Raw genomic sequence first — 527,994 nt, forward strand, 5'->3', positions numbered from 1 at the left:
TGGGTGGGGATTAACACCTGGGTATGAGCCCCCTCCCCCCCATGGTGCCTCTGCTCCCAGATCCTCCCACCTGAACCCAGACCCTGGGCAGTCTCCAAGCCCAGAAGTCCCAAGGCTGGGCCAGAATCAGCAAGGTGAATGGCGGTGTGTCCAGCTGTGGCAAGGAGAGAAAGGGGGTGTGATGGAGTCAGGTCCATGCACCCTCCTGCTCACAGCCCCGTCTCTGGCCAGAGGCAGGAGAACTCCAGGCCTAAGTCTCTCCCCTCTTCATCTTTTATACTTTAATGGGGGAAGATGGACCTCTCAAGATGAGGGCATCACCCCCACCCCCAGCCTGGCTGTCCCCATTTACAGCCCAACTAGCTGCTGCTCCTTTCTCCTCTGTTGGGGGTCATTTCTCTGTCCCAATGAGGGCTTTCTGGGTGGTGCAAAAGCTAAGCACTGGGCTACTAGCAGAAAGGTTGGTGGTTTGAATCAACTTAGAGGTACCTCAGAAGAAAGGCCTGGTGATTTGCTTCAGAAAGGTCACAGCCATGAAAACCCTATGGAGCAGTTCTACTCTGAAACACGTGGGGTCACCATGAGTCAGAATCAACTCGAAGGCAGCTGGTTTAACGTGGGGTAGGACAAGGGCTAATTTCACATAGCCTGGTCCCTCCTCCCCACAGCTGTGCCTCCACCTCTGATTGCCCCAAACCCTATCCCCACATCTTCGAATCCTTCCATCTCTGAAGTGTACATTTCTCACTAAGTCAACGTTGTCTCTCAGTGTCTCTCTGTCTGTCCCTCTTCTCTGGTTTCTCTCTGGTTGCCAGTCACTTTGTGCTGTACCTGTCTGTCTCTCTCTGTCTGTTGCTCTCACCCTCTGGGGAACTGCAGACACTCTGAGCCCTGAAACCTCCCCTGTGGTTCTTCTACCCTTCCAGGCTGCACTCTGTCTGTCCGTTTGTCCTGTGTTCTCTTTCTCATCCTTCTCCGCTTTCCGTTTGTCCTCGGCAGTTTCCCAGTCCCACCACCCCTCCACCAATTGCTGGGTCCCTTTTTCCCCTTCCTCCACTACCTGTCCCCTCCCCCACCCAGGGCGCTGCTGACAGGGATGACAGGAAGCAGGCTCTGGCTTCGAGCAGGAGGGGGAGGGGACCGCCTCGCACACCAGCTGCTGAACCCCCCTCAGCCCCGCACCTGCAGGCCTGCCTGGCGCCTGGAGACTCCGCCCCAGCCAGGCAGGGGAGGAGGGACCTGGATGAGGCCAGATCCCTGGTCACAGTCAGGAAATGCGGGCCTTGGGGATGGGTGGGGGTGCAGGTCTGGAGGAAATTAGGCCCTGGGGGAAGGGCAGTGACTCTGTCACTGGGGCAGATTCCGGCCCACTTGAGAGGTTTCATTCTTCTGTGTATGGTGGTAGTGGTGGAGGAAGGTGCCATTGTAGGGGTGACCTCTTTATTGTGCAGCGTCAGGGTCTGGAATCCCAGCCAGAGGGGAGCTCTGGCCCCCTTCCATGATGGGGGGAGGAGAGGAGAAGCCCTCAAAGACACAGGGAAGACTTGCCAGCCCCAAGCGAGGCCCCCACAGGCAAACCATCCAGTGCCAAAAAAGGAGCAAAGGCTGGTCAGAGGCCTGGTCAGGAGGCCGGGCTGGGGCTTCTGCTCCCAGCCCATGGGTCCCCCTCCCCTCAGGGCTGCTCCACACAGAGCCCAGCTACAGTCCACCCTCCCAGGCCTGCCTGGGATCTGGCAGAGCCATCTCACCCCTCCCCCTCCTTTTCTCTGTGCCAAGCACTCAGCAGAGCCTGTGAGACCTGTGGGTAGTTGGGTAGGGGGTTTCAGTGTGGAGTGGGTGCTGGTGGAGGGCACAAGCCAGCGCCTCCAGAAACATCCAATTTGGAGCTGGAAGGGACTAGTGACTCCTGGCCCTGGTTTCTCTCTTCCTGGGGGTTTCTCTGCCTAGGTGTGTCGGGTGCAGTACTTCCCACATGCTTCCTCAGGCTCAGGGAAAGAAGCTCTGTATTGCTTGCTATCCAAGGAGTCTGCCTTCCAGTCCCACCCTCCACTGGCCCCTCTCTCTGGTATTGTGGGGAGGAGGATGGAAGGCACCTGGAGTCACAGTGCAGAGACTCAGCTGGGTGCTCAGGCTGACCCCAGGCCTCATGTGGAGCCCTCAGTTCTGGGCTCTCCAAGCAGGAGGTCAGGGGTCCAGGCCATCTCTGCCTTCCCTCCCACCCCCCTTGACTTTAGCACTTGGTGTAACCGGAAAGGGGGGATGGTCTGTTCCTGTTCTGGGTTGTGGCTAATGATCCAGGGCACCAGAGATCCAGCCCCACTCCCAGTTGACTAAAATGAGAGGACGGGGATTCCGAAGCTTGGGGGAGGTGGTGCATGCTGGGTCTCATCAGGCAAGGGCTGCCTTGCCAGTTAGTCCATCTTAGTCTGTCTGTCTGTCTCAGACATGAGAAGACTGAAATCTCAGGGTGTCAGCACCAAAGCATCCTGCCCCTATCTGTAGGCGCGGATTTAGGTCTCCATCTTGGCTCCCCCCACCCAGATTTTCCACACCTCACAGGTTTTGATGCGCACCTTGCGGGCACCCATCTTCCCAGGGGCAGGAGCCCACAGGAATTGCTAGTAGCCCAGGAACCAGGATATGAGGCTGGGGAGGCCCTCTCGGAGGCCAGGTCAAGCCCTCATTGTGCAAATGGAAAGCAGAGGAAAGGCCGGGAAATGACTTGCCCAAGGCCACAGAAGTCTCTGGGACTAGATTCTGGGTTTCCACACCACAGCCCCTTCCCCTGCCTGGTGGAGCCTGCTGGCCTGGATTACCCGGAATCGGCCCGGCAGCCCAGGAGCTGCGGGCAGGGCCGGGCAGTGCGGGTGGGGCCGGATGGGAGCCGGATCTCCCCGGGGAGCGGCGCACCCGCCTCTGCGACCCGTATGGCGGCGGCAGTGGCAGCAGGTGCCTGTGTGACGATCCGGCCAGGCCCCCGGGCGGGTGTTGAGAGGCCGCCCCTGCCTCACGCGAGCCGAACGAACAAAACGCTCAGGTCCGGTTTGTGCGAGGGGCTCGTCGCGGGGCGGGAGCGGAGGGCCCGGGGCCGGGCTTTGGGCCTCGGTGATCGCCTGGTCCTCGTCTTCCCCGAGCGCAGTGCCGCCCGGCTCTCCGCTGTCCGCCGCCCTCACCTGCGCGCATCTGCGGCTGACACGTCGGCGGTCGAGGCGGCCACCACAGGTGCTCGCCCGGCCCGCCCCTCCCTCCTGTCCACCCTCCACCTGCTTCCCTGCCCCTCCGCCCGGCCGGGCCCTGGTTGGCTTCGTCCCTGGCCCCCGCCCCGGAGCTTGTGCCGCTGCCAGGGCTCAGCGCGCTCTTATACGGCCCGCCAGCCCCCGCCCCTAGACGCGCGCACACACACACTCACACCTGTCCAGGCGCCCGTTTGCTCAGGGCAAATATTGACTCAGTGGAGGCGGAGCGCCAGCCCCCCCGCCCCGCTCCTCTCCCCGCCCCGCCTCGCTCAGAGGCCGGAGCTCCTCCGAGGCCTTGGAGGGGGAGGGAGTGTGAGGGGGTGCTGGAGACCTGGGCGCCTCTGGAACAACACCAGATGTCACTTTTCCACCCACCTGCCTCTGGCGGGGAGGAGTTGAGCAGTGGAGGACGGAGGGTGCCGGGTGGAGGCTGGGGGTAGCCGGGAGGTGGGTATCCCGGGGAACGCGGTAAAGCCCCTGGTCTGCGGATTCGGGTTCACCATGGGAGTCGCTTGGTAGGGTTTGTGGCCCGCTGTCTGGTGGTGGCCTCGAAACGGACCCTAGCGCCTAGTTCCTGGCCCTCGGAGACGTGCCTGGGTTTCCCGACCTCTCAGCTGAGAGTATAGAGAGCCGAGAGAAAGGGCTGGCGTGGGGGGCACCGAGCCTCGGGGCTGGCGCTGCGGGGAGAGGGTAGGGGTCGCCACTCCACATCGCTGCCACCTGCAGCTCAGTTCGTGCTCACCGGTGCAAGCTGAGGCCAAGGCCAGTCAAGCCCGGGCAGGAGCGCCCTCCACTGGCCAGACGGAGTCCCGCGTCGGGCCAGAGCCCCAAGAACTCTTGCCTGCTGCGGGGTGGAGCGTCGAGGCGCATCCCCCTGGCTCCCAGTCCCGCCGGGCCGTTGTGGGCCACCCCGGCCGTCCGCAACATCTGTCCCTCTCAGAGCGCGCGCGCGAGTTCCCCCCCCAACCCCGCACCAGGGAAATAAAGTCAAGGGCGACGTAAAAAAAAGGCTAGATGCTTTACTGGGGCGGGGAGGGGGCGGCGACGAGGCTAGGGCGGCAGGTCCGAGGGGCTGGGGTTCGGCGTCTTGGAAGAGTCAGTGGCGTGTGGCATTGCCAGGCGGGGCGCCTCCACTTGCTGCCGCTGCACTGAGGGTGTCTGTGGCAGCGGGTCCGAGGTCACTATCCTAGAAGATAGGAAGCCCCGGGTAAGGATGGGGCTGCGGGCCGAGCCTGCCCTCCCCTGCCACCCGAGAGTCGCCTGGCCCGGGCGCCCCCACCTGGGCACGCCGAGCGGCGGCAGGGTGATGACGCGCGGCCGCGAGGTAAGCACCACCTCCCCGCGGCTTGCTTCCACCAGGATGTTCTGGATCATGTTCTCCAGCAGCGCTTCTTGCAGGTTGGCGAAGGCCGGGAGCCTGCGTATGGAGTGGGGAGGGGCAGCAGTGTCAATACGGGCACCGTCCTCGCGCCCTTCTTCTCTCTGTCTGCGCGGTACAGTGCGCCATGTGCTTTACTTGGATTCTCATTTCACCATCCCTTCCCCCAGCGCTATGGGGCACTCAAAGCGTGGCTAAGACAGGCTAAGAGGCCAAAAGGCACTCTGCTGGTAGAAGTAGTGGGCTTCGAATCCAGGCAATCCTACTCCGCATCCCAGAGCCAGGTTTGGGGAAAGGCAGTGAGCGGTGTGAGAATGCAAAGGGGATTGAGTGGGGCCTAGGAAATCCAGACAAGGACAAAAAGCATCCACAGAGCAGGCCTGCAGGAAGACACCCTACTTCTCTCCTGGCTGTAGTAACCCATTTAAAAGGTGCTAACCACTCTGTGAGGAGGAAAAAGAAAAATCACAAAATGTAAAAGTTCAGGCTTGCCGTTTAACCATTCCGTAAATACTCCCACCAAGGCCTTAAGCTACCAAGCTGGTATCACTGAACACTGAGTTGGGAAGAGATGCACACCTGGTAGAAACCCACCCAGCTTACCATGGCATCCTGGGGCCTTGTGCACACAGCCCTCTCCCAACCCTCACCTGGGCCCAGCTGCTTACCGACTGATGGCCTCCTTCTCATCCCGCTCCTGCTCCTCCTTCATCATGACCTTCAGCTGCTGCTGCCACTGCCATTGCAGGGATTCTTGGGACCTGGTCTGCATCACAGGCTCCATCCCTAGCCAGGCCGGCTTCTCCTCCTTCTCCTCCATCTCCTCCTCCTCTGCTTCCTCTTTGCCCATCTCCCCTTCCTCTTCTGTTTCTTCCTCTTCCATTTCCTCCTCCTCCTCTTCTTCCTCCTCTTGTTCCTCCTCCTCTTCCTCTTGCTCCTCCTCTTCTCCTGATTGCCTCTTCCTCAAAGTTGGTTTGAACTCCTCCTCCTCCTCCTTGCCTTTCCCTTCCTCCCTGATTTTGGGAGGTGGAGACAGGACTGGCACTAAGTGTAGGCTGCTCTTCTTGGCCATGAACTTGGCTGACTGCTCATTCCAGAACTGGGAGAAGTAAGGCACCTGCTCCACCAGACTTTGATTCACAGCCTCATGGAAGTTCTCATCCTCCAACAGGCCCCTGGGTGGCAGGGAGAAGAGGGTCCTTGCTGAGGGGTCTCAAAGACCCCTGGGGGCCCTGGCATGAGGATTCCCAAAGGGCAGCTCTTGCCTACTGTGTCCACAAGCAGGTGCTAGGTGGAGGAGAGGAACCCTTGGCCAGTTACCCTTCCCTTCCTTCTTCAGAGGAAGGCATCTTTGGGTGCCATGAATTCTTGGAGATGAACATTATGTGGTGGAGGAGGAGCCAGGAGGTCAGATTTATACTGATGAAGGTCAGAAACCCTGGGGAGACAGTGCACTCCAAACCTCATCTACCAGCCATAGATGGGGCAGAACTTAGGACCCAACCCTGAGGATCCCTCTAGCCAGCTCCAGTGTAGCTGTGCCATCCTGGGAGTCCTAGGACTACCACTGAAGGGATCTTCTAAGGAAGCTCTATTTCTAAGAAAAAGAAGGGCGGAGACTTCAGGGGCTGTGGATAGACCCAGAATTGGTTGGATGAGCTGGAGAAATGGGTTAGGGCAAGGGCACAGGAAGTGAGCGGTTACCTGATGATAGCGGTGAGACAGTCAATCAAGAGCAGCTTCTCCTCCTTGGAGACAGAGGTCCACTTGTTGTAAGTGGATTCTTCCTCAGAAATCTCTGGCTTCTCCCCAGGGGGCTTCTTCTTGGGCAGTTCCCTGGGGCAGGCCATGGCATTTTGAGTGGGCCTGGGCAAGCCACTATGCTGGGTTTGGGGGCGTAAGCAATGGTGGTGGCTGCCCAGGCATGAGGACATAGATGAGTTCAGGGCTTTGAACTGTTGGATCTCCTGCTGAGAATTTGCATTTCTAACAATTTCCCTGCTGAGAATTTGTATTTCCACCCCAGATATACTGAATCAGAATCTACATTTTAACAAGATCCCTAGGTGATTCTTACGTATAAATTCCAGGGAATTTTTTAGAAATGCAGATTCTTAGCAGGGAACTTGTTAGAACTGCACATTCTCAGCCTTAAGCCAAATGTGGTGGTACTGCAGGGGGAACCAAACCCAATACTCAGAGGAAGTACAGGACCTAGAAAGGCTTTAAGTTAGAAAAGGAAGGAACAAGGAGAGACAGGGAGGCCTAGGTGGGTTCCCCAGGGGGCTCTGGCTGCTTTACCCCTCTTCTTGTAAGGGCCTAAGCAGTAATGAGGCATCTTGGGCCAGCAGTGCCCAATAAGTCCCACCGCCTCTGCACTTGCTTCAGCCCCTAGCCAAGCTCTGGGTCTGGGCAGCCTGACTTCTGGAGCAGGGGAGGGGGCAAGAGAGTAGAGGAAGGAGACTCCTGCCTCCCTGAGAGTTCACCGGTGCAAGAAGTGGCAGGGAAACTCTGAGAAGAAGTTGGCCAGGAAGTAGTCGGTGGCATGGGTGCGGGCAGTGAGGCCCAAGCAGAGTATGCCTGGCAGCGGTGGCTTGGGGCATGGCCAGGATGACTCCTCCTTTGGGATCTGCAGGTTCCAGCTGGCAGGCCGGTTGAAAGACTGCTGGTTCTTGATGGGGGGCAGTGTCTTTGGAAAGGGGGAGGCATGGATTACAAGTGTTTAGAGGCTGCATTCCCATCATCCATTGGTCACGTGGCTTAGCCCCCCAACCAGGCCTCTTGAACCACATAGGGGTTTGGCCCCACCCATTGGCACACTTGTCCCTCCGTTTTAGGAGGCTGAGCCAGGGGTTGAAGGTATCTCTGGGAGAGAGCAAGGACCCTCCCAAGTTATCCCGAGGAGATGGGCCTGGGGCTTATGGCCTCACCTTGTACTTCCTCACTGGTGCACAGGCTGTGCAGTATACCCTTCTCTGTGAAAGCAGACAGACCCCTGTTTAGGATGACAGGAGACCCCAAAGAAACTCCCCACTTCCTACCCCTCTTGCTGACGCATGGAGGGCCTGAAGTCAATGCCAGACCCTGCTGTGTCCTCTTGGTCCTGCCCAGCTCCCAATCACACCCTACTCCGGAACCTTCCCTAGGGACGTGCTGGGCTGGAAGGAAGCCCTTGACATTTTGCCTGCAGGCAAGGAAAATCTGGTTACCCCAAAGATGAGAAGACAAAGAGATGCTACCTAACACTTGTAGGCTGCCCCAGGGGTCTTGGTTCTTGTGCCTGGTGCTCCGTGGTTTGGTGAGATAAGGAAACACCTTCCCTTATTAAGACTTAATGCAGAAATCCTTTCTCCTGTGCCCCAAGAAGTAACTTGCATTCATGTTAAGCCAGAGCCTCAGAGGGGAACAGTGTCTCCCTGGGGGTACAGTGTAGTGAACACAGGGGTGACCAGGGTGAATCAATTCAGGTAAGAACTAAGATGGAAGTTTGTCTCGTGTTTATTATCATTCTCCCCCCAGAAATACTAACAGCCCATGTTTAGTGAGAGCTTCCTGGGTGCTAGGCAGTTTTACGGATGTTCCATATATTAAATCATTTAATCCTAACAACAACCGTACAAAGCAGATAATACTCTACTTGCATTTTAGGTATATTTTAACCTTTTTAATATGGAAAATTTCAAAAGTACACAAAAGTGGAGAGAATGCTACAAAGAATCCTCCATTAGCCATCACCTGGTTTCAACAATCAGCAACTCATGGTCATGGCCAATGTTTCATCTATACCCCACCTCTGGATTATCTTCAAGACAATCCCAGATGTTATAGTACCCCAAATTATGGTTGAGGGAACTGAGAGGTTAAATGACTTGGCCAAGGTCACAGAGCTAGAAGTTGTCAAAGCCAGGAATCAAAACCAGGTGGTCTGTCTCCAGAGCCTGCACCCAAAACCATTATGCTGCACTATTCTATCAGAAGGTGAGTTCTGCTTTGTTTCCCCTGGGTCTTCAGTGCCTAGCACATAGTAAGCACTCATTAAATACTGTTACATGAAAGAAGGGATGGTCAGCCAGCCTCCTCTACCTGGAAAGTCTCATGGGATAGCTGTGAACATGTTATGTTTAGCCTAATGGGTTTAATTTCATCTCTTATGGTGGATCAGCCAGTTTTGCATGCAAAACTGGCTCGGACCACACCTCTTTCCCTCTAATAAGGCCATTCAGAAAGATCTGTGGTGTCCCAGGGCCACTCAGCCCTCCTCACCTTCACTTTTCTATCAGTGATGGTGAACTCCACTTCCTGCCGTGCCTTCTCTTCCTTCCACTCCTGCAGTTCCTTATGATACCGCCTCAGGAGTTGCTGCCGGTACACCTGTGGCCCATGACAAGGAGAAGACCAAGGTCTGGAGGGTCTGCAGCCAGGTCTTGCCCTGGGCTTGTGCTATGGGCCTCCACCCTTCCAGTGGCTGGCCCCTACCTCTCTCTAGGGATCTGGGGATCTCAGAGTCCACCTCACCCTCCAGTAGAGGAAGAACAGGACATCCCATCTTTTCTCTGGGACTGGTCCTTACCTTGCATACCAGCTCCAAACTGTAGAAGCTGGCATGCACTGAAGCCTTCAGGGTCACCACGAATGGGACCGTCTCTTCAGGAGCCACCTCCCCTACCATGGGACTCACAGACACCTGTTGATTTGGGGGAAGGTTCTTTGGAATTTCATAGGGATGAGAGGAGGTAGAATGGGATGGGATGGGGTGGGGTGGGATGGAATGAGGAGAATGGTGGGAGGGTGGAGTGGAATGAGGTGGAGTGGAACAGGATGGAGTGAAGTGGGATGAAATGGGATGGGATAGGGTAAAGTGAGTGGGGTGGGGTAGAATGAGATGCGACTGGACAGGATGGGTCTTGGGCTCTGCTGAAGGTTCTGATTCTGTGAGCACAGGGGATGCTCACCTCCCCAAAGTCTAGAGGCTTTGGTTGCCAGGCAAAGACAATTGTCTCATTCTTGGAGATATTGTTGAGGAACAGCAAGCGGCTACACTTGCTCTGCACAGGGATGTTTCCCAGGGAGATATGAGATTGAGACAGGAAGACAGTCTGTTGATGGAGACAGCACAACAGCAACTTTGGGAGGGAAAGAAATAATAACCATAGCAGCTGCTACCAGTAACTGAGTCTTTCGACAGGCCAGGTACCATGTTAATTGCCTTACCATGTTACGTGCTCTGCGTGCATCTGATCTTCATGATGGCCCTATGATATAGGTGCTACTATTTTCCCCATTTTACAGACATGCCACTGCAGTTCAGGGAGCATGAGTAATTTGCTAAAGATCTCTCACATACACAACTGATATAAACCCAGACAATCTCACTCTAGAGCCTGTGCTTTTAACCATTAAAATAGGTTTGAAAGAGCTGAATCTGAGTTAGCTTAGAGAAGACAGAACTAAACCAGCATACATTAAGTGTCTCTGAGGGATAGTTAAAAAACAGTAGCCCAATCACTGAAAGTTTTTGGCTTCTTCATTGGGCACAGAATAGGAGCTGTATTGTAGGGGCGTCTGGGAAGAATGAGACCACACAGAAGGGCCCTTTTTGCTTTGCCTAGACCCTGAGTACCTCCAGGGAAGCGGATTTGTCAGGCTCTTCTCTGTCCCCAGGACCTACACAGTACTCATCCCAGAATAGGAGTCCAACTAGCATCTGAGTGGATGGGTGGACATGTGGATGTATGGGTAGATAATGACTGGATGGATGGGTGCATGGATGGATGGATGAAGAAGTGGATTGATAGATGGCTGCATGGGTATATGGATCAATAGGCTGTTGAATGAATGCACAGATGGGTAAGTGGATGGATGAATGCATTAAACCTCCCTACAGTGAGGAATGTGTGAATAAAAGGTAGTCTTAGTCTTACTGACCCTAGATGTCTTTCAGCAAAATCCATCCAGGTTAAGGGGAGGGACTGTTATGTATGAATTTAGTACCCTATAGTTCTAAAATGGGAAGTTTCTACCCCTTCCAATAGCCCCATCCTAATACCCATAAACAGGGGCAGGATGGAGGGCCCTCTAGTAAATAAAATGGCATCAGCAAGAACATCTGTGAGCACTAGGTGGCAGGGTAAGCCTCACCTGGAGCTGATGCTCCCTTCTAAATCTGGAGAACACTGGTTCCAGGCCTCACCTCTGTCGTCCTTCCTTCTCAACTCCATCTTCCAGCTGCCCCAGCCCTCTGTCTGCACTGCCCACTGTTGGCCCTCGTAATCTCCTCTAAGGCCTCAGGCCTTCCCAGTTCCCTTTCTCCCACCTGTCCAGGAACCATCAGCCTGAAGTGTATTGAGCTGTTGTCCAAAGAGGAGATGTTGTGGAATGGGGCTGTGTCCCCCATGACATGCGGGTCATAGCCCACTCCCTGGAAGCGGATGAGGGCTGAGTTCCATCCCAGGATGTGTATGGGCACGTCCACCTGGGAAATAAGCAGGGCGGGAGTGAGGATTGGTCAGAGCAAGGCCTCCTGAGGGAGCCAATGCCCATTCTCCACCCCATATTATTCCAGGCTGCTGCTCACCGTGTAGGTCTTGGCCTCGATGGGTGAGAAGATCCACAAGATCTGAGCGGTTGTGCCCGGTTGGATTTCCCCTTCGGGGTTGAGGCAGCTGAAGATGGGGTGATTAAAGTTGTGTTTCTGAATCTGTGACAGGACGTTGGTCTGAATCTCGTACATCACAGGCACAGAGCCCCCATTGTACAGCTCGTAAATCTGCAGGGGGCAGGAATAGGGAGCTCTCCACACTGGCTCAGGACTGCAATTCAGAACACCTGGGGTTCTGTGTCCATTGCAGGAGGACAGGTTGATCTCCATAATGTCACCCTTAGAGTTTCAGGGCACCCCTAAGTCCCCTTGATTTCCCTCATGGCTCGATCACCCCAGGAGTATGTAAACCTTTTTTGAAACTACTTTCAGCCTGTGACATTTTAGGACAATCTGTAATCCTATTCGTAAAGGAACACTTTATTTACTCTCAACTCACCTTTGTCAAGCTACACAAGGACCTCATGCTTGTGTTCCTAGTGTTGGGATTTAGGGAAATGTCCATGCACAAATCATCCAGACCCTTCATTACTTTAGACTCTCCTTCTTCTCACCAATGAGGTTGCCACTTGTCATGGCTGCCATTAGAGGCAGTCCTGCTCAAAGGCAGGTAAGTGGGCAGAAGGAAGGTCTGAAGTCCCCAAGAACTAAGTCCAAAGGTTGGGAACCACAGAATGTCCTGGAAGAAACCAGAGGTCTTCTGGGCCAATCCCTCATTTTATAGATGATACAACGGAAGCCAGAGAGAATAAAGAGTTTGTCAGGACTTAGTCCTGGACCCTCTTTTCATCTCTCTCAATGCTCACTCCAGGGTATGCAGATTGTATTTCTCTGGGCTGGACCACCCCTCTGAGCTCCAGACCTGCTATCCAATTATACTTGACAACCCATCTTGATTATCTCATAGGCATCTCATTCTTAGTCAAAACCAAACTCTTCCCTTTAAAACCTATTCTTCCTTCCGTTTTTCTCCTCTCAGCAAATGACACCACATATCCTCAGTAGCTCAAACCACAAATCCAATATGGTCAATATGCCTTCTCCCTTTTTCTTCCCATATTCAATGCCCAGCAACTCCCAATGATTCAGCTTCCAAGATGTATATTAAATCTGTTCCCTTCTCTACCTCCTCTGCCCTCTCAAAGGCCCAGATGATCATTATCTTTTGTTATCTCAAGAATGAAAGAGGAAGGTTGGCCACCATGGTGAAGTTGTGGTGGAGACACAACTGGGTCTCTTGACTCCAAGTCTGGGACACTTCCCTTTGCCTACTCTGAGGGCCACAGGGAAGTGATCAGGTCTCGTTGGAAAGCTCGTGGAGGCCACAAGAGTCTTTGCCTTCCTTTTTTAGAGTGTGGACTTCTGCAGACCTGGTGGTGCCCAGCCTCAGATGGGGCTGCTAGGAAGCCAGCAGGGTAGAGGGTGGTATAGGGAAGTGAATATAGCTCAGGGCTAGGGCCCCACCCCTGACTCAGGATGAGAAAACCCATTTTTCTGCCTCTAGGCTGAATGGCCAGAGGCCCTACCCAGAAACACACGGGCTTCTCAATGGGCAGAATTTTCACAGCTGTGAAATGTTTGGGAAAATACTATGCCCCTCTCTCAGAGATTTCCAATGTACATTTTTCAGAGCAAAGGAACCTGATTTCCTCCAGTTAATAAACAATTAAGCTCTATAGTTTCCCCAGGAGTCACAATCCAGCTCTTCTCACTGTAGAAAGGTGTCCTTCTTGGAGCAGTGTTTTTTCAGTCTGTGACTGAAACCTATTAGTGAGTGGGTCATGGGATCAATTTAGTGGGTGATGTCCAGCATTTAAAAAAACGGGACATAATAAAATTAAAAAAAGGAAAATATCAGAGTAGTTTGCATGTAATAGCTAAGTATAAGGTCCTTAATATAAGGTGGCACAAATGGTTTGAGTTCAATGGCTAACCTAAAGAGGTTTGAACCCACCCAGTGGTACCATGGAGGAAAAGGCCTGGTGATCTGCTTCTTAAGATTACAGCCAAGAAAACCATAGGGAGCAGTTCTACTCTAACTCATGGGGTCATCAGGAGTTGGAATAGACTTAACAGCAACTAACAGTAACAGCTTAAGTATTGTGATACTTTTGCTTTGGTTGTATGCGTAGTTATATATTGGGGCATAATTTAAAATATTTTAGTGTGGTTCATGGTCAGAGAAGTTTGTAGAACCAGGCTGTAGAGAAGAGAAACCCCAACTTTTGCGTGGAAACTAGGTCTGGCAAAAGGGCTTAGCACCAGGCACCAGGGACTAAGGTCTCTCACCTTGGGTCTCTCCCATCTGTCCAGTCTTGTGGTTTGACCCTCCAGCCCCACCTCTTAGAGTGGAAGCTTCTGGAGAGCAGGGTCTCTGCCACCTTGTCAAGGGCTGACCCAGATATACAGACATCAATGCTCAGCCTTTTTGGTGACCAGGATGACGCACACCACTGACCTGCCATGGGGGCAATGTGTTGCCAATGGGGACAGGGACAAACTGGTGGCTAGTGGAGGTGAAATGCACATACTTCTGCTCTGGCTCCACTGTCACACCTATGAAATTAAGCTGGAAACACAAAGTCCCATGAGTAGAATCCTGGCCTGGGAGGAAGTGATGCTCCCGCAGAGAGATCTGGACCCCAGCTCCCGGAAAGGCACCACTCCCTGCTGTCCAGAGAGCCCATTCTCCTCCAGCCTGAGATGCAGGACAGGGCCAGGGTGCTGGGGCCTCACCAGGATCTCTCGGCCGTGGGACACCTTGAAGAGCACCGGGAGGCGATCAGTGCCAATGAACAGGTGACTGGAAGGGAGGAGACAAGTCCAGGGGTGAGTTCTTGAGCCTGGGACAAGTGGGGGGATGCATGGAGACGGCACACTTGTGGCTTGGAGCAGGCTAGTCCCTAGGAGCATGTGGAGACCTTGAGCTGGGGCCAGGCAAGGGGGGGATTAAACTAGGCCTGGAGGTCCCCTGCAGGTGGGAAGGTGAGGTCCTCCCAGGGTGATGACCACTAGGGTACACTGGGGTCCCACAGTCCTGCAGGGGAAAGGGGGTCTCAAGGACTGGAGGTGCAGGGCAGGGGCTGAGGAGAGCACCTGTATTTGAACTCCACCACCTGCTCCTGCCCAGGACTCAGGCTCCCGGCCTTGGGGTTGATGGAGAAGAGGCGATTGTCCTGTGCGCGCATCTGGTGCAGTTCAGTGCAGTTAAACTCTGCTTGCTCTGCCCACAGCTCCAGGCCGATCTGCTGGTCACTTGGAAATAGGAAGGCCCTGGGAGAGGGGTGGGGAGCAGGGGAGTGAAAACATGCAAAGATCTGTCAGTCAGAATAGCAGCGGAGCTCCGAGCCCTGGGCGGGACAGAAGAGGCCTCTTCCAGCCTCCCCTACTCTACTCCTCCATCGGCAAGCTTCCTATGCACAGCTGAGAAAACAAGGCTTTTGTAAATTCTCGTTTCATTTTGGTCCCCAAACCTGTGAACAGAAGCAGGGCTGTGGAGACAGACGGGAAGTGAAGGCTGGGGTTCTCATTGTGGGTGCCAGGGGTTAAGACGGTCACTGACGTATGTGGGTTACTCTGAGCTGGCCACTAACCCTGGAGGGGTTTCTGTGCCCAAGCTCTTAGGAAGGGGTCAACTGAGGCTTCAAGAAATGCCAGCAGCCCTAACTAAGGGGTCCCTGAGAGGTAGGGTATCCAGGCCGGTTTGGGCACAGGGATGGAGAACAGGCACTCCAGCAGGCTGGCACTCTTGAAATAGAAGCAGGGCTGTGCGAACAATTGTTGTTGTTCTGGTGAGCTGCTGTCAGGTCAGCTTCTTACTCGTGGTAACCCCATGCATAACACAACAGAATGCTGCCCAGTCCTGCGCCATCTCCATGATCGGCTGCAGAGCAGACTGTTGTCATCCACAGGGTTTCCATTGGCTAATTTTCAGAAGATCACCAGGCCTTTCTTCCTAGTCCATCTTAGTCTGGAAGCTCCACTGAAAGCTGTTCAGCATCATAGCAACACACCAACGACAGAGGAGTGTTAGCCACGCATGAGGTGCATCGGCTGGGAATCGACACCCGGGTCTCCCGCATGGAGGGTGAGAAGTCTACCCCTGAACCGCCGCTGCTTCACTGCGTGTAATTGATGATCCTGCAATGCCTCAAACTGTAGGTATTGCACTCTAAATAGCTGACAAAACAAGGGACAAAGGGGCCACTATGTTGAATCCCTTCACTATCAGAGAGCCGGCCCAGCAAACTGGGCAGGGGTATGAACGAGCAGCATCCAGAAGAGGAAACAGAAACAGCCAACAAACCTCTGAAGAGCCTACCAGGAGTCACGGAAACGCAAACTCAAACTCCCACGAGGAATCAATCTTACATTTTTTCACCTCTGAAAAGTGAAAAATATTTCTCTCCAGGGCTGGTGAATTTAGAGGGGACAGATGCCCTCAATCATAGCCAGGGAGAGAGAGAACTACTATGACCTTTTGGGAGGAATTTGGGCAGCATTAGTTAAAATAAAAGATGCATGTGTATTTTGACTCAGAATTCCCACTTTGGGGAACTAACTTGGAGGAATAAATGCACGTGTGTACGTGCATACACACACACACACATATGGATGTTTATTACAACTTTCTTTGTAGTGACCAAAAAAAAAAAAAAACTGGAAACAAATAATGTCTGCCAATTAAGCGGTAGATAAATAACTTAAGGTCCGTCCACATTAGGGACTGTTGTTGTTGTTAGGTGCTGTTGAGTCAATTCTGATTCATTTCGACCTCACGTGACAGAGTAGAACTGCCCTATGGATTTCCTAGGATTTAGTCTTTATGGTGGTGAAGTAGAGGGTCAACAAAAGGAAGGAAGACCCTCAACGAGATGGACTAACATGGCGGCTGTCACCACGGGCTCAAGCGTAACGATCGTGAGGATGGTGCAGGACAGGGCGGTGTATCGTTGTGTTGCACAAAGGGTTGCTATGAGTTGGAAGTGACTCAACAGCACCTAATAATAATAATAATACATTTTTAAGGAATGGATCGCCAGGTCTTCCACAGAGCCACTGGCTGGGTTCAAACTCCCAACCTTTCAGTCAGCAGCTGAGTGCTTAACACCAGGGTTCCTTTATATTATGGACTACTATGCAACTATTAAAAAGAATTAATTAGGTGGAAACAATTCAAGTGTCCCTCAACAGACATCTGGGTAAACAAAATGTGGTATATACATACAATGGAATATTATTCAGCACATAGAGAAATTAAGTCCTGATACATGCTACAATGTGGATGAACCTTGAAGATATTACACCGAGTGAAGTAAGTTCAGACACAACAGGACAAATATCGTATGGTATCATTTATATGACATATCTAGAAGAAGCAAATGCCTAGAGATGAAAGTTTGTTAGTGGTTACCAGGGACAGGTAGGAGGGAGCACTCGGTTTCTGCTAAGGGTGTTGGAAAATTTGGAAGTGGAGAGTGGTGTTGGTAGTACAATATAATGAATATAATGTCACTGAATTGTATACATAAAAGTGATTGGAATAGCAAATGTTGTTTTATATGTATTTTGCCACAATAAAAAAAGAATAAGTTAGGTCTACGTGTATTGATCTGTAGCGATCTGAAGAGAATGTTATTGATAGAATGTTGGAGTGAAAATGTTTTGCAAGAAGTAATATGTATACTATTGTGCTATAACTATAAAAAAAAAAAAAATGAAAGAGGAAAAAAATAACCCTGTAAGTGAGTCTGTGTTTCGTATGGGTGCCGAGAAGGGTATGGAAACCATACGTCCAATCCTGGTCACCCCAGCAGCCTGAACCTGGCGAAGAAGCTGGTGAGCTTCTCACTTTTCTTCCGTCACTCCTGTATCATGTGACTTGTGACACAGTGAATACACGACTTTTGTACTTCTAATGGGGCATATTGATCGGTGGCATAATTGAAGATCTTGCTACTTTGGGGTCCTCCAGATAGTTTCAATGGCTCCTTTGCCCTCATCTTCTGCACCTTCTCCCTCCTAAATAATTCTCCATCCCCTCTTCCCTGCCAGTCCTCTGGTGTGAGCTTCCTGTTACCCACTGGATGCCTGCAGTAGCCTCCCAACCAGTCCTCTTGCCTCAAGCCTTGGCTACTGCTAGTCCCTCCTCCCACAGTGCCCAGAGTGACAGGTCTTGAAAGTAGATCATGCCTTTGCTCCCCATTCCCACCTTAAATTCCACCAATGCACTCAGGAAAAAGTGCAAACTCTCAGGAGGATTCCAAGGCCCTGCCTGGCCTGGAAGGAGCCCTGGTGGCACAGTGGTTAAGTGCTTGGCTGCTAACCAAGAGGTTGGTGGTTCGAACCCACCAGCCACTCTATGGGAGAAAGATGTGGCAGCCTGCTTCAGTAAAGGTTACAGCCTTGGACACCTTACGGAGCAGTTCTACTCTGTCCTGTAGGGTAGCTATGAGTTGGAATTAACTCAATGGCAAAGAGTTTGGTTTTGGTTTGCCTGGTCTGGAGGTCCCTAGGTGGTGCAAGTATTTTGCACTGGATTGCCAACCTGAAGGTTGGCGGTTTGAACCCACCCAGCAGCACTGCGGAAGAAAAGACTTGGTGATCTGCTTCCATTAAGATTTCAGCCAAGAAAACTCTATGGAGCAGTTCTACTCTGTAACACATAGGGTCGCCATGAGTCAGAATCAACTGGATGGCAACTAACAACAGCAACAAGCCTGGCCTGGCCGCTGCCTCCTTCCTAGCTGCCCTCTCTCTCGATGCTCAGCCTATCTGGCCCTTCTCTGTCACTGTGCATGTGCCAGGCCCTCCGTCAGCAAGGGCCTGCCCAGTCTCACAGCCCAGCCTTCACCAGGCAGCACCACTGCAGGTGGAGCTCTGTTGCAGCTTTCTCCAGGAAGCCCTTCCCATGTGCCCGCCTCCAGCACTTCTACAACAGATACGTCCCCGCCCCAGAGAGACCTGGGGGGCAGGGACTGAGGCTCATCCATGTTTCTATTCTGAGGGCCTGGCCCGGGGTCTGCACCTAGAAAGCACCCAGTAAAGGTCTGTCCAGTAAATCAATGAGTGAACAAGTGAACAAATGACATTAACTTAATGCAAGGCCCTGCATCAGCCTGGGCTGAGCAGAGCAGAGACTTTGGAAGGAGGTGGCCAGGAGGGCGTGGGGCAGCTGTGTGGCTCTCTATATCCCCACACCCCCAGCCCCTTGAGGTTCTCACTCCGTCCTGCCTGCTGTGCCTCAAGACCAAGTCCACCCTCCCCTTTTCTTGCTGGCCTTGGCAGGAACAAATCCCTCGGTCTGTTCTTTATGAGATCAGCAGAGGCAGGTTAGATTTTCAAAAATAGCCTTCTAAGAAATTGAAAGAAAACAACAACACAAAAACCTAGGATAGGCCAGCTTTCCAAAGAAGGCTCCCTGTGCTCAAAATCCTGGAAGCAGCACGGACAGCCTCCCTGTGCCTCAGATCAGCTCCTGACCAATGCACCAGCTCAGCTGGCACGCTGCCCAGGTCTCCTACCACCTCAGTGTCCCATGCCTGGACCCTCTCCACAGAGTGACCAGAGCCGCAGCCCACCAGAACACCCCATACTGTTCCAGGACACAGCGCTGTGCCTGTCCCTCCTCCCCCTAGCCCCACAGGGCCTGGCTCCCAGCCCATTCTGAGAGCCCCAGTTAATGGCAGAGCCAGAGCGCAGGGCCAACAGCTCTGCCAAGCTCCTCAGTTATTTAGGGTGGGAACCCTCGTTACTCACAGTCCCGCTCTTCCCGGACAGGAGCCAGCTTTCCCATGTCTCTCCACCATAGGGAGCGGCGGAACAATTCAGAGAGAAAGAAGGCCACCACTGGATACTTGAGGATCCAGCCCCCGCCCCACCTTCACCGCTGCACACCTCAAGACTGTCTTCCGGCAGGAAGACTTCTGAGATGACAGGGGTTCCCCGCCCCCACCCTGCATATTCTCACTCTCGTCCACTCCTGCCATGCTCAGGTGGGGCTCTTGACTCCCTCTCCCAGCCTGACCCAGGCAAGGACACTTCTTTTTCACCTCTGTTGAGTCAAGCAAAGTTGGAAGTCACCAAAAGAAAGTTTACTAGGAAACCAAGGCACGTGGTGGAAGCAGGGAGGAAGGACAACAAAATACCCTGGCGTTGAGCAGGATGTTTACTGGGCACAAGCAGTGGGAGGGAAGTTGAGGGCAGGACAGGCCAGCTGGTGGATCAGGTTTCCAGGCTGGAGAGGTGGAGCCTGTCCGGGGGCAACCAGGGGTCAATCTGGCGGGCCGGGACCCTTCTTCCTACAGCCCTGCTCGGCTTTGCTCTGCTGTGGCCCCTCTGTGGCACTTCCACTGAAACTGGCTCCGGGGCAGCAGGTCCCTGCCTATGCCCCTACCCAGACCCTCCACTCTCCATTCCAGGCCTGGCTCCCACTGAACTGAGACTCAGCGTCGGGCCTAGCACCTAGCACAGCACCAGGTACACAGGAGCAACTTGACCCTTCCTTGCTGGCTAACTGGTTTAAGAGCTCTAAACAAACAAATAAAAACCCTTTGCTGTTGAGTCAATTCCAACCCATAATGACCCTGTAGGACAGAGTAGAACTGTCCCATAGGGTTTCCAAGGCTGCAAATCTTTATGGAAACAGACTGCCATATCTTCCTCCTGTGGAGTAGCTGGTGGGTTCGAATTGCTGATCTTCTGGTTAGCAGCTGAGTGCTTAACCACTGTGCCACCAGAGCTCCTTTAGGGGGCTGTAGAATGGGACAAATCTGGGTTTGAACCTGGAAGAGTCTCTGGGTGGGGCAAATGGTTAACTAATGGGAAGGCTGGCGGTTTGAGTCCACCCAGAGGCACCTTGGAAGAAAGGCCTGACTATCTACTTCCAAAAAATCAGCGATTGAAAACCCTACAGATCACAGTTCTACTCTGACACATATGGGGTCACCATGAGCCAGAATCGACTCGATGGCAACTGGTTTCAGCCCACTAATAGCTTAGAGGCCTTGGCTGAGTCCTTGATCTCGCTGACCCTCAGTGTCCCTGTCTACGAAAGGGTCAGGAGAGGAGGATTTTCAGAGGATTGGAGGAGAAAAGCCTTGCGAAGCACAGGGCCTGGCCTGTTGCAAATGCTCAAGGAGTACGTCTTACTCATAGAGTGATTAAGGTGACTATGCCCTTAGAAGGGCGATTCCGGCTCTTCTGGGCCTATGGACACATCTCAGCCAGTGACAGGTCCCAGGCCCCGAGAAAACAGCTGTTCAGAGCTTCCCTGCTCGGTGACCCCAGCCCACAACTGGCCTCCCCAGTCCCGTCAGTAGGAGACATCAGACAGCCATGTCTACCACTAGCAAGAGAAGGCAGCTTTCCACCCTCCCAGCCTCCAGGCACCTGTCTCTCTGGCCCCCCGGATCCCCTTCGGGCAGCCATACCAGTCCAGGGGCACCAGCCCGCTGTTCTTCAGGGCCAGGAGCACCACAGAGGGTGGGGCTTCGAGTGGCGCGGCTCCAAAATTGAAATCCAGCTTCAAAGGGGTGAAGATGGGGGGGATCTGGCTCGTGCTGTTTAAACAAAGCAGAGAAACAGATTCCGAGGCAGCCAGTGAGCAGGGATGGATGGGTTCAGAGTGGGGTCTCCCAGGCCTGGCTGGCTTGGGTACCCACCCATACAGGTGGGAATTGGAGAATCTGGGACTTCAGGGGACAGGGGTGGGTCACCATATCAGATTCCAAGCCAAACCCTTCAGGGATGGGCAGGAGTCTGGAGTTCCCTCCTCTCCAAAGAGATGGGGAGCTACTGCTTGGACAGGGTGGGGGGCTGGGAGTGCAGACAGAAAGCGGCAAGAACACCTTCAGATAGGCCCCGCCATTCGTCCAGGCCCAGCTCACCTGTGCCGCGTGGGCACCTTGTAGGTGAGCTCCCAGGGGGTGGGGTCGCGCTCCAAGTAACTGTTGAGCATGTCCAGGGAGAAGAGGTGCCACAGGTGCTTCCGAGAGATGCCCTCGGCACTGCCCATGGCACAGATGTCCAGGATAGAGAGTAGGGGGTACACGGCCACCAGGGAAATGCGACACAGCTCCTGCTTCTCCCCAGCCTTATTATCTGGGGAGGCGGTGTGGAAAAGAGACGTGCACTCATCTTCTAGCCCTGGGGGGACATGCCGGCTGAGGGTGCCGGACCCCTGGGCAAACTGCTCCCAGACCCCAGCCAGGAGCAGCAGATGTCTCTGGGGCTCTGGAGCATCTCCAACCACAGCCAACCCAGGTCTGGAACTTTCTACATGTCAGGCATTGCCCTCAGTGCTTTACTCACGTTACTGCATTTAATGGGCACTGCTATTTTTCTCAAACTAATTTTTTAAATTACAGCTTCATTGAGGCATAATTTACATGCCATAAAACGCATCAATCGAATCGTACAATTCAGTGATTTTTAGTACATTCTCAGAGTTGAGCAACCATTACCGCCATCTAATCTGAGTCTGTTTTCATCACCCCAAAAAGAAACCTCATATCCATTAGCTGTCGTTCCCCACTCCTCCCTCCTCCCAGGCCCTGGGGACCGCTCATTACTTTCTGTTTCTACAGATTTGCCTTTTCTGAACATTTCATATAAATGGTATCATACAATACATGGCCTTTTGTGTCTGGCTTCTTTCACTTAGGATAATGTTTTCAGGGTTCAGGCATGTTGTGGCATGTATCAATACTTCATTCCTTTTTGTTGCCTGCGTGCTATTGTTGTTGTTGTTAGGTGCCATTGAGTCGGTTCCGACTCATAGTGACCCTATGTATTACACAACAAAACACGGCCTGGTCCTGTGCTATTATTAGCCCCCTTTTCCAGATGAGGAAACTGAGATGCACAGAGGCAAAATAATTTGCTGAGGTTACATAGCTAATAAGCACTGGAGCCAGGATCCAATTCCAGATAGCCTGGCTCCAGAGTCCACACCCTTAACTCTGGGTCTGTTCTGCCCTGGCAGCAGAGGACAGGCTGCTGCCAACCACCAGCAGGCTCCAAACAATGCCATTTTACAGAGGGGAGGCTGAAGGCTTGTCTAAAATCACACAATAAATCAATAGGGCAGCCCCTAGCCCTTTACCATGAGCCCTCCACAGATCAGGCACACACAGAGACACTCCCACGGACAGACATGGTGTGTGTGGCACACGCACCAGACATGCAGGGTGCACCCTCGCACACTCCCACCCACTCTGCTAGTGCCGTCTTGACCCTCAGCACCCCCACCCCACCTCACACAGCACTCCCCTTCCCTCTTGCTCTCCCCTGCTCCTGTCTCTCTACGCCAGGTAAGGTGGCCCAGGTACCTCTGTGGGAGAGGAGCGAGTAGCTGATGGTCCAGGAGTACCGGGCCTGGTGCTTGGGGTAGGCAATCAGGCTGATGTTGTCTTGGGAACGGGGTGGCATGCACCCCTCTGTCCGTTCCAGCTGCAGATCTGCTCAGGGATGACCCGGGGTTGGGGAGTGGGGAGAGTCAGGGGGCAAAGGAGGTCCCCAGTATAGGGGAGGCCCAGCTTCTTCTCCTGTTTCTTCCTCTACATCCTCCCCTGGGCCAGCAGAGAACTGGCTGAAGACAGGCCCTGAGCCAGGACACGGGGAACAGAGTCCCTCCTCCAGCCCAAGACAGAGGAGCCACACTTCTCAATGTCATTGTTACTTGATAAGCACTTTCCTCCACCTACCAAATCAAAAACCCGTTGCCGTCAAGTCCGACTCATAGCGACCCTATAGGACAGAGTAGAACTGCCCCATGTGGTTTCCAAGGAGCGCCTGGTGGATTCGAACTGCTGACCTTTTTGATTAGCAGCCGTAGCTCTTAACCACTATGCTACCAGGGTTTCCTTCCTCCACCTAATACCACCAACGAAAGGTAGCAGCCTGTAAAATAGGTGCCGCCAGCAGCCCCATTTCACAGATGAGGAAGCTGAGACCCAGAAAGGAGAGTCACCTGCCCGATGCCATATATCTAGGAAGCAGAAGCACCAGGTCTTAAACCCTGCCCTGCCTCACCCCAAACCCTAGTCTTAACCTGTGTCCACCCTGCCTCTACCCGCCCAGCCCAAGCCTGAGTACCGAGGGGGTCATTGCTGACGACCTCAGGGCTGGACTGCTCCAGGAACAGGCGGTAGTAGAGGGCACAGTTGCCATTGTTCAGGAGCACCAGAAACCTGGACTGCTTGCTGTGCACCAGCACGTTCCCAAAGTCCAGCTCCTGCTCCTTCACCTGGGGGCCAGAGTCAGCCCCTGGGGTGGGAGGTCTCAGAGCAGGGCAGGTGCAGGGGTCTGGCTCCCACCCCAGGCCCTCTTGGAGTCAGGCACCCAGGGGTCCTCCCTCCCACATGTGCCCTGGGCCCATCCTTTTCCCCACCAACCCACCAGGGCTCTCCCACTCACTGAAAGGCTGCTGGTGATGCCCACGCCCACCAGCCGCAGCATGTAGTGGGTGGTGGCAGGGGGTTTGGTGTTTGGTGGCAGGCCAGCTTCCCAGACCCACATCCCCACTCGGAACAGGTACTTGGTCTCCTCCAAAGGGCTGAAGGTCCATGTCAGGGTCTAGGGTCACAGAGACGCTCCTTGAATGGGTGTCTCCTGGAAGCCTAGCCCAGGCTCCTGACCCTCTGCGGTCCCACTGCAGGGGATCGAGCCCCTTTCTATTTACCCCGCTCCACGCACTTTACTGTATATCATGCTAGCTCCCTAAGCCCCACAACCTTATATCCCCATGAGGTAAGCACTATGGTTCCCATGCTTTGTTTTCTGATGAGACACTGGAGACTCAGAGAAGTGGGCTAACTTGCCTAGGGTGAGGGTTGGAGCTGGGGTGTAGACCCTCCGAGGCTGACTCAGAGTCTGTGTCACCTCTTGCCTCCCCAGCACCTGCTCCCTGGGCTCTTACAGACACCTTGTGTGGTGGTTCTTGTCCCAGGTTTGGCCTCTCCAACTAGTCTATAAGGCCATAGGTCAGGTCTGCTATCTTGTGGCCAAACTCCAATCCCTTTTAAGACTTCCGCTGTGGCCTCTGGGAGCCCTGTTCCTCGCCCCACAGCCAACATTTGGCTCCAAAGCCAGCTGCTCCTAGCCATCCACCCCATGACCTCATAGCTTTGGGGATGATGGATCAAGAATGGACATACCCAGGGGCCCTGGAGTCAGAAGGCTGGGTCCAAGTCCCAGCTCTGTACCTCCTAACTTAGGATCTTAGTATTTGGCTCTTTCTCTACAAGTCTCAATTCTTCTTTGTAAAATAGGGGCGATGATAATGGTAATTATAACACCTACTCATAAGATTGTGGGGCAGGGACTGTGGATTGAATGGGAGGGTGCACATACCATGCCTGGTCCCTGGTAGGCACCCTTTTCCCCAGCCCCTAGCTGTGGGGAAGGGCACTCACAATGTTCTCATTGGGCTGGATGAGTCCCCGGGCAGGCTGGACAGCCAGCATCTTGCGGTGCTGCTCAGAGACCCTCCACTCAAACTCCAGGGGCAGACGAGAGGGGTTGCGCAGGGGGAAGGGGCTGGTGGAGGAGCAGCCCACCCAGGTGGGCTTGAAGAAGACACTCTTACAGGTGTCCAGCTTCAGCTGCAATGGCTCCTCGCGGCTCTGCATGCTCACCTCCTGAGGCAAGGGGAGCGGGTGGTGGTGCCCCGACCTCACCCTGCAGCCTTGACTCCCCCCAAACACTCAGGAACCCATGGTGGGCACCAGAAGGCTCTCCTCCAGCCTGGGCATGGACAGCTTCTGTTGAAGGCAGAGTGGGTAGCGACTGACCCAGGGGATGATTCTTGAAAAGAACCCAAGGACTAAGAAAGGACATAGTGACCACTTTATGGGGCGAGATCTGGCACCCCAGGTCCTATCCCTGGCCTGGCCCTAGCTGCCTAAACAACCTTCCACCAACCACAGGTACGAGCTTTTTGTTGGCCCCCCCCCAGCTCCTTCCATTGGGGGCCCCTGCATCCCTTTTTTCTGGTCCCAGGTCCCAAGAGGTGGACAGGTAGGGCCCTGACCTATGGGAGAGCTGTTCCCAGATGTGGCTGGGGGTTCTCTTCCTGGAGTGGGAGTGGCCCTTTGGCTCCTTTAGGAGAGCCTGTGAGGCCAGCTCTAGAAAGTGGCTTTGAAAAGGGAGCCCCACTCCCAAGGACCCAACTCCCTACCTTGATATACTGGGGGCAGAAATTGAACTGCAGGTAGAAAAGGTGCTGCTTCCAGGAGTTACCCTTGGGGTAGGTGCAGATAAGGAGGATCTGGTGGGCTCCAGGGGCCACGAGGCCGGAGCTGGGTCGCAGGATGATGTCTGAGCTGCTTTTGGGGGCCAGGTTGAAGGTCATCAGCATGGGACCTTTGTTGAGGAGGAGCAGGCTGCGGTAGGAGGGCTCCCCAGAAGACACAGCAGGAAATAGCTAGGGGTGGGAGAGAAGAGCAGAGATGGACTTCTGCTCATATCTCTGCTCCCCCCAGGAAGTGTCTGTGGACCTGGGTGGGGCTGTCTCCACGGAGATCCTAGATGGTTCCATGCCTCCCACTCAACACCCTGGGAGTGAGGAATTGAGGGAGGCTGCACCCTGGCACCCAGGAATGCTTCTGTTCTCCAGAGACCTTCAGACAGGGAGACAAGACAGGGTGGCCACAGAAACAGGCCCCTGGGACACTCAGGCCTCTAAGGCCCCTCCTTAACATTGGACTAGAAGCTTTTTTCATCTTAGAGCATACTCTAATCACCCTTTGGAGGACCCGTTTTCAGAGATCCTGGTCCAGAAGCTCTGGGGTAAGCAGCTCCTAGATGATTCTGATTAAGGTAGATGAGGAGAGCCCCACTTTGAGAAAGGAAAACCCCTGCAATCCCAGCACCCAAATACTCGCTTTAAGCATGAAGGGTGCACCAGCACTTGGCTAGAGTTGAATAGGCTACAAAGCACAAGCCGCACCTCCTAACCTAAGTTCCCAACCAGCTGGAGCAGCCTCGTGCACGCATGGGTCAGCCTGGGAGCCACGTGGCCCAGACGCTGCATGAAGGCCCTGAAGAGGGTGGAGGAGTTGGCCAGGAGACACCTCAGGACCTTGCAGTCAGCAGGTGGGGGGGCAACCCTTGTGGATGGTATAGGTTTGGATTTCAGGGCAGAAATATGGCTGGTGGGGGGAGCCGTGAGCCCTGGTGATGCAGTGGTTAAGAGCTCAGCTGCTAACCAAAAGGTCCGCAGTTCAAATCCACCAGCTGTTCCTTGGAAACTCTATGGGGCAATTCTACTCTGTCCTACAGGATCCCTGTGAATCAGAATCAACTCTACAGCAACGGGTTTGGTTTTTTGGTTTTTATGTTACCCTGCTTCTAGGGTCAGATGGGGCCTCCAGAGACCCTTGGGAGAGACCTGGGAGTTACGACTCCCTAGGAAGGGACCTAAGCCAAGGGCCAGCGCTGCCTCGCCGCAGGGCTGGGCGCTCCCAAGGGCAAGACTCCTGGTGTGTGTGTTGTCTCCCTAGGGCCTAGTCCAGGCCCTGGGGTACCAGGCGCCCAGTAAATGGCACAGGCCCATGAAGGTGCTGGAGAGTTTTAAACTTCAGTACAAGAAGGCCAGATGAGTGTTTCAGATGGAGCAGCGAGGAGCCGGCTGTCCCGGCCCGAGATTGCTGGGCCCTTCATGTCTTCTCCCAGCCCCAGAGTCTGTCCCAGGAAAGAGTCCTGGGCTGGCCCAGAGCCCAGGGGCTGGCTGGGGGAGGAAGGGATGGCCAGGGAACATGTGGGGATATGTTTCTGAGGCTGGGGGATGGGGGAGGAAGGGAATCTGTAGGCCAAGGTGGAAGGCGGCTCTCTGGCTCTACCTCCTTCTGCAGTGGGGCCCTGCTCACCTTGGGGGCATCCAGGGAGTACTGGGGGATGTGGTGCTCGAAGGCAGGATAGTAGCTGTGGCCTCGTGCCCGCAGAGTCAGACACCAGGAAGGGCACACCGTGCAGTTCTCCTCAATGTTACTGTAATTCTGCAGGACCTGGGGGTCAGAGCCATGGAGAAAGCATAGAGTCCTGGGTCCAGCCCTGGTGGCACCCACCCTGCCCCCATTCTGCAGGAGTCCCACACTGGGCACAGTCGGGAAGGCTCTCCCTGGGAAGAGGGCATGGAGAACAACGGCCTAACACAGCCCTCATGCGTGTGCCAGGCCCAGAGGCACTAGGCAAACGCTCTCTTTAATGCTCCCATCAATCCCTGGAGGAGGGTGGGGCTGGGCCAGAAGGGTGGACCTGAAAGCGGCATTCATCCACTAGCAATGTGTCTACAGAAGCACTGTCCAACAGAAATATAATGCGGGCCACGGTGCCAGCCATCAGTGTAACTGTAAACCTTCCAGTAGCCACAGTAAAATAAGTGAAATTAATTTTAATAATGTGTTTATTTAACCCAATGGATCCAAAAATCTTTATCGTTTTAACATGCAATCATTACGTAAAACTTGGGTAGGGGATATTCTGCATTCTTCTTTTTGTACTAGGTCTTCGAAATTCAGGGTCTATTTTACACTTACAGCGCTTCTCAGTTTTAGACCAGTGGCATTTCAAGCGCTCAGTAGCCACATGTGGCTGCTGGCTGCTGTCTGGGACAGCACAGGTCTAGAGTCTATAACCCCAAAATCTGACACACTCAGCTTCCATAAGCCCAGGTGTCCCCAAGCCTTATTCCTACACACCTCCAGCTACAAAGATGTTAGAACAGAGGTGATGAAAGGTTATGAAACTTCCCCCAAATTTTGGATATGACCCCATGTTTACAGAGGGAAAGACCAGGGCTCAGAGACATTGAATAACTTGCCCAGGGTCACATAGCTGGTAAGTAACTCTTGATCTTGACTGCATGGTTCTACTCTTCTCTCTGTCCTAGCACCTCCCCCTGCCACTGAGAAAGAACAACAGCAGGTGGGCAGAAACGAGAAGGAAGAGAAAGGGCAGGAGTGACCGGGGATGAAGGAGCCCTGGTAGCACAACAGTTAAGCACTCGGTTGCTAACTGAAAGGTTGGAAATTCCAACCCACCAGCAGCTCCTCGAGAGAAAAGACCAGGGGATCTACTCCCATACAGATTACAGCCTAGAAGACCCTATAGGGCAGTTCTACTGTGTCATATACGGATGGCACAAAACAACTGGGAATGGGGCAGGAGAAAGGTAGAGACTCACATCTCGGACTAAGAGGCCGTGCAGGGCTGGGGGCAGCCTATGTGCCCCATAGGAGCCCCTCCTCTACAATGTTCCCCAGGACCTGGCTCTTGCTCACGACAGCCACAGCTCCTTTGGAGGGACCACTCTTCCTACCTCAGGGACTAGAGGATAAGCCAGCTGGAAGCCCCAGGGAGCCTGTGCGCCCCTCCCTTTGTGCCAAATTTTTTTTTTAATAATTTTTATTGCACTTTAATCTTTGTGCCAAATTTGGCCATTCCCTGTGTACCAAATTTGATCCAGCTGAGTTTCCCCTTTGGAGCGGATGGGAGGGCACATACGAATGAGACATAGTCAGATGGGCCAAGAAACCCCTTGGCCAAGAAAGGCCACATGTCTGGAAGAAGACAAGGGGAGTGAGAAAAACCTGGCACGGAGCAGCTGGGTCCTCACAGCATCTACCTCCCACCCCATCTGACATCAGGGCCCAGGGCAGGCGAACCCACTCCCCTCTAGGTGCAAACACCTTATAGACAGCAAAGGCTTCCAGCTCCACTTCATACAGGCCATTGGGGTGTGGTGGCAGGAAGTGCAGGCGCAGGGCAGTGGACTTGAGTGGGGGCACATCGCAGGTGACCGGGCTCACCCAGAAGGGACAGCCCGGCCTGTGTGTCCAAACCACAGTGATCTTGCCCTTGGTGTGGTTCATCAGGCACAGGGGGACAGGGTTGGGGATCTCAGGCCTGGGACAGGCACCAAAGTCCACCTCAACGGGTTCTATGCTGACGGGTGGGGGGAAGATGGCCATGTCGCTGGTGCCGTCACAGAAGAACTCAGTCATGGGAGGGATGGTAGGGTACCGCTGGGGTGGCTTGTCCTCCAGGTCCTGCGTGGAGAGAGACGGTGGGGGGCTGGGGCCCACCCACCATTCCTCACTGCCGCTGCCCCTCTTCTGCACACTCCTTTCTGGAAAAGGCTGAAGGAGCTCCACACAGGTCACCATCGACTACTAATGGCGTCTGCCGGGCTCTGGGAGCAAGGACCACCCTAGGGATGCTACAGACAGAAGGGGGCATGAACCTAGGGAGGGGAGGGAGCCTGCCCCCAGGGGGCTCTGGAAAGTCCACCCATACCTCGCTGGGGATCATGAGGGCCCCATTCTTATCCTGCTTCAGCTTCTTCTCCTTCAACATAGCGCCCAGGATGTCTGGAGGGTACAGTGTCAGGCCCCGTGCCAGGTGTGTGCGGTACCAAGTCAGGTGCTGGGGTCTCAGGATGGCTGGCTTGGCGTTGTCTGAGTGGCAGGTCCCCAGCAGATCCAGGAACACCGGGTCCTGCAATGTTGTGATAGACAGGGCATGGGAGGGGTGGGGGGCAACAGGGGTGCTGGTGGTAGAAATAAGGACAGAAGGGGGTGGACAGTGTGACAGAGGCGGCAGGGTGGAAACTACAGGGTGGCAGGCTGAGTGAGTATCCCAACAGCTGCTCGGCCCAGGGAGACCACAGGAGCCGGGGAAGCTCAGGACCTAGAACAGCGCCCAGCCCTCTAGGGCACTCAGCCGTGGTGCACTCTCCCCCCTCCTCCTGGGCATTCTACTGCCCATCCTACTGCCAGACAAGAGGCCTGAGAATGCAGAACTCAGGCCTTCCCTAGGGGAGGAGAGAGTGAGGGATGGGGGCAACTTCATCGGGCCTTCCCTCTGCTCTGTGTCCTTCCTGCCACTCAGAGCCTGCCCAGCCATGCTGCATCTTCATAAGCGTTAGGAACCCCCCCCTCCTCTGAGCAGGCAGATGCAGCCCCATGCCTGGGCACACCAAGCGGGGGTAGAGCATGAGCTGGATTTCAGCCCCCAACCACGCCCCTGGCCAGATTCTGTGGTCAGGGCACAGCTTGTACAACCTTAGGGACCTGGGTTGAAGTCCTAATGTCAAAGCCCTCTGCCAGCACATCCTTTGTGGGGTAAAGCCCAAACCTCACACTCCCCACCCCAATAGCAGCAGCAGAAACATCCCTGGCCCCGCAGCAGTCAAGACAAGATTGGTACCCTCACCGGCTCAGAGTGAGCCCTCATGTGCCCCTGGAAGAGGAAATGCTCAGGCAGACAGCCCCAGAAGGTTCAAATACAGGGGAGTGGGCATCATGCCTTGTCTTCTTCACTGGCCTTGGATTGGCACCTCTACTGTCCCATACCTGGTTCTGCCCCAGGGGAGCTCCTCCCCCTCGGCCTTGCTCCTCCACCACTCACCTGGTGGTGGATGAGACAGGCCACCTTCCGGAAGTAGATGATGGGGTGAGTGGGCTGGAAGGTGCAGTGCAGGGTCATGCGGGCCTTGCCTGCCAGGGTCCCGAAGGCAGGCCTGATGCTGAAGACGCTCTCCTGGCAGTCAATGGCAAACTGGAAGTAGGCCGTGCAGTCTTCCCTGTTCTCAATCCACAGGGGCTTCTCAGCGTGTGCCCCTAGGGTGATCCAGCTGAAGTTGATGCAGTCATGCTGCAGGGACACAGCTGGACCTGGCATGGGAGACGGGGCCCTGTGAGTGGGTCTGCCACCTGGGTAGAGCTGGGGTGTCCCACTCCCCAAGGATATCTCAGGAAGAGCCCCTGCTGGAGATGGAAGGCCAGGCTGGAAAGACCAGAGCCCCAGCAGCTGGAGCAGAACTTTAGCATCACCAGGGGTGACGGCAGCGCCAGAATCTCAGGTGTCCAGTGATTCCTCATTGAGCCCACCAGGGGGCAGCAGACACCCAGACTGCAGAGCAACATGCAAAGAGCTCTTAGAAACCCACAAACAAAAAATAAAAGCGGGCCAGGAGATTTCAGAATCCTAAGGGTAGGCTACTTTTGTCTCTGGGGAGTACAGCATCCTAAGGGTGCCAGTACCTCTACAGAAACCAACAACTTTGAGCAGAGTTTGGGAGGCACATCCAGAGGGCGTGATGGCAACGTAGTCCATAGTTCTGACGTCCAGGGTCTCGGGGTGGAAGAACACAGACACACATTTCCTTTCTCCTGGGGGCACGATGCCATGGGCTGTGCGGCATGAGAAGGCCTGGTCTTTGACCAGACTGTCTGGGCCCACTTCGATCCGGAAAGGGGCGCTCACCTGTGGGGCCAGGTGGGGCACCAGGGAGGAGTCAGGTCACAGGGTGGGGCAGTCTGTGAACTGTACCCAGGAGACAGCCCCAGAAGGTTCAAATACAGGGGAGTGGGCACCATGCCTTGTCTTCTTCACTGGCCTTGGATTGGCACCTCTACTGTCCCATACCTGGTTCTGCCCCAGGGGAGCCCCTCCCCCTCGGCCTTGCTCCTCCACCACTCCCCAGTCAAGGGGGCATGGGCAGCTGGTGTCTAGCCTGTGCCCCCTTGTCAGGCTGTGAGCTACCTCTACCTGGAGGAAGGAAGGGGCCAAGACACGTGCCCTGCCCTGCAACCACCCAGAAAACAAAAAGAACCAAATCCATCGCCTGCAGAGTCAGTTCCAACTCATAGCGACCCCATGTGTTGCAGAGTAGAGCTGAGCTCCACAGGGTTTTCTTGGCTGTAATCTTTATGGAAGCAGATCGTATGGCCCTTCTTTTTCAGTGCCACTGAGTAGGTTCAAACAGCCAACTTTTAGGTTAGGAGCCGAGCACAAATCCTTTGTGCCACTCGGAGACCTGGACCACCCAGAGATGCACCTTTTTCTTCTTATTGCAAAGGCCCCATAAAGGCTAGTGGTGGTCCTCTTGGGAGGCTCTTGAGGTTTTCTGTGGCTTAGAGGATACCCCAGCTGAGCCCCCAGCCGAGTGGAGAGGGGAGTTCACAGACATGGACTAGGGGAGGCGTGGGGCTGCAGGTGTGAGGAGAAAGAGGGGCAACCGGCCCTGTGGTTCCTGAATCCTGGGCCCTGCTTCCTCCCCAGGGCTCATACCACAGAAGGGTTATACAGCTTGATCTGCCTCTCAGCGGTGCAGCCCACAGCGACAGAGCCAAAGTACAGCACCTTCTGGCAGCCCTCAGCGTCCTGATCCTCGGGCCGCTTCTGCTTTATGTTCACCAGCAGCTGGGCACACTTGGCTGGGGCAGATACAAGGATTCTTGGGGGGACCTGCCATGGCCTTTGTGACCCCATCGGGGGAGCCCCTCCAAGAAGGCAAATGTCCCCAGGGAAAAACTGGTCTGCAATCCCAAGGAAGGCAAACTCGGCAGGACTGAGGGGAGGGCAGGAGGCTGGGGGAGGTCCCCTGGGGGCCAGGGCAGGTAGTGGGGAGCCCACTGAAGCTTTGAGACCCAGGGAGGTACCACAGAGCTTGGAGATGGGTGAGGGTGGGGCCTCACCCACAGCCTGCAGCTGTATGCTATTCTTCTGCTTGGTGCTGTCCCCGTACCAGCATGTGGCCTGCACCTCATGGATGACAGCCATAAGTGGCTGGAAGGTCACCTTGATCCGGCAGGCCTGGCCTGGCTCCAGCAGCCCCGTGGTGGGCAGCATCTGGAATGGGCTGGAGAACTCCCAGGTGAAGAAGGTGGACAGGTCCCTGGGGGAGGGGAAGGGGGGGGCAGGTCAGAGCTCCTGGGCTCATTCTGATACTGCCCCTGCTTTAGAAAGGCAGAGAGGCTGGGCAGTCCTCCCTGTACTCCTCCCACTCCAGGATATGCCAGTCTCTCCTGCTCCCAGACACCCTCTTCACTGGAGCCTCTGCCTCTTCCCTCACCCCACATTGTCCAGGCAGAACCAGGCCTCGGCCGTGTCTCCCACAGCACACATGGGCAGCTGCAGGGATGGTGGACAGATCAGCTTGTGGCAAGGCAGCAGGGCCCTCAGGTCCACACAGAACATCCCCTCTGCTTTTTCAAACCACAACTGGTCCTTGTACTCCTTCTGCAGTGTCAGGGGCAGGGAGGGGCAGAGGAAGGCACTGATCAGGGAACACACACCCGACCCCAGTCCTCAGCCACCCCTCAACTCAATGACTGAGGGGCTGGGCTGGGCGGTACCCACTCTCTCAGTCTCCAATACTATCTTGGTCTCAAAGACGTGGGGCCTCCTTTGTGGGTAAAAAAGTATTTGGGGGTAACTTTTTGGGAACAGAAAGAGGCCAAGGCATCTAGGGCTTTCTGGTGGCCAATACAGTATCACAGCCTTTACCCACCCTCCCCCATATCAACTGGAAACACCCCTCTCTCCAATGAGATTAGGGTCTGAGCCCCCTTCCAGGGCTTCCCAAGCTGGTGTCTTGCCATAGCCAGCAGAATGAGTGGGGGTGTGGGGCCTACTTAAAAGGCCTGCTGCTCTGCCGGGTCTCTTGTTCCAAGGTCACAGTTCTTGTGTCCCTCCCCACCCTCTTCTTGCTGTGGTGGACCTTACCTCCTCCAGAGGCCGGAAGAAGATGGGGAGAGTGAAGGTGATACCTGGGCTCAGTAAGATAGGCTGAGGGATAACCGTGAAGAAGAACTTTGTCTTGGGAGGCCTGCAGGAGAGAGCCGGGGGAGAAGTACTTCAGGAGCAGGGCTGAGGAAACCAGAGGCAGAAGAAAGATTAAGGGAGGCCCTAGAGAGCTGGCAGGGCATGAGTCCTGGGGTCCATGGAGGAAGGGACCCTGGTGATGTCACAGGGGGGAGTCATAGGGGGCCAGTTAGAGGGGACCTGTCTCCCTCCTCCTGTTTCACTGGGCCCCCTCTGTTGTTTTGTTCAGTGCCATTGAGTTCATTGCAACTCATAGTGGCTATAATCTTTAAGGAAGCAGATTGCTAGGTCTCTCTCCTGAGGAGCTGCTGGGTAGGTTTGAACTGCCAACCTTTTGATTAGCAGCTGAGCATTTAACTATTGGGCTACCAGGACTCCTTGGGCCCCCTTTGACCTCTGCTTTTCTCTCAGACCTCACTCCAGGATATCAGAGCACTAAACAAAAGGATCTAGTGCTAAGCAACAGAACTTGTATCTCTGTTCAGCATGGTAGTCGGGGGCAGGGAGGGGGGGGACAGGGATGGAAAAGGGCTGCCTTGATTTAACAAAATCCCTGAGCACTTAACTGGGGGAAGCCAAGCCTGAGGATGGAGGTGCTGGGGATGCCTTTCCAAGCAAAGACCTCAGCAGAGCTGTACAGTCCCAGGGTGAGTTACAACTCAAGACGCTTCAGACTTTAAAAAATGTTAATAATAAGAGGATATTATCAACAACCCACCATGTGTCTGTCAGTTTGTCATACTGTGGTTGCTTGCATGTTGCTGTGATGCTGGAAGCTGTGCCACCAGTATTACAAATACCAGCAGGGTCACCCATGGTGGACAGGTTTCAGTGGAGCTTCCAGACTAAGACAGACTAGGAAGACGGAACTGATGGTCTCTTCTGAAAAAATTGGCTGGTGAAATCCTTATCAATAGCAGTGGAACATTGTCTGATATAGTGCCGGAATATGAGCCTCTCAGGTAGGAAGACACTCAAAATACGACTGAGGAAGAGCTGCCTCCTCTAAGTAGAGTCAACCTTAATGACATGGAATGGAGTCAAGCTTTCAAGACCTTCATTTGCTGATGTGGCACGACTCAAAATGAAAAGAATGTACAAAGTATGAGTCTAGGAAAATTGGAAGCTGTCAAAAATGAAATGGAATGCACGAAGATTAATATCCTAAGCATTAGTGAGCTGAAATAAATGGGTATTGACCATCTTGAATCAGACAATCATATAGTCTACTATGCTGAGAAAGGGAAATTGAAGAGGAGTGGTGTTGCATTCATAGGATAATATTCATAGGCCTACAAGGAAGACCAGTTAATGTGATTTAAGCACCAACCACTAATGCCAAAGATGAGGAAACTGAAGACTTTTACCAACTTCTGCAGTCTGAAATTGATCAAACATGCAATCAAGATGCATTGATAGTTACTGGTGATGGGAATGTGAAAGTTGGAAACAAAGAAGAAGGATCAGTAGTTGGAAAACAGCCTTGGTGATAGAAATGCCACTGGAGGTAGCATAATAGAATTTTGTAGGACCAACAACTTATTCATTGCAAAAATATTTTTTCAACAACATAAATGGCAACTATACACATGGACCTCACCAGAAAACACAGAGATCAAATTGACTACATCTGCGGAAAGAGATGATGGAAAAGCTCAATATCATCAGACAGAACAAGGCCAGACTGCAGAACAGGCCATCAATTGCTCATATGCAAGTTCAAGCTGAACCTGAAGAAAATGAAAACAAGCCCACAAGAGCTAAAATATGACCTTGAGTATATCCAATCTGAATTTGGAGACCATCTCAAGAACAGATTAGATGAATTCAACATTAATGACTGAAGACCAGATGAGTTGCAGGATGACATCAAGGAAATCATACATGAAGAAATCGAATGGTCATTAAAAAGACAGGGAAGAAAGAAAAGACCAAAATGGATGTCAAAAGAGACTCTAAAACTTGCTCTTGAACATAGACTAGCTACAGCAAATAGAAGAAATGATGACGTAAAAGAGCTGAACAGAAGATTTTAAAGGGTGGCTCGAGAAGACAAAAGTATTACAGTGAAATGTGCAAAGATCTGAAGTTAGAGAACCAAAAAAGAAGAACACACTCAGCATTTCTCAAGCTGAAAGAGCTGAAGAAAAAATTCAACCCTCGAGTTGCGATTTTGAAGGATTCTATGGGCAAAATACTGAATGACGCAGGAAGCGTCCAAAGAAGATGGAAGGAATACAAAGAGTCCCTGTACCAAAAATAATTGGTTGACATTCAACCATTTCAGGAAGTAGCTAAATCAAGAACCCATGGTATTGAAGGAAAAAGTCTAAGCTACACCAAAGGCATTGATGAAAAACAAGCCTCCCGGAATTGATGGAATACCAATTGAGATGTTTCAACAAATGGATGCAGTGCTGGAGGTACTCATCCATCTATGCCAAGAAATATGGCCAACTGGCTGGAAAAGACCCATACTGGTGCTCATTCTAAAGAATGGTGATCCATCGGAATGCAGAAATTATCAAATAATATCATTAATATCATATGCAAGTGAAATACTGCTGAAGATCATTCAAAAGCAGTTACAGCAGTACACAGACAGGGAACTGCCAGAAATTCAAGCTGGATTCAGAAGAGGACGTGGAATGAGGGATATCACTGCTGATGTCAGATGGATCCTGACTGAAAGAGAGAATACCAGAAAGATGTTTACCTGTGTTTTATTGACTATGTAAAGGCATTTGACTGCATGGATCATAACAAATTATGGACAGCTTGTGAAGAATGGGGAATTCCAGAACATTTAACTGTGCTCATGAGGAACCTGTACATAATGAAGAGGCAGTCATTTGAACACAACAAGGGGATACTGCATGGTTTAAAGTCAGGAAAGGTGTGCACCAGAGTTGTATCCTTTCACCATACTTATTCAATCTGTATGCTGAGCAAATAATCTGAGAATATGGATTATACGAAGAAGAACATGGCATCAGGATTGGTGGAAAACTCATTAACGACCTGTGATATGCAGATGGCACAACCCTGCATGCTGAAAATGAAGAGGACTCAAAACACCTACTGATGAAGGTCAAAGACCACAGCCTTCAGTATGGATTGCAACTCAACATAAAGAAAACAAAAATTCTCAAAACTGGACCAATAAGCAACATCATGATAAATGGAGAAAATACTAAAGTGGTCAAGGATTTCATTTTACTTGGATCCACAATTAACGCACATGGTAGCAAAAGAAAAGGTCAGGAAATCAAATGATGTATCGCACTGGGAAAACCTGCTGCAAAAGACCTCTTTAAAGTGTTGAAAAGCAAAGATGTCACACTGAGGACTAAGGTGCACCTGACCCAAACCATGATATTTTTAATCACCTCATATGTATGTGAAAGCTGGACAACGAAAAAGGAAGACTGAAGAATCGATGTCTTTGAATTTTGTTTTGGAAAAGAATATTGAACATACCATGGGCTGCCAGAAAACAAACAAGTCTGTCTTGGAAGAAATACATCCAGAGTGCTCCTTGGAAGAGAAAATGGAGAGATTTAGTCTGAAGTACTTTGGACACGTTATCAGGAGGGACCAGTCCCTGGAGAAGGACTTCATGCGTGGTAAGGTAGAGAGGGTCATTGAAAAAGAGGAGATGGATTGACACAGTGGCTGCAACAATGGGCTCAAAAATAGCAATGATTGTGAGGATGATGCAAGACCAGGCAGTGTTTCCTTCTATTGTACACAGGGTCGCTATGAGTCAGAACTGACTTGACAGCACCTAACAACAACATTTTCAAGAACTCTATACCAACAAATGTTAACATTTCAATGAAATAATCAGATTCCTACGGAAATACAACTTACTTACCAAGACTCACTCAAGAATTATACAATAAGTTTGATGGCTGTTGTTGTTTGTTGTGTGCTGTCGAGTCAATTCTGATTCATAGCAACCCTATATGATAGGGTAGAACTGCCACATAGAATTTTCTAGCCTGTGATCCTTATGAAAGCAGATCGCCTGGTCTTTTCTCCTGCAGGTCTGCTAGTGGGTACAAACCACCAACCTTTCCATTAGCAGCTGAGCACTTAACCATTGTGCCACCAGGGATCCTTTAAGCTTGATAGTTACTCTATCTAACATCTAAATTCATCAGAGAAATTGAATAGATCATTAAAAAAAAAACTTCCCACAAAGAAAACGCTATGCCAGATGGCTTCATAGCAAGTCCTACAAGCATTTGAGGAAAAAATAATTACAGTCTTAAACTCTTCCAGATAATATAAAATGTAGAATACTCCCCAACTTATTCTATGAAACCATCATAATGTTGTTACCAAAAACTGACAGAGGCAGGAAAAGAAAGCCAGATTACAAACTAATCTCACTTATAAGCAAATATTAGCAAAAAGAATTCAGCGATATATAGAAAGGATACCCAAAAAATGGTATCCAAGTAGGATTTATTCCAGGAACACCTGGTTGATTTAACACAGAAAATCAATTAATATAGATAGTAGACAAGAACTAATTTAGGTAAAGAGAAGGACAATACACAATACAGGAGAGGTCAGCACAACTGGACTAAACCAAAAGCAAAGAAGTTTCCTGAATAAACTGAACGGTTCCAAGGCCAGCATAGCAGGAGCAGAGGTTTGGGGACTATAGTTCCAGGGTACATCTAGGTCAATTGGCATAATAATACCTATTAAGAAAATATTCTGCATCCCATTTTGGAGAGTGGTGTCTGGGGTCTTAAACACTAGGAAGGAGCCATCTAAGATGCATCAATTGGTCTCAGCCCACGTGGAGCAAAGGAGAATGAAGAACACCAAAGACGCAAGGTAAGTATGAGCCCAAGAATCAGAATGGGCCACGTAAATCAGAGACTACATCAGCCTGAGACCAGAAGAACTAGACGGTGCCTGGCTACAACTGATGACTGCCATGACGGGGAACACAACAGAGAATCCCTGAAGGAGCAGGAGAGCAGTAGGATGCAGACCTCAGATTCTTGTAAAAAGACCAGACTTAATGGTCTGACTGAGACTAGAAGGACCCCAGAGGTCATGGTTTCCAGATCTTCTTCTGTTAGCCCAAGACAGCGACCATTCCCAAAGCCAACTCTTCAGACAAGGATTGGACTGGACTATAAGACAGAAAAGGACACTGGTGAGGAGTGGGCTTCTTGTATCAAGTAGACACATGAGACTATGTGTGCAGCTCCTGTCTGGAGGGAAGGTGTGAAGGTTGAGGGGAACAGAAGTTATCTGAATGGACATGGAAATAGAGGGTGGAGAGAAGGAGTGTGTTGTCTCATTAAGGTGAGAGCGGAAACCCTGGTAGCATAGTGGTTAAGTGCTACTACTGCTAACCAAGGGGTCAGCAGTTCGAATCTGCCAGGTGCTCCTTGGAAACTCTATTGGGCATGTCTGCTCTGTCCTATAGGGTCATTATGAGTCGGAATTGACTTGACGGCAGTGGGGTTTTTTTTTTTTTTTTTGGTTTGGTGGTACAGTGGTTAAGAGCTACAGCTGCTAACCAAAAGGTCAGCAGTTCAAATCCACCAGTTGCTCCTTGGAAACCCTATGAGGCAATTCTATTCTGTACTACTGTTATTAATCAATTAAAAGAGAAAATCAAATTATCATCTCAATAGATAAGGAAAAATAAGCTCCAACATCTATTCATGAGAAAAACTCTCAGCAAACTAGGAATAGAAAGGAATTTTCTTAACCTGATGAGTAAAATCTATATTTTTAAAAACCTACAGGAAACATAATTTAATGGCGAAATGTTGAGATTTTTCACTTTGAGAGCATGGACAAAACAAGATGTCTTCTAGAAATCACTTCAGTTCAACACTTTCCTACTCAAAGAAAGTGCAGTAAGGCAAGTGTCTTAGGCTGGGTTCACTAGAGAAGCAAAACTAGTGAGCCCCCAGGCATCCTTTTAACTTAGTACTAAAGTCACTCCTGAAGTTCACCCTTCAGCCAAAGATTAGACAGCCCTATAAGACAAACAATAACACACATAGTTCAACCATGTATACAAGACAAAATGGGCATACCAACCCAAAAGCACAAGAAGGCAGGAAGGGACAGTAAAACTGGATGAATGGAAATGGGGAACCTGAGGTCAAGAAGGGAGAGTGTTGACCCAACGCTGGGCTGACAACCAAGGTCACAAAAATTTTGTGTATTAATTGTTTAATAAGAAACTAATTTGCTCTGTAAACTTTCACCTAAAGTGCACGCACACACACACACACACACAAAACGGTGATGCTAATATACATATATATATATATATATATATATATATATATATATACTGCATCTGTCAGTTTGTCATACTGTGGGAGCTTGCATGTTGCTGTGATGTTGGAAGCTATGCCACCGGTATTAAATACCAGCAGGGTCACTCATGGTGGACAGGCTAAAACAGACTAGGAAGAAGGACCTGACAGTCTACTTCTGAAAAAAATTAGCCAGTGAAAATCTTTTGAATAGCAGTGGAACTTTGACATAGTGCCGGAAGATGAGCCCCTCAGGCTGGAAGGCACTCAAAATATGACCAGCGAAGAGCTGCCTCCTCAAAATAGAGTTGCCCTTAACAACGTGAATGGAGTCAAGCTTTCAGGACCTTCATTTGCTGATGTGTCAAGACTCAAAATGAGAAGAAACAGCTGGAAACATCCATTAATAATCTGAACATGAAATGTACAAAGTATGAATCTAGGAAAATTGAAAGTCATCAAAAATGAAATGAAAAGCATAAACACTGATATCCTAGGCATTAGTGAGCTGAAATGGACTGGTATTGGCCATTTTGAGTCGGACAATCATAGGTCTACTATGCCAGGAATGACAAATGGAAGAGGAATGGTGTGGATTCATCATCAAAAAGAACATTTCAAGATCTATCCTGAAGTGGAAAGCTATCAGAGATAGGTGCTCACTTGTTGTCTTAGGCTGGGTTCTCTAGAGAAACAAAACCAGTAAAGCATATAAATATACATAGAGAGAAATTTATATCAAGGAAACAGCTCATGCAATTATAGAGGCTGGAATGTCCCAAGTCTGTGGATCAGGATAGAGGCTTCTCTCGATTCACAACCACAGGGGGCTGGCAAGCCCAAGATTGGCATGTCAGAGAGCAGGGCTCCCATTCATAGGTTGTGAAGATCTACAAATCCCAATATCAGCAGATAAGCTGATAGCTCAGGTCCCAAGAACCAGAGGTCAGGTGAACAGGAGGCAGCCACAGGATCCAGAGTGAGCAAAAAGCCAGGATGTCTGCTTATATTCAGATGCAGGCCACACCCGCAAGGAAACTCCTTTTCAACTAATTGGCTGCTCACAGCAGATTCCATTATGGGAGTGATCACATATAAACACTGAGACTCATGGCCCAGCCAAGTTGACACACAATCTTAACCATCACAATTGTCCATACAAAGAAATTTGAAAGACAGCTACCTGGCCAACCTACTGGAAGAGATCCATATTTATGCTTATTCCAAAGAAAAGTGGTCCAACTAAATGCAGAAATTATCAAACAATATCATTAATATCACATGCAAGTAAAATTTTGCTGAAGATCATTCAAAAGTGGTTGCAGCAGTACATGGACAGGGAACTGCCAGAAACTGAAGCCAAATTCAGAAGAAGATGTGGAATGAGGGATATCATTGCTGATGTCAGATAGATCCTGGCTGAAAGCAGAGACTACCAGAAAGATGTTTACCTGTGTTTTATTGAGTATGGAAAGGCATTTGACTGTATGGATCATAACAAATTATGGATAACATTGCGAAATATGGAAATTCCAGAACACTTAATTGTGCTCATGAGGAACCTGTACATAGATCAGGAAGCAGTTGTTGGAAAAGAACAAGGAGATGCTTCTTGATTTAAAGTCAGGAAAGGTGTGCATCAGGGCTGTATCCTAATACCATACTTGTTCATTCTGGATGCTGAGCAAATAATCTAAGAAGCTGGACTATACGAAGAATGGGGCATCAGGATTGGAGGAAGACTCATTAACAACCTTCATTATGTAGATGATACAACCTTGCTTGCCGAAAGTGAAGATGACTTGAAGTACTGATTGATGAAGATCAAAGAATACAGCCTTCAGTACGGATTATGCCTCAACATAAAGAAAACAAAAATTCTAACAACTGGACCAAAAGGCAACATCATGATAAACAGAGAAAATACCGAAGTTGTCAAGGATTTCATTTTACTTAGATCCACAATCAACACGTATGAAAGCAGCAGTCAAGAAATCAAATGATGCATTGTATTGGGAAAATCTGCTGCAAAAGACCTCTTTAAAGTGTTAAAAAGCAAAGATGTCACTTTAAAGACTAAGGTGCACCTGACCCAAGCCATGGTATTTTCAATCACCTCATATGCATGCGAAAGCTGGGCAATGAATAAGGAAGACCAAAGAAGAATTGGCGTCTTTGAATTATGGTGTTGGTGAAGAATATTGAATATACTATGGAGTGCCAAAAGAATGAACGAATATGTCTTGGAAGAAGTACAGCCAGAATGCTCCTTAGAAGCAAGGATGGCAAGACTACACTCACACGCTTTGGACATGTTATAAGGAGGGATCAGACCCTGGAGAAAGACATCATGCTTGGTAAAGTAGAAGGTCTGCAAAAAAGAGGAAGACCCGCAACAAGATGGATTGACACATTGGCTGCCAACAATGGGCTCAAGCATAACAACAACCATGCAGATGGTACAGGACTGTGCAGTGTTTTACTCTGTTTTACATTGGGTTAATGTAAGGTGGAACTGACTCGACAGCACCTGACAACAAATATATATGTGTGTGTGTGTATGAAGAAAGAGAGGGAGGGAGGAAGTTTTATATCAAGGAAATGGCTCACACAATTATAGAGGCTGGAAGTCCCAAGTCCATGGGTCAGGCTGGAGCCTTCTCCAGCTGCAGGGCTGATAAACCCAAGATCTGCAGGTCAGATGCCAGGCCTCTGGCTCACAGGCTGTAGAGGCCAATGACTCTCAAGATTGGCAGGTAAGCTGCTAGTTCATGTCCCAAGAACCAGAGGTCAGATGCAGGATCCAAAGTGAGAAAAAGCCCTTGAGCCTTTCCAGAAAGTCCACATATATTGGATACAGGCCACACCCCAAGGAAACGACCTTTCAACTGATTGGCTGCTCGCAGCAGATCTCATCATGGAGATGATTACATCATTACATAGCTGCCAAACTACATCGTAACTGCCAAATCACTGAGAATCATGGCCCAGCGAAGTTAACACACAACCTTAGCCATCACAGTCCACTCCTTGTTAACTTGGCACCCATACACATCTCCCTAAACCACACACAATCTCTAAATAAAGGCAAGTATAAAGTCATACTTGCACCTAACATGATACAACTAACAGGAGTTAACAACTGCAAATGCACTAGCCCTGTTTACATCTTATATTTTATATGTGAAGAAAACAAAAATATTTGATGCACACATACAAAGAAGAAATGTTCATTTCTGCAATTGGTCATGTGGTTGTAGCTGGTATCTAAAACTACCTTCTTCCACCACCCATTCTGTATTCACTTTGCCCTCAGCAAGCACCTCAGCTTGTCGTGGTTCTTTGCCTGGTGGGGTGACCCAAGCCTTCATTCCTGAAGGGTCTGGGCCATTACTAGTCATGTCAGAATTGGGTTGCTATAGTTTTCCGTTGACTTTAGCCATAGGGTATAGCAGTACTAAGGGGCATCCTAAGGGATCTCCTGTATTTCAGACATAACTCTTCTTTACCTCCATTATGTAATATCTGATGTCCTCTTGGTAATCAGGATCAATCACACCAGCCAATACAGTAACTTCCTTCTTTCCCTGTTGATCTGGAGGCATGAGGGGCCCAAAGTGCCTGGGTGGCATTCTTAACTCTCAGTTCAATGGAATCAGTGTTGTGTCTCCTGGTGGGAGCATTCCTACCCTTGGAACTAAGACCTCTAGACCCTCAGAGCATAGGTGATGGGGAGGGAAAGGAAAAATTTTGCAAGTGGGTCACTAGGGGCAATAGTGAGACGTGCCACTCCCATTTCCACCCCTTGATTCCTGGACCCATGAATCCCAGCTATGGGAGAAACAGCAGCATATACTGGATGCAGGTTTAGAGCATATACAGTCTCCTTGAGAACACTGCCTCAACCCCGCAAGGTACTGGCACCATAATTGTGTCTTCAAAAGGCCATTCCATCATTCATTCTATCAAGCCAGCTGCTTCAGGATGATGCGGAACACAGTGTTGTTGCTGTTGTTAGGTGCCATCAAGTCACTTCCAACTCATAGCAATCCTAGGTACTACAGAATGAAACACTGCCCTAACCTGTACCATGCTCACAATCGTTGTTATGCTTGAGCCCATTCTTGCAGCCACTGTGTCAATCCATCTCATTGAGGGTCTTCCTCTTTTTTGCTGACCCTTTACTTTACCAAGCATGATGTCCTTCTCCAGGGACTGATCCCTCTTGATAACATGTCCAAAATATGTAAGGCGTAGTATCGCCATCCTTGCTTCTAAGGAGCATTCTGGTTGTACTTCTTCCAAGACAGATTTGTTCATTCTTTTGATTTGTCAACACCACAATTCAAAGGTATCAATTCTTCTTCGGTCTTTCTTATTCATTGCCCAGCTCTCCCGTGCATACGAGGTGACTGAAAATACCACGGCTTGGGTCAGGCACACCTTAGTCTTCAAGGTGACATTTTGCTTTTCAACACTTTAAAGAGGTCTTTTGCAGCAGATTTGCCCAACTCAATTCGTCCTTCGATTCCATGGGTGTTGATCATGGATCCAAGTAGAATGAAATCCTTAACAATTTCAGTATTTTCTCCATTTATCATAATGTTGCCTGCTGGTCCAGTTGTGAGAATTTTTGTTTTATTTATGTTGAGGTGTAATCCATACTGAAGTCTGTATTCTTTAATCTTCATCAGTAAGCGCTTCAACTCCTCTTCACTTTCAGCAAGCAAGGTTGTGTTATCTGCATAACAAAGGTTGTTAATGAGTCTTCCTCCAATCCTGATGCCCCATTCTTCTTCATATAGTCCAGCTTCTCAGATTATTTGCTCAGCATACAAATTGAATAGGTATGGTGAAAGGATACAACCCTGACGCACACCTTTCCTGACTTCAAACCACACAGTATCCCCTTGTTCTGTCTGAACAACTGCCTCTTAATTTATGTACAGGTTCCTCATGAGCACAATTAAGCGTTCTGGAATTCCCATTCTTGGCAATGTTATCCATAATTTGTTATGATCCACACAGTCGAATACCTTCGCATACACAATAAAACACAGGTAAACATCTTTCTTTGTTCTCTGCTTTCAACCAGGATCCAGCTGACATCAGCAATAATATCCCTGGTTCCACGTCCTCTTCTGAGTCCAGCTTGAATTTCTGGCAGTTCCCTGTAGATATACTGCTGCAGCTGCTTTTGAATGATCTTCAGCAAAATTTTACTTGGATGCGATATTAATGATATGGTTCAATAATTTCCGCATTCAGTTGGATCACCTTTCTTGGGAATAGGCTTAAATATGGATCTCTTCCAGTTGGTTGGCCAGGTAGCTGTCTTCCAAATTTCTTGGCATAGACGAGTGAACACTTCCAACGCTGCATCTGTTTCTTGAAACATCTCAATTGATAGTCCGTCGATTCCTGGAGCCTTGTGTTTTGCCAATGCCTTCAGTGCAGCTTGGACTTCTTCCTTCAGTACCATCAGTTCCTGATCGTATGCTACCTCTTGAAATGGTTGAGCGCCAACCAATTATTTTTGGTATAATGACCTTGTGTATTTCTTCCATCTTCTTTTGATGCTTTCTGCGTCATTTAATATTTTCCCCATAGGATCTTTCACTATTGCAATTCGAGGCTTGAATTTTTTCTTCAGTTCTTTTAGCTTGAGAAATTCTGAGAGTGTTCTTTCCTTTAGGTTTTCTCTTTGCCCAAGTCATTATAATAGTTTACTTTGTCTTCTGAAGCCACCCTTTGAAATCTTCCATTCAGTTCTTTTATTTTATCATTTCTTCCTTTTGCTTTAGCTACTTGATATTCAAGAGCAAGTTCAGAGTCTCTTCTGACATCCATTTTGGTCTTTTCTGTCTTTTTAATGACCTCTTGCTTTCTTCATATATGGTGTCCTTGCACAACATGTCTGATCTTTGGTCGTTAGTGTTCAACGTGTCAAATCTATTCTTGAGATGGTCTCTAAATTCAGGTGGGATATACTTAAGGTCGTACTTTGGCGCTCATGAACTTGTTCTAATTTTCTTCAGGTTCAACTTGAACTTGCATATGAGTAATTAATGGCCTTTTCTGCAGCTGGCCCCTGGCCTTGTTCTGACTGATGATATTGAGCTTTTCCATCATCTCTTTCCACAGATGTAGTCAATTTGATTCCTGTGTGTTCCATCTGGCAAGGTCCATGTGTATAGTCACCATTTATGTTGGTGAAAGAAGGTATTTGCAATGAAGAAGTCATTGGTCTTACAAAATTCTATCATATGATCTCCAACATAATTTCTATCACCAAGGCCATATTTTCCAACTACGGAACCTTCTTCTTTGTTTCCAACTTTTGCATTTCAATCATAAATAATTATCAATGCATCCTGGTTGTATGTCCAATCAATTTCAGACTTCAGAAGCTGGTAAAAATCTTCAATTTCTTCATCCGTGCCCTTAGTGGTTGGTGTATAAATTTGAATAATAGTCATATTAACTGGTCATCCTTGTAGGCATATGGATATTATCCTATCACTGACAGCGTTGTACTTCAGGAGATCTTGAAATGTTCTTTTTGACGATGAATGCAACACCATTCCTCTTCAAGTTGTCATTACTGGCATAGTAGACCATATAATTGTCCAATTCAAAATGGCCAATACCAGTCCATTTCAGCTCACTAATGCCCAGAATATCCATTTATGCATTCCATTTCATTTCTGACAATTTCCAATTTTCCTAGATTCATACACTTTGTACATTCCAGGTTCCACTTATTAATGGACGTTTGCAGCTGTTTCTTCTCATTTTGAGTCATGACACATCAGCAAATGAAGGTCCCGAAAGCTTGACTCTATCCAAGTCATTAAGGTTGACTGTACTTTGAGGAGACAGCTCTTCCCCAGTCACCTTTTGAGTGCCTTCCAACCTGGCGGGCTCATCTTCTGGCACTATATCAGACAATGTTTCACTGCTATTCATAAGGTTTCCACTGGCTAATACTTTTTTTTTTTTCCAGAAGTAGACTGTCAGGTCCTTCTTCCTAGTCTGTCTTAGTCTGGAAGCTCAGCTGAAACCTGTCCACCAGGGGTGACCCTGCTGGTATCTGAATACTGGTGGCATAGCCTCCAGCATCACAGCAACATGCAAGCCCGCACAGTACGACAAACTGACAGACACATATTAAGGGGGCGGGAGATATGGTAATACCAATGAAATTCCATGAGCAGGAGCCCATTGACACATTTCATTTTCTGTGAAATGAGTTGCTTGATGTGAGGCAATGCTGTCTGGGATACCATGACAGTGGACAAGGCATCTTGTAAGTCCACGGATGGTAGTCCCTGTGGACTAAATTATGACATAGGGCTGAAGAGTTGATATACCTCTAAGGTAGGAAAGTGAAGGTGTATTGCTGGCCTTGCCAGCTGAAGGCAAACTGCTTCTGGTTGCCTTTTGAAAGAGGTATGGAAAAAAAAGGCATTAGCTAGATCAATAGCTGCATACCAGGTACCAGGAAATGTATTAATTTGCTCAAGCAATGAAATCACGCCTGGAACAGCAGCTCCAATTGGAGTCAGTTTTCGATAATCCATTGTCTTTCTCCAAGATGCATCTGTTTTTGGCACAGGCCAAGTAGGCAAGTTGAATGGGGGATGTGCTGGGAACCACTACCCCTGCATCCTTCAAGTCCTTGATGGTGGCAATAATCCTCCAGGAATGCAGCATTGCTTTTGGTTTACTATTTTCCTAGGTCTGGGAAGTTTTAATGGCTTCCGCTTGTCTTTTCCTACCATAATAGCCTTTATTCCACTTGTCAGGGATGCAGTGCAGGGGTTTTGCCAGTTGTTCAGTATACCTATTCCAATTATGCATTCTGGAACTGGAAAAATCACTACAGGATGGGTTCGGGGACTGCGATGGTTAAGATTGTGTGTCAACTTGGCTGAGCCATGATCCTCAGTGTTTTGGCAGTTGTATAATGTTGTAATCACTTCCCTGTTGAGATCTGATAAGTGATCACCCCTATGATGGGATCTGCTGTGAGTAGCCAATCAGTTGAAGGGGAGTTTCCTTGGGTGTGTGGCCTGCATTGAGTGTGGTTGGATATTTACACAGGGCTCGAGGGCTTTTGCTTGTTCAGGATCCTGCAGCTGGCTCCTGTTCATCTGACCTCCAGTTCTTGGGACTTGAGCTAGCAGCTTACCTGCAGTCTTGCCTGCCAGTCTTGGGATTTGTCAATCTTCACAGCCTGTGAGCAACAGCCCTGCTCTCTGGCCTGCCAATCTTGGGTTCATCAGCCCCTGAGGCTATGTGAATCAGGAGAAGCCTCTTTTCTGACCCACAGACTTGGGACATTACAGCCTCTATAACCGCATGAGCCATTTCCTTGACATAAATCTCTCTCTCTATATATATATACATACATATATATTTATATGCTTTACTGGTTTTGCTTCTCTAAAGAACTCGGCCTAAGACCCACTATACTTACTATGAACCGAACCTGAACTAAGACTCCATTAATAACCTGACCTCCATACACCCCAACTCTAACTGGTAGGCCGCAGTGACGTTTTGGATCTCCTGGAATTAGTATCAGTTCAGAGCCAGTATCTAGTAATCTCCCAAAAGTCTGGTTATTTCCTTTTCCCCAATGAACAGTCACTCTCCTAAAAGGCCATAGATCCCTCTGGGGAAGTCTGGGAGAAAGATTAACTGCATAATTTTTTTTAAAATAATTTTTATTGTGCTTTAAGTGAAAGTTTGCAAATCAAGTCAGTCTGTCACATATAAGCTTATATACACCTTACTTCATACTCCCACTTACTCTCCCCCTAATGAGTCAGCCCGCTCCCTCCTTCCAGTCTCTCCTTTCGTGAGGATTTTTAACTGCATAAATTTTTGGCGGTGTAGTGGGGTCCTTCCTCAAAGGAACCCAGCCTCCCCTTCATTCAAGGGATGTGGGTCTGTAAACTGGCTCAAGTCTGGGAGTTGACTGAGGGGCTGTGACCCTGTATTCTGGCAATTCGAGTTAGACTGATGTTCACTTGACCTAGAATTCTTCCACTTCTACAGATCAAGTAAATATTTAGTAAATTTCACATTAGGATACCATGACTAAGTAACCAATACCCTAAATCTATACGAGTCAGACTATTCCGATGATGGCTTTGACTCTGCTGTCCATTATAGGAACCACATCCACCTTGTCTTTGTCAACCAAGTGCCACCACTTGGCCCTTAACACCACGAGGTCCAATCAGCCCCATTGTAGTTAGGTGTCTTAATTCGGTTAGGACAGTTTCCACTGTCAAATATGACTTACATAAAATAGCAATTACGGTAGTCTTCAAAGATGCTGGGGCTTTTGTAAAAGGTGTGTCTTCTGGGCACTCCATGTGTGTCTGTGGGTCTAACCTGATAAATCCACTCTAACATGCCAATTTCTCTAAGCCTTTGGATTCCTTCTTCCACAGTATACCAAGGCAGGTGTGGCACTTCAGCTTGATTTAGTATAGGCCACCAAGTAATCCATCCTTCAGTGAACCAACCAAATAAACTATTAGTTCCTTTCTTAACCTCTTCAGCTGAAACACTGAATGAAGAATCTGTGCTTAGTGGATCCATATCAATAAAGTCAGACTGATCCAACTCTATGTTCCTTGCACCATTATATCACACCCTTAATAGCTATTCCCACACACATTCCCCAGGCTTCTGTTTGTACACATGGAAAAGTCAAGTAGTTCTTTTGGAGTGTAGCATACCTTCTCCTCAGTCACACTTTATACTTCACCTTTTGGGGCTTGCTGGCAATTAAGTCTAGTTACAGGTCTAGAAGCCAAAATGGGTGATGGGGGTGGGTCCTGGGAATATTCAGCAATGTCTTATAAGGCATCTACCTGAGGCGATGCCCCACGCAATCACTCCGATGCCACTCCAGGTGATATCTCGGACAAAGTTTCCTCAGACACAGTTGGGTTAATCTCATCAGATGAGGGTGGGGGAAATAATAGTTTTACTGAGGAGGGTGGTTTAACAGAGTAATGTCTTCAAATGAGAGTAAGAAGATTGGTTCTGTTGGAGTGATTCAATGGGATTTAGGGGCTCAATGTCCCCATATTCCTGATTTTTTGTACTTATGTCCCTATCCCAAGTTTCAATTAACACCCTCACTTTAACTTCAGACACCATTAGAGGTTGGGAATTCAGTTGGTGTTGTAATTCATCCACTCTTATGATAAGACTCTGGGTTTGGCTTTCAGCAATATCAGCTGTTACTACAATAAATATGGCTTTCTTTCAGGGCACAAGTGGCAACTTTCAGGTCTTTTATGCGGCACTTGAGCTGTGACTCTGAAGCCCTGAGCTCATCTCATTCTTTCACCACTTTGTCTAGTGACAGTAGGACCAACCAACCAGCTTCCCAATACTTCTCATTCTGACCAAACTGTAGAAAAGTATCAAACATGCGATCACCCAGAGCCTCACTTCTCCCCAATGCTTGATCTATTTGTAGTGATATTTTGCATATTACTATTGGCACCTCATGGATTAACAAATCCACACCATGGATTAGCTGTGCCCTCTTTACTACTGTAGGCAGAGTCATCAGCACTTTTAAGACTATTCAGACTTAAGAATCAACTTAGAAAACTCATCCTTATGATTTTGTTTCTCTAGAACCACTCTCAGTACCAAATGTCTTAGGCTGGGTTCTCTAGAGAAGCAAAACCAATGTATATGTGTGTGTGTGTGTGTGTGTATATATATATATATATATATATACATAGACAGGCTGCTGGCTCGTGGGCTGTGGAGGCTGATGAATCCAAGGTCAGCAGGTAAGATGGCAGGCTGTTGGCTCACAGGCTGTGAAGGCCAACAAATCCCAAGATTGGCAGGTAATACCGTAGACTGCTGGCTCAAGTCCCAAGAATGAGAGGTCAGATGATGACAAGCTGGACAAAGGATCCAGAGCAAGCAAGTGAGCTTTTCCAGAACATCCATATATATATATATTGGATGCCGGTCACACCCCTGAGGAAACTCCTCTTACGACTGATTGGCTAATCACATCAGATTGCATCATGGAGGATGACTACATCATTACATAACTGCCAAATTGCATCAATACATAACTGCCAAACTACATCATAACTGCCAAACCACTGAGAATCATAGTCTAGCCAAGTTTACACACAACCTTAACCATCACAAGAATTGATAAATACATTATGGTATAGGCATACTTTGGAATACTATAAAACCAAAAAAACAAACTCATTGTCATTGAGTCGATTCCGACTCATAGTAACCTTATAGGACAGAGTAGAACTGTCCCATAGAGTTTCCAAGGAGCAGCTGTTGGATTCAAACTGCCGATCTTTTTGTTAGCAGTCAAGCTGTTAACCTCTGTGCCACCAGGGCTCTGTTGCAATAAAATGAGTAAACTATAGTGGTATGGATAACATGGTTGAAAAAAATGAATTACAAAAGAAAACCATAATGTTTCACTTATATAAAGTTCATAAGAAGGTAAAATTAAACTATATCATTTAGGGATACAAATGTAAGTGGTAAATCTATTTAACGAAAGCAAGGAAATGATTATAAGAGTCAGGATAGTGATTACCTCTAGAGGTGGGGAGAGGCTTCAGTAGGAGAGGTACATACAACGGGGGGATAAGCTTCAAGACACAGTTATTAATCTATTCTTTAATCTGGTCACATGAGTTCCATTTCCTATAATTCTTCAAACTGCACAGGTTTTAAACCCTGTTGTGACTTTATATGATATTTTAAGAGTGCCTGGTTTGAGAGCTTGAAAGCTCAGGAACTGGGTCCCTGACACACCCCCCAACCCCATATTGGTACCTGTACTTGATCTTCTGGATTTTCAAGGATAGGTTTTTCAGAGCCAGATTCTTGGTCATCTCCTTCCCTAGCTCCCAGCCCTTCCAGTGCAGCTCCTCAACAACTTCGATCCCCCAGATGACTCTTCTCTTCACTTTGTCCTGCTTCTTTGGGAAGCACATCTGAGCCTCCTTGGTCGTGGAAGGTTGCTTCAGTTGTCAGGGAGAAGGAGGGAGAAGAAAGGACACATTAGTTGGGTAGAATTCAAAGGCTCAGAGAACTGGCAAAGATCTCCACCACCCCCCTGAAAAAAAGAGTAAGAAATTACACCACCCTTGCCCCTGGGGGTGGTCTGGAGAGAGAAGGTTTGGAGCATGCAGGCGTTGGGGTCAGATGTTACCTATTTCAATGTCACTGGAATGGTTTTCCAACTAAATTCTCTCCCTTAGGCCACCAAATCCAGCAATTCCATCAGGCACACAAATGTGGTCTTGGTTGGCCTCTTCTGTTCCTCAGTGTACCTTCAGCTACCTTTCCCCTCAGGTACTGCCTCCTCCTTCTCTCCTTCCCTATCCTACTCCTCCTTTGCAGAGCCTCTCCTAGCTAGAGCAGTCTATCACAGGCACTTTTCCAGACTGCTGGAATTCTCCACCATTTCTCTCTCCTCCCTCAGCTGGCTGGTGGGAAAGAAGAAGAAGCCAATTTGCCTGTGATCAAGCCCTGCCCCATGCCCTGTCTTCCGCGGCCACTTCAAGCACTGCTCCTGTATATTGTGGAAGATTGTTTCATAAGTTGATAACTCCTCTCTATCTGACGAGAGAGGACTGTGGAAAATCCCCCTGGGGTGGTAATGTGGTGGGAAGACTGAAGCAGGTGCTTTCCCTGCCATTGTCATTACTATGAATGTTCAACTCATTGCCACTGTATTTTACCCTTGACCAGTTATTGCTTTTATATTGTTATATCACATAAGTATATATTCATTCATTCAACAAATATCCGTGGACCACCTATTATGCACTAGACACTGTGCTAGGTGCTAGGACTACAAAGGTGAACAAGGCCGACAAGTCCCTCTCTCTTACAGCTTACATTCTCAGTTTCCATACTTACAGAGAGCACGAGTGGCCAATATAGTTTTTGTTTTTCTTTCCAGATTTACCCATGGAGGAGAAGTGACATGGCTGACAAAGAATAATTTACAATAAACTTTGTTGGTGTATATGGATGAACCCAGAAAACATTACGCTGAGTGAAATACATCAGTTGCAAAAGGACAAATGCTGTATAATCTCACTTATATGAATTAAGCAAACGCAGAGAAACTGAAGATTATTAGTGGGTACCAGGAGTGGAAGGGAGGGGGAGTTTTGCTTAGGGAGCTTTGAGTTTATGTTAATAAAAAATATATATATGTTAATGGTGGTAGAGTAATTTGGAAAAGAGTATTCACAAAGGTTGTACAACATGAAAAATGTAATCAAAGTCACTAAATTGTATATGTGGAAATTGTGGAATTGGTGAAGGTTTTGTTGTGTATGTTTTTACTACAATTAAAAAAAAAACTTAGTTGGCGCATCAGTTAGTGTTCAAGCAAGAGAACAGAAGCCACTCTAGGTGTATAAAATAGGGAATTTAATGCAGGAAATTACTTTCACAACCAGGGGCTAGTGAAGTAACCCAGAAGTTAACACATCCAGAAGGTGCTACCATACCTAGGTTAGAGAGGTAAAGGGAAGAGGTGGGGTTTCTAGAGCCCAGGGGCCTGTCTGGTAGGAGCTGGAGCCATGGAGGAGATGTGGCCCCTAGGGAGACAATGCCAAAAGCAGGGAGGGAGGAAGAGAAATACAATGGCTTCTCTCTTCTTCCCACTTCCCACTCTCTTACCAGCTCAGAGCAGAGCCAGGGAAGGACAAAGAATGGATCTGAGAGGAAACAGGCCCAGAATGGCACAGATGAAGGGATGAGATGCCTTCCAAAATATGATCCCCAGTCCACAGGGAGGCCAATATACCCACCATCACACCTACTGAGGTACCCAACACCCACACACAACACCAAACATAAAGTCATGTCTTGTCAATCTATGCACCACCCCCTCACCTCTGCACTGTCACATAGAGAGAACCATAGAGTTGCAAAAAGTAAACAACATCTATAAAAGTTCTCCAGGGGTCAAGACCAGAAGAGCTTTCCAAGGGAAGAGAGAAGTACTGGCTACCCTACTAGCCCCTGAATCACTCCTTCTTAGAGTTCCCCTAACCTCCAGGGTTGCCAGTGCTCCTCACTGCTATCGCCATTCCAGTCTACCTGGTGCTCAGTCTATGCAGGGTCTAGTGCTAGGCTTATACAGGAGAATCCCCCCACCCTAGCCCTGCTGCACCCTGCTCCACCTGCCCTGAACACGTTCTTATGCGGCCACTGGCATTGCTGCTGCTCCTGGCACTCATGGCTGCACTGCTGCCATTGATGGTGGGGACAACCATTGTGCTGGCACTCAGGCACGATGCAGAGTTCATGGTGTAGTCTCTAATGTCACTGAACATCAGGCGCCTGGAACACAGATTCAATGAGAGCACTTTGGTAAAGCCAGGAGTTCCTTCCTGATCCTGGCCTGAGTTTGGAGCTGGGAAGAGACCAGACTGGAGACAGAAGAAACATAAAAAAAAGATATTGGTGGATTAGACTCACCAGGGCCATCATTATCATAGAAGATAGAGCCTACTCCCAGCTCTGGGAACAAGTGTGAGGTGACACTATGAGGAATGAGACTGAACACAAGGTCCAGGCCTTTGCCTGGGAATCTGGAAATTCACCACTCAGGAAAGGCACTTGGAAGAGGGACTTGAGGAAAAGCCCCCCCCGCCCCAACCATGTCCCTCTATGTTTACAGTTGGCATTACACAGCAAGCACCCAGTGAGTATTATTGAAGCATGTGTATTACCTTTGCCTGCTTTTTACTCTCTACTTGTTTCCTCTAAGTGTGTCTTGCCTCCTGAGAGAAGAGTAACAAGAAGCAAAGAAGAGACAGATGAACTTCTTGATCTTCTGGGTTTCTTCCAGTGTTACACAATCTGTAATCCAGGTTCAAAGTGAAGATACACTGAAATAATGAGTCAGCCAACCAAAGGATGAATGAATCGATCTCTAGAGCAGAGGGGCTTAGAGGGGCATGGATGGACTGTAGCTAGAAATTATGTGCAAATGTTGTGTTTGCTCTTTTTCGGAAAGGTGTCCACAGCTTTCACTAAATGCTTAAAAGGGTGCTTGGCCCTGCTCTAGGGGACAACAAATCCCCTCTTCCTTAGCAAGTTTCCTTTAGCACACATACCCAGGTGTGCTTTGTAGCCTACATAAGAGGACAGCAATTTTCATACTCAGACACTCTAACAATGGCCAGTCCTGCTCAGGAACATATGCAATTGGTTTGTAGACCTCTACAATGATCCACCTTGAAAAGTTCAGCTCTGATTTCCCTTTCAATTCTACGTGGAGCCAGCATCCAGGAAATCACATAAAGGAGCGCTCCACCACCCCACCCCCCCGCAAATATAATGTAAGTATGCAATCTTAAATTTTCTGCTAGCTACATTAAAAAAGTAAAAAGAAACAGGTGAAATCAGTTGTAATAGCATATTTTCTTTAGCCCAATAGATCCAAAATATCATCTCAATGTGTAATAAATATAACCCAGTGCCGTCGAATAGAAACTATTAATAAGGTACTTTACAATCTTTTGTGTTGGACTAGGTCTTCCAAATCTGGTGTGTATTTTACACTTACAGCACCTCTCAATTTGGACTACCACCTTTCAAGGGCTCAGTCGACACACGTGTCTAGTGGCTACCAAGTTAGACAACATCTATCTAATACCTTTTTTGAACATATATTTTTCAGACTGTTGTTTTTGTTGTTGTGTGCTTTCAAGTCAATTCTGACTCATAGTGGCCCTATAGGACAGAGTAGAGCTGTCCCATAGGGTTTCCAAGGAGTGGCTGGTGGGTTCAAACTGCCAACCTTTTGGTCAGCAGCCTGAGTTCTTAATCACTGCACCACCAGGGCTCCATTTTTCAACTACTCAGTATCTTTTCCCAACTCTTGGAATAACAATCTCAAAAATGGCAACAATTTCTACTGACACTTCCTGAGAATTTATCATCTGCCAGGCAACGTTGCAAGGCCTTCAGATGTATTTTAATCCTAACAATAGTTTATGATTAGATGTGAATTGTCTTTTATTTGGCCTAAAATGATCTCTTTTCAAGTTGGGATTCAGCTTCTTATTGTGACATACTCAGATTGTCATACCCAGGATTCTGAGCAGTCTGAAAAATATACATATATAAACAATTTCATGATCACCCTTTAGGAATTTACACACTTCCATCACACACTCTTCCGCCCCCTCAGCACCCCGCATCCAGAGCAAAGCAAAAGATTCTGTTGGTTCAATTTTTCCAAATTGTCAGCGTCTCCAAAACCTCTGGAGGGGGTTATCTTATATTCACTCATTCACAAAGCATTTACTGAGTGCCTACTATGCACCAGGCACTGTGCTAGGCACTGGACAAGACAATCAAGGTCCTTACCTTCGATAGGGAAAGGGATGTTCAGGTGGGAAACAGGGAGGAGAGTCCCTTTGCTTTTCTGCCACCCGATGGCCTTGCAGTCCTGCCCCATCTTATTAACATTTCTGACTTTGGAGGATTCTACAGACAGCCCCTCCCTCAGGGCTCTGAGAAGTCTCCAGTCAACACATGAAACTATTCCAGAGAGTGCAGAGAAGAGATGAGAGACCAAAGGGCAGAGAGCCGGTCCAGCTCAGGTCCTGGGGCTTAAGGGAGTGAGCACTGGACCAGGAGCAAGGAAAGCCGGGTTTCAGCGTCTGCTCACTCTGTTGAGATGGCTAACCCCCTCAACCTTGCCAAGCCTCAATCTCCTCCCCTGCAAAATAATGGGGTATCTTGACTATCGCTCAAGTTGATGTGTAGCTGGAATGAAATCGGGAATTTGAGAACGCACTAGACAAACCTATTACTATAATTAACAATCATAATTTCCACACTAGCCTGGACTATTCCTCCAATGACTTGGTCTGCAATCATCGTGAAGAGACTGGGAAAGTGGAATTAAAAAAAAAAATCCAATTTTCTAGTCTAGAGACTTTAAAAATACATATTATCAGCCCACCCAAAAACCCACTGCTGTCAAGTCAATTCCAACACATATCGACCCTATAGGACAGAAATGCCCCCATAGAGTTCCCAAGGAGCGCCTGGTGGATTTGAACTGCTGACCTCTTGGTTAGCAGCCATAGCACTTAACCACTACGCCACCAGGGTTTCCATATTGTCAGCAGCTTCCTTTATTTGCCTACTTTCTGGCTTAAAAAGTCCCCGAGATGACCGGTGGAAAAAGTGGAGGGTCGTCGCGTAGCATCGAAAAAAAAAAAGCATCGAAGGAGGAAGAAATAGGTAAAATGAAAAAAAAAAAAAAATGAAAGGGGACATAAAATACGCTCAGCGCTGTTCCTACTCTCTCTTCGGGATCACGTCTGATTCCCCCCAGCCCAAATCTCAGCTCACGGGGCTGTCCAAAGGACGTGGTGGGGACCTCCGGCCACAACTTCTCGGAGGAGGCAGTCTCCCGGGACAGATACCTTCCCTGGCCTCTCGCGCCGCTCCTCTGGGACAAACTCACACCACCGCCATGTTGTCGTTTCCATAGGAACAGGACGCTCAGACTACGGCGTCTCCTGGTATCCCGGGACAACGACGGTAGCCCGAATGACTCAAGGCTCTGAGAAGGCAAATGCACCTCCCACTTGAATGCATACCTTGACTTTTTGTTCCCTAACTCTCCTTGCTAATAGTAACTGTGTCTAGCCCCCTAGTTGTCGTGACGATCCCCAATCTTGACCCCACTGAGAGTCGTTCGTGTTCTTTCCCGACACGCACTGGTGACAAAAGACCAGAAAGTCAACCGAAACTTCATTCCCCGTGACTGCAATTGTTGACTTAAAAGCAGCTCATAGTTTTCTTTGTTATTTGCATGTTGTATTTCAAATGGATTCCTTTTGCTGATAGAAGAGAATGTGTCCTTGCCGTTTCCTCTCGCCATTTCCTCCTGCCCTAGTAGCACCAAGCTCTTTTGAATGTCTCTGAAGGTTAATGTACGAAGAAGGAATAATGTGGATTTTTGGAAGCCTCTTTGTTCACTTGGACCCCTGGTAGAGCAGTGGTTAAGAGCTTGGCTGCTAACCAAAAGATCGGCAGTTCAAATCTACCACCCGCTCCTTGGAAACCCCACTGGGGAGTCCAACTCGGTCCTATAGGGTCGGTATGAGTCAGACTCTATGGCAACGGGTTTTTGTTTTGTTTTCTTTATTCACTTGTTGGTATGTGCGCTGGGGAAAAGAGTCTCCTTAGGCAGATGAAGCTTAAAGTCTCAGAGTTCATTCATGGGCAACAAAAGATGTTTCACCGTCCAAGAACTCCGCAGTGAGCCTTGTCCCTCTCAGATGGGAGGGAAAGGGACATGGTTAGGGGAAGAGACCTCATGGGTCTAACATTTTTTTAAATTGTGATTTAGGTGGAAGTTTACAGAGCAAATTATTTTCTCGTTAAATAGTTAAAACACAAATTGTTTCATGACATTGGTTGCCAAACCCAGGATGTGTCAACATTCTCCCCTTCTCCGCCCTAGGTTTCCTGTTTCCATTCTTTCAGTTTTCCCGTCCCTTCCTACCTTCTCGTCTTTGCTTTTGGGCTGGTGTGCCCATTAGTCTCGCATACATGATTGAACTATGAAGCACATCCCTCAAGTGTGTTATTGTTGGCCCTATAGACCTGTCTAATCTTTGACTGAAGGGTGAACCTCAGGGGTGACTTCAATACTGAGTTAAAAGGGTATCCGGGGGCCATATTCTTGAGGTTTCTCCGGTTTCTGTCAGACCAGCAAACTTCGTCTTTTTTTGTGTGTGTGTGAATTTGAATTTTGTTCTACACTTTTTTCCTGCTCTGTGCGGGACCCTCTGTTTTGATCCTTGCCAAAGTAGTCAGTGGTGATAACCGAGCACCATCTAGTTGTTCTGGGCTCAGTCTGGTGGAGGTTGTGGTAGTTGTGGTCTGAACTAATATTTTTAGGAGAGCTGGAGTTTACTCGAGAAAAGTGGAAGATGGGTGGAGATGACTGTCACCTGAGTTGGCTGTGAGATCATGTGGCCAGAGGCTGGCAGCACTGGAGGGAAGGGGCAGGCCAGGGGTTGCACTAGGTTATGTCGGCATCATTATGCCTGGAGTTTTCCTGGAGTACAAGGAATGTGGAACTCAGTGAGTTTTCCACTGGTTTTACTGGAATTCTTAAAACTGAAAACCTGTACTTTGGACATGACAACTTTTATGCTTTTTGTAGTTTCTATAATGATTTCCTTTTTGCTTTCCCTTGGGTTTGTTAAGTTCTTTTTAAAAGGGTCATCCTTATTCAGCTGGACCTTAGGAACAAGGAAAGGGACCTGTTTGTCCATTCTTCGGCCAGAAAGAATAGGGATCAATGGCCCCTGGGATCAGGATTTTGTGGTGGCCACAAATCTGCGAGAAAACCCAAGGAGGAAGAAAAGCTCATGCTACCAGCCACGTTCCTTGTGCCTTCTCACTGGGGGAGTCTCCCTCTCCAGTTCTTATCTTCTTGGACTTTGGTGGATTGTGGGCTTGGGATGATGAAAGATGATTCTCCTCTTAGCAGGGCCCCTCTGGGCTCTGTTTCTGTAGGTTTCTGGCTACCCCTGGGAGCTCTGCTGGTTAGTGACTTTGACTGACAAGGCAGACTAACATGATTTTTCCCAGGGTGGTGCACAACATGGAAAGAGGCATGGCAAGGGATTCAGTTGAGTAGGGGGAAGAAGATTCTGGGTTTGCTTTGGAAGTCCTCACTTTCAGGAACCCAGAGCTTGTGAGAGAGAACAGGTCCTGAGTCCTGGTGAGCCTGTCCTCCATTGTCCCAAGGAAGACAACAGGAGAGGGTGATGTTTGGTTCAAGGCTGTAAACAAGTGTGGGTGATGAACCAGGAAATTGAGGAGGACCAGGATGTGGGAGAAAGGGAAGAGGAGGGATGGGTAGAGATAGTTACAGAAACCCATGGCCTGGAAGTCAGTGATTTGGACTTCAGCTCACACACACACGTGCACACCCCAAAACAAACAAACAAAAAAACCAAACCCATTCCTGTTGAGTTGATTCTGACTCATAGCAACCCTATATGACAGGGTAGAACTGCCACATAGGGTTTCCAAGAAGTGACTGGTGAATTCAAACTGCTGACCTTTTAGTTAGCAGTCCAGCTCATAAGCACACACACACAGACATAAAAATCCTTTTCTAGGCAGTTTCTCTGGGTATCTTCTTACACTTCCATACACCTATGGAATAGAGAAGACTCTGGCTGGGGAATCAGGCAGACCTGGGGTTAATCCTGGCCCTGACACTTCCTGGCTGTGTGACCTTGGGCAAGTCACATGACCTCTCCGAACCTCAGTTTTCTTATCTGTTACCTGGGGATAATTATCAAAAGGGGGGTGTGAGGATCAAGCCATCAAGCATGTGTGAAGTGCTTGACATGTGGTAGGGGCTCAATAAATGTTAGTCTCACACACACACACTCATACATGAAGATCACTCCCTAAATGGGAGTAAATAAGCCCTTCAGTCTTTTGCACACGCTTCCTCCCACCACCTCTGTGTGTTTTTGTTGCACACTGGAAACATGGGAAGATTTTCTTCACATCCCCCTCCTTTGTTTTCTCCAAGATAGAGGCTGCCTTTCTGCTCTGGGATGGACAAAGAGAAGATGCAGTGTGATCTGCTATCCATTTGGAAAGTCAATCTAACTCCAACACTTGGGACATCCTCTCCACCTTCCTTCATCTTGAGACTCTGACTCCATTTTGAATGTTGGTTTTGAAATCCAAGATGCATTTGGGGAAGGGAATGAGGAGGCACGGGTCCCCATAGAAACTCCTGACCTCAGAGATGAGTAGGGTAAGTCTCCTAAGCCTGGCCTGCTGAGGTAGGGGTAGAGAGTGAGATCAGGCTGCAGCTAAGAGGGTACTGGGGTAGTTCAGGGCTGGACCTAGAGACAGGCATGGGGCACTCTCCGAGCTGGAGCCTCATGGCCTCCTGTAGCTACGGGGGGCATTGGGAGCATCAAGGGATTGGTGACTCCTCCAGCCTGAAAATGATGGCAGGGGGTTGGGGGTAAACTGCCATCTGGTAAGAAAATTCAAGGAGAGGTTACATCCTGCCTGGGAACCCTATGGAGTTTTCTAAGTGTCTTGTGCCAGCCCAGGCTCCCTAGATAACTTTTCCTCTGTGTTCATCGTCTCCACCATAAGGCAGAAAGATACACAGGCCAGCAGTGGAAAGGTAAAGGGAAAAGTGCATGGGGTTTGATCTCATAGGACTTGAGTTCAAGTCCTGGCTTATTATAGATTGAATTGTGTCCCCCAAAAATATATGTTCAAGTCCTAACCCTCTGTAGGTGTGAACATGACCTTGTTTGGAAATAAGGTCTCTTGACATGTTACCATTTAGGTTAACATGAGGTCATACCAAAGAAGGGTGTGTCTTAATCCCATTTAAGCAGTGTCTTACGAAAGAGGAGACCAGATACAGAGATGCATAGGGAGCAGACACCATGTGAAGATACATCTACATGTCTGGGATTTCCAAGAATCACCAGAAGCTAGGAGAGAGATGTGGAACTGTTCCTGTCTCAGAGCCGTCAGGAGTCAACATGATCAATATCCTGATTTGGACTTTTAGCCTCCAGAACGGTAACACAATAAATTTCTGTTCTTATAAGTCACCCAGTTTGTGGTATTTTGTTATGACAGTTCTAGGAAACAAAGACATGGTTTTAGTATTTACTTAATAGCTGAACAACTTGAGTCAAACTGTTAAACCTCCCAGAACCTCACTTTCCTTGTCTGTAAATTGAGGACAAACAGGAGTAGTATTCAAAGTACTGAATAACTGGTGAGGTAGAGGCACTGACCAATAAGAAGGGATATTAGCTGGTCTCAGACCCAGAGAAGGGTCCTGAAAGTCCCCACTGTGCCAGGCATTAACCCTTTAGTTGCAGGATCATGAGGAAGCCTGGAGGAGTGGGGCAGCAGGGAGTAAGGGACTGAGAGCAGTCACAGCAGTAAAGGGCTCAGTCAGCAACTGTTTACCAAAGTATTTCCAGGTTTTAACAACCAGCACCGCAATCCTGGGAGTACTGGTTGTAAGTCAAACCTTAGGACAAATCCCTACCTCACCTGCTACTTCGATTTCGACTCACATATTTATTTATTACACTCCAGAACTTGAAGTCTCTCTTCCTCTTGATTCCTCCTCACCATCTCCTGCATGCTTTCCAGCTCCATTGCTCTGTGACCAGCACCATGGACAGCTCCCGCTGACCAGCCCATCCTAAACCACCCCCCCTCCTGTCTTCTGTCTTCTCTTTCCCCACCCACTCAGCCCAGAGACCCTGAAGTATGAACTGAATGAGGGTGTTATGGATTGAATTGTGTCCCCCAAAAATATGTGTTATAAATGCTACTATACCTGTGGTTACGATCCCATTTGGGGATAGGGTTTCTTCATTATGTTAATGAGGCAGTATTAGTGTTGGGTGTGTCTTAAGTCAATCTTTTGAGATATAAAAGAGTAGATTAACCAAACAGCAAAAAAAGCAGAGATGAGGGAAGAAAGATGCCATGCCACATGGGATATCCAAGGAACCAAGAAACAACCTGAAAAGAGATAGGGTCTTTCCCCCAGAGCCAACAGAAAGAGGAAGCCGTCCCCTAGAGCTGGCACCCTGAATTTGGGCTTCTAGTTCCTAAAGAGAGAGAAATAATTTTCTGTTTGTTAAAGCCACCCACTTCTGGTATTTCCGTTATATCAGCACTAGATATCTAAGACAGAGGGGCAAACCTGAAGAGATAGTACAGTGGAGAGGGTAAGAAAGACCTCTGGAGTCAGGTAGACTGGATTTAAATCCCAGCTCCACCAGCTATTATTAGCTGTCTGGTCTTGTTCCTTTATGTCTATAAGACCAGTCTCCCCATCTGTAACCAGGGAAAACTTAACAGCTATCTCAAAGACTATGAAGTTTAAGTGAGGTGGCAGATGTAAAGAACTTAGCACAGTATCTGGCTCCCTATATGTTCTGAATAAATGGAGAACATCACTATTCTGTGACTTGCCATTCTATTTAATTCCTCAAACACTTTTCCAATTTATTTCCATTTCAAACCAGGGCCCACTCTGAGATAAACATGTCATAATGTGACCGCTGGCTTAGTGCAGCTGATCTCTTTTAGATGTGGAAGTCAGCTTGGACTTCAGGTGTGGTAAAGGAACCCACCTTTGACTGATCCATGGGGTTCTGTCTTTATTAGATTTGTTCGCATTTTTTCAAATTTGAGTTAATTTCAGATGTACAGAAAAGTTACCATGGTAGTACAGAGACTTCTTTCTCTTGTGAAGCAGCTGGTGGGTTTGAACCATTGACCTTTTGGTTAGCAGCTGAGCACTTAACTGCTGCACCACCAGGGCTGGCCAGTTATTTTTTAGAATGTTCCTCAATGTGGGTTTCATAGCTCTTCTGTACATGGTTTTTCATGGTTAGAATGGGTTTTGTATTATTGGGAAGGAGAACACAGAGGTGATGTGCACCATATCAGAGGGTGGTGGTGGAGAGAATGATAGCTGCCATCACGTCAACTCCTACGCGTGGTGACCTTATATACAACAGAACAAATCGCTGCCCAGTCCTGCGTCATCCTCACAATCACCAGCATGTCTGAGAGTATCATCGTGGCTATTGTGCCAATCCATCTCACCAAGCGCCTCCTTCACCCTTACTGGCCCTCCATGTCACTAAACGTGACCTTCTCCTCCAGAGACAGATCCCTTCTGATGAAGTATCCAAAGCAAGTTCTTTGGACAATGTTCTCTTGTGAACCTTAAAGTTTTCATTGACTAATTTTCAGAAGTAGATCACCAAGTCTTTCTTCCTAGTCTCTCTTAGTCTAAAAGCTCTGCTGATACCTATCCACCATGGGTGATCCTGCTGGCATTTGAAATACCAGTGGCACAGTTTCCAACATCACAGTAACATGTAAGCACGACAGTACCACAGGCTGACAGTTGGGTGGTGGTTATCAGGGGGTATATGATGTCAATATACATAACTGGTGATGTTAATCTTGATCACTTGATTGGGGGGTGTCTGCCAGGATTCCCCACTATAAACTTGCTGTTTTCCTCTCTTTATTAGATTTTGACCATGCCCAGATTTTGCTTTTCTAGGATAAAGAGTTCAAAACCAGGAAACCTGTCCTCACACTAACCTCTCCACCACACTCCTGACCACTCCCCTGGGCTACACCCAACCCTATTATCTGCCTGGTTACTTTTTTAAGTCAGCGCTCAGAGGTGTGTGCAGACACCAGATGCACATGCGCCTGGAGTTTATTAGGGCAACAAGGTGTTTTCTGATTCATTTTCATGGGCCTTCTTATCCAGGCCCTGCTAGTCTTGCTTTCAAGGGCACTGTGACAAAATATCGCCAGAAACTGTCCACAGGAATATCCAGCTCTTTCCCCAGGTCTAGTCTGAAATTTTAAGCACTTTCTTCAACACTTAACATTTGGGTTTTAAAAACTTCTAGTTGCATTTTTTTCCACTTGGCTGTTCATAACTCCTTGCGGCCCACTAGCTCAGATCCATGAACTTCCTTCCTTCTAGAACCACTGCAAGGCTCATAGCTCCTGCAAGAGTTTGGTATCATCAGAGATCCTGCCACCAGGGCAGACACTTAACATTTTTTATTTCAGTTGATTGAGCCTAGTGAGAAGTGCTCATCCAACCTCCCCAGTAGACTCCTACTCATGGTGACCCCACGTGTGTCAGAGTAGCACTGTGCTCCATAGGGTTTTCACTGGCTGATTTTGGGGTAGTAGATCTGCAGGCCCTTCTTCTGAGGCACCTCTGGGTGGACTTGAACTTCTAACCTTTTGGTTAGCAGCTGAGCATGTTATCCATTTGCACCACTCAGGGACTCCCAATTGCCAGCTGCCCGTAACTTATTCTATTTCAGTGTGTCTTCTCACGTTGCCCCTGTAGAGGATGAGGGGGTGTCATACCTCCCCCAGCCTCATGCAGATGACCCAGTGTTTAAAGCCTTTGGTGTAAAATTGTATTAAAGGCCTCTGGAAAGCCCCAGAAGATGACTTCACGAGTCCCCTTTACCTCTTTGTCCTTTTTTTCTGGTTACTATTGCTGTGTAAGAAATTACTCCAAACAACTATCTTATTTTGCAGGTCAGGAATTCAGGAAAGGCTTGGCCAGATAGTTCTTGCTTGGGGTCTGTCATGCAGTTGCAGATGTTGGCCAGGGCTGCAGCCATCTGAAGGCTCTATTGGGCTGGACGTCCAAGATGGTGCACTTGCATGGCTGGCAGTTGATGCTGGCTGGTGGCTGGGAGCTAGGCTGGGCGATAGAGTGGAACACCTATCTATAGCCTCGCCAGCCTGGCAGTCTCAAGATAGTCGGGCTTCACCCAAGAAAGTCAGGCAGAAGCTATATGGCTTTTTCTGACCTAACCTCAGACTAGATTCAGAAGGAGGGAGCAAGACCCTGGCTCTCCATAGAAGGGGTGTCAAAGAATTTATGGGTGTATTTTAACAACCACACACACACACACACACACATATCTTGGTCTGCTCTCAGCACCTAGGACATTATTCCTCCAGGACCACCTTTTCTGGAGGGTCCTGGCCACCTTCAGTCCCAACAGATCTTTTAGGTTGAGGCTGGCGGGTGCCCTCTTTCATTCCCTTGGGATGGTGACTCATCTGTTCCCATCTCTTCCAATTGCTTCTGCAGGGGACCTGGGTTCTGGTCCAGGCTCTGCCCCTGTGTGACCTTGGGAAAGTGACTTCACCTCTCTTGGCCTGTTTCTTCATCTGCAAAGTAGAAATTAGGAACACCGTAATTCCTACTTTGGATTTAAAAACATAATGTAAATAGCACCCCTAGCACACTTGGCCTATACATAGTAGATATCCCTGATTGTGGAAGAAATGATCATGGGCAAGTCATTTTCCCTCTGGGAGCCTCAGTTTGTTTAACCCTGAAATCGGGATAATAATTCTCCTTCCTGCTTCCCCACACGGATGAGAAGGGGCTTAAGTGGGCTGCAGGGACAGCCCATGCTTCTAAGCCTAGTTGGGGCGACGCTGCGTGCGTGCAAAGCCAACAGGCGTGGCTCCGAAGGCTCAGTGCGCAGGGTGGGGCAGCTATCGGCCCAGCAGGGCCTTATCAGATCCGGACCGCCACAGCTCGGCCCCTGGAACAAAGAAGCTTTCAGAGCCTGGCTGGGGTGTGGGCCGTGGGGCCACGTCCCAGGAGGTGCAGTTGCCGAAGGTGCAGAGGGCAGGAGGTGGGGGAGCTGCCACCGCCAACCTCTGCCAAGGTTTCCTCGCGGCAGGGGCATCCCCTGAGGTGGGGAGCTTGGACTGTGCTCTCCCCCGAGGCCTCCGTTCCTGGTGTCCGGCCTTTTTTGGGGTGCATCTTGCTTGGGAACTTTCTGCCAAGCCCTCAGTTCCTTCCCTGCCTAAGGGCGCAGTGTCTGCTCTTCCATCTCGCCGCCTTTCACAATCTTTCCTGCTGGCACCTGTAGCCCCAGTCACACCTGCTCCCAGTCACTGAGAGTACCCTGCACTTCCCGCTTAACGCATCTGCTCACGATCCAGCACCCACCCTTGCCCAAGTCACTCATACCACTGAAGTCTAGATCCCAGGTACCTCCAGGAAAACCCGGATCATTTCACATCCTGTCACCTCCCTGGAGAATCGTCTTGCTCTCCCTCCAGTGTCGCAGGGTGCGAGTTTTTCTCCCAGCCGTCAGCAGGGTAAAGTCGGTTGAACCAGGCAAAGGGCCAGAGCCGTCAGAGTCGGGGTTTACAAGTTGTGCCAAAGTACCACCTGAGCAAAGCTCTCTCCTAAATGGACTTCTGCCCTCTCTAGCAGAAAACGAGAATAAAAACCTTTTCTAGCTGCATCTCCCGGAGGGGAACAGACTTGTTGCTTAATTTTTTCAGTGGAGTGGTGCCTTATTCCAGTTCCCACACGGGGGTGCTGTATGTGCTAGCTGCAGGCTCGACTGCCTAAAGAACTGTTGCACTCGTTTCACTCCTCCCAACACGAGGCTGTTCACTATCTGGAGAACAGCAGGTGTGTGTGTGTGTGTGTGTGTACAAGGCCTTTCACTATCTGGAGAAACAACAGGTGTGTGTGTGTGTGTGTGTTGGGGGAAGAGGATGCAATGATGAGTCTTTCCAAACAAGAGGGAGAGGACTTCGAGGACGGCTTGGAGAAGGATATCTGCCCAGAGGCTCCAGGCACAGAGAGGTAGGGGAGTGGTATGCAGTGGCCTCCTTGGGTTGAGAGCAATTATCTGAGGCAATCTGGAAGCCTCACAGCCAGGAGGTTCCCCCACTTTGTCTTTTGGACCCCGCTCCTCCAGATCTTGCTATCTCCAGTTTTCCCTGCAGACTGTGAACTTAAACATAGGTCTTGACCTTACTCCAAGATGCTACTCTGAGTTTTCTCCCCTTGTGCTTCTGAAGTGGGGTAGGGGTACAGAGTGTTAGGCAGAGAGAAAAGGAGCCTGGAGAGTCTCTTGAACCCAGGTGAACCAGCCTTGCGAAATGAGGAGAGAGGATGTTCTTGTGGGAAAGCCCAGGAGATCACCCTTACAGATGCAGGCACAGGAGCAGAAAAGGGCCAAGGTCAAGTGTGCTGGAATGATAGCTGGATTTCATGCCCTTTCCTTACCCTCACTGCTCATCCAGCCTAACTTCAAGTCTTGGTGGTTCTATTGCCTACATGTCTATGATCTGTCACCTTCTTTCTGGCTCCACTGCCACCTTCCCAGTGCAAGTCACCAACTTGCCTCCCCAAAGTGGGCTACCTGCCCACACTGCTGCCCCCTCTGGTCTGTCCCCAGCACTGCAGCCATGAGCTTTCTAATATGATCTGGTCTTGAGCCTCCCTTCCTTCAAGCCCTCAAAGGCGAAGGTGTTCCCCCAGGCCCTCAGGATAAAGTCCAAATGCATAAAACTCAGGCTCTGTGTTGTCTAAGTCCGGCCCACCTCTTCACCTCAGCTTTGGCCAAGCCCACAGCCTTGGAGAGCTTTGCAGTGCTGAGCTGGTGGTGGTTCCCAGTGCCCAAGGCTTGCTCAAGCCTCCAAGCCTTTGCATTTACCGAACCCCCAGCCTGGATTCCCGGCTTCCATGTACCTACCAAGCAAGTGCCTTCTTGCCCTAGTTGCAGCACTCTTGTCTGCAGGGTGTCTTCCTAGTCATCAGTCCCTCCATGGTCCTCCTACAGCCCCCGTGAGTATGACAGTCACAGCACTTGTCACATGGTGTGGACATCCCTGTCTCCCTACACTGTTCCCTACACACCTAGGAGTTGATTGAGGACAAGGACTGCCTCTTGTCCACCACCGAGGCACAGTGGCTGACACAGAGGGGTGCCCAGTAAACATGGACTGAAGGGTGACTGAAGATTACTCTGTTAATGTAGCAGCTTTGGGAGCTGGAGCTTGGTTGTTCCTGAGAGGAAAGGAGGCACTGGACAGCAGCTGCCTGGGCCAGGGCAATGTGCTTGACCTTCCTCGGCCTCAGCAGTGTTGGAGGAGGGGAGAACTTGGTTCCAATGGGAGGGATTGGGGCCAATCACACCGCAAAGGGGGATGGTGATTTTCCAGGCTCTCTCTCTCCTTGTCTCCCCACTCCCACTGTCTCGCTGTCAGATATGGGTCCAGGATCCCCAGAAAAGCTGCAGGGCACCACCTACCCCGGGGTTGGCCTTTTGAGGGTATGATTGGATTGGAATTTGAATGAAGTTTTTGCTGGGTCTTTGCAGGCTTCTCTGTCTGAAAAATCAGTGTGTCCCTCAAGAAGGTTTGTCTAGGACAGGAAGATCTGGGACACCAAATGGCTCTGTGTCTACAAGGCAGAGCGTGCCCAGACCTGCCATTAGGAAAGGCAGGTAGTCCTCTCCCAGGGGGAGGCGCTTGCTCTCTATCTCTCTCTCACTTTTTCTCCTCACTGTCTCTGACACACACTCATTCTATCTCTTACTCACTGTCTCTCTCTCAGTTCCATGACCCTAAAATCATCTACTTCATGCACCCACGCTCAGTAATAACTGTTAGTATAATTTGACCTCCCAGGTAGAATTGCCTACAGGGAGGGAATGTGCAAATGAATGAACAAGACTATCTTGACCTTGACCTTATGTTTCTTGCTGTAAATTAGTACCTGGACATTCTGGTCCCTGCAAGCCTGGTCAGTGAGTCTGCCCCAGAAAGATGGGTCAATTCTGGGTATGCTGATGAAGGTGACTTCTGGGCCCGAAGTTCTGAGAGTGCCTTCCAGGGAGGACCCAAGTTTAGCAAAGGTAGAAGCCTTGTGGCAAAAACAGTAGACCCAAGAGCCAGACTGCATGGGTTCCAGTCTTGCTTCTGTCACTTGCTGTGTAATGTTGGGCAAGTTACTTAACCTCCCTGTGCTTCTGTGTTCTCATCTGGAAAACGGTAATATTAAAAGTACATACCACATGCAGTGACAAAAATTAAATGGTTACTATATGTAAAGCACCTAAAAGAGCTCCTGGGACTAGTTATTGTTGTTAGTTGTCGAGTTGACCTTACATGTGATAGAATGAAATGTTACCAGGTCCCGCACCATCTTCATGATCGTTGGTATGCTTGAGTCCATTGTTGCAGCTACAGTGTCAATCCACCTCATGGAGAGTTTCCCTTATTTGTGATCCAAAGTGTTTGTCATTGGCTGATCTTTTAGAAGTAAATCACTAGGCCTTTCTTCCTAGTCTGTCATAGTCTGGAAGCTCCACTAAAACCTGTTTACCACGGGTGACTCTGCTGGTATTTGAAATTCCAGTGGCATAGCTTCCAGCATCATAGCAACAAACAAGCCACCATAGTATGACAAAGTGACAAACCGGCACTCGTTAAAAAACCAAACCAAACCTGTTGCAGTCCAGTTGATTCTGACTCAGAACTACCTGATAGCCCACTAAATGGTAATTGTTATCATTATAGCCTGATGGGGCCTATTTCCCCAGATGACACAAAACCTCAGGAGTTTTCCTCCAGGAAGGTAGAATAGAGGAAAGGGTCTGAGTAGTTATCCCCTCCACTCCCAACCTGGTAACCTCTCTAAGAGGATAGAGTCTGGGCAGTGGCATGTTGGTAAATGCTTTAGGAACTGGCTGTCCAGGGTGAAGGGGACCCCTAATTTGTAGCATTTGCCAGTTTCCATGGTGTGAACAGTCTCAGCTAACAACATGAGTCAACTGGCTCAGCAAATGCCTGAAAATTTAACAACTGCCTCTTGCAAGCTGGATTGAGCTATTTCTAGCACACACTGGGCCTGGGAACCTCAGTGGATCTATGGTGAAATACAGAAAAACCTGCCTCGGGATGGAGAGGCCAAGAGAAAGAGAAGCAGGGGATCATCCTGTCTTGGCCATGAACTGAGCCTTCTCTAGACTAAGCAGTATCTCTCAAAGTGGGACCCACAGGCTATCTACAGTGTTTGAGGTGTTCATAAGTTCCTGAGCCTCACTCTGGACCTATTAAAGCAGAATCCCAGGAATCACTTTGAAACAAGCTGCCCAGGTGATTCTGAGAACTGCTAGGTTAGGGACCCCTGACTTGTCCAAGAAGTCAGAATGGGCCACAGACCGATGTTAATTCTACAGAATCTTTTGATACTGTGGTCCATTACCCACAGGAAAGAATCAGAAACCCAGGCCCAAGGAAGACTGAGCAGCCAGGGAAACCCCTTGACTGGGCAGGATGGGGTGAGTTCTAGATGAGTAAAGTGACCACGGACTAGTCACTGAAGTTACCTCTCCGGTCTAACCACTTTTAGGTCACACTTTGGGGTCAGCGTGTGACAGCGTGCCAGGCACAGAGCACAACTCTGCTGGGACTTTGCAGAGCTCCTGGGTGAGAAAGCACCTGCAGAGAGGGTGGGGACTCTGGAGGCTTTGATCTTGGGGGAAGGAGAGCTAGGCTTCACTGAGGAGGGGAGCAAACCCCTGACAAGCCCACCCACGGTGACAAATTATCCATGTACCGGCCCCAGTCGGTGTTCTGGACTCTATGACTCTAACAACTTAAATAATTTTTATTACAAAAGGAAGAAAAGACCAAAATATCCCCCAAATTCTCCCGTGGGCTTCCTCCTCCGCGCCAATAAATAAGTGGGGAGGAGACTGACCGGAGGAGTGGGTGGGGGCCATGGTTCAGCAGAAAAGGGAGCTCAGCCTGGGCAGGAAGGACATCTAGTCCCCTTCCCCTGGTCCCTGGCACTATGGTCACATTGGCTGGAACACAGAACTCTGTCCACTGACAGCAACAGTCTCTGGATGTGTCCCGAGGAGTGTGGCCAGGCAGGAAGGTCATTCTTCAGGATTGCCAGGCTGGCTGCCCCACCTATGGCCTTCTAAGTTTTAGGCAGCATTGAGTCCAGCCAGCTCTCCTTGCTGGCTCCAAGGGAATCTAGCAGCATCAACTGAGGTGCAAGCCCACCTATGGGGGCCTAAGACAGATGAAATGGGCCCTCTCCATCCGGGAAGGCAGGGTATGAAAACTCCTAGCGAGGGCTGGCTGTGTTGGCACCCTCCATGCCAGCATCGAGGCCTCTAGGATTGCAGCTCTTTCACCAACCAAGATGGGGCTGGGGGACAATGGCATTGCCCTGTCAAGTCTCAAGGGTGTATCTCCACGGTAAAGGAGGCTGTGGGAGCAGTGTCTTCCCCCGCCAGTCTCTTTCAGGGCCTGCGCCCTCCTGGAGGGAGGTCTTTGGACCCAGTATGGCAGTTCTGGGAGGGCAGTGGTGGGACTCTTTCAGCTCCCTGCCCCAGACACGCCCAGTGGGTGGAAGCTGCCCTCTTCCAGCAAGAGTCGCCCCAGGCGGTAGAGCAGCTGGGGGTACCAGTGCATACCCTCACCCAGGGTCCGGCTGCCCCATGCCAAGCTGTGAAACAGTCGTAACGGCAAAAAGGCCAACTGAGCCAGGTGGTGGTCAGCCATGGCTGCAAAGCAGGAGGTCACCACATCCTCTACTACCAGTGTCCCATGCCTCGTGAGTGGGGCGTAGGCCCCAAGGGCCACGTGTGTGGAGACAGCTGCCACTTGGGCAGGCTGCAGACCTGGTGGCCCGGCCACCAGCACATACTGGCCAGGCTGCACTTGGCTGGCAAATGTGGCCCGGAAGTGGGCTGCTGGTTCTGTGTGATTATTGGCGGTGAACAGCAGATGGGCAGGCGTGAGCAGTAGGCGGCGTGGGGGGTCACGGGTCTCAATGACTTGGAAGGCCCTCAGCTGCTCTGGCTCACGGTCCAAGAAAATAAGCACGTCACTGAAGGTGGGGCTCCCGTCCTCCCCCATGGCCAGCACCCGGTCTCCTGGCCTCACAGCTGACAGGGCCACACGTGCCCCACTCTCCAGGCGCACGTGGGCTCCAGCAGGAAAGCAGCCACCTGTCTTGGCTGCAGCAGAGTGCTCTGTGGGAAGAAGGGACATGAAGGTGTTACTGCTGTGGAGCCTGGATTCTCTTCCCCTCAACACCCCTCTCCAGGCCCCCGGCCCAACCAAAGCTCCTCTTTCTCCTGGCACCATATCTGACCCCTGTCCCCCCACTTCCCATGCAGTCTGATATCCTCCACTGAACCCCCAGTCTGACCTTCTGCTTTCCTTCTTCCCTAATCCTTTGCCAATGAGATGAGCATATTGGGGCTCCAAGACTCTGGGTTAGAGAAGAAGAGGCCTCCTGAGGACCAGGTGAAGCCCCTCATCTGCTTAAGTCCTGACCATGCTGGGAAGCATCGCTGGGGCCAAACAGTGGGCTGAGCCAGGCAGTGGTCACCTGTGACTTGGGACAGGGAAGGCTGCAGCCTCATAGAGGGGGAGATGGCATAGCTCCTCTGGGGTCCAGGTGTCCCATCATTTCTCACCTCTTGCTCAGACACTCCCCCCCAAATTGCCTTCTCAGGCTGACACCCCAATTTCTGTGATCCTACATGGAAGCCAAAGGAGGACCAGCCAGTGGGACACAAACAGACTCCCGGGAAGCTTGGCATGAATGGTCAGGTCAGGGGGTGGGTCAGTGGTGTGGACACAATCACCATCTTCAGTTAATGTCCTTGTGTGGGGACAGGCCATAGTGGCATTAACAAGTGAAAACAAGAGCAGTGTTTGGAGGCAGGAGTAATGAATGGTTGTGGCCAGTCTGGGAGCTGGCATGAGGTCAATGTGGCAGGCGAAGTGTTGATGTGACTTGAGGTAAATGAAGTTGGTGGGGACATGCTCAGGGGAAGGGTCAGTGGCCACAGGTCAGTGTGGAATCACCCCTGGGAGCCCAGGGAGGCTGGGGAGTACCAGTAAGTAGGCCTGGTTCAGTGTGCTGGGTCTGTGCATGGGTGTGATTACTACATGGCACCAGTGCGAGGAGTGTCTGTAAGCCAGGCGGGACCAGGCTGAGAGTCACATAGGAACCAGGGGAAGCATCCATTGCTGGGTTCAGTGTAGGTGACCAGGACGCTGACAAGACTCAGGGGTGGGGGAGGAGCCCCAGCTCCAGCCAATTCTGATCAACAAGGCGGCCAATCTGGGAAAGTCCACTTTATTGAGTCCACTCTTTTTTCTGGCCCCAAAGTGTCCAGCTTCAGGGCCCTGGGGGAGAGGTTGGGGACGCCTGCGCCCCCCGGGAGGAGCATACATAGCGTCCTAAAGCACCTGACCTGAGCTGCGTCCGAGCCTCTGAGGCTCCTGGTGAGGCATGCTGGGATCTGGCCCACCCTAGCCCCTGGCCCCACAACCGCCTCCTTCTGCACCCGGCTGGGTGGGGAGGCGTCTCTGCCGTTCTGGCTTCCTCCATCTGTTCAGCTTGCTCTGTCTTGCACCTCCTGCTGCAGGCTCTGGGCTGTGGACTGCCAGGTCAGCACCCTGGGCTCAGGGACAGGGCCCTGTCTCCCTAGGCTCCTGCCTTGTCACTACCAGGCCTGGGACGAGCAGGCGGTCATGAGCAGCAGCGGGGAGCGCCGCCGACGTCCTCTTCCCAGGGTTCCCTGCCTCCATCCCCGGCCCAGCCTCTTCACCTTCTGGGCCCCAGTGGGCCCTGTGCCGCCTGCCCACGCCCTGCGGCCCCGGCCCCGGGCCCAGCCCCCTGGCGGCGGCTCACCGGACTTGACGGAGCAATGCACGTGGGCCTTGGATTCGTAATACACCCAGTCGAAGCCGGCTTCCACCGCCAAACGAGCCAGCAGCCCGTACTTATTGCGGTCGCGGTCCGACGTGGTGATGTCCACTGCGCGGCCCTCGTAGTGCAGCGACTCCTCGGAGTGGTGGCCGTCCTCGTCCCAGCCTTCTGTCACCCGCAGCTTCACGCCGGGCCACTGGTTCATCACAGAAATGGCCAGCGAGTTCAGGCGGTCCTTGCAGCGCTGTGAGAGGAAAGCGCGAGGAGTTAAGGCGAGGAACTTGCTGGGGTGCGGGTGCAGCCTCGCTCGGGACTCTCCTACTGCACTGGGTGGGGTTGGAAAACCGGGGAGGGCGCCCCCTCCCTCTCCCTTAGGAACAGAGGGCCCCAACGTGCTCCCTCCCATTCTAGGATTCGGGTCGCCCCAAGGACCTGGACCGCACCCATTAGGGTGGGGCCAAATCCGGAGGGTGCGTGGAGCCACTACCCTTTGGGCTCCTTTCCACGACAGGTGGAGTTCTCCTTCCCTCCTGAGCTCGCTCTCTCTTTTGCTCAGGTTACCGGTCCCTCTAGAGGCGCGACTACACTTATCGAAGGCCCTACACCTCTGCCTCGCCAAGGCACCAGGACCCGTGCGCGGCCAGGAGGGAGCGGACTGTGGCTGAGCCGACAGCCTGCGGCTGGCCTGCTAGGCGTGCAAGGCCCGAGGTGCCCAGTAGGTGTCACCGTAGCCTCAGGGCTGAGGCCCGGGGACTGAGGGCCCCGGAGGCGCGGCAGGTGCAGAACGCCCCAGCTGCACCGAGGGTGTGTTGGGAGGGGAATCTCGGGTCGGCCTGGATCTTTTGGGCGCCTCAGAGCCTTCTCGCTGGACCTTCTTATGATCCCAAACCCGCCCGCACCCGCGCCCGGGACGTGGCGGGCTCGCCAAGCAAAGGAAGCTGGTGAAGGTCTTAGTGCCGGACCCGGCCCGGTGGGGGCAACGCGAAGCGTCTACCGCCCCAAGGGGCGCGCGCGCGGGATTGAGGAGCAAGGGAACGTGCTCCTTGTGCCCAACGTCCTCAGCACTTCTGCTCTGGTGAGCCATCCATACATGGAAAGGGACCCCAGAAACCGAGCCTTTGAATCAAGGAGCTGACTCCACTCTCTGCCTCACTGGGGGTGGGGGGTAGAGCTGCGCCCAAGGAGAAGGACGGGAAGAACTATCTGTCCTTGCTGCCTCCCCGAGCGCCTGGGGCCTCAGGAGCAAGCGACCCTGCAGCTGCGTGGCGGGGGGGGGGGGGGGGGGGAAGGGACGGGGAAGAGGGGAGGAGGAGTAGGGACTTAGGGGCCAGGCACTCAGCATACGGTGGAGGGGGCCCTTCCACCAGTCGGTGTCTCTGAGGTGCGTCCCCGCAGCCAAGTGTGGACAGCCCAGCCTCAGCCTACCCCCAACCCGCGGAGCCCGGGGCCCTCCAGACCCTTGGACTCGGCCTCCCAGAAGCCAACTGCGGCTACAACCCAAGGCCCAGCCCGTCCTCCCCTGCGTTGAGCCTGGCTGGGGGCGCTCCCTACTGGGGAGGGAGCTCCGCGTGCTCCTTCCTAGTCCTCCCAGCCAGGCATCTAGCCCCCCACCAATGTACGCCCCACGGACCCATGCTCCCCGCCCTTTCTCCTCCCCCCACTTCCCTGGGTCCAGAGCTGGGGCGCGCGCTGTCAATGATTGCCCAGCCTGTGGCCCGGATCCTTATCTGCATTCCTCGGCGCCCGCGGCCGGGCCCGGCCACCAGCCAACCTTCGGCCCCGACACCGGCCGGCCAGCCCCAGCTCCAGGGCGCATACTGAAGGCGGCGATCTAGCTGCTTTTCCTAAAGGACCTAGAAAGCCGCAGCCTGCCTGCTGGGGAAGCCCTGGGAGACCCCAGAAGGATGGGGCGTGGGTCTCTCCCCTTCCAGACCCAGATGAGGGGAAGGAAATTTGTGCCCCGGTGCTCAGCCCGAACGCTGGTCCTGTTTCAAGCACGCAAGAACTAGCTTTAGCTCTGTTCTCTGCCTTCCCCCGGCATCCCAGTCCATGTCTTCCAATTCTCGCGCCCCGGCCGCCGAGCCCAGGGATCTCCCAAGCTCGGTCCCAGGGCCCGAAGGCCCCCGCAGCCCACACTTCAACCGCAGCCGCGCGGCTCAGACACGGGGGCTTGCCGGGCTTGTTCTCGCTTCCACCTCCGCCTCCTAGCTCAACCGTTCCCTGCGAAGCCTTCATCCCAGACCCGCCCCCTGTACTCCTGGAGGGGGCAGCGCAGCGAACCATGAGCGCGCGCGGCTGCCGGGCGTGGGGCCTCTGCACCCGGAGCGTCTGCGCCTCACCGGGCTTCACAATGAAAGGGGCGCCGCCGCGCGGACGGGTGGGCCGGGAAGGTCGGCGTGGGTCCGGGAGGCGCGGGAGGAAGGAGCCGGGTCCAGGTACCTCCGGGTGCCGCCTCACGCCAGAGCCGTTAGCATTCACGCCGGAGGCGGAGGGGCCGCCGCTAACCTGCGGGGCTGCGGGGCTTGGCAGCGGGAGCCTCTTCTCCCAGACTCCGGCGGGTTCCGGGACACCCCTGGCCTGTCCATCTCGGGTAGGAGGCAGCCAGACTTAGCGAAAGAAACAAGTGCCAGGGGGCGGGCCGGGCAGTCGAGAAAAGGTGCCAGGGGGGCGGGTAGGGCTGGGCAGGTGGCGATGCTTCGGCGGCGGCGCGCTGGGGGGCGGGTCGCGCTCACCTGGGTCATGAGGCGGTCGGCGCCGGTGTTCTCCTCGTCCTTGAAGATGATGTCGGGGTTGTAGTTGGGAGTCAGCTCCTTGAAGCGCTCGGAGCTGCGCGCGATCTTGCCTTCATAGCGCCCGCTGGCGCCCAGGGTCTTCTCAGGCACGTTGGGGCTGAACTGCTTGTAGGCGAGCGGCACAAGCTTGCGCGGCGGCCGCCGGCGGCTGCCCACCACCCGGCCGGGCCCGCAGCCACGCGCCGCCGGCACCAGCAGCAGCAGCAGCAGCAAGAGCAAGCAGAACCGCAGGCGGGGCCGGAGTCGGGCGGGAGACATGACCGGGGAGCCCTGCGAGCCGCGGGCCAGGGCGCCCGGCGGGCTGATGGGTGGGCGGGTCGTCGGGCGTGCTGCAGGGCTCAGGAGGCAGGGTGGCTCTGGGGGGCTCCGGTTGGGGGCGCCATGGGCTGCGCCGCGCGGCGCAGGGCCGGCGGGACTCAGTTGCGGGGCGAGGGCCCGGGGCCCTGGCTGGTGGCGGCGCGCTGTCCCCCTCGGCGCCTCGACTCTGAGCTGCCGGACTCGCCGGCCGCCAATAAATAGGCCGGCCCGTTTGTTTTGGCAACGCGGCGGCGGCGGGGGGCGGCGGGCGGCGGGGCTGCGGGCCGGCGGGCTGGGCTGGGCTGGCCGGCCGGCGGGCTGGCGGGCCCCGCGGTTAGCGCCCCGGCCCGGCGGTCAGGCGGCTTGGGCGGAGCGGGAGCTGCTGCCGTCTGCGGCGCGGCCCGGGGCCGAGTGAGAGGGGAAATGGGAGAGATCCGGGCTCGGGCCCCGCGCAGACCGCACCCTACCCATGTCCCTGCCTCCTGTGCGCTCACAGCGAACCTGCAGCAAGGGCAGAGCAGCCTCCTCCCCCTCGGGCGGGCGGCCCCGGCACTAGCCAGCCCTCGCCCCGCTCGCTCTCGGGCCGCGCGTCCGCCCGCCCGCCGCCCTCTGCGCCCCCTGCGCTGCCTGGGTTTGCCCTCCCCGCCTGGACGCGCCCCACCCCGCCCTGGCCTCGCCTCCGGGCTCCCCGCGGCTCCGGGGTGCCCCGCCAGGCGCAAACCTCCAGGACAGGAGTTGCCACCCCCACGGAGACCGCAACCCACGGCGCGGCCGGACGCGAGGGGCGGGGGGCAGTGGCCGGACCGCACAGCCGCCTACAGTGTCCCCTGCGGGGAAGCAAGCCCAAAGGCAGGAGGCCGTTCATAACCTGGTGCTCCACCCTGACCCAGGCAACGAGCCCTCTCGGCTTGGTAAAGCTGGGTTCTCTATCGCCCGGTACGCATTATATGGCCCGCTGCCGGTGCGAAGCTGGGGGTGGGGCGTCTAGCCTATGGAAGAAGAGTCAAAGAGGGGGTTTCGAAATAGAAACATGGTTAAATCAAGCAAGATGAAGTTGCAGAGAGATAGGCCAGGGTGCAGAGAAGAGCCGCTAAAACAGTGACATCAGCAGAATACCGGAGGAACGCCCACGGGCCTTGTAAAAAGAGGGGCACCAAAGATCTCAGTAGCACTGGCCTTACTAAGAAGGCATAAAACGATTCAAAGCTGCTGGCCTACAGGAACTGCTAAATCATTACTCTCCTCGTTCTACTTTACAAATTAAAAAGGACAGAGACTATGTAGGGGCAGATAGGGAAATGACCATGGGTTGTGTGTGTATTTTAATATGGCTACTGGAAACCCTGGTGGCTTAGTGGTAAGTGCTCAGCTGCTAACCAAGAGGTCGACAGTTCAAATCCACCAGGCGCTCCTTGGAAACTCTATGGGGCAGTTCTACTCTGTCCTATGGGGGGTCACTATGAGTCGGAATCCACTTGACGGCAGTGGGTTTGGTTTGGTTTGTTACTGGAGGAAAGCGGGGTTAATTGGGATTGATTATACCAAAACAAGAGAGGACAAGTGTGGGGTTTGTTTAAACAACAAATTATATGATTCAGTTGCAATGTGTTCTACAAATTTAATAAAGATAGAAATAAAAAGGCGAGGTTTTAAATTTTTTTATTATTCCAATAATGTTGATACAACAGTTACCATTTTATTAGAGCTTACTATGTGCTTGATACATAGACACTATTAAATATTATTATACCATATATTTGGCTTGCATTATCTAATTTAAACTCACAATAGCCATGGAGTAGGTTCTATTATTAGCGCCATTTTACAAATGAGCACACAGAAGTTCAGAGAAGATAAGCAATTTGTTCCTGGTAGAGGAGCAGGGATTCAGCCCCAGGTCTGTCTGATGTGAGAGCTAGCCCTCCCCTGTGCTGATGCCTTGGCCCCTTTGTACAGGCGTCACCCACCCAGCACAACTTGGGCTTTGGGCTGAGTAGGCTTTTAACAGATTTACTTACACTCTCTCTGGATCAATGTTGTGAACACAAATTCAAAACTGGAAGGGACTCAAGAGAGTGTCTAATCCAAGCACTTTGTATTACAGAAGTGAATGAGTACAGACAAGGTACTTGTAATTTATAGGATGCCTCCACCAGGATTGGGATGGAGTCTGTAACTTGGAAAAAGAATGGATTCAAAGATTGTTCCCTTCCTCCCCTTTGCCTGCATTCACCACCCCCTCCCAATGTTCTAACATTAGCACTCAGATTCCCAGGTATAAAAAAAAAAATAGGTTACTATAATATTGCTTCTTTTTCTTGAAAGCTTGTGAGTTGCTTTAAGTTCTTTTTTCCAGGGTTCAAGGCCTATCCCTGCAATATTTTCTCTCCTCATCCTCCTCAGATGCCTGGGGCAGACTACTCAGTCAGGACAATATCTTTCTCAATCCAGACAAATAGGGGTCCTCTGTTTTTAAGGACCTCCAAAAAAGAAAGTTCCATAGGCTTCCTTGGCCACTCATCCCAGTGCTTTATTTTTCTTGAGAAGTTTTGTCTTACATCTGCTCTTTCTTTCTCCCTTCCTCTTTAATGCAAATTCAATTCCTCTTCCTCTTTTTCTGGCCTTAGTGATAAGGGCCATTATACTGCTTCGTGGTCTTGTGAGGCTCTGGTGGTACAGTGGTTATGCCAAAAGGTTGGCAGTTCAAATCCACCAGCTGCTCCTTGGAAACCCTGTGGGCCAGATCTACTCTGTCCTACAGAGTCACTATGAGTCAAAATTGACTTGATGGGAATGGGTTTTACAGGTTTCATGTTCTTGAAGAATTGTTAAATTCACTTCCAATTTTCTTCAAGTGAAAAAAAATTTCGTTACAATTCTCTCATAGATTCTAATTTATAACCATTTACTAGCTTTGCCAATCTTCCTTGGGCCCTCTCATTTCCCCTGTTTTAAACTGTGATGCCTATCCAATCAAATACAAACCTCTGGTACAGATCTGATCAGTGTTATGTATTTGTCAGAATTACTTACACAGTGTTGATATAACTTGGCATCTTGTGTGCTTCCATAGCAGTATAACCTAGTTGGTTTAGACTGTACTTCACTAAAGTCTAGAGCCTCCTCTGCCTGGCTAATTTAAGAGCTGACATTTTTATTTGCTAATAAAGGACTCAATGACCAGGGTGTGTACTGGGAAAAGCAGGTGGGGAGCTAACATTTATCAAGTCTTTTCTATATGCCAGGTGCTTTATACGTTTAGTACAATCTTAACAATCCTCTGAGGTCAGCATTATTCTCACTTTACAGATCTGTAACTCCAAGGCTCTAGAAATAAAGAACCTTGGCTGTACAACTCTTCAGACAGGGATTGGACTGGACTATAAGATAGAAAATGATACTGGTGAGGAGTGAGCTTCTTGGCTCAAGTAGACACATGAGACTATGTGGGTAGCTCCTGTCTGGAGGGGAGATGAGAAGGCTGAAGGGGACAGAAGCTGGCTGAATGGACACGGGGAATATAGCTTAGAGAGGAGTGTGCTGTCTCATTAAGGGGAGAGCAACTAGGAGTGCATAGCAAGGTGTGTATAAGTTTTTGTACAAGAGACTGACTTGATTTGTAAACTTTCACTTAAAGCACACACACAAAAAAAAGAACCTTGGCTGTGGTCCCACAACTAATCCCACAGCCAAAATTTGAACCCACAACTTCTTTTACTCCAAAGCTATACTCTTTTTCTTTTTTTTTTTAGGACTCAATGGTCCCTCAAGACCTGAATCTCAAATTTAGATTAGTATCAGTCCAATAGAAGCTCCAGTGGCATAACAGTTAACCACTCGGCTGCTAACCAAAAGGTTGGTGGTTCAAACCCACCAGCTGCTCCATGGGAGAAAGATGTGACAGTCTGCTTTCATAAAGATTGCAGCCTTGGAAACTCTGTGGGGGGAGTTCTATATGAGTTGGAATCAACCCGATGGCAATGGGTTGTTTGGTTTGGTCTCCAATCTCCTTCAGTGGCGGAAGGGGAAGAGGGATAGATTGGAAGCATCGTAATTTCTGTACCAATGACCCCAGGAGTTTTCAGCACTTTTTGTTGTTGTTGTTGTAAATGTATCTATCACACAGCCTTTGCCAATTCGACTTTTTACAGGTGTACAGCTTATTGACAGCAATTACATTAATTGGCTGTACAACTCTACTTTTTTTTTTTTTTTTTTTTGCTTAAAACAACAGAAATTTATTGTCCCAGTTCTGGAGGCCAGAAGTCTGAAATTCTGGGGCAGCAGGGTTGGTTCCTTATGGAGGTCCTGAGGGAGAAGCTATTCGGTGCCATTCTCTTAGCTTCTGGTGGCTGCCTGCACCCCTTGGCATGCCTAGGCTTACAGACACATCACTCCAGTGTGTCCCTGTGTCTCTCTCCATGTCCTCTTGTCATTGGATTTAAGGCCTACCCTAATCCCGTATGACCTCATCCTAACTTGATTTACATCCGCAAAGACCCTATTTCCAAATAAAGTCTCATTCACAGGTACCAGGGATAGCTCTTCAGCACATCTTTTTCTCAACCCTACCCTTAATCAATGCGATTTTTCCATCACTGTAAACTGAAACACAGTGCTGGTTGGAACACTTTTAATCTAAGTTGGGGCCTAAAAACCTTGGTCATTTCTTGGCTGCCTGTGTTCTTAGCTGTTCAGTAGATGTAGGCTGGCTTCAAAGGCTTTTGAATTGGGACAATCTCGTAGACCTACCAAACAAAGCCTAACTTGGGTCACTGCCAGTATCTTGCCAGCAGTAAGACTGGAGAACTGAGGTGTGCCCTTCTGGAGCCACCACCAGCCTGGGGAGCTCCTAACCTCATCAAGAGAAATGGGCAGCAGTGGCAGAGTCTGATGAGGGGCCCCTCCCATCTGAGTCCTGGGCTTGTTGGGAAAGTCACTTCTGTTCTCTCACTTTTAGATCTCTTCTACCTCTTCGGTCATCTCTATTTTGAAGACAACGAAGTAAAATCTATTTCTTGGAAAACGATTTTTTTTTAACAAAAATGAAAGTTGGAAAAGGTAGTAGGTTGGAAAGGAGGGAACATACATCACAGAACCTGATAATTTAAACATTTAGTAGATTACCATTTTAGTAGTTTTAGTCAAGCTTGAATTCAACCCTATAGGACAAAAACTAGTGATATGTGATATAGCCATGTATATGTGTGTGTGTAGGGGAGGCTGGTGGTGCAGTGGTTAAGTACTTGACTGCTAACCAATAGGTCAGTGGTTCGAACCCACCAGCTATGCTAGAGAAAGATGTGGCAGTCAGCTTCTGTAAAGATTACAGGCTTGGAAACCCTATGGGGCAGTTTTACTCTGTCCTGTAGGGTTGCTGTGAGTGGAATCAACTCGATGCAATGGGTTTTGGTATGTGTGTATGTGTGAATATATACATACATATACACATGTGTGTGTGTGTATATATACATATAGTGTGTGTGTGTGCGTGTGATTATACATATTCACATACATACTTTTTAGGACCATACTGCTATAGTCCTTTTTTCTCTAATCCTGCCACTTGACCAGATCAATCCTGCTCTCAATCCAAGGGTGCTGAGCCAGAACCAGACAAGTCTCAGGAATGCAGTTAGTCAAATAGCCTCCAGTGACTCACTGCACAGCAGTCCTGGCTCAGTTGAAGAGCACCGGACCTGGATTGGCAGATTTGTGCTTGATCACTGTCTCTGTCACGCTCTACCTGTGTGACCTTGGGCAAGTCATTTGACTTCTCTGAATTTCAGTTTTTTCATCTATAAAGTGAGAATAGGATCACATGCCCTATAGGGTTGTTGAGAGGGTTAAAAAAAATATACAAGCTGTAAAGTACAAATCTTATGTACAATTCATTTTTATCCTCTGTCGGGTGCACTGGGGTAGCAGCAATTCTCTGACTCCTATTACCTGACCAGGGGGACTACATCAGGATACTCAAATGCCTGTGACACAAGACAGCATTGGTGATCGGGTGCTCTAGCTCTTTGTCTTAGGGAGCATCTACCATGTGCACAGTAATATAATAGGCACATATGGATAGAGAATGCGAAGACACAGTTGTTGTTCTCAAGGAATTTACTATTTAACCTTAAAGATAGTGAAAATAAAAGGCAATTACAAAGACATGCACCTCACTCATAAATGAGGACAGAATAATGCATTATAGACTAGGCAGGTTAACAGATGAGATGAATTTTGTCTAGGACAATATGGAATTAAGAAACTATTAGCCTGGGGCTAGGCTCTTTGGAAGGAGGAGTTTTGAAGGTGGTGAAAGAATGACTGAAAAGAACAAAGAGGCTACACCAGAAAGGGCACTGGTGCACTGGCACAAGCAGAGATGATGGAAATAGTGATGATGAAGAGGCCAACTGGATCATCAGATAAAGGGGCGAATCCTAATATTATCTCACATAACTTTTGCCAAAAAAACTTACGAAGTTGACATCATCTTCATTTCACAAATGAAGAAACTGAGGTTCAGAGCTTGTACGTTGGAATCCAGGTTTGCCTGGCTCCATAAAAATAGCTTTTTAGTGAGAGATTCCTAGGGCAAGCATGCTGGAGGGGTAGACCTCTGCTCAAGTCAATCATTTCCTCTTCGAAATCTAAGGAGCTGTTTCTCCTCTTTCAAGTGCTGTTACCTTTTTCTTGGGCTTTTAAAACCTCATGCTGTATTTGACTGACCACTTCCTGAACTGGTTGGGATCACTTTGACTCCTACTGTTGATTTTTAAAGAGGCTAGCAACTCCACCAAATCTGTCCCACTTGCAGAAATGGAAGTATGCCTATCTTTCAAGCCTCAGACTGGTCCAGAGCACGTTCGGAGATCCGATTAGAGCCACTCAAAACTAACAATGCTTTGAAAGCTAGCTATTGATTCGAAATGGGAATGTCAAGTTACCTTTGCTCAAACAATAAGCTCATTACAAGGCACTTCAGAGAGATTCAGGCATTAAAGACCTTGCTTTGATGATTTTTAAAAGGTAAGAAAAGGCGGCAGAATTAGTTACACTCAAAGAGAGTTTTCCTCTCAACTCAGAGACTAAAGATTGTGGAAGCTCTGCCTTGTAGACAGAAAGTCATTTGCAGACAGAAAGACAGACCAATAAACACATTTCTGTATATGGATTATAACATGTTTACTAACAAATGGGCTTTATTTCCACCAAACCACTGTCTCCACTTAAAAAAAAAATCTTGAAAAATATTAGTTTAGTGAATGTCCAATAAGGGAGAGGGAGGAGTACTATTTTAGTACCTAAGTGATGCTCCTAACATGCCAATCAGCTTCCTGTAACTGGGTTTGTACTAATCCACCCACACTTTCTCCCCAGTCTGTTTTGGTAGAGATGGCACCCTAGGGATGTTGGGGATCTACAGACAAGGGAAGCATGAAAACATATAGTCATTTGCTTTTTAATAAGTTGTCTTCTTAATTTCTGCAAAATGACTATTTCATTACAGTTATGGCTAAGAAAATGGCATATTATTCTCATGCCCACCTCACAATAGGTTGCCCCAAACAAAAAGACTGTGTTCATAAATTTCTAAAACCACCTCAGGATAACACTGGTGTAAACTGATGTGTGTGTATGTGTGTATATGATAATTTTGCTTCATATATTAACTTACCGAATTTTCTTGAGTAGCTTCTAAATGCCAGACACTGTTCTAGGTGCTTGGGGTACGTAAGAGAACAAAAAGACAAAGATTTCTTGCTCTCATGAAGCTTTATTCTGCTGGAGAGGAGTTGGGGAGACAGACGATTAAAGAGAAATGCAAAAAATAAGTAAAATATATAACGTGTTAGAAAAGAATAAGGACTAAGAGGGAAAAAAAGTAAAATAAGGTAAAAGGATTGGGAGAGTAGCAAGCTTGTGCCATGGGGTGTGAGATCAGGAGGCAGAGGTAGGGTGGTCAAGGCAAGCCTCATTGAACCAAAAAAAACCAAACCCAATGCTGTCGAGTCGATTCCGACTCATAGAGACCCTATAGGACAGAGTAGAACTGCCCCCATAGAGTTTCCAAGGGGGGCCTGGTGGATTTGAACTGCCGACCCTTTGGTTGGCAGCCACAGCATTTAACCACCACACCACCAGCCTCATTGAGAAAGGTGCCACTTAAGCAAAGACCTGAAAGAGGTGAGGGTGTCAACCCAGCAGATATCTAGGGAAAGAACATCCAAGTCAGAGAACACAGAATGGAGCAAAAGCCCCACCTGGCATGTTAGAAAAATAGCAAAAAGACCAGGGTGATTGAAGATGGCTAACCTAGGAGGAAAAGCAAAATGAGTTTGATTTTCTACTTTCTGATCATTAAGGTGTTTTTCAAACTTTATAAAGCTCAGAGTGAAGACAACTTACCCTTCATAGAGATTTATGTATTGAAATGTAAATATGGACACTAAAAAAAAAAGGAGGGAGGTAAAATAGTATTTATACATAGGATTCTTTTAAGATTTAAAAAACAGAGAGAGATACATAGTCATGACCCTATCTACTTCAGATACCTGAAGATCATTTTTGGATTGTAGGCTTCTGGAAAGAAGGGGGCATGTCTTTGTGGCCATACAGCAAGCAGCATAAGCACCTGTTGGTGGGGATACTGCTGAGTGGACACTCAATACATACATGATTTGAGTTGATGCATATTTATTTATTCCTGTTTCTTCTTGCCGAATATGGGTTTTTCTATCTCATTTCCAATACATTTCCTACAAACCTGTGCCATTCCTTTGAACTCCTTCTTAGTGAGCTGGAATGTTTTCCTGTCGAACTTTCCCATTTGCGAATTCAAATCTATGTACAACATGACGTTTAACCAACTTGGCTTCTTACATCCCACTTCCTGGTCAAGAATAGGGCCCCTTCTGAGGATCTTTCTTCCCACTGAATTATTCCCACCAGTTATCCATGTTGCTTAACTGTTGAAATGGTTTCCATCATCTTTAAATCATTTTGATATCACTTTGTCTACCTGCTTTGATTCCATTTGATGACTGCCATCAAGTTATTTGTTGAGACTTACCTTGAACAGCATACGTATCTCTTAGATTCTCACTCCCAGGAGCTGTTTCCCAGGTGTCTTTCTGGCGGGAAGCTCAGCTCCCACTTAAGCAGTCCCTGCCACATAATGGCTTTGATGATGACCCTCAGAAGCCTCGCCAGTCCCTGAATCATCACACAGCACCCTAGGTGAGAAACATCCTCAAGTGTTCTCTGCTGTTGCTCCACCCCTGCCCTATATGAACAGATTAAGTAAATATAGTTTCATTTGGCACAGTTCTGCTATTTTCATCCTTCAAATCCTAAAAATGCACATACACTTTGACCGTTCAATAGTCCACAGTGCTGGAGCTGGGGCCTCACTATACTTCACCTCATTGACTGGGGACACCTCCAAAAGCAGTGTGACTGCACCCTGTCCCAGTGCACCCAGTGCATGACGGCCAAGTCTAAACTCAAAGTCTGCCACCTCACAAGCTGGGTGCCTAGTGTTGGCAACAGGAATACTCTCTGCTTTTGCTGAACACATCACCGTGCTAATTTTCTGCTTCAACACACTCCAGACCCTGTATCTTTTCTTTTTTATTCAAAATGCCATTGTACAGATTATACTTCTTAAGTTATCTCTTCCCTCTGTCCTGCTATCCTCATCATGTAAATTATCCCACCACATTTCCATCACACTTATTAAAGACAGCAACATAATGGACAGTACTACTACCAGAAAATCCACGCGAGTTAGGTCATCAGTAGCACATTCATATATTATCAGAGTATTATAATTAATATTACTGTTACATGAGGTTACTAATTAAACAGAGAATCTTTATTACCAGCCCCCCAATCAGTGCCTTACCCTTCTTCCCATATGTGACACAGGACCAACTGGTATTGCTTTGTATTCTGGAAGTGCCAGGCAGCAATAATGAATGAAACTAGCATTTCCTCCTCGTCTGGGAGCAGTCTTGTTTTGTCTTGAACAGGGGATCTCTTTATCACCCATGATTCCCAACAGCACTGCCCTTGAACCTTGAACATAGGACCATAGCCCTACAGGGCTTCCCCATCAGCTCCAACTCCCTCCACCACACCCTGCTCACCCTTCGAGGCCTAGAAGGGAGGGAAAAGGCAGGATGGAGTTCCAGTCAAGAGGATTACCCTTCCTCTACTCCATTCTCCCCTCTCCTGTCACCGATTTCTGACTGGCTGTCGATGCTATCAGGGGTCCATAAAGCTCAGAGGACTCTGGCCTGGGAGTGGGGGGTAGGGGTTAGGCAAACAGGCCAGGGAGGCAGTTGGTTGATATTTAACCACAATATTCTCAGTCTCTATTGTTTTGAGTGAGGCCCAATATTTCCACAGCAGGATTATAGGATCTGATTAACCATGTTAGACAACAATGCTGAGCTGGGATGGGCTCCCCTTCCAGCTGCCAATATGAAAAAGTATATACACTACCCAGGTTTCAGAAGGGACTCCCAGCAGCCTCAGAGTCCTACTCCCCAATTCAAACCCTGCTACTGCTTTTGGCCCCAAAGTGAGGGGAGGGAGGAAGAGTGTGGCACTGCATGCTCCTTTAACTACTGGCCCTTGGCCCAGCAAGACAAGTAATCCTGGCACAGTCTTCCCAGGTGAGTCAATGCTGTGTATGTTCCCCACACCCTGGAGTTCTTCCAATGCCTCTTCCGGGTTCTCCCAGTAGGCAGACCAGGATTCTCAAGAACCTATGAAAGTTAGATGCTGAGAAGCCAGCACTCACTCAAAGGGGTCCAGGAATGTGGAGAGGACAGCAAAATTTGTTGGGCTCCAGGATACAGAAGCTGAGTGGAGACAGGATTAAGAACTCAGAAAAGGGATTGAGCCTTTGGCACTATCCAATGACTGTCAACATGCCAGGGTAGAAGATCCCAGAACTTAAAGGAAGCATAAAGGACCACTGTAAAGCACAGTCCCAGGAGATGGGAAAGTATTCCTCAAAGGGTTCTGGGATAAAGGGTAGGAGAGATGGGCTTCTAGCTCCTCGAATAGAGAGGGATTCCCTCTCACACACAGACATCCTTCTTCGCATCCTCCCCTCTCTGGACATTTCCCCACAGAGTGGGATTTTCTGCAGCCCTTTCCAAGAGAACATGGGAAAAAAATAGAGCAATAAGAAGCCCTTGACAAGAGTATCCTGTAGCAGCTTCCACGGAGTCACAGCAGCTAGGGAAAACCCTCCTTCCAGTGTGGGCCCCTTTCTCTTCTTGCATTTTTCTCTGTATATAAGTGCCTAGCATTATCCATTAAAATGTTATCACTCCATACATTTATGGATGTTGGTCATCGTGACTAGGAACCAGGGTTCTTGAGCTCTGAGTTTGGTGGCTTCTTTGCAGTATGTCGCTTACTCCTTTTGAACATTCAGATTCTTCTCAGAAAAATTTGAAGATAAAAACTACTTCAGGGCAGAGCTTGGAAAAGCATATCCTGATTGTGTCAAAACTAATTAACATGAAGTTGCGCCCCTTCATAGTATAATACCACCATAGTGATATTTTCTGAGTTATGGTTAAAAAAAGATCCTGTTCTCAAAACGCATAATCTAATGAAAGGGTGAAAACAAAAGAGCACAGAGGAAATATATATATATAAACACAGCTTGCATTAAAAGCACAAATAGCGAGGTGGGAAACAGAACAGATAAGGTGAGTTTCCCAAGTCATAAGGTTATAGGATTCCCCTACACTCTGTGGAGCAAATCCTCCTAGTTGGATAAATGTGAGAAAATGAAGAACAGAACAGGTGAAGAGAAGAAAATGCTCCTGGTGACAAACTCAGGAATGAAACTAAATCTAGGACCCAGGAAAGCCACAGCCTTTTCCACTCCCCAGTCCTCTCCCCATCTTTGTGCAGAGTACAGGGGCTCCTGCTTATCTCCCAAAAGCCCAGGGCTAAGGAGGAGGTAAAGTCTTCAGAAAATGGGAGATCTGAAAGAGAAGGAAGGAGAAAAGGAGTCCAAGAGAGAAATATCAAATGTCCCACGTTGGGGGGTGCGGGGGGCGGGGGAAGCAGTACAGCTGAGTATTCAAGAGACGCAAGGATTTTTCCTTTTCCCAAGTGCTCACTGTAAGTGAACTACATCAAACCAGCTGAAGGCTCTTGGTCTGAGCAGGTTAGTTCCTCCCAAGTCCAGGGCACAGGGGCACAGATTTCACTTCCACCCTTGGAATTCCAGGGCTAGCTCCTAAGGGCTCAGTGGGAAGATGAGACTAGAAGTTTTCCTCCTCCTCCCTTCTCAATAATGTTACTGCCCTTTGGGAACACTTCTGGGAGACTGGCTCCTAGGTGCCTGGAGAAAAGGGAAGATGCCTTTTCAGTGGGATTTTCCAGGACCCTCCTTGGGCTTTGCCTTTAAGGACTGCTGGGAAAGCCCTCAGTGAGGGAAGAATGGAGGTACTGACTTGCTAAAGGGCTAACGGATGAAGATTTCTCTTCCAGCAAAGAGCCTGCCTGTCCTAGCTGACTTTGGGGGAGGGTGCACCAAACAGCAAGGCCAAGTAGGCCTTGCAATCTAGGTGGCGCTATTTCTCTACTTTTTGGGTTAAGTTCCTGCAGGAACTTCCTCGAGGTCCCTAGTCCTGCTCCTGGTTTGCTGGCTTACTCGTGTAAACCACCTTATATTATTTTTTTTTCTAAAAATACTCCAAAGCAATTGAAAGAGTCCCTTCTCCCACCAGCCAGCCCTGGCCCCAGCCCTGGCCCCGGGGAGCGGGCGGGTAGGCGGGGAGGTGGGCCACTGCTTTATTAAACACAGGGAAAACTAATATTTACGGAATAAAATTTATGGAGCAGCCACGAGAATTCGACCCTTTTATGTGCATGCGGAGTGGGGGTTGGGCCTTGGGGAGGGGCCCAAGCCAGGGGGCAGGGCTGGAACACAGCCTGGCGAGGCCAATTTGTCAAGCAGGGATTTCCCTGGAGTTGCCCTGGGAAGAACAGCTCCCAACCACCGGCCCTAGCTTTGGGGGATAAAGGCTTCAGAACAAGAATGCCCGAGGCAGGGCTTCTGGAAGCAATGTTTCTTTAAAGATGTATTTGGGCAATATCTCCACCGAGGCAGCAACCTTTGGGAATAAAGAGGGCAGTGGATGGGAAGGTCACTGGGCATATTCTTAAACCAAAAAACCAAACCTACTGCCGTCAGTCAATTCTGACTTATGGCAACCCCATAGGACAGAGTAGAACTACCCCACAGGGTTTCTGAGGCTGTGAATCTTTATGGGAACGGACTGCTACATCTTTCTCCCACAGAGTGGCTGGTGGGTTCAAACCACCAACCTTTTGGTTAGCACCAGAGTGCTTAACCACTGTGCCACTGGGGCTCCTGGCATACATTCACTTAACATTTTTTTGAAGTCACATATTCTTTTGAGACTATGAAAAAAAAAAGTTATCCTCTGCCAATTTTACTCACAGTTTCAGGGGATGCACAGACCCCTGATCCCCCCTGTGATTAAAAATGCTTGTTCTTGAGACTGCACTCTTAGGGCAGAGGGAGTCTCCAGGTCGAAGACTCATATTTTCCCTGAGCTTGGTGGGGAAGCCTTTCCACTTCCCACTTGGTCTCAGGCCCTGTAGACACTGAAATCTGGCTATCTAAATTCTGCGACAGAGCCATCTGCCAGGTTTTTGCATAGTTCCCCGTTCACTTCAGTGACGTCACTACCATGGGGCACACTCTAGGATACTGTGGTCAGGAGGTAAAGGAAAGTCATCTGTAGCAACTGGGAATGAGTCCCAGATGGAGCTCTCAGACTCTGCTGGCAGAACAAGGCTGGGGCCTGAATCCTGGCTGCCTCAAGACTCCTACCCTGAAGTGGCAATGGAGAGCAGGGCAGACTGCTGACAGGAGGCAGGGTCACTGGATAAGGATATAGGAGAGGAGGATCTAACATCCCTCCTGGAAAATGTTTTCAGTAAAATATAGAATGATGCAGTTAAGAACTCGACTGCCTGGGTTCAAATTTTGGCTGTCACTTACTAGCTGTGTGACCTTTGATAAGTTGCTTAATCATTCCAAGCCTCAATTTACTAGTGGGGTTCTATCTTCCTCACAGAATACTGTGAGGATATAATGTCAGATGATTATTAGAGTACCTGGTATACAATAACTTCTCAATAAGTGTGAGTTGTTTATTATCACTGTTGTTCTTGTTATAATAATTCCTATTTTCTTATTGCTTGGAGTGTCTTCTCCCCAGTGACTGACGGCAGGATAGAACACCAGTCCCAGCTAAAACCCAAAAACCAGTGTGATAGTTATATGTCAACTTAGCTAGGCCACGATTCTCAGTGGTTCAGCAGGTATGATGTAACCATCATCCATGATTTAATCTGTTTTGAGCAGCCAATCAGTTGAAAAAGGAGTTTCCTTGAGGGTGTAGCCTGCATCCAACATATATGGATGTTCCAGCAAAGCTCACCCTCTTTTGATCCTGCATCTGACTTGTCATCCTCTGACCTCCGGTTCTTGGGACATGAGCCTACCATTTGACCTGCCAATTTTGGGTTCATCAGCCCCTGCAACCACATGAGTCAGGAGAAGCCTCTAGCCTGACACCTGACCCACAGATTTGGGACTTGCCATCCTCCACAACTGCGTGAACCATTTCCTTGAAATAAATCTCCATATATACACACACACACACACACACACACACACACACATACATACATACATGCTTTACTCGTTTTGCTCCTCTAGAGAACCCACCCGAGGCCAACCAGTTTGCTGCAGGTCTATTTTGACTCATGGCAACTCCATGTGTGTCAGAGTAGAGCCGTGCTCTACAGGGTTTTTAACGGCTGTGATCTTTCAGAAGGAGATTGCCATGTCTTTCTTCCAAGGCATCTCTGGGTGAATTTGAACCTCCAACCTTCCAGTTATTTGAGTGCTTAACCATTTGTGCCACCCAGGGACTCCAGTACTATCTAGAGAGGATACATGGATGAGGAGGCATTTGACCACCACAATAAGTAAATAAGCCAAAAAAGCCCTCTATTTTCTTCTGCTCCTGACCCCTTCTTCTGCTTATCAGTTCCCAGTGAATATCTGAGTCCTACTTTCTTTCCTATCTCTTTCTATTCCCTTAAAGAGTAAAGTTTCAGTTGGTCTTACCGATAGGGGGAAACCTAGCAGAGAAGGCCAAGGAACTTAGCCAATCCTGGCCTGCCAAACCTTGCTATATTTGTCTGAAGAGCTGCCTAGCTCACTCAGCCTTTACATTTTCTCCTGCTCGACAGTATTAGTGGTATAGGCTAATTCTGTTGTCCCAGAGAATTCCTCTGATGGTTTTCCTGCCATCCTAACTTTCCTAGTTCTTCTAATTACAGATGGTCCCCAGGTTACAAACAAGATCTGTTCCTGACTGTGCCTTTAAGTTCAATTTGTAAGTCGGTAACAGGTGCATACAGTTCTTATTTAGCCTTAGTTTAGTGCAAGAAGGAAATCCTGGTGGTGTACAGGATAAGAGCTATGGCTGCTAACCAAAAGGTCAGCAGTTCTAATCCACTAGATGCTCCTTGGAAATCATATGGGGCAGTCCCACAGGGTGGCTATGAGTTGGAATCGACTCAACTGCAAAGGGTTTGTTTTTTGGTTTCAGTGCAAGAAAAGGCTCGAAGCCTTTTCAGTGATTTAAAAGTTGCACGTGCAGCAAATGAAGGTGATTGTGATGACGAATTTTTTGCAGAGTAAGGGTTGGTTCAATCTGTTCAAAGCGAGGGCAAATTTACATAACATTAAAGGGCACGTACGAGTTGCCCATAAGCCCATAAGTCAGATGTTCGTAACCCGGGACGGCCTGTCATTTGAAGTGAAGGATGGGAAAGTAAAATTCCTGTTCTCCCACCCTAGTGAAACTACCTTGACTCTAGTGCTTGAAGCTCTTTATAATTTCAATACTGTGTTGGTTTAACCTGTTGTCGATGCCTTGGAAACAGACAGGAAAACACATCAAGTTGGGTGAAGGAGAGCTGCAGCCATGTGTTCTGTCTTGTGCCCACCATGAAGACAGTTCTCTAGATCAAGCAACCGAATGGAGGCCCAGCTCAGGCCATAGCAGAGAAGCATAAAAAGAATCTGAAGGACTGTATTGAGGATGTAGGCTTCATCCAGAGACAACATGGGGTGGGACCCAGAAAAGGGAGGTCGGTTATATGTTCAACAGAATGAGTCATCTCAAAAGCAGGGGAGTGTGAGTCCTTTTTACTCCATGCTGAAGAGAGAAGAAATGGGTCTCTGAGGAGCACCTAGGACTGACTAGGAACTCTTGAGAAAGGTAGAGAAGGCTTCCTAAGCATGTGTGTGCCTTTTTGCTCACAGACTTGCCCAATATACTTAAAGTCCGTGGTAGGATCCTGGGCCTAGAGAATCTCCACAAAAAAGAGAGAAAGGTATGGGATTCTCAACAGGCTGGCTTCCACTCAGAAGGGGAAGGCCAATGTGTAACGGGTTGGAGCCAAGATTCCCTTGGTTAACAGTTCCGCACTCAGGTGGCCTGTCAACATGAGCTTTAGTTATCTTGCCCTTACAGTGGCGCCCCTGACTATAACTCTTGCAGAGATACCACTGCCATACGAGCCCCTTCCAAGGTGATACCAGGAAGTTACTCTCCATGTCCATCCTGAGAAGTGAGACAGTGACAGGTTAACTGAAGAGCCCCCTTGGCTTCTTCCTCTTGACCTTTGATAGCTGAGGTCTAGGAACAGGGCCTGAAGTACCCTAGAAAAAAAAGGAACCCAAGTCAGTAGGGGTTCTGAAATAGTTCCACTTAAGTTAGGAAAGGAACGTTCCTTCTCTCACGGATCCTGGTTAGGATGAGGTCTTGTGGCTGACACAGATGTTTTGAAGACTATTTCAGGTAGTGAATGTGATCTAAAACTCTATGCAGGAGAATACACATCCCTTCTCTCCCAGGGAACAACCTCACAGACCATTACTGTAAGTAGGAGAAGATGGAAAGGGAGCCAAGGTCACCATTTGATACAAGAATTACAGAGAGGATACAGGCAGGGAAGATGTGAAAGATCATGACTCCTCATCTATACATGCACAATTTGGAAGCCCGGTCACAAATATCCCTCAATGTTATTTGAGGCAAACTCAACTAGGTGACAATTCCAGGGATCAGTGGCCCAGAGGCTATAGGTGCAGCTTCCTCCAACCCTTAGAATGCATTCAGGAAGCTGCCCACAACTCACTGTGGGTTCTATCTCAGGCGCTGAGAAGGAAGGTGCTGACAAGACTGGCTCTTCTGGCTGGTTCAGAAGGTGGCTATCAGTTCCTTGTGGAGAGGTACTGCTTGAGGTCTGGGGATCTCCTGAAATCAGAAAGATTGAGGAAAGACAGTGCTAAATGCCTTCTTCTTAACAGGATGACATTAACATTTACCAAGCCATCCAAGCATTCTGATAAAGGCCAGGGATTGGTACTAATATATAAACAGACAGGAGCAGCCACAATGTTCAACTTTTAGCTGGCTTTCTGAAATCCGTTTTTACTAAGAAGACTGCCTAGCCCCACTTTCACCAGGTAGAGAAAGCGTTTCCTTGGCTCAAAGTAGCCAACTGCTCTTCTACACATTCTCTGACATGTCTCAGGAAGAATGATAAGTCTTTTTCTCCTGGTTCTCTGGCTAACCCTGCTAAGCACCTATACTAGCACTATCTAACTTCTGCAATGATGGAGATGTTCTGTATCCACACTGTCAAATTCAGTAGCCACTAACTACATGTGGCTACTGAGCACTTGAGATGTGGCTGGTACAAATGAGGAACCAAATATTTAACTTTTATTAATTTAAATTTAAATAACCACACATGGCTAGGGCTACCATACTGGATGGTGCAGACCTAGACCCTAACTCTAACCCCAAGGAGGCCAGGTATCCCTGGAACTACTCACCAGTGTCTTGATGCTTCTGTCCTACTTGGACTTCTTGTTTGGTGACCGCCACATACAGACTCTGCAGATTCGTGACAAAGGGCCTTCCACTGCCAATACTGCATGCCTCTGGTAGTTTCTACAGGGAAGAGGAGATACTGTCATTGGTCATACTGTACTGCCAGAGAAAAGGGACTTGATACTCTCCTGGTAGAATTGGCATCGTCCCAAAATAATTTACATAAAGAAGTTGTTGTTGTTGTGTGCCACTGAGTCGATTCTGACTCATAGTGACACTATAGGACAGGATAGAACTCCTCTGTAGGGTTTTCTAGCCTGTATTCTTTATGCGAGCAGATTGCCAGGCCTTTTCTCCCATGGAGCGGCTGGTGGTTTCAAACCACCATCCTTTTGGTTATTAGCCAAGCACTTAACCATTGTGCCACCAGGGCTCCTTATAAAGAATTAGGATCCAATATAGGGTGTCCAGATCCAAGCTTGTTGGGATCAATATAAAGACTCCTTGATCTATGGATGCAGAAATCATTTGATAAAATCCAACACCCTTTCTTGATGATAACCTAAGGAAGATTGAAATAGAAGAGTAATTCCTCAATATCATTCAGGGCATATATGAAAAGCCAACAGCCAATATTAAACTTAACTGAGAAAGACTGAAAGCTTTCCCCACTTGAAATCAGGAATAAGACAAGGGTGCTCTCTCTTACCACTTCCATTCAATATGTATTAGAAGTCCTAGCCACAGCAATAAGGCAAGAAAAAGAAATAACACATATCCAGATTGGAAAAGAAGTAATGTTATCTCTATTCACGGATGACATGACCCTATCTATAGAAAATCCCAAAGAGTCCACAAGAAAACTTCTAGAGCTAATAGAGCAAAGCTGCAGGGTACAAGGTCAACACCAACAATAAGAAACCTGAAAGGGAAATGTTTCCATTGACGATAGCATCTAGAGAATAAAACACCTAGGAATAAATTTAACCAGGGATGTGAAGGATTTATAAATAAAAATTATAAAATATCGCTCAGAGATTAAAAAACAAAACAAAAACAAACCAGTTGCCGTCGAGTGGATTCTGACTCATAGTGACCCTATAGGACAGAGCAGAACTGCCCACAGGGTTTCCAAGGGGTGCCTGGTGGATTCAAACTGCCAATCTTTTGGCTAGCAGCTGTAGCTCATAACCACTATGCCACCAGAGTTTCCAAACTGATTAAAACCAAAAAAACCAAACCCAGTGCCGTCGAGTCGATTCCGACTCATAGCGACCCTATAGGACAGAGTAGAACTGCCCCATAGAGTTTCCAAGGAGCGCCTGGTGGATTCAAACTGCCGAATGGACAGATGTTCCATGTTCATGGATTGCATGACTTAATATTATTAAGATGTCAATACTACCCAAAATGATCTATAGATTCAACATAATCTGATGAAAATTGCAACAACCTTCATTACAGAAATGCAAAAAAACAATCCCCAACTTTATAAGGAATGGCAAGAGGCCCCGAATTGCTAAAGCAATGTTGAAAGAGAATGACGAAGTAGGAAGACACTTTTTTTTTTTTAATTGTACTTTAGATGAAGGTTCACAGAACAAATTACCTTCTCATTAAACAGTACACATATTGTTTTATGACATTGGTTGACAACCCCATAACATGTCAACACTCTCCCTTCTCGATCTTGGGCTCCCTATTACCAGCTTTCCCGTCCCCTCCTGCCTTCTAGTCCTTGCCCCTGAGCTGGTGTGTCCCTTTAGTCTCGTTTTATTTTATGGGCCTGTCTAGTCTTTGGCTGAAGGGTGAACGTCGGGAGTGACTTCATTACTGAGCTAAAATGGTGTTGGGGGGCCACACCCTCAGGGTTTCTCCAGTCTCTGTCAGGCCGGTAAGTTTGGTCTTTTTTTGTGAGTTAGAATTTTGTTCCAGGAGGTGGGGCCAAGATGGCAGAATAGCCAGATGTTTCCGGTGACCCCTCTTACAACAAAGACCCAAAAAATCAAGTGAAATGATTATATTTATGACAAGCTAGGAGCCCTGAACATCAAAGGCAAACTTAGAAAATGGACTGAGCAGCAGGGGGAGAGAGAGACCGTTCAGAAGCGGAGAGGAGTTATCAGACCTGAACTGCTGGGATCCCACAGGCACCATTCCTGGAAGTGGCTGTGGAGGGCTGATGGTAGCGTTCAGCTGCAGTTTCCCAGGAAGAAGCAACCAGCTGCACAGCCTACTCACACCTCCGGAACCAGAGAAGAACGGTGCTCTTGGCAAAAGCTAAGTACTTGCGTATATTTTACCATGCCCCCCGCCCCCAAGCTGGCGTCAGTGGGTATTGATTTCCCTGGGCCTGAGGTGGGCCCATTTGAGCACCCTGAGCCATGCTCCCAGACTTGGAGAAGGAATAAGTTCACAACAGCGGGGAAAGATAATTTGCCAGCTCTACTAACCTGGGGAGCTCAGGACAGAAGTGGTTCCTGTCCAGGCATAAACAGTCCATGGACTCTGAATACCTTTCCCCCCTGCATGGACCTGTGCAGGCCTATTTCAGGAGAATAGGCCCTTGCTGGCAGACTGTGACTGTTTATAAGCTGTGTGGTGGAGAGGTGGGTGTTTAATATTTGACACGGCTTTGCCTATTAAACAGGGTCCTTACCTACCCACATCAGGGGCCTAGGGGCTGGTGGCTCCACTCAGGTCACCCAGCCACCTGCGACAGGAGTCCAAGGATAACTGGTACCTCCCAGTCCTTACAACTAAAAGGTACCCATGGTCTGTCTGTAGAACCCACTTACCTGTACGCTCTAGGGAACAGGGACATGCTTTCCTCAGAGACACTCAGGGGATGGTTCTCAGCCCTCTGCCTTGTTCAGAGTATGATCCCCTGCTGCAACCAGATACCAGTACCTACACCAAACACTCCTGCCCCTCTAAGACTGTAGGACAGAGCCTGTACCACACACTTGATGACCAGCTACCTGGACACCTGAGCTGAATCCACACAAGAAAAGTGAATGACTCATAAGCTCATATACCTGTTAACAGCTCTAGCCATCTGGTGACAGGGTGTCAGAGCCCCAAAGGCAGAAACAATCAAACTAGCTCACTCAAGGAACCCATTTGGGCATATCAAAACACAACAAATCAAGAAACTAGGATACAGTAAGCAAACATAAAACAAACTAATACAATAACTTATAGATGGCTCAGAGACAACAGCCAATATCAAACCACATAAAGAAACAGACCATGATTGCTTCAACAAGCTCTCAAAACAGAGAATCGAAAGATTTTCAGGATGAAGGTGCCTTCCTGGAATTACCAGATGCAGAATCCAAAAGATTAATATACAGAGCTCTTCAAGACATAAGGAAGGAGATCAGGCAATACACAGAACAAGCCAAGGAACACATAGATAAAGCAGTTGAAGAAATTAAAAGGTTCTTTAGGAACATGATGAAAAATTTATTAAGCTGCAAGAATCCACAGAGAGACAGCAATCAGAAATTCAGAAGATGAACAATAAAATTACAGAATTAGACAACTCAATAGAAAGAGGAGCAGAATCGTGCAAGTAGAAGGCAGAATTGGTGACCTTGAAGATAAAGCACTTGGCATCAATATAGCTGAAGAAAAATCAGATAAAAGAATCTTAAAAAATGAAGAGACCTTAAGAATCATGTGGGACTCTATCAAGAGAAATAACCTACAAGTGATTGGAGCACCAGAACAGGGACGGATAACAGAAAATACAGAGAGAATTGTTGAAGATTTGTTGGCAGAAAACTTCCCTGATATCGTGAAAGATGAGAAGATATCTATCCAAGATGCTCATCAAACTCCACATAAGGTAGATGTTAAAAGAAAGTCACCAAGACATATTATAATCAAACTTGCCAAAACCAAAGATAAAGAGAGAACTTTAAGAGCAGCTAGGGATAAACGAAAAGTCACCTACAAAGGAGAGCCGATAAGAATAAGCTCAGACTACTCCGCAGAAACCATGCAAGCAAGAAGGCAATGGGGATGACTTATTTAAAAAATTGAAGGAGAAAAATTGCCAGCCAAGAATCATATATCCAGCAAAACTGTCTGTTAAATATGAAGGTGAAGTTAGGACATTTCCAGATAAACAGAAGTTTAGGGAATTCGTAAAAACCAAACCAAAACTATAAGAAATACTAAAGGGAGTTCTTTGGTAAGAAAATCAATAACATCAGGTATCAACCCAAGACTAGAACACTGGACAGCACAATCAGAAGTCAACCCAGACGGGGAAATCACAAAAATAAGATAAAAAAAAAAAAAAGCTCAAAACAGGGTAACTAACAGTGATGTTATCCTGTAAATAAAGGCAGTATTAAAACAATAAAGAGGGACTAAGAACGGTAGTCTTAGATACACAGGTACTAAGAAATAAAGGTTGGGTTTAAATTAGAAAAATAGGGGTAAATAATAAGGTAACCACAAAGGAGACAAACTATCCTACTCATCAAAATAAAATACAAGAAAAAAATAGAGACTCAGCAGAAACAAGGTCAACAACAACGAATATGAGGAAAGGACAATATATAAAGATAATCTACTCAGCACATAATATTAAGTGGGAAAAAGAAACTGTCAACAACACACAAAAAAACACATCAAAATGATAGCACTAAATTCATACCTATCCATAATTATGCTGAATCTAAATGAACTAAATGTACCAATAAAGAGATAGAGAGTGGCAGAATGGATTAAAAAACATGATCCGTCTATATGCTGCCTACAAGAGACACTCAGACTTAGAGACATAAACAAACTAAAACTCAAAGGATGGAAAAAAATATATCAAGCAAACAACAATCAAAAAAGAGCAGGAGTGGCAGTATTAATTTCTGACAAAATAGACTTTTGTTAAATCCATCATAAAGGATAAGGAAGGACACTATATAATGATTAAAGGGACAATATACCAAGAAGATATAACCATATTAAATATTTATGCACCCAATGACAGGGCTGCAAGGTACATAAAACAAACTCTATTAGCACTTAAAAGTGAGATAGACAGCTCCACAGTAATAGTAAGAGACTTCAACACACCACTTTCGGTGAAGGACAGAACATCCAGAAAGAAGCTCAATAAAGACACGGAAGATCTAAATGCCACAATCAACCAACTTGACCTCATAGACATACACAGAACACTCCACCCAACAGCACACAAGGACACTTTCTTTTCTAGTGCACATGGAACATTCTCTAGAATAGACCACATATTAGGTCATAAAGCAAGCCGTGGCAGGATCTAAAACATGGAAATATTACAATGCATCTTCTCTGACCATAAGGCCATAAAAGTGAAAATGAATAACAGAAAAAGCAGGAAAAGAAATCAAACACTTGGAAACTGAACAATACCCTGCTCATAGAAGACTGGATTATAGAAGACATCAAGGATGGAATAAAGAAATTCAGAGAATCCAATGAGAATGAAAACACTTTCTATCAGAACCTTTGGGACACAGTGAAAGCCATGTTCTGAGGTCAATTTATATCAATAAATGCACACGTACAAAAAGAAGAAAGGGCCAAAATCAAAGAATTATTCCTATAACTTGAACAAATAGAAAAAGAGCAACAAAAGAAACCTTCATGCACTAAAAGAAAGGAAATAATAAAAATTAGAGCAGAACTAAATGAAACAGAAAACAGAAAAACAATTGAAAGAGTTAACAAGACCAAAAGCTGGTTCTTTGAAAAAAATTAACAAAATTGATAAACCATTGGCCAAACTGACAAAAGAAAAACAGGAGAGGAAGCAAATAATCCAAATAAGAAATGAGATGGGCAATATTACAACAGACCCAACTGAAATTAAAAGAATCATATCAGATTACTATGAAAAATTGTACTCTAACAAATTTGAAAACCTAGAAGAAATGGATGAATTTCTAGAAACGCACTATCTACCTAAACTAACATAAACAAGGTAGAACAAATAAACAGACCCATAACAAAAGAAGAGATTGAAAAGGTAATGAAAAAACTCCCAACAACAACAAAAAAAGCCCTGGCCCAGACGGCTTCATTGCAGAGTTCCACCAAACTTTCAGAGAAGAATTAACACCACTACTACTAAAGGTACTTCAGAGCATAGAAAGGGATGGAATACTCCCAAACACATTTTACGAAGCCAGCATATATCCTTGATACCAAAACCAGGTAAAAAGAAATTTACACACCTATATCCCTCATGAACTTAGATGCAAAAATCCTCAACAAAATTCTAGCCAATAGAATTCAACAACACATCAAAAAAATAATTCACCATGACCAACTGGGATTCATACCAGGTATGCAGGGATGGTTCACCATTAGAAAAACAATCAATGTAATCCATCACATAATAAAACAAAAGACAAGAATCACATCATTTTATCAATTGATGCAGAAAAGGCATTTGACAAAGTTCTACATCCATTCATGATAAAAACTCTCAGCAAAATAGGAATAGAAGGAAAATTCCTCAACATAAAAAAGGGCATTTATACATCATCCTAAATGGAGAGAGCCTGAAAACATTCCCCTTGAGAATGGGAACCAGACAAGGATGCCCTTTATCATCGCTCTTATTCAACATTGTGCTGGAAGTCCTAGCCAGAGCAATTAGGCTAGACGAAGAACTAAAGGGCATCCAGACTGGCAAGGAAGAAGTAAAATTATCTCTATTTGCAGACGACATGATCTTATACACAGAAAACCCTAAGGAATCCTCAAGGAAACTACTGAAACTAATAGAAGAGTTCAGCGGAGTATCCGGATACAAGATAAATATACAAAAATCAGTTGGATTCCTCTACACCAACAAAAAGAACATCGAAGAGGAAATCACCAAATCAATATCATTTACAGTAGCCACCAAGAAGATAAAATACTTAGGAATAAATCTTACCAGAGATGTAAAAGACCTATACATAGAAAACAAGACTCTACTGCAAGAAACCAAAAGAGACCTACATAAGTGGAAAAACATACCTTGCTCATGGATAAGAAGAATTAACATTGTAAAAATGTTTACTCTACCAAAAGCCATCTATAGATACAATGCAATTCCTATCTAAATTCCAATGGCATTTTTTAATGAGATGGAGAAACAAATCACCAACTTCATGTGGAAGAGAAAGAGGCCCTGGATAAGCAAAGCATTACTGAAAAAGAACAAAGTGGGAGGCCTCACTCGACCTGATTTTAGAACCTATTATACTGCCACAGTAGTCAAAACAGCCTGGTACTGGTACAACAGACACATAGACCAATGGAACAGAAATGAGAATCCAGACATAAATCCATCCACATATGAGCAACTGATATTTGACAAAGGCCCAAAGTCAGTTAAATGGGGAAAAGACGGTCTCTTTTACAAATGGTGCTGGCATAACTGGATATCCATTTGCAAAAAAAATGAAACAAAACCCATACCTCACATCATGCACAAAAACTAACTCAAAATGGATCAAAGACCTAAATATAAAATCTAAAACGATAAAGATCATGGAAGAAAAAATAGGGACAACGCTAGGAGTCCTAATACATGGCATAAACAGTATACGAAACATTACTAACAATGAAGAAGAGAAACCAGATAACTGGGAGCTCCTAAAAATCAAACACCTATGCTCATCCAAAGACTTCACCAAAAGAGTAAAAAGATTACCTATAGACTGGGAAAAAGTTTTTAGCTCTGACATTTCCGATCTGCATCTGATCTCTAAAATCTAAATGATACTGCAAAAACTCAACTACAAAAAGACTAATAACCCAATTAAAAAATGGGCAAAGGATATGAACAGACACTTCACTAAAGAAGGCATTCAGGTGGCTAACAGACACATGAGGAAATGCTCATGATCATCAGCCATTAGAGAAATGCAAATCAAAACTACAATGAGATTCCATCTCACACCAAAAAGGCTGGCATTAATCCAAAAAACACAAGATAATAAATGTTGGAGAGGTTATGGAGAGACTGGAACACTTATACACTGCTGGTGGGAATGTAAAATGGTACAACCACTTTGGAAATCGATTTGGCGCTTCCTTAAAAAACTAGAAATAGAACTACCATACAATCCAGCAATCCCACTCCTTGGAATATATCCTAGAGAAATAAGAGTCTCTACACGAACAGATATATGCACACCCATGTTCACTGCAGCACTGTTTACAATAGCAAAAAGATGGAAGTAACCAAGGAGCCCATCAACAGATGAATGGATAAACAAATTATGGTATATTCACACAATGAAATATTATGCATCGATAAAGAACAATGATGAATCCGTGAAACATTTCGTAACATGGGGGAATCTGCAAGGTATTATGCTGAGGGAAATTTGTCAGCTGCAAAAGGACAAATATTGTATAAGACCACTATTATAAGAACTTGATAAATAGTTTAAACAGAGAAGAGAATATTCTTTGGTGGTTAAGTGATGGGGGAGGGAGAGAGGGAGGAAGAGAGATTTTCACTCATTAGATAGTAGATGAGAACTATTTTAGGTGAAGAGAAAGACAATACACAATGCTGGAGAGGTCAGCACAAGTGGACTAAACCAAAAGCAAACAAGTTTCCTGAATAAACGGAATGCTTTGAAGGCCCGTGTAGCAGGGGCAGGGGTTTGGGGACCATGGTTTCAGGGGACATCTAAGTCCACTGGCATAATAAAATCTATTAAGAAAATATTACGCATCTCACTTTGGAGAGTGGCATCTTGGGTCTTAAATTCTAGCAAGTGGCCATCTAAGATACATCAATTGGTCTCAACCCACCTGGAGCAAAGGAGAATGAAGAACACCAAAGACACAGGGTAATTACGAGACCAACAGACAGAAAGGGCCACATAAACCAGAGACTACGTCAGCCTGAGACCAGAAGAACTAGATGGTGCCTGGCTACAACTGATGACTGCCCTGACAGAGAACACAACAAAGAATCCCTGAGGGAGCAGGAGAGTGGTGGGATGCAGACCTCAAATTCTCACAAAAAGACCAGACTTAATGGCTTGACTGAGACTAGAATGGACCTGGAGGTCATGGTCCCCAGACCTTCTGTTACCCCAAGACTGGAACCATTCCTAAAGCTAACTCTTCAGGCAGGGATTGGACTGGACTATGAGATAGACAATGATACTGATGAAGAATGAGCTTCTTGGATCAAGTAGACACATGAGACTATGTTGGCATCTCCTGTCTGAAGGGGAGATGAGAGCGGAAAGGGGGTCAGAAGCTGGCCAAATGGAGACGAAAAGAGAGAGTGGAGGGCAGGAGTGTGCTGTCTCATTAGTGGGACAGCAATTAGGAGTATATAGCAAAGTGTTTATAAATTTTTGTATGAGAGTCCGACTTGATTTGTAAACTTTCACTTAAAGCACAATAAAAATTTACAAAATAAAAAAAAAAAAAAAGAATTTTGTTCTATATTTTTCTCCAGCTCTGTCCAGGACTCTCTATTGTGATCCCTGTCAGAGCAGTCAGTGGTGGTAGCCAGGCACCATCTAGTTGTACTAGACTCAGTGTGGTGGAGGCCATGATAGTTGTGGTCCTTTGGTCCTTTGGACTAATCTTTTCCTTGTATCTTTAATTTTCTTCATTCTGTCTTGCTCTTGAAGAGGTGAGAACAGTGGAGAATCTTAGATGACCCTTCACAGGCTTTTAAGACCCCAGACGCTACTCACCAAAGTAGAATGTAGAACATTTTCTTTTATAAACTATGTTATGCCAATTGAGCTAGATGTTCCCCAAGACCATGGTTCCTACAGCCCTCAGCCCAGCAATTCAGTCTCTCAGGGAGTTTGGATTGTCAATGGAGGACTCACACTTCTTGATTTTAAAACACATTACACAGATACAGTAATCAGAAGAGCCTTATAATGGTATAACAGTAGACACACAGACAGTGGAATAGAATTCAGAGTCCAGAAACAAACCCACACATCTATGTCAACTGGTTCTTGACAAGGTTGCTAAGTCCATTTGATGTGAAAAACAGAGTCTCCTTAATAAACAGTGCTGGGAAAATTGAATTTACACATGTAGAAAAATGAAACCTCAGGATCCATGCCTCGCACCATAAACAAAAGCAAATTCAAAATGGATTAAGAACCTAAATGTGCAAACTAAAAAATTCTTGGAAGAAAATGCAGGAGCAATGCTGTCAGGCCTAGCTTTTAACAATGGATTAGCTAACATAACAACAAAAGCACAAACAGCAAAAGACAAATAAATAGATGGGATCTCAAAAATTAAAAACTTTTGTTGATTAGAAAACTTTACCAAAAAAGTGAAAAGACAAGCTACAGACAGGGAAAATACCTTCAGAAACTATATATCTGATAAGAATCTAATAAAATATATATATAAATGAAAAGATAAATAACTCAATCATAAAATGGGCAAAGGACTTGAATAGACATTTCACCGAAGACTACATTCAAATGGCCACCAAACACATGAAAAGATGCTCAAAATCATTAGCTACTGGAGTGATGTAAAAACCACAATGAGATACCATTTCATTCTCACTAGGATGGCTAAGATTATAAGGAAAAACAGAAAATAACAAATGTTGGTGAGGATGTGGGGATATTGGAACCCTTATGCATTGCTGGTGGAAATGCAAAATGGTATGGCCCTTGTGGGAAACCGTATGGCCCTTGTGGGAAACCGTATGGCCATTCCTCAAAAACTAAAACTACCACATGCCCCAGAAATTCTGCTCCTAGGTTTATACCCCAAAGACTTGAAACCACAGACTTGTACGCCAATGTTCATTGCAGCACTGTTCACAATAGGCAAAAGGTGGAAACAACCTAACTGCCCATCAACAGATGAATAGAAAAACAAAATGTGATACATACATACAATGGACTACTACTCAGCCAGTAGGAGAAATGAAGTCTTGATATGTGTTACAATATGCACGGAGCCTGAAGACATTATACTGAGTGAAATAAGTCAATTGCAAAAGGACAAATATTATATGGCCTCACTTATATAAAAAGACAAGAAAAGGCAAATGTTTAGAGACCAAAGTATATTAGTGGTTACCAGGCATGGTAGGGAAGGGGAAAGAGGTGGTTAATTACAGTGATAAAAAATCACATTAAGAGTAGGGTTGCATGGCCAATTACTTGAATTGCTATCAATAAGCTGTACATCTGTAAAATGTTTAATTGGCAAAAGTTGTGTGACAGACATATTTACAATGATAAAAAGAAAAGGCAACTTCTGAGGCTGTTTTATGTACAGTCAAACACCTCATGGGATTTGGTTCCTTGGTTTGGAAGTTTAGGGTCATGATTTCCTGGGACATCCCAGTTAATTGGCCTAATAAAGTATTTAATGCTGCTGTTCTACCTCTTTGTTTGTTGTGTAGTCCCTGGGGTCTTAAAAGCTTGAGAGCAGCCATCCAAGGCACTACAATTGGTCTGTATTCACTTGGAGCAACAGAGAAAAAAGGAGAATCAGGAATAGGAGGAGGATGTGGAATGTACGGCCAATTGCCTCCATTAACAACTGCTTCCTTTGCCATGAAACCAGAAGAACTGAATGGTGTTTGGCTACCATTACTGAACATTTTGATCAAAGATTTATAAAAGAATTCTGATCAAAAGGGGGAAAATGCAAAACAGAATTTCAAATTTTCATGGAATTCAGACTTCCCAGAGCCATGGAGGCTGGATGAACCCCTGAAACTGTTGCCCTGAGATAATCTAAACCTTAAACCAAAAATATCCCCTGAAGTCTTCTTAAAACCAAACCATAGCTTAGCTAGTAAAAATGTTTGCCTTGAGCATTATGCTCTTTTAAGAACTATCTATACGGGATCAAATTGACAACAGCAACTCAAAAGATTAGACAAGAACCTTACGGGGCAGTGATTTTATGTTAACTCAGGAAAGGAGGGTAAGAATGGGTGCAAAACTCAAACAGTGTAAGCGATGTCCCTGAATTGTACACGTACATGTAGAAACTGTTGAACTGGTGTATGTTTTGTTGAGTATATTCTCAACGAGAGCAACAACAACAACAAAAGAGACCCCTCGGAAGGTCTTCTCTGAAAGGCAACTCCAAAGTATAATTTTATGTTCCCCAATCCTTAAATCTATTATGGTTTCCAAATGAATACCCCATAGGTCTTCAGGCTCTTCTTCCAAAGGATGAATTCTTAAAGGGCTACTTTACTTTATCTTCCCTAAATTGTTCCTAAATTGTACAGATTACTATTTTAACTAAATTCACTCCTAAATATCCACACTGTTGTTGTTATTCTTAGTTGCCATTGAGTCGGCCCTGACTCATGGCGACACCATGTGCAACGGAAGAAAACACCGTCTGGTCCTGGGCTAGCCCCATGATCGGTTGTGGATTGGGTCGTGGTGAATCATAGGGTTTTCACTCGCTGATTTTCCAATTAGATAGTCCTGCCTTTCTTTCTAATCTGTCTTAGTCTGGAAGCTCTGCTGAAACCCATTCAGCATCATAGTAACACACAAGCGGCCACTGACAGATGGCTGGTGGTTGTGCGTGAGGTGCATTGGCTGGGAATCAAGCCTAAGTCTCACATGTAGAAGGAAAGAATTCTACTTCCACACTAGAGAGAAAAAATGATGAAATCTAGGATAGGAGGGCCTGAAAAAGGGCAAAATGGGAATGACAGATTGAAAGATTTGAAAAAAATTATGGAGCTGTGATGTTAAGTCAGAGGAGATGGGGAAAATAGAATTGACAAAGCTTTTGAGTCTTACCTGCCATTTTATATTCCCTACTCCAACCTCGGTGGTGTAGTGGTTAAGTGCTATGGCTGCTAACCAAAAGGTCAGCAGTTCAAATCCACCAGGAACTCCTTGGAAACTTTATGGGGCAGTTCTGCTCTGTCCCATAGGGTCACTATGAGTCGGAGTCAACTTCACGGCAATGGGTTTGGTTTTTTTTTTTTGGATTTACTCCAACCCTATTGTCTTTACTATAATCCATGCATTCTCAGTGGGGGTAATATTTCCCTCAAGGGCATGAAAATTAGTTTTTGAGGGGTGAAAAGAGCTTTACTCTTTTAAAGTATGAAGTACAGATATATATATATATATACATATATGGTTACACGGTATATGTGTGATATTAAAATTTCCCGATGGGGGAGAGGTGTCTTTAAGAAAAAAATGTTTTAAAAGCCTCCTTAGAGAGCTAATAATGGGGTGGGGGGAGGTTGAGAAACACTGCTATAATCACAGTATTTACATGTGTCCTTTACCACAGAATGAATCGCAGATTTAGATCCACAGTAAATGCTTTCTTTGCCTAGCTCAAGTTCCATACACTTAGCTGAAGTGAGTTGAAATAATAGTTGAAGCCTGAACGAAGTGCAATAAAAATGAGATGAAAGAGTATGGCATCCAGTAGTCCCAAACCTGGCTGTACTTCAGAATCCTGGAAAGGGCCCAGAACTACTTCATCTGTCCTTATGCATACAAATCATCATGGTTCCCAGCCAAGTCAGCAGGTGCCCAAGGGGCAGCCATGCTAGCGGCTCACATGGGAACCAATCCAAGGATACTGGATTGGCCCTATCTTGTGTCAAGGGCACTTTTTCTGTGCGATAAGGGCGTTCATTTCTGAAAACCCACTGTGGGAGAAAGATGGTAAAGTATTGGAAATAACAAAGTAGGTGCCAAACCATCGTCAGGATTATATAGTTATCCTTCTCTGAGTACAGTGGTAATTGGAAAGCCTGTTGATCCCCAGAAAATGTAACATACATTTCTACTCCAACCCTACACCCATAAAGACTATAACAGACTTGAACTTTGACTGGAAACCACAGACAATGAATCAGAAGCCTTGACTCCAAACTTTGCTTCTAGCCAGTAATCACACTAAGACTATAGCAAGCCCTCTTTGGCAGCATTCCCTGAGGGATGAACTGAAATAGGCCATACCACCTCTATGTATTCTAACTCACTCTCCTTCCTAGGTTCAGCTCTCTAACCCCAAGTCACCTCCTCCAACAGAAGATCCTCTACTCCATAGCCAGAGTCATGATATTAGAGGGATAAACCACTGTTCTCCTTCCTTATATCGTGTGTTTCTAGTATCCCCTTTCATGTCACTCAGAAGTGTAGCCTCTTTTAGGGTCATTCACACATTGCTTCATAGGCACTGTGCCGTTTGCACTAATAGGCTAGGCAGAATCTAGGCAGGCCAGGGTCATCTGCTCCTTCCACTTCCACGGGACTAAGCAGACTCAGAAATTTTCCATGCTGGTCTTTACCCAGCCCATGTATTTAACCTAAAAATGAAGTGTCAGAGACGAAAGGCCACTAAAGTCAGTGCTGCCCTCAGCCCATGTCCAAATTCAGAACCTCTGTCTTAGCCTTTCCTCTATCCTTCCCCTTTTCAGAGAGGTTTGGTCCTGCAGCTGCTGCCAAAGTTTATCCCACCCGAGTATTTTAGTATTTTACATACTTTGGACATGTTGTCAGGAGGGATCAGTCCCTGGAGAAGGACATGATGCTTGGCAGAGTACAGGGTCAGCGGAAAAGAGGAAGACCCTCAACGAGGTGGACTGACACAGTGGCTGCAACAATAAGCTCAAGCATAACAACGATTGTAAGGATGGTTCAGGACAGGGCAGTGTTTGGTTCTGTTGTGCATAGGGTCGCTACGAGTCGGAACCGACTCGAAGGCACCTAAAAACAAAACACCAGGAACTGAATATTGCTCTAGTTGCCACGTACTTACTATGTGCTAGGCACTATTCTAAATACTTTAAATGTATTAACCCATTTTTGTCTTGTTCACTGCTATTTCACTAGCATCTGTATCAGCTCCTAGCTCATGGTAGGGGCTCAATAATTACATGTGAATGAACTAACATGGTAGGCTCTATCATGACCCCATTTTACTGAGGCAAATAGGCAGAGCTAGTAAGTGGTAGAGAAGGATTAGAATCCAGGCTTCAAGGCCCACACATATTGACTACTTTATTTACTTCTCTGAACAGCTGAATTTCAGCCTTTCCCAGGATCAGAACCCCCAATTCCTCACATCACAGGTCACCTGTTTATATTCCCTTCCAGCTCAAAAACAAGCTCCCTAAATACCTAGGAACAAATCTAATCAGGGACATGAGAAACTTATACAACGGAAACTATAAAACACTGCTGAAAGATATTAAATAGAGCGTGTTTCATGTTCATAGATTAAAAGACAATATTGTTAAGATGTCAACAGTACCCAAAGTGATCTACAGATTCAATGCAATCCCGATTAAAATTCCAACAGCCTTCATTACAGAAATAGAAAAACAAATCCTCAACTTTATATGGAATGGCAAAAGGCCTCAAATAGCTAAAGCAATGTTGAAGGAGAAGAACAAAGTAGGAGGACTCACACTTCCTGATTTAATAACATACCATGCAGCTACAGTAATCAAAACTGGCTGGTACCAGTGTAACAACTGACACATGGACCAATGGAATAGAATGGACGGTCCAGAAATAAATCCACACATTTATGGTCAACTGATTTTTACCAAGAGTGTTAAGTCCATGCAATGAAGAAAGAAGAGTCTCTTCAATATATGGTGCTGGGAAAATTGGATTTCTACATGCAGAAAAATGAAACAGTATCCATGCCTCACACCACACACAAAAACAAATTAAAAATGGATTAGAGACCTAAATGTGCACACCAAAACCATAAAATTCTTAGAAGAAAAGGCAAGGGCAACACTGTCAGGCCTAGCTTTCAACAGTGGATTAGTTAATATAATATCAACAGCACAAACATCATAAGACAAAATAAATAGATGGGATCTCGTAAAATTACAACCTTTTGTTCATCAAAAGACTTTACCAAAAAAGTGAAAAGACAAGCTACTGACTGGGAGAATATCTTGAGAAACCATATATCCAATATCCAACAAGAATCTAATAACCAAAATACATATAAAGCTTTGACAGCTTAACAACAAAAAGATAAATAACCCAAGGGCAAAGGACTTGAACAAACATTTCACCAGTGAGGACATTTGAATGGCCACCAAGCACATGAAAAGATGCTCAATGTCATTAGCAAACAGAGAGATGCAAATCAAAACCACAATGAGATACCATTTCACTCCCACTAGGATGGCTAAAATAAAAAAATAAATAAACAAAACAGAAAGTAACAAATGTTGGTGAGGGATGTGGGGATACTGGAACTCTTACCCAGTGCTGGTGGGAGTACAAAACAGTGTGGCGGTTCCTCAAAAAACATCTGACCCAGCAATTCCACTCCTAGGTATACACGCAAAGACTTGAAACCAGAGACTTGTACACCAGTGTTCACTGCAGCACTATTCACAATAGCTAAAATGTGGAAACAACCTAAATGCCCATCAACAGATGACTGGAAAAACAAAATGTGGTACATACATACAATGGAATACTACTCAGCCAGTAGGAGAAATGAAGTCTCGATACGTGCTATAATAAGGATGGAGCCTGAAGACACTGAGTGAATTAAGTTAATCACAAAAGGACAAATACTGTATGACCTCACCTATGTAAAAAGACAAGAAAAGGCAAATGTATAAAGACCAAAGTTTATTAGTGATTACCAGGGGCAGGAGGAAAGCAGAAGGGGGGAGAGGGTTAATGGTCATGGAAAAATCGCATTGATTAAGGGTAGGGTTGCACAGCTGATTATTTTAGTTGCTGTCAGTAAGTTGTACACCTGTAAAATGCTGAATTAGCAAACGCTGTGATAGATACATTTACAAAGATGACAAAAAAAAAAAAAAAGAGTACCTGCTGGGGCTGATTATGCACAACCAAAAACTCATGGGATTTGGTTTCTTGGTTTGGATGTTTAGGGTCGTGGTTTCCTGGGACATCCAAGTTAATTGCCCTAATAACATAACATGTTTAGTGCTTCTGTTCTACCTCCTAGTTCACTGCATAGTGCCTGGGGTTTTAAAAGCTTGCAAGTGGCCGTCCAAGACACAACAATTGATCTCTATTCACCTGGAACAACAGAGGAAGAAGAAGAGTCAGGAACAGGAGGAAAATATGGAATGCGTGGCTAATTGCCTCTATGAACAACTGCCTCCTTTGCCATGAGAACAGAGGAACTGGATGGTGCCTGGCTACGTTTTGATCAAAGATTCCATAGAAGAATCCTGATCAAAGGGGGAGAAAGTAAAACAGAATTTCCAATTCTCATGGACTCCAGACTTCCTGGAGCCATGGAGGTTGAATGAACCCCCCAAATTATTGCCCTGAGATAATCTTTAAACCTTAAACCAAAAATATCCTCTGAAGTCTTCTTAAAACCAAACAACAATTTAGCTTAACTAGTAAAGAATGTTTGCCTTGAGCACTATGCTCTTTTAAGAACTATTTGGGATAAAATTGACAACAACTCAAAAGATTAGACAGAAAACTTAGGGGGCAGTGAGTTTATATAAATGCAGGAGTAACAACTCGGAAAAGGAGGGTGAGAATGGCTGCACAACCCAAAGGATGTAATCAATATCACTGAATGGTACATGTATAAACTTAAATTGGTGTACGTTTTGCTGTGTATATTCTCAGCAACAACAAAATTAATAAAATTATATTTAAAAAAAAGAATGTAAGAACATTAAATAAATAAATAAGAAACAAGGGGGCAAGAAAGTGAGCAGATAAAAAAGAAGCAGCTGGCCCTAACTGGAACCCTTAGAAGCTGAGAGGCCACACCCTTAATCCTACCCTTGCCTTCCCCCCATCATCACTGACTTCTTGGGCATCACTCTCAGAATGTGCTAGCCAAAAGAGGTGGAGAGGCCTGAGGTTGGGAAGGAGAAACATTAGCTCCCTGGGCAAGACAATGGTAGGGACTAGCTGGGGCAGACGGCAGAGATCAAAGGGAAAATGCTCAAGTTAGGACTAAGAAAAACAAATAGCAGTGCTCCCTGCTGTAAGAAAAACTGAGCCAGGAGCAAAGTGTACCAGCCACAAAGCGGGTCACTGCCCAGGGTGGGGAGGGGAAGAAGAGTCAGGTCAGTCTATGGTACAACGCGTTCATCTGAATAATCCAGTGTCAATTCTATTCAACAAAAAAGTTACTGAGATTCTACTGCGTGCCAGTCATTATAGGACTGGCGGGAGGGGAACTGGATGTATCAATCCTTCCCTCCTCATAGCAGAATTGAGTTAATAGAAAGATAAATAAGACAGACTCCCTGCCGTAAAGAGTTTGTATTCACATGAGAGACAGGCATGTGTGTATGTGTGGGTGTGTAGATATATAAAACATATACAATAAAACCTGCAAAAGCCCAAACCTGTGTAAGGCGAAAACCTGTCAGAGAAGGAAAACTCAAACATTTTCCACTAATAGAGAGCGACAGAAAAGTGGTAAGACTGCATTCCGTCAAAGGTGGAAAACTTGCAAAACATGGAAAAACAAGGCAATCCCGTCGAGTTCCAGCTCTCACAGATTTCACTGCATATTTTTCAAGTAATATAGTATAATAGAGTTATAAACAAAGGGTAATGGGAACCCAGAGAAGGAAAAAAGGGATGCATTTTGACTGAGGGTACTGCAAAGAGCTTCAGAGGTGGTAACACCAAGTTAAGTCTTGCAGGTTAGACTTTGAATATGGTAGAAGTATCTGAGGCACGAGGATGTGAAATGACACAAGACATGTGCCAGAAACTCATGGGAAATGAGACTAGAAAGCTAAATTCGCATCCACCAGACTGCAAAGGACTTTGTTTTCTGAATTAAGGATATGCCAAATGGGAATTTCCTTTTGTTTCATGAAATGGATTTCTCTATTATACATCTGCATGCCGAGGATTCCTTGGCTCCAAACTAATATTGACACAATTACGGGAAAGCAGAAGCTTCCTCTAGGTTTCTCTTTTTAGGCTATTTGCTACATTTACTCAAACTCTTTTAGTACTGAATCCCTATTTACTGTTAGTACTGTGACTTTTCAATATCCCCAAAAGCTGTATTACTCTCCCATTTCCATGAGCTGTTTTACTCTCCTATCTCCAATTCTCCAAAACCAAAAAACCAAACCTGCTGCTGTTGAGTCAATTCTGACACAGTCACCCTACAGGACAGACCAGAACCACCCCATAGGGTTTCCAAGGAGTGGCTGGTGGATTTTAACTGCCAACCTTTTGGTTAGCAGCTTAGCTTTTAACCACTATGTCACCAGAGCTCCAATTCTGGAAAAGACCTCTTTAAAGTGTTACAAAGCAAAGATGTCACTTTGAACTTTAAGGTGTGCCAGACCCAAGCCATGGTATTTTCATTTGCCTCATATGCATGCGAAAGCTGGACAATGGATAAGGAAGACCGCAGAAGAACTGATGCCTTTGAATTACAGTGTTGGCAAAGAATACAGAATATACCATGGATTGCCAGAAGAACAAACAAGTCTGTCTGGGAAGAAGTACAGCCAGAACGTTCCAAGTACAGCTAGAATGTTCCTTAGAAGCAAGGATGGCGAGACTTCGTCTCAAGTACTTTGGACATGTTATCAGGTGGGACCAGTCCCTGGAGAAGGATATCATGCGTGGCAGAGGGTCAGTGAAAAAGAGGACGACCCTCAACAATGAGATGGACTGACACAGTAACTGCAATGACGGGCTCAAACACAGCAACATTCGTGAGGATGGAGGAGGACCAGGCAGTGTTTCATTCTGTTGTACATACGGTTGCTATAAGTCAGAACTGACTCGACAGCTCCTAATAACATCTCAATTCGCTAGGACTTTGGCCCCTGCCATATGGCCATGTCAGAAGCTTTAGGAAAACCAAAGCTACAAAAATTCTACAAGGCATTTTATTTCCCCTTCTACTCGCTACTGCAGCACATCTCAGTTCCTACAGCCCAAATTCCCTCTTTAGCAGTAACTTCCATCTTCATCAAGTCTAAAACCCATTCTCAGCGGCTCAGAAAACTAAGACTCCCTCCTACTCTCTGATCCTAACAGCATCTATTGGAGAGATCCCAATTGTGGCTTTCAACTAGAAGTAAGTAGTCTGTCCCCTCATCTCACCCTCTCCTTTCCTCTGAGCTGTTTCAGAAAAGGACATTAGAATCCTGGGTAAGAAAAGTTTGGACCCTGATATACTACTCACCCTCCTCAATATGGGTCCACAATCTGAGGATACAAATATAACAGACAGAAGAGAAAGGGGGAAATTAAGCAAATTAGAGCATTAGCTTTGAATAGGTGTTTGCTTCTGGTACCAGCCCCAGAAGATGACACAGCTCCAAGGCCCTGGCATTGACCATCACAATATCACAACTGCCAGGGCAGGGACCCCAACGCATGACCTCCCTAAAAGTAAGAATCCCTCTTCTCCACCTTGCAATCTAGCAAGCTTTGCTGGTACTAGATGCAAACTTCCTTCCCTAGGGAGTTCAAAGTCTTAGTTTAGAGAATTATACTGAATCTTAGGAGTAAGAGCACATTTGAAAATTCTTCTAAGGTCTCAAATTGCCAAAGGGTTACTAAAATAAATAGAAAAGAACAAGAAAACATGGTTTAGGAAGAGGACTCTAAGGAGAAAGACTCTGCAAGAAACAGAACCCCCCCCCAATCCATGCATTCATTCATTCAACAACTATCTATTGACAACTTACTATGGTGTTCAGGACTATTTAGATGCAAGGGATATAGTATTGTCTTAGTTATCTAGTGCTGCTATAACAGAAATACCACAAGTGGGTGGCTTTAACAAAGAGAAATTTATTCTCTCACAATCTAGGGGGCTAAAAGTCCAAATTCAGGGAGTCGTCTCCACGGGAAGGTTTTCTCTCTCTGTCCGCTCTTGAGGAAGGTTCTTGTCATCAATCTTCCCCTGGTCTAGGAGCTTCTCAGCAAGGGAACCACAGACCCAAAGGACAAGCTCTGCTCCTCTGGTGGTATGGATCCCCGCGTCTCTCTGCTCGCTTCTCTCCTTAATATGTCAAAAGAGATTGACTTAAAATACAACCTAATCTTGTAGACTGAGCCCTGCCTCATTAACATAACTGCCGCTAATCCCACCTCATTAATATCATAGAGACAGGATTTATAACACAGAGGGAAAAATCACATTAGATGACAAAATGGTGGACAATCACATAATACTAATACAGGGAATCATGGACTAGCGAAGTTGACACACATTTTGGGGGGACACAATTTAATCCATAACAAGTATGGTGAACAAAAACAAAAAACCCCACTGCTGTCAAGTAGGTCCCGACTCATAGCAACCTTACAGGACAGAGTAGAACTGCCCCATAGGGTTTCCATGGCTGTGAATCTTTTTTTTTTTTTTTTTACTTTTTGTAAATTTTTTAAAATTGTGCTTTCAATGAAGGTTTACAGAGCAAATTAGTTTCTCATTAAAAAATTAATACACATCATTTTGTGACACTGGTTGCCAACCCTGTGATGTGTCAACCCTCTCCCCTTCTTGACCCTGGGTTCCCCATTTCCTTTCGTCCAGCTTTCCTGTCCCTTCCTGCCTTCTCGTCTTTGCCCCTGGGTTGGTGTGCCCATTTGTCTCCTATACGTAGTTGAGCTATGTGCATTATTGTTTGTTTTAAGGGCCTAATATTTGACTGAAGGGTAAACCTCAGAACTGACTTCAGTAGTGAGTTAAAAGAGTGTCCAAGGGGCCATACTTTCGGGGTTTCTCCAGGCTCTGTCAGAGCAGTAAGTCTGGTCTTTTTTTGTGAGTTTGAATTTTGTTCTACATTTTTCTTCAGCTCTGTCCGGGGCCCTCTATTGTGATCCCTCCAAAGCTGTAATCTTTACAGAAGCAGACTGCGACATCTTTCTCCCACGGAGCTGCTTGGTGGATTCCAATTGCCAACCTTTTGGTTAACAGCCAAGCACTTTAACTGCTCTGCCTCCAGGGCTCTTTATGGTGAACAAAACAGATAAAAATTCTTGCCTTCTGGAAGTTTACATTCTAGAGAGGGAAGATGAACAACAAACATATAGCTAATTAAAACATACACTCTGTCAGATGGTGAGAGAGAAAAATAAATCTGGGAAGGCATTATGGGGGTAGGGGCAGGTATGTATTGCAATTTGAACAGAGATCAAAGAAGACCTCACTGAGAGGGTGACATTTCAAAAAAGACCTCAAAGGAAATGATAGAATTATTCGTGTGGCTATCTTGATTGAGTGCCCAGATTCTCGGTTTGCCTGGGACAGTCCCAGTCTATGCTTGCTCTTCCAGTACATTATCAATGGAACCACTTATTTCTCTCTTATGAATATTCCATTTTGGACAAGAAACTAGATGGTCACCCCATATCAGGGAAAGTGCATGGCAGGGATGCAGAAATGTGACTGCATGTGTATTGAAATCACGAGCTAATGCAGAATACTGCCTTTTATTCTGGACGATTCCGGGAGGCTACTAGAGCTTATGAGCAGAAGGGTGACATAATTTGATTTACATTTTAAAAGGATCACTTTGACTGCACAGAGGCAAAATTAGGAGGCTGCTACAATAAACCAGGTGAAAGATGATGGTAGCTTAGCCTGGGGTGGTAGCCTCGGAGGTGGACAGAACGGATCAGATTTTTGGATCTATTTTAAGGTGTGGCCAACAGGATTTGCTGATGCACTGGGTGTAGGATTTAAGAACAAGGAGTCAAGGATAAATCCACTCCAGGGCATAAGGCAGATGTTACAGAGGGATGATCCAGAAACCTAAAACAAAATTTCTAAATCAAAGATAATCTGAAATGATCACAATACAGACCTAGCTTTGGTAGTAAAGGGTAAGAATCAGAAGGAAAAATGAACCAAATGCTCAAGGGTAGTATCAAGGTGTAAAAAGAGTAAACCCAAAGTAGCCTCGCTCAAAGGGGAAGAAGCAAGACTACTATCCCAGAATTAGGAGAGAAACTCTTAGAAAAGAAAGAGAAGCAGAAACAAGCTTTGAGTTTAGAGTCTCTAAGACTTAGATTTGTACCTAGGGTCTTACACTTGCTAGCTGTGGCACTTTGGGCAAGTTATATTATGCTTAATCAATGTCATATTTTGAAAGAGAGAGACAGACAAACATGAGACCAACATCTACATCACACAGTTTGGTGAAAGGATCAAATGAGACACTACAGTAAGTACTTGAGAAATGTCCGTTCCTTCCCTTTGCAAAGCACACTGAGACAGACTCTTTTTCTTGCCTAGTAAGCTCAAGAAATGCCCTAATGCTATAGTAGGTAGAGAAGCCAGGGTCTGATCCAATGATTAACTCTTCTCCATAGGCATCCCAAAGCATTTGATTCTCTAACAATTCAGTGTCTAGTCAATACCCAGATCGGGGGATGTAGTCACAGAAACCCAGTTAGTAACCTACGGGTAGTTCACTATCAACCACCGCCATGCTATCCCACTCCTCAGTTGTCAGTAAGAACCAAGGTAGCATGGCTTTTGTGTCAGAAGGTCCTGGGTTTAAATCCTGGCTCTGCCAGTTACCAGTTATGTCACTAACCTCTTTGAGCCTCTGTTTCCTCAACCAGAAAAATGGGGAGACAAATACCTACTTTTATGAAACTGATAGGATTACATGAAGTAGTATTTGTAAAGACGTATATATTACGTCTCCTTACCATACCAAACCAGTTATCACTGAGTCAATTCTGACTCATAGCGACCCTACAGGACAGAGTAGAACTGCCCCACAGGGTTTCCAAGGAGCAGCTAGTGGACTTGAATTGAACTTTTTCTTAGCAGCCGTAGCTCTTAACCACTGTGCCACCAGGGTAGTATAGTGCTTAAGCGTTACGGCTGTTAACCAAAGGGTCAGCAGTTCAAATCCACCAGGTGCTCCTTGGAACTCTATGGGGCAGTTCTACTTTGTGCTATTGGGTCACTATGAGTTGGGGTCGACTTGATGGCAACGGGTTTGGTTTGTTTTTTTTACCACACCAAAACAGCTCTCAGTGCTTCTCAAAGATCTCCTTTATTCTCTCAATTCTTCAGGACCTACCCAAAAGGCCACACCTTCACTTTCATTCTCCCTCATCCTCCCTTTTTTTTGGGGGGGGGTGCTTATAATAATGGTGAGTAAAGCTGCTCTCTCCACAAACATGCAAAGCACAAACAGCTTACTCCTCCAAACATTTAGCAAAAATATCCCACACAGTCTAGCTTATTTAACAAATGTTTCAGCCAGGAACTCTTTTTCACCATTTTCTGCTTCCTAATGTGGGTTGTGCAAAAGAATTTTGCTGTTTCATTTTCAAGTAATAGACATTCAATACTCACACACATCTGTCAGTTTGTCATACTGCGGTGGCTTGTGTGTTGCTGTGATACTGGAAACTATGCGACTGGTATGTCAAATACCAGCAGGGTCATCCATGGTGGATGAGTTTCAACGTATCTTCCGGGCTAAGAGAGACTAGGAAGAAGGACCTGGCAGTCTACTTCTGAAAAAACTAGCCAGTTAAAACCTTATGAATAGCAGTGGAACATTGTCCGATATAGTGCTGGAAGATGAGGCCCTCAGGTTGGAAGGCACTCAGAATATGACTGGGAAGAGATGCCTTGTCTTATGTTGGGTTCTCTAGAGAAGCAAAATCAGTAAAGCATATAAATATATATACACAGAGTGATTTATATCAAGGAAATGGCTCACACGGTTGTAGAGGCTGGAATGTCCCAAGTCTGTGGGTCAGGCTAGAGGCTTCTCCTGATTCACGTAGCCACAGGGACTGGAGAACCCAAGATTAGCAGGTCAGACAGCAGGGCCCTTGCTCACAGGCTGCAAAGACTGACAAATCCCAGGATCGGCAGGCAAGATGGCAGGTAAGCTGCTAGCTCAAGTCCCAAGAACCAGAGGTCAGACAAACAGGAGCCAGCTGCAGGATTCAGAGCGAGCAAAAGCCCACGAATCTTGCCAGAAAGTTGACCTATACTGGATGCAGGCCACACCCCCAAGGAAAAACTCCCTTTCGATTGATTGGCTATTCACAGTAGATCCCATCACGGAGGTGATCACATTATATCAAATCTCATCATGGAGATGATCACATCATCGTACAACTGCCAAACTATATCGTAACTGCCAAACCACTGCCAAGCTGACACAAAACCTTAATGATCACATGTCTCCTCAAAATAGAGTGGACCTGAATGATGTGGATGGAGCCAAGCTTTCAGGACCTTCATTTGCTGATGTGGCACAATTCAAAATGAGAAGAAACAGCTGCAAACATCCATTAACAACAGAAACATGAAATATATGAAGTATGAATCTAGGAAAATTGGAAGCCATCAAAAATGAAATGGAACACATAAATATCGATATCCTAGGCAGTAGTGAGCTGAAATGGACTGGTATTGGCCATTTTGAATTGGACAACCATATGGTATACTATGCCTGGAATGACAAATTGAAGAGGTATGGTGCAGCATTCATTGTCAAAAAGAACAGTATTCGTCAGAGTTGTATCCTTTCACTATACTTATTCAATCTGTATGCTGAGCAAATAATCAGAGTAGCTGAACTATAAGAAGAATGTGGCATCATGATTGGAGGAAGACTCATTAACAACCTGTGATATGCAGATGACACAACCTTGCTTGCTGAAAGTAAAAAGGGCTTGAAGCACTTATTGATGAAAATCAAAGACAGCAATCCTTGGTATGGATTATACCTTAACACAAAAAAAACAAAAATCTTCAAAACTGGACCAATAAGCAACATCATGACAAATGGAGAAAAGATTGAAGTCATCAAGGATTTCATTTTACTTGGATCCACAATCAACACCCATGGAAGCAGCAGTCAAGAAATCAAACAACACATTGCATTAGGCAAATCTGCTGCTAAAGACCTCTTTAAAGTGTTACAAAGCAAAGATGTCACTTTGAGGGCTAAGGTGCACCTGACCAAAGCCATGGTGTTTTCAATCGCCTTACATACATGCAAAAGCTGGACAATGAATAAAGAAGACCGAGGAGGCAGAGCCAAGAAGGTGGACTAGTCAGACTCGTTAAGCCAATCTGCTGCAACAAAGACCTGAAAAAACAAGTAAGACAGATACAGACATCAATCCTAGAAGCTTGACTCTTAAATAAAGGGATATTAGATTGAAAGTCACTGAGGAGAAGAAGAAACAGAAAATGGGGAAGGGATAGAGATACAGAGTATAGGTTCCTGACCAAATGGTATGACTCTGTGTTTGCCATCTTAGAATATAGTCAACAACCCTGCATGCAGAAAGGTACCTCCATGGAATTCCCAACAGGAGACAGAGGTACAGTGTGGACACACCCAGCACTAAGTAAGAGCACATTTGCTGGCTGCAACTCAAGGAAAAGCCCAGACTCTCTCACCGGTAACTGCAGGAGCACACTCCTATACCCCCCCTGCCACCCCCCCCACCCCCCCCGTTGAACAGTGGCTATAACTATTCCGTCGTGGCAACCTCGAATGCCAGGAACCAGAGTACCAACCCACCCTATTGCCCTCCTCCATCTAGCCCGCTCTGCCCCTGCCTTTATACCCCCTCCTACTTCTCTCCTCTGTCTCACTACCTGTGGCCCTGAGGGGACCCAGCTTGGACCCCAGGCCCTTTCCTGCCAACCCCAGACCACTCTGCCACTGCCTGTGGCCTAAGGGGACCCAGCCTGGATCTCAGACCCCTTCCCACCGGCTCTGGACCTTGTCTGCCACTTGCCATGGCAACCAGGGGACCTGGCCCAGGCCCTAGGCCCCTTCCTGGCAGTTCTGGACCCCTCCTGCTGCCTGCCATGGCAACCAGGGTACCTGGCCTGAGCTCCAGTCCCCTTCCCACCAGCTTCAGACCCCTCCTGCCACCATCTCTAGTCCTGAGGGGACCTGGCCCAGACCCTAGCACCCTTCCTGCCAGCTCCATACCCCTCACCGCAGCAACCACGAGACTTGGCCCAGACCTCAGGCCCCTTCTTGCCAGCTCTGAACTCTTCCTGCTACTTGCCATGGCCCCAAAGGGACCTGGCATGGACCCCATGCCCCTTCTCACCCACTATGGGCCCCTTCCACCACTAGCCACAACCCCAAGGGGACCCAGCCCTGACCTCAGGCCCCTTCTCACAGGCTCCAGACCCCTCCTGCCACCCACTGCAGGCTCAAGGGGACCTGGCCTGGACCGCGGGCCCTTCCCCACCAGCTCGGGATCCCTCTCTGCATACCACAGTGGCCCTGCTTCTGCCCCCAGCCCAGTTCATGCTGCGGACAAACAACTCATCTCCACCCCTTCCCTTCCTGGTGGACCTGCCCTGCTACACCACAGCTGAGCAACCAGCCCTGCACACCAGGACAAGGTGGTGAGAACTACCATGCCCACAGACAAGCGAACAATAAAGCACACCCAGCCCACCTGCCCAGACATAACTAAACAAACAAAATAAAGCATGACAAAACAAAGCTACCTACAATCAATAAAGAAAGAAAACAATACCTGACTGTCTCGGAGACAGCAGACAGTATCAAAACATACTTTAAAAAAAACAACACAGGACAATATTGCTCCAGCAAGCAACCAGAATAAAGCACCAGTTGACCTTACAGCAGAAGAAAAGGCACTGGAACTACCTAACAGGGAATTCAAAAGTCTAGTATTCGGGGCTTTCCAAGGGATTAGGAAAGAGATCAAGGAAAATGCAGACAAAATCAAGGAAAACACAGGCAAAGCAATAGAAGAATTCAGGAAAATAATACAACAACAAAATGTCAAAATAAATAAACAATTAGAAATCACACAAAAAGCAATTAGAAATCACACAAAAAGCAATTAGAAATCACACAAAAAGCAATTAGAAATCCAAAAGATAGATAATAAAATTTCAGAAATGGACAATGCAACGGAAGGTTTTAGGAGCAACTCTGAAACAATGGAAGACAGAATCAGTGAAATTGAAAACAAATCCATGGATGCTACTTTCTCCAAGGAAAAATCAAAGAAAAGAATGAAGAAGAATAAATAAAACCTAAGAACTATGTGAAATACAATCAAGAACAAAAATTTGCATGTAATCGAAGTTCCAGAACAGGGGAAGGAATGGAAAACACAGAGAGGATCATTCAAGATTTGCTGATAGAAAACTTGTGTAATATCATGAAAGATGAAAAGCTGACCATCCAAGAAGCTCAAAAAACCCCACATATGACTGACCCCAAAAGAAAGTCACCAAGACATGTCATAATCACACTTGTCAAAACAAAAAACAAAGACAGAATCCTGAAAGCAACTCAAGAAAAATGAAAAGTCACATACAAAAGGGATGCAATGAGACTAAGCTCACTTACTCAGCAGAAACCATGCAGGCAAGAACACAATGGGAGGATATATATAAAACCTTGAAAGAAAAAAATTGCCAACCAAGAATAATATATCCTGCAAAACCTCTCTCAAATATGATGGTAAAATTAGGACATCTCCAGATAAATAGAAATTTAAGGAATTTGTAAAAACCAAACTAAACTTACAAGAATTATTAAAGGAAGTCCTTTGGTTAGAGAACCAACAACATCAGACAACAACCTGAATCTAGAACACAGGGCAGTATCAGCCAAATACCAACCTAGGTAATGAATTCTCAAGGATAAAACAAATCTAAAAGATTCAAACAGGACACTAGAGACGTCAGTCTGTAATGTCATAACAATGAAAGGGGGAATACATGATACAGATACATAACTTTCAAATGGAGTGGAAGGCGAGGCACTATCAAGTAATAAAAGACTGGTTCAATCTTAGGAAGATAAGGGTAAATTGCAAGGTGACCATGAAGAAAGTTAACAAAGCTACTCATGAAAATAAAGAAGAAAAGCATAAAATCTTGGTAAACACAAAATCTACAGTAATGAAAGAAATGAAAAGAAATTTCACAAACAAAAGGAACTCAGCACAGGAGAGCAAGAGGAACAAAGACAGCATCAGCACCACAAAAAAACAAGCACTACAAAATGACAGCAATAAACTCACACTTATCGATAATCACAGTGAATGTAAGTGACTTAAATGCACTCATAAAGAGATAGAAAGTGACAAAATGGATAAAAAAAAAAAAGGACCCATCAATCTGCTGTCTACAAGAGATACACCTTAGAAACAAAGACATAAATTTATTAAAAATCAATGGATGGAAAAAATATATCAAGCAAACAGCAACCAAAAAAGAGCAAGAGTGGCAATACTAATCTCAGATAAAATATACTTTAAAACAAAATCCACCATTAAAGACAAGGAAGGACATTATATAATGACTAAAGGGGCAATCCACCATGAAGACATAACCATAATAAATATCTATGCACCCAATGCCAGGGCTTAAAAATACAAAAAACAAACGCAAACGGCACTGAAAAGAGAAATTGACAGTTTCACAATAATAGTAGGAGACTTCAACACACCACTGTTGGTAAAGGACAGAACATCTAAAGAGAAACTCAACAAAGATAAAGAAGATCTAATGGCCACAATCAACCAACCTGACATCACAGTCATATGTAGAACACTCCACCCAACACCAGCAAAGTATGTGTTCTTTTCCAATGCACATGAAGTGTTCTCCAGAATAGAGCACACAGAAATGCTCAACAAAATTCAAAACATTTGGATAATAGCATCTTCTCTGTTCACAATGCCGTAAAAGTAGCAATTAATAACAGGAAGAGCAAGGAAGAAAATCAAATACATGGAAACTGAATAAGACCTTCCTTAAAAACAACTGGGTAATAGAAGAAATCAAAGGTGGAATCAAAAAATTTCTAGAATTAAATGAGAATGAAAACACATCATACCAAAACCTATGGGACACAGCTAAGGCAGTGCTCAGAGGTCAATTTATAGCAATAGGTGTACACATCAAAAACAAAGAAAGGGACAAAGTCAAAACATTAAAAAGAGAACGCCAAAAGAAGCCCACAGCCACCAGAAGAAAGGAAATAATAAAGATCAGAGCAGAAATAAATGAAATAGAAAACAGAAAGAATCAACAAAAGCAAAAGTTAGTTCTTTGAAAGGATCAACAAAATCAACAAACCATTGACCAAACTGACAAAAAGAAAAACAGAAGAGGAAGCAAATAACCCAAATAAGAAATGAAACGGGGGACGTTACAACAGACCCAAATGAAATAAAAAGGATCATAACAAAGTACTACGAAAACTCATACTCCAACAAATTTGAAAACCTAGAGGAAATGAACAAATTTCTAGAGACACACTACCTACCTAAACTAACACAAACTGAGGTAGAAAATCTGAACAGACCCATAACAAGAAAAGAAATTGAAAAGGTAATTAAAAAAATCCTCCTTATATGTGTGTGGTTATAACAACAACAAAAAAGTCCTGACCCAGATGGCTTCACTGGAGAATTCTACCAAATATTCAGAGGACAGCTTACACCAGTACTACTCAAACTATTTCAGAACATAGGAAAGGAAGGGACGCTTCCAAATTCATTCTATGAAGCCAGCATAACCCTGATACTAAAACCAGGCAAAGACACCAAAAAAAAGAAAATTACAGACCAATATCTCTCATGAATATAGATGCAAAAATTCTCCAAAAAATTCTAGCCAATAGAATTCAGCACCATATAAAAAAAGTAAATAATACACCGCGACCAAATGGGATTCATACCAGGTATGCAAGGATAGTTCAACATTAGAAAAACAATCAATGTAATCCACCACATAAATAAAATAAAATAATTACATGATCATCTCAATTAATGCAGAAAAGGCCTTCGAAATGTCCAACACCCATTCCTGATAAAAACTCTCAATAAAATACGTATAGAAGGGAAATTTCTCAACATAATTAAAGGCATATATATAAAACCAACAGCCAGCATCATTCTCAATGGAGAGAGGCTGAAAACATTCCTCTTAAGAACAGGAACAAGACAAGGATGCCATTTATCACTAAACCTATTTAACAGTCTGCTGGAAGTCCTAGCTAGAGCAATAAGACAAGAAAAAGAAATAAAGGGCATCCAAATTGATAAAAAAGAAGTAAAACTATCCCTATCTGCAGATGATATGATACTATACACAGAGAACCTAAAGACTCCATGAGAAAACTACTAGAACTAATAGAAAGATTCAGCAGAGTAGCAGGATACAAGGTGAGCACACAAAAATCAGTTGGATTCCTATATACCAATATAGAGAACTATGAAAAGGAAATCAGGAAAGCAATACCATTTATAATACTACCTAAAATGATAAAATACTTAGGAATAAATCTAACCAGGGGCATAAAAGTTCTATACAGAAAAAACTACAAAATACTATTGCAAGAAACCAAAAGAGACATACGTAAATGAAAAACATACCATGCTCATGGATAGGTAAATTCAACATTGTGAAAAATGTCAATTCTACCCAAAGCAATCTACAAATACAATGCAATCCTGATCCAAATACCAACAGCATTCTTTAATGAGATGGAAAAAGTAATCATTAACTTTATATGGAAAGGAAAGAGGCCCGAGATAAGTAAAGCATTATTGAAAAAAAAGAAAAAAGTAGGAAGCCTCGCACTAACTGATCTCAGAACCTACCACACAGCTACGGTAGTCAAAACAGCCTGGTACTGGTACAATGACAGACACACTGACCAATCGAACAGAATCAAGAACCTAGATGTAAATTCATCTACCTACTGCTACCTGATCTTTGACAAAGGCCTGAAGTCCATTAAATGGGGGAAAAATATTTTTAACAAATGCTGCTGGCAAAACTGGATATCCACCTGCAAAAAAATGGAACAGGGCCCATACCTTACACCATACACAAAAACTAATATGAAATGGATCAAAAACCTAAATACAAAACCAAAAACTATAAAGATGATGGAAGAAAAACAGGGTCAACGTTAGGAGTCCTAATATACAGCATAAACAGGATACAAACTATAATTAGTGATGCACAAACATCAGAAGATAAGCTAGATAAACAGGATCTCCTAAAAATTAAACACGCCCATCAAAAGGCTTCCCCAAAAGAGTAAAAAGAGAACCTACAGACTGGGAAAAATTTTGGGCTATGACATACCTAAAAAAAAAAAGGTCTAATCTCTAAAATCTGTAGCAAAATCCAGCAACTCCACAATAAAAAGACAAATAATTAAAAAATGGACAAAGGATATTAACAGGTACTTCACCAAAGAAGACATTCAGGCGGCTAACAGACACGCGAGGAAATGCTTAAGATCACTAACCATTAGAGAAATGAAAATCAAAACTACAATGAGATACCATCTCACCCTGACATTACTGGAACAAATCAAAAAAACAGAAAATAACAAATGTTGGAGAGGGTGCAGGGAGATTGGAACTTTTATGCACTGCTGGTGGGAATGCAAAATGGTACAAGCATTTTGGAGAACAATATGGCGTCTCCTTAAAAAGCTGGAAATAGAAATACCATATGATCCAGCAATTCCACTCCTAGGAATATATCCTAGAGAAATAAGAGCTGTTACAGGAAACAGACATATGCACACCCATGTTTGATGCAGCATTATTCACAACAGCAAAAAGATGGATACAACCTAAGTGCCCATCAACAGATGAATGGATAAACAAACTATGGTACATACACATAATGGAATATTATGCAACGATAAAGAACAACGATGAACCTGCAAAACATCTAACAACACGGGTGAATCTGGAGAGCATTATACTAAGTGAAAAAAGGCAATCACAAAAGGACAAATACTGTACAAGAATGCTATTATAAAAACACATGAAAATGTTTCCACACAAAAGGAAACAATCTTTGATGGTTTCAAGGGAGGGGACGGGTGGAGAAGGAAAAACACTAGCTAATAGTAGATAACTGGTAATTTTGGTAAAGGGTAAGACAGTACACAATACTGGGGGATATCAGCACAACTTGACCAGGGCAAAGTCCGAGGAGCTCCACAGACACATCCAAACACCCTGAGAGACCGAGCTGCTAGGCTACGGGCTGGAGACCATGGTCTTTGGGGGGCATATAGTTCAACTGGCGTAACAATCTATAAAGAAAATGTTCTACATCTGACTGTTTTGAGTAGGAACTGGGGTCTTAAAAGCCTGTGAGCAGCCATCTAAGATGCATCTACTGCTCCCACCCTGGTTGGAGCAAAGGAAAATGAAGAAGACCAAAAATACAATGGAAAGATCAGTCCAAAGGACTAATGGACCACGACTACCACAACCTCCACCAGACGGAGTCTAGAACAACTAGATGGTGCCCAGTTACCACCACCAATTGCTCTGGCAGGGATCACAATAGAGGGTCCTGGACAGAGCAGGAGAAAAATGTTAAACAAATTTCAAATTCACAAAAAACAAACAAACCCAGGCTTGCTAGTCTGACAGAGACTGGAGAAACCCCAAGAGTCTGGCCCCTGGACACCTTTTTAATTCAGTACTGAAGTCACTCCTGAGGTTCACCCTTCACCCAAAGATTAGACAGGTCTATAGCACCAACAATAACACACATGAGGGATGTGCTTCATAGTTCAATCATGTATAAGAGATTAATGGGCACAACAGCCCAAAAGCAAAGACAAGAAGGAAGGAAGAGACAGGAAAACTGGATGAATGGAAACAGGGAACCTGGGGTGGAGAAGGGGAGAGAGTTGACACATCGTGGGGTTGGCAACCAATGTCACAAAACAATTTGTGTATTAACTGTTTAATGAGAAATTAATTTTCTATGTAAACTTTTACATAAATTATATAAAAAAAAAAGAAGACCCAAGAAGAATTGATGTCTTTGAATTATGGTGTTGGACAAGAATGTTGAATTTATCATGGACTGCCAGAAGAGCAAACCAATCTGTCTTGGAAGAAGTACAGCCAGAACGCTCCTTAGAAGCAAGGATGCTAAGACTTTGTCTCACATACTTTGGCCATGTTATCAGGAGGGACCAGTCCCCGGAGAGTGACATCATGCTTAATAAAGTAGAGGGTCGGCGAAAAAGAGGAAGATCCTCAATGAAATGGATCGACACAGTGGCTGCAAGAATGGGCTCAAGCATAACAACACTGTGAGATTATTAGGGACTGGGCAGTGTTTCGGTCTGTTGTGCATGGGTCTCTATGAGTGGAAGCCAACTCGACAGCACCTAACAACAACACACTCAATACAGGCTATTTGAAGCCCTGGTGGTGCAGTGGTTAAGAGCTGAGCTGCTAACCAGAAGGTCAGCAGTTCCTTGGAAAACCTATGGGACAGTTCGACTCTGTCCTATAGGGTCACTATGAGAAGGAATCAACTTGACAGCAACCAGTTTTCTGGTACAGGTTATTTGGAAAGTAGGAAAACATCACCCACAGATACATCATTCAACTATTAGCAGCAAAATGGCTTTTTATGGGACTGATCTCATTGTTCCCTCAGAGTCCGAGAGCAAAGAAGTTAAATAGGATAGAGAAGAGGGATATGGTGGGGGTGCACAAGTTTTTAAAAGAAAACCATCTCACTTTTGCTTTCCCCCAACTTCAAATTTTTCCACAGCAGCTGCTCTGTACAAGCTGTTTCTGAGTTTCAGGCAAGATCCAACCCTAAGGGGTGCCTCTGTTTTGTCCCACATGGAATATCCCTCTGAGTTCTATCAGTTCGCTGCTCAGAAACCTCAGAGATTTGGGAGAGAACACAGTACCTTAAGTACACAGGCACACTGCCCTTGAAGAACCTTATGTGAAAGAGACTAGACAGCCAACACGGCGTCTATGTTTGGTCTGCTTGAGCTTTGTTTGGGTCTGTGCCTGCACCAAGGCTTGCCCTGACCATTCTGCCCTGCCACTGCTGACCTCACCGCACTCTATGATTAGACTCTGGCTCCTGAGCATCTACTCCATGCTGGGCCGTGCTAGGAGAAAAGAACACAGTGACGCCTGAACTTAATCATGTGCTTAGGGACCTTGCAAATTAATTGCAGTCTACCTCACTGCCCCCCCTTTTAAAACAAGATGGGGGGAATGGATGCATGTGTATACTCATACATTCAAGCATGCATGCATGCAATCTAGTCAAATCTCTAAATCACTTCTTTGTGGACTCCACTCAAAACAGGATAATTTTGCTGCCTCATTCTCTGCCGTGATGCTGGAAATACAAGGGGAATAAGATAGGAGCAGAGTTCAAAACAGTTTGAGTTAAAGCACAGGTCCTACTTATATTATTCAGATTTTTCTGGTTCAACTGGAGGCCTATCTAGCTCCTTGGACTGCGCTGTCAGAAAAGGAGAGAGGTGGGAGAAGAGACTATAAAGACAGGTCCAAAGAGAAGTCTTGAATAATACCGGCAAAAATACTTAGTATTTTTGAGTGCTTTCTAATGCTAGGCACTAGGCTAAGCATTTTAAGGCATTATCTCATTTAATCTCCAAGTAACCCTATCAGCTAGGCACTAAAATTAGTCTTATTTTATACATGAGAAAACAATGGCTCAGAGAGGTTAAATAATTTGACCAAGATCACAGCTAAAAAGGTACAGAATGGAGAAACAGAAGGCCCAGTAAGTTGAACTCCAGAATCTACACCTGAACCACTACATTGCCTCTTAGAATCACCCAATGAAACACCCATTTCTCTCTCTCACCTTGCCTGGACCCCCTTAAGGAGGTTGGTTCCTGTTCTGAAGTCTGTTCATATTAGAAGCTAGCTCCCACCTCCTTTCTTAAATCTCTCAATAGCCCAAGAGGCTAATAAAGGGAAAACATTAAATGTCCTCTTGAGGAGGAAAGCCTGATGCTTAACCCCTTGAATATCCTCCAAGGGTACTAGAAAACCAGAAAAAAGAATCTCTGGTATGGGGAGGCTCTAGGCTCTGAATCTCCTTTCAACATAAGTACAGCCCCTCAGAGTCATAGCAGGAAGGCCCCTCAGCTCTGCCCCAAAAGAAAAATAATGGTAAAGGGAGTGGAAGTGGAGGTGGGGGCAGGGCAGCTGCTCTCATAAGAGCCCTTTGTGGTGGCTGCCTCTGAAAGGAGGTTTTGCTAGACAAGGTGGAACTTCTCAAGGTGACAAGCAAATGGTACGGCCTAAGCTGTGACCCCCTGCTCACTCCATAACCACCCCTCCCCTTCGGACAGCCAGAGCCTAAATTGTCCCTGGAGCCCCACCCAGCCCTAGCACAAACCGTGGCTTTCTAGTCTGGAGAGCAACTAATGAGCAGCAAAAGGGGCTCAGGGGACGAAAGTGGTTTCCTGGGGGGGACAAATCCTCCGAGCCCCTGAGAAAGTGCAGTAGCAACCCTCCATCCTTTTCTCGACTCCCACTCCTTCTCTGAGAACAAGCTGCTCCTATCGGCTCTGACTCAGGGAGGGGCTCCTGCCAGTCTCTCGGGGGGACAGGGAGTCTGAATAGTAATTTGGCACCTCTCTCAAACTCAGCCATCTCAACATCCTTTTCCCAAAAGGAAATGAAACAATGTGCTAAAAATTGAAGAGAAAAAAGTATCAGGCTTAGTAACAAAAAGAAAAGGATAGCTCTAAAGCAGGCATTCCGGCCTGGAAAACTTCGGCTCCAAAGCTCTTGATCCCTGCCCTGGGCCACTAGCACCGTGCAGGAGGGCATATTTCATTTTCTTCCTGCTGGAGCAGAGAAGAGAAGGACAGTCAGCTGGGCCTGTGGTGTACAGAGGTGATTTAGAGGACCCGGTAGTATTCTCTGTAGGACCTCCACCACCAAAGGGATTCTCTTTCACTGCAGATTACACGCTTGACAGCTGGGAACACAGCCCACGGCGGCTGGGTTCTCATGGGCTCCTTGCCCCCACCCTGCCTGCTGCCTGCTCCGTGACGGGTGACACAGAGTCCTCTCCACCCTGAGAAATCTCACTGTATAGGTGATACACCTAATCAGGAGTCTCACACACACATACGCACACGCACACACATACACATTCGCAATAAGGACCTTTGTGTTTCTTGACTGAACACAAGCCATAAAGGAAGGATTGATAAATTGGACTACATTAAAATTAGAAACTTCTGTTCATCAAAGACACAATTAAGAGAGCAAAACGCAAGCTATAGAGTGGGAGAAAATATTTGTAATACATTTGACTAAAAAGGATTCATTTCCAGAATATATGAAGACCTGTTAAAAACCAATAATAATAATAAAAAAAAAAGACAAACAACACAACAGAAAATTGGCAAAAGCCTTGGTCACACCCAAATGACCAATAATCACATGAAAATGTACAGAACCTTATTAGTCATTAACTAAAACCAAATCTTTTGCGGTCAAGTCAACTCCTACTCATAGTGACCCCATGCATTACAGAACAGAACCACTCCATAGGGTCTTCTTGGCTGTAATCTCAACGAAAGCAGACTGCCAAGCCTTTCTTCTGCGATACCACTGAGTGGGTTCGAACTGCCAACCTTTAGGTTAGCAGCCAAGCACAAACCCAAAACCATGATCGGATACCACTACATACCCAACATAATGTCTAAAAGGAAAAGGAAGATAATATCAAGGAGGTTGTACAACCAGAACTCCCATTTACTGCTTGTGGGAGTATGAATTGATATAATCCCTTAGGAAAACTGTTTGGGGGTATCTACTAAGTCTAAACATATGCATACCGTGATCATTAAGGCTGTGTGTCCCCTTGGCTGATCCATGATTATCACTGTTTTGGCAGTTATGATGTAGTTTGGCAGTCGTAAAACGACGTAATCGCTTCCATGATGAGATCTGATACAATGCGATCACCTTCGTGATGAGATCTGCTGTGCGCAGCCAATCAGTTGAAAGGGATTTTCCTTGGGAATGTGCCCTGCATCCAATATATGTGAACTTTCCGGCAAAGCTCACTGGTTTTTGCTCTGCTCTGGATTCCTGTATTTGGCTCATCAGCATCTGACTTCCACTTCTCGCAACTTGGACCAGCAGCCTGCTGTCTTACCTGCCGATCTTGGATTCATCATCAGCCTTTGCATCTGTGATCTATCAGCCTGATCCACGGACTTGGGACTTGCCAGCCTCTACAACCACATGAGCCATTTCCTTGAGATAAATCTCTCTCTGTATATACACACACACATATATAGATATATATATACAGAGAGAGAGAGAGAGAGCCTTGGTGGTGCAGTGGTTAAGAGCACGGCTGCTAACCAAAAGGTCAGCAGTTCAAATCCACCAGCCACTCCTTGGAAACCCTGTGGGGGAGTTCTCTGTCCTATAGGGTTGCTATGAATTGGAATTGACTCGACGGCAATAGGTTTTATGTATATATGTATATACATATATACATATATACATATATACATATATACATATATACATATATACATATATACATATATACATATATACATATATACATATATACATATATACATATATACATATATACATATATACATATATACATATATACATATATACATATATACATATATACATATATACATATATACATATATACATATATACATATATACATATATACGCTTCACTGGTTTTGCTTCTCTAGAGAACCCAGCATAAGACGTATACCTATGACCCAGCAATTCTATTTCTATGTATTTATTTATTCCTTGTGTTATATATACACAGATAAACTGTGGTATATATTTACAATGAAATATTACACAACAATGAAAATGAACAAAGTACTGCTACATACAACAACATGGATGAATTTTATAAACATTTTGTTGAGTGAAAGAAGTCAGACACAAAAGAGCATACACCTTATGATTCCATTTACACAAAGTTCAAAATCAGGATAAATTATAGCCTTAAAAGTCAGGACAGTGGTCACCCTTTGGAGGTGGCAGTGACTGGGAAGAAGCAGGAGAGTGCTTCTGGGTACTGGTAATATTCTAGTTCTTGATTGGGGTGCTAGTTACACAGCTATGTTCACTTTGTAATAATTCTTCAAGTTACACACTTATGATTTGTGCACTTTTCTGTATGTATCTTGTACTTTCATAAAAAAAAAAAAAAACACAACTTTTTTTAAAGATATACCACTGTGGAAACAGTTTGTCAGTTCCTCAAAAAGTTAAACGTAGATGTAACATACGGCCCAGCAATCCCACTCCTAGGTATATACCCAACACAACTGAAAACATATGTTCACACAAAAACTTGCATAAGAATGTTCATAGCAACATTATTTATAATAGCCAGAAAGTGGAGACATTTCTTACAAAGCTAAATATAGACTTACCATATGATCTAGCAGTTGTGCTCCTAGGTATTTACCCAAGTAAGTTGAAAATTCATGTCCATACAAAAATCTGTGCATGAATGTTTAGAGCAGCTCTCCTTACAACTGCCAAAAATTGGAAGCAACCAAGATGTCCTTCAATGGGTGAATGGATAAACACACTATGGTACATCCACATAATGGAGTATTATTCAGCCATAAAAAGAAATGAGCTATCAAGTCACAAATAGACATGGAGGAAGCATAAATGCATATTGGTAAGTGAAAGAAGCCTGTCTGAAAAGGCTACACACTGTATGATTCCAACCATATGACATTCTGAAATATCTACATGACTATAGAGATGAGACAGTGAAAAGATGAGTGTTTGCCAGGGATTGGGGAGGAGGAAGGGGAGGGAATGAACAGCTGGAGTACAGGGGATTTTCAGGGCAGTGAAACCATTCTGCATGACACTGTAATGGGGAACACATGACATTATGCATCTGTCAATACCCATAGGCCTGTACAACACAAACAGTGAGCCCTAATGTAATCTATGGACTCTAGTTAATAATAATGTATCAATTAGGGTTATCAGTTTAACAAACATACCTCACCAATATAAGATGTTAATACTAGAAGGCAGGAGGGGACAAGAAAGCTGGTAATAGGGAACCCAAGGTCAGGAAGGAGAAGTGTTGACATGTCATGGGATTGCTAACCAATGTCAGAAAACAGTATGTGTACTAACTGTTTAATGAGAAGCTAGTTTGTTCTGTAAACCTTCATCTAAAGTACAACAAAAATTAAAAAAAAAAATAATAGAAGAAACTATGGATGTGAGAGAGGAACTATTTGGGAACTTTGTACTCTCTGCTCAGTTTTTCTGTAAACCTAAGACTGCTCTAAAAAATAAAGTCTATGAATTTTTTAAAAGTGGAGACAACCCAATGTCCATCAACTGATGAACAGCTAAACAAAATATGGTATACCCATATACTGGAATATTATTTAGCCATAAAAAAGAATTTAAATACTGACATATGCTGCAATCTGGATGAACCTTAAAAAAATTCTGCTAAATGAAAGAAGCCAGACAGAAAAGGCCACATATTACATGACTCCATTTATATGAGATGTCCAGAATAGGCAAATCCATAAAGAAGAAAGTAGACTGGTGCTTGCCAAGGGCTGAAGGAAGGAGGGGATGGGCAGTGACTGCTAGTGGGTCCAAGGTTTCTTTTTGGGGTGACGAAATTTTTCTAAAATTAGATAGCAGTGATGGTTGCATAACCTCCTGAATATACTAAAATAAACACCGCTACATTTTATACTTTAAAATAGTGAATTGTGTGGTATGTGAATTACACCTCAATAAAAAAAAAAAAAAAGATAAAGTCTTTACTCTCCCACCTTCCTCTGCCTAGTCTCTCCACTTTGTTCTCTCTTTCAGGAACAGGCTCACAGCCTCCCCGCAGGCCTAGACAAATTGTAAAGGACTTTAAAACAGTCAGTGGAGCAGAAAGCTACTCAGTAACTGAGTGACTGGAGCTGGCATAGAATGGTGAAACAGCATGGGATTTGAAGTTTTGAAAATAACAAATATTCATTTTATGATTTTAGCCAAGTTAGTTTCTCTGAACCTCAGTTTTCTCTCTATAGAATTGTTAAATAATTCCTATTAATGAGGAATGTTCCAAGGATGGTTAAATGACATAATGCTTGTGACATATTAATTCCATTCCCTTGAGTGCTCCAGGCAATCACAACTACCTGACAACTGGGAAAACTACTTTATTAAGATAAAACTTTATTAAGGATTTGCTCACACTCAAACCCCAGGTCCATTACTTTTTAGCTATGAGCAAATTACTTAATCTTTCCAAGCCTCAGTTTCCTCAACTGTATAATGGGAAGAATAATACTACCTGCATTATAGAGTTATTTGTGAGGATTAAATGAGATAATGCAGTTAAGTGCTCAATACAGTGCCTGGTACATCCAAAAAAAACCAAACCAAACCCAGTGTCGTTGAGTCGAGTCCGACTCATAGCGACCCTATAGGACAGAGTAGAACTGCCCCACAGAGTTTCCAAGGAGCGCCTGGCGGATTCAAACTGCTGACCCTTTGGTTAGCAGCCATAGCAATTAACCACTACGCCACCAGGGTTTCCATCCTTGTACATAGGAAACAATAAACATTAACTGTTTATTATTATTATCGATTAAATCATTAAACAAAATGGTTGAGTATGCCAGGTAGGGTGCTGTGTCCTAAGGATAAGACGGGGTTCACTGCCCTCAAGGAGCTCATAGTCTGGCTGGGGAGTCAGAGACATAAACAAATAATTGTTCCTCATGGCTAGCCACACACTGGGGCCTTTGATTCTCAGTCACATAACACTAGGTCTATGGTATTAGAAAACAAAGCTGGATATGTAAGGAATGGTGCAGGCAGCAGTGAACAGACTAACCATGAATCAACAGTAGACCCTTCTTTTTCTATAAATAGCCTACAAGAATCTAGATAAATAGGTATGCAGACTTTCTCCTCAGCATTACTGACTGGCCAGGGACTTAAGGTCACCTCCTATATATCCACCTCCCCCTACTCTTCAAGTGGCTGGTTCCTTCTTATCTTTCAGGTCTCAGTTTGAATATCTTTTCTTCTGGCCCCCTGACCATGTGATCTAAAGTATTTACTCCCACAGCTTTCTAATCTTTTTCCTTGAAACAATTATAATAATTCTCAATGACTTATTTGTTTACTCATTTCCTATCAACCCACAAAGCTATAAGCCCCTAGAGTTTAGTTGCCTTCGAGTTGGCCGAAACTGATGGCAACCCTATTTACTACAGGAGGAAGCAGTGCCTGGTCCTGCGCCATCTTCGTGACAGTTGGTATATTTGAGTTTGTTGTTAACAGCTATCGTATCAATCCGGGCTTCCAACCAGTTCTGGTTTGAACCCCTGCGAGAATTTGCATTTCCACCCCAGATATACTGGATTAGAATCCACATTTTAACAAGATCCCCAGGTGGCTCTTATGTATAATAAATTTTGAGAACGACTGCTCTAATAATGGTTTTCAGAATTGGTCCCTAACCAGCAGCATTGCCTGGGGAGTTGTTAGAAGTTCAAATTTTCAGCAGGGGTTCAAACTGGATCAAACTGGTTTGAAGCCCTGCTGTCAACCCATCTCACTGAGAGTTCCCCTCATTTCCTAGAGGTCAGGGATCATTAATTCAGCAAATATTTATCCAGTGTCTACTTTGTGGAGTATGTGCTGGAAATTCAGTTTGGGGCATATACAGGCATGGTCACTGCTCTCTTATAGTCTAAACTTGCTGTGAAGCTCTGGGATGGAAGTTTATTCCAATCCTGGCTCTGGACCCTCCTCTGACTGCCCCCTCAGGTATGAGCCTTTGGTTGCCAGTCTCTCACTAAGCCCAGAAAGCAGGAAGCTGGAACTCCGGGGACTTAGTCCTTACTTCTGCAGTCCCAGATTCCTCTTCTCACAGCCCAGCTGAGTTTATGCTAGCACAAAACAGCATAACTTAAAGCCATTTCTGCAAGCTCTTTCCTTCATAAAGGTAGTCATATCAGCATTCTAATGGCAAGAATGGTGGGTGTAGGGCAAGGGATGTACTGGTGGGGCAGGGGAGGAGGCAAGACTCTCCTTAAGTCCCACAGAGAAGGAATAACTGAACCTGGAAGTGTTACGCTCTCAGCACCTTTCAAATTCAATGCTCGGAGATTCTCAGATGGATGCTTCCCATAGTTTGAGCTTCTCTACCATTGAGCTTGACTTCATTCCAAATGCTGCTTCCTGCTAAAGCTAGCCTGAGATCTAGGGATGCTGGATTAGACTGTCGTAAATATATTCTCCGCAAACTTTCCAAGCTAGGCCAAGGAACACTGTTTTCCACACTAGGAGATAATAGAAGAAATTCAAATGATTATTTAGAAAAGCTGCTTCAAATTCTTTATGAACAAGAGTGTGAGTGGGTATGTGATATATATATCCAAAACCCAGTGCCGTTGAGTTGATTCCGACTCATAGCGACCCTATAGGACAGAGTAGAACCGCCCCATAGAGTTTCCAAGGAGTGCCTGGCGGATTCAAACTACCGACCCTTTGGTTCGCAGCCGTAGCACTTAACCACTAGGTCACCAGGGTTTCCGATATATATATATATATATATATATATATATATATATATATATATATATATATATATATATACACACACACACACACATACATAAATGAATAAATCCTCCCTAATGGCGGGAGATAATGTCCTAAGAGCAGAATTAGAGACAAAATCTCAAGCCACACAAACAAATATGAATATTCATGCAAGAATCATTTACTTGGCACCTTCTCTGAACCAGTCATTCTAGGTACAAAGAAATAAATGCATAGTTAGGGGTTCAGCAAAATATGTTCCATTCTATGATACAGGTCTATGCACTGTCTGCTTTGAGAGAACAACAGAAAGCAAGCAGGATTTTCATCCTTGTCAAGGATTTTACCTCCCCCCAAACCCCTGCTCTTATTTTGCACTAGAGATAAACAGAAGCAATGCCATGGGGTGAACCTGGGGATTGGGGCTAGGGTAAAGGTATGTCCATGAAATCATAACGGCATAGTGAGTTGAAAATAGGAGGCAAATTCACAGAGCTTTAACACCCCTCTGACTTAGGAACCAGCCCACTAACAAACAGCCCCGGTCCAAAGCACTGCAGCACAGGATCTATCAGAGTTAATGGTCCAACTATAGGAAAGCGGGCAAGGAGAAACTGCATCATGTGGGGAATGCTGCTTTACTGCTAAATCTGTGTGAGGTTATCCCAGAATCTGAAATCCTCTGGAAATATCTACAAACTCCTAACTCCAGCCACAGATTAGACGAATGCATGTCCACAGCACTAATCTCCCTTGCCCCTCTTTGAACACCTCGCATCATGTTGTTCTGTTCCTAGTATAAGGAGTTTTTTAGACAATAAAAACTAGACAAATACACTGAGCCCATTCATGCAGTTCAACATGGAACAATTTATAATCTGGAGAAAATGAGTATGTAAGAGTAGCAGCTATGTCAGTATCCAGTGGGCCAGGGGGATAGGGATATATATTTTTCATTTAACATCAAAACTTTACTATCACTCTGACCACTAACTGTGTTTCTTACCATACTAACATCATGCTACTTAGTACCAACAGTAGGGCTTGTTCTGGGTTCATATTGATCTCTATATGCTCCCTTACCTGGTTCCTTTGATGACCAATAGCACATACTTTCTAGATGGGTGGTACAATATGACAATGGAAGGAAATTGTTCTCTGTATCAAATGTATGTATATGTCATGGATTGAACTGTGTCCCCCCAAAATATGTGTCAAATTGATTAGGCCATGATTCCCAGTATTGTGTGGTCGTCCTCTATTTTGTAATTGCAATTTTATGTTAAAGAGGATTAGGGCGGGATTGTAACACTCTCACTAACGTCACATCCCTGATCCGATGTACAGGGAGTTTCCCTGGAGTGCGGCCTGCACCACCTTATATCTTACAAGTGATAAAAGGAAAGGCAAGCAAGCAGAGAGGGAGGACCTTATACCACCAAGAAAGAAGCACTGGGAGCAGAGCATGTCTTTGGACCTGGAGATCCTGTGAGGAGAAGCTCCTAGTCCAGGGAAAGGTTGACGAGAAGGGCCTTCTTCCAGAGCCGACAGAGAAGAAAAGCCTTCTCCTGGAGCTGACACCCTGAATTTGGACTTTTAGCCTACTGGACCATGAAAAAATAAATTTCTCTTTGTTAAAGCCATCCACTTGTGGTATTTCTGTTACAGAAGCACTAGATGACTAAGATAGTATATGTATATGTGTGTGTATATATGTACGCATGTATATATATATATATACATGGAGCCCCAGCGGCACAGCGGTTAAGCATTTGGCTGCTAACCAAAAGGTTGGCTGTTTGAATCCACCAGCTGCTCCTTGGAAACCCTATGGGGCAGTTCTACTCTGTCCTATAGGGTTGCTATGAGTCGAAATCGACTTGACGGCAACGGGTTTACATATGTATGTGTATCAAACATATGTATATATACACTCCCTTCTTTTGGAAGTATATCATATCCACCCATAGCCCCCCTTGAAAGGGCATGACTATGGGGTCAAATCTGTGCTATGTGACTCTGATCCCCTGGCCCCAGCTAATTAGATCAAGGGTGGACACCTGACCCAAGAGAACCTGATCAATCCCTAGGCCAATCAGTTGTTCTCCATCAAGTATGTGACCCAAAAACCATAGAACATGGATTTTTAGCTTTTCGCGTGTGTATGTGCCACGGACACTTCTGGTAATCTGGTGAGGTCTTTTTAAATACAAAAAATAAAATACACAGGATTATAAAAATAAAATACATAGGATTAATCAGTTGAAATGCTATTATCCATGTATTAAAAAATAAATTTGTGCTGTAATAACATATGTGCTTCTTTATTAAAACATTAAATTACAAGATCTAGCAGTTGGTCTAATAACTATCATAATTTCAAAAAGAAGTAATAATAAACAATATTTCAAGATATCTGCAACAACTATAAAAGACGAAACTATCTGTGATTTCTACTGATGTCAAAGTTACCAGCTGCCATCAAGTTGACTCCAACTCACGGCAACCCCATGCGTGTCAGAGTAGAGCTGTGTTCCATGGAGTTTTTTTTTTTTTAATTAGCATGTTAATAATTATGTATCATAGAGCCCTAGAAATTCTTAAACTGCTATTAAGAACTCTACCCACAGACATGCTGGCCTGACAGGGACTGGAGAAGCCCTGAGTATGGACCCGACACCCTTTCTGCTCAGTAATGAAGTCACTCCTGAGGTTCACCTTTCAGCCAAAGATTGGACAGGCTCATAAAACAAAACAAGACTCCAGGGGCTCCCCAGCCCAGGGGCAAGGGCTAGAAGGCAGGAGGGGACAGGAAAGCTGGTAATAGGGAACCCAAGGTTGAGAAGGGAGAGTCTTGACATGTCATGGGGTTGTGAACCAATGTCATAAAACAATATGTGTACTAACTGTTTAATGAGAAATTAGTTTGTTCTGTAAACCTTCATCTAAAGTACGATAAAAAAAAATCAAACTCTATGTAGTTTTGAATTATTTTAGAGTCTAAGAAATCATCATAGATTTACACAAGGATTTGCCTTAACCCCTAAGTTTTTCAACTGAAATAAGGCTGTTTATACTATTCTTATTTCTCTTTTTATCATGGCTGTTGGAAAGTACTATTTTATTTATGTTTTCAGCTTCTTTAAAGATTATTTCAATTCTTACTTTTCATTTTTACTAGTTAAATTTATCTTAACCCTTAAATTTAATGTTCAATGACCACCTTGCACATAATAGGCACTCAAAAAAATATGTTCAGTGAATCAAGGGTATCTTTTTAAAAATTTCCTTCCTTAATTCATTCCTGTCACCTAAAATGTATTTCTCTCTTTTTTTTAGAATTGTGATTTAGGTGAAAGTTTACAACTGAAGTTAATTTCTCATACAAAAATTTATACACATATTGTTTTCTGACATTAGCTGTAATCCCCACAATGTGACAGCACACTCCCCCTTTCCACCCCAGGTTCCCTGTGTCCATTCAACCAGTTTTTGTCCCTTCCTGCCTTCTCATCCTGCCTCCAGACAGAAGCTGGCCCTTGGTCTCCTGTACCTGATTGAGCTAAGAAGCACACTCCTTACATGCACTATTTTTGTTTTATAGTCCTGTCTAATCTTTGTCTGGAAAGGGGGCTTCAGGGATAGTTTTAGTTCTGGGTTAACAGAGCGTCCGGAGGTCATAGTTTCAGGAGTTCTTCCAGTCTTTGTCAGACCATTAAGTCTGGTCTTTTTACATGAATCTCAGTACTGCTCCACACTTTTTTTCTGCTCCATCAGGGACTCTCTGTTGTGTTCCCTGTCAGGGTGGTCATTGGTGGTAGACAGGCACCATCCAGTTCTTTTGGTCTGAGGCTGGTGGAGTCTCTGGTTTATGTGGTCACTTAGTCTCTTGGGCTAATATTTTCCTTGTGTCTTTGGTTTTCTTCATTCTCCTTTGCTCCAAGTGGGACGGGATCAATTGGTGCACATTAGATGGCCACTCACAAGCTTTTGAGACCCCACACGCCACTCACCAAAGTGGGATGCAGAACATTTTCTTAATAAACTTTGTCAGGCCAATTGACCTAGATGTCCCCTGAAGCTATGGTCACCAGGCCCCAGCCCCAGCTACTCTGTCCCTCAAAATGTTTGGATGTGTCCAGGAAACTTCTTAGCTTTTACTTTGGTCCAGTTGTGCTGACTTCCCCTGTATTGTGTATTGTCCTTCTCTTCACCAAAGTTGATCCTTGTCTACTATCTAGAGACTTCCCCTCTCCCTCCCTACCCTCATAACCACCAAAGCATGCTTTTTACTATGTCCACAGAGTTTTCAATGGCTGATTTTTTTGGAAGTAGATCACCAGGTCTTTCTTCTGAGATGCCTTTGGTGAACTTGAACCTCTAACTTTTGGTTAGTAGTCAAGCATGTTAATCTTTGCACCAGCCAGGGACTCCCTTTTTAATCCCATTAAGGACAAACAGGAAACAAGAAGTGAGGGGGCAAGGGACTGAATCTCACTGTTAATTAAATGTTTAAAAATTCAGGGTACATGCTGTTCATTTTATTATCCTTTATGCCTTGTGTCTTAGTTATCTAGTGCTGCTGTAACAGAAATATCAAAAGTGGATGGTTTTAACAAGCAGAGATCTATTTTTTCATTGTTTAAGAGGCTAGAAGTCCGAATTTCAGAGTGCCGACTTGGGTAGACTTTCTCTCTGTGTCTGCTCTGGAGGAAGGTCCTTGTCTCTCCAGCTTCTGCTTCCTGGTTTCTTGGAGATCTCCATGTGTTTTGGCATTAATATTCCCCCATCTCTGTTCTGCTTGCTTGTTTAATCTCTTTTATAACTCAAAAAAGACTGACTCAAGATATGCCCTACACTAATCCTGGCTTATTAACATAACAGAGACAAACAATTCCCAAATGGGATTATAGCCACGGGCATAAAAGTTAGGATGTAGAACATATATTTTGGGGGGGGAAATTCAATGAATAACACCCTGGAAACAGAAGCACATTTCTTTTCTTCTTCCTTTTTACTCCCTAGTCCTGCACCCTTGGTTTAGCATTCTTGCTCTTGGGAGATGCAGTTGGTTGTACATGGGATTTGGAGGAGTTTGCAAAGAGGCTTGACTAAGGGCATGACAGAAAAGTTGCTTTGGGCAGGCCAGAAGTGGATGGTGACTCTTCCTCCACTGGCCATGTTCCCCTTCAGAGCAGAGACATGACGCCTGGCTAGTTGGCAATGGGGGCAGGGCAGTAATGGAACAGCCAAGAGAGGAGAGTCTACTACTGCGGAGAACCACAGAACCCCTAAAGGGGAACGGAGGGCCAACTGAGAGAGGTGAGGCAGAGCCTACCAGAGGTGGTGGGCAAAGGTGTGGTGAAGCCCTAAGCGTGGGGAAAGCCATTTCCTCCTGAACAGGAATGCAGGTCCCAGGTAGGCACTGATTATGAGAGGGTTAGCAAACCTCAGCCAGCTCCCGGAGCTCCAGCTTCCTCTGTCTTTAAGACAGGGTCCAGGCACTGGGTCACGGCATGTGTTGGGCATAGCCTGTGCTGGACACACATCATCCTGTGCACCCTCATTTAACAATTGTCCTTGTTTATGTAGTCACATGCCAGGGAATAGTGAGGCCAGGATTGGAGGAACCAAGACTGCCTGTAGCGAAATCTGAGCTCTTTCTCTCAGGGTGCTAATAATTTCATCAATAGGTTAGAGCCCTAATAAGTAGCTGATCAACAAATCTTAAGCACGAGGGACCCCTAGAGAGAGTCTTGGCGGGTCAATGAGCCGCTGGTCTTACCTGCTGGTCAGCGGCCATGGCTTGAATCCCTTACTGTGTCCCTGAGTAAGAAAGAGGCATTCTGTGGGTCAGCCATCCCTTCTCCCTCCCCCAATGTTGGGGGCTGGGAGTTGTCTGTAGGGCATGTTGACTTTCTGATAAAGGTCCCCATATATGCATCTGTATATTTCTGCACCTGAGCTGACCCTGAAGAGTGAGTAGGTATGTGTCAGCTTCCTGAGGACAGGTGAGGGACCCACTACCCAGGACATGGAGGGCAAGGAAGGAGGCGTTGGGACTGGAGAATGCTGTCCGCTACCTTCCTGCCTCTCTGCTGAAAAGAAGCTGCTCCATTCCAAATGCAACTCCTGACAATTTGACAGGCTTTGACCACTGGTCATAGAGAAATATGTAGTTGCCATGAGTTACAGTCAACTCAGTGGCAACTAGTTTGGATTTTTTTAGCACTCAGAGCATTTTTACTTTTATGTACTTGCCTAGCACTTTAAAGTTATTTTGGTATAAAACTAATAATAATGGCTAATGTTTCTTGAGCATTTGCCTTGTGCCAGGCACTGCAGTAAGCATGTTACATGAATAACCTCATCTAAACTTCACCAAAACTGTATGAGACGGGTGTTACTACGATCCCACTAGACATATAAGGAAACTGGGTCCCAGAGAGGATTGGCCATTACACAGTGAGTAGCCTCCAGAGTCTGTACTCATAATCATGATCACTTGGCAAGTCTCTCTTCATTCCAGGACATCTTTCTGCTCCTCTCAGGGCGTGGCCTAGCCTGCTGGTCTCTGCTATCTAGTTAATTTTCTGAGTCTCATTGTCACCCAAACTCTTCTGTTCAGAAGATCCAACGCTTCCCACCTCCTACAGAAGTTTAAACTCCTTTGTTTGACATTCTTGGTCTTCAATGATCTAGATACAATTGACCTTCAGCTCTTAGCACTCATTGTTATTCCTCAAACTACACATGTGAATTAGCAGCTGAACCATCCTTGTTTGTTCTTAGGCTGGGTTCTCCAGAAAAGCAAAACCAATGAAGCATGAGAGAGAGAGACAGATTTATCTTAAGGAAATGGCGCAGAGTTGTAGAGGCTGGCAAGCCTGTTAAGTCCCAAGTCTGTGGGTCAGGAGTCAGGCTGGAGGCTTTTCCTGACTCACATAGCTGCAGGGGCTGATGAACCCAAGATCAGCAGGTAATACTGCAGGCTGCTGGCTCACAGGACAGCAGCCTGTAGACTGGCAAGCAATATGGCAGTCCCCTGGCTCAAGTCTCAAGAACTGCTGGTCAGATGATGATGAGTCAGATTCAGGATCCAGAGCAAGCAAAAGCCAGCAAGCTTTGCCAGAAAGTTCATACACATTTAATGTAGCCCACACTCCCAAGGAAACTCCCTTTCAACTGACTGGCTACTCATAGCAGATCTCATCACGGAGGTGATAAATTATATCAGATTTCATCATGGAGGTGATTACATCATTACATAACTGCCAAACTACATCACAGCTGCCAAACCACTGAGAATCATGGCTCAGTCAAGATGACATACAACCTTAACTATCACACCTTGTATAAAGAATCCCTGGGTAGTGCAAATGTTAAGTGCTCAACCACTAGCCAAAAGGTTGGTGACTCAAAGCCACCCAGAGGCACCTCAGAAGACAAGCTTGGTGATCTGCCTCTGAAAGGTCACAGCCTCGAAAATCCCATGGAGCAGTTCTACTCTGTACCCATGAGTTGGAATCAATTCGATGGCAACTAACAACAATATACCTTATATATATCACATATATTCTTTTATATGTATTAAATATTTCATAGAAACGCTGATGGCATAGTGTTTGAGAGCTACGGCTGCCAATCAAAAGGTCAGCAATTCGAATCTATCAGGTGCTCCTTAGAAACCTTATGGGGCAGTTCTACTCTGTCCTGTAGAGTTGCTATGAGTCGAAATCGACTCAATGGCATGGGTTAGGGGTAAATATTTCATAGTAAAAATACTTTTAAAACACACAGTGAAAATCAAATCAAATCACACATCCAAGTGAAAATTAGTTAACATAACGTGAGCAGTGACTACTAAAGTCCAAGCATGCAAAGTCTGTTGGAAATACACTCCCCAGATTTGGACTACTTGTACTAAACAACTTGACCCCAAGTTTAAAGACAGGCAAAAACTGTGAGGAGAATGTGGTACTAGAGAAAAAAACAAATTCTAGATAAGAAGTCACTTTCCAGAAAATGAAGAAGACTGGCAGGCTGCAGAATTCGGAAGTTAGAGGGCTAGAAAGCCAATTCCTAGGCCTGCGTTATCTGCCACCAGTTAACTCAAAATATTCATTCTTAACAGGGTACCTGCCTAGCCTATGGCTAGGGTAGCGATGGAGGGATCTAGAATCTAACCTAAGAATGTTCAATGATGACCCTAAAATCCAGTGCCTGGGGAAAACTGAGCAGGTCTAACTAGACATTAAAGAGAGCTCAAAAAAGGAGTACAGAGGTTAAAAAAAAAAAAGTAGAGGTAAAAGATACACTTCAAGTCAGATATATATCTCAGCTCAGAACAGAAGTATGGTGACAGTATGGTGGAGTTGTTAGGGGTTATGGGAGAAGGAGGCTGGAGAAAGAGAAAAGTGTGAATCTGCAGAGGAGTCAGGACAGGCCTGATTAGGAGGAAATTTTCCTAAATGGATGTGATCAAGCTTGAGGCTAAGAGCTGCTTCTTGAGTCTCTCAGCCAGGATTTCTATATCCTTCTTCCTCTCTCCTGGCTACAGTCCAGGTACTCCAGAACACCCAGATCACTTCTGGATACAGTACATCTCAAAATCTTTTGGATCCAGGGTTCAGTGAGAAGGAGAGAATTCCCTGGTTACTTAATTAGAGTTTACCAACTGATACACTCCACTTCCTTGCAGGAAGCCATAATCTTGTGGGTTTAAGATTCCCTGAGTTTGCTAACCCCCTATCCTCAGCCTCACTTAGGAGGCGAGAGCAGGCAGCCCTGACACCAGACTGACCCTAGGCAACAGAACAGCTACTTCAGGGTTCATCTCCAGGTGAGGGGATGAAGGAAGAACCAAATCTAGGCTCTGGTTACAGGACATCTTGAACACCTGCTGATAATAAAACATCATCTGTCAAGGCCTTGGCCCTCCAACCCACCAAAACAGAGGAAAAGGGTGGAAGAGTAATTTTATTCCCTGTGATTCCCACCCTAGGGAACAACAACCCCCACACAATCCCATCCCACCCCAAAGGCTACTAGCCAGAGTAGAAGGGCACCTACAGAAAGAGCTAAAGAAAAGACTGACCTAGAAATGTGAAAAACTCTATCTGACCCTTCCTAGAAAAGGAAGGAGGGGAATGGATATGGTAGAAAGGCAAAAGAAACATCTGGCCGAATCAGCTTCCCTCCTTTCCCACTCCCATTAAGTCTAACTACTGAGGTGGCTTTTGTAAGATATGTGGAAGAATAAAGCAGGAAACGGAATGGAAATAAAAGCCTACCATGAGAAAAGAGGGCAATACAGTATATAGAGCTCTACCCCAAGAGGCCAGATCCCTATAACTTGAGTGGTATATCTTTCACTGAGAGATGATCACTTATTTGCTGACTGGTGGTCCTGACTGTTAAAAGATCTCACCACCAGTTCTTAGCATGTATTTCTGGATGATTCAGTACAAAACTCTACACTTAATGGTCACTTAATAAGTGCCCCCTCCTCATCTCGGTACACATACAATTTAAGCCTGAGTTCACTGAAACTCTTATCTTACAATATCTTGTGTCCCAGCCTGATCTGGTTTAAGAAGACCCTTACCACAAGAACAACAGCCAACAGCCAATAGGGATAGCATCATCTATAGCACGGATTAAGTATCTCAATCAACTTCTTAACTGCCTGAGATCTAGTTCAGAGAGGAGGGGTATATGCACTATTATAAACGCAATTAGAGAGGTATAATCACCAGAAAAATCTAGACTCTCAATTCGATTCCATCAGTCATCAGGAAAATGCGAATCAAAACCAAAATAAGGTATCACTTCACACTCACTAGGATGGCTATTATCAGAAAAATGGAAACTAACCAGTGTCGGCAAGGATGTAGAAAAATTGGAACCCTCATCCACTGCTGGTGGGAATGTAAAATGGTGCAACAGCCGTGGAAACCAGTTTGGTGGTTCTTCAAAAAGTTAAACATAAAATTACCATGCGACTCAGCAATTTCATTCCTAGATATTTTTCCAAAAGACTTGAAAGCAGGGACTCAAACAGATACTTGCACACAATGTTCACTGCAGCGTTATTCACAGTGGCAAAAAGGAGTAAACAGTCCAAGTGTCTATCAACAGAATATTTGACAAACAAAACATGGTATATACATACAATGGAATATATCCTCAGCCATAAAGAAAAATGAAGTTCTAATACATACTACAACATGGAAGAACCTTGAAAACAGTGCTGAGTGAAATAAATCAGACACAAAAGGCCAAATATTGTCTGATTCCACTTATATGAAATACCTACAATAGGCAAATGCATAAAGACAAAAGTTTATCAGTGGTTACCAGGGGCTAGGGTAGGAAGGAGGGGGTAGTTATTGCTTAAGGGATATTGAGTTTCCATTTAGGGTGATTAAAAAAAAACTTTTAGAAATGGATAATGGTAGTGGATGTACAACATAGTGAATATAATTAATGTCATTAATTATATACTTAAAAATGATAAATGTTTTGTCTTATATATATGTGTGCATATATATATATATATATATATATATATATGGAGCCCTGGTGGCTTAGTGGTTAAGAGCTCAACTGTTAACCAAAAGGCTGGCAGTTTGAATCCACCAGCCACTCCTTGGAAACCCTAGGGAGCAGTTCTACTCTGTCCTATAGGGTCACTATGAGTCAGAATATTCTCAACAGCAACAGATTTTCTATATGTTTGTGTGTGTGTATCCATATATATATATATATATATATATATATATGTATTCCCACATGTCTACCAGTCTGTCATACTGTAGTGGCTTGCATGTTGCTGTGATGCTGGAAGCTATGCCACCCGTATTTCAAATACTAGCAGGGTCACACATGGTGGACAGGTTTCAGCTGAGCTTCCAGACTAAGACACACTAGGAAGAAGGATCTGGCAGTCTACTTCTGAAAAAATTAGCCAATGAATAGCTGCAGAACATTGCCTGATATAGTGCTGGAAGATGAGCCCCTCAGGTTGGAAACATGCACTCAAAATACGACTGGGAAAGAGCTGCCTCCTCGAAGTAGAGTCAACCTTAATGACACGGATGGTGTAAAGCTTTTGGGATCTTCATTTACTGATGTGGCATGATTCAAAATGAGAAGAAACAGCTGCAAACATCCATTAATAATAAGAACGTGAAATGTATGAAGTATGAATCAAAGAAAATTGGGAGTTGTCAAAAATGAAATGAAACACAAAAACATCAATATCCTAGGCATTTATGAGCTGAAATGGACTGGTATTAGCCACTTTGAATTTGACAGTCATATGGTATACTATGCCAAGAATGACAAATTGAAGAGGAACGGTGTTACAGTCATTGTCAAAAAGAATATTTCAAGATCTACCCTGAAGTACAACACTATCAGTAACAGGATAACATCCACAGGGTTACAAGGAAGACCAGTTAATAAGACTGTTATTCAAATTTATACACCAACCACTGATGTCAAAGATGAGCAAACTGAGGATTTTTATCAAATTCTGCAGTCTGAAATTGATCAGACATGCAATCAAGATGCACTGATAATTACTGGTGACTGGAATGCACAAGTTGGAAACAAAGAAGCATTGGTAGTTGGAAAATACAGCCTTAGTGAAAGAAATGACACCAGAGATCACATGATAGAATTTTGCAAGACCAATGACTTCTTCATTGCACATACCATTTTTTCACCAACGTATACGGTGACTATACACATGGACCTTGCCAGATGTAATACGCAGGAATCATATTGGCTAGATCTGCGGAAAGAGACAATGGAAAAGCTTAATGTCATCAGTCAGAACAAGGCCAGGGGACGACTACAGAACAGACCATCAACTGCTCATACCCAAGTTCAAGCTGAAGGTGAAGAAAATTAGAACAAGTCCATGAGAGTCAGAGTATGACCTTGAGTATATTACACCTGAAATAAGAGACTATCTCAAGAATGGACTTGACTCATTAAACACTAATGATCAAAGACCAGAGAAGTTGTGGAATGACATCAAGGACATAATACATGAAGAAAGCAAGAGGTCATTAGAAAGAAAGAAAAGACCAAAATGGATGTCAGAAGAGACTCTGAAACTTGCTCTTGAACCTAGAGGAACTAAAGCAAAAGGAAGAAATGATAAAGTAAAAGAGCTTAACAGAAGATTGCAAAGGGCAGCTCCGGAAACAAAATAAAGTATTAAAATGAAATATGCAAAGACCTGGAGTTAGAAAACCAAAAGGGAAGAACACACTTGGCATTTCTCAAGCTGAAAGAACTGAAGAAAATATTCAACCCTTGAGTTGCAATACTGAAGGATTCTACGGAGAAAATATTAAACGACCCAGGAAGCATCAAAAGAAGATAGAAGATCAGCCTGAAACTGGAAAAACTAGACTGGCTACCACCGATCACTGCCCTGACAGGGAACACAACAGAGAATCCCTGATGGATCAGGAGAACAGCGAGATGCAGATCTCACATTCTTGTAAAAAGACCAGGCTTAATGGTTTGACTGAGACTAGAGGGACCCTAGAAGTCATGGTCCCTGGACCCTTTGTTAGCCCAAGATTGGAACCATTCCCGAAGCCAAATCTCCAGACAAGGGGCTGAACTGGACTATAAGACAGATAACAATACTGGAGAGGAGTGAGCTTCTTGGCTCAAGCAGACACATGAGACTATTGGGCAACTCCTGTCTGGAAGCAGGATGAGAAGGAGGAGGGGGACAGGAGCTGGTTGAACGGACATGGGGAATACAGGGTGGTGAGGGGGAGGAATGTGCTGTCTCACTGGGAGGAGAGCAGCTAGGAGTACATAGCAAGGTGTGTATAACCTTTTGTATGAGAGACTGACTTGATTTGTAAACTTTCACTTAAAGCACATTAAATAATTAATTAAAAAAAAAGAAGATGGAAGGAATACACAGAGCCACTGTACCAAATAGAATTGGTCAATGTTCAACCATTTCAGAAGGTAGCATATGGTCAAGAACTGAGGGTGCTGAAGGAAGGAGTTCAAGCTGCACTGAAGGCACTAACGACAAACAAGGCTCCAGGAATTGACTGAAGACCAACTGAGATGTTTCAATAAACACATGCAGCACTGGAAGCGCTCACTCATCTATGCCAAGAAATTTAGAAGACAGCTACTTGGCCAACCAACTGGAAGAGATCCACATTTGTGCCCATTCCAAGGAAAGGTGATCCAGCAGGATGCGGAAATTATCAAACAATATCATTGATATCACATGCAAGTAAAATTTTGCTAAAGGTCAGTCAAAAGCAGCTGCAGCAGTACATCGACAAGGAACTGCTAGAAATTCAAGCCAGATTCAGAAGAGGACATGGAACAAGGGATATCATTGCTGATGTCAGATGGATCTTGTCTGAAAACAGAAAATATTAGAAAGATGTTTACCTGTGTTTTATTGACTATGCTAAGGCATTCAACTGTGTGGATCATAACAAATTATTGATAACATTATGAGAATGAGAATTCTAGAACACTTAACTGTGCTCATGAGGAACCTGTACATAGACCAAGAGGCAGTTGTTTGAACAAAACAAGGGGATACTTCATGGTATCAGGAAAGGTGTGCATACAGGTTGTATCCTTTCACCATATTTCTCAATCTGTGCACTGAACAAATAACCTGAGAAGTTGGACTATGTAAAGAAGAACGTGGCATCAGAATTGGTAGAAGACACTTAACAATCTTCAATATGCAGATGACAGAATCTTGCTTGCTGAAAGTGAAGTGGACTTGAAGCACGTATTGAAGATGAATAAGAAGACCACAGCCTTCAGCAGGGATTATACTTTAACATAAAGAAAACAAAAATTGTCACAACTGAACCAATAAGCAACGTCGTGATAAACGAAGAAAATATCGAAGTGATCAAGGATTCCATTTTACTTGGGTCCGCAATTAATGCCCATGGAAGCAGCAGTCAAGAAATCAAATGATGCATTGCACTGGGCAAATCGAGGAGTTACATCCTGAAAGAGAAATAGAACGCAGATTCCCAGAGGGAATGAGAACCCCACCAAGCCAGAGAGGTTAAGGAAATGAACCTCGAGTAGTGAGCCCAGGAAACTGAACCAATCAAGCTAAGAAATGACAACTCTATTTGGATAAGGAATTCATGCTGAGTAATAATACCCATGGTAGCAGCAGTCAAGAAATCAAACAGCATATTGCATTGGGCAAATGTGCTGCAAAAGATCTCTTTAAAGTGTTAAAAAGCAAAGATGTCACTTTAAGGACTAAGGTGCTCCTGACCTAAGCCATGGTATTTTCAATTGCCTAATATGCATGCAAAAGCTGGACAATGAATAAGGAAGACTGAAGAAGAATTGATGCGTTTGAATCATGGTGTTGGCGAATTAATATTGAATATATCATGGACTGCCAGAAGAATGAATAAATCTGTATTGGAAGAAGTACAGCCAGAATGCTCCTTAGAAGCAAGGATGCTAAGACTTCATCTCATGTACTTTCAACATGTTATCAGGAGGGACCAGTCCCTGAAGAATGACGTCATGCTTAGTAAATAAAGGGTCGGCGAAAAAGAGGGAGACTCTCGACAAGATGGATTGACACTGTGGTTGCAACAATGGACTCAAACATAGCAACAATTGTGAGGAGGGCGTGGGACTGGGCAGTGTTTCGTTCTGTTGTACATAGAGTTGCTGTGAGTCGAAATCGACTCAGTGGCACCTAACAACCACAACCATCTATTTTTCTTTCTCAACAGGCTTTAAAAAAATATACAAAAAAAAATGCTGACTTAACAAATTTAAATAAGTAAAAGTTAAGTTTTACGTATTTACAAATTAGTAAAAGCTTCCCTCTTCACCTCCACCCACTCCTAGGACTTAACCTGCAAACAATTTGATGTGCATCCTACCACACTTTTTCCTATTCCTGTATAAACATACACAGACACAGTCTTTTCTCCCCAAAATGGAATTGTATTACATATATTCTTTGGAATCAACTTGATAGCAACAGGTTTGTTTTTTTTTTCTTTTTTAATTTATATTCTTATGCATATTGCTTTTTTTTCACTTAACAATATATCATGGCCATCTTTCCAAGGTATATATAAGTCTACTTCATTCTTTTTAATGGCTTCACCGTATTACATTGTATGAATAAACCATAATTTATTTCCATAATGATGGACATTTAAACTGTTTCCAATTTTTCCCTGTTATAAACAGTGCTGCTTTGAACATCCTTGTGCACATCTTCATACACTAACAATTCTATAGTTACATTCCTACTTGCTGGATTAAAGGATATATCTGATACTGCTAAAAATGTCCTTCAAAAGTACTGTACCAATTTACCTTCCCACCCAAAACATGTAAAAAGTGCCCAGCTCCCCACAGTCTTGCCAAACCTATGAGAATCTTAAATTTTGCCAAATCATAGGAAAAAAAGAGGCTCTCATTCTTGTTTTAGTGTGAACTCCTTTTTTGTTTTGGTGTGTGTGTGGCGGGAGGGGGTATGTCAGTTTACCAAGAATAATGAAATTTTTAAAAAATTCATTTATATGCATAAACATTGAACCAAGAATACATCACTTCATTAAACAGACTGATTGCTAAATGGAAAGAAACCTGAGAATAGTAATAACTACTCACATAACTAATACTTTTGAATGCTTAAATGTGCCTGATGCTATGAAAAGTACCTTAGTATATTATCTCTTTGAGCCCTCACAACTCTATAGAGAGTATTATTATCCCCATTTACACAAGAACAAACTGAAGCAGATAGGTTAAGTAATTTTCTCAAAGTCACACAGCTAGTTACTGAGTGGAGCTGGGTTTTGAACCCAGACCACCTGATTCTAGAGCCTCTATTTAGAGAAGTTAGGCAACCTGCTCAATGAAAGTCACACAGCTAGTGAGTGGTACAGTTAGGACTCAAGCCCAGGTCTGCCTGACTCCAGAGCACACACATGGAAGGTGTTTGTTTATTTGTTTAATAGAATTTATATTATCAATATGAATAAAGTAATGATCGTGTTGGGAAGAACTGATTTCATATCCAAACTTTTGCTTTTCTATGTAGTTTTGGTTCTGTTTTGCCTAAGGTTAAAAAAAATACTGGCATTGCCCTGGTTGAACTAAAGCCAGGGCCACTGCCTTGCACAACCCTAGAGGTGTCATAGTTTACGGGAATGGAGCTCACTGGAGTTATGCAGTACCCAAACTGCAGGGCTATATGTGGTGGCCCCAGGACCAGATGCAGACTGGTTTAAGGAAAAGGAAGATTTCATCCACAACTAGGCCAAAAGCGCTAAGGAAAACAGCATGTGCCCTAGTGGCTGGGAGTAGTATTGACAGCTGTGAAAGCCTAACTACAGATTTCCAGAACTAGGTTAGTTGCTGAAGTGAAATCATCTGGAGACATGAAAGCTTTTCATTGCAGCTTTCTGCACCTAGGGTGTTCCCTTACAAGAAAATGCAAGATACATCAAGACTACTTTTTGGAGAATCAATGGTTCCTTAAGAAACAAAATGGAACAAAGGACAAGTATCAGCCCACAACTCGAGTCTCAATAATAAGATGCCTAAATAAGTAAATGAAGAGAGAGAAAGAAAACATTTTACTATGCTAGAGAAAGTGGTAGAGAAAGGGAGATATAACATAAATGGACTTGACTAGATAATTAGTCCTGGAAACTTCTTAGTAATCTTCCTAAAGCACTCCCCTCCCCACGGCCCCCACCCCCAAAAAACCACTAGAAAATTAGGAGAACCTTGAAAACGTTCTCGGGGGAAAAATGATGCTAAGAGAAACCCAGATGTGGTGAATATAAAATGGATGGAATTTTGGATTCATTCCTACTGTCAGTCTCTCTTAGAATTGAGGCAAAGTCAATTGCAGACTTGGGAAGAAGACTGAACTTGACCAAATTAAAATGGCCTAAAGCCATGAAGAGACCATGGGTAAAACAGAAACACACATCAGCTGGGACAGAGGATGGGCACTTGGAATCAGCACAGCCACTGAATGAAATGAAGAAGATCGAGCCAAGGTAAACATGATTATAGTGAGTGCTGATCACATGCTTGATTGAGATAGGGATAGTCTGGTTAGTCACATCTTCTAGTGTAATATTTACCATATATTTCTTAAATAGATTACCAATTTTCAAAGAACCAGAAAAATAAAAATCATACTAAAATATAAGATACCTCATAATCTTCCAGCAACGTGAGGTGTTCATCAAAAATCTCTATCACCACAACTGTCTAACGTTTGTGCAGAATCTGGGCTCAGTTACTGGCTTGTCAAAGATCTAGTGAAAATGAAAACCTAGAAAAATGTAGATGGCACCAAATAAGGAGATGACAATAGTCAGACAGGAGACATTTTTAGCTCCAAGGATTTAGTACAGTAAAAAACATGGCGAATGATAAGAGCAACAGGACAGAGAAAAAAAAAATATTCACTTTGACAACTCACTAGACTATAAGTTCTAAGAGAGCAAGGACTTTGTTTTGGTCACTGCTGTATCAGCACATCTAAAACAGTAACTGGCACATAGTTGGCACTCAAAAATATTCATTTAAAGAAGGAATAAATGCTGTTCTGTTTAATATGCCCTTTTCCCGTTCTCTCAAAAAATATTTCTTGAAAGAAGGAATGAGTACTGTTCACTTTAATATACCTTTCCCCCCATTCTCTACTTAGGGAAATTCTCATCCTTTCAAGGCCCAGCTCAAAGTTCTTCTCTTCCTCAAAGTCTTCTCTGATTCTCTCCTACTGCCCCTGCCTCCTCCAAAAAGTCAGAACTAAATCTTCTTTATTCTTTTCTCCCAAAGTATACTTAAAAAAAAAAAAAAAGTTCCCATTGGGTTGATTCCAATTCATGGCAACCCCATGTGTGTCAGAGAAGAACTGTGCTCTATATGATTTCCAGTGGCTGGTTTTTCAGAAGCTGATTGCCAATCCTTTCTTCAGAGGTGTCAAAAGCTCATTACTTGACCTATTTTTGCTTTCATTTTGTTCTCCATTGTATTGTAGTTCAGTGTTTATATGTCTGACTCTTCCCTGAGGGCAAGGTTCAGGTTTCAGTAATCCTTGAATCCCCATCTCTACCATAACGCCTTGCAAATAGTAATTACTTAAATGTCTGCTAAGTTTAATAAAATCAAATTACATTCTTGGTATCTAATAAGATGCCAGCATATAATAGGTACTAAATAAATGTTTATTATCTGAATGAACTGAAAGAAAGATAATACTAAGAAAGCTAAATTGCCTCAAATCCCAGGACTGGGAGAAATCATGCCTTGAAGATAGAGAAATGTTCTCTTTCTCTTGGCTCTAAGGAGAACTTGCCTGGTTCCTATGCCCAGTATCAGGTGCTCTGGTACCAAAACTGGGGAGGTAAGCTTGAGGGAGTTCCAGGAAGAGTAACACAACTGATTTGGGGTGGGGAGGAAAGGGTGAAAAAAGGGAGATTAGAGGCTGAAGCTAGGCAGATGGCCCAAGTGCCATCCGAGACTAGACCTGATAACCTTCTGCGAACATTGGGAGAGAGTAAACAACCGGGAGGGGAGGAACTGTTTAGCCTGGTCCAACGAGCTAAAAGTAGGAGAAAGGACGAAACAAGGGATGGGAGATCAAAGAACTGTGACAGGAAAGCCAATCGAGAGAGACATTGCTCTCCTTGGACTCAGGAAAAAAAAAATGCCATATACATTTTCACAGATATCAACAAGTTTTATTATCTTTAGGCATAAAGGATGTCTACAAACAGACAGATTATTAAAGCTAGAAAAACCGAAACCAAATACAAAGAGCCTATGCTTGCAACAGAAAGTCTTTTTACCATTATGTAAAATATAGTACCATACCTAGCGTTCTTTAAGTCGTGTCCAAAAAATCCACTGATTCAGACTGAACCTGTAAGTAAAAGCACCTTCAAGAGAAGATAAGAGAAGAAAAAGTAGATGGAAAGAGAATCAGCAAAGCAGTGGAACTGGAATCCCATGGTTTTGTAAAACGTATGAAACCTATCTGTGTTCTCAATTGCTATTTTCCATTTTACTTTAACAAAGACAACTCTCAAAGTAGAATTTTCTGAAAACGTACTCATTTCTTCCTATTTCCCATTCCTCTCCAAGTCTGCCTGCGTGCCCCGAAGTAAGTTTCAGTGGGCTTCAATGGTGCCTACAACATCAGTAAGTGCTGTGAGTTCTAGAGATATAGAAGATATGGTTTCTGGTTCAAAGAACTTGTAATCTACTTGAGGAGACAAAATATAAGTATGTGAAAAGAGTGAGAAAATAACCGCAAAGAAACGTATGATACGTGCAATAGAAAACAGGATAAACGATTTATATAACTGCTAAAGGTCTGTGTGAAGTAAGGGGAAGGTAAGATTGAACCGATAATTCAGGGAAGGCTTCCTGGCAGAGGTGAAAAAGAAAAATAGAAATGAATTGACTGAAATCAATTTTATGGGTTTATAGAAGGTTACAGAGCTAGAAGGAACCTTCAGGTATATTCTATTCAAATTGCTTATTTGACAGATGAATAAACAGAAGCCCAGTGAGCTTAAAAGTAATATGTCCAAGTGACAAATCAAAGAAGTAGAAGAACTGGAATGCAAATCAAAATCTTCTGACTTCAAATCCAGAGCAGATGACAGGAACAAACGCAAAGAAGCAAGAATTAGCAAAGCCTGTAAGGAAGAAGGTAAGCAGACTGACTTGACTGGGACAGAGGGACTGTTTCAAAGAGTAATGAGAAATAAGAAACCTCAATCTACTTCCACATAATCTTAGTGGCTGCACATGAGACTCTCTACTTCTCTCCCTCTTCAAGAACACCCAACCTACCTTAAATTAGGGAGTGGGGCCCTGCAGGGCTTCTGCATTTCCCAAGCCACATCCCTGCTCTGGGACCTAATATCCTTCTAGGGGCCACAATCCTCATTCCCAGAAGCCTACTGCTCCTAAGGACCCTAGAAGCTCCAAGATACACATATGGCAAAGCTAACTGAGAAGCTACTCCACATGAGAACTTTTGGTTCTGCTCACAGCCCCACCCTCCTCCTTTGCCCCCACCAACACTGAGGAAACCAGATGTACAAACGGTTAACAGAGGAAAAAAAAATCCCACCCAGACCACTTGAAACGCGGCTAGTCTGGCTGGGCTTTGAATGCGCTCAGCGACTGCTCCATGTCTGCTATTTATAGCCTCTGGGTGCCCAGCCCAGCTTCCAGGTCACTAATTGTGGCCCAGCCCAGAGCCAACCCCCACACCTCCTCCCCCACCCTGCAACACAGGGAACAAGAAGCAAATCCAGCTCTGTACAGCCCAGGAAGAACCGCACGGAGGGAGATCTGAATCCAAGACCCTATATCAAATGCCTTGTGGTAGATATTGAAACCGTCCAGAAGAATTTGTCCTTGTGCTGTGTATCCTGGAAAGCAGAGCTGTTCCCTCCTTCTTTAGAAGGCATCTTTTCCTTAATTCTCTAAGTTCACCCAAGGTTGAATCCTAGGTTCACACCAGCCCATTCAAATACCAGAGAGGGGAGATACAGGCTTTGGGTATCAAGGATACCAGCCAACAGTCCAATAAAGAGCATATCTCTTTGAGTAAGTGTCTAAACAACGGATTTGTATGCTTGCCTCTTCTTGGGGCCTATTTGTTAGAGTAACTACTCATTCATTTGTATTACTACTACAGTTAGTCCCTAACAAGAAAAGCATCTGGGGAGGACGCATGCTCAGAACAGAACTTCTAAAAATTCTTTTCTAGCACCCACCAAATACATTTTAAACCTTCTACATTCTTAGTTTCAGCAGAGGCCCTGCATATGATAGTTTTGAGAATGGCATAAATAATCCCTTCTGATTCCAAGATGCTATTATCTGAGTGTTATTCTGTAGTACTGTTTTCTCCCTAGGAATGCAGATAACTGAGATCGGCAGTGACTGTTTTTTTTGGCATATGAGATTCTGTGAAGTTATCCTGAGTAGGGAAAGTGTTATATAAGGCAGAAGGGTTAATACCATGATTTCTTGGCAAAAGATTCAGTGGGACTTTCTCTGTTAGTTCTGTACCATACTACACTCAGGCAACCACTTATAGGCCACATTCTCGACTACCAATTCTATATCTGAATCCTGTTTCCATCCCAATTAAACTTGCCCATTGTCAGTGATATTCATATTCAGAACAAAAGACTGGACACTAGGTGTGAAGAAAGAGTTAAGAAGTGTAGAATAAGAGTAAGGAGTCCTTTCCTTTCCCAGTGCCCCACCGCCCAAACGATGGTTACCATTCTTCTGGGTCCAGCCCATGAGCTCCTAATCCTCTATATACTTGATGGATGCTGCCCAAGACTATGCATCTCAACTTCAGACTTCCTCTTTTTATTTTGGGGTTCATTTGTGCCCTTGGATAATATGCCAGGGATTCTGTTTATTGGAGCCAGAACTAGAATGCTGCTGTGCTATCTCATCATCACCCACAAATACCAAATTCCAGCCCCAAATGGCCCCAAATCTTTCCTCTCAAGACCACAAGAGAAAAAAAAAGTTTCCAAATTAAAAAACTAAAACTGGCAACAAAGGTGCCCCATGGCAGTAACCTTTAAAACTGGCCATTAAAGTTTATAAGTCAGACGGGCACCAACGTGAACGATCAACAAGTGAAAAACAGCCCACTCCCTCGGGGACCTGGAGCCACAGCCTTCCCCCTAAAGCCACAGAGCTGATGTCACAAGAAGCGCATGCTGCCATCAAGGGCTCTCTGTGTCCCAACTACAACCACTCACAATGTAGGCAGCCTCTGTGTACTGGAGGCAGGCGGGTGTCTGGATGAGAATAAAGGAAAGGGGAGGGACAAGGAGGCGTGGGTTGGGGGTATATATATGAGGTGGGGAAAAGTAGGAAGGGGGAGAAAAACAAATCTCCACTTAGACTTGAAGGTTGCCTGTAATTCACAGGCCAGGAGGGGACAGGCCCTGTCAGACTGCCTAGGACAATGGTTCTCAACTTTTTCCCACCCAACACACCTGAGGCACACCACATGTTTTCATCAGTAACTGGTTCATTAGGCAATGATCTTAACTATCCTCGGGCAGATGGGGCACATATCAATCTTCTCCCAAAGGGTATGCATAGTCTGAAAAGGCCTCCAGGCATAATGTTGAGTGAAATTAGTCAGTTGCAAAAAGACAAATATTGTATGAGACTGCTCGAGAAATAGTTTAAACAGAGAGGAAAATAGTCTTTGATGGTTACGACAGTGGGGAGGGAAGCGGGTAGAGGGGTATTCACTAATTAGGTAGTAGATAAGAACTATTTTAGGTGAAGGGAAAGACAACACACAATACAGGAGAGGTTAGCACAAATGGACTAAACCAAAAGCTGTTTCCTGAATAAACCAAACACTTCGAAGGCCAGAGTAGCAGGGGGCGGGGGTTTGGGGACTGTTTCAGGGGACATCTAGGTCAATTGGCATAATAAAATCTATTAAGAAAAAATTCTGCACCCCACTTTGGAGAGTGGCGTCTGGGGTCTTAAATGCTAGCAAGTGGCCAAGATACATCAATTGGTCTCAACCCACCTGGAGCAAAAGAGAATGAAGAACACCAACGACGCAAGGTAATTATGACCCCAAGAGACAGACAGGGCCACATAAATCAAAGACTACATCAGCCTGAGACCAGAAGAACTAGATGGTGCCCAGCTACAACCAATGACTGCCCTGACAGGGAACACAACAGAGAATCCTGGATGGAGCAGGAGAGCAGTGGGATGCAGACCTCAGATTCTCAAAAAAAGACCAGACTTAATGGTCTGACTGAGACTAGAAGGGCCCTGTAGGTCATGGTCTCCAGACCTCCTGTTAGCCCAAGTTTGGAACCATTCCCAAAGCCAACTCTTCAGACAGGGATTGGACTGGGCTATAAGGTAGAAAATGATACTGGTGAGGAGCAAGCTTCTTGGCTCAAGTAGACACATGAGACTATGTGGGCAGCTGCTGTCTGGAGGGGAGATGAGAAGGCAAAGGGGGGCAGAAGCTGGCTGAGTGGACATGGGAATACAGGGTAGAGAGAAGGAGTGTGCTGTCTCAATACGAGGAGAGCTACTAGGAGTATATAGCGAAGTGTATATAAATTTTTGTATGAGAGACTGACTTGATTTGTAACTTTCATTTAAAGCACAATAAAAAAAAAAAAAAAGGCCTTTAAATGATTCTGGCCCCTTCCCCAATGGGGCCTGTACCCCCTATGAAGAACCATCCGTTTAGGGAGCTTGCCTCTCCCACCTCCCTTCCTTCCTTCCAGCTATTCAACAAATACTTTTTGAGAGCTTATATGTGCCAGGCATTGTTCTAGGGGCACTAGGGATACAGTAGTGAGCAAACAGACAAAAATCCCTGCCCTCATTGAGAATCCATGTCTTCACAGGGGGGAGAAACAACATAAAGAAAAAGTGTAAGCTGTGGTATGGCTGGTAACGGTAAGTGCTAAGGTGAAAAATAAAGCAGGCAAAGGGGATAGAAAGTGTTAGGGGGCAGGCTGAAATTTTACATAGGGTGGCCAGGAAGTCCTCAAGTAGAAGTTAGCGTTTGAGAAAAAGCCTGCAGGGGGAAAAGGAATAAGCCATGCAGATATCTGGGGAAAGAACATTCTCAGCAGAGGGAAGAGCAAGTGTGAAGGTGCTAAGGTGGGGCACACACCTGCAAGGCTCAAGGAGCAGTAAGAAGACAACTGTGCTCAAGCCCGCATACACTGCTCTCACAGATCACCTCCGTTCCAGAGCCCATGGCTCTGAGGAATCTGAACTGATTGCCTGCTGGACTAAATTGTCCAGCCAGAGACATGCTCACAATCAGAAAGAACTGCTTGGTGAAAGGGTGGATAGGTAGGTAAGATGAGCTTAACATTGAAGTATTTCTCTTTATTTATAAACAGCTCAAAGTTCTTTTAAATAAAATCTTATCCATACTCACAAAATCCTTGTAAAGAACAAAGGTCATATCCCTTAACTAATCACTGAGGGAAAAAAACTGACTAGCTCGAGGATCATTTTTAAAGCTAGAAACTGAGAGTAAGTAGAATTTACTCTCAATACCCAGTCCAATGCTCTAATTATTCTTAAAGCCATTGAATATTAAAAGCTGTAAGAGGTCTTAAGAAATTATCTTATCCATTCCCCTCATCTTACTCAAGAAGCAGCTGCCAAAATTAAATCTCAAGTTTCCTGGAAAAGGGTTAACACTCCTTAGAAAGCAAAGTGGGGGTGGGGGTGGGGGTGCGGGAATGATACAGATTTTAAAAGCGAGAACCATTTCTCTCCAATCCTACCTTCTAGATACTCTCCTGAAAGGGGAAGATAGGATGATGACATTAAGACTGCTGTTGTTGTTAGTTGCCATCAAGTCGGCTCCAACTCATAGTGACACATTAGGGTTACAGAAGACTAAAGAATGATCTCTGTCCCCTGAGCCCTAGAAAAAGTCTAGTTACCTCCACATGCTAAGCCCACTGCCCTTTATCTAGCTCCCTGCAGCCTCAAGTGTCCTTTGTGAGACAGAGTCTGGCCAAGCCAGTGGGCTGCAGGTTCTGAACATAGAACTGACTCTGCAGTGTGAATACAGACAGACACACACAGACACACACAGTCAGTGGGAAGGAAGGGGAAAGGAAAGCACACACAACACAACACACCAGGGCAGCTGCAGAAAACAACTGCTTGTTAAGTTAAAATTAAACTCTGCACAAATATTGACCTTTGGAGGGGACAGAAACCGGTCCCATATTTACCAGCTTTATAAATGGGACTGACCACAGCTGCCCCACACGCTTGGCGAGCATGATGGCAGGATGGGGAGAGGCCACACTTTGGGGGTGGGGGATGAATGAGAGGGGCAGGAGACATTTTAAACACTCTCTTCAATGTAGTTACTACTGGTAGGTCAAAGTTCCCTAAAGCCTTAAAAGAGGAATTTCTAGGAAAGCAAATAAGGCAGTCTCTGAAAGTGGGGGGTCAGAGAAGTAGGGATAATGAGGAAAAAAGAAAGCGTCAGAAAGAAAAAAAAAGCTAAAAATAGTGAGACACATAACAGAGATTGAAACAACTGAATGGAGAGAACACTGAGGAGCTTATCCTTTTGAACCCTGGCCCTTGGTCAAACCAAGAGTCATAAGGTAGAAGACCAGGTGACCAATTTAAGTAAGCTAATGAAACAATCTAAATTGACCTGGCTCGAGTCTTGGCTCTACTGCTTACTTGCTAAGCAATCCTGGGAAACTCAGGGACTGTAAGTTTCTTCCTTTATAAAATAGGGATAATAATGCAAATATATTGCCCCAATTCATAGAGACCAGAACCAAAACAAGACAATGTAAGTGAAAGAGCTTTGCCAACCATAAACATCACACAGATATAAATTATTATAATTAAATCTATCCCAGTTAACTATGTGCCTTTACATTCCAAACTTGTCGACAAACTCAAGTCTCCCTAGGATCAAGGTCAGGGCAAAAGGGAGAGCTTTCCCTGAGCTTTCTAATATTTAAAAGCCCCCTAAAGGTAGACACTAAACCCTTCCCTTGCTGCAGGATAACAGGGAGGCTAGCCAGCTGAAAAAGACTCTGACAGTCCTACCCAAGACTGAAAAAGGTGCAAAAGAGTAGGGAGGGTTCATCCATATTGTCCCCCTGAAAGGTGATTTTTGGTAACCTAAGGTTTTTCAGAAACAAACATCATGGATAGCCGGGCAACTTATTTCTGCTCAAACCTCTGATGACTTCACTCTGTTTTTACTCCCTTCTTTACACTCATGACTTCCACAATTAATAATAATAAACATAAAAAGTATGGATCCATCTCCATATAGTAGGGTATAACCCTTCCCCAAATTGTGCCGCCAGGAAAAATCGCAGTCTTAAACTATTTCAAATAAAAACGCTTTGAAAAATACTGAAAAGATCTTACCCAAATCAGTTGCCCAGTTTTACAGAAAGCTCCTGTGCCTTTAGGTGGTATGCTGTTTATACTATATATCTTAAAATCATGAGGTATGCAAGCATCTATCACTTATGGAATAAGAAAAAGACAGTGATTAGCTTAAGATCATTTATCTCCTCAGTGCTAACCAAACACGTCACTAGTATCTTTTGACTCTGCTTCACTTGTTCAATGTTTTACCTTAATATATTACAGTTTATTGTGTTAAACGTGTGTCATAAAATATAAACAATGTACAGCAGAACCATGTCAGCAGTTCAGGAAGAATTTCCAACGCTGCAGTCTCTGTGGTCACAAGGCAGGAAGATGTTTTGCATTTGTTTTGTACCAAATACGTGCTGAAGTACAAACTCAAAACTGGGGAGGGGGAGATGGACAGAAAAGGAAAAGGGGAAGAGAATGGGGAATTATGCTGTAGGTGGGGGACCAATGTGCTTGAATTCTGATCCAAGAATTTATTTTTAAATGCCATCATTGTTACTCTGAGCCCTGGTAGCTAAGTGGTTAAGAGCCTGGCTGCAAACCAAAAGGTCAGCAGTTCTAATCCACCAGCAGCTCCTTGGAAACCCTATGGGGCATTGCAACTCTCTATAGCTCTCTTTTTATGGTTTTGTCTTTCTTCAGGGGCTCCAGATGAGTGATACGCTTGTAGCTTCAGCCACTCAGGGCCTCTAAGTTATTCTAACATAGAAAAGAGTCCTCTCCCTGCTCCACCTCCATCTTTCTTATGAGCAAATGGCTCTACAGGTCTTAGTTCCATTTCAATAAACTACGGAGAAGCTGACTGAGCTAGCTGACCTTCCCTGTATAAGCCTAAGATTCTTTGTCAAACCTATTAATCTCCAGTCAGAAATGATACGATTTTTGTGGTATTCCATACTTCCAGAAAAAGGGAAATGAGAGTTACCATAACTAAGATTATCACCCTTTAATACACCAGAGCAGTTCATCTCCCTCATTGTAAGTGCCAGTGCTCACAGGGAAAGCCCTGAACAGAGCCTGTTAACCCGTAATTCTTTAGATCTTCCCTCCACAATGTTCTCATCCAAATAAAATCAATGTCTCAGACAGGGAGATTTCTAGGCTAGGAAAACAGGGCAAGAGCTGAAAACAAGCATTTTAGAAAAGCAAAATGTTCTGAAGGAGAAACTCAGGGCTTTGAACAAATTAAGTCAATCTCTGAAAAAAAAAAAAAATCCCAGAATAAGACAAGCAATTATCATCTAACAATTAGAAGTGACATGTCCAAAGACAGTGTGGCCTATGAGTGGCCTCTTGGCTCCCTACCCACAGCTCCAGCTATAATGCCCTGCTAATCCCCTCCTAAATTCAGGCTGCCTCAATTTAACAACATTCAGCAAAAAGCAGCCCCACACAGAATTCCTAGCTGAATGCTGTTTGTCTCAGGGATCTTCTACTCTCTCCAAGCCAAACTGGTAGACTGGTCTCTCAGAGAAGTCCCTGAACAGATCATATGCCAGGTCTGATTCCTATTTAGAATGCATTGGCCTAAGCAGGCAAAATGTCATTCTAGGAAGCTTCAAGATGGAGATGCACTTTAATACTGAGGATGACAGCAATGTAAGGACTCCAAAAGACAAGAGGTAATGCTTACATAGGCCTAAGACACAGAAAATGGAAGCCAGAGTCACAGAAAAAACTCTTTGACATAGCCCAGCAACAAGGAAAAGAAGGGTAGCCTTACACAGGGACTGGATAGGGGTGGGAGCAGAGGGAAAGCACAGAAAAGAGGCCGACAGACCTGGAGAACATCTTCACAAACAAGTGTCCACCTATTTCGTACCTGAGGCCCAGATATTTCAGAAGTTTTTGATTATGTAAGAACTATATAACTAAATTGCAAGCATACTAAGAAGCATCCCTCCACTGTAATCTTTGAAGCCCCTCGAGAAGCAAATAAGTTAACATTGCTACTGGGTACCAGTGAGTGCTGCCGACTCACCATCCTTAGGAAATGTCTGAACAGAGTCTTATTCAAGCCAAGGGAAAATGCTGTTAAAACACACAAAACTCCTTTGACTAATGTGAAGGGGGGAAAGAGCCTCTATAATTAACAGAAACTGTCACAGGCATTGGGGGCCTACGACGTGTTCTACACAAACCACTTGAAAAGACCTGGTCTTCCAGGAGAAGGCTGGGGTTTCTGAGTGGGGCTCCAACAGGCTGGAGACAGCTTTCAAAAGAATCCCACCATCTTTAAAAAAAAGAAGAAGAAGAAAAAGTGAGTGGGGGGAGGAAAAACCCAAACCTCAGCTTAATGGTTTTCTACCACTGGAACTAAAAAGCAGAACAGAAGAAGAAAAGTCCAAAAGCAACCAGTTTTCAATTAGGGCCTAATTAGAAAGAAAAGTGGCAGTACTATTACAGATCTGGGGAGGAAGAAATGCAGTCAATAACTTTAGTTTGGGCTGAGCCATCCACTTGAAAGCTGTGATGATTAGAGGGACAAGTTATGGTGAGAGATGGTGGGGGTGGGGACAGGGGGTTAGAAGAAGAGAGCCTGGGGGCTGGCTGATCATGCCAATCAAGAACCAAAGCCAAAACCAAACCTGTTGCCATTGAATCAATTCCAACTCATAGCGACCCTACAGGACAGAGTAGAACTGCCCCATAGAGTTTCCAAGGTGAGCAGCTGGTATGTTAGAACTGTTGACCTTTTGGTTAGCAGCGGAGCCCTTAACCACTGTACCACCAGGGCTCCAGAACCAAAGAAGAGAGTCAAAAACATTTATTGATCACCCACAATTTGCAAAGCATTACACAAGGGCTGTGAGGAGAAATAAAGATAATAACAGACATAACTCTGATCTGAAGAGGCTTATAAACACTGTCCGTGCAATAAGTAACCACCTCTTACCACTTAGCCACTATATACACATGTACAAGTCTGCAGAGAAAACTGAACCTGGACTTATTTTTACACACAAAATTCATCCTGACCACTGGATGCCTCTCTCTGCATTTCTCCCAGCTCCTTACTTATTTCCATATATGACATACAGAGACCCCGCTACAAAAAGATGCCATCATCAAATAAAATTCCTGAATGTAGCTATCTGATTTGCCTCAGCCCTCTAAAGAAGTCAGTCAAGGCCTATACCCTGGTTCAGGCAGGCTGAGACCCTACAGCAAGCTGGGGAATCTTAGAATAGCTGGAAGGGCATTTTCTGCTTTCTTCATGGTTCCAAACGATTCAGGTCCATTTTCTCTATAAAGGCCATATACATGAGAACAAGCAGAAAGGAACTGGAAACGGGCACACTTATATATGGCTATGGGAAGGAAAGGATCAGCTGGTTCCATTCCATATTTGCAATAAAACAAAGCCATTTGATTGGTAGAGGCATGGAATACTTTCTTCCCCTTGCGCTGGGGTACCCTCTCCCTTGTTGACTCAGTTCAGCAACTTGGAGCAGGGACAGGAAGGGCTAGGGCAAACATGTCACAGCCTTCAGTGAATAGGGCCAACAGAAAGGAGAAGCAAAGAACAGAGCTGAGGGGAGAGGAAAAGAGGAGAGGCCTCCTTCCCATCCCACAACCTGGGCTCCATCCAACACAAAGTTAATTCCTAACCTCGGCTTCACCACCCTGCCCACTGCTTGCATGATTTATCCTCCTATCTGCCTGCATCGCCTTTACAAGCCTCCCAGCCCTACACACCACTATAAAAGCTGTCTGTGCTGCTGGCTCGACCTGGCCTGGCCCAGGCTCCTGCCACAGTAACCCTTCCCCACCCCTTCATTTTACAAGCCTTCCGCCATCATGGAAATCTGAAATCCCACGAAAGAACAGTAAACATCACAGGGGAAAGAAAATACTTAGCCAGGCCACTCTGGACAGCAGAGACCAGAATGGACTGATGTCTCTAAGCCAGGGATGAAGGCCCCTAGGCAACAACAGTGAGCTGCTTTTTTGCCTGAGCTCAGCTGGACAATAACAGAGAGATGCATACAGATGTGCCAATCCTCTGTGGGGCACAGCCAAACATCTTAGTGCCCTGGGAATTCCCAGGCTCAAAGAATCAACTAGTATGTCAGGGAGACTCATGAGTAAACACAGGTGTCAGGTTTAGAGAAGCATGTGGAAATGCAAGTAACATTAAGAGACGAAACATATTCATTTATTCAGGCCACAAACTAAGTTAGAATTAGTTTTGTCACCTTCTTATAGGCTCCATAGGGAGGTAGCATGGTGTACTGGAAAGAACACGGGCCTGAGTTTGAAAGCTGGCTTCTCCACTTCTTTATTAGCTACATGACTTTGGGCAAGGTACTTATATTCTCTGAACCTCAGTTTCACTCTCTGTACCATGGGAAAATATCAACTCATGAAAAGGTTGTGAAAATTAACAATACCATTTACAGCCCCTATTTGACTGTATGGCACTCACTAGGTGCCAAAAAAAAGGTAGCTATTATAATTATTTAGGAACCCTGGTGGCGCAGTGGTTAAAGCAATTGGCTGCTAACCGAAAGGCTGGCAGTTCAAAACCACCAGTGGCTCCTTGAGAAAAAGATAGGGTAATCTCCTTCTGTAGAGATTTACAGCCGTGGAAACCCTATGGGGTTAGTATGGGTCGGAATTGACTCGATGGCCGTGCATTTGGTTTTGATTTGGTTATTATAATTAGGGTATTAGACAACCTAAAATGGGGGATCCTATTCCTTCGCCCTGCAAATTTAGCCTGCTTAATAGGTTTCCCCTTTATTCTACACAAATTTGCCCTTTCTAAACCAGATTCCATGGTTTGAACTCCTGGCCAGAGAATGAACCAAACAGAAGTTTCTGGGGGAGTACTCTTTCTTATCCACTGTCTTGAGTAATCTTGTTACTTCATCACCATGGACTCAGATAGCCTAGTTCTGTTCCTGACCTTCCTCATAGGTGCCCACTGGTTCCTCTAGCCTCAGTTTATAAAAGCTGTTTTTCTTACTCTTCATACGTTGCAAGAGAACCTAGCAGCACCTACTGGGCTCCATTTTTTCCAGACATGCTGAACTGCCCCTATTACAACAGGGTCTAAGCCAGAAGTCAGAGCTCATACCTTCCCCAACTAACTCAGAGGAGAAATGGCCACTAAAAAATTCTCCATGAGTCTCTGGAGGTCCGGAATGCCCTGCCACTGAGGCTAAGTGCTCCCCAGAGCTCTGTTATTCACTTGGGGGCAGGTAGTGGGAAGATGGAGGGGGAGGGCCAGGGGAGTGCAGGAAGAGAAGAGAGCCTTGATTCAGGGGGCCAGACTAAGTCCGCTACAGGCCAGGCTCCTCTGAGGTTTCTCGGGTGAAACACGCCTCTGTGACGGCTGTGTCTGTAAAGCGGATGGAAATGCCCATAAAGCCGTATCAAACCCTGTGCGGAGAAGGACAGGGATATATATAGAACCAGGAACCAAAGGGGCCACAGGGGACTCAGCCGGACAGCTCCGCCCAGCCCTTAAACCCGCCCCAGGGAAGCGGGGGAGGCCCAAGGAACAGGCTCAAGGAATGAAGGTTGGAGACAGCCCGGCGGGGTTATGAAGGGAGTGGGGAAATTAGGGGCGTCAGGGACAATGCTAGAAGAGAGCTAACGACTAGGCTGTGGGAATCAATCAAGGCTTGGGGGGCAGCGGTGCTATGCCTGCTCCATCACAGAGACGCTGAAGAGCCAGACCCTGAGGTGACTTCTAACACTGCTTTGGGGTCCTACATCTTGTCAGTGCTCTGCTTCCTTCTCAGAACCAAAGAGCTGTTAACGAACTGGCTTTCCTCATCCTCCTCCACTCTCCCAACAAGCATCTCCAGTTTAAATTAGCCCATAGCCAGTGTTCTCCATTCCTCACTCCCTTAGCCCCCTCTGCCAGCCTCCCAGAGCTACTGGGCCAGGCTCAGGTGAAAAAAGTAATCTATCCATACAGCATAACAACAATCATGAGGATGGCGCAGGACCGGACTGTGTTTCATTCTGTTGTACGTAGGGTCGCTATGAGTTGGAGCTGACTCGACGGCATCTAACACCATCAACATCCGTAAGGAAAGTGTTCTGAAACAAAAAAAGCATCAAGATGAAACTGTGGGATAAACAATAGAAACAAATTCACAGAAAGGAAAAAGAGGCTCACAGAATGAGGTAAGAGCCGTAGAAGCCATGATGTCTGGTAGAATCAGACTCTAATGGAGACAGAGACACAGTCACGCCAGAGACAGAAAAGGAAGGGCTCTTCTTCCACTCTTTGATTTGCTGAGATTCCCCTCCCCACTAACCTTCTTGCCAAAGTAGGATGTTGGAGGTACAAATCTTGGGTGATGGAGAACTAGGAGATAATAAGCCCACAAGAATTTTTTACCTGAGCAACCGCCAGGCAGTCAATCCCCCACTCCCCCACCCCCAATCTAAAAGACAATTTCTCCCTCTCCCAATGTCAATTCTTTTCCGGAGCTAGCACAAGAAGTAGGACAATGTTTTGGCGCCATCTGCTGTCCTTTCCTGACTGCTGAGTAATAGATTCTTGAAGGAGATGAACTTCAAATTCACCTTCCTTGATTTACCTAAGCCCTAAAGGAATGGAACCCCGGGGTGGGAGAAACCATAACTTCTACCAAAGGGAATATTCCAGTGGAGCACACCAGAGAAATCCAGTGTTCCACCTTCTCCTGTTTCCTGGGGCAAATGTCTTAGGAACTGCAACTAGCCAGAACCCTCTCACTGGGGTTTTATTTTCAGTCTTAGGGCCATTAAAAAAAAGGGCCATTAGTCTGTGGATTTCCTTTTCCAAGAATCTTACTTATTTGAGAACTGTGACTAATCAATAATCCATTTCCATAATATATTCCATCTATTTTTAAATTATTTCTACATCATACTGTTTTGGTTTACTTGGTTTTAGGTAGAATTCTAATTTTGTACCCAGATGGCATGATCTTTTGTCATGAAACACTAGAATGAAAGCTGTGCCACTCAACAAGCAGTAAGTCAGATATACCGTTCTACCATTCCTATGGTCTTCCCTCACTCTGGGCAATCACTGTAATAATTAAGAAGCCCACTGAGAAGCCAGTCCACCTCAAAAATGTAAATATTTATTCCTTCATTTAACAAATACTTCTTGAGCACCTACTATGTACTAGACACAAGCTGGAGGTACAGTGGCAAATAAGATAGACAAGGTTCCTGGTCTCATGAAGCCTACATTCTAGCATCATTTATCTGACGCATTAAGGAAATCTAGCAATTTCACATTCATCTTAAAGAACACCTTGTGTGAACAGTGAAGAGAAAGACAGAAATACAAATGGACTTTGTAAAGAGACAGAATTAAGAAATATAAGAGGAAGGATATACAGAGACTGAGGCAATGAATGGGTATAGAAAAATAATTGTTAATATCTTTCCTTCTTCATATTCCTTATGGCCAAATTTCTTCCCTAAAACCCATTCCTGGATCAACTCTAGGAACTGCATGCCAGCTTCCATGGTCTGCTTCTTCAGACTTCAAGATTTATAGGTCTCTATTTTTTTTTTTTTTAGTAGAATACAGGAAACCCTCGTGGAGTAATGGTTAAGTGCTACGGCTGCCCACCAAAGGGTCGGCAGTTTGAACCCGCCAGGCACTCCTTGGAAACACTATGGGGCAGTTCTACTCTATCCTATAGGGTTGCTATGAGTTGGAATCGACTTGATGGCAACAGGTTTAGTTTGGTTTTTGTAGTAGAATATGGAGGAGAGGGGATATCTACCTACTCAATGCTTGAGATGGATGGTTTATATTACATGCAAGTGTTTTCCCAGTGGCCCCACAGGAAATATGTGAGGGTCCATAAAAGGTACTGTCATCTTTTTTGAGGGACAAGCTTCTGATAGGCCCTAGCATGAAACAGTAAACTGAGAGAAATGGAGAATGAACTATAGAATCTGAGGGCTAACCATGCCCTCTCCTAATCTTACTCTCCAATTGTTCCCAATTATACTACAACAGCTATTAGGGAATGAATCTTAGAGAATTCTAGGGAAGGAGTTTCCGAAGTTTCCCTTGGTAACATATTCTAGTAAAAAATTATTACTACAATTCAACTTCATCGCTTCATGCACTACCTTGAACAAAATGCAGAAGAGCTATTTACCATCCTACACGTGCTAATTTTTCATAAACAAAAGATTGAGCTACCACTCAATCTACTCTCTGGATTAAATAATTTCATTTTCCTTGAACTCTTCTTTTTAATTCTATGTCCATCCTGATTTATTATTGTCATGATTTTCCTATGGGCACTGGGGCCCAAAGGCATTTTTCAGACATAGCACCAAAATCCTGAAACCCCAACTAATACTAAATACAATGGGAGGGTGGCCTCGGGCTCTCATGTTATTCTTTAATCATACAATATGGAATTATGTTCATCTTTTTAAATACTCAAACTATGCCAAAGACTATATCACAGTTGGGAACACTTACTAGTTAAACTTTTCAGGAAGAAAGGACAAATTTTCCAACTTAGGGAGCAGAAGGGTATTTTATAGGAAAGAAGTTCCAGTAAATAAGATACCAGAGTACCTAAAGCATCTAACAAAGGGAGTGGCTGTCAAGGTTGATACGCAGGAAGCCGAGGAGGGGCATTTGGAGGGGCTTTATGCCTTCCTGGAGGAGCCCTACTGGTACAGTGGTTAAAGCAGGCAGCTGCTAACTGAAAGGTCGGCAGTTTGAACCCACTAGCTTCTCCGTGGGAGAAAGATGTAGCTTCTCCGTGGGAGAAAGATGTGGCAGTCTGCTTCCATAAAGATCTACAGTCTTGGAAACCCCATGGGGCAGTTCTATTCTGTCCTATAGGATCCCTATGAGTCAGAATCAACTTGACGACAGTCGGTTTCGTTTGGTTGTTTTAGTATGCCTTCTTGAGGGTGATAGAAGGAGTCATGGAAGTTTCTACCTTACTTTACTTAGAATCACCCTTCTTTCAAAAGCTCCCTGAGAATCCTTCACTAATTTCCCACAGGGAACTCCTTCCTCATTTGTTCTCACTCAGCACTCTCTCTTGCATTTTAAGTAATTGTGCATCTGTCTGTCTCCCCTTTTGGATTACAAGCTTCTTGGGGCACCGATCATGGCAGTCATCTTTGAATGCCTAGCACTCAGTAAGTACTTAAAAACGTTCATTTCCTACTCCTGGTAGTACCTAGTACGAGAACTCAAGTCCTGTGGTATTCAGTAAATGCTGGATAAGGATGATAACATTAACAACAGCCATCCAGCACAACTCTAAGAAGTTGTCAGACCAGTTTAGGATATTGGCATGAAAACTCCTTTTGCTGTTGGCCTAGACATTTACTCTTATGGTTTGCCTCCTCCTCAAGAGACTCTAGGAAATAGGGTTAGTTTCAAGTTCTAGAAACTAATCATTCTTGTTTTCTCCAAGCTAAGGGCCTGAAGGAAGACAGCAGATACCTCATGAATATTGATGAGCCTCTGCGGTCACATGAATATTAACAACACCCTGTGGCTTTCGGGAACAGCAGCCCAGCTAGAAGGTCTAATATTAACCTTGGCTAGGCCCATAAAGTGGGAAGAACATAAGCCCATACGTCCTCATGGAGAGTAAAGAGTGGACAGCAGAGCCCAGTTTGGGACTGGCTCCTATGCAAACACTAGACACAGGGCAGTTAAGAAAGGACTAAGTATTGTGCCCCAAGTCCCTGGTGCTGGGGCCTATTAGCTACTACCTAGGCAGGAATCCCCAATTTTCAAGCTTTGCAGAAATTAGGATATAGAAAACAAATCCTATTCAATAAGAGAACAACTAGTAAGGATATACTGACCTAGTACAATCGTTTCAGCAGAGCGGTAGGGAAAATTCGAAGTCAGGTCATATCAAACAAAAACCAGAATCAAATAGTAAGACTCAATTAGGCAACAAAATACATGTTTAGCAGGTCACACATTAACAGTGATGGAAGATCTGCAGACTGTAGAGATCCTGACTCCAAACTTTCTATGACATTAGCCGACACAGAAGTCCCAGACACAGGTTTAAAAGGAAAGATGTGCTGGGACTGAAATAGCAAGAGCTAGAAGGTTCAGGTTCTTTCTTTCAGCACGTACAGATTCTGAACTCAGGAGACAACAGAAAGAATGATGACTATTATCAAGAAAAACAAACTAGAAGTACTGTGAATCAGAGTAGGCCAGAGAAACCCATGAACCCCTGGCCCAGGGTCTAAGTTCAACACCTACTTCTATACACATGACAGCATAAAAAGAACAACAGGTTAAGTGGCTCCATACAGTGGTTGGGAATAATGCTAATTACTCCCTCTGTACTCGAAGGAGTCTCTGGGTGGAGCAAACAGTTAAACCTTGACTATTAGTGGAAAGGTTGGCAGTTTGCCCAGAAGCACCTCGGAAGACAGGCCTGGTGCTCTGCTTCTGAAAGGTCACAGCTTTGAAAACCCTACAGAGCAGTTGTACTCTGCATGCATGGAGTCGCCGTGAGTCAGGATCGACTCTAGAGCAACTAACATCAAGAACACTGTACTTACAAACCAGGTCCGACTACAATTAAAACTATAAAAGCACCTCTTTCCTCCTCTAGCCTTGTCCTACTCAAAGGCCGGGACCCCTTAGCTCTGCCTGAAAAGCTGACCAAGCTTTTCACACACACTCAAGAGGAAAAGAGAGGCCTGTGGGCCTAGCCCAAGTTGAGGTGGTGAGAGGCCACACCTAGGAAGAGGGTGGGGGCTGCTCACGGGAGCTGTGTTCTGTCACACAATTACCATATTATGTAGCTCTAATAAAAAGAAATACTTGAAGTTTTACTAGTGCCATATAATAAAGTATTTATAGAATCCGGGAGGTGGGGGTGGGCAGAGGTAGCGAGACAGGGAGGGAAAAAGGGAAAATCAGAATTGTTAGCAATAGCCCTGGCAACAACTAACTCCCAGTATTCACCATACTAGGTAAACTTCAAAGCCTTAAACTTCAAAGCCTTAGGCCTGGGACACCAGGCTGGCTCTCACTAGTCTTGATCAAGGTGGCTTACTGTTAGCCCCTTCTCCACAACAGTGACTATCTCTGACTTTTTCCTGGTTAACAAAAAAAGAGATGAGGAAGTGGGAGGAATAGGAAGGAGGAACAAAAAATATCAGTAAAATGGAGGCTAGGCCTGAAAAAGGCTGCGACCAGAGCAAAGGGGGCATCAGTTGAAAGAATGAATGGAATCTGAGTTTTAAAAGGTTCCATTCTGGGGCTAAACTTCTAACTCTGGCCATCCAACATACCTGACAGTTTTGAAAGTTGCCAAAACGGGGTTTTCCACCATTGCCCTGTCCCTTCCACACATCTCTCACGCTATCCGCCCAACCACACACTCCACTCGCCACCACCACGAGGAGCGCAGCGCACTCCACACCTACTACAACCACACGGCACACACCCACCACTTCTGCCCTCCCCTCCTCACGCACGGTCCTCACAGCCGCGGTGTCGCACACACATAACATGCTCACCACAGCACACTCCTTCCCAAGGGCACTGGCTGCCTGGATTTCCTGGGCATCTTCCCAACTTCAGACACATCCTAGATAAAAACATTTTGAGTCTACAATCCTCTTTCACATTTCTAAATTTTCTATTACTCAGAAAATCTCCCCAAAGAGAGGGAGCAGTGAGGGCTGTGGCATTATTACAGAGGAGACTATACGCAGAACAAATATAGAGCTGCTTTATTACAAGGCAGTGTGGGGTTGGTGGCTGGCTGATTACAGGGACACTCCCCAGGCTCTTTGCAGTCCCAGACCTCAATAAAGGCCAGACTAGAGCTGCCTCCAACTGAGGGGCAATTGGATCTGAGGGCCCCCTAGAATCCCTTCATTCCAGTCCAGGATATGATACCTGTCTTAGCTGAAGATAAGGAGAAAAGCAAACACAATCCAAGAGAGACCATGCTTGGCAAAGAGCCACCAGACCATCTTCTCAAAGGCAAACACAATTAGTCTGGTTTGGGCTTTTTGAAATCAATGGATTCCACACTTCAGATAAAAAGACTGAAAATCAAGAACAAATTAATAGTTTTACAGCTCATTCACACCAGGGACAGAGCAGAGTGAGGGGAAAGAATGGACTAGAAGACAGAGAAGCAGCGCAGCCTGAGTGACTAAAGCAAACCCATAGTACACATAAAATCATAGAAGGAAAGAGTGGGAAATCCACAAGTCCTCTCTTCTAGGCTCTGGGCACACAGCGTCCCTTCCTGGGTGACTCACAATGGGATCACCTTTAGCCCCTGCTTCATGTGGTAAGAGCCTCTTTATAAGGAGACACACCGCGAGCCTTCTCCTCCTCCATCCCAGCGAGCCAGGGGAATTGCGTCACTGACCTCCACACACACTCACTCCCTCCTCTTTCCAGCAGGCCACCACACAAGGGATCTTGTCTTGTGGTCCCTGCGATCCTTTCATCTGGGCTCCAAACCCACTGTCACCTTGGCCCTGAATCACTCCCCAGGAGACACTGGGAAAACATAGTTGGACAAAGAGCGTCTGGGTTCTGTATGGCTAGAATTTACTGATCCCGGCTGGTGAGCAAGCCCAGGCCATGCTTTTCACTTCCCAAAAGCCAGGGCATGCAGACAATTTTGAACTGGCCTTGTGGGCAGCCCTGCCTATAGACTAGGTTTCCACTGATTTGGGTGATACCAATTCAGTCCAGCTCCCAAGGGGTAAAGGATAAAAAGGGCGGAGAGGCAGCCCTAAAGGTTCTAGCTCCTCTACCCTACTTGTTCAGTGGCTGAGGAATTGCTAGAGTTGGAAATGGGCCAGTATGTATCACACACAGTTCTGTAGTCATCCCACTTGGCTATTCTGTTTTTAGGGTAGCCCCAAGGAAAACATTTTGGCAGCAGTAAATGTCAGTGTTTTTCAGATCCTTCTCCAAGATAGAGGATTCCCCTCCAACTGTGTCTTACCTCATTTCCAAGTCTCATGGTCCTAACATTTTCCCTTGACCTTCTACATGATGATACTCCATTTTTCTATAGTTTCTTGGCCATTTTTCTATAATTTCAGAACCAGTGTTTCAATGTGCAGATTTAAAATGAGCTACAGCAATGTTCTTTAATCTGTGAGTTTTCTTCTTTATCAAATACATTTCATTAAAACCAAGCCCCTGAGATGGTGTGGGATAGTGGAAAAAAGCTCTGCACTAGAAAGTCACAGGATGCAGTTCTGCTTTCAACTGCAATTACCTGTCAGACTTAGGGTCACTTAATTTCATCCTGAAGTGACCCCAGTAGGTTTAAAAAAAAAAAAAACTACGTAAATTTGATCTTTGCTTTTAGTCTCCTTTTTATCTCTGTATAAATATTTGGGCTGAATTTTACTCAGTGAAGCCTGATCATTTCACCAGGTAGTTATGAAAATCAAATTAAGCAATAAAAGTAAAGTCCTCTGCAGAGTATACAGTACCACAAAAATTTACTGAACATGTACAATGGATCAGACAAGTTAAACAAGACAGATAGTATCCCTGTCCTTGGGGAACTTACCTTCTAGGGGGAAAAACCAAAAACCCAGTGCTGTCAAATCGATTCTGACTCATAGCAAGCCTATAGGACAGAGTAGAGCTGCCCCATAGGGTTTCCAAGGTGTGGCTGGTGGATTCGAACAGACAACCTTTTGGATAGCAGCCGAACACTTTAACCACTGCGCCACCAAAAGCATTAATTCCAATACAGTGCTGAATGATCTATGATAAATGATCTATGATAGGGCAAATAAAATAGCAGATAAGAAGGGCTGAATTTGGAAGGCCAGGGAAAATTTCCTGAAGGATGTGGTATCTTCACTGAAATAAAAAACAATGAACGGGAGTTAGCCAGGTGAAAAGGTTGGGTGGTGGGAGGTGTTCCAGAGGGAACAGCATGTGCCAAGGACGAGAGATAAGAGAGGGCATGTTGGACTAAAGGAACTGAAAACAGTTCACTGTGACTGAAGAGTAGATTTGGGATGGAAGGTGGGGAGTGTGGATTGCGATGAGTGTGACATAGCAGAGGAGTGGGAGATGGAGCTGGAGAGGTAAGCAGGGGCCAGATCATGAAGGAACTTAATGCTTTTATTAAGGAGTTTGGACTTTATCCTAAGGTCAATAGGAAGACACTAATCAGCTTTTAGAGCAGGGACACATGCCCAGATTTACTTTAATCAGTAGCTGTCATCTAGTTTCTTTTCCTGATTGCAGATCCCTGGGGTGAGCGGACTGTTAAAAAGAGAAAGGAAGCAGAGGTTCAGATGGGACCTGCTTCTTTTCCTTCAGTCCTTTAGCAAGGGTAGAACCCAACAGGTTCCTATTCCCTTCCACATGGGTCTCTCCTATCCTTTAATTTCTTGGCTTACCTTCCAAACAATTTTCCTTCTCAGTCCCCTTATTCCTCTCTCTCTGATGAAGAAAAACCTTTGACTGCATGGTAAATCCTCTCCCGCCAGCTGTCCTATTGACCTGGAGTTTTAGCCTCCTTGCTTGAACATTGCCCCCCACCCTCCAACTAGGGCAGTCACGTAGCCCTGACAATAATCCACATTTCTAATCCAGGGCCCATTTCTTATCTCTAACTTGAATTCCACCAACTCTGCCAATATTTACTTTTCTCCTTAGTCCTAGATCTCTCAACCTCTAGAAACAATTTGGTGGCCTCTTAACAGAAGACTACGATAATGCTGACCAAACACGTGATCAATCTGCATGACAAAGACCTCATACCTAGATAATAATGACAGACTAGTAAATGAACTACATGAAAACATCCAGTCTTTTTTTTTTTTTCTTTTTCTCCTTCTTCCCCTCATTAAGTGACTTAGAGCTGCAGTTAAGATTAAAATCAATACTATACAGAGAAATCATCATGGTCATTACCGCTCTCTTGGTCTCACAAATTTAACCTTACAGTCACAGAATCTTAACACTTGGGAAGAAACATTTACAGTCATTTAATCCAACCTTCCACCTCAGTGTCGGAGCTCTATCACATGCTTTGGCAACTGAGATCAGATTACTTCTTATTGTCTGGCATTTCCTTAGAAAAACCCTTTTCTATCCATCCCAGATGAACAGGTTTAGGGTAAGACCTCTTTGTCCAATAGGAATTAGCTCAAATTTACTAGGTCTTAAGGTTATAGAACACTGCTATTCAAACTGTGGCAAGCAAAAAGCAAAGAAGTTTCCTGAATAAACTGAATGCTTCCAAGGCCAGCGTAGCAGGGGCAGGGGTCTGGGGACCATGGTTTCAGGGGACATCTAAGTCAATTAGCATAATAAAATCTATTAAGAAAACATTCTCCATCCCACTTTGAAGAGTGGCGTCTGGGGTCTTAAACGCTAGCAAGTGGCCATCAAAGATGCATCAACCCACCTGGATCAAAGGAGAGTGAAGAACACCAAGGACACAAGGCGATTACAAGCCCAAGAGACAGAAAGGGCCACATGAACCAGAGACTACATCATCCTGAGTCCGGAAGAACTAGATGGTGCCTGGCTACAACCGATGACTGCCCTGACAGGGAACACAACAGAGAACCCCTGAGGGAGCAGGAGAGCAGTGGGATGCAGACCCCAAAGACCAGACTTAACGGTCTGACTGAGACTGGAAGGATCTCAGTGGTCATGGCCCCCAGACCTTCTGTTGGCCCAGGACAGGAACCATTCCCGAAGCCAACTCTTCAGACATGGATTAGACTGGACAATGGGTTGGAGAGGGATGATGGTGAGGAGTGAGCTTCTTGGATCAGGCGGACACTTGAGACTATGTTGGCATCTCCTGCCTGGAGGGGAGATGAGAGGGTGGAGGGGGTTAGAAGCTGGCGAAATGGATACAAAAAGAGAGAGTGGAGGGAGACAGCGAGCTTAGGGGGAGAGTAATTGGGAGTGTGTAGCAAGGTGTATATGGGTTTTTGTGTGAGAGACTGACTTGATTTGTAAACTTTCACTTAAAGCACAATAAAAGTTATAAAAAAAAAAAGTGTGGTAAGCAAACTGGTGCTGGTCAGTGAATTCTCTGCTACTATTCCATGATAAGTACAGAAACTGAGTGTGTTTGAAAACTTTTATAGCAATCTAACACTGCCGTGACATTCAAGCATGTGTTCTGAGGACTCATCTCAATGAATAGGGTATAAAACAGCTTGAGTGTTGTTGAACTTGTAACTGGTACTCACTGCATACCAGTTACGCACAGTGAAAAGCACTGTTCTAGAAGGTTTCCATGAGAAGGGAAAAGGTCTAAGGGTAGGAGGACCAGCTCTCTTCTCTCTTCTCCCCTTCTGGATAAGATAGAGAGTGAATCTGCTGCCTAGGATGAGGAACAGGAAGCTGCTTCCACTAAGCCACTGGCTGTATGGGGTGAAGAGGAGGGCAGGAGTTGGTGGCCAGGTTATCAGGCAATAACAAACTCAGCATCCAAGCACGCGACTTCCAGCAATGCAAGGAGTTTCCTTTGTTTTGGGAAAACAAAAGCTGCAAGAAGGCTCTCCTTGACACGTTCTTGCCTGGCTTCGAGAGGAGCCCAACCACCCCTGACACATAAACAGGACACTGTTGGCCACTAAGCGACAAGCCAGTACCCTGACCACAACCCCTGTTTGCTTTTCCTTTTCCACCACTTCCTCAGTTGGAGGGCCACTTTGGGGCAACAGGTAGCTGCCAGCCTGGGTCACCATTCAAGAACTTCACCCCCAATGACCCAGTCCCTAGTCCATACGACTCCTCTAACATCCTCTCTACAGCCTACTTTCTCTCCCCAACCTAGTACTTTTGGTCTGAGACTAAGGGATTCCTGTCCTTTCCCTAGAATTTTAGGTAAAACTAAGACTCAGAGTACCACTCTGACATAGACCATGGTATGCTCTAGCAATCTATACTGTCTTAACTCTAGGATCAGTGTCTACCCAAGTGCCCAAGAAGAACAATATTTGAGGTTTCAACAGAATATTCTGAACAAGTATTTTTATGTTACCTGAAAAAAGTAACATGATTACATAAGATCCTCAGCTTCAAGAACCCAGTTATCACCAAGACCAGCATATGTAAAAAACAATGCACCTCTTCATGATGCAGAATGTTGTCAAAACTAAACCTCTACAGAGCGAGGTAGGGAGTTTAGAACCAAAGACAGAAAAATCCAGCAACACCCTGGAGCCTACCCCTTGGGGGTATAAATAGAGTAAGAGTTTCAACCTCTCAGGCTTACACGAAAGTGCCACCGAAGGCCAAAGTCTTTGGGACATTAACTCCAAGAGCTCTGAAAAGTAGGGCTAGCAAGTCCCATTTATGAATTTACTACGATAAACCAGGAGCCTTGGGGACCAGCAAACTTTCCCCCTCTCCTTTTAATCAAGAGAGCTTACTCTTTTCCCTGATGGTCCAAGAGCCCAAGTTTCTATGAAGACTCATTTGTCCAGTAAGGGGAGGAATGTGGGGGCGGGACTTCCCCCACTCCAGGCCTCCTTCATGCCAAAGAAGGAGGAAACAGAATAAGCAAAATAAAATTCATAAAGCGAAGCAGTAATTATGGTGTGGTCAACAAGAGGCTGTTCCTCAGGCCCATCATTATGTGGCTAAATTTAACGCCCTACGCGGCCAGGGGAACCGTGCGCCCCGGGCACCGTGTGTCCACACAGACGCCAGCTCCGCCACCTTCACCCGCTCGACAGCCGCCAGGGCTGCCAGAAAGCAGGTCACAATTTTTTTTATAGTCTGTTTACCAAGATGCTGTTTTTACTGCCGAGGTTTCTCTCATTTTATCTCTTTTTCCCTTTTCCCCAAACAGACTGGCCTGTATTTTCTGTCCTGGTTTTTTCTTTTTTTCTCTCTTTCTCCCTCTCTCAGTACTATTTTCAGAACTCTAATTTTATATGGTATGTCCCTTTTTTTTTTTTTTTTTTTTGGTAAATATTTGCCATGACTAAGCCAGGCACATCCAGTTTAAAAGACTCCGTCCCACAAAACATCAGCCCTTTAATGATATGCATCTCATTAGCTTGCCCCATGAAAAGGGGTATAGAAAAAAAAAAAAAAAAAAAAAACAACTTACAGACTCTCTCACTTTTTATATCTAGAGAGACCTATATTTATATATGAGTACAAGCTGAAAACTAACATTCCGAGCCCCAATATGAGGCTAGTACAATGGTCATTTGATTCGGGCTTTGAGGCCTCAGAGGCAGTTTCAGAAGAGAGGAGCTACTGGTATATATACTACGGCTGGTCAACCCAGGTGGTTCTGACCAGGTCAGGACAGCTGGAACCAGTCCTCGGACTCTGAGGTATTAGGGCTCTCTAGTGCAGGGGAACAAAATTTTGGGAGGTCCTCTGACACTGAATTTCCTAAAACGAGTGTGAGAAAATAAACAGAGGCAAAAGGGCACCAATAGTTCCCTCTTTCACTGGTGGATGAAGTCAAAGAAAGGGAAACCGTGAGTTAGGAGAGTGCTAAGAGAGTCCCCTCCAAGTTGGAACTTCCACGCCTCCTACTCACCATCCAAAGGGCTTTTCCAACTGGGCAAAGCCCCAAAGCTGAGGGGAGGACTTCTTACTGTACATGTTAGGCTTGATGAAAGGGGTTGTATAGTCAAGTCTACATACTGCACTGAATAAAAGGCACGACATCCAAAAAGCACTCTCCAAATACTTATCTGTGATGCCTTTAAACACAACTTGATACTCTAAGATGGTGTTAGAGGAACCCCCAGCATTCAGTGTTTTCAGTAAGAAATGTTGAGAGGTGGAAATAGACAGGTATATGGATTGAGAGACCTTGCGAAGTACAGACTTCCCCTCACAGGGAGTCTACACTTTGTAACGGTCAACAAATGTCCAGAGCCTCTAACTACGTTTTCATTAGTTCATTTAGAGATGATCAGATCTAGAGGATTGACTAATGCTAACTAAACTCACAAGAGACAATTTTAGAAATTAAAATGCCAATTTACTAGTTTACAAGTTGGGGGCTATGTCATTCCAATGACTGGAATATCTTCATCTGCTTTTTCCTGGGAAGCTGAATAAACACTGCGAGTTATACTTGTTTGCAAAAAAAAAAAAACCAAAAAACAGCAAGTAGCTTTTGGGGCAGTTCATACACATTGTGGAAAAAGCTAGACATATATTCTTGTTCTGCTGTATCATTGCTCTGACACTGAACTAGATAAGTTAATAAATTGTTACTCTTTGGATTTTCCTTTTTTGAATCCTATATAGACTCTGTCCCTCTTTTAGTATATTTCTTCACGTATCATAAATTAATTATATAACTGTTTTCCTTAATCTGCTTATGAGTCAAGAGGTGTACAAGAACAAGAGTTAGCAGAAAAGGACGTGGAATAAGAGAGGAGGCAGTCCTTGGGGCAGAGTTCCTAGCCTTGGATTACTTTCCTATCTTTTAATTAAGTTAGTCTCTATAATGCTCATAAATGGGCCTCAGTCTTGCTTACTGCCCACCTAAAGTTCCAAGTGTAGCTGCATAATACAGGGCAAGGCAATGCAACACGATGGAAGAACACTGGACTGGAAGTTCTGAGCCCTGGGTCCTGGCGCCAAATTCTACCACTAACTGCTTACCTATATGAGTTCTTTCATCTTTGTGGGCCCGAATGTCCTCGTAAGTAAAACAAAGTAGGTTGATATATCCTTAGATTGACGAAGTTCCTTCCAGCTCATAAAATTCTATGATTCTGGTCCTCTGTGTGAGATATTTGAGATACTACAATTTCCTTCACTGAGGTACTAGCCTAGGCCCTTGATGTGATTTGTAACCTAGTCTCATAAGTGGTATATTTACAAACCATTGGGTAGGTTTGTTCCTTTTGTAGATAGCTAATCTGATCCACTTTATATTGATTCTTATTTACCTCAGTCTCAGAGGTTACCCCAAATTTGGAGGGTATACTCTGCTTAAGACTTACACCTCCTTATGAACTCACTAAACTCTGCCATTTTACTATGATCTTCCTCCAGCTGATAGGGACTACAGAAAACCAAATGCTAAGATGAACAATTATTCCTTCTTTAATCCAAGCAGTATGATCATCCCTTCTCAAAGTTCCTCCTCGTTCCTAGCTTAACCCACACCAAAATGGAAGGGTTTCCTTGGAGTAAAAGATTCTAAGAGGGCAATGTACAACATTAAAATAGCTTGGGCTTCAAGCGTAGGAGTTTTTTTTTTTTTGGCACCATGGAATTGATTTCAACTCATAGTGACCCTGTGTGACAGAGACGAACTCATGAAGTTTTCTTGGCTGTAATCTTTTTTTTTTTCTTTAATTGTGTTTTATTTGAAGGTTTACACAGCAAATTAGTTTCTCATTAAACAATTAATACACCTATTGTTTTGGGACATCGGCTGTCAACCCCATGACGTGTCTACACTCCCCCCTTCTTGACCCTGTTTTCCCTATTACCAGCTCTCCTGTCCCCTCCTGTCTTCTCATCCTTGCCCATGGGCTGGTGTGCCCATTTAGTCTCATTTGTTTTATGGGCCTGTCTAATCTGTGCCTGAAGGGTAAACCTCAGGAGTGACTTCATTACTGAGTTAAAATGGTGTTCAGGGGCCATACTCCTGGGCTTTTTTCTAGTTTGTGACCCATCAGTAAGTCTGGTCTTTTTTGTTAGAATTTTGTTCCACATTTTTCTCCATCTCTGTCCAGGGCGCTATACGGTGATCCCTGCAGAAGCAGTTGGTGGTGGTAGCCAGGCACCATCTAGTTGTGCTGGACTGAGTCTGGTGGAGGCTGTGGTAGCTGTGGTCCTTTGGACTAATCTTTCCCTTGCGTCTTTGGTTTTCTTCATTCTCCCTTTCTCCAGAGGGGGTGGGACCAGTGGAGTATCTTAGATGGCTGCTCACAAGCTTTTAAGACCCCAGACACTACTCACCAAAGTAGAATGTAGAACATTTTCTTTATAAACTATGTAATGCCAGCTGAGCTAGATGTCCCCCAAGACTAGGCTGTAATTTGTACAGGAACAGATCACCAGGTCTTTCTCCCACAGAGTCACTGGGTAGGTTTGAACTCCCAACCTTTCAGTTAGCAGCCAAGTGCTTAACCATTGTGCCACCAGAGCTCCACGAACAGTAGTAACTGCAGCTGAAGAGATTTTGAAAGATTTCCTCCAACTGCCACACCACACCTAATGAGAGCCTCTCAGATTGTGTAACTGAATAAATTGCCCAGTGGTGTCTTTCCGCCTGCAATCATTCACCACACAAAATCCCTCTGAACTCTTAGCTCAAGATCATCTCTTCCAGAAATACCTTCCCCAAACTAGCCTGGTATAAACCCCAAAATCCCATTCAAATGAATCTATTACTTCCTCCTCTCAGATAACATACATATTTTATGTGTTTAAAATACTATTTGCATATATGTCAATTACACATTAGTCAGTTGTCTAATCTCCCTCAAAAGTTCATCTTTCAAGGATAAAAATTATGCTTATACTTTTCAGTATGACTCCACCATACTTAATATTTTCAATGGTGCTTAATAAGTACTATCCACATAGAGTTTAAACCTATAAATAGAAAAACAAAGAGACCAAAGATCTCCAACACAGAATGAAAACAAACAAACGAACAAAAATCCTACCTGAAACCTGGCAATTTCTCCGTTGATAGCTCCCTTATGGGAGATAACAACGATACCATGATCCCTGCAGTCTCATTCCATAAACGTTGGGCATCTAAGACACCAGCCTATAGGACTTAGTCTATATAGAGCTATCACATTTCAATATGGCTCACTATCCAAAAGAAGTATCACCCATAAGTGAAGGATATAAGAGAAACTTTGGGCATACGATAAAACTTTTAAGGCCAACAAACCAGGTAAGTTTAAAGGTACTTGGTTTGATACTTTTGTTTTCTCACTTCATTTCTATAACCAGAGAGAACATTTGCCAATGTGAAATACTCCTTGAATGCCAAGATCTTTAAGTTTCAATCACTTGTTTAAATGCATGTTTATTGCATACCTCCTGTCTAAAAGGCACTGTGGTAGATCCAGAAGAGGCAAAATGAGCAACACACAGTTCTGCCCTTAAGGGATTTTATAATCTAACAGAGGAGATAAGTACAGAAATTCTTATAATACAAGCCCAAAGTGACAAGTAACACAGGAAAGATACAAAGTTTTATAGGAGTTTAGAAGAGAGACAGAATATGACTTGTACTTTTACTTCTGTCCCTTTCACTATATCTGTCACAACAAATAAATCATGTAATCATCAGAATTTATGCCCTTGGAAAGGTTACATCTTCTAGGGAAAGAGGCTGAACATAAGCAGAAATCAAGTCATCTATCTTCAAAATGGAAACCCTGGTGGCATAGTAGTTAAGTGCTATGGCTGCTATCCAAAAGGTCAGCAGTTCGAATCCACTAGGCACTCCTTGGAAACTCTATGGGGCAGTTCTACTTTGTCCTATAGGGTTGCTATGAGTCAGAATTGACTCAAGAGCAATGGGTTTGGTTTGGTTTTTTTACCTTCGAAATATCACCCATCCCTTCCTGCCATCCACAATTACCACAGGAAGAGCTAATTCTTCCACTTTGTTCAACTTCATAGGACCCCTGCTTTCATAGTATCACTTTCCTTTCACCAGCTTAAATGTCTCCTTTTCCACTGGCATCTTCTTTGCCTTCAAACACATATGTTGTCTTTCCATCTTAAGAAGGGTTTTGCTTAAACCTACTATTATTTCCAGCTCTCCAGCTATCTCTCATTTCCTTTTCATTGTGAAACTTCTCTGATGAGAGTTCTACACTCACTGTCTGTACTGCCTTATCCATTGATCCTTCTTTAACTCCTGCAATCACAAACAGTCTATTGCTCTTTCCTCAGTCAGTCACTCATTTTCTTTGGTCTCTCTCCCCAGTTTGGCACTGTGGCTCAACATCCTTGGTAATGGAAAAAGCGTGGGATTTAAGTCAAGACAAATACGGGCAAAGCGGCTGAATGATCATAAGCGAAGTACGCAGCCCTTGAGCTTCTGTTCCTTTATCTTTAAAATGAGAGTAATGTTACCTACCTCAGGTTTATTGTAAGGATTAAAAGTTATAACTTAGGTAAAGCACCTAGCACTGTTGTCTAGCACAAACACAGTATGTACTTTAAAACTGTTAGTTCCCCTTTCATGGCTTCTTATTTACTACTCTATCCTGATTCTCTTCCCACTTCACTCACACTTCCTTCACTGGCTCCTACTACTCCCTCATATTATAATTGTTTCCCAAATGTCAACCAATGGATCTTTGCTTTTCTCTCCATGCTCTTGCCAGCAAAAAATGCATCCATTCTCATACCTACAAATATTACCCCTTTGCAGATGATTCCCAAATCTATTTCAATAGGTCTTTATTTCAACCCTTCTCCAGCTTAAATTTCCCCTTGTCAATTATTTTTCTATTTTTTCAATTCTTTCCTGAGCATTTATTTCCACTTGTGTGTCCTATGTTGTCGTTAGGTACCGTCAAGTGGGTTCCGACTCATGGCGACCCTACGTTCGACAGAACAAAACACTGCCCAGTCCTATGATAACATCACAATCGTTGTTATGCTTGAGCCTGTTGTTGCAGCCACTGTGTAAATCCATCTCCTTGAGAGTCTTCCTCTTTTTTGCTGACCTTACCAAGCATGATATCCTTCTCCAGGGACTGGTCCTTCCTGATAACATGTCCAAAGTACGTGAGTTGAAGTCTCGCCATCTCGCTTCCGAGGCGATATCTGTCTATACTTCTTCCAAGACAGACTTCTTCACTCTCTGGCAGTCCACGGTATATTCAATATTATTCGCCAACACCATAATTCAAAGGCATCAATTCTTTGATCTTCCTTATTATTGCCCTGCTTTCACATGCATATGAAGTGACTGAAAATATCATGGCTTAGGTCAGGTGCACCTGAGTCCTCAAAATGACACCTTTGCTTTTCAACACTTTAAAGAGGTCTTTTGCAGCAGATTTGCCCAATGCAATACATCAATTCGATTTCTTGACTGCTGCTTCCATGGGCATTGATTGTGAATCCAAGTAAAATTAAAACCTTGACAACGTCAATATTTTTTTCATTTATCATGCTGTTGCTTATTGGTCCAGTTGTGAGAATTTCTGTTTTATGTTGGGTTGCAATCCATACTAAAGGCTGTAGTTTTTGATCTTCATCAGCAAGTGCTTCAAGTCCTCTCCACTTTCAGCAAGCAAAGTTGCATCATCTGCTATCACAGGTTGTTAATGTGTCTTCCACCAATCCTGATACTATATTCTTCTTCATACAGTCCAGCTTCTCGGATTATTTGCTCAGGATACAGACTAAATAAGTATAGTGAAAAAATACAACCCTTTTACATTTCCTTTCCTGACAGTATCCCCTTGTTCTGTTCAAATGACTGCCACTTGGTCTATGTTCAGGTTCCTCATGAGCACAATTAACTGTTCTGGAATTCCCATTCTTCTCAATGTTATCCATAATTTGTTATGCTCCACACAGTTGAATGCCTCTGCATAGTCAATAAAACACAGGTAAACATCTTTCTGGTATTCTCTGCTTTCAGCCAAGATCCATCTGACATCAGCAGTGATATCTCTCATTTCATGTCCTCTTCTGAATCTGGCTTGAATTTCTGGCAGTTCCCTGTCGATATACTGCTGCGACTGTTTCTGAATGATCTTCAGCAAATTTTGCTTGTGTGTGACATTAATGATATTATTCGATAATTTCCGCAGTCTGTTGGATTACCTTTCCTAGGAATGGGCACAAATGTGGATCTCTTCTAGTTGGTTGGCCAGGTAGCTGTCTTCTAAATTTCTTGGCACAGATGAGTGAGCACCACCAGTGATGCATCTGTTTATTGAAACATCTCAATTGGTATTCCGTAAATTCCAGGAACCTTGTTTTTCACCAATGCCTTCAGTGCAACTTGGACTTCTTCCTTCAATACCATCGGTTCTTGATCATATGCTACCTTCTGAAGTGGGTAAATGTCAACCTACTCTTTTTGGTACAGTGACTCCTTGTATTCCTTCCACCTTCTTTTGATGCTTCCTGCATCATTCAATATTTTGCCCATAGAATCTTTCAAAATTGTAACTCGAGGCTTGAATTTTTTCTCCAGTTCTTTTATCTTGAGAAATGCCAAGTGTATTCTTCCCTTTTGGTTTTCTAACTCTAGGTCTTTGCACATTTCATTATAATAGTTTACTTTATCTTCTCGAGCCTCCCTTTGAAATCTTCTGTTCAGCTCTTTTACTTCATCATTTCTTCCATTTGCTTTAGCTATTTGTCTTAGGCTGGGTTCTCTAGAGAAGCAAAACCAGTAAAGCATATAAATATGTATATTTATATAAAGGAAAGAGCTCACACAGTTGTAGAGGCTGGAACGACCCAAGCCCGTGGGCCAGGCTGGAGGGTTCTCCTGATTCTAGCTGCAGGGGCTGGCAAATCCAAGATCGGCACGTCGGACAGCAGGGCTCTGGCTCACAAGCTGCGAAGACCACCAAATCCCAAGATCGACAAGAAGGATAGTAGATAAGCTGCTAGCTCCAGTCCCAAGAGCCAGAGGTCAGATGAACAGAGGTCAGCCAGCAGCAGGATCCAGAGCAAGCAAAGGCCCATGAGTTTTGCCAGAAAATCCACCTATATTGGATCCAGGCCACACCCCCAAGGAAGCTCCCCTTCAGTTGATTAGCCACTCACAACAGATGCTATCATGGAGGTGATCAAATTAAATCAAATCTCACTGTGGAGGTGACCACATCATTACATGACTGCCAAACTACCACATAATTGCCAAACCACTGAGAATCATGGCCCAGCCAAGTTAACAAGCAACCTTAAAGGTCACACTACTCTGTGTTCAAGAGCAAGTTTCAGAGTCTCTTCTGACATCCACTTTGGTCTTTTCTTTCTCTCCTGTCTTTTTCATGAACTTTTGCTTTTTTCATGTACGATGGTTTTGATATTATCCCACAACTCATCTGGTCTTTGGTCATTAGTGTTCAATACACCAAATCTATTCTTGAGATGGTGTCCAAATTCGGGTGGAATATACTCAGGTGTGTATATGGCTTTAGTGGACTTGTTTTAATTTTCTTAAGCTTCAACTTAAACTTGCATATGAGCAATTGATGGCCTGTTCCGTAGTTGGCCCTGGCCTTGTTCTGATAATGAGCTTTTCCATCATCTCTTTCCACAGATGTAGTCGATTTGATTCCTGTGTATTCTGCCCGGCAATGTCTACATGTATAGTTGCCGTTTATGTTGTTGAAAACAGGTATTTGAAATTAATAAGTCATTGGTCTTGCAAAGTTCTATCACGTGATCTCTGGCATTGTTTCTATCACCAAGGCTATATTTTCCATCTATAAATCCTTCTTCTTTGTTTCCAACTTTTGCATTCCAATCACCAGTAATTATTAACACATTTTCATTCCACGTTCCTTCAATCTCAGACTGCAGAAATCGGTAAAAATCTTCAGTGTCTTCATCTTTGGTACTAGTGGTTGGTACATAAATTTGAATAATAGTCATATTAACTGGTCTTCCTTGTAGGCATGTGGATATTATCCTATTACCGACAGTGTTGTACTTCAGGATAGATTCTGAAATGTTCTTTTTGATGACGAAAGTGATGCCATTTCTCTTCAATTTGTCATTCCTGGAATAGTAGATCATATGATTGTTTAATTCAAAATGGCCAATACCAGTCCATCTGAGCTCACTAATACCTAGGATATCAATCTTTATGTGTTCCATTTCATTTTTGACAACTTCCAATTTTCTTTGATTCATACTTGGTACATTCCATGTTCTGATTATTAATGTTTGCTATTTCTTCTCATTTTGAGTTGTGCCATATTTGCAAATTAAGGTCCAGAAACCTTTACTCCAACTACATCATTAAGGTGACTCTACGTTAAGGAGGCAGCTCTCTTCCCCCAGTCATACTGAGTGTCTCCCAACCTGAGGGGCTCATCTTCCAGCACCATATGACACAATGTTCCACAGCTATTCATAAGGTTTTCACTGGCCAATTTTTTCAGAAGTAGTCTGCCAAGGTCCTTCTTCCTAGTCTGTCTTAGCCTGGAAGATATGGGGAAACCTGTCCACCATGGGTGACCCTGCTGGAATTTGAAATACCAGTGGCATAGCTTTCAGCATCAGTCACAGCAACATCAAGCCACCACAGTTAGACAAACTGACAGACGGGTGGTGGATGTGTCCTTTAATCAATTTAAATTCAACTGTTTGTAAAAAAAAAAAAAAAAGGCCTTTGTGTTATTTTTTGAGTGAACTCCAGTTATATATAAGCCATTGATTTTTTGTATAGCCTACCAAAAAAAAAAAAAACTCATTGCCATCAATTGACTCATAATGACCCTATAAGACAGAGTAGGACTGCCCTATAGGATTACCAAGGAGTAGCTGGTGGATTCAAACTGCTGACATTTTTGGTTAGCAGCCAAGCTCTTAACCACTGCCCCACCAGGGTGCCTTGTATAGGCTAATCAAAAAAAAAACTAAACCTGTTGCCATCAAGTCGATTCCCATTCATAGTGACCCTACAGGACATAGTAGAACTGCTCCACAGGGCTTCCAAGGAGCAGCTCACGGATTTGGACTGCAAACCCTTTGGTTAGCAGCTGAGCTCTTAATGACTTTGCCACCAGGACTCCGAGGCATTGTTAAATGGCCACACTGTAATGAGTGGACTTTCATGAAACCCTTCCTCTAGTAGGGGTAAGGGAGAGTAGGGAATACTCTACTGCGTAAATTATCATAAAAGCTCTGGAGGAATATGAAACATATAGCTTAGGCCTGAAAACACTAGATATTTGTTAGAAATGAAAGTATCAATCACGATTCTGTCACAGATAAATTCTGAACTAAATGGATTTCTCAGACTGGAGATTAGAAACAAATCAGACTAACAGTAGATTTGACAGGGCTAACAGAAAAAACAAAGTTTTCATTTTAAGAAAGTTGGTAACTTCCCTTGAATCAGTAAGATGCACAGCCCCCTGAAGCAGTGTTTGTTAAGTTGTGCTTGCCTATCTGGGGCTACATAAGAAGCATGCATGATTTGGTTTTCCACAGCCCCCTACAACTCTCTACTGTCTTATGTCCAGCCTGATACACCTATTTATGTTATAGGCCTGGCCCCTGCAGGCATCTGAGTTTGTAACACCTGGTTCTGCGTTTTATTAGAATAAGATAATTTGGGATCTGGTAAAGTGTCTCACTATTGGGATTCTCAGAAATAGAAACCTACACTTTAGAAATAGGTAATTTTATCTGATCTGTATTTTCTAGATTGAGTTCCTTTTTGTTTTCCCTCAGATTTTTAATAAATTTTCTTTTGAAAGCACCAGTCTTTATAAATATTTGTAAAAGGAAAATAAAGAAAGAGGCCTTTTAATCCATTCTTAGGCCAAAAAAGAAAAGAAGTGGTGACCCCTGGTATCAGGGCTTGGTGGTGACCACAGGAATCATAGTGAGAAAACCCCAAAGAGGAGGCAAAATTTAGAAGAAATATAGTTGAGGAACACATGCTGCCATCCCTTCCTCTCTAGAGATTTTCATTCCAGAGCTCAAATATTGGTGGATTTGTGTTCTAAATAAGGAATTCCATTCCTTTATATGCCCAAGATTGGATTTAACTGAGCCCACAGACATGATTTTCCTAGCCTGTCAGTGGGACCACTATTCTTTAGGTCAGTCACACAGGCTACCACTGACAGCCTAATCTTCCCAAAAGATCACTTTCATATGTCAATTCTCCAGTCAAAACTTTCAATTGCTCCCCACTATCTACAACAGTAGTAATAACTGGAAGGAGGACAAGCCCCGTCTCGTTCCTAGGAGATATGCCTTTGTTTGAGAATCACTGCATGTAATGAAAGATGTTAATGATTGGACTGAAATGGGCAAATAAATGGGTTACAGGCAGAAAAAAGCCTGAGAAGCACTTACTTCAGAAGAAAGCACTGACTCTCCAACCCAGGATTTAAGGCCCTCCACAATCCAGGCACATGTAGTTATTTTGCTAATCTTACATTCTACTAAATCTCATTCTTATTCTCATTTTTCATCCTTTTTCTATGGGCTTCTCACCTAAAATGCTTTCCACATACTTCTGTATCAAAACCTAAGCCCCCCATTAAAATCCAATTCAAGTCCTAACTTTTCCAGGAGGCTTTTTCTAATCATTCCGCTACTGTGGCCCTAATGAGCCTCAGGTGAGCACTATGAGCGCTTTGGTGATAATGCTATCATACTTATATGCTCTTAGAACCTGGTGTAGTACATGTGCTTGTTGAATACTGAAAGCATGAATTAATTCCAGGTTTCTCTAGATCAGAAAACTGATACACACAATAGTAAGGAGTACTTTCTCCTGCTTCCAGATTTACTCTTCTTTGTGATGCCCACAAAGGGTACTGAAGAAACACTCTGAATCCCGTGTCTCCCTCTACTTAAAGGCCGGGACATACTGAACAACAGATGCATGGTAGAGGGGCATCCTTTCTTCTAACTGTGGCAGTAAAGCCCCGGGAGAGGAAAGATCGAGGAAAGAAGAAACTTAAACATTTTGTTTTAGCTCTATGACTAATTTTCTTTCCAGGATTTTGTTAGATTCTTACTCCTTTGGTTTCTGAAATAGTAATATCATAACTGGATCTAGAAAAAGGGGCTCTGGGATCTCTCAATAATGAAAGATTCAAGTCTTATACTTCATCCCAGAGTTGGAAGTATCTCCCAAAAAACATTTGTGTCAAAGAAACAGGACAGCTAGTAGCATGTCAACTTAACAATGATCCTCTCCTTTAGCTGCTCATTTATTTACATGTAGGGTTATCCATCTAATGCCACCAACAGATGATAATTTGATGGCTTATTCACTGGATAGGTAAAATAAAGAAGAGAGAGAAAATATGATTCCTTCATCCATTTAACAAATATGTATTGAGTGTCTACTTTGTGTGAAGGCACTATGCTAGGAATATGGGATAAATCAGCACATCCAACATACATCCTTTACATTCTAGCAATGGGCAGAAAGGCCACAAATAATAAACATAATAAAATAAGTATATTTTTATGGAAGCATATTGGAAGATGAGTGCTATGGGGGGAAAAAAAAAAAAGTAAAGAACAGTACCATGAAATGAGAGTTCCAGGTGCAGAGGGGGTGGGTATATACGTTACAATTTTAGATAACATACCCAGGGTAGACTTCATTGAAAAAGCGACATTTGAACAAAGACTTTATTGTGGCTTTAAAGATATTCTTTGATACAGATTCTTTGATATCCCCCCCTTAAGAGGTGGTGAAGCTTAATTACCCTCCCCTGGAAGGTGGGCAGGACTTAGTGACTCACTTCTAATGAGCAGAATACAGCAAAATAGCAATGGGATTGGGTAATAAAAAGGCTGCAACTTCTGTTTTGAGGTAGGTGTGTGTCTGCCTATCTCTCTTTCTCTCCCTCTGTCTCAGATTACTGGATTTGGGGAAGCTAAGACCACGTCATGTGAGCAACCCCACGGAGAGGCCCATGTGGTGAGGAACTGGCACCTCCTGCCAACAGCCGTGTGAGAGAGCTTGAAAGTGAATTCTAGCCCTTTAGGATGACTGCAGTTCCAGCTGACAACTTCACTACAACTTCATGAGAGACCCTGAGCCAGAACCACTCAGCTATGCCACTCCTGTATTCCTGACCCTAAAAAAGTGGGTGAGATGATAAATGTTTGTTTTTTTAAGCTGCTAATTTTTGGGATAAGTTGCTATGCAGCAATGTATAACTAATACAGACATAAAGTAAGTATGTAAATATCTGAAGAAAGAGCATTCCAGGAAGAGGGAATAGCCTATATAAAGGCCTAAAGGTTGGAGATGCTTAGAGTTAGAAAAACATCAAGAGGCTAATGTGGCTGCAGTGGAGAAAGTGAGGGACAGCATCGAAAGGTAACGAGGGGCCAGATCATGGAGAGTCTTGTAGGCCGCTGTAAGGTCATGGAGCTTTACTCTATAAGTGAAATGAGAAGCCAGTGAAGGGCTTTGAGCAAAAGACTAACACGATCTGTCTTAATAAGATTGCTTTGTTGGTAACAGGCCACAAGGGAGCAAGGGTAGCAGCAGGGAGGCAGTAGGAGGCTTCTGTACTAATGCAGGTAGGAGATGGTGATGGCTCAGACCAGAGTGGTAGCAGTAGTGGTGAGGTTATGGGTATATTTTGAAGGCAGAGCCAACAGGATTTCCTGATAGACTAGAGGTAGGATGTGAGGGAAAGGTAGGAATCAAGGATGATTCCAAGGTTTTTGGCCTTAGCAAGTGAAAGGATGACACTTCCATCAACTAAAATGCAAGAGGGTTGTGCAAAAAGCAGATTTGGGGGTAAGATATGGGTAAGGAGTTCAGTTTTGGCCACCACTCATCTGTCAGTTTGTCTAATTGTGATTGCTTCCATGTTGCTGTGATGCTGGAAGCTATGCCACTGACATTTCATATACCAGCTGGGTCACCCATGGTAGACAGTTTCAGCAGATCTCCCAAGCTAAGACAGACTAGGGAGAAGGATCTGGCAATCTACTTACGAAAAAAATCAGCCAGTGAAAACCTTATGGCTAGCCGCAGAACATTGTCTGATGTAGTTCTGGAAGACAAGCCCCTCAGGTTGGAACCCAGTCCCAGTGCCGCTGAGTCGATTCCGACTCACAGCGACCGTATAGGACAGAGTATGACTGGGGAACACCTGCCTCCTGAAAGTAGAATCGACCTTAATGATGTGGATCGCGTAAAGCTTTCTGGACCTTCATTTGCTAATGTGCCACATTTAAATTGAGAAGAAACAGCTGAAAGCATCCATTGGTAACTAGAACATGGAATGTATGAATTATGAATCAAGGAAAATTGGAAGTTGTCAAAAATGAAATGGAATGCTTATAGATAAATATCCTAGGCATTAGTGAGCTAAAATAGACTGGTATTGGTCATTTTGAATTGGACATTAGTATGGTCTACTAATCCAGGAATGACAAATTGAAGAGGAATGGTGTTGAAATCACCAACAAAAAAATTTCAAGATCTATTCTGAAGTACAACACTGTTAGTGATAGGGTAATATCCACATGCCTACAAGGAAGACCAATTAATCGACTATTGTTCAAATTTACCCACCAACCACTAATGCCAAAGATAAATCGAAGATTTTTACCAACTTCTGCAGACTGAAATTGATCAAACATGCAATCAAGATGCATTGATAATTACTGGTGATTGGCAAGTGAAAGTTGGAAATAAAGAAGAAGGATCTGTAGTCGGAAAATGTGGCCTTGGTGACAGAAATGATGCTGGAGATTGCGTGATAGAATTTTGCAAGACCAATAACTTATTCATCAGAAATACATTTTTCAACAACATAAATGAAGACTATACATGTGGACCTCACCAGATGTAATACACAGGAATCAAGCTGACCACCTCTGTGGAAAGAGACAATGGAAAAGCTCAAAAGCATCAGTCAGAAGAAGGCCAGGGGCCAACTGCGAAACAGATCATCAATCGCTCATATGCAAGTTCAAACTGAAGCTGAAGAAAATTAAAACGAGTCCACAAAAGTCAAAGTACATCTTGAGTATATCCCACTTGAATTTGGAGACCAGCTCAAGAATAGATTTGATGCACTGAACACTAATGACCAAAGACCGGAGAAGTTACGGAATGACAACAAAGACGTCACACATGAAGAAAGCAAGAAGTCATTAAAAAGACAGGAAAGAAGGAAAAAATCAAAATGGATGTCAGAAGACACTCTGAAACTTGCTCTTGAACGCAGAGTAGCTAAAGCTAAATAACAGAAGATTTCAAAGGGCAGCTCGAGAAAACAAAGCAAAGTATTACAATGAAACGTGCAGAGACTTGGAGTTAGAAAACCAAAAGGAAGAACACGCTTGGCATTTCTCAAGCTGAAAAAACTGAAGAAAAAATTCAACCCTCAAAATGCAATATTAAGGATTCTATGGGTAAAATATTGAACAATGAAGGAACCATCAAAAGAAGATGGAACATGGAATACAGGGTAGAGAGGAGGAGTGTGCTGTCTCATTAGGGGGAGAGCAGCTAGGAGTACATAGCAAAGTGTGTGTAAGTTTTTGTATGAGAGACTGATTGGTTTGTAAACTTTCATGTAAAGCACAATTAAAAAAAAAAAAGATGGAAGGAATACAAAGAGTCACTGTACCAAAAAGAATGGGTCAACGTTCGACCATTTCTGGGGACTGCATATGATCAAGAACCGACGGTACTGAAGGAAGGAGTCCAAACTGCACTGAAGGCATTGGTAAAAAAACAAGGCTCCAGGAATTGACGGAATACTAATTGAGATGTTTCAACAAACGGATGCAGTGCTGGAAGCGCTCACTCATCTATGCCAAGAAATCTGGAAGACAGCTACCTGGCCAACCACCTGAAAGAGATCCATATACATTCCCATTCCAAAGAACAGGAATATTATCTAACAGCATTATTAACATCACACCAAGTAAAATTTTGCTGAAGGTAATTCAAAAATGGTTGCAGTAGTACATTGACAGGGAACTGCCAGAAATTCAAGATATCAAATGACATATTGCATTGGGCAAATCCGCTGAAAAAGATCTCTTTAAAGTGTTAAAAACCAAAGATGTCACTTTGAGAACTAAGGTGTACCTGATCCAAGCCATAGTCTTTTTTCAATCGCCTCACATGCATGCAAAAGCTGGACAGTGAATAAGGAAGATCGAAGAAGAATTGATGCCTTTGAATTATGGTGTTGGCGAAGAATATTGGCTACAGCATGGACTGCCGAAAGAATGAACAAATTTGTCTTGGAAGAAGTACAACCAGAACGCTCCTTAGAAGCGAGGATAGCAAGACATCGTTTCAGGTAACTTGGACATGTTATCAGGTAGGCCCAGTCCCTGGAGAAGGAAATCATTCTTGGTAATGCAGAGGGTCAGAGAAAAAGAGGAAGACTCTCAATGAGATGGATTGACACAGCGGCTGCAACAATGGGCTCAAACACAGCAATGACTGTGATGATGGTGCAGGACCAGACAGCATTTCGTTCTATTGTACATGGGGATGCTATGAGTCAGAACCGATTTGATGGCACGTAACAACAACAACATCCTCACTTATGACAAATGCTATGGTAGAGGTATGAACAGGGTGCTGTGGAATAGCTGGATAGTGCACTTACACCTGGGAAGAAGGAGATCTGACTAAAGGAAGTAAAAATTGTCACGGAAGACTCACAGAAGGGAAGATGCCTGTGCAGAGTTCAGAAAGTTGAGTGGACAAGAGATAAGAGAATACTAAGATATGGAGTGAGAAATGGATAATCAGGAAGCTGTCAATACCTCAGTATGATGAAAGTGCAAGGTGTGTATGGAGGAGTGACAGAGAATCAGGCTGAAGAGGTCAGCAGGACCAAATCAGGAATGCTCTGGTGTGGCACGCAAGGAGCTTGAACTTTATCCTATAGGCGATGGGGAATCTCTAAGGACTTTAAGCAAGGAAGTGACATAATCAGGTTTCCATTTCAGAAAGATCATTCTGGCATAACTAGAAGTTCAAATGGAGGAGAATAAGGACTAACTGGAAGACAAGTTAGAAGACAAGCTTCCCCCACCCCCCAAAAAAGGGAGGATGCTAATCCAAGACAATGAAAGTAGGGGTAGAGAAGGGCAGATTCAAAAGATATTCGATAATTTAGGCTTTGAAAGTAAGGATAAAGAGGAATGTGGGTGACTCCCAAGTTTCTAGCTTAGAAAGCTGGAAGGCTAATGGTAAAATTCCTCAACATAGCGAATGTAACAATAGCTTTGGGGAAGTAGATGATTCGTTTTGGACATGTTTAGGGTGTGGTGCATGTGGGACATCCAGATGGAAATGTCAAATATGCAGAAATAAATATGGACCTGAAACACTGCGGAGATACAGAATTGGTACTCACTCGTGTTCTGGTTACAGCTGAAACTGGGATCTGGATAAGATAACCCAGAAAGGGAGGGTAAAGAGCGAGAAGACCAAGGACACAATCCTGGATAACACTAACATTTAAGGGGCAAGTAAATATGGTGAGCCAGCTAAGGAAACCAAGTAGAAGCTGTCTGTAAATGAACTTAACACGTGGATAACAATGTTCAGATTAAAGGTCTTCCCATCTTCCCCAGGTGTCTTTGATATAGCTCTAGCTTCCTGAGAGCAGCAATGAAGTAACTGCTCTAAAATCAGGCTGCAACCAGACAGGGGGTGAAGATAGTAACTAAAACTAGACAGGACACAAAGACCATGGCTACACTTCAGATGCTGGGTCAAATCAATTTTAACTATAGCCCCCAAATTTCTTGGTTGAGGTATTATACTGTACAGATGGTTTAAGTCTTACAAGGCATTCAGAATGTAGCAATAGGAGTGATTACTATGCAGACTACCCTCCTTTGAAGATAGAGAGGAGAGAATTGCAGTTCTTATCTCCGCTGAGGTCCCCCTCCCTAAGGAAGCCAGCTTCACACTACTGCCCAGGTTTTGGTGTCAAAGGCTGATTCTTAGCCAGGGACTGCCAGCTGCAGAGGGCGGGGCCCTATTTTGGGCTGCCTGCTGTCCCTGAGCCTGGCCACGTCTGGTTTGAGCAGCATGCAGCCCCAGTGACTCACACACCCATGCAAACCGCCTGTGGCTCAGTGGCATAGCCTCGGAATGCCAGCCCTAGGCCAGCTCCCTCCTCACCCCATTACACTGGGATAAATAAATAAAGAGCCTGCCAGCAGCCACACAGCCTGATGGCAACCAGATGGAGGGAGGGAGGCATGAACAGGGCCAGAGGAAGGAACTCCCTCCAGTGGACTAAACTGAGAGTGGGCTATGCCAGCCCACTCATCCTAAACTTCCTCTTTAACGCAGTTCCTAAAGGTTCCTCTCAGCCCGTAGTCATTAGACACACTCTATACGGGAATCCTGCCCTATATGAGGGTCATTCCAGCAGCCGCCACACTGAGCCCTAGTATTCCTTCACTTCCCACTTGAACTGACATTGTCAGTATTCTTCTTATAGTTAGGCTACCATTGATTCGCCCCCTTCAGTTTCCTGGAAATGAGAAATCAGAGGCTCTTAGGGGATGAGGAAAAAAGGACTACATATGGGGAAGTAGCCGCTATTCAATCTTAAGTATTTTTCCTAGCCTTAGTATCCTAGAAACCTTACTGCCCCTGTAGCAACATTCCAATGAGACTAGGAAAAGCAGACCCCAGGCACTGACCCCATGGCCTTCTGACATCAGCTCTGGCCCCCCTACACCTTCGTCCTGAGCTCTCTGTCCCTGGTTTGTTTATCTTCCTATTCCATGTTGCTTATTTTGATGGCACATCCTTTCAGCTCAGTCTTGGATGACCCCATGACCCTCCTGTGTCCTGTTTGTAGGATCCTGGACAAGCGGAGTAGCTGAAAAGAGGCAATGGCCATAAGAAATTCGTGCGGAGTAACTGAAAAGAGGCAACGGCCATAAGAAATTCGTGGCCCCAGTGAGAAACCTTTCGATTCCAGTATCTATGCAGGACATTCTGAGGGCAGCTCAGTGATCCCAGGAGGTCACAGAATTCTACATTACCCCAGCCTTAATATCTCCTCTAATTGGTGTGTACAACCAGTTAAAGTAGCAGAAGAAAACAGGGATAACACTAGACTAATGGTCAAGAAATGTGGGAGGTCCTAAACATACAGGCTACAGCTGTATGACCTCAGTCTTATCTCTCTGACTCAGTTTCTTAATCTATAAATTGGAAAGTTACAACTACCTATCTCTCAGATCCTTTCCAGTTATAATCAAATTCTACACACCTATGAGGTTTGGTTGTGACCCACTCAGACTTAGAGGCTTAGTACTCTTTTTTTTTTTTCCTGAATTTTGTTTTGTTATTGTTATTGAGAATATACACAGTAAAACACACACCAATACAACAGCTTCTACATGTACCAATTAGTGACACTGATTATTCTCCCAGTTGTGCAACCATTCTCACCCTCCTTTTCTGAGTTGTTCCTCCCCCATTAATATAAATTCACTGCCACCTAAGGTTGCCACCTAGTCTTTCAAGTTGCTGTTGTCAGTTTGATCCCATATAGATAGTTTCTAAAAGAGCGTAATGCTCAAAGCAGACATTTTTTACTAGTTAAGCTAAACTATTGTTTGGTTTTAAGAAGACCTCAGGGGATATTTTTGGTTTAAGGTTTAAAAATTACCTCAGGTTAATAGTTTCAGGTATTCATCCAAACTTCATGGCTCCAGGAAGTCTGGAGTCCATGAGAATTTGAAATTCTGTTCCGCATTTTCCCCCTTTTGATCAGGATTCTGCTACAGAATCTTTCATAAAATGTCCAGTAATGGTAGCCAGGTACCATCCAGTTCTTCTGGTCTCATGGCAGAAGAGGCAGTTCATGGAAGCAATTAGCCACACGTTCCATATCCTCCTTCTATTCCTAACTTTCTTTCTTCCTCTGTTGTTCTAGGTGAATAGAGGCCAATTGTTGTGCCTTGGATGGCCGTGTACAAGCTTTTAAGACCCTGGGCACTATGTATCAAACTAGGAGGTAAAACAGAAGCACTAAACATGTTATTAGGCCAATTAACTGGAATGTCCCATGAAACCATGACCCCAAAACCTCCAAACCAAGAAACCAAAGGATGAGTACTCTTGAAGTAGTTGGTTTCAAAATATCAATACCCTTCCTGGGCTCCCAGTTGGATTCTATATGCTTTCTCATTCAATTCTGCAGGGCTCCACCTAACAGTATGAAATAGATGAGCCTCCAATTTTATGAATGAGAAAACAGAGGCTCCGAGAGAAGAGATTTATCCAAAACTGCAAAATGAACCAGGGGAATAACTGAAGACCTCAAATATAGGTCTAACAGAATTTTCATAAAATCCCCCTATCAGCAGTTTATCAACATATTCATCCACAAGCTCATTGAGAACCTACTACTTCTAGGCACTATGCTTGGTGACAGGGATATGGAAACGCATTCAACACTGTCCTTGCCCTCAAAGAGTCCATATGCTAGCAAAGAAGAAAGACAGTCTTACAGACATACAAACAGTGAAGTGACAAGTGGTGAAATAAAGGTATGAACCAAGGCACTATAGTAGCAGGGAAGAAAGATTACCTTAACAAGAAGAGTCTAGAAAGGCCTCCCAGAGAAGCTGAAGCTAACACTTAAAAGATTAATAGAAGTTTTTTACAAGGTAGATAAGGCCAGAACACTGGACATTCTAGATAAAGGAAACAATGTGTGTGAAGGTATAAAGACTAGACAAAACAGCATTTTGGGCAATTGAAAGTAATTCCATATTGCTGAATCATAACGTATATAGAGAAAAATCTTAAGACATCCAACTGGGTAGGTATGCAACTGTTAGATTAGGAAGGGCCCCCTCTGCTGGGCTAAGAATAAGCCCTTCATTATTTAATTAAGGAATGGAGGGAACTAGTATGTCATCCCCAACCTATGCAAATGCCCCTAATACCAAACTTACAGAACCGCTGGAAACTACCTGAGAGAAAACAGCCTAGGAAATGTCTGATCTCTGTCACAAGTTTAGGTTTAATGGTCCCTGTTTCCCCATAAAGACTTGAAAGCTATTCTGCTCCAGGACTTGGCAATGCATATTTTCCTCCTTCTCCAGAGTTATAATTGCTTCAGTACATGGACTCAGCACTCACTTCACAGTTTTTGCTCTTAGTGTCAAGACTCCAATCACTATGGGGTCATTGATCAGTCCATGTACTGTGTGGCAGAACAGAAGTTTCCAAATCAAGAATAACTGCTTTATGCCTAACACTGTGAAAATTTCTAAATTCAGGTTTAAAAGAAGTGTGATGCACAGTCCCTGTCCACAAGGAACTTACAAATTAGCTGAGAAGACAAGACAGAAATATGAATAATCTATAAACAACACAATATTATAATAGCATCATTTACTTACACAATAATGTACCAACTTGGGCAACACGTATAATTAGAAAATAGGGCAATTATACTAAGATGCTAACTGTACAACCAACAAGTCCCAGAAGAGTTAGGGAACGAGAAGATCAATATTGACTGGCATTATCAAAGGTCACTATTATTAAAACTCCCCCAATTTGGCATTTAAGAGATGTTTCTTTTGGCCAAGCTCAATCCTTAGAAGGGAAACCTAGGCAGGAGCTCCTGACAGGCCACAATTATCTACTCCCCGTTCATTCCTTTGCCAGTCCCCTTGTATAAACACCGTAATTTTCCACAGCCTACTGTGCCCACAAGACAGTTCCCAAATGGTAGCACTGAGCTTTTAACCTTCCTCTACAGCTGGATGCTAAAGGGGCCTAGACAAGAAATAATGACTACTCCTCCACTCCCACAATCCAGACTTTGTGATCAGGACTCAAGAAGCAAAAATTTAGCAACTGGTCAACCAAGCTTAGAGAATTCCAAATGAAATCCCTAGGTACTTTAACAGAGATGTTTTACACATGTTATATTCTTTCCTTCTACTTCCCCTATCTTACCCATGTACATCTCAAGCTTTATCAGACTTCCTGTAGGCAACTTTTTCACAGACAGGGTTTTTCAACCACATAAGCCACTTAACATCCAAAACACAAGTCATCGCTCAGGTACCTGGAAAGAAGAAGTAAAGTAAAGTTGTTCCAGGAGAAAGGAAATAATATCCTACCTCTACCATAAATTGCTCCAAGAAGGAATTTTCTTCAAATGGCTCTGTCTTTAGTCGATCTATAACGAGAAGAGATAGAGAAAAGAAATATTGAGTCCTAGTGATGTCTCTGAATTATGATGTTGGCAAAGAATACTGAATATACTATGGACTGCCAGAAGAACGAACAAATCTGTCTTAGAAGAAGTATAGCCAGAATGCTCCTTAGAAGCAAGGATGGCGAGACTACATCTCACATACTTTGGACATACCATCAGGAGGACCAGTCCCTGGAGAAGGACATCATGCTTGGTAAAGTAGAGGGTCAGTGAAAAAGAGGAAGACCCTCAACAAGATGGATTGACACAGTGGCTGCGACAATGGGCTCAAGCATAACAACGATTGTAAGGATGGTGCAGAACCAGGCAGTGTTTCATTCTGTTGTACATAGGGTCACTATGAGTCAGAACCAACTCAATGGCACCTAACGACAACAAAATAGGATGAGCTTCCATCCTGTAAAATGAAAAGGGAACAGAGCTCAGGACTGCTTGGAAAGAGAAGAAAGATGCAATATCCAAAGACATCTAGTCCCATGGGCAAAAAAGGGTTGAGAGTATGTGGGCAAACAGGGAGGAAAAGAGAGTGACTAGCAACAAATGACAGGTTTGGTGGCAGCATCTACTCTAGGAATTTTTCCTACCACAAAGACAAAGGTCAAATTCCTAAACTTCCAACTTCATGTTGCCCTAGTACAATTTTGTATAGCTACTGGCCCCTCTCCAAAGCCTTTCCTTGCCATTGCTTAGGGCATGTCTGGACTTGGTTATAACTTCTGTTGGCCACTTGGGCCCTAGCCAGGTACTCGAGGCAGAGAGAAGTATTACCTGGTATCAAGTATCCAGTTCCTGGTCAGTATCTAGCATCCACCCTTGGGGAAACACCTCTTTAATGCTAGTGAATCTCCCTCTTTTCTAAGGCCCTCAAAGAACGTCCCCACCCAGCTCTTCGAAGGATGTCCTCTCACCTCGGCTCAGTGTAGCCCCACTCTCATGGTAGTCCTGGATCTCCATGTCTTTCATCTGAAGCAATGTTGCAAGTTCCCTCACTTGGCACTGCAATGCCAGACTCATGCCCATCAAAGGACGAATCAAGTGTTGGGAGACCTTTGAGGGGAGAGATATCAATGAGCCAACAGATACAAAGTATTCCCTCATATAGGTACTAGAAAAAGGTGCTAAAGAATAAATGTCTTCACAGAAACTTAGTTTCATAGGCATCAAAAAAGAAACAGTTGCCATCGAGTGAACCCTGACTCATGGCAACCCCATGTGTGCCAGAGTAGAAATGTGTTCCACAGAGTTTTCAGTGGCCAATTTTTTCAGAAGTAGATCACCAGGCCTTTCTTCCAAGGCACCACTGGATAGACTCTAACCTCTAACCCTCCCATTAGCAACTGAGTGTATCAACTGTTTGTACTACCCAGGGATTTCTTCATAGACAAGCAACACATTTATACAAATATAAATACAAATACATTAATTAAATAAGTATATTAAAGAGGTTCAAGGATTTTCTTTGTGAAGCAGATAAAACAAGGGAAGAATAAAGGAGAACGCCCATGAACAGATGACCTAGAGTTGTGATTTAAAGAGAAGGATGTGGAACACTTGATAAGCCGAAAGGGTTGGCTCAACTGACAGTAGAGGCTGAGAGACAAAAGCAGAAGATCCAAGTAACCCTCAAGAAAGTCAGTGTGGCTAGAGCAGATACAAACCAACAGAAAGTAGGGAGCCTTGAAGGTTGAATTAGCTCCAGACACTCTTAAGAGCCATTTCAAGGCTGATGATAGCCCGGAGTTTTAATTTCTTCCATAAACACAGCAAAGTCTAAGGTCACTGTTATAATAGAAACAAGACAGTCACCAAGAGACCAGTCTAGAAAGGAATAATACAATACCCCCCGACACACACACACACCTTGCTCTTAACAAGAGGATGCAAACACAGCCATATTGTAGCACAGCTAGGGTGATGCTCTCATATGATAATGTATAGCTATATAGAATAACCATTAGTTCTCCCACACAAGGTGTCCATTAGCCTGTCAACAAAAATAACTAAAATCAATAATCTATTTGTGGCTAGGGGATGTTATCAAAGTTCCTTTCCCTTCCCTGGAAAGGAGATGGACTAAAGGAGGCACTTAGAAGAAGAAATGCCCTAGATCAGAGGTTGGCAAATTTTTTCTGTGAAGAACCAGTTAGTCAATATTTCTGGCTCTGTGGGCCATACAGTCTCCGTTGCAGCACTCAGCTCTGCCACTGTAGCATGAACACAGCCATAGACAATGCATAAATGAATGAGGGTGGCTGTGTTCCAATAAAACTTTACAAAAACAGGCAGCTGGCCAAATTTGGTCTGCTGGCCATAGTATGCCAACCCCTCCCCTAGATCTAAAAAATGGTGTTTTTAGACGAGATACCCCGTGCAGGATTCAAGTAAGGAAAAGGTACTGGAGTGTTCCATAATACGTGCCAGCCAGAGACTTACCTATATCAGGGTCAGAAGTCTGAAATCTTCAGACTTTTATGTTTTCATGATGCATTAATTTTCTAGTAAAAGTTACTACTAAAAACTCCAATTGTGTCGTGGCTCAAATTAAGTGGAAAAGACTTTTTTGTACATTCTTCTGAGGTTAGAATGGGAGAGGAGACTGGGTGTATGTGTGGGTGGGAAGGGGGTGTATGCGTGGCAGCAGCTTTTGTACCAGCACCAGGACCTAAGAAGTACAGGGTTACTAGCACAGAGTGGGAGGCCAGAAATCAAGTCTAGCTGCGGATATTAGTCACTTTTTGGTTTACACCTCATTCTATCATATTGCACATCCCAACCTGGACTGTCTCCCAGCTCATGTGCTTAGCATAAACTTAAGCCTCGAGGAAGTACTGCTCAGGATGTGATGGACATCCTGTGTTTGGGGAAATTTGTCTACTCTAGACCCTACCTTCTTTCCTTGAAATTGTTTTGTTGAGTTTGGTCCTGTTGAAGTTAGATCAGAAGGGAAAATAGGTGAATGCTTACCATATGAAAACCAGTCAATGTTTGACAAGTTCAATTGAAAATAATGGCCATTGCTAACCAAGCAGCATCACCATCGATCTGGTGCCAGTACTCAAATGACAGAAACTTCTGAAGTTAATAACCAGCCTCTCTCTGGGAAACTACCTTAAGGCAATTTCTTTGAGTGGTGGTAAATATAATGACATGAACCAAGAGAAGGAACAGTTTAAAAAAAAAAAATCCCATGTTTAACTAAGTATAGTAATACCATACCAGGCACCAAAAGTTATCTAATGGACTGTACTTTCTTGTATCAGTAAATATTTTAACTGCTCAAATAATTTCATAGGATTGGGTTACACCATTTTGAATCCTTGGGTATAACTCATTTCAAAGTTAGACGAGCACTAGAATGATTTCCCTTAGATCAATTGGTTAGAATAAGGCATTGTGGCTAAGGTAAAATGGATTTCATTTCCAATTTTTCCAGATAGCTTTGCCCTGTTCTTGGACATAGTCTAACACTAGATAGAAGTCTTGAAAATACATATTAATGACTATAAGAAAGACTGGTTAAAATGTATAAATGGATCAAAGCAAATCCACAGATAGTACAAGGAAAAATCTTGAAGTGCTAGGAGATCAGGGGCCTCTCCTCCATTCACAGAGCAATATATGAAGAGGTAATGAGTCAATCCAACGAACACCTACTGGGTGCCTAATATGTGGAAGGCTCCTGCGCAACAGTGAAGAAGGTCAAGAAGTATAGTAAGTCTAGAAACAGGAGATTCCAATCTTTTCCAGAGGAAAAGCTCTTTATTTATAATCTCCCCAAAGTCTTCAGATTTCTCACAGAAATGTTCACAAGTCATAGGCAGGAGAACAAATGTCAGTTATCAATCCAAAGATCAATCATATCAGATGATACAATGAAAGGGTAATAGACTGGGAATGAGGAGACCTGGCTTCTAGCCCTGACTCCTACATCACCTAGATGTGAGAGTGGCTTAATCCAGTGTAATCTCAGGATTCTTATCTTTTTAAAAAAGGAAAATTGGGGGATTTGATTTGCTCTCACAGGTCCACTATAATGCTAAGTTTAAGAAATATTATATATATTCTCTTATGAGCCCAAGAGGCAGAAAGGGCCACATAAAGCAGAGACTACATTAGCCTGAGACCAGAAGAAGTAGATGGTGCCCAGCTACAGCCGATGACTGCCCTGACAGGGAACCAACAGAGAACCCCTGAGGGAGCAGGACAGCAGTGGGATGCAGACCTCAAATTCTCATAAAAAGACCAGACTTAATGGTCTGACTGAGACTAGAGGGACCCTGGGGCCCATGGTCCCCAGACCTTCTGTTAGCCCAAGCTTGGAACCATTCCCAAAGCCAACTCTTCAGACAGGGATTGGACAGGACTATGGGATAGAAAATGATACTGGGGAAGAATGAGCTTCTTGAATCAAGGAGACACATGAGACTATGTTGGCATCTCCTGTCTGAAGGGGAGATGAGAGGGTAGAGGGGGTCAGAAGCTGGCTGAATGGACACGAAAAGAGAGAGTCAAGGGAAGGAGTGTGCTGTTTCATTAGGGGGAGAGCAATTAGGAGTACACAGCAAGGTGTTTATAAATTTTTGTGTGAGAGTTCGACTTGATTTGTAAACTTTCACTTAAAGCACAATAAAAATTTAAAAAATATATATATTTTCTTATTTAATCCTCACAACTCCATAGTAATGTAATTAGTATCTCTATTTTACAGATGAAAAACCTGAGTCCTATAACATTTCAGTAACTTATCCAAGGCAATGCAAGTAGTCTGAAAACAGTGGAACTGAGTTACAAACTCAGGTCTAATGGTTCCAAAGCCTGTGCTCTTTCTACCACAAAGGGACCTTTGCATGTGACCCGTAGGATCATAAAATGGTCAAAGAGGTAAAACATCTGAAAGTCAAAATATGAAATGTTAAGAATTACATTAGATACTAGAAAAGAGATAGTGGGAAAGAGGAGGAAATGAAGTAAAGTTGGGCAGAATGGAGATGAGCTCAGTGCTAGAAAGCAGAGACCCAAAGTCTTACATATTGCATAATATTCTGCAGAGACTTACAGAACCATTACATTATCAATGTGAATACTACGCTGCAGAAGGTGTGGGGAACCAGTACTCTCCTCTCCTGTGTTGCTGTTAAGAGCTGAGCTGCATAACCTCTCTGAAGGAAATCTGACATTACGTTAGCAAGATTAAAGACGCATATACTCTGACCCAGCTATTTCACTTCTAGGAATTTATTCACACACTTACACTCAAAAAGAATAATTACAAGGACATTCGCTGTATATTACAGCGAACGACTGGAAACAATTATCTACTAACAAAAGATCAGTTAAATACATTCTGGTACATCCAACTCAAACACTATGCAACTATTAAAGATCAAAGCAGGTCTTCTAAATACATTAATATGGAATGATCTCCAAGTTCTATAATTAAGTGGAAAAACTAAGGTACTAAACAGTGTATAGCATGCTAATATTTTTGAGTATATATATATATATATACACATACAGAAAACCCTGGCGGCATGGTGGTTAAGTGCTATGGCTGCTAACCAAAAGGTTAGCAGTTCAAATCCACCAGGCGCTCCTTGGAAACAATATGGGGCAATTCTACTCTGTACTATAGGGTTGCTATGAGTCAGGATTGACTCGACGGCAATGGGTTATATACATATAATATACACAGATATATATCTGATTGTGTGTGTTTATATGTGTACATCTATGATACATGCATGTGTGTATATATATGGGGCAGTTCTACTCTGTCCTATAGGGTCACTATGAGTCGGAGCTGACTCAACGGCACATAACAACAACATATATATATGCAGGTGTGGGTGTGTGCATGTGGCTTTCTCTAAGAATTCACAAGACTGTGACATCAGCAATTGCTTTAGAGAAGGAAAATAACAAACTGGAGAAGGCAACAGAAGGGAAATCTATTTTTTCACTGCATACCATTAAAGGCTATTTCAAATTTTTTACTTTTACATGAATTACTCATTCAAAAAATTAAAAACAATCACAAGAATGAGTAACAAACAAAATTATGTCTGTGTGACCTCACAGACACACACATCAGCCTGAAATAGTATCCACCTACATCACTGCCAGTGTCCACTGGCTCTTTTTCTCTATAAACCTTCCTCAGGTTCAGAGGTTTCCCCGGTTTGGCATTCCTCCTCTTTTAATAGAAAATATTTTATTTTAACCTAAAGCATAATTTTAATCAATTTTTCAAAAGATAAATTCTTCCCATGGCTAACCAGAGCTCACCCACTCCAAAAACTGCCACCTCTTTACTTATTACAGCACCCTAATTAGAGGAATTTGCCTAGAACATATATTTTCAACCAGAATATTATTATACTAGCTCATTGGCCTCCAAAGAGGACGGCCTCCCCATTCTCATTCACTGCTCTGCTAGGGCATGTACTGCAAAATGAGACTCCTCTACCTAGCTACTGTGTGGCCTACCCAAAAACCGCCCAAACGTTTGGTCCCAGGACAAGCATTATTGAGAGAACAGTGCCCCCTGGCGTCACAGAAAAAGCTACAAGGGCCTTGCTTTTAAATAGATAACAGGCAGTCCCTGGATTAACAAAGATCTGTTTCTGTCTTTAAGTTGAATTTGTAGGTAAGTTGGAACAGGTACATAGGATTCTTAGTGTCAGTCAGTCAAAGGTTCGTTTTAGTAGGTAGCATATATTTTACCTTTCTACGCATATAAAACACTTAAACACTTCCAAATTGCACAATGTTTTCACGAGCATCACGAAGTAGTGCCTGGGTTACTTATTACAAACCACTGTTTGTATTTAAATAAAATTCTAATATAATAGGCTTTATGGCAGTCCGTTCTTAAGTATGAATTGGGGACTACCTATAAATTCTATACACGATACCTAAAGCAGGATAGAAAATTTCAGCAGAAGAAATTCAATTCTACAAATATAAGTGACTAGTATATGCTAAGTACTGTTGCTGAGCTTTGGAAATCCAAAAGTAAATGAGAAGTAGTTCTCCTAGCACTCAGGTCTAGCTTTACTGGGTTCCAGATCAAAAATAAAGATCAGAGAACAGTTTTGCAAAAAGCCCTTTGTTCTATCCACCCTATCAAGGTCAAAGCATCACACCGCCTCAGGAAGACTAAAGAAGGAAAATAGGAGATGATGCTCACTTGTTTTCTGATCCCTCTGTTGATAAACCTATACCCTTAGGCCTTGCACAGAAGACCCTATACACAAGTTCTGCTGACTGAAACAAGCCCTGTTTATCTAGAAAAGTGGAAGGACTCAGGTGGCAGTGAGACCTCCAAACCAGTTCTTAATGTCCACTTTCAATTAACTAGTTTCTAATAGAATCTCTCAGAACACATAAAGCTACAAGTCAGGAGGCGATATTATTCTCCTAGACCCTAAAAATGGGCTTTTGAACCAGACCAATTTAGGGGTTAAACTCCAGCTCATTAACTTATCAGCTTTATGCAAGTTTTGTTGTTTGAATTGTGTGCTCCCCTGCAAAAGATTTTTTAAAGTTCTACCTCCTCCCCCCAACCTGTGAATATGATCTTATTTGGAAATAGGGTCTTTTCAGATGTAATTAAGTTAAGATAAGATCATAATGGATTACACTGGGCCCAAATCCAATGGCTAGTGTCCTTATAAGAAAAGGGAAATTTGGACAGAGACAGACAAAGGAACACATAGAAAAGATGGCCATGAGGAGGTGGAGGCAATGACTGGAGTTACGCTGCACAAACCAAGGAACGTCAAGGATTGCCAGCAACCACCAGAAACTAGGAGAGGCAATGAAGGATTCTTCCTTCGAGCCTTCAGAGGGAGCACGGCCCCAACATCACCTTGATTTCAGACTTCTAGCCTCCAGAACTGTGAGAGAATAAACTTCTGCTGTTATAAGCCACCCAGTTTGTGGAAATTTCTTATAGCAGCCCCAGGAAACTAAGACAGCAAGTTACCCTCAATCTTAGCTTCCTACTCCAAAAAACAGGGATGATATCCTACTTTGCAGGGTTGCTATAAGAATTCAATGATGAAAAAGGTTCAGAAAGCTACCTAACACTGGCATATAAGCTACTCTATTACCAGATCTTGCTAAATCACAAATTGGACCACGTTAAACTCGTCCTTAGAATTTTCCAGTGGCTCCCTGTTGTTACCTGTAGGATAAAATCCAAACTCATTAGAATCCTTCAAGATCCGGTCACTGTCAACCACTTTTCTCATGACTTCCTATCTATACTGCAGTCCTAAAGTTCCCAAACTTGCCCCACACTTATACATCTCCATGCCTCTCAAAATGCATTCTGCTTAGAATGCCCTTTTACTTTATTTTCTCCTGACTATTTCCAACTCATCTTCAAAGCACAGCTCCGAAACTATCTCTTCAAAGGTCTTCTCTGATCCTTAACCCCTTCCTCCTCCCATCCTGGGCCTATCTCAGTCAAAGCATTGATTGTTTCCTATCTGTCTTCTCACTAGATCATGAACTCCAAGAAGAAGTTATATCTTTTAGATCTGAACCCCCAACAACTAGCACATATTGTTGTTGTTGGGTACCACTGAGTAGATTCTGACTCATAGAGCAGAACTGCCCCATAGGGTTTCGTAGGCTACAGTCTTTATGGGAGCAGATCACTAAGTCTTTTCTCCCTCGGAATGGCTGCTGCTGAGTTCGAACTATCAACCTTTCAGTTAGCAGCTGAGCACTTGACCACTGCGCCATCAGGGCTACTTTCATTAGCACATAGTAGATGCTTAACAAAAGCTGAACGAATACATGATGAATAAAGATACTCCCTTTCCAAGGAAAAGATGTATCAGTCAAGGATCCTTTTTGCCTTCTATTTAGTAGAGGAGGAAACCCTGGTGGTGTAGTGATTAAGTGCTACAGCTGCTAACCAAAGGGTCAGCATTTCAAATCTGCCAGGTGCTCCTTGGAAACTCTATGGGGCAGTTCTACTCTGCCCTGTAGGGTCACTATGAGTCAGAATCGACTCAATGGCACTGGGTTTGGTTTTTTTTTTGTTTTAGTAGAGGAAAGTTTTCTAACGGAGAAGAATTTCAAATGGGGTTTGTGAAAAAATAAGAGCTCTTAAAGCTTCATCTCAAAGCAGCTAGCACCCCACCCCCCATTACATATTAAAATTGTACTTACCAGGGAAGGACTAGCTAGGATGCAGTGAAAATTCCAACAGAAGGGGAGGCCAGAGAGCTCACTTCTCACCCGTAGTATCAATGTCTCTGCCACACGATCACAGGAGAAGGTAGCTTCACTAGGATGAGCAGTATCCCTCAACAATGGGCGAAGCAGGTCATCCAAATGACAGAGGAAAGCTTCAGGAGGTGCAGTCAGGCGCTTGTTCAGCTCCTAAAGAACCAGCAGGAATTGCAAAGACTGAGAGTGCTAAAAGGAAACTGACTCCTTAAGTAACAGCAAAGAAACTCTCTGGTTAACACGAAGACAACAGGCATGGGAAGACAAAAACTTCAGAACAGAACAGAAGAAAACCGAAAGAAGAGTCACGAAGATCAACTAGTCTACTTAACAATTCTGCCTAGAGCAAATCAATTTACCAAAACCAAAAAAACCAAACCTGTTGCCATCTAGTCGATTCCTACTCTTAGCAACCCTATAGGACAGAGTAGAACTACTCCATAGGGTTTCCAAGGAGTGGCTGTTGGATTTGAACTGCTGACCTTTTGGTTAGCAGCCAAACTCTTAACCACTTTGCCACCAGGGCAAATCAATTTACAGACCACCCATACAGATCAAATAATAATTTCTATACTGCACACAGTGCAGAAACTATATATACACATACACAACCATAAGGAAGAATTCCAGAGCTACAGGAAGAAGTGCCGTACATTAAGTGGAATTGTCTCAACCCGATTCAACCTTCCTTGGCAACCTACATGCCAACAAGCTGGTTGACTTGAATGTCTCCTGATCTTCACTAGGAAAGATACTACATCCACCGAGACTCCCCTCCCCCCCCCATACTTCTCTTCACACTTACCTTGGCTCGCTGGCTTACCACGCTAGTGTCCACCTGTTCATGCCACACCTGTTGAAGATCAGAAACCAGCAAGGCATAGCCATGCTTGGTGATATAAGCCTTGGCCAAGAGGGAGTTCTCAGCAAGCTGCAGCCATGCCCATGGCTCCATCAACAGGCCTTGTTCCAATTCTTCCATCTGCAGGAGAGTCCCAACTTAGCAAAGGCCCAGTGAGGGAAATGCTCAGACAGCTCTGTATCAACTCAAATCTTCCCTGACCAAACAGAAGGCATGGATTTATGTTCTTCTCATTATAACCAGCTGAACACCAACCTTTGTTGTTTGATGCCTTTGAGTCAATTCTGATTCATACCAACCCCGTGTGACAGAGTAGAACTGCCTCATAGGGTTTTCTAGGCTACAATCCTTACAGAAGCAGATCACCAGCTCTTTCTCCCAAGTAGCCGTTGGGTGGGTTCAAGTCATCAACTTTTCAGTTAGCAAGGCAAGCGCTTAACTGTTGCTCCACCAGGGCTCCTTGAACATCAACCTTACTTCCTAATCACTAAAAATCTATTTGGAACTTTGAGGGTTTTTTCCCTTATATTAAGTTCCTAGAGGGCAGAAAAATATCCCCTCTGTATTGCCTAAGCCTCAGCATAATGGTATTAGTATTTCCACTTTCCACTAATATAACTTAACGTGGAAACCTAAACCATTCTCGTTGCATCTTTATCATGTTCCTAATATGTTGGTGCTATCTATTACCAGAACTTCTAGAACAGAAAGAATAATCTTGTCTTATAAAATACCATAAATCATAAGTACCTTGAGCAGGAAATAAAAATTATTTGATAATTATCTAAAAACAAATCTCTGGAAGCTCTCAGGATTTGGGGGAAAAAAAATCCCCAAAACAGCGGTTCTTAATCTAGAGTTTAGTCTAGATCCTCTGAAATTATAAACAAAATTTGTATGTACATAGATTTATTCATTTTGTGGGTGAGGGGTCCACTTATTGGCAAATTCACAAAAGGATCAATGACACACAAAAAAGAACTAACAAGCTTTGTACCCAGGAGAAAACAGAAAAGCCCCAAATCCCATTTGAACAAAAACTTGAATGATTAGAAAACCAAAATTAAATCCATTGCTAGTCGAGTCGATTCTGACTCATAGCCACCCTATAGGACAGAGTAGAACTGCCCCACACAGTTTCCAAGGAGCGCCTGGTGGATTTGAACTGCCAACCTTTTGGTTAGCAGCCATAGCTCTTAACCACTATGCCACCGGGGTTTCTGAATGATTAGAAAGTCATGCATAAAGAGGCACATCACAGAGACAGACAGTGAATTAACTTCCACTTAACCTATCCTTCATCCCCAACCCCTACCTTCATCCCTTGGCTGCCACCAATGATATCATGCCCTGCTGCATATCCTGAAACTTCTGGAAACCAACTTTTCTACATCAACAGCTACAGTAGTAGCCTTAGCCTAGCAGATGTTCAGTACCTATGGTTGCTTGGGAAATTTAATAATACCTCCTGTGAGTTAAAAAAAAAGTAATATAATTTCTTTCATTATTTCAGTTTATAAATACGTGAAGACAAGTGCCAGGAAGAAAAAATCTTAGAATATAAAGAATAAAACTCCTTGTTACATCTGATTAATCCTGTTGTGTTCTTCCAGTCATTTTCTTCTCAGCCTAAGCCATTATTCTTAAACTATAACCTAGCTTTTGAAGCATGGCTTTGTAACATAACTTAATTTGTACAGTCACTAACAGGTGAAATATACATTGTGATTTTTATTTGCAGCAGCGGCAAAACCTTGTTTGGAGGATGGGATTTCATTCACATTTCCCATATGATGTTCCTAGGGGCAGAGTACATCTTGGAATGATTCAGCTCACTAGACAAGAGTTCCTCACTGCCAAAGGTCACAGGTGCATTTAAGTCACCAAGTCCTTTTAACTCCCTTGTAGGGACTCCTTCCACCCCTAGTGCGCACTCTAAGAGTCACCAAAATTGAGTAGACTACTCTAGCCCATCACTTCGGAAAGCGTGGAAGCTCAGACTTTTTTTGGGGGGGGTTGTTTAAAAGGACCAACTGGTCCCATAAAAAAAGGAGTTGGCTATTTAGGAGTTGACTGCCCCACCATGAACGTCCCGTTCTAAATCTGTGGCTCCTGTATCTCATTTTTTTCCTTTCTTTCTTTCAAGGTCGCCTATAACATTCACGTTAACCAGATTTCCCCGTCTAATATTCTTGAGTGGGGGGGTGTCGCTGAGAGGCAACCGCGAGGTGAGGTCGCCCGAGAAGGATTATCCGCACCCAGTTCCATCCCTCGGCCGAGGGCGCCTCAGGGGCAGTTCCTCCGACACCCTGCAGAGGGCAGCAAGGCCCCAGCGACTATCCAACTGGGCCACTCCTGTCCCTCTGGGAGTTGACGAACCCTGGTCCCATCACCACAACCCCACCCAAGGAGCCCCGCTTGGGGTCGTCTCCACCCGCCCTCGATAGAAGGCGCTTCGCCATCTGCCTTTCCGTTTCTACAGCACTGGCTGCACTGAGGCGCGGCTCGGGACCTTCAAAGGGTAACAAAGCGGACAACCAACAGCTTCGTCACACCAAGCAGCCCACTGAGGAAAAGTCTCACTGAACCCTCACAAACCCCGCCCAGCGGCCTGGAAGCGCACTGCGTGCGCGCGCGCGCGCGCGCACGCGACACGCTTAGCCCCGCCCACTCCCGGAGGCCTCCCTCAGAAACCCGGCCGCGCGGTCCCTTCGGGGAGAAAGTGCGGATGCCGGCCCAGGTCATGGGGCTTCAGCAGCTCCTAGCCGCCCGGACCAGGCCCCGAGCCCGGCCCTGACTCGGCCCGATCCCACCTACCGTGAGCGACCGCGAGAGCTCCCACCCTCCCCGCAGCAGCCGCCGGTGCAAACCAAAAGGCCTAGAGTAGAGGCAGACTACCCCCCCACCACGGGAAGGCGGGGCCTTGGGGCACGGGGGCGGAGCCCAGGCCTGACGTGGGCGGGGCTTCTGGGCCCCCAGAGCTGATGAGACGTCAGAGCTGATGAAAGCTCAGAGCTGGCGGGCCACCTAGGCCTGAAAACAAGGAGAGGGTGGGCAACCCGCTAGGAGAGAGGGGGTAGCGGCGCTCCTCGAGGCATGCTAGTGAAGTAGAAAGAATACTAAATGAGGTGTAGGATGGGGCGGGTCTCATGTTTGGATTTGTCAACAAACTGAAGCCCCTTCCCTCTGGGCCCTGTCCAGCCTCTTTTCTATAAAATGAGGGGATTGAACTTCACTAAATCTCAGATCCTCACCAGCACTAGAGTGGTTTAAGAGAGGAGTCTCCTAAGCGTGAGTCCCACTGTCCGACCTTGCCCTTTGCCTCTCCTGCCTCATTTCTCCATTCATCTGTATATTCATATGCCATCACCACGAAGAAACTTGAAACTTCTCAACTCACCTAGTACTTTGTACTGCTCATGGTTTTGTTCAAGCTGATCTCTGAGCCTGAAAAATTCTCCCCACCCATTTTTTCAGGGTCCTTCTTTTATAAAGACTTTTCCATTTTCCCCCAATCAGAATTAATTGTTCCTTCCTCTTAGCTCCAAGAGCATTGTTTTAATCTTTATTACAGACTGATTGCCTTCTTCTTTGCATTTTAGTTATCACATAGGTCTGAAAGTGCTTTTGGGGTGGTAGAGACCCTGTAATGTTCATATCTGTAGTTCCAGAACCTTGCACATGGAAGGTACTCAATAAATATTGGTTAACCGAATGCTGGGGTTTAAGTGGCTTTGGTGATGCCTAGGCAAAATCTTATTCATTCACAACCCACTAAACCACCAAAAGGTCGGTGGTTGGAACCCACCAGCTACTCCGTGGGAGAAAGATGTGAAACAGTTAGGCCTAATTAAGAGAAAGAAAGGCACATGCATAGCGGGAAATGGGACCCTTAGATGGGCCCAGATTAGACACACACATCCTCTCCCTAGGAGAAAGTAGAGTGTGGGAGCTGACTCCCCAACGAGCTGAACTAACCAGACCAAAGTAAAAAAAAGAAAAATTTTATAAGTAGGCATCCTGGAATTACTGGAAACTAAGCCCTTCTCTGGTAGCCCCCGGGCAAGGCTCCCCAGAGCCAGGCAGCAAGTCTGCTGTCTCTCCTGGCTCAGAGGGCTCCCCTTCCTCATGTCCAAGTTCCTCAGGCAGCGGGCAGAGACAACGGAGGGACTGGGGGATGCAGGAACACAGTTTTTGGATGGGGAGAGGAAGCCCATACTCTTGAACAGCCTTCTCTCTGAACATCTGAGGCATCCAAGCCTCTTGGTCAGCAAAAGGAGTTGGAAGTCCATGACCTAGGCCTCTCTCAAGCCGTGTGCCTGCAAAATAGAGGTTGGTCAGGCCATTGTCCAAACCAAGGAGTATTGACTTCCTGGCCACTCCCTAATCGCTATGGCCTGGTATCAACTTACCAGAAATGGTGTTCTCTAGGAGGAAGCCCAAGAGTCCAGCCAGGAAGATGGGCTCTGTCAGCAGCGAACGCAATAATACATCCAAGGAGCTCCAGCCTACAGGGGCCAGACAGGAGGGGAACTCTGATCCTATCCAAGGCTAGAGACTCTTATCCTTCCAGGCCTAAACCTAAGCCTTGGACTAAGGACAGTTCTTTCTGAATTGTCATTCTATTCTCCCCCATTTGACCCTCTACTCTCCACTTCCCACACCCACACCCTCCACACAAGATCCTTGCAGAACATCATATCTTCTGAGCATCACACATCCCCCAGACATGCTTTGAGCACCAGGCTTCCTTTCTCTGGCAACTTTGGTATTAAAAACCCCGACCTTATCTCCCACTTCTTACCTTCTGTGCTCTAGCCTGGGTTTCTTGACCTCATTACTACTAACATTTTGGACTGGATAATTCTTTGTTGAGGATCCCTGGTGGCACAGTGATTAAAGCACTTGGCTGCTAACTGAAAGGTTGGTGGTTCAAACCCACCAGCCACTCCATGGGAGAAAGATATGGCAGTCTGCTTCTATAAAGATTTACAGCATTGGAAACCCTATAGGGTGGTTCTACTCTATCCTATAGGGTCACTATGAGTCAGAATCCATGGCAATGGGTAATTCTTTGTGGTCTGTCCTGTGCATAGCAGGATGTTTAGCAGCATCCCTGGCCTTTACCCACTAGATGCCAGTAACACCCACCCATCCTAGCCCCATTTGTGGTGGTCAGAAATGTCTCCAGACATTGCCAAATGTCCCCTGGGAGGCAAAATCACACCTAAGTTGAGAACCATTGCTCTAGACAAACCAAGCCATTTGTTGCTCCCAGGGCATGCCCTATGACTTCCTATTTCTATGGCGCTGTTTATGATGGTCCCTCCATCAGGATGATCTTGGTCCCAATTCAAGACCAGCTGAATGTTACTTTCTCCATGAAATGTACCTGGATCCTCTCCAACAGAAACCATCTCTTTCACCATCGAGCACCACAACTCTTTATCTGAAACTTTCTTGTTTTTTTCCTACATATCTTATCTTTTTTACTAGACTGTAACACCTGTAGGCATCTTTGTATCCCAAGAGGCTAACATAAACCAAAAAAAAACTAAACCCATTGCCATCGAGTCAACTCTGATTCATAGCAACCCTATAGGGTAGAGCATAAACTGCCCCACAGTGTTTTCAAGGCTGTAAATCTTTATGGAAGCACACTGCCACATTTTTCTCCCATGGAGCAACTGGTGGGTTCAAATCACCAAGCTCTCAGTTAGCAGCCAAGCACTTAACCACTGTGACACCAAAGCTAACATGGTACTCAATAAATGTTAAATAAATGGATGAACTGTTTATACCAAAGCCCAGAGAAGGGTGTGGGGCCAGGAGTCCAGAAAGCCTGAAGCCTCAGGCCCTTGGCTTTCCCACTCCTGAGCAATTCCTCTTCCCCTCTTCACTCCTCCCACCTGTGATGAGAAGGACGGGGGTTTCCCGAAGCCATCTTGGCAGCAGCAAGGCCATGAAAATAGAGAAGCCAACTATGAAGACATTCCGCCCAGAGTCAATGTCAGCCAGGTGGAAGCTGGAGAATCCAGTAGACAGAACCACAGCCTGGGTCACCCCCAGAACCCCACCTGTGTTGTATGGAAGAAATCCAGGGGGTCAGGAGAGGACTGGCACAGCAGGGGGTAGTACAGAGCTGGGAAGGTGTTGGGAGAGGGGAGAGACAATCAAAAGGCTTGTTTCTGTTTCTACAAGAAGCCCAGTCAAGAGGCCAACATGCTGGGCTGAGAAAATGAAGGCAGCTGACACATACACATATCAGTTATCCAGGGGGGGATATTCAGAAAGCAAGGGTGCCAGCCATAAGAAACTGGTTGGTCCATACTGGTGGGTATGGGCTCCATACCAGCTCTGCTGATACATCCACTCACCAAGCACAAAAAGCGGGATGGTGGTGAGGAGCTGGGCCAGCCTGGGGGAGAGTCCGAGCGCCATGCAGAGCAGCCCCACCAAGTAGGCAACTCGCCGAGATCCAGCCTAGTGAAGAAGAGACACTAGAAAACACAGCTACCTCTTCCAACTCTTCCTAGATCTTCACCTGACCAGCTCATTCTCATCATTTGGATCCCAACTTAAATGTTCACTCCCCCAAGAAGCACCCCTGACCCTTAAATTGCAACGTGCCTCCTTTACTCAGCCACTATCCCACTACCCTGCTTTGTTGTCTTAATAGCACTATAGCTCTCTGAAATTTTTTGTTTTAATTTTCTGCCTCTCCTTCTATGAAGTCCTCCAAGAGGGCAGGGACTTTGTCTGACTGTTCTTCTCTGGAACCCTAGCTTTGGTACGATGTCTGATGCATAGAAGGAGTTCAGTAATGGTTTCGGGTCTTCCCCATACTCCCAGCCCTGTGTACCACTCTTAGACATCTCTCTAAATGAGACAGCTAGTATGAAGTGCCTAACAGAGTGGTGGGCACAGCTGGCTATCAGTGCGAATTCCCTTCCCTTGCACCTCCAGCCCCCCCTTCATCCTGGGTCCGAGGACTATACCTGGGTAAGGCTCAACGTGCCCACATTGGGGAAGCTGGATGCAGTGCCCATGGGACTCCCCAGTAGCCCAGCCAGCACACTGCCCAGACCCTCCAGGCTCAGCCCTCGACTGCAGGCATGCGGAGGCAGTGAAGGCAGATGCAGAAGCCGGCCACACAGTGCGTAGCAGCTCAGGGAACTGGTGGAGGCTGCCAGCGCCATGGAAATGCCTGCAGCCAGAGTCCTGGGCGTCAGCAAGGGCCAGTCCCACTCACCTGAGAAGAAGGAAAGAACTGCTTTGGAGCCAAACTCAAGTCTGAAGACAATGTCTTGGGATCAAACAACTGAATTCTTAGGATAAAGGTCCAACTCCTTGGTCTACAAGATCTGCTTTGGTCTGACACTTACCCCTCTCTCCAGTCTCATCTCCCAGCACACTCCACCTCGCATCCTTCACTCCAGATGCACTGGCCTTGTTTCAGGCTCTTGTACTTGCTGTGTTCTTTTCCACCACAGGGCCTTTGCATGTGCTGTTTTTGCAGCCTAAAATGTTCTTCTCTCCTGCTTTCATCCAGTTATCTCCTACTCATCTTTCACGTTTCAGCTCAATGATAACTGCTCAAGAATACCTTTCCTGACCTCCCTGACCAAGTCAAATTCTCCCATCATAAGCTCTCATCACACAAATGTACCACCCCTTTGTTACACTTACCATATTTGCAATTTTACATTTACTTGGGTGACTAATTAGTATCATTCCCCAATAGGCTGTAAGCTCCATGAGGGCAGGTACAGTGTCATCATTGTGTCCCCTATCACATGCCTGATACATAGTCAGCACTTAACAGACCTTTATTAAATTAACAAATGAACAAATTTCATATACAATGCCTCAAAAGCAAACTTTATACGTAGGTCACCAAGTCACATACCTATAGCAGCAGATAAACATAAATGTAAAAATGGGGTAAGAAATATCAATACGTAGTGGGGGGTCTCTGGAAACTATAGATTTTTTAAATTGCTGACCCAAATAAAATACCTGGAGTAAGGGGCTGGAATTACCCCTTAGATTGGCAATGCCCCTCTTCTATGTATTTTTTTATTGTAATAAACATTTCAACAATCTTTACATGTGCAGTTCAGTGACATTAGTTATATTCATCATGTTGTTCAACCATCACCCTTACCTGTTCCTAAATTATACCATCACGTTTATCAGAAGCTCAGTCTACCCTTCCTATATATTTTGAGAAGACACAGAATTTAACTCAGAAAAGAAACCCATTAAATCCTGAATTCAAATAAACACCTGTATGTGAGTAACAGGATGGAGGACTAGAAAACCTACCTGGGTGAGGTAGCCAAAACCAAGGTGCCTCCATGGGGACAGACAGCTCCAGGGGGATAGTGCTGAGACCCAGAAGAGCAGAGATGATCCACACACAGGCCACAGGGATCAGCACCTGAGAGGCAAAGGGAGACAATAGAACTTATCCCCCAGAATCTTCTGAGCCAGACTTGGAGGGATAGACAGAAGTCAAAAGGTAGGGGGCCAAGGGGGCCTTCCATGCCAGCCCTGCTAACCTTGATTGCCCCCTCCCAGGTCCCCACATACCGAGAGGAGCCGGAAGGCAGGGATGTGAGCACAAGTTGGAGAGGCTGAAGCTAGCCTCCAAGGGCATGGTGGTAACCGGCAGGAACCCAGGTGCTGAGAACAGACCACCATGAGCAAGATAAGCCTAGGACAGAGAAGGAGCTTTAGGAACAAGATGAAGCAGCATCCTGAGGGGTGTTAATGGAAGTGGAGTGGGTAGAGTACCATGAAAGGGGGTCCCAGAGAAGGAAACCCCTACAGAAGAGGGGCACCTTGGGGGACAGCGGGAGACAGAGTGAAAGTCAGGGAGACAAGATGAATCAAGGGAAAGTCTTGGATTCAAAATCCAACATGTCTTGTCTGCTCAGATGGCTGGTGAATCTGACAGGGCCAGCAGCTCCACCTTCCCCCAGTTCCACACACCCCACTGGTCACCATCCCACACCTCTCAGGACTCACGTACAGGAAGGCCAGGCCCCAGTGAACGGAACAGAACAGGGCCACCTCCCTGTGGGCAGACAACCCTGCCACAACTAGGCCAGGGGCCAGAACCAGGGGCCCACAGTGGGAGAACAAGCGGCCAGGGCCCCCCAACAGCCCCAGTGTGCCCTGCAGCAGCCCGGATACCACCACTGCTCCGGACACCTGGGGGAGTGGAGGAGAGGACATTCTGCTCAATCAGGTTAACTTCAGCCTAGACCTCCTAACTAATGCCAGGGACAGGTCCCTCCCTCGACTCCTTCCCCCAGAGCATCTCAGTCCCTGCATAATGGAAACAAGAGCCTCCCAATCCCCCACCTTAGCTATCCTGCTCCCCAGGAACTCACCTCTCGGAGAGAAGTGTTCCCGAGCTCCAGGCCTTGACAGTCAGGCCCCTGACACAGGCGCAGCATGAGGGAGGCTGGGAAAGGTATGGGGCACAGAAAGGAGAAAGGTGAGTGAGATAGAGCCCCATGGCTCTACATTCCTAGCTGGTGCCTGGCCCAGCTCCAAGGCCCCTGCAGTGTCTAGAAGTCCCACCGTTGCCCAGTCTCAATCCTGCCCCCATCTCACCTATATGTTCAGATTAACACCCAACCCACCCTCACCCCGTGCCTTTGCTCTGTGCTCACAGTTTCCAGGTGTCTGGGTGGCCATAGGTAGCTTCTGACTGGTCAGCACCAGAGCAGGGATAAGGAACTCCAAGGTTGGGGCCTGGACAAGAGGCAGCCTGTAGGAACAGCAGCAGCTCTGGCAGGTCTGGCCAGCCAACAGGACTCCCCCAGTCTCTCCTACCCTTCAGGAACCCAGCCCCCCTCTCTCCAGGGAGGTTCCTTCACCTGCTGCCCATCCAACTTTGCAAGGCAGTAGACACACCACTCGAAAAGAGACTGGAGGCCAGGAGCTGAGCATAGGAGTAAGAGAGTCCTCCTGGGGGCAGACTGCGGAGGAGGAGCAGGTGGGAGACACAGAGCAGAGAAGCTAGGACGATGATATGCTGCAGGGGGAGGAATGGGGTGGGGTGGTCCTCAGACACACAACTCTCCCAGGAAATACCCATTTCCAGAGGGTCGCTCATGCCAGACCTACCCCCCAACCAAACACCCCTTTGGCCAGTACTAACTCCTGCACCTCTGCCTCCTACCTGTAGAGCCAGAAGACAGCTGAGGCCCCAGGGAGGAGGACCACCCAGAGAGGCCCAAGAAGGGGACGAGGGACTCTGGGGAGCAGGTGACGATGGCTGGAGAGCCAAGGCATCCTGGAAGCCCACGGATCGAAGTTGGTTGGGACGTGTGGGTGATCGGCTCATGCCGCCCTGGCCTCTGTCTTGTCTTGGCTTCCCTGGGCCAGAGTTAAGTAGAGAGCAAGAGGTTTGAATTTGGGTGGAGTTAGCTGCCTGCAGCGGGGGAGGAGGTGGGGCTATCAACGAAGCGGAGCGAAGGGATGAGGGATTTGGAGCAGGACAGGGCCCTTTCACCTTTGCCCAGCTCTTGTGCAACCTCCATCACCCATTAACTGGGGAACCAAGTTCTGGACCCCTCCCCCAAGAATCTCCATCCAGATCCCCTACTCCTAGACTGGGCTCTGGCAAGTAGGATGGGAGGATGAGGAGACTGACTGAAATAACCTGGGGAGATTTTGTAGACTGTATTCTCCTCTCAGCACCATTTAGAGCCATCACTATTGCATCTGCCATTCTCAGCCTTTTCAGAACCAAACTCCCTTGACTGCCTCAAAATGAAACTCAAGAATAATATATACCCAATATTACACATAATGACCACAACCACCACTCCATACAATGTTCTCAAATAAAGGAGAAACAAAGGGAAAGTAATTTATAATAAAATATTTTTCAAAAGCTAAAAGTGTGGGCACAACTAAACCAGAAGACAAGGTAGTCCAATCCCCACAGCCAAGTGTAGAACCACTATGAATGTGGTAACTATAAATGCCAGTGGAGACCTGTGTTTTATTGGCCACCGAGTTATCACAAGCAGTGTTTCCACTGGTAACGTGACTTTCTAAAACGATAAATTCTTGGTACAGTGCAGAAAAAACAAAGTACCATTTTCTCTTAATTTAGGTGTAGATGCATTTCTGGAAAACTGAGTCTTTTTCAAAATGTGCATAAAGCTATTTCTTGTTTACATGTAAAAAGGAAGACAGTTCTGGGTTCAGATAAATACAAATAAGTTTTTCGTATACATGATACCCAGCAGGTCATTCGAAAGTTGTCCTGGGAATTCCTTATAGTGACCGAAGGACCTCTCAAGGGAGATGCCTGGCATCGCAGGACGTCTAGCACCCAACCACAATGGGCTTGGTTTTTGGTTTTAGCACCCTGCCCAGGCCAACTGAACGCCAGTAGCATCCCCTCAAACCCTTGTGGCAATCAAAATGATACCCCATCAATTTCCAAGATGCCCCCTAGGGGGCAGTACCCCTCCTGCCGTGGATCATCTTAAACCCCAGTTGATTTTGACTGACAGTGACCTTGTAGGACAGAGTAGAACTGCCCCATAGGGTTTCCAAGGAGCAGCTGGTGGATTCAAACGTTTTGGTTAGCAGCCACAGCTCTTAACCACTGCGCCTCCAGGGCTCCAACTTTAGCAGTTCCAAATAGCCTTCAGTCCAATGCCCAGGAAAACTGTTTTCCTTCTTCCACTGATAACTCAGCCTTAGAATTCTCTTAACATTGCAGACTACTACGGCACACCATGCCAGCGAGGAAGTCAGGATAGAGAGAAGTGTGTCTTGGGGATTGCCCTCAAGGAGCTCTCATGATATACACCTCTTTGGCCCCTCTCCAGGTGTGCTTCAGGATCACATCTGAAGGGCCAATCCCAGGCATGATAGTCACCACCTGTACCCATGGCATCTCAAGGTGAGCAATCCTGGGGCCCCAAGGTGCTGGCAGCAGGGACAGGTGATGTTTGGAATATGAGCCAGCAACTAACAATAGGGAAATTCTGAAAAGGGGCTCAGAGAAAACAATTTGCATGATGGGATCAGAAGTGAGGAGGCTTAGAAGGCAGATCCTGCAAGGAAAAATCTTCGAAGTTTGCCCTAGAAGGAAGAGTCCAGGCCATGCAATTGAAACCGTTTATTGAAACCTCAGTTCTATAAAAGCGTGAAAAACCCAGATACAAAGCAGCGGCCAGAGAGGCCTGTGAAGAGAATACCAAGAAAGGGAAGCCTAAGAACAGGGCACTAAAAGACGGTGGAAGACAAAAGGTCAAGGTTGGGGGTCCCAGCAGTCCGCAGCTCCATTAGACTGCACCTAAGGGATGGGCGTAGAAAGGATTTCCCACATCACCTAGCTTTCCTTCAGCAGCACCCACCTGGGCCCTATTAGTCCCTGGCTGTCCTGCCACAGAGACATCACACAGACCCAGGTTAACCTGTCCTTTCTTCCCTCACCCCACTTACCCCATCTCCCACCTTTACCCTCCCACCCCAGAGAATTCAAAAACAAAAGCCTGTAAGAGCCCCAGGGAGGCGAAGAATCAGGGGCTTCTCCTCTGTTGATCTGTGACACAGCCCAGGTCAGTGAGCTGAAGCTTTCCCTCGCACTATCACTGCCACAGCCAAGCAGCTAGCCACTGAGGTCTGGGACAGTGAATGGCCTTCTGTCATCTGCCACACAACCCCTTCAGCTCCATCACCAGGAGGACAAGGGACCAGCCAAGGACCCAGAGAGGTAGAGAAGATCTAAATCAAGCTTGGCTCCTCCAGGTTCTCAGGAACTCCCAAGTCCTCTTACTGCATCCCTTGGAGCCCTGCCTAGCCTGGGAAAATGAAAGACTTGAGGCGGGCCAGCTCCATGATGCCGAAAAGGGAACATTGCTGGGGCTGGGGGAGTGGAGGGGGCATCGGGCTCCAAGACCAGGGGGGAGCCAGGCCATGAGTGTGGTACCAGGGGCTGGGAGGCCCAGTAGAGACCGTATGGTTGGTGTGGTGGCAGGCACGGCAGGCTGGGGAGTCTCTCCGAAGCTTCTGGCAAAGGGGGCAGTTGTGGAGAAGAGTGGGTGGGGCAGGAGGGTCTGGGGGAGGCAATGATGGGGGAGTCAGGGAGGCCAGAAGACTTCCCCAGAGTGAACGCAGCTCTGTGTCCTCTTCCAGGCAACTGGAGATGTTGGCAGGAGATGGTAAGCACTGTGGCACAGGAGAGGGTATGCAGGGTTCCAAGGGGCACCTGGAGGCCAGTCCAAGGTCAGGGGGGCCGGGTGGAGGGCTGCAAGACAGCCCCAAGGACTGGTGTATCACAGCCACTGATGTCACAGCTAGGGCCACACTGCTTACATATGCCATGGCTAACAGGCAGGACAACTGCAGGAGAGAGGGTAAAAAAGGTCAGCGCCCACATTCTTGGGAGGATATTCCCCCAAAACCTGCTTCTGACTATCTCTAACACACCCACCCCTCGTCTCTAGAAACATGTATTCAAGTTAGAGCTCTCTGTAGTCACTTACACCCCACCTTACCCAACTACTCCCAAGCTCCACCTAGTAGCTGTTCGGCATTTGCCTTATGTCATCCCACTCTACACATCAACCCTCTCAAGCCCTGTCACTCCTCACCTTTGCCAGCTGCTGGCAGAGGGAGCCCAGGGCCAGCTGCCAGGCTGGCTGCTCGAGCAGCACACACAGGTCTGTATAGGTATACCAGCCCCGCCGCCGCCCCTGCTGCTCAGCCACACTGGTGGAAGGAGAGAAAAGAGAGAGTCCACAACTCTCCTGCAGCTAGCCCAACAGCACCCTCATACCCTGGTGAAACCTTCGCAGGCCCTCAAAAACTAGCCGAAAATACTGGGGAGGAGCTTGTTAGATTTCTAGGCTATCTGCTGAACCAGAAACTGAGAGTAAGGTGCCAAGAATCTGTATTTTAAATAAGCTTCTCCTGCCCCCGCCCTCCCAAAGGTGATTATGAAGAAGGCAGACAAGTTTGGGATCCACTACCTTGGGCAATTCTCTTCTTTGTCTCCTCCCTCCCCCTCCCACCCCATTACACAGACCCTCATCTCTAGTTCCCATGACTTAGCCCTGAGCCCCCAAATTCCTCAAGCCCCATTTCCCAACTCCTAGAACCTACCAGCTCTCCAGCCAGCTCAGCACCTCTAAGATCTCCTGAGGGTCAGTGTACAGATGCCAATCCTGTAGGCAGAATGTGTAGGACTTGGATATGAACCAGTCATGTGAAAACAAGAGCAGCAACAACAACTATAACCACCACTGTGGCTGGCACTTAGTTGGCACTTACCATGTGCCAGACTTGGTTCCAAAGGCATTTATGTACTCACTCGTTTAATCACCACTTGTCTGGTTTCATATCATACCCTCCATTAAGGACAAAGAGAGAAAATAACCCTGAGCATGGTCTGTGCCCATGGGGAGCTCAAAGGGACAAAGTCTGGAAGGAAATAATCAGAAACCCGAAGATAAGCTCTGACTTGAAGAGTATACAAGTACTGTGAGGCCATGGAGGGACAGATAAAACCCTCCACTCCTGGCTTCACCACTCCAGGAACCTCCCAAGGCCATGGTTAAACTACAAGGGCTGGGAAGGAAAGATACAAGGAAGACAGGATAGGAAAAGGCAGAAAGAGAAATGAAGGAACAATGGCAAGCTGAGAGAGAAAAGACAAAGGGTGAAAGGAACGTAAAGATGGGCCAGGGAAACAAAGCAAGAGAGAGAGCAGCTACTCACCATGGCATTCAGGAAGCCCCTCTCCAGGGCATTGAGAGTAGGCACGGCCACACCTCCAGCAGCTCCCCACTCGTCATTGAAGACCTCCTCCTCCTCCCCTTCGTCATAGAGGTATTTACTGGCCACCATCTGAAGAGCAAGCAGAAGTGTCATCAGAAGTGTTCACACCCAGCTCCTGGCTCACCAGGGAGATGAAGGAGAGGGGGCGTCTTACCATGGAGATTAGGAACAAGTCAGAGGATGACACATGCTGTAGATAGTCTGGGTTTCGGTGCCGGAGCCGCTCAATGTACACCAGAGCTAGCATCATTGCACACGGGGAGATGCATGCCTCCCTAGGTGGTGGAAAGAGTCAGTGATTAAACTCAAGGGGCTCTCAACTCCTGTAACTCTTATGGTACTCATTCCTGTGTCTTTATATCTTCTCTTTACAGATAACCATTGCCCTCTCTTTAGGACCCAAACAATTTCGTATTGTCTCTCTCAATTTCGGGCTCACCGGGACACATGAGCTACATATTTCTTTTGGAGTCGGCGAATAGGGCTGGGGGCTGCCTTCTGGAGCAGTTCCACAGCAATGTCTGCAAGACAGAGAAGGAAAGCAGGGTGAACAGCCCCACCACCACACACCCTGATCCCCACTGGTAGCAGCAGAAGACCCAGATCTATATTTGCTGAGGCCTTGGGAACAGGACTACGGCAGCAAAATAGAGACCAAATTCTCCCACACTGAGACAAAAAGTCCTTTTCAAGTTTGGATTTCAGCTCCTTCCAGCAGGAAGGCTTATTTCCCATTCACCTGAAATTATTCAGGAAAAAAAAAGTACCTTATTTATTCTGGAAATACACAATGGATATCCTTGAAAAACTAAAAGCTTCTGCTATTCAAATCAAGAGTGACATCGATTTCTAGGATACTTTTTTTTACTTATTTAGACTAAAAGAATATAAAACATAAACCAAGTTCTTGGACCAAGTACCAATGAACTGGCTGGGAAGAGGCAGTACAATTCGCCGAGTAAGCCTACAGTCATTCCGGCGACTGCTGACAACTCGGTTGTCATGTCTCTCACATGCCCCGACACACCACACGGCCTAACCTGCCACAGGGCTGGAGAGCTCCTCCAGGCTACAGTCGGCCTCCCAGTCCCAACCATAGTAGAGTCTCTTCCGCAGCCGCACGCTCAGCTTCTGGTGTCCCGGGAGGAACTGAAACAGGGCGGGAAGGTGGTGGAGGGTGAAGGGCAGGGAAGGGTATGACGGAGATCCTGGCTCGGGACTGGAAAGCGGGGTGGGGGGCGGCAGGCCCGCCGCACTGCCATTGGGGCCCCGCCCCACGCCGCCCCTAGTTCTTGGGTTCTTTGCCAATGTCAGCCTGGTCCACAGGGGGAGGAATATCTCTAACAACGGCTCCCCGGGAGAGGTCCTTCGAGAAGGGTTCCCCAGGCTGCTCACACCACCCCCATCCCTACCCGCGGTTCTCCTTCAGGGCCCAGGAGCCGGGGCCTCGAGTAGGCACAGCCCGAGCGGCGGCAGCCGGCTCCCGAACAGGACAGTCAGGCGAGCTCGCGGCTCTGCTCGGGCCCAAAGGGGAGCGCGCGGGTCCCGGCCCCCGCGCGCTCACCGTGAAGTCCTGGAAGCCGGAGAGGGAGAAGGTGCCTTCGTCGTCCAGTAGGAGCCCTGCCAGGTCCATCGCGCCGTCAGCCGCCGCCCTGCGAACGCGGAAGGCAGGAGGACCCGTCGTAAGGGGCCGGGAGCCTCCCCTGCTCTCAGTCCAGCAGCCCGCCCTCCTCCCTGCTGTGGGCCGCCGCCCTCGCCCCTGCAGCCCCCTCCTCTCGCGCGGGCGGCAGGCGGGGCCCAGGCGGCGGGCGGGCGCCTCTTCCTGTTCCGCCCCGGGCGGGGCGAGGGGCTCCGGGAGCCGGGAGTCCGGCGCCGCGCTCACCTCGCCGAGTGGAGGAGACCCGGCTGCGAAGCGCCGACTCGGTCTGTGCCGCGCGGCGCGTCTGTCCCGCGTTTACAAGCCGCGGGGAGTCGCCGGTGAGTCTGCGCCCGGCACTTCCTGCCGCACGGTCTGCCGAGCCGCCCCTCGCAATCGCCGGCTTCGCACTCCTGGGTTCACTGGAATCCCGGGCAAGCCACAGAGCCGAGCCCCAGCGTGTCCTCGCCCGAGAAACGGGGACAGTTCCTAGGGGACCGCGCCGCACTGAGGATGGACGAGGCCGGCCGTTTCGTACCAGTGTCACGTTAATGTGAATGAAGCAAGACACTAACAGCGAGTTGCCCCAATTGTTTTTTAGAAGGGGAGCTACACACACACAGCAACATGCATTTAAAAATGTCCGAAAGGATGCCACAGGGAACTAACAGTGGGGGAACTGTGGACAAGGTGTGCGGGAAACTTTCCACTGTGTACGCGTTAGTATGCGTAGCTTGAAATTTTAGTAAACTTAATTATATACATACTTTGCAGGGTTATTTTAAGGATTAAAGGAAAGGAATATACAGCCCCTGGGACGTTGTAAATCTGTGTTATTAACATGTCCCCCCAACACTAAACTGCACCTAAACAAAGCTTTATTTTTAAAGTCACACGTCCTTTCCCACTCCCAATCCCATGCTTAAGGAGAAGGAAGGAATTCCGACGCGTGGAGGCAGGAAAAAGGATTACAGAGAGAGCTGGAAGAGACAACTTTTCTGGGTAGGTGAATCTGTTCTCCGAGTCTGTCGAGTCACACGCTGGTGCTTGTTTATCCGCTGAGGGGAGGGAACAGGAACTGGGAGGACGAGTGTCGAGGGCTGAGTCGTGTGAGGGCCGCCGCCCAGCTCTGGGCAGAAGCCGATGCTCCCCGGGATCCCGGGCGTCGAAAAGCCCACTTCCTGCCCCTCCGATCGGAACCACACGGGGATACCGAGCCAGCCCCCGAGTCCCTAACTGCGCCGCCTGCGCAGGGAGAAGAAAAGGGGCTGGCGTGGGGAAAACACGGATACTGAGTCCATCGGCCCGGCCGAGCGCACTGCCGAACCCCGGCCTCTGCTCACGCTTCGGCAGCCACAACACGCACCTGCGTAGACGCAGGGTCACCGACCGCCGGGCGGCGCGCAGGCGCCGGCCACCCTATCCCGGCGGTTAGGCCGCCTCACGTGACGGGCTCGTCGCCCCGCCGTCACGTGACGCCCTCCGCGGCCCCGGCGGCGCTCTCCGCGGCGTGCGCCCCCTTCCGCTTGACGCGCCCCCGGCGGCGGCCGCGCAGCCCTGGCTCCTCGCGGGCTCGGGCGGCGGCTGCGGCGGGGCCATGGCGAGCGGTGGTGGCGGCGGTAACGCCGGCGCGGGTGGGGGCCCGGGACTAGGCTCGAGCCTCGGCCTGGGCCTGAGCCTCGGCATGGGTGAGGCCAGCAGCGAGGCGGAGGAGGAGGCGGCCACGGCCGAGGCGGTGGGACGCCTGGCCAAAACGTTGTGGCTGCGGCTCCGCGGATGGGAGGCGGTGCTGGCGGCGGCGCAGCGGCTGCTGGTGTGGGAGAAGCCGCTGCACAGCCTGGTCACGGCAGCCGCGCTCAACGGCCTCTTCTGGTAACGGCCGCGGAGGAGGGGGCGGGGCCGGCTGCGCGGGAGAGCGGGGACGGGAGGGGGCCGGGAATACCATTCCGCTTTCTGGGGAGGTTGTCACAAGGCCCGGAGGGGGTGACTCATCCCCCCAGTTTTTAAAGACAGAAGCCCGCCTGGGCTGGCCCATTCCCTTATCTTTGGGTGGCAGAGTCAGGCCTGGAGGTTCCCGTTCCCTTATCGTTGGACGCTTTTCTGTCTTGCAACGATGCATGTGGAGCCTCTTGCCTCCACCCACCCGCTGAGGTGCCTGTCTTTCCCTAAGGTTGCTGTCTTCATCTTCCCTCCGGCCCATCTTCCTACTCAGCATCTCGCTTTTGGCCTATTTTCTGCTGGATCTCTGGCAGCCTCGCTTCCTCCGTGATGTCCCAGGTGAGTGTTTTATTCATTCATTCAGCAAGCACCTATTGTGCACTTAGCTTGTGCCTGACCCCCCTGGATGGGGAATATGCAGCAGGCCACCTGCCTCACAGGCACCATCCCCATTGCAGTAAGGAAATAAGGAATTACTTCTTTTCCAAAATCCACGTTGCTCTTGGTATAGTGGTTTAGATTGAGGACTTTGCAGCCAGATTGCCTGGGTTCCATTCTCTGCTCTGCCACTTACTACATATGTGATCTTGTATAAGTCACTCAGTTGCTCTTTGTCTCAGTTTACCCATTTGTAAAACAGGGGTGATAGATCCTACTTTGTAGGAAGTTGAGGGTTAAATGAGTTAATGCATACACATTGTATGTTTGTAATAATCTTTTACACGTAATGGGTATTATATAAGTGTTAACTTTCGTTTACTTTCTTGTTAGCTATATATTTATTTAACAGGCATTTTTTTTTTAGGTGCCAGGTACGTGTGTGAGTTGTTTGGGGGCATAAATATGAATAAGATGTGGTTTCTCTACTTGAAAAGGGTAAAGTCTAAAAAAGAAGACAGATGTACAAACAATAATAATGTAGTACTTCCTGTGGTTAACATCTGAAGAAAGTGCTCTGGCACTCAAAGGAGAGGCAACTAATTCTGCCTCAGGGAGTATCTCCCAGGACTCTTCAGACTCAATAATTCGTCCCCCTTTTCTCCCTATAGCATCATCCCCAGAAGAGCCACACTCTGACAGGTGAGTGCGGGTCACCTCTTGAAGACAAATGCCCGGATCCTGTCTTACTTGTTGGTTCCAGTGTCACATAGAGCAGGGCAGTACTGCAGCTTCTGCAGGCACAGACCCCAGTTTAGTGAATGGACCGGTAACAAGCCAGCAAGTTTGCTTGGTTATAGGTGCATGTGTGGGTATTGGCGTACCTGCTCCTTTTGGGGCAGAGGGCTTGGTGCTGTGGGCTTTGCTACCAGGACCAGGACAGCCAACTGTTGGGAGGCGGGGTTTTCCACTTCCTTAGAATGAAGACCTCATTGGCATGCTCAGAGGGATTTGAGTGCCTAGAAAGTTGGTGTCTGAGGCCTCCAGGGGTCATGTCATGTCTCCCCAGTGAGGGTGCGGGGTCAGGCGCCCGGCCGCACCTGCTGAGTGTGCCCGAGTTGTGCAGATACCTGGCTGAGAGCTGGCTCACCTTCCAGATTCACCTGCAGGAGCTGCTGCAGTACAAGAGGCAGAATCCAGCTCAGGTAACCTCCCCCATGCTATATAAGAGTTCCCTGCTCTTGGGGGAGATGGGGGGAGTGGATAGAAGTGATAGGAATTTTTGGCTGGAGACCCTGAAGGAGGAGGCCTGGCTGCCTCCTTGAGGCCACATTCACAGCAATGGTACAGGAGGTGGGGTCACCCTAGGGAATAAGCTTCTGGTGTTCTGACACTACTTCCTGTTAAGGCAGAACAGTCCCAGTTACAGCTGTTCAGTGGTGTTAACTGCAGACTTCCTGAATTGGTGGTCTTGGGCATTCTCTTAAGTAGACTGGGATCACAGGGTTTCTAGAGGGAAGGCCTATCCTTCCACCAGCTGTGTCACACTTCCTTACCAGATGAGTGGGGCACATGCCTCAGCCCACTGCTCTTAGACTGTGTTCTCTTCTGCAGTTCTGTGCTCGAGTCTGCTCTGGCTGTGCTGTGTTGGCTGTGCTGGGACACTATGTTCCAGGGATTATGATTTCCTATATTGTCTGTGAGTAAAATCTAGTTCTTTTCCTTCCCAAAGTCCTCTCCTTGTCTTCTTTCCCTGGTCTGACCCAGAGGGAGGACTGTGCTCTCTCTCTGCTCAGTTACCTGCTAACAGAGGACTCTAGGGATGCTGTAGCATTAGTAACGGGAAGAGTCATCTGGGGAGGGGGCCCGTGGATGTGGAGGGAAGAGACTGGTACAGCCTGGGAAACAGGATTTGTCTTCCTTCTGCCCTTCCTGCCTAGGGGCCAGTCGAATAAGAGATCTCAGGGTGTTGGTGTAGGGTGTGCTGAGTACTCTCTAATCCATAGTGCTGAGTATCCTGCTGTGGCCCCTGGTGGTTTATCATGAGCTGATCCAGAGAATGTACACACGTCTGGAGCCCCTGCTCATGCAGCTGGACTACAGCATGAAGGCAGAAGCGGACGCCCTGCATCACAAACATGACAAGAGGAGTAAGGGGCTCCCTTACCTCAGAAGGGCCAAAGTGGGGGAGGGCCTTGGCTTATAGCTTGTGAAATGCCCTGGAGTTTAGATATTCTCCTGCATCCCCATATCTGTCCATGTTGGTCACTGCCCTGCTGCGCTTGCTTTCTCTAGAGCGGCAGGGGAAGAGCGGACCCCCAGGAGTTGATGAGCCACTGGCAGAGACTGAGAGTGAAAGCGAGGCAGAACTGGCTGGCTTCTCCCCAGTGGTGAGGCCCAGGGAGATGGAGGTGGCACGTGGAAAGCTAGGGAAGGATCTTTCTGTTTTAGAGCAGCCATCTCTCAAGGGGGTAGGAGGTAGAGATCAGGAGGTGGGAGTTAAGGGGCTCCCAGAAAATTGATTTTTTTATCCCAGCACCTGTCGTGTTCCATATTGGCTCTCCTGCAGGTGGATGTGAAGAAGACAGCACTGGCCTTGGCCATTACGGACTCAGAGCTGTCAGATGAAGAGGCTTCTATCTTGGAGAGCGGTGGCTTCTCTGTATCCCGGGCCACAACTCCGCAACTGACTGATGTCTCTGAGGGTATGGGGAGCCCTGTGCCCCTCCTGGTCTTCCTATTCCCTGTCATAGGACATTGGTTGTATTGTCTGCTTCCCATAAACATTCTCTCTGGGGAACTGGCCCTCTAGTTCTACTCCAGCTCATGAATGACCTTAACGTCAGGGCCTGGCCCAGCAGTCCATATCTGGGGTTCTCATTCTTGAGCTCATTGGCCTGTTATGGCCAATCAGAATGGCAGGCCCATTCCTTACCCTTTGTTCTCTGCACAGATTTGGACCAGCAGAGCCTGCCAAGTGAGCCAGAGGAGGCCCTGAGCCGGGAGCTGGGGGAGGGTGAGGAGGCAGAGCTGGCCCCTCCCGAAGAGCTGCTGGGCCCCCCTCAGGCCCTCTCAAGGCAGACCCTGGACTCAGAGGAGGAAGATGGGCCAGCCAAGGAAACCTTGCTGCGGTTCTCCTCTCCCCTTCACTTTGTGAACACGCACTTCAATGGGGCAGGATCCCCCACGGATGGAGTGAAGTGCCCCCCAGGGGTACCAGTGGAGACGCTGAGCCCGGAGGCAGTGACTGGTGACCTGACCACTCTGTCCAGCACCCTGTCACCCCCACTTTGCCTTGCTGAAAGTGACCCAGTCTCTTCCCCCTCCTTGCTCCCACCTCTCCCCCAGGACTCACCCCAGCTCCTGCCTGCCCCCGAGGAAGAAGATACACTTACCACTGAGGACTTTGAGTTGCTGGATCAGGGGGAGCTGGAGCAGCTGGATGCAGAGCTGGGGCTGGGGCCAGAGACACCCCCAAAGCCCCCTGATGCTCCACCCCTGGGGCCCGACACCCTATCTCTGGTACAGTCAGACCAAGAGGTTCAGGCCGGGGCAGAACCTTGAGCCACAGGGGTGGGAGCTGCAGGTACAGTAGGGCTTCCTGGCTAGGGGTGTTGCTGTTTCTTCCTTTCCCTACTACCCGGAAGGGGCAATGAGAGGGGAAGCTGGCTGTTCCTGGGCAGCCAGTCCACCTTCTCCCTGCCTGCCCGCCTGCTGTCTGAGGCCTGGTGCAGTACCTGGGCCTGGGATCGGTTTTAAGTCTGTAAATAATTTTACATTTGGGTTAGTGGGTGAACAGAGCTAGGGAAGTCCTTCCTGTAGCCTGCACTTGCCTCCCTGCCTCACCTTTATTCTCATTCCACTGTGCCCCAAACCCTGGCAATCTGTCCCTTTCTTTTTTCCTCCTATCCTCAGGGACCTGTGCTGCTGTGCCCTCATGTCTCCCTTGGTTATTTAGTTCAGGCACTTTATTGTTTTTCTCTCCTGTCTCCTGCTCTTCTTTGCTTTATTTCCTTGCTGTGTCTCATCCTTAGCAGCTCAACACCCGCTCTTTCCCACCTCTTCCTTCCCAGCAAGCACTGGCTAAGCTTTAGGGAGGCTCCTGGTCTAGGAGGTAAAGACTAAACCTGGGGTGGTGGGTCAGCAGTAGTTGTGTCTGTAAGTCACTAGCCAGTGTCACCTCCACTGCACCCTCGCCATAGTTCATCCTGTTCTCTGATGAAACAGGAGAGCAAGATCCTACCGCATGTGCACAGCACGGGGGCTGGTGAGCAGGAGTTCTGGTGGGGATGGGAGCCTTCGTCACTGTCCAAGGGAGGAATGAGGAGACCTACATCTATGGGCTGTGGGTGGTCCAAGTGTGATGGGACCCCCTACGGGGGTGAGGAAATAAGACAGTAACATCTGTGCAGGTGTTGACAGAAAAATAAAGTGTTGATTGGCTAGAACTGCTGCTGCCTGCCTGCCTGCCTCAGTGTAAGCTGAGCCCACGCCCTGTGCTTTGACCCCTCTCCCCTGACCTCCTTGTCGTAATCCTGGCTGTTTATTTCAAAACCCAAACCTGCTGCCATCAAGTCGGTTCCAACTCATACCAACCCAGTAGGACAGAGTAGAACTGCCCCATAAGGTTTCCAAGGCTGTAAATCTTACGGAAGCAGACTGCCACATCTTTCTCCTGTGGAATGGCTGGTGGGTTTGAACCACCAACTTTTGGTTTGGCAGCCAACCACTTAACCATTGCACTACCTGGGCTCCTCTACCTCGGTGTAAAAGGAAACCAAAAGAAAGGATTATGCAGACAATCCTAACTTCCCCTTAGCCATCTTCACAGTGTGATACATTTTGTGAGATTTAGCATGTGTGAATAAAGTGTATGCAGGAGGAAATTGCCTCGTCTTCCCAATCAGCAAGAATTTGGGATCTTAACAATTGTCTGCTACCATGTTTCCTATAGGCTTAACACTGTCTTAGGAAGTCCGCGCCCATCCACATACTAAGATTCAACTTGCTCAGCCTGGTTTATCTATACTGGGGGACCTATACCTGCATCAAAACTGGTTTCTGGCCATGGAATACTAAAGAGAGTAGCTAACACTTACCGAAAGCATAATATGTGCTTGGCACTGTTTTATATGATTTATATGTAGTTACTCATGTTTTTTTCTTACAACTCCGTGAGATAGGACTACTATTAACTCCATTGTACAGACAGGTGAACTTCTGAAGGCCACAAATCTTAGTAAATGGTGGTGGGACCAGGATCCAAGCCTAAACAGTCTGGCTCCAGCAGACACTTGTGAACGGGTAAGCTCCTGCCCATTGATAGGGCACAAATCGGGGGACGCTCAAGGACTTGGGAGTAGAGAACCAATCTATACCTTGACTTTACAAAGGATGGGCTCTTGGCAGTCCTCCCTCTGGGAAAGGATAACATTAGTAAAGGCCCAGAACCAAGCAGATGGCCTCCTTTATGAGCTCGTGTCCTCAGCCTCCAGTTGGAGGTGCCATATGGCAGTGCTACCTGTCTTTTTGAGGTTGACTTCTTTGTCACATCTCTCCTGAGTGCAAGAATTTTTCCTTGCCATTTGTTTGACGTCTGCCTGAGAGACAACCTTCTAGGGTTTATTGAAGTTCTGTCCTGCGCCACTGAAGGAACATGAACTTTTAGTCATCCAGAGATTTCAGAGAATGGCAAAACCAATTCTATCAACAAATAGGCAATTCAAAAAAACAGAATTAATCCATCAAAAAGACAAAGATTGCTATGTGACCCACCTTTAATCCACTACCATGTTAAGCTCAGAGTTTGAGGGTAGAGCCAGAAGCCTGTAGCTGGATCTGAACATTCAGAAGCTCGGAGCTCCTCCCATGAAGGTCCATTCTTGACATTTACCCTGCTCTACTACACGTCTGGCTGTGATTTTTTTCAGTATCAGGTGTCCTGGCCATTTAAAGGATAAGGGAAAGCTTTTCATATGAGTGAAAGGAAAATGAGCAGAAATGTGAAACCTACAATTAGGTTCAAAAAAATGAACTGTGGAAATACAGGGTGGGGGAGGAAGAGTTGGCTACCTGTGCATGTTGGGGTGGGTGAAGTGCATTTTAAGTAAAAATTCAAGCGGAGCTAGTGGCTGCTCATAAACTTAACGTAATTTTAGGCTGCATTAATAGAAATGGAGTCTTCCAAAACTAGGAAAATAATACCAGTAGTGTGCTGAGTGTGACTTGGAACACTGTCAGAAGATGGCCTGCTATGCTCGTGAACAGATTGACAAATTGCAGTATGTCCAGGAAAGGGCCTCTAGAGATGAAGGCTGAGAGACATCGTATGAAGAACCATTGAAGGAACTGGGAGTGTTTAAGAAGAAAAAGCTGAGTTGAGTCATGTCAGCTACCTTCAAACATTTGAAGAGTTGTCTGTTGGACTTCATAGAACAGAAATCTTTGGGTAGATTTTTACTAATAGTAGTGCTACACAGAATTTGGTTTTCTGGTCAAAGAATATTGTGAAACAAAGTCGTTTAAAATCATCTTTAAAAGCAGAAAGATCGAGGGTAGATATTCTCTTAAGAATCAATTCCATCATGTAGGGATAATATGTTTTCCTTTTAGTGTTCAACTAAAGCATTTTTGGACTTCTCTTCCTCCATCTGTTCCCTTAAGTGCTGGCATTTCCTTGAGTCTGCCGCTGGCTTGCTTTTCTTTGCATTCTGTTCCCGTACCTAGACAGTTTCTTGTATTCACCCATTTAGTTTCCACTCGTGTGGATGGAAACCCTGGTAGCGTAGTGGTTAAGTCCTACGGCTGCTAACCAAAAGGTTGGCAGTTTGAATCCACCAGGTGCTCCTTGGAAACTTTATGGGGCAGTTCTACTCTGTCCGATGGGGTTGCTGTGAGTTGGAATTGACTCAACGGCAATGGGGGCAATGGGTTTTGGTTTCATACATGAATAGGATCCCCAGGTGGCACAGTTAAGTGCTTGACTACTAGCCAAAAGGTTGGCGGTTCAAACCCACTTAGAAGCACCTTGAAAGACAGGCCTGGCAACCTGTTCCAAAAGGTCAAAGCCTTGAAAACCCTATGGAGCAGTTCTACACTGCACACAGGGGTCTCCATGAATTGAAATTGACTCCATGGCAACTAACAACAACATAATGCGGATGTCTTAACCCCTTTCCCAGAACTTCCAACTAGGCATCTCCACTTGAGTATCCCACGGGTACCTTCTGCTCATTGTGTCAGAAATCCTATTTCCACTCTACTCCACCCCCTGCATCAATCCCCAAATAACAGGCTCTTTCTGTATTTTTCATCTCACTTGCTGGCACCACCAACTACACAGGCCTACTTCTCCCTCACCCCATACCCAATCACCAATTGCTGCCAATTTGGTATCCTATTTCTTGACTCTTAGTTATCTGAGTGCTGCCATAACAGAAATACCACAAATGGATGGCTTTAACAAAGAGAAGATTATTTTCTCACTGTCTAGTACGCTAAAAGTCCAAATTCAAGGCATCAGGTCCAGGTGAAGACTTTCTCTGTCAGCTCTGGAGGAAGGTCCTTGTCCTCAATCTCCCTCTGGTCAAGGAGCTTCTCAGGTGCAGGGACCTTGTGTCCAAGGGACGCGCTCTGCTCTGGGTGCTGCTTTCTTGGTGGTATGAGGTCCCCAACTCTCTGCTTGCTTCTCTTTTATCTCTTAAGGGATAAAAGACCACACCCCAGGGAAACTTTACATTGGATCAGGGAGGTGACCTGAGTAAGGGTGGTGTTACAGTCCCACCCTAATCCCCTTAACATAAAATTACTATCACAAAATGGAGGACAACCACACAATACTGGGAATCATGGCCTAACCAAGCTGATACACACATTTTTGGGGGGACATAATTCAATCCATGACAACTCTGTTGCCTCCATCATAGCCCTGATTTAACCCTCCTCTCACTTGGCCACTGCAACAGTTTCCCTGCCTCTACTCTTGTCCCTTATCCCAAATTCACACCCAACAAGACGGCTGTTGTTAGGTGCCATTGAATCAATTTTGTCTTATAGCGACCCCAGGTAACAGAGTGGAACCATTCTTTTCCCAGTTTTACAGAGGAGGAAATTGAGATTTAGTGAGGTAAAATGGCATGCCCAAAGTCACACAGCTGGTTGAGATTAGTATAAATGAGGTATTTAAAAAAAGGCCAAGCCCATTACCTTCTAGTCTGTTGCAACTCATAGCGACCCTATAGGACAGAGTAGAACCACCCCATAGAGTTTCCAAGGAAAGGTTTGTTTGTTTTGAAAGTGTTGTTGCATCCTACAGACTTCAAGAAGAGGAAAAAAAATGTCAAGAGACAAAATGAACTTCTCTTGCAAGAGTAATTTATTCTAGACTCTTTAAACAAGCAGAAGTAGGAACAGGATAATAGTAAAAATTGATACAATTCTCTCCATTAGAATATCGATCCATATTCAGTGAAATTAAAGAAGATGGATACAAACAGGAATGCCCCCTTTAAACAAAAACTAGAGCTTGCTAGAAATTAAAAAAAATAAAATCACATTCATGCAGAAAAAGAACCTCCCCCCCACCAAAAAGTTCAAAAAAGATCTTCTCAAAGTTATCAAATAAGACATGAGATTATTTGAACAAGAAAGACAGAGAATGTCATGGATTGAATTGTGTCCCCCTGAAAATGTGTATCAACTTGGTTAGGCCATGTGTGGTTGTCGTCCATTTTGTGATTTTGATTTTGTGTTAAGAGGATTAGGGTGGGATTGTACACCACCCTTACTCAGGTCACCTCCCTGATTCAATGTAAAGGGAGTTTCCCTGGGGTGTGGCCTGTACCACCTTTTATCTCTGAAAATATAAGAGGAAAGGGAAGCAAGCAGAGAGTTGGGGACCTCACACCACCAGGAAAGCAGCACCAGGAGCAGAGCCCGTCCTTTGGGCACGAGGTCCCCGTGCCTTAGAAGCTCCTTGGCCAGGGGAAATGTGAGGACAAGGACCTTCCACCAGAGCTGACAGAGACAGAAAGCCTCCCCCTGGAACTGACACCCTGAATTTGAACTTGTAACCTACTGGACTGTGAGAAAATAATCTTCTCCTTGTTAAAGCCATCCACTTGTAGTATTTCTGTTATGGCAGCACTAGATGACTAAAACAGAGGGCAATATTTTAAATTAGATTATGCCTATCTCCTTAGCATTCTCCTGAAGTATTATACCAGAAAGAGCTTTTTCAGTAGTACAGAACTTGCCCAAGAAATACACCTGCAACTCAACAGTGACACCACTGATGTACCTTAAGAAACCACTTTTTTAAAAAGAGAAAATGATTTCATTTTCAATGATTTCTGAGTATATTTTTCATTTTCATTGGTGTTTAGCTTTTTACTTTGAAATGATACCTTATTGATTTTATCTTCTAGTAATTTGTATTAAAAGAATGGACTGTATACTTAATCTTTACATTTTTATAAGCTTATTTTTTATATTTTGTTGTTGGCTGCTGTTGAGTTGGCGACCTCATGCACAATGGAACAATGCTGCCCAGTTTCCTGCCATCCTCATGATGGGTTAGAGAGCAGACCATTGTGATCCATAGGGTTTTCATTGGGCTGATTGTCAGAAGTAGACTGTCTTCCTAATACATCTTAGTACTAGTTCAGCATCACAGCAACACACAAGCCTCTGCTGACAGACAGGTGTTGGCTGCACATGAGCTCCACTGACCAGGAGCCAAACCCAGTTTTCGCACATGGAACTCTACCACTGACCCACCAGCGCCCTCTCCATATCTGAGCAGAGGCGCTTAAAAGCCGACTGGAAGCTCTCGGCAAAGTCAGGACTCAAGTGTTGGTGATGATGTGGTAGGGACAGCCACTTTTTTCAGGTTCCCCAAATATCAATATTTGTGCATCTTTTCTCTTAGCCTGGTCTGTTCCCCCGGAGAATAACCTTGTAATCTCCAGCCTAAGCCTGGCTGCCAGGGCTCTAGAAACCACACAAAAGAAGGCTTGGGGTCTCTTCTTTCTGGTTCACTCTCTCTCTCCACAGACTATAGCAGCCTCCTTTTGGGGTGTGAGAAGGGTTGCCTGACTGCCCAGGACAGTGAGGGAATCTGGGGATCCAATTGCTCCTTATATAGATTTTAACCTCATTCTGTTTTCAGCTGCATCCTTCCACCCCCACCTTCAGGGTACTTGAGGTTTCCAATTCCCAAGCCTTTCCGAGGTTCTGCAGTCCAAACCTTCTTGCTCCTGCTCCTGATTGGTCAGCATTTAGGTTTCAGCTTCCTCAGATCCCCAGTCAATATCCCTTTTGTATTAGTTTTCCATCTTCTACAATGTTTTTTGTTGTATTTCCAGGTATGTTTCTTCTCCTGTTCTCTTTATTCCTTTATTTACTGTTATTTTAGAGGGGTTTGGGAAATGAGAAAACATGAAATGTGCATGTTTAATCTATCGTATTTGACAGAAAGTCCGATTTCCACCATTCCAGCCTCTTGTACACTCAGTTGCCCAGTGCTCTCACTTGTGGGAATAATCTGTAACATTTGCAATGCCCTTCTCATGCCATTCCTTCTGTCTAGAATACTTTTGCCATCTTGTCTGCCTGGAGAACTCCCGGGATCCCTCCCCAGCTTCACCCCTGGACATTACTGGTTCCCTTTTCTGTGTTCCCATAGCCCTTTGTACATCCATCAGAGCATGGTTTTCAAACTGATGGTAGATGCCCATTACCGAAAAAAAAAAAAAAAAAAACCAAATGCACTGCCGTCAAGTTAATTCCGACTCATAGCGACCCTATAGGACAGAGTAGAAGTACCCCATAGGGTTTCCAAGAAGTGCCTGGTGGATTCGAACTGCCAACCTTTTGGTTAGCAGACATAGCTCTTAATCACTATGCTACCAGGGTTTCCAGATGCCCATTAGTGGGTCATAAAATCAATTTAGTGAACCTTAAACAGCTGTTATTTTATATTTATATATACTGCGATGTATTGTAAGATGAGATTACTGTGGATCAAGGTTGAAAAAATTGGAAAGCCACCGTATCATGGCACTTCTCAATTTGAATTCATTCTTTATGTATCATTACTACTAGACATTGAACAACTGAGGATAGAGACCATGAGTTATTCACCTTCCCTATCCCTAACGCATCGTGCAGACTCTGACAAGGCTTGGTCAATATTTGCTGTTGTTATTAGGTGGTGGTCGAGTCAGTACCAATTCACAGCAATCTTATATACAACACAACAAAATACTACTCAGTCCTACATCTACCACAGCCTCTACCAGACTGAGTCCAGTACAACTAGATGGTGCCCAGCTACCACTAATGACTGGTCTGAACAGGGATCACAATAGAGGGTCCTGAACACATTTGGAGAAAAATGTAGAACAAAATTCTAACTCACAAAAAAAGACCAGACTTACTGGCCTGACAGAGACTGGAGAAACCCCGAGGGTACGGCCCCCGGACACCCTTCCAGCTCAGTAATGAAGTCACTCCTGATGTTCACCCCTCAGCGAAAGATTAGACAAGGCCCATGAAACAAAATGAGAGTAAAGGGGCACAACAGCCCAGGGGCAAGGACTAGAAGATAGGACGGGACAAGAAAGCTAGTAATAGGAAACCCAAGGTGGAGAACCGAGATTGTTGACATGTTATGGGGTTGTTAACCAATGTCATAAAACAATACGTATGCTGTTTACTGAGAAACTAGTTTGTTCTATAAACCTTCACCTAAAGTACAATTAAAAAAAAAGGAATACTGCCCAGTCCTTGAGCCATCCTCATAATCGTTATGCTTGAGCGCATTGTTGCAGCCACTGCGTCAATCTCTCTCTTTGAGGGTCTTCCTCTTTTTTGCTGAACCTCCACTTTACCAAGCATGATATCCTTCTCTAGGCCCTAGCGCCTCCTGGTAACATGTCCAAAGTATGTGAGATGAAGTCTCATCATCCTCCCCTCTGAGGAGCATTCTGGCTGTACTTCTTCCAAAACAGGTTTGTTTGTTCTTCTGGCAGTCCATGGTAAGTCCAATATTCTTCGCCAACACCACAACTCAAACTCTTCAATCTTCATTATTCATTGTCCAGCTTTTGCTTGCATATGAGGTGATTGAAAACACCGTGGCTTCTGTCAGGTGCACCTTAGTCCTTAAAGTGACATCTTTGCTTATTTAGTGGATTGAATATATATGAAATCACTGTGTAACCTGCAAGATATTATGAATTTGAAATATTTTCCTAAATTAGGAGTCTAAAATTAGCTCATGGGAGAGCTAGGCCACCTGAGGACAAGTGGCTGAGTGTTGTCACAAAGGTTGTATATCATGTACCAGAGAAAGCAAGGCAGACCTTAGTGAAGACACAGCCAGAGCTGTGCTAGTCTACTAATCTCCTGGGATATAAAGCCAGTTCCAAGCAAAGAGTTTTCCCATCCTGGTTACCTCTCTTGTTGTTGTTGTTAGATGCTGTTAAGTCAGTTCCAACTCTTAGCGACCCTCAGTGCAACAGATAGAAACACTGCTCCATCCTGCACCATCCTCACAATTGTTACGCTTAAGCTCATTGTGGCAGCCACTGTGTCATTCCGTCTCATTGAGGGTCTTCTTCTTTTTCACTGACCCTCTACTTTACCAAGCATGATGTCCTTCTCCAGGAACTGGTCCCTCCTGATAACATGTCCAAAGTATGTGAGATGAAGTCTTGCCATCATTGCTTTTAAGGAGCATTCTGGCTGTACTCTCCCGAGACAAATTTGTTTGTTCTTCTGGCGGTCCCTACTATATTCAATATTCTTTGCCAACATCATAATTCAAAGCCATCATTTCTTCTTTGGTCTTCTTTATTCGTTGTCCAGCTTTCACATACGTAGGACACAATTGAAAGCACCATGGCTTGGGTTAGGCGCACCTCAGTTAACTGACATCTTTGCTTTTTAACACTTTAAAGAGGTCTTTTAGCAGATTTGCCCAATGTGATACATTGTTTGATTTTTTGACTGCTGCTTCCATGGGCGTTGATTGTGTATCCAAATAAAATTAAATCCTTGACAACTTCAATCTTTTCTCTATTTATCATGATGTTGCTTATTGGTCCAGTTGTAAGGATTTTTGTTTTTATGTTAAGATGTAATCCATACTGAAGGCTGTAGTCTTCCATCTTCATCAATAAATGCTTCAAGTCCTCTTCACTTTCAGCAAGCAAGTTTGTGTATCTGCGTATCCCGGGTTGTTAATGAGCCTTCCTCCAACCCTGATGCCCTGTTCTTCTTGATATAGTCCAGCTTCTTTGATTGTTTGCTTAGCATACAGATTGAATAAGTATGATGAAAGAATACAACCCTGACACACACCTTTCCTGACTTTAAACCACACAGTATCCACTTGCTCTGTTCAAACAACTTCTTCTTGGTCTATGTACAGGTTCTGCATGAGCACAATTAAGTGTTCTGGAATTCCCATTCTTGGCAATGTTATCCATAACTTATTACGATCCATACAGTCAAATGCCTTTGCGTAGTCAATAAAACACAGGTAAACATCTTTCTGGTGTTCTCTACTTTCATCCAAGATCCATCTAACATCAGCAATGATATAGCCCTCATTCCACATCCTGTTCTGAATCTGGCTTGAATTTCTAGCAGTTCCCTGTCGATATACTACTGCAACCGCTTTTGAATGATCTTCGGCAAAATTTTACTTTCATGTGATATTAATGATATTGTTCAATAATTTCCACGTTGGGTCACCATTATTTGGAATGGGCACAAATACGGATCTCTTCCAGTCAGTTGGCCAGGCAGCTGTCTTCCAAATTTCTTGGCACAGACGAGTGAGTGCTTCCAGTGCTGCATCTGTTTGTTGAAACATCTCATTTAGTATCCCGTCAATTCCTGGAGCCTTGTTTTTCACCAATGCCTTCAGTGCGACTTGGACTTCTTCCTTCAATACCATCGGATGTTGATCATATACTACCTCCTGAAATGGTTGAACACTGACCAATTGTTTTTGGTACAGTGACTCTGTGTATTCCTTCCATCTTCTTTTGATGCTTCCTACATCTTTTAATATTTTCCTGATAGTATCCTCCAAATACTGTTCCTTCACTATTGTAAATCGAGGCTTGAATATTTTCTTCAGTTCTTTCAGCTTGGGAAATGCTGAGCCTGTTCTTCCCTTTCGGGTTTTCTAACTCCAGGTCTTTGAGCATTTCATTATAATACTTTACTTTGTCTTCTTGAGCCGCCCTTTGAAATTTTCTGTTTAGTTCTTTTACTTCATCGTTTCTCTCTAGCTACTCTATATTCAAGAGCAAGTTTCAGAGTCTCTTCTGGTGTCCATTTTGGTCTTTTCTTTCTTTCCAGTCTTTTTAATTACCTCTTGGTTTCTTAATGTATGATATCCTTGATGTCTTTCTACAGCTCATCTGGTCTTCGGTCATTAGCGTTTAATGACTCAAATCTATTTTTGTGATGATGTCTAAATTCAGGTTGAATATACTTGTCATGCATTGAATTGTGTCCCCTAAAAATATGTGTGATTTTGGTTAGGCCATGATTCCCAGTATTGTGTAATTATCCACCATTTTGTCATTTGATGAGATTTTCCTGTGTGCTGTAAATCCCATCGCTCTGATGTTAATAAGATGGATTAGTGGCAGTTATATTGATTAGATCTACAAAATTAGATAGTGTCTTAAGCCAATCTCTTTTGAGATATGAAAGAGAGAAGCAAGCACAGACCCATGGGGAGCTCGTACCACCAAGAAAGCAGTGCCAGGAGCAGAGTGTGTCCTTCGGACCTGAGGTTCCTGCACTGAGATGCTCCCAGACCAAGGGAAGACTGATGACAAGGACCTTCCTCCAGAGCTGACAGACAGAGAAAGCCTTCCCCTGGAGCCGGCGCCCTGAATTTGAACTTCTAGCCTACCAGTCTGTGAGAGAATAAGCTTCTCTTTGTTAAAGCCATCCACTTGTGATATTTCTGTTACAGCAGCACTAGATAACTAAGACAATACTTAAGGTCATACTTTGGCTCTCATGTACTTGTTCTAATTTTCTTTAACTTTAATTTGAACTTGCATACAAGTAATTGATGGTCTGTTCCACTGACAGCCCCTGGCCTTGTTCTGGCTGATGATATTGCGTTTTCCGTGGTCTCTTTCCACAGATGTAGTCAATTTGATTCCTGTATGTTCTGTGTGGCCAGGTCCATGTGTGGAGTCACCATTAATGTTGGTGGAAAAAGGCATTTGCAATGGAGAAGTCGTTGGTCTTGCAAAATTCTATCACGTGATCTCAGCAACTTTTCTATCACCAAGGCCATATTTTCCAAGTATTGTTCCGTCTTTGTTTCCAACTTTCATATCCCAATCACCAGTAATTATCAAGGCGACTTGATTTCATCTTTGATCAATTTCAGACTGCAGAAGTTGGTAAAAATCTTAAATTTGTCATTTTTGGTATTAGTTGTGGGTATGTAAATTTGAATAATAGTTGTATTAACTTGTCTTCCTTGTAGGTGTATGGATATTACCCTATCACTGACAGCATTGTACTCCAGGATCTATCTTGAAACGTTCTTTATGACAATGAATGTAATGCCATTCCTCTTCAAGTTGTCATTCCTGGCATGGTGTACCATAAAACCAGACCCACCAGTGCCCTCGAGTATGACTGTCTAATTCAAAATGACCAATACCAGTCCATTTCAGCTTAGTAATGCCTAGGATATTGATGTTTACGCATTCCATTTCACTGTTGATGACTTCCAGTTTTCCTAGATTCATACTTCGTACATTCCATGTTCCTATTATTAATGGATGTTTGTAGCTGTTTCTTCTCATTTTGAGTCATGCCTCACATCAGCAAATGAAGGTCCTAAAAGCTTAACTCCATCCATGTAATTAAGTTGGCTCTACTCTGAGGAGGCAGCTCTTCCTCAGTCATATTTTAAGTCCCTTCCAACTTGAGGGGCTCATCTTCTGGCACTTTATCAGACAATGTTCTGCTGCTATTCATCTCTTAGATATTTGAACATCTTACACTGCTGCAATATTTGATTATTGATAACCCATGGAAAGATCTGGGATTCTTCACAAGCACTCTGGGAAAATCATTACTTAAGATTCATCCTCTTTTCAGTTGTTAAGATTTTGGGGAGGCCGTGTTGTATAATGAACTTAAGCAGAACTAAAATCTGGGTTCAGATCCTGTCTCCATGAACAAGTTAATTAATGTGTCTTAACCTCAGTTGCCTTCTCTGCAAAATGGAGCTCAGTAATAAATACTTCAAAAAGTTTTCATGGAGAATTAAATAAGCTAACACATGTGTAACGGCAGGACATGGAACTTAAAAATGTTAGTTTTCTTTCCTTTCTGTATGATGTTGGACCCGTACCTCATGCCACATACAAAATTTAACTAAAAATGGATCAAAACCTAAATGTAAGATTTAAAACTATAAAACATTTAAAACATAAGAGTAAATCTGTCTCTTTAAGAGTTAATTCAATGAAGCCAAATTATTAATGGGTGGGACCAAGTGCTTCACAACAAAAGATAGCTGAATGTCCATCAACAAAAGATAGCTGAATGGATGAACAAAATGTGGAATATTATTCACTCATAAAGAGAAATGAAATCCTGATGCATGCCACAGCATGGATGAACCTTGAAAACATTATCCTGAGTGAAATAAATCATTCACGATACAACAAATACTACACGATCACATTATAGGCAAATGTATAGAGATCAAAGTTTATTAGCAGTTGCCAGGAGGTGGGGAGAAAGGCGAGTCATTGCTTAGGGTGCATTGCTTACCGGTGGTGGAAATTTTTGGGAAAAGATAGTGGTAGCAGTTGCATGACACATGATGAAAGAAGTTAATGTCCCTGAATTGCACATGTAAAAATTGTTGAATTGGCAAATGTTTTGTTTTATATATATATATTTTTTTCTTTTTCACCACAAGTAGAAAAGAGAGAGAAAGAAGAGTTAATTGAGGGAAGGAACATCACCGAGACAGATATGGTTAAACTAATTGTTGAGTAGAACTGGTGCTGAGACAACCTTGCTGACCCTGTCTGCTTTAAACCTGCTGGAGCTGAAATAAAAGGTGTTGGGCTATGATTCCAAAACCAAAAAAAAAAACCAAACCCATTGCCGTCGAGTCGATTCCAACTCATAGTGACCCTACAGGACAGAGCAGAACTGCCCGGTAGAGTTTTCAAGGAGCGCCCAGGTGGATTCAAACTGCTGACCTTTTAGTTAGCAGCTGTAGCACTTAACCACTACACCACCAGGGCTATGATTACATCTGCTAATTTGTAGAGGAGCCTATTTATGCTGTTCTATCAGAGGCTACAGCTCAGAGTTACCCACAGCTGCAGTGCAAAGCTGCCAGCAAGTCTTTGTTGTTCTAGAATAAAACAGACTTAAACAATGCTCAATTGTTAGTTGATATCTTCCGAAACGGTTTGTTCAAGGTGGAATGTTAACGGATTTCTATCAGTGTTCTCCTGTGTTCAGGAAGCAAAGAACCTACGTTTAAACTATGTACTGGGGAATGGTAACTGATATGGATTGAATCATATCCCCGCCCCCCACCCTGGAATATATGTTGAAATCCTATGCCTTATACTCTGCATGTAATCTAATCTAATCATCCTCCATAATGAAATCTAATGTAACGTAATCAATCAGTTGAGGTCAATCAGTGTAGGGCGGATCCTAAACCTAATCACTTCTGATTTATGTAAAGAGCAGCATAGACACGGAGGGATTCAGGAACATACTGGGGAAGACAAATGCCACGGGAGGATCATCAAGAACCAGGGCGTGCCTGAGGCTACCAGCAAGGAAGAAGTCGGCTGAGACCTTGAATTGGACTTTTAACTTTCAGAGCTGTAAGAAAATCATTTTTGTTCTTTCAAGCTACACTCTCGTGGTATTTGTGTTACAACAGTACTAGCTAACTAAGACAGTGACTATGATCTGTTCATCACCCCCTTTAAATCTTGAGAAGATAATACCACCTATCCGGAAAGCTTCTGGGCTGTGAATCAGCATGAATAGCTTAGCCTGTACTTTTGCCCATCAGGCAGGAGATGTTTTGCCCGAGAAAACAGAGACTGTGGGAACTTTGCTCTCTCTTGTGGTTGCTGGGGTCTCTGAGGTAAGCCCGTTACAGCAGTTAAAACATTCTGACTTATGCTTCAGAGAACTGGAAGATTTTATTTTTAGGGTTCCCCAAGGTTTTGTTCTCTGAATATTCATACAGTGGGAAGGAAAAGAGGCAGCGTTTATCTTTGAGAAGTCTGGTGCACACAAGGTTCCAAAAGCTGGAAGCCTGCAATTCTAAGCCACTAATGAAGAGTAGAGAAAACACATGAATAAATAAAATTTTTGAGACCAAATGATTATAGTTTAACATGAGTTATTCTAAATCTGACAGTTATATATTAAAACAAAATAATGGCATTTATAAAGTCTTAGAAGTAATTTTCGACTCGACGGCACTGGGTAGAAGTAATTTAAAATTAAAAATAAATAAGCACAATGCTCTTGCAGCAAAATATTACTATATCAGGATCCTTCCCAGAGCTGAGGGGATCTCAGCAATCATCTCTTTGCTGCCACCACCATATGCAGACAATACACCAGGAGAAAAGTTCCAACCGGGTGAATCAAATGCTCATTTTTATTAAAACGAGCGGCCATAACAGATGTATCAGCAAGGAAATTTTGGGTTGCAAATCAGAAAATCTTGGTAACAACAAGGACATTTGCTCTCTTACATAACAAGAGTCCAGATGTGGCATCCAGGGTTGGTTAATTCATCAAGGACCCTTCCATCTTCCCTCTCTGCCATCTTCAGCATGTTGGCTTGTCTTCTCTGCCTGGCTTTCCCCATGATCACAAAATGGCTGCCCAAGTACTAGATGTCACAGGTAACGTTCAAAGCAGAAATAAAATTCTCATACAAATAGTACAAACATATCAAAGTTTTATTTAAATTATTAATGAGGGAACCGGTAGAGAAGATAAAAAGTTGATTGGGTGTTTTTTTGTTTTGCTTTCTGCAGTTGGAAATTTTCATTCTTTTTTTTTTAATTGTGCTTTACGTGAAACTTTAGGACAAATCAGTTTCTCATTAAACAATTAATACACGTATTGTTTTATACTGGTTGCCAATCCTGCGACGTGTCAAGACTCTCCCCTTCTCACACTGGGGTTCCCCATTTCCATTTGTCCAGCTTTCCTGTCCCCTCCTTCCTTCTCGTTCTTGCACCTAGGCGGGTGTACTCATTTAGTCTTGTATACGTGGTTGAGCTACAGGTGTTATTGCTTTATAAACCAAACCCCACTGCCGTCGAGTTGATTCCGACTCATAGCGACCCTAGAGGACAGAGTAGAACTGCCCCATAGAGTTTCCAAGGAGCACCTGGCAGATTCGAACTGCCGACCTTTTGGTTGGCAGCCATAGCACTTAACCACTATGCCACCAGGGTTTCCTAGTGTTTTATAGGCCTGTCTAATCTTGGCTGAAGGGTGAACCTCAGGATTGATGTCAGTACTGAGTTAAAAGGGTGTCTGGAGACCCTACTCCTACGGTTTTTCCAGTCTCTGTCAGATCAGTAAGTTTGATCTTGTGAGTTTGAATTTTGTTCTACATTTTCCTCCCACTCTGTCCAGTACCTCTATCATGATCCCTTTCAGAGCAGTCAGTGGTGGTAGCCGGGCACCATCTAACTGTCTTGGATACCTGAGTGTTTTCAGGAAAGAAATGTATATACATCAATAAACAAGAAAAAATTACTAGGTTACATACATAACTGATTAACATTCTATGGGCAAAATATCGCAATATCTTTAAGATTAATTTCTCTTCAAAGCTATACAAAAACAACATCTTAATGATTCTGCAGGTTAATGTAGAGCTGTAAACTCTCTGGTTTTATTAGTAGTGGATCATGAGTCAGATATACGATGAAAACAAAGTTATATTCCCATGAATATCAGAAGAAGGTCAAGCAGGCTTATTAGAAAAATTCTAACATTCTATTAGAAGAAATAGAGCAATGATTATTTTGTCTTTTTCAGTTGGGGATAAATTTTTCTTTTAGACATAAATTATATGCCTTAAATTAATCACAAGAGAAATGGAGGCAGTTTTATTGACTTGCAGCAGTTTTTTTTTTTCAAACTACAGTTACAACCCATTAATAGGATGGTGGGCTAGGAAATCAATGAATTGTATGTGACCAGCTTTTTTAAAAAATAAAATAGACTATCAAAGTGTATCAAACATAATAAGATTAAGCATCAGGTTTGTGTGCGTGTGTGTACGTGTACGTACTGGGTTATAAAATGTAGTTCCCAATGTGGGTAATGATTAAAAAGCTTGAAAAACATGACCTAGATCATTCAAGTCTCACTCCAGGGGCTGTGACACAATTGCTTAGAGTATAATGATTAAAACCAGAGTTTGTCCTCTGTTGGGGGAATAGGCTGGTGGGTAGACAACCAATGGAGTGGGCTACAGTAGGAGATTGACAGGATGATACTTGATTCTGTTGTCCTAATCCTCAAACCGCACAAGCTAAGAGGAATACTGTACACAATCTTGGCTACTGACTTTAAATGACCCACCATCACTTCAAGCTCAGGACGGTCTGGTTATCATAAAACTCATTTGTTGTCCAAGTCAATTCTGACTCATGGCGACCCCAAGTGTTTCAGAGTAGATCTGCACTTCACTTGGTTTTCAATGGCTGTAATATTACAGAGGAGCCCTGATGGCACAGTGGTTAAGAGCTCGGCTGCTAACTAAAAGATTGGCAGTTTGAATCTACCAGCTGTTTCTTGAAAACCCTATGGGGCAGTTACTCTGTCCTATAGGGTCTCTAAGAGTCGGAATTGACTCTATGGCAATGTTTTTTTGGTAATTTTTCAGAAGTAGATTGCCAGGCCTTTCTTCCCAGGTACCTCTGGGTAGCTTTGAACCACCGACCTTTCAGTTAGTAGCTGAGCACTTAAAACTGTTAGTACCACCTAGGGATTTCCATTATAAAAGACATCTTTTATTTCCTCTTGTGGCAGAAACTACTAGTTGTCTCCCCAATTTCTGTTTCCCTCATTGACATAATAATCGAAATTGCATCAGAGCACATGGCCACCAGGCCAAACTACATTTCCCAGGTTCCCTGGAAGCCAGGTACAGCCATGTGACCAAGTTTTGGCCAATGCAATGTGCCCAGAAATGAAGTACAAAAATTCAAGGTTATGTCCTTAAAGGGTGGGTTATGCTCTCCTTTTCCTGTCCTTCATTCTGCCCGAGACATGGACCAGCTGGGACCACATGGATAAAGACATTGCATTAGAAATGGTGGAGCAACAAAATGGGTGTCCTGGTCCCTGCTGCCAGCTGCTGTCATACCAGTCCCAGATTATTACACAAGCAAGAAATTAAACTACTTTCTTATTTATGCCACTGTTATTTCTGAGTCCCTCTTATGGCAACTTAACCTATATCCTACCTAATACCATTTTATCAATGGAAAGATGGCAGAAATTTGAAGGGTTAAGGTACATAGACATTTGGCACATTAGATTTTAAGGTGTGTGGACTTTAAACTGTACTCCCAAACAACATATTTGCCTTCATGTCTGGGCTCCAAAATTCAGCAGGCTGAAGATCAGAGAAAAATGATTCTTGCCAGTTTCATATGCTGCTTATATTAGATTAAACCATATGAAATGATCATTTTTTAAGTAAAAAATGGTCAAATATTAGTAATTTCATATGCTCCAATCTAACAGAACTGATGATGGATCTCACAGATGGTGGAGTCTTAGAATTCACACAGGCTAAGATCTTTAATAAATGTGCTTTCTAAAGGACTGAGGCCAAAACTGAATTCCCATAGCAGAGAGCCCTTAGGTACACACCTGGTCTCCTGCACATCATTGGACTGACTCCAGGTTATGACCAGAGATTCTAACAAAGCCTTGAGCAATATGCTGAGTCTAATGGGATGACTCAGGTGTCTTAAGAGAGACAATAAAAGTGAAACAAATGGGACAGTAATGGTAGGTAGCCACAGTTTTGTTGGAGTTGTAAACTTTGGGAGGAGACAAGAGTCAGGTCATGATATGACTTAAACCCATGGGTGTGAGCTATAAGACCAACTTTTTATGGAGTCCACTGTGCCACATCGGTCAGGGTATGGCAGGTAACAATTTCTTTTCCTGTTCCTCAGTACCACAGTATGGCAGACGGCCATCCCATAGCTTACACATTACAGGCCCAACCATATGGTGAGCACTGAGTCCCCTGTCTTGATTACAAATTCCCAGGACAGAATCTGACTGACCAAACGTAGCAAATGCTCCTGGTGCCTGTTATATCTGGTTGGCTCATCTCTGACTTCTGCTGCAGCTATAGTGGACAGTTCCTTTGGGCTAGGATGGCTTCCCACCTCAAAGCCCAGCCTCAGTATTTCTGCCTCAGGGCTTTCCCCCAAAGACTCCCAAACTCAATCTACTTGTGCATAGGAGTAGACTGACTGGCTGTTAGAAGTTAGAATGGGGGTGGGGAAGTTGCCATCCCCAGGAGCAATCCTCAATTTGTAGACGATAGGAGTCAGTCCAGGATCTTAGAAAATTCTGGGTGCCTTCTACGTGGTTCTTCTGCAGGTTCCCAATAGAATATAGCCCCTATTACCACAGTGATAATCAGCTCAATAACACACTCTTTATTGGCTTTTTCTTCTTCCCTGTCTCCCTCCTTTCCACTATCTTACTCTGGCTACCTAGGTTTACCTCTCACCTGAATTATTGACACTTAAATTCTTGTCTCAGGCTATGCTTTTGGGGAACCCAAACTAAGACACTTTGTAGAAATGACGTGCAGTTTTGTACAGAAAGCTGCACTTTAGAGAGACAGCACAGTCGTAGCTCGTGGAGAGTAAGTGCAGTCGTGGCCACAAACGAAATGGCCAGGGGGAGGGTGTAGAAAAGAGGGCCAAGGACTGAATTGTGAAACACCGCAAACCATCCCAGCCCTCCTTTCCCAGAGTAACATCTGTCCACGCATTCGCCGCGCATTTCAACCATCCTTGAAGCCTCAGAAACACCCCTTGAAGCCTCCAGAAAGACCCCTTTTGTTACTACGCCTGGGCCCAGAATCGCCTTAAAGCCCCCTCCTCCCCTTCAGACACTTATCTAACTCCCCCGTCTCCCCTGAGGCAGAAGAGGCAGGACTCTGCGAGGGACGCTCCTCCCCTCTCGACGACTGCGCGGGACGTGCCTGCCCTGCGTAATGACGTCGGCGAGCTTCGCGCGCCGGGGGAGGATTGGGAGCCGCGGGCCGATAGGCGCCGAGGTCTCCGGTAACCCCGGCTGGGCGGGGACAGGGCAGGGAGCCCCCCCCCCGCCCCGTCCAGAGTGCTGGGTCACGGCCCGGACCTGGAGCGGGAGCCCTAGAGACGCTCGGTACTCGCTTCCTCTCCGAGTAGGCTGCGCCAGGCCCGGCGATGGAGTTTCCGGACCTTGGGGCTCACTGTTCCGAGCCGAGCTGTCAGCGCTTGGGTGAGGAGCGGAGCGCGCGGGGGCGGGGCCGAAAGGGGCTCGAACCTCAGGTGAGCGCTAGGTGGGCGCGGGGCTGGCAATGCCCGGGGGCGCCGGGCTCCAACTTGTGGGCGGTGCCTAAGGAGATGGTGCGCTAAGGAAGGGGTACAGCTTGTTACAAATAGAGTGGGGCTGTAAGGACAGCGTTTCCGTTGCCCGGAACGGCAAGGCTTGAGTGATGGGAAAGGACCCGAGGTCCCGCTGGACCCGCAACTGAACCCATTCCTTGCAGATTTTCTGCCGCTCAAGTGCGACGCTTGCTCGGGTATCTTCTGCGCAGACCATGTGGCCTACTCCCAGCATCGCTGTGGATCTGCTTACCAAAAGGTGAGGGGTCACAGGAGGAGAGAATGCGTACAGAACCTGGAAAGGCCACTGCTTCCGTTTTCCTCTTCTTTATCTTTCTGAGATTCATTGCTGGTGAACCTTGTGCTTTCTCTCTCGTGCGTTTGTGCGCGATACACCTAGGAGCTGGGAGGTCCTCTCAGCACCAGAGATTTGCTTGGGCTGGGAGCGGGCCTCAAACTGATCCCTGCCCCTTGCCTTTAGGATATCCAGGTGCCAGTGTGCCCACTCTGTAATGTGCCTGTGCCTGTGGCCAGAGGGGAACCCCCTGACCGCGCTGTGGGGGAGCACATTGACAGAGACTGTCGCTCTGATCCTGCACAGCAAAAAAGGAAGGTAAGCAATGGAGAGCAGCCACGACCAGTCCAAGCTGGGACTGCAGATGCCTGGGAACCTGAAAGCTGCTGCGATGGGACTGGGGAAAGAGGCCAGTGTGTCAGCCAAGACAAACTTTCCCATTCCACCTCAGATCTTCACCAATAAGTGTGAACGCTCTGGCTGCCGGCAGCGAGAAATGATGAAACTGACCTGTGATCGCTGTGGCCGAAACTTCTGCATCAAGCACCGTCACCCACTGGACCATGATTGCTCTCGGGAGGGGCCTCCTACCAGCCGGGCAGGGTAATTGAAACCAAGTCTTCTAGTTCCCTTTGGGACAATCTCATCCTTTGGAAATTGACTTAATGCCTATCGTCACAAGTTTGGCTTTGGCTAAGGGAGTCTTTCAGCTTCCTTTTCAAGTCCACGTCTGCCAGTCCTGATGTACAGCCCAGGATGTTCTCTCAGACTCTGCAGGAACTCCCCTCTTGATTTCCTGGGTGGCTGGGTAAGGCCTAGGGGGAGCTTGCGAGCTGATTGTTTGGAGGCATGCTAAGAGCGTCTCTTCCCTACAGACTTGCTGCCATCTCCAGAGCACAAGGTCTGGCTTCTACAAGCACCGTCCCCAGCGCAAGTCAGACCTTGGCTTCATCTACCTCTCCCAGCAGGTAGGTCTGCCCATTTCTTCACTTCCTTTTTTTTTTTTTTCCTTCACACCTCTGACTTCAACTTCTTGAATGTCTGCCACAGAGCCACAATTCATTCTCCATCCCGGACAGCCCCTCCAGTGATTGCTTTGCAGAATGGCTTGGTGAGTTAGGGAGAGGTTGGATGGACAGACATAAACCCACAGAGTAAAGTCAGTGGCAACTGGTCTTCTCTTTCCTCTTGCAGAGTGAGGATGAGGCTCTGCAACGAGCCCTGGAACTGTCGCTGGCAGAGACCAAGTCCCAGGTCCCTAGGTACCTACTTCTGGTGAAAGGGGGAAGGTGGGTGGTGGGCAAGGCCTCAGTTTGGAGGGGAGGGGGGACTACTCTGACCTGATGAAGGATAAGGAACTTGGGCTCAAACTTAAACTTATTAACTAACATTTGCCAAGCCATTTAACCTATTAGAGCTTTAATGTCCTCCACAAAATGGGGACAGTACTAATACTAATCATCTACCTGGTAGGGCTGTTGTGGAGATTGAGTTTTAGTAGCCGGAAGTGCTCAGCAAAGTGATGCCTAGCACAGATCAGCTGCTCATATTTTAGGTATTAATGTCATCCAACTTGAACTCCTCCTCCCTCTCAGTTCTCAGGAGGAAGAAGACTTAGCGTTAGCACAGGCACTCTCAGCCAGTGAGGCGGAATACCAACGGCAGCAGGTATGACAAGGGTGGCATAAAGATGGGGTCCTGCTGCCGGGAGGGAGGAAGAAATTGTTTACTTGTTTTCTTCCACATGGTGGAGAATTTGGAATGGTGGTTATGCTTTTGTTTTCAGTATGACTCCAGACCACGCTGAACTGCTCTGAAGGGCTGTCCCCTCGTTTCCTTGACATCACGCCCTGTCTCCCCCTCCTTTCCCTCTCCTTGCTCCAGGCCCAGAGCCGCAGCTTGAAGCCGTCTACCTGCAGCCTGTGCTAGGGCCTGGGCTTGGGGAGGGAGGATCAACGGAGGAGGACTGTGGCCCTCACTCGTCTAGGGTCCCCAGGGAGAGGAGGCTCTGAGCAGCCTGGAGTGGAGAGACAGGCAGGAGTGATGTGAAGGCCGCCTCCTGGAGCATCAGGAGAAACAGCCGGTGGAGCTGAGCTTACAGAGGCCTTGTGAGACTCTCCAGCTGCAGGGGAGAGAGTGGCTCTAAACTGTGCCCTGGCTGGGCCCTTGGTGGATGGCGGGCAGGTCCTCCTCAGCCCCTGTCATCATGTCTTCCCCCTTACGCCAGGGTTGCCCCCACGTGTAGTAGGCAGGGAGGAGCCTGGGAAGAATAAAGGATCTTGGCAATCAGTAAAGCATCCAGGTCTATGCATTTCTTTCCCCTCTCCACCCAGAGCCACAAGGGTCTTGTCAGGAATGCTCACCTGACCTCAGGTGGAGGCCCACTACAATGCCCCACTGCCACAAAGCCACAGTGGTCACAACACAGTCCACACTTTTATTTATCTAAGGAAGGCTTTTTCTGAAAGGCCCCTTTGCCTCACTCTAGCTAGCACCATGCCCCAAGGCCAGGATGAGATATGCCAGGGAAAAGGGATCTATGTTATTTCCCTCTAAGCTAGCAGCGAAGTGACCACAACTTTTGTCACCGTGTCATGGTCTGGGGCTTGGTGTCTTCTGAGACTTCTTCCTGTCCCTGCTGCTGCAGCTGCCACATATCAGCATACACCCCACCTCGGGATAGCAGAGCCTCATGCCTGGGACAGAGAGGAAAGCATAAGCCCCAAATATCAGTTTTATCTTAAAGCTCGTCACTACCGGCCAAGAGGGAGGACAAAGGGGACGAGTAAGGGAGAACCCTCCAGAAACCCCTCAGACTTCGTAACCTTTTCCTGGAACTCCAACAGGGGCCCTGCCCTGTTCATCCCCAGGGTCCCTTACCGTCCTCTCTCCACGATGCAGCCATCCTTGATGACAAGGATCTGGTCAGCATTAACCACAGTTGAAAGCCTGAGAAGTCAGACACCAGTTACCCACCACACTACCAAAAGCGGGCTCACTCTGCTCTGCTTTGGAGTGGAGGTCCTGTACCTGTGTGCCACAACAATAGTGGTGCGGTTGGCGCAGACTTTGGCCAGAGAGGCCTGGATGGCCCTCTCATTTGATGTATCCAGTGCTGATGTCGCCTAAAGAGAGGATCTGGGTTAAGCTGCCCCTGCTGCCCAAGACCTCCAATGGAAGGAGGATGCAGGTGGTTACTGGGCCTCAAAAATAAAAAGGCTCTTGTTGGACCTTAGCAACTGTAAGGTGTGTTATGAAACCTGGATATGTGTTCTCTATCCTGGGTGGGAACCGGGTCCAACAGGAGTGGCTGGGGCAGCAGGCAGGGGAGGAGGAAGGGGAAGGAAGCCAAGGACCCTCACCTCGTCCAGCAGAATGATGTCAGGAGCCTTGAGGATGGTGCGAGCGATGGCAACACGCTGCTTCTCCCCACCGCTCAGCTTCAGGCCCCGCTCTCCCACCTGAGTCTCATACCCTGTGAATGTCCCCAACCTCCTTCAAGTCACACGTAATAAACTTGGTTTCTGTCATCAGATGAACACGGAAGGAATGGAACAGGTCCACACTGGGTTGGGGCAGGGGCTCTCTGCGGGGGACCCTCACCTTCAGGGAAATTCAGGATGGAATCATGGATGCCTGCGGCCTGAGCAGCGGCCTCCACCTCATCATTGCTAGCTGTGATACGGCCATAGCGGATATTGTTGGCGATAGTGTCATTGAAGAGGACAGTGTCCTGGGGCACGACTCCAATGTGAGACCGAAGAGAGATCTGGGTCACCTGTGGCCAAAAGACCATACGCTCATCCCTTTGGGACACCCTCAGCCTAGAAGGCAGGATGGGTTAGCAAGAGGCACGTGGGATGAGAAGCCCTGGGTCAGAGCCCTGCCATCACCACCCCAATCCCAGCGTGGGTAAATCACTCAACCATCCTGAGTCTGTTTCATCATCTGTGAAAAGAAAACATACTTCCTCTACCTGCTTCATTAGATTGCTGTGGAAGAGCTCTGTACCTGGTAGACACCACACAAATCATTCTCACAACTGCTTATGGGCTAGAAAGGCTGGGACTTCCCGCCCCAGCTCTTTGCAAGCTGGTATCTTCTATTCTCTCTGGATGCCCAGTACCTGCCACCCTTCACCCCAATCCACAGACTCCTAAATCCCAGTCTTCTCCCAAACTCCCTTACCTGGGAAATGTCCTGCCCATCTATTCGGATACAGCCAGAGCTGATGTCATAGAAGCGAAACAGCAAGCGCAAAACTGTGCTCTTCCCGGCCCCAGATGGGCCTACCTGGTGCATTGGAAACAGGGAAAATATTCTCAGGCCCATTGGGTTTTCAGGCTCCCTCTCCAAGAGGCCACTGATGTCCATGGAGGCTGCCACATTCAGTCCTGTGACTCGTCACCATGGAGCTCTCTCTGATTCCCCACCTGGGGAATGAGGGAAGCTCAAGGAGTCTGGGCCAAGTGGCTGGGTGTCCTCTCACCAGGGCCAGAGTCTGTCCAGGCATCACAGTGAAGGACACGTCCTGTAGGGTCTCCCGCCTAGAAGGCAGGGTAGGCGTGGTCAGAAGTGCTCCATGCCCCATGCCCACTTCCATCACCAGAGCTACTAGTGGGCCCTGTCCCGCCCCTGCCCACGCTGTCTTTCCAGGTAGGAGTGGGCTGAAGACCAGGGATTCAAAGCAGGAGATGGGCAGGAAAAGTTACAAATGAACAATGGGCAAGGACAGAGGCAAGTGGGAGGGGCTCACCCATCACCATAGCTGAAGTGCACATTCTCAAACTCAATCTGGCCCCGCTGAAAGCGAAGGGGCCCTGCTCCAGGAAGATCTTTCACCTGGGAGGGTGCCACTGAGTGTCACCACTATAGGCCTGGTATTCTCTAAACACAAGAATCAGGCTCCCTGTTCCCCAAGCCCTGTTCCTCTCTATACTCACCTCTGTCTCCTCTTTCAACAGGTCAAACATGTTCTCCATGTCGATGAAGTTGGTCTGGATCATCCTGAGAGAAGAAGGGTGGTGGCTGGGGCCCCCTGGAGGAGCTGGGGAAATATCAATGCACCCTGAAGAGGTGAGGGCCAAGGATCTGATTACCTGTAGTAGGTGCCAAACCAGTTGAGGGGCATGTACAGCTGGATGATGTAAGTGCCAAAAAGCACGAAATCCCCAACCTGTGGAGACCCAGAACAGAGGACCACGTCACCCACCATAGGCTGCAGGCTGCTCTTGTCACCCTGCCTACTTCCCACCCAGGAGCCTGGTGGTGCCCAGACTTAGATCCTGAGCCCCTGTTTCCCCATCCCCGGCACAATCCCCAGCCTCTCTCCCATGATTTTGCCTCACCTGCAGCTTCTGCTCACTGACAAAGTAAGCACAAAGCAGGGAGCCAGCAAGGAGCCCGAGTCCAATCACCACATTCTGGGTCTGATTTAGTAACACAAGTGAAGCGTTTGACTTCCACTCCAAATCCTGAGGGCAATATGAGGGAGGGAGGGACGTCGCATACACACTGACCATCGCCAAGTCCAAATCTGAGTCCAGAGGTCTCCAATCTCACAATCCAAATTTTACTCCTCCTAGCACCAGCAATTCTGCAAGGCCAGGTCTTCGCTCTCAGCAGGCCTCAAACTGGCATCCTCACCTGATACTTGATGATGGCCTCTCGATAGCGTTCCACTTCATATCCCTCTGCATTGTAATACTTCACCTGATGAACACAAACCACTGTTGTTCAGCGTGGGCATAGTACTCGCACCAGGATCTTTCCCTCCAGATTGCCAATCCCTCCTTCCCAATTTCAAACACCACACCCACATCCCCCAGCCATGGGGCTCAGAAAACCCTCATTGGCCCGCGTGGTCCCCAGCCACACTCCTCCAAGATCTCCCTGCCTCACACCACTACCTCCGGGGCCTCCATTACCGTCTCAAAGTTTATCAGAGAGTCCACTGCTCGTGCCCGGGTAGCGTTCTCCTGGGTGTTCATTGCACGGCGAAACTTGGTTCTCCACTCTGTGACTACAATGGTCAGGGCTAGACAGTGACCGGGGAGGTAAAGGAGGGAGGAAGAAGAAGAGATCAAGATCTCATTTCTAACAACAGGGACCTCGTGTAGATATCTGCTACCTGTGCTAGAGCACCATGGCCCAGATTTCAGAGGAATAAGGAGCAAGTTTTAAGCTCTCAGAGAGAAGGATCTAGGCCCGAGACGTCTTTGTAGCCTGTTCAAAACCTCATGTGTGAAAATGGTTTCAGTGAAGCAATGTAAGCAAGCTGCACCTTGTTATACAAATGAGGTTTTTCCTTAAGCTAATGTGCCCAGGGTGCCCTTCCCCAGCCCTCCATCCAAGCTGAGCTAAAGCTTGTTTGGCAGAGGAGGAGGCCCACCCACCATGTCACCCTGAATAAGAGTCCAGGGAGATGTTTTCACCAAGCAGCACTCACTAAGATAAAGACTCATGCACAGGAACACAATGAGGCCGAACCAGGCATTGAAGAACATGCTGAAGTAGATGATGCCAATGATGATGTCGGCCAGCGTGGGGATGACGTTGAACACCAGGTAGCTAGGAGGATAAGTCAAGCAACAAAGAAAGGTGGGCTCGGATCAGCAACTCTGCCTCTAGGAGTTTCAGTGCAGTGTTTTAACAGTGAGACTAAAATCATTTTAAATGTTCTCTAGGGGGATGGCTAAATGAACCACAGCCTGCCCAAACTACGGAATTCTCCGTATCGATTATAATTAACAAATCTTTACACACGGATAGTAAACTAACTCTGTAATGTTTCGTTAAGTGAATAAACCAACTCTGAGAATAAAACCTATCTCACGACACCACATATCCTAAAGAAACCTGCATGATACTACAGTACTTCTGTCTGTCTCCACATGGTATATCCATAAACGCAAAAAATGCAGAACTCAACATACTAAACTAAAAGAGAGAACCTCTGGGGGGGCGAGGGAAATTCCAGAGATTTTCTCTCTGTCCATGTTTAATCACTATGAAAGCATTTGTACGTTAACCTTATAAAGGAACAAATGGGGGGAGGGGCAGCTCCTCAGGCTGGGTCTGTTCCCCTTCTGACAGTCCTTCTGCTCCTACCCCCTGCCTGGCTCCCTTCCCACTGTCCTGGCACCTGAGCAGCCCTGTGACACTGGACGTGCCCCGGTCCACGATCCGTAGCACCTCCCCAGTGCGGCGTCCCAGGTGCCAGCGCAGTGAGAGCTCGTGCAAGTGGGAGAAGAGGCGCAGCTCCATCCTTCGCGAGGTGAACTGCTGCACGCGGATCCACAGGAACGTGCGCAGGTTGCTCACGAAGCCTGCGGGGAGCCAGGCAGAGGAGGCCTCAGAGGGGACTGGGGCTCAGTGAAGTCAGCCCAGCACCAGGAAGAGAGAGGTTTGAGGGCACAAAGGGGCCTGGGGGGAGGTGCTCAGTAGAGGCACGGTGAGGAGGGCATGCCTGTGGGAGGAGGGGGCCATGCCACCCAAAGTGGGCAGGGAGTCCCCCTCATACCTGTACTGCCAGTGCCACCCCCCTGAAGGAACTTGAGGAAGACATAGGTGGTAACAGTCTGGGCCAGGGAGCTCCAAGGTGCCTTCTCAGTCAGCAAGTTCACTGGGGAGGAAACGAGTCAGAGCCTGCTATGGCACCTAGGACTCTTCAGGCAAAACTGCCCCAGGCACCAGTCACAGCCTCTTTCTCAGCACCCAGCTCTGTCCCACCTCCCTAGGTTAGGGCCAGCCCACCCATCAGGCCAATAAAAGACCAGTGTGAGCTGGCACCCCTTCCCTGGAACTCCCCCTCACCAATGTCCCTATAGAGGATGGGGACCAACACGTTCAGTCCCCGGTCTAGTCCCATGAGCCCCAGGCAGAAGAGCACAACCAACTGCAGCACTGGACTCCCCCGAGGCCACAGGTAGCCACTCAGTAGGCGGAGCTTCCTGCCAAGGTCTCTCCAGGTAGACCGTGGTGCCCCCTCTGCTGACCTAATCTAGGATGGTGAAACACATGTGGGAGAAAAACGCAGAAATCAAAGTAGTGCACTATAGCCAGAAATCACTGAAAGCCTCTAGAGAAGAACGTGTGATGCATGGCTCCCCCGTTATCTTAGACTCACAAGCGATCCCAGATGGGGTCAGAGAGGCTAACAGGTCACAAACTGATATTTAGAAAAGAATGAGTTCGTTGTGGGGGAAAGAAATGACGGTAGGGAATGAAAATAAAATAGACCCCAGGGTTCAGTAATGCCAGTGTACCTGGCTCCTCTCTACATCTCCATCCTCTCCGTTGACCTGCAAGGTGTAGGACTGGGGACGAAGTCCAGGGGCCCAGAACCCCAGGACAAATAGCCCTCCAGAGACCACATACCGAAGCACCCAGAGGCTAAACTGGACCTAGAATGCAACATATGTGAGAATAATATTAATGAGGACCAATATTCCATTACATTACTGATTACTACTTATATCGCTGGGGACTGGTTATGGGGACACATCCAGGTCCTCCCCAGAGCCCAGCACTTAATAGGGTTTAAAAAAAAAAAAAAAAACCCCACCAGTGACTCAGCACAGGCACACCCCACCAGCTGGCTATCAGCGCCCAGGCGACACCCGCCCCTCCCCTCTTTTGTTCCTTAGAGGCAGGCCAAAGCATGGAGCCAGTATAACTAGACATGCAAGTACAGTCCTTCTTCCCAAGGCCAGCCAGCAGTGCTTCCCCTCTCCCACCAGACTCCTCACCTGCTGGCCCAAGTCCGTCCTCGCCCACCACCACTGTGGGCTGTTCCAGGACACCAGGGCCAAGTTCTCAGCCGCAAATGTCACAGTCCAGAGAAGCAGGAGTCCCGGGCTGTGACTGAGCTTCATCCAGACACCCATCGCTAGCCTCTGCCGTGCCTGGCTCCGCTCCACTATGAGCAGCCCCAGGCCACAGGCGCTGGTCAGAGTCCCCAGGACGGAGGCCAGCAGTAGATAGCCTGGCAGCGGGGCCCCTCGGGCGGTACCCACCCGGCCGGCCAGTCCAGCTAGGGGCAGCGCCACCTGAAGTGCGGCCAAAACGAGCTGCACCCCGTAGAGAGCGACGCAAGGGCCGGCCCCCCAAGACAGCGTCTCAGCGCCAGCGGGCCGCTCCCGACGCTTGCAGGGTAAGGCCAGCACCAAGGCCAGAGCCCCCAGGGCCGTCAGCGTCGAGGGCACGAGCGTGAAAAAGCAGCAGGGACTCAGGCCGTTCTGCGTCCAGACCAGACCCACGGGCCCTTCGGCCTCGCAGTAGTTGCCCACAGTCACCATGGTAATACGTGGTCGCCGGCCCAGGCTGCGGGGTCTGAGGGACGGCAGAACGGGGCAGGCCGCTCGGGGCGGGGCGCGGACACCAGAGTGTCTCGGGTCATGGAGCCCCCGAGCGCCTGGCCGCGGGGTCGCGGGGAGGGACGCACGTGGACCTGGCCACACCGCCCACTCGCTTCGCGCAGGCGCCGCCGCCACGCACTCACGCAGGGCGCGTACGCCGTCTCCGCCTGTCTGCCCCTAGCACGCCCGCGGCCCGGGACCCTCCAGCCAAGCGCGCGCCGGTAGAAATGCCCAGCTTCAGCGTCCAGCTCGCGCGCGACCCTACTGCAACGGCCCCGCCCACCAGGCCCGCCCCCAGCCCCGATCCACGGTCTCCGTTGGCCAAATGTTTCCGAAGGGGCGGGGGAACGCGTTGCACGGGAAGGACGCAAAACAGAGGGGTTGAATCGGCTTGGTCACGTGTTCAGGGCGGGAAATCTGACCGCACGTCCCGCTGCAGACCTTGACCTCCAAGGAAGCGTGGGCCAGAAATGGTCCTCCTGATAGCAGGTTAGCTCCGTCTGTCCAACGACTGCACGGCCCTACATTCTTCCAGAGCCCTAGCTCCCTGGGAGATGACACGCACCCTGCTCCTCTTGTCCCCAGAATCTTTGCAGCGTGAGAAAACAAGCCGAAACCTGGTCAAAGTCCCTTCTTTATTAAGGGTTATCAAGCTGTACACGGCCCCCACCCGGTTCCACTGTGAGTCCGGGCAGCTCAGTTCACCACTCAGCGGACCAGAGCTGAGGGAGGGGTGGATCAGAGGGCAGGGACTGAGTTCCAGCATGCAATGCGGCAACCCAAAGCCTAGGCCGAGGCCTCCTGTCGCCCCCTTCCCACCTCTAGGGGGCAGCGGGATACAGGCCAGAGCTCTCTTGCTGGGAGGTAAGAACGGCCGAGGGCACACTCCAGTGCAGATGGTGGGGGATACAATAAGCAGCAACAGGGGCCTTAGAAGGCCTCAGCCTCCCAGGAGCCCATCCCAAAAGTTGGAGGGGGAAGCAAAGAATTTCGATCCTGCTCCTGTGATTTACAAACCTTCCCTCTTAGTGTCAAAAGGTAGTGTGTGAGGGGAGCTGGGAGCTAGGGCATCCAGCCCAACACAAAGCAAAAGCCGAACAGAAGGGGAGCAAGTGAACAGAAGGGGAGCAAGCAGCACACACATGCCAGTGATGTGCGGAAGCAGGAGAGGCGAGCAGGCTGCAGCTCTGGGAGAGCACTGAGGTGAGGTAAGGGCCACAGCCTGAGCTGCTCATCTGCACAGGGCTGGAGGGCACTGGGCTTGAGGGCCCAGGCCCGAACACCCCACTCCAGTTGGCACAGGTTCTTCCTGCTTGGCAGCTTCTGTGGTGGGCAGCCCTCTGGAGAACTTGTAGGGGTGAATGCAAAGGTGGCAGTACTGGGGCTGGGCTGGGGACCAGTTTCTAGCACCACACTCTGAGCCAAGGGGCGGCGTGGGGATGAGGCTAGAGTCCTGTGTGCCCCTGATTTCTAAGCCCCAAATTCCTCTCCTAGGGCTGTGGCAAGCCCAGTGTTGGCACCTCCCTTGGCCAGGCACAGACACACAAACACCACACACGTGGAGCCAGGCAACACTCAGAGGAGCCCCCATGGCGGGCGGTTGGGATGGCAGGGCACCAGTGGCCTCCATCCTGGGGCGTAGGGACCCTCCTCAGCCTTATCTACACCTGTGGGGAGAAAAGGGTTGGTAGTGGCGATAGTCTTCAACTATTTGCTTACCCACACAGAAGCCTGAGGATAGGGAAAAGAAGAACCTGATTTTGGAAAGAGAAGGGAAGAAAAACTCCAGCCCTGGACTCCATAGCAGTTGGGGGAAGAGAGGAGTGTATCTTAGAAGGGTACAGTGTAGTATCTCCACACTGGAGGCCCGTCTTCCTTCACATGAGAAACTTCTGCCTCAGCCTGGCAGTTACTAGTTCTAGCAGCTTCTCAGGCCCTGGAACCCTTACCTTATGCACCTGAGGGGGTAGCTCATCCTCCGAGCCCTCCTCAGGCACAGGCTCTGGATGCCTTGATGCTGACTGCCCATCTTCAGCCCATCCTCCAAGGGGCAGCCGGGAGAAGTGAGAGGGAGCCCGGGGCACTGTGCCAGGATCTAAAGAGGCAAGCAAGCCAACTCTTAGAGCAAACGCAGACAAATAGGAATAAGAGGAGTTCTGGGGCTGCTGGGGGTAGGGGGAGCTAGTCTCCTTGGGCCTGATCCCTCTGACCTCTTTCTGCCCCTAGAGAGGCCCTGAAGAGCTGCCCTCCCCTGCAGACTCTGTCTCCTCCTATACCCCCAGTGGATACCTGTGATGCCCCCATAGCGCCTCTGGAAGCCCCCCTGCAGGGCAGTGGTCTCAGGTGCTCCAGGCCGGGGTGTAGCACAGGGATAGCTGGCAGACCGGGGGATAGGTTGGGGAGCCCGAGCGCCCTCTCCCCCATCTTCAGGGGCGCTCTCCCCACTCTCATCACTCTCTCGGCGGTGCCATACATGCCGCTCAGGTTCCGCCTGGGCCTGCTGCTTGTGGAGCTGGAGAAGTGGGGGGCTCATTAGTAAGGAATAGAAGGATGTCTGTCTGAAACAGCTGCCCCCACTATGGTGTTGCCAGTTCCCACTTAAACCCTGTCACCTACAATCCCTGTCCCAGGGCACCTGTCATATTAATAATGTGTAGCATATGTATGATGTTTTACAGGTTAGGTTCTCAGCAGATCCCTGAAAAAAAGCCTGTGAGTAGGGCCGTCTTATCACCTAGTCATTTGACTCAAGAACAAATTACTTGGGGTCTAAGTGTCAGACACTCTTCTAGGTGCAAGGGATACAGCAGTGAACAAAATGCCCCTGTGGGGTTTATATACTGGTAGTGGTGGTGGCAATAGAAGATAGACAACAAACAAATAAATAAGAAGCAGATATAGTATGTCAGGAGATGTTAAGCACTACAGAGAAAAAAAGAGCAAGAAGATCTGAGGGGGTGGGCAAGGGAGGCTTTTACTCAGGGCGGTCAGAAAATGTCTCACTGAAAAGGTAACGGCAGAAACCAAATAAGGAGAAGGAAGGAATCATATGGCTATCTCAGGGGAAGAGTAGTCTATGCAGGGGAGCCACAAGTATGTAAAGACCCTAGAAGAGAATAAAGCTTAGCTAAAAAGGGTATCTAACAAGAGAGTATATGTGGGAAAGGAGATTACACAGCACGTAAATAGCAGAGAAGGGATTTGAACCCAGGTCTTGCTTCTTCAGATCGCAAACCCTCTAAAACTATTTTCAGCTGCCACCTGGGTTCTGTGGTCCTGTGCCTTCCTGCCCACTCACCTGGTGCATATAGAGGGCGTGCAGGCTCATCTCGGTGGATGCATATTCTGACAACACCAGGCTCTGCAGCTGTCCTTCCCACACACTGCTCCCGGAGCTGGCTGTTCTGGCATCTACCCTGTCCCTCCCAGCAGACAGATAGCAGTCGTCAACATTTCTGAGACCTATACAAGTTGCTGAGGGCTCCTGCTATGGCCTCCCGTCTTGGCCCACCTTTACTCACCCAGAGCCTGTCATGGTGCTGGGAGCCCGGCCTGTGGCAGCCTGACCAGGCTGCAGAGGGGAGAAGGAGCGCAGGGCAGACGCAACTTCAGCCCTGTGCCGGGAAGCCTGCAGGTCTCTGGGCAGTGGCAGGCCCCGGCAGGATGAGCCGGCTACCACATTTGCGATGAGACTCAGTGGCTATGAAAGAAAGGGGCAGGTGGAATTCTCAGGGCAGGAGTGAGGGCTCTGGCTCCCCTAGTATTTTGCACCTTAGGATACAATGGCATGGCCGGAACAGACAAGGAAACTGACAGGGCAGGCCCTTCCACCCCGAGCCTGATTCTCAACTCCCAGCTTCTAGCACCCCCTCCACCCATCATTTCCCAGTCCCCAGGAACACACCTCAGACTCAGATTGTAAGGACTGGATAGATGTAAAGAGGGCATTTTCAGGGAGCAGACCCCCTTGGGCAAGGCTAGCAGCTGCTCCGTCCCGCTGAACCTGTTCCTTAAGGAAGCCCAGGAAGGCCGTGCTCTCACGCGGTGGCTGCCAGCCAGGGTTAGTGATGGCAAAGTGCATGAGCGACAGCTCTGTCTTCCCGTCCTCAGCTTGCTGGTACACTGAGGCCTCTGTCTGCCCACCGGACAGCCACTGCCAGGGGAAAGACAACGAGCAGGATTGTGGCCTGTCCTCTCACAGGGACCCTTGCTCTAACTTTCCTGCTTGGCGGGGGGAGGAGGGTGGAGGGAAGGGGCTTGCCTCTGGAGGACAGAAACTGCAATGCACGGTCATATCTTGTCTAAGGGGCCTGGTACCCACCCCAGGAGTGGCCACATGCAGGGATAGTTGCTTGGGTTGAACGACTGCTAATGGATGCTTGACCAAGGGTACAAGGCGAGGGCTGAAATCCAGCCCAGGCTCCTGTTTACCAAGCAATGTGTGCCCTGGTACATGGCTGCCCAGAGGCAGGGCTGCCTTTTTGTGATTTGTCAGCTCAGAGGGACTACCTTCTGGCAGTTTCCCAAAGACACTGTACATGTCAGCACTGTCCCTCTCCACCTGGACCCCTCCTCCTCAGTACCTGGGGATGCCCGTGCTGGCGAACATCCATCTGAGCAAAAGAGCAGGTATCTCCAACGCCGACAACCTCCACAGTGAAATTGCGGAAGAAGTCTATAATCTCCAGGGCCCGTGGGCGGAGGCAGAAGATGAGGATGAGGGGTGTGACAATGGGGCTCAGCAACTCCTCCAAGATGAATACCTAAAAGGAAGGGGACTGAGGTCACAAAAGAGCAGGCAGGGAGCCCAGCCCTCCCCACCGAGCCATCATCCAGCCTCTAGCAGATCCTAACTCCATCTCCACTCACTGCCTTGTACTGGAAGAGCTGGGCAAACTCGTCCCGGGTCTGCGAGCGGTGGGCATTACCCTGCCAGTGGTCAGGCATGTAGTGGATGTGAGCGAGGATCACGCGGAGCAGCTGCTCGGGGCAGAACACCATGTGCTGGTCTGGGATGAAGGACCTGGGGGAGAGGGTCATGGTGAAATGGGGGCCCTGCCTGGGAACACTAGTCTGCTTGTTCCCACCTGTTGCCCAGGCCCACCTGCACACGGTCACAGCGACCCCCAGGAGTGTGACGGTGGTGAGGACGTGCTCCACAGCCAACACATCTTCATCATAGATGGTGAGGGCAATGAGCACGGCCAAGATGGAGCCGGCGAAGAAGGCGCCATTCTTGGCCAGCAGTGTTAGCAGGGGTGACAGGAAGCAATTCATGTACTTGGAGGCGGGTTTGTAGCCGCGGCTGAGACGGGACTGCAGCTCATGCTCCAACTCATTGAAGTGGCGGAGGTAGCAGCGGCCATACAGTGACCAGCAGCGGGCTCCCAGGGCCCCCGGCTCCCGCTTCAGCACCTCAGCGTAGCTGAAGAAGGCATAGAGGATCTGCCAGATGAGGATGAGAGGGCACAACAGGAAGTTTGCGATGCCAATCCACAAGATGCGGTTGCTGAGGCGCTGGGCCAGCTCTAGCCGTTGCCCCCCACGTTTGTACTCCGCCTTGAGGCTCCATTCATTGAGAAACAGAGAGCCAGGTCCCCAGAAGAGGATCAGCTCGAAGTTGTACTTGAGACCACGGGTGAAGAAGACGACTTCCCCGAGGCCGGGCAGGCGGAAGCGCAGAGGCAGGAGGGATTTGTTAACCAGCGCCACCATGTAGTTCTGGAAGCGGAGGATGCGGTGGTAGATGTCCAGCTCCGTCAGTTCCCGCTTGTGGATGCAGATCTGGTGCTCCTTCTGCGTCTGCACGATCCGGGCCTGCACTTCCTGCCACGTGCAGTACGGGAGGGCAGACTGCAGGGTGGAGTGGGGTGGGAGGAGGCAAGGTGTGGAAGGTGGGGTTGCTGCTCAGCCCCTTAAGCTGTGTTAGCTGTGATGCTCAGGGGTCATGTGCTTAGCTGATTGGAGTCAAAGCAAATGCACCCTGACCTGTACCCCTAATGCCCAGGAATACATCCCACTCTCCCCAAGCTGCAGAAGACATCCTAGGCTGTTGTGCTAACTGCCCAACTCCCCAGTCTTACCATGGGGATACGCAGAGCATGCAGGTAGAAGGAGTGAATCTCCCAATAGCAGCAAATGTTGTAGATGAACTTGATAAGCCGGTGGATCCAGAAGACACCAGCAATCACGAGGATGATGATAAGGGAGCCATTCTCCTGAATCCTGGTGGGAAGAGAGAAGGGGTGGAGGCTGGGCCTTAAGGTGTCTTGGCAGACATGCTACTGTCTCAGAAGATTCTGCTAGGCAGAGCCTGGGTCTGTTCTGGGGTATGAGCAGCTACCTCAATACTCCACTCCATTTCTCACCTGCTGGAGCTCTACAGACTCTGATGCTCTTTGACCTGTAGCCTTTACCTGGCACTACAGACTTGGGCAGGCAAAAAGGCGTCTGGCAGAGTGACCTTGACAGGCTCAGTAGGGTGAAGACTGTGGTTCACCATCTTGTTGGCAAATAGGATGTCGTAGTCCACACAGCTGACCAGGAAGGTGGTGAAGGCAACCACAAAGAGGAACTGCCTAGGGAATTGGGGAGAGGGAGCACAGTCTGAGAGTCAGGGAGGCACCAGTGAATAATATGGGCTAAGAGAAGAGTCTAGAAGCAGCAGAACCATATCAGTGATTAGCCTCTGGGGAGATGGAAGGCCTGGAAAACCCCCAATGGGCCCTCCCTACTGCTCAGCCTATTTTTTTCCTTCTTTCTCTTAACCTCAGACCCTGCAGAATCAGTCTGTTTTCCTCACCTCATGGTAATCTCTGCCACTCCCTACTGTACTCTTTCAAAGCTCTAATGATTGAGGTCTCTGGCCTCCCTACTCCCTGGTTTCCTTTTGAGATTGAAGTTAGAAATCCTTTAGGGATTTGCACTCTTTCTTATTGAGGGAGAGCTTCCCAGCCCCTGCCTCTTTGGCAGTGGCACATGGCTCCTTCCTCTTAGAAGACTTGCTGCCTAGCAGCAGACCTAAGATGCAACCCAGGCAGAACAGAGGCATTTTTCTCAATTAAGTGGCTGGCATCTCTGAGACCTTCTGATTGGACCATGCCCATTCCACTGGAGCTCTGATGACTGATCAAAATTTGAGCTCTCTTTATGGAAGAGGGGAAACCCTGGTGGCACAGTGGTTAAGTGGTATGGCTGCTAACCAAAAAGCTGGCAGTTCGAATACACCAGGTGCTCCTTGGAAACACTATAGGGGATTTCTACTCTGTCCTATAGGGTTGCTATGAGTCAGACTAGACTCAACTCGACAGTAACGGGTTTGGGTTTTTTTTTTTTTTTGGTCATGGAAGAGGTAGGACTTGGAAAGCTTTCTTTATAGGGGAGGTAAGTAAGGTGAGGCTGTACGTTTTGGTGCCACATTCAGTCCCTGAACTATAAAGGTCTATAGAGTTTTGATCCTGGGACTGAGTTTCATTGGCACCTAGGGCCAGGAGAGAGTATAAGAAAAAGAAAGACTGAGATATACTCCTTTACTACCTCATCTATCCCTTTTGTATACTTACATGAGCTCAAAGATCTCCCCGATGAGCATACAAGTGAAGCCATTCTTCTGATGTAGATTATAAACGTGTAATCGTTAAGAAAAAGTAGTTGGTAGAGGCAGCAATTAAGCACACAGACTTTGGTGTCACACACCTGAGCTTAAGTCCTACCTCTCTGACTTTCTAGCTTTATGACTCCGGCCAAGTTACTTAACCTCTAAGCTTTTTTCCACAGTGGTATACGGGGAATAACAAGGCCTATCTTTTAGAATTATTAGATCTAAAACAATACAGGCAAGATACTTAACACATAGCTGACATAGAATGAGTCCAAAAGACATGAATTATTAGGATTATTAGGAACTCATCAAAAAGGAGAATCTCCCTTAGAGAAGTTACTTATAAATTAACACCACAAAGTACAAGGTACATAGCTCTCAGAAATTGTGGGGCATCATTATTTTTAAGGATCATTGTTTCCCCAGCCTCTCATCCCCGTTCCAGGGATTAGAAACAAACTCACCCCAACTTCTCATCAGAGACCTGGCCTAGAGAGAGGCTCAAGATTCTAAAGTCCCAATACAGTCACAAAGGATATTCGAGAGAAGAAGAGGTCAAGGTTTTCAATGTGGTGCCAAGGTGCTGTGGACACAAGGGCAAGGATGTCAGAGCCCTGAAGGAACATCAGCCCCTTGCTCCCTCAGTGTCCCCCCCCACACCCCAGTCCCCATGTCCCAGCTCTGGATGTCATGTCCAAGAACTCACACTTGCTCCCCTCAGGGACATGCACCAACAGGTCTTCCTCCCCTGGAGGTGAATCGCTGTAGGAGGCCTCTAGGCGTTGGTATTCAGTGTCAAACTGCGCCATCACCGCCGCCCCCTGTCCACCTTATCCACCTGCCAGTGATGAGGAAGACGAGACCCTGGTTCAGGCCCAGAGGCTGTCTGCCTGCTGGCCTGCCTACTAGGCCAGGAATGAGAAGGAATCCTTGGGCTTTGTCTCCACTACTAGGCTCCTTGGGCCAAAGGCAGGGGAGAAGGAGTAACCCAAGGAAGGCAGTGAGCTCAGGGCTTGGGAGACCTTAACTGGTCAGTCATTCCCAGAGCTTTTACTGAGTTTCAGTTTCTGCCTTGCTGGCCTGAAGCCAGACTCTGCCCTTTGAGGGACTGTTTTGCCTTCTATTCAGTGGAGAGAAGGGGCCCTCCCGCTCCCCTCCTAGGGAGACCCTGGTCTCCCAAGAGACAAGCAGTTTGGAAGCACTTAGAAAACAAAGGTTTGAAATAAGCACATGACCCTACCAGCTCCATGGACAGTGTCTGCTCCACTCCAGCCGTCGGTGCCCTGGCTCTGCAGCTGCTGGAGGAGAAGATGTCAGGCCCCAGAGAGTGGGAAGTGGGGACAGAAAGGCACTGAACTCTCCCACTCACTCCCACCTCCCATTAAGAGGAGGTCAAGCATGGGGCAGGGAGGCTGCAGTGGGGAAGAAGTGCTGTTTCAGCCTAGGAGTATCAACAGTTTCTCTGGCTGTATGGTCCATTCAACTCAGGGTACCAGGAAGTGACTTACTGACCTGTGGAGCCTGGGTCAGCGTGGGCCTGAAGTCCAGTGGCCCCTCTGGACTATTTCCTCATTGTCCCACCTCAGCTTCAGAAATAAGGCAAGCATCTCAGGGTCCAGAAAGCCCCAAGCCCAAAACCCAAGAAAAGTCTTTTCTGAGGCTCTTTCTAGTCAACCTTTCCCTGCTTCCCTAGCACCAAAGATTCAGCAGACAGGCATGGCTCTTGAGGGGAACTTTCTCACTGGATCAATGGAGACCCCAGATCCCGTATGAATTTGTAGGTTCTCTGGCGCCAGACATGATCTCAGTGGCACTCACCCAGTTAGTACAGACCCCGGGGGCGACGAGTCTTGGCCCAGTCTGGCCCCAGTGGGACTCTGGATTAGGGAGAGCTCTGAGTCCAGAGGAGATGATCAAGCCCTCAGAGAAATCACCACTCACCGGGTCTGGGTGGACTCTGGGCCCGTGGAGCCTCGGCTAGGCCTGGGCTCAGGGGTTCCTGCGGATGTTGAAGGAATCCAGCCGGGCCTACAGCCGATAGCCCGGGTGGGTAGAGGTGCCTTCCCACATCCAGCCGCCACGACCTGAGCCCCAGGGTCGCCTGGCCCCTGAACAAGGGCTCAGCTCCCAACAGCGGACAACCTCTCGCGCGGCCCCGCCGCCAGGGCGCGCCCCCGCCATCAAAACATTCTGACTGCGCGTCCCCGCCCCGCCCGCGACGCCCCTTCCCCCGTTACCCGCCGCGAGCTCTCTTAGGGCTCCGTGGGCATCCCTGGCTCGCCCCGGTCCAGGTCCTGGGATTTCAGTTACCGGTCTAGTGTTTCACCTCAGGAACGGTGACCCGGGTGATTTCAGGGGCTCGCTCGGCTCGGCTCGGCTCGGCTCGGCCGGACCCTGAGCGCTAGGCCCGGCGTCTGCCAGTCACCGTCACCCGCAGCCAGCCTGGCCAATGAGCATACGGGGTGGAAGCACGACGGCCAATTCTCGGCTCTGAGGACGGGACTAAAGGCTCGAGGCGGATCTGGCACAGTCAGGGAACCAATACTGTGCTCTACGAGCGGCGGGGCCGAGGTACGGGAGATGTTGTTTGTCCCCTTCGCCGCTCCGTAGCGACGGGACTGTCGTGTTACAGAAGTGCAGGCCTCGAGTTGTAGACGTGCGTGCCGCTCGGCTCCCGGGGATATTTGGTGCAGCTGGTACCGGCGGCAGCGAGTCTATGCAGTTCAGTAGATACCGGAGCTCGTCGTTCGGGTAACGAGGAGCGGTCCATTAGGGAACATCAGTGATTTTAACTGCTAGACTCGATTTAGTAGCTGGCTGCTCCCCCATTTCACTCTCGCGTGGTCTGAGGTTGGGGGTTTGAATAAGCGACCCGGGTCACGTATTTACCCCGGATCTGACTCCGGAGTACCGAGGTGAAGGCCGATATACTTCACGGCTTAGAGGTGACCGAGTCAGTGAGTCCGGAGACGCGGGCAGTAGGATCTCGCTTTAGGGAGTTCGGTTCCTTTCCCCTTTCTGCTCCAGGAGCCGTTTCTAAGTAATTCCTGCTGAGGCATGTCGCCCACTTCAGCTGCAGCCCCGGCTCCTGCGTCGGTCTCCCTGTTTGACCTCAACGCGGATGCCCTGATCTTTCAGGGCCTGAGTCTGGTGAGCCACGTTCCCAGGGAGGCTCTGGCCCAGGCCCTGCACTGTCCAGGTATCCGGGAAGGTTTGGGGTGGACCCACAAGGAACATGACAGGACTATTTGGAGTACATTGCTTCTCCATGGAGCTTGTCTTTATTGGTATTCCCCAGCTCAGGAGCCCACTTTGGTTTCCCTTTCTGCTGGATAAAATTGATCCCTTCAGTTAATCTCGGGGTGGTTTCCAGCACAGGCCCCTGAATTGTCTCCAGACAAGTCTCTTGCCTTTACTTATATCTTTTCTCATTAACACCAATGCCTTCCAAAAATATTTATATATTTAGTTTTATATAATTTTGGTTCGTTTCTGTTTGTGTTTTCTTGCGCCTCTCTTTAAATAAACTACACACTGTAATTGAAAATGTAAGCTAAAAAAACCGACATTTGGGGAGTGGTTTTTGCAGTTAAAAAGAATTCTAATCATACAAAAAGTTATTTTCTGCAGGATTTCTCTAAACTACTCCTCTGGTTCACTTAAGTGCAATGTTTGGTTTGTATTCATTTTATATATTTTTTTTTCAGAAGCATATAACATTATATAAGGTGATTACCGTTCCATTTCTTTCATATTACTTAATTGTAAATTCTTTGAAGATAAGGACATGCCATCTTCTTTTGTAACCTCCTCTGCTTTGTACCATGGATTTGGACTCCTTTTCTACCTCCAGTTATCCTTCCCATATTTAGGTTCAGGTGAGAGAGCGAGCCCAAAAAGAAAACTACTCCAGGGTCCTCCAGATATTTCGGAGAAGTTACATTGTTTAACCTGTGACCACACCTTGCAGAACCACCAGGAGCAGGTAAAGGGCTAGAGTGAGGGCTAGATGTTGGAAGTATAGGTATAATGGTGGGTGGGGAGAGGTACAGTTGTCTTAAAGAAGGTCTATGCTTTGACTAAGGAACTCAGTAAGTTTGTTACTCGTCATACTTTCTGGAACTCCATTCCTACTCTTGGCTACCACATTTTCATCTTCTGCCTCCCTCTTTTCTTCCTACCAGAGAGAACATTATAAGCTTGACTGGCATCGGTTTAACTTAAAGCAACGTCTTAAGGACAAGCCCCACCTCTCTGCCTTGGACTTCGAAAAGCAGAGCTCCACAGGTGACAACTGGTGGGAAACCTGAATGGGAGTATGACATGGGGTAGAGAAAGGCTAGTTCAGGAGTTTAGGGAAAGGTCAAAGTTGGGGTATCAAACTTGTGTATCATGTTGTCCACAGGAGATCTTTCCAGCATCTCAGGATCAGAAGACTCAGACTCAGCCAGTGAGGAGGATTTGCAGATAGTAGATGAGGAAAGGGCTGAATTTGAGAAGCCTAACCAACCACGAGGCTTCCACCCGCATCAGGTTCTTTTCCGAAACGCCCAGGGCCAGTTCCTCTCTGCCTACCGTTGTATCCTAGGCCCTCGCCAGGCAAGTGACAGCACAGGTTGTATGGTCAACCCTGGCCTTTTGTATGATCTCTCTAGATTTCCCCTTAGCCCAGTCTGTTTCTCACTTCTTCCCTTTCTTCCTGTCTTGGTATAGGCATCACACTTGACAGCCATAGTCTTGGGTTAAGCTGACCTGAATCTGGGAAGGATTAACAGTAGTGGAATTAAGTTTGGGAACAGACTGGTCTAGGTTTCAGTTGCGGTTCTACCACTTGTTCTTGGCTACCACTACAAGCCTCAAATTTTCTTATTTGTAAAATGGAGACAATCCTCAGGGTGACTGTATTAAATGAGATAGCGCTGGCATTTGGGAGTCTTTTCGGTATTGGTTTCTTGCTTTCCGTGAATGCAACAGGTAGAATGTTTGTGCTTCTCCTCTTTCAACCAGGTGCCCCCAGAAGAGGCAGGACTTCTGCTACAGAACCTGCGAAGTGGAGGTCCCAGATTCTGTGTGGTGCTCATGGCTGCAGCTGGGCACTTTGCTGGTGCCATTTTCCAAGGGTGAGAGGGTGCTACATAGGGTGAGGATGGAATGGATCCTGTTAGCCTGGGAGCATCAGCTGGTCTCTAGTACTGAATCTGTGCTGTCTACAGAAGAGAAGTGGTGGCACACAAAACTTTTCACCGCTACACTGTACGGGCCAAGCGGGGCACAGCCCAGGGGCTTCAGGATGCCCGGGGTGGGGCTTCTCACTCTGCTGGAGCCAGCTTGAGGCGCTATAATGAAGCCACACTATGTAAGGTGAGTTAGGCCTCCCAGATCTGGCAGTCTTCTGATCCACACTTTTTTCTCTTTTCAATTTAACTCATTAAGTGTTGTAGTGGAGAGGTGTTTTACTTCCATATCTTTCCAATCTTCATCATTTCTGGGTAAACAAAGGTAGAAAAGGAATCCCCAGGGTCTTTAGTACTCATTCTTTCTCACTTTGTGTTATCTCCTACCTCTATGATCTGTGGGTTTTTGGGTTGGAAATTTTAAAATAGCACGTAGAGATGTGCAGGGCTGAGTTACTCTCTCTCCTCTAGGAGGTTCGTGACCTGTTGGCAGGGCCAGGCTGGGCTGAGGCGCTGGTGGAGGCTGGGACCATTCTGCTGCGTGCCCCCCGCTCTGGCCGATCCTTGTTCTTTGGAGGCCGTGGGGCACCCCTGCAATGGGGGGACCCCCGACTTTGGGATATCCCCCTCACCACCCGCAGACCCACCTTCCGAGAGCTACAGCGTGTGCTCCATAAGCTGACTACTTTGCATGTCCATGGTGAGCCTTTGATACAGATCCCCAGATCCCTAGGTTCCTTAGACCTTGCTGTACTCCCAGCCTCAGGTTCTCACGTGTGCATCCAAAGATTTTCCAGGTCCTGAACCGCAGCGCAACCACATCTTCGCTGAGAAGCCTGGGCTGGCTTCTCAGCTACACTTGAGAGTGATCTTTTGTTTGTGGCAGGAGAAGACCCCCGGGAGGCAGTCAGATCAGACTCACCTCAAACACACTGGAAGACAATGAAAGTGGAGAGGAAGGAGGCTATCGAAGAAGAAAGAAGAAAGGTCCCCAGTGATGAAAATGAGGAACTTGGGCAGAATGCACAGTCTCCCAAACAGGGTTTGAGCAACATTTGGCAACTGTCAAATCCCTATATGGGTGTCTATCCTGGAAACGCAGTGGTAGATTTGCTACCCAGATAACTTACCCATGTCCCTATTTACAGATGGGCCCTTCTACCCCAACATACGTATTTACAACCATACCAGTGTCTGCTTATAAAATGGGATATGTCATAACAATTACTGAGACATGCTCAGTGATTGTCTTTCCCATATCTTACCTCTTTTGTTCACTGATGTATCCCCAGGACTTAGAACAATCTTGACACAAAATAGATGCTTGAGTATTCACGTTGCATGAATCTGTTGTATTTGTTTGTCTTACTCCATGCTGTGGTTTTGGGCTGAGCTGCTTTCCTGGCTGCAGATCCTTGGCCTGCATGGCTGTAACTGCTCCCAGCCTTTCCTTTATTGCATGCCACCCTAGGGTGAGAGTTCAGGGACTTCTGTCCCTGAATATCTCCTTCTGGGCCTGTCCTCATCTGGGCTGAGAGCCTTATTTCTGCCTATGATACTGATAGATTCAGCTCTCGATGTGCTACTTTATCTTAGGTGACAAAATAAAAACACTTAATTTTAGGATCTAGATTATCTTTTTATATACATTCTTATGCATCTGGGGCAACCCACATCCTTCCACCCTCTGCTTATCCTTTAGATGGGGCTAACGTCATATTTTTCCCTAGGTTCAGGGTCAGAGGGAGAGGACAGCTTCCAGGTTGAGTTGGAGCTGGTGGAGATGACACTGGGGACTCTGGCTCTTCGTGAGTTTGAGGTATTGCCCAAGCGGAGTAGGAAGAAAAGGAGTAAGAAGCAGAGAAGCCGGGACCTGGAGGCTGGGGCACACAGGACTCTACCCCAGCAACCCCAAGAAGATGAGGCTCTCACAGAGGCAGCCCTGGCAGATACAACCCCCATGGGGCCTTCGCTGGATGAGGCCATGGCCACTGGTCAGCCAGAGCTCTGGGCTGTGCTTCTGGCTGCTTGCCGAGCCGGAGATGTTGGGATGCTGAAGCTCCAGCTAGCTTCCAACCCTGCAGACCCTGGAGTTAGGTCTCTGCTCAGTGCCCCCTTGGGCTCTGGTGGCTTTACGCTCCTGCATGCAGCAGCTGCAGCTGGAAGAGGTTCAGTGGTTCGCCTGCTATTGGAGGCAGGTGCCGACCCTACTGTGCAGTAAGTAAGGGCCCCATCTTGAGCCATTTTGGGTCTGGAAGATGGTCTGGAGGCTAAAGTTGGCATTGGCTACTTGATAGTATTCCCTTGGTCTGGTTAGATGATGCTGAGAAAGACAGGAGGCAGGTTGAACTCATTTTGCGGGGTTTCACACCCAGGGACTTCCGGGCCCAGCCACCGTATACCGTTGCAGTTGACAAATCAACACGTAATGAGTTCCGAAGGTTCATGGAGAAGAATCCGGATGCCTATGATTACAACAAGGCTCAGGTCAGCTGGAAAAGGAAGGAGAAGCAGTGTGGGAAGGCATCACAGATCTTGGCTAGATCTGTTCGATTACAGTTTTACCAAGGCCAGCTTGAATGGGTCTTACTTAATACCTTCCCTGAAATCCTCTAGGTGCCAGGGCCACTGACACCAGAGATGGAGGCACGGCAGGCCACACGGAAAAGGGAGCAGAAGGCAGCCCGGCGGCTACGGGAGGAACAGCAGCAGAAGCAACAGGAGCAGGAGAAGCAGGAGCAAGAAGAGCAGCAGAGATTTGCTGCCCTCAGTGACCGAGAGAAGGTGAAGCTGGAGGTTCTCTCTTCCACAGCAAGACTTCCTTAGAGGTCTAATCCCTTCCTCATTAAGCAGCTGCCACTTCTTTGGTACCTCATCTGTGACTAGGGCCTTGTCCTTAACACAACTTCTCTTTTCTTCAGAGAGCTCTTGCTGCAGAGCGCCGACTGGCTGCCCAGCTGGGAGCCCCTGCACCTCAGATCCCTGACCCTGTGATCATCAATGTCCGGTATGGGGGGGAACGTGTGAATGGGTGGAATATTATGTTGTAGGGACCATTTTGGGCAAGTGGAATGGGTGCCTACATGATATTCAGAAGGGTTGTTGAGGGGATTTGAGATGTTCTGGGAACTTTTGGAATGAAAACATAAATGGCAGGAAGGGTAGGGAAGGCTTGGATTGGAAAGATTTGGGGGTACCTGTCCATCCATTTTTTTTTCCTCTTCTTCAGACGCTGCTGGAGTTGTGGGACATCCCTCCAAGGCCTCATTCCCTTTCATTACCTTGACTTCTCTTTCTGCTCCACACGCTGCCTCCGGGATCATCGCTCTCGGGCTGGGAGGCCCTCTTCCTGATCTTTTATAGCTCCACCTGGGGCCAACTCTAGGCCCTGAAAGGGCACATTCACACCAGCTCTAGGTTTCGTCTTCCCCATGAGGCCAGACGATATTTAGAAGATTAGGGTGAGGGGCACTCAGGAACCAGGGCAAAGATAGGGCCACAGAGGTGTGTGGAGCTGGTACTGTCTCTGGAACTTTAATCAAAATAAAGTTTGGCAAAGAAACTGCACTTGTACTTCCGTCCAGGCCTTGTGGCCTTTGGTTTTGTATGGTCCCCATGGCCAGCACCAAGGGATCCTGACCACTCCATGTCCCAGGTACAAGGGTTACCTTTCTTTCAGTGCCCACTTAACTCCATTTGTTCACCAGCTGAGAAGGAATAGAGGTATGTCCTATACAAGGTGCTATTGAGGATAGGCTTGTCCAGAAATTGGATTTGGGGCCTAGGAGGCACATTTTCTAGCTCCAGCAATGTGATTTTGTTGAATGTTCCCCTAGGAAATAGCAGGGGTCTTGGCACATAGAGGGTCTGTTGTGGCCCCCGTTTTGTCCAGTACCGGCCCAAGTTAAACCCATTGATCCAGACTTGGCCCTAGGAAGTGGGGTGGGGAAAAGAAAGGGTCAGCTTGCAAGGAAGTAGAATCTCTCCCCCGCCCTTTTTGAGTTTCCAGTCAGAGGAGTAATTTCTGCTCCCCCTCCATCATTTTCCTCTTTACCATCATACCACTACCACCCCTCAATCACCACCATCAGCAATACCTTGGACCATCCAGGTAGATACAGAAATGTGTCCCCGACTGAGCCTAAAATTGGAAACGATGCAGAGTAGAAGGTGGGGCCAGAGGAAGTTGAAGGTTGTGATCTTCTTGGCAACTGGATATGAAACCACCACTTTACAAGACTATCAATTTTCAGAGGGAATATGAGCCACTGGGTAAGGACTACGTGCCCCATAAGTGGTGGCTCTAACAGGCCCTGTGGGGAAGGCAAATGAAAATTAATCATCCACTAATCTCTGCGGCCAAACCAGATCCCTAACCAAGCCCTGGGATATAACCGGTAGCCATGTCAAGATCCCTGCAAGCCATTACTTCTCTGCCTGACTCCAAAGGACATAGCTCTGGTTATCTTGCATGAGGCCCCTGTCCTTCCAAGAGAGGATGGTCGATAAGGGTATTGGGGGTAGGAATGGCAAGGCTAGCTCACCTTGAAGTCACTGCTGTTAGACCCAAAACTGAGCCTCCCCATGTTTTCCACCAAGACATCCAGTTTGTCCCCCATTTTCCCCGTCAAAAATAATCTGTGTTTCATGTTTCGTTCCAAAACACCCTGAAACACCTGTGGATAAGAGAGGCTCTATGAGAAGAAGGGCTCAGCATCTAGCTCCTGGCTGTTACACAGGAAGCCTATTTGGAGGGCAAAGAGAATGTGAGCCCATCTATCAGTTACCCATCTGTTCTGGAACTCTACTCTTAGTCAAACTTTCTCCTCCCAGCTTCTCTCTGGACCCCTGCAAATGTAAGCAGGCAGGTGGAAAAAGATATCGGAACTTAAAGCTAAAGCACACTGGGGAGGGGAGGAAGTGAGCCTGGATTCAGGCTCTTACCCCATTCACCATCACGTAGGCACGGTCATGGAGTCCATCATTTGGCACCCAGAAGGATGTCGGCTCTGTAAAGGTATTGACCAGATGGGTCCGGTACAACACAAAGCCATGGTCCTGGATGTGGAAGAGCAAGTACTTAAGATGAACTGAGAAATAAGAAATGATACTGTGGGGAAGATGGGTAGCCAGAGGGAACCTTTGGCTATGGCTGTTGAAGAAAATTTCCAAACCTACCAGGTGTGCATTTATGCCCTACCTGCTTGACAGCCTCAAAGGTCATCGGCAAGATTGAACGGATGGGCCCTTGGGGGCATAGGAAGTCTAGGAATGCCAGCAAACTTCCATCCTATTAGAATAACAGAAAAGTATCAGAATAGAGGGACAGGACAGGATGGGATACTTAGAGAATAAAGGAGTAGAACTAGAGAAAAGATGAAGAGGAACTTACCAGGTGCAGAGTCAAAGGTCCAAGCATCATCTTGGGGCTGGGGGGAGGTAAGGGTCCCAAGGGAATTTCCTGGAACTGAACCCAAATTCTCTCAAGAGCCATAGGTAAGCCACAGGAACAACCCCTATTCCAAGGCCCTAGAGCAGGGAGCCTCATGTAGCTGGGGTCCAGACAAGGGCTCCGGGGGTCATAAAACCCTGTAATTTTGCACACAAGTGTATAGCTCTCCAAATAGTCACATGTCAGTGGGGAATGTTTCCCTGGGACACTCAGAGGGCTCTGTGGCTCAGGCAAGAACCACTGCTTTATGGGATCCCTCTACAAACAACTTGACCACTTCCTTTCCCCAAATTAATAAAAGTCTTTGAAGCTTGATGAAGTGATAGTGCACCTTGCTGATGACATTCCGAAGAGCAAAAAGCTTAGGTGTGGGGTCTCCTGCTTCAGAGAGGGGTGCATCGTAGTCATAGCTGGTAGTAATTGGAAGGAAGTACCCTTTCTCATCAGCACCTGGGGTTGAACCAATTTAATTAATTAACTTAAATATTTCAGATGATAGGCAATAAGCAAAGAAAGGGTTTGATGCAGTGAATTTTGCCATCAGAGGTAGCAGCAGTGGCCATACCTAGTTTCTAGACATCCTGAACGATCCAGCCCTCAGGTTCTAATTCCTTGCTACCTCCCTGCTTTTCTGCCCCAGGGACCATCTGGACTCACCATTCCAGTATCCAAAGTTGGTACCTCCATGGAACATGTACCTGATGTGGGGGAGGGTACAGGGAAAGGTAAAAGCTGACCCATTAAGTCTTAACATCCATCCCCAACTCCCCGAACAGATTCATGTTGGCCTCAGTGCCTCCAAGTTACATGTTCACACTGGCTCCCAACTTCAGCATGTTCTCTAGTCCCTTGGTTACAGCTGGAATGGACCGTGTGGAATGATTCTGGCCCCAGTAATCCAGCCAGCCTGTGTAGTACTCAGAGTTTACCTAGAGTGTGAAGTGAAAGGAAAATGGGGTGAGCAAGATGGGAACCAAGCTCGACTTTTTCCCATCCCTGACTCTTGCTTTGATTCCCCTGCCTCTGGCCCCTCACCAATGGCCCATGGGGTTCATACTTCCGAAGCTGGTTAAAGATTTTGGTCATGTTGTCGGCTGCAGAAAGGAGGCAGAGGTGAAAGATAAACATTATAGAAGAGGTGCCCCTTCCCCTGACCATATTCCTACCCCTTGCTTAGGAGACCTGGGCCAAAATCTACAGTGGTATAGAGTCCCTGGAGGGTGCCACATTTGAGTCCTTCAGGCCCATCAGTGGTAAAGAGCAAGATCTTGTCTCCCAGTATTGTACGGAAGAGCCCAGCCAGGTGCCTCATGTAGCTGAAATCACAGGCCTTATAACTACCATATTCATTCTCCACCTGCCAGGAAGAAGGGAAAAAGGAGTTCAGTGAGGAGGTTAAGGACCTCCTACACCCCCTTTTCCTTGCCCAGTCAACTTTTCACTTGTACCTGAATGCTAATGATGTTGCCCCCATTGTGGTACAGCCATGGATATATCTTGGGCAGCAAGACATGAAACCAGGAGTCCACTGCAGCAAGGAAGTCTAAAGGAAGAAGCCGCGCTCTCTGAGCCCACAGTGCTCTGCTCATTAGGGGCTACCACAACCTCTGCACACACATACACAAACACACCAACCAGCGTCAATACTAGCAACTTCCATGCTGACTATACTTGGGGCTGCAGTCTCCATCTGACTTATCTGAACCAAATCCATTGCCGCTGAGTCGATTCCGACTCACAGTGACCCTACAAGACAGAGTAGAACTGCCCTATATGGTTTCCGAGGAGCAGCCGGTGGATTTGAACTGCTGACCTTTTGATTAGCAGCCGAGCTCTTAACCACTGTGCCACCAGGGCTCCTCCATCCCACTTGCTGTTGTTAGGTGCCGTCAAGTCATTCCTGACTCATAGCAACCCTATGTACAACAGAACGAAGCACTGTCTAGAACTGCGCCATCCTCACAATCGTTGTTATGCTTGAGCCCATTGTTGCAGCCACTATATCAATCCATCTAGTTGAGGGTCTTTTTCTTTTTTCTTGACCCTCTACTTTACCAAGCATGATGTCCTTCTCCAGGGACTTGTCCCTCCTGATAACATGCCCAAAGTATGTGAGATGAAGTCTTGCCACCCTTGCTTCTAAGGAGCATTTTGGCTGTACTTCTTCTAAGACAGATGTGTTTGTTCTTCTGGCAGTCCATGGTACACTCAATATTCTTTGCCAACACCATAATTCAAAGGCATCAATTCTTCTTTGGTCTTCGTTTTTCACTGTCCAGCTTTCACACGCAATATGAGGTGACTGAAAAGGCCATGGCTTGGGTTAGGTGCACCTTAGTCCTTAAAGTGACATCTTTGCTTTTTAACACTTTAAAGAGGTCTTTTGCAGCAGGTTTGCCAAATGCAATGCGTCGTTTGATTTCTTGACTGCTGGCTTCCATGGGTGTTGATTGTGGGTCCAAGTAAAATGAAATCCTTGACAACTTCATTCTTCTCTCCGTTTATCCCACTTATACATAACTAAATCTGGGAAGCACTGACTGACTCTTGTCAGAAGAAACTCAACCCTAAGCACTCATATATTTGCATATCAATGGAATTTCAACATAGGAGACCTTAAAGCAGTGTTTCTTACACATTTGTTTTTTTCCTGTAATAAAAATGTTAAATACATCTTAAACCTTATAGAGCTATTATTATGTAATCAGCTTATGCCTCAAATTGCTATAAAGTGGCCTGTGAATTCACAGAAATGTGTAATGTGTAACCTGTACCCTAATGCACTGTCCGGTCGATTTTAGCCATCAATTGAAAGATCCCTGGTTTACATTAGGTAAAAAAGGTAGCATGCCTTAAATTCTCAACTCCTACTTGTGATTTCTGTGATTCACTCTCAGGTCTTCATGCATGTTATTACTTCTGCCTGACATTTTTTTTGTCCCCACTTCCTTCATTTGGCCAATTGCAACTCATGCTTAAATTATAGCTCGCTTCCTCAAGAAAACCTTCTCTGATACCTGAGCCAATTGTTGTTTGCCTTCTTCTATTGAATCTTCTGTCTCAACTCACCTGGATCTGAGGTTCTCAGATGAATTTTAGGTTTTCGAAGCAACCAGGATGGGAGACCCCCCTGAGAGAAACATAAACACAAGGAAGAGTGTAGGTTTTGTTGTTTTGGGGTGGAGTGGGGGAGGTAGGAAGGGAGGAAGTTCAGTGCAGTGTTGGAAGTGGCCCTACAGTATGGGCAGAAGGGAGTTGTCTAGGAATCATACAAGGGTGGCTTTGGTTCTTCTATCCCTTCTCCAACTAACTCACCATCTCCCACTCTGCACAAATATAAGGTCCTGGTCTCAGTATGACCAACAAGTTCGCCTTATTTGCCTCATTCAGAAACGCAGTGAGGTCCCGGCTGCCATTAAAGTTATAGACCCCAGGCTCTGGCTCATGGTAGTTCCAAGGCACGTAACTGGAGGAAAGAAGAGGTTAACAGGGCCCAAAGTGGAGAGATACCAGTGAGGCCTAAGGGCTCAGGCTCTGCAGGAAATCTCCAGGAAGCAGTTGGAAAAATGTCCTGGCCCACCCTTTCCCACCCTTGGCCTGGGAGCCCTGGTGCTCCAACCCCTCTCCATCCTGTGCCAGTCTTTCTGCCCCAAGCTTCCTCCTAAGGGGGTGGTACGAAGGGTAAGCCCCGCCTCTCCACGGCTCTCTGAGCACTTCTTACAACTGTATGGCGTTAAGGCCGCTCATTCGCATTTTGAAAAGCCGGTCTGCCCAAAGCACCCGCGGTACCCGGAAGTAGTGCAGGCTGCCAGATACATAGCGGAACGGAACCCCGTCCAGGAGGAACCGGTTATGATCCCGATCCACTACGAAAGACCGAGTGTCTGCCTGCAAATTAAAGTAGAGACGCTGCTCAGCAGAGGTCTGCAGTGGGGATCAGCGTCTGCCGAGAGCGGAGAATATGTAAATAGCCCCGCCAGTTATTATTTTTACTTTCCCTACATCCGCCGAATCTGATCCGGCCTCATCGAACCCGGCAGGCCGGCTCAACCCTCTTATCTTACCTGGGGCAGCAGCAGCGTCAGGAACGGCAGCAGCAGAGAGAGAAGGCAGGGCGGCATCTTGGGAGCCACGGCGCTTGCAGGGCTCCTAGTTTTGAGACTGAGGTCCAACCGTCACGTGGGATTCCTGGGAGGGAACCTCAGTGAGCAAGGGGGCGGAGACCACCCCAAGTTGCCAGAAGATTACCCTGGACTTTTGTCTCCAGCCTGCAGCCACCTGCCACTCTACTAGATTGTAAAATCCTCTATATCTTGCTACTCAAAGTGCAATCCATCGGACCAGCTTCGTCAGCATAACCTGGGAGCTAGTTAGAAATACAGAATCTCAGGTCCTTTCTCAGACCTATGGAACCAGAATTTGTATTTTAACAACATCCTCAGGAGACCCTAAACACATTCAAGACTGAGAATCACAGCTCTACTAGAATAACTCCCTAAAGGCAAGCAGTGCCTGGTCCATCTTAAATCCTCCAGAGTGGACACACAGCAGGTTAAATATAGACGAATGAATGTCAGAACCAGGGGCTAACGCCTGTTCAGAACTAAGGGAAACCTCAGACAATCTTCCCCATGATCGGGGTATGAAAACGGAGAACCAGGTTACAAAAGGGATGTTTCTCCTGGAAAGCCCTGTTTGAGAAAAAGGGTCCGTCCTGGCCATTCATTCCATCTTATCCCCATCCCACTCTCCCAGTTCATCCCTGCCTGCCTGAGCAAGAGATTTTAAGAATAACTGCTTGGTGCCAAGATTTGGGAATTTGTCAGTCTCCATTCCTCCTGCCCTCACAGTCCCAAGCCTGGGATGTGAGGACCAGGGTAATTAGTAATAATTACCGTTATTGTTTTTTTTAACACTTACTGAAGGCTATGTGTTAGATATTATGCTAAGCACTTCATATCTCATTTAATCCTCAAAGAACTCTGAGGTAGATAATTATCATCCCCATTTTACAGATGAGGAAATTGAGGGACAGAAATATTAAGTAACCTGTTCATAGTTACACACTAGTTCAGTAGCACTGGGATTTGAACTCAGCAGTCTGGCTTCATGGTTCAGGCAGGTAACCATAGGCACCATACAACCTTTGGGACTACGGCCTGTATCCCAGATGTTCGCTGTGCAATGAGATAGAAAGGCTGAAGGATAAAGACTAGGGAAAGTGAGGCTCAGAGACGTTAAGTAACTTGCCCGAGGTCACACAGCTAGTAGGCTGTTCAGTTCGGATTTAGACCCTGGCAGTCTGGTTCACGAGTCTGATCTTAACCACTAAGCCTAGAGTGGTGGGATCCGGGCCAGAGCCCTGGAGGTTGTGTGGCTTCAGAGCTCACAGCTCCAGCAGTCCAGACCTCGAGCACCTGCTTCTCCCTGTGTCCCCGGGTTGTACAGTAGACGGCCGCTTTCTGGCCCCAGAGCGCGGGAGGTATGAGACCCCCTACCTCGGGCATTGGGAGATGGAGGTCCTGGGGGCCTAGGGCCGGGCCCGGTTTTGCTCCCCTTTGGCTCAAGTGCCTGCGTCTTGAAGGCCAGGTGGGACCCCTCGCCTGGGACCCGTCCTCCCCAGGCCTAGCCTGCCCCGGGCTTCGCAGCGCGGCGCCCCCACATCGTCCGGGTGCCCAGCGGTTGCTATGATACCGCGGGCCGTTATGCCGGCGCGGACTGATGATGTAACCACTGTTTCCGGCCGCTAGCGCGTCCCTGTCGCCCGAGCCAGGTCAGTGGGGGGCCGGGGCTGGGGGACCCTGGGCTCTGCGCGCGGTTGCCGAGGGTGGGTCCTAGAAGGGATGGGTCCTGGAAGGGGTGGGCCCCAGCCTCGCACCTCCCGCGAACTGCCCTGCCTTGCCTTTACGGCCCGACGGGCGTGGGAGCGGGGGCCGCCCAAAGGTGGCCTGAGGTTGGCGGAAGCGGCGTGGTAGTTGTTACGTGGCCTGAGGCTTTAAGGCACCTGACCCCAGCCTTGTTGGAGCTGGTGTCGCCAGGTCCTCAGATCCAGGCCTCTGCTTTCCGCATTGGTACCTCAGGGGTCGTCGCGACTGTTCCTTTCTGTTCTTTACAGCATGCTCTGCTGGGCCCTCAGTGCATGGCCTGGAAGAGCCCACTCATCCTGAACGAATTCTTCTGCAGCCTCAGACCGTCTTTGAGGAGGATGACTGAGACACTATGGGCCATGCGCTGTGTGTCTGCTCTCGGGGAACTGTCGTCATTGACAATAAGCGCTACCTCTTCATACAGAAACTGGGGGAGGGGTGAGTGTTTGGAAATCACTGAGCGAGTTCCCAGATTATGGTGATTGAAGGACACCAATCCATACATGACAGGGGTATAAGGGTTTTAACTCTGTCCTCTAAGTCACCTAACGGGGCCTAGCTGCATGGTAGTCAAAAAGGTGAATTCTGCAGCCAGGCCTCCTAGATCTACCTTGTGTGACCTTGGTAAGCCATGGTTTTGTCATATGCTTGATGGAGATAATCATGTTTCGCTGATGGAGTTGTGAGGATTGAGATGATGTGTATAAGAGGGCAAGCCCAGTGCCTGGTCCATAAACACTTGGTAAATGTTGGCTGTTATTCATTTAACATTTATTGAGCATCTGCCAAGTACAGAACTCTGTGTTACGATCGTAGTACCTCAGAAATGACTATGTCGCTGTTCTCGAGGAGCTCAAAGTATGATAGTCTTCAGATGGGTTTCTACTAGTTGGGAAATACAGCCTTCTTCCCCCAGGGAATTCTTCTGGGTGCAGGCATTGCGGGAGATGACCGTGGTCCTTCACTGACCCCTTTGGCCCACAGTGGGTTCAGCTATGTGGACCTAGTGGAGGGGTTACATGATGGACACTTCTACGCCCTGAAGCGAATTCTGTGTCACGAGCAGCAGGACCGGGAGGAGGCCCAGCGAGAAGCAGACATGCATCGGCTCTTCCATCACCCCAATATCCTCCACCTCGTGGCTTACTGTATGAGGGAGCGGGGCTCGAAACATGAGGCCTGGCTGCTGCTACCCTTCTTCAAGGTCAGAAGGACTCTTGGATGTGGAGGGGGTTGCAATAGAGCCACTTACTAAGGGCTGTGTGGGCAGTCAAATGTGTAGGAAGCAGGGACCATGTCCTGGGTTTGGCCACTCAGATTTGGGGTTTAGAGGAACCCCAGTGGGACACATGGAGCTGCCATGAGTCAGAATCGACTCAACGACACTTGGTTTGGTTTTTTGATTTTAAGTGGGACTGTGGGATCTGAGGTGTGTGTGGTGAACAGGTTGATAGGCTTTGACAGAGCGAACAGAAGGCTCAGGAAAACTGGGGAAATTGTGTTGCAGAGAGGTACGCTGTGGAATGAGATAGAGAGACTGAAGGACAGAGGCAGCTTCTTGACTGAGGACCAAATCCTGCTGCTGCTGCTGGGTATCTGCAGAGGCCTTGAGGCCATTCATGCCAAGGGTTATGCCCACAGGTCAGTGGGAGGATCCCCTACTTACTGGGCAAAGAGGAAGAGCCTCACCAAAAGAAATGGGAAGTCTTTGCTCTCCTTTCAAGCAACAGCCCCCATGATTCTTTTGTTCCTTGGGATTTTGGCCTTACTGTCCAGGGATGCTCATGATTCACTCCCACTTCACTATAGAGACCTAAAGCCCACCAATATCTTGCTTGGAGATGAGGGGCAGCCTGTTTTAATGGACTTGGGTTCCATGAATCAAGCACGTATCCACGTGGAGGGTTCCCGCCAGGCCCTGGCCCTGCAGGTGAGTCTCCAGGTTTGTTTGTCCACCTGTTCCCCATCCTCAGTCCCTTCTGGGGCATGCCCCAATTTGGTCACATGACTGTGGCCTGTGACCCACTTTTGAGCTCTGGGGCCACTGTTCCAGGACTGGGCGGCCCAGCGATGCACCATCTCCTACCGGGCCCCGGAGCTCTTCTCCGTGCAGAGCCACTGTGTCATTGATGAGCAGACTGACGTCTGGGTGAGGAGCATATGGCTGGGAACCTGGGCAGGGGAGGATTGCTGCTCTGTACTCACTGTGCAGTAGAGGGTAGATCTGTGGTTTCTACTGCATGAGGCCCCAGGAACCATGGTATGTCCCCATCCTCCTTGGCTTCCTTCCTGGGACTGTCACAGATACTGTAGTCAACTGCTCAGGAAGTGGTATAATTCCTGCCCTTGAGCAGGGTGGGTACAGCTACATGTCAGGGCTAAAGACAGTGGCTAAGCAAGAGATACAGAGGCCTCCAGATAAGTGGCAGTTTCTGTGGGCCCTGATAGTGCCCTTTGACTGAGCAGCAAGGGATGGGTCTTACCTCCATCAGTTCCCTTCCAGAGAGTAACCCAGGTATGCTCAGTCCCTAGGCTGTGTGCTGTATGCCATGATGTTTGGGGAAGGCCCTTATGACATGGTGTTCCAGAAGGGTGACAGTGTGGCCCTTGCTGTGCAGAACCAGCTCAGCATTCCACAAAGCTCCAGGTAAGCAATAAAAGGGACACCAAGTGTTTCAGACACCTCCCTCTGGTGTTAGCTGCGCTGGGGCCTTAGCAAGCGGGGAATGGGTTGCCCTCCAGTCCTCCAGTCAGCCTGCCTTCCTCCCTCTACAGGCATTCTTCAGCATTGCGGCAGTTGGTGGCTTCCATGATGACTGTGGACCCCCAGCAGCGCCCTCTCATTCCTGTCCTTCTCAGTCAGGTGGAGGCACTGCAGCCCCTACCTCCTGGCCAGCACACTTCCCAAATCTGAAGAAACCAGTGGCCCTTTGAGAAAGTGGACCCTTGTGCCTTGGAAAGAGGCTCCTGTGCCTCACTGGAATCTCCATCCATTCTATCCAGGACTGTTGTCTTATAATTGGGGACAGGAGAGGCAGGGACAGTCATCTTAGTCCTGCATCTGTGCTTCTGCTCTTACCCCCAAAAGCAACAACTGGGCAAGTTGCCTGACTGAGTTGGGGGTGGTGGGTAGGGGAAAGGGAAACTGATCAGAATATGGTACATGACTCTGAGCAGGACTACTGAGCTCATATCATGGTCTGCCTCCAAACCTGGAGCAGGAGAATATATAAACAGAAGAATAAAGCGAAAGCCTGTTGGTGTAGTTCTTCATTTCATTGTTGCTAGAGTGAAAGGATGCAGGGGCCCCAAATTGTGGTTGTCATTTCCTGGGGAATAGCATGGGAAGGACTGGTATAGAGTCAGGAAAGGCGTGACTTCATCCTCCCATGCAAGGAGGCAGGTATCCTTCCTTTAGATCTAGCTGGTTGGCAGTGAGCTTGTCCTAGCCAAAAACTTAAAGCTGCACTGCCTTCAGCTGGCTTCTACCTGTGCCAAGAACTGGAACCAGGGCCCCCTAAAAGCACACTCAATTAGTTTTTTCATTCCTTCCCTGCCAGGGGTGGGTAGCTTGGCCAAAGCAGCCCAGGTGGTTTGCCAGGCAAGGCCTTCTGGGTGCAGACTCCCAAGGAAGCTTTGGGGCAGGTCTCCCAGCCTCCCTGTGGGGGCAAGGGGAGTGGAGGTGGCAGCCATTTTGGCACAGGTCTCTCCCTAATGGTCCCAGCTCACACACGGTTAATGATTAATGAGGCCAGGGTGGCTGGCAGTATCCAGCTGCCACTTCCTGCCTGCTCTGCTGAGTAAACAGGGGCCCTGCCTTGGTTGGGCTTGAAACCTGTTCCTCAGGTAAGGGCACTGCGTCCCTGACTCACCAGGGAGGGAAAGGTGATTCAGGCCTCTCCTCCAGAGAGCGAAGCTTCCCCCTCCCAACCACACCCACCCCCACATGCCGACGTCAGCGTGGGGCCTGGGGTGCCTATTAGCAAAGTTGAAATTTTCCCCAGGGCCCAGGCAGGAGGCTCCCACCAGCTAGCATGGAGGCTGGGAGGCTGAGGCCAGAAAGAAAGCACAAACAGAGGGGAGATGACCTGACTTTTAATGGCACAGCCCCAAGCCCCAGCAAAGCAGCAGGACAAACTGTAAGCTATGCAAAGCTGCTGGGAGGTGCAGTGGCACAAACAACTCCAGGAGATCACACTTGTCCCTTCCCATCCCCCAAGCTTATGACTAGGCTTCATGCCCAGGAATTCTGGGCCAGGCCAGCCCAGCCCCACTCCCAAACCCTCAAAATGCAGTGGAGCCTGGGCCAAGCCTTGTTTCCAGAGCTGGTCCATGCAGAAGCAGCAGGAAGAACAGAGTAGCAGTCCAACTCTCAAATACAGAAACCACTGGACTTAAGGTCCTACTTGGAAAGAAACTGAAGACTCAGTATCCTCCAATAGCTTGTGGCTGGACAGAGAGGCCCATAACTGGTCCTCATCTCCTCCCTATCCTGGGTGCCCCCAGGCCTTATATCAAAGTCCCTGGGGTCTGCTTCCTGGACCTGGAAGGGACGCCTTGGCAGCTCTCACCTTCAGCCATGGAAGGGAAAAGGGTCACGAGCAGCAAATAGGGTGGCAGCAGCAGCAGCACAAAGGGAAGGCAGCAAAAGCTTAAGCACTCACAGAGTGACAACAAACTGTGCAAGGAAGACTGTTTATTTCGAAAGGATTTTGCAATAAACATAGTGAATGGACTCCAGGAGCTGTTCTATTCTTCCCCCTCATCCTCGTCCTCATAGGAGTCGATGCCCACTTCCTCGTAATCCTTCTCCAGGGCAGCCATATCCTCTCGGGCCTCAGAGAACTCACCCTCTTCCATGCCCTCGCCCACATACCAGTGCACGAATGCCCTCTTGGCATACATCAGGTCGAACTTGTGGTCCAGACGGGCCCAGGCCTCGGCGATGGCAGTCGTGTTGCTCAACATACACACGGCGCGCTGCACCTTGGCCAGGTCACCCCCGGGCACCACAGTGGGTGGCTGGTAGTTGATACCAACCTTGAAGCCTGTTGGACACCAGTCCACAAACTGAATACTGCGCTTGGTCTTGATGGCAGCGATGGCAGCATTGACATCCTTGGGCACCACGTCTCCACGGTACAACAGACAGCAGGCCATGTACTTGCCATGACGGGGGTCACACTTCACCATCTGGTTGGCAGGCTCAAAGCAGGCATTGGTGATCTCTGCCACCGACAGCTGCTCATGGTAGGCCTTCTCTGCAGAGATGACTGGTGCATAGGTGGCCAGGGGGAAGTGAATGCGAGGGTAGGGGACCAGGTTGGTCTGGAACTCTGTCAGGTCCACATTGAGGGCCCCATCAAAGCGTAGGGAAGCTGTGATGGAAGAGACAATTTGGCTGATGAGGCGGTTGAGGTTGGTGTAGGTTGGGCGCTCGATGTCCAGGTTGCGGCGGCAGATGTCATAGATGGCCTCGTTGTCCACCATGAAGGCACAATCTGAGTGCTCCAGGGTGGTGTGGGTGGTCAGGATGGAGTTGTAGGGCTCGACCACGGCTGTGGACACCTGAGGGGCCGGGTAGATGGAGAACTCCAGCTTGGACTTCTTGCCATAGTCAACAGAGAGCCGCTCCATCAGCAGCGAGGTGAAGCCGGAGCCGGTACCCCCTCCAAAGCTGTGGAACACCAGGAAGCCCTGAAGTCCTGTGCATTGGTCAGACTGAAAGACAAGAATGAGAAAGAGCAATGTAGGTACCAGGGAGGGGTCTGAGGAACTCTTTGGGCTTCACAAAAGCCTAACATATTTCAAGAGTCAAGGCCAAGACTACTGAGCATCCCACAGCTGCAGTGTCATGCCCTAGGATATGCACAATTAAGAGCTGACCTCCTGAAATGGATCTGAAAACAGTGTTCCTGACCATTCACATAGTCTCAGAAGCTCCCTCCCTCCCAGATTCTTACCAGCTTGCGGATCCGGTCCAGCACCGGGTCGATGATCTCCTTGCCAATGGTATAGTGACCACGGGCATAGTTGTTAGCGGCATCTTCTTTCCCAGTGATGAGCTGCTCTGGATGGAAGAGCTGTCGGTATGGGCCATTTCGGATCTCATCTGGAAGGGCATAAACCACATGGTTAGGGCAAAAACCATAAGGCTGTGCTCAGCAGAGACCTCCCTCCTGCAGCATGGTAGCTGTGGTCGGATGTATGAAAGAACTTGTCCTTCTGCCAGACTTGAGATAGCAGAGCGGGAGAGGAACCCAGACCTGCTGCCCAAGCCAGCCTGAGATCAGCTTGCCTTTTTCAGCTTCAAAGAGGGCTACGAAAGCCAGGTCTAGACACCCTCTTTTCAGAGAGAAGGTCAGAGCCACCCTCAAATTCCTCCACCCCCCCCCCATTCCTGCCCCTCTTCCTCTCACCAATTACAGTGGGCTCCAAATCAACAAAAACTGCCCGGGGCACATGTTTTCCAGCGCCGGTTTCACAGAAGAAGGTAGTGAAGGAGTCATCCCCTCCACCAATGGTCTTGTCACTAGGCATCTGGCCATCAGGCTGAATCCCATGTTCTAGACAGTAGAGCTCCCAGCAGGCATTGCCCATCTGGACACCTGCCTGCCCCACATGGACTGAGATGCATTCACGCTGAGGGATAAAGAGGGGACACAACATAAGTCCCACACCCACAATTCCTCACCTCATAAGCCTCCCTCCTACCAGCTAGGATGACTTAGTTGGCAAGAGTGGGGGCTTTGGGCTGGGCAATGGTCAGAAGAGGCTGGCAGCCCGTCCAGGCTCCCCCACCTTAAGTCTCCTGCACTGAAGGCACCCAGAAGGGCAGGCCAGCCCCTTTGCCTCCTTCTCAGTGGGGAACTTGTCAAGCAAGAGCTTTGGCTCTACATGACCCCGCCACATTCACAGGACACTCAGGGAGGACGCAGAGGGCAAGGCATACATTGCAGTAACCGAGACATGAGACTTCTCAGCCTGATCCCTACTGCCCAAAACGCCAGCTTCGCAAGAGCCTGCAAAGGCGCAGAAGGTTCACCGGAGCTGAGTTTATAGCTAGAGGCCCCCCACCTGATTAATTCTTTCCTTTGAGGATGAACAACTCGAATTTCATACAGTCCTCTCCCCTCTTCTTTACTGTGGGCTGCAGAGGTGTCTTCAGCTTCCAGTTGGCATCAACTGACCATAATGGATATCCCCTTCCCCCACCTTTAAGTCCCATCTGGCTCTGGGGATCAACCCATCTGGCTCCTCTCCCCACCTCCATCCCCGCACTCTGGGCTTCTTCACCACCTTCATCCACCGCGTCAGCCCACACAGAAATAGCAACAATAAAACTAGTGGGCACAGAGGGCAGGGCGGGCAATAGGGGCTAGGGACACAGGGACACTCGTTGCCTTAGGCTCCATCCCTGTCAGTCTGGTTAATCTCTGAAGCGCCAGAGCAGTACGTGATCCGCGCAGGGCCCGCGTAACCTCCCTTTCCAACCCCGAAATGGCGGGGTGACGGTTACCCAATACCCAGAAAAGGAAGCAGAACCTGCGGTAAGGCCCCAGAGGTAACCGACTTTGCCCCGGGGGGCGAGCTCCATCCTGCTCCCCGGCCCTGCATCTGCCCTCCCTCTAGATTCTTTCCAGTTACTTCCCAGACCTGGGGTTTAATTTCGGCCTCCGCTCCTGGGCTATAAATACCACCCCCCCACACACACACCCACAGACCTCTTTCCCCTCCCCCCGCCTGGCCCCGGCCGCGCTCTCGTTCAGCGCCAGCTGTCTCTGCCCGTCGGCGCACCGGGCTTCGGCTGGAGAGGCTAGCTCCGCTCCCGAAGCCGAAGCCCATTCCCGCCACCCCTCTAGGCTCAGAAGTGGGGTGCTGAGTCACTGGGGGGCACGGTAGATAGGGGGGATGCACACACAATCAGAGGAAAAGGGGGCGCGGAACCAAGTAATCTGACCTCCTTCCACCTACTTGGGCCAAGCACGTGTTCAGTCTGTTCCAGGAGCGGGGGTGGGAGAATGGGGTGCTGGGCAGCCAAGCGGGTCTTTCCCAGACCTTGCACGGGCCCGCGTGACTACCCGCAGGAAGGTTAGGGCACAAGTGCTTGGTGGGGCAGGGGCAGGTGGCCAGGAGGGCTCCTCTCTGTTAATGAAGAATGCCACCCTACCCGATTACCCATTCCCAGGTTCCCAAGGTGGACGCCACGGTTCCGCCAAAGTCACCAGGCAGGGGTTAGGGGGATGCAAAAATCCTCGCACTTTCTCGAGACCTGGAACGCCCGCTGGAAGGTCCCGGGAGCAGGGGGGTCCCCCGAAGGAGAGGGGAAACCGGGGACCCCCGCGCTGCCTGCAGGGCCGCACTCACCATGGTGAGTCCGGGCGGTGCGTCTCACGTAGAGTCGGGGTGACGGGTCTCGGTGAGAACTGCGTTAGCTGCAGTGCCGCACCGCTCTTATAGGCGGGGGCAGGGCCCGCGCGCTCGACCCGCCCGCCGGGGGCTGGGTGGCCCAGAGCCACGCCCCCTCCGAGGGGTGGGCGGCCGCGAGGGGTGAGGCCGGGCGGGATCCCTCCCCAGCTGCGTCGAGTCCCTCACCTGCAGGACTTGGGCTAGGAATAGACGCCGTGGCTTTAACCCTGCGCTTCCGGTTTTGAGCTAACACTCGGGGCCCCCGAGCTCCGTGGCAGGGACGCAGGGCGCGGTGCCAGGGCTCCTCTCGCCTGCACCCGCGTTATGGGGGCGCCGGTCGCCCAGGTGTGCAGACTTAGGCCGGATGGCGTCAAGGCCGTCCTCCCGACGTGGCTGCAGCCGTCCTTCGTCCAAACCTTCCCCGCCCCGCCTCCGGGGCAGCTCGGGCAAGCTGCCCAGCTCCGGCCCGGCCCTGGGAGCCCCCTTCCAGCGTCACGCCGCCTGCTGGTCCCCAGCCGGTACCCCTGGCCTTCGCTGACGCCCGTGAGCTGTCGAGGCCTGGGAGCTGCACAGCCTGAGCCCCATGGTGCTGGTCCCTTAGTCTCTCCGGCAGAGCCGAGCCCCCCCCCCCCCCGCCTACCTGCCAGGGCTGACCCCGGGAATCTGAGCGGGTCGCCGGCCTCCCGCCCCGTCAGGGGCCGTCATCAACGCCGTCACTATTAGTTAGCTAAGGCCATCGCTGCCTGCCCACCTTCCTGCCGCCAGAGCGCAGAACCTGGAACCCTCAGGACCTGGATTCGCATCCACACTGCCCTGTGGGGCCTTGGGCAGATGACACCTCACTGCATCCTTGGCATCTACATTGATAAATAGAAGAAAATCATTCTGCCCTGGAGGCATTGTTGTGAGGTATCAGAAGGCTCGGTGACTCTGAAGAGGGAAAAAGAAAATGGAGATTCTGGTGTCATGGCTGATTTTTACTTTCCCATCCTCTTCTGTCTCTACGTCGCTGACATGACCTGAGCCAGCAGCTTAACGTCCTCATCGGTGAGACAGAAGCCATAACATCTTTCTACATTTCATTTCCGTTTCTTGCAAAAACAGACTTTTTCAAGCTATTTCTCCGTTCCCTTGGTTGCTTTACATTTTCTGTCTCCCTCCGCTGGGGAAATTGGCCAGGCAGCTCTTCCATGTGCTCCTCGTTGTTGTTGTTAGGTGCCATCGAGTCTGTTCCAACTCATAGGGACCCTGTGCACAACAGAGTGAGACACTGCCCGGTTCTGCAATTGTTGCTATGCTCACAGTTGTTGCTATGCTTGAGTCCCATTGTTGCAGCCATTATGTCAATCCATCTAGCTGAGGGTCTTCCTCTTTTTCGCTGACCCTCTATTGTTACCAAGCATGATGATCTTCTGCAGGGACTAATCCCTTCTGTTAACATGTACAAAGTATGTGAGACGTAGTCTCGCCATCCTTGCTTCTAAGGAGGATTCTTGTACTTCTTCCAAGACAGATTTGTTCATTCTTTTGGCAGCCCATGGTATAGTCAATATTCTTCGCCAACACCACAATTCAAAGGTGTCAATTCCTCTTCAGTCTTCCTTATTCATTGTCCAGCTTTTGCATGCATATGAAGTGATTGAAAACTCCGTGGCTTGGGTCAGGCTCATCTTAGTCCTCAAGGTGACATCTTTGCTTTTCAACACTTTAAAGAGGTCTTTTGCATCTGATTTTCCAATGCAATGCATCTTTTGATTTCTTGACTGCTGCTTCCATGACTGTTGATTGTGGATCCAAGTAAGATGAATCTTTTCTCCGTTTATCATGATGTTGCTTATTGGTCCAGTTGTGAGGATTTTTGTTTTCTTTATGTTGAGTTATAATCCATACTGAAAGCTGTGGTCTTTGACCTTCATCAGTAAGTGCTTCAATTCCTCTTCACTTTCAGCCAGCAAGGTGTGTCATCTGTGTAACACAGGTTATTAGTCTTTCTCCAATCCTGATGCCCCGTTCTTCTTCATATAGTCCAGCTTCTCGGATTATTTGTTCAGCATACAGATTGAATAGGTATGGTGAAAAGATACAACCCTGACGCACACTTCTCCTGACTTTAAACCACGTGCTCCTTGGCACTTCTTTAATAACTCTGTCTCCTGGGTTAGTCACCACTTGGGGAGGATTCACACCATCAAATGTCCCCTGGGCCAGTACAGTATAACACAATATGATACAATAACTAGTGGTGGCAACTTGCTATCAACAAAATAGCTGGAAAGGGATACAGTAAAATATGATGAGGTCTCTGTTCCCAATAAACTTGCCAATTGGTTGAGAGGACAAGACTCATTCATAAGAAGAAAACTGACAAGGCCCATTTGGGAAATAAGGTCATGGGTCTCTACAGAGGAAGGAGCCCTTGGTGACCACAGGACACATAGCCTCTTGCAGGTCTTCCTTGTGCCCCCTTATTCCCCCCATACCCCCACCTCTTGTTCCCCCTATACCCCCACCTCTAGCAGAATGAAGGTAGTAACAGACCTGAGCTGTCTTAGACAAAACCCTAGATCTCTTTTACCTTCAGGTTCTTCATTTGTAAAACTGGAATAACAACTTTGGGTTGTGAGGGCCAGATGAATTTAGGGAGGTGTAAACTTTGTTGTTGTTCGGTGCCATCAAGTCAATTTTTGACATAAAGTGACAAAGTAGAACTGCCCATAGGGTTTTCTAGGCTGTAATCTTTACTGCTGCAGAATGACCTTTCAGTTAGCAATCAAGTGCTTCACCATTGTGCACCCAGGGCTCCTCTCCTCTAAAGTAGACCTATTTAGTTAACTCAGCGCATTGTCATCAAGTCAGTTCCAACTCATAGCAACACTATAAAGTTTAGTGTAAACTTTAGGGAGGTATAAGTATACTGTGTCCCTGGGTGGTGCAAGCATTTAACGCACTCTGCTGCTAACCAAAAGGTTGGAGGTTCAAGTTCACCCAGAGACACCTCGGAAGAAAGGCCTGGAGATATACATCTGAAAAATCAGCCATTGAAAAACCCCATGGAGCATAGTCACCATGAGTTGGAACTACAGTAATGGCAACTGGTTTGGATTTTTTCTAAGTACACTGCAAAGCACTGGATAAGGGTCTTATTCATCTTTGTGTTCCCAGTTCCTAGTATGATGCTTAGTACATCGTAGGTCTTTGCTAAGTGTATGTCACATGAATAGTTTTACTACATGGTTGTTGTTGTTGGGCACCATCGAGTCAATTCTGACTCATAGCGACCCCATGCGACAGAGTAGAACTGCCCCATAGGATTTTCTTGGCTGTAATTCTTATGGAAGCAGATTGCCAGGTCTTTCTCCCACAGAGCCACTGTGAGGGTTCAAATCACCTACCTTACAGTTAGTGGCCTACTGCTTAACTGTTGCAATGCCAGGGATGGGACTAAAATTAGGGTAAAATCCAAAAACCAAACCCATTGCCTTTGAGCGCATTCCAACTCATAGCAACTCTACAGGACAGAGTAGAACTGCTCCTAGAGGGTTTCTAAGGCTCTAATCTTTACAGCAGCTGGTGGATTTGAACAACCGACCTTTTATTTAGCACCCTAGTGCTTAACCACTGTACCACCAGGGCTCCTTAAAATTAGGGTTCAAAAAACCCCATTTCCATTAAGTCAATTCTGACTCATAGTGACCCTATAGGACAGAGTAGAGCTACCCCACAAGGGCTTCTGAGGCTGTAATCTTTATGGAAGCCAACTACCACATCTTCCTCCTGCAGAGTGGCTGGTGAGTTCAAACCACCGACCTTTTGATTAGCAGCTGAGTGCTTAACCACTGTGCCACCAGCACTCCTTAAAATTAGGGTAGAACTCTAAAAATTTGGAAATTGCAAACTGGTGGCCTGGAGGCCAAATTTCCTCTCTGAAATGTTTTGTTTGGCCCTCCCACCATTAACCTCCATAGTATTTAGGCTATTAAAAAAGCAGAAACTATTACTCTGTCAGGCACCCCAAGACTATCTCGATGTTTGGAGATTCCCTGGAAGGAATCACCGACTCAGGGTACCATTGTACCCACAGCTAAAGTTTGCTGCAGTGATGTGGTAAGGACATACAACTGGATCATAAAGGGGAAAGACGCAGAAGGAATCTGGAGGGAATCTGTGCTCTCTCCCTCTCATAGGGCTCACACGAGTGCACTCTTCCTCCAGCAACGAAAATGCCATATTTTCCTGCAATGTTTCTGCCCAGAAAAACCCATTAGAGACTCAGTGCCCGTGGTTTTTATTGGGGACTAGTCCACAGAGGTTAAGCACTCGGCTGCTAACCAAAAGGTTGGTGGTTGGAACCCATCCAGTGGCTCCGCAGGACAAAGGCACTCTGCTCCTGTAAAGATTACAGCCTAGAAAACTGTATGGGGTGGCTCTACTCTGCCACATGGGACTGCAATGAGTTGAAATTGACGGCGCCTAACAACAGTCACGTAGGGGAGTGTCTGGGTGGTGCAAATGATTAATGCACTTGGCTGCTAACCAAAAGGTTAGGGGTTCAAACCCACCAGAGGTTCCTGGCAGTCTACTCCCCCAAAAATCAGCAATTGAAAACCCTATGTAGCACAGTTCCCACTCTTACACACATGGGGTTGCCATGGGTCAGAAGTGACTTGATTAGTCACACAGGCACCTCTGCCTAGCGTATACCAACATCCCAGACTTTCAGAAGAAAAGTAGATGTTCAGCATAAGCCTGATTGTTTACACAGACAGCCTCGGCACGGTGAACCATCCTCCTCAGTTAACTGTTGACTGGGAATACTCTGAGAGCCAAGTTCCCTGAGACCAGCCGGGAGTCAACCTTGCAAGCAGGCTTTCCTAATGGTAACAGTCAGGTCTGCTGTGTCCATTCTTTTCTGCACAGTCATATGAAAATCCAGATTCCTTTTTTTTTTAAAATCCAGATTTCTAGTTTATCTTGAAAAGAACTGGAAAATCTGGACTTACCAGGCCCGCATTCACATTTAGCAACCATGGTAGGCAGAATAATAGCCCCCCAAAGATGTCCACATCCTCATCCCCAGAAACTGTGACTATGTTACCTTACATGGCAAAAAGAATTTTACAAAGGTGATTAAGGGTCTTGAGATGTTGAGATTATCCTGGATTATTCAGGAGGGCTCAGCATAATCACCAAAAAACAAAACCAAACCCACTGCCATAGAGTCAATTCTGACTCATAGCGACCCCAATATGGTTTCCAAGGCTGTAAATCTCTATAGAAGTAGACTACTAAGTCTTTCTCCCACGGAGCCACTGGTGGTTTTGAACCACCCACCTTTTAGTTAGCAGTCAATTGCTTTAACCACTGAGCCACCAGGGCTCTGACTTGCAAGGGTCCTTATAAGTCAAAGAAGGAGACGGGAGAGTCAGAGAAGGTGATGTGAAGACAGAAGCAGAGACTGGAGTGATGTGATTGCTGTCTTTGAAGATGGAAGGGGGCCACAAGTCAAGGAATGTGAGCAGCCTCTAGAAGCTGGAAAAGGCAAGGAAACAGATTCTTCCCTAGAGTCCTGCTAACACCTTGATTTTATCCCTGTAAGACCCATTTTGGATTTCTGTCCTCCGGAACTATAATAAATTCATGTTTTTTTAAGGTATTAAGTTTGTGGTAATCTGTTACAGCAGCAATTAGAAACTAATATAGCAATAAAAATGGAGCTGGGTGGTGTGGCCTTCTTAGGGTGGGCAACCAACCTGCTCCAGTTCACAACAGTTCTCACCACTTTCTATGTCTCTCTGTGACAGAAACCAAGTGTCTGTTGCTGTTTAACATTATACACCCAGCCAACATCACACATTTATATTATCCTGGTCCCTGTAGCAAGGAAATTAGAGAAGCCAAGGGTTCAAGAGGAAATGCCAAAGACGATGTTAGTGAAACACAGAATAAAGATTCTGCTTCTGATTTTATGTACGTGTGCGTGCACGACTGTGTGAGTGTGTATATATCTCCTCAGTGTATGTAGCAAAAAAAATTAAATAAAAACCTGTTGCTACTCAGTCGATTTTGACTCATAGAGACACTAAATGTCAGAGTAGAACTGCCCTATAGGGTTTCCAAGGAAGAGCTGGTGAATTTGAATTGCCAACTTTTGATTAGCAGCTGAGCTCTTAATCATTGTGCCAGCAGGGTATGTACAGATGCTCTGAATTAGGGCCACAAACTCTGGGTGGGTATGCAGGTAGTGGTCTACATTATCAGATTGAAAACTTTTAGACATTCATATACATGTGCAGAGTCTAGAAATTGATGCCAGACACTTCTTCACTCCTCTGTTGAATCACCTCTTAGTCCATCTACACATGTCTGGCAGCCACTCTCTCTCTCCAGATCTCTTTCCCTCTTGCCCTTGCCCACTGTTCTCGCCATCTTTTCTGACCCTTTCCCCATATCTCACCTCCATCCTGCAGCAGTGCAGCAAGGTCCTTAAAGTTTGGCGTGTCTGCACTGATTCCATCCGGAGAGGTGGAGCCATAGCCTTAACGTACCTCCTTCAGTTGTTTCAGAGTGGAGCATCTACCACCTATCCTCTTCACAACACAGCATTCCAGAGGGATAGCTCTATTATCACTGCTTTCATATATTTACTCCTCAACATTCTCCAGACAGGCTTGATTCACACCCTCCACTGAAATGCTCTTACCAAAGTCTCTAGCAATCTCTATCTTTCCAAATCCAAGGGTTACTTCTCTATCTTTATCTTTCTCAGTCTCTCAGCAGTGTTTGACATAGTTGATCCCTCCTTTTTCTTTGAAACACTTTCTTCTTGGCTTCCATAACACCACCTTCTCCTGGTTTGTGTCCTACCTCACTGGCCACTCCTTCTTGGTAGACTTTGCTAGATTTATCTCTAAATGGTGCTCCCCATAACTCAGCCTTAGGTTCTCTACTTTTCTCCCTAAAGGAGCAATTGTTGAAATTCAATGATGATTATATGGGATTATATTATGTTAGCTCTACATTTGGACATGTTAAAAAATTCCATATTAAAAAATTATAACATTTCTCGGGTACAATTCTAGAAGTACAACCAGAATGCTCCTTAGAAGCAAGGATGGTGAGACTACGTCTCATATACTTTGGACATGTTGTCAGGAGGGATCAGTCCCTGGAGAAGGACGTCATGCTTGGTAAAGTAGAGGGTCAGTGAAAAAGAGGAAGACCCTCAATGAGATGGATTGACAGAGTGGCTGCAACAATGGGCTTTAGCATGACAATGATTCTGAGGATGGTGCAGGACTGGGCAGTGTTTCATTCTGTTGTACATAAGGTTGCTATGAGTTGGAACCTACTCAAAGGCAATGAATAACAATGCTATTCCAGAAGGAACAGAGTTAGAATATATACATTCCCAAACAATGATGAAGGAATATAATAAAAAGAATTAAGTATCACTTATATGCTGATGACTCTCAAATTTATATTTCCAGCTTAAACCTCTCCTCAGACTCAATTGTCTATTTACATTCTCGATATCTTCACTTGAAATCCCACTAGACATTGCAAATATAACAAGTTCAAAGGAATTCTTAATCTCCTACCCTCACCCCCACTACCTGCCAAACTTGCTTCTGTTCTAGGCTTGTCAGTCTGAGTGAACAACATCACCTTCTACCCAACTGCCTAAGTTATAAACCTAGGATCATCCTGCCTTCCCTCCCTCTTTCTCTCCCCATTTTTATTAGTTAGAAATTTTGGCTGCAAGTAATGGAAAGCCTAACTAACAGCGGCTTAAACAATGAGGACATTTATTATCCCACAAGAAGTCTGAGTGTACAGTGCTTCCAGGGTTGGTTCACTGATGTCACCAATAACTCCGGTATTTCCAGTTTTCTGCTCTGGTGTCCTCAGCGGGTTGGTGATTTATGTCTTCGAGATCACAAGAAGCCGGCAGCAGCTCCAAGCATCATGGCTTTATGTGACACTGTCCAAAGGCAGGAAATGGGGGTTTTCTCCACATCTCTTTTTATCAGGGAGAAAAACCTTTCCTTAAAGCGCTCTAGCACACTTCCTCTTATATCTTATTAACTCCATGACTAAACCAATCACTGGAAAGAAGGAATGGAATTACCATGAATGGTTTAGACTAGTGCATATTCACGCTGTTGGTCTGGGGGAAGGCCATCTTCCTTGAGCAAGCAGAACGCTGAATACTTAAAATCAGGACCCTGCCAGCTAAGAAGTTGAGGGTGGGAGAAGGCAAGACTGTTAGTTAGGTCCACCACAATCCACTCCACACCTACATGTCCTATCACTTTACTTTTCACCGTCTCCCCTGTTGCCACTCTTGTCCAAGCCACCAACCCCTCATGTCTGGATGACCACAGTAGCCTCCTAACCAGTTTCCTGCTTCAACTCCCAAATCCCTATAATCCATTTTCCACCCAGCAGTTAAAACAATCTCTCTAAAACACAAACCAGGCAGTGACGCTTGCTTAAAAGCTGCCCCTCGCACTTAGAATAAAATCCATTTTCCTTCCAAGACCCTTTACCTCTGTGATCTTGTACAGCTTTCTCTCTTTTCACACTGTTTTCTTGACCACACTGGGCTTGCTCCTACCTGTGACCCTTTACACGCCCCCATTCCCTCTGCCTAGAGCACTGTTTTCCAGGTCTTGGCTTGGCTGACTCCTCCTCATTCAGGTCTGGGGTCAAACATCCCCTTTGGAGCGACCCACCCCCTTTCTGTTCACTCTAAAAGGAGTAGACCTCCCCCCATCTCTTTCTGTTCCATTATCCTGTTTTGTTTTCATCATGTGCTTACTACTATCTAAAATTATCCTTTAAAAATTTTTTATCTGTCTTCATCACTAAAATCTAAGCTCCTTAAAAGCACAGACTTTTTTTGTCTACCACTGAATCCCCAGCACCTGGAACAGTGCCTGGCACATAGCAGGCATTCAAATATTTGTTGAAGGAATGAACAGTATTGAATGCCTCTTATTTCCTAATTTAGATGCAATAATATGCTTTAAAAATCTGAGTCTGTTTTATGGAAGACTATTCCTTTTCCCCTGTCCACCTTTAGGATAGTTTTATTTCCACAGTTGGTGATGCCTAGGCTGACCCCAGGGTGTCCAACTTCCAAAATCAATTGGGAAAAGTTGAAGTGCTAGACAAGAGGATTTTTAACCACGGGGGCTATTGGGCCCCCAAATCCATCTCTCTACCTGGAAATTGGAAACCCTGGCGCCATAGTGGTTAAGAGCTACTGCTGCTAACCAAAAGGTCAGCTGTTTGATTCCACCAGGCACTCCCTGGAAACCATATGGGGCAGTACGGTTCTTTCCTTTAGAGTAGCTATGAGTTGGAATTTTCTCAACGGCAAAGGTTCTGTGAAAAGTAATTCCTGAGGCCTGTGGCTTCATGGATCAGGCTACTGGGAGGCTGGGCTTCCTTATCTTTGAAATGCTGATTGGCTGTGTCTTCTGTCTGAGGACCTTAGCCTCTTAGTTCCACGTGGGAGAGAGAAGAGCTCTGGTCTTGGAGAATTCAGTCCATAGCCAGAGTGATCCATCTAGAGATTCTGGGCCATTCCATGACATAGTGTAAAGGGAGGGGCTCTGAGAAGTTCCCTACCTTGAATAACTCCACCACCATTTGTCACAATGGCTGAAATTTCAAATTAGCAATTACTTCCCGTAAAGGGTTGCTAGATAAAAATACTTTTATTTGCTAACCCTGACAACCCTATTTCCTGCTTATGGCTGCTATCTGAGAGTATGGCTAGAGAAATGTAGTAGAGTTTCCAGGCAGCATTAAGGGTTCATTTGAGGTTAGCAGTCATGATTTTGAAGCTAGATCAGTCAGCATGGTTCTGGGCTTTTCTACAGACAATGTTTGCCTGGGTGGGTGCAAGTCCAGAATTGGTAGAAGAAATGGATTTAACTAGGACCAGGATTTAGTTAAACAAGGGTGCTGAAGCAATAGTGAGGAAAGGAGTTGACAGGTATGTAAAGGAGCAATTATGATTGACCATGGCATTTCAGATGGGTAAGGAAAGAAACAAGGGAGCAGCCACTACCCATTCATCAGTGGTGGCTTATGTATTGCTATGATGCTGAACATGTTTCAGCTGAGCTTGCAGACTAAGACAGACTAGGAAGAACGGCCTGGAGGTCTATTTCCAAAAATCAGCCAATGAAAACCCTATAGATCATAATCGTCTGATTTGTAACTGATCATGGGGATGGCACAGGACTGGGTAGCAGTTTTGTTCCATTGTACATGGGGTCGCCATGAGTCAGGGACCAACTCAATGGCAGCTAACAACGTCAACAACTATAAAGACATAGGAGGGAGTGAGGGACAGTGAAAACATTGCCACGTAGAAAGAAATGCTGAGCCTGAGTCCCAGATGAATCCTAATTCCACCACTAATTACCCCCCATGTGACTTTGGGCAAAGACACAAGGGGCTTCAATTTCCTTTGCCTGACTACTTCGCAATGTTGTTGAGGGACTCAGAAAAGCTAAGGACCTTAAGACCCATAAGGCAGGATACAAATGGGAGAGATTAACATTTTATTTCATATTTTTTTCCTAAGGCCCTAAGGGGATCCTGTGGAGGAATAAGGCCAGGCTCAGCAGCAATGATTGCAGTGGAATAGGAGACTTTTAGGAACAGCCCTGAGACTCTTCCTAAAAATGCTCATCGTCTTACTTTCTCCACGGACAGCAACTGCAATTTTGGACTAAGCACTTAAGAAAGTATATCTTTTTTAATCCTTACAATGCCTGTTCCTGTTCCACAGATGAGAAAACTGAGGCAAAAAGAAGTGCTAGTAGATATAGAGACAGGACTAAAATTGAACTCTAAACAACCCCAAAGTCCATGCTGTTAGCACTGGTCCATACCACCTGCCTATGTCCTATGATATGCTGAATTTCTACCCAGAATACCCTGATACTTGATCTCTTGCCCGAGGACTCATTATTTCTGGTTCACTGCAGACATCTTTCTAGCCTCGTCTGCACTCCACTTTCAGCCCTCGCCAACGCAGCTGGAGGGCAGAGAGCGGGTGGTGCTACAGCTCAGGGGGTTTGATTTCTAAATCTACTCCCACCTGTGAGGGCCAGGCTGTGTCACCAGAAGACGGGGTCATGTAACTGAGCAACAGACCCATTGTACCCAGCAGTCTAGATACCGTGTGGGGTTACCAGCCTGGCCCCTCCTCTGCTTACGCACCTCACTCCCGTTTGGGGCAAGGCCCAGTGCTTGCCTGCTGCTCTGTCACCAAGCCAACAGGCCTGCCCTCCTGGGGCTGTTGCTAACAACATTCCCCCCCGAGAGCCAATCACAGAGTATAAAAGAGGCCGGCTGGCTGTGGGTCCCTCACAGTTCCTTTCCCTCAAGCAGCAGACAGACAGACGGCCATCAGGCAGCATGGTGAGCAGGGTGGTGGGCTGAGGATGCCACTGAGGGTCCCAATGGGCCCAGGTAGCTGGCGTGAGGGAATGTTGCAGTGTTTAGGTGTTCATGGGGCTACAGTGTGTGGTGAGGTGAAATGGGGGAGAGAGAAGGAGATTTCCAAATGTGGATTGGCACGTGGAGTGCAGGGCATGTAGGGGCATACTCAGGGGCTGGGGAAGGAAAGGGCAATTGTACCCAGGGTGTGGCTTTGAGCCTAGGCTGCCTGCAGGAGGGCTTTGAATTTAGGGGTGGGGAGTGTAGGGTGGCAGGGCTTGAGAAGAAAGGGTACTTTCCTACACTGGCTGCCTTTCCAAACCCTAGCCCCTCAGCAAGCTCACTGTTGACCTGGTCCCAGCACTCAGCTGTGGGAACTTGTCCTCCATAGAAACGGCTGCCCTCTGGTTTTCCCCATAGTCCTGCCCCTCTACTGCATCTTTGTCTGGCCTCTCATTTCTCACCAGTTGCACAGCAGGGTGGGGAGGGACAGGGAGGAGGGAGAAGGAGGTCCTCCCATTAATGGGGAGCTGGGAAGCGTGTGGGGCTTATTTGATTTCTTTGACTGGTCGCCCCACCAGGCAAGATAGAAGAACGGTTAGGAACATGTTTGGAACCAGGCTGTGCTGGCTTGGCATATTCATTGTTTTGCTCATGATCTTGAGCAAGTTGCTTAACCTCTCTAAAGGGGATTTTCTTCATCTGTAAAATGGGATCATAAAAGTACCTAAGGGAATTGTTGTGAAGATTAAGTGAGATAATGTATACGAAGTGCTTAGTACACTGCCTAGCACCTAAATTAACCTGGCCTCAAACCCCATCCCTCTATGGCCTCAGACAAGTTTCTTCACCTCAGCTTCCTCAGCTCCTTTTTCTTGACTCTAAAAATAGAATATTCTCTCTAAAATAATAATCTCTATAAAGAACACAACAAGAAAGTCTGCTATTATAAATATATATATATAGAGAGAGAGAGAGAGAGAGGGATGGTGTTTGAGACCAGGTATGAGAGACTCCAGAGGTTGAGCTCTTTGTCCCAAATGTGTTGCCCACAGTAAGAGTGGTGCCTATGTTTTTCCCCAGACTTCAAGTGTACCTCCCTGGTGGCAAAGTGGTTAAGAGCTCAGGCTGCTAACCAAAAGGTCAGCAGTTCGAATTCACCAGCTGCTCCTTGGAAACACTATGGGGCAGTTCTACTCTGCCCTACGGAGTCACTGTGAGTCGGAATCGACTTGACAGCAGATAAAACAACAACAAGAGGCCAGAGACACCTCACATAGGCCAGTAGTTCCGTCTGTATGTCTGGCTTGGTGAACAGAGCCTGAGCAAGCTCAGAGGTGCAGCAGCCAGGATGCTGGCCTGGCCAGGGGACCGGTGAGCCGGCTCAGCCTTCCTTCTAAACCGGTTGCTCTTGAGTTGATTTTGACTCGTGGTGACCCCATGTGTGTCAGAGTAAAACTGGGCTCCATAGGGTTTTCAGTGGCTGATTTTTTCAGAAGTACATCAGTAGGCCTTTCTTCTAAGGCACCTCTGGATGGACTCAGACCACCAAACTTTTGATTAGCGGCTGAGCACGTTAACTATTTGTACCAATAGTTACAAATAGTTAACTGTCTTCCTCCTGGACCTGGGGAGTTCTCTAGTCCTTGTGTCCTACATTCCTTCCACCCTAACTCACTACCTTCTGTTACTACGGCACCTGGAATTCAGGACTGGGAAATTTGTAGGATACACTCACTCCAGTGTGTGTCAAGCAACGAGCCAGGCACTTTGCATGCATTATTTCGTGTACCCCTCATAGTAATTCTAGGAGGTAGCTCTTATCATGTCCTGCATTCAAGGGGAGGACACTGACAGATTAAGACTCTTGCTCAAGACAAGTAGAGAAGTAACAGGGCTGGTATATGGATTATTTAAGGATGAATCATGTTTATCTAAAAATCATAAGGAGTAAAGTCACTTGTGTCATATAAAAGAGTCAGTGAAATGTTAAATTCATGGAAAAAGCATTTCCATTAAAGTGTTTTGAAATATTTCAGACATGCAAAAAGATATAAAGAATAATGTAAGAACACCACGTCCCAGTTTAAGAAATAAAATCCCTTTCCAATAGCTCTACCTCCCTCCCCTTCCAGAGAGAACCATTATTCCAAATTTGGTGTTAATATTTTCCTTATTTTTTGTAATACACACATATATTACAAGGGCATATAATGAGTATATTAATTTATCTGTTAAACAGTGCATAGTATTACTTTGCAAATTAAAACAAACAAACAAACCTGTTGCTGTCAAGTTGGTTCCAACTCATAGTGACCCTAGAGGACAGAGTAGAACTGCCCCATAGAGTTTCCAAGGCTATAATCTTTAAGGAAGCAGACTGCCACATCTTTCTCCCGTGGAATGGCTGGAGGATTCAAAAAGCCAGCCTGTCAGTTACCAGCTGAGTGCTTAATCACCGAGTGACCAGGGCTCCTTCTTTGCAAGTTAAAATGCATATAAATGCTATCTTTTTCACTGACCCTCTACTTTACCAAGCATGGTGGTATCATATGCTCAACTAGTCATATCTACTTATACCTAGTTCTTATTTATACCTTGTAGAAATTATACCTAGTCATATTTACTTATACCTAAAGGGTCAGCCAAAAAGAGGAAAACCCTCAACAAGATGGATTAACACAGTGGCTGCAACAATGGGCTCAAGCTTAACGGCTGTAAGGATGTCGCAGGACGGAGCTGTGTTTCCTTCTGTTGTACATAGGGTTGCTATGAGTCAGAACCTACTCGACTTGAGAGCACCTAACAACAACAACTGCATGTGATACTTCTCAATTTGCTTTTTTTCTCCGCATTTTTTGGATAAGATTCTTTCTTGTATTCTATTCCTTTCCACTTCTGAATCATGATTTATCTATTCTCTCCTGTTGAAGGACATGTTTGGCTTCAGTTGCTATGCTACTGTGACAGTACCTACTCTCTTGCATCTGTATTCTTGTTTACCTGTGCGAGCACTTCTCTAGAGCATGAGTATCTTCACCTTTAATAGATATTGCCAAATTATTCTCCAAAGAAGATGTTCACTTTAGGTTTTGTCTTAGTCATCTAGTGCTGCTACAACAGAAATACCACAAGTGGATGGCTTTAACAAAGAGAAATTTATTCTCTCACAGTTTAGGAGGCTAGAAAGTCCAAATTCAGGGCGCCAGCTCTAGGGGAAGGCTTTTTGTCTCTTTGGGTTCTGGGGGAAGGTCCTTGTCATTAATCTTCACCTGGTCTAGGAGCTTCTCAGCGCAGGAGCCGTGAGTCCAAAGGATAGGCTCTGCTCCCAGCGCTGCTCTTGGTGGTATGAGGTCTCCCCCACCCCCCTACTCTCTCACATCCTTGCCCCGCCTCAGTTCTCTCTTTTATATCTCAGAAGAGATTGGCTCAAGATACAGCCTGATCTTGTAGATTGAGTCCTGCCTCATTAACATAACTGCCTCTAATCCAGCCTCATTAACATCATACAACACATAGGGAAATCACATCAGATCACAAAATGGTGGACAATCACACAATACTGGGAATCATGGCCTAGCCAAGTTGACACACATTTTGGTGGGATACAATCCAATCTATAACAGGCTTCTACCAACAGCATGAGACTTCACAACTTCCACCTTGTTAAGCTTTAAAGTTTGGGGAAATTCGATGAATGTGTTCCTTTTGTTTTTAAGGTCTGAGGTAATTACTCTCCAAGCAGAGCAAGGAGACATACTCCAGTATCCCACGTACCAGACTGTCATTTATCTGTTAATGTATTGGACTCTCCCCTCCCTGGACACTGGGCTTTTTGAGGGCAGAGCCATGTGCTATGTGTTATGGATTCCTAGCACCTGCATAGTACGCAGCACGTAGTAGAGGCTCAAATAACTGTTGGATGAAGCAAGAAGGCCCAAACTTCCGAATTCTCATGGAGCACCCCAGGAAAGGCACAGAACTTTCTCTTTTCTAGAACCAAGCAGGTTATCCCAATCCTGCTTCAGGGATCAAGAGTTCTTTGATCATCAGCCTCGAATCACATGGGGAGAAACTTTCTTCCCAGGCTCATTCTACTCCAGAGCCATACATATCCAAGAGAGCCGTGAATAACCAAGCTCGTGATGGGCCCTCCTGAATTCCAAGCCCACTCTTTCCTTCCTCACTGGTAGTTTTAGCTGTAACATGAACCCAGCATTCTCTCTGCTTTTCTAAACCTCTTCCTTGCCCCTGACCCCTGAAGCCTCAGTTGGATCTTGCTTATTCCCTCACCGTCAGTTGCCAGTCGAGTCAATTCCTACTCATGGCAACCCCATGTGCGTCAAGGTAGAAATGTGCTCCATAGGGTTTCCAATGGCTGACTTTTGGGAAGTAGATCACCAGGCCTTTCTTTTGAGGCACATCTGTGTGGACTTGAACTTCCAGCCTTTCAGTTAGCCGTCAAGTACATTAACCATTTGCACCACCTAGGAACTCCCTTCCTGCACTAATGGCCCCTCATCTCTTTCTGAACAGGAAAGGGTTGGCTATCATGTGCCACCAGACTCATTTGACCCCCTTCAATGTTCCTCAAGATGCTTAGTCACTGGGCAAGACTCTTTAATCTTAGAACTGCCCACAACTTCTGCTTCCCCAAGGGTTTTGACCCAGCCCCTAGAGCCAACGCTTATTTGTCGTCAGTGGCACCAGTAAATGCTTAGCCACAGGGGGTGAGGCAAGGACAGCAAGGTCCCGGAACCTTTGCCCTTAGCCAGAGAACCACTCAAGAAAGGAAGGCAGGAACCTTGTCCAGGCATGATATACTTCTCTGCTAAAGGTGTTCTCTGCCCTTTGTTCTCTTAGCGTGAGTGCATCTCAGTCCACGTGGGTCAGGCCGGAGTGCAGATTGGCAATGCTTGCTGGGAACTCTACTGCTTGGAGCATGGGATCCAACCCGATGGGCAGATGCCCAGTGACAAGACCATTGGGGGAGGGGATGACTCCTTCAACACTTTCTTCAGTGAAACTGGGGCTGGAAAACATGTGCCCCGTGCAGTGTTTGTAGACCTGGAGCCCACCGTGATTGGTGAGTGATGGTAGCCCCTGCCATGGCCTTATCCCTGGGTACCACAGCAAGTCCTTCTCCATAACTGGAAAACACTGGAGTTTGTAATTATAGCCTCCCAGTTGCTGCAACCAGTTAGAACTCCAAGTCTGCAGAATCACTGTCACTCAGCTTCTGAGTCCCAGGGTCACCCCACATTCCTTTTCTTTCCTTTGAAAAACACTTAAAGTCACAGGCAGTAGCAGCAGCCTGAATGCAGCTCCTCTAGGGTGGGATCTTAGGGGCCTACTCCTCCGCCTCTGGTTACCCTGGGGCTCAGGGAGCCAGGTGCAAGGGGATGTGAGGTTCAAAACTCTGCTCACTGCAGATGAGGTTCGGACGGGCACGTACCGTCAGCTCTTCCATCCAGAGCAGCTCATCACCGGCAAGGAAGATGCTGCCAATAACTATGCCCGAGGCCACTACACCATTGGAAAGGAGCTCATCGACCTGGTGCTGGACCGAATTCGGAAGCTGGTGAGGGAAGGGTTAAGGGAATGCTGATTCCTGTCAAAAAGTGGTCTGGAGACCAGGCAGTGGGGAAAGAGTAGTTTCAGCCCTTGGGTGAGCCGCCTCATGAACAAGTCTTAAAAATGCAGGATCAGGACCAGTGAGGAGGGGAGGCTGGAGGCTCCTCTAGTTGAGGTCTTCTATCTTCTCTGGGGCTGGCTGATGCTGCAGTGTGATAACTAGTGCAAACATGTCAGTGGGTTGCCTGGCCAAGTCATGGTCACAGCACCCCAGAAAAGCATCTTGTACTGCAACAGATGTGGGCAGAGGTTCTCTAAAAAACAGGGGCTTCAATATGGCCCAAGGACCTGCAATTGATTTGACCCCACAAAGAAATAGCAATCAGGTTCCTGGATTGTTGATCTCAGTAGAGAAGCCCCCTCCGAAACATCGGAAGATAAATCAGGTGTGGATGGGTATGAGACACGGTGGAGTTGGCAAGTTATGATGACAAAAATGACAATCTTGCACAAGATTCAGGAGAGCTGTCTGTTAAGGACTTCAGGAATTTTCTTAGCGAGGAAGAAGGACAAGGAGGGGAAAGAGTAGTCTTCCAAGGACTTTATGAATATTTTGAAGATTTGAAACAGCATAAGTTGGTTCCCTCCTATTTGTGCCCTACACTTTACATCCCGTATTTTTCTTCTTCTTAACTTTCTAGGCTGACCAGTGCACAGGGCTCCAGGGATTCCTCATCTTTCACAGCTTTGGAGGGGGTACTGGCTCTGGCTTCACCTCACTGCTGATGGAGCGGCTCTCTGTTGACTATGGCAAGAAGTCCAAGCTGGAGTTCTCCATCTACCCGGCCCCTCAGGTGTCCACAGCTGTGGTCGAGCCCTACAACTCCATCCTGACCACCCACACCACCCTGGAGCACTCAGACTGTGCCTTCATGGTGGACAACGAGGCCATCTATGACATCTGCCGCCGCAACCTGGACATCGAGCGCCCAACCTACACCAACCTCAACCGCCTCATCGGTCAAATCGTCTCCTCCATCACAGCTTCCCTGCGTTTCGATGGGGCTCTCAATGTGGACCTCACAGAGTTCCAGACCAACCTGGTCCCCTACCCTCGCATTCACTTCCCCCTGGCCACCTATGCACCAGTCATCTCTGCAGAGAAGGCCTACCATGAGCAGCTGTCGGTGGCAGAGATCACCAATGCCTGCTTTGAGCCTGCCAACCAGATGGTGAAGTGTGACCCCCGTCATGGCAAGTACATGGCCTGCTGTCTGTTGTACCGTGGAGACGTGGTGCCCAAGGATGTCAACGCTGCCATCGCTACCATCAAGACCAAGCGCACTATCCAGTTTGTAGACTGGTGTCCAACAGGCTTCAAGGTCGGTATCAACTACCAGCCACCCACTGTGGTGCCCGGGGGTGACCTGGCCAAGGTGCAGCGCGCTGTGTGTATGTTGAGCAACACAACTGCCATCGCCGAGGCCTGGGCCCGTCTGGACCACAAGTTCGACCTGATGTATGCCAAGAGGGCATTCGTGCACTGGTATGTGGGCGAGGGCATGGAAGAGGGTGAGTTCTCTGAGGCCCGAGAGGATATGGCTGCCCTGGAGAAGGATTATGAAGAGGTGGGCATGGATAGTGTGGAGGGGGAGGGAGAAGAAGAGGAAGGAGATGAATACTAGGGGAATCCTACATGTCTATCCTAAATAAAGCGCTGTGGCTTTATTGTCTCATACGAGTCTTTTTTTCTTGAAAAAAAACCATGGATTGGGGAGGTTTCTTCTAAATGAGGGATAGGAAGGTCTAGCTTGAGTTCTCCAGAAAGCGGATTTGAGGCAAAGGCATATGTGTTATTTCATCAAGGAGTACAACTCCAGGGAGCAGAGTGGCAGATGTGGGGGGTAAAGCAGGGAAGAAGGGAGGCTGTGCCCTAGAGAAAAGTCAGCCGAGTACATGGCATCTCAGAACCATCCCTAGGGGGAGTGGGTAGGCGAGGCAGTGAAGGTGGGGGAATGTATGCCCTTCCTTTGTTCCTCCATTGGTTAACCTCCACCCCACCCAGGGGTAACTCGCCTGCATTGTGGCTTGCACACTCCTGGGCTGCAGCATCAACAGGGAAGGTCTGCGACAAGAGGCAAGGCCTGTTAAGTGGTACATGTATGAAGTTGGTCTGAGCCCACAAAAAGCTGCAACAATGGACTGGAGAGACCAGGCGGATGCATTGGAGAACTCTGATGTAGCTGGTGCTCACTAGCCCCCCACCCTCAGACCCTGGGGGTTTGTCTTCTCCAGGCAGGAGATTGGGTATAGGGAGCCCAGAAGCTGGCATTAAGGCAGAACAGTGGCAGGAACAAAGGCAGAATGGCTGTGGGGACTTACCTCCCACTAATCTCCATTAACACTCACCATTTTTTGATAAAGATAATTGACATGTTTTTAATCCTGGGCCGTATCCTATGCAAGCACAGCTTCAAGCCTCCACTTCTCACCAGGTGTGTGCCCCCCAAATCGTTTCACATGCCACTTCCGTAGCCCCTGTTACAGGCAGTTTAACCATTGGAAGTGCTGGAACTAGGGGAATTCCCGTAGCTCTCAGCCCAGGAGAGATTAATTTCTCACTGTTGCCCTCATCCCTGTCCTTCCTGCATTCTCCCTTTCCCAGACTTGGTGTCATTTCCCAGGACTGGACACTGGTAAGGTGGTTGCCTATCAGGCCTGGTGTCAGGGACACATTTTTGGGGCATCTAGTTTGGTTCCCAAGGACTCTCTGAACTTCCTATTCACCCACTGCAGTGGGCATTTAGCAGCCATATGGGTACCATCTGCTCCCTCCCCAGGAACCTGGGGAATTTGGAGAGAGAATTGATCTGAGTGCAGCTTGGATTGTAACATATGAACTTGGGAGCTGAGGGGAGGGGATCTAGACCTACCACATGGTTGGGAAGGCAGAAAGGAAAACCTCAGTCAAGAGGGCTACCTCTTCCTAGGACTGTTGGTGGTTTTCTCATTAGCACAGAGAGGCTCTTTCTTTGTCACACACTGTAATTGTCAGGGTCCAGTTGGGAAATCAGAGCTGAGTCAAGTTGTCCAATATCAAAAAACCAAACCCATTGCTATCGAGTCGATTTCAACTCATAGTGACTCTATAGGACAGAGTAGAACTGCCCCATAGGGTTTCCAATGAGTTACTGGTGGATTCAAACTGCTGACATTTTAGTTAGCAGGAGGGCTCCACATCGTCCAATTTAATGTTGGAGATCAACTATAAAAATTGGGGAAGAACTAAAAGACCAAAGAGGGTATGGAGAGGCAGCCCAAAGATTAACAACACCAGGAGGCTGTTACAGTAATATAACAAAATGTTTCTTCTAGGACTAGGACCACCAGTTGGGAGCTGAAACCAAAGCAGGACTCTCCAGAGTGGTATAATAACTGCTGCATGGGAACTAGGTCCTGACTGTTTTCCACTGTTCCACTCTCAGCACCCAGAATGTTGCCTAACACATATTAAAAATTTAGACAGTCAATATTTGTTGAATAAACTTGTTAATGAACGCCTATTTCAGAGGTGTGGCTCCGAGAAGTTTGTGACTTTCCCAAGGTTACCCAGCTAGTAAGTGGGGCAGGATTCAAATGTAGGTCTGCCTGAGCCAGAGTTTATGCTGCCACCCTCTGCTTTCCTCAAGTGCCTTCACCTGCCACAGAGTTCCAGGCACCCCTCCAGAGGCCACCTCTTCTGGGCCTGCTAGTTCTTCGACGCCCAGACTATGACTCAGGCACCTTGAAGGCAGGGAGTGGGTGACGCTTGACACTCCTCTGCCCAGGCGCTGCGGTGAAGGGCACGTGCGTGGTGGTGTGGGAACCCAACTTCTGGGGCTGGGCAGGGGGCAGAGCCTTCTTTGGGGCCAGGTTTTGGGCCTGTCAGTGCCCTCTGGAGTGGGCCCCTGACATGGGAGATGGCAGGCAAGCCCCTGAGATGCAGTGAGGACCTGGAAGAGGCTAGGAGAGAGGGTGGAGGGGGCAGAGGGGTCTTCACCTGCAGAGATGGCTGGGCCTCCTGAGAAGCAGCCAGAATGCCCTACCACCTGCTGTACCAGCCAGTCCAGCCTGGGTGACTCTGTGGCCAACTCCTTACAGACCCCGTGAGGTCTCCCAGATATACCTCTGCTGGCGGGCACTGGCAGGTCTGGGTTGGACTGGGCATGGGTGTGGGGAGGGTGGTGACCCAGTGCTTCATCAGACAGCTGGGAGTACCACCCTGTCTGGCTCCTGGGGACTCCCTCAGTGCAGGGAAATGCTTTCATCCCTGACACTCCCGAAGCCAGGCTACAGTCATCTCTGGCAAGAGACAAGTTCTCTACCCTTGGATCCCATCCAACAAGTTCATTCCCTCACCTCTGATGTGTCAGGAATACTCCTGCCTCCACAACTGTGTTCTCACCATTCCCACCTTCTGGAATGCCACCTCCCCCAGCTTGTCTAAACGTTGCCATTCCTTCCAGCTTAGGTCACAGCCATCGAAAACCCATCAAGCCCTGGGGACCTCCCCCTCCCTTGGTTCTCCTGGCACCCACTGTCTGTCTCTATCACTCACTGTGCATTTGGCATGGGCTGCCTTGTATGGTAGCTCTTAGCTTCTTGTAAAGCAACTAGATTTTTTAAAAAATTACATACGTATGTGAACAGTTACTACATGCACATGAGTCAAAGTTTTAAAAGGTACCAAAGAGATTTACAAACAGAGAAAATGAGTCTCCTTCCCTTCCCTGTGTCCTAGGCATCTTGTTTCTCTCTCGGTAGACAACGCTGTTAACAAATTTTTTCATTACTGTTTCCTTTCAGAGATATTCTGTGTAAATATAACCGTGTGTGTACACATTTAATGTATGCTTTTTGTTCTATCCTTTTTTATTTTTAAATGAACAGCAAATCTAAGATGGTCCATACCAGTACATGTAGATATGCCTTATTCTTTTTGATGACTAGATAGTATTCCATTGCATAGTATATCATCACTGATTTATCCAGACTGCTATAGGTGGATATTCAGATTGTTGCCCATCTCGTGCTATTAAAAAGTAAAACTGCTATCCTTGTACATACTTCTTTGCACACATGCACAATCAGAAATTCTTGGAATTGGAATCACTACTTATCTTTAATTTTGATACACCTTATATTGCTGTCTGCAAAGGTTATACCAAATCACCCTCCCACTGCTGATGTATGGGAATGCCTATGCCCACAGTCTTGCCCACACAATGTATTCAACTTTTTGATCTTTGTCAGTCATCATGCAACAAGTGAAACAAGTATTTTTTTGCAGCTTTCATTTATAATTCTCCTGTTAGGAATGAAAGCCAGTATTTATTCTCTGAAGGTGCTCTTTGCCCATTTTTTAATTTTGAATTATTTGTCCTTTCCTATTAATTTGTTGGAATTCTTTGTGAACATAGGACCTTAACTCTTTGTCTGATAGATGTGTTCAATATAATTTCTTCCTAGTTGTCATTTGTCTATTTCCCAACTAGATATTCATCTCCTTGAGTACAGGGACTATGACTTAAACCTCTTTATATTCCAATTCTTAAAAAAAATAGCCCATAAATGGTAGGTGCGAGAAAAAGAAAGACAGAGATTTGGAACATTTTGGAGTGACCTAATATAACCTATTCCTTCTTCTTGTACCAAGTTTGATCCTTACTCTTTGGGCCAGTCAAGACACCTGTAAACAGCAAAAACTAACACTGGAAATTTAAAAAGCAAATACAGAATAGCATACAGAATCAATTCGGGGCCAAAAAACAAGTCTCAGCAAACAGGCAGGCACCATGGGAAGCTGGACGGACAAGGTCAGGACAAAGGACAGCCTGCCTGGGAGGCCCCTGTCCCCTCAGCCCTTTGCAGTGACCTCACCCCCAACCCTGGCACTGAGGCTGGCAGTTCCTCCTCCAGACACTGGGGGGTGCTGCTTGCTACCACTGCACTGACTGCAGAAGTGCATTCTCAACTGCCCCTGTTTCTCTGTGACTTGCTCCAGGTACAAAGTCCCACCTGGAGTAGCTGATTGGCAGAGCTTATGTCTTTTTGCCTGCACCCTTATAGCCTAGAGGTCCGGGAGGGTAAGAGTCAGGGCTTTGAGGACGTGGTGGCCTGCTTCCCATGAAGGCCCACCCAATGGGAATTCTCCAAATGCAGGAAGGAGGCTCAAATGCTAGACAGCCAGGAAAACTGTCATTTAACACCACTACCCTTCTACCTCATGTCCAGCTCAAGCCCTGCTCTTTGGTGAAGACTTCCTGGGCCTCGCAAGCTAAAAGCACTTTTCCAGACTCACATAACCATTATTGGTAACGGTTAAGCTTTTGGCTACTGACTGAAAGTTCTCCAGTTCAAACCCACCCGGTGGCTCTGCAGGAGAAAAGACCTGGTGATCTGCTCTTGTAAAGATATCAGCCTAGGAAACCCTACATGGCAGTTTTGCTCTGTCCTACAGGGTCCCTATGAGTTGTATCCGACTCAGCGGTACACAACAGCAATTATGATGCCAGAGAGAATTTGTACTAATAAAATACCTACCATGTACAACTTCTCATTTGATTTTCAAACAATCCTAGACAGTAGCTATATTTATGGTGAAAAAAACTGAGTCCTCAGAAGTCTGCCCAAGTACATAGCTACTAAATGGCAGTGGTAGGTTGTAACTCAGGTCTGTTTCCAAAGCCTTGGGGTTTCTCTGGAGGCTGTAGTGATGGGCTGGCATCTCATCAAATCTGAGTGCTGTGAGGGCAGGGATTGGGTGGCATTCTTTTTGTTTTAAATTTTTATTGTGCTTTAAGTGAAAGTTTACAAATCAAGTCAGTCCTTCATACAAAAATTTATATACACCTTGCTATGTACTCCTAGTTGCTCTCCCTCTAATGAGACAGCACATCCTTCCCTCCACTATTTTCGTGTCCATTCAGCCAGCTTCTAACCCTCTCTGCTCTCTCATCTCCTCCCCAGACAGCAGCTGCCCACATAGTCTCATGTGTCTACTTGATCCAAGAAGCTCACTCTTCACCAGTATCATTTTCTATTCCATAGTCCAGTCCAATCCCTGTCTGAAGAGTTGGCTTTGGGAACGGTTTCTATCTTGGGCTAACAGAAGATCTGGGGACCATGACCTCTGGGGTCCTTCTAGTCTCAGACATTAAGTCTGGTCTTTTTATGAGAATTTGAGGTCTGCATCCCACTGCTCTCCTGCTCCCTCAGAGGTTTTCTGTTGTGTTCCCTGTCAGGGCAGTCAGCGTTTGTAGCCAGGCACCATCTAGTTCTTCTAGTCTCAGGCTGATGTAGTTTGTGGTTTGTGTGGCCCTTTCTGTCTCTTGGGCTCATAATTACCTTGTGTCTTTAGTGTTCTTCATTATCCTCTGCTCCAGATGGGTTGAGACCAATTGATGCATCTTAGATGGCCGCTTTCCAGCGCTTAAAACCCCAGACACCACTCTCCAAAGTGGGGTGCAGAATGTTTTCTTAATAGATTTTACTATGCCAATTGATTTAGGTGTCCCTCAAAACCATGGTCCCCAAACCCCCTCCCCTGCTACGCTGGCCTTCAAAGCGTTCAGTTTATTCAGGAAACTTCTTTGCTTTTGGTTTAGTCCAGTTGTGCTGACCTCTTCTGTATTGACTGCTGTCTTTCCCTTCACCTAAAGTAGTTCTTATGTACTATCTAATTAGTGAATACCCCTCTCTCCCTCCCTCTGCACTCTCATAACCATCAAAGAATATTTTCTTCTCTGTTTAAACTACTTTTTGAGTTCTTATAGTAGTGGTCTCATACAATATTTGTCCTTTTGTAACTGACTAATTTCACTCAGCATAACGCCTTCCAGATTCCACCATGTTATAAAGTGTTTCATGGATTCATCATTGTTCTTTAGCAATGCATAGTATTCCATTGTGTGAATATACCATAATTTATTTATCCATTCATCCATTGATGGGCACCTTGGTTGCTTCCATCTTTTTGCTATTGTAAACAGTGCTGCAATAAACATGGGTGTGCATGTATCTGCTCGTGTAAAGGCTCTTATTTCTCTAGGATATATTCCAGGGAGTGGGATTGCTGGATCGTATGGTAGTTCTATTTCTAGCTTTTTAAGGAAGCGCCAAATCGATTTCCAAAGTGGTTGTACCATTTTACATTCCCACCAGCAGTGTATAAGTGTTCCAGTCTCTTCACAACCTCTCCAACATTTATTATTTTGTGTTTTTTGGATTGATGCCAGTCTTGTTGGAGTGAGATGGTATCTCATTGTAGTTTTGATTTGCATTTCTCTAATGGCCAATGATCGTGAACATTTCCTCATATATCTGTTAGCTGCCTGAATGTCTTCTTTAGTGAAGTGCCTGTTCATATCCTTTGCCCATTTTTTAATTGGGTTATTTGTCTTTCTGTAGTTGAGTTTTGGCAGTATCATGTAGATTTTAGAGATTAGACACTGATCGGAAATGTCCTAGCTAAAAAATTTTTCCTAGTCTGTAGATAATCTTTTTACTGTTTTGGTGAAGTCTTTGGATGAGCATAGGTGTTTGATTTTTAGGAGCTCCCAGTCATCTAGTTTCTCTTCTGCTGTTTCTGCATTGTTAGTAATGTTTTGTATACTGTTTATGCCATGTATTATGGTTCCTAGCATTGTCCTTATTTTTTCTTCCATGATCTTTATGGTTTTAGATTGTACATTTAGGTCTTTGATCCATTTTGAGCTCGTTTTTGTGCATGGTGTTCAATTTTTTGCAGATGGAGATCCAGTTATGTCAGCACCATTTGTTAAACAGACTGTCTTTTCCTCATTTAACTGACTCCGGGCCTTTGTCAAATATCAGCTGCTCATACATGCATAGATTTATGTCTGGATTCTCAATTCTGTTCCATTGGCCTATGTATCTGTTGTTGTACCAGTACCAGGCTGTTTTGGCTACTGTGCTGGTGTAATAAGTTCTAAAATCAGGTAGAGTGAGGCCTCCCACTTTGTTTTTCTTTTTCAGTAATGCTTTGCTTATCTGGGGACTCTTTCCCTTCCATATGAAGTTGGTGATTTGTTTCTCCATCTCATTAAAAAATGTCATTGGAATTTGGTTGGAATTGCATTGTATCTATAGATTGCTTTTGGTAAAAAAAGGAATAGACATTTTTATAATGTTAAGCCCTCCTATCCATGAGCAAAGTATGTTTTTCCAGTTATGTAGGTCTCTTTTGGTTTTTGCAGTAGTGTCTTGTAGTTTTCTATGCATAGGTCTTTTACATCTCTGGTAAGATTTGGCCTTCTTTTTTTATACATCCTGGCAGCATCCTGCATGTACAAGATTCTCAATTAATACTTGGGGGCTGGACTGGATGATATCAACCAGGAGCCAGTTCTGGAAGGTTCCTTCACACTCCCATGAGGCCTGAACCCAAGAATAATTCTGAGGTGGAAAAGGGCTAGGCAAGACCAATTTGGAAAGAAACATCTTGAGTGTGGGGCATTCCCTTCTACTGTCGGGAACCTCCCCCAAATGTGTCAAAACTATCAATGCAGGTTGTCCCTGAAGGGAGACGCAGACTTACATCTGTTCATGATTTAATCAGTCAAGGTGTAGTTTTGAACCCTTACTACTGCCCTAATACAAAAGTGAGAAAACACAGACAACCTTGCCGTATGGAGTTTACATTCCACTCGGTTAGGCGAATATTAATAATCAAACAAACCAATGCTACTAATTGTATTTCCGACAAGTGTAATGAACGAGAGGCCATGAGATGCTTTAAAAAGGCAGAGCTGACCTAGTCAGGTAAGTTAGGGCCGCCTCTCGAGGACTGGGTTGAAGCAAGGGATCTAAAGAACGGGGCAGAGTTAGCCTAGAGCGAGGCCTGTGGGTCCTAGAGGTGTCGATTTTTTTTGGGGTGAGCAACCACTGATTAACACAGGAAAGCAACAGAGGGACCAGGGGCCGGGAGACGTGCTTGCGGGACGTCCCTGTCTCTCCGTTTTTGCGAGTGCGTCACGGCTCGATGGCGCCCGCGGCGATCTCCCAGGTCTGATCCCGGGGTGACGTCGTCAGGGTACTAGCCCAAAATAGCAGGCTCCACCCATCTCCCAGCAGCCCTTGCAGCAGGCCCTTCTCCCCACCCCCCCGCCCTCTCCACCGGGTGACAAGCCGAGTCGGCCTCTCCGGTCTCTGGTAGTTTCCGTGCCGCTGACGCACGCTTGAGCGCACAGCTGGACCTGGAGCGTCTTACGCAGTTGCCGCGAGCCGGGCGCCGGTGCCAGACGGTTCCCGGCGGGGGCAGGGGCGGGCCGCTGCAGGAGGAGGTGCGGGCGGGGGCCAGCTGGGGCTGGGGGCCCTGGGCCGGGCAGCTGAACTGCGGGGGTTCCCATAGGGCTTCCCGGACCTGGGCACCGAGATAGCCCGCGGCCCCGGCCTGCGGGGGCCGATAAGGCTGCCGGAGGAAGCCTAGTCATCGGCCGCAAACAGAGCCTCGTGAGCTCTGCTGTCCCACCTGGGAGCATCCCCGCCCTCCCAGGGGATATCCAGCCCCGGGAAAGGGCTCACGGTGCTGTCTGCCTGACTGCTTCTCTCCTGCAGCCCTGAGGAGGCCCGCCTGACTTTTGACGAGTTACCATGGCATCCTACTACGAGATCCTAGAAGTGCCGCGAAGTGCGTCTCCTGATGACATCAAGAAGGCGTAAGTGCCTCCGCTGCACATCAGAAAACCTCCTACCCATCCTGCCCCAACCAGGGGCTCTTCAGAGGTAGTGCCGAGAGAACCAGGTTCTTAGGAAGGCCTGGGAGCCCCTAGGATAGTGAAACTTGTAGGGAGGAAGAGTAGAAGGAGAAAGTCCACAGTGCGGAGAGGCTCTGCTGGGAGCTTCACTGTGGGTCCTTCTCTGGCGAACCCTCCCTTTCCCTCCCCTCCCCTCCCCTCCCCTCCCCCTCTTGCTACCCTAGATATGGGCTGCCTCAGGTGCAGCCCCCTGAGCCCCAGAGAGCCCCAGGGAGGGTTTAGGACTGCGACTTCCTCAGACTCACACTACCAACAACTATTACAGGTGTTCCTAGCACTGGCTGCAGAGAGGAGAGGTAGGGGTAACCCCATTAAAACCTGACAACAGAGGCAGCCTTAGCATCTGGGATGGATGGGGACCTGAGTGGTGACAAGACAATGACAGGTTAATGGAAAGATGGGTCTTCAGGAAGTGCCTGATCCTCCCCTCTGAACCCTCTTCCTGCAGGTACCGGCGGAAGGCTCTACAGTGGCACCCAGACAAGAACCCGGATAATAAAGAGTTTGCTGAGAAGAAGTTTAAGGAGGTGGCGGAGGCATATGAAGTGCTGTCTGACAGTAAGGGCGGGGGTCAGAGCCAGGCCCAGCACATCACCCCCATTTCAGGCCCCATTTCACTCCTTCCCAAGGCCGTGCCTCCCTCACTGCAGTCTCCTCCATGCCATTTCCAGCCTTGTATTCCAGGTGCCCCCCTTTCTGGACTTTTTGCCTTTGCTTCGGTTCAAATCATCATCAACTATGTGCAAAGTTAGGAGCCCTGGTGGTGCTGTGGTTAAGCGCTCAGCTGCTAACTGAAAGGTTGGTGGTTCGAACCCACCAGCCAGTCCATCAAAGAAAGATGTGGCAGTCTGCTTCCATAAAGACCTACAGCCTTGGAAACCCTATGGTGCAGCTCTACTCTGTTCTACAGGGTTTTTCTGAGTCAGAATTGACTTGATTTTCTTGGTTTATGTGCAAAGCATCTTTTCATTCCTTCCCTGACCCTCTATGTTCAGTGTCTGCTCCCAGCACTCCCCAGGGCCTGGGAGGAGCAGCTGGGTCCTACAAGGGGAAGGAAGCAGGGCAGGTAGCTGATGTGAAGTGAGCCTGTGCTGTGCCAGGCACGGGTGGGTGCTTTCCCATGTAACCTCTGAGACTCCTCACAGTGATTCTACGAGGTAGGCTTTATCACCCCCATTTTATGTACCAAGGAAACTGAGGCTGAGAGAGCTGAAGTAACTTGCTCAAGGTCACTCAGAGCTGGAATATGAATCCGGATCTGTCTTTCATTCATTCATTCAAAAAATACTCATTGAATGCTTACTGTGCTGGGCACTTGCCAGGTATTGGAGAGACAGTGGAGGAAAAGCAGACACTCTCTTTGTCCTGATGGGTTTATCATATTCTGTGGCCAGGGAAGACAGACAATAACCAGGTAAATACATAGACAAGATTATAGATCGTGAAGAGTATTTCAAAGCAAAGTAACAGGGTGAAATGATAGAGAATAATGGGCACCTAGTTTTGTTAGGATGGTCACAGAAGGCCTCTGCAGAGGTGACATTTAGGCTGAGCTTTGACTAGTAATAACATAATAATTAGCTAATAGTCATTGAATGTTTAAAGGAGCCCTGGTGGTGCAGTGGTTAAAGCGATGAACTGTTAACCAAAAATTGGCGATTCAAAACCACCAGCCGCTCTGTGGGAGAAAGATGTGGCAGTCTGCTTCCGTTGAGATTTACAGCCTTGGAAACCCTATGGGGTTGCTATGAGTCGGAATAGACTCGATGGCAATGAGTTTTGTTTTTTTTTTTTGTATTGAATGCTTACTATGTGCCAGGCACTGTGCTAAGGAGTTTGTGTGGGCTATCTCCTTTATAGGGTCGCTATGAGTCAGAATCGACTCGATGGCACTAGGTTTTGTTTTGTTTTGTTTTTGTTTATCTCATTTAATCTTTACAACAACTCTATGAGGTAGGTCCTATTATGTCCATTTTATAGATAGCTGTGTGAAGGGCTGAGCTGATGCAAAAATCTATAGCCTGTGCACCCTGCCACCCCCAAGTCTCGGTCCCTGGGCAATCCTCTGAAGGACCTAGCCTGGGAGGGGAAGTGGGGGTGCATCAAGATCATCAGACCAGGCAGAGGGAGCAATGAGCTTGTTTCTCTTTCCAGAGCGTAAGCGGGAGATCTATGACCGTTATGGCCGGGAGGGGCTGACCGGGGCAGGTAAGTGAAGCACTGGGGCCCAGGGGTGGATGTGGGCGGGGGGGACAGATACAAGGGATGTTTTGTGAGGCTCCTGGCCTTGCCGTGGGTGGGGTCCCCTAGCACAGGGCCAGGTGCATCCCCACCGCCCACTATGTCTCTCCTTCAAGGAACTGGCCCGTCTCGCGAGGAAGCTGGTGGTGGTGGACCTGGCTTCACCTTCACCTTCCGCAGCCCTGAGGAGGTCTTCCGGGAGTTCTTCGGCAGTGGAGACCCTTTTGCGGAGCTCTTTGGTGAGTGGACTTAGGCGACACCTGCCTGGCTGAACTTTCCCCTCCAGACCTCTCCAACCCTCAGCTGGGAGACCCTTAGACAGCAGGCTGAATTGTTGTTAGTTGCCAATAAGTCAGCTCCAACTCGTGACGACCTTAAGTACAACAGAACGGAACATTGCCTGGTCCTGTGCTATCTTCATGATTGTTTGTATGTTTGAGTCCATTGTTGTAGCTATGTGTCAGTCCACCTCATTGAAGGTTTCCCTTATTTTTGCTGACTCTCTACCAAGCATGATATCCTTCTCCGGCGATCAGTCCTTCCTGATTAGGCTGAGAGGGAAGCTGAATTCCATAGGCAGAAGGATTTTGTGGGGGTTGGTCCAGTGAGCACAGGGAAAGAACCTTACACATGCCATGACCCACGTGACCCTACAGTGACCCGCCTTATTCAATAGTAACAACAGTAGTACATTGTTAGTCCTCCACAATGACAGCCATGAAAGCAGTACTGAAAGCATCATGTGACAGTAATAATAAAATTGCAAACAACAACAGATACTGGGTTTTGGAATGATTAGTATGTGCCAAGTTTTTTATATCCTTTGATCCTCTCATGAACTGAGGGAGGTGGATAATTTTGTCCCCACTTACAGATGAGAAAACGGAGGCACTGTCAAGTGACTTGTTTAGAGTCACACAGCAAATGGCAGTGCTGGGACTCAAAGCCGTGTCTACCTGACTTTACATCCTGCTTATCTGTCTCTCTGAAGGAGTCTGCGCTTCTCCCTCCTTCATCCCCTTCCTCTCTTTCTTCCTTGGTATTTTTTATACTATTGATAGTCAAGCTTTTCATGAGCAGTATTAAAAAGGAATTCAATTTGTAAATAAACCCAAGGAAAAAAAATTAGAAATATACCCAGTTGCTTAGCAGTTTATATTTCTGGACTTAAAAGCAGAGTTCACACATTTCTGGGGAGAAAACTGTTTACCAGATGACTGCAGTCTGATTACTTGTTGCAGATGACCTGGGCCCCTTCTCAGAGCTTCAGAGCCGGGGCCCCCGACACTCCGGCCCCTTCTTTACCTTCTCTTCTTCCTTCCCTGGGCACTCTGGTAAGTGCTGCCCCTCCCCACTTTTGCAAGATTTGGGGCATGGAACCCCTGGCCTCAGCAGCTGGTTCCTTTTCTAAGCCTTCTCTGCTGTGTATCTCGAGCCTCCAGAGTTCCTTGGCCCTTTGTGACTGCAGTGGACAGCATACAACTTGGTCTAACAACCTCTTCTTTTCCTCCTTTGTCTCCATGCCAGATTTCTCCTCCTCATCTTTCTCCTTCAGTCCTGGTGCTGGTGCTTTTCGCTCCGTTTCTACATCCACCACCTTTGTCCAAGGACACCGCATCACCACACGCAGGTGAGGGCTCCTGCTGGGACCATTCAGGGTGGAGGGTTCTGGGAGCTGGGGGTGAGGGGAAAAGGTGGAAGATACACCTATCAACAACTAGAGATAAGCTTCTTGAGGGCAGAGCCCAGTCTGTCCTGTACACTGCAGCAGCCCAGAGCCTGGACCAGTGCCTGCAGGGTTCAGTAAATGAACTGTCCTGTCTCCCACAGAATCATGGAAAATGGGCAGGAACGGGTGGAAGTGGAGGAAGATGGGCAGCTGAAGTCAGTCACGATCAATGGTGAGGAACTGCTCTGCCACCCATCCCCCAGCAGGAAGCCTCCACCCCAGGGCCCGAAGTCTCTTACCCAAACAGCTCCTCTCTGAACTCTCTTGGGTGGAGAAGGGATGGCAGCCACAGAATTGGCAGGATTTGAGATGACGATCCTGGGCAAGGGGGCAGAGATGGGGGAGTGAGGAGTCTCCAGAAGGGCCAGTTACTCACCATTATAATTAGTGGGGTGCCCTACATTTGCAAAACATTTTACTATTTTTAAAGCCCTTGCGCATGCACGTATCCCCTTTATTCTTAAAACATCCCAGGAGTATAAGCCGGGCCGATGGTATTGGCCCTATTTTTCAATTAAGGAGACTGATCTTCAGCAAGATTAAGGGATCCTAACTTCCAAGTAAGGATCCCTGGTGGCACAGTGGTTAAGCCCTTGGCTGCTAACCAAAGGGTCATCATTTCGAACCCACCAGCCACTCCATAGGAGAAAAACATGGTAGTCTGCTTCAGTAAAGATTGCAGCCTTGTAAACCTATGGGGCAGTTCTATTGTTGTTAGGTGCTTTCGAGTCAATTCTGACTCATAATGACCCTATGTACAACAGAACAAAACATTACCTGGTCCCGTGCCATCCTTGCAGTCATTGCTATGTTTGAGCCCATTGTTGCAGCCAACCATCTCGTAGAGCGTCTTCCTCTTTTTTACTGACCCTCTACTATATCAAGCATGATGTCCTTCTCCAGGGACTGATCCTTCCTGATAACATGTCCAAAGTACATAATACAAAGTCTCACCATCCTCCCTTCTAAGGAGGATTCTGGCTGTATTTCTTCCAAGACAGATTTATTTGTTCTTCTGGCAGTCCATGGTATATTCAGTATTCTTCACCAACACCATAATTTAAATGCATCAATTCTTCGGTCTTCCTTATTCATTGCTTTCACATTCATATGAGGTGATTGAAAATACCAAGGGGGAGTTTTACCCTGGCCTATAGGTCACTGTGAGTCGGAATTGACTTCAAGGCAATGGGTTTAACTCCCAACTAGCCCCAGGCCCAAGGCTCTTTCCTACTAAATAAGGGATAAGGCCAGGAATCAACCGCAGGATAGATGATTCCCAGAGCTGAATTCTTCCCATGACACCAGGATCATCACCACAGCTAACCTTTCAGGTCTGCTGGAACAGAGAGCACTGTGTACTAAGTACTTTACATGGGTTGTCTTATTTAATTCTTATAATGATTTGACTGGAGCCCTGGTGGCGCAGTGGTTAAGAACTATGGATGCTAACCAAAAGGTCAACAGTTTGAATCTACCAGCTGCTCCTCGGAGTTCTATTCCATCCTATAGGGTCACTGTGAGTTGGAATTGACTCCATGGCAATGGGTTTAACTCCCAAGTTGGAATCAACTCAGTGGCAGTGGGTTTTTTTTTTTTTTTTAAATGATTTGATTATGTAGGCGCTATCATCATTCCCAGGTCGCTGGGTGGTACAGATGATTTGCACTTGACTACTAACCTAAAGGTTAGTGGTTCAAACCTACCCAGTGGCACCTGGGAAAAAAGACCTGAGGATCGGCTTCTGTAAAGATCGTTGTTGTTATTAGTTGCCATCAAGTCAATTCTGACTCATGGCAAGCCCACATGTGCACAGCAGAACTGCTTCACAGGGTTTTCAAGGCTGTGACCTTTTGGAAGTAGATCTCTGGGCCTAAGGAGTTGTTTAGGGAAGAGGCTTCAGGCCCTGGGGTTGAAGTGCCACTGGGTGAGTTCAAACTACCAACTTTTTGGCTAGTAGTTGAGCACGTAACCATTTACACCAACCAGGGACTTCTCCATAAAGATTACAGCCATGAAAATCCAATGGAGCAGTTCTACTCTGTAACAGTGGGGTCAACATGAGTGGGAATCGACTCAACAGCAATGGGTTTTTTATTTTAAATCATCATTCCCATTTTATAGTTGAGGAAAGGGAGGCTTATGGAGCCTGAGTAACTTGCCCAAGCAGACAGAGGTAGTACCTGGTGGAGCTGAATACCTGCCATGCTTATGTGTGCCAGTCCTGAAGGAGGGCTGTAAATGTCCGCATTGTTACTGCATGAATCAGCCTGGCAGATGCCCCTGGCCTGGGTTGGGGGGCTTCACAGTGGCCATGCCTTCTGCAGGTGTCCCTGATGACCTGGCACTGGGCTTGGAGCTGAGCCGTCGTGAGCAGCAACAGTCGGTCACCTCCAGGTCTGGGGGCACGCAGGTCCAGCAGACCCCCATCTCAACCCCCTCTGACGACTTCTCTGAGGATGATGAGGACCTGCAGCTTGCCATGGCCTTCAGCCTGTCAGAGATGGAGGCAGCTGGGAAGAAACCAGCAGGTGGGCGGGGGGCACAGCGACGACGGCAGGGGCGGCCCAAAGCCCAGCACCAAAATCTGGGTGATGGGGGGACCCATGAGGGTACGAGGGGTGAGGCAGCCAGGCCCAGCCCAGCTCAGGAGGAGAAGCCTTCTCGCTGCCTCATCCTCTGAACACCAAGCCCAACCTGACCTGGTTCTGGTCCTGACTAGGGATCCATCTCTTACTGTCAGGGAGCAGAGAGGGGTGTGGTCTGAGTTCAGGAGTCCCTTGCCAACCCCATGCTCCTGCCACCAGCTTGCCTCCCAGACCCACTCTCACGCCAGTGTGGACTTGGGATTCTGTGCTCAGCCCAGGACTGATAGGTCCCTGGCAGAAGCCCAGGGTGGGGGCCTCAGGGCAGGGAAGGGCCTGAGAGCCTGGATGCACTTATTGGCTGGGGAGCTTCTGAGGTGTATTCATGGTTTGGGCTGGGCATCTGGTGACCAGGTCCCCAGCTGCCTGTGCTGCTGACAGGTTGAGGAAGGAGGACTTGGCCTGGATTCTCGGAGCCCGAGTTAGCAGCTATGCTGGGCAGTGCCAGCTGAGGGGAGTCTCCTGCTCTCCTTGTCCAGCTCCCCACCTTGGTCTCTGTGCAGTGCTGAGCTCTGACTACTACTGTTGCTTCCTTTCTGGTGCTGCTGCTGCTTCTCACTCTTCTTCCAACTCCCTGCCAGCTACATCGCTTGCTTTCACTGTCTTCTGGCTAGGACTCCCTCCTTCCTTCCTTCCCCAAGAAGGCCTCAGTGTGGTGAGGAAGATGCTGGGGCCGGTAGGGCTGTGAGTTCTTCTGGGGAGGCTACCTGGGTGAGGCGGGAGCCTTTTGGCCATATAGATTTGGAACCGGAGTCCACTCCTTCTCGCTGCCTCCACTTGCCCCCAGCCCTGGGACTAGGCAGAGGTGAGGCTGGCTGACCTCAGAGAGGTGGGATAGGGCCAAGGTGACCCAGGAGGGGGGCCTAGGAAGGTATTATTAACCCATACCACTCCCCCACCCAGGGTTCAGGGAGAGGCCACAGGGCTAGCCCAGGCCTGCATGCTCAGCTCCACCTCCACGGCTTTCTGTTGACCCTCTTTCCTGTCACCCGTCCCTCGCTCTCTCCCCAGATGTATTCTGAACTGGATGTCCGGGACCCAGAGTCGCTGCACAGTTCCAACGGGACAGCACCCACCCCCGTGCGCTGGGAGGGGACCCTCATTCTTCTCCCTCACCCGCCCCAGAGCGTAGAGCCGGGGCCTGGGTGGCGGGCGGGACCGGGTGGGAGCCGGTACGTCAGTAGTCTTAGTCTGTAAACTCTTCCCTAGGTGTTTGGTGCTGTCTTTCTGGGACTACAAGTCCCAGAATGCAACGCACCCTGCCTTATTTGTGAATCTGACAGACCCTGCTTGGGGGAGGCGGCGCGTGTTGTGGAGCTGTGCATCTTGGGATATGCAGTGTGGCCCGTCATTGGTTGTGGGAGTGAGATGGGGCAATCTTGTCAGGTGATTTGTCCCTGTAGGAGGTGGTGAGGATGTGGATGAAGGGGTAAGGGGCCGAGTCTCCGTTCCGCTGACACCTCTTGCGAAGCCCAAGGTTAGAGTGTACAAGTCAAAGCCGAAGCACCTCCCGTGGGCAGTCGGGGTTCTGAAGAACAGGCCGGTCCCAGCAGGACCGGTGGGGCAGGGCGAGGCCCAGAAAGCGATGGGCCGGGGCTGGCCTCGAGCGGGGTGGCCGTCGCCGCGGAGAGTGTGCGTAAGGCCGGGATGGCTGTGTGATGGGGAGCTCCGGGCATGTTGCTGCTTGTATGGCTTTCTCTGGCCTCTGACCCTGCTGTCCATTTTTCTCTCCAACATCGCAGATGAGCCGCCTCTCCTCCTCCCTCTCTGGGGAGCCCAGGGGCCAGGGAGGGGAGCGGGGTGTCGTCAGCCCCTGTAACATTTAACCTCAGATACCTATCGAAGCCCGCTGGGCTGAGCGCAGACCGAGGGGGAAACACTGGAAGTCAATAAAGCTGAGTTCTGAGAGCATGGTGGTGCGCTGTGTTCCTCCTTTCCTGGGTGACCTGGGAGGGCCCTGTACGACCAATAGCCAACGCTTCAGGCCTCACACCTCCCTCTGTTGCCCAGATAGCTAGAGGTGCAGCCCATCTCAGCGAACGGTAGAAAGTCCCCTTTTTAATACCAGGTTGCCCTCCCCAAGTATGTCGCAGAATCTTGAGAAATGCTTACATTCTGCTGCTCTGGCTTCTTGGGGCCTCACAAACGGTTGTTTCCCCTAAGTGGGAACGATGCGTTCACAGTGCAGCTAGGACCAGACTAAGCTAAGACTTGACTGGAGGCATGGGGACAGCAGGAAGCAGGTGTGATGTGGTGAAAACCTTTATCAAAGTATACACTCCTAAGGTCCGTAGAAGGAACCCCAGTGGTGCAGTGGTTAGTGCTCAGCCACTAACCAAAAGTTTAGCGGTACAAACCTACCAGCCACTTCTCCGGAGAAAGATGTGGCAGTCTGCTTCTGTAAAGACTACAGCCTTAGAAACCCTATGGGGGCAGTTCTACCCTGCCCTATACGGTTGTTATGAGTTACAATCTACTCAGCAATGGTTTGGTTTTGGTTTTAACTAAGGTCCATAGATTGAGCCTCTCCACGGGTTTCCTTCACTCACAGCCAGTGGGGAGTTTCAGAGGCCTGCCTTCCCTACCTGGAGTGGCACAAGTCCACCCCAACCAGGGTCCAGGCCCCAAGGTCATCAAAACTCAGGGAGGAAAGGTGCCCATCCCCTTTGCCCCACAGGAGAAGCACCTTTATGTTGCCAAGTAGGGCGATGTGGCCCCCCTTGGCTCTCCCTTCCAGGATAGGTGCTTTGGTTCACCTGTGCACAGACAAAGAGCCTGTAATATATTTTTCTCAAAGCAAGCAGATTGCTCTGAAAGAGGAATTAATGCCTTCATCTTTAGAGAGAGAGAATCTGCTAGAAGTTTATAAAATGGCTGTTTTCCCCACTTCTAGCCTTGAAAACAAACAGTTGGAGTTGAGTCTCAATAGAGCTCAGGTGAGACAATAGGAGGGGCCTGTGTAGTGTCTGAGCTGGCCCCTTCACTCCCTGCTCAGGGTAGATGGTATTGGCCTTATTTTTCATTTGAGGAACTCCCAAATGGCCCCAGGCCCAAGGCTCTTTGTGCTCCATTTTTGCATCTACCACCTTTGTCCAAGGTGAGAGCTGCTCCTGAGATCCTACAAGGTGGAGGGTTGTGGAAGCTGACGGTGGGAGAGAAGGGGAAAAAGTACCCTTGCCCCAGGTGCACACCAGTTCTGACAACTCACAGGCTGGCCTACAGTGTTTTGCTACAGAGATGCCCAATAGCAGAGCAGCTGGGGCTGAGGGGAGACAATGAGGCCACAGCTGAACAGGAGGGGCACGGTCTACTGGCCTCAAGCCCGATCATTATAGCCTCACTGGGCACCTGAGCCTGTATCCCCTCCTTCAGTTCTAACCTCAGTCCTGCATGACACACAGTATTCCTGAGGCCCAAGGGTATGCAGCAGCTGCCCAGGAACTGAGAGGAGAGACACTCAAGTGAAGACGTTAAGCACACCGAGGTTTGAATCCTAGCTCCACCACTTACAAGTCGGGCTACCTTGGGCAAGTTGCTTATCACATCTGTGCCAAAATTTCTTCATCTGTAAAATGGGGCTAATAATAGTACCCACATGGTAGCATTGTGAAGATTAAACAAGTTAATAGATGTAAAGCCCTTTGGAGACTACCTGCCACGTGGGAAGCACCATATAAAAATACCACCACCTGGCTGTGATTGTACTTCTCAACCCTAGGAGAGCCTGACTCCACAGCCTGGCTCCAGACAGAAGCTGGGGCTGGAGTTTGGAAGCAAAGCAAACAGAAATGCGTAGGAGATTGGGTTGTAGCTGCACAGACAACACACTCACTTTATTCACACTGATACAAAAGTAGATTTTTCTAGAAATGTTCTCTAGTGCCAGAGGGAGAGAGGTTAAGTGGCACGTGGTGGGAGGGCGGTGAGAGGAGGCCTGAGGGTGAAGGCTGGAAGGGCAGGGATCCCGAGTGAAGGTCAAGGAGGCAGGATAGAGCGCAGCAGCCGGGATGGGGAAGCCAGGAGCTGAGGTCTGGAGCCCCCTCCACCCTATCCTGCCCACAATGGGGGAGGGAGTACACACTGGGGGAGGGAGTACACCTCCAGGAGCATGGGAGATGGTGGCCAAGGAACTTAGGTGGGCCCATTTTCAGCTTTGAGGGTCACAGAATCTGTCATAGTCTCCTCCCAGCCGGCTGCCAGCTCCCCCACGGGGTGCTCTGCACTCCAGCTGTTCTTGTCTCCCATTCCTTACACACACCTCATGGAAGGGCTGGACATGCCCAGGAGGGCCAAGGTGGCAGGTGGGGGCATCAGAGTGGGTACACAGATGCTCACACAGCACAGAAGGGGGAGGCTTGTCTGCCCCCTGAGGGCTGAGGGGGCTCACTGGGGCAGGGCCTTGAGGATGGCATTCACCTCCTCTGCCACAGCGGTCAGGGCAAATTCAAACTGGTCCTGGGGAAGGGCAAGAGGAGGAGGGTCGGGGGAGGCTGGCCCCAAGAGGGCCTAGGAGAGGGGGAGCTGAGAAGATTCCCTGGGAAGATGGGGAATCTCCTGGGGGGCATTACACCAGCAGGCAAAAGAAGGCAGGCTGCTGCTGGTTTCCCTGGGGTGGCTGAGAAGTGGGTGCTGGGTAAGGGGGGACAATCAGGTCAGGGCAGGAAGGCATGGTCACCTTGGAGCGGACGAGGCCCGGCCGTTGGTCACGAACATGCTCCAGGGTGGCAGCGATGTCAATCTCCTTCACTCCTGGAGGTGTGGGACAGAAAGCTCCTCAGGGGGGGCCCAGAGGAGGTGTGACAACCTGCCCTTTCAAGAGCTCATGGCCCTCGGGGGTAGGGCTGCAGGTCCCTTGGGGAAGGTGTTTACCTTTTGCCATGCGGTTCAGAACCATGTCGATGAGGATATAGGTGCCAGTTCTCCCTGCACCATCACTGAAACAGGAGATGTGACAGGCTCAGGACCCAGCAGAAAGGGGGAGGGACAGAAGAGATGAGGAGGCTCAGGAGGGGAGTGAAGAGGGTAGAGAGCACTGGTCAGTCCACTAGGGTTGGCTTGGGGAGGGCGTGAGTGAGCTGAGATGAAGGAATTGGGCCTTGAGTGGGGAACCTGTGACCCTGGAAGTGTCACTTCGGCAATGGGTCAACCAAAAAGGAGAGCTCTGGTGGCCCTGAGGTGGAGGCAGCAGTAGGGAGGGGGTCTGGCCCACTCCAGCCTCTGGCCAGACTTCTGTTCAGCAAACTTTTGTGTAACGGGGAAGACAGTAAACATTTTCAGTTTTGAGGGTCACAGAGTCTGTTATAGTCTTTTTTTTTTTTCCTTCCTCAACCATTTAAAAATGTATAAACCATACTTATTTCATGGACTGTTAAGAAAACAGGTCATGTGTTGGATATGGCCCATGGACTGTGGTTTGTCAGCATCAAGGGGCGAGGCAGGCAGTGTGAATGGGAGACCATCGGCCCAGGGAGGGGGCAAAACTAGGAATGCCTGGGCTGTCGTGTCCGCTTTGTCCCATCCCGTCCCACAGCCGTCTCCACCCACCTGCAGTGCACGATGATGGGGCAGGAGCGGCCCCGGTAGCACTTGTTCACCTTCCTGCAACGAGAAGTGGGTGTGAGGACCAGCTACCTGCTGTGAGCACAGTGGGGTGGGGGAAGCAAAACCCATACGTGTGGCCTCTCCTTCTGCCTCTTCTCCCCCCATGCCCAAGGCAGGGGGCTGGAGAAAGCAGTCAGGGCAAAGAGCCAGAGTTGGCTTTGGTGGCACTGGGCTTCCCTCATTACTTACGAGCCATGTACCCAAGCTATGCACCTTGAACAACTAACTCAACCATAGAAAACTACCGTCCAGGGCTCATCTAGTGACGAGAAGCATCTCCTAACATCTCCTGTCTTAAAGGAGGATCACCTTCTCCCATTTGTCCAGAATCTATTCCTCCTTCCCCTGCTCTGCCTCTGCCCAGTTCCCTCCTTACCCATCCTCTCTAATGAAAATGTTTGCTCCTATTTTCCATAAGCAACGTGCATGACCGTTGGATGGATTCAAGGCTGGAGGCAAAGAGCCAGAGCTGGCATTGGTGGCACTGGGCTTGCCTTATTGTTTACGAGCCATGTATCCAAGCTACACACCTGGAATAACTAACTCAACTTCTTTGAGCCTCAGTTTCCTTATCTGTAAAATGGGGATGATAATAATAATAACCTTCCAACCTTCTCCTTAGGGTTCTTACAATGATTATATGAGATAACCCATGTAAAGAGCTAATGATGTCAAGTAGCCCCAGGCTGGGGAGGACATCTCTGAACGTAATGCCGCTGCCTATATCCCTGGGTCAGCCCCATCTCAGCCCAGGTGCTCCGTGGCAGGGTGGTATTCAGACTTGGGGTCCACTTGGACCTCCCACCCTTCTTTGCTGCCCCTAACCATGGTTCAGCAAGAAGCAGAGGGATTCTCCCTCCTTCAGTGGCCCAGTCTAACCTGCCCTTGTCCCTTATGACCTTCCCGCTTTGAGAGTCTGGAGCAGACCTCTGGTACCTCTCTGAGCCAGGACTAGGGAGGAGCTTCTTAGGGGCCATCAGACTGTTTAAGGGAAGCTTGGAACTTAGTGGTCCTCTACTCTGGCTCCTCCAGACTTGCAGGGTCAGGTAATTTGGATGGTTTTACAGGAGTCCACAATGATCTTCTGGGGTATTGGTTAGTATGTCACAGGGATGGGATTGAACAGTAATCATAAGTGTGGCTCCCAATCATTTAATAATAATAATGATAAATAGTAGCTAGAATTAATTGATTGAATCCTTACTGTGTGCCAGGCACTTAAACCAGATTTTATAAACTCTATTAGATCTTCCAACAACCCCCTAAAGCATGTGTCTTCATCCTCATTTCACAGGTAAGGAAACCAGGAGGTCAAGGAACTTGCTCCGGGTCACTTTCTGAAAACTCCTTTATTATTTCACCTTTCCTCTGGTGGACCTTCACCAAACTGCATTTATTAAGCAGCAATTAATTTGTTCTTGTATCTAACATCAAATACATTGGGTTTACATAATTCCAGTCTAAAGCAAAGAAACATAACCTTTTAGTTTACTTGTGCAGGCCTAAAGGAGGTTCAGGTACTAGTTCTAACCAGATTTTTAAAATGTGGAAAATAGAAGATAGCTCCAATACTCCTGGCATTGTTTTGAAGATGGCTGTGTCTCAGGCCCTAGAGACCTCAAATAGAAACCGTTGTTCTGAGGCTCGGAAACTATACCCAGGTCCCCACCCCAGCACTGCTCCTCTGCTCTTTGCCCAGCACCAGAGACCTCTGGCCAGCCTGGCAAGGGGCAATGAATCAGGGGGAGGCTGCCATGCAGGTAGGGCCCTTGCCCATGTTGGCAGGCTTCTTAGCTGCCTATCTGGGGAGGGGACAGGGAGGAGATGCTGGAGGCCTGGCCTGGGCATGGTTTTGGTGTCAGAACAGGGCAAGTCCCTCAGTAAGCTTTCTGTCCCAGACCCTACCAGTTGCACTATGTCCCCAAGAACCCAGAGATCCTCCCACACTACCTTTGGCATTCTTCATCTCTTCTCTCTGCCCCTACCCCCACCCCCAGCTCTCCCCGCAGCCTGCAGGGTGGTCCTGATCCCACGTGTCCTGTCTGTTCTGTCCATGCAGCAGCCACACCTGCCAATGATCACTTTTGTGACTATGCAACTGGAGTGAGAATACTAGCTGCAGATCACAAAAATGACACTGGCAGCTGTGAGGGAGAGAGGGAGAGAGAGAGAGGGAGGAAAGGACAGAGAGAGCAACAGACAGGCAGCAGGAAGAGGGGAGAGGACAGACAGACAGAGGGCCGAGGGAAGAAAGGCCTGAGAGAGGGACAGAGGGAGGAGGTGTGAGGGAAGGACAGAGAGAGGGACAGAGGGAGGAGGGGAGCGGGAAGGACACGGAGAGACAGAGAGAGGGAAAAACTAGGACAGGCAGGAAGAGAGAGAAATAGGCAAACACAGACAGGTGGAGGCGGGAGGGAGGGGAAAAAAGGGAGAGAGAGAAGAGACAGAAAAGGGGAGAGGTGGGGAGAAGGAGAAATGGAAATAGAGGGAAAGCGTGGACAGAGGTAGAGAAAGTAATAGAGAGGGAGAGAGGCAGAAAGAGAGAAAGGGAAGCGGGAGAGAGAATGGAAGATGGAGAAAGAAATAGAAGCAAAGAGACAGGGAGAAGGTTCAAAAAAAAAAAAGGGAAGATGGGGCAGAGGAAGTAGGAAAATAGTGCTGGAGATGTGAGAGCAAACAGGACCAAGAAATGGAGGAGAAACGGGAAGCAGGGGCCAATACGAGGAGGGAGAGATAGAGAGGTGGGGAGGTAGAAGTAAGGGAAGCCTTTGGGGGGAGGGGGGTGGGTAAAGCAGGAGAGCGAGGGAAGGGGAGTGGAAGAGACGGGGCCAGGAAAGACAGCCTCTGAAGGAGACTACAGAGCAGACTCAGAAACCAGGGATGGGGTGGCGGGGGAGAGGTGGGGAGAGAGAAGTGACGGACACAGCCAGACCGAGCATCAGCCCTGGTGGGGGGTCTGGAAGGAGCGGCCGAAGGGCAGAGGCCGAGCCTCCAGGTGGGGGCATGACCCGGCTGAGGGTCTGCCTATCTGACCTAGGACCCCACAAGGAGCCACTGGGCCCGGGCTGCAGTGATATGTACTGGGGCGCCCCACTCCCAGGCCTCTCCCTTGCGCCGCCCCTTCCCCAGACTCCTCGGAGCCTGCGTGGGTGCCCGCCCCGGCGGCTCGTCCAGCAAGGTTCTTCTTAAGGTGGGCTGGGCGCTCACCTGCGGAAGTCCAGCAGGGGCCGCGTGGAGGCCGGAGTGCCCTCTGCCGGCCAGCTGAGGAAGTGGAACTGCGTGAGGGTGCGCGTTTCCTGGGTCTGCACGTTCTTCAGGTAAAAGCTCCGCACCAGAAAGTCCTCACACCAGATGTGTTCCGACACCAGGTTCACCTGCGGAGGAGTGGGCCCAGGCCTGAGAGGGGCAGCGGCCACCGGCCCGGTCTCTCTCGGCCTGCCAGGCGCCTGTGGGCTCTGCAGCCTCCACGTCTAGACGGCACCTTCTCCGCTTTTCCCAGCCACCAGGCCAATTCAGATTCTAAATTCTCCAGAAAGCTTCCCCACCCAGCCACCCAACTGTCCCAGCTGTCCCCAGAGCCCTAGCTGTCTGTGTGACTTATCTACTGCTCAGGACAATTGGTGGCTTTTCCAACTGGACACAAATATTATTGTGAACTTCTTGGCGCCGGTTTCTTTGTGGGCCTCCGGTCTAGCACAGTGTCCCTGCTCCATGCGCCATAAACTTTGATGAAATTCTGTAATGTTTTTATTAGATTTTTTTTCTTTAACTATGATGAGGTCCAATAAAAACCAAACCAGACCAAACCAAAACAAAAGACTGTTGAGTGCTCATGATACCCTGTTGTCCTCAAATGGATTCCAACTCATAAAAAATAGGCAAGAGTAAACTGCTCCATAGGGGTTGATTGCAAGGCAGCAACAATTGGGAGGAGGGTTCAGGACTGGGCAACGTTTCATTCTGTTATACCGAGGGATGCTCTGAGTCGGAACTAACTTGAGGGCACCTAACAACACAATCTTTACAGAAGCTGATTGCCACATCTTTTTCCTAAGGAGTGAACCTGGTGGGTTTGAACTGCCGACCTTTCAGTTAGCAGCCAATTGCTTAACCACTGCACCACCAGGGAAAGCTACTGTCCAGGGCTCATCTAGTGATGAGAAGTGTCTCCTAACATCTCCTGTCTTAAAGAAGGATCACCTTCTATTTGCCCAGAATCTCTTCCTCCTTCCCCTGCTTTGCTTCTGCCCAGTTGCCCCCACCCATCCTCTCTACTAATGAAAAGGTTTGTTCCTATTTTTCATAAGCAACATGTGTGACTGGTGGTATTTCTTTGTTTGCTTTGGTCTCCAGGAAACTCAGAGCTAAGTTAAGCTCAACTGAAGTAGGTCTTACTCTTGGTCTTTGGGTATTATCTTCCCTGTCTCACTTATTCTTGGCTCTTAGCTTCTTATCTCTGCTTTGGTGGTTTTATAGCTTTATTTTTGCACATATTCCCATAAACCAAAAACCAAACTCATTGCCATAGAGTGGATTCTGACTCATAGTGATCCTATAGAACAGAATAGAACCGCCCCATAGGGTTCCCAAAGCTGTAATCTTTATGGAAGCAGACCGCCACATCTTTCTCCCACAGAGCTGCTGATGGGTTCAAACCATCGACCTTTCGGTTAGCAGCCAAGTGCTTAACCATTGTGCCACCGGAGCGCCTTCATTTTCTTATAAGCTCCTAGAATTCTCTCTTGGCATAGACAGGACACACATATGTATATAGGGATATGCATGTGAGTATATATATGAGTATGCCACCATCCACCTTCCCCCTTCCCATTGTCCCACGGTTATGAGGTCCTACTGACCTCATATACATGGTAGAGGGAAGAGCCCTCATCTGGCCAGTAGCGGTCACACTGCTTGACACCATCCTCCACCAGTGGGGTCAGCATGACGATGACAGTACAGCCACTCTCCCATACCATCTAGGGACAGAGGCCCAAGTAAGCACCACCCTAACCTCCTTGGGTTCTGGCTGGCCCTGTTTGGCCATGCGAGCCTCTAGTCCCTACAGATGCCCTCCCTCCAAGAGCCCACCTGCCAGAAGTCAGCAATGGTGTGGGACAGCGGGCCCTGTGTAGCTATGTAGGCTGGCATCCGAGGGTCATGCTCAATCTAAGGGCAGGGAAGATGCATCATGAGTCAGAAGGGGACATTCCACTATGGAGAGGCATTGGTCAGCGGGCATGGGATGGGGTCTGGGGGAACCTGGTCTCCTCCCCGCCCCCATTTCCATGCTAAGATATCAGGACCTTGGGTATGTTGTGGCCACAGGGGAATGGAGATTATGACAGGGCCGAGGGCAGGATAAGGATGGGGTAGAGGTGGTGGCCGGGTCCAGGGCCACTCACAATGGGGCTGGCGTTGATGTAATCGCTCCGAGAAGGGCTGCTCTCCACCTTCAGCTTGATGCGGGCATGGTCATCTGTACATACCCCATAGCCCACCCCAGATGCCCCCTCTGTCACTGGGGTCCTGGCACCCCGGGCACTTAGCCTGAGCCAGGAGCCCAGCCCCTTCCCCCAAGCCTTTCAGCATTCCCAGCAGAGAAGGCCAGCATGGCTCACTCACAGGGCAAGAAGTCAGGGTGGCGGTTCTTTTTGATGTTGCCCTCCCCCTGGGCAGTGGCACAAGTATTAGGCTCCGCCTGGTAGGCACACAGGGCCTGCCACTCCTTGGCCAGGCGGTCTCGATTTCGCAGGTGGTCCTCCATGTATGCCTGCAGGGGCACCACAGCCCAGCTCTGGCCCACGCCATCATCCCTGCCTCTCCCACCTTCCTGCCCCTTCTCCCAGGCCTAGGCCCAGTTCTGACCAGAATCATGTGCCCTGTGGAGATGTCCATGTTGGCCTGGGCAGGCTCCTCGCACCAGGATGGTGTGCTGCTGTGGGAGCTGGGGCTGGCCTGGGCCGCGTCGCTGAACTGGGAGGACACGCTGCTCACTCTCGAGGGCTCTGGCGGACCCTCTGCTCGGTTGAACAGGGACTTTGTGGCCATGTGCTGGCGGCAGAGATCCTGCAGAAGAATGATCAGGTTGGGGCCCAGGGGTCCCGGAAGCCTTTCCAACAGGGTGCTGGCTTGAATTTGGGGCCCCTAGGCTAGTCCTTGACTGATTTTAAATGGAACCCATCTCCCCTAGTGTACAGCTTTCAGCACTGGCCTTTATCCTGGTCAGGGCAGTTCTGCTTGGGTGACAGTCATCACAGCCTCAGCTATTACAGAGTAGAGTCCCAGAGCTCCAGAATCTCAGCATTGAGAAGAACCTTAGGAACTCTCTGCTCCCGATTCCCACCCCATTTGAAATGCTCCCACTGTTCCCCTACTGGGACTTCTCCAGCCTCTGCCAGAACATTCCCAGGGATAGGGGCTCACTCCCCTTTCAACTTCCCACCCTCACCCCATGCAAGACCTAGATTCCCAAGCCCCCCTTCATTTCCTCTCCTCAGCAAATATCAGGGGCTGCACACCTGGTACTCAAAGGTGGTGTCCCCATGGGCCCCCTCGGGTCCCAGGGCTGCCAGGTGCTCCTTGTCCCGCTGCCGCGCGTGCTGCCGTATACACAGAGCCACCGCCAGAGCCACCAGTAGCCCAGCCACACCTGCCAGGGCCACCAGAGTAAGCAGCACCGAGCGCATGGGAGAGGTGCCTCGAGCTGGTCGGGGAAGGACTGCGGTGGCCTCCTCCCTCTGTGGGAACAAGGCTGGGATCAAGGGGGGCTGCTTCTCGTCCCTCTGCTGTGCCACCACACCCTGCTAGAACATACCCTGGGCAAAGCTGGGGGGTAGGAGCATGGTGGTACAGGCAGAAGAGCTCAGATGAACCTACGATGCTCTTTCTCAATCCCCATCGGACCAACTCAACCACACTTCAGTGCCAGAGACTTAGTTTTAAAAGTGGAGAGAGATCAATGCTCTGCCCAAGGAATTGAACAGTAGAATGTGAGGCATCAGTGTTGGATGTAGAATGGAAATATGTTTTGAGTATAATGTCCTTTCTGCGCAAAGATTTCCCTTGGACTTTAGTGACTTGCTCCAGAAGGCTATGGGCATCTCAGCTAGTTCTTGCCAAGCATACCGCCCTCCTATAGAACGCTGGCGTGCCCACTGCAAGGAGGAGGAGCCACTGGCGCCATCTGCTGGTCACAAGGAAAACTGCATGGGGAGGGCCTGCCTTGGCAAAGCCAGAGGGCCAGACAGGTAAATGAGGCTTCCGCTTCAGTTCTCCAGCCAAGTTTGCCTCCATTTCTTGTAGGGAACGTCAGCCCTCTGGGGCTTTGACTGAATCTCCAGGTAGCTCATACCTGTCCCACTCCTGTCTGCAAGATCCGGAGCCCTGTCTGGGCTTCCAGTTCCGACTTGACCAGCCCTGCAGAGAGGAGGTAGGTCAGATTCTCTCTAGCTCCATGCGGTCTATCCCATATGGTCCGCATCCCATGTCACGACATGCCAAGTGACAGGCAGGGCCCATGTGGGCTTGGAATATTGCAGGGGGAGCATCATCCACAGGCCTGGGTGTATCACACTAGGGCTGGAGTTGGAACCAAGCCTGAGGTCAAGGTCGGGGCAGTATTTACCAGCTTGCTGGGTCACATCAGCCAAAGACAGGTTCTGCTCATTGTGCCGGATGCGGAAGGTCAGGGCTGGTCCCACCACACTGCCAAATTGAAGCTATGTTACTGCCTCACCAACCCTAGACCCCAAGACTCTACAAGATAGGCCAGCTCTGGCCTTCTCCCCACTAGAGGATGGGGCTGGAGCAGGGGTAAAAGATACTGGATGGGGATAGATGTGGCTGTTCTTTCAATACAGCTGGGAGCATCTCTCTGACCCATCTTGGCGCTTTACCCAGAGCTTATTTTCTCTTCCTCTCCTGGGCCCCTCCATCTCCCTCCCCCTCCAGCTGCCTTCTAGATCCCTGCCACCCCCAGCAAGGTGCCAGCCCCACCTGATGTTGATGAAGCTGCCCGAGGACATGTGTACATGCTCAGCCAGGAGCTCCAGCAGCTTCACGCCTGCAGCCAGGCTCAGGGGCCTGGAGGTGGTGAGCAGGCAGAGGGAGGAAATTGGGGGATCCACTCAGTCACTTTTTCTTGAAACAGGCCACCCCTGGGGTGCAGAGCAACCCATCACCTCCCCATGTCGTGTCCTTCACATCTGGATTTCTGCCCCCTGCTTCCTGCCAGGCAGACCAGTCCATCCCCTAGAGGCCTGGATAGCTCCCCCAGCAGGACCCTTACTTTTGATCAGTGACGATGTAGCCGTACTCCTCCGCAGATGGCCGAGCTGAGGGCTGTCCTACCACTGTGGGTTGGCTCTGGCCCAGTGGACTTTTCTTCTCCAGCAGGACAGGTGTGGCACGGGGGCTGGCAGCTTTGGAGGGCTCTGGGGAACTCAGCACTTGTTGGCCTTTACTGGAGGTGGGGCTGGCAGTGGGATGTCCAGGCAGGGAGGGTGTGGGCGGCAGAGGCTCTGTTGTGTCTCCACCCTGTATCTGTTCCTCTATTGTCTGTTTAGAAGAGAGCAGATGGGTGTGGCTGAGCTGGTGCTGGAATTGGAGGGCTGGGGGCAAGGAATTCTACACGCTGGACTATTAGCTCCCACAGTGGAACTTAGGAGTTGCTTCTCTTTGTACCCCTAGGGCCCAGGAAAGCAGGGGGTGGGAGGAGGGCACCCAGCAAATTTGAGCCAAGAGGGTGAATGAATGAAGGAGTGAATGAATGGGGCAGGGTCAGTAATAATGCACAGAATGGGACCGGAGTCAGGGAAAACCTCCAGAGCAAGGGAGGCTAGGGTAAGAGTAGAAGATGATTTTTAGAATTTGTTTAGCCACAAAATCTTAGCCATCCAACACGTGCAAGGTGGAAGCAAAGCTCCTCAAGTTACAGAGGCCAGGAGCTTGCCTGTTTACAAACCCCCTCTTCTGCCAGGGCTCCTCAGAGCATGGCCTGAAATTATTACTGTGAAAAGAGCAGCAAATTAAGAATTTTGGCTTGTACTTAGATTCCGCATCCAGCTCTGTCTCACTTAATATGACATCTTAGGCAACAATTTGCAATCTCTGAGCCTTGACCTCCCCATTTGCAAAATGAGGGGTTGGAGGATATGAATTATGGGTCCTGATCCTGAGGTTCAGACGTCAGCAATGGGAAGTACTGCTATGGGTCATTTTATGGATCAGGGAGGTGCTGGGAACTCACTTTCTTGATGTCTGCTCCAGCATTTACAGCCCCACCTGTAGGAATAGGAAAACATGGACCATGGGCAAAGGGCCAAAGCAGGTGGGAGACAAGGCCAGACACCCCGTTACATCTGCTGTGGACTTTTTCCCCTCAGTCACTGGCCAAGCCCCTATCACTGGTCTTATTCTAAGCATGGCCTCACTCCCTGTTTGTTCTTCCTCATAATTCATTGTTTTTCTAACTCCTCCCTCTGCCATTGTTCACATCTCTCAAAGCTCTTTTTCGTTCTGTCCTATACATTGATTATTGGCGTCTCCTTAATACTGGCCATGCCCCTCCTTGGGTCCTCATTATCACTGACCATACCCTTCTAGGCACATCCTTATTGCTGCTCACACTCTCCATTGGATTCTTTTTCCATTATTTCTCCCCTCCAGTCCTCTCTTGACCTGGTCCCTCAACTCTCCACCCCACCCCTTGCTCCCTAGGCTTGGATGGCTATGACCCTGTGTTTCAGAAGAACTCCCTTCCCATGACCCTGACTCTTCCCCTCCAGGCTGCTCCGTGTGGTCATAAGAAGGGGGAAGAAGCCTCTGTGGTGCTGGGAGTGGCTGGTCTCTCTGCCTGGACACTCACCTAGGTTTCTTCCTGCTCCTTTGGGCAGCAGCTGCAGCAAGGTTGAAAGGGTGGAGAGCTGCTCAGGGGTCAGATGATGCAGTTCCACCCCGTAGCCCGCAAGCACAGCTGTCAGTCTCTGCAGACTCACATCTGCTGGGAGTCAGACACAGAGCTTAGGGCTTATGGTGGGATGAACTAATGGGATGCAGATGGGTGAGTGGAAGGTGGGAGTGAATTAACTCATTTAAGAGCATCTCCTCAAACCCCAGGACACTGATATCCTCCCTTTCCCAGCCCTTGTCCACACTTTGAGGAAAAGACCTTCCAGAGGCCAAGACCAAACTTCAGGCCCACCGTGGACATCTTGACTCTCCATCCAGAGAAGAGTCATGTCAGCTTCACTAACCACTGTATCCCCAGTGCCTAACTAGTGCCTGGCATAGATTAGGTTGTCAGCAAGCATTAGTTAAGTGTATGAATGACTTAAAGGACACATTAAGTGAATACGTGGATAGCCATGAAGGAGCCCCCATGGTTCCCCAAGTGGCCTCCACAGGCAGGCAGGTGGATGTTGAAGACTCTGTTACCTGGCTGCACTGCTGGGAAAGGAGGCTTCTCCCTGCGACCCCCTGGTCCTTCCTCCTCATAGCCTTCTGAGGCATAGTCCTCTGCCTGGCTGCTGCCTCCTTGCTCTGGAAGCCTTTGTGCCCTGGTTCTGCTGGGCACTGGAGGCTCCTGGGCCAGATAGAGCAGCCCTGAGTCCTGGAAAAGCTGAGCAGGTGAAGGCCCTGGAGGGTCCCCGTAGGAGTGGCCAGGGTGGACCCCAAACATGCCCTTGGAGGCAACTTTGCTGAAGAAGGCAGGGGGTTTGGCTTTGGGCAGGGGGCCAACACTGACCATCCCTGGGGAGCTCTCTGAGCCCCGAGAGCCATCGCGGGAGCCAAACTGTGGGAAACCAGAGATCGTAGTAAACGCAAATGTCAGGGCTAGGAGACGGGGGCTGGGACAGGGCCAGAGTCTAGGGCTCACCTGGTGGAACAGGTAGGGCTGCAGCAGGGTGGGTTCATAACTCAAGGCGGGGTGGGGGGGCTCTGGGGGCAACAGCAGATGCTCCAAGAGAGAGGGCAGCAGCTCGGCCGGCAGAGGGGACAGAGAAGAGCCTGCCCCAGCTCCGCCCCCACCTGCTGGAGATCGAGGAAGCAAGTGCTGGGCAGCAGGGGCAGAGCCAGTGGGGATGCCCTGTGAAAGCAGCTCCCCAGTGGGGCCAGGTCTCCTGGGCACCAAGCCAGATCTGAGGAGGAAAGCAAAGTGTGTGTGTGTGTGTGTGTGTGTGTGTGTGTTGGTTGTGTGGGGCAAGGGCTTAGAGAGCTTACAAGGCAAAAATAGTGGGGTCCAGATAATCTCAGTAGTTGAGAGTGTGCTTGACGTCATGATAAATGAGGTAGCTTCAGGGGAGGATAGAGTAGCATTGGGGAAGGGCCAGAGAGCCTGGGCAGAGATCGTATGTCTCCCTGGTAAGCATGCCCAGGTCCCTCAGACAGCTGCAGAGGATAGAGAAGCATGAGGCTTGGGATGGAGAAATGGAGAAGAGGTGCAGGTGAGGGCACTGGAAACCTCTGTAGATGAGTTGTGGCTGTGCTTGCTCAGTTGCCCCTGTGTGCCATGTCCCTACACCTGACCCTCCAGGTGTATGTTCAAACATTCAGGACTGCCCCCTCCCAAGCCTTCTTCATCCAGGAATCATCATCTGTGCCTCGTGGGCCTCACTGACTTCCCCCTGCTTTGCAGGGCCTGAACAATGGCTCGAGAGGCCCTAACTGCAGGAGATGGTTATGCTCTGACATATGTAATTCCACCTAGTAACAAAACTGAAGCATTAAACAACTTAAGTTCAACAAAATTATAATTTTCCCCAATGCTGACTACTCTGATGCCTCTTTTGAAATATCAAATGTCAAAAGTTTTTCAAAACAGTTTTTTAATGCCCCCATTTTGCCAGATCCCCAGGGATAAAGTCAACTCCTATTGGATATGTGGGAGTCAGAGTGACCATTCCTGAGCTTCTTTTACCCACAACTTAGCCCTAGTCTGCTCACACTGATGCTCCTTCCCTCTATCCATTAGGATGACCACTACTCATCTACCTTGCCATGCTGGAGTTGTTGAGAAAAGCTGCCTACCTGTCCCTCAGACGGGGCTCTGGGGGGTGAAGTCGGGGGATGCGTTCCATTTCCTGAGAGATCACATACTGGGTGAGGTCATCATGCCAGGACAATCCTGCCAGGAGACAGGATGGGGTGAGGTGGGTTCCTGCGACATCTTGAGGGCCCAGTAACAGGCACCAGTGGAAGATGGGAACTGCGCCCCCTACCCTGCAGTGCATTGGGTTTGGCAGAGTAGAACGGTAGTGGAGGTGGTCCACTGGTTGGTGACTTGAGCTGGCCTCTTCTTGCCCTCAGGTCAGATTTTAGAATCAGACGGCCTATGTTTGAATCCTGCCTACACAACCTACAAATTGTTTGACCTTGAGCAAATAGCCCAATCTCTCTAAACTTCTATTCTCTCACCTGTAAAATAGGGAATCATACTTTCTAAGATTTTTGTGATAACCAAACACAGATGAAATGCTTAAAATAGTGCCTGTCACATGAAATTTCAGTAGACGCTATTAGTATTATTACCACTATGTAATTATTATTGCTATTGTTATTATTCCCTTTGCTGATCCTGAACCTCAGTTTTATTGATCTTTAATGTGGGAATAATGCATACTTTATGGGGCTATTGTGAAGATGAAGTAAGTTCAGGGAAGTGAAAATACTCAGAAAACCCTAAAGCTCTATACACTAGTTTTAAACACCTAGTATTATCATTACCATTATCATCATTGCCACCATCATCATCATCCTGAAGCAACTCTCCTGTTTGGCCCTTTTCCCTCATGAAACTCTGTTCTCAGGAAAAATCAGTCACATTTTCCAAAGGAATCATCTCCCACTCTCCATCCCCATTCCTTCTTCCCTGTTTCTGGACATATAATCTCTGCTGCTCTTAACTCACATTCTAGAATCTACCAGCATCCACACCTTCATCCTCCAGCTTTTTGCCTATTAACATTATATAGACTACCTGGAAACCCTTGTGGCATAGTGGTTAAGTGCTAGGCTGCTAACCAAAAGGTCGGCAGTTCAAATCCGCCAGGCGCTCCTTGGAAACTCTATGGGGGAAGTTCACTCTGTCCTATCCTATAGGGTTGCTACGAGTCGGAATCGACTCAACAGCATTGGTTTTGGTTTTGGTTTAGACTACCTGTGCTCCAATTTAAAGCCAGTTCCTTCACTTGAGCAAAAGATTCTGTCCCCTCTTACCTACTGAAGAACATCCTCCCAGCAACTCTCCCCTACTTCTTACTAATTGGATGGGTGGGATGTTCTGGCTGAGGACCCCAGTATTTCTGGTTTTAGAGCACTCAGACAGTTCCAGGGAGTGGGGCTAGTCACAAGGAGATGAATGCTGGCCACTTCCAGTAGCTTCTTCTAGAAGCCTCTGCTGGGCCCCTCCAAAGTCCAAGTATGAACAGCTCATCTCTAGGGTTCCACTCCCACTCTTCTTGTCCCTTCTCCATCAAGGTCTGGGAAGGTGAGGTTCCAGAAGTGAACGTATAGGAATATTTCATGAAGAGAGTTTGGGGTAGAAGAAAGCCTATCCTCAGGTCAGGCAACCCTCACTTACCCACACATATCTAACCTAGTTCTAGTCTCTCTCCTCCAGTGCATCCAGATCTCACCTTGGGACATGAGTTGTCGGAGCACACCTTGTAAGCGTTGGAGAACTGGGGAGGTGACTTGCAAAAGGGGCCGGACCTGCCCCACTCCCACCTGGCACTGTCCAAACAAGCCATCTAAGAGCACAAAAGTGGTGTCAGTAGGGGGCTTGGACAAGAGGCCTTCCAAAATCCAGGATGAAAATGAACAGAACTCTCTCCACCTCCTCTCCTGGCTTCAGAGGCCCTGCTTCTCTGGGCCAGCCCCTCCCCCAAGCCCAGGACCTCTCCTCCCTTCCAGACCTTCTCCTCCCTTGTCTTTCTTGTTGTGCCTCCCCCCTCCTCAGTGACTCCTATGCCTGGGCCTCACTCACCCTGAATGCAGACTTCAAGGTGGGAGCAGAGCCTGCGGTCAAACAGACAGCCTGTAGAGGAACAGGGGCCAGAGGCTCAGACACCCCATACATCGACTGGCCAGAGGGATGGACAGGTTGTGAAAGGGGGAAGCAGGTGGGGTCCACTCTTTCATTCAAAGGAAGGTTTTAAGCTAGGAGGAGAGTAAGGAAGAGGCCTAGAATTTTTAAGAGAAGGCAGCCTAAGACCTGGCTTTGGATTTTTAGGATCTGAGAGTCTGGATCCTTTCCCTAAAAGCCTCAGTCTTCTTAACTGAGTAATGAGGAGAATACCTTCCAGGTGCATGGGGGGAAGTGGTGGTGGAGAATCGTATACTTGCGCTCTCATAGAATTACTATGGGAGAGTTTTTGGTCAAATTCTGGGGAAAGGGAAACTCTCTCAAATCTTCAAAAGCATCCCGTGATGAACGAGAGCGCAAAAGAAGTAGAAATTCTAGCGCTCGCACACACACAAACACACACACACACCCGTAAGGGAATAGGGTAAGAACCCCAAAAAAGAGGGGGTCTCTAATGCAGCGCTTCCTGCACTGAAAAGAAAAAGGAGTGACCCTTGCAAGGCCCGCATATAGTCGACTGGCCCGCCTGCTTGCGGCTGGCGCTGTCCGCGGTGCTGAAGCTCCGGGCCGGCGCCGCCGAGGGCTCTCTGGAGGCAGTTACGGGAGAGGGAGGAGTGACAGGGCGAGGAGTCGCCACAAGACCTGACCCCTCCGTTCCACCCCTCATCCACCACCCTGCCCACTCACAGCGTCACAGGAAGTACCCTGCATTGGCCTCCAAGCCCGGGTGGGGGAAGGGGGCGCCAGACGGCGAGGCTGAGCCCCTCCACCACGGCCCCCCCCTCCGCCTGCCCCCGGCCCATGAGTCAGCGCTGACTGTATCAGTCCGCTCAGATGTGAGTCAGCACCCGGCCTGCCTGTGGGGAGGGGGACGGGAGGGACCCTTCCCTCCTCATCCTTTCCTGCCCGGTTCCTCAGCTGCCCCCGTCTTATTGGAGATCAGATCACAACAATCGGCTTCTTTCTAGGCTTAAAGAGAAACTCTGGCCCCTCCCCCTGCTCAACCCTTTACCGGAACTGGGACCACGATGCCCACGGCCCTGGACACCGAGTTGCCGGTTCCCTTCTCAGCCCCTCGCTCCCCAACTCTCTGCGCCGGCCACTATCTCCCTGGCGTTTTGGCGCCACTTACTTCTCCTGTGGTCTTGTAGCCGGCTCTAGGTCCTTCTGCCCATATACACCCCCAGTCTTCCTCTCAAACCCGCAATCTTCCCCTGAGCTAGCTTCTCCTAGGTCCCGCCCCCGTATTCCGAGCCCTACCTCCAGGCCTACGCCCCTTTCCTCCCAAATGTCCTCCCGCCTTCTTCACATCAGTGCCTCCCCCCATTCCACCCTATACACATATTCTATCCGAGCTTCCTACCTTCATGCCACTCCCCTTCCCACCCTCCCTCGGGTTTTGCTCCCAGCTCCCTCTCCCCTCCCCCAGGTTTTCTCCTGACCGTGGGCACTAATGGCGCTGCAGCCCCCCGGGTGGCTGCTTAGCAGAAGGAGGCAGAGGAGCAGCCGGAGACCCCCGGATCCCCCGGGACCCCCAGGCTGACGCGGGCGCCTCATCCTTCCCGGCTCGGTGCTCTCCCTCCGCCGGCCAAGCCGCAGCGACGCCGGCGGGAGTTTGTCAGAGGGACCAAGGCGGGGCCTGCCACTCCCCACCCACCCACAAGGCGGGATCTATACGCCCCTCCCAAGGCTACTCAGCCAATCTCAGGTGGGTAGTGACGACATTCATACCCCCGGCTTTTACGCTTATTTGCGTCATACATGGCGTAAGAGCCCTGTCTTAGCCGGGTACCTGCTCAACCCTTCCCTCCCCCACCAAATAATAGGCACTTGACTAGAATTCCCAGTTGGCCAACCCTTTTTGGATATATATTCCTCCCCAAGGACCACCACTGCTATTTCCTAGTCTTAGGGTTGGCAAAAAAGGTTATAGTTGGCTGGGGACTGGGAAAGACCCATGACAGAGGAGTGTAAACCTTAAGGTGAGGAGCAGAAAAGTGAATAGATAGATACTTTTAGGTATCTTAATCAATAGTACCAACGTCATCCTTAAGAGCAGGAATGGTTAGGCACGTATGCCTGGATTCCAGTTCTAGCAATGCCATTTCCTAGGTGTATAACCTTGGGCAAGTTGCTTAACCTCTCTGAGTCCAAATTTCCTGATATTAAAATGAGGATGCTAATAGTACCTACTTCGAAGGGTGGTCGTGAAGATTAAATGAGTTCAACTGCTGTGAATCACTTAGAACAATGACTAGACTAACACATACTAAACACTGCATACATAGTAGCTTTTGTTATTAGTCTTTATTCTCCTTTTCTCCCGACCCTTCCCACCACCAGACCATCAACAATTTTATGGTTATTTCTGTCTGCGAAATATAGTTCACTTAAGCCTACTTCTCTCCATACTCACTACGAGAGCTCTATGGAAACTGCTGTACTCTTTCATCATGACTATTGCAGTAATTTCTTAATGGTTGTTTGCTTCCACTCTTGGCACCTTATGAGCTAGAAATGAGTTTTCTAAAGCTTAAATCTGATCGCTTTGCTCTCTTGTTTCAGTTGTTTCCCATTAAACCTCTTTATAAGTTTATTAAAATTTTTTCAACATATAAAAAAAGGATGTAAGAACATAGTGAATACTCATATACCCATCACCTTGACTTAACAAATTATGCCAGGGAGAGTTCCTTTAAGGTGACTCTGGTGTCCTTGTGACATATTTCATCAATTGTTGAAAGCTCCCCTGCTTTACGTCACTCTAAGATGTACCAGGCTCAATTTTGTTTATTCACTGCTTCAGACATAGAAGCAGTCATTTCTCCAAAGAGATCTAGTAGCATTGAGGAAAGGCTGATTCTAGAGGCTACAATCCGGGCTTTAGGGTTACTAATGGCTAGGTTAAGTGCTCAGCTACAAACTGAAAAGTTGGTGGTTTGAACCCACCAGAACACCTTGGAAGAAAGGCCTAGTGATCTGCTTCTGAAAGATCACAGCCATGAAAACGCTATGGAGTGCAGTTCTACTCTGTAACACATAGGATTGCCATGAGTTAGATGTGTCTGTCAGTTTGTCATATTGTGGTGGCTTGCATGTTGCTGTGATACTGGAAGCCTTGCCACTGATTTCAAACATTAGGAGGGTCACCTTGGTGGAGAGATTTCAGCAGAGCTCCCAGACTAAGACAGCCTAGGAAGAAGGAACCGGCAGTCTACTTTGAAAAAATAAGCCAGTGAAAACCTTATGAATAGTGGTGGAACATTGTCTGATGTAGTGCCAAAAGATTAACCCCTCAGTTGGAAGGCACTCAAAATACGACTGAGGAAGCGCTGCCTCCTCAAAGTAAAGTCGACCATAATGATGTGGATGGAGTCAAGCTTTCAGGACCTTCATTTGCTGATGCGGCATGACACAAAGTGAGAAAGAACACCTGCAAATGTTCATTAATAATTGGAAAGTGGAATGTACAAAGTATGAATCTAGGAAAATTGGAAGTCATCAAAAATGAAATGGAACATGTAAACATTGATATCCTAGGCATTTGTGAGCTGAAATGGACTCATACTGGCCATTCTGAGTCAGACAATCATATGGTCTACTATGTCAGGAATGGCAAATTGAAGAGGAATGGCATCACATTCATCATCAAAAAGGACATTTCAAGATCCATCCTGAAGTACAACACTGTCACTGATAGAACAATATCCATATGCCTACAAGGAAGACAAGTTAACACAACTATTATTCAAATTTGCACACCAACCACTAAGGCCAAAGATGAAGAAATTGAAGATTTTTACCAACTTCTGCAGTCCAAATTTGATGAAACATGCAATCAAGATGCATTGATAATTACTGGCGATTGGAAACAAAGAAGGATTGGTAGTTGGCAAATATGGCCTCAGTGATAGAAACAACACTGGAGATCACCTGATAGAATTTTGCAAGACCAAGGACTTGTTCATTGCAAACACCTTTTTTCAACAATGTAAATGGTGACTACACATGTGGACCTCACCGGATGGAAAACACAGGAATCAAATTGACTACATCTATGGAAAGAGATGATGGAAAAACTCAATATCATCAGTCAGAACAAGGCCAGGGGCCGACTGTAGGACAGACCATCGATTAATCATATGCAAGTTCAAGTTGAAGCTGAAGAAAATTAGAACAAGTCCACAAGAGCCAAAGTACTACCTTGAGTATATCCCACCTGAATTTAGAGGCCATCTCAAGAATAGATTTGACACACTGAATACTAATGACCAAAGACCAGGTGAGTTGTGGAATGACATCAAGGACAACATACATAAAGAAAGCAAAAGGTCATTAAAAAGACAGGAAAGAAAGAAAAGACCAAAACGGATGTCAGAAGAGACTCTGAAAGTTGCTCTTGAATGTAGACTAGCTAAAGCGAAAGGAATGATGAAGTAAAAGAGCTGAACAAAAGATTTCAAAAGGCAGCTCGAAAAGACAAAGTAAAGTATTATAATGAAATGTGCAAAGACCTGGAGACAGAAAACCAAAAGGAAAGAACACATTTGGCATTTATCAAGCTGAAGGTACTGAAGAAAAGATTGAAGCCTGGAGTTGCAATAAAAAAAAAAAATAGTGGATTATATGGGGAAAATATTAAACTACTCAGGAAGCATCAAAAGAAGATGGAAGAAGAATACAGAGACACTGTACCAAAAAGCATTGGTAGATGGTCAACCATTTCAGGAGGTAGCATATGATCAAGAACCAATGGTACTGAAGGAACAGGTTCAAGCTATAGCGAAGGCATTGGCAAAAAACAAGGCTCCAGGAATTGACAGAATACCAGTTGAGATGTTTCAACAGATGGATGCAGCACTGGGAGCCCTCACTCTTCTATGCCAAGAAATTTGGAAGACCGCTACCTGGCCAGTCGACTGGGACAGATCCATATATGTACCCACTCCAAAGAAAGGTGACCCAACAGGATGCAGAAATTATCAAACAATGTCATTAATATCACACACAAGTAAAATTTTGCTGAAGATCATTCAAAAACAGTTGCAGCAGCAGAGAACTATCAGAAATTCAAGCTGGATTCAGAAAAGGACGTGGCACCAGGGATATCATTGCTGATGTCATATGGATCCTGGCTGAAAGAAGAATGATGTTTACCTGTGTTTTGTTGACTATGCAAAGGCATTCAACTGTGCGGATCAGAGCAAATTACAAATAACATTGTGAAGGATGGAAATTTCAGAACACTTAATAGTGCTCATGAAGAACTTGTACATAGATCATGAGGCAGTTGTTCAAACAGAACAAAGGGATACTGAGTGGTTTAAAGTCAAGAAAGGTGTGCGTCAGGGTTGTATCTTTTCACCATACTTAATTCAATTTGTATGCTGAGAAAATAATCTGACAAGCTGGACTATATGAAGAAGAACCGGGCATCAAAATTGGAGGAAGACTCATTAACAGCCTGCAATATGTGGAAGACACAACCTTGCTTGCTGAAAGTGAAGAAGACTTGAAGCACTTACTGATGAAGATCAAAGACTATAGCCCTCAGTATGGATTACACCTCAAAATAAAGAAAACAAAAATTGGACCAATAAACAACATCATGATAAACGGAGAAAAAATTGAGGTTGTCAAGCATTTCATTTTACTTGGATCCACAATCAACACCCATGGAAGCAGCAGTCAAGAAATCAAATGATACATTGCATTGGACAAATCTGCTGCAAAGCAAAGATGTCTCTCTGAGGACTGAAGTGTGCCTGACACAAGTCATGGTGTTTTCAATCACCTCATAGCATGTGAAAGCTGAACAATGAGTAAGGAAGACTGAAGAAGAGTTGATGCATTTTGATTATGGCATTGGAGAAGGATATTGAATATACCATGGACTACCAGAATAATGAACAAATCTGTCTTGGAAGAAGTACAGCCAGAATGCTCTTCAGAAGTAAGGATGGGGAGACTTCATCTCACATACTTTGGACATGTTATGAGGAGGGACCAGTCACTGGATAAGGATATCATGCTTGGTAAAGTAGAGGGTCAGGGAAATAGAAGAAGACCCTCAACAAGATGGATTGACACAGTGGCTGCAACAATGGGCTCAAGCATAACAACAACTGTGAGCGTGGCAAAGGACCAGGCAGTGTTTCGTTCTGTTGTACGTAGGGTCGCTATTAGTCTGAACCAACTCTATGGCACCTAACAACAATTGTCACCCCATTTTGTTAAATAATAAAAAACTACCAACAACTATTCAGCATCCATTCCATTAGTGAAAAAGCAGCGTCGCCAAAAAACTCAAAAAAAAAAAATCCATGAAAGGGTTAATGGCTACTGAACTGATGTTACTTGCCCTTTCAGTGCACAGAACTAGAATATGAGGACACACACACGCATTGATATTTCCGATTAAAATTTAACTATGATTTTTACTGAACTATTTTGATTTTATACTTGTATCTCTTTATTGTTACATTTATTATTCCTAATGACTTAACATAATTACTTATATGTTTAATCCTATAATATGCACACAATAATTTTAACTTAATTGGAAATACTTTGCAGTAGTTAAGAGTGCCCCTGCTAATCAAAAGGTCAGCAGTTCGAATCTACCAGCCACTCCTTGGAAACCCTATAGGGCAGTTCTACTCTGCCCTATAGGGTCACTGTGAGTTGGAATCGACTTGATAGCAAATGGTTTGGATTTTTTTTTTTTAAATAAAACAATGAATAAAGTTTAAGACTTTGGGCAGTGTATTTTGTCATCAGAATATAACCCCTAGGGACATATTAGAAAAATATTGTGTTCTAAAGTCGTTCAAAATAACTTTTTTGTTTGTGCAGTTATTTTACCAATTTGATATATAGTTAGGTTTGTTTCAGTTTGCTTTAAAATTTAGGGTTTGCTTTTTCTTTTTACATGAACTTATTTTTGAATATGTAAAATAAGTACATTGCTCAAAAATCAAAACTGTGTAATAATATATACTCAGGGAAGACTCTGCACCTTCGACGATTCCCTCTGTCATCTTTATCACTTCATGTATTTCCTTTTATCTTTTAACTTTTAAAATTGTGAAATACAGGAAACAGATAAACACACAAAAGAGAAATGAACAGATCAACAAATTGTAACAAAGTGAACACCCATGTAAACACAGGTCAAGATATGGAACAGTTCCAACACTTCAGAAGCCTTATTTTGTCCCCCAATTACTACCTTTTCTCAAGACCACCATTATCCACTCTCTTGTTGTCTTAGGCTGGGTTCTCTAGAGAAGCAAAACCAGTCAAGTGTATAAATAAATATGTAGAGAGATTTATATCAAGGAAACGGCTCACCCGGTTGCAGAGGCTGGAAAGTCCCAAGTCCATGGGTCAGGCCGGAGGCTTCTCCTGATTCATGTAGCTGCAGGGGCTGGCAAACCTAAGATCTTCAGGACAGACAGCAGGCCTCTGGCTCACAGGCTGCAGAGGCCAACGAATCCCACTATCGGCAGGTAAGACACTAGCTCAAGTCCCAAGAACTGAGGTCAAATGAACAGGAGGCAGCTGCTGGATCCAAAGTGAGTAGAAGCCAGTGAGCTTTGCCAGAAAATCCACCTATATTGGATGCAGGCCACACCATCAGGGAAACCCCCTTTCAACTGATTGGTTGTTCATAACAGATCCTCTCATGGAGGTGATCACATTATACCAGATGTCATTATGGAGGTGATTATATCATTACACAGCTGCCATACTACATCATAACTGGAGAATCATGGCCTCGCAAAGTTGGCACACAACCTTAACCACATTTATTTGCTTTTCTTAATAGTTTTATCATCTAAGCATGCATCCCTAACTGTTGGCGGATTTTGGATAATCTCCAGCCTTGGGTTATCATGAATAGTTTGACTATGCATGTTTTTATACATGTCTCTTGGTGTGCGTGTATGTCAGGGGAAGTAGTTAGCCTGAAATGGCCTCACAGGCAAGGAGCTATGGGAATAATACCCTGTCCTCATTCTCCTCACTTTCTCCCTCTGATCACTTTCTGGGTATTCCCATCATCCCGATCTAACCAGAATCCAGAAGAAAAGCGAGCTTATTGAAGTAGTCTATACAAGTCAGCCTCCTGGGACAGAAAACAGGGTGAAGAAGGGTGGAGAGTACTTTTAGGACAAACTTAAAGTATCATTTTATTTGTTCCTTCTCCCTTTCTTCTTCTTCTTTTTAAAAGAAATTTGTTAGTATAGTTGTACACTTTCATAGGTAACCTGTCTTTGATTGTCAACAGTTTCATATGCCTGTTACTAGGTGAGGATTTCTACTTGTTTATTCTTGTTGGGATCCAAAGGGCTTCTTGAATATGTGGTTTTATGTATTTCTTCAGTTCTGAAACATTCTCAGACATTTTTAAAAATATTGCTTCTGCCCCATTTTCTTTCTCCATTATTTCTGGGACTTCAAGGAAGTATATGTTAGACTTTCTTGTGGTATCTTCTATATTTCTACTTTCTCACTTGTATTTTCCACTCATTTGTCTCTCTATACTTCATTCTAGATATTTTTTAAAAACTATATTCCAGTTTACTAATTTTCTCTTCAGCTGTGTCCAATCTTCTATTAAACACATATACCAGTCTTGAAATTGTCAAAAATGGATGGCACACTCAGAGTAAATGAGAAGAATTTAATAAAGTAGCTGTTTAAAAAGGTATGGACAGGTAAAGTAATGCAGACCCTTGTCAACTGACCGCCTGTCAGAGAGGGGGCCAGAGGAATACACACCTTGGTCTCTTTCTTTTTGGCCACTGGTCTCTTACCAATACCTATTATTAGCCAAATTCAACCAAACTTCAGTATTGTGGATTGAATTGTGTCTCCCAAATATACATGTTGTAAATCTTAACCCCATTTTGGAATGGGATTTCTTCGTTATTTAATGAGACAAGATTGGTGTAAGGTGTGTCTTAAACCAATCTCTTTTGAGATATAAAAGAGATTAAATAAGCAAGTGAAAGAAGCAGAGATGAGGGAAGAGAGATGCCAAACCACGTGAAGATTGGCCAGGAACAGAAGCTGAAAGAGAAAAGGACCTTCCTTCAGAGCCAACAGAGAAAGAAAGCCTTGCCCTAGAGCCAGTACCCTGAATTTAGTCTTCTAGCCTCCTAAAATGTGACAGAATAAAATTTTGTTTGTTAAAGCCACCCATTTGTGACATTTCTCCTAGAGCAGCACTAGATAACTAAGACATCCAGTGAGCAAGGGCCTCTAGTTGATGCAGTTAATAGACATCAACCTGGAGGCAGAGAGCAAGATGAAGAAAGATGCAGCTTGACTATGGATGGGAAGATGAGGAATATCTAGCTCAATTCTAGCTTCTACTCTGGTTCTCTGGATGAAAAATTTGTATCCTTATTACAAATGACACACCAATCCCTTAATTCAGACATACTCCTGTATGAAACCTAAAAGTTGTCCAACACCAGTGCTTCTGATATAAAGTAGCAGGAAAGAGAAATAAGAGGGGAAAAAAAGAAAGAAATGTCAATGCCGAGTTAATTTTAAACACAGGTGCTATAATTCTTGCTTCTGGCTGATGAGGAGCTTAAATAAAACAAGATTTGTGACAAGGAAGCCTGGGATGGACCATTTGTAATGGGCACAGAGTGTAAAGATCATCATGGCTTCCTCCATAAATGACTATCAGAAGACATAGACTGGGGAGGAGTCTGTCAGTAACCAGGTATATGAGATGATCCATTCCATGAATATAAGTCATCTTTTTTCCCCAGCTACCTTTCTTAATGGACCTATTAACCAATAGATTTGATATCAGGGGTTGAATCTATGCATGGGCTCAACAACATGAGGCCGTAAATAGAGTTGTGGGTGGGGCAGTGAAGTAGTAGGAGTCTGAGCTTTCTGCTTATGCAGTTTATTTGTTTCATCCAGACATTATTGGGCCCAGTCTCATCTATACCCTTTCCATTTAACAATGGAATGCTGTAATAAACCTCTAATTTTATTATTTGGCTGATTAGATAATACCCAGTTCATATTACTTATTTTCCCATGGCCAGGTGTTTAGTCTATGCCAGGGCCTGATAGAAAACCAGGAACTCCTTTTCAAATGGAGAATAGTTGATGGTATAAGAGGATATGGCCTTACTCCAAAATTCTAGAGTTTTAGACTGTGATAAACTTACTAGAGCTTGCAAGAAGATTCACAGCATATCTTGTCCTGCTACAGACACTTCCAATACCAGCGAGACCACTGTTAGTTGTTGTTAGGTTCTGTCAAGTTGGTTCCAACTCATAGCGGCCCTCTGCACAACAGAATGAAACACTACCGGGTCCTGCACCATCCTTACAATCATTGTTATGCTTGAGCTCATTGTTGCAGCCACTGTGTCAATCCATCTCGTTGAGGGTCTTCCTCTTTTCTGCTGACCCTGTACTTTGCCAAGCATGATATCTTTCTCCAGGGACTGGCCCCTCCTGACAACATGTCCAAAGTATGTAAGACGCAGTCTCGCCATCCTTGCTTCTAAGGAGCATTCTGGTTGTACTTCTTCTAGGACAGATTTGTTTGTTCTTTTGGCAGTCCATGGTATATTCAAAATTCTTCTCCAGCACCACAGTTCAAAGGTGTCAATTCTTCGGTCTTCCTTTTTCACTGTCCAGCTTCCACATGCATTACTATGACCACTAAACTATAGTAATTAAGTGAAAGGGCTGCTAATATTGCAGCCTGGAACTGCTGCAGAAACTTCCCTTGCTTCAGGCCATACCGGAAACCTGATGGGTTGCTGGTAAGTGGGTCAGGATAGCACATTCAAATGTGTCATATGGTGCCTCAAATTCCAAAGAGGCCCACTATGTAACACCTCTTTTTTATTGTGGTAGATGAAGCGAGGTGAACCAAGTTCTCTCTTACTTTAGAGAAGTCATCTCAGCGTACCACAGACTATTGGACCTCTAGAAACTTCACTAATATGGCAGGACTCCAAACTTTCATGAGGTTCTTCTTCCATCATCTGTCATGCATGTATCTTATTATGGCATCTAGGGTATTTGCTATATCCTACTTACCATATCCAATTAGTAAAATGTTGTTGTTAGGTGCCGTGGAGTTGGCTCCAACTCACAGCGACCCTATGTGTATCAGAATGAAACATCACATGGTCCTAAGCCATCCTCACAATAGTGTTTGAGCCCATTGTTGCAACCACTGTATCAATCCATCTTCTTCAGGGTCTTCCTCTTTTTCAAATAATGGACTACTGTGAGGGTCTTCCTCTTTTGAAAGTAATGAACCAGTATGATTTTCTGTGGGATATAAAAGTAATAAAGGCCTTTCCAGGCCATATTTTTACAGAAAACAGAAGACTTGACATGGCCCTAAAGTAAGACTGGGTATACTGTTGTCTCTGCCATGTCAGTGCAAATTGCTTCTGATTGTCTTTCCTGATAAGAATGGAAAACAAAGTATTTTCTAGATCAGTGTTGTCTAGTAGACATATAATGTATAATTATACATGTTATTTAAATTTTTCTAGTAGTTACATTTAAAATTTAAAAAGAAACAGAGGCAAAATTAATTTTAATAATGTATTTTATTTAACCCAATATATACAAAATATTATTTCAATGTGTAATTAATGTAAAAGTCATTAGTGAGATATTTTGTATTCTTTTTTCATATTAAGACTTCAAAATCCAGTGTATATTTTACTCTTACAGCACATCTCAATTTGGACTAATCATGTTTCAATTGCTCAATAGCTACATGTGGATACTAGATACTATGTAGCGCAGTGAATTCTAGATCAGTGGTGCCTACCAGGTGCCAAGGGCATTGTCAATTTGTTTTACTAAAGGTAGTATATCAGGAGCCAGAGCGGCAGTTATCATCATCAGCTGACCAAGTTTAGGATAAACTGCAGTTATTTTCCAAGATCCAACTATTTCATAGGACAAACAGACACATTAAATGAGAATATGACAGGAAGAGTCACCTCTGCATCTTTCAAGTCCTTGGTGGTGGTCTTAATCTCTGAAATTCCCCTAGGAATGCAGAATCGTTTTTGGTACACTCTTTTGGAAGGGGTAGGTAGTTCCAGGGTCTTCCACTGGGCCATTCTTGCTAAAATAACCTTCACTTCACAGCTCAGGGAATCAATGCAGAGATTCTGCCAATTGCTAAGTGTATCTATTCCCACTATACATCCTGAGGCTGAGGAAATTACCACAGAATGAGTCCACAACCCCACTGGACTACTGTATGGTAGTTAGGGACCACAACTCTGTTCATTACCTGAAATCCATAAGTTCTCACCCTGATGGTGACCACAGTGGTGGTTTGGGTCTTTAGAGACTAGCCCATGTTCAGAACCAGTTTCTAATAACCCTCAGAATGTTTGTGTATATCCTTTTCCCCCAACACAAGCACCTTTGCAAATGGCTACAGATCCTTCTGGGAAAGACTTGGAGGAAGATTCACTTTGTACAGCTTAAGGCCATATTGCCAGCCAACCAAGGCACACCATGTCTATGAAGTGGCTTAGCCCTGGGAATTTGGAAAAGACAGAGGGTTCCTACTAGGACAAGAGTACTGTCTCACATAATCCACCTAGCCCTTTTTCAGAAGAGTTCCAGTGCCAATCTGAGGCTCTGGAGAGGCAAGAAGGAGGCATTGCTTCACTACTGCTAATCCAAGTTTATTCTTTATTACTTCAATTTATTTATTTAAATATTTTATTGAGTTTTTGGTGAAAGTCTGCACAGCAAATTAACCCCCAAAACCCCAAATCCTTTGCTGTTGAGTTGATTCCAAAGCATAGCAACCCTATAGAACAGAGTAGAACTGCCCCATGGAGTTTCCAAGGAGCGCCTGGTGGATTCGAACTGCTGACCTTTTGGTTAGCAACTGTAGCTCTTAAATTAGATTCCCACGTAAAAATTTCTATACATATTGTTCAGTGACATAGGTTACATTTTCCACATTTTGTCAACATTCTTCGTATTTCCGTATTTCCATTCTGGTTGTTCTGCTACTCCTTCGATTTAGGTAGATTTAGTCCTCCTGATACCAACTCACATGTGTGAAGGGACTTATTTGTATTATACGTCTTCCGAGTTAAGTGGCTTGCCTGATGGAACAACTATCCCTCACCAAGGACTAATTCAACCATCCAGTAGTGCTGGCCAGGTCATGCTGAGACCGAAGAGGTGCTTAGAGATGTGGTACCATGTTTGCTCCCTCTAGGCACCTCCTCTTGAATGAAAAATACTGGATAGGGGCCAAGAAGAGATTTTTCTTCAGTCCCAGGGCTCCTAAAAATATTCTAGAAGTAGTCTTGCCTCTTTAAAATTTTTTTATATATAAATGGAATCATATAATATGTATTTTTTGTCCAGCTTCTATCTCTCTGCTGTTCTGTGACACTAGTTTATTCCTCTTCATTACTATATTTCATTCTATAAATATGCTACAATGTATTTATCCATTCTGTTGTTGGTGGACACTTAGGTTGTTTCCAGTTTGGGATTATTATGTATAATGCTGGTATGAACATCTTGTGCATGTCTCCTGCGGTTCCCATGTGAGATTGGGCACTACAAATTAATAAGGAAACACGAGTAAACCCATGCATACCTTGCTTATTGGGTAATCTAGCCCTGCTGTCCTTGCACCTGTGGCTCTGCCCTGACTTTCCCCACTTCAGGAATGGTTACTGGAAGGAAAACAAGAAACCAGTCTGTGGAGGTTAAGACTGCGTGTCAGCTTGACTGGAACGTGATTCTCAGTATTTCGGCAGTCCTATAATGTTGTGATCACTTCCCTGTTGAGATCTGATATGTGTTCACCCCCATGATGGGATCCGCTGTGAGTAGCCAGTCAGTTGAAAGGGAGTTTCCTTGAGTGTGTGGCCTGCATCAAATATAAGTGGACATTCTGGAAAGGCTCAGGGGCTTTTTGCTTGCACTGGATCCTGCAGCTATCTCCTACTCTTCTGACCTCTGGTTTTTGGGACTTGAGCTAGGAGCTTACTTGTGGCCTTGCCTGCTGAATTTGGGATTCATTGATCTTCATAGCCTGTGAGAAAGAGCCCTGTTCTCTGACTGGCCAATCTTGGATTTGCCAGCCCTTGCAACTTCGTGAATCAGAATAAGCCTCTACCCTGACCCATGGACTTGGGATATTCCAGCATCTACAGCCACGTGAACCATTTCCTTGATATAAATCTCTCTCTATATATATTTATACAGTTTACTGATTTTGCTTCTCTAGAGAACCCAGCCTAAGAAAGGGTCTTTTATCATCACCAACTTGCTGTGCCGTCCTCACTCCCACCCTCTTTTATGGCCCCACTTCTCTCATTTAAGAGGCTCTGGCCAGTTCCAGTCCCCATCCATCCTGCCACAAGACAAGTTCACAGAAAGAGTCTTCATGAAAGTTCACTTTAATGATCCAGATTTGGGTCTTCTTAGAAGCGCCCTTTTGGAGGGCAATGGGGAGGGTGGTAGAATCTTGTGTTCTCAATCAGCTACAAGGTTGCAGCCCACAGTGGGGAATGGGTCAAAGAAGCCCTAGAACAAGAAGGACCAGGGATTTGGAATTATATTGTGGGGAGGCAGCCCTTTCCTCACTTACTCTCCTTCCCGAAATGCATAGCAGGCTGGAATGACAGCCCAATTTGAGTAAGCCTTAAATATAATGACTCAGCCCACCAACTGAATGCCTGTCCTCTTGGCTCCTTCATATAACTCCCCTCTTTCTAGTGATTTTCCTTTAGGTGTGGGGCTGGTGAAGAAAGAGAGTTCCTTGTTTGCATTCTCAGAAGCACCACAGCAACCAGTCCCCACAGGCGGGTCTGTCACTTAGCTCTGATTATGTTGCCCCAGCAACCAATCCAGGCTCAAGAAACCCAGCTGCCACATGACGGGAGTGGGGAGCAGTTTCCTTGGAGAGCCTGAGGGGCTGGAACATCACTGAGGTGCAGGCTTGCCTCTGGATGGAGTGCACAGCCAGCTGGGGTGCTCAGCTCCACTGCCACCACACCAGTCCAAGCCACCTCAGACTCCCATGGACCAGGTTCATCTCCTTACAAGTCTATCAATTCTCACTCTTGCTCTTCTCACAATCCAGGCTCCATTACTAGGATGGCCTTTTAAAATTGGAATCACATTATGACATTCCCTTCCTAAAAATTTCCTGCTCACTTCTCACTGCACTTAGAATTAAATTCAAACCACTTATCGTGATCTATGCGGCCTTGAATGGTCAGTCCTGGGCCTACTTCTCCAACCTAATTTTCCACTACTGATTTTTCTGTCTATTCCTCTAATGCATGGTATTCTCAGGGCACTTGTAGTTGTAATGCTTTCTTCCTAAAATGCCTTTCCTTTATGTCTTCTTCTGGATGCCACCTTCTCATCATTTAGGTCTTAGTCCAAGTGTCACCTCCTCAGAGAGGCCTTCCTCAATGAGGAGGAGTCTTATATTTGGAATAGCCCAATCCCCACTGGAGTTTTTGAGAGGAAGGACAGGGGCTGTGTAAGGGAAAAGGCTGGGAATCAGGATACCTGTGTCTAGTCTTGGCTCCACCATGAACCCACAATGCAGCCTTGAGTAAGCCTCTGAACAGCCTGGGCCCCAATTTCTCATTTATAAAGATAGATAGAAGTATTAGGTGAGTGGTTTTCAATTTGGATTCTGAAGAGTTCAAGGGCTCCAACTTTCTGCCTCAAAGCCTTGCCCAGGTGACTTACCCAAGGAACAAAACACAGCAATGGGGCACTGTGTGTTAGGGATTCTGGATTACCCTCTCCCATTTATCCAAAGGAGCTTTGCTATCACCTGTCATATACAAGGGAGTGTGGTGGGGAAGTGGGGAGTGGGGCCACATGCAAGATTCTTTTAGCCAAAAGGAAGACCTTTTATTTAATTTTGAAAACTCTGCAGTCCCTTCAAACTCAATGCCTATGCATCATGTTATAGATCATTTCTTCCTTAGAAGCTCCCTGCACCTGCATCACGTGCTCCACCCCACCCTGACTGGTCATATGGATACTCACAGGTAGGCTGGGAGAAAGACAGGAAATTGGGGCAGCCTCTGATTGAGAAAGGAAAGTTTTTTTTTTTTCAGTTTATCTGTTCACACCCCAATACCCATTCCCTCCTTCATACTCACTCACTTCATTTAAAAAGACTCTTGGTGAGTCCACCCTCTCCAGCAAAACTCAGCCCCTCACCTTGACAGGGTTGGCCGCCTTTTGTTTCAGGGCCTTCGAAACCACTTTGGAGGTAAAGCATGGATCCCTCTTCACCTTGATCATTGGGCTCTGTGAGAAGGGGAGCCAGGGGTCAAGAAGGAGGCAGAAAAGAGAGAAAGAGATGGAATCCAAAGGCAGGGATTCAAAATTTCTGAGAAGAAACATGAGTGTCACCTTGGTGAATAAGAGTCGAAGTTTCTCCTGTTGCTTGCCCCTAGAAAAGACAAGGATGACAAACAGGACCTGGAAAATATTACTAGTGGATCATGGGATTGTTCCCTGCTGATCTCAAGCAGGCCCTCAGAATCATTCTTCTCATAATGCTCCTGGAAGCTCCTACCAGCACTTTTCATACCCATTCCCTTTCCTGTTCCATCTGCCCACCAGACAACATGGACAGACCACAGATCTCACACACCTCACCCCGGTGGTTTTGGTGGGAAAAGCTGCCTTTGCATCCCTCAAGCAGGGATCCAGGGGGTGGAGTCTGGGCATGTGTTCCATCTTCTTGGTCATCACATCCTGGGTGATGTCATCCTTTCATAACAGTCCTGCAGGATGAAAGGAAAGGGTGAGTTGACACCTAGGGACTAGAGTGAGGTCAACACTTCCCCTCTCCCTAAAGTGCATATAGGAGCACATATTGTGGAGATGAGATGGTGTATAAAAGTTGCATATCACAGTGCCTGGTATGTAGTAAATATTCAATTAGAATTATGATAATATTCTCTTTGCTGATTTAGTTGATGCTACTGTGAAGGGTTAAATGAGTTAAAGATGTAAAGAGTACTTAGGAAACTCTACAGCAGTGGTTCTCAAATGTCAATGTGCAGCAGAATCTTCTGCAGAGCTTCCTGAAACACAGATTGCTGTTCCAGCCCCAGAGCTTCTGGTTCGGCAGGTCTGGGTTGTTGTTGTTCATTGCTGTCAAATCAATTCTGACTCCTGGCAACCCCATTTGTGAAGAGTAGAACTGCTTCATAGGGTTTTCAAGGTTGTGACATTTCAGAAGCAGATCGCCAGGCATGTCTTCCGAGTTGCCTCTGGGTAGGTTTGAGTTATCAAACTTTCGGTTAGTTGTCCGATGCTTAACTATTTAGGGTTTAGGAATTTGCATTTCAAATAAGTCCCCTGGTGATGCTGATGCTGCTGGTCTGGGCGTGCACTTTGAGAGCCACTGCTCTAAGCCATTATACATATATTAGACATTATGATTATTAGATACGAGCTCAAGGCAGATCTCTTGTCTGAGATCTCTTGTCTCCCACAATCATGAAACTCTGTTCTAAAGAAGGGTCAGTCACCTGTCCCCAAGGGACTCTCCACCCACCTTTGGTCCTCGCTGTATTTGTCATACGATTTGCCCTGATGTCTCCCCAAAGTTTGAGGTGTGTCGTGTGTGTGTGTGGGTGTGTGTATTCTCCTGGCTTAGAATCTCAGGATTTCTGACTCTGGAAAAATTTCTGGCTGGTCCCAAAGAGTCAGGTGCTGATCTCTTCTAGGGTCTCCTTCTAGAAGCCTCTGGTAGGCCCTTCAGGGTGTTCTGATGCAAGCAGCCCATTTACCCAGACTCCACCTTTACTCCTGTTTTGTCCCTCTTCCATGAGGTGAGTATGACAGAAAAGTTCAGGTAGAGACATTTGGGGGAGGATAAAGTCTGTCCTCAGGTCATACAGTCCCTCACTGCCCACCCCCATAACTGACCTGGCCCCAGTACTTCTTCACCAGGTCCCTCAGACTTACCTTGGGGAATAATCTGCTGGAACACATCTTGCAACTGCCAGAAGACTGGGGTGGTAAATCTTTGGAGGGGCCAGAGATGCCCCAGTCCCACTTGGCCCTGTCCATGTAAGGGTACGATATTAGTATCAGCAAAGAGTTTGGCCAAAAGCCTTCCAAAGTCCCAGTTAAAGAGAAGCAGATTCCCTCAAATGTCACCTGTGGATCCCCTGGTCTCTCTGTCCCCCCACCAGGCTCTTTTTACCTTTCAAGTCTTACTCCTCATTTTTCCCATCCCTCGTCACCACTTGCCCTGTTATTCAGCCCCTGGGTCTTATTCACGCTTGATATCAACTTCCAGGTAAGCTCAAGTTTACAAGCAAAGTGCAGCCTGTGGAGGTTCAGGAGAACAGAGGCCCAGAAAGATATACACATGGGATGGACAATCAGGTGGTCAGGTGAGGTATAGGGAAACAGGTGAGCTGAATATTAGGGAAGAATTTGAATCCTGGAAGGGTTAGGGAAGAGGTCTGGAACCCTTAGAAGAAAGAAGTATTAGAATGTATAGGTTTGAGTGTCTAGGTCCTTTTCCTGAAAGCCACAGTTAGCCCAGCTGTGCATTAGGGAGAGGGTGGGGAAAGGAATAACCCCTATACACACCTTCCTTTTTCCAGGTAGATAAGGTGGGGTTGGAGAAGAGTCCATTTTTTCCTATAGTGGAATTACAGCAAGTCATTATGGACAGGTACTAAGAACTGGGAATTCTCTTCCCCAGTTAAGTGGGTCCTGACAACAATTTCCTGGTTTCTGGAAGGAGTGGAACCTCCAGCATTCTACCAAGACGGAAAAGAGTTTCGGGGAGAAATGGTTCTCTGAGGCAGCGCTCCCAAAGCTGAGAGGAATGAGCGGTACACCTGGCATCCTTAGCAGGAACCGGGATCTACAGCGCGGCTGGCGCTCTCCATAGTGCTGAGAAGTGGGGGTAGCCTGAGTGGGGGTGGCTCTGGGAGGCGAATAGAGTGAAACTTCTCCACCTGGCAAGACCATATTCTCCCTTCCCTCGCCCGCCACTAGGCCTCCTCCCACAGTTCTCTGAGAGCCCTCAGCATAGGCCTCTAAACCCAAGAATCAGGGTGGGAGAGTGAACATCAGACTAGGAGACTGCAAGCTTCCCCATCCCCCACGCCCCCAGGCTCCGGAATTCTGGAATCTGCACAGTCTGTCTCTGACCGTGAGTCAGCGCGGATCTACCTAGGTTGGTGCAGGTGGGAGCGGGAGGAAAAAGGATTGACCCTCTCCCCACCACCTTCTTTAGCCCCAGCTTTGCCTTTCGCCTTCTTATGGGAAATCAGATCGCAGGCACCAGGCTCTGTGGGCTGTCTCTCAGCCCAACCTTCTCCTGGGAGCCAGGACCCGGTACCGGAGACCCCTGCTCCCGCTGCCGAGACATCCTAGGCCCCTACCGTTCTGTCAGAGGGAGTCATCTCTTCCCTAGCTCCTCCACGCACCTCGATTCTCCTGTGGCCTCATAGGCCAGTTCTACCTCTCTCTGCCCATTTGTCTTCCCTTTCTCCTCCGGAACCCCCGATCTTCCCCTGAGCAGGCTTCTCTTAGGTCCAGACCCCATAAGCCAGACCCCATCCTGAGCCTGCAGCTCTTCCTCGGAGATGCTTTCTGCATTTCTCTATTCTCGCTTCCTCAAACCCCCCCCCCTTTTTTTTTTCTCTTTGAGGACCGCTCACCCACTTCTCTCAGGATCACTCCTTGGCCCTGCCCCCACGCCCCCAGGTTTCCTCCTGACCGTTGGCACTGATGTCGCTGCAGCCCCCCGGGGGGCTATTCAGCAGTAGGAAGCAGAGGAGCAGCGGGAGTTCCCCGGGGCGCCCAGGCCACCGCCGACGCCGTATCCTACGAGCTCCGTGCGCTCGCTCCGTGGTCTAAGTCGGGGAAACTGCAGCAACATTGGCTGGAGACGCTGAGAAGGGACTGTCGCTTCTCACTAGCTAGCGAGGCGGGATCTGCATAACTCTCCCTTGGCAATCAAGGAGGGCCAATCAAGGAGGTAGTGACAAGAAGCCCACCCCTGGCTCTTTACCCTCATCAACCTCCCACCTGGCTTTAGAGTCCCTTCCCTGCAGGTGCCTACCTAGCCCCAATTCCACCTACTCCAGGTGCCTCATAAAATTCCCACCTTGTCCTGCTCCTTTTTGACACAAGCCCTGTCCCAAGTACCACTATGTCTACCCTAAGGTTGTTTAGTCCCAAGGCTGGCAAAAAGGATTGCAGTTGTGGGAGTTGGGGGTCTGAGTAAGATACACCAGTTGGAAGGCTAACCCCAAAGTGAGGCAGAAGTATATAAGATGTGGGTGTGAATTGTATCTCCCTCACATATTTATTATGAGGATTACATAGAAACAATGACTGGGCAGTGTTGTTGTTAGGTACCATTGAGCGCGTTAGGACTCATAGCAACTCTAGGCACAACAGAAGAAACACGCCTGATCCTGTGCCATCTTCACAGTCATTGCTCTGCTTGAGCCCACAGTTGCAGCCACTTTGTCAGTCCGTCTTGTTGAGGGCCTGTCTCTCTTTTGCTGATCCTTTTCCAGGGACTGGTCCCTCCTGATAACATGTCCAAAGTACTTGAGAGGAAATCTCACCGTCTTGGTTTCTAAGGAACATTCTGGTTGTACTTCTTCCAAGACAGACCTGCTCGTTCTTCTGGCAGTCAATAGCATATTCAGTGTTCTTTGCCAACACCATAATTCAAAGGAATCAATTCTTCAGTCTTCCAGGGCCTTTTGACTAAGATCAAGTGTAATGACTGGAGAGTAGGCACTCAATAAACTTAGTGTTTTTTTTTTTTTTAATTGTTAGCCTTAATGCTGCCTTTATGGTCCCTGGGTGGTACAAGCAGTTAAGAGCTGGACTATTCACCAAAAGGTTGGTAGTTTGAACCCACCCAGAGGTGCCTCGGAAGATATACACTTTGGGAACCACCTACCAGTGGGCTAGTGTGTAAGATTTCTCAACCCCACATATGGCATTTCAATATTTTTTCACTAAATGAAAAATTCAAATTTTAAGAAAAGTCTAATGTCAAAAATGTCACTAATTGTTAAGTCTAATAACTTAACAATTATTGACTTTTTGCCACAAATACTGCTTTTTCTTGCTGAAGTATTTAAAAGTAGTTTACAGACATCATGACATTTCACTCTTAAATAAAACAATATGCATCTCTTAAAATTTAGCATAGTTTCCTACATAACCACAATATCCTTATGATGCCTGTGGTAGCCTGAATCATGGCCCCCCAAAGGTACCCACATTCTGATCCCTGGAACCTGTGACTAGGTTACCTTACATGGTAAAAGGGATTTTGCAGATGTGTTTTAAGTTAAAGATTTTGAAATGGAAAGATTATCCTGAATTATCTGGATGGGCCCAATGTAATGACAAGGGCTCTTATAAGAAGGAGGCAGGAGATCAGAATCAATAGTAGGAGGTGTGATGTCAGCTTTCAAGGAAGATTCAAGGATGGGGTCACGAGCCAAAGAATGCAGGTGACCTCTTGTGGTTGTTGTTGTGTGTTGTTGAGTGGATTCCGGCTCATAACAACCCTATGCGACAGAGTGGAACTGCCACCACAGGGTTTCCTAGGCTGAAATCTTTACAGGAGGAGATTGCCAGGTCTTTCTCTCACAGAGCACCTCGTGGGTTTGAACAACCAACCTTTCAGTTAGCAGCTGAGTGCTTAACTGCTGGGCTAGGAGAGCTCCTTAGGTGACCTCTAGAAGCTGAAAAAGGCAAGGAAGTGGATTGTCTTCTTAAGCCTCCAGGATAAATGCAGCAATGCCTACACCTTGATTTTTGAATTCTGCCTTCCAGAACTGAAAGATATATGTTCATAATGTGTATTTATGTTGTTTTAAGCCACCAAGTTTGAGGTAATTTGTTACAGCAGTGATCAGAATTTAATACAACACCTAACAGAATTTACAACAATGTTCTAATTCATAATAATTCTCTAATACTTCTGGATACACATTCTTTATCAATAAATGGTTGTGAATATTTCCTCCCACTTAGCATTTCATTTTAATTTTCTTAACAGTGTCTTTTGAAGAGCAGAGGTTTTTAATTTTGAACTCCAATTCAACAATTTTATCTTTTAGGCTAATGCTTTTGTGTTCTGTCTAAGAAACGTTTTCCCGAACTCGTGACAATTCTCTCCTATGTTTTCTTTCAGAAGCTCAATTATGCTGACCTAATAAAATCAGTTGGAAAGCATTCCTGCTTCTCTTATGCTATGAAAAAGTTTGTGTACGATTATTTCTTCCTTAAATGTTTGAGCCTGGAGTTTTCTTTATTAGAAAGTCTTTTATTCCGACTCAACGGCACTGGGTTTTTTTTTTTGGGGGGGGGGTTATAGCTATTCACATGTTCTATTTTCCCTTGTGTCTTTTTTGGAAACTTTTTTTTTTTAAAGACATTAGTCCATAACATCTAAGTTACCAAATACGTTAATATAAACATGTTCATAATATTTCTTTATTATTCTTTTAATAACTGTAAAATTTAAAGTGATTTCCCTTTTTTCAATACTGAGCATGATAACTTTTATATTTTTTTCTCTTTTTAAAATAAGTATAGCTAGTTATTAGGAGCCCTGGTGGCACGGTGATTAAGAGCTCAGCTGCTAACCAAGAGGTTGGCAATTTGAATCCACCAGCTGCTCTTTGGAAACCCTATGGGGATGTTCTACTCTGTCCTTTAGGGCGATATGAGTCAGAATTGACTCAATGGCAATGGGTTTGGTTTTGGTTTTGCTAGATATTTATCAATTTCATTTATCTTTTATAAAAAACAACTTCTGGTTTTATTGCTTTTTTTCTACTGCTTGTCCATTTGGTCATGTATATTTAATCAAACCAAGAAGCACATTCCTCATGTGCGTTATTGTTTGTTTTATGTTGTTGTTGTTGTTAGGTGCCGTCGAGTCGGTTCTGACTCATAGAGACCCTATGCACAACAGAACGAAACACTGCCCCGTCCTGCGCCATCCTTACAATCGTTGTTATGCTTGAGCTCATTGTTGCAGCCACTATGTCAATCCACCTCGTTGAGGGTCATCCTCTTTTCCACTGACCCCGTACTCTGCCAAGCATGATGTCCTTCTCCAGGGACTGATCTCTCCTGACAACTTGTCCAAAATATGTAAGATGCAGTCTCGCCATCCTTGCCTCTAAGGAGCATTCTGGCCGCATTTCTTCCAAGACAGATCTGTTTGTTCTTTTGGCAGTCCATGGTATATTCAATATTCTTCACCAACACCACAATTCAAAAGCGTCAACTCTTCTTTGGTCTTCCTTATTCATTGTCCAGCTTTCACATGCATATGATGTGATTGAAAATATCATGGCTTGGGTCAGGTGCACCTTAGTCTTCAGGGTGACACCTTTGCTCTTCAACACTTTGAAGAGGTCCTTTGCAGCAGATTTGCCCAATGCAATACGTCTTTTGATTTCTTGACTGCTGCTTCCATGGGTGTTGATTGTGGATCCAAGTAAAATGAAATCCTTGACAACTTCAGTGTTTTCTGTGTTTATCATGATGTTGCTCATTGGTCCAGTTGTGAGGATTTTTGTTTTCTTTATGTTGAGGTGTAATCCATACTGAAGGCTGTGGTCTTTGATCTTCATTAGTAAGTGCTTCAGGTCCTCTTCACTTTCAGCAAGCAAGGTTGTGTCATCTGTATAATGCAGGTTGTTAATGAGTCTTCCTCCAATCCTGATGTCCTGTTCCCCTTCATATAGTCCAGCTTCTCGTATTATTTGCTCAGCATACAGATTAAATAAGTATGGTGAAAGAATACAACCCTGACGCACAACTTTCCTGACTCTAAACCAATCAGTATTCCCTTGTTCTGTCCGAACAACTGCCTCTTGATCTACGTAAAGGTTTTACAGGCTTGTCTAATCTTTGGCTGAAAGGTGGACTTCAGGAGTGGCTTCAGTTTTGAGTTAGCGAGGTGTCTCAGGCCATAGTCTTGAGAAGCTACAAATTTTTGCCAAGAGAAGGAAAGAGCTCAAAGAAGCACTGAAACTGGCGGAAACACAGAATTTGTAATTTGCGTGTATATATGCTATGGGACTGTCCCTCTGCCATGTAAACTCTCTCTCCCCCAAACACCAAACAGATTCTAATTTCAGTCTTGATTGGGGCAAACCTTGAAGCATAGTGACTCAGTAACACCTGACAACTGGCCTGTCCTTGGCTCCCTTGTCTGATCCTCTCTCCAACACTAATCTCTCTCTTAGATATAGAGCTAGTCAAGGATCCTAAGCCTGGAGAATAGCAGATTCCTGTTTGCATAATTAGCAGTACCATGACAACCAGTTCTTAGAGTGGGGATCAGTCACTTAGTGCTGATGATGTCACTCCAGCAATCTATCTAGAAAGAAGAAGCACAGCTGCCATGGTGACAGGTATAGTCAAACAGTGAGTTTGCACAGAGACAGGAGTAATGAACTCAGATGGGAGAGATGTTAGGAAGGTCAGAGAAGGTACTACAGAGGAGCAATGTTGAGCTCAGACTTTTCAGATTAGATGGGCAAGGTGTGTTGGGGGTAGTTACAGAAAGAAGGACCGGCATATATAGAGACCCAGCAATGTGAACCATCTGGGCCCAATCTGAGAAACACAAGTGGGACTGGATTGCTAGAACACATTGAGAGACAGGAAAGAGAAAAGCCTTCAGATGAGACAGGAGAGGTTGGTAGGGGGCAGGATCTCAATGGCTATGTGGACCAGATAAGGAGCTTTGACTTTTCCCTGTAGGTTGTGAGGACATTAAATAATTCTATCCACACTTGGTGGAAGCAGGGACACCGTCTTGTTCGCCATCGTATCCCCAGTGCCTAGGATACAATCCAGAGATAGTAACAGTAGCAGCAGTAGATTGTCCTATTTTGGATTACAAAGTTTACCAAGACAAAACTTGAGGCAAGGATTGGGTGCAAGTGATTTTGGTGGCGGGTCATCTCAGAAAGCTCAAGGGAGGGAAGGGGAAAAGTCAGAGAGGAGAAAGGAGGAAAGTCAACAAAGAGCATGTCAGTGAGCAGTTTCCACTGTGGGCAACTGGGCATCAGCACTGCTGGGGACTCCCAGAGAACCATGTAGATCTTGTCTCAGATTTATCCCACCAAGGAAAGTGTATGCTGGAATATTTATCTACGGAACTCAATCTTTAATTGATTGAGAGTTGTCCCTGGGGACATTAAATCCCAGACATTCCAGGACTAATGGATGTATAGGTAGGCAAGTTCCCTTGGCAACCCAGAAATCTCACAGGGCGAGAGTCCCAGGGCATGCTATAGGAAGGTGTCACCAGGTACAGAAACTGTCCACCTGCAGCTGCAGGTGAACTCAGAGGTAGGCCAGAGAATATGGGTCATGGCATCTACTGAGTCTGAATATGTTATATGTCTGACTTTCTCCCCTGACTAATCTTCAATTGCCCTGAGGGAAAGGCAGGAACCATATATTACTCGCAGTGTCCAGGCACAATGAAGCACAGGTCTCTACAAATGTTTGTTGAATGAATGAGAGGAAAACGTGTGATGGGAAAAGGGTGAGTGGATGATAGGGATCAACCTGGCTAATAACAACTGTTGTTGTTTTTATTAGGTGCTGTTGAGTCAGTTCCAACTCATAACGACCCTGTGTACAACAGAATGAAACACTGCCTGGTCCTGCTCCATCCTCACAATTGTCATTAGGCTTGTGCCCATTGTTGCAGCTACTGTGTCAATCCATCTCATTGAGGGTCTTCCCCTTTTTGGTTGACCCTCTAGGTATAAGTAAATATGACTAGGTATAATTTATACTAGGTATAAATAAGAACTAGGTATAAGTAAATATGACTAGTTGAGCATTGTGTTTAGGTATGTCTTTAGGTGCAAGAATGCAAGCTAGAGGACATGCTTTGGTGGTATCATTGAGGCTATATTACCAGAGGAAGGTTTATTAATTTTTCTGGATTCTGCAAGTGGGTGGGCTTAGTACCTGCCTATGTGCTCCCATTTGTGAGAATCAGATGAGGTAAGTATGAAGGTACTTCAAGAAATATAAAGCTCCTGGCATGGGACGTGTTGGAGTTTGATTGGTGTTGAGCATTGGTGGCTAGATTCCCATTTCCCAGGCAACTACTAACCATAGGTATCAAAGTGTTAAATGTGCATGGCCTTTGGCTGCAGAATTCTCTTTATGGTTCCTTAGGGGTGGGGCTGGCATGACTGTCCTGTAGAATACCCTAATGCAGACCTCAGAAGGCAGAGTAAGGCGCCAGGCTTACCTGACTCAGGTCTGGTGAGGGGAATTTCCTTCCATAAGTGGAAGGAAGGCCAGTAAGACACCTTTGGAAGTATGGGTGCGGAAGGCTGCCATTCATGCTGCCATTCCACACTGCCTTTCTCCCTCTTTAGAAATGATCTCTGGGAGGAGCAAAGAATCTGAAAGCAGGTTTTCCGTGCAACCAGGACATGTGTTCTCTGTATCCCACACACCAGCCTTCTCCCTGTTCACCTCTCTCACTCAGAGGCTCTACCCAGGTCCAAACCCACCCATCCTGCCTCCAGACAAGTCTGTAGAAAGAGTATACTTGAAAACTTACTTTAATAATTCAGATTTGGGTCAGCATGAGATTACCCTTCTCAAGAGCAACAGGGAAGGTGTGGGGGAGGGGAGACTTCCCACAAGGACAAGGGTTTAATCAGCTACGAGTTATGGCTCAGAGTAGGGAACGGCTCAAAGAAAAAAACAGAGATTTTCAATTAACGCCCCAAGGCAGGGCTGCCACTCCATCCCTCCACCCCAAATACAGAACACATCTCAATAACAGTTTTAATCTGAATAAGTCCTGAGCCATAGCCTGACTGAAAGCCTTTCCCTGGTTCCCCATCTCTAATCCCCTCTTCCTCCCAGGATTTTCCTTTAGACATAGGGCTGGTCAAGCCTCCTGAGCCTGGAGAAGAATGGCAGCTCCTTGTTTGCACACTTGATAGAACCATGGCAACCAGTTCCCGTCATGGACTAATGATGTGGCCCAGCAACCAATCCAAGCTAAGAAAGCCCAGATGCCATGGCGACGGGGTTTCCTTGAAAGGGGGAGGGGCTGGAGCACTTCTGAGGTGCAGGCTGCCTCCACATAGAGGGAGCTTCCCAGCTCTGCTGCCACTATCTTAGTACAAGACACAACGTGATCCCACCTGGACATTCAATAGCCTTAAACAGCCCTATCTGTTTTACTCTTGACCCTCCTAGCAACATCAGTGTGTCTTCATAAAATGTCTTTCATCATGCTACTCCCTTCCTTAAAATTCCCAATGATTTCCCACTGCGCAATCCAAACCCCTGTCCATGGACTCCAAACCCTGAAGTAGTCCTGGGCCTGTTCTCCAAGTTCCTCTCTGACCCCTGGCTACTCTGTCTGCTCCTCTAACATGCCCTGGAATTCTCACCAAAGGGCTTACCTGCAATTCTCTCAGCCTTGGGGACCCTGTCTCCAGATCATCTCCTGGCTGCCTCCTTGTTGTCATTTAGGTCTCAGCTCAAATATCACTCCTTAGGCTTTTGTGGTAGTTAAGATTGTGTGTCAACTTGGCTGATCCATGATTCTCAATGGTTTGGCAGTTGTGATGTAGTTTGGCAGTTGCATAGTGATATAATCACCTCCATAATGAGACGTGGTATAATGTGGTCACCTCTATGATGAGACCGGCTCTGTGTAGCTAATTAGTTGAAATGGAGTTTGCTTTGGGGTGTGGCCTGCATCCAATATATGTGGACTTTCTGGCAAAGCTCGCTGGCTTTTGCTCTGCTCTAGATCCTGCATGTAGCTTGTCAGCATCTGACCTCCAGTTCTTGGAATTTGGGCCAGCAGCCTGCTGTCTTACCTGCTGATCTTGGATTCAGCAGTCTTCACAGCCTGTGAGCCAGCATCCTACCATCTGACCTGTGGATCTTGGGTTTGTCAGCCCCTGAAGCTACATGAGTCAGGAGAAGCCTCCAGCCTAAAGCCCGATCCATGGACTTGGGGCTTGCCAGCCTCTACAACCTCATGAGCCATTTCCTTGAGATACATCTCTCTCTCTCTTTCCTTATTGTGGGGGAGTCTGATGTGTGAAACAGCCCAGTCTCCACTGAGGGTCTTGAGAGGAAGGTCGGGGCTGTGCAAGGGAATGACTGGAAGTTAGGAGACCTGGGTCAAATCCTGGCTTCACACCTGAGCAGCTTGGACCTCTGTTTCTCATCTATAAAGACAGATGGAGGTGCTAGATGGGTGGTTTTCTATTTGGGTTTCAAAGAGTTCAAGGGTCCCGAGGAAGTGCCTCAGAGTCCTGCCAGGTGATCTGCCCAAGATAAGAACTAGGGGAAGGCTGAGTGTGAGAGTTCTGGGCCCCCTCCTCTGTTTAAGGAGAGAAGTTTTGTTCCCATCTGTTGAATATGTGGGAATATGGAGGGGAAGGTGGGGGGTTGGGTCATACTCAAAATTCCCTTAGGAAAATAGAGAGCCTGTGTGTTTTTTAAAAATTTGGAAACCTCTGAAGTAGATTTCTTCAGGCCCCTCACACTGCGTGCTTGTGTTGGGTGTGTTGAGCTGAGGTGAGTGTGCCCCTCTCCTTTTTAAGATATCAAACCACCAGGGAAATAGCTATCAAAATGATAGCTGTGCATGTGCATTGGTACTGGACTTCCACTGAAGGTGTGTTAGGGGAAATCTCTGGAAATCTCAGAACCTTAACCCTCAGAAGACAGAACAGGTTCTCAGGTTCTCTCTTACAGAGCAAGCGGCCCTTGGAGGTCCTCAGTCCCTGCATCACACCCTGGGGAGTTCTATGGACAGCCCCACGGTGTCTGTGAGAGACAGTCAAAGCGTGGGCGCCCTCCAGTGGGAGAAAGAAAAAACTTTCCTTCAATCCGGCAACCGCTATGTGCCAACCATTTATCATACATTATCTTTAATCCTCATAGCGACCCATAGGGCAGAGTAGAACTGCCCCATAGAGTTTCCAAGGAGCACCTGGCGGATTCGAACAGCTGAAGCACTTAACCACTACACCACCAGGGTTTCCATCTTTAATCCTCACAGCAACCGCATTTCACATATATGGAAGGAGGGACTTGAAGAATTTAGGTAATGTGTCAAAGTCACAGCTGGGAAGTGGCAGAACCAGGATTGGGTTGGCTCCGTCTGTATTGAAAGCCTTGCTCCTTCCCATTCACCAGGCCCATCCTTCCACAGAAGGTCGTCCACCAGGCCCCACCCTCATTCCACACTCAGCCAACTTTTATCCCCTCCTTGCACCTGCCTCACTCTATAAATAGGCCTTCGGTGTGCTCAGCCTTTTTGGACAAGGGCAGACCCTCACCTGCAGCCCAACTTTGGCATGGCTGGCATCCTCTTGGTTCAGGACCTCCGAAATCACTTCAGAGGCAAAGCATTGCGCCCTCTTCTCATTGGTCACTGGGCTTTGTGAGGAGGGAAACCAGAAGTTGAGGGTGAGGAGAAAGTTGTGAAAGGGTCCAGAGGGAAAGAGATGAGGCCTAAACGAAGGATTTCAAAATCTCTAAGAGCTCTAATTTTAGGGAATGAGAGTCCAAGATTCTCCTTCTGCTTGTCCCTAGAAGACAAAGATTAAGCCAGGGACAGCAAATAGGAGCTGTGCTTTCAAGACCCGCCTCCCCTCCCTTGGCAGAAATCACTAATGGATCACTGCATTCTTTCCTGCTGAAATCAGACTGGAGTTCTTATCATTGTATTCACTGTGTTCCCAATAGCTCCACATACAGCTCTAATATTCATTCTCTTCCTCTGTCTACCAGACCTGAGCAGTATAGACCCACCACAGGCCTCATACACCTCACCCCAGAGCTCTGGGTAGGAAAGGCTGCCTCTCTCTCCCTCAGGCAGGTCTCTGGGCAGGTGGAGGCTGGGCATGTGCTCTACCTTCTGGGTCTTCATATCTTGATTGACATCATCCTTCCAGAAAAGTCCTGCAGGGTGAAAGGATGGAGTGAGTTAACACTTGGGACAGTCTGGCTCAATCCAGAAACCAGAGGGTGATTCTAATTTTTTCTTTCCCCAAAGTCATAGGGACCACAGAGCAGAGGGTCGTTGGAGGTGTCCAGAGACTGGTTGGTGTACAGATGTTTGCCTTCTCTCCATCCTCAGGTTTGAATCCCAGCTCTTAATAGCACTGGGACCCTGGGAAACTTACTTAAACTTACTGAGGCTCAGTTTTCTCATCCATAAAATGACTAACCTCATCGGATTGTTGGGAGAATTAAAGGAGATAATGCATATATGTTTCTTAGCAGTGCTTGGCATGCAATAAATGCACAAATGAGAATTTGATAATGCTGCTGTTGTGAGACTCAAACAAGGTTCAGGATGTAAAGAGTGCTTTAAAAACACTAAGACATTGCTCACACATTAGACATTATGATTATTAATGGTAGTAATTTGAACTCAAGGCAGCTCTCCCTTCTGAACCCAGCAACTATGAAGGTCTGCTCTCAGGAAGGGTCAATACCATTTCCCAAGGAATCACTTCCCATTCTCCAACCCCTCTTTCATGTCCTCTGCTTGTAACACACTCTGAGCTGCCTACTCCTCAATTCTAAGTCAGGGATATGTGTGTGTGGAGAGGGTCTAGGTGAGAAACCCATGATTCCTGGCTCTGGAATACTCGAACAGCACAATGGGTTGGGCCAGCCCCAAGGAGACGGATGCTAACCTCTTCCAGAGTCTTCTCCTAGGCCTCTATTGGACTGCTTTAGAGAGTCCAAGGAAGAATAGCTCCCTTACTGAGGTTTCACCCCTCTTCCTGTCTTGTCTTCTTCTCTAGCAGGGTCTGGGCAGGTAAGGATCCACTTGTGGTTGTGATGAGGAAGTTTCAGGTAGAGAAGTTTGAGGAAGGAGCTTTTAATGCCAAGTTGGGAAGTCCTTTCCTACCCCCATATCTGATCAGGCCCCAGCCTCTCTCCTCCAGCTTCCCCAGCCTCACCTTGAGGTACAAGCTGCTGGAGCACACCTTGCCAATATCAGGAGGCTTGATTAATGACTTCTTGAAAGGGCCTGGCCTACTACACTCCCATCTGGCTCTTTCCCTCTAACAGCACAAGAATGACATTAGCAGGGACCTTGGACAAAAGCCTTCAAAAAGTCCAAGGTGTAGAGGAGCAGCACCCTCTCCACTACTCCAAGATCCCCAAGTCTCTGTTTCCCCCACTGACCTCATGCCCCTTTCCCAGTTATCCTCCCTCCCCTCTCTCCCTTAATTTCCACCCTTTACTTCTCCACTCTCTGGGTCTCACTCATCCTTGAGACAGACTTCCATGTAAGAGCAGAGTCTTCAGGCAAAGAGGAAGCCTGTGGGGGGACAGGTGAGCAGAGCCTCAGATGACTACAAAATGGTAGAAAGGTTAGAAATGGAAAACAAGTTCATCTGCTTCCCATGGCAAGTCTTTGAAGCTGGGAATAGAGTTGGGAGAAGGCCTGGAATCTTTGGAAAAATAAATCATAGAACCTGACTTTAGACAGTTAGGGTTGGCACCTCTAGATTATTTTTCTGAAAGCCACAGTATGCCCAACTGAGCAGTGGGGGAAATGACCCCTTTACTCTACAAACTACCCTTATCCAGGTAGATGGAGTGAGGTGGGGGGAGAGTCTGGTTTTCTTCCATTCTATATTTCTCTCCTCCTCCAGTCTACAAATGGATCTTGACAATGATTCAAAAATCTGAAGACTCCAATACAAAGACAAATGACCCATTTTTTTAATGGGCAAAGGATCTGAATAGACATTTCTCCAAAGAACGTATGCAAATGGCCAATGAGCACACGAAAAGATACTCAACATCATCAGCCATCAGGGAAATGCACATCAAAACCACAGTGAGATGCCACATCACATCCACTAGGGTGGCTACAATCGAAACACTAATAACAAGTGGTGAGGGTGTGCAGAAATTAGAACCCTCATACAATGCTGCTGGAAATGTAAAATGGTGCAGCCCGCTTTGGAAAACAGTCTGGCAGTTGCTCAAAATGTTAAACATAGAGTTTCATATGACCCAGCAATCCTACTCCTAGGTATATTCCTGAGAGAAATGAACATGAATGTCCATACATAAACCGGTACATGAATGTTCATAGCAGCATTACTCATAATAGCCCAAAAGTAAAAACAACTCAAATGTTCATTGACTGATGAATGCATAAACAAAATACGATACATCTACACCAAAACTAAACTGGTTGCCATCGAGTTGATTCTGATTCATAGCAACCCTATAGGACAGAGTAGAGCTGCCCTGTAGGGTTTCCAAGGAACACCTGGTAGATTCAAACTGCTGACCTTTTGGTTAGCAGCCGAGCTCTTAACCACTACTCCACCAGGTTATATCTACACAATGGGATATTTTTCAGCAATAAAAACAAATTAAGTACAGATATACGCTACAACATGGATGAACCTTGAAAACATGCTAAGTGAAAGAAGCCCGATACAAAAGGCCACATATTATATGATTCCATTTATGTGAAATGTCCAGAAGAGGTAAATCCATAGAGACAGAAAGTAGATTGGTGGTTGTCTAGGGCTGGGGGAATTAGAGGGAGGGGGAATGGGTAGTGACTGCTAAAGGGCATGGGGTTTCTTTTGGAAGTGGTGAAAATGTTCTAAAAAAAAGGTCCCCAACCCTTCTGCTTGCTTCCCTTTCCTTTTATCTCTTGTAAGATAAAAGGTGGTACAGGCCACACCCCAGGGAAATTCTAGATGTTACATCCCAACCTAATCCTCTTTAACACCAGGCAGAGATTATGATTTATAACACATAGGAAAATCACAAAATGGAAGACAACCACACAATACTGGGAATCTTGGCCTAATCAAGCTGACACATTTTTTTGTTGTTGTTGTTCTTCAAGTGAAATTTTATAAATCAAGACAGTCTCTTTTGTAAAAATTTATCTACACCTTGCTCTGTACTCCTAGTTGCTCTCCGCTAAATGAGACAACACACTCCTTCTTTCTACCCTGTATTCCCCATGTCCATTCATCTGGCTTCTGTCCCCTTTTGCCTTCTCATCTCTCCTCCAGACAGCAGCTGCCCACATAGTCTCATGTGTCTACTTGAGCCAAGAGGCTTACTCCTCACCAGTATCATTTCCTATCTTATAGTCCAGTCCAATCCCTGTCTGAAGAGTTGGCTTTGGGAATGGTTCCAATCTTGGGCTAACAGAAGGTCTGGGGACCATGACCTCTGGGGTCCTTCTAGTCTCAGTCAGACCATTAAGTCTGGTCTTTTTAGGAGAATTTTAGGTCTGCATCCCATTGCTCCCCTGCACCTTCAGGGATTCTCTGTTTTTGACACATATTTTTGGAGGACACAATTCAATCCATGACGGTGAATATATTAAAACACATTGAATTGTACACTTTAAATGGGTGAATTGTATGGTATGTGAATTATATCTCAATAAAGTTATTTTAGAAATTAACTAACTGGCTTATCAATAAGTGAGAATGGATCAAAGGAACACAGTACGAATAGTATTTTAAAAGTTACCCAGTTCAAGTCTCTTGATTACAGATGAAGAAACTGAGGTCTAGAGAGATTAAGTTACCTGGGCAAGGTCCCAATGTCCTGACTCATAGACTAGCATTTTTCACTAATTCATGAGACACAATTAAAAAAGAAAGAAAGAAATCAACTAATAAGTTTAGTTTAGCAAAACAGAAACATTACAGTGTAATACAACTTTTCCATAACTTCAGGCGTTTGAGAACCACCAACATGATTTTTAGCTTATCTTTGCACCACTGTAGTATCATTGGCTTAATATTTTTTGACCCATGCTTTTAAGTAAATTTATTTTTAAAGGAAACCTTGCCACTGTAAATGGAAAACCAGTATCTCTTGACATAAACAAAAGGTAATTATTACTATCATTATTATTTTTTAACGTGGAGGCCCCATTACTCTACCGCGAGGGAAAGGACTTCCGGAGGGGGATTGGGTCCCTGGGCAGCGCTCCCAGGGCTAGTAGGAAAAGGGAGCGACCATGGGCACAGCCCCTACTGTCCCCAGCACTGAAACCCTGGGCCAGCGATGCAGGGGCTTGCTCTGGAGATGGCTCCCGAAGGTGAAAAGAGCCTGACCACCCCTCGCTCCCATCTAGCACCCTTCGAATCCACAGAGCCGCAGGAAGTCCTCTGCGTTGGTCTCCACACTCTAGGACCAGGCGGAGGACCAGGGGCCAGACTGGGAGCCTGAACCTCTTCTTTAGGCGCCCGTGCGCCCCCTCGCCCAGATATGGGTCGGTGCTAACATTCCCGGATTCAGAGGGAGCGTCTTCGCTGGGCAGCGCAAAGGACCGGCCTTCTCCCCTGTGCCCTGCTGTGTCCTCCCCCAGCCGCCCCCTCTCCTGTCGAATGTTGACAACCCGCAGCTCCAGGCTTAAGGAGACGTCCCTACCCCTGACCTGGCACCGCCTTTCCCAGAGGACTGAACCCGATGCTATGCTGATCCTTTTGGCACCGGTCACCTCGGGACGGGCCTCTTCCGGTCTGGGTTCTCCACGGCCTTCTAGTGAGCTGTGCCCTTTGGCCCACTCGGTGGCCCCCCACCACTCCTCCTGCCGAATCCCCAAACTCCCACGAGCCCGCTTCTCTTAGGTCCCATCCCCACATTCCGATTTTCAACCCCGAGCCTAAACCTGGCGATCTGCTCCAGCAAAGACTTTCAGCCTAGAAAACCCTATGGGGCAGTTCTCCTCTGCCCTATAGGGTCACTGTGAGTTGGAACCCACTGGAGTGCACACAACAAACACACATAGCTCATAATGTTCTTGGTGTTAGGTGCTATCGAGTCAGTTCTGACTCATAGCAACCATACATAAAACAGAATGAAGCACTGTCAGGTCCCGAGACATCCCCACAGCTGTTGTTATGCTTAAGCCCATTGTTGCTGCCACTGTGTCAACCCAGCTCATCCAGCAAAAAAGAGGATCTTCCTCTTTTTCGCTGACACTTTACCAAACGCCAAGTCCTTCTCCAGGGACTGATCCCTACTGACAGCATGTCCAAAGTACGTGAGAGTAGTTTCGCCATCCTTGCTTCTAAGGAGCATTCTGGTTGTACTTCTTCTAAGACAGGTTTGTTCCTTCTTTTGGCAGTATATTCAATATTCTTCTCCAACACCACAATTCAAAGGTATCAATTCTTCTTCGGTCTTCTTTATACATAGGAGGCAATTGAAAACACCATGGCTTGGGTCAGGCTCACCTTAGTCTTCAAGGTGACATCTTTGCTTTTCAACACTTTAAAGAGATCTTTTCACCAGATTTGCCCAAGGCAATACGTCGTTTGATTTCTTGACTGCTGCTTCCATGGGTGTCGATTGTGGATCCCAGTAAAATGAAATCCTTGACAACTTCAATCTTTTCTCTGTTTATCGTGATGTTGCTCACTGGTCCAGTTGTGAGGATTTATGTTGAGGTATAATCCATACTGAAGGCTGTGGTCTTTGATCTTCATCAGTAAGTGCTTCAAGTCCTCTTCACTTTCAGCAAGCAAGGTTGTGTCATCTGCGTAACGCAGGTCGTTAATGAGCCTTCTTCCAATCCTGATGCCACATTCTTGTTCATATAGTCCAGCTTCTATGATTATTTGCTCAACAGACAAATTGAATAGGCATGGTGAAAAGATACAACCCTGATGCACACCTTTCCTGACTTTAAACCACGCAGTATCCACTTGTTCTGTTCAAACAACTGCCTCTTGATCTACTTACAGGTTCTTCATGAGCATAATTAAGTGTTCCGGATTTCCCATTCTTTGCAATGTTATCCATAATTTGTTATGATCCACACAGTGGAATGCCTTTGCATAGTCAAAAAAACATAGGTAGACATCTTCCTGGTATTCTCTGCTTTCAGCCAGGATCCATCTGACATCAGCAATGATATCCCTGGTTCCACGTCCTCTTCTGAATCCAGCTTGGATTTCTGGCAGTTCCCTGTCAACATACTGCTACAGCTGCTTTTTTTTTTTTTAATAATTTTTATTGAGCTTTAAGTGAACATTTACAAATCAAGACAGTCTGTTACATATAAGCTTATATACACCTTACTCCATACTCCCACTTACTCTCCCCCTAATGAGTCAGCCCTTCCAGTCTCTCCTTTCGTGACAATTTTGCCAGTTTCTAACCCTCTCTACCCTCCTATTTCCCCTCCAGACAGGAGATGCCAACACAGTCTTAAGTGTCCACCTGGTACAAGTAGCTTACTCTTCATCAGCATCTCTCTCCCACCCATTGTCCAGTCCAATCCATGTCTGAGGAGTTGGCTTCGGGAATGGTTCCTGTCCTGGGTCAACAGAAGGTTTGGGGACCATGACCACTGGGATTCCTCTAGTCACAGTCAGACCATTAAGTCTGGTCTTTTTATGAGAATTTGGGTGCAGCCACTTTTGAATGATCTTCAGCAAAATTTTACTTGCATATGATGTTAATGATGTTGTTCGATAATTTTCACATTCTGTGGGATCTCCTTTCTTGGGAATAAGCATAAATATAGATTTTTTTTTTCCAGTTGATTGGCCAGGTAGCTGTCTTCCAGATTTCTTGGCATAGATGAGTGAGTTCTTCCAGTGCTGCATCCATTTGTTGAAACATCTCAATTGGTATTCCATCAATTTCTGGAGCCTTGTGTTCTACCAATGCCTTCAGAGCAGATTGGACCTCTTCCTTCAGTACCGTTGGTTCCTGCTCATATGGTACCTCCTGAAATGGTTGAATGTCAACCAATTCTTTTTGGTGTAGTGACTCTGTGTATTCCTTCCATTTTCTTTTGATACTTCTCGAGTTGTTTAATATTTTCCCCATAGAACTCTTCAATATTGCAACTTGAGGCTTGAATTTTTTCTTCAGTTCTTTCAGCTTGAGAAATGCTGAGGGTGTTCTTCCCTTTGGGTTTTCCATCTCCAGGTCTTTACACGTGTCATTATAATACTTTGTCTTCTCAAGCCACCCTTTGAAATCTTCTATTCAACAATTTTACTCCATCATTTCTTCCTTTCGCTTTAGCTACTTGACATTCAAAAGCAAGTTTCGGAGTCTCTTCTGGCATCCATTTTGGTCTTTTCTTTCTTTACTGTCTTTTTAATGACTTCTTGCTTTCTTCGTGTGTGATGTCCTTGGTGTCATTCCACAACTCATCTGGTCTGTGGTCATTAGTGTTCAATGCATCAAATATATTCTTGAGGTGGTCTCTAAATTCAGGTGGGGTATACTCAAGGTCATACTTTGGCTCTCCTTAACTTGGATTAATTTTCTCCAGTTTCAACTTGAACTTGCATATGAGCGATTGATGGTCTATTCCACAGTTGGCCCCTGGCCTTGTTCTGACTGGTGATAGTTTCCATTATCTGTTCCCACAGATGTAGTTGATAACGTTCTTAGGAGGATTAATAAGTTTAATATCTGTGAAGCATTTAGAAATAGGACTGGCACATGTAAGCCCTCAATTACCGTTAGCTATTACTGTCCTTGATTCTCTCTATCACTGGCATCTCCCATGCATTGCTGTGGTTTTCCCTGCAAAAGTTTTCTCAAGTCAGTCCACGTTTTTTTTTCCAGGCCAAGTGCCACTGCTCTAGCATAAATCACCACCATCTTTTACCTTTTTACTGCGATTACATCTCAACTAGTTGTTTGGAATAACTAATAACTTGGTGTATTAGTTTCCTAGGGCTGCCACAACAAATTACCATAAAATGGGTGGTTTAAAACAACAGAGATTTCTTCTCTCCCAGATCTGGAGGACAGAAGTCTAAAATTAAGTTGTCTGCAAGGCCATGCTCCCTCTGAAGGCTCCAGGGGAGAGTGCTTCCTCGCCTCTCTTCTAGATTATGGTGGTTGCCAGTAATCCTTGGTGTTCCTTAGCTTGTAGTGCATTACTTCAATCTCTGCCTCTATCTCCACATAGCCTTTTTCCCTCTGTGTGTCTCCAAATCTCTCTCCTTATAAGGACACCAGTCTTTGAATTTAGGGCTCCCCTAAATCCAGGATAATTTCATCTCAAGACTCTTAACTAATTACATGTGCAAAAATCTTATTTCCAAATAAGATCACATTCTGAGGTTCTGGGTAGACACAAATTTTAGAGGGACACTATTGTTGCACCCCACTAGACCATGGCAGGAGTGGGTCTGAGGGGCACAGGTCAGAGTCCAAAAAAAGAGGTGGAGAAAGCCAGTTGATAAGATCTAGCTTTTATTAGGGAACTTACAGACACAGGTTGGTACCAAGATTCCTGTAAAGGACAGTGAGTCACCCCGTAGAGTTTCTGCTTGGAGTGGCGGTTTATATACTTAGTGTATACGTGCAAGGATATATGCAACAGACTCAGGGAAAAACATGTCTAATCTAAGATTGATGGGGTTGTTTTTGTATTAGCTAATGGGTTCCAACTGACAATACCATGAAGTCAGGTGTCTGATGTGTTTTTTCCTGGCCCAAGTCACAGCTCAGTAAGTAAGTTTCTCTGGTTCTCTCCCAGAGTCCTTTGCAGGCAGGATCCATCTTGTATCATCATGGTCCTCTCACGCTATTCGATCCACTACACGCAGAATGTATTATTTTGCCCTGGCTTCTTTTGTTCAACATTATAAAGATTTACCCATGTTGTTGAATATAACTATATTTTATTTAATTTCATTGCTATATAGTCTTCTATCGTATGATCGTATTAGATTACAATTAGGGTTGGATATCCTGTGAAGTTAATGAAGTTTCAGCTTTGAGGCCCTCACTTTCAGAAGTCCCTTCCAAGGATCTGGGAGGGGCCCTAGCAATGTGTCCACATGATCGAATATTTTTGTATGATTTGCAAAAGTAACTTGTTATATTTTTTCATTCTAATTATGCCTTTTTCTTGCCTAATTGCTTTGGCCAGAATCTTCAGTACAATGTTGAATAGAAGTGGCAAGTGCAGAGATCCTTGTCTAGTTCTTAGTCTTAGGGGGAAAGCTTTCAGTCTTCACGATTCAGTACTATGTTACCCTTGGATTTTTCATAGTGCCCTTTATCAGGCTGAGGAAGTTCCCTTTTATTTCTAGATGTTAAAATCATCTTTCATGAGTTTTATTATGAAAGAGTATTAGATTTTGTCAAATGCTTTTTCTGTTCCTATTAAGATGGTCATGTGGTTTCTGTCGTTTTTTGTTTTACTAATATATGATCTATTATGGAAACCCTGGTGGCGTAGTGGTTAAGTGCTATGGCTGCTAACCAAAGGGTTGGCAGTTCGAATCCACCAGGCGCTTTTTGGAAACTCTATGGGGCAGTTCTACTCTGTCCTATAGGGTCGCTATGAGTCAGAATTGGCTCAACAGCACTGGGTTTGGTTTTGGGTTAAGATGTATTACATTAATTTTCATATGTCGACTCTAGGATAAATCCCACTTAGTCATTGTCTTAGTCTGGTTTCTCTAGAGAAGCAAAAACAGTGAGACATATACAGATATAGATGTAGATATCTATTTCTCTATATATGTGTGTGTATGTATACGTATATGTACATGCATAAATAGAGAGATTTACTTCAAGGAAATAGCTCCTGCAATTGTGTGGGCTAGTGAATCCAAAATCTGCAGATCAGGCAGCGGGCTATAGACTTCTGCAGGTTTATATCCCAGGAACCAGAGGTCAGGCCATGAGAAGAATGTAGGATGGAGGGAGAACAAACTTTGATAGAACATCCATTTACACAGTGGAGGCAGGCCACACTCCCAAGGAAACTCCCCTTTCAACTTATTGGCTGATCACATCAGATCACATCATGGAAAGTGATGATATTATACCACATTATGGAAGAGCAACCAGTCCAGTATCTGCCAAACCACTGGGAATCATAGCCTAGCCATGTTGACATATAACATTAACCATCATGGTCATGGCGTTGGTGAAGAATATTGAATATACTGTGGACTGTCAGAAGAATGAACAAATCTGTCTTGGAAGGAGTACAGCCAGAATACTCCTTAGGAGCAAGGATAGTGAGACTTGGTCTAATCTACTTTGGATGTGTTGTCAGGAGGGACCAGTCCCTGGAGAAGGACATCATGCTTGACAGCGAAAAAGAGGAAGACCATCAATGAGATGGACTGACACAGTGGCTGCAACAATGGGTTCGAACATAGCAACGATTGTGAGGATGGTGCAGAACCGGGCAGTGTTTCTTTCTGTTGTACATAGGGTTGCTATCAGTTGGAACTGGCTCGACAGCACCTCACAACAACCACCATGTTGTATAATCCTTTTTTATTTGTTGCTGGATTCAATTTGCTGTTCATCTATACGAACTCATCTAAATTCATAAGGGACGGATTTCTTCCCTTTTCTTTTCTTGTAATATCTTTGTCTGGTTTTGATAACAGGGTAATATTGGTCTCATAGAATGAGTTGGGGCATGTTCCCTCTTCTAATTTCTGGAAGAGTTTGTGAAGAATTGATGTTAATTCTTCTTTAAATGTTTGTTCTCATTCTAATATTTGCTTTCATACTAAATTTTATATTTGTAATTTTATATTATTTTACATAAAGAGGGTCCCCAAACTATATATGCTTCAGGGCCTACAAAAATGTAATCTGTCCCAGAATTCCTTGTATTGTTTATGGACACCTGGGTTGTTTCCAGTTCGGGACTCTTATGAACAGTGCTGCCATAAACATTCGTATACCTGTCTCCTGGTGCACACGCACATGTGTTTATTGAGAGTGTACATTAGGGTAGAATGGCTGGGTCAATGGGTATAATGCTATACTGATGTCCTAAGCTGTTGCCAACTTACACTCCCACTAACGTTGTGTGAGAGTGTTTGTTGCTCCACGTCCTCACCAATACTTGGTATAGTCAGATTTTAAAATTTTAGCTATATGATGGTATAGTGGTATCTTATCATGGTTTTATTCTGTATTAGGTTAAACCACATGAAAGTGCCATTTTGTACGTCAAAATGGTTGTACACTAGCAATTTCACATGAGTTAATCTAATATTTTTCTGATGACTAATAAGTTGAGCATGTTTTCATGTATTCATTCAATAGCTATTAGGATTTTCTCTTGGGTGAAGTGCCTGTTCAAATCTTTTCCCCATTTTTCTTTTAGATGTCTGACTTTTCTTATTGATTTGTAGGTCTTCATACACTCTGAATATGAGCCCTATGTCAGTTATATGTGTTGCAAATATCTTCTTTCACTTCATGACTTGTCTTTCAATTCTCTAATCTTCCAAAGAGACAAGAATCTGAGTGCAAGCAGTTTATTTGAGAGGTGTCTTAATTTTAAGGAAGTCAAATCTCCTTTCTGCTCAGTATTTTTTTTTTTCCTGTTTAAATCTTCCCTTACGCCAAGGCCATAAAGATATTCTTTTATATTTTCTAAAAGATTTACCGTTATGCCATTTATACTCAGGTCTAAAATCCACTTGCAATTTGGTTTTGTGTATGGTGGGAGGTAGGGGTCCAATTAATTTTTCCATATGGATATCCAACTGCCATAGCACAATTTCTTGAAAAGACTCTGTAAATTGCCACTTTTGTCATAAATCAAGTATCCATGTATTCATGGGTATCTATTCAGTTCTATTGGTCAGTCTGTCCTTGAATCAATAATATATTGTCTTAATTATTGTACTTTATAATAAGCTTTGGTAACTGGTAAAGCAATCCTCATACCTTGTCTTCTTTAAAAGTGTCTAAGCTATTTCCATATATATTATAGAATCAGCTTGTCACCTCCCACAAAAGAAGAAAAAGGAGAAGGGGAGAACCTGCTGACATTTTTACCAGAATTGCATTCAGTCTACGTTATCAACTTGGAGGATAACTGACATTTTTACAATATTGAGTTTCACAATCCATGAAGAAGACGTATCTTCCAAATTATTTGGATCTTCTTTATCTTGCAGTTTTATAAGTTTCTCTATAGCGATCTTATTTATGTACTATATTTATTCATAGGTACTTGCTTTTATGCTTCATAGATGTAAACTCTTTCAAAATTTCATTTTCTAACCATTCATTTCTGGTCTATAGAAATAGAATTGGTTTTTATATATTGATTTTTCAGCCAGCTATCTTGATAAACTCTTAAGTCAAAAATAATATATCTACTAGATTTTCTATATAACTAATCATATCAAAAGGAAGTTTTTGTTCCTTCTTTCCCAATCCTATCTTTCATCCCTTTTCTCACCTTACTATCTGCCTAAGGACCTACAGTACAAGGTTGAATAGAAATGGAACAGCAGGCATCCTTGTCTCGTTCTCAATCTCAAAGGAATTGGGACTTGGTTTGGGTTTCCCCAGAAGCAGACCCAGAGGCAGGGATCTCAGTGAACGCAGTTTATCGAAAGGTGAAGGAGAGCTTCGTAGTGAGACAAGGGAAGGAAGACAACTGATAAAGAAAGGGGCATGTTAACAGGCTTAATTCTGGAGCTCAATGCTGCTGGGAGAGGCTCTCGGAGCCAGTGCAAAATACAAACTTCAGAGTTATGGCACTAACAGTGCGAGGGAGCTGGGGTATCTATACACATATTGCTTTCATATTAAACTTCATATTTGTAATTTTTGTACTTTTTTACTTAGGAATTTTTTTTTTTTTTTTTTTAAGAAGGAGGGTGGGCATCCTTGCCTTGCTCCTGATCTTAGGAAGAAAACTTTCAGTCTTTCACCATTAAGTATGACGTTAGCTGTGGGTTAGATACAAACCCTTGTCTGTCATTGGTTAGTGTTGCTTTGGGGGATGGTCCATTCATTCCCTATACTTCCAACTGCCAGGTAAGTGAAGAACTGTGGGCAAGCAGCAAAAGAAGGCCCTCAGGCACAGAAGCACACATAGTGGCCCTGGAAGTGGCGCTGTGTGCACTGAAGTAAAAGTGAGAGGAGATAGGTGGGGTGCTGACAGTGTCTTCCACAAACATCTTTGACATTTTACTATTACAAAAAAACATTTGCAATTGTTGAGATGGTATATGTTTTGTTATGTATTATTTTCACAATAAAATTAAAAACATATATATTGGATGTCCTTTTTGCAAATCTGGAATAAACATAAAATTTCCAAGTAGAAATTTCAAATAAAAATATTTTGAGTCTCCATAAGATGACAGCAGCTGTCGAAATCCAAATCTTTCTATACATCCTCCAAAAATCATTTGGCTGAACAAAAGGAGAAAAAAGGAAAAAAACAAAAACAAAACCCCCCACCCATAACCCAAGCTTACAGCCTAACTGCCCCATATGATTTCCAAGGCTATAGTCTTTACAGGAGCAGACTGCCACATTTTTCTCCCGCAGAGCGTAATTAGGAGACAGAAAATACTACCAAGTCTGATGGTTAAGTGCTGCCATCCGGCCTCTGCTATTCTGCAACCTTGTTATCACCACTGACACTAGGGAGCAGCCTTCCTTACCATCAACTCTGACCAAAGCACAGCCACCACAGGGTTTCTCAACCAGTGAGAGCCTTAACAATTGTGACACTATAGCATGCCAGGGTTATCACCACCACACTTCCCATTAACAAATCAGTAAAAATGCTGGTACTGAGAAATAAATAAATAAATAGACCAATGACTAGCTAACTTAAGGAAAAGGCACAAATACAAGAAGGGGGGTGTAGGGGAGAGGAGGGAGAAGAAATAAGGAAGAAAGAAAAGAAGGCAGAATTCGAGAAAAAAATGACAAGGAGGAATTCTTAAACAGGAAAATTTGAGGGTCGGGGGGCCGGCTGGAAGATAAAAAGGCAATGGTTGAGTTGGGATGTGAAGAAAAGAGAAAAAGACAAATTGGGGTAGTGATGGAGGCACTCAGAAGTAGGTGGAACTAACTGCATGTCTGCAGGCCTGGGACTGTGAACCTGCTGGACATGACTGGGATCCACTGTGGGTCTGAATTACTGGATCTCACCGGGTAGACCATACATGGGAAAAGTGCCCAAATGAGACTGGAGAAGTTGGCAAGGAAACAATCATGAAAGTCCCATAGGTTAGATTCTATGGCTCAGGTGAACTGAGCCTTGGTGTTGGAGCTGACTCCCTCTTCCAAGATTTCAAGCTACCAGGGACAATATGACAATATTTACCAACATTTTATACACACACACACAAAAAAAATACATACATACCCTCTAATCCCATAATTCCTTTCTAGAAATTTGTCCCAAGGGAAAAAAATAAGCCTACAAGTGTCCAGTGATACATCTCAGTGTTGTTTAGAATTGTCAGCAAGTGGGAGAAAAATCTAAATGTCCATCAATACGGCACTGAATAAACAATGGTACATCTACACATGGGGTCACCATGCATCAGAACCAACTCCACAGCAACTAGGAACACCATACAATAAACACCGTGCAGTAATTACAAGGACAGATAGTTTTAAGGTAAAACATTTCTTACATACTAACATGAATACATTCTCTTGTACAAAAGGAAAACTTTACAAGTAGGGCTAAGGCCCCTTTGTCACCCCCATCCCAGAAAACCACTGTGAAAGTTTGATGTGCATTTTTTCAGACATTTTTCTACACATATATATGCATACATACATCCCATAAAAACGTAATGTCTTGTGACACGTGGGTTTTGCACAAATTGCGTCACACTCTATAATCCTGCAACTGGATTTTTCCACTCGACAGTGTCTTTGTGATCTCTTCATGTTAGTCAATATTAACCTTCTCAACAACTCAATAACACAAACATTTCATAATGCATTTGGCTTTGCCTTTACGGATAAATCTTTAGGTTGATTCTAATTTTTTGCCACTGCTAAGTTTAAGTTGTATGTATTGATACGGAAATATCTCTATATCATATTAACTTGTTAAAAAGCCAATATAGTCATATTTATGTAAAAATTAAATTTTATGTAAAAAAAACAGTTGCCGCTGAGTCAACTGACTCGTGGCAACCCCATGTGTGTCAGAATGGAACTATGCACCATAGGGTTTTCAATGGCTGATTTTTCAGAAGCAGATTGCCAGGCCTTTCTTCCAAGGCACCTCTGGGTGAACCTGAACTTGCAACCTTTTGGTTAGCAGCCAAGTGCATTAACTGTTTGCACTACCCAGGGACTCCCAAGTTTTTATACAGATCTCAAAAATTTTGGAAGAACGCTAGTTTACACAATTATCTTAATGGGAGGGTGAAAGTTGGTTTATAAGCAGACTCTGATTCTTCCTATTTGAATTTTTCAGTGATAATCTTTTCCCCTGATAATATATTTACAGGGCCTGCTCAGAAGTAGATGATGAAGGACAATGAAGCACAGACTGTGTTGTTCTCTTTGCAGTTCCTGGAGGGGCAGGGGAGGCTAGAAACAGCCTTGGCCGTCTAGGCCAGCTCTGGAGCAGGCCTAACACTGCACGTGGAGACCCCAGAGGGCTGAGCTGGGCTCCTGGACTATTTTGATCCAGGGGATGGAAGGCGGAAGGGCATTAAAGCCATCTTCCAGTGGAAGGGAGGGCTGGGGGTGGGAGATGAAATATCTTCCAGTTGTGGATCCAGCCCACCCTTCACCCACTTCAGGCATGGGCTCAAGAAAGAGAAAGAAGATCTGAAATCAGTCCTCCCCATCAGCTCCCAGGAGCTTCGCCCCTCTGTTCTGGCTCCAGAGATTCAAGCATGGCTCAATCCAACCCCTCGAGTCTCCAAATAAGCTCAGCAGCATGACTTTGAGAGAAAAATCTACTTTAATAATCCAGCTTCAGCTCAGCTGAGAACTTCCCCTCTCAAGGGCAAAGCAGTGGGAAGTTGGAAGTCTTTCCAAGAGGCTTCAATCCACTATGAGGTTGCGGCTCAGAGAAGGCAACAGCTCAAAGAAGCCCTAAAACAGGAGGCAGAGCGGGATTTGGAATGAGTAGGGGACCAGATGCAGGTGCCCGTTGCTCACCTCCCGCCAACATAAACCCGACAAGAAGAATACTTGTTTCACCTATTGCTTGACAACTGCCCCAACCTTCCCATCCCTAGTCCCCTCTCCTTCCCCTCATTTCCCTTTGGGGGCTGGTTAAAGCCTCTGAGGCTTTAGAAGAAGGGGGGGCCCTTGCTTTCCTACATGGCATTACCACGTCAACCATCACCTAAGTCAGCCACTTAGTTGTGGTGATGTTGCCCCAGAAACAAATTCAGGTGCTAGAAGGGGAGGTGCCCAGCTGCCATGGCGATGGGGTGGGGTGGGAGTTACCTTGAAGAGCATGAGGGTCTGGAGTACTCCCGTGGTGCAGGCTGTCTCCCGGATGGAGTGCATGGCCAGTTGGGGGCTGCCCAAATCCAGTACCCGCAGCCCCAGCCGAGAAGCCAGGATAGGTCCAATGGTGGTACCACAGGGGGAGTCATTGCGGACCATCAGATCCTGGGAAGTGAGGAGAGGGTGATGAGCAGCGAACGGTGTGTGCTCATTAAGGCCAAGAGGAAAGTGATCTTACAACTGCCAGACTGAAAGAAAGGGGCCTGGGAGATAGCTCTACCCCCAAGAAAGGGGCCCTCCATAATAAAATCTACTAAAAAAACATTCTGCATCCCACTTTGGAGACTGGAGTCTGGGGTCTTAAACATTAGCAAGCAGCCATCTAAGATGCATCAATTGGTCTCAACCCACCTGGAGCAAAGGAAAATGAAGAATACCAAAGACACAATGTAATTATGAGCCCAAGAGACAGAAAGGGCCACATAAATCAGAGACTACATCAGCCTGAAACCAGAAGAACTAGATGGTGCCCAGCTATAACTGATGACTGCCCTGACAGGGAACACAACAGAGAACCCCTGAGGGAGCAGGACAGCAGGGGGATGCAGAGCTCAAATTCTCATAAAAAGACCACACTTAATGGTCTGAGACTAGAAGGACCCAGGAGGCCATGGTCCCCAGACCTTCTGTTAGCCCAAGACAGGAAATATTCCCAAAGCCAACTCTTCAGACAGGGATTGGACGGGACTATAGGACAGAAAATGATATTGGTGAGGTGTGAGCTTCTTAGATCAAGTGGACACATGAGACTATGTGGGCAGCTCCTGTCTGGAGGGAAGATGAGAAGGCAGAGGCGGACAGAAGCTGGCTGAATGCACACGGAAATAGAGAGTGGAGAGAAGGAGCATGCTGTCTCATTAGGGGGAGAGCAACTAGGAGTATATAGCAACGTGTATATAAATTTTTGTATGAGAGACTGAGTCGATTTGTGAACTTTCACCTAAAGCACAATAAAAATTAAAAAAAGAAAGGGGCCCGCATGGCACAATGGTTAAGCACTCAGCTGGTAACTAAAAAGTTGGCAGTTCAAACCCACCCAGTGGCTCCGTGGAAGAAAAGACCTGGTGATCTGCTCCCATAAGGACTACCAGGCAGTTCTACTCTGTCCTAGTTGCTGTGAGCTGCAATCGACTCAATGGTATACAACAACAGCTCCTCAGGAGAGTGGAAGTGATTGGATAAAATCACAAAGCCAACACTAAATGACAGACCTCAGAGCACGATATATTCTGAATAGGTCCAATTCTCTCCAACCACACTGCCACTACCCTAGTTCCAGCTACTGTCATTCTTGCCTCCCATAAAAAACCCATTCTCCATAGAGTAGCCGAGGGAATTAAAAAAAAATATTCACCCCATGGGTCACCCTCTCCCAAAGAAAAAGCACTCGGTAGTTTTAGTGTTTTTAAAAATATTGATATTTTGAAACTATTTTCTTTGTATTATAATAAAAAGTAAACAAAGTCATAACAGTGATGTTAGGTATCAATAGTTTTTGTGTAAGAGAAAGGAGAATTATAGAATAAAAAAAATCAAGCAACAACTACTCTTATTCTTTGAGTAAGATCCTCCCATAGCTGCCTCCTTCCCAACAGTTAGGTCTCGGCTCTACATGGGCAGGCCAGCGGCTACGCAGCAGAGAGTCCTGGGCTGCTGGCAGTCAGGATGCCAGGACCCTAGTTCTGACTCCACCACGGCTTGCTTGCTGTATCGTGAGTCACTCGACCACCCAGGGCCCCTGACGCACGCACGCACGCACGCACGCGCACACGCACACACGCACGCGCACACACACACACACATCGAAGAGAAGGAATTAGATGGGTGATTTCCCAGGCAAGAGGGAAATGAGTAGCTGGAGGTCCAGGCTCCCCAGCCATGAACTTCCCTTACAGAAGCCACAGGGTATATAAAAGGGACACAGGGCAACTGGGGGGTACAGGGTAGAAAAAGAGCAGGACTAATCTACTGTGGGCCAACAGCATACACTTTCAATCCTCACAGAAATCCTGCAAAGTAGGTATCATTATCGTCCCCATTTTATAGATGTGGAAACTGAGACTCAGAGACATTAGAAGACTTGCCCAAGGTCACACAGCTAGGGCCTCAAAAGAACCAGCGCTGAACCCAGCTCTGCCCGTATCCAAAAACCTCCATTCTCCTCACTTTACTGGGGTCTCCCGCTCCCACCACTAAGGTCCTCTCCCAGGCTCCCCCCTCATTGGGGGCCCATTAGATTGTGCCCCCACCCTGCTCCCTCTGTCACACCTTCCTGGGCTGGGTCCACCCTCACCTGCAAGGGCACCCCAACATTGTTGGCCACCTCTCGGATCAGGGCCTCAGAAATTGCATTCGAGGCGTAGCGCTGCTTGCTGTTCACCTTGATCACAGGGCCCTGAAGGGAGGAAAACCAGAATAAAAGATGAGGCAGAGTTGGGTGGCAAACCCAGAGGAAACGAGATGGGGCTCAGAACCAGCCAGGCCTCCAAGTCCCTGAGAAGAAGAGGAGCATCTCACCTTGTGGAATAAGGGCCGATGGTTCTCCTCATGCTTGTCTCTGCAGGACAGTTAAGAGCAGGGATGGCAAACAGGAGCCAGGCCTGCCAACGCCCACCACCCCTCCCATGACAGACATCCCTAATGGATCACAGGATTTTTTCCTGCCCAGTCCAACTGGAGCACAGGGTCATTCTAAACACTGCGTTCCAGGCAGCATCTAGCAACAGATGAACATCAGTCTATGAAATGAAGCCTACTCAATATACCATGGCTAGTGATTACATAACTTTGACAAGTTGGGCCTTGGAGCAGCCAACAGGAGGTCCCCACTGAACCTCCTGGCAGACTGAGAAAGAAGAAGAAGAGAAGAGGCTAGGGCCCAGGCCAGGGCAGAGCCTGAAGGTGGTTATGCTGGGTCCCTGGCTGTGTGAGGATTGCGTGTCTGGCATGGTGTCTGACTCACAGGTAGTTGGGGTGTACCGCGTGGGCCATGTCAGCGCTGATCATGTAGGACTTGGGTATGGCTTCCTCGAAGGCAGTCAGGCGCTGGGGCGAGGCTGAGATCCGCCGCAGCACCAGCTCCGTCAGCAGTGACTGTGCTCCCTGGGCGCTCTCAGACCCCACCTGGTAACAGCAAACAGCTGACTCTTGGGGTCTGGGGTGAGGTGCCTGAGCTGTAGCTGAGAGGCCAGGATCCTACTGAGTCACTGGATGGGGGGTGAGCCGAGTTATGATCAACCTCCCCAACTCCAGGAGCCTGGACCTGTGTCATCACAGAAACTTTGATGGGAGGCTGCGGCCTAAGTAATTCAGAGTCACTTCTGGGGCAAAATTGCATTTACTGGTTAGTTTCCTACACCCAACCTCCTTCCTTCTCCACTAACCCTCACCCCTGGGGCTTGGCACAGGTTCCACACTGCACTGGTCACTTTTCTTTTAGGCATATGACAGAGACTGCTAACTGTTAGAACTTAGTTGTAGCTAAGCACATAACCACCCAGCTGGAGACCACACACTCTGCCTCCCTTGCAGCTAAACATGGCCAATGGGTTGTATGCAGTGATGGATGGGATTTGTGGACCATGTCCTTGAAAGGCACGGCTGTACTCTCCTCCTTTGCCCTTTTCCCTCTTCCTAACTCAGTGCAGACATGATGGCAAGAGCTCGAACAGCCACCCTGGATCCCAAGATAAAAGCCACGTGTTACGGATAGCAGAGACCTATCCTGAACTGCTAATTCTGGCCTGTGTAATTACACAAGAGGAAACTATCTGTTCAAGCCAATGTATTTTGGAATCTCTATTATAGTGTCTAAGACTGGACCCTAACACAAGCGTGAAGAAGGAGAACCTGCTGTGTGCTGAGTCCCGGGGCCACAAGGATGAACCAGGCACTGGCCCTGTCCTTGAAGAGCTCAAAATGTGACAAAAGGAGAAAGATAAGAAACGTGGTCACACTAAAAACAGATATACACTAAGCCAGAGGGAATCCCCAGTGCTGGGAGAGCCCAGGCAGTGTCTCCCCCACCTGCAGGGCTCCCAGGGTAGCCCTGGACCATGGAGGGTGCCTGGCACAAGCTGGCTGGAGCCGAGGGGTCCCCTCCCGGAGCCCTCCACATACCTCTTCATTGTCATAGAGTGCAATCATGCGCACATGGGGCTCCGTGGCCAGGGAGGCAGGGGCTGCGCAGGAATCGATCAAGGCCTGGCTCAGGGAGGGAAACGAGAGTGTCACCATCACCCCTGCTTCCCTGGTAACTCAGCGCACCGACACCTCGGAGGCTCAGACAACCCTACCAGCCTTCTAGCACCATGGCCAGGATGAAGTGGGCTTGGGCCTTCAGCAGCTCGTCTCTTAGGGCACTGCCCGGTGAGCAGCATGCTGGAGAGCCTTTTCAATTGGGACGGGAGACACCATCCTTCGGGTGTTCTTCTCCCACACCTTTCCATGCAAAAGGCAAGAGGAGGATGTGAAGATGGAGGGAAAGAGCTGAGAATCCAAAAGTCAAAAGGACTGTGGAGACCATGTAACAAACTGGCCTCACTTAAAGCACTGAGGTCTGAAGGAGTGACCATGACTCCATCAAGGCCACATGACTGGCTGGCTGGGTACAGAAGCAGGTGCAGATCCCAGGTCTGGCTCTGGTTCTTCCATTTACACCCCAAAGTCCGTCTCCAACAATAGAACAGGCAGGGAAGGAGAGGTAGAAAAGGGCAGAGGGAGGGGCAAGGCAAAGGGAGAGAAGAAACTGACTTGGGGTGAAAACAGGGTAGAGAATCAAGGTGACAAGGAAGAAAGGAGACTACCCCACTGAGGTCTGAAGGAATAGAGAAGGCTGGGTGGCCTTAAGACTAGAGAGGGAAGCAGAAGGAGCTGAGTGATACTGCCCGCTGGGACGATAAGGTGGTACTGCAGGCCTTTGCCTGGAAGCACAGATGGTTAAAGGAAAAGCAGCAAGGGCAGGGTTAGGGCCAGACACAGCCGTGCCCTAAACTTCTCAGCCTTCCCTGACCTGGGCCCCTAACCCCAAGCCAGTACAGGGCAGGGGCCAAGGGTAGTGATGCTGAGGCTGCAGTATTTAAGCCCCTTCCCACGATCCACCCAGCACCAGCAGACAGGGTGGCCAGCAGCCCTTTAGTCACTCCCACGACTCTGCCTCTCCCTGCTGCCTGGGGTGCCCACACCTCACCTGCAGAGCACAGAAGCAGCTGTGCAGATTGTCCAACCGAGGCGCGAAGATGAACTCCTCATAGGCGCCCCCCAGGACCTACAGAGACAGGGCAGTCAACCCCCACTCCCCTGCCTCTTCCTGTTCCGAGGGCCTGAACCTGAGCAAGCCCTCTTGCTTTCTTGGGCAACCTCTTCATGACCCCTGGATTAGGGCACTATTGTCCCTGCAGGGCAGGGCTGAGCTGAGAGTGGAGAATGGCCTGGGCTGGAGGTGAGGGATGGTGGGAGGGTGGAGGCCTAGAGCTCTTGACCAGTGCCTGTGGGGCAGGAAAACAGAGGGGCTGAATGGTCACAAAGAAAAGCCAGGGAAATAAATGGAGGACGATAACCAAGAAACAGAAACGTAGTACATATTCAAACAGAACAAACCCAAAATCAAGCCAAACCCGTTGCCATCAAGTCAGTTCTGACTCACAGCGACTCCGTGAGTTACAGAGTAGAACTGCTCCCTAGGGTTTCCTGGCTGTAATCGTTATGGAAGCATAACACCAGGCCTTTCTTCCACAGCACCACTGGGTGGGTTCGAACTGCTAATCTTTAGGTTGGTAGTTGAGCACAAACCATTTGCGCCACATCAAAAGCCTTGGCAATTTCCGACTACTGGAAACTGGGAGAGACACAAGGACAGGCTCCAGAAAAGGGGCCACACCCAGGCCTTTTGCCCTCAGAGGTTCGGAGCCAGTGTGGGTCAAAGCGTGGACAGGGACTCCCTGCAGCTGAAATGCCTGGGGAATCTGGAAAAAGGCCAATCTCCAGGCTCTGCCCCCTGAGAGTCAAGGCAGCTGGTCTGGGGTGGGGAACCTTCCTATTTGAGAACCACTGCCCTGGTGGTTAAGTGCTATGGCTGCTAACCAAAAAAGTCGGCACTTTGAATCCACCAGGCGCTCCTTGGAAACTCTATGAGGCAGTTCTACTCTGTCCTATAGGGTCGCTATGAGTCGGAATTGACTCCGTGGCAATGGGCTTGGAGGGGCTTGGGGCCCTGGAGAAGGTGGGTGGTCATAACTGGGAGAACATGGCTGAGAGTATTTAGGTAACTGGCAGGCTAAATGAGTGCTCCAGGGGCCATGCTGGGCTGGGCTGGGGTCCCGGGGGCCCCACCCACACCCACCCACAGTCCCTGCACCGTTCCTCACTGCAGGCTGGGTGTCTGCAAGGCAGAGCTCCATCTCCACGATGTCCTCAGGGCTCAGCCCCACATGGGTGCAGAGCAGGGACATGAGGACTGAGTGGTGCCGGTCATCCTGTAGGACAGAAGGGTGCTGGGAGGAGGGTCCACTGCTCCCCTCCTCTCCCCTTCTGAAGGGACTCCTCTGCCCACCACCTCCCCATCACAAGGGCTGATCCTACCGCAGCATTTAGAGGGCCTGGCTCAGGAGTCCCCTTCTCCAGCTCCTCCTGGATGGCTGTGGCAAGAATGGGGACTCTGTGGAGAGACATGTGAGAGGGGCGCATAGGGAGGGCTGGTGGGCATAGCCGAGTGGGGCACCCCTGCACTCAGATGTCTCCTGATGGGGAACCGCCCTTGCCCTTCGACTCCCAGCTCGCTCCCAAAATGGCAGAACATCCTTGGGCATCAATGGGACCCAAGAGTAGGAGAACTTGACCACAGCCACCATTAGGTAGTGGCCTCCCAGGTCCCACCCAGAGCCCAGCCACCGCATGGTGCCATGCCCTGCCCCTCCAGCCACCACAGCCAGCCCGTCTCACAGGTGCATCTCCGTGTTGGGCCCAAAGTTTTCATTGATGTTTCTCTGCAGATGGATAGCCAGGTGTGGGATGCGAAGAATGGGCCGGTCCACATGCACCAGCCGCTGCTCCAGCCGGCCTGAGGTGGGGCACTGTGGCCAGCCAGGCAGGTCAGCACAGGGCATGTGCCACCCTGGTTGGTGAGAGCCCCCACTTCACTGAGACTAAATAACGCAGTTCTCTGGTCCCCTCTCCCCGGGAGGGTCTACCCTCTTTCCCAGGAGACTTCTAGTGGGTACCCTGAAGGAGGGTGACCATCAATCTTTAGGTCCCCTGTTTCCCACCTTAACGATGACGCGTCCAGCCAAGGTCAGGTCACGGTCGAACCAAGTGCTCCAGATCCCACCACCATAGGTCTCCACTCCCACCTGGTGGAAGCCCACTTGGCTACGGCGAGACCGGCGTTTCACCTGAGCATGGAGATGGGGAAGGGAAACTCAGAGAAGGCGGAATGATGAGATGTGCTTATGTCACCCACTGGGCTAAGCTCCCCTGACGCAGAGGGCAAGACACTGGACCCTGTCTTCCAGAAGTTCAGTTTCCTGTTGGAGATGAACTTAGATGATGAACAAGTTAAGGAACAGAGCAAAATATTAGTGCCAGATGAAAGGCACAAAGTATGGAGGAGAGGCAACAAGTTTACCTTCCCCCTGCTCTAGGGAACCAAAAAAAAAAAAAAAACAAAGTAGTTGCCATTGAGTGGATTCTCATGGCGACCCCTTGGCTGTCAAGCTAGAACTGTACTCCATAGGGTTTCCAAAGGCTGTGAACTTTCTAAAGTAAAGCACCAGGCCTTTCTTCCGAGGCACCAGTGCAGGAGTTCAAATTGCCAATCTTTTGGTTAGCAGCCCAGTGCACAACCACCCATACCACCCTGGGACTCCGGGAAATACAGCCCCCTAATTTGTGCCTCCTGGCTGTTCTGTCATATAGTCCTCCTGACATCCCTATCCCAGCACCCTCAGCCCAGTTCCTTACCCGGAGGCAGGGGCTGTCCGTGTGGGCACCAATGAGACTGAAGCCATTGCCAGGAACATACTGGCCCCCCACAGCAAAGGCGATGATGGTGGAAGAGTTCCTGGTCAGAAAGTACTGGGGGAGGGGAGCAGGATTAGCCTAGTGGCACACAGGACTTTGAGCCTCTGCCTGACTGCCCTGCCTCTCTGCCCCGACCCCACGTACCTTGCTCTCGGGTTTGATATCCCAGCTGTCGGTCTCCTTGAGTTCCTGGAAGCCAGCCTGGAGGAGGCGGCTGCGGCACTCAGCCACAGCTGTAGGGAAAGAACGCTCTCACAGCTATGGAAGCAGGTGGGGGCCACGACCGGGCCCTCTCTCCTTCCCTGCCCTGGTCACTTACCATGGAAAGGTGAGGGGCTCCGGTTCACGAACTTGAGGAGTTCCCGGGCCGCGGCCTGCACCGCCTCTTTGCGGGCTCTGCCGGTCATGGCCACCTAGAGGAGCGGGGCATAGACTCCTAAGAGATCTGGGACCTCTGACCTTTTATCCAGACTTCTAGGACCCCTATCACCACCCTGAGACGAAACCGGTCCAAGGCTGAGAACTCTGCTTCTGCTTCTTCTCCACCGAAAGCCCCAGATCCCAGGCCGAACCACTCCAGCCAATCTCACAGCCCCACCGCGCTCCCGGCCGAGCTCCTCCAGGTTGGCTCGCCCCCAGTCTGAGGTTTGGCCCGGCTCCCTAAGTTCCACTTCCCCTCCCCGCCAGCTAGGAAATCCTGGTCTCGGTCCCGAACTCCAGCTCCTCAGCGGGCCCCTAACTCTGAGCCGTGCGCGCCCCATCCTGGAGCCCCCAGCTCCGCTCCCCAAGGCACCCACCGCCCCGCAACCTACCGGTCTCTCGCAGCGGACCCCTTGTCACCCCCGGAAGGTCGGGTCACTCGGGGCGGGGCTTTCGGTTTCGGCAGGACGCACCCCCCACCTCCGCGCAGGGCTGATCGTGGGCTGGGGCGGGCGCAGGGCTGGTTCTGGGACGGAGACTCGAGCTGAGCCAGACGGCACCACCTACCTGCATGGCCCAGCGCTTGGGGCCGCGTCTGCCGGCCGGCTTCAGCGCTGGCTCCGCGTCCGCCCCGCCCCTCGCACCGTCGCCGTGAGCGGGCGCCCTCTGTCGCCCAGGAGGTGCTAGGACAGCCGCGAGCCGCCCGCCTGGCCCTGGGCGAGAGGCGTACCGTACAAAGTGCTCTCAGCCTCTCTCCACCGCCACCCTTGAGATAATAACCGCAACGCGGCTAAGGTTCTTGGAGCGCTCACGGTGAGCTTTAACTTCGTGATAAAGCTTATTATCTCGTTTAATCTTCAGAACTGCTCTATCAACTTTGTACTTTCACCGTCTCATTTTATATATGAAGAAACTGAAATATAGGGAAAAGTAACCTACCTGTGGTAGTCAGTGGCAGCGGTATCGTTTGGACCCAACTGATTTGATTTCAGAGACCCGCGACAACCGCTATAGGCTTCTCTCAGATATTTTCTGGGTCTTTTTCTATACACCCTGCTAAGTATTTATGTTAAGAGTCCCTGAGTGGCACAAACGGTTAGGCGCTAGGCTACTAGCCTTAAAGGTTGGTATTTCGAGTCTACCCAGAGGCTCCTGGGGAGATGGGACTGGTGATCTGCTTCTGAAAGGTCACGGGCTTAAAAACCCTATGGAGCTGTTCTACCATGCACACATAGGGTCACCACGAGTTGGTATCACCTGGACAGCAACTAACAACAACAAAATATTATGTACACAGGAGGTCCCTGTGGGACAGAGAAGTTAATGACAAAGAAAAACAGTTCCATGTGCTCTTTGAGGCAATTCCAATATTCCTGTGTCAATAGCGGTAAACAGCAATTTTTAAAACCCGGTGCACCTGCCTAGCCATAGATTCTGATCAGGACTATTAGTGGCCCCAGCCACATGCAGTGTAATCAACATTCCAAGGATGAAAATCTATGGAGCCATCAGCTTTATGTTCCTGGGGTGGGAGTGGTGGGGAGTGGGGAGTTTTTGGAAAGGCCCTGTGGCCCTAGCTTCAAGTAGTAGACACTGCAGGAGAGTTTTCAAGAATACACACACTAGGGGATGGGTTAAATACTTGGAATTCCCTAACCATTTAATGAAATGTTATTTTGTATAAAGTTCAGTGCTGAGTGGGGCCTGGAGAGAATATTTTTGTCCCCTGAGAGCCAGAGACTGGCTCCTAGGGAGGAGCACATTCAAGGAGGACAGTGATAGGGACTAAAACAGGAAGGAATACAATGTATTAGGGACCCTGTTGCTGTCAAGTCGATTCCAACCCACAGCGACCCTATAGGATCAAGTAGAACTGCCCCATAGGGTTTCCAAGGAGCAGCTGGTGGATTTGAACTCCTACCTTTTGTTTAGCAGCCAAGCTCTTAATCACTACACCGCTAGGGCCTTGTTTAAGGGAAGGAGGGCTTAACTTAAAGACAACATTTTAATGTTCCCTTTAACTACAAAAGAGTACATGTTCATGTGAGAAATGCAAACATCATCAGAATGCATAACTTAGAAAGGGAAAGTAAATGCTTCATAAATTGAACATCCATTCTTATAAATCACAAAAACAGCAGGAACATTATATAGATTTCTACCATATAGACACAAGAGATATAAATAACCTCAAGAGCATAGATTCTAAAATATAGTAAATAATTAGGAAGTGATCATTTTTGAGTATTTCTTTTTTTTTAATTTATGTATTTTGTGCTTTAGATGAAAATTTACAGAGCAAATTAGTTTCTCATTAAACAATTAATGCACATATTGTTTAGTGACATTGGCTGCCAAACCAACAACATGTGAACACTGTCCCCTTCTCGACCATGGGTTCCCTATTACCACCTTTCTTGTTCCCTCCTGCCTTCTCGTCCTTGCCTCTGAGCTGGTGTGCACATTTAATCTCGTTTTGTTTTATGGGCCTGTCTAATCTTTGGCTGAAGGGTGGACTTCAGGGGTGACTTCAGTATTGAGTTAACAGGGTTCCCGGGGGCCATATTCTTAGGGCTTCTCCAGTCTCTGTCAGACCAGTAAATCTAGTCTGTTTTCTTGAGTTAGAATTTTGTTCTACATTTTTCTCCAGCTCTGCCCGGGACCCTCTATTGTGATGCCTGTCAGAGCAGTCAGTGGTGGTAGCCGGCACCATCTAGTTGTGCTGGGCTCAATCTGGTAGAAGCTGAGGTAGTTGTGGCCCATTAGTCCTTTGGACTAATCTTGCCTTTGTATCTTTAGTTTTCTTCATTCTCCCTTGCTCCAAATGAGGTGGAACCAATGGAATATCTTAGATGGCTGCTCACAAGCCTTTAAGACACGTGACGCTACTCACCAAAATAGGATGTTTTCTTTATAAACTGTTATGCCAATTGAGCTAGATGTCCCCCTACACGATGGTCCCCAGACCTCAGCCCAGTAATTTGGTCCCTCAGGGAGCTTGCGTGTATCTATGGAGCGTCCATGACCTTGCCTTGGTCAAGTTGTGCTGACTTCCCCAGTATTGTGTGCTGTCTTACCATTCACCAAAGTTACCACTTATCTATTGACTAGTTAGTGTTTTCCCCTTCCCACCCATCCCCTCCCTAGTAACCATCAAAGATTGATTTTTTCTGTCTTTAAAACTTTTCATGAGTTTTTAAAAAAATTTTTATTGTGCTTTAAGTGAAAGTTTACAAATCAAGTCAGTCTCTCATACAAAAATTTATATACACCTTACTATATATGAAGTAGAGAAAATGCATTTTTTTAGTGTTTTAATATTAAAGTAGATGGAATATGTTTTCTAGTTTGTTTTAGTATAGCTGTATAAGCTGTGATTAATCTCTAGTCTTTAGAAAATGGCGCAGGTTCTGTTCAAGATAGAACTGAGCAACCTGTTCCACCCTTAACATAAAAAACACCGTAATACCTTACAACATGTTTTCTCCTGTTCACAATGGGTGATTGAGAGCTTGACATAACTGACGCCATAATGATGCTCTAAGTAATCCCTAAACTTTTTTTAATTGCACCAGCTGCACTGGTCTCTTCCAAAGGGGTATGGAGCTCTTTCAGCTCCTGGGGCCTTGGTCTCTCTTCTCTTCTTTGTTCTCTTGAGAAATGGCCTTCAGCCTAGAAGATGGCAGCTAGAAAAGCTGCCTGACATTTTTAATCTGCAATTTTCTTTCTTGCTCCCTATCTCAGCCAGAGTGGACTTGGCAAAACAGTTCCACTAGCTGAGAGATTCTTATGTGAGTTTTTTCAGCCTGTTACAAACATACAGATTAGAGTCCAGATGTCTGACATACGTATCCTTAGTTTAATAAAGAGTTTCTTGTAGTTGTTTTGTGATGTATAAGATCATCTGTGGGCTACATGCTCAAAAACATTAGGTAACCCCCGCCTTCGCCCTATAAAACTCTCCCGCTAGCTCTTTAGAATTAGAATTTGGGAGAGATTTAATCCCCTCTGTCCCTTGAATGGAAACCCTGGTGGCGTACTGGTTAAGTAACGGCTGCTAACCTAAAGGTCGGCAGTTCAAATCCGCCAGGCGCTCCTTGGAAACTCTATGGGGCAGTTCTACTCTATCCTATGGGGTCGCTATGAGTCGGAATCAACTCGACGGCAATGGGTTTGGTTTTGGTCTTTTGGTCTATTGAATACCGGTGTTCAATAAAGCCTTCTGGCTACTTACCTCCTCCTGTCTCAGTATTGGCTTTGTGGCAGGTGGCTTGAATCCACGATTCGCGGTTAACATATACTCCTAGTTGATCTCCCTCTACTGAGACAGCACACTCCTTCCCTTCACGGCCTATTTTCATGTCCATTCGACCAGCTTATGACCCCCTCTGCCCTCGCATCTCCCCTGCAGGCAGAAGCTGCCCACATAGTCTTATGTGTCTACTTGATCCAAGAAGCTCACTCCTCACCTGTATTATTTTCTGTCCCATAGTCCAGTCCAATCCCTGTCTGAAGTGTTGGCTTTGGGAATAGTTCATATCTTGGGCTAACAGAAGGTCTAGGGACCCTGACCTCCGGGGTCCTTCTAGTTTCAGTCAGACCATTAAGTCTGGTCTTTTTATGAGAATTTGAGGTCTGCATCCCACTGCTCTCCCGCTCCCTCAGGGGTTCTCTGTTGTGTTCCCTGTCAGGGTAGTCATCAGGTGTAGCCGGACACCATCTAGTTCTTCTAGTGTCAGGCTGATGTAGTCTCTGGTTTATGTGGCCCTTTCTGTCTCTTGTGCTCATAATTACCTTGTGTCTTTGGTGTTCTTCGTTATCCTTTGCTCCAGGTGGGTTGAGACCAATCGATGCCTCTTAGATGTCTGCTTGCTAGAGTTAAGACCCCAGACGCCACTCTCCAAAGTGGGTCTCAGAATGCTTTCTTAATAGATTTTATTATGCCAATTGACCTAGATGTCCCCGGAAACCATGGACCGCAAACCCTCGCCCCTGCTATGCTGGCCTTCGAAGCGTTTAGTTTATCCAGGAAACTTCTTTGCTTTTGGTTTAGTCCAGTTGTGCTGACCTTTCCTGTATTGTGTGTTGTCTTTCCCTTCACCTAAAATAGTTCTTGTCTACTAATTAGTGAATACTCCTCTCTCTCCCTCCCTCCCCACTCTCTTAACCATCAAAGAATATTTTCTTCTCTGTTTAAACTATTCTTCGAGTTCTTATAACAGTGGTCTCCTACATTATTTGTCCTTTTGCAACTGACTAATTTCACTCAGCATAATGCCTTCCAGATTCCTCCATGTTATGAAATGTTTCACGGATTCATCATTGTTCTTTATCAATGCATAGTATTCCATTGTATGAATATACCATAATTTATTTATCCATTCATCTGTTGATGGGCACCTGGGTTGCTTCTATTTTTTGCTATTATAAACAGTGCTGCAATGAACATGAGTGTGCATATATCTGTTCGTGTAAAGGCTCTTACTTCTCTAGGATATATTCCAATGAGTGGAATATAACTTTTTAAGGAAGCACCAAATCGATTTCCAAAGTGGATGTACTGTTTTAGATTCCCACCAGCAGTGTATAAGTGTTCCAGTCTCTCCACAACCTCTCCAACATTGATTATTTTGTGTTTTTTGGATTAATGCCAGCCTTGTTGGAATGAGATAGAATCTCATTGTAGTTTTGATGTGCATTTCTGTCATGGCTAATGATCATGAGCATTTTCTCATGTATCTGTTAGCTGTTTGGATCGAAGTGTCTGTTCATATCCTTTGCCCATTTTTTAATTCAGTTATTTGTCTTTCTGTAGTTGAGTTTTTGCAGTATCATGTAGATTTTAGAGATTAGATGCTTATCTGAAATGTCATACCTAAAAACTTTTTCCTAGTCTGTAGGTAATCTTTTTACTCTTTTGGTGAAGTCTTTGGATGAGCATAGGTGTTTGATTTTTAGGAGCTCCCAGTTATCTTCTTTCTCTTCTGGTGTTTGTGCATTGTTAATAATATTTTGTATACTGTTTATGCCATGTATTAGGGCTCCTAGCATTGTCCCTATTTTTTCTTCCATGATCTTTATCATTTTAAATTTTTTATTTAGGTATTTGATCCATTTTGAGTTGGTTTTCACGCATGGTGTGAGGTATGGGTCTTGTTTCATTTTTTTGCAGATGTATATCCAGTTATGTCAGCACCATTTGTTAAAGAGATTGTCTTTTCCCCATTTACCTGACTTTGGGCCTTTGTCAAATATCAGCTGCTCATATGTGGATGGATTTATGTCTTCTAGGTTTTCAAATTTGTTAGGGTACAATTTTTCATAGTAATCTGGTATGATTCTTTTAATTTCAGTTGGGTCTGTTGTGATATCGCCCATCTCATTTCTTATTCGGGTTATTTGCTTCCTTTCCTGTTTTTCTTTTATCAGTTTGGCCAATGGTTTATCAATTTTGTTAATTTTTTCAAAGAATCAGGTTTGGGTCTTGTTAACTCTTTCAATTGTTTTTCTGTTCTCTATTTCATTTAATTCTGCTCTAATTTTTATTATTTGCTTTCTTCTAGTGCCTGAGGATTTCTTTTGTTGCTCTCTTTCTGTTTGTTCAAGTTGTAGGGATAATTCTTTGATTTTGGCTCTTTCTTCTTTTTGGATGTGCGCATTTATTGATATAAATTGACCTCAGAGCACTGCTTTCGCTTTGTCCCAACAGTTCTGATAGGAAGTGTTTTCATTCTCATTGGATTCTATGAATTTCTTTGTCCCATCCTTAATGTCTTCTATAACCCAGTCATTTTTGAGCAGGGTATTGTTCAGTTTCCAAGTGTTTGATTTCTTTTCCCTGCTTTTCCTGTTATTGATTTCTACTTTACAGCCTTATGGTCAGAGAAGATGCTTTGTAATATTTCGATGTTTTGGATTCTGCTAAGGCTTGCTTTATGACCTAATATGTGGTCTATTCTAGAGAATGTTCCATGTGCACTAGAAAAGAAAGTATACTTGGCTGCTGCTGGGTGGAGTGTTCTGTGTATGTCTATGAGGTCAAGTTGATTGATTGTGGCATTTAGATCTTCCATATCTTTATTGAGCTTCTTTCTGGACGTCCTGTCCTTCACTGAAAGTGGTGTGTTGAAGTCTCCTACTATAACTGTGGAGCTGTCTATCTCACTTTTCAATGCTTTTAGAGTTTGTTTTATATATCTTGCAGCCCTGCCATTGGGTGCATAAATATTTAATATGGTTATATCCTCCTGGTAGATTGTTCCTTTAATCATTATGTAGTGTCATTCCTTATCTTTTGTGGTGGATTTAGCTTTAAAGTCTATTTTGTCAGAAATTAATATTGCCACTCCTGCTCTTTTTTGATTGTTGTTTGCTTGATATTTTTTTTTCCATCCTTTGAGTTTTAGTTTGTTTGTTTCTCTAAGTCTAAGGTGTGTCTCTTGTAGGCAGCATTCTGCCACTGTCTGTCTCTTTATTGGTACATTAGTCCATTTACATTCAGCGTAATTATGAATTGGTATGAGTTTATTGCTGTCATTTTGATGTCTTTTTTTGTGTGTTGTTGACAGTTTCTTTTTCCCACTTAATTTTTTGTGCTGAGTAATTTATCTTTATATATTATCTTTTCCTCTTATTCGTTGTTGTTGATTTTGTTTCTGCTGAGTCTCTATTTTTTTCTTGTATTTTATTTTGATGAGCAGGATTGTTAGTCTCCTTTGTGGTTACCTTAATATTTACCCCTATTTTCCTAAGTTTAAACCTAACTTTTATTTCTTTATATCGCCTTGTGTTCCTCTCCATATGAAAGATCTGTGACTTCATTTCTTAGCTCCTCTTTATTGTTTTAATGTTGTCTTCTGTTACATAATGACACCGCTGTTTCCCTGTTTTGAGCAGGTTTTTATCTTGATTTATTTTTGTGATTTCCCTCTCTGGGTTGACATCTGGTTGCTCTGTCCTGTGTTCTAGTCTTGGGTTGATATCTGATATTATTGATTTTCTAACCAAAGAACTCCCTTTAGTATTTCTTGTAGTTTTGGTTTGGTTTTTACAAATTCCCTTAACTTCTGTTTATCTGGAAATGTCCTAATTTCATATATGAGGAACAGTTTTACTGGATATATGATTCTTGGCTGGCAGTTTTTCTCCTTTAATGCTTTATATAAGTCATCCTGTTGCCTTCTTGCCTACATGGTTTCTGCCAAGTAGTCTGAGCTTATTCTTATTGACTCTTCTTTGTAAGTGACTTTTCATTTATTCTTAGCCACTCTTAAAATTCTCTCTTTATCTTTGGTTTTGGCAAGTTTGATTATAATATGTCTTGGTGACTTTCTCTTAACATCTACCTTATGTGGAGTTCGATGAGCATCTTGGATAGATATCTTCTCATCTTTCATTATATCAGGCAAGTTTTATGCCAACAAATCTTCAACAATTCTCTCTGTATTTTCTGTTATCCGTCCCTGTTCTGGTACTCCAATCACTCATAGGTTATTTCTCTTGATAGAGTCCCACATGTTTCTTAAGGTTTCTTCATTTTTTTTTAATTCTTTTATCTGATTTTTCTTCAAATATATTGGTGCCAAGTGTTTTATCTTCAATCTCACTCATTCTGCCTTCCACTTCCACAGTTCTGCTCTTCTGACTTTCTATTGAGTTGTCTAATTCTGTAATTTTAATGTTAATCTTCTGAATTTCTGATTGCTGTCTCCCTGTGGATTCTTGCAGCTTATTAAATTTTTCATTATGTTCTTGAATAACCTTTTTAATTTCTTCAACTGCTTTATTTGTGTGTTCCTTGGCTTGTTCTGCATATTTCCTGATCTCCTTCCTGATGTCTTGAAGTATTCTGTATGTTAATCTTTTGTATTCTGCATGTAGTTATTCCAGGAATGCACCTTCAACCAGAAGATCCCTTTATTCTTTGTTTTAAGAGCTTGTTGAAGCAATCATGGTCTGCTTCTTTATGCGAGTTGATATTGACTGTTGTCTCCGAGCCATCCATAAGTTATTGTATTAGTTTACTTTATGTTTGCTTACTGTATCTTAGCTTCTTGCTTTGTTTTGTTTTGATATGCCTACCTAGGTTGCTTGAGTGAGCTAGCTTGATTATTTTTGTCTTTGAAGCTCTAATGTCCTGTCACCAGATGGCTACAGCTGTTATCAGGTATATGAGCCTAGGAGTACATTCACTTTTCTTGTATGGATTCAGCTCAGGTGTCCAGGTAGTTGGTCATCAAGCGTGTGGTACAGGCTCTGTCCTACAGTCTTAGAAGGGCAGGGTAATTGGTGTAGGTACAGGTATCTGGTTGCAGCAGGGGGTCACGCTCTGAACAAAGCATGGGGCAGACAACCATTCCCGGAATGTCTGTGAGGAAAGTGTGTACCTGTTCCCTAGAGTGCACAGGTGGGTGGGTTCTGCAGACAGATCATGGGCACCCAGTGCTTTTGGTTGTAAGGACTGGGAGGTACCAGTTATCCTTGGACCCCTGTCACGGGTGGCTGGGTGACATGAGTGGAGCGACCAGTCCTTAGGCCTGTGATGTGGGTAGGTAAAAAAAGGACCCTGTTTAATAGGCAAAGCAGTGTCAAACATCAGATACCAACCTCTCCACCGCACAGCTGAAACAGTTGCAGCCTGCCAACAAGGGCCTATTCTCCTGAAATAGGCCTACACAGGCCCATGCAGGGAGGAAAGGTATTCAAAGTCCACGGACTGTTTATGCTTGGACAGAAGCTGCGTCTGTCCTGAGCTCCCCAGGTTAGTGGAGCTGGCAGATTATCTGTTCCCCCAATTGTGAATTTATTCCTTCTCCAAGGCTGGGGGAATGGCTCAGCATGCTCAGCAGAGCCTATATCAGGCCCAGGGAAAGCAACAGCCACTGAAGCCGGCTTGGGGGCTGGGGGCACAGTAAAATATACGCAAGTACTTAGCTTTTGCTAAAAGTGCCGTTCTTCTCTGGTTCCAGAGGTGTGAGTAGGCTGTGCAGCTGGCTGTCTTTACCTGAGGAAACTGCGGCAGAATGCTACCACCAGCCTACCACAGTCACCCCCAGGAATGGTGCCTGAGGATCCAGCAACTCCTCTCCGCTTCTGAACCATCTCTCCCACCCCCTGCAGGTCAGTCTGTTTTCTAACTTTGCCTTTGATGTACAGGGCTTCTAGCTTATCATAAATATAATTGTTTCACTTGTTTATTTGGGTCTTTGTTCTAAGAAGGATCACCTCACCGGAAGCTTCTGACTACTCTGCCATCTTGGCCCTGCCTCCCTTGAATGTTTCTTAAACCGCTGTTATATAGTTCAGTTTTTATTGATGGCCATGTTTAATGAGCAGTTCACAAAATCCCTGAAAATTTGACAGTCAGCTCTCATGAGCTGGTACAAGTTGGCACCAGCACACAGGAGGCACTCCTATGCTGCCATCCTAGGTACTCAAAGTGTGATCTACTTGACCAACAGCATCAGCAACACCTGGGAGCTTTTGAGAGATGCAGAACCTCAGGGCTCACCCCAGACCTACAGAGTCAGAATCTGCATGTTAACACAATCCCTAAATGATTTGAATGCGCACTAACGTTGAGATGCAGCACATTACAGTACCATGTGGCAGTAAAATATAATGTGAGGTTGATCTTTATGTATTGTCATAGAAAACATTCCAGATATACTGTTGAGTGGAAAAAAGCAATTTCCCGAATTATATCTACAGGGCAGGCACATTTACATAAAACTGACATGATGGGCTAGATTTCTATATTTTATATACATATATGTATATATATATAAATGTTTGGAAACCCTGGTGGTATAGTGGTTAAGTGCCACGGCTGCTAATCAAAAGGCGGACAGTTCAAATCCACCAGGCACTCCTTGGAAACTCTATGAGGCAGTTCTACCCTGTCCTGTAGGGTTGCTATGAGTTGGAATCAATTTGACGGCCATGGGTTTGGTTTTTTTGTTTTTAAATTTTTGGAAACAAGTTTGGAAGGACAGTGGTCACCTCCATACAAAGGAATGGTATTGGGCGTGGGGTGGGTGTGGGAGGACCAAAGCGGGGGCTTTGACTGTATAAAAAAAGTTTCTGATAATCAGTCTCCCCCTCAACCTCTTGGGAAAATCTTCCCCACTAGCCCTTAACAAGTGTTTACAATGTTACGTTATTGATTTATCTTTTTGGTTTAGCAAATATTAAAATGAGAAACCTTGTGTTTTGACACATCTATCAGTTAAGCACACTTGAGTGTGAACTGATTTGATATACATGTCCTTTCTGATCAATCAGTTTATCAGAGCAGCTTCCTAAGTAGTAATTTATCACATAGTTGTCAAGAGTGATTTAGGATAGAGAAGATCAAAGCAATGCTGTAAGGAAGAGAAGGTGTTTGTGTGTGTGCATGCGTGTGTGCGCGTGTGTGTGTGACCTGCCCTGTCACTAAAGTGGGATCAATGAGGGGCTGAATCAGATCTTGATTTCCTGATGCCGAGATAGCCCTAGGTTATCTCATTGCTGGTAGATATCCTGGTTATTTAAAAAAAAAAAAAAAAAAAAAAATTTTTTTCCTGGTTATTTAAATACTCAGTTATTTAAATAAATAGTTTGCTTCTGGGTATTATGATACCTGTTGCCATCTAGTCGATTCTGAAATAAAACTGCCCCATAAGGTTTCCAGGGCTGCAAATTTTACTGACTGCCCCATCTTTCTCCCTCAGAGGGCTGGTGGGTTCCAATCAACAACCTTCCGATTAGCAACCTAGTGCTTACCCACTGTGCCACCAGCCTCCTTCAGGTATAATGATAGGAACTTACATAACAAGGTACAATTTTTCTTTTTACAGTGTTGCTGGAGGGACAATTTAGTTTCTAACACACTTCTGCCCATGCCATGTTTTCCGTAAGACTCAACTGATTAAGACTACAAATCCCAGGATGCTTTGAGGTAAGTGATTTGTGGGTGGAGATTATAATTGGTGCAGCGGTTAAGAGCTACATTGCTAACCAAAATATTAGCAGTTCCATCCACCAACGGCTCCTTGGAAACCCTGTGGGGCAGTTCTGCTATGTCCCACAGGGTTGCTATGAGCCTGAATCGATTTGACAGCAACATTTTTTGTTTTTTTAAATTTATAGGGAAGGTGCCTGGTGTTGCAGTGGTTAAGTTCTTGGATGCTAACAAAAGGTCTGCTGTTGGAACCCGCCAGCTGCTCCAGCAGTCTTTCCTAAAGATTGTTATTGTTGTTGTTAGGTGCCTTCTGGATTTCATTTTCCTTGGATTCACAATCAACACTCATGGAAACAGCAGTCAAGAAATCAAAAGACACATTGCACTGGGCAAATCTCCTGCAAAAAGCCTCTTTTAAGTGTTGAAAAGCAGAGATGTCACCTTGAAGACTAAGGTGCGCTGACCCAAGCCACGGTGTTTTCACTTGCCTCATATGCATGTGAAAGCTGGACAATGAATAAGGAAGACTGAAGAGGAATTGATGCCTTTGAATTGTGATGTTGGTGAAGAATATTGAATATACCATGGACTGCCAAAAGAATGAATAAATCTGTCTTGGAAGAAGTACAACCAGAATGCTCCTTAGAAGCAAGGGTAGCGAGACATCTCACATACTTTGGATATTATCAGGAGGAATCAGTCCCTGGAGAAGGACATCATGCTTGGTAAGTAGAGGGTCAGTGAAAAAGAGGAAGACCCTCAACGAGGGGGATTGACACAGTGGCTGCAACAACGGGCTCAAGCATAACAAGGATTGTGAGAATGGCACAGGACCGGGCAGTGTTTCCTTCTATTGTACCTAGGGTCGCTATGAGTTGGAACCAACTGGACAGCACCTAACAACAACAACAGTCAGTTCGGACTGCACATAAAACACAATGAAACACTGCCCGGTCCAGTGCCATTCTCACAATCATTGCTATGTATGCATTGTTGCAGCCACTACGTTAGTCCATCTCATCGAAGGTCTCCCTCTTTTTCGCTGACCCTTTACTTTACCAAGTATGATGTCTTTTTTCCAGGACTGGTCCCTCCTGATGACGTGTCAAAAGTGCGTGAAAGAAGTTTCACCATCCTCCCTTCTAAGGCGCCTTCTGGCTGTACTTCTTCTAGGATGGATTTGTTTGGTCTTCTGGCAGTCCATGGTATATTCAATATTCTTTGCCAATACCATAGTTCAAAGGCATCAGTTGTACTTCAGTCTTCTTTATTTATTGTTCAGCTTTCACGGGCATATGAGGGGATTGAAAATACCATGGCTTGGATCAAGTGAACCTTAGTCCTCAAGGTGAAATATTTGCTTTTTAACACACTTCAAAGAAGTCTTTTGCAGCAGATTTGCCCAATGGAATAAGTCGTTTGTTTTCTTGACTGCCGCTTCCATGGGCATTGATTGTGGATCCAAGTAAAATGAAATCCTTGACAACTTCAATATTTTCTCCATTTATTCTGATGTTGCTTATTAGTCCAAATGAGGATTTTTGTTTTCTTTATGTTGAGGTGTAATCCACACTGAAGGCTGTAGTCTCATCTCCACCAGCAAGTGCTTCAAGTCCTCCTTGCTTTCAGCAAGCAAGGTTGTGTCATCTGCATATCACAGATTGCTAGTGAGTCTTGCTCCAATACTGATGCCGCCTTCTTCTTATATAGTGCAGCTTCTCAGATTATTTGCTGAGCATACAGATTGAGTAAGTATGGTAAAAGGATACAACCCTGATGCACATCTTTCCTGACTTCAAACCACGCAATATCCCCTTGTTCTGTTTAAACAACTGCCTCTTGGTCTACGTACAGGTTTTGCATGAACACAATTAAGCATTCCGGAATTCCCATTCTTCACAATGTCATCCATAATTTGTTATGATCCACACAGTTGAATGCCTTTGCATAGTCAATAAAACACAGGTAAACATCTTTCTGGTATTCTCTGCTTTCAGCCAAGATCCATCTGACATCAGTAATGATAACTCTCCTTCCACAACCTCTTCTGAATCCAGCTTGGATTTCTGGCAGTTCCCTGTCGATGTATAGCTGCAACCATTTTTGAATGATCTTCAGCAAAATTTTACTTGTGTGTGACATTAATGATATTTTTTGATAATTTCTGCATTCTGTTGGATTGTCTTTCTTTGGAATGGGCACAAATATGGATCTCTTCTAGTCAGTTGGCCAGGTAGCTGTCTTCCAAGATTACAGCCTTGGAAACCCTATGGGGCAGTTCTACTCTGTCTGTAGGGTCACTATGAGTCGGAATCAACTCAATGGCAACAGGATGTTTTGGGGGGAGATTTAAAAAGTACTTTGTGTGGTTAAAAAGAATGAGGCGTCTCTATAAATACTGATAGGAAACAATTCCTAAGATGTAATACTAAGTCTGGGGACCATGGGTTTGAGAGACATCTAGGTCACTTAGCATAACAAAGTTTATTAAGAAAATGTTCTACACCCCACTTTGGTGAGTGGCATCTGGGGTCATAAAAGCTTGTGAGTGGCCATCTAAGATGCATCAATTGGTCCCAACCCACTTGGAGCAAAGGAGAATGAAGAACACCAAAGACACAAGGAAAATATTAGTCTAAGAGATAAAAGGGCCACGTAAACCAGAGACTCCATCATCCTGAGATCGAAGAACTGGATGGTGCCTGGCTACCATCAATGACCACCCTGACAGGGAACACAACAGACAGTCCCTGAAGAAGCAGGAGAAAAGTGTAGTGCAGAACTCAAATTCACGTAAAAAGACCAGACTTAATGGTCTGACTGAGACTGGAGGAACCCCGGAAGCCATGGCACCCAGATGCTTTGTTAACCCAGAACTAAAACCATGCCCGAGGCCCACTCTTAAGACAAAAGATTGGACTGGACTATAAAATGTAAAATAATACTTGTGATGAGTGTGCTTCTTAGTTGAAGCAGATACACGAGACCAAATGGGTGGCTCCTGTCCAGAGGCAGAATGAGAAGGCAGAAAGGGATAGGAGCTGTTTGGAGGGACATGGGAAACCCAGGGTAGAAAGGGGGAGTGTGCTGTCACATTGTAAGAATTGCAACTAGTGTCGCATAAGAATACGTGTATAAATTTTGTGTGAGAAATTAACTTTTACCTAAAGCACAATTTAAAAAAAAGAAAACCCTCTGTGCCACTTAAAAAAAAAGATAATACTTAGAAAAAGACAAGGTACAGAAGGTATAAAACAGCCAGCAGTTGTGGTATGTTGCCATTTATATGTATAAAAAATATGTTTTTGTTGTTCGGTGCCATCGAGTTGATTCCAACTCCACTAATAGCGACCCCATGTTTCTAATGCAGAGCTGCTAGGTGGTTTGAACCACCAACCTTTTGGTTAGCAGCCAAGCACTTAACTCTTTGTGCCACCAGGGCCCCCTAATATATGTATATGCTTATTTATATTTTTATATATACACATATGCATACATATATACATCAAAAACCCATCGCCACTGAGTTGACTCCAGCTCATAGCAACCCTACAGGACAGAGTACAACTGCCCCATAGGGTTTCCAAGGCTGTAATCTTTGCAGAAGCAGACTGCCACATATTTCTCCTGTGACATACACACACACACATATATATTCTTTTTTAAAAATAACTGCTAACATTTATTGAATGCTTGCTACATACAGGCATGCACATATATGTTCTTACATGTTTGAAATATGTCTGTCAGGAACCACAAGAAAATGGTAACTGATTACCTCTGGGAAGGGACTGGAGTGGATAGGACGCTTTTTCCTGTAAATCCTTTTTCACTCCTTGATTTTTTTTTTTCTGCATACATGCATTACCTACTTTTAAACCCTAAATTAAATAAGGAAATTTTAAAAGTGGAAAGACAATCTTTAAGTCCTTTCTGCGACCATGATTTTCGTCTTCGTCTGTACCCTGATTCAATTAGTAGCATCTGTTGTCTGGCATTTCACCTGAAAGCCAGCATAAAATAACACTGAGCTCAAAAACACACATAAAGCTGTATCACCCTCTGATATGGACATTGTGCCTGCGCATGGATGGGGACGTGGATGGATTTTCTAGATGCTTCTTTCGATGTTGACTTTTTAAACAGTAAATAAAAACTGGGGACGAGGTAGGGAAACTTGCAGGAAAAGGAACCCAACTTCATTAATTCTTCACATACGTAAGTACTATGAACTATTGATCTTCCTTTTTCCCTGGTTCTCACTCTCCTTGTCTTCATTTCCTTCCTACTCAGCACAAATCATGTGTTCTATCGTTGTAATCACTCCCAATAGCATCTGTTGTTGTTAGGAGCTGTGTTGTCGGTTCCGACTCATAGCCACCTTGGTACAACAGAAACAAACACTGCTTGGTCCTGCACCAACCTCACAATTGTTGTTTGCTTGAGTCCATTGTTGCAGTCACTGTGTCAATCCATCTTGTTGAGGGTCTTCCTCTTTTTTTTTTTTTTTATTAACTTTTATTAAGCTTCAAGTGAACGTTTACAAATCCAATCAGTCTGTCACATATAAGTTTACATACATCTCACTCCCTACTCCCACTTGCTCTCCCCTTCTTGAGTCAGCCCTTTCAGTCTCTCCTTTCGTGACAATTTTGCCGGCTTCTCTCTCTCTATATCCTCCCATCCCCCCTCCAGACAAGAGTTGCCAACACAATCTCAAGTGTCCACCTGATATAATTAGCTCACTCTTCATCAGCGTCTCTCTCCCACCCGCTGACCAGTCCCTTTCATGTCTGATGAGTTGTCTTTGGGGATGGTTCCTGTCCTGTGCCAACAGAAGGTCTGGGGACCATGGCCGCCGGGATTCCTCTAGTCTCAGTCAGACCATTAAGTTTGGTCTTTTTATTAGAATTTGGGGTCTGTATCCCACTGATCTCCTGCTCCCTCAGGGGTCCTCTGCTGTGCTCCCTGCCAGGGCAGTCATCTTTTGTGGCCAGGCACCAACTAGTTCTTCTGGTCTCAGGATGATGTAGGTCTCTGGTTCATGTGGCCCTTTCTGTCTCTTGGGCTCTTAGTTGTCGTGTGGCCTTGGTGTTCTTCATTTTCCTTTGCTCCAGGTGGGTTGGGTCTTCCTCTTTTTTGCTGACCCTCTACCAATCCTGATGTCCTTCCCCGGGGATGGTTCCTCCTGATATATCCAAAGTATGTGAGACGAAGTCTTGCCGTCCTTGCACATAAAGAGCATTCTGGCTGTACTCTTCCAAGACAGATTTGTTCTTCTGGTATAGTCAATATTATTCACCAAACAATAGTTCAAAGGTATCAGTTCTTCTTCTGTCCTCTTTATTCATTGTCCAGCTTTCACATGCATACAAGGGGATTAAAAGTGCCATGGCTTGGGTCAGGGGTACCTTAGTCCTCAAAGTGATGTCTTTGCTTTTTAACACTTTAAAGAGGTCTCTTGCAGCAGGTTTGCCCAATGCAACGTGTCTTTTGATTTTCTGACTGCTGCTTCCATGGGTGTTGATTGTGGGTCCAAGTAAAATGAAATCCTTGAAACTTAATCTTTTCTCCATTTATCATGATGTCACTTATTGGTCCAGTTGTGAGGAGGAGGTTGGCTACTAACCAAAAGGTTGGCGGTTCAAATCCACCTGCTGCTCCTTGGAAATCCTATAGGGCAGTTCTATTCTGTCCTATAGGGTCACTATGAGTTGGGCTTGACTCAATGGCAATTTTTTTTTTTTTTTTAATGTTAAGGTGTAATCCATACTGAAGTCTGTAGTCTATGATCTTCATCAGCAAGTGCTTTAAGTCCTCTTCATTTTCTGCAAGCAAAGTTGTTTGATCTGCTTATCGCAGGTTCTTAATGAGTCTTACTCCAATCCTGATGCCATGTTCTTCTTCATAGAATCCAGCTTCTCTGATTATTTGCTCAGTATACAGATTGAGTAAGTATGGTAAAAGGATACAACCCTGATGTACATCTTACCTGGTTTTAAACCATGCAGTATCCCCTTGTTGTGTTTGAACAGCTGCCTCTTGATCTATATACAGGTTCTGCATGAGCACAATTAAGTGCTCTGGAATTGCCATTCTTCATAATGTTATCTATAATTTGTTATGATCCACACAGTCGAATGCCTTTGCGTAGTCAATAAAACACAGGTAAACATCTTTCTGGTATTCTGTGCTTTCAGCCAAGATCCATCTGCCATCAGCAATAACATTCCTTGTTCCACATCCTCTTCTGAATCTGGCTTGAATTTCTGGCAGTTCCCTGTCAATGTACTGTTGCAAATGTTTTTGAATGATCTCCAGCAAAATTTTACTCGTGTGTGATATTAATGATATTGTTCAATAATTTCTGCCTTCTGTTGCATCTACACCCTGACAGTCCCCAAATTTATATATCTCTAGCCTAGACATCTCTTCTGAACTATAGTCTCACATATCCAACTGTGTACTCAAAATCCCCACATGTGGGTGTAATAACAAAGCCATTGCTGTCGAGTCGATGTCGACCCATATTGACCCTATAGGACAAAACAGAATTGCCCCACATGGTTTGCAAGGCTGTAACCTTTAAAGAAGCAGACTCCACTGTCTTTCTACTGCAGAGCAGCTGGTGGGTTCCAACACCAACCTTTCGGTTAGCAACCAAGCTGCTTAACCACTGTGCCACCGGTCTCCTTGTGGGGCTAATAGCTATCTCAAATATAATATGTTTAATATGAACTCCAGGTTTTCCCAAACCTGCTACATTACATTCCTCCCCATCTAAGTAAATGGTAACCCTGTCCTTTCAGTTTAGAGACCAAAATACTTGGTGCCATCCTTGACCTTTTTCTTTCTTTCATACCCCAGTTCTGATTCATTGGCACATCCTTTAAGTCCTAGTTCTTTCACAAAGCCTGCCCTAGTATCTCTTGAGGGAGGTGCTGGGTCCTCTGCCCTTCCCTCCTGGCACAGTATCATCTCCTGTCTTGGGTTCTACAGGAAGAAGTCTCAGTATTGGTGAACTCAGAGTAACCTGAAGGTCGATGACATGTACTAGGTTTTTACTTTGCTGATGTGATCCTCAGTGCCTGGCAGATAGTAGATATATAATAAATATTTATTGAACGAATGAAGGAAAAAATTATTCTTTGTGAAAAATGGCCCTCATGGATTACTACCCAGCAATAAAAAGAACAAACTATTAATAAATGCAACAACTTGGATGGCTCTCCCAGGCGTTATGCTGAGTGAAAAAAAGCCAGTCTCAAAAGGTCACATAGTGTATGGTTCCATTTATATTGCATTCTCAAAATGACGAAATTATCGAGATGGAGAACAGATTAATGGTTGCCATGGGCTAGGGATGGAGATGGGGGGTTTGATGGAATAGTTCTGTATCTTGATTGTGGTGGTGGTTACAGGAATCTAAACGTGATAAAATTAAAGTTGCCACATAAAATACAGGGCATCCAGTTAAATTTTCATTTCAGATAAACAATGAATAATTTTTAGTATAAATATGTCCCAAATACTTCATGGGCCTTGTTGTTATTGTTAGTTGCCATCGAGTCAATTTTGACTCATGGCAACCCCATGTGTACAGAGCAGAGCTGCTCCGTAGGGTTTTTAAGGCCTTTTTGGAAGCAGAACGTCAGGCCTGTCTTCTGAGGCGCCTCTGGGTGGATTCCAACCAACAACATTTTGGCTGGTAGTTGAGCCCTCAGCTGTGCCACCCAGAGACTCCTGGGCCATGCTTATACTATACTAATACTAAAAACAAAATTTAATTGTTTCCTGTATTTTTATTTACTAAAAACCAAAAAACCAAACCCATTGCAAGCGAGTCAGTTTCAACTCATAGTGACCCTATAGGACAGAGTAGAACTGCCCCATAGAGTATCCAAGGAGAGCCTGGTAGATTCGAACTGCCAACCTTTTGGTTAGCAGACATAGCTCTTAACCACTACGCCACCACAGTTTCCGTATTTTCTAAGCCCTAGATAAAATTGCATAGAACTATACACACATTTTACCAATGTCAGTGTCCTGGTTTTGATATAATTTGATATAGTTATATATTATAGTTATATAAAATGCAGCCTTTGGGGGAAATTGAGTGAAGGGTACATGGGCCTCTCTGTACTATTTTTGCAACCCCCTGTGAATATATAAATAAAAAACAGTCCTTAAAAGTGGCCCTCAAAAGAAAACCAACTGCTCCTGTTGGTGATGAAAACACAAAGGTAAAGGCAAGCGTGGTTATTAACCTTGGAAGTTTTATGAAGGACTGTAAAACTGGTACTTCACATAGGTCTTAAAATATCTCTCTCTCAAATGCCAATGACCTAGTGCAATAATTGATGGTACAACAAAGTGGTTATGAGCGTGGACTCGGAAATCAGATAGATCTAAATTCAAATCCTGGCTCCCCCATTTATTAGCTGAGGGGCCACACAGTAGGGGTGTGCTAGAGTCAGCTCACACTCCCATCCTCCCAACTCCCTTGTTCAGTGATGTCAGGTTGATAACTTGAAACCATCCTGTGAGTGCTCACACTGCAGAAATTGGGAAAGACTACAGATGAGGGCCTTTTTTTCAGAGAGCCAGTTGTTAAACTTTTGCCGACACACCACTGACTTTGAGCCTTAGTTTTCTCATCTGTAAAAAGGGAAAGGTAACATAATAACCTTATAATGCTACAAAGATTAAATAAAGTAATGCACGTAGGTGTTAATCTCTGTGTTTGTTAAATATGAAGTAAGTCTCTGGGAGCTCTGGTGGCACAGAGGTTGAGCACTTAGCTGCTAACTGAAAGGTCAGCAGTCTGAACCCACCAGCCAATGTGGTTTTCCGCTTCCATAATGATTACAGCCTTGGAAACCCTATAGGATCACCATGAGTCGGAATCGACTTAATGGCATTGGGTTTGGTTTTGGGGAGTTAAATAAGTTTCAGTGGAGTTTCTAGACTAAGATGGACTAGGAAGAAAGGCCTGACGATCTGCTTCTGAAAATCAGTCAGTGGAAACCCTGTGGATCACAACAGTCTGATCTTCAACCAGTCATGGGGATGGTGGAAGATCAGGCAGTGTTTCATTCCATCCCGTTGTGCAAGGGGTCACCATGAGTTGAGGGCCTACTTCATGTCAGCCAACAAGAAACAGCAGTAAATGTTAGCTATTATCTCATATTACGAACTCTTATATTAGCCTGTGAGCAACTGGAGGGCAACTCTATGCCTTAACTCGTCCCCATATCTGCAGTGGCTGGCACAGGGCCTGACACACAGTAGGTGCTAATAAATGTTTGCTAAATGAATGAATGAACACGTAGTAACTTGAGGTGATATATCTCGAGGAAACCTGCATTCTATTAGAGGTCTTTTAGGACATACTTGTTAATCTTTAACGATGGGGATTTTCAGGCTGTGGCAGGCTGCCAGGGAATGAGGTCCTGGGTGCACTCTCAGCATCCAGGGGTCATGCCTCCCCTTCCAGGCCTGACCCTGACCTCTGCTAGGAACGGTGCTCCTGGCACACTCCCCCAGCTGGTGGGGGCAGCCCTCTCCTCTCCTTCCTCCGGGATCCATGATGGGGTATTTCTGACTCTGAGCCTGTCTGAGTAGAGGTCATTTAATCCTGGCTGGATTTGTCTTGTTTATTTTAGTGAGAGGGCTGTGTATTTTGAGTTCGTATTTCTAGGGGTGCTTGCTCATTTTTGCTTCCCTTTTATTTACTCTTTGAAAGCACTTGCGTTTGAGTAAATATGTCTATAAAGTTCCAGGGCCTGGGTTACTCTGTGTCTGGTATTTTAATAGCCTTTAAACAGTGTCTGTTCAGGTAAGCATTTTATAGATGGATCGAAAAGATAGAGACTCTTGTTTTCATGTGGCCTCTGACTCCTTCCAAGCTAACAGCTGGCCATCAGTGGCCAATGAATTATGGCCTTTCATCAGTAATAAAAATATAAAAGTCGACACCCATTTAGAACAGAGAGATGGACCCACCCTGATCAGCCAGTCTTGAGGGTTGGAAACTGGTGGGTGTTTAAACTCTAGGACAGTGCTTCAGGTAGGAATTACCTGGAGTGCTTTGTGCAACGCAGATTCATGGGCTCCACACCTAAAGATTCTAATCTGGAAGCTTTGGGCTGAGGCCTGGGGATCTATAATTTTAACATGTGCTGCAAGTAATAAGGCTGCTATGAATCGGAATCGACTCGGCGGCAGTGGGTTTGGTTTTTTGGCTTTTGGCAAGTAATACTGCTTTCCACAGCACACCCTGAGAAACACTAATGTAGATTCTCAAAAAAAGTTGTGTCAGTCAGTGGGCTGCCCTTGAGCTCGCTACCGTGTTGTCGACAACAGGAAGAGAAGCTGGGGAACCAGATAGGGGCGTTTAATGATTAAACCCACACACACTGCTCCTGAAAAGTTAGCCAAGATAATAATGATGAGGATTGCCCTGTTCGGCCACTTCCCTTGCTCAAGGTCGAATTCGTTTCCCACTTGAGGGCAGGAACCGTGTCTCACTCGTCTTTCTGTCCCCCCACAATGCCTAAGGCAATGCATGGCTCACAGAAGGTTTGAGCTGAGGGACAGGTAGTTGCATCTGCACTGGCTGTGCCCCCACCACCAGGGAGAACTAGAGACAGGCCCGGGGTTACCTCATGGTAGCCAGCGAGCCGGCTGTTGGGAATGGCAGTGACGGAGAGGCTGAGCGCCATGGTGACCCGCCTGCCTCCTTCCAAGGCCGGGTCTGTCGTGAGCAGAGTGGGCACAGCTGGCTCTTTCCCCTGCCTCGTGCCCCTCTGCCCCAGCTTCCAGGGTTCTCAGGGGGCTCCCCACTCGCGGACCCCATTATGACATACATCATCAGTGCAAGTGGAATCAGGGTGTCTTCACTGCACCTGGGCCTCAGGCTAACTTCCTGTGGTGAGGCTCCAGGTGAGGACCCCAGCCTGGGTGGTGGTGGGGGTGGGGAGGAGTGTCCTGTATTCCTGGAGGCAATGGATGCAGCCTTCTTCCTTACTTTGATGAACTCTTCCCTCTTTCTCTTTCTCCTTCCTGCCAGTCAATATGCTAATTGTTCTATTTGTGTCTATTTATTCCTGGGAGTGGTGGTAGTTCAGTGCCAGAATTCTTGCCTTCCGTGAGGAAAAAAGAAACCCAGTTTGATTCCCGGCCAGTGCCCCTCATTTGCAGCCACCACCTGTCTGTCAGTGGAGGCTTGTGCGTTGCTATCATTCTACGATGCTGAAGTCAGCAGACTTCCAGACTGAAACACACTAGGAAGAAAGGCCTGGTGATCTCCTTCCAAGTAACAACCAATAAAAACCCTATGGATCACAACGGTCTGATCTTGTGCACGGGGTTGCCATGAATCAGGGCTGATTCGACAGCAGCTAACAACCACAACTTGTTTATTATCTGTTGCCCCCACCAGCTTCCCTCAAGTGCTAGCTCCGTGAGGGCACAGCCCATGTCTGTCTTGTCTCCTACTGAATCCCCAGTGCCTAGCACACTGCCTGACACAGGATAAGTGCTCAATAGAGATTGCTGGGTAAATGACTATGTGATCAAGAGGCTCCAGTCACCCATTCTTTTATCCATTCAACAAATATGCTTTCTGCACCTATTGTGGGCCAGGCTCTTGTCGACTTGAATAACTCCTTTGATACACCTGAGGAGCTCCCAGCCTGGCAGTGGGATGCTGGAGATACAGCCTCTGTATAATGCACCCTGACAAGGGCTGGATCCACGGTCTGACGGGGATTGGGGTTGCAGAAGGAGCCAGCCGTGGGAATGACAGGCTCTTAAGCAAGAGAAATGGTATCTTGTCTGCCAGGATTTCCCCATCTGCCCCGAGGCCTCTGCCTTTGCTGACAGCCCCGGCTGCTTGTTTCTGCTAATATTGCAGCAGGGTGCTTGTATAGAAGCAATCTATAAAACAGCATTTACAGCCATAACTGAACCAGAAAAATCAATCCCCGGCATTCACTCCCATCAACAATCATGCTTTGAGGGCTGCCTGGGTGTGGGCATAGTTTTAAAATGCCGTGGGAGAGACAGGGATGAGTAAAAGGAGGACTCAGCCCCCAAGGGGTTTCTGATCTTCCTGGAGAGACAGGGTGCATGGGGATGAGATGGTGAACCACACATGCAACACCCTGTATGCTAAGTAGTGAAAGAAGGTGCTAGAGCTGCCCTATCCAGTACAGAAGCCACAAGTCACAAGTGGCTCTTGAGCACTTGAAATGTGGTTAGTTTAAACGGTGATGTGCTGTAAGTATAAAATAATGGGCACATCGGATTACCCAAAAAAACACTCAACAAATTTTTTTTTTATATTGGCTGCATGTTGAAGTGGTAATATTTGGGATATATTGAGTTAAATACACCAAAAACCAAACCAAACCCAGGGCCGTCGAGTCGATTCCGACTCATAGCGACCCTATAGGACAGAGTAGAACTGCCCTGTAGAGTTTCCAAGGAGTGCCTGGTGGATTTGAACTGCCAACCCTTTGGTTAGCAGCCATAGCACTTAACCGCTAGGCCACCAGGGTTTCCAAATAAACAGGGTTTCTAAATAAACTATGTTATAAAAATTAATTTTTCTAAATAAACTGTTATAAAAATTAATTTCACATAATATGTGTATACCTTTTTGAATGAGAAATTAACTTGAGCAGTAAACATTCACCTAAAGCACAATAAGAAAAAAAAATTCATTTCATGTTTTTTTTTACCTTTTTAAAATGTGGCTACTAGAACATTGAAAACTACATCTGTGGCTCCCATTATATCTCTATTGGGCGTGCTGGTCTAGGAATCAAGAGGACTGGAGGGGTGTGGAGGGGGTAGCCTTGGAAATCTGGGGTGAGAGCTGATGGAAACTGGGGATGAGAGAGAAGATACTGGGAGGTGTGTGATGGGCTGTGTTTGGGAGGACAGTGGGACACTCAGTTTGCAGCTAAGGAGGGGTGCCCAGCAGAGAGGACAGAGAAAAAGGCCAAGAGGCTTGGGGCTGTCCTGGCAGAGGAACTGTCTGAAGCCCTGAGTTTGGGCAGTACCCTCCAGGAAGAGGGAGAGAACTGGGTCCTATTCACCTGTATTCTTGGGGTCTAGAGAGGCCTGCGAAGGAGTATCTGCCAAAGAGGCAGGAGGAGAACCAGGATGAGGGTAGCATTTCAAGAAGCAAGTGTCAGGGAAGGCTTTCCAGGAGGAGATAATACTATTCACTCATTCATTCACTCATTCCATTGATATTTACTGAGCCCCTAGTACGTGCCAAGGAGTCCCAGGATGGTACAAACAGGTAATGTGTTTGGCTGCTAACTGAAAGGCTGGAGGTTAGAGTCCACCCAGAGGTGCCTCAGAAGAAAGGTCTGGCAATCTACTTTTGAAAAGGAGCTATTGAAAACCCTATGAAGCACGGTTCTGCTCTGACAGGTATGGGGTCACCACCATGAGTTGGAACTGACTCGGTGGCATCTGGTTAGTATGTACCAGACCTTGTTCTAGGTTCTGTGAATACGGTGGGGGTAAAACAGACCCAGTCCCTGCCCTTGGTGGAGTGTACAGACTAATGCTGGCGATGGGCAGTAATCAAATATAAGTCTGTAAGTACAAATTGCTGAAAATGCTACCCAGGAAGGGAGCTGGGAACTATCGGAACATGGGGCGCTAATTTAATATAATGGCTTCGGCGGGCTAGGGAATCCTTCTTTTGAGGAACGAACATTTGGGAGGAGGGTGCTGTTGTTGTTTTCAGTAGCCATCCAGTCGATTCCACCTCTTGGAGACCCCATGTGTGCAGAGCAGAACCGCTCCATAGTGTTTTCAAGGCTGAGACCTTCTGGAAACAGATCTCCATGCCTGTCTTCCAAGGCGCCTCTGGGTTAGTTTGAACGACCAATCTTTTGGCTACTAGTTGAACGCTTAATCTTTTGTGCTACCCAGGGACTCCTGGCATGAGGGTGGGCTGGAGGAAAAGCATTCTTGGCAGAGGGAGCTGCAGGTGCAACGACCCCAGGACAGAAGGAGCTTGTGCCTACTGCGGCTAAGAAGAATCCTGCGGAAACGTGATAGTTAGGAGCAAGCCAGGATGTGGTACGTTTGGGAAGTTTGATCGTGGGGGAACTCAAGGGGGCAGCAGAGGCCCAGCAACAATGTGCACAGCTATAACCGAGACTGTCCTGCTTCTTCCTTCCCTTCTTGGCAGCTTCCAAAAAGACAGGCCCTGGCACCTTCAGCTACCCTTCTATGCAATAAGTAAAGTAAGGTTCCTTCATCTCAGTCCTGGCCAATGGGAATCGCCTGGAGGCGGCCTGTGAGTTGCATTTAGATGCTAAGTACTGGGTAAGTAGAATCCTTACCCCCAGGTCATCCATTGCAAGGGTGAGTTAAAAACATATCACCCCTTCCTGACGCTCTGCCCTGGGGCTTGGGCAAAGGGAAGTGGTGGGGAAGGGAGATCTGGGCCCCCAGTGCAGAGGGAGCTGGGAGTTTGGTCAGTGAGAGGGGGGAGGATTTCTCCAAGGAGCAGTATAGCCCAGGAGGACATCAGACCAGAATTAGTTGTTAGGAGGCAGCCCCAAAACCTGGCCAGGGAAAGTTTTTACCATGGACACATTTCCTCAGGGGAAATCAGGCAGTGCGGATATTATGCTCATTTCTTTGCCTGTGCCCTCCTCCTCAGCCACACAGAGAAGCTGTAAACACTCAAACACAGGGATTAACTCTGCATGTGGTGTCTGGGACATTGTGAACAACCCCTTGGTGTCTGTCTGTGTTGGATTAATCTTTCTAAACCCCAGCACTGAGGACGTGAGGCTTGGCACACAGCAAATGTTCCATAAATATTGATGAGTGAGTGAATGAATGAATGAGCAAAGGAGTGCTTCACTGAACAAATGATGAATTTTATTGAAGCACAGATGCAGACTCTTGGAGTGTGAGCTAAACTTGTTTATGCTAGATTTTGGGATGTGGGCAGCAAGAGGGGTCTCCCCAAGGCTAAACTCCAGAATGTCATGGTCAGAGGAGAACTGATAACATTCCACCATGCTGCCTCCCACTGGGGAGGCCCTGGGTCCACCCACATGGTTCTGAGAGACTGTGTATGCCCAGACTGTAGCCTTCCTGGGATTAAGCTCTTACCTCCTAGCCTCTTATCCTATTAGGTGCTTTTTAAAAGTCCCTTAAGTTCTGGTATTCGCCATTTTGAATCAGACAGTCATATGCTCCTATGCTGGGAATGACAAATTGAAGAGAAATAGCATCATATCTGTCGTCCAAAAGAACATTTCAAGATCTATCCTTAAGTACAACACTGTCAGTGATAAGGGAGTTAATATAACAGTTATTCAAATTGGCAAACCAACCACTAAGGCCAAAGATGAAGAAATTGAAAATTTTTACCAACTTCTGCAGTCTGAAAGTGATTGAATGTGCAATCAAGATGCATTGATTAATTACCGGTGATTTGAAAGCAAAAGTCAGAAACAAAGAAGAAGAATCTATAGTTGGAAAATATGGCCTTGGTGACAGAAATGACTCCAGAGATCGCATGATAGAATTTTGCAAGATCAACGATTTCTTCATCGCGAATACCTTTGTTCAACAACGTGGACTTCACCTGATGGAATTCACAGGAATCAAATCAACTTCATCTGTGGAAAGAGACGATGGAGAAGTTCAATACCATCAATCAGAACAAGCCCAGGGGCTGGCTGCCGAACAGACCATCAATTGCTTGTATGCAAGTTCAAGTTGAAGCTGAAGAAAATTAAAACAAGGCCACGGACAGTCAAAGTACCACCTTGAGTATATGTTGTTGTTAGGTGCCGTCGAGTCGGTTCCGACTCATAGAGACCCCACGCACAACAGAATGAAACACTGCCCGGTCCTGCGCCATCCTTACAATTGTTGTTATGCTTGAGCTCATTGTTGCAGCCACTGTGTCAATCCACATCTCGTCGAAGGTCTTCCTCTTTTCTGCTGACCCTGTACTCTGCCAAGCATGATGTCCTTCTCCAGGGACTGATCCCTCCTGACAACATGTCCAAAGTATGCAAGACGCAGTCTCGCCATCCTTGCCTCTAAGGAGCATTCTGGCCGCACTTCTTCCAAGACAGATTTGTTCGTTCTTCTGGAGGTCCGTGGTATATTCAATATTCTTTGCCAACACCACAATTCAAAGGTGTCAACTCTTCTTTGGTCTTCCTTATTCACTGTCCAGCTTTCACATGCATATGATGCGATTGAAAATACCATGGCTTGGGTCAGGCGCACCTTAGTCTTCAGGGTGACATCTTTGCTCTTCAACACTTTGAAGAGGTCCTTTGCAGCAGATTTGCCCAATGCAATGCGTCTTTTGATTTCTTGACTGCTGCTTCCATGGGTGTTGATTGTGGATCCCAGGAAAATGAAATCCTTGACAACTTCAATCTTTTCTCCGTTTATCATGATGTTGCTCATTGGTCCAGTTGTGAGGATTTTTGTTTTCTTTATGTTGAGGTGTAATCCATACTGAAGGCTGTGGTCTTTGATCTTCATTAGTAAGTGCTTCAAGTCCTCTTCACTTTCAGCAAGCAAGGTTGTGTCATCTGCATAATGCAGGTGTTAATGAGTCTTCCTCCAATCTTGATGCCCTGTTCTTCTTCATATAGTCCAGCTTCTCGTATTATTTGCTCAACATACAGATTAAATAGGTATGGTGAAAGAATACAACCCTGACGCACACCTTTCCTGACTTTAAACCAATCAGTACTCCCTTGTTCTGTCCAGACAACTGCCTCTCGGTCTATATAAAGGTTCCCCATGAGCAGAATTAAGTGTTCTTGAATTCCCATTCTTCACAGTGTTATCCACAGTTTGTTATGATCCACACAGTTGACCGCCTTTGCATAGTCAATAAAACACAGGTAAACATCCTTCTGGTATTCTCTGCTTTCAGCCAGGATCCATCTGACATCAGCAATGATATCCCTGGTTCCACGTCCTCTTCTGAAACCGGCCTGAATTTCTGGCAGTTCTGTTGATATACTGCTGCAGCCGTTTTTGAATGATCTTCAGCAAAATTTTGCTTGCGTGTGATATTAATGATATTGTTCTATAATTTCCACATTCGGTTGGATCACCTTTCTTGGGAATAGGCATAAATATGGATCTCTTCCAGTCAGTTGGCCAGGAAGCTTTCTTCCATATTTCTTGGCATAGATGAGTGAGCACCTCCAGTACTGATTCTGTTTGTTGAAACATCTCAATTGATATTCCATCAATTCCTGGAGCTTTGTTTTTCGCCAATGCCTTCAGAGTAGCTTGGACTTCTTCCTTCAGTACCATCAGTTCCTGATCATATGCCATCTCTTGAAATGGTTGAATATCGACTAATTCTTTTTGGTATAATGACTCTGTGTATTCCTTCCACCTTCTTTTGATGCTTCCTGCGTCGTTTAATATTTTCCCCATGGAATCCTTCACTATTGTAACTCGAGGCTTGAATTTTTTCTTCAGTTCTTTCACCTTGAGAAATGCCGAGCATGTTCTTCCCTTTTGGTTTTCCATCTCCAGTTCTTTGCACATGTCATTATAATACTTTACTTTGTCTTCTCTAGAGGCCCTTTGAAATCTTCCGTTCAGCTCTTTTCCTTCATCAATTCTTCCTTTTGCTTTAGCTGCTCGACACTCAAGAGCAAGTTTCAGAGTCTCCTCTGACATACATCTTGGTCTTTTCTTTCTTTCCTGTCTTTTCAGTGACCTCTTGCTTTCTTCATGGATGATGTCCTTGATGTCATGCCACAATGCTTCTGGTCTTTGGTCACTAGTGTTCAGTGCATCAAATCTATTCTTGAGATGGTCTCTAAATTCAGGTGGGATATACTCAAGGTCATATTTTGGCTCTCGTGGGCTTGCTCCAATTTTCTTCAGTGTCAGCTTGAACGTGCATATGAGCAATTGATGGTCTGTTCCACAGTCGGCCCCTGGCCTTGTTCTGACTGATGATATTGAGCTTTTCCATCGTTTCTTTCCACAGATGTAGTCAATTTGATTTCTGTGTGTTCCATCTGGCGAGGTCCATGTGTATTAAAAAAAAAAAAAGGTGTATAGTCGCCGTTTATGTTGGTGAAAGAAGGTATTTGCAATGAAGAAGTCGTTGGTCTTGCAAAATTCTATCATTCGATCATTGATGCTGGGAATGACTTGAATATATATCCCACCTGAATTTGGAGACCACCTCAAGAATAGATTTGATGTAATGAATAGTAATGACCAAAGACCAGACAAGTTTTGGGGAAGACATCAAGAACATCATACGTGAAGAAAGCAAAAGGTCACTAAAAAGACAGGAAAGAAAGAAAAGACCAAAATGGTTGTCAGAAGAGACTCTGAAACATAGAGCAGCCAAAGCAAATGGAAGAAATAATGAAGTAAAAGAGCTGAACAGAAGATTTGAAAGGACGGTTCAGGAAGACAAAGTAAAGTATTATAATGAAATGTGCAAAGACCTGGAGTTAGAAAACCAAAAGGGAAAAACATATTTGGCCTTTCTCAAGCTGATTGAACTAGGGGAAAAAAAAATCAAGCCTCGAGTTGCAATGCTGAAAGATTCTATGAGGAAAATATTAAACAATGCAGGAAGCATCTAAAAAAGATGAAAGGATTACACAGAGTGAGTGTACAAAAAAGAATTAGTTGACATTCAACCATTTCAGCAGGGAGCATATGATCAAGAACAGACGGTACAGAAGAAAGAAGTCCAAGCTACACTGAAGGCATTGGCGAAACGCAAGGCTCCAGGAATTGACGGAATACCAGTTGAGATGTTTCAACAAAGGATGCAGCGCTGGAGGTGCCCACTCTTCTACACCAGGAAACGTGGAAGACAGCTTCCTGGCCAACTAACTGGAAGAGATCCATGTCTGAGCCCATTCCAAAGAAAAGTGATCCAACAGAATGCAGAAATTATTGAACAATATCATTAATATCACATACAAGTAAAATTTTGCTGAAGATAATTCAAAAATGGTTGCAGCAGTACATCAACAGGATACTGCCAGAAATTCAAGCCAGATTTAGAAGAGGATATGGAACAAGGGATATTGTGCTGATGTCAGATGGCTCTTGGCTGAAAGCAGAGAATACCAGAAAGATGTTTAGCTGTGTTTTATTGACTATGCAAAGGCATTCAACTGTGGGGATCATAACAAATTATGGGTAACATTGTGAAGAATGGGAATTACAGAACACTTAATTATGCTCTTGAGGAACCTGTATATAGACCAAGAGGCAGTTGTTCAAACACAACAAGGGGATACTCCGTGGTTTAAAATAAGAAAAGACGCACCCTGGTGTTGTATCCTTTCACCATGCCTATTCAATCTGTCTGCTGAGCAAATAATCAAAGAAGCTGGACTATATGAAGAAGAACGGGGCACCAGGATTGGAGGAAGACTCATTAACAACCTGCATTATGCAGATGACACAACCTTGCTTGCTGAAAGTGAAGAGGACTTGAAGTACTTGGTGATGAAGATCAAAGACCACAGCCTTCATTATGGATTATACTTCAACATAAAGAAAACAAAAATCCCCACAACTGGACCAATAAGCAATATCATGATAAACGGAGAAAAGATTGAAGTTGTCAAGGATTTCATTTTTTCTTGGATCCACAATGCCCATGGAAGCAGCAGTCAGAAAATCAAATGATATATTGCATTGGGCAAATCTGTTGCAAAAGACCTCTTTAAAGTCTTGAAAAGCAAAGATGTCACCTTGAGGACTGAAGTATGCTTGACCTAAGCCATGGTATTTTCAATAGCCTCATATGCATGCAAAAGCTGGATAATGACTAAGGAAGACCGAAGAAGAATTGAGGCCTTTGAATTATGGTGTTAAAGAATATTGAGTATACTATGGACTGCCAGAAAAATGAACAAATCTCTCTTGGGAGAAGTACAGCAAGAATGCTCCTTAGAAGTGAAGATTGGGAGACTTTGGCTCATGTACTTGGGACATGTTATCAGGAGGGACCAGTCTTGGGAGAAGGACATCATGCTTGGGAGAGGACCAGCGAAAGAGAGGAAGACCCTCAACAAGATGGACTGACACAGTGGCTGCAACAATGAGTTCAAGCGTAGGGACGATTTTGAGGATGGCGCAGGACCGGGCAGTGTTTCATTCTATTGTGGGTAGGGTCGCTGTGAGTCGGAACAGACTAACAACAATAACGAGTCCTCTTTAATAGGAAAGGTAATGTGAAGAATTCCAAGACAGCTGGATAAGCCTGGCATGGGGTTGGGAGTGGTGAATTACTTCTGGACCTTCAAGCAGGGACTCCCCAAGTCATCAGGAAGCCTGCAGTTTTCTCTTACCGCCACTGGAGGGCACTGCGAACATGAAATACCAGCTCTCCTCCACTTCCATGTGTTTGGAGAGCCGTGATTCAATTCAACAAAACAAACGTTTAAAATCACAATAATGATAGCTCCCGTGTACTGAATATCCCATATAGTGCAAAACACCTTATATATATTATCTTGTTTAATATTCACTACAATTGTGGTGAATTATTTTGGCTATTCAGGAAAAACCGAGGCTTGAAGAAGTCAAAACTTACCTAAGGTCTCTCAGCTAAATAAAATTCAGAATCAGGACTTGAACGTAAGCCCTTGGGCACTGATCATGAACAATAAACGTACTGTCCTGGGCACATGCAGCTGAGGAGGCGGCTCTCTGAATAGAAGGGAGATGCACACGCTTCGCAGATACTGTTACTGAACAATTTACACATCTCTGAAATTGGAAGATTGCTAACAATTTGTGAATTTTATACGGTAATGTTCCTTTTTTTCCCAGAAATGTTATTGAATAAATGAACTGTCTCGCAGTTCATGGCGTTGTACATTACAGGAAATAAAGCAATTGTAATACAAGGCAGGACAAGATAGTTTTATTTAGCACTTAAATAACACTAGGTACCCGGGTTTCCAAACAGTTCCTTCTGGTTCAGACCCCTGCTGGGAATTTGCATTTCCAGCCCTTCTGAGTCAGATGTACTGAATCAAAATCTACATTTTAATAAGATCCCCAGGTGATTCTTGGGTGTAATAAATTTTGAGAACCACCGCTCTACTAGGGGAGCCCTGGTGTCTCAGTGGTTAAAAGCTCGGCTGCCAACCAAAACGGTCGGCCGTTCGAATCCACCAGTCACTCCTTGGAAACCCTTCGGACAGTTCTACTCGAAATCAGCTCGATGCAATGGGTTTGTTTGTTTGTTTTGGTACTAGTGAGTCTCAGAATTGGTCCCTAATCAGCAGCATTAGCAGCCTTGGGAGTTAGTTAGAAATGCAAATTCTGAGCAGAGGTTCCAGCCAGAATGAAGCTGTTCAAAGAAATGTGTACCGAGAAATGTTCTAAGCACTTTACAGAAAGTAACTTCTTAAACCTCATAGCGACCCTATAAGGTATGCACTATCACGATCCCCATTTACAGATGAAGAAACGGAGACCAAGGGAAGCAACTTGCCCAAGGTCACACAACTAATAGGAGGCCCAGCTGGGGTTAAGGTTCACAGGTGGCCTAATTCCAGTGTCTGTGATCTGAACCACTTCACTGCGCTCAGGACGCAGAGAAGGGAAGAATTGTGAAGATCAGGCCTGGAGGGGGCTTGAGAGGGGGAGGGGGAGGCGGTCCGCTGAGAGAAATGCATTGTGGGAGTGAGGGTGTTCCAGGCAGAAGGAACAGCAGGAGCAAGGACCTGGAGGTGGGAAAGCCCAAAGTGGAGTCTGTACTGACTCAGGTCTAGGGACCTGGGGAGGTCAGACAACACAAGCCTGCTGAGCCGGAGCTCCTCGGGGTCTCCTAGGGGTGGGGAAAAGAAGAGGGTATAGCAGGAGAGCCTGGGACAGGGTGGGGGGTGCTCCAGCCCAGGGAAGAGCTGAGACCACCCTGCCCCGGACCCTGTCCAGGCACAGGCCTTTGGGAAGCGCATTGTGTGCTCAGGAAATGGCCGGATTGTATTACAGGGCGGATTAAAGGAGCTAAATCGGGCCTGGGGCTGGGGGAGGTGTCCAGAAGGGAACTGCAACGGGCCAGCAGCTGAAAGGCCTGGAGAGGCCGCCCAGGAGCTAAGGGTGGGGGTAGGGATCCCAGCCTCCCGGCAGGAAGCCCTCCTGACCCCAGTAAGGCTGGAATGCGGGGTCACCGAGCAAGGGCAACCTCAAATGGAGCTTGGGGGAGGGGTGGGGGCTGAGACCCAGAATTAGAAGGGTTGAGATCGGGGAGGGGCAGAGTCTAGAAGAGGGACAGGTTGGCGGGGGCGGGGGGGGGCGGTGGGAGCAGAGACCGAGGCGGGAGGGAGTAAGAAGTCAGGGGCAGAGACTCAGCCTGAGCCCCATCCTGGGAGGGTGGTTGGAGCTCCGCGCCTTGTGCTGGCTGGGAAGTGGGGGGCACTGTCGTTTGTAGGCTGTTGGCGAGGAGCTCTTTGTACCACATGGAGACGCTTGAGGCCTGGGAACCCCCTACAGTCCCAGCCCCCACTTGCCCCGCCTCTCTTCCCATCCCCCTCCCCCCGCCTGAGTGGCAGCACCGCCTGGGGCCCCTCCCAGCCCCAAGGGCGGGCGGTCAGTGGTCTATTCCGGTACCCAGGGTGGTTGGGGAGCCTGGGGGAGGGCAGAGGAAAAGCCTGGCCCATCTCTTTGAGGCTGGATAGGGAGGGGGCGTCAGGAGGGCAGTTTGGGACTTTTGAGGCGTATTAGTTCAGACCACTGTGGATGGGAAGAAAAAAGCCCTGGGCGCTGTTTTCAGGAAACTGCTGGGCTCTGTGAGTGGGAAGGGGAGGGCATCTGGGGTCTCTTGGAGGCTATGGGGCTCAGGAGCTGGGGCACTAAAATCTCCAGGAGCCAGCAGCGGACTCCAGAGTCCCTTTCGAACCGCTAGGTCTTCGGATCAAACCTAGCTCCCAGCTCAGTCCTCCAGGCAGCCTCTCCAGGACAGAAGTGTTGATGCTGCTCCACCGCGCCACCCCTCCCTCCGCAGCAGTCGGCTCGAAGGCGAAGGCCGGTGGGGGGCAGTCTGGGGCTAGGGTGCACTGGGGGAGCCGTTCCAGCCAGCAGAGGAGCCCCAGAGCCTGGCTGGCTTGAGAGTGGCACAGGGCAGAGCGCCCCCCACAGGCCTCTTTATTCCCCAGAGAGGACATAATCAATGCTCCCCCCGCCCCCCCCCCCCGCCCCGTTCCTGTGTGATGAAGGCCAGACTCCCAGACAACCTTCCCAGCTCCAAATCCAGCTCCCTCTCTCGAGGGGAATGGGGTCGGGGTGAGCAGTAGAGCAGCATGTTGGGAGGGGCTTGCCCACTACCATACAAGGGCTTTTCAGTGGAGAACCCCAGATGGAGCTGAGTTGAAAGGGGAAAGACCCAGGGCTATGCCCCCAAGTCCTTCTGTGGCAAGGTCTTAGAGACCACAGAGAAAGGAGCAGGGCCTCCAGGGGCCACTGACTAGGGTTCAAATCCAGCCTCTGCTTTTTACTTGCTGTGTGATATTAGAGAACTTACATAACCTCTCTGAGCCTAGTATCCACAGCTATAAAATGGGGATAATAGCAGTTATTGCACAATGTCATGAAGATTGGAGATACGGTGATTTTGTATGGCATGTGTCCAGTAGCATGCTTGGTATACAGGAGGTGCTTAATAAGTAGTTCAAAAACAAACAACCATTGACTTCAAGTGGATCCCAACTCATCGTGACTCTATAGGACAGAGTAGAACTGCCCCATAGGGTTCCCAAGGCTGTAATCTTTATGGAAGCAGACTGTCACATTGTCCTCCCACCGAGCAGCTGCTGAGTTCGAACTGCTGACCATTTAGTTACCAGCCAAGTACTTAACCACTTTATCACCCGGGCTCCTCAATAAGTAGTCCTTACATTATTATCAGAGGCAGCATAGCCCATGGGAAGAGAGAATTTTGGAGTCAGGCAATCCTGGCTATGAATCTTGACCTTGTACCTGATGACCTCAAGCAAGTCTCTGAACTTCTCTTGTATCAATCAAAAGGGGATAAAATAGTAGTAACAGCTAGCACTTCCTGAGTGCTCACTGTGTGCCAGGCACTGTGTGCCAGGCACTGTGCTAAGTGCCTCACGAACAGTTTCTCATTTGATCTTCCCAGTAACCCTATGCTGTTATTGTCTTCATTTTGCAGATGAGGAAACTGAGGCTCAGAGAAGTGAAGTAACTCACCCAAGAGTGGTAGATCCAGGATTTGAACCCAGGCAGTAGCCCAGCAGCTGCTCCCAAAGTTCCTCCCCTTGCGCATACCGTTGCAAAGTCTAATGGCATGTAGGTGATTGGCTGGCTATGTGGACACTTATGATAAGATAAAAGGATGAAGAGCCTGGAGCTATAAAAACACAGAGGGCCCAAGAAGGGGCAACCTCAAGAACTGAAGACTTACTTTGTGTAATTTGATGGTTCAGAGAATAAAGCATCCCACTCAGCAACCAGAATAACTCATGACACTGTGGTGGCAGAGAAGGGGCAGAGAAGTCCCTGGGGTCTGAGTGGCCCCCAAGCTGACTGTGACTCAGCCGGTTGGAGGAAGAGGAGGATGAGCCTATAAGGCTATAAATAACAACTGTGCATAGTGGCCATGTGAGGTCATTGCCAGCCTGCTCAGGCCCTGTTTAAAATGCTCTATAGCCTCAGAGGGATGTAGGAAACCTGGAGAGGGCCCAGGACTGGGGAGATGACCATACTGGAGGAGCTGAAACCAAAAAAGCCAATGAGGAAAGATGAAAGGAATGGGGATGAATCAGGGAGAAAAAAGGGCTGAGTGATGGCACTAGAAGCTGACAGAATTCCAGGGAAGGGAGGAAGTTGCTTCTGTCCATCTAGGTTAAGGTCTAAGAAAGAAAGTAGGAGCACCGGGAGGGATTAAAGTTAGGCCTCGAGAGTGAAGTGAGTCAGTGTGTAGGTGAAGGAGCCTACAGAGTGCTTTCTCCAAGTCAGCCATCCTAAAATGTCCAGGCTGCTCTCGATTCATCCTGACACCCTTCTTCCCATCTTCGCCCCTGCCCAGTGTTCTCAGACACCTCTGCCTCCTTCTGCCCTCAACACCAGATATCCCAGGGGCTGGACAAGGAGAGCTTTCTCCTTCCCTCCTTCAGGGTTTCAGGGGGGGAAGCGTGCACGTCTGCATTGGGAATGGCAACTCCTCTGCCTCAGGCTTGTCTCTTCTGGACTCGGTGGGATTTGGAGAGCAGGGGGCTGAGGGAAGAAGTTCTGGGGTATCCCTTACAGACTGCTGGGAATTGTGGGGAGGTGGCCAAATGTGGTGAGGGGAGAGCTGTGTTGTCACTGAGGATTGGGCAACTGAGGCTCTGAGACTGGGCAAGGGCCAGGGATGGGGAAGAGGATGCTTTTGTTTTGCTGGGAGGACTTAACTGCTCAGACAGTAAAGGAGACTCTGAGGGTCATAGTGTGGAGAGAAGGCAGAGAAAAGGGACTGGCCATGGGGAGGAAGCTGGCATGGGGAGAACCTCAGTGTCTAAGAAGGAAGTTGATGCAATTTCTGCTGGCCGACGTATCCATGTCTCATCAACGTGTGGTGGGACTGGACCTATTCTGGGGGTCTGAGGTGAGCACAGGTCCCTGGTGGCACAAATGGTTTGCTCTCAGCTATTAACTGAAAGGTTGGCAGTTCAAACCCATCCAGCAACACCACAGAAGAAAGGCCTGGCGGTCTGCTTCTGTAAAGATAACAGCCAGAAAACCCTATGGAGCAGTTCTATTCTGTAACATGTGGGGTTGTCATGAGCAGGGATCGCCTCAATGGCAAAGGGTTTGGTATTGGTTTGGGGTGAGCACAGAGACTGCCCACAGGCCCCTCTCATTTTAAGCAAGGAAAAACTGAGACCCAGAGAGGGGATGTTACCAGTCCCATGTCACATGGCTCATCCCAGAGCTGGCCTTAGGACTCCGGCCTCCCAGACACCGGCTTGCTCCCAACACATTAGGATGCCTTCCCCTGGGACCTTCCCTTAACACTACCAAAGCCTCCTCCCCTTCCCTCAGCTTTTGTCCCAATCTTCTGCCTCCCTCCCATTTGTTAGTGATGGGAAGAACACCTGAAATTTACTTGGTTCTTAGAGTTCACAAAGTATTTTCACCATCACCATCTCTTTAGCTTCTCCCCTTGATTCTCAGCTTCCTTCTCCTACTAACCTCCTCTCCCCCACCCTCCTTGCCACCCCTCCGCCCTCCGCCCCCCGCCCCCGCCCCGCCCCAATGATCTATTTGGTTGGAGAAGTTGCAGGCTGGGCTGGAGGTGAGATTAGCCTCGGACTTCTCCTACTTTGGCAGAAAACCCACAGCACTCCATGTCTGTAAAAGGAGCTAGGGCAGGAGGGGGCCAGAGCCGGGGCGGTGGGGCCCTCCCCTGAGACAAAGCTAGGTCAGGGTGTTGGAGTGAGGAGGAGGCGGCAGAGGAGAGATTTATGAGCCCTGGGGTGGGGGTGCTAGTGAAGGAAAGGGTCTAAGAGGGGGCCTGGGGACAGGGCATGGGGAAAGCTGGCCAAGGAAGAATATGGCCCAGAGATCTTACACCAATTAGACACAGAAGGTGGCTGAAGGTGGGGGAGGGTTGCTGGCTGGGCCTGGCACAATGAGGGGAGGAGGGGTGCAGCCCAGGAGGGATGAGTTTCAGGGAGAATCCTGACGTGCCACAGTTCCTGCTGGGCCCCCCAATTCTCCAGCCTCCCTCGTGATATCAGGAAGACATTCCTTCCCTTTTACAGTCACTCAAGGCGCCTCTGTGGCCTGTGGAGGTTTAGCAGCTGCTACAGCTGAGGGGAAGGTAGATGCTGGGGGAGCTTGGGAGATGCTGCTTGGGGGAGGGGCTCTGGGAGCAGGGAGGCAGAGGGATACCAGGGAGTGAGTCCCCAGGAAGGGCTCACTGTTCCCATCACTCGGCCCAGAACATCAAACCTGAGGGGACCTTGGAGATGACCCGGCCTGGTCCCTTCTTTTATTCCTGGGTCACTTCAGGGCCAGAGAGGAAATGAGACTTGCATAGATGGTTAGTCAGTGAAGCCCTAGTATGAGCACCCAGATCCTAAATGGCCTCTGGTTGACCACCCCACCCCACCCCTACTGCCATGCTTGGGTCATCAGCTTTGGCTCTTGGTGGAGGGTAGAACTCATACCTTTTGGAAATGTCACCTGTTCTACCATTCCCAGCTTCTCTCCCTTCCCTGAACTAACTACCTCAGGGCTTCAAATATACGGACACATTTTCTGCCAGCAGAGCTGTCCACTGTCCCTCGATGGAGACATGTTAGGCCTCAATGATTCCCTGTGGAATGGAGTGGGCTGCCTTGAGACAGCAAGTTCCCAGGTACTAGAAGGTTCCAAGCTGGACAAGTGCTTGCTGGAGTCCCTTAACAGAGAGGTGGGAGCATGGGACTGGTCAACCTCCACGACCTGTGATGTTACGTACAACCTCAAGCTTCTAAGACTCTATAAGGTCCAGGTAATCTGGGAAAATTTCTAGCAGAGAGCAGGACCAACTTCCTTCCTTAATTCCACAAAATTTCTTGAGGACGCCCACTGTGCAGGGTACCATGCCACACATACAAATTTATACATTGTACCGTTTTCTGACAAACACTGAATGAAAGGGTCTGTCTCAGCGAACCTTCCCATTTCTAGTATCAATTGCTAAAGTAAGAGATACGATCACAAAATAATGTTACTGTTCTATTAAAATAAACAACAGAAATAACTTACTAACATTTATATATCCAAAAGTGTGTCCCGAGGATGTTCACAGCAGTGTTGTTTATAATCGCAAAAGACTGGAAACAACATAAATACCTCTCAGTAAGGAACTGGCCAAATAAATTATGGCAAATCTATACAGTGAAATATAAATGAACATATTAAAAAGAATGACTCAACTGTCATTGCACTAAAATGGAACAATCTTCAAGGTATATATTAAAACCTTAGCTCAGAATAGTGTGTAAGTGTTAAAAAAAAAAAAAAGTGAGAAGGGGTGTTTTATATATAACATGTTTGTTTATGCATAAACTATCTCTGGAAGAAGGAAAAAAACCAAACAACCCAAACTATTGTCTTTGAAGAGAGGTGTGGCTGGGTGTCAAGAGTGGGAGGGAAACTCACTTTTCACTTTATACCTTTTTGTGCCTCTTGAATTTTTTATCATGTACTTTACCCAACCAGATAAATTATTATTATTTTTAGCATGTCCAATTCTAAGTAGTCCCCTTAGGAGGCTGTTATTCCAGCGATGCTGCCCAGCTTAGGACATGTTTTGGAGGCTCCTCTTTCACCTGCTTTCCAAGCCTGGGGGTGGTGTTTTGCTGCCCTCCATGGTAGCAAATCCTAGGGGTGGAACTGAGTTTTGGAAGGAGCCCCAAGTGGTTTGGAGCCAAGTCGCTAGATGTTTATTTTGACTAGAGAATAAATGGCATTGTTTATGTATTTTTTTTTCTGTCTCATTTTACCAAGGAACCAGCTTTGGGCTGGTCTGAAGGCCAATTTCCTCATATGGTCTGGGGACCATTCACAGAAAGGAGCCCCAGAAATGTTCTGCCCTCCGAAGCATCATGGAAGTGGGTATAACCCATTGCTGTCCTGTAGATTCCAACTCCTATTGACCCTGTAGGACAGAGTACAACTGCCCCATAGGGTTTCCAAGGCTGTAATCTTTACAGAAGCAGATTACCACATCTTTCTCCCAAGGAGTGGCTGGTAGGTTCGAACCGCTGACCTTTCAGTTACCAGTCCTGCACTTAATCACTGAGTCATCTCAGGGCTCCTTGGAAATGGGTGTACCGTCTCCAAAAGTAGATTAGTCAGGATTCTTTTGGCTGCAAGTAACAGAAACCCAGCACAAAGGACCTTAAGGAAAAAAAAAGGAGAGTTTTTTGGCCCCAAAGCCAAGAAGGATGCTGGGAAACTCCCGGAATCAAGGGAAGAGCTGCAGGAACCAGAGGCCCAGGGGCTGGAATTGAGGACTTCCTGCTCCGGTTTTCTCACCTTCTCCAGGTGTCTCTGCTTCTCCTTGTATGTTGACCTCTCTTTCCTCCTACTGCAGAAAGGTCTCCCCAGGGAGCAGGAAACATGGCTGATGCAGGCTCCAGTTTAGAAGTCCCAATTCCATCTATAAATTCCAGGGAAGGTCTCTGATTGGCTCTGCTCAGGCCCAGGCCCATCCCTTGAGCCAATCGCTGAAGTCAGAGAGATGCAGTAATAAGACTAACTGGGATCTGAGTCACATGGCCAGTCCTGTTGGGGGAAGAAAGGGGTACAGCATTTGTTCCCAAAATAAGTAGATGATAAAGAAAACTTTCAGGCTACTTTGAACGACAATGACTCTGCTGCCTGGGATGTGTTAAGGATCCAGGCAGCCTCCAAGATCCTCCAGGAGCATAGGATCTAGTTTGGGAGATGAGACACAAACATAACCAGAACATAACAGCTCGAAGACTGGATAAGAATATTTGGAACTCCCCACCCACCTCATAAGCTTGTCTCATGGATAAAAATTAGACACTTAATGAGAAAGGACTTTAAAAAGACGACAATAATGACGCCCTTACAGTTCATCTAGGACATTCACAACTGCCCCAAGGGCAAAGCACCACCCTGGAGTCAGACTCTCTCAGCTTCCTCAGCTATAAAGTAGGAATGATACTAGTTCCTACCTCATAGGGTTGTTGGAGACTTGGGGACCGTGGGTATGTCGAGCACTTAGCAGAGTGGCACACAGTAGGTGTTCAATAACCAGCAACCAGATACCATGGAGTTGATCCCAACTCATGGTGACCCTGTGTGTGTCAGAGTAGAACTGTGCTCCATAGGGTTTTTAATGGCTGATTTTTCCGAAGTAGATTGCCAGGCCTTTCCAGGTGCCTCCGGTTAGACTCGACTCTCCAACTTTTCAGTTAGTAGCCAAATGCCTTAAATGTTTGCATTACCCGGGGACTCCAGGTGCTCAGTACATGTTATTATTTGCATTATCATTACCTGAACCTCTAAAGCCCCATAAGATAGGAATGGTAAAGCTGACCATCCTCATTTAATAGATGAGGACACTGAGGCTTAGGAAAGTGAAGGACTTCACTTGTTGGTGATGGCAGAGTTGGGGTAGGACCAGCTATGGGCTCCCAATCCAGTGCTCTGTTTCCACGGTTTGCATTCCAAAAGGGTCAGTCCTAAGAGGGGCCTGTAGTGTGCCAGGTGGAGGTGCAGAGACACAGCCAGTGTTCCTGGAGAAGTGTGGGCATCCCTAAGGGTCAGGGAACACCTTGTACTGAGGGGGTTATGAAGTAATGGCCACACTCTTTGGGACTCCCTGCCCGCTGGGGCCTGGGGCATTAAGAGAAGGGAGCCGGAAGTGATTGGGCCCTGGCACCCCAAGCCTTCCCTCGACCACTCTGACACCCATGCCACCTCAGGTAGCCAGCCCCCACCCCCAGCTTGCTCCCCTTCTGTGTGCTTGTTTCCCGGACGGATGCATTCTCCTCTATAAATACCAGCTCTGGTATTTTGGGTTGGCAGCTGTTGCTGCCAGGGAGATGGCTGGGTTGACATGCAGCTCCTGACAAAACACAAATCCCTGGTGTGTGTGGGTGTGGGTGGTGTGAGTAGGGGGATGAATCAGAGAGGGGGCTGGGGGGCACCCAAGGAGACAGGAGCCAGGGAAGTTAGTGGTGTGGGGGTGGGAGTATACATACAAACTGGGAACTGAAAGCACACCAGACCCTCCTTCTGGAAAGCATCCTGTTGTTTATAACCTTGAGGCCCCGCCCTCATCCATGGATGTTGTGTGTTGTGTATGTGGTGGTATACACCAGTTCAGTGGGAAACTGAGGCCTAGTGCTAGAACCCAGGTGCCAGTGGACATAAGTGGGCAGGCAGGGCTGAGGTTCCTATTAGGCTTTCTGGGAGCATGGCTCTCTGCTGGCTCAACACCCTCCCAACCTCCCTGCCTAGAGACCCCCAAACACAGGGCCTTCCTGGTAGACCCCTGTTCTTTGCCTGAGCCCTCCCAAACCTCTCTCTGCAACTTCTTGCTAATCTTTAGAAATAAAGTAGTCTGGGGCCTTTCATGGGAACAGGCCTTGTCCCTTCAGGAAATGACCCCAAGTCTCTCCTTAGAGCAAAATGGGACCCTCAAACTAAATGGTAGACTCCACCCAGGGTTCTCCCCTGACCACCCCCAAGGCAAGGCAGGCACTGGAGGGCTGACAGGGGCCCCCCTGGCGGTTCCAGCCAGGCCGTGCTGGTGAGGCACCGGCAGGCAGGCCTGCTACCTTTGGCCCTCCTGGGTGGATGGGCCTCTCTCGCGCACCCCTCACAGGCCCCCCCCCAGCCAGCCAGCTGGGGGCGCAGGCCTCTGCGGGGGAGCTGGCCTCCCCGCCCCCACGGCCAGCAGCCGCCCTTTCCTGGCAGGACAGCGGGATCCTGCAGCTGTCAGGGGAGGGGCGCGGGGACTGATGTCAGGAGGGATACAAATAGTGCGGAAGGCCGGGGGCCCTGTCTCCCCTCGCCGCAGCCACTCTCCGGCAGCCTCCCAGCCTCGCAGCCCGCCGCTACCATGAGCCAGGCCTACTCCTCCAGCCAGCGCGTGTCTTCCTACCGCCGCACCTTCGGCGGCGGGTCGGCCTTCCCGCTCGGCTCCCCGCTGAGCTCGCCCGTGTTCCCGCGCGCGGGCTTCGGCACCAAGGGCTCCTCGAGCTCGGTGACGTCGCGCGTCTACCAGGTGTCGCGCACGTCGGGCGGGGCTGGGGGGCTGGGGTCGCTGCGGGCCAGCCGGGTGGGCGCGAGCCGGACCCCCTCGTACGGTGCGGGGGAGCTGCTGGACTTCTCGCTGGCCGACGCCGTCAACCAGGAGTTCCTGACCACGCGCACCAACGAGAAGGTGGAGCTGCAGGAGCTCAATGACCGCTTCGCCAACTACATCGAGAAAGTGCGCTTCCTGGAGCAGCAGAACGCGGCGCTCGCGGCGGAAGTGAACCGGCTCAAGGGCCGTGAACCCACGCGCGTGGCCGAGCTCTACGAGGAGGAGCTGCGCGAGCTGCGGCGCCAGGTGGAGGTGCTGACCAACCAGCGCGCGCGCGTCGACGTCGAACGCGACAACCTCCTCGACGACCTGCAGCGGCTCAAGGCCAAGTGAGGGCAGCGCGCCTGAGGCAGGCCTGGGAGGGAGTAAAGCGGGCAGTCATGAAAGGGTTATTAACCATCCTGTAATAGGTGTTGAGTTGACAACTTAAGGGGGTTCTCAACTGTCAGCACACACCATCTCCCAGGCCCTGGGGCTCCTCTCCTGCCCCATGCGGAGAGCATCGCCTACCTATGGGCCCCAGGTCTCTCCCCTCTGCTCCCACCCTGCAAATGAGTTTTCTTGGGGAGATCATGGGGTGGACAAGGGAGACTTTGCGAGCCTGGGCACCCTGTTGGGCAGCCCCTTGAACAAGCATCTGAAGTGCCAGGGTGATCTTGATGGGGTCAGGCAGAGAGGTGGATGAGGTCTGGAGGAGGCTGTACTGCAGTGCTGAGGAAGAAGGGAGGTGATGGGAGGCAAGAACTCCAGGATAGGCTGGGCAGGGCAGCTGCTGCCCTGGAAAGTGTAGGAGGAAATCCAAGCAGGAGCTCTCAGCTCATTTGTGATGGGGCCCTTGAGAAGGAGGTGGAGGGGAGCCTGGCCCCTGTGCCTGGATGAGGCTGTGCCATTTCACAAGGTGCATGGGATAAACCAGAGGGAGGAGGGGGAAGTGGGTAGGGGGCTGCAGCCAGAAGAAAACTTGAGAAGACCAGCGAGGTAGGCCCCACCAGGGTCCAGGACAAAAAGGCAGCAATTATGAAGCAGGTACTGAGGGCACTGCCTCTGACAAGCTAGCAGAATCACCCCCTGGCCTCCCAGGTCACAAATATTAATTGAACGCCTACATGCGGCAGCCTAGGGCTGGCAACCAGGAACAAAGAGGTGGATAAAATAGACACAGTTCCTAACCCCAGGGAGGTCACAGTCTGGTGAGGACATAGACTTCAAGGGTGTGGCCCCAGGGCAGAGATTGGGCCACTCTCCCACCCTCCCTGGGTGGGGCAGCACCTCTGCCACTCTCCTTCTGAGCCTCCTGTCTCCTTGCCCGGCAGTCAGGCCTCCTCCCTCTGTCCTGAGTACACTCTCTGGGCAGCCTCCAGCCAGTCCTCTCCCCCGCCTGCATTATCCCCCACTGACTGTCTGTCCTTCTGCCTGTCTGTCCCTGCCAGGCTGCAAGAGGAGATCCAGCTGAAAGAAGAAGCAGAGAACAATTTGGCTGCCTTCCGAGCGGTGAGCTCCCTTCACGCCCCCTCCCATGCCAGCCTGCCCCCTCTGTCCCTCCCGCTGTGGCCCTTATCTCCTTCTACCCTGCCTGGATGATCAGTGACACTGCCCCGTTCTCGGCCTCTCCCAGGACGTGGATGCAGCCACTCTATCTCGCATTGACCTGGAGCGCAGAATCGAGTCTCTCAACGAGGAGATAGCGTTCCTCAAGAAAGTGCACGAAGAGGTATGCCCTTGGCCCTCTGTCCTAATTCCTTGGGCCACCGGGAAGCAGGTGGGAAGTAGGGGTGGTGCTGGGCAGTGTGAGAGCCTGGTGGGGGACTGAACCCTAGCCACGCCCTGCAGGAGATTCGTGAGCTGCAGGCCCAGCTTCAGGAGCAGCAGGTCCAGGTGGAGATGGACATGTCCAAGCCAGACCTCACCGCTGCCCTCAGGGACATCCGGGCTCAGTATGAGACCATCGCAGCCAAGAACATCTCTGAAGCTGAGGAGTGGTACAAGTCAAAGGTGGGTTGCCTGGCCCAGGGACTCTGGTACCTCTGTCCCCCTCCATCCCAGTTTGGAGGTGCCACCGCTGGCTCCATCTCTGGGGAGGAAGGTGGCCCCAGAGCCTCCACATTCTCTACCCCTACGTGCCCCTGCATCCTTCTCGTCTCCGGACCCCTCTCTCTGCCCTTAGGTGTCTGACCTGACCCAGGCAGCCAACAAGAACAACGACGCACTGCGCCAGGCCAAGCAGGAGATGATGGAGTACCGACACCAGATCCAGTCCTACACCTGCGAGATTGACGCCCTCAAGGGCACTGTGAGTCCCCTCCTACTTTGCCTGGCCCAACCCCTTCCTGCCTGCTGCTCCTGCCCTCCCTTTCCGTGACCTTGAGCCCATCACTACCATCTCTGAGCCCCCATTTCCTCAAGTCTGCAACGACAGGGGTTAACACAGGTGGATTCCCAGCTGGGCTCTAAGGAATCAGAGGGTTCCTGAGGGCGTCTCCCTCTGTTGAGAAGGGGACTCTGAACATAGACGCTCTCCCTAAATCTGTTCTATTCCCTGAATGTCCACGTAAGACTTCATTTGAGCTCAGGGTTCCCTGGCTGAGAGGGATTTGACGACTCCTGGACCTGACCACCTTGAGGTGCACAAGCCCCAAGATTCTGTCTCTCTCCATCCTGGGCCCCTTGTGTCCTCCTCCCTAGACAGCCTGTCCTTGACCTGAGTCTCTCTCCCCTGCAGAACGATTCTCTGATGAGGCAGATGCGGGAGCTGGAGGACCGCTTTGCCAGTGAGGCCAGCGGCTATCAGGACAACATTGCCCGGCTGGAGGAGGAGATCCGGCACCTCAAGGATGAGATGGCCCGCCACCTGCGCGAGTACCAGGACCTGCTGAACGTCAAGATGGCTTTGGATGTGGAGATTGCCACCTACAGGAAGCTGCTGGAGGGCGAGGAGAGCCGGTGAGGGGCCAGGCAGGGGGAGGGGTGGGGCCCTGGGCATGCTGGGGGGGGCCGTTCCTGCCCTTGGGGGCTCAGGACCACTTCCACAAGACCTGGGGACACATTTCTGCAAGAGGCCACTGATCCACTAATTGCAGAAAATTAGCCAGGGCCACCTGGGCAAAAGGCAAATTAATTAATAGCTTTTATAAAAAGAGAAATGTAAGTATTCCCTCATCTACCTTCAGAATTAAGAACCACTGGCATAAAAGCCATATTTGGCATCCCGTAAAAAGACATTAGTGTCAGTCAAGGGAGAGATGGGAGTAGAGTGAGAAGGGAAAAGGGAGGGGGCAGATAGAGACAGAGATGGAGAGAGGCAGGAAGCCTTGTACTTGGATAGGCTAAGAGAGGGGGTGAAGAGACATGTGCTCCTTGGGCACACACACAAACACACATGCACACATGCTTATAGGAAAAGACACACAATGACATGCTTGGAGCAGTTCACCTCTAGACACAGAAAACAGCATACGACCGGAAGGGGACACAAGGGAACTGTCTGGGGTGATAGGAATTTTCTATATCTTGACTGGGAGTGGTAGTCATATGGATGTAGAGATTTACCAAAACTCATTGAAATGTACACTCAAGATCTGAATTTCACTGTATGTAAGTTTAACCTCAATTTAAAACAGGCCAAGTACTCCAAAAAATGGTGCCTCTTGATACTTATAAAATGATAATATTCGAAGTGAAAAAAATCAGCAGACATGTTTACACACAGGCTCACACATAAAGAGAGATTGCACATCTTGTAGAATAACATCTCTGTATGATGACCTTTTAAGGTGCGTTTTTGTAGCACTAGGCATAAATAGGGAGTCCTGGGTGATACAAACAGGATAATGTGCTTGGCTGCTAACGGAAAGGTTGGAGGTTTGAGTCCACCCAGAGGCACTTTGGAAGAAAGGCTTGGCGGTCTAAACCCACTGGTGGTCTACTTCTGAAAGATCAGCCCTTGAAAACCCTATGAGGACAGCTCTACTCTGATATACTTAGGGACGCCATGAGTCGGAATTGACTTGACGGCAACCAGGTTTTTTGTAGGCATAAATGAGGGCATCAGCTCCTGGAACTTGCCTTCACATGGTAGGCCAGAGGTTCCCAGTCTGGCAGGAGGGTTGGTATCATAATGGATGTCACCCACAGCTGCTGTTAATACATTCTGCAAAGCCAGGAGCAAGAGGGAAATCCTGATGAACTGGAGGGTGCAGTGGGGTCGGGGGTCCTGGCATCATGCCAGCAGATCAGAGATGGAATGTGTGATCCTTCCAGAAGGGACAGTTCCCAGGACAGCTGGAGTTGACTTTTGACCCTATCCTCTCAGCAGTGTCAGCAATGGGAGCGTTGAGACTGGGACGGCTGAGGATGGTGTTTAGGGAGAGCCCTAATGGGTGGTGACAGGGAGAGATGGGAGAGTCCCTAACCCTTTCAGGGCTTTGTCTCTCCCCTTTCAGGATCAACCTCCCTATCCAGACCTTCTCTGCTCTCAACTTCCGAGGTGAGTGTGTGCTGGGATGGAGAGGCTGGGGTAACAGGGGAAGGACTTCGGTATACATACTGCCCAAGGCCAGCCAGGAGGGGAGGATGGAACCATGGGGACAGGGACAGGGCTGGGGCCTGGGGGAGAAAATTGGGGCCCCAACTATGGGTGGGTGAGGAATATGTAATATCTCAACCACATATAATATGCAATATGCAGAGGCAGATGAGGCCCCTGGGTGGTGCAAACGGTTTGCACTCAACTGCTAACCTAAAGGTTGGCAGTTCAAATCCACCCAGCAGAACTTTGGAAGAAAGGCCTGGTGATCTGCTTGCATTAAGATTACACCCAACGAAACCCTACAGAGCAGTTCTACTCTGTAATACATAGGGTCTTCATGAGTCAGAATCAACTTGACAGCAACTAACAACAAGAACAACAACGGAGGCAGATGAGGCACCTGCTAACAGAGAGCTCTTATTTTTATTTGCCTTCTGGGAGTATTGGGCAACAGGAATCAGCCCTTGTTTTGCATCCCATACTCCAAAGGCACAGGGTGTTCTTGGGGACCTGGCAGCAAGACCATCTAGAATCACTTTCCCTGGGCTGGGAGGCACCCCTACCCGTTGTCTGTTGGCATGTTGCCAAGTGCCCCCGTTCCCCCCTGGCTGCTTGTTGAACACCTCCAGTTTGATGGAGCAAGAGGCACGTTTTAAAAAATGAAGCTAAACCTCAGCAAAGCCAAACAATGAAAAGAACGAGGTGTTAGGGCACTCTGCCACTTCTGACATTAGTAATATGCAGATCGAGTGGCTTTCCAACCCCAGAGAGCAGAAAAACACGCTGTAATGATACATTAGGAAAGGCACGCTGGAGTCCTTGGCAGCTTCGCCTTTCCTAGATCAAACCTTTTATATCTTCGATGTTCATTTCCATCAGGAAAAAATACATGCTGTGCTCTGCCGAGCTACAACGTTCATCACAGGCTCATTGTTCGCTAAGGAGATTCATAAACACCAAACTCATAATATCCAGGACCTAAATTTGACCCTCCCTTTTTTTTATAAAACTCAGAGCCTCTCTTTTCAGTTAGTAGCTTATACCAACACAAAATGTGAGTCTTGCGTTTAAAACTGCTTCATGCTTTTTCATACCAACAGCTCTGTGGCCTTGACAGGGCAGCTATTGTTGTTACCCTTTCACAGATGAGGAAACTGAGGCACAGAGGGGCAAGTGGCTGGCCACTGGCACAGCAAATCACTGACTGACTTCTGGTCGTCTCTTTCATTAAGACATCAAGTTGCTTATCCTGACTCTTCAGGGGCTGGATACTCTAAGATTCCTCAAAAGAGTATCTTGAGACTGAGCTTTGTAGCCCCTGACAGTCTTGGGGAGGGGAGTTCTGGGTTCAAAGGCAGGCAGGGCTCCCCTAGAGCACAGAGGTGGAGCGGGCTCAAGGAGGCATGGGGTTGTGGATGAACCAGCCTGTACCTGGAGCAAATCTGTTAGCTCCTGAGCCCATCTCAGCCATGGGACTGACCTGAAGTCTGCAAAGCCACCTGCTGGATGTGGGCTCAGTGACAGGTGATAAAGGCTAGTTGAAGAAGTAACAGGCCCATCTTGAAGGGGGTGGGAGGCTGCCTGAGCTGTGCCAGATGAGACAGGGACTGGGTAGGCAGCGCTGGTTCCTCCTAGGACTCAGGTTGAGCTCTAGGTGGGTCTGTTACAGAAACAAGTCCTGAGCAAAGGGGCTCCGAGGTCCATACCAAGAAGACAGTGATGATCAAGACCATTGAGACCCGGGATGGGGAGGTGAGTGTCTGCCTAGTCCCCTTACCCTTTGGGGGAGTATGGGGTGCATCCGGGGGGATTGTCAGCCAGGTGCCTTCCCCCACCCTAGGGAGGGGGGAGGGGTCCTGCTGCTGTGGGATGAGAGCCAGCACAGGGCTGGAAGCTCCAGGGCTAGACTGGCTTCTCTTCCTCTAGGTCGTCAGTGAGGCCACACAGCAGCAACACGAGGTGCTCTAAAGCCAGAGACCCCTCTGCCACCAGAGACCGCCCTTGCCTGTCCTCACTGCCTCCTGAAGCCAGCCTCCTGTCATCCTAGGATGCCACACCCAGCCACAGCCTTCCCCTCACAGCTTCTGATCCCTCCTCACCCCCCTACCCCCATGGTCCCCACAGGGGACATGGCCAGACCCTGCCTAGCCACAGGGCATGCCCCAACCACCTCTGCTGACCCCAGCCATTTCGAGTCCTGGATGTTGGAGTGAGTGAGCCTGGCTGCCCTCCCTTCACGCCTCTTGGGGCGGCGGCCCTGCTCTGATTAGTGTCCTGGGCCAGGCAGGGATGGAGCCAAGGCGAGAGTGGTGGCCCTGCCCCCCCCCCACCTCCATCACCTCAGGCTCTAGCCTCTGGCTTTGGAGAGGGCTCCTGAACAGGTGTTGGGACACCACAGGGTCAGGATTGAGCCCTGTGGACCCTCATCTTCCCCACCCTGGGGGGAGGGGAGGCCTCCTCAGGAAGCCAGGCAGGTAACCAAGGGGACTTGCCCCCTGTGGAGATTGGGGGGTTAAAGCTGTCCCCATAGTCCCTCTCCCTTCCCCCTTCCTATCCTTGCCCAGAGTGGACTTAAAAAGCAGGGCCTGCAAGAGGGACCCCCCGAAGGTGCCAGATGTGGGAGCAGGAGAAGCAGAAGGAGAGAGGGTGGGTGAGATGCTGGAGAGGAGAGGAGAAGAGAGAGAGGCGGAGAGCAGTCTCAGGCAGTGGGAGGGCACCTGCTGCCCATGCCTGCCCCTCCCCTGCTGCCGGGCTCTGGACAGAAGCAATAAAAAGAGAAGCACAAGCCTAGCACGCCCCCTGCTGTCTTGACTGCCTAGTCTCCTGGGGGGCCCCAGGGCCCTAAGAGATATCCCGGGGATGGACTGTGTGCTCCGCTCCTGCCCAGCCAGGCTGTTGCCAAAGTCTCACACCCTCTTAGTCCCAGAGCCCCTGGCCTTGCTGTATGTGTGTAACATGGTGGTGGAGGGGTGGCGGGGTATCACTGGGTGGGGGAGCTTTTGTTGGGGAACCACAAATACCTTCTGTAAGGCCCCAATTCCTGGGCTGCTCCCCCTGCCCACCTTCCCATCAGTAAGGCCCAGGGACACCACCTGCTCCCTTTTAAAAAGATGCCACTGCTCCCCACAGACTGACTCTGAAGTACGGCTCCCTGACCCCCTTCCCAAAGGCGCTTACAGCCTCCATCCGTTAAACCTAACATTTTTGCCGAAAGGGCAAGTCAGGAAGAATAATGTTAGGAAAAATGGAAAGATCTATCTGGTTCTTGGATAAGAAGGCTCACCCTCTAAAAGATGCCAATTCTTCCTGCAGAAATCTATCATTTCAACACAATGTAATCTCAGTTAAAATACCAGTGGGAAACTTCGGGAAGATTTGAAAACAGCACTAGTTTTCTGAGAGGATGGCATAGGACATACGGGAAAAAAGGAGATATAGACTAAATCATTTAGACTCTGAGGCTGTAATAATTAAAATAGATTTGTTAATGAAGAGGAAATATACAATAGACCCCAAAACAGATAGGACCCTAGTATATATTAAAGAAGGCATTTCAAATCATTGGGGAAAGGTTCTCAACGTATAGCTTGGGGGCAACTGGGTAGCTATAGGGTAAGGCGAAGATGAAGACTGTATCCCTTTTCACTGTTTCCAAAAGTTAAATTCCAGATGGATCAAAGTTTTAGGAAGCTTGATGGATCTTTGTAAGCCTCAACCTTCAAGCCTCTCCTCACAGATTCTGAAGGAGATGGGAAGAGGACAGAAATCACGAAGATAAACTCAGGCAGTCTGTAGGTGAAATAAACCTAATAAAGTTTTAGTCTTAAGGTCCCTAGTCTGACATTCCAAACTGACTTTTTCAGAAACTTCCAAAAGGCGTCTCTCTCCCCTTTTATGTGGCCCTTGATCACAAGTTGCCCCTCGTCTCAGTTGTGTACATCCCTCCCGGTAGGAAGGCTCTTTCTCCAAGCTATTTTTTGCCTCTGCCTTGGAAGGAGCCAGAGGCCACACCCCAGGTCCCTATCCTCTGCCACCAATGACTCATGGTCATTTCTTTCCCCCTCAGTGTCCCAGTGGAGCGAAGCCTGCAGGCCCCAATCAACCTGTAGAGAAACTCCAACAGCCCTTACAAGAAAGAAACCGGAAGCAGCATTTCCAGTGTCTTCACACTAGGAGGGCTGGGTGAGGGGCTTCTATCCCCTCTTATACTTGAGCCTGTTGGGGGTCCCTGGGGTTTGAGTTAGCCTCTCTGTGAGGGAAACACCTGCTGGGTGGAGCTGGACCCAGGTGTATAAGAGGTGTGTGTGTGAGTTGTTTCCGGAGCCTCTTGGCTCCTCCTTTCCCCTGAGTGAGTTAAGTGCACTCATCTCCCCCACAAAGGTAAAAAAAGTCAGGGAAGGCTTTGGAGGAATCCCCGCCCTTCAGAGAAAAGCTTAGGTACAGACTAGTCACTAAACTGGAAGGAGTGTAGGGATCTTCGACTCTCGGAATCAGACCTCTGAAGTCACCCCAGACAATGAGCCTCACGCTGCAGAAATTCCCTCCCAGCCTCATCCCCAGCATCCTTGACAAGCAGTCACCGAGCTCAGCTTCCATGTCTCTGGTGTCAGAGAACTCACTACTTCCATGGTAGGCCCTTCCAGCTGGGGACAGCTCTGACAGAGAGTCCTTCCTTCTCCAGTACACATGTGTCCCCTGTGACTCTCACCACTTGTCCTCAGAGAAGCTAGAAGACCCAGACCTACCCTGTGTCCCCTGGGGGAAGCATGCTCTGGGCAGAGCCTCCCCGGAACTAGAAATTCTCCTTCTAAGCCCTCTGCTTTGTCTGCCTTCTTGGAAACTGGGCTTACCAGGAATCTGGGGAGGTGGATGTGGAGCCCAAAGACAACGGATAAAAACAAACCAAAAAAGATCTGGGTCTTATATGGCCACACGCACACAACCAGACCATCAAAGCTCCCAGCCCCCAATACACCCATACATCCCCTCCATGGGCAAACTTCTCTCTGCTCCACAGGACACCCTGGTGTCCTTTCCTCAAGACAGAATATCAGGAGAAAAGGTGGCTCAAAGAGGGCTGACTCACTTCCCACTGGCCCCAAGGGACCAGGCCCAGACCAGCTCAGACCCCAAATGAGGGGGTGGAACCGGAAGGACTGTGGAGGCAGAAATGCCCCTAAGTTGGGAACTGAGGGCTCAGAGGGCACTTTCCAAGCCCGTCTGTCCACTCTGGCTCCCATCTATCTACTGCCCCTTGGAACAATTCCTTCCTTGTTCCTCCCCTTCTGTTTCCTCTTACCTCAGCCTGTCCAGGGCATACATGCAAATAATACATTAACGACCATTGACTGGACACCTAAATTGTCAACTACCCAAAGGCAAGGGTTTTTATCTCTTTTGTTTGCTACTCCACCCCTGGTGCCTGGAAAAGCACCTGGTTTGTTGCTGTTGTTAGGTGCCTGGTACAAAATAAAGGAAAACAAACAAACACAAACCAAACCCTTTGCTGCCAAGTTAATTTGACTCAGGGTGGGTGACCCCATGCATTTCAGAGCAGAACTGCATTCAATATGGTTTTCAATAGCTGTAATCTTATGGAGGTAGAGTACTAGGACTTCTTCTTCAGCACTGCTGAGTGGCTTTGAACCAACAACCTTTTGGTTAGTAGCTGAGAGCGAACCATTTGCACCACCTGGGACTTTGGCACATAGTAGGTGCTCATTAAATATTTAAAGAATTAAATATTTATTGAATGAATACTCACCAGGCTACTTTTTACTTACTTTTCTCTCAATTTAATATTCATAAGGTAGAGCTGATGGCTCCCACTTCATTCATTGCCTCAACAAACTTTTAGTGAGTTCCTACCATGTGCCAGCCACAGCACATCAGTATGACTCCGAGGAAACTCTCCATGGCCCAGAGAGGTGGGGCACCCTGCTCAGGTCACGCAGCAGGTCTATGGCAGAAGAGGACCCAAACCCAGGCTGCTTGGCCTCTGGAGCCCAGATCTCTTTCCATGACACCACAGGCTTGTGATCGAAAGGCAAGCAGGCTGGCAGCACACACACCCAAACCAGTGCCAGGCCGCAGGGCACTGTGGGGCCCAGGCTGAGGGACTGACAGCGCCTTGTAGCCAGCTGCCTTGAGCGACAGTCCAGGGCCTGCTGGCTTCTGGGTGTTGCAGCTGGTGCGGGCTCCTCCAGAAGAGGGTGCCAGCGGCTTGCACGGGCCTGTGCCCTCCCCGAGAGGCCTGCAGCCCGCTGTGTGCACATCAGTGAATGCCCCAGTATGGATTTTCGGAGCATGAGATGTTCCAGGCTCTGTGCCAGGCCCTTTTAAATTGTTAATATTCATTTTAATATTTAATATAATAATTTAATGCCACCACAACAACGTAAGTCAGATCATGTAATTCTTCTGCTCAGAACCTTCTGAAATGACTTCCCGTTTTACTCAGAATAAACGCACCATGGACTACAAAATGTTAGGTGACCTGGCTCCTGCTACCTGGCTGACCTCATCTTCGCCATTCTCCTCCTGACTCCCACCAGATCTCCATGGCTTTCTGGCTCTTCTCGGAGCCCACCAGGCATAATCCCACCTCTGCCTGAAGTGGTTCTCCCCTAGAAGTCTGTGTGGTTTGCTTCCTGCTTCCTCACCTCTTCAAGGCTGGCTCAAATGCTCCCAGGAAGGTCAGCTCCAACCAACTTATTTAAAAGTGCAGTCCCTCACCACACTTCCACCCCCTTTACCCTGCTTGATTCTTCTCCATAGTGCTTATCACCTTCTAGCGATCTTTATGGCTTCCTTATTTATTTATATTTATTTGTCTCCCTTCTAGAATGTGAGCAGCAAGGAGACAGGAATCCTTGTCTGTTTTGTTCACTGCTGTATCCCTAGTGCCTAGAATAGTGCCAGGCACATAGAAGGAACTCAAAATTATTGAATGAATGAATAGGCCCTAAGTAGGTTACCCCCATTTGATAGATGAGCAAACTGAGGCTTAGAGATGTTAAATGAATTGCCCAGGATCACAGTTCATTTATTCAACCAATTAATCGGCCAGCATTTACAGTACTTGCTGCTTTCCAGGTCAGTTGTTAGTGCTTGGTGGCTTTGGGTCATTAGTTTATTAAAAAGTAGTGCTTCTTTGCCATTGATGCTGCAGCTGTTTGCAATGCTTTTCCTATATTTTTACCTGTTAAAATTTATCACAGTGGTTGCCAGGGGTTGGCGGAGGGGAGTGTGATTGGCTACAACGGGGATGAATAGGCAAATGTTTAGGGTGATGGAACTGCTCCGTATCGTCTTGGGGTAGTGAAGACGTGATTCTATGCAGTTATCCAAACCCAGAGAACTGTATATCACAAAGAGTGAGCTTTAATATATGCAAACTACAAAACGATTCAAACCAACCCTTAAAGCTCTGATCCCTATGGACTTAATTCAGTGTTTAAATAGTTTCTTCTGTGCCTTCTCCATATACACATACGCTTTGGCTTCTCTGAGACTGAGGGTTGTGGACCAGGAGACAAGATTAAGAGTACCCTTCTCTATGTCCAAACGACTCATGGCTCCTCCTTTGGCTCCTCTCAGCACTTCTCATCTCCTGGCCCTGGGCATCATCCCTCAGGGCTCAAGGTCAGGTCTGGGTCTTTCACTTGAACTTTCCAATTTTCTAATTTTGAGATAATCGTAGATTAACATGCAATTGTAACAAATAATACAGAAAGAGCCTGTTTACCCTTCACCCAGCTTCCACCAATGGTAGTAACTTGCATAACTATAGTCTAGTACAATACCACGACCAGGAAATGGACATTGACACAGGCTCCACCATGTTCAGATTTCACCAGGTTTCCATGCACTCATTAGTATGTGTGCATGTGCACTTAGTTCTGTGTAATTCTATCACATTCTATCATGTGTAGATTCATGTGACCACCACCACAGTCATGTTACAAAACCATTCCACCACGAAGATCTCACCTGGACTTTTAAAATTGGTACTGTTCTATCTTGATGTTTCTCAAAGTGCAACCCTCAGGTGCATCAGAGTCACCTGGGCTGCTTGTTAAATGTGGAGATTCCTGAACCCTCCCTGTTTTCCCTCCTCTCCCCTAATGAACCAGCATCTGTGCGGTGGGGCCTGGGAATCTGTACTTTTAACAGGTACCATGCTTTGAGAACATTCTCTTTGGCCTCCAGCCTCCAGTCTATCCATCACACTGTGGCCACCAGAGAGATCTTTCTAAAACACAGCTACAACCATGTTATTCCTCTTCTTAACACACTGTGGTGGTGCCCACTGCCTTTAGGGTAGAGACAAAACAAGAAAAGCCCCCTGGGTCAGGCCCTACCTCCCTTTCCTCTATTTACCCTACCACAAACCAAACCAGTTCCTGTAGAGTTGATTCTGACTCATGGCGACCTCATGTGTGTCTGAGTAGAACTATACTCCATAAGATTTTCAACGGCTGATTTTTTGGGAAGTAGATTGCCAGGCTTTTCTTCCTAGGCATGTCTTGGTGGACTAGAACCTCCAACCTTTCGGTTAGCAGCCAAATGCATTCACCGTTTGCACTACCCAGGGACTCCTCACCCCACCACATATGCACACACACACACAAACCTCAAACTAGTTGCCACCAAGTTGATTTCTGACTCATGGTGATCCCATGTGTTTCAGAGTAGAACTGTGCATAAGGTTTTCAATGGCTGTGAATTTTCAGAAGTAGAAGCCGATCACCAGGCCTTTCTTCCAAGGCACCTCTGGGTGGATTCTACCGCTAACCTTTCATTTAGGAGCCAAGCGCTTTACCATTTGCACCTGTAATTCAGTTACTCCAAACTCCTGATTCTCTGGATGCGTCATGCTCTGATTTTCTTTATGCTGTTTCCTCTACTGGAATGTCCTTCCATTCTCCTCAGCCTGTTGAAACCCTATTCAGCCACCCATTTTTACAGATGAGGACATGAAGTTTGAGAAAGGTTAAGGTGTCGCCCAGCTGGAGCCGGAATCCACCTGAGTCCCCACTCCTGGTCTTAGTGTTCACCAAGCTGTCAGTCCTGGAGGCGCAGGGGGAGGCCCTCTTCCCAAACTGTTTGCTCACCTCCACGTGGGCTTGCCTCCCCACTTGTTTCTCCAGCTCCTCGCCCACCCTGGTCACTTACCTCCTCCTCTCTCCAGCGTATGAGGCTGGGACTTAGGGCCCTAAGAAGAAGGAGGAAGGAAAATAGGATTGAGCTCAGGGGGTAACCCGACTGCCTGAGTGGGCTGCCTGGGGGGCAGGCGCACCAAGGCGGGGAGGGGGCTTGGAAAAAGACCCCCAGGGACCCGTTTAAGCCAAGGCGGGCGATGGGGGCTCCTGGAGGGAGGGAAGGAGCAGAGCGGAGTCCAAGTCCCCTCCTCTGCTGCCCCCTCCCTCCACAGCTCCTCGAAACCCGAGCCGGGGGGCCTAAAAATAGCCCCCGAGGCTCAACCACCGGCCGCCCTGGTGACCTTCTGGGTAGCACAGGCCGAAGGCGGGCGGGCGGCAGGATTGCAGGGCGCCGGCCCCCCTGGACTCATCTCTCAGGGCACCATCCCCCGGGTGTCCCCGTGGCTGCCAGGTTCCAGCGTAACCCCCAGTCCAGCTTGCAGAAGCTATGCAGAAAGCCCGGGGCACGCGAGGCGAGGACGCGGGCACGAGGGCACCCCCCAGCCCTGGGGTGCCCCCGAAGAGGGCCAAGGTGGGGGCCGGCGGAGGGGCCCCTGCGACTGCACCCGGGGCGCCAGTCTTCCTCCTGCCCTTGAAAACCGCAGCGGTGCTCGCGGGCAGCGACGTACGGCTGCGGGTGGCGGTGAGCGGGACGCCCAAGCCTAGCCTTAGCTGGTTCCGGGACGGGCAACTACTCCTGACCCCGCCGGCCCCGGAGCCCAGCTGCCTGTGGCTGCGGAGCTGCGGGCCAAGGGACGCCGGCGTGTACAGCTGCAGGGCCCAGAACGCGCGGGGCGAGGCCTCCTGTGAGGCTGTTGTCACAGTGCTGGAAGTTGGAGGTAATGGAGAGGTGGGGGCACAGCCTGGGGGTGGGGTGCACCCAGGTAAGGAGGGGGCCCTGGCCACTTTGGGGAGGCACCGTTTGTCCTGCCTTCTTCCAGGTACCCTGGCTTCTGGCTGTTCTGATCCACAAGTGCAGACCAAGAGGGCAGTGCAGAGAAGGGAGACTCAGGTAGATAGGCTCCCCATGACAGGTTAGAGTCATGTAAAGCCCCAGCCGCACTCAGCCCCAGCCCTACTCAGGTCTCTCTGGGAAGTCCATGGCAGAAGCCCTCAAGTTCCCTGCAGAGAGAAGCCTCCTAGGGGACAGTTGTCTTCTTCAGCTTAAATACTTTAAAGTTAAGATCACTAATCAGGCTGGGATGTTGGGGGCTGGATTCACTGGCAGTCCATTACAGTGTCAGGGTTGGTGTGGTCAGCAGCAGGCTGGCTGGAAGTGGCCAGTGGGGGCACAGGTGGGAACAGGGTCCAGGGCATCGGGAGGAGCTGGGCTTAGGGTCTCTGTGGGCATGTATGGAGCAGGGTGTTTGAGGAGCCACATGCCCGCATATGGGGAGTGGAGATAGGCTGTGGAGGGGTCCGGGCTGGGTTATGGTGGGACAAGCAGAGGAGGGATGAGGGCTTGTGGGGTTGGTGTGGGAAGCCCATGAACTATGTCTACCTGAGGTTCCAGAGATGTTTGGAGGGTGCAGAAGAGGGATGCTCAGGGCTGGCACTTGGGTCCCTGAGCATGTGGGGTTAGAGTTGCAGGCTTGTTTGTGAAGGGACAGTGATGGTCTGAGGCAGAAGAGGAGGGGCATGAGCCTGGGACCTGTACTTACGGTCCTGCTGGAGCTGGCATAGGTGCCAGGCCAGAGCCATTTCTACTTGGGTCTGTTTTTGGTCTTCTTTTCTTGTTTCCTCAGCCCCTAAGCCAGCCAAAGGGTTCTTCTCTCGGCCAAAGAGAGAGTCTTGGGAAACAGAAATCTGAGGCAGAAGGTGTAGTTGAAGGAGCCCTGGTGGCGCAGTGATTAAGTGCTTGGCCACCAGCAGCCACTCCGCAGGAGGAAGATGTGGCAGTCTGCTCCTGTAAAAATTCACAGCCTTGGAAACCCTTTGGGGCAGTTCTACTTTGTCCTATAGTGTTCCTAGGAGTTGGAGTTGACTTGATGACAGTGAGCTTGGTTTTAGGTTAAGCTGCAGTTGGGGGAGCTGGCAAAGAGCTGAGTGCCATTGAGTCTGTCCTGGGCATTTTCAAGTTATCCAGAAAATCATCCCCAGGTAGCTGCTGAGAAGAGGGACTTCTCACTCCAACTAGGTCGGGCCGTTTAGGGGTAACTCCTTGTGGGCTGGGAAGAGGCACTGGAAAGGAGGACATCAGCAGCTGGAGGTGAAAGGAGGCCCTAGGGTGCACCAGGTAAGGAGATGGAGCAGCGGCCCTGCTCCCTCTGGTAGCATCTCCTCTCTCCCCTTAGCCCGCCCTGCCCACCTCCTAGAATCTCCAGTGACTGGTTCCTTAGATCCCTGTGGCAAGGAATCTTTGTAAAGATGGGACAGAAAGGGTCAGGGAAGGGCAAGGTTGGTTTCTCCTGGTTGGCCCAGCACTTGGCCAGGCACAGACTTCCCCAGTCTGGGAGTGGGGTCAGGGGGTGGAGTACATCCTGGTAGAGCTCTGATCTGGGAAAGGAATGAACTTTTTGGGGATCTTAGCTCTGGGCCTCTCAGGGACATTGAAACATTGGAAGTTTGAATCCACTCAGAGGCACCTCGGAAGAAAGGCCTGGAGATCTACTCCCCAAAAAATCAACCATTGCAAACCCTGTGGAACACAGTTCTATTCTGACACACAGTGGCAACTGGTACTGGTAGCTCTGGACCCCTCAGAGACAAAGGGTTCTGAAAATAGAGCATAAATCTAAGGGTAAGAGAGGCAGGTTGATGAGAATATGAATAGAGAGATTAGGGAAGGGAAGGGCTGAGAAGGGAAGTGGTGGTCATAATGTTTATTAAAAGATGGAAAGCATTACAGAGAACCACTGCTCCAAACACTTCCTTTACACATGAGGAAACTGTGGCCCAGAGGGGAAGGAGGCCTGCCTAAAGACATACAGCCAGTTATGGCTGTCCCAGAACTGAGAACCCGGTCCTGCTAGTTTGGACTCTGGGTGACTTTTACTACTCAAGAAGTTCAGGAGGAAGGTGAAAGAGGGGGAGGAAAAGGGGAGCTGTCCAGTGTGTGGGGAGCAGTTGCTACAAGATGGGCCCAGGCCTGGCCTTCTGAGGATGAGAGCCTCCTGGCCTGCCCTGGTCTCCCAAAGTGGGGAGAGTGGTGGGATGCTAGAGCCCCCCAGCAGGGCAGTTTCTACAGCCCATCTGTAATGTGGGTGGCATGGTCGGCAGAGCTGAACCCTGGCTGGGCACCTAGACAGAGGCTAAGGAGACAGTCTCCAAGCCGAGCTGCCCTGCTAGAACAGCAGGCTTGAAAGACTTGGGGAGCTGTGGGCTAGATTAGGGGCTTTTTGTGATTTGGGCCAACAGTGAGTGGGAAGAAGGTTGAGTTGTGGCAAGCCACATTTGAGAACTTTTTCCTACCCCTGAAATCTTTACCCCAAGAACTGTCTTGTTATTAACTGATAATAATTCTTAATAGTAATTTATAATAATAATACTAATAACTACTGTTCAGCTAGGTGGTAGGCAATACGTCTGCACTTACTATCCTTTGATATATCATTTAAGACCCATGGCAACTCTGAGGAAACTGAGGCTCAGAGGGATTAAATGACTTGTCTTAGCTGCACAAAGGGTCCCTGGGTAGCACAAATGATTAAGTGCTCAACTGCTAGCCAAAAGGTTGGCAGTTCAAACCCACCTGGAGGCACCTGGGAATACAGGCCTGGTGATTTGCTTCTGAAAGCTCACAGCCTTGAAAACCCTATGGAACACAGTTCTACTGTGCACATGTGGGGTCACCATGAGTCGGAATCAACTCCACGGCAACTGTCAACAACAGTTGTACAGATAGAAGGTGGCAGAGTGGAGGTGGAAGCCTTGGTCTGTCTCACCACAGAGAACCCTGTGTTTAACCAGAATGCCCCTCCCACATGGTCTGGGGGAGGGCGGGGCTTCACTTCGGTGATGCTGGGGTACTCACCAGAGGGTCCGCTTTCCTCTCCCTCCTAGTGCCTCCCTTTCCCCAGCCCCTGCCTGGTGACAGGTCATGGCCAGGGCAGCTGGAGAAGCAGCTCAGCATTGCTCAGTTACTCATGGAAAGCTTTCTTGGTTGTAATCAACAGCAGGAGGACTTCAGTGTACTCGAGGAAGCCAGTGGCCAAACAAGGGCCTGGCTGCAGAGGGAAGGAGGCAGTTTCCTGGCTGGGACTGCTGTCTGGCTCCTGGCACTTCATAGGCCTGAGACGTTAGCTCAAGGATGGAGGAATATTGGTATGGCTTTGGAAGCTGGGGCCCTGAAGAGTCGGGTGGGCTGCAGACTGGAGAGTGTGGAGGATAGGAAACAGGGTGGAGTCACGTGAGGTGTAGAAGTGAGGAAAGGAGGAAACAGGAGGTGAAGACGGGGAAATGCAGGATACTTGTAGAATCCTTAACACGTGTAAAGCACTTTCTTTTACCCGGTCACATTTAGCAGTTTAACCTCCTAAGCCCTGGATTACATTATGACCATTACACATGTAAGAAAACTGTGGCTCAAAGAGGAAATGTGCCCAAGGTCACATGGCTAGTGAGATGGCAGTGTCAGCACTGAAAGCCAGGTCCCTGGGTCTGGGTCCACACGGTCCCCTCAGGGCAGAAAGGGCATGGGAAGACTAAGCAAGCAGCTGTTATCATAATGACCTCTCGCCTGTCAGAATCCTCAAATCCATCTCCTGGTCCAGTCTCAGGATAGGCGGGAATGCTTTTCTTTCAAGACAACAGGCTCCCACTTGCACCTGCTGAGGCTGAGGAGCCACGTGCAAATCAAGTGACCAGAGCAAGCACCACCCTCAAAGTTTGCGGTGTCTGGGGCTGGAGCAGGAGGCCTGCGCTAAAGGGCCTCAGTAAGGAGGCACAGCTGAGAGAAGGAGCAAGTTGATGATGCTCACCATGTTGGTTGGTTGGAGGTTCCATAGCCAGGTTCTGGAAGACTCAGCTGTCAATCACAGGGGTCAAAGGTCAACAGAAGGTCATGAACAATCCTGGGGATTGAAGGCACAGAAGGATAGGTTAGAGAGAGAGAGAGAGCCAATTTAGCCAAGGGAAAGTGGGGACTATCGCAGGACCTGTGCTGAGGAATATTCTGTGGTTATCATCTTTTTCACCCAGAATTTGTAATGTGTGGATGAAAAACCAGGAAGAAATTAGTATGAAGTTTGGAATGGATATAGACAGAGTGTCATCACCCATTCAGTTGTCTGGTGACCAGTGGCATCCCAAGTCCCAATGCGGGGAGAGGAGGAGGGGCCAGTATGGGAAGAGTGAAGACCCCTGTGAGGGAGGAGAGAGGAGAGCAGAGAGGCTCCAAAGTCCAAAGGAGACCCTTTCCTGAAGCTGAGACAGGCCCTTCCAGGAAGATCTTGAGTGCAATGGGGAGATGGTCATTCCAAGTGCTACTTCTCCAGGTGTTTCTTAGAAAAACCTCCAGGTCTGGGCCTAGAAGGAGGAGGGCCAGATGAATGGAGCTGTCCAAGATGATTTACTCTTCACCCTCCTGACCGCTACCATCCCCTCCACCTCCATCTGTGCTATGCCTTCCCGTATTTATTCAGTGCCTACTATGTCCTGCCACTGTTCTAGATGCTTGAGCTACGTCCAAAAAAACCCTAAAACCAAACCCATTGCAATTGAGTCAATTCCAACTGCCCCATAGGGTTGCCAAGGAGCAGCTGGTGGATTCAAACTGCCGACCTCTTAACCACAGTACCACCAGGGCTTCTGGGATATATCCCCCCCACCAAAAAAAAACCCAAATCCGTTGCTGTTGAGTTGATTCTGACTCACAGTGACCCTATAGCAGTGGGGAAAAAAATCCCCCGAAACAAACCAAAATTCCTGTTCTCCTGGAGATTACATTCGAGTGAGGGGAGACAGACAGTATGCAATAAACATGATAAATAAGTAAAGAATATATAGCAAAAAACTAGAAAGGAGCCCTGGTGGAGCAATGGTTAAGCTCTTGGCTGCTTACTGAAAGGTGGGCAGTTTAAACCCACCCAGCAGTTCTGCAGGAGAAAAGACCTGGTGATCTGCTCACTAGGAAACCCTATGGGGCAGTTCTACTCTCTGTCCTATAAGGTGCTGAGTCAGAATTGACTAAACAGCACACAACAACAGCAGAAACATAGAACAGAGTAAGCAAGGGGAGGGAAGGCAGAACCTAAATGAGGGCAGGAAGAGAGGATACCGGTGGCAGGGGGAGGGAAAAGTGGGTGCATCTGGCTCAGAGGAGGGTCTGTGGGAGAGATGAGGCAGGGTGTGAGGGCTTGGGGTTTTCTCTGGTTGAGGGGAAATGGTGGCAGTGCAGAAACTGGAAAGTCTGGGTTTGGAGCACTGGCAAGGGGGCACAGCCATTCACCCTTAGGGGAAAGATGGGCAGTTTGGGAGGCCCACCCTGAGAACATGCCCCAGGCCAGCCTTGCAGGGGTGAGCAGTGCAGGCCCAGGGCGGAACACAGAATCCTGCGGCCCCTCCTCAGCCCAGCTGTCCCGTCACTCACGCCCGCTGCCCATTGGTTATTTTTGCTACGGAATGTGCCAGCCCCTCCAATTCTCCTGGGGAACAGGGGCTTGAGTTACCCCCCTCCCCACTCAGCTCCCCCATCTGTGATGGGCGTGTCTAGGGGTGGGCAGGGAAGGTGCCTGTGGGTGTCCTGGGTCCCCTGGCTGGAGCTGGCGTGAACACACATGTGTACCCTCTCAGTGCACATCCCTGTGTGTTGGTCTGTACTTGTGACATTTGCCTCTGGGGGTCTTGGAGATAGGGCCTCCTGTGTGTACCCAGAGTGTATAAGACATGACATTAAACTTTAAAATACAGGCTTCACAAACTCAACTTCAGGTGCCGAGTGGGAACTGTAAACAAGTGAGATGCTGTTGTCAGTGGCTGAACTGTGGCATGCTGGCCCACCCAAAACTTTGTGCAGGACACACAGAACTCAGTAGTCTGCTCTTGTATTTCTTTTAGACCAAAGCTTTAAATAAATAAAGTCAGGGAGACCCACTCACCAATCAGCATGTGAGACATTATAACACAGTGGTCCATAACCCAGAGTGCCTGGGTTAGAATCCTAGCTCCCCAGTTATTGGCTGTGTGACCTTGGGTACGTGACCTCTCTGTGCCTCGGTCTCCCCACCTTTTTGTGAGGATTAAATGCCTGGTGCATACTAAGCATACATTAAGTACTAGCAGTAATTACTACATAGTCACAGTTCAGAAACCAGGATTGGCACTACCTGTGCATGCTGGGATGGGAACTCAGACCACGGAGTCACAGAACCTTTGTGACTTTCTCTGAGCCTCAGTCACTTAGTCGTTTAAATGGGTTTGGGGATGCTCGTGAAGTTGTTGTGAATGAGGTAACATTTGTAAAAACACTTAATCAGTCCTAAAGAAATGGTAGTTATATAATGAATGATTGTGTTGGGGAGGTAGAATTGTGTGTGCAAAGCATGTGCATGGGGTTGTATGGGGAGCACAAAAAAAGTGTGGTGAGTGTGCCCGCCTGTGAGGGAGAAGGGGGGTCGAATGTGTGAATAATAGGTGTACCTCTGGGCATCTTAGCTTGTGTGTGCGCTGGGGGCAGGGGCTGAGTAACTACGGCCTAGAATCTCTAGGGCCCTCACTGACTTTCCTGAGGAGGCTGGGATTTCATGGTCTGGGCTCCTGTCAACACGGAGCCTCTCCCCCTATGGACCCTGAACCTGTGCCTGACCTAAGTACCCCCCACCTCCACCTTCACCGGCGCGAATGTCCTGCAGCGTGCTGGGGTTGTCGCGAGTTGGGTGCTGCCTGGCACAGTGTGCGTGTGCGCATGTTTGTGGAGTGAGCAAGTCGAGATGCTGCTGACCTTCCAGACCGGCCCTGTGGGACCGGGACGGGGATGGCGAGGAGGACGCGTTGGGCTGTCAATGAGAGCGTGGCCTGAACTTCGGGCCACTGCACCCCTTTCTGTGCCTCAGTTTCCCTATGTGCCCAGGGCCCAGGAGGCAGATGTGGGGTAGGGGTGCGGGGCTCTCAGCGTAGGGAGGTGAGTGGTGGTTGTGCTGAAGGGCAGGTGAGCTGCGCCTCCGGGGACGCGGGGAGCAGAAAAGGAAGGGGCGCCCGGTGAGGTGCAGCCCCGGCGGGGGAGGGGCGGGTCCTGGGCACCACCGTCGCCGCCGCCTCCCCCTGCCCGGCTCCGCGGCCGGAGCTCCCTCCGCCACCGGCACCGCCCGCCAGCTCCCCGCGCCCCCGGCCCCGCCTCCGACTCCGCCCGCCCCCGCCGTCCCCTCCGCGCCCGGCCGCCGGCTCGGCCCCCTCCCCCGCCATGAAGAAGCTGTGGGTGAAGAAGCGTTTCCAGGTGAGGGCTCCGGGGGCGGGCGGCGCCGGGAGGGGCCGGGAGGGCCGAGCGGCCGGGGGGAGGGCGGGTCACCCGCTGGGCCCGGGGAGGGGGCGCGGGGAGCCGCGCCGGCCCCACCCCAGCCCCACTGGGCTGCGGGCCGGGCGCGTTCCTGGGGCACCGCGCTGCGTCCGAAAAGCGCAGGCCCTCCCGGCGCTGCTGGGCAGACAATCTTCGCCTACAGCCCTCGCGACCCCCCGAGAGCCCCCCTCCGCAGCCCTTGGCGTGGAGCCCCCACTTGCTCCTTGGCCACCTCGTCTTTCCTCGCCTCTGCCCAACCCCGGCCCCAGCCCCCCGTCCGGCTGGCCCCAGCCCCCCACTCAGGAGCCTTCCATCTTCCCAAGCAACACGCACGAATCTGCGCTGAGCTCGGGAAATTCCCCAAGCCCTGCCCTGTCCTCAACAAACCTGAGCCTCCTTCCTGCACTTGTGAGGCTCTGTCCCTTTGGGGGACCTTGCCCTCTGCCCCCATCACCCCACCCCTGCCCTCTTGACGCCTCTCCCACGTATCCGCCCTCCCCCACTCACGTGGGAATCTGTGCCCTCCTCCTCACATCTCCCAGTCATCCTAAACACCCCCCATCTCATCTTTCCCAGCATCCTGATTACCTTGTCTCCTATCCTCGGTCGCTGGGAATATTGCCCTGTCCTAGCCCTGTGAGCCTCTGTCCAGCCTCGGAGACCCTTGCTCTCCTATCCCTCCTTCTTCTCCTGCTCCCTGGGAGAGATAAGCTGAGTAGCCTGGAGCTCTAGCTCCTTGGCTCAATGGGAAGGCAGACTGGGGACATTCCCCACAGGGGAAGCTGGCTCCCTGGGTCTCTGTCCACCCTCCCCCCGACTGGCCCCTAGAAGGAGTTGCTGCTTGATGTAGCAAGTGTGGACAGGAGGTACAGGGATGTCAAGGATGAGCCTCCCCCTCAACAATTCATTCTGGCTTTTCTCTTTCAGAAAACCGGCCACTCCCGCCGGGCTTTTGGCCGACTCACCCATGGTGCGTGGACCGTGGCCGTCCCTTTGCTAGCTCATGCCCATGCCTCCTCTTGGTCCCTGTCCCTTAATGAGGCATCAAGGCCCTGAAGACAACCCATAAGATATGGGACCCCCACCCACACACACACAGTCACCTACCCACCCACCCAAGAAAGCCCCCTGTGCTCTGCAGTCCAGAGAGGGCTTAGCAATGGGGTGGGTCACTAGCACACCTCACCATGGGCCTGGACTCACTGTTCTCCATATGAGGGGCCGAGTGGGGAGGAGCTCACTGCCTTGCTTTAGCTCCTGCTCATCATGGCGCCCATAGGGAAACTGAGGCACAGAACCTGACTCTGGGAAAGTGGAAAATACACCCAGGAAACTTTGCACCTAGCCTAAGCACTGGGCATGTTTGAGGATCATTCAGCAGAAGAGAGGGACCTGAGGAGGGTGCCTGTCACATCATGATGCAGGCAGATGGGGGGTTGCTTTGCAAGGAGTCAGAGGCAATGCAAATATGGTAATAGAGGGTGAGCTTGGTCCTTAATGGGAGGACTGGGGTCTATAACTGGGCTGGTGCTAGCGGGAGTGTGTGTGTGTGTGCGCGCGCGTGTGCGCATGCATGGCCAGTGGGAGCACCAGGGAGTGCCAAGGGTGCAGTTGGACTAACCAGCCAAGGCATGTGAGCTCCCCAGTGCTGGGCACAGGGCGAGCCTCAGGCAGTTAGAGAATGAGTGACACCGTGCCCATCCCAGGTGTTCCCCCACTGCTCCATCCCCATAGGGCATCTCTGGGCACTGGGTACCTTCGTGCCTCCTCTGTCCTGCCTGCCCACCATGCCCTACCCCACAAACGCTCTGATAACAGTCTGTCCATGTCTCTCTCCTGCTGCTCCTATGGAAGCGAAGTTTTCCGCTCCTGCAGAAAGCAAAGTTACGGTAGGAAACTGGCTCCTGCCCTCGTCCTCCACTCCCCTGTCCCCCGCCTCGCCCTGGCCTCTCCTCACCCTGCCTCAGCTGCACCCTGATGCGTTTCAGCTGGTTTGGGGTTGAGGACAGGCTGGCCCTGCGGCTGGTCAAGTGCGCTGGCAGTACGACTCTGAGGTGACTCCCCTTTGGTCCTGGGGTACTGGAGCCCAGGATGTAGGGCCTTGGAACCTAGACCTTTGTTATTTGGGGGCCACACAGGGACTTAAGGTATCACTGACAAGGGGAGCAATGGGACGTGAGGAGGCCCTGGTAATCCATTAAGTGGTTGGGAGCGGGGACGGTGGCCTCGAGGGCCCCAAGAAGGCAAGAGTGCGTAGCCAAGGTCCCAGAGGTGGAGCCAGGGCACAGGCATGGTAGCACAGGATGGCAGGGGGTGGGGAGAGCAAAACAGGGAAGAAGGCAGGGGGCTGGGAGCCTTACCAGTGGTAAGATGGAGCCTGCAGTGGGGGAGGCAGGAGGCGACAGAGGGAAGAGTTGGTGTCAGAGGAAGGAGGGCCCTGCCCACACAGACCCCTTCTTCTCCAGACTCGGAGACGGGTGAGGATGACATCAGCGACGTGCAAGGGACCCAGCGCCTGGAGCTTCGGGATGACGGGGCCTTCAGCACCCCCACAGGTGAGCTATTTGGGATGCTAAATGAACAGGCAGGTGGGCTTCCCACAAGAGGTGCCTTGGCCTCACGGTGCTCCTTTCCCTAGGGGGCTCTGACACGCTGGTGGGCACCTCCCTGGACACACCCCCGACCTCCGTGACAGGCACCTCTGAGGAGCAAGTGAGCTGGTGGGGCAGCGGGCAGACGGTCCTGGAGCAGGAAGCGGGCAGTGGCGGTGGCACCCACCGCCTCCCGGGCAGCCCAAGGCAAGCACAGGCAGCCGGGGCCGGGCCACGGCACCTGGGGGTGGAGCCGCTGGTGCGGGCATCTCGAGCTAATCTGGTGGGCGCAAGCTGGGGGTCAGAGGATAGCCTTTCGGTGGCCAGTGACCTGTACGGCAGCGCATTCAGTCTGTACAGAGGACGGGCGCTCTCGATCCACGTGTAAGTAACGGCCTCACCGTGGCCTGCACTGTCCCACCTCACCATGCTGTCCTGCACTGCCCCATCAGCCTCCACCCGCCTCAGCCCTGCACTGCCCAGACCCCCACGTGCATCCCTTTGTCACTCTCCACACCCACTGCCTCCACTCTGTGTCTTCCCACATCGCTCCATCCTCCTTGCGTCCATTCCATCACCACCCACATCCTCCTGCCCCCACCCGTCCTGGCTCACCATGCCATCGCCACTGTCTTGTGGACCCCTCTGTCTCTTCCTCCTCCTCCAAGCTCTCCAGTTTCCCCGGGGCCCTCTCCCGCCTCACCCATTCAGGCTCCAGTTGTCCCCAGGATTCCCACCCCCCCCTTGGGGGCCCCCTCCGTGCCTGCTGTCTCAGCAGCTGCTGCCTTTGCATCTCTCTGCACATTCCTGTTCCCATGTGGGCCTTTTTCTGGGAGGAACGGAACCTTTCTGAACGGCAGCTCCTGGGAGAGCAGGAGAGCAACCAGGAGAGAGACACCAGTGAGGTGGTCAGGGGGCAGATAGGGCGAGGGGCCAGGGAAGCAGGAGGAGGTTGTGGGGTGTGTGGGGGAGTGGGCAGGGGGCTGGGGGAGGGAGGGGATGGAGACAAGGGGGTGGATGGAGGTAGAAGGCTTGGAGAGATGGAGACAGGAGGCAAGTGAAGCCCTTGTGGGAAATGCCTGCGGGGGGGTGGTGGTGGGGGAGTTCAGGGTTGTCCTGACAGAGGTGGCACTGAGCGGAGGTGTTGGAGTGAAGCACTGGAGCCATTTTTGGAGGTTTGGGGGGCTGGCAGATAACAGGAGGGAGCGCTATAGCAGAAGAGGGAGTGGCTGATGATAGAGGTATTGGGGGTATTTGGGGAGCTGAAAGGGAGCCTGATTTGTGATGGGTATGGGTGCGTGTGGGAGCTACCATCATGGAGAAGAAAGAAGGGACCTGTCTCACGGAAAGGGAGCTGTTTTGAGGGTGGATGAAATGGCCAGGGATGGGCAGGGGACAGGTCCAGGCCAGGGGCGGGGGAGGGTCCCTTGGCTTATCATGTTGGCATTAACCAGGCGTCCCTGTGCCCTGGACTTGCCTTTTCCTTCCCTGCCTTTCTTTACCAGGCCCCAGCCGAGCTCGGAGTTGCTATGGCAACTTCTGAGGAACCCATTTCCTTAGTGATGTCTGTGGTACAGAGGCTGGCCTGGAGCTCTGAGCTGCCAGCACAAGGAGGCCTCTCGTATACTGTCCCGAATTTCTCTCCATGCTTCACCAGTTCCTGCCCCTCCCCCAGGGGAGAGTCTGCCTTCCACAGATAGCTGGCTGAGGTTTTGCTCCCTGGGTCCTCTGTGTTGCTACCACCCCCAGCCAGTCAGAGGTGGGGTCTATGGTGTGAGGCGCTGCCCAGGTAGGCTAAAATATCGTCACACTCAGGTACCCCTAGAACTTCTGCTCATGAGCAATACCCTATTTGTCCTCCCTCTGTGCCCCCAGAAACCCAGAGATTTTGGAGGGAACAAGGAAGGGCTCAGGAGTCAAACTACTTGGGTTTCAATAATTCAGTCCTAGCACCAACTATTTCCTAGCTGTGTCACTTTGGTAAGGCACTTAACCTCTTTAAGCCTTAGTTTCTTTATCTGTAAATGGGATAATAGTAGTTCCTATCTCAAAAGATCGCTGTGAGGATTAAATAACGCAATGCATTTGAGATAACATATGCCTGGCACACACCATGAGCCATTTCACAAGCATTTATTAAGCTCTCTGTAATGTGCAGCAGTGGATTTTTTTTTTTTTTTTTGGTGCCAGGTATGATGCTAATAGTTTTCAGATTCCTTTTCTTGATAATTTTCTGTTTGCTGTGCCTCTCAAGGACCCAGACAGGGGAAACTGAGGCCTAGCTTTTGGGCAGCTACGTAGGTGAGAGGAGTCCTCTGGGCTGACCAGCTCCTTCCTGCCTCCTCTCCTTCCATGCCCCGTTCAGGCCCACTTGGTAATTTCTGAGCAGACTCCTTTGGGAAGCTTCTGTGGTTCTCAGGAGGGTTTCCAAGGGCTCAAGGGACCTTTCCCAGGGCCAGGGCAAGGTCAAAAGCCTATACTGGGGACAGATTGATCATAAACTAAAAAACCCATTGCTGTTGATTCCAACTCATAACAACCCTATAGAACAGAGTAGAATTGCCCCATAGGGTTTCCAAGGCTGTGAATCTTTATGGAAACAGACTGCCACATCTTTTCTCCTGCAGAGTGGCTGGTGGATTCGAACCACCGACCTTTTGGTTAGCAGCCTAGTGTTTAACCATTGTGCCACCAGGGCTCCTTAGACTGACCATAGGGAGCTCAGAGTTCTTTGTAAGTACTAGGCAATCACAGGGTTGGGGGCATTGCTCCCTGAAGGCTGGGGCCTGGTGGAAGAGGCAGTTGCTGCTTTTCTTGGGGCCACCGTGAAGGGGGTGTGTCCTCTGAGGATGGGCAAGGGTGTGGGGGCCAGCTGGGGGCAGGAATGAGGGGGAGTTGCGTTCCTGAGAGGGCCCCTCCCCACCCCACCCTCCATGCTTCCTTCCCCACTTCATTCTTTGGGTCCAAGCCTCATGCTTTTCTCACCTCCATGCTTAGTTCTGTTTCCCAGCTTCCGGCGGCTGGGGGGAGGGGCTGGCCAGGGCCCCTGGGGCTGAGGCTGTACCTGGACCCAGCGCTAACCCAATCTTCTGGTGCCAGAGCCTCCAGCCTCTCTCCCCAGCACCTGCTCTGGCTGTGCTCTCCTCTCGGGGGTACGGGGAGGGGGGTCTGGCCCATGTCACCCACAAGCCTGCCCAGCATGCCCCACTGCTCAGTTCCTGCCACGAGCTGAGGGTCTAGGAGGAGAGTTCCCCTAAATCTTCTCCCGGTCTTGGTTCTGCAGCAGCGTCCCTCAGAGCGGATTGCTCAGGGAGGAGCCGGACCTTCAGCCTCAGCCAGCCAGCGAAGCCCCGCGTCGCCCGGCCCTGCCGCCTCCCTCCAAGTCCGCGCTGCTCCCCCCGCCGTCCCCTCGGGTGGGGAAGCGGCCCCCGCCGGGACCCAGCGTCCAGCCCCCGGTGCCCCCCACGTCGCCCCACCGGCGCAGTCAGGAGCCGGTGCTGCCCGAAGACGCCACCACCGAGGAGAAGCGGGGAAGAAAGTCCAAGTCGTCGGGGCCCTCGCTGGCTGGCACAGCGGAGTCCCGGCCGCAGACGCCCCTGAGCGAGGCCTCGGGCCGCCTGTCCGCTCTGGGCCGCTCGCCGAGGCTGGTGCGCGCCGGCTCCCGCATCCTGGACAAGCTGCAGTTCTTCGAGGAGCGCCGGCGCAGCCTGGAGCGCAGCGACTCGCCGCCGGCGCCGCTGCGGCCCTGGGTGCCCCTGCGCAAGGCTCGCTCGCTGGAGCAGCCCAAATCCGGAGGCGTTGCGCCGTGGGGCAGCCCCGGAGACTCGCAGGAGGAGCTGCGGGTGCCGCGGGGCAGCGTGGCGGAGCGGCGCCGCCTATTCCAGCAGAAGGCCGCCTCACTGGACGAGCGCACGCGGCAGCGCAGCCCGGCCTCCGACCTCGAGCTGCGCTTCGCCCAGGAGCTGGGCCGCATCCGCCGCTCGGCGTCGCGGGAGGAGTTGGTGCGCTCACACGAGTCTCTGCGCGCCACGCTACAGCGCGCCCCGTCCCCGCGGGAGCCCGGCGAGCCCCCGCTCTTTTCTCAGCCCTCCACGCCCAAAACCCCGGGCGCCCAGAGCCCTGCCGCCTCCCCGCCGCCCCCTTCGAGCGTCGCGGGCAGGCCGGGGGACGAGCCGGCGAGGCCCCGGAGCCGCGGGCCCAGGACAGAGCCGGGGGAAGGGCCGCAGCAGGAGGTTAGGCGCCGGGACCAGTTCCCGCTGACCCGGGGCAGAGCCATCCAAGAGTGTCGGAGCCCTGTGCCACCCGCCGCCCCAGAGCCCCCCGAGGTCAGGACGAAAGCCCCTTCGGGTCGGAAGCGGGAGCCTCCGGCGCAGGCCGTTCGCTTCCTGCCCTGGGCCACGTCGTGCCAGGAGGGCGTTGCAGCGCCCCAGACCTTGGAGAAGAACAGGTCAGGGCCTGAGGCTGAGAAGAGGCTGCGCAGAGGGCCAGAAGAGGATGGGCCGTGGGGGGCTTGGGACCGCCGAGGAGCCCGCAGCCAGGGCAAAGGTCGCTGGGCCCGGCCCACCTCGCCTGAGCTCGGTAAGGTCTCAGGGAGGGCTGAGAAGGTTCTGAGACCTGGGGAGGGGGGTCCTGGAGGCCGAGACTGAGACTACTCTGTAGGAGCATCCCTCCTCGTCCCCCCACTGAGGGTACCTTTTACAGGGGAAGGCCTGGATGCAGGTTCCACTTTGAGTGAAGGGTTGTGTTAGAACCTGCCTGCTGGTGAGGCAGTGTGCGAGTGCTTTGAAGGAGTTGGCGTGAAGCTGAGAAGCGAAGACCGTGCCCAGATGCTTGCCACAGGTCCCCTGGGTCCAGTGGCCTGTTAGGCTGTTGGGCCAAGGACCATGTGTGGATGAGACACTGGTAGGAATTTATGGAGCCCCTCCACACCCCAGCTTGTCTGTGGGAGATGAGATAATAACCAGTCTCAATAAATCATTTGTCAGGTCCCTGTTACAGGCAAGCTTTGGGCCAGCAGCTCTGCCCTGTGATCCCCTTCTCATCCCCAGCCATACCCTGGCCTATCCTTGGCCTATCTGCCACCTGTAGTCTCCTCTGTCCTGTCCTTGTGTCCCTGTATCTGTGGTCTCTATACATGCCAGCCTATGTGTTGTCTCCCACCCTTCCCATGGGTGAATAGCCAGAATGCCCTGCCCCTTGCCAACTGTTACTCATCTTGAACCTTCATCTTGGTGCCTATTTCACCTCCCTCAGAGGCAGAGGAAGCCATCCCTGACATGGCCCCACTCTCTGCAGCTTCCCAGGCTAGATGCTGCTACCCATTGGTCCCCTGAGGCCCTGTCAGTATCTCTTCCATTGCACTTACCATCTTGTATTTTTTTTTCATTGAAATTATTTTATTTTTCCTTTAAGTCCATTGGCCTACTAACAACCGTAATTGCACATACACACAGCCACGTACAAGGTATTGTGTTAGCTAGGCACTTAGGAATGTTACCTTAATCTGTATGCCAGTTTTGCAATACAGCCAATTTTGGGTTGGCATTGGCTCCATTTTACAGATAACAAAACTGAGGTTTGGAGAAATTATCAAGTTTGCCCAAAGTTACATAGCTAAGAAGTGGCAGAATCTGGATTCTCACTGCTTTTACTACCTACACTACTTTATAGAATGTCAGAGTTGACAAATACCAGAGATACATGACAGTGGCATTTTATTGTCTTCCTGAGCAAATGTGCTTCCTGTAAGCAGGGCCTAAGTCTTATTTCCTGTCATCTCCCTGGCGCCCATCCCATACAGTGCCTGGTGTGCAATCAGTGCAGTGTTACTATTGGGTGAATGGAGGAAATCAAAGCCAGTCTTCATAAGGCCTCTCAGACCACTGTGTACCCCACCTGCCGCTCCTTTTGAATCCATTGGCATCTTGCCCACATCACTAATTTGACAGTTCATCACATGTTGCCCTGTGACACTACTGCAGTATTCTTGCTTAAGTCTTGGGTTGCTGTTAGCTTATCCTCTCTTTCTTGTCTTTTTTCTCAGACAGATTGTAAGTTTTGGAAACTTGTAAACTCTTGTGACCCTCAGAGTGACTTGTACTAAAAAAAAAAAAAAAATCTGTTGCCATCGAATCGATTCTGACTCATAGCAACCCTGTAGGATAGAGTGGAACTGCCCCATAGGGTTTCCAAAGCTGTAATCTTTAAGGGAGCAGGCTCCCAAATCTTTCCCCTGTGGAGGTGCTGGTGGGTTTAAACTGTTGACCTTTTGATTAGCAGCTGAGTGATTAACCACTATGACACCAGGGTTCCTTTTGTGCCTTGCACAGGGTCTGGTATATCTGCATGTTGACTGATTTATATTAAGGTTTATACAGCATAGTCTCTGCCTGTCTCTAGAAACTGACATTCTAATTGTGGCTGAAGTTGAGGAGCAGCCAAGCTAACACAGAGTCATAGCTACCTTGCTCTGTTGGAGAATCCCGGTTCTGCTTTCCTTCTTCCCTGTCAGAAGACATTCAGGAGAGAAGCCCTCCTTCACTCACCCTGGCCTTGTGGAAGTCCCACTCTCTGGATTTGGTTCTCTAGGATGAGGAGCTGATGACACTCTCTCCCCCAGTCATCCCCACAAGGACCATGTCCCCTTACCCTATAACCTGTGTTTCTGTCAGAGTCTTCGGATGACTCCTATGTGTCCGCCGGAGAAGAGCCCCTGGAGGCCCCTGTGTTTGAGATCCCCCTGCAGAATATGGTGGTGGAACCGGGGGCAGATGTCCTGCTCAAGTGTATCATCACCGCCAACCCCCCGCCCCAAGGTGAGCGCCAGGGCTGCAGCCAGGCTGAGGCTGAGGTAGGGGGACATGCGAGACAGGGAGGAGGAGATTATCTCCCCATTTTCCCCAGCATCCTCTGAGGGAGACGTAAGGGAGAAGGGGAGATTGTTCTTCCATGGTATCTGGCCTGAATCCTGTGTGTGTGTGAGAGAGAGAGAGAGAGAGAGAAAGGGGGGCGAGTTCCCAGAATCCTCTGAGAGAGGCGAGGGCAGGCCTGGGCTTCTGTGAGTGCGGGGAGATTCCTCAGAATTCCCTGGGGTGGGAAACAGTATATTGGGCTACTGTGGGATGTGTGTGTGGGGAGGAGATTGTCCCCAACAGGCCCCTGTGGGCTGTGGCCAGCTGGTTCTCCTGCTACTTCTCCACAGTGTCTTGGCAGAAGGATGGGTCCGCGCTGCGAAGTGATGGCCGCCTTCTCATCCGGGCGGAAGGCGAGCGGCACACCCTGCTGCTCAGGGAGGCCTGGGCGGCTGATGCTGGGAACTACACGGCCACCGCCACCAACGAGCTGGGCCAGGCCAGCTGTGCAGCCGCACTGGCTGTGAGACCTGGTAGGGAGCCCGTCAAGCCAGGGCTAGGTGGGGGGGAGCAGTAACCGTCTGGAGTGGTGCTGAGGCTGTGGGCCCAGCTCCCTTCTTTCTCTCAGCCTAGACCTCAGACTCTCAACCAGTCTGCTCAGTCTGCCCTCTGAGGTCAGCTGCTCTGCTGAAAGCATTTTAAATGGCCTCAGGGCAGGGGCCAAATTCCCCAGGCAGACCCAGGCTGGCCAATTCCTGAAGTGAGTGAGATTTGTCATCCACGTCCACTAAATGCTGTCCTCCCATGGCATTTCTGTGACAGGGTCCTGTGGGAAGAGCAGATTGTCCTTGAGAAAAACAATCAGCTCACAGGACTTGTGAGCCACTAGGTGCCTTCTGGGGGTCATTTCCTCTCTAGGCCAAGCCCACCCGGTAAAAAGAGATGCTTTCAACCCCCCACCTGATCCTTCTGTTAAACCCAAAGTCCTGAAGAGGGTCCAACTGAGAGCTGCTGTCAGGAGGTGGCTGTGGCTGAGGCTGCCTTGCTTTCTATTTTTATGAAAGCCCTTACTTGGTGTCGGACTACTTCCTTTGGGTTTAAGCCCAGTTTCTTTCTGGTTCAGAGCAGGGCTGGACCTGTATCAGTGCGCGTGGCCAGTTCGACTCATTCAGTTTGCTGGACCCTGGGCTGTGGGGTGGGGGCAGGGAGGTGGCAGCAGGTGAGGGCTCGTAGCAAAATACCCAGACTCAATCCTCAAGGCTATGACAGTTGGGTGACCAAACCCAGGTCAGAAGACCATGCTGGGCAGATGAAGCCAGGGCTGAGCACAGGGGAGCAGTGTTCTGGGAGGTACAGAGGGAGATGCATCAAGGAAGCATTCCTACAGAAGCTGAGACTTTCTCTGGGCCCCCGAGGAGGCTGGGACTTAGACCTGGGGGGGTGGGGGGCAGGACATGCCAGGAGGGGGAACAGCACAAACTGTTCTGTTCCTTCCTTTTGATAAGCACCTCAGAAGACAAGGTGACAGGGCCTATCTGCTCTGGTCTCAGGGCTTCATCACCTTCGCGATAAGGGAGTTCTTTGTGTGTCTGATCCAAGTCCCAGTCCTAAATTAGATCCTTTTGATTCCACCATTACAGATTTGAGGAACTGAAGGTCTTCATCTTCCTCAGCTCACTCCCCTCTCTGAGGTGCCCATGATCTAGGCTCTCTCCTTCTCACCCCTGCCATGACACTGAATCATACCCATCCCTCCACAGCGTGCTTCCGTCCTTCCATCACCTCTGGGATCTGGCCTCTGACTCAGCTCCCGGCTCCCCTTTGGGGGCCCAGGCCTGGTTCCAGGACTCCAGTCGATACCTGGCTTGGGCTGAGATTTGGCCAGGGACGGGGTGGAGGGAGTGCCCAAATGCTGGCACAGGGCCATTTGGAAGCCTTTTAAGGTCGGGAAGGAGGACTGGGACAAGGCAGCTGTCTGCACTTGACCGGGAGTTCTGTGTGTCCGTGGAGAGGCTCCCTGCGCTTCAGTTTCCTCAGTTGTAAAGCAGAGATAATTATACCATCCTCATGGATGAAGGTGAATGTGTGAACGTGCTTTATGAACTGCAAAGCTGTAGACAAATGTTGGTTGTTAGCGTTATTAAGGGGTGATGTTGTGCACAGGAGTGCGAGTTTCCACGAGGCCCTGGGAAGCTGCCTTTTCCTTCTCTGCTTGCTCTTCAGACTTCTGCTCCTTGGGGGTCCAATCCTGCCCTGGCAAGGCCCACAGCCCCCAGACCCTGCGTATTTCCCAACCCCTGTGTCCCTAGCCCATCACGTATCTCTGTGCCTCATCCACCCAGGGGAGCCAGAAAGGCTTCATGGCATTAGCCCCCGTAAGTCAGGCTGGCTTGTAGGCCCCAGGGCCTGAGGGAAAGCATGCAGGGCCAAACTCGGCTTTGGCTCTGTGTTTCTTACCCTACAAGGCACTGTTTGGTCCAGAGTGGCTGGATGGGAGCCAGTGGACCCAGAGAGCAGCGGGAGTGGGTGGAACCAGTGGATGGCACAGATGTTTGGGGAGGGAGGGGTCCCAGGCTAGGGGATTTGTCTGGCAGTGCGGCTGTGGGCGGGTGGGGAGAAAGTCAAAGGAGGGAGTGTGTGGTGTCCTGTGGAAGAGGCCTGTGTGAAGCCACCTCCCCTTCTTGCTTCCCACTGCCCCCAACCCAGTGCCATGGTAACCAGGGCTGGCTGCCCAGCGCCCTCTTATGGTGCCCACCTGAACAGGACCTGCTTTTGGAGCCCACTGAGCTCAATTCCTATTGACAGCCAAGGAAACCAGAGAATGGGTAACTAGGGAATGTGACTGTGATTTGGAGGGGTGGGTTCTGTGTGGGCAGGGTTTGAGCCTCACCAGCTCCTGTAGCCCCACCCACCACCCCACCACCCCCACCCCTCCTTACCCTACTGAATAACTCCCAAAGGGTGCCTGTATTGGGTGGGCGGTTGGGGAGTGTGAGAAGTGTCCTTATGCTTAACGAGCTGAGCATTCTAGGCAGCTCTCTACATTCATCACACAAGCATTTATTGAGTACTGACCGGGTGCCAGGCACTTCATCCCTCTAAACAGTCTCTTCTGTTTAGAGAGGGCCAGATACTGTTTCCAAACCCTTTGACATCCCTTCCCTTATTTGAGCTGTATCACACCGTATATGTTCCTAGGAGGGACATATGACAGGTGATGATAGTCCCATTTTACAGATGGGAAAACAGAAACGTGGAGAGCGAAGTGACCTGGAGTTAGCACAAGGCCAGCAGCCTTTATAGAACATCTACAATCTGTCTAGTAATGTTATAAACAACGTGTGATTTAGGATGGTGGAAATTTTCACACATGAAACTAATAAGCTTAGTGTGGATGAAAGATGAAAATAACGTGAGTAGCTACCATTACTGAGTGCTTCCTGTGTACCAGGCCCCGCATCGATGGGTTCTCACATTTAATCCAGTTCCGTGAAGTAGGTTCTATCATTATGCCTGTGTTACAGATGAGGAAGGAGTCTCTGAGTGGCGCAAACAGTTAAGCACTTGACTACTAGCCGAAAGGTTGGCAGTTCAAATCCACCCAGAGGTGCCTCAGAAGACAGGCCTGGCAATCTGCTTCTGAAAGGTCACGGCCTTGAAAACTCTATGGAGCTGGTCTATTCTGCACACATGGGGCCGCCATGAGTCGGAATTGACTCGATGACAACTAACAATAACAGCAGATGAGGAAGCAGAGACTTGGAAAGCTGAAGTGAATTGTCTAGAACAGCACTGATCAATAGAACTTTCTGTGATGAAGGAAATGTGCTATAGGTACACTGTCCAGATGTGGTAGCTCTTAGCCACATGTGGCTATTGAGCCCTTAAAATGTGGCTAATGCAACTGAATTTTTTTATTTCATTTTTTAATTAATATACCTTTAAATGGTCTCAGATACCTAGAGCCCACCCTACTGGGATGCTCAGCTCTAGAAGCATAGGGCCAGTTGAAGGCTGGAGCCGTGATTTGAAGCCCTGCCCCTGGATCTCCGAAGCCCACACTGCTAACCACTGCGCTCTACTGTCCCCTTTCCAGCTACTTGAGCAAGTTCAGTGTTACAGTAGAATTGTGTTCGTGAGCTTGCCGGGAGGAGGAGGCAGAGACTGTCCACAGGCCCCTGGGAATGGGTCCTCTGTTGACTCCCCACCGCTGTCACGGCTGTGGTCCTGCTTTCTTTGCCTGCCTCGTGTGGGCACACTTGGCTTACCTGCCACCTCGTGGGCTCTGATTGGAGGCCCTCTGGGTGCTTATCAGGAGGAAGGGGGAGGTAGAAGGCACTCCGCTTTCATCCTACTTACTGTCTCCAGTCTTCCCCTCATATACTTGAGCCCAAGGTTCTAGCATTTGCTAGCTGAGACCTTGGCCTCATCATCATTTATGGCAGCTGGTCACTGTGTTCTCGTCTGTAAGGTGAAGATCATCAGGACTCCTGTGCTACCTACGCCTTAAGATTTGTGAGCATCTGTGGGGATGGCCTGAGATACGTCTTACCAAACCTTGTCCCTCTCACATGATCAACATTGTCAAAGGAAACAAACAAAAATGCAAAAACCAGTTGCCATCAAGTAGATTCCGACTCATAGTGACCTCATATGTTGCAGAGTAGAACTGTGCTCCATAGGGTTTTCAAGGCTGTGACCTTTTGGGAGCAGATCTCCAGGCTTTTCTTTCGAGGCACTTCTGAGTAGGGGGGTCGAACCGCCAACCTTTCGGTTAGTAGTCAGGCAATTAGCTGTTTGCGTCACCCACGGACTCATAAAGGAAAAGAGGCTGTTTATTGGGGATCACAAACACAAAGGAAAGGAAGATGCTTATGGCAACAGCATCTGCCCCTCTTCTCCTGCCCCTGTCCCAGCGCCGGCTGCTGCCAGGTTAGAGGTCCTCCTTGTGGTGGCAGTGGCTGCCACTGGAGGAGGGGATCTTGGAATGCCACTCGGCCCGTGTTGTCCATCCTTGACTGGGGTTTGGACAACATCTGAACAAGCAGTGTCGACTTCTTGACCAGAACCCAGCCCTCCCTCCCCACTCCTGTCCACCAGAAGCAGGTCTGCCCTGATGGGCTGTCTCCCTGGGAATGGAGGTTGTCCCTCACAACCTCTCAGGAAACCAGAGACCCAGTTTACAGTTGGTGCAAATGCGTTATCTAACATGGAGCATATAGGAAGTTAAGTCCTTTCCTCTCCAGGTCAACCTGACCCTGTCAAATTCTCTCTAATTCCTTGTACATTTTAAACCGAAACTAAAACATTCTCAGCACAACTATTCTCCTTTCCAAGGGGACAATACACATGACAGCATGCTGTAGAAATTTCCACCCACCCACTGGCCTGGGCGGTACAAACAGTTTACACTTGACTACTAACCTAAATGTTGGCAGTTTGAATCCACCCAGCAGTGCTGTGGAAGAAAGGCCTGAGATCTTCCATAAAGGTTACATCCAAGAAAACCTCATGGAGAAGTTTTCCTCTTTAAGAGTTGAAATCGACTCGATAGCCGTGGGTTTGGCTTTTGTTTTTTCTCTTAGCTGGCCTGTACACTCTTTCTTCATGTCCCCAGTGGAATCCTCACAGGGACATTTAAGAAGTTACCTACAGAGAACCTACAGTGCACATGGATGGCAGGGTGTGAACTGCCAGCCCCATGTGAATGCTGCTGGTCCTCAGCCTGCTAGTGTCCCCTTCAAAAACTTTAAGGCATGCCCCTTGACCTGCAGAGTAAAGGCCACCCTCCTGAAATTGGCCTCCACCATCTGGACTGATAGGGCCCGAGGTGCCTGAGGGCTGAGGATGACCCCAGGGTGGCCAGAGGCAGTTGAAGCAGGAGGAGGCACCTGCTTTAACACTGTTATGTTCCACTTCTTACTTCTTCATCCAGCTCTGTAGCCAGACAAATGGAGCCACTGTGCACGGGTACACATGGACGCGCACGCGCACATGCACACCCAAACATGCTTTTTTTTTTTTTTTTGCTTCTGAACATTTGCTTATACAGTTTCCTCTGCCTGGAATGCTTTTCTCTTTTCCCTTCTTAAACCAAACTCTAGTTCTAATACCACCTCTTCCCTCCAGTTCTTTCTTCTTCCCTGAGCCACAGAACCGCCATGGCCCTTATTTCCTCCTCTCTTTCGACCTTATCTTTTCTGTTCGCTTTTGTAGTCAGTTCTGAGGACAGAGCTGTGCCTGCCCACTCTGTAGCCCTTGTGGCCGTAGCTCTAGGCCCTCCTGGATAGTCAGCGGCTATGTGTGAGGTGGCAGCGGATGGTAGAGATGTCTGTGACTTTCCCAACGTTCCTGTGGCTGTGGGAACAACCTGGGTAATCACTCAGAGGCTGGATGGGACACTCTGCTGCAAAGAGTAAGAGGCTCTGCCTATGAATGGAAGTGGGATGGCAGAGGAGACCACGGAGCGGTGGTCAGCATCCTGCAGCATCCTCATCTTATCACCTTGGGAATATGTTAGAAATGCAAATTATCAGCCCCACCCCAGACCTAATGAGTCAGAAACTCTGGAGTGGGACCCAGCGAACACTGTTTTAACAAGCCCTACAGGTGATTCTGATGTACAACGAGAGTTGAGAACCACTGTCATAGAGTTGCAGACCTTGCTCAAGGTAAGCATCCGTGTGGTGCAGTGGGAAGCACGCGGGCTGTGGGGGTCAAGCCTCGTAGGTTCAAACCCTTGCTCCAAAGTGTAATGGCCAAGTGAGATGGGACTCAATGGGACAGCCTCATTGGGTTGTCCCCCGCCCGTGAGGATCAACAGTGATCCCTAAACTTTCATGTGCATAAGAATCACTTGAGACACCTTTTAAGATACAGTTTCCTGACCCCCAATTTAGGAGACCTACTTCTGAGGTCAGAATAAGGCCCAGGAATCCATATTTTAAACAAGCTCCCAGGTGATCCTGAGGTGGGGGATTCAGAAACCAATCCGAGAACCCCTGGCCGAAGTGGCTTGCGTGTTGCTTTTCATGTACTAGTTGTTCGACGTGAGGACGCCTCAGAGGATGCTAGGAGCTTTACTGAGCTGAATCCACTGGTCAGGGCAAGGAGGCTCTCCCCAGCTGTGGGCTCCCCAACGTCACTATTTTTATGAAGCAAGTTTTACCTGAGAGCAGTGTTGAAAGGGCCAGACCAGTTGCTGTCAAGTCAGTTCCGACTCATGGCAACTCCGTGTGTGTCAGAGTGGACCTGTGCTCCACAGGGTTATTCATAGCTGATTTTTCAGAAGTAGATAGCCAGGCCTTTCTTTCAAGGTGTCTCTGGGTGGGTTTGAACCACCCACTTTTGGGCTAACCGCTGAGTGTGTAGGGGGGATGGGGGTGTGAGTGTGAGGGGGAAGTGCTTACATGGTGAGTTGGTCAAGGGCTGGTTGGGTATAAATGCAGGTTAGGTTTAGGTGGGCACCTGTTCCCCCTCCCTGGCTGTCGTAACTGTGTTTCCCACAGTGAGAGCTTGGCGGTGGGGAGTGGACACGAGAGCCTGGTGTGGAGGCTAGGAAGCCTCTGGAAGCCAGCGATGGGGGTCCCCATGCAGTGTTGGGGTACAGAGTTCCATGCCCTCTGGGCTGTGAGGCTCCTGCCTGGACTGCTCTGACAGCCCCTTCTTTATGGGACTTGAGGACCTCAGCTCCCTTGGTAGCTGGATGCACCCAGAATGCTATTCCCCCAGCCACCACCAGGGGTCTCCAAAACTCCCCAAAAACCTTGCCCAAACCACTTTTAATCTCACTCTTGGCTCACTCCCTGGGCTGGCAAGCCCCCTCAGCACTATCCACCTGGAGGTGACCCTGGAGCAGGACTCCAGGCTCCACAAGGGGCAGGGAGGACACCCACCTCCAGGGTACAACCTGTGCTCTCGGTTTCAGCTGGGTGCCCAGACCCTAGTAGATGATTACGAAGTACCTTTCTGACCCCCCACCCCCACCCAAGCCCCCACCCCCACCTCAAGACAGCTAGGCCGAGCAGTGGGCCTGCCTCCTCTGCCTGGCCCCACCCCTCCTTCACTGACAATGCTGGAAACACAGGTCAGAGCTTGGGAATGTAGCCCTGGCGGGTGGAGGTGATAGGAGGAGGGAGAAGGACATGTGACCACTCCCCTTCTCTCTTGCTGTGCTTCCAAGCTGCTTTCCCTGACCCAAATACAAGTGGGTGCTAATTGTGAGGGGTCTTCTGAGGGAAGCAGCACCCTCTCATGACTGTTGGCCCTGGTTGGAGCTGATGGGGTGAGGGACAAGTTGCCAACAGGTGCGCTTGTAGGAGGGTTGGGTACAGGCTTAGTGCCCTGGGGTGGCAGCTGGGCCAAATTGACCATGGCGAATAGGGAAACAGAGGTGGGATTCTGGGCCTTTCTGTCAGGGCCCCCTCAGGTTGAGGGAGGCAACTCTGGAAAGAAGGCTGAAGGTCACGACTGTTCTCTGACACTCAGCCCTGGAGAACACAGGGCACGGCCTGGCTCTGTAGAACTGGAGACTCAGATCATTTCCAGAGCAGGCATCTTGGTGGTTTGGTCAGGGCAAGGGGCATCAGAAGGGTCACTGGTACCTCCCTTGGTGGTACATATTGAAACTAATGGGCCAGGGTAGACATCTTGAATGCCTCAGGGACCAAGGCCCCTGCACCCTGAGCCGAGATGCCACTAAGGGGGCTTTGTTATTGTCAGGGTCCAGAGCTGTAAGGAGAGAAAAGGCAGATCCAGTGGCTTGAGAATGATCAGGGTGGCTAAATACAGCCGGCTGCCCCTGCCCCTCCCCGTCCCTCCCCTCCTCGCCAGGGCCTGGCTGCCTGTGGTCTCAGCAGCACCACCTTCCTCGCCAGCTGCCTTCCACCCAGCCTACAGCCGCTCCGCCTCCCCCTCCTCAGGCTCCTGCCCCTCCCCCAAGCCCCTTTGGTGTGGCGCCTCAGCAGGGTCAGCCGAGAAGCAGGGCGTGGGGCTGGGTAGGCAGGCTCCTGTCCCCGGGGAGCCGGGACGGGGTGGGCAGTGGGCAGGCAGCAGGAGGGCCAGGGGCCAGGTCAGAGCCTTCGGACAGGCGCAGGCTGGGGTCCGCATGCAGTCTCAGGGTGAGTTGGGGTGCAGCCTGCTGGGGGCCGGGCCGTAGGGGTTTGGGGTGGGGGAACCAGGAGGAGGGGCTAGGGGGCTGTGAAGGAGTCATGTCTGTATTTGGCAGTTGGAGAGGAGCCAGCTCTGCAAGCCTGGGCCCTTGGCCAGTCGCAAGGGAGGGCGTCAGGGCCCGGGGGATACCCCTCCCCCAGGGCGGACGCTGGTGCCCCCCTCCTTGTCCTCAGGCTGAGCTGTCCTTCTCTGTGGATGGCTCAAACTCTGCTTTCCTGTCCCCTGGGAGTTTTGGGGTCTGTGCTCTAGGGCTGGGGCCATCGGGTGCCCCTGGGATATCTGGGGCAGGAAGCTGAGAAGGGAGCGGGGGAAGGGCAGGCGGCACAGTGCCGCCTCATTGGCCTTGGCACCGTGGTCAGGATGGGGCTTCTCTGAGGTGTGTGTGCCCCTGTACCAGGCCCAGCTCACCCAAGGAACAGGTGCCCTGGCTGTGACACTCTGAGGTTCCAGAGACCTGAGCCACCTGCATTAGGAGCCTGGAGTTGATAGTTTGGGCCCCTCATTCACTCCAGGAATGTAGGTCCCCTGCTCCACTGGAATTCCCAGTCTCCCACAAGGCCGAGAAGCAGCCCCTCTACTGCCCGAGCCCTTTCCCTCTGGCCATTCCCTCCACTTTCACCAGCCAGGACCATCAGGAGGGTCAGTGCTAGGAGAGTCTGGGAGGCTCAGGGAGAGGAAGCTGGGGGATCCAGGTCACATGGCAAGTAAAGGGGAGCCCCAGGAGGTGGAGGCAGGCAGGTATCCTGTGTAGTACTCCAGGACCAATTGATCCAGCTTTCTCAGTCCCCCTACCCCCGACATCTCTCTAAGCCACTGTGTCTCCTCCAGGTGGGTCCTCATCCCCTTTCAGCAGCCCCATCACCTCTGACGAGGAGTACCTGAGCCCCCCAGAGGAGTTCCCAGAGCCTGGGGAGACCTGGCCCTCCACCCCCACCATGAAGCTCAGTCCCAGCCAGAACCACCGATCCTCCGACACTGGCTCCAAGGCGCCCCCCACCTTCAAGGTCAGACCCCCGGGGATCCCCATGCCTTTGTGTGCCCCCTTGTCCTTGAGACCCAAGCTCCAGCATGGCCTGGGGCTTTGCAAGTTAATCGTTGTTATACTGCACTCACCTCCATCAGACTGGGCATGGGAGAGGCCTCTGTCCCAGATCCCCCAGCCCCCATGGAGCCTGAGGCTGTGCCCTGCTGGGTCCCTGACACTTTGGGGTCCCCCTTCAGGTCTCACTCATGGATCAGTCTGTAAGAGAAGGCCAGGATGTCACCATGAGCATCCGAGTGCAGGGGGAGCCCAAGCCTGTGGTCTCCTGGTGAGTACTACCCTCACCCCCACCCACCAGCCTCCCCTCACCCCCACCCACCAGCCTCCCCTCACCCCCACCCACCAGCCTCCCCTCACCAGGCTTGTCCCCCTGAGGCTAGATTTTGGGTGAAAATGGGTGATGGAAGGGAGTGGACCCTTATATACTTCCCAAAGACTGCCCTGACTGTTGCAGGGGGGGTGGTCACTCAGCTACACAGTGGCCTCCTCCCAGCACGCCCTGCCCCTTGCCCTGGCCTTTGCAGCTCGTTTAGCACGTCCCTTTCTGGAGAAGGGGTTTGGATGCCAAATGGCTGATTTCTGTTCACTTGGGATGAATTGCCAGCAGTCTTCCCCCTCCTGCAGAAGGGTGCCCACCCCCTTCCCCCATCAGTTGACAGAGGAATGTCTTGAGGCCTGCTCTGTACCCAGCCCAGGGCTAGGCACAATCACAATTTTTCGCTGAGCTGCCAGAAGCCCAGAGTTAAATGTGAATCTCAGCCGCAGCGCCTGGCTTATCCCTGGGCCCTGGGACATCCATTACTGAGCTCACTCATTTTTTATTGAGTTGGGTTCTATTTTTCATTTTTAATTGATCTTTTGGTTCTCAGTGTGATTTTTTTTTAATAAACGTTCTAAGTTATTTCATACCCCTTTTGGGAAGTGGGAATCCCATCTACCAGTTATAAATAAATAAAGATAGGAGAAAATGTCTCTAAGTGCAGTAGTGTTCCAAGAAGGGAGCGGTCCAGGTGGGCACAGCTAGTCTGGTAGCTCCTGGATGGGGGACAGCAGAGTCAGAGGACACCCTAGCCCTGTAACCCAGGAGTTGTCAGTGGTCAGAGTGGGACAGTTTGGGGGTGGGGGGCAGACAATGCAGGAGAAGGAAGGTCTGCATGGTTCTGGAGCCCTACCTTTCTGTGAGGGCAGGTCGGGCCCTGGGCCCACACTGAGGTCTTGCCCCTCTGGCAGGCTGAGAAACCGGCAGCCTGTGCGCCCAGATCAACGACGCTTTGCAGAGGAGGCAGAGGGTGGGCTGTGCCGGCTACGGATCCTGGCGGCTGAGCGGGGTGACGCTGGCTTCTACACTTGCAAAGCAGTCAATGAGTATGGAGCCCGGCAGTGCGAGGCCCGCCTGGAGGTCAGAGGTGAGTCCTTCACACTCAGTGCAGCCCCACCCTGGCCCCTGCCGCCTCCTTGCCCCTACTTCCAACTCTCACACAACCTCAGAGGATGCCAGACTGAAAGGACCTTAGAGATCCCCAAGTCCAGCTCCTTATATTGTAGTCAGGTAAACTGAGGCCCAGAGAGGGGAAGTGACTTGCCCGAGGCCACACAGCAAATAGTACTGCGTGCTTAGTACTTAGAGTACTGCCCTCTGCCTGATCGTTCTTACCCCAGACATTAGCCAGAGACCCTGCTTCCTGCCACCACCGTCCTCCCTCCACAGCCTTCTAAGCCTTGTCACCCTGCTCTCCCCCAGCCCCATAGCTGCCCAGGCCTCTCCTCACACCTCTTCCCCCCCACCCCCTTCCCCACCCATTGCTGTACAGAGCTATTATGGTTTGGGGGGCAGCAGTGGGGAGAGTCTGGTGGCTGGACCCGTTCGGAGGGGCTTTTGGGGTAACTTGGGCATGGTACATCTCAGGGGTACCGGGCTAAGCAGAGCCATGGAATGTAGAGAGGGATGGGCCCCAGGATCGGGGGACGTAAGGATGGGAGCCTCTCAGGCAGTGGGATGATAGGACCTAACCAGGCTGCCCCCCAGGGCGATGGAGTCTTCTCCCCAGGGGGTGGCTATTTGCCTTGCCTCCCATCTCACTCTTCCCTATGGATGGCTCCGCACTGAGAACCTCCTCAGCTCTGCACACAGCCATTGTCCATCCCTGCCTCCCACGAGGCTCTGTCCCTTCATGCCTGGCTGGGGCCAGCTCTGAGAGCTTTCCGAGATACCCCAGGAACCTGGTGGAATCCTAACGTTCTGGTCCTGTCTACCAGGCTCCACCTAAAACTGCTTGCCTCCAAACCACTTGCCTCCATTCCTGCGTTGCCACCTCCTTGGTCTCTAAGTTCTTCAGCACCCCCAGCCCCCACCCCTGGCCTGCTTGTCCCCTGCAGGGCCTGCCTCTGCCTTGCTTCTCCATGTTAACCAGTGTCTCAGTGCTTCTATCTCTTGGGATTCCTCCTGACATCCCCGGGCTTTGGGGTGCTCCCGACACCCGTGAATGCCTCTCCCCTGGTTGTTCAGGGTCTCTGCCTGCCCAGGAACCCCAGACACCCAGTCTCTGGCTGGTGCCCCCCCCCACCAAAGGGCTGATCTGGGGGACAGAAGTGACAGTGCCACGTGGCAGTTTGAGGCAGCTCTCATCCAGGGGCCCTAGCCAGGTCTGCGTGCCTGTGCGTGTGTGCGTGTGCACTAACCTGCCGCTTGCTGACTGAGGTTTTTGTCTGTACACAGGCGAGTGAGCTCAGGGGGCCGCCTGCGCTCCCCCCGCTACCCTCCGAGCTGCGCCCCTGTCTCAGGCACCTCGGACCTCGCTGTGTTTCACTGCCTCCTGCCCACAGACCCAGCCGGCCCGCCGGCCCGGACCCTGTCCCAGCCTCCTCTCCCCTCCCGACCCCATGAAGCCCCTGGGATAGCCCATGGGCCCCCTGGACCCACCCTCCCCAAGTGGACATATGGCTGGGCAGGCCAGGAGGCCCCCAGATGGACTGAGTGATGGGAAGGGGCAGCCACGAGGGGTATCAAGACCCCCCTAGTCTCTCCCCCCCAGGGGAGCACCAAGCGAACGCATGTGCTGCCGCTGCTACAGGCCACTGTCCGTCTATCCGTTTGTCTGTCTGTGTGTCTGTGACAGTCAGGAAAGGATGCCTCAGAGGCAGCCCATGTGAGACAGAGGGGGACAGGGGCAGGCAAGGTGTCCACAGGATGGAGGGATCCAGAGGGGCAGGGGCACATGGGAAGGGAGTGGGGTACTGACCATTCCAGAAGAGGGGGCCAGGACATTGACCATTCCAGAAGAGGGGAGCAGGGGCGCTCACCATTCCAGAAACAGGTTTCAAATGGCACAACACTTTGTATTCTACAAGAGATCAAAACCCAGAGGCCCCAGGGCCCTGGGGTGCTGAGGGGACCTGGCCACGCCCTGGCCCAGCATCCTCCCAGGCCCTGGCAGGTTAAGAGGTGTAGGTTGGACTCCCTTGTACACTGTCAGGGCTGGGGAGACTCTGTCTGGGGATGAGAGAGTAGCCAAGCTTGGCACAGGGTAGTGGGGTGGGCTGCTGGAGTGGGTATGGGGATATTTGGAAACCCCTATTTCTTAGCTCAAATAAAGTCCAGTTTGTACCCAGCTGGTGTGCTGTGTGTTTTTCCCCCCGCCCGCCGCCGCCGTCTCTGCCACCACGTGCGTGGCCTCTACGGTTCCCCTCTCTCAATTTCGCTCTCACTTCCCAAGAGTTTGCCCTCCATGGCCCAATGTGGGTGGCTATCTTGAAGTCAGGCCTGGGAGTCTCTTGCCATCCTGGCTAGATGGGCGGGCTTTCCCTGTTTCCGGGGAAACAAAATGCATCTCTCTCTCTGTGTCTGTCTCTCTGTGTGTGCATGTGTGTGTCTTCCTTGTCCTGTGTGTCTCTGTGCGTGCCACCTGTGGCCATTCTCCCCCCAGCACACCCTGAAAGCCGGTCCCTGGCCGTGCTGGCCCCCCTACAGGACGTGGATGTGGGGGCCGGGGAGATGGCGCTGTTTGAGTGCCTGGTGGCGGGCCCCACTGACGTGGAGGTGGACTGGCTGTGCCGAGGCCGCCTGCTGCAGCCTGCGCTGCTCAAATGCAAGATGCATTTCGACGGCCGGAAGTGCAAGTTGCTGCTCACCTCCGTGCATGAGGACGACAGTGGCGTCTACACCTGCAAGCTCAGCACGGCCAAAGGTAACCTCCCACCCAGGCTGCTTTGGCTGCCCACCAGACAGCCCGAGGGAGGCGAGCTGGGTGCAGAACGGCATGCCCCGGAAACAGGACCCCATTTCCTGGGGGAAGTGCAGTCGGGGAGGGGAGATGGTACAGCCCAGCCACCTTGTAGGATGTGGATAAAATTAACGTGGAAGGCATGGAGTCCCTGGGTGGTGCAAATGGTTAAGTGTTCAACTACTAGCCTAAAGGTCGGTGGTTCGAACCCACCCAGAGGAGCCTTGGAAGACAGACCTGGCGATCTTCTGAAAGGTCACAGCTTTGAAAACCCTATGGAGCAGTTCCACCCTGCACACATGGAGTTGCCATCAGTCAGAATCGACTCAGCTGCAACTAACCAATAACGTGGCAATCACTTTCCATCATACCTGTCACACTTAGGGCCAAGTCTGCTGAGGTGTAGGAAACAAATCTGGACTTGAGTTCAAGTTTTTGCCCCGCCATCTACAAGCCCTGTGACTTTGGACAAGTCACTTCGTCTCTCTGAGCTTCAGACTATTCATCTCATCCGTAAAGAGGGATCACGATAATTACCCTTACCTTATAGGGTGATGGGCAGGATTAACGAGTTAATGTATGTAAAGGACACAGCACAGCCCCTGGCAAAGGGCGGCACCTAATAGACATCAGCTATTGTTATTATTAATAGCATCTCTGACTTCCTGGTCATCCTCATTAAGAGCAGAGATAATGACACCTGTCTCCCCAGGTTGTGGTGATGAGCACAGGAGACTTTTAGCAGGGCCATAGAGTAGGACAAAGGGGCACATGTCCAGGTCTGAGGTAGGCAGGAGGGGTGTGGGCACGACCCAGGCACTCCCTGGGAGTTGGGGGAGGCGGCGCGGGGAAGGAACATGGGGGAGGGAGCGGACTCGGCTTCTAGGAGCCTCTCTTAGAGCTGGGCTGTGTTTCATCCTGGGTAGACAAAGTGAGGTGACGAGGGAGGAGCAGGGGCTAGGCTCAGGGCTCCATCTATCTCCCCAGCCCACTGCAGAAGCCTGCCGCCCACCCTCGCTGGCCTTCGCCCTGCTGAGAAGGCCCAGTCTTTGGCCCTCTGCCCACTGCCTTATTGCCCAGACTCTAGCTCCTGGTCCATCTCCCTCTCCTGCCCAGCCTTAGCACAGGCCTGTAGGTTGGGGTGCCTGGGGCTCCCTGGCCTTCCTGTTCCAGTGCCAACCCCTTGCGTCCCCAGATGAGCTGACATGCAGCGCCCGGCTAACGGTGCGGCCCTCACTGGCACCCCTGTTCACGCGGCTACTGGAGGACATGGAGGTGTTGGAGGGCCGTGCAGCCCGCTTCGACTGCAAGATCAGTGGCACCCCGCCCCCCTCTGTCTCCTGGACTCACTTTGGTATGACCCCCTGCAAATGTTGGGGGACCCCTGAGGACCCAGGCTGGGGCAGGGTGCGCTCAGAGGCTGTGCCTGCTTCTCATCCTGCCCTCTGTCCCTACCCAGGCCGCCCGGTGGAGGAGAATGAGAACCTGCGACTGCGGCAGGACGGGGGCCTGCACTCGCTGCACATCACCCACGTGGGCAGCGAGGATGAGGGGCTGTACGAGGTCAGTGCCACCAACACCCACGGCCAGGCCCACTGCTCAGCCCAGCTGTATGTGGAGGAGCCACGGACAGCTGCCTCGGGGCCCAGGTACCTCCTCAGACCCCTGAGGGCTGCTGGGCCCACCTCTGAGTGCCTGGCCCAGGGTGGGAGGCACAGCCCCAGCCTCTAGGCAGCATGCGGCTCTTGCAGCTCGAAGCTGGAGAAGATGCCATCCATCCCCGAGGAGCCGGAGCAGGCTGAGCTGGAGCGGCTGTCCATTCCTGATTTCCTGCGGCCACTGCAGGACCTGGAGGTGGGGCTGGCCAAGGAGGCCCTGTTGGAGTGTCAGGTGACCGGCCTGCCCTACCCCACCATCAGCTGGTTCCACAACGGCCACCGCATCCAGAGCAGTGAGGACCGGCGCATGACACAGTGTACGTGCCTTGAGGGCCTGTGTTTGCAGTGCCCCGCCTCTCCTCCCCCTCCAGGCCTGCCTTGGGACCTGCAGGGCCTCCTTCTCTACCAGGTCAGGGATGGGACACCTGGAATCAGGGAGCCCAGAAGGGCTGAGGTCACTGCCTCCCTCCTCAGGCCACTATTGCTCCTGTCTGCGAAGGGAAGGCCAGAGCAGAGGACAATCACCACCTGGCCTTGGCGGCCCCTTTAGCACTTACTGGACAGGCAGTACAGTTTGCTCTGGACCAGCAAGTTACAGAACCTCTCTGGGTCTCAGTTTTCTTGTCTGTAGTAGGGTTCTTAGAAGAATGAAATCAGTTAATATACATCAAGCACTTGCAGCAATGCCTGGCCAAGAGCTAGAACTCAGCACATTTGAACTCTCGTTGTTGGTGGTGTTGATGTTGTTGCTCCCATTTTCCTTATTGTTGATAAAGCAGCACTCCTTCCTGGAGGAATGCCATTGGAAAGGTCAGTGCGGGCAATGTCTGGCGCCAAAAGGATGCTTGGTCTGGGGTTGTTCTTGTTAGGTGCCGTCGAGTCAGCTCCGACTCATGGCAGCATTATGTCTAAAGGAACAAAATGTTGCCTAGTCCGGTGCCATCTTCATGATCATTGTTTGGTAAGCTCACGTTTGTTGTTGCAGCCACTGTGTGTTTTGAGTGCCTTCCAACCTAGGGAGTTCATCTTCCAGCACTATATCAGAGAATATTCTGTCCAGGGTTGATAAATAACAAATATAGAAGAAAGAGCTGGGGGAAAACTCAGAGGAATGTGTTTGTTCTCTCAGCCTGGAATATTTGCTCATGGGAGTATCTCAGCTCCATTCCTGAAGGAATCTGAGTCTCGAGTGAGAGGGTTTACTGACCCCCCGCCCCCATAGCACAGTGCCCACACGGTGACCCTCTCGTACGCACTGCTTGGCCTCGTACGGCTGCAATGTGGCAAAAATCTCACCTTTGTTACGTGCTTTCTAAAGTGCCAGGGCTAAAGACTGAATGTGGATGGTCTTAACTTCACCACAGGCCTGTAAGACAGGTGCTATCATCCCCCTTACAAATGCGGAAACTGAGGCTCAAGAGGGTACGGGACTTGCCCAAAGGCAAGCAAGGACTGTCTGTCTGACTCTGGCAGCCACATGCTAACCAGGAGGCTCTCTGTCTCCATGCCTTGCTCTCCCCACCCCACCTCCAGTGCTACCCCCACGGCCTGACCCTTCCCCTCAGCCCCCTCCCATGGCTGCCTTTCCCCAGCCCTAGCCTCCCTGTCTCCTGATCTGCTCTGAGGCCCTGGGTGGGCGTCTCTGTCAGCATCTGAGCTGGCGTCTCTGCTTCTCGCTCTATCTAGGGTCATTGGCAGCCCTTGGCTTCTTTTTCTTATAAATAGTGTCAGCAGAGATAAACGAATGGGTGACTGTTCCATGCGGAGATAACTGCAGAGAGAAGGGAGGGGTGTTTGGGGACAACTCTGACGAGTTGGAGGACATCGCAGGCCTCCTTCGCTTCACGTCCCTGCCAGAGGCAGTACGTTATCATCACTCAGGGAGCATGATGTAGGGGAAGAGCTTTAGAATCAGATGGAACCAAACTGAAGCCATAGCGACATCATTTATTAGCTCTGTGACCTTGGGCAAGTCAGTTAATATCTCTGACCTCATTGCTAAAATGGGGATAATTTTGCAGGGTTGTTGTAAGGATTTGGGGGAAAAAAATGCCTGTCAGGTACCTGGCATAGACTGGGAAGATAGCAGGAGCTTAAGAGCAAACAACTCTTAATTTATAACATGTATTTGGCACTTACTGCATGCAAGGCGTCAGGTTGCTGGGCCTGGCGGGGCAAGCTGACAGGAACAAAGTCAACCCTGTCTAAGAGCTATGACATGTACAAGTAGAGAGAAGGTGCACCCAAAGCAGCCTGGGCCTGGTGCCCAGCAAAGGTGCAGGCAAAAGGACTAGGAGTTCTAGGGAAAGAGTTGGGGACAGGAGTGGAGAGGGGGCTGGGGACATGTCAGGGGAGCCTCCGCAGGGCCAGCACTTACTTAAACTATGTCTTGAAGGAGAAGGCATTAAGTAAGAAGAGAGTGTTTGAGAAGGGAGGAATTTTGTGAGCAAAGACCTGGAGGTGGGGCTCACCTGGCTTGTCCGGGGACCTGATGGTTTGTCAGGGTCAAAACATGGTAGTGGGGTGGGGGAAAGTAGCAGGTGATGTGGCTGGAAGGAAGTTTGAGCTGAGGTCTTTGGATGCCGCCCTGTCTGCTATGTTGTTGTTAGTTGTTGAGTCACCTCTGACTAGTGGTGACCTTATGTAAAGCAGAACGAAGCGTTGCCTGATCCTGTGCCATCTTCATGATCTTTGGTATGTTTGAGTCCATTGCTGTGGCTATTGTGTCATTCTATCTCACTGAGGATTTCCCTTGTTTTTGCTGACCCCCTGCTTTACCAAACGTGATGTCCTTTTCTAGCGATTGGTCTTTCCTGATGACATGTCCAAAGTAAATGAGTCAAAGTCTCACCATCCTCCCTTCGAAGGAGCATTCTAGCTGTGTTTCTTCTAAGATGATTTGTTTGTCCAGATCTGCCATGGACAGAGCGTAGACGACACTGGCAGAAGGCTACCATAAGGCTCTGGCTGGAGATAGGTGATGGCAGTGGGCATGGAGAAGAGGGGCCCGAGGGAGGGGGCCTTAGGAATAAAGCCTTGTCAGAACTTTGACATGGAGGTTGAAACCCCAGAGATGGGGAGATGAGGTTGACAGTGGACAGGGTAGGAACCTACAGAGGGTGGACCAGTGTAGGAGGAAGATGGTTAAGTTGCTGGACATTAAGTACTAGAGGAACAGGCAGATAGTGCCACCAGAGGGGCCAGGGCTGCTGGTCTTGACTTAGAAGCCAGTCCTGGAGTGCCTGCACCCAGGATTTGCTGAACCATGGACACACTTCTTGCTGCTTGCCCTACCCTTTTCCCCTCGCCTCCCACCTGCAGTGGGTAGGGGTGAGGGATCAGGTGTGGGGTGGACCACCCCTCTAAGTATCCTTCCAGCTCAGGCCCGGTGTCACTGTCCCTCCCCCACCAGACAGGGATGTACATCGCTTGGTGTTCCCCGCCGTGGGGCCCCAGCATGCCGGTGTCTACAAAAGCGTCATCGCCAACAAGCTGGGCAAGGCTGCCTGCTACGCCCACCTCTATGTCACAGGTGAGACAGGCACCTGGTTAGCTGTGTCCACAGGCCCAGCCTCCGGCTCTGACCAGCCAAGGGTGGGGTAGAGCTGGATGTGGGCAGAGCCTGCACATCAGCTCCATTCCCTTCTAGAAGAGAAAGTGGGTGGCAGTCCCCTGGGGAGGCAATTGGCCTTGTCCCTGCCCCTGTGGCTGTGTCCCTGGGCCCAGCCCCCCTGCCCCAGAGGCTTGGTGATCCTGCATAGCCATTGGGTTCTAAAGGACCCAGTGGACGTCCAACCTGTGGCTTTCAGATGTGGTTCCAGGTCCTCCAGATGGTGCCCCGCAGGTGGTGGCTGTGACTGGGAGGATGATCACACTCACATGGAACCCCCCCAGGAGTCTAGACATGGCCATCGGTAGGTCAGGGCCACCCAGGGCTGTGGGGTGGGGAGGGAGGTGTGGACGGGGCAGGCTCAGACAGTAGGCATAGTGGGAAGCAGGAGAGGCAGGACAAGGCCCTGAGAAGGTATGGGCTGGGGCCGAGTGGACCAAGTGCTGGGAGCACAGCCAGGAGGCAGCTTTGTCCCATCTCCCTCCACGGTGGATGAGAGGAGGCATGGGGTGCCACCGTGTTCCCTTCTCTTCTGAGGGCTCTCTGAGGGACTGGGTGCCTGGGTCGTGATCCTGGGGATGCCCTCTCTCTTCCTATTCCATGCCTCAGTTTCCCTACCTAAGGTAGCAAGTCTCCATGCTTATAACTGAACCCCATGCCTGGCATATTGTGGGTCCTAAGCCTGGCCAGGCTTATGATTGGGGAAGGGCAGACAGGGAGCAACAGGAGAAACAGGCAGGTTCAGAACAGACTGATAAGTTCCAGGGTCCTAGGCCACCTGAATTAGGGTGGGGATCACCACCTCAGCCATGCCAGCCTCTAGCAGCCACCTCCCCCTGGCAGACCCGGATTCCCTGACGTACACAGTGCAGCATCAGGTGCTGGGCTCAGACCAGTGGACAGCACTGGCCAAGGGCCTGCGGGAGCCTGGATGGGCGGCCATGGGGCTGCGTAAAGGCATTCAGCATGTCTTCCGGGTCCTCAGCACCAGTGGCAAGAGCAGCAGCAAGCCCTCACCCCCCTCCGAGCCTGCGCGGCTGCTAGAACATGGTGAGCCTGGGTGTTCCTATGGGCGAGGATCTTGGTCCTGTGGTGGAGGCCCACAGGCCCCTGTGCTGGCCCAGGCTGGTCTGGACGTGACAGCTATGGCAGGAACAGAGTGGCTGGGTGGGACCCCAGCCTATCAGTGGGTTTCCTTGTTACTCCTGAAAAGCAACCTGACTCAAGTGGGCAACACTGAGGCTCTGGGTTCCAATCCCAGCCCTGCCGCTTCCTAGCTGTGTGCCCTAGACAACTTCCTAAACCCCTCTGAGCCTCAGTGTCATCTGCACAAATGGAGCTGGCCTGGTGATTGGGAGCTAAGGTCCTACATCCAGTCCAGCAAGAGCCTAAGCTGTCCTCCTCCCAGGCCCACCCCTGGAGGAGGCCCCCACCATTCTGGACAAGCCGGACGTTGTATATGTGGTGGAGGGGCAGCCTACCAGCGTCACCATCACCTTCAACCATGTGGAGGCCCAGGTCGTCTGGAGGAGGTGGGCCCTGCTCTGCACGCACTATTTCCTGCTGTAGCAGCCCAGCTCCAGCTGGCTGACCTCCCTGCGGCTTCATCCTGGGTGACCTCCCTGTCACCTGTTCCTCAGCCGGAGAGGGGCCCTCCTGGAGGCACGAGCAGGTGTGTACGAGCTGAGCCAGCCAGATGACGATCAGTACTGTCTTCGGATCTGCCGGGTGAGCCGCCGGGACTTGGGACCCCTTACCTGCACAGCCCGCAACCGCCATGGCACACAGGCCTGCTCGGTCACCCTGGAGCTGGCAGGTGGGTGAGGTGGGCCTTCTTCCCTCTTTTCCCTCCAAGGCCTCCAACCCTCTCCTCACACCCCCAGGTGCACACACCTGCCTGCCCCTGCTGGAAAACCAGTTTTATGTCCTCCCTCCAAGACCAGTCCATCCAATGGTTATAATCACACCAACACTGGTAATAATACTAGTAAGATATTTACTGAGAATATAACATGTACTTTACATGTATCACATCATTTAATATTTACATCAACCCTGTGAGGTGGAGTCAGTTTTTATTCCCATTTTACAGAGAGTGCTAACTGGCCCGAGGTCACATAACCTAGTGAGTACAGGAGCTGGGATTCAAGCTCAGATACCTGATTCCAAAGCCAGTAAGTGCTCTTAGCTCCTGTGTTAAACCCAACAGGAAATAGTGTCTCAAATATAATAAGCAGAGGGAGACCAAGCTGATTCTGAAAACAAACAAAAGCCCAAATGAGGGCACCTTATCACCAGACTCCCAGCTCTGAGTATCCTGGCTGCCCGTTTTCAGAAGCCTGTTTGATAGAACCTCCCAACCTTTTTATAATTTCTCCTCCTTAACTTTAAAGATGTAGTCTCCCAAACTGTAGCATGTATTCAAGAGTAATTGTTTTTGTTTTCCAATTTGTTAATTAACTCCAGACATATGTAACTGCCAATTAGAATTTCAGATCAGCATGAGTTAAACAGTGTCACCTGCTGAGTAGATACAATCCCAAACAAATGCAAAGAAAGTGACATTTTAGTTAGCACATACAATCTTACCATGTGTAAGTGTACATTTTCTGGTGTTTAAAAAAAAAAAACACAACTGTTCGCACTCACTAGAAGCTTCGTGTGCTTTGATCTTCATAGACCCCCACCAGGCAGAATGGGGGGCCAGGGTCCTGAGCCAGCTGAATGTAGGTGGGGATGCCGTCCAGCACTCCTTCCTAGAGGGGGAGCTCTTTAAAGTGGAAGAGAATTAGCAGTAAGGTGTGTGAGGAAGAGATGGGGGACCCTACCGGCTCTGCTGTGAGGATGGTAGGATGAGGTAGAGCCCCGAATCCTCTGGGTCCTGGTCTCCCTTTTCTGTGTCTTCCCCCTTGCCTGGCTCCTCCTCACCCCTGTGATTACACGAGGCTTTCTCTGGTGTGTCTTGCCCAGTTTTCACCTCCCCCCTTGACAGCACCATATGCAGGACCCATCTTTTCTCCCACATGCAAGAGGAGTCCTTGGGTTTGGGGCAGCCCTGGCCACCTAGAACCCTGCAGCCTGGCCCAGCTGGGACAGTAACAGGGAGACTGCCTGTCCACCCGGCAGTGCTAGGACAGGCCTGGGGCTGGTACCTACATCTCCCTGCACCCCACCCCAACCCACCACCAAGGCAGGACCAGTAGAATGGCCCTTCTCCACATCCACCCACCATAGCATCTCTCCCACCTCCAGGATGCCCTCCCCCTCACTAAAAAAGCGAGCTGTGTGCCTGTGGTAGGCGGTGGTCCATACCCGGTGCCCTCTGCTCCTCCTCCTGGTCATTCCCACCCTCTTCTGGATGGGGGCGCCTGGAAGTCATGGGCTTCCTCAGAAAACATATTTGAATATGTATTCAATCCCATCATGAGAATTAGAAGCTGCTGTACCAGGAAATAATATGACCATGTGATATGCGCAAAGAATAAATCACAGCCACAAGTGGGAGAACCGAAATTGAAAATCAGCATCTAAGTTTTTGCTTAATACTCATGGGTTACCTGTTTGTTCATCTTGCCATCTTCCAGATGATAGAAGGCCTCCTAAACATTTAAGTAAGATTCAAAGAGAAAAACTTTAAGACAGAGATGGTCCCATGGGGGCAAGACAGAACTGCCTCAGGGGCCAAATATAGGCAAAGTCTGAGTGAAGCCGCTGGCAGGAATGTGAGGAAGGGCAACTGCACACAGGGGGCAGTGTTGAGCCACTTAGCGCTGTGATTGATGTAATGAGGGAAGCTAGCACAGGAGGGCCAGTCCTGAATTTTCAAGAGGCCAGAAATCCAGGATTTCTTTTGTGTACGAAAATCTCGTAGTTTTAAAGCCGACAGATAAACACTGAGGGTCAAACCAAGCAAAGCAATCCTGCATCCTCTGACTTAGGTTTTCTGAGATTTGGAAAACGTCAGGTTCAGATTTATGGGGAGAGCGCTTGATCCAGACAAGAAACTCTGGCGTCTCAGGGGCTGAGGTGGAGAGCCCCAGTGGTGGGGTTCTAGGAGGTGGGGTTCACACTGAGCCAGTTACTGAGGGAGTTTGGGGAGGGGCTAAGGAGGCAAGCCTTTGTGACACCCCCTTTTCAGCCCTTCTGCACCCACCCTGTCCCTTCGTGTTTCAGAGGCCCCGAGGTTTGAGTCTATCATGGAAGACATGGAGGTGGGGGCTGGGGAGACTGCTCGCTTTGCTGTGGTGGTCGAAGGGAAACCCCTGCCGGATGTCATGTGGTACAAGGTCAGGGGGTGATTACTGGGGCTGGCCGGGAGGCTGAGGGCAGAGGATGGGGGAATCCCTGGGCATGAAGGGGGTTCCTGGGAGGCCCTGGGGGAGCTGGGGCAGAGAAGAGGAAAGGGGTTGCCAAAGCAATAGTTGGGAGGAAGACGTGGAACTGGGGTGTGATGTGACTCTGGTGGAGGATTGGGGGACCAGAGGACTAATGGGGCTATTAGTGGGAGATATGAGTAGAGCTGATTTTGGGTCCTGGGGTGCTGGGCCCTCAATGGAGATAAGGGTGGACCTGGGGTAGGGAGGTTTCTGGCCCTGAGGGACAGGAGAGGCTGGGGCTCAGTGGAGGTGAAGCCAGGCTGGGGCTGGAGGTAACACCCAGCTCCTCAGGACGAGGAGCTGCTGGCGGAGAGCAGCCATGTGAGCTTCGTGTACGAGGAGAACGAGTGCTCCTTGGTGGTGCTCAGCACCGGGGCCCAGGATGGAGGTGTCTACACCTGCACTGCCCGCAACCTGGCGGGTGAGGTCTCCTGCAAGGCCGAGCTGGCTGTGCTTCCAGGTGTGCTGGGCTTGAGGAGAGGACCCCTAGGGATCTGGCGGGGCCCTATTCAGTCCCTCACATCACAGCCACTGCATCCTCCGGCCCTGTATCCCTCCTCGCACCCCTAATACTTTGTTCCTCTTCCATCTCCCTTACCTGTCCCAGTCTCGTCCCTTCCTTGCCCTCCCCACCTAACACCAGAACATCTTTTCCCCAGTTCCAACAGCTATGGAGGTCGAGGGGACTGGGGAAGACGAGGAGCAGCGAGGAAGGAGGCTTAGTGACTTTTATGACATCCACCAGGAGATTGGAAGGTGTGGGGCAAGGAGGGGACGTGGTGTCTGAGGACTGGGTCTGGGATGAAGGGATAGGAGGGGGTGGAGAGCCAGGTCTGCAGTGACAGCGGAGCCCTGTTCCTGTTCCCCTACCTGTGTCGCCCAGGGGTGCTTTCTCCTACCTGCGCCGCGTGGTGGAGCGTAGCTCTGGCCTGGAGTTTGCAGCCAAGTTCATCCCCAGCCAGGCCAAGCCAAAGGCATCAGCACGGCGGGAGGCCCGGCTGCTGGCCCGGCTACAGCATGACTGTATCATCTACTTCCATGAGGCCTTCGAGAGGCGCCGAGGACTGGTCATTGTCACCGAGCTGTATCCTGGGATGGATGATGACTGGGGTGGGGGGACACATGCCTTGTTGGCAACATATTTTCCAGTTTGTAAAGTTGTCCCATTGACAATTGTGAGGGATAAGTCTGGAGACTACGTGAAGACCAGCATCTTTTAGTCTTTTTTTTTTTTTTAGCTTAAATTTGCTTAGCACTTACTACGTGTCTGGCAGTGTTCTGAGAGTTTTACAGATATTAACCCATTTAATCCTCATGTCCCCCTAAAACCCAAAACCTTTGGCCATCCAGTTGATTCTGACTCATGGCAACCCCATGTGTGTAGAGTAGAACTCTGCTCTGTAGACTTTTTAAGGCTGTGACCTTTAGGAAGCAGATTACCGGGACTTTCTTTCGAGGTGCCTCGGGCTGGGTTCTAACCTCCAACCTTTTGGTTAGCAGTTGAACGCGTAAACTTTGCACCACCCAGGGATTCCCGTATACACATACCTCGTGGAATATTCTTATCCCCACTTTACAGATGATGAAACTGAGGTATGAAAAGGCTTAGTAATTTGCCTGAGGTTGCAGTTAACAGATGGCATATGATTTCCATCACAAGATACTGTACAGTGTATCTGAACATTTAAGTGACCCTACAAGCATCAGTGGAAACCCTGGTGGTGTATTGGTTAAGAACTACAGCTGCTAACAAAAAGGTCAGCAGGTCAAATCTACCAGGCGTTCCTTGGAAACCGCATGGGCCAGTTCTGCTCTGTCCTATAGGGTCGCTATGAGTTGGAATCGACTCAATGGCAACAAATATATAGAGAGAGTATATGAGCATCAATACTTTATTTGGGAGGCTCTTCTCATAAAAAGAACAGCTTTTATTCTTTCATAAGAACTACTGTAAAACAAAGGCACTTAGGTAAGGCTGCTGGCGGGGAGCTTGTCACACCCACCGCCAGGGTGACCATGTCCTGCACACCAGCCTCCCAGTCTGCACTGCTCAAACCAAGCCTCAGCAAAACGACTGCATGTCATTGACCTTCTGAGCCATTTTCAAATAGAGTCAAGAAGTTCTGTACACAGTCAACAAAAGTCTGCTCTAATTTGATCCCTATAAAATACTTTGCAAGGTGGGCAGGAGAGGAGATGGTATCCCAGTTTTATACCTGAGGGAACCTAGGCTCAGAAAGGTTAAGTGGTTTACCCAAGATCCCTCAGTGTGTTTGAGCCAGGTTGTCCCATCTCTGTACCCAGATAACAGGGGAGGGTAAAGATAGTCTGTGGCTGGTATCAGATGTGCTGGAAGGGAAGGCAAGCCCTGTCCTGAGCCAGGACACTGAGAACAGGGGGTGGAGGGCACTCCCAGGGGCAGGTCAGGCAGTCAGCACTGGTCAGTGTTCTCCTTGATCTGTGACATAGCTGCACAGAGGAGCTGCTGGAGCGAATGGCCAGGAAACCCGTGGTGTGTGAGTCTGAGGTGAGGGCGGTAGGAGGCAGGGACCAGGCTGGCACCAGCCTTCACCCACCTGAGTTCTCAGCACCAATGGGTGGGTCCTGGGAAGGCCGTCTGTGCCCACAAGGAGGCCAGGGGTGGGGGTGGAGAGCACTGTTAGGCAGGCAACAGAGTCCCCCGCTCCTGATCAGACCAGAACCCTATCTATCTGGGGCTTGCATTGCCCTCTGTAAACCTCAGCAGACTCACTGCAGCCTCTAACTCTGTTGTTTCCCAGTCTTCTTCAAGTAGATATTGCCCAAACATTTCTCCCAGAAGGAGCGTATTCATGCCCTTTCAGCCTCTCTCTACTCCTGCCGTGTAAGGCTGCATAGGTTATATACTGCACAGGTCTATTCATTACAATGCAAGTGGTCCTGCTATAGAATTATGCTGTGTCCAACCTGTGCAGCTGTACCTGGTGCCCCTGGATCTCAGCAACCCCAAACCTATGTTTCAACCCCTGCCACCAGCCATCCGAGGGTCACTCCCGAGGCGTGGCCTGGCCTCTTGTCACATCTCTGAGGGTGATCAAACATAGCACCCCACTATTCCCATGGACTCTGAACTGCCTGTTTTCACAGATCCGGACCTTCATGCGGCAGGTGCTAGAGGGAATATGCTACCTGCACCAGAGCCATGTGCTGCACCTGGATGTCAAGGTGAGGTGCAGGTGGGAACAGGGATCGGACAGCCCCCTGTGGGAGCCAGGCCACTGGGCATCCTCTTCACTTAGGTCCCATTCACTGCCTTATGTCCTGTAGCCCGAGAACCTGCTGGTCTGGGACGGTGCCAAGGGCGAAGAGCAGGTGCGCATCTGTGACTTTGGGAATGCTCAGGAGCTGACTCCGGGAGAGCCCCAGTACTGCCAATACGGCACACCTGAGTTTGTGGCCCCTGAGATTGTCAACCAGACCCCCGTGTCCGGAGTCACTGACATCTGGTAACACTGGCATGCTGGCCACTGGGGCGGGCCAAGGCAGCTGCCCTCAGCACTATGCTGGGGACTTGCTTGCTGCCAGAGAAGAGCTTTACTGAGCCCAGGTTCTTCTCCTCAGATAGCCAGTGATGGCATTGCCCTCGGGGTCTTCTGCCCATATGACCCCCTGACCAGCCAGTGCCTCAGCCCTGTCAGTCCCTGGCTCTTTGTCTCCCCTGGGTGCTGGGCCTTGGGGGGCTGGCCTCCCTTTCTGCAGCTGCCACATCTCCGGCAGTGAGAAAGGCATGGCCCCAGGGGCCCCGAGACTCCTCCGGGCTTCCTGGGCTGGCCCTGCTGTGGCTCTTGACTCCTCAAGGCATGTCTGGACCTCTGAATCCAGGGTCCTCAATGAAGGAGGCATCCCTGGGCTCCTTGTCCACTCACTGCTCACAGGGAGGCCACGTCTCCTTCAGGCTAGCGGCAGCAAACAACGGCTCACCTCTATCGGGAGGTGGGCTCTTCTCTTACTCACCCGTTCTCTTTTCCCACAGGCCTGTGGGCGTCGTGGCCTTCCTCTGGTAAGGACCCCCTGCACTCAGGGCCCCAGTCCTATAGCAGCCTCCTCACAAGCTCACCCCTAACATTTGCAGGGCCTGGGGCAAGAGTGCCATTGTGGCCTGCAACCACCCCCTTCTCTTCCACCCCTACCTCTGCTTCTTCCTCAGTGCATGAGTGTGGACACCCCAGTCTGCATGTCCAAGCTCTGTCAGCCCCATGAACAGCCACCCCTCAGGCCTACGGGTGGGCACACTGGTGTACACTTGGGAGGATGGATGGAAAGAGGCCTGTGCAGGCTCAGTGCCATCTGGGCAGGAAATTACAAGGCCCTGAGTGTCCAGAACATGGTCTAGAAGCACAGGGGTCCTTGGGCTCAGGGTGGGCAAAACCCCTTGGCCTGCAGACTCCTTGCCTCATGGAGAGGCCATGCACGGCTGGTTGCCCAGGGCTAAGGGTAGTGCTGCCTCCCAGCCCACCCACGGTCGGGGGTGGGGACAGGACAGGCAAGGGTCTGAAAGCTTTGGCTTCTTGCTCAGCCTCCCCTCTACCCAGGATCTCCACCTGTCCCCAACTCTGTCCACACATCGGCACCCCACTTTACCTCTGCCTCAGCCCAAGGCCCTGCCCAGCTCTCACAACAGCCCCCTCCCCTGCAGTCTGACGGGAATCTCCCCATTTGTTGGGGAAAATGATCGGACAACATTGATGAACATCCGAAACTACAACGTGGCCTTTGAGGAGACAACATTCCTGAGCCTAAGCAGGGAGGCCCGGGGCTTCCTCATCAAAGTGCTGGTGCGGGACCAGCTGTGAGTAGAGGCCCTGAGGAGCACCCCACTGCAGCATCCCCCTCCCTCTACCCCTTAGATATCCACTCTCCCACTCCTTAGAGGCCATATTTTTGCAAACATTTATGGACTGACAGACTGCATGAATGAATGAATGCATGATAAAGCTCTTCTGGCTCCTTCTTAATCCTCATCCCTTTACAGGAGGCCTACTGCAGAGGAGACCCTAGAACATCCTTGGTTCAAAGTGAGTCCATCCCATAAAGTGGGTGGTACAAGGAGTGGAGGGAGAGAGACTATTATTAACAGCTCCATTTATTTAGTGCCTACAATATGCAGAGACCATGACAGGCATTTTATACACACCGATGTATTAGTCTCCCAACAGCTCTGCAAAGGAACGTATTATTCCCATTTTGTTGGTAAGGAAGCTGAGGTTCAAATCATTGGTTGAGCTGGGTATCGTAAACTACAAATTGCAGAGTCTAGACTAGGATCTTGCCTCAGACCTCATCCTGGGGGCCCTCATTAGGTTCCCCTGACTCTCCTGAGTCTTGTGTGCCCACCTCTGTCCTGCGCTGGTCCCATGCACAGTGGTTGGTGGGTTGGTTATGAGCGCCTCCTGGTGGGCAAGGTTCTCATTGCTCCTCTGCAAACTCCAGCATTGTGGGACCCGGAGCCAGGACACCGGGAGTTCAGTAAATTGAGTCCAAAGAGGGACTGAATGAACTGTCCACTGAGCCTTGTGCTCAGTTGACTGAAGGGCAAAGTCATTCTGGCATCAGTCCTTGGAGTAAGAGCCTCCTCTCAGTCCGAAAGGAAAAGCCTGGGTGGTGGCTGAGGGAGGCATCTGTCCTAGTCTGGACTGCCAAAGCCAAGGCTCCTCGTGGCTGGGTCTCTGGTCCTAGGAGACAGGCTGTGAGCTGGGGAGCTGGGACCCAGGCCAGGGGCCTAAGAGGTTTGCTGGCACCCAAAGCCCAGGGCACAGGCCTTCTAGGGCACCCAGTATTCTGGGACAGGGCCTGGAGCCCTGGTGCAAGCTCCCTGTGGGGGCCAGAAGCTGGCCCCTGGGAGCCACTGGTTTTCTGCTTCTGCACTCAGGTTCAGGGGATTTTGCCACCAGTGGGTTCCTTGACTGTGGGAGTTGTTGTGACAGACCAAGGGGAAGGGGACCCCCAGGATCCCAGGCTTCATGGCGCTCCACCCACTGCCCCTCCCATGGACTCCGTCTCTCCGTTGTCAAACCTTGAGGGGTTAGGGTGACTGAGGGCTTTTCCTCATGCCCTCTTTCCCGGGTTTGCAGACACAGGCAAAGGGCGCAGAGGTGAGCACTGATCACCTGAAGCTGTTCCTCTCCCGGCGCAGGTGGCAGGTGAGTTTGGCTCAGGCCCTGCCTCTGCCCCTTGCACTTTCTCATTCTCTAGGCCTCTCTCTAACCCTGCCTTCCTGTGCCCTCACCTTCTGCTCATCTAGCTCTCCGCTTCCCCGCCCACCCCCCATTCCCAGCTTCCCCTCTGGGGTTAGGTCTAAGCCTGAGTGGACCTGGGTGGGTCAATCCTGCTGCAGGGATCCCCCAGGCCTGACTCGACTGCCCTGTCTCCAGCGCTCCCAGATCAGCTACAAGTGCCACCTGGTGTTGCGCCCCATCCCTGAGCTGCTACGGGCCCCCCCAGAGCGGGTGTGGGTGGCTGTGCCTAGACGCCCACCCCCGAGTGGGGGCCTGTCATCCTCCTCGGACTCAGAAGAAGAAGAGCTGGAGGAGCTGCCCTCAGTACCTCGCCCACTGCAGCCGGAGTTCTCAGGCTCCCGGGTGTCCCTCACTGACATTCCCACTGAGGATGAGGCCCTGGGGACCCCAGAGGCGGGGGCTGCCACCCCCATGGACTGGCAGGAGCAGGGGAAGATACCCGCTGAGGAGCAGGAGACTCCCAGCCCCCAGGTCCTCCCCTCCCCAGGCCAGGAGCCCGCCGATGGGCCCAGCCCCCGACGGGGTGAGCTCCGGAGGGGCAGCTCGGCTGAGAGCGCCCTGCCCCAGGCCAGGCCGCGGGAACCGGGCCGGGGCCTGCACAAGGCGGCGTCTGTGGAGCTGCCGCAGCGCCGGAGCCCCAGCCCGGGGGCCACGCGCCTGGCCCGGGGCGGCCTGGGGGAGGGCGAGTATGCCCAGAGGCTGCAGGCCCTGCACCAGCGGCTGCTGCGGGGAGGCCCTGAGGACGGCAAGGTCAGTGGCCTCAGGGGCCCCCTGTTGGAGAGCCTGGGGGGCCGCACCCGAGACCCCCGGCTGGCGCGGGCGGCCTCCAGCGAGGCGGCGCCCCTCCACCAGCCCCCGCCCGAGGCGCGAGGCCTGCAGAAGAGCAGCAGCTTCTCGCAGGGGGAGGCGGAGCCCCGAGGCCGGCATCGCCGCGCTGGGGCGCCCCTCGAGATCCCCGTGGCCCGCATCGGGGCCCGTAAGCTGCAGGAGTCCCCCTCCCTGTCCGCCCTTAGCGAGGCCCAGCCGCCTAGCCCCGCGCGGCACAGCGCCCCGAAGCCCAGTGTCCCAAAGTCTGCAGAACCCCCCACCGCCACGCCCAGTGACTCCCCGCAGCCTTTGGCGCCCCAGCAGGCCCAAGAGAGGGGCCCCGAGCCGGCGCCGGAACCAGTCCGGGCGCCTAGGCCTGCGCAGCCCCCGGCGGCCCTGCCAAGCCTGGCGCTGCCGCTCACGCCCTACGCCCAGATCATACAGTCGCTCCAGGTGCCGGGCCATGCCCAGGGTCCCTCTCAGGAGCCCAGACCCCACGCGGCCGTGTTCGCCAGAGTGGCCTCCCCATCCCCCGTAACCCCCGAGAAGCGCGTACCATCACCTGGGGCACCCCGAGGGGTGGCCGAGAAAGCCCGGGTGCCCACGGTGCCCCGCAGGGCCGGCAGCTGCCTCGGCAGCAGCATCGAGAACCTGGAGTCAGAGGCTGTGTTCGAGGCCAAATTCAAGCGCAGCCGCGAGTCGCCCCTGTCGCGGGGGCTGCGGCTACTGAGTCGCTCGCGCTCGGAGGAGCGCGGTCCATTCCGCGGGGCAGAGGAGGACGACGGCATGTACAGGCCCAGCCCTGCGGGAACCCCGTTGGAGCTGGTGCGACGGCCGGAGCGCTCGCGGTCAGTGCAGGACCTCAGGGCTGCCGGGGAGCCCGGCCTAGTCCGCCGCCTCTCGCTGTCGTTGTCCCAGCGGCTGCGGCGGACCCCGCCCGCGCAGCGCCACCCGGCCTGGGAGAGCCGCGGCGGGGACGGGGAGAGCTCGGAGGGCGGCAGCTCGGCGCGGGGCTCCCCGGTACTGGTGGTGCGCAGGCGGCTCAGCTCCACGCTGGAGCGGCTGTCGAGCCGGTTGCAGCGCAGCGGCAGCAGCGAGGACTCCGGCGGCGCGTCGGGCCGCAGCACGCCGCTATTCGGGCGTCTGCGCAGGGCCACGTCCGAGGGCGAGAGTCTGCGGCGCCTCGGCCTCCCGCACAACCAGCTGGCAGCCCAGGCCGGCGCCACCACGCCGTCAGCAGAGTCCCTGGGCTCCGAGGCCAGCGCCACATCAGGCTCCTCGGGTGAGGAAGGATGGAAGAAGAGTGTGAAGAGACTAGGGTGCAGGGCTGGGCTGACGAGTGCAGAATGGGGAAGAGGGTAGGGTGCGCTGGAAAGAGGCTCTGGGAGGTGAAGGCTGGGGATATGCACCAAAAAGAGACTGGCATGGTGCTAGGGGGACTTGAGGATGGAATGGCGGAAGTGGAGGGGTGGGAGGCTGGGATAGAGGCGGGTGGGGTGGGCCTGGAGGTTCTTTTCCACTGTCCGCCTTCTCTGTGTTGAGGACCGTAGGGGGCAGAGGGCTTCCTGGTACTGACTGGACTCGTGCTTTTGGGCCCGGGTCTTCACAGCTCCAGGAGAAAGACGGAGCCGCCTGCGCTGGGGCCTCTCTCGGCTGCGCAAGGACAAGGGGCAATCCCAGCCAAACCTCTCTGCCGGTGTCCGGGAGGACTTGGGTCAGCAGTATTTGCGCAGTGAGTCAGGTAATAGGGGCCAGGCAGGGTGAGTGCTCCCTCCCCACCCCACCCGCGCCCTGCCTCACGCGCTCAACATACACACTCTCAGGGAGGGGAGAAGCCTCTGACCCGTAAAGGCAAAGCGGGGCGGGGGAGATGGGCCACCTTGCAGAGCCTAGGCTGTGGTGGAAGGGGTCTGGAATCCAAAACGCAATAACTGCAGCTACCGTTTATTTGATAATGCCAACTGCTGTATTAAGCACTTTATAAGCTCTGTCTCATTCAATCCTCCTACATTGTTTAGGACTATTATCATCATCCCCATTTTACAGATGAGGAGACAGAGGCTTAGAGAGGCTAAGTAGTTGTCCAAGTCATAGAGCTAGTAAGAGGACTGAGCAGCCTGAGAGGTGGACTGTGTGACTCTCTGCAGCAGGCCCCAGAAGTGGCTCCCACACACTGTACTTAGACCTTTCTTTGGCTGGCTTCCCGGACCCCCAGAGCCTCCCCTGAAATCCATGTATGCTTGAGGGTACACCCAAAGGCTTGCGCTTTCTCCCCTAGCCTACAGGCCCACATCTGGGCTGTGTCCAGTTCTCCGTTTCTCTATAGCCCAAACACCCATCTGCCCCTCCCTGCTCCTCTCCTCCCCACAGAGGGCAGCCTTCAGGGCTTTCCACTGGGAGCTGAGGGTCTTGGGGTCTGCCTTGGTCTGTTGCGCTGCCCAAGCATCCTGAGGCTGCAGGGAGGGAGAGATTCTCCACCCGGGTCACCTCATCCCCACCTGAAAAGGTGGCTTTACTCGAGGCCTGCAGGCAAACGGGCCAGGTTTTCCACCCCCATGCAGGAAAGAATCAGGCCCCAGGCCAGGGTGTAGAGGATCTTTATAAGTCACCAGTTCTGTTCTTCCCCAGTTCCTGGGAAAATCCTCAGAATGGTTCTGGCCTCATCTCCGCTGGGCCTGAGGGGACTGTGTCCAGCCAAGGCCAGGGGAGCTGGGGCAGCTCACTAGAGGCCAGTGGGGTCTATGGTGAGTGAAGAGGAGGAAGGGAAGGCCAGTTGGAGGGGGAGGGGGTGTGAGAAGGAGGAGGAAAAAGAGAGAGAAGCCAGGATGGAGGCCTGCGGACAGCTGATCCCTGCCCACCTGGGGCCTCCCTCCCGGCTGTGCATTTTGCTGGTACAGCTGATTTCCTGCCGAGGCTGTGTCCCCTTACCTCATCCTCTGCCTCCTCCCTGCAGGTCTGGCCCCTGGGAGGATGGGGGTGGAGCTGGCAGAGCTGGGCATCACCTTTCACCCTCTTGCCTCGCCTCCCTCTCTTAACCCCCTCCCAGTACCTTCATTTGGTCTGGAGGCTGCCATTGAGGAAACTGTGTTCACTTTATGTTGTTGGCGCCTCAGTGTGGGACTCCTCCTTAGGGAACACTGGGGTACAGTGGGAGGAGCGCTGCTGTCCTGTTCATTCACTCCTGCTGGCTGGTTCTCTCCTGCCAAGCTTGTCTGCACCCTCAGCCCTCCTGGTTCTTCAGCAGGCAGCTGTTGAGCTCTCAGGGGTTCCCACTCCTCCTCAGCTCTCTCAGCTCAGGTGAAAAAATCCTTCTCTCTCTCTGTGTGGCCAGGACAAGACCGGGATTTTTCTAGAGGGATGTTGCCAGGGGGCATGAACTTAAATCCTCAAGGCCTTCAGGAGCCACAGGCTAGCTGCACTGAAGCAAAGACCCTGGCCCCCTCCTCGTCCCCTCACAGGTGCCCACTGGCCAGCTGGGAAGGTGGCTTCTCCACTCTGCTGAAACAGCCTTTCTCAGGGTTGTACATCTGGCTCCTCTCCGGGCATATTACTGAGATAATAATAACCACGATGTTGTTGTTAGGTGCCGTCGAGTCCATTTCGACTCATTGTGACCCTATGTGACAGAGTATAAGTGCCCCCATAGGGTTTTCCAGGCTGTAATCTTATGGGAAGCAGATTGCTATCTATGTCTTTCTTCAGAACTGCTGGGTGGTTCTAATCACCAAACTTTCGGTTAGCAGCCAAGCGCTTAACCATTGCACCACCAGGGCTTCTTGCAACAGTCACCAAAAGCACCAAACATGTTGCCATTGCATCCATTCCGACTCATAGCGACCCTGTAGGACAGAGGAGAACTGCCCCATAGGGTTTCCAAGGAGGAGCTGGTGGATTCGAACCGCCGACCTTTTGCGCCACCAGGGCTCCAACAACAATAAAGCCTAACATTTGTTAGTATTTACTGTATGCTAGACACATGCTAAGCACTTTACATGCCTCTTTTAATTCGAACAAACCAAACTCATTGCCATCAAATCGATTCCAACTCATAGCAACCCTATAGGACAAAGTAGAACTGCCCCATAGGGTTTCCAAGGAGCAGCTGGTGGATTTGAACTACCGACCTTTTGATTAGCAGCTGTAGCTCTTAACCACCATGCAACCAGGGTGTCCTTAATTCTCAAAACACTCTTAATTTACAGACAAGAAATGGTGCTTTTAAGAACGTAAATGACTCATCCAGGGTCATGCAGATATTGTCTCTTGTCTCTTCAAAAAAGCTCTCACCCATTAGTTGACCGGAAGAAGTGTGGAGGAGACCTAGGAAGCTCTCGGTGGACCCCAGGAGAAGGAGGGGGAGGGGAAGCTGACACCCTTCCGGGATCTGCCCCGAGATTTGCCTTGACTTTGGATCTTCTGAGACTGGATATCTCCTGTGGTCTATGTGAAATCTCAGCTCAGCTCAGACCACTTGCTCCTCCTGCTTCTCTCTCTTGCCCCCACAGTGCCCCAAAGGGAGTGGGCATTGCAGTGGCATCACTAGGGTTGGTGTCACCCAGTGAGGTAGTTCATGCTGTCACACCCCCCCATGGGTCTCCTCTCATACCAGACCAGACAGAATCCTTAGTAATGTTTTTTGTACTAATGTTACTCGTAAACTGTAATCCCTGTATATCACTTCTTCTTTTTCTTTAATTACTACTTCAGTCTCAAAAAAAGGTATTGATACAGGTTTACAAGTACTAATTACCACCATATTGTAGTTAAAACACCAGAAAATTTGACAAAATCAGCGTCTCTAAAAACCGGCAGCAACAAAAACAATAGCCCTGCTTGGAGCACATACAGATGAAACCACGTGGCTGAAAGCATCGTTGTAATTGGGTAATAATGACAGCTCCGACCAAAGTGCATCAAACCCATTGCCTTCGAGTGCATTCCGACTCTTAGCAACCCTATAAGGACAGAGTAGAACTGCTCCATGGGGTTTCCAAAGAAGTGGCTGGTGGATTCAAGCTCCAACCTTTTGGTTAGCAGCCGAGCTCTTAACCACTGTACCACCAGAGTATATTAAACCCAGTGCCGTCGAGTATATTAGAAGGTTCAAAAAGTAAATTAGAATGAAGTTTTAGCCTTGTAAGTATACGGACACACGTAAGCCGGGCTCATGAAAAATGTTTTTGTTGTTATAACTAACTCCACGGATATTTTTATGGACAGTCATTTTGGTGTCACCCCCTCCAACAGTGTCACCAGGTACAGTCTGCACCTGCTGCACCCCCCTAGTGACACCACTGCGGCATTGCAGGATCTTAACCATTATAGCTTTTCAATACCTGTTTGTTTTGTTTTTCTTAACAAATGTTTATAGAGCTTGTACTTAGCGTTCCCTGCTCTGAGCAATTTACAAACGAGGTAGGTACCGAGTGGCTTCAGTAGTCAGTGGAAGGAAATTCCACACACAGTGAGTCTTGAGAAACTGATGCTGTCTCCAAGGAAGATACTTAAAGACGTGGCGTGGGCTTCCACTTCCCACATCCCACGGGAAAGAGACAGCCATTCACTCTGCTCCCTGTGGGCCGTGCCAGCCCTCAAGCTCCTCCTCCCTCGCTGACTAGTGAGTGGGCCAGGGTCTCCACACACTCACACCACCGCTGCTCTCCCTCCAGACTTCCCCCCAGTCTTCCACATCAAACTGAAGGACCAGGTGCTGCTGGAGGGAGAGGCAGCCACTCTGCTCTGCCTGCCGGCGGCCTGCCCTGCACCCCACATCTCCTGGATGAAAGGTAAAGATGCTGTAGGTGCCCAAGACCATTGCTCCCATACAGAGAGGGCTGGACACGTGCTCCCAGGCCCTTGGGTTAGGACAGGCTATGCTTTGGGGCGGGGGGGCGAGGCTCAGGGGCTATTCTAGGGGTGGGGCCTGGATGAGGACCCCCTTGCTGCTTCATTCAGCAGCCCTTCCTGCTCCTCCTGCCCCCAGACAAGCAGTCCCTGCAGTCTGAGCCCTCGGTGGTCATCGTGTCCTGCAAAGATGGACGGCAGCTGCTGAGCATCCCCCGGGTGGGCAAGAGGCACTCAGGGCTCTATGAGTGCTCAGCCACCAATGCCCTGGGCAGCATCACCAGCTCCTGTACTGTGGCTGTGGCCCGTGAGCAGGGATGGGGGGGTTGTAATGGGGTGTGGGACGATGGGCTCTAAGCGGGGGCATAGGGCTCACTGGGACTCTTCTCCTTGTGTCAGGTATCCCAGGGAAGCTCACGCCTCCCGAGGTACCCCAGACCTACCAGGACACAGCGCTGGTGCTGTGGAAGCCGGGAGACAGCCGGGCACCCTGCACATACACCCTGGAGCGGCGTGTGGATGGTGAGGGCAGGGGACAGGTCAGGAGGAAGAGGGAGAATCCCAGGGAGACAGCAGACCGGGGGAGACAAGTGCCCTCACAAGGCAGAAGCCCCTTCCCCGGGCTCCTCACAGACTGCACCAGAGCTTGGCCACCCCTTCGGCGGCCTGAGCCCCTCCCTCATGCTGCCTGCAGGGGAGTCGGCCTGGCACCCCGTGGGCTCGGGCATCCCTGACTGTTACTACAACGTGACCCACCTGCCCATTGGTGTGACCGTGAGGTTCCGCGTGGCCTGTGTCAACCGTGCCGGGCAGGGGCCCTTCAGCAACCCTTCTGAGAAGGTTCTCGTCAGGGGCACTCAAGGTCAGAGGGAAGGGGACCCTGCGCCCGGGGCCATCCCTCCTTGGAGTCCTGTGATTTGGCCCTGGGTGCCAAGGTGAAGATTTTCTTTCTCATCACTTAGATTCCTCAGCTCTGCCGCCAGCTGCTCTCCAAGATGCCCCTGTTACCTCAGGGCCAGCCAGGGCCCCGCCTCCTGACTCTGACTCTCCTACCTCACTGGCCCCGTCGCCTCCCCCGACCCCAGCTCCCCCAGCCCCCCAGGCAGCCTCTCTCAGCCCCTTATCTCCCCCCAAACCCCCCAGCCAGGCCTTGTCCTCACTCAAGACCGTGGGTCCACCACCCCAAACCCCCCCACGAAAGCACAGGGGCCTGCTGGCTACACGGCCAGCAGAGCCCACCCCACCCAATGGCCAGGTCCTGCCTGGTGAGCCCAAGTCTTCCGTCCCTGACACTGGGACCCCGGCCCCAGCCTCTACCCCTCAAGGGGCTAAGCCCGCATCTTCCTCTACTCCCCAGTACATGGTGACTTCCTTTGTGTCTGCACCACCAGCCCCCGAGCCCCCAGCCCCTGAGCCCCCTCCTGAGCTCACCAAAGTGACTGCGAGGAGCTTCAGCCCAGGCAAGGAGGCGGTCAGCTCCCCTGGGAGTGGTCCCCCCAGCTCTCGCAGGCCGGAGGGTACCACACTTCGACAGGGCCCCCCTCAGAAACCTTACACCTTCCTGGAGGAGAAGGCCAGGCAAGCAGGGCTGGGGCAGTGTGTGCGGGGGAACAAGGGAGGAAGGGCAGAAAATAGGGAACACAGGAGAGAAGGCCAGGCAAGCAGGGCTGAGGGGGGCACAGGGAGGGAGGGGTGGAGTGTAGGGAACACAGGAGAGAAGGCCAGGCTGCCCTGGCCAGGGCTGGGGGAAGAAGGTGCTGAATTCTGAGTCCTTAGCACGAAGGAGCTCTTTATTCTGTGCCAGGCACTGTACTGAGCTCTTTAGCTGTGATCTCATTTAATCTTCACAACAGCTCTGATAGGGAGACACTGAATTATCATTACCCATTCACAGATGGGAAAACTGAGGCTAGAGAGGCTATGGGACTTGCCTAAGGTACAAAGCCAGAGCATGGCAGAGCTAGGATTTGAACCCATGTTCCTAGGATTCAGCTCAAGCCCACACTCAGAGCCATTCTTGGCCCAGGTGTCCCCTTCTCTCCTGAGCCTTGGTGCCTCCCCCATATAGGGGCCGCTTTGGCGTAGTGCGAGCATGCCGGGAGAACGCCACAGGCCGGACGTTCGTGGCCAAGATCGTGCCCTATGCAGCCGAGGGCAAGCAGCGGGTCCTGCAAGAGTATGAGGTGCTGCGGACACTGCACCACGAGCGGCTCATGTCCCTGCACGAGGCCTACATCACCCCACGTTACCTAGTGCTCATCGCTGAGAGCTGTGGCAACCGGGAGCTGCTCTGTGGGCTCAGCGACAGGTAGCGGGGGCCCTCCTGGGGAGTGGGCAGGGCCGGGCCAGGCTGGGCCCCAGCTGTGCTGGGATGTCACCTGCCTCCCTCCAGGTTCCGGTACTCAGAGGACGACGTGGCCACCTATGTGGTGCAGCTGCTCCAAGGCCTGGACTACCTCCATGGCCACCATGTACTGCACCTGGACATCAAGCCAGACAACCTACTGCTGGCCCCTGACAACGCCCTCAAGATTGTGGACTTTGGCAGCGCTCAGCCCTACAACCCCCAGGCCCTGCGGCCCCTGGGCCACCGCACGGGCACGCTGGAGTTCATGGGTGAGGCGACCAGGCTGCCATCCGGGGAGGGGGGCGGTTGATGTGCTGCTAGAGGGACAGTAGCCAGGGGTCCCCCCACTTCACCCACATACACTCTGGGATGGGGTCTCATTCAGTCGTGTATTGAACACTTACTAGATGCTAAGCAATGCGCTAAATCCTTTATCTGAATTTTTTGTCATTGGTCTTTACGATATCCCCGGCGATTGGCATAATATTGCTCCCCTTTTACAGATGAAGAGTCCTTGGGTGGTGTAAACACTCAGTGTGCTCGGCTGCTAACTGAAACGTTAGAGGTTTGAGCCCACCCTGAGGTGCCTTATAAGAAAGGCCTGGTGATCTGCTTCTGAAAGGTCACAGCCATGAAAACCCTGTGGAGCACAGTTCTACTCTGCACACATGGGGTCAGCCTGAGTCAGAATCGACTCGATGGTGACTGCTTTGTTCGTTTTTTTACAGATGAAGCAACAGAGGTGCTGTGAGGTTAAGTAGGTTGTCCAACATCAGAGAGTTATAAATGGTGGAGCTGGACTTTGACAAAGCTGGAGAGAGAGAAAAAAAAAATTTTTTTTTTAATTGCCCAGGCAGGGTCCGCTGACTAGGAAAGGGCAGGCCTGGGGTAGAACTCGTCAGGCTGACTCAAAGGCTTTTGAAATCTGGGTGTTGACCACACTCTGTGATAGCCACTTGCCTCAGAGCTGATCCAAGGGAGCTGGTAACCCTGGTTCTCAGCTCCTCTGGAGTCCTGGGGTCCCCACCTTTTAGTGCCTGGGGTCATTCCTCAGCTACCCTGGGGAAGACCCTGGGGGCCACCCCGCTCCTGTCCTGCCCACTGGTATCCAGGGCCTACAGTTCTGGTGGTACCCATGGTCTGGTGACCTGGGCACTGTCCCTGCTCCTCAGGCCCCCAGAGGCTCCCCTTGCCTCTCCCCGCTCCCCTGCCACCAGGAAGCTGGGTCAGATTGGCCTCTGTTTCCTGTCAGCTCCTGAGATGGTGAAAGGAGAACCGATCGGCTCTGCTACAGACATCTGGGGAGTGGGCGTGCTCACCTACATCATGTGAGTGCCCCGGGCCCTACCCAGCCCTCTCTTCAGCACCATGACTCCAGGACCCACCTCCGCCGACTAGCCTCCTCCCACCCTCAACACACATATATGCATACGTGCACACACACGGCTCCTGCTTCCTACACACCCCGGGGCAGGGGGCACTTGGCCCTCAGAGCCACCACACTCATGTCCCCTTGCCTGGGAGTTGGCCTTGGTCCATGTGTGCAACTGAACTGTCTCCCACAACAGGCTTAGTGGACGCTCTCCATTCTATGAGCCAGACCCCCAGGAAACAGAGGCTCGAATTGTGGGGGGGCGCTTTGATGCCTTCCAGCTATACCCCAACACCTCCCAGAGCGCCTCTCTCTTCCTGCGAAAGGTCCTCTCAGTGCATCCCTGGTGAGTGGCCTCACACCTGCCAGGCCCCAGCATTTCCTGCCCCTGGCCTCAGACCGCCTGCCCAAAGATCCCCCACTCCTCCCTTGCCCCTAATGACGTGCCGCTGCTACTACTAGGAGTCCCTGGGTTGTGCAAACTGTTAAGCGCTCGCCTCCAAACCAAAAGGTTGGCGGTTCGAATCCATTCAGAGGTACCTCAGGATGGCTATCTACTTCTGAAAGGTGGCAACCATTGAAAACCCTGTGAAGTACAATTCTACCCTGACACACACGGGGTCTCCATAAGTCAGAATCAACTTGATGGCAACTGGTTTACTACTAGTACTACTGATGGTTGCACTGCCTACCTATGAGATAGGCAGAATTACCATCCCCATTTCAGAGATGGGGAAACTGAGCCTGAGAGTAGCCCGAGATCACACACTCAGGGTCAATTCAGGATTGGAACATGGGTCACTCAGGGTCAATTCACGATTGGAACATGGGTCTCCGGGAGCTGTCCTTCCTGGCTCACTGCTCCTGGCTTGGCTGGGCAGGAACCGGCCCTCCCTGCAGGACTGCTTGGCTCATCCGTGGCTGCAGGACGCCTACCTGATGAAGCTGCGCCGCCAGACGCTCACCTTCACCACCAACCGGCTCAAGGAGTTCCTGGGCGAGCAGCGGCGCCGCAGGGCTGAGGCCGCCACCCGCCACAAGGTGCTGCTCCGCTCCTACCCTGGCAGCTCCTAGTGGCATGGACCACAGCCCAGCCTCAGGCTTTGACTCAGTTCCTGCTATGCTATGGGACATTCCAGGGCCCACACTGCACCGGATGGGCCCGGGGCTTCGGACACCACCAGCAGCAACATTCAGCCAGGCTATTACCTCATGGACCTGGGGGACAGAGGCCAGGGGCTTGGGCCTGCCACCAGCCTTGGTGGAGCAGGAGAGCCCTTGGCCAGGCTGGTGGGCGTGGGTGGGAACAGGAAGAGGGACAAGAGGGGAACAGGGAAGTGAAGAGGAAAAGAAGGCGAGGAATGAGAAAGGGGAGCCTCTCCGAAGGTTCTGGGGGTAGGAGGGACCGTGCGTGGGGGGAGAACACAGGAGTGGCTGTAGAGGAGGGGAGCCAGGGCGTCAGGGCGATGGGCTAGGAGTGGGTATCAGTGAAGCAGGGACAGGAATCACACAGAGCAGGACATGAGAAAGGGCATCAAGGTGGGGGAAGGAGAGGAGAGAGGACTGGCTGAGGGTAGGCAGCCTGGAGGGTGGAGAGAGGCTGGAGGGGAGTGGCCACTCAGGCCTGCGGTGTCTCCTGTCCCCGTGTCCAGGAGCTCCGTGCTGGCCCAGGGATGTCTCCACCACCCCTTTCATGGCCTTTGACCTTCTTCCCATTCATATTTATTTATTTATTGACTTTTATGAAGTTTTCCCTTCCCTATCGCCCATGTTGTCCTGCCTATCCCCCCAACCATTCAGCTGCCTGTGTAGCTGTCTGTCTGTCACAAGGAGAATAAAAACAGCAAGCAGCAGGACCTATGTGTGGTCTCTGGGAAGGGGTGGCTGGGGGTGGAGGGGCATTGAGTCCTGGGATGGGCATTTCAGCCTTCTCTGGGCCAGTGAAAGCCAAGGCCTCCTAGCCACACACACCTTTGGGCACATACCAGCTAGCAGCTTGGGACCCTCCACACCTTCCCCTGGCCCCCCTGGCCCCTCCCCTCTATTCCCAGTCTGCTTCTCTTCCTGCAGTTTCTGGGGTCCTGCCAGAACCACTGAATCCCCCCAACCCTCTAACCAGACTCTGGTAGCACCCCCCACCTCCTTTCACATGTCCCCCCATCACACCTTGGGGGATGCTGCGTAACAGACCAGAGTAATAGACCAGGCCAAACCCCAATCCTGGTCTAGCCACCTTCACTCTGACCAGGAGACAGGCCAGCTCTGGTCCTGACCCTGGAGAAAAGGAGGTTTCATCATGATGACTGGCAAGAGCAGGTGGCATGCAGCGCTGCAGAGGAAACCAGAGCAGGCCCCACCCCTTGCTTTCAATGTTAGAACCCAGGTTGGCACATGAGCACCAGCTGTCCAGTGCAGCTGTGAGTGCTCCAACTGACCATGTCTGCTGCCATGGGGTCACAGACGAGTATTTTCCTGGGGCTGAGAAAACACATCAGCCTGGGCTTCTTTGTCCCCACAGCAAACTAGGGTGTCTGTTGGTGTCAAGGCATCCCGACTCTAGCCACTCCCCCGCAGTGCCACAGAATTCTGGATCCTAGAACTGAGCTGCTGTGTCCTGAGAAGGGCTGGGGGGAAAGCTAGGCCCCCCTGTGCCCAGAGGGATTATTTCCTCCCCCTCCCCACCTTGGAAACTCGATCTTCTCAAGGGGAAAGGAAACAAACCTCCCACCAGGAGCAGAAAGAGTAGGCTTGTTGTATGCTGCTAATTGTTGAGGGCCCCTTGGCTCCAGCCCAAGCAGCCAACCTCCCTCCCAGCCTAGCGCAGCCTCTCTGGCTTCTCAGGACCCCAGGGAAGGGGCAAGCCCCATCATCATAAAATAGCAGGATGTTAAAGCCAGCTGGAAGGGACCAGACAGACACCTTGCCCACCTGTCATTTTATCGATGAAGATATACAGCCTGCCTGTGAGGATCTCTAATCCCCTCCTCACTGCAAGTATTTTCATATAAAAATGAGGTGGCTAAACTCATATCTCGATAAATGGTAAAATTCCTCTCCTGTCCCCCCTCTGATCTTCAGCTTTCTTCCTATCCCCATTGGAAATGGCATGTCGAACTGCTTGTTCCAAGCCCAGAGTAGCGAAGGTAATTTATGTCAGTACAGCTATGTCAAAATTGCTCTGAGCAAAAGGTGACAGAACTCCACATCCGAGTGGGCAGTGACAATGAATGGAACATTGCTCCCACCCGGTGCCCTGGCCTGGCAGACTGGACACCAGGTAAGCCCCAAGGGAGCTAATTGAGTCCCTTCGCCCCGAGGTCTGATGCCCCAG

At 48.0% G+C, this 527,994-nt stretch overlaps 19 protein-coding genes and 1 long non-coding RNA gene across 76 annotated transcripts; 8 read left to right on the forward strand and 12 right to left on the reverse strand.

The window, feature by feature from the left end:
* Positions 1–4,251: 4,251 nt before the first annotated feature.
* Positions 4,252–57,703, reverse strand: CFAP65 (cilia and flagella associated protein 65). 15 transcript variants are annotated; one of them, XM_049888209.1, is made up of 33 exons: positions 57,639–57,703; positions 54,372–55,053; positions 52,000–52,187; positions 33,725–33,827; positions 33,072–33,238; positions 32,695–32,894; positions 32,288–32,433; positions 31,258–31,480; positions 30,623–30,888; positions 29,510–29,710; positions 28,903–29,262; positions 27,082–27,219; positions 25,392–25,637; positions 24,628–24,852; positions 23,612–23,788; positions 23,309–23,459; positions 22,543–22,671; positions 21,100–21,313; positions 20,644–20,772; positions 14,309–14,485; positions 13,949–14,015; positions 13,671–13,781; positions 11,189–11,380; positions 10,928–11,086; positions 9,567–9,737; positions 9,185–9,298; positions 8,878–8,985; positions 7,545–7,589; positions 7,101–7,303; positions 6,319–6,450; positions 5,283–5,789; positions 4,516–4,653; positions 4,252–4,422 (listed from the first exon to the last, which is right to left on the reverse strand). In XM_049888209.1, exons 2-33 carry the CDS (start codon positions 54,522–54,524, stop codon positions 4,287–4,289), a joined length of 5,676 nt encoding a protein of 1,891 aa, XP_049744166.1. In that variant the 5' UTR covers positions 54,525–55,053; positions 57,639–57,703; the 3' UTR covers positions 4,252–4,286. The 15 variants fall into 15 exon arrangements, 14 of the variants coding, with proteins under 14 accessions (XP_049744166.1, XP_049744167.1, XP_049744164.1 ...); XM_049888210.1 differs by having other exon boundaries at positions 54,372–54,974; positions 57,639–57,696; XM_049888207.1 differs by having other exon boundaries at positions 54,372–55,082; positions 57,639–57,695.
* Positions 57,704–71,982: 14,279 nt separating this feature from the next.
* Positions 71,983–77,385, reverse strand: IHH (Indian hedgehog signaling molecule). Its single transcript, XM_049888999.1, has 3 exons — positions 77,068–77,385; positions 74,318–74,579; positions 71,983–72,641 (listed from the first exon to the last, which is right to left on the reverse strand). The coding sequence occupies exons 1-3, from the start codon at positions 77,383–77,385 to the stop codon at positions 71,983–71,985; spliced, it is 1,239 nt and encodes a 412-aa protein (XP_049744956.1).
* An 8,491-nt stretch (positions 77,386–85,876) lies between these two features.
* Positions 85,877–217,795, reverse strand: NHEJ1 (non-homologous end joining factor 1). Of its 4 annotated transcripts, XR_007517966.1 has the most exons (9): positions 217,709–217,795; positions 214,835–215,011; positions 213,970–214,182; positions 205,692–205,830; positions 204,686–204,744; positions 95,420–95,537; positions 94,717–94,835; positions 87,332–94,237; positions 85,877–86,710 (listed from the first exon to the last, which is right to left on the reverse strand). XR_007517966.1 is itself a non-coding variant. In XM_049888222.1 (8 exons), exons 2-8 carry the CDS (start codon positions 215,009–215,011, stop codon positions 94,163–94,165), a joined length of 900 nt encoding a protein of 299 aa, XP_049744179.1. In that variant the 5' UTR covers positions 217,709–217,795; the 3' UTR covers positions 85,877–94,162. The 4 variants fall into 4 exon arrangements, 3 of the variants coding, with proteins under 3 accessions (XP_049744179.1, XP_049744180.1, XP_049744178.1); XM_049888222.1 differs by having other exon boundaries at positions 85,877–94,237; XM_049888221.1 differs by lacking the exons at positions 85,877–86,710; positions 87,332–94,237 and having other exon boundaries at positions 94,248–94,835.
* Positions 217,075–225,702, reverse strand: SLC23A3 (solute carrier family 23 member 3). The gene is made up of 16 exons (XM_049888841.1): positions 225,090–225,702; positions 224,785–224,942; positions 224,578–224,675; positions 224,293–224,366; positions 223,929–224,110; positions 223,487–223,610; positions 223,220–223,334; positions 221,890–222,143; positions 221,269–221,374; positions 220,801–220,968; positions 219,304–219,399; positions 218,922–219,210; positions 217,709–217,769; positions 217,486–217,600; positions 217,285–217,403; positions 217,075–217,200 (listed from the first exon to the last, which is right to left on the reverse strand). The coding sequence occupies exons 1-16, from the start codon at positions 225,252–225,254 to the stop codon at positions 217,075–217,077; spliced, it is 2,250 nt and encodes a 749-aa protein (XP_049744798.1). The 5' UTR covers positions 225,255–225,702.
* Positions 225,703–227,036: 1,334 nt separating this feature from the next.
* CNPPD1 (cyclin Pas1/PHO80 domain containing 1) lies at positions 227,037–232,815 on the reverse strand. Of its 3 annotated transcripts, XM_049888226.1 has the most exons (9): positions 231,597–232,815; positions 231,279–231,366; positions 230,755–230,863; positions 230,154–230,235; positions 229,869–229,989; positions 229,655–229,783; positions 229,040–229,122; positions 228,529–228,646; positions 227,037–228,277 (listed from the first exon to the last, which is right to left on the reverse strand). In XM_049888226.1, the coding sequence occupies exons 2-9, from the start codon at positions 231,345–231,347 to the stop codon at positions 227,732–227,734; spliced, it is 1,257 nt and encodes a 418-aa protein (XP_049744183.1). In that variant the 5' UTR covers positions 231,348–231,366; positions 231,597–232,815; the 3' UTR covers positions 227,037–227,731. The 3 variants fall into 3 exon arrangements, with proteins under 3 accessions (XP_049744183.1, XP_049744182.1, XP_049744185.1); XM_049888225.1 differs by lacking the exon at positions 231,597–232,815 and having other exon boundaries at positions 231,279–231,552; XM_049888228.1 differs by lacking the exon at positions 231,597–232,815 and having other exon boundaries at positions 229,040–229,101; positions 231,279–231,548.
* A 47-nt stretch (positions 232,816–232,862) lies between these two features.
* RETREG2 (reticulophagy regulator family member 2) lies at positions 232,863–238,546 on the forward strand. The gene is made up of 9 exons (XM_049888224.1): positions 232,863–233,222; positions 233,521–233,627; positions 234,338–234,368; positions 234,736–234,871; positions 235,281–235,365; positions 235,673–235,816; positions 235,962–236,056; positions 236,236–236,371; positions 236,620–238,546. The coding sequence occupies exons 1-9, from the start codon at positions 232,948–232,950 to the stop codon at positions 237,228–237,230; spliced, it is 1,620 nt and encodes a 539-aa protein (XP_049744181.1). The 5' UTR covers positions 232,863–232,947; the 3' UTR covers positions 237,231–238,546.
* An 18,466-nt stretch (positions 238,547–257,012) lies between these two features.
* On the forward strand, positions 257,013–263,611 carry ZFAND2B (zinc finger AN1-type containing 2B). 4 transcript variants are annotated; one of them, XM_049888259.1, is made up of 10 exons: positions 257,013–257,273; positions 257,545–257,639; positions 257,862–257,993; positions 258,127–258,278; positions 258,551–258,643; positions 258,726–258,786; positions 258,870–258,937; positions 259,271–259,343; positions 262,640–262,751; positions 263,261–263,611. In XM_049888259.1, exons 1-9 carry the CDS (start codon positions 257,219–257,221, stop codon positions 262,745–262,747), a joined length of 837 nt encoding a protein of 278 aa, XP_049744216.1. In that variant the 5' UTR covers positions 257,013–257,218; the 3' UTR covers positions 262,748–262,751; positions 263,261–263,611. The 4 variants fall into 4 exon arrangements, with proteins under 4 accessions (XP_049744216.1, XP_049744215.1, XP_049744218.1 ...); XM_049888258.1 differs by lacking the exon at positions 263,261–263,611 and having other exon boundaries at positions 262,640–262,791; XM_049888261.1 differs by lacking the exons at positions 262,640–262,751; positions 263,261–263,611 and adding an exon at positions 259,462–259,970.
* On the reverse strand, positions 260,081–267,206 carry ABCB6 (ATP binding cassette subfamily B member 6 (Langereis blood group)). The gene is made up of 19 exons (XM_049888247.1): positions 266,426–267,206; positions 265,943–266,080; positions 265,491–265,677; positions 265,198–265,299; positions 264,820–265,003; positions 264,124–264,245; positions 263,603–263,712; positions 263,322–263,387; positions 263,024–263,149; positions 262,775–262,851; positions 262,619–262,682; positions 262,432–262,517; positions 262,165–262,222; positions 261,864–261,968; positions 261,279–261,453; positions 261,038–261,150; positions 260,706–260,800; positions 260,556–260,624; positions 260,081–260,371 (listed from the first exon to the last, which is right to left on the reverse strand). The coding sequence occupies exons 1-19, from the start codon at positions 266,972–266,974 to the stop codon at positions 260,260–260,262; spliced, it is 2,538 nt and encodes an 845-aa protein (XP_049744204.1). The 5' UTR covers positions 266,975–267,206; the 3' UTR covers positions 260,081–260,259.
* A 444-nt stretch (positions 267,207–267,650) lies between these two features.
* ATG9A (autophagy related 9A) lies at positions 267,651–277,063 on the reverse strand. Of its 12 annotated transcripts, none has more exons than XM_049888234.1 (17): positions 276,872–277,057; positions 276,147–276,220; positions 275,875–275,929; positions 275,341–275,472; positions 275,174–275,217; positions 274,597–274,661; positions 273,451–273,612; positions 273,118–273,259; positions 272,139–272,887; positions 271,904–272,057; positions 271,618–271,797; positions 270,939–271,187; positions 270,556–270,734; positions 270,333–270,450; positions 269,324–269,546; positions 268,984–269,129; positions 267,651–268,701 (listed from the first exon to the last, which is right to left on the reverse strand). In XM_049888234.1, exons 4-17 carry the CDS (start codon positions 275,441–275,443, stop codon positions 268,696–268,698), a joined length of 2,520 nt encoding a protein of 839 aa, XP_049744191.1. In that variant the 5' UTR covers positions 275,444–275,472; positions 275,875–275,929; positions 276,147–276,220; positions 276,872–277,057; the 3' UTR covers positions 267,651–268,695. The 12 variants fall into 12 exon arrangements, with proteins under 12 accessions (XP_049744191.1, XP_049744189.1, XP_049744193.1 ...); XM_049888232.1 differs by having other exon boundaries at positions 275,875–275,932; XM_049888236.1 differs by having other exon boundaries at positions 275,875–275,932; positions 276,945–277,053.
* A 64-nt stretch (positions 277,064–277,127) lies between these two features.
* On the forward strand, positions 277,128–283,161 carry ANKZF1 (ankyrin repeat and zinc finger peptidyl tRNA hydrolase 1). Of its 4 annotated transcripts, none has more exons than XM_049888244.1 (14): positions 277,128–277,205; positions 277,662–277,833; positions 278,507–278,619; positions 278,819–278,921; positions 279,040–279,233; positions 279,642–279,754; positions 279,848–279,995; positions 280,280–280,508; positions 280,695–280,850; positions 281,539–282,025; positions 282,184–282,295; positions 282,425–282,592; positions 282,730–282,815; positions 283,038–283,161. In XM_049888244.1, exons 2-14 carry the CDS (start codon positions 277,692–277,694, stop codon positions 283,159–283,161), a joined length of 2,175 nt encoding a protein of 724 aa, XP_049744201.1. In that variant the 5' UTR covers positions 277,128–277,205; positions 277,662–277,691. The 4 variants fall into 4 exon arrangements, with proteins under 4 accessions (XP_049744201.1, XP_049744203.1, XP_049744200.1 ...); XM_049888243.1 differs by lacking the exon at positions 277,128–277,205 and adding an exon at positions 277,215–277,385; XM_049888245.1 differs by lacking the exon at positions 277,128–277,205 and having other exon boundaries at positions 277,215–277,833; positions 279,040–279,167.
* A 319-nt stretch (positions 283,162–283,480) lies between these two features.
* Positions 283,481–290,963, reverse strand: GLB1L (galactosidase beta 1 like). 5 transcript variants are annotated; one of them, XM_049888249.1, is made up of 17 exons: positions 290,759–290,963; positions 289,325–289,448; positions 288,982–289,148; positions 288,576–288,726; positions 288,330–288,390; positions 286,709–286,803; positions 286,443–286,617; positions 286,296–286,354; positions 286,068–286,189; positions 285,918–285,958; positions 285,592–285,710; positions 285,201–285,275; positions 285,009–285,098; positions 284,762–284,866; positions 284,353–284,484; positions 283,906–284,121; positions 283,481–283,738 (listed from the first exon to the last, which is right to left on the reverse strand). In XM_049888249.1, the coding sequence occupies exons 2-17, from the start codon at positions 289,379–289,381 to the stop codon at positions 283,484–283,486; spliced, it is 1,920 nt and encodes a 639-aa protein (XP_049744206.1). In that variant the 5' UTR covers positions 289,382–289,448; positions 290,759–290,963; the 3' UTR covers positions 283,481–283,483. The 5 variants fall into 5 exon arrangements, with proteins under 5 accessions (XP_049744206.1, XP_049744205.1, XP_049744207.1 ...); XM_049888248.1 differs by having other exon boundaries at positions 284,753–284,866; positions 290,759–290,961; XM_049888250.1 differs by lacking the exon at positions 284,353–284,484 and having other exon boundaries at positions 284,753–284,866; positions 290,759–290,962.
* A 20-nt stretch (positions 290,964–290,983) lies between these two features.
* Positions 290,984–294,599, forward strand: STK16 (serine/threonine kinase 16). Of its 2 annotated transcripts, none has more exons than XM_049888256.1 (8): positions 290,984–291,033; positions 291,376–291,565; positions 292,112–292,331; positions 292,635–292,768; positions 292,937–293,057; positions 293,181–293,276; positions 293,653–293,774; positions 293,903–294,599. In XM_049888256.1, exons 2-8 carry the CDS (start codon positions 291,480–291,482, stop codon positions 294,039–294,041), a joined length of 918 nt encoding a protein of 305 aa, XP_049744213.1. In that variant the 5' UTR covers positions 290,984–291,033; positions 291,376–291,479; the 3' UTR covers positions 294,042–294,599. The 2 variants fall into 2 exon arrangements, with proteins under 2 accessions (XP_049744213.1, XP_049744214.1); XM_049888257.1 differs by lacking the exon at positions 290,984–291,033 and adding an exon at positions 291,038–291,087.
* A 1,209-nt stretch (positions 294,600–295,808) lies between these two features.
* Positions 295,809–299,869, reverse strand: LOC126078121 (tubulin alpha-4A chain). 2 transcript variants are annotated; one of them, XM_049888255.1, is made up of 4 exons: positions 299,723–299,869; positions 297,547–297,769; positions 297,091–297,239; positions 295,809–296,848 (listed from the first exon to the last, which is right to left on the reverse strand). In XM_049888255.1, the coding sequence occupies exons 2-4, from the start codon at positions 297,725–297,727 to the stop codon at positions 295,877–295,879; spliced, it is 1,302 nt and encodes a 433-aa protein (XP_049744212.1). In that variant the 5' UTR covers positions 297,728–297,769; positions 299,723–299,869; the 3' UTR covers positions 295,809–295,876. The 2 variants fall into 2 exon arrangements, with proteins under 2 accessions (XP_049744212.1, XP_049744211.1); XM_049888254.1 differs by lacking the exon at positions 299,723–299,869 and adding an exon at positions 299,495–299,577.
* An 11,051-nt stretch (positions 299,870–310,920) lies between these two features.
* LOC126078124 (tubulin alpha-1D chain) lies at positions 310,921–318,309 on the forward strand. Its single transcript, XM_049888263.1, has 4 exons — positions 310,921–310,981; positions 315,863–316,085; positions 316,432–316,580; positions 317,275–318,309. The coding sequence occupies exons 1-4, from the start codon at positions 310,979–310,981 to the stop codon at positions 318,256–318,258; spliced, it is 1,359 nt and encodes a 452-aa protein (XP_049744220.1). The 5' UTR covers positions 310,921–310,978; the 3' UTR covers positions 318,259–318,309.
* An 8,429-nt stretch (positions 318,310–326,738) lies between these two features.
* On the forward strand, positions 326,739–336,795 carry DNAJB2 (DnaJ heat shock protein family (Hsp40) member B2). Of its 4 annotated transcripts, XM_049888266.1 has the most exons (10): positions 326,739–326,916; positions 327,191–327,291; positions 327,839–327,948; positions 329,545–329,598; positions 329,748–329,870; positions 330,873–330,965; positions 331,159–331,261; positions 331,462–331,532; positions 333,688–333,891; positions 335,017–336,518. In XM_049888266.1, exons 2-10 carry the CDS (start codon positions 327,227–327,229, stop codon positions 335,025–335,027), a joined length of 834 nt encoding a protein of 277 aa, XP_049744223.1. In that variant the 5' UTR covers positions 326,739–326,916; positions 327,191–327,226; the 3' UTR covers positions 335,028–336,518. The 4 variants fall into 4 exon arrangements, with proteins under 4 accessions (XP_049744223.1, XP_049744221.1, XP_049744224.1 ...); XM_049888264.1 differs by having other exon boundaries at positions 333,688–336,793; XM_049888267.1 differs by lacking the exon at positions 330,873–330,965 and having other exon boundaries at positions 335,017–336,084.
* Positions 336,796–337,914: 1,119 nt separating this feature from the next.
* PTPRN (protein tyrosine phosphatase receptor type N) lies at positions 337,915–355,249 on the reverse strand. The gene is made up of 23 exons (XM_049889000.1): positions 355,135–355,249; positions 353,594–353,644; positions 353,244–353,357; positions 351,637–351,733; positions 350,486–350,747; positions 350,044–350,401; positions 349,475–349,606; positions 348,857–348,891; positions 347,897–348,165; positions 347,605–347,691; positions 347,234–347,313; positions 346,961–347,025; positions 346,128–346,346; positions 345,475–345,675; positions 345,232–345,379; positions 345,012–345,085; positions 344,698–344,775; positions 344,466–344,585; positions 342,814–342,980; positions 339,550–339,603; positions 338,875–338,939; positions 338,681–338,754; positions 337,915–338,460 (listed from the first exon to the last, which is right to left on the reverse strand). Exons 1-23 carry the CDS (start codon positions 355,247–355,249, stop codon positions 338,389–338,391), a joined length of 2,937 nt encoding a protein of 978 aa, XP_049744957.1. The 3' UTR covers positions 337,915–338,388.
* A 41,792-nt stretch (positions 355,250–397,041) lies between these two features.
* On the reverse strand, positions 397,042–409,163 carry DNPEP (aspartyl aminopeptidase). 2 transcript variants are annotated; one of them, XM_049888268.1, is made up of 15 exons: positions 409,088–409,163; positions 408,420–408,513; positions 408,245–408,333; positions 408,041–408,154; positions 407,347–407,472; positions 407,024–407,154; positions 406,664–406,739; positions 406,450–406,557; positions 405,273–405,350; positions 404,204–404,287; positions 403,047–403,207; positions 402,602–402,641; positions 402,378–402,479; positions 400,022–400,189; positions 397,042–399,661 (listed from the first exon to the last, which is right to left on the reverse strand). In XM_049888268.1, exons 1-15 carry the CDS (start codon positions 409,091–409,093, stop codon positions 399,611–399,613), a joined length of 1,428 nt encoding a protein of 475 aa, XP_049744225.1. In that variant the 5' UTR covers positions 409,094–409,163; the 3' UTR covers positions 397,042–399,610. The 2 variants fall into 2 exon arrangements, with proteins under 2 accessions (XP_049744225.1, XP_049744226.1); XM_049888269.1 differs by having other exon boundaries at positions 397,044–399,661; positions 408,913–409,152.
* A 39,321-nt stretch (positions 409,164–448,484) lies between these two features.
* LOC126078129 (uncharacterized) lies at positions 448,485–475,187 on the reverse strand. The gene is made up of 3 exons (XR_007517969.1): positions 475,088–475,187; positions 470,988–471,080; positions 448,485–449,780 (listed from the first exon to the last, which is right to left on the reverse strand). It is a non-coding gene; the product is annotated as an uncharacterized LOC126078129 (long non-coding RNA).
* DES (desmin) lies at positions 452,020–459,839 on the forward strand. Its single transcript, XM_049888281.1, has 9 exons — positions 452,020–452,669; positions 453,771–453,831; positions 453,956–454,051; positions 454,171–454,332; positions 454,505–454,630; positions 455,060–455,280; positions 456,780–456,823; positions 458,535–458,617; positions 458,792–459,839. The coding sequence occupies exons 1-9, from the start codon at positions 452,095–452,097 to the stop codon at positions 458,831–458,833; spliced, it is 1,410 nt and encodes a 469-aa protein (XP_049744238.1). The 5' UTR covers positions 452,020–452,094; the 3' UTR covers positions 458,834–459,839.
* Positions 466,461–526,512, forward strand: SPEG (striated muscle enriched protein kinase). Of its 11 annotated transcripts, XM_049888271.1 has the most exons (43): positions 474,363–474,439; positions 475,427–475,469; positions 476,359–476,388; positions 476,965–477,054; positions 477,138–477,474; positions 480,374–481,668; positions 483,762–483,905; positions 484,292–484,474; positions 493,941–494,116; positions 494,334–494,422; positions 495,385–495,560; positions 498,078–498,338; positions 499,570–499,728; positions 499,834–500,023; positions 500,126–500,349; positions 503,445–503,564; positions 503,842–503,946; positions 504,486–504,692; positions 505,051–505,174; positions 505,283–505,458; positions 507,816–507,928; positions 508,310–508,478; positions 508,678–508,774; positions 508,902–509,102; positions 510,488–510,545; positions 511,145–511,222; positions 511,325–511,503; positions 512,031–512,057; positions 512,694–512,846; positions 513,030–513,072; positions 514,129–514,197; positions 514,429–516,382; positions 516,710–516,841; positions 520,770–520,886; positions 521,084–521,251; positions 521,344–521,466; positions 521,639–521,806; positions 521,907–522,522; positions 523,013–523,252; positions 523,337–523,560; positions 524,544–524,619; positions 524,860–525,009; positions 525,545–526,512. In XM_049888271.1, the coding sequence occupies exons 1-43, from the start codon at positions 474,407–474,409 to the stop codon at positions 525,735–525,737; spliced, it is 9,510 nt and encodes a 3,169-aa protein (XP_049744228.1). In that variant the 5' UTR covers positions 474,363–474,406; the 3' UTR covers positions 525,738–526,512. The 11 variants fall into 11 exon arrangements, 10 of the variants coding, with proteins under 10 accessions (XP_049744237.1, XP_049744228.1, XP_049744230.1 ...); XM_049888273.1 differs by lacking the exon at positions 476,359–476,388; XM_049888270.1 differs by having other exon boundaries at positions 474,383–474,439; positions 475,427–476,388.
* The last annotated feature ends 1,482 nt before the right edge of the window (positions 526,513–527,994 follow it).

The sequence above is a fragment of the Elephas maximus genome, chromosome 6 (assembly GCF_024166365.1).
Source record: "Elephas maximus indicus isolate mEleMax1 chromosome 6, mEleMax1 primary haplotype, whole genome shotgun sequence".
NCBI classification, from domain to species: Eukaryota; Metazoa; Chordata; class Mammalia; order Proboscidea; family Elephantidae; genus Elephas; species Elephas maximus.

Coding starts and splice junctions, on each gene's coding strand:
- CFAP65 (XM_049888209.1), bottom strand. CDS start 54,524: ATGTTCAGTGACATTAGAGACTACACCATGAACTCTGCATCGTGCCTG. Junction 29,263..29,509: donor CCCTCATGATCCCCAGCGAG/GTATGGGTGGAC, acceptor CTCTCCACGCAG/GACCTGGAGGACAAGCCACC. Junction 9,299..9,566: donor AGCCTCTAGACTTTGGGGAG/GTGAGCATCCCC, acceptor CCAAATCAACAG/GTGTCTGTGAGTCCCATGGT.
- IHH (XM_049888999.1), bottom strand. CDS start 77,385: ATGTCTCCCGCCCGACTCCGGCCCCGCCTGCGGTTCTGCTTGCTCTTG. Junction 74,580..77,067: donor CCGACCGCCTCATGACCCAG/GTGAGCGCGACC, acceptor TTCCTCTCACAG/CGCTGCAAGGACCGCCTGAA. Junction 72,642..74,317: donor GCATTGCTCCGTCAAGTCCG/GTGAGCCGCCGC, acceptor TTCTTCCCACAG/AGCACTCTGCTGCAGCCAAG.
- NHEJ1 (XM_049888221.1), bottom strand. CDS start 215,011: ATGGAAGAATTGGAACAAGGCCTGTTGATGGAGCCATGGGCATGGCTG. Junction 205,831..213,969: donor TCCTAGCTAGTCCTTCCCTG/GTAAGTACAATT, acceptor CTCCCCTCAAAG/GTCTCCCAACACTTGATTCG. Junction 94,836..95,419: donor ACAGAAGCATCAAGACACTG/GTGAGTAGTTCC, acceptor TTCTGATTTCAG/GAGATCCCCAGACCTCAAGC.
- SLC23A3 (XM_049888841.1), bottom strand. CDS start 225,254: ATGAGCCGATCACCCACACGTCCCAACCAACTTCGATCCGTGGGCTTC. Junction 224,367..224,577: donor CACCCAGACACCTGGAAACT/GTGAGCACAGAG, acceptor TACCTTTCCCAG/CCTCCCTCATGCTGCGCCTG. Junction 219,400..220,800: donor CCCCGTCCTTCTCATCACAG/GTGGGAGGAGTG, acceptor TGGCCCCTGTAG/GCTGGAGCTCCTTGGATGTA.
- CNPPD1 (XM_049888226.1), bottom strand. CDS start 231,347: ATGGACCTGGCAGGGCTCCTACTGGACGACGAAGGCACCTTCTCCCTC. Junction 230,236..230,754: donor GCTCTCCAGCCCTGTGGCAG/GTTAGGCCGTGT, acceptor TCTGTCTTGCAG/ACATTGCTGTGGAACTGCTC. Junction 229,784..229,868: donor ACTTGTTCCTAATCTCCATG/GTAAGACGCCCC, acceptor CTTGCTCTTCAG/ATGGTGGCCAGTAAATACCT.
- RETREG2 (XM_049888224.1), top strand. CDS start 232,948: ATGGCGAGCGGTGGTGGCGGCGGTAACGCCGGCGCGGGTGGGGGCCCG. Junction 234,872..235,280: donor AGAGGCAGAATCCAGCTCAG/GTAACCTCCCCC, acceptor TCTCTTCTGCAG/TTCTGTGCTCGAGTCTGCTC. Junction 235,817..235,961: donor TCACAAACATGACAAGAGGA/GTAAGGGGCTCC, acceptor TGCTTTCTCTAG/AGCGGCAGGGGAAGAGCGGA.
- ZFAND2B (XM_049888259.1), top strand. CDS start 257,219: ATGGAGTTTCCGGACCTTGGGGCTCACTGTTCCGAGCCGAGCTGTCAG. Junction 257,274..257,544: donor GCCGAGCTGTCAGCGCTTGG/GTGAGGAGCGGA, acceptor CATTCCTTGCAG/ATTTTCTGCCGCTCAAGTGC. Junction 257,994..258,126: donor CTGCACAGCAAAAAAGGAAG/GTAAGCAATGGA, acceptor ATTCCACCTCAG/ATCTTCACCAATAAGTGTGA.
- ABCB6 (XM_049888247.1), bottom strand. CDS start 266,974: ATGGTGACTGTGGGCAACTACTGCGAGGCCGAAGGGCCCGTGGGTCTG. Junction 265,004..265,197: donor GGGTGGCACTGGCAGTACAG/GTATGAGGGGGA, acceptor GGCTCCCCGCAG/GCTTCGTGAGCAACCTGCGC. Junction 262,683..262,774: donor TGGTTTGGCACCTACTACAG/GTAATCAGATCC, acceptor TTCTTCTCTCAG/GATGATCCAGACCAACTTCA.
- ATG9A (XM_049888238.1), bottom strand. CDS start 275,443: ATGGCGCAGTTTGACACTGAATACCAACGCCTAGAGGCCTCCTACAGC. Junction 271,188..271,617: donor GCCAGCACGGGCATCCCCAG/GTACTGAGGAGG, acceptor TTCCCCTGGCAG/TGGCTGTCCGGTGGGCAGAC. Junction 270,735..270,938: donor CCTTACAATCTGAGTCTGAG/GTGTGTTCCTGG, acceptor TTTCTTTCATAG/CCACTGAGTCTCATCGCAAA.
- ANKZF1 (XM_049888244.1), top strand. CDS start 277,692: ATGTCGCCCACTTCAGCTGCAGCCCCGGCTCCTGCGTCGGTCTCCCTG. Junction 279,755..279,847: donor GCTGGTGCCATTTTCCAAGG/GTGAGAGGGTGC, acceptor TGCTGTCTACAG/AAGAGAAGTGGTGGCACACA. Junction 282,593..282,729: donor CCCTCAGTGACCGAGAGAAG/GTGAAGCTGGAG, acceptor TCTTTTCTTCAG/AGAGCTCTTGCTGCAGAGCG.
- GLB1L (XM_049888248.1), bottom strand. CDS start 289,381: ATGCCGCCCTGCCTTCTCTCTCTGCTGCTGCCGTTCCTGACGCTGCTG. Junction 288,727..288,981: donor GGCCTTAACGCCATACAGTT/GTAAGAAGTGCT, acceptor TCTTTCCTCCAG/TTACGTGCCTTGGAACTACC. Junction 285,711..285,917: donor CAACTTTGGATACTGGAATG/GTGAGTCCAGAT, acceptor GTTCAACCCCAG/GTGCTGATGAGAAAGGGTAC.
- STK16 (XM_049888256.1), top strand. CDS start 291,480: ATGGGCCATGCGCTGTGTGTCTGCTCTCGGGGAACTGTCGTCATTGAC. Junction 292,769..292,936: donor GCCAAGGGTTATGCCCACAG/GTCAGTGGGAGG, acceptor ACTTCACTATAG/AGACCTAAAGCCCACCAATA. Junction 293,277..293,652: donor ATGAGCAGACTGACGTCTGG/GTGAGGAGCATA, acceptor AGGTATGCTCAG/TCCCTAGGCTGTGTGCTGTA.
- LOC126078121 (XM_049888254.1), bottom strand. Junction 297,240..297,546: donor TTTGGAGCCCACTGTAATTG/GTGAGAGGAAGA, acceptor ATGCCCTTCCAG/ATGAGATCCGAAATGGCCCA. Junction 296,849..297,090: donor TGGACCGGATCCGCAAGCTG/GTAAGAATCTGG, acceptor CTTGTCTTTCAG/TCTGACCAATGCACAGGACT.
- LOC126078124 (XM_049888263.1), top strand. Junction 316,086..316,431: donor CCTGGAGCCCACCGTGATTG/GTGAGTGATGGT, acceptor TGCTCACTGCAG/ATGAGGTTCGGACGGGCACG. Junction 316,581..317,274: donor TGGACCGAATTCGGAAGCTG/GTGAGGGAAGGG, acceptor TTAACTTTCTAG/GCTGACCAGTGCACAGGGCT.
- DNAJB2 (XM_049888264.1), top strand. CDS start 327,227: ATGGCATCCTACTACGAGATCCTAGAAGTGCCGCGAAGTGCGTCTCCT. Junction 327,292..327,838: donor CCTGATGACATCAAGAAGGC/GTAAGTGCCTCC, acceptor CTCTTCCTGCAG/GTACCGGCGGAAGGCTCTAC. Junction 329,599..329,747: donor GGAGGGGCTGACCGGGGCAG/GTAAGTGAAGCA, acceptor CTCTCCTTCAAG/GAACTGGCCCGTCTCGCGAG.
- PTPRN (XM_049889000.1), bottom strand. CDS start 355,249: ATGAGGCGCCCGCGTCAGCCTGGGGGTCCCGGGGGATCCGGGGGTCTC. Junction 350,748..351,636: donor GAGCCCCGTCTGAGGGACAG/GTAGGCAGCTTT, acceptor TTTCCTCCTCAG/ATCTGGCTTGGTGCCCAGGA. Junction 348,166..348,856: donor CTGGAGCAGACATCAAGAAA/GTGAGTTCCCAG, acceptor TCTTCTAAACAG/ACAATAGAGGAACAGATACA.
- DNPEP (XM_049888268.1), bottom strand. Junction 407,473..408,040: donor CGGACAGCCCCTGCCTCCGG/GTAAGGAACTGG, acceptor CTCCATGCTCAG/GTGAAACGCCGGTCTCGCCG. Junction 402,480..402,601: donor ATCGGCCCTTATTCCACAAG/GTGAGATGCTCC, acceptor TCCTCCCTTCAG/GGCCCTGTGATCAAGGTGAA.
- DES (XM_049888281.1), top strand. CDS start 452,095: ATGAGCCAGGCCTACTCCTCCAGCCAGCGCGTGTCTTCCTACCGCCGC. Junction 453,832..453,955: donor ATTTGGCTGCCTTCCGAGCG/GTGAGCTCCCTT, acceptor GGCCTCTCCCAG/GACGTGGATGCAGCCACTCT. Junction 455,281..456,779: donor CTGGAGGGCGAGGAGAGCCG/GTGAGGGGCCAG, acceptor CTCCCCTTTCAG/GATCAACCTCCCTATCCAGA.
- SPEG (XM_049888280.1), top strand. CDS start 466,517: ATGCAGAAAGCCCGGGGCACGCGAGGCGAGGACGCGGGCACGAGGGCA. Junction 509,103..510,487: donor CTGGTCATTGTCACCGAGCT/GTATCCTGGGAT, acceptor TCTGTGACATAG/CTGCACAGAGGAGCTGCTGG. Junction 521,252..521,343: donor CTGTACTGTGGCTGTGGCCC/GTGAGCAGGGAT, acceptor TCCTTGTGTCAG/GTATCCCAGGGAAGCTCACG.